General features: G+C 33.1%; 17 protein-coding genes, 2 long non-coding RNA genes and 1 pseudogene across 27 annotated transcripts in view; 12 read left to right on the top strand and 8 right to left on the bottom strand.

Annotated features, from left to right (window-relative positions):
- Positions 1–4,746, bottom strand: part of LOC140438116 (uncharacterized) — a 9,984-nt gene extending 5,238 nt beyond the window's left edge. The window contains exons 1-2 of the mRNA XM_072527829.1: positions 4,681–4,746; positions 1,970–2,034 (exon numbers count right to left, since the gene is read on the bottom strand). Of these exons, the coding sequence (XP_072383930.1) occupies positions 1,970–2,034; positions 4,681–4,695 (80 nt within the window). The 5' untranslated portion in view covers positions 4,696–4,746. The remainder of the gene's footprint in view (positions 1–1,969; positions 2,035–4,680) is intronic.
- A 15,064-nt stretch (positions 4,747–19,810) lies between these two features.
- LOC140438102 (uncharacterized) lies at positions 19,811–32,170 on the bottom strand. The gene is made up of 4 exons (XM_072527818.1): positions 32,047–32,170; positions 26,786–27,126; positions 22,160–22,315; positions 19,811–19,873 (listed from the first exon to the last, which is right to left on the bottom strand). Exons 1-4 carry the CDS (start codon positions 32,168–32,170, stop codon positions 19,811–19,813), a joined length of 684 nt encoding a protein of 227 aa, XP_072383919.1.
- A 25,762-nt stretch (positions 32,171–57,932) lies between these two features.
- LOC140438114 (uncharacterized) lies at positions 57,933–70,067 on the top strand. Its single transcript, XM_072527828.1, has 4 exons — positions 57,933–58,029; positions 58,081–58,145; positions 64,306–64,847; positions 69,137–70,067. The coding sequence occupies exons 1-4, from the start codon at positions 58,012–58,014 to the stop codon at positions 69,922–69,924; spliced, it is 1,413 nt and encodes a 470-aa protein (XP_072383929.1). The 5' UTR covers positions 57,933–58,011; the 3' UTR covers positions 69,925–70,067.
- Positions 70,068–90,227: 20,160 nt separating this feature from the next.
- On the top strand, positions 90,228–107,297 carry LOC140439128 (uncharacterized). Its single transcript, XM_072528833.1, has 4 exons — positions 90,228–90,322; positions 94,642–94,706; positions 100,689–100,951; positions 106,793–107,297. The coding sequence occupies exons 1-4, from the start codon at positions 90,305–90,307 to the stop codon at positions 107,059–107,061; spliced, it is 615 nt and encodes a 204-aa protein (XP_072384934.1). The 5' UTR covers positions 90,228–90,304; the 3' UTR covers positions 107,062–107,297.
- Positions 107,298–111,036: 3,739 nt separating this feature from the next.
- On the bottom strand, positions 111,037–115,409 carry LOC140438112 (uncharacterized). The gene is made up of 2 exons (XM_072527826.1): positions 115,283–115,409; positions 111,037–112,068 (listed from the first exon to the last, which is right to left on the bottom strand). The coding sequence occupies exons 1-2, from the start codon at positions 115,357–115,359 to the stop codon at positions 111,177–111,179; spliced, it is 969 nt and encodes a 322-aa protein (XP_072383927.1). The 5' UTR covers positions 115,360–115,409; the 3' UTR covers positions 111,037–111,176.
- Positions 115,410–120,366: 4,957 nt separating this feature from the next.
- On the top strand, positions 120,367–120,855 carry LOC140438113 (uncharacterized). Its single transcript, XM_072527827.1, has one exon. The coding sequence runs from the start codon at positions 120,431–120,433 to the stop codon at positions 120,698–120,700; it is 270 nt and encodes an 89-aa protein (XP_072383928.1). The 5' UTR covers positions 120,367–120,430; the 3' UTR covers positions 120,701–120,855.
- An 8,560-nt stretch (positions 120,856–129,415) lies between these two features.
- Positions 129,416–138,093, top strand: LOC140438111 (uncharacterized). Of its 2 annotated transcripts, none has more exons than XM_072527824.1 (3): positions 129,416–129,474; positions 134,823–134,899; positions 137,758–138,093. In XM_072527824.1, exons 1-3 carry the CDS (start codon positions 129,457–129,459, stop codon positions 138,002–138,004), a joined length of 342 nt encoding a protein of 113 aa, XP_072383925.1. In that variant the 5' UTR covers positions 129,416–129,456; the 3' UTR covers positions 138,005–138,093. The 2 variants fall into 2 exon arrangements, 1 of the variants encoding a protein (XP_072383925.1); XR_011950440.1 differs by lacking the exon at positions 129,416–129,474 and adding an exon at positions 133,388–133,557 and having other exon boundaries at positions 137,758–137,813.
- Positions 138,094–139,025: 932 nt separating this feature from the next.
- Positions 139,026–147,854, bottom strand: LOC140438110 (uncharacterized). The gene is made up of 3 exons (XR_011950439.1): positions 147,758–147,854; positions 147,644–147,696; positions 139,026–139,892 (listed from the first exon to the last, which is right to left on the bottom strand). It is a non-coding gene; the product is annotated as an uncharacterized lncRNA (long non-coding RNA).
- A 12,803-nt stretch (positions 147,855–160,657) lies between these two features.
- On the top strand, positions 160,658–187,410 carry Dlg5 (MAGUK family member discs large 5). 3 transcript variants are annotated; one of them, XM_072528830.1, is made up of 18 exons: positions 160,658–160,746; positions 161,313–161,406; positions 161,853–161,965; positions 164,279–164,769; positions 167,629–168,129; positions 168,186–168,502; positions 169,305–169,660; positions 171,351–171,581; positions 171,717–171,882; positions 171,942–172,379; positions 176,225–176,538; positions 176,773–177,220; positions 178,761–178,926; positions 179,091–179,359; positions 179,616–179,891; positions 180,031–180,180; positions 180,406–180,680; positions 181,030–187,409. In XM_072528830.1, the coding sequence occupies exons 2-18, from the start codon at positions 161,370–161,372 to the stop codon at positions 181,369–181,371; spliced, it is 4,890 nt and encodes a 1,629-aa protein (XP_072384931.1). In that variant the 5' UTR covers positions 160,658–160,746; positions 161,313–161,369; the 3' UTR covers positions 181,372–187,409. The 3 variants fall into 3 exon arrangements, with proteins under 3 accessions (XP_072384931.1, XP_072384932.1, XP_072384933.1); XM_072528831.1 differs by lacking the exon at positions 180,031–180,180 and having other exon boundaries at positions 181,030–187,410; XM_072528832.1 differs by lacking the exons at positions 160,658–160,746; positions 161,313–161,406; positions 161,853–161,965; positions 164,279–164,769 and adding an exon at positions 167,403–167,552.
- On the top strand, positions 168,567–169,222 carry LOC140438000 (cytochrome b-like; annotated as a pseudogene).
- A 1,288-nt stretch (positions 187,411–188,698) lies between the features above and the next one.
- On the bottom strand, positions 188,699–189,632 carry LOC140438109 (INO80 complex subunit C). Of its 2 annotated transcripts, none has more exons than XM_072527822.1 (2): positions 189,109–189,632; positions 188,699–188,830 (listed from the first exon to the last, which is right to left on the bottom strand). In XM_072527822.1, exon 1 carries the CDS (start codon positions 189,510–189,512, stop codon positions 189,150–189,152), a length of 363 nt encoding a protein of 120 aa, XP_072383923.1. In that variant the 5' UTR covers positions 189,513–189,632; the 3' UTR covers positions 188,699–188,830; positions 189,109–189,149. The 2 variants fall into 2 exon arrangements, with proteins under 2 accessions (XP_072383923.1, XP_072383924.1); XM_072527823.1 differs by having other exon boundaries at positions 189,113–189,632.
- Positions 189,633–199,285: 9,653 nt separating this feature from the next.
- LOC140439125 (carboxypeptidase E-like) lies at positions 199,286–227,909 on the top strand. 2 transcript variants are annotated; one of them, XM_072528829.1, is made up of 10 exons: positions 199,286–199,763; positions 204,410–204,606; positions 217,028–217,183; positions 217,885–218,051; positions 218,139–218,278; positions 218,421–218,560; positions 219,905–220,034; positions 220,709–220,863; positions 223,035–223,078; positions 226,997–227,909. In XM_072528829.1, the coding sequence occupies exons 1-10, from the start codon at positions 199,544–199,546 to the stop codon at positions 227,046–227,048; spliced, it is 1,401 nt and encodes a 466-aa protein (XP_072384930.1). In that variant the 5' UTR covers positions 199,286–199,543; the 3' UTR covers positions 227,049–227,909. The 2 variants fall into 2 exon arrangements, with proteins under 2 accessions (XP_072384930.1, XP_072384929.1); XM_072528828.1 differs by lacking the exon at positions 223,035–223,078 and having other exon boundaries at positions 199,290–199,763.
- A 6,659-nt stretch (positions 227,910–234,568) lies between these two features.
- LOC140439124 (arylalkylamine N-acetyltransferase 1-like) lies at positions 234,569–254,081 on the top strand. Its single transcript, XM_072528827.1, has 4 exons — positions 234,569–234,762; positions 236,995–237,240; positions 238,107–238,329; positions 253,297–254,081. The coding sequence occupies exons 2-4, from the start codon at positions 237,012–237,014 to the stop codon at positions 253,490–253,492; spliced, it is 648 nt and encodes a 215-aa protein (XP_072384928.1). The 5' UTR covers positions 234,569–234,762; positions 236,995–237,011; the 3' UTR covers positions 253,493–254,081.
- Positions 254,082–257,857: 3,776 nt separating this feature from the next.
- Positions 257,858–261,743, bottom strand: LOC140438107 (MORN repeat-containing protein 4 homolog). The gene is made up of 3 exons (XM_072527821.1): positions 261,472–261,743; positions 259,810–259,996; positions 257,858–258,233 (listed from the first exon to the last, which is right to left on the bottom strand). Exons 1-3 carry the CDS (start codon positions 261,485–261,487, stop codon positions 257,960–257,962), a joined length of 477 nt encoding a protein of 158 aa, XP_072383922.1. The 5' UTR covers positions 261,488–261,743; the 3' UTR covers positions 257,858–257,959.
- A 3,905-nt stretch (positions 261,744–265,648) lies between these two features.
- msl-3 (male-specific lethal 3) lies at positions 265,649–275,804 on the top strand. The gene is made up of 10 exons (XM_072528826.1): positions 265,649–265,979; positions 266,054–266,122; positions 266,367–266,476; positions 266,544–266,665; positions 267,183–267,304; positions 267,364–267,533; positions 268,356–268,502; positions 269,864–270,052; positions 270,114–270,338; positions 272,201–275,804. The coding sequence occupies exons 1-10, from the start codon at positions 265,878–265,880 to the stop codon at positions 272,256–272,258; spliced, it is 1,314 nt and encodes a 437-aa protein (XP_072384927.1). The 5' UTR covers positions 265,649–265,877; the 3' UTR covers positions 272,259–275,804.
- An 18,505-nt stretch (positions 275,805–294,309) lies between these two features.
- Positions 294,310–300,299, top strand: LOC140439122 (uncharacterized). 2 transcript variants are annotated; one of them, XM_072528823.1, is made up of 3 exons: positions 294,310–294,560; positions 295,588–296,005; positions 298,986–300,299. In XM_072528823.1, exons 1-3 carry the CDS (start codon positions 294,438–294,440, stop codon positions 299,339–299,341), a joined length of 897 nt encoding a protein of 298 aa, XP_072384924.1. In that variant the 5' UTR covers positions 294,310–294,437; the 3' UTR covers positions 299,342–300,299. The 2 variants fall into 2 exon arrangements, with proteins under 2 accessions (XP_072384924.1, XP_072384926.1); XM_072528825.1 differs by having other exon boundaries at positions 294,405–294,730.
- Positions 300,300–302,226: 1,927 nt separating this feature from the next.
- sNPF (short neuropeptide F precursor) lies at positions 302,227–487,960 on the bottom strand. Its single transcript, XM_072528822.1, has 6 exons — positions 487,817–487,960; positions 351,449–351,562; positions 312,043–312,191; positions 309,242–309,304; positions 305,705–305,773; positions 302,227–302,503 (listed from the first exon to the last, which is right to left on the bottom strand). Exons 2-6 carry the CDS (start codon positions 351,543–351,545, stop codon positions 302,468–302,470), a joined length of 414 nt encoding a protein of 137 aa, XP_072384923.1. The 5' UTR covers positions 351,546–351,562; positions 487,817–487,960; the 3' UTR covers positions 302,227–302,467.
- LOC140438106 (uncharacterized) lies at positions 424,217–446,448 on the top strand. The gene is made up of 3 exons (XR_011950438.1): positions 424,217–424,556; positions 425,091–425,214; positions 444,985–446,448. It is a non-coding gene; the product is annotated as an uncharacterized lncRNA (long non-coding RNA).
- On the top strand, positions 455,036–469,778 carry LOC140438059 (uncharacterized). Its single transcript, XM_072527770.1, has 2 exons — positions 455,036–455,492; positions 469,435–469,778. The coding sequence occupies exons 1-2, from the start codon at positions 455,036–455,038 to the stop codon at positions 469,776–469,778; spliced, it is 801 nt and encodes a 266-aa protein (XP_072383871.1).
- A 32,639-nt stretch (positions 487,961–520,599) lies between the features above and the next one.
- LOC140439119 (uncharacterized) lies at positions 520,600–563,972 on the bottom strand. 3 transcript variants are annotated; one of them, XM_072528819.1, is made up of 12 exons: positions 563,853–563,972; positions 537,677–537,763; positions 536,547–536,815; positions 534,541–534,751; positions 533,809–534,098; positions 533,099–533,222; positions 531,437–531,660; positions 531,159–531,348; positions 530,588–530,766; positions 528,787–529,048; positions 527,920–528,087; positions 520,600–521,036 (listed from the first exon to the last, which is right to left on the bottom strand). In XM_072528819.1, exons 2-12 carry the CDS (start codon positions 537,756–537,758, stop codon positions 520,921–520,923), a joined length of 2,115 nt encoding a protein of 704 aa, XP_072384920.1. In that variant the 5' UTR covers positions 537,759–537,763; positions 563,853–563,972; the 3' UTR covers positions 520,600–520,920. The 3 variants fall into 3 exon arrangements, with proteins under 3 accessions (XP_072384920.1, XP_072384918.1, XP_072384919.1); XM_072528817.1 differs by lacking the exon at positions 520,600–521,036 and having other exon boundaries at positions 525,624–528,087; XM_072528818.1 differs by lacking the exons at positions 520,600–521,036; positions 563,853–563,972 and adding an exon at positions 542,553–542,595 and having other exon boundaries at positions 525,624–528,087.
- Positions 563,973–576,716: the final 12,744 nt, after the last annotated feature.

The raw sequence follows: 576,716 nt of genomic DNA, 5'->3' as shown, positions 1-576,716 counted from the left end.
TGTTAATAAATAATTTAATATAATAATAGTCTCCCGTTTTATACCGCTCGCGGCTTTGGGAGTATAGCAGGGTAGTCTGCTATATCTAGGGCCTTCTTCTTCTTCAGTGCCTTATCCGGTCCGGATGTTGGCGATCATCAAGGCTATCATGGTTTTGTTGACTGCTCTGCGAAACAGCTCCGCTGAGGTCATCCCAAACCATTGTCGGAGATTTTTCAACCACGAGATACGACGGCGTCCCGGTCCTCTTCTGCCAAATACTTTACCCTGCATAACAAGTTGAAGAATTCGATATTTTTCTTCGTTCCGCATCACGTGGCCGAGGTACTCAAGCTTACGTTGTTTAATTAAATTAAGCACTTCTTTTTCTTTTGTCATGCGCTGTAGGACCTCAACGTTGGTGACATGGTCCACATAAGATATTTTTAGTATCCTTCTGTATATCCACATCTCGAAGGCTTCGATTCGTTTTTCAGTGGCTAGCGTCAGTGTCCAGGCTTCAACTCCATATAGTAACACTGGAAGAACGTAGCACCTCACTATCCGCATCTTGGTTCCCAAACTGAGATCACTGCAGCACAGCAAGGATCTCAACTTAATAAATAAATGGGCCTAAATCTAGGGCCTACGGTATACAATAAATAATTTAAATTGTTAAAATAAAGGCGAACGAAAAAAAAATTTTTTTTCATAAATAAACTTTATTTTGACTCAATCTTCAATAATTGTTGTTAAAGTCTTTTTCTTTTTTTGAAAGGATATGTTTAAAGCTCGTTAAGTTATTCAATTTGTTTATAAGCCTAAAAAATGTTTAAAACTTAAAAATAATTTCTAGGCTCTCCTAGTGAACCGATTTGAATTTTACAAAAAGCGTTTAAAATTTTGAGCCTTCCTTTATATGTAAAAAAATTTGCAACTATCTGAAAGCCTTATTTAGGGCCTACTATAAATTTGAAAATTTGCGATTTTTTTCCAGTAGGCTGGATTGCAAAATTATTATGCAAAACCTATCCGACCGATCTTAACAAAATTTAGCACACGTTTTAAAAATATTAAAAAGTTTTTCTAGGTGGAATATGGAGCTTGTAAGTCAAGTTTAGAAAGTCGAAAACATTTAAAGGATTAACTTCATTTTTTTGTACTTTTTTTCCAATTATTGCTATTTTTTCAACAATAAACATTAAATTTTCAATGTCTAGCTAACAAAATATTGTGTAAAATTGAATAACGAAACTTTTAATTTCTGATAATCTTTTCTCTAGGATCAATATTTTCCGAATTATAAAGGAAAATAGGAGCAAAAAAATGAGAAATTTTCAATTGTTTTCAGATTTTGTTAAATAAAAAATTTAGCACAGGGTTTGCAACTGGCGCATATCGTGTTTATCGATATTGGGCACATCCTGAAGAGATTCCAGAAAAAAATAGCTTCCTATGGAAAATGTCCATTATGGTCTGAATTTCTACAGATCCCGCCTAGTCTAGTAGTAGTTCTTTATTATTTGAAAAGGCACTAACAAAAGAATTAAAGCCCGCGATCAATACTGGATGTCTTTATTGCACAAAAAAAACTATAGTAGTGTTATTTACAAGTACAGGACTGATACATAAAAATTACAGGGAATTGTTTACGAATTAAAATCGAACACACTCCCCAGAACGTCGTTAACTTTTTCGTCGTTAAATAGCTATGAATCGGCAATATTTACAGGTATGACTATATTACGTAAATTCCTTTCAAGCCAAAACTACAATACTGACTGATAAAAAATTCGCATCATCTAATCGCAAACTTTACACATTGCAAGTACCGACTGCCAGCCAACCTTCCCTGTTTTCATCTAGGGCGTCTGATGCTGATGTCTCAGCATTATTTATTTAAAATTTTACAGTGGCGTTACTAACGAAAAATAGTATGATGAATATTTATATTAAGAATGACTTCCTACATATATGGGTATCTACTTACTGATGGTGAGTGTGTCCAGGTGCTGAATCCACTTGGACAAGCATAAATAACATCAAGAATACGACCTAAAAATTAAAAAAAAAATAAGTATTAGATATTAGAGAACAAAAATCATAATCCAAGTTTTAATAAACTATATATAATAGTATTAAGTAACATCAAATTATCGTGTCAGTGTAATTTGTTAACTTTAAAAAAGAATTTAAGATAATTTAAAAAACAGAATCGTCTGATCCATATTTAACAACGGGATTTATAAAATTGGTTTTTAAAATGCATTTGCGACATTTGAAAACCAGATTTTAAATTAAAAAATGGTTGAAGAAGAACTATTGAAGAGAGAGGACTTAGGTTAGCAGGTCGAAAACAGAGTATATGTGATTGGGGGAAACAGGTATGGTTGGGTACATAGAATTGATTGGGTAAATACCGGTAAATGAGACATTAGACCAACAAACTTCCCACAGAATATAGGCAGGTTGTTTTAACTGAAAGGGAATGAGCAGGGAGCTCTGTCGAAAAGTCGCGAAAGGGCATTAAGGTAAGATATACAATTATGCAGTGAGGTGTTGTTGAGGAAACAGAATACGCCTATAAAATGCTTGAAAAAGTGGGAAAATAGATGAATAAAAATAGACGGGGAAATGCTCAATCATCTGCGTTTTGCCGAAGATATAGTACTCATTACCGAAGATCTGCGTGAAGCACAACAAATGCTGCAAGAATTAAAAAACGTATCTTCGACAATAGGTCTAAAAATGAATATTAGTAAGACCAAATTTATGATAAATTTTGTTCCCAGCGAACACATAACCATCCAAAATCAAGTGGTAGAATTGACAGAAAAGTACATATATCTCGGTCATGAAATCAGAATAAGCAAGGATAATCAGACCTGTGAATTTCAACGACGAATCACTTGATTATGTAGCGTATGGTTCACTAAAAGACATCTTTAAGAGCAACGTCCCGATAACTATGAAACGGAAGACATTTGACCAATGCGTTCTTACTATTATGACATACGGAGCAGAAACTCTCACTCTCACAAAAACAACAGCACTAAAAATGCAAGTGGCATAAAGGCGCATGGAAAGATCGATTCTCAGCGTGACAAAAAAAGACAAAATAATAAACCAAGACCTAAGGAAAAGAACAGGTATCACTGATGTCGTCGAACGTATAGCCAAGCTGAAATGGAATTGGCCAGGTCACATAGCGAGACTAAAAGACTCAAGATGGACCAGAAAACTAATTGAGTGGCGCCCAAGAGAAGACAAACGCAGCAGAGGACGACCACCAATACGCTGAATGGACGACATTAAACAAATATCCAAAAAATGACAGCAAGACACACAGAATCGTGAAGAGTGGCGAAAAATAGGAGAGACCTATGTCCAGCAGTGGAGAGAAGCGATTCATTCTGTGCGATTGGTTTTATTTGTTGTTAGTGAATTTGTAAGGTAACAGTATCAATGTATTAAGATAATTACTGTCAAAGTTAATATTTTGAGGTTATATTGTGTTCGATTTAAACTTTAATTATTTTTTACTGTATTTCAAGGTATTTTGTTGTTGTTTTTATCAGAGTTATTTTTCAAAAAAATCAATAAATCATTGAATTTATTTATGAAGTTGAAAAAAGTTTAAATTATTGTTTTATTCTTTTTTCTTTGCCAGTGATTTTAACCTGTTAAATACAAAAGATATTTTTTTTTCATAGTTTAAGTTGTAATATAACATTGCGTGGAAACCTTACTATCAAATTGCCATAATGAGTGTTTAAAAAAGTTTTTTGAATGTTGTAATAGTTTTTGAGTTTATTTTTTAGATCTGGGCATATAATTGCTAGTAAACATGTGTTGAAGATATCCAGTATTACTGAATTTTTCAGTATTGACAACAAAAATACTATTAACTGTTTAAACTACGAGAAAACCAATATATTTAGTCTTTTAGAGGATAAAATCACCAGCACTTAAAAAAGATTAAAACAATAAGTTAACTATTTTTCAACTTATAAATTCAATTATTTATTGATTAATTTTGAAGTAACCCCGATAAAAACAACAATAAAATACCTTGAAATACAGTAAAAAATAATTAAAGTTTTAATCAAACCATAACATAACCTTAAAATATCAACATATATAGTAAATATCTAAATCCTTTGATATACTTACCTCACAAATTCACGAACAACAAATAATACCAATCGCACAGAATGAATGTTCATAACTCAAAGTAATTACCTATTTATTCTTCAGTTTTAATTCATAAAAAATAATAGTAAATGATTGTATGGTAAGAACAACAAACGAAAGATTTTAATTTAATATAAAATAAAGGTGAAAATAGATTCTGAGCAAGTTCTTGCTGGGAACTTGCTCAGAACTTATTAAATTAAGAATAAGAGACAGATATTAACAAAATGACATTATCACTTAAATTGAAAACAAATAAATTTTACTATGTTAAAAAATTCCTAGAATGTACGCCACAACAAATAATATGTTCTCCTTATTCAAGCCTATAATTCAAGTGCCAACTGTTCCCAATTTTTAACTAAAACATTAGTGAAAACTTTTCCGTTATATCATAAATCAAACTCCAATTATAACTGTGCGTTTATCGATAAATTGACTTTGTAGGAAGTATAATATCTACACGGATAATTTCTCGGTTCGCGTAAGAGTGAAACTTGTACTCACGCCGACCAGTTCCATTCCTGATTTTCACTGTTAAAGGCAGCTGAGAAGAAGTTGAACAATGACACTGAACTTACGTATCAGCCATCTGGTATATATATTAAATACCCGAAGTGGGGTAAAAATACCTATAAAATTACGGCTCCATGAAGGATGTTATAAACTGAGTTAATAGACAAGAAAAAATTTTGATTTTTACACGCAAATAATATAATAACATAGAGAAAGTACTATTCAAATTTTACCTTAATTTAATAATAATAATGTTCATAGCATCAATATCTATATTTCCGTACAATTGTTATACTTTTTAACTGTTATTTAGTCCAGTTCAGGGGCCAATTTGGACTATCAAAACAGACACTAGACTACAATACTGTTTTATGCTTAATCATAATGCATAACTTGAAATCTTTTACGATATAATTTATAATAATTACTATAAACCAGGTTTACAAAACTAGTTTTAGTTTTACATGTTTCATTAATTGTCAAATTAAAATATTCATTTTCTGACATGTTCACTACATCAAAAGTATAACTAATACATTCTTTGAACACAAAAATATCCACAAGTACACAAGAAAAGTTAAAAGTAGAGAAGAAAAATGGATAATTGATCACATAGAAAACAAGTTAAGATAATAACAACATTAACAAACTGCAAAAAAACAACAGGAATATAAAACAATTAGTTTGCTTCTTCTTCTTCCTCTTTATAAGCAATTCTGCTTTTTCATTAGCGGATTAATACCTCTATGGAAGGTTGTCACTCCATCTTTTGCGCGGTCGTCCGATACTTCTTCTGCCGATTGGTGACTTATCTCTTGTTATTTTGACGCCCCGGGTCTCCTCCATTCTGCTTATGTGGTTATTCCATTCTTTTTTCCTATTTTGTGTCCATTCATTTATACACTGTACGTTATATTGTCTTCTAATGTCTTCACTTCTCTTTCCATATCTCAGCGTATTTCCTGTAATTCTTCTCAGTTCTGCCGTTTTCAGTAGTGTGTACGTTGTGGCTGTGTCGGGTCTTGTTTTTGAGGCATATGTCATTATTGGTCTTACACTGGCTTCATAAATTCTTGATTTCATCTCAGTGTTATTGTGTCTGTTTCGCCATAGAATGTTATTAAGATATCTTGCTAGTCTATTTGCTTTTTGTATTTGATCTCTGACTTCTTTGTCCAGGTCTCCATAGCTAGACAATGTAATTCCCAGGTATTTTATTTCCATAACTTATTCAATACTGATACCATAAATTTCTATTTTACATCTGGTTGGTTCTTTGCTGACTACTATTGTTTTAGTTTTCTGAGATGAGATTGTCATATTAAATTCTTTTGCTCTTATGTTAAATCTGTGGACCAGTTTTTGCAGACTATATTTATCTTGAGCTATTAATATTGCGTCATCTGCGTAACAGAGTACTTTGATTTCTTTGTTTCCCATTCTGTATCCTCTTCCTTTGTTAATGCTTTTGACGATTTCGTCCACGATCAAATTGAAGAGCATGACGCTCAATGAATTCCCTTGTCTTATGCCGCTGCCTATTTCTATAGGTTCTGTAAGTTGTCCATCTATTCTGACTTCCATTTTGTTGTTTTGGTAGAAGTCTTCGATAGTTTTTATAATATTTTGGGAAACTTCTCTATTATACAGAAGATGGATTACATCTTTATGTCTTACTCTATCAAATGCTTTCTTTAGGTCAATCAGACATAGAAATGCTGGTCTATTCCCTATACTATACTATGCTATACTCTAGTGATTTCTCAGTAATTTACTTTATAACAAATATTGCATCTGTACACGATCTTCCACTACGAAAACCCTATTGGTCATCTGCTAAAGTTATCCTCTGATTTATTAGCACTTAGTAAAATTTTAGTTGTAAGTTTTAGCGTAGTATTTAACCAGTTTATACCTCTGTAGTTTTCTGGCTGTTTTTTATCTCTCCTTTTTTGAATAGTAGAATTAGTTCGCTCGTTCTCCATTCTTCCGGTATTTTATTGTGTTTTATAATTTTTTTAATTAATGTTATTAATTGTTCTGTCATTACTGCTAGACAATATTTCAGTAACTCGTTTGGTATCCCGTCTTTACCTGTTGCTTTTCTATACTTCAGGTTTTCAAATATATTCCGAACTTCCTGTATATTTATATTAAGTTCTTCATTTGTGGAAATTTCTGGTGTTTCCGGTTCTAGCGTCGTTTGTTCTTCCTCTGCATATAGCTTTTTTAGGTAGTCAATCCACGTATCCTTTTCTATGTGTTTTGGTTCTATTAGTTCCTTTACCTTCGTTGTTTGACTTCTTATGAACCGCCATATTTTCTTTTGCAGACCTTAAAAATCATGTTCCATTTCTTTTGAAAAACGTTTTAAGTAATCATTTTTTATTTGTCTTAGTGCATGTGATTCGTTTCTAATTGTCTTGTAATTATGGTATGCCTCTTGTGTTTTGGTTGACATGTATTTCAGGTAAGCTTTTTTCTTTTCTTTACATTTTTTCTTCACTTCTGTACAAAACCATGGAGTTCTTCGCCTTCGGAAAGATTTATTTTTATTTTTCTTTGACCAAGAACTTCTTTGGTCGAGGCTAAGATATTAGACTTAATTTTTGCCCAGCTTTCTTCGACTCCATCACTTTCTGTGATGGAAAAAAGAAGAAATGAAACAATTAAGTCATAAAAATTGAAAAATAAAGAAAGTTCTGCAAAGTACAAGACGGCGATAAATCAAAAGGTATGAAATATTAAAGAAAATATAGACGGTCAAAACGTAGAACAACTATAAAAAAAATTCAAAGAGGTTATAATAAATACAGAGACGGAAAGTATGAGAAAAAAGTATAAAGAGCAAAAGAAAGCAAACTGCATGGGGGAATAAAGAAATAAAACAACCAATTTGAAACAAAGAAAATTGCTTGGTAAATATTTTTACAAAATAAAACACCAGAAAACTATGAAGGCTATAAACAATACAGAAGATTAGTTGAAAAAATTGTTACAAAAGCAAAAAAGGACAGATGTGCAGAATTTGGAGAAACTATGGAAACAAACAGCAAAGAGAATCAGAAACTGTTCTATGGAGTTTTAAAATCAATGAGGAAAAAAATTCATTTATGTGAAATAAGAATAAATCTGTAATTTTTCTCTTTAAACCAGGAGTTTAAAATTATTTCTTTTAAAAAGATATTCACCCTTGAAATTTTTTAGAAGAGAAAAACCTTTCTTTGTAACCAACAAGAAGGTTAATAATTAACAAGAAGGTTATTTTAATCGGCTTCCTAGTTTGAATAGTTTAGGAATCTTCTTGTGTAGTGTTGCCCAGGACATCTCTGTAAATATTTTTTTATTTCTTTTTTGTAGTTAGTCCTCCAAATCCCACCCAAATAAAGGAATCCTTATCCATGTCTCAACTCACACAAAACACGAGTAGCCGTTTGCAAACGTTTCAATTTATTTGCTTACCCTATCCCCAAGCCCAGTAATTGTTCAGTCCCCTCTTTCAACCCCATAATAAGCAAATTTTAATTGTACAAAATTCTCACAAAAGAAAATGAAATAATAAACAGTTTAGAGACAATATTTCCAAGATATGCTACAATTGCTAGTAAGAAGAAACCAACCTGAATCAAAGAATAGAAAATGATAATATAGATCCTACAACCATACATGCGCTGCAAGAAGCTATAGCAGAAATGAAAAACGGAAAAGCACCAGAGTATGGCAGAATACCAAGTGAAATGATAAAAAAATGGGACAAAATGCAATAAAGTTATCACTAAAGATATTAAATGCTATACGGAGAGAAAAACAGACACCAATTATTGGTTGGCAGAATGCTCAGATAGTACCGATTTATAAAAAAAAACTAATTACTGGTATTACCAGGAAACTAAAGCACAAGAAAAAAGGAAAGAAGACATGGGGGGACTTAGAACGATGTAAAAGCAAAACAACTTGAGAAAAAAGGTGTTTTAAGAGAAAAGCAAAGATTATGACACACGATAGAAAGATCTGAAAAAGATTGGTGCACAAGTAAGATGATAGTGCATTTCAATCCTACTCCCTATAGCTATAATGGATTGCAAAAATTACAAAGAAATAACACTCTTAAGTACAACCATAAAAATGTACTAAAAAATATTAAACAAAAGAATAACTGGAGAAATTGACAGCACAATGGAGGAATCACAAAGCGGATTCAGAAAAGGCAGAAGCACACATGATTATATGTTTACCATCAAACAAATAGTAGAAAATTATTTGCAAACTGGAAAAAATATGTATCTGGCGTATATAGATCTTGAAAAGGCTTTTAACACGGTACCAAGCAAAAAATTATGAGAAATACTAAAGAAGAGAAGTACTAATAACAAAATTAATGGTAATTACAAACATTTACAACAGTTATATAAATTCCATCATCAGTCATAAAAGAACAACATAAACAAAGTTTTTAGTAAATGGTAAAAATGGAGACACCTCCCGGTGTCCGCAGTCCATCCATCTTCTCAGATTAAAAATCAGCGACTTCGTCCACGGCGCCACCCTTCTTATCTTGTTGTATTCCTCTTGCCACATCATTATGGACCTCTTCTTTTCTTTTTTTTTAACATTCTGTTGCATTGTTTTCATTTCTTCTCTCGTATATTTTTCCTCTTTCCTTCACTAGCACGGGCATTGAAATACACCCGGTAATAATTTCCAACGCCTCGGCAGAGACTGTTCTGTATGCACATGCCACCCTCAATAGACTCTTCCTATCTGCTCGGGTGAGCTGCTTTCTGTACGCCTTTGTTAAAACTGCAGTACTCCAGACAGGCGCAGCGTAAAAGACGATCACTTGCACAACAGAATGAAGGGCCCTCCTCCTCTAAGTTTTGGGCCCTACGATATTGGGCATGATTCCCTCAACGCGCGGATCTCACCACAGTTGTTTGAGTGGCCGCCTCTACGTGTTTATTCCACTTTCCGTTTTGACTCAGAGTCATCCCTAAATACCTTACGCATTGCTTTGGAACCACTCTCTTTCCTGCACATTCGAATGTTATCCCGTCTCTTTTCCTTGGTCCCTTGAGAATTATAGCCTCGGTTTTCCCCGCAGTCAGTTCTAGCTTATGCATTTTCATCCATTTCTCGACTTGGTCTCATGTACGCTGTGCACCAAAGATAAGGTCCTCCCCTGTCCCTCGCCACTACCAGCATATTGAGGTTGTTTACCTCTACCTAGGATTATCCACCTCTGGTTAACCACCACCTGACTATCTGTACATATTATATTGATCCACTAAGTTCAAAAGTCCTCATGGTAAATCTCTTACAACGTAAAACATAGTACAATGTAAGATTATATAGTTGTTACCAATAGTTACCAAGTACATTTATTAAAACAGCAAGGTACAAATACTTGAAAAGCATTAAATGGAGGATATTGCAAGACTCTGAGTCAGTGTCAGTCCTTAACACAATAACCACATTCGGACTGAAGTATATACTTACAAGTTTTAGGTCGAATTCGTGAAGGAGCGTAAAATTTTATGCTCTAGGCCTGCAAGGTTTGTTAAACTAGGTAAATAAGTAATTCACTTCCATTTTATTTTTGTACCTTATAAGAAATCCCACCTACATCTCGATTATTTAACCAAGACCATAAAAAAATTTAATTGACTGGACTATCGAAGAAATTTATTGGAATATCGCACAGTTGTTGTATATTGCGTTTGTCAGTTAAATCTGATAAATATACATCCGTTATATGAAGCAATTTAATAAAATAACCTAATTGGCGAAAACATGGTATTTACTATTATAAGTAATGTTTACTTAAAATTCAAATAAGAAAGTTGTAGAGTGCGTGAAGTGTATAAAAAATTATTTTGTTAAAAAAATTGTTTGTCATCATTAATATTACTATTTTCTCTAAGCGAGGTCGTCTGCATATCAGTTTTTTGCGCCTGTTCGGTGCCTGAATACACATAATATTATATTAACCCTCCGTTAGTCGCTAGGAAAAACTGAGCATCAAGAGTCGCTACGGTGTCTTAGATTGACAATTAAAAAAAATAGTTATTGCTATAAAATTCATACAAATATTTTATATTGTGGATAGAAATGACTGAAAAATATTTTTTTAAATCTTTTATTGAATTATTGAAAAACAACAGATACAAAATGAAAAACACTAGTATAACAATATATTGTTATTTGCAATATAAAATTAAATTAAAAAAAAGTTCTTTAAATCTTTGAAATAGAAAAACAGTTAGTAATATTTAGTTAAAAGGAATATAGATTAACTAAAAAAAAAATAACTCCGGTTTTTAACAAAAATATAAAGTACCTTCACTTGATTTAGTAAGTGAAAAATTTTATGTTGTAGCGTTATGTTAGCTCAGGCAAAACTCGTAACAACATCCTGCAAAAGCTCTGCGGCACTACATGGGGCTCCTCGGCACCCACACTTAGATCGACAGCATTAGGACTGGTATACCCCGTAGCGGAATACTGTGCACCAGTATGGATGCCATGCGAACTATATCGGACACAATCAAGGCCACGCCCACTTACTGGTTACCAGCTTTGAGTCATATAGCTCCACCACCCATCCGCCGGGAACATGCCCTTGTCAGAGAATTTACAAAAATCAATACTGATCCTGAGCTCCGCTCCCATGTCGGAACTTCCGCCAGAGACATAAATAGGCTCCGTTCAAGACACCCGCCTCTAAAAACAGCAAAAAGGCTAGTAGATCAAAACTTTAATGTAACTGAACGGTGGAGAGAACAATGGGAGAATAACGCTGCACCAGCTAACTGGAACATGCCATGTATTACAAGCAAACCTGAGGGCTTCAACCAACCGAGAAGAATTTGGACCACACTCAATAGAATAAGGACGAACTGTGGCAGATGTTCCGACTCACTTTTTAGATGGGGAAAAATACAATCACCAAATTGCGACTGCGGTGCCGAAAGGCAAACAGTAAAACACATGGTAGAGGAATGCCCGATTAGATCCTATAACGGCAACCTTTCGGATTTCCTGGCTGCTACAAAAGAGTCAATCGAATATATTTATAATCTAGATGTTTGTAGAATATTATTTTTGTAATTACTGTTGTTTGTAATTTATATAATTTATATATATATATATATATATATATATATATATATATATATATATATATATATATATATATATATATGTATATATATGAACCTGTGATGTAGCCATACGCTAAATAAATACTCAGGCAAAGCTGACATATTACATGAATATGTTCAAGGATCATAAATTTTTTGCATTTTATGCATGAAAAGGGAGTACACCTGTTCTTATTTGTAGTATAAAATACACAAAAACCCTTTGTTTGATTTCTTTCTGGAATTGCAGGAGTTACATTTGTGATGTCGCAAATTTCGCGAACTCGCATTTGAGGCTAATTGGCAGATTTCTAGTAGTAACTCAACTTTTTAAATAGGGATGTATAAGCTCATTTTCAAGGTTTTTTAGAAATTTACGTCGTTTCACATTTTTCTCATTCTTATCGTTTGCATTGATGAAAGCCATTGAATTAGTTGTAGTTAGCACTGGGATAGTCTACCATGTCGACTCCTATTTTTGTTGAATTGTATAGGGCGATAATTTCTGGTTTATTTTGGTACATCATCATGTTGTAGTGAGGATACAAGCAATACATTTTTTTAGGAATATGAGAAACTAGTGTAATATATTGATTAAAACCAAACATACTTGAATTTATAGAATACTTTGGTTTTGTGAATTCAAACGACAATTTTCTTTTATTCTTCCTAATGATTCCCACTACTGTAATTTTCTTCTTGTATAACTTGTTCAACAACTCGATACTTGTAAACCAGTTATCAATTGTTAGATTCTGGCCTGAATCATAAATAGGTTCACATAGCCGTTGAACATCACTAGGTCTGTTACTAACTTGAAAACGTCCTTCAAGTTGCTGGCGAACATCTACCTCTAAATTAGCCGTATAAAACATTTTAACAACAGAGAGTGCAAAACTTTTTATGCTGCACTTGTTCGGTTTTGACGGGATATACTGACGAAATCGTCACTTCTCCCTAATTCCTTGTAACATCTCATCGATGGTGACATATTCGGAAAGACTGTATCCATTTCTACAATGAGTTACAAAATTGTCGAAAAAACTAACTAACGGAGGGTTAATCCAAAATATTTTCGAAAATCAAACACAAAATATTTTCCAAAGTCATATAATACTGTATAATAATAACTGTATGTAATGATTGTAGTCGAAGCGACTAGAATATGCAGAAGAAAGAAAAGAGAGGCTATGAAAAAACAAGTACAAGAAATCGTAAAGCATAACAACAGACGCGAAAGCAGAAAATTCTATAAATGCATAAAAGAAAGCACACAGTCATTTAGACCAAAACTAATGATATGCAAAGACAAGGACGGAGAACTACTAACAGAGAAGCAAAAAATTATAATGAGATGGAAACAATATTTCCAAGAAAATCTAAATGCAGACAACGAAAATGATCAGAACGAGACAATATATTATACGGCGGAGCTGCACATCGAAAATCCAAGTTATGAAGAAGTAGTTCAGATACTAAATAAACTAAAAAATAATAAAGCACCAGGAACGGACGGAATTTCGGCAGAATTATTAAAGCATGGAGGATCCGAACTCTGGGAAAGAATCCATTACCTAATAACAATAATATGGACGAAGGAGCAAATGCCAGAGGAATGGACAGTGGGAAAGAATCCATTACCTAATAACATTAATATGGACGAAGGAGCAAATCAGTTGGCCTCATACAGCCAATATATAAAAAAGGAGATAAGAGGGAATGCCAGAATTATAAGCCAATTACATTGCTAAATGTAATATACCAAATTCTTTCTGGTATAATCTACAATAGATTATTAGAATAATTAGAAAATATAATTGGTGATTATCAAAATGGATTCAGACCAAATAGAGCCACTACAGATAACATATTCATACTAAGAACGATACAAGAAAAAGCTTATAAATACGACATAGACCTATATAATATGTATATAGACTTTAAACAAGCTTTTGATAGTGTGAAAAGAGACAAAATGCTGGAAGACCTTTGTAATCTAGGTATACCTAAGAAATACATCAGCCTCATAAAAATGACATTGCAGGGTTCAAAAGCCGCAGTCAGAGTAGATGGAGAACTGACTCCCTTGTTTAACATCAACATGGGAGTAAGACAGGGAGATGCCCTATCAACCAAGCTATTCAACCTAGTTCTTGAGGCAGTTATCAGAAAAACCAATATAACCGGCCATATAAACACCAAATTAGTACAAATTACTGCATATGCAGACGATGTAGCCATCATTAGTAGGAATAAGCCACGACTAATGGAAGTGTTCAAACAAATTGATCCTGAAGCAAGAAAAAGAGGTCTCAAAATAAACGAAGCAAAAACGAAGTATATGACAGTCAAAAGAATAACTGACAATGAAAATAATATCACAATAGACAACTATACTATCGAACGAGTGGATGCCTTTACATATCTCGGCACAGAAATCAATCAGAATAACTCCGTAAGTAGCGAAATTAATGCTCGTATTTCCAGCGGGAATCGTACATACTATGCTAATAAAAGATTGATGACATCGAAATTATTAGACAAAAGAACCAAAATGACTATCTACAGAACACTGATTAGACCCGTAGTAACCTATGGATGTGAAACTTGGGTAATGACGAAAAAAGATGAAGCCCAACTCAGGACATTCGAGAGAAAAATACTGAGGAAAGTATATGGCCCGGTACAAGAGGAAGATGGCACATGGAGAATCAGGAGAAACGACGAGGTTAATGAGTTAAATGAAGGTTATGACATTGTAAGATTTGTGAAAAGTCAAAGACTGTCATGGCTGGGACATGTGCAGAGACAAAACGATGCAAAAACAACAAAGAAAATGTTACAATGGAAGCCCATAGGAAGGCGAAAAAAAGGAAGGCCCAGAACGAGATGGTTGGATGACGTGGAAGACGACCTGAAAACAATGAACATAAGACAATGGAGAAGAAGGGCACAAGAGAGATCTGAATGGAAGGACATAGCCAGACAGGCAAAGACCCATCCAGGGTTATGATGCCAAAAGAAGAAGAAGAATGATTGTAGTGGCGAAGCTTAATCCTCTGTTGTATATGGATGATTTAAAATTAATGGCTTCTACTCGAAACCACATAGATCAAATGCTAAAAACTTTTTTTAATGATATTACTAGGTATGCACTTCGGACTACAATAGACAAGTTCCGTGTTTTAAATATAGTCAGAGGAAAGGTTTAGCCATGATAATTCGATATGCAAAATGAGCCAAACCTTAAGGCAATGTGTAAAACTGATGTGTATAATTATCTCGGAGTAAAGCAAGCGCGGAAAATTGATCATAAACAAATGAAAACCGAACTCACTTCCGAGTTCGTACGAAGAGTAAGACAGCTAAATCGGCCATATACTAATAGTAAAAATACGTTCGCAACGTAGGCAATTAATACATGCGCCTATTCCGCGCTAGGAATGCTAATAAACTAGGGGTATAAGGTTGTGTTATAGAGGTAGCACTTTTTATCGGATCGACCACATCAAGCGTCATAGACGGGAGATGGTTCTTGATAACTGGTTCTCATAAGACACCTAACTCTCACTTATGGCTCCAAGTGACACATCCCGGGCAACTGCATTGTTCTGTAGGCTAAACTAAGTGAGGGTAGCCAGATATGGCGAAAATTTCACCGACCGATTGCCAGTATAAGCAATCCCACACTTGCTAATCAACAGCTTTGAACGGAAGAATTGGTAGGTGGTAGGGCACCCTTTTTGTCCTGGGGTTAAGAAATCGGTCCAGAAGGTGGATGAACCAATATCTTGGTCAACGGCTTAAGAATGTAGAAGACAAGGGGAAACCACTACATTATAGATCTCCCTAGTTCAATCATCATGATTTTAGAAATTAATAATGGCGTTACTGATCATGGCCCTCGGAAGCCAAGATCCGACAGGGGAGAAGAAAACAAGGACCCTCAAGTCGTTAATCAGCTAATTCCTTGTCAAAAGAACGTAGATAAGAAAATAAGACTGTCCAATGCTAGAATAGGAACCTGGAATGTTCAGAGTCTGGTAAAATGCACAATGTTATTCAACAAATGAACAGATTGAATTTCGATGTATTGGGTATCAGTGAAGCCAGCTGACCCAACTCAGGTTATTTTTCAACAGACGAAGCCACAATATATTATTCCGGTAGCGAGAATAACGAACACAGACACGGCGTGGCAGTAATAGTTAATAAAAAATCTAATAGAGTGGTGGAATGCTATTTCCCTATCTCAGAAAGGGTAATGGTACTGAAGTTGGTGACATCTCATGCCAAACTGAATTTGATACACGTTTATGCTCCTACAGCGAATGCTGACGAAGAATAAATGGAATTAATTTAGCGAGATATCGAAGAGGCACTGAGAATAACGAAAACAAGAGAAATCACGATAGTCCTAGGTGATCTCAATGCAAAGATTGGAAAGGAGCAAACCGGAAAGTGTATAGGAAACTATGGTCTGGGAAATCGAAACGAAAGAGGAGACCGTCTGTTACAATTCGCAGAACTTGATTATTACAAACACATTTTTCAAGTTACCAAATAGACGACTTTATACAAGGCGATCGCCCGCAGAAGTATCGAAGAAAGTAGTCAGGAACTAGATAGACTACATTATGATTAATAAAAGATACCGTAATGCTGTTAAAGCTGTGAAAGCATATCCTGGATCAGATGTGGCCCCAATCCACTTATCGCCAAGATTACACTCACCCTTAAGAATATTAAAATACATCAAAGAATCCCTACAATAGACATAAGAAAACTTAAAGAACCTAAAGTAATGAAATGCCTCCAACATGAACTGCATGTGAACTGCAGCAAATTAAACACAAACACCAATGATATTAAGAAGTACTGGGATCGACTAAAACATTGTCTATTGGAACCCTGTAAAGAAATACTAAAGACTTCCTCAAGGAGAAAAAAAGAATGGATAAATGACGAGATACTCAATATGATGAAACAACGGAACCAATTTAAAAACAAAGACAACAATAAATACAGAGAGATAAACGACGAGATCAGGAAGATGATAAAGCAGGCAAAAGAAAATACTTTGAAGAGAAATGCAAAGAGATCGAAGACCTTCAAAATAAATATGATATGTTTAATCTACACAAGAAAGTTAATGCCTGCTCCGAAGAGATCCTAAAAAAAGCTCTTGAAGGTGAAACAGCTGCAATAAAGGTAAAAGTGTATAGAAGAATTCTGAAAATATCGTGGCCAGAACACGTCACAAACAAAGAGGTTCTGAGAAGGATGAATAAGGAAATAGAAATTTTAAATACAATTAAAACAAGAAAACTGGAATATATCGGACATATTACACGTGGAGAGAAATACACCTTGCTCCAACTGATTATGCAGGGAAAGACTAGACCATGCAGAAAGCACTACTGCTCTCAATATATAGATGCGTAAGAAAATTTTTGGGAGATCACCTAGGGCTTGATAATACTGAAAGAGTCCCACCAAAGCTGAATCCTTTTGATACCGTGCGTAGGTATCTAGGATAAGTAAATTTTCTACTCAGAGGGAATGTGAGCCGTATGGCTAAATCTGGATAATAATAAATGAAAATTAGTATCTAAAATTAGACCTCAATCCTTTTGATATCGTAGATATCTGCAATGAGTGAATTTTCCCCTCAGAGGGAGTGTGAACCATATGGCTTAAATCTGGATAATAATAATAGCAGGAACCACTACTGAATTCAATCAAATCATTTGCACTATTAAATTGAGACATATCTTAACGTCACATCAATAGTTGATGTGTAATTATTACAGTTCATGTGCTGTCAAAGTCAAAGGTGCCTTGATATCTTATTTTCGATAAAAGTGTGGACTAATTGCACTAATTTTAGCAAAAGCGTGAAATTCATTTAACGTTTTGGTACTTTTTGCAACCTATTTTTAATTTTTTTACTCTAACTATAAACAGCCATTTTAAGTGCAATAAATCGGTGTAATATAACAAACTTTAAAGATAGGGCGTAAAAAATATCTTAATAAACAAATAAAAAGCATATCAGACATAATTAACATAAAAATAATCTGGTTAACTTCCCTGTCAGTTTTTTTTATTTTAAAACAATTAAACTTGTAGTTAAAATAGCTTCAACTGAAAATATAACTATATGTTGTTGCAGTGCAAAATTTCTTTTCTCTCGCTTTCATTGAACCGGTAAATTGCACACTGTTCAGCTGTTACACATTTCCTTTAGCTAAATAAGGTATTATCATCTACAGCCGTGTTTAACAAATAAGAAAACATCGTCAGTTTATTTTATAAGTACTTTCAAGAAAAAAGGCGATATCTAAGTACACTTTGTCTAAACAAAACTGTGGAATCTCATAACACAATCATAATAAGTAAGAAATAGGTATTTTATAGTTTGGAATACATCAGAATTAATTATAATAAAAATTATATTTTTTTAAAAAAATTTTTTAAAAAATTGACAATAAGTATTGTGAAAAATTGATTTCACAGGCCTCCATTTTTTTTATGAAAAAGTGTTTTAAGTTTAATAGGTGTCCTATAGTAAATGGGACGTGCTGATCACGAATATTTACTTAGTTTTTTCCAGTACGTCATGTTTTCAAGAAAAGAGAAATTTTTCATGGAAACTGACAAAAATGATGAGAAAATATTGATTGAAACTTTATTTATTACAAAATTACACTGCAAAATTGAGTTGTCCTAAAAAAAGAATTCAGTATCACCTACGTTAGACAATATTTGATTTTTTTGAATACAACCGTTCACTTTTTCATGAAAACTGCGTTTTGTGGTCTTCTTTTTATGGATTTTTGTGATCGAGTCTCTCTTCAAGGTTCAGCAGTAATCAGCCATCATTTTTATATCTTATCTTCCTTGGTAACGTTTCTCCATCCCCTTTATATCTTAATGGAACCTTTCTCCCTGCTCGTCACTGACAGCTCCAAGATTTTCGGGAAAATATTCAACGTGGAAATCCAGAAAATGAAGTTTAACTCGCATATTGCATCCCAGTTTTTTATAATTTTTGACCATGTTGGCTACAATTTCTTTATAGTTTGGAGACTTGTTATTTCCAAGGAAATTGTCTATGACTACGATAGAACTTTATGATTCAGATTCATCCTGGATCATTGTATTCTGGAACAATTTTTCCGATTTTATGACTTGAATTTGAGATCCTACAAAAATTCCTTCTTTAAGTTTAGCTTCAAAAAGTGCAGAAAATTTGTCGCACAGATATTTAAAGCAGTCACGTTGTTTATTTAAAGCTTTGACAAACTGCTTCATCCTCAACTGTCCCACTCGTACAAAAAACATGGATACTTTGTGAATCCAGACTGCTGACAAAAAACCATGGATATTATTTTGAGATCTCCACAGAGTTGTTAATAATATTCGCTATACTTTATTTTATTTCTCGATATATTTGCAGCTAAAATACGAGGAACTGATAATGATTCTGACAAACAACAGATTGAAACAGAACGATACGCACTTAAAAGAAGCAGAATGCAGATATAAATTTAAATCTGTCGATGTGACCGAAGAAAAAGCAAATATCAAGCACAAAGTACTGACTGGTGATCTACAAAAATGCCTTCCAATGCCATTTTTGACCAATTGTGTAAATTTTTACAAGCGAAAATTATGGACTTTGAATTACACTTTATACGACGTATATAACAGTGCTGCGTATTGTGTAATGTGGTATGAAACCAACGCAAACAGAGAAAGAAATTCGATATTGGATATTTTGGTGTCATTTGTTTGTCTATTTCCAGCATAAGTCACTTTTGTTTTTAACTCTTAACTTAGTAATTCGCAAACCAAGAAATTTACAACCTAAACAAAAATATTATTAAAAAAGTAAACCAAGATAGAATCGTTTTGGGAGAGTAACAAAAATTAGTCAAAAAACCTGACTTAATAAATGGAATGAAGTGTTCTTACCTTTATTCTTTAGGTATCTCAAACTGTAAAGCAACTAAAACGTATGTCAATATATTAGCCGAAATCTAAAATAATAATATAATTATTAATCCAAAAGATTTGCACTTTTCATTACTTTATATTTTCATAATTTGTTTTAACAAAGTAACTATACAATGATGCCATAGAACCAAAAAACATTTGGTGAAGCATAGAATAAAAGAGGATGAAATTTTGTACATATTCAGAAGAGAAGAACGCTGTCAGACCAACCTGGTATAAAAATAAGTAAAAGAAAACATCATCATTGATTCGACCACTGTTTATAGGTCTTAATCTCTAAAATATCCCTTCATTTCTTCTTATGCGCTTTTTTTTTTATTTTGTTGTATTCAGAATTTTAGCTCTTTTCCATACCCGAGTCTGGATCTTCCCTTTTTTCTTATGTCTATTAATTGCTGTTAGTTTCTTGGATATTTCGTTCTTCTGCCTGTCATTCACATCCAGCATTCAACGTACTCATTTTTTATAATTATGTAACACTCTCTCTTTTTGTCACTTTTCTTATAGGAAGTTTCCTGGAAGTATTATGGATCTTTACGTTAGCCGTTAAGTTGATGTAAATATTATGTTTGGTTTTTTTATAGGCTATGTAGAGATGAAATTATATCGTCTGTGTTAGATATTGTTCTATTTAATGCCTATATATATGTGCCTCAGGATTGTTCGTTTAAAGTTAGCTAACAGTTTGCCATCATTTTTTGGCAATGTCTATATGTAAGACTGACCTTCCTCCTCCTCATTCCTTGAGCCCTTGTCAGAGCTTGGTGACACTCTAAATATGCTATGAGGCTTGCTGCCTCCATTGGCTGCCATCCTGTGCCATATGGACTGCTTCATGTAGGCATTTTGCCACGAGAATCTTCATTTGATCTGCCCATCGTATTGTAGATCTTTGTCTTGGTCTTCGGCATTTTGTCTTTTATATGAAGATCTTCCAGAATTGACAGGTTATTTCTGTGTTCTGTCCAGGATACTTCTTCTATATACCTTCTTCTATATACAGAATTCTTCTATATACCCACACTTCGAAGGGTTCGATCTTATTTCTATCGATTTTTGTGAGAGTCCATGTTTCAGCTGCGTATATCTGCGTATACCTGCGCATAATGGAAAAAATAAGAGCATTGACCAACCTGAGCTTAGTATTCCTTGTTACTTTTCTGTCCTTCCATATTTTAATTAATTTACCTGTTGCGGTTAGAGCTATTGTTAGTCTACGCTTGATTTCTGGGGATCAATCGCCATTGTTGGTTATTAGGAAGCCCAAGTATTTCAATCTGTCTACCCTTTCGAAATTCACCACTTGGTGTATGTGCGGTAGATTATTTGCTCTGTCTCCGATCTCTGCGATAGTGATTCCTCATTCTCATTCGTCTAGTACTTTTCTCATTATATAGTATAAATATATATATATATATATATATATATATATATATATATATATATATATATATATATATATTATATAGTATATTATAACTGACCTTACAGTGAGTTAAAGCGCCACACTTACCGAACGTATTGGCTAGGTTGATTTCAGATGGTTTTAATATCGAGGACAATTACTGGTATTAACCACGCACTTCGTTATCATTGCTGTCTTTGTTGGCGTTTACCACCCCATAACCCAGTTTCTGCTTCTGTCATTCACACCAACCTGAATGTATTCTATGCGATGCCAGCCATTGTGACCTGATGTGACTAGCAAACCCAGAGATGTGAAGTTCTTTACTCATTGAAAGTTGTATTTTTCTCTAATTATGTTTTGGAACTATGTTTGCAATGCTTATTTGTGTTTTGTGCGGTTATTTTGAACTGCTGTTTCTATCAGGTTAAGTACTTCTATTATATTTGTTCTTCTTTTATATATGACATAAACATAAAATTTATACACCTTTTATTATTATTGTTCTTATGTTATTGGGTGCTGATTCTCTAATAATTTCCCTTTCCATTCTAATGTGGATTAGAATACATGATATTGCATCTCCCTGTCGTAGTTCTATTCGAACATTTATATATTCTAAGAATAGATAGAAATAAAACGTCGCAAAGGTAATGAAAAAAGACAAGGATAAATGAAATTATATGAAAACAAAACGAAAAAAAATTACAGTTTAGATATAATCATTACATTCATTACAATGACCATACAAATGGTGAAATAAATTCATGACTAAAAAGCTATTGATTCCAACATAATGTAATGGCATTCGTGAACAGAAATAATTTTACCGAGATACTTTTTGAAATACTTTAAATAGATGGTAAATAATTAGAATAAAATATTTAATAATTGAACTACTTACTGGACCCGCAATTCCGAGATCAATAGTAAAAACTCCACTCGCCGTAAAAGGACGGTGGTTTTTAATTTTTTCTATGAAGAATCTAATTTGTTGGTGTTCATCAGGATTGGAAACTCTAGTTGAATACTCCAATAGGAAGTTAATTAGTCCATTTACCTACAATATGGAAATATTTTACAATATAATATTAAAAGTATGTGATACTTATAATGGATGCTCATTTAGGAAGAACGGCGTATAACTTAACTTAGATAGATTGGTAGTTCCATTTTATATAGAGCGTCAATTAAAGAATAAATTGTTTTCTCTAGTTTTAGATACACTTCTCTGAGAAGTGGACTAAATATTGTCGAAAGATATTCTGTGAATATCTCGGTTTGTCTGTTTGACACATTTAACAGTGCTACAGATCATGGAGGCCCTTTGCTTCTATTTTCTTCGTTAATGTTTTCCACTTTTTTCGGTCGTTTCCTCTCTCTCTATTTCGGCACTCGTATACCAATTAAATCACCTTTAACTGCTTATAATCTCTTTTTCCGTGGTCTTCCTCTCTTCATTTTTCCCGCCTCCTCCCAAAAGTCCCTTTTTACACAACGTTTCTCTGTCATTCGACCTAACCACCTGACTCTCTGTGCTTTGACTTTTTGTACAATTATGGGTTTTCCATACCTCTGCATTACCTCTTTCTTTCTTCTTCGCCAGTTTCCCTCCGCCGTCCTAATACCAACAAAAATCTTCTGCAACACCTTCCTTTCCCAGATCTCTATTTTTAGTTCAGCTTTCTTATTCATAGTCCAGGTCTCACAGGCATACACTGCCACTTGCCGAATGACTATTTCATATATTCAAATTTTTGCTACCCTACATACATTTTTTGCTTTTAGAATTGCTTAATGAGTCCATTGCTCTACTTCCGTTTAATAGTCTCTTTTCTATTTCTTTTTTTTATTTCTCTTTATTCGTTATTTTTACACCCAAATACTTGAACTGACCGACATTTTTAATTTTGTAATCCTTTCCTCTAGTTTTAAGTTTGACGAATTTATTGTGTTCTAATATCTCACCACGCATTTCCATACCCTTTATTTTCGCTTCATTTATATACAACCCAAATTTTCTTGCTTCATCTTCAAAGTTCTTAAACATCTGTTGAAGTTCTTTTTTTGTTTTTGTTAAGAGGCCTACATCATCTGCATACGCTATACATTGCTGTTTACAATGGAAAATGGTATCCGTGGTTTGGATCTTACTTTATCTCATTATTGCATCCAAGACAAAGTTGAACAGATCAGTAGAAAGTGGATCCCCTTGTCTTAATCCTCTTGTAACCTAAAACAGATTTGACATACTTCCTTCTATGACCACCCTATTGTTTGTACTTGTTAGCGACATGTTCAATAATTTTATCAACTTTTTTAATATTAATAAATTTTGTAGAGCTTTATACAACTTTTCCCGATCGATAGAGTCATACGCCTGTTTAAAATCAATGAAGAGCATGTGGAGTCCTAGGTTTTGTTCGTAACTGTTATTTTTTATCAATTTTAAGGTAAATATTTGATCCACTGTCGATCTTCCTGCTCTAAACTCTCCTTGGTATTCACCTACTATGCCATTCTCGTATTTTTTCAATTTATAACATATGATCTTTGCTAATATTTTGTACACAACACCCAGTAGCTCTATCCCTCTTTAATTTTCACAAAGGGTTCTCCCACCTTTTTTATGTATTGGGCAAATTACGGCATTACTCCATCTCTCTGTTATTTCCTCCCCTCTCCACACTCTCAGTATCAAGTTACACAGCTTTCTTTGCAGTGTGGCCCCTACTTCCTTTAAAATTTCTGCTGGGATTCCATTCTCCCCTGCGCTTTTACCGCTTTTAAGCCATTTTTTCCTTTATTTTCTGTTCTTTTGGTTCCTCTACGTACTCCTCATCGTTATCATCTGACTGACCCATTGCCTCATCTATTTGCATCTGTTCTTCATTATTTAGCAGTTCTTTAAAATATTGTGCCCATCTGTTTAATTTCTGCAGTATTTCCAAGGGTCAATCCTTCTTTATTCCTACAAAAAATTGTTTTTGTGTTATTTCTTTGTCTGTTTCTCTTCACTTGTTGATAGAAATTTTTTATTTCTTTGCTAATGTAATGCTCCTCTATTGTTTTTAATTTTCTTTCCAACTATGCTCTCTTTTTTTGCCTACAGATTCTTTTAGCTTCTTTCCTTTTCGTCTCATATTCTGTAATTGTTTCTTGGGTTCTATTATTGTCTTTTTCCAACTTTGCCTTATTTTTTAGCATTAGTGCTCTTTTACATTCCTCGTCGAACCAGTCTTCTTCTCTCTTCGCTCCTGTATTGCCTAAGCAAACATTAGCTGCATCTGTCATTGATGTTTCGATTTTACTCCATTTTTCTTCCAATGTATCAAACATTAAGTTGTCTTCCTCTAATCTTGCGTAAATCTCATTGTCTAACCTCTCTGCCACTTGATGGTCCTTCAGTAAGGATCTAAGGCGTCTTGTAGGACTTTTAATTTTCTCGTCGTCTTCTATAGACGATAGATACATTTTTAAATGCCTATTTGTCTTGCCCCTTTCATACTCATTCATAAAATATTATGTGTTATTGGTTAGGACTTACGGCTTAATTTTGTGTCTTACCTTAGAGTTTAGGTCGCCTAGAATCGATGCACATATAGTAAAAATAATACACATAGTTTCAAAAGTTACACATTACCCCTCGTATTCACCATTTTAACACTTTTATAAGTCCATATCCGTATCATATATTTAATAGGCCTTTTTCATATAAAATACACCTTTTTTGGATTTTTATTTTATTTAAATACCGATTTAATTGATCTGGTTTTGCCAAGGTGTAAAAATTTGAAATATTTATTGTGGTAAAATTTATGAAAACGTGATTTATAATGAATCGCAATATAACTTCTGAGTTAAACCGTGCCAGAATTATCGCTATAGGTGAAGAAGGCCATTTACGGCGATTCGAAGCGGAGAGAGTGGGTGTTTCTCAGAGTGATGTCTCATGGATATGGAAAAGGTTTCTGAAGATAAATTCAATACAGAATAGAGCTCGCTCTGGTAGACCCCGAGTTACCAATGAGCAACAGAATAGATATATCTTTTAATTTACATTCCGAGAAATTGTTCTATGTTTGGACCAGTCCTCCAAAGAGACTTCAGGCATGCTACATGAGTATCGTCGGCTACAATAAGAAGAATTTTAGTCACGTTTGAGGAGTCGTCGACCAATAAGAGTTTCTCAATTACAATCTAGACATGTTTTGCACCGCCTCCAGTGTGTTAAAGAACACATACAGCTCCCTGAACAGTTTTGTAATTTTGTGTTGTTTTCAGCCGAGACCAGAATCTATTTAAATAGTGATAGCCAGCGAATTCGTGTTTAGCGACAGCCAATAAGAGCTGCACAACTAGCACATGCGCGTCCCATACTTCCATTTGCAGGTGGTAGTGTTATGTTTTCTTCTTCTAGTGTTGTCTCCACTAATGAAGGTTGGCTATAACCATTGCAAAATTCGTCTTTATCTTCTGCTTTTCTTAAGAGCATCTGTGTGTTTAACCCGGTCCAGTCGCGAATGTTTTTCAGCCAGGATATTTGTCTTCTACCAGGATCCCTTTTTCCTTCGATTTTACCCTTCATAATCAGCTGCAACAACTCGTACTTATCATTTCTAAGTATGTACCCCAAATATGCTGTCTTTTGCCTTTTAATAGTGGTCAAAAGTTCTCTGCCTCTTCCCATTCTGTGCAACACCATTTCGTTCGTAATATGATCGGTTTTCTCATTAAGTCAATATTAACAGTCCAGTCTTCGACACCATAAAGAAGAATACAGTAGATATAACATTTTACCATCCGATATCGGATTTGCAAATTGAGCCTTTGGTTACTCAGAAATTTTCTCATCTTCAAAAAGGCTGCTCTTGATTGCTCTATTCTTAAGCGAATTTCCAATTTCTTATTCAGATCTTCCGTAATCCAGACTCCTAAGTATTTCATTTTGTCCACTTGCTCAATATTTTCATTTTTTAAATGGATCCTTGTAATGACTTTTCCCCTCTTACTGATAACCATGGTTTTTGTTTTCTTTATGATTATTGTTAAACCAAACTGTTCCCCAGTATCACAAATTGTGTTTAGTAACTTCTGCACGTCTGTCTCACTTTTAGCGATAACGACTGTGACACCTGCTGCTGAAGTTGTTAGAGCCTTGAACCGGCCATCAGTTGAGCAGAAGATAACCTTAACTGCAGCGAGAAGATCATGATGCTGAGGCGTATAAGAGACAGAGTGTTTGATCAGCACATCGAGACTGGAGTCCAGAAAAAAATTACAGATTTTTTACTGCCCCCTATTGAAATTTATATATAAATTATGTATTTATGTAATATATTATATAATATAATATTTTAATAATATACATAAAGCATAAAGCATTTTCAGTCATTTTCATTGTTTTTTTACAGTTTTTCTTCTCTCAATAAAAAATCATAGGTAATCCGAACGATGCGATCATCCGAACAACCCGTTTCCACGATTCCGCTCGGAATAACGCGACCATACTGTAATTGGTTTTACTTACCATGTTTTTCAACTGCTGGGCATTCTTTAAAAACAAAAACAAACTGTACGTGTGGAAAATAACGTAGGCCCAGTTAATAAGGTGAATAGTGTGAGCCTGAGGATCCTTAAAGCTATAAACCATGTAAGCAATGACTGCATACCAATGGATAATCAGCATTCCCAGTTCGATTACTGTGTGTATAAGAAAATACGGATCCATGGATTTGTTCCAGCTGTATATACACATACTTAATTCTTCGTGGTATATTCGTAAATATTCGATGATCTCGGCAGGCTTCATTTCTAGTAGATCGTCTGTAGCGGGATGGTTCTCTCTGCATATCTTGTAGTGGATAACTCCTTAAAAACACATGGAACATAGTACTGTATTATGCATAAAAACTTTTATTCTGTGACAAATAAACTTTACACACACACACACACACACACACACACACACACAAACACACACACACACACACACACACACACACACACATACACACACACATACACACACACAAATATGGTATTAAAAGCACATTGAAAACAATGGTATATTAATTTGATCCTCTGTTCAAATTTACAATCCCTAGGAAAAAAAAGTAACAGGTGAATTTGATCCAATACTTTATTTGCCAGTGCCATTTTATTACTAAATGTTAACGATCAGTTTCGGTAATTATTATATGTTTTGTTGTTGTTTGTTGTTCTTACTAATGAATGAGTGTCCATGCTTGTGAAGTGCCTTACATTCTTTAATTGTGAGTGTTTTCTTCCCCCTGGGCCCTTTTTTTCTTTAACCTTCTCTTCCCTTTCATTCTCTATACATATGCCTTAGTTAATTAGTTTTCCTCTTTTACAAGATACTCATTTTTTATCTATTCAATATTATTTTTATCTTTGATACTGCTGCTATAAAGTCTGCCAATGTCTCAAACTATTTTGTCAAGATAAGCCAAAATAAGTCTTCAAGCTTCTACAAACTTTTATCAAAAGAAACTAATTCGACAAGGTACGGCAAGCATGTTTAGCTAAAAATAATGATGATTTAAAAATGTCTCAAGAGGAAGTTTCTATTAAATCTAGCACAAGGTTGTGCTATATTTAATAGAAACCAAGTAACTTAGTTATATCTATCTGCAAGTAATTTACACAATGATCCAGATACCAAATAGACTGTTAAAACTATTGGTAATAACTAGACTTCGGCAAATATGCATATTGCATATTTTGCATATTGTGCATATTTTATGCAAATATTTCATATTTTGGCATATTTGTATAAAAGTTTGCATAAAGTGCATAAAAGTTCAGATTTTTATACTGTATTTGAAAATTTTTAAACATACCAATTTATTTCAATTCTTGTATAAAATTTTGTAGTCATTTTAATCAAGAAATGATCTAAGTACGTAATCTCTACAGGTACAAAACATTTACAATTTCAAAGAAGATCAATTTAAGTAGCCCTCAACATTCTTAGAAAGTCTCGGTCACTGAGGCATTCAGTTATTGGATAATCGCTAAGGGTTCGCTCATTTGCATTTTATGATCTAATCCCCAAATCTATCTACAATTTATTGTATCTTAACAGCAGGTAAACGGCTAATAGTTTTGTTCCTAATTTAGGGATTTTCCAAAATCTCCCAGTTTATTGAATTAGGTACCTAAACATTTCTAATTTGATGCTCAGATTTGTAAATCATTTTTGTTTTGATATTCAAAGCGTAAACACTCGTTGTGTGTAACAAAAAGGAAGATTGTGATTTTATAATGCCTAAAACAACCAGTGCTTCAACTTGGATTAAACCTTATAAAGAGCTGTCTATGGATACGGGAAAAATCTACTGTTCAGTCTGTGGCAAAATTGTAAGTATCTAATATTTTCTATTAAATATCTAATATTTCATACATACAGGGTGTTTCCAAATGACACTTACAACGTTTGACTGTAGATACTTCTCGAAAAATTGAACAAAACGATATAGTTAATGAGGGGTCAAACTTATTTACTTTTCGAGATACAGGGTGTTAAAATTTAAAAAAATTAAATTCTTTTAGTTAATAACAACAATAACTTTAAAACCAATAAACGTATTTACTTGAAATTTAGTACTCGTAGGTTGTTTTTAAATGAAAAATAGCTTCCTTTAGTGAGAAAAAATTGTCCATGGTACAATACAATGGTGTGTATTTAGAAAAATTTTTCACCTTTACTTTTTTTTATGAAGTCAGCTATTCTAAAACACAATTATTTTTATTGTAATTGAATTAACAAAAAAAAACTTTTGTTGAATTTTAAAATAAGTTATATGATGTACTAATGGTTAGTAACAAAAACTAATTTGTGGATTAATACTGCATTTAAAACACTTAGCGAGTGTTTTTTTTTCCAAACCAGTTATTTGATTAACCAAAAACACCTTGTATATTTTTATATTTTAAAGGTTGGGTTAAAATAAAGGTTTTTATTTTTATTTATAGATAGCATGTGAGAAGAAATTTTAGATAGACCAACATGTGAGAACTGCTTCACACATTGCAAAAAAAGGAAAAATAGGAGGAAAACATCAAACTTCAATGGCTAAATGTTTCCAATCTACTTCAAAAAAATTAGATGAGCAAGAAACTTTTAATGAAGACTTGTGTCGCGCATTAGTGTCTGCAAACATACCGCTTTCAAAATTAGCAAATGTAAATTTTAGTTCGTTTCTAAAAAAATATTGCAAACTTAATGTTCCAAGTGATCGGTCTCTAAGAAGAAATAATGTGAACGGGCTATACTCGTCGGTGTTAATTAATATTCAGGAAGAAATTGCAGATAATTATTTTTACATATCTGTAGACGAAACCACTGATTCCTCAGGAAAGTATATTGCTCATTTATTGATTGGTGTTCTTAAAGAAGATACCTTACCAAAATCTCATCTTATTTCACGCCAGCAACTTGAGAAAACAAATGCTTTAACAATTTCGCGTTTTATACAAGAAACATTAGCAACTTTTTTTCTTCCGACAACTATTCCTTCTAATAAATTACTGCTTATTTTATCGGAGCTGCTCCTTATATGGTGAAAGCAGGACAAAATTTAAAAATACTTTTCCCAGATTTAATACATGTTACTTGTGTAGCGCATGGATTAAACAGAGTTGCAGAGGAAATACGAAAAAAGTTTCCTCTTGTAAATACCATGATATCCAGTGTCAAAAAAGTGTTTCTTAAATCTCCTATAAGAATTCAACTTTATAAAGAACTGCTACCTAACATTCCTCTTCCACCACAACCTATTTTAACGCGATGGGGAACATGGTTAGAAGCAGCTAATTTTTATGCAGATCATTTTGTTAAAATAAAGAACATAATTGATACGTTAACAGATGAAAGTTCCCAATCTCTTTTGGATTCTAAACAAACTTTTCAGAGTAACTTGCTTCAACAAGAACTTTCATTTATAAAATCAAATTTTAGTTTTGTTCAAAAAACAATTACTCAGTTAGAATCATCAAAACTGTCATTGTTCGAAAGTACAGCATTAATAAAAGAATTTGCGTCATGTTGTCGGAACGTTAGAGGTAATATTGGAAAAGATATTTTAAAAAAATTTGAAGCTACTATGGAAAAAAATAAAGGTTACCATATTCTTTCTGAAGTAGTCAGTGTTCTAGCTGGAAATATTTCGGAAACAATTAATTTAGAACCAAATGTTTTGATTCGTTTGAAAAATGCTCCCGTTACATCAGTTGATGTTGAACGAAGTTTTTCCATATATAAATATATGTACTCAGACAGAAGCCACAAGTTTTTGTTAGAAAATTTTAAACACCACTTGGTCATTTATTGTTACCATAATTCTAAATAAGTTTATTCATACTTAAAAATGATGTAGTTACTTAAAATAAATGTAAATCTTAATGAATAGTAGGAAATATTTAGTTATGTACACTTTTTTTTTTTAAATAAAATTGTTACTATTTTACGATTTTTTTATTTATTTGTATGCATATTTTGTAAAATATTTGCATATTTTCGGGTAAACACGTGCATATTTATGCGCATATTTTCTACATTTTTATTTGCATATTTGCCGAAGTCTAGTAATAACCATAGAATGATAATCGACTGAACTGCTCGGCTCATATCTCACAACTAAAGAAAAAGATATCAAGTTTATTATTTGTTATTCGCCAACTAGCAAGGGCATAACACAACATTAAAAATAACATATTTTTCTTTATTCCACTCTCAACTAAACTATGCTTTAATCATATGTTGTAATTCAACAAATGCACTTCAAATTTCTAAAATGCAAAAGAAAGCAATCGGGATTTTAGCAGGGGATAGTTATCTAGAACACTGACGATCTTTCTTTATCAAATTCAAAATTATGCCGCTACCTACTCTGTTGATATGTCAAGTTCTGACTGAAATTCACAGAAAAAGGGCCCTTTAATAAAGCAGTCGGATGTCCACGTTCACAATACGCGAAACTGTCACTACCTACGTGTCTAGGGTTAAATATATATAATACGACAGAATTTTTGTATCCATGTCAATGGCTGTAACTGTTGGGATATGTTAATTTTAATAAAAAAAAATCGGTTGCCTGTAAAGTCGGTTTTACGGGCGAAGATTTTACGTGACAACGTCTTTTTCTCGGTAGAATATTTATTGATATGAATATTATTAAATTGCACAATAGGAACAAGGAATTGAATTGCACAAATTTTAACTATAGAAATATATTTTGTTTACTAAAACATTGTACATGTAAACTTAAACTTAACTAATTTCTATTTGAGTGATTTTGTTGATGATAGGAGAAATATGAAATGAAAGGAAGTGTTTCTGCTGTAATGTGTCTTGAACGCCAAGAACGCTCGAGAAAGACAGAGACACAAGCACGCACCGATTCAACGCGCCTAATTCTCTAGTGCTGCGCGCGCAGCGGACCGATCATGTTTGAGTGGGAGAGAGACGCAAGGCATTCGCCGGTCCGGCGGGCCTCTCTCTCGTTCGGTGACTCATCGTAACAGACGTGAGCGGGCGTTACACTTTTTCATGAATGACTCCGAGCCACAACCTAATTTAAGTCGTTTTCACGTCAAAAAATCTGCTCTTCAAATATCATTATATTCAAAAATGTTACAGAAATTTTAGTGATATGTTTATTTGCCTCATATTCCAATTCCTATTTCACCAGACGTCATTTTGCGATCAATTTTGATTTTTGACAGTATCAATTGTGATCTGTGTAAAGATAAACAAAATGAACTTACCCATAAAATCTGAAATATTGTTGCTATCGTCGATATCTTTCATTGGATGGACTGGTATATATTTTAAACAGCTAACAGTAAACTTTTCGAAGCATGCCAATGTTGCTATTAAAAACCCAAACATAGTAAAGAAGACGGCGTAGAGGCAAAACGTAAGATTGGACGATAATCTATACATGAGGTTTAAGAAACTGATTTCGTCATGAAATCTGTTCGTGTAGATAAGCCAGACATACAAAAATATTTGGAATAATAAAACAGCTACCACACAAAGGTATTTAATATATTGTAAAGCAAGGCATCTTTGCATAACCGATTGACAAAATAGTTCTGGCTTTACGGTGTCGATTATTTTATTCATAGTTTCAATGTAGCTGCCGAATTTAAAGTATACCAAAAATGTTACTACAATGACGTAATGACCGTTTATGGCATTCGTTAGGTTATTTAGAAGCACCAGCAAGGAATTAGTGTTTGTTAGTTCTTTGTAGTGGATATTGGTGCACACTACCAACAATGTGAGACCTGTTGTAAAAGCCGAGTAAACCAGCCCCCAAGCCGACTTTTTATAGCGACATTTGTTATTCTCGTGCGTCCAAGAAATCGGAAAACACCCAAGACATTTCAGAAACATAAATGTCGGAGCTAGAGTTTTGCAAATGCAGAGCAGAGATGCTTCTTGTTTCTCCTTGTTATAAAAAGCACTCTTTTTCTTCTCGGGGGTAATTGCCAAGACCATATTGATTCGCTTGTAGTTGTTTTCAAGTTTTTTGAGTTACTTTTGCTGATACCTAAAATAAAATTATAAGTAAAATGTAACAAAATATAACTTATTTTTATTTTATACCATAAAATATTTATACATACACTTTACTACAAAAAATTGAACAGAAAATGGACTTAAGTAGCACCAAATGGAACCACTAAAAACAAAATTAACTTTATTCTAACCAATAAGATTGCTACAATAAACGATGTCAGTATATTAAAAAAAAATCAAAAAGACAACGACCATAGACTAATCAGAGCAAAAATTGTTCTAAATCTGAAAATAGAGAGAATAAAATTAATCACAAAACCAACAGTAACCAGTATAAATATTAACAATCTCAAAGAAAACTCAGATCACTACCAAAGGACTAATGATGAAAGATTACATGACCAAATCGACAGCTCTCAATTAATGGAAATCATTCTTGATAGTGCGAAAGAAATTGTAGGCTCGCAACATCAAAATGAACATAATAAACTGCCTGATAAAAAAATAATGCTAAAACAAAGAAGGGAAATGAAAGTAAATAGCAACATACAGAGAATACAATGAGCAGAACTTTGTAAGACAATAAGGAAAATTATTAAGAAAGACCTAAGAAAATACAATGTAAGACTGGTAGAAAATGCAATCGAAAACAGACAAGAATTATAAGAAAACAAAAAAGTTTAACATCATTCGGAGATTTTTATAAAGAATAACTTTTTTTCATAAAAGTAAAAGTTTTTTATATAGTAAAGAGATTTCTTCAACCAATAGTTAACAAAAAGAAAATAATTAAGTATATAATGTTTCATAGAACCGGGAAAAATTTAATGAGTAATACTTTTTCTAAATCCAATCCTGCACAATACGAGAAAAATTTATTTTTTACAATCTACTTACTAAATGTATGCAACCAACATTACAGATATATGTAGTGGAACAGGTCTGTCTTTTAAAAATTATTTTAAAATGCGTTTAACATTATGAGAAAAAAAGCTACAAATAATAATTAAACAACTTTAAATTTTTACTTAATATTTAAAAAGTTCATAGAGAATTATTTAACAAGTTAACAATAAGATATCAAACAAGTTATATTGAAAAGAATAAAAATATTATTATGCATGAATAGATTATAATTAATTAATAATAATACAAGAAATACAATAAAAAAATTATAACCTGTTTCCCCCTACGGAAATTGTTTGCAAAAAGGAGTGAGTCATATATTATAACCGAAAGTTGTTTTAGCGGTTGTTTTTTCAAACTGACGGGGGACTTACTTGCGCCTCGATCTTGTAGGCAAATAGTTACGCTTGAAGATCCTCAGAATGATCAAATTCTGATTTTTTGTGTGTTTCTGTATTATTTGTTGTATATTATAAGTTTGTGTGTTATGTGTTTGTGTATTATATGTTAATGTGTTGTGTGTTGTATACGTAATATGTATAATTTTAGATGATGTGTCCTCGACTTTCTATTAATCCGGTAATGATGGTATATGTTTGTTGTTGACTTCTTTGAGTATTGAAATCACTGGAAAACAAAATATATAAACCACCGCACAAATTTAAAGAAATCTTGACAGACTACCAAAGAAGAACATTTATTAATACTATAGCACAGCGGAACACCCAATCTATACGGATTTCCAAAAGTTCACAGAGAAAATGCACCCCTCAGACCAATCTGACTGTGTTCTCCTTGCAGCAGATTGTCAAAGTTCCTTATAGACATAATACTCCCTTTAACACACAACATAACATCTTTTATCAAATACGCACAGCAATTCTTGCAAAAATTAAAGAAAATTCCAACAACATGTTAGTCAGTTTCGATGTAACCAGTTTTTTTACCAATGTGCCATTAGAGAAAATTTTAAAAACAAGCAATTGGACTTCGTAAGTCGTAGGTTTTCACCCAAGTCGATATTATTTTAACTCTTGTTGTAAGTTCGTCGATTGATATACGGTTTCATTAATTTTTACTCATTGATATCATTTTTATTATATTTTGGAAATGATATCAAAACTGAAACTAAATATTTGAGCTATACTAGTAAATTCGAGTCGGCGTCAATTGATATATTCTTCTTCCTTTGCCCTATCCGTTTCGGACGTTGGCTATTAACAAGGCTATTTTGACTTTGTTTACGGCACCTCTGAACAGTTCGGTCGATGTTAGTCCGAACCATTGTCGCAGGTTATGCATCCATGAGTGTCGTCTTCTTCCCGGTCCCCTCCTACTGTCGATTCTTCCTTGGACTATTAACTGTAGCAGCCGGTACTTAGTATGCCTCATGACATGTCCGAAGTACTCAAGCTTCCGTTTCTTTACGGTGAAGATTATTTCTTTGCTTTTGCCTATTCTCTGCATTACTTCCACGTTAGTGATGTGGTCTGTCCAGGATATCCGAAGAATACGGCGATATATCCACAGCTCAAAGGATTCTAGTTTCTTCAGGGTGGCTTCCGTTGTGGTCCATGCCTCTGCTCCATAGAACAAGACCGGGAGGACATAACACTTGACCAGTCTTAATTTTAGTTCCATTGAGATTTTGCTTGTGAACCACTTTTTCATATTGTTGAACGCGTTTTGCGCTTTTTCAATTCGTGATCTTATTTCTGTTGACTGGTCCCATTTTGTGTTGACTGTGGTTCCAAGGTATGTATATGTCTCCACTTGTTCTATTTTTCGGTTGTTTAAAGTCAATTGCATCGGAGGTTGTTGTGTTCTGCTGATGAGCATGCATTTAGTTTTGGTTGTATTGAGTTCTAAACCATATTCTTGACTTGCTGTGTGTATTGCTATGCTTTGCATGAGTCTTTGAAGCTCGTTGCAGTCATTTGCGATAATAACTGTGTCGTCAGCATATCTAATATTATTGATTACCTCTCCGTTTACTTTGATACCCTCCGAAACTTCTCCCAGTGCTTCTCTGAAGATTTATTCAGAGTATATATTGAACAGGAGCGGCGAGAGGACGCATCCCTGTCGTACACCCTTTTTAATATCTATCTTCCCACTGTGTAAGTTGTCCATCTTTATCTCAGCACTTTGGTTCCAATAGAGACTGGTTATTATGCGCAGATCCTTGCCATCAATATGCATCTTCCTGAGCATTTCCATGAGTTTATCATGTTTGACCTTGTCAAACGCCTTGGAGAAGTCGATGAAGCACAAGTGGACGTCCTTGTGCATGTCTCTGCATCTTTGAATTAAAAATTGATATATTACATGTACTATTTCTGTGACTATAATGTGGCACTCACTTACTGTTATGTATATGTATATGTGGAATCAGAAGTGATATAAAAACTGGAAGTATATATTTGTTCTTGACAAAATGACAGACATTTGTTCATTAAGGTGAGTCGAATAATATATCGCTTGTACTATTTCGGCAACTATAAAACAGTCAAATTTCTCAACTTTAATACCATCCTTAGATCATAAGCTATCTTTCGACACCTCGTTTATTATTTTATGTGTTCTAATATGGGAGGAGTTGTGTTCACGGACAGACGGAGAGAAAGACATGGATAGTTCAAGGTTTTCACATTTTAAGGATGTAAAATGGGTGAAAACAATAATAAGAGTCAAATTAGAGTCGGGATGATGTACTGACAACAAAAAACAAACAGAATGTGTCAGCTATCATTGAGCTAGTAACTCTTTGTACAGACAACCTATTTTAACTAGACTTGTCGTCCTAACCTTTTATATAGATAGATATGTATACAACACACAATACGTAAACATATAGTACACACAAAATAATTAGAATTAGATATCATCCCGGGGATGGCTTGCGTAAATATAACAGGTGCCATGAAAACAACACTAACTACTGCAATCTAGTTGGTCATTAGCATCACGCCTCTAGACATATATGTCAAAGAGGTGGCGCTGGTGACAATGATGCGACTGATGCTCAGATGGTGCAAACCTTGATGTAAGAATGGGACAATTCAGAACTCGTTTCTGCATGGAGAGTTGTATGCTCTACTCCTGCTACAGGCAGGCTGCGACTCAATTAAACCAAAGTTTGTCTTTGACAAACACTACAAAATCGAAACAAGACAGTGTAGGGAGACAAACGTGGCAAATGCGTATTGTATATACACCTTCTTCTTGTGCCTTCTCCATTACTGAAGGTTGGCTATAACTGCAGCAAATTGTTCTCTATCTTAAGCTGTTCTTAGTATCGAATGTGTGCCCATGCCTGTCCAGTCTCTTACAGTCTTCAACCAGGAGCATTTTCTTCTTCCGGGACCTCTTCTTCCTTTCACTTTCCCTTCCATTATAAGTCGTAGGAAGTTGTATTTTTCTCCTCTGTAAATACCTTCTTCTTCTTCTTCTTGTGCTACTCCTAACCGGAGATTGGAAATCATCAAGGTTATCCTGACCTTGTTTACAGCTGACTTAAAGAGTTCATTAGTGGTACAGCCAAAAAACTCTCTAAAATTACGCAACCATGACATTCTTCTACGGCCTGGATTCCGTTTTTCTTCTATTTTTCCTTGCATTATATATTGAAGTAATGCGTATTTATATCCTCTCATCAGTTGACCCAAATATTCGAGTTTTCTTCGTTTGATCGTTGACAAAATTTCTGGGTCTTTTCAAAAAGGTATAGCCCGGAAAAATATAGTAATCTGCAAAGATAGCAGACAAGCTATGTGTCATACGTCACCAGTAATGGAGTGGCATGAATCACTAATTCAAGCTTCGGATGGTAATACCATCATCCTGTGTTGGGTTAAAGGACACGATAGGAATAAAGGCAACCCCATTGTTGACCAATTGGCTACGAAAGCGGCAGGCCTAAGACTCTTAGGCCCTGAGGATGTTTTTGGTTAGTCAACTAGAACAATCGCGGAAATTGTCAAATGTCACTTCCATACGCAAACCTTAAAAAGATGGAAAGAAGGGCAAGGATGTAGACTTGCCAAGGTGACACTAAGTAACCTTGAAAAGTCAGCATCAATGAAGTACTTGGGAACGACCAGGAAAAACCTACGCTTGACAGTTGGTCTTTTACCTGTTCATTGTCAACTAAGCAAGCACCTCTATACACTGGGGCTAGTAGACACACTTCTACGCAGGCAGTGTGAACAAGAAGACAAAACTGTAGGGCATGTCCTATGTGAATGTCCAGAGTTATCATTAATACGAGAGTACGCGTTCGACGAGTCCTGTCCCACAGAAGGGAGATCTCCCCTGGTTTGTCCACCTTCCTAGAAATGACAGGATGGACCATAAACTAAGGACGACATCTCCATGGGAGGATGCACAATGGCTCAATTGTGGCCTAAGTGCTGTGGAATTCAACTTACCCTCCCTACTCTAAAGATACAGTTACAGATAGATATCGTCCAGAGGGTAAAAACACCCTCCTCAGAATTTTCAACTAAACGCATGGCTATTTGCCCACAAGATCGAGGCTGAAGTAAGTCATAACCCTAAACAACTTTCGGTGATTTTTTGAAATTATCTTGTTTAAAATCGATTTTCGGAATAGAAATCGAAACGTCAAATAATATTTATTAAATATAATTTTCATTATAATCCGTTGTAGCTTAGTCTCATGTAAAATAATATTGAATATAAATAAATATTTACCTTTCTAAAAATATACAAGTACCGTAAATTAATATATGAGCCGCTGTTTTTCTAATTTTTGATTTCAAGCTCTCTCCTTACCATTTCTAATATTTCCTGTAAATTCAAACCAAAATCTATATCAATTTGTGGAACTAATATTTAATGATTGATAAATATCAGGGCCTCAACATAAATATTGGTATTATTCGTAGATGGATAGTCAATTTTCTGATAGGATCAGAAATTAGATTTATTAAAGTCAATTAGTTATACGAAAGTATAAAAATTATAATATAATAATATACGTTTATTATATTAAGCATATACTGCTGAAAACTATTTTACAATCATAAATTGGTAGAAAACACAACGTGGGTTAAAGAAAAATTAATTTATCAAATAATGTACTTTAATTAATGTGTTTAAATACATGAATAAATAAAACAGAACCCACTCTCTTCGGTTTCTTAACCAGGAAATTCTTCGTCTTCCTGTGGATCTTTTATCCTTGATTTTACCTTGCATTATGAGCCTTAATATCTGATCTTTCGCACCTCTGATAATGTGGCCTAAGTATTCCAGCTTTCTTGTTTTAATGTGCTGTATAACCTCGCAATCCCTTTGTAGCCTTCTAGACACTTCTGCATTTGTAACTCGTTGTAACTTTCGTACTATTGCGTTAAAGTCTTCTAAAATTACTGTTAGCAGAATTATACAAGAGAATTCATAACAAATAATATATTCAGTAAAAAAAATTGTTCTAGGATTGTATAGAAAAATAAATAGCAAAAAAGTAACAGAAACTTACAAACTAATGGATAATAATAAAGGAGAAGTGAAAACGAAAGCAAGAACCTAAAGATTTCAAAAAGTTTATTTGTATTATTTAAATTTTACTTTTCTTTATGACTTGCTTGTGATAAAATCATTTATCAATATGATGCATACTTACCTTAAATTACTTGCCGTAAATTTTATTTTAATCGTTATACCATTATATCATCGATCAAATCATCGTTTTCATTCATCACGATTGTTTTCTAAACTTCCGTCGTGTAAAATCATTGATAGCATCCTCAATTAATTTACATCACGAAAGTTTTCCATTGCTTGTTCTGATGCAATTATTATTATTTCTGTGTGAAGTCTTTTAAATTGTGAAGTTCAGATCTAGATGATATTGGTTAAATATTAATAAGATGTTCTTTCTCTTGTTTAGAAAATTTTTATTTTAATTATAATATAATTAAAATATATTGATAGTTAATTTGTCTTGTTGTCTAAGATGATTTTTATAAATTGACATGAAATTGACTTTATTCAAAAGAAAATTTTTTGGTATTATAATTGAGGCTCTAAGTGCAATAACAGACTAACCCCAATATTAATAAGTGTTCGTGCACTTGCTCGAGTAAAAATACATTAAGAGTAAGTAACATTCTCAGTAGGATTGTAATATTTTTTAACCTATTGGTAATTTGAAAATAAAAGTTATATTATTTTAGATAATGAACTATTTGTTATACTAGACAATTACTATAGTGTATTTTTATGTATGAGAGAGTAATAAAACAATAAATTATGTATGCAAATTCCTAAACTGTTGATACGGGTGACTCAATGAAAAACAGATATTTGTCAACAAGTTTACAGAAGTATATAGGAAAACAATTTTAAATTAAGTATGACCACCAGGTATAAAGGTTGGAGCAGAATAGAATACAATAGTTGTAAGGTTACTAATCCCTAAATAAGGTTGCCAGTGTCGGAGTGATGGAGGTTAACAGGTACTAATGAATTTGCAAGAAATGTAAGATGTTTATTTTATTGGTTATATATAACCAATAAAAGTTTAATAAGTACCTACCTATTTGCAAAATAAAGTTTAATTCGTTTAATTCTTTAGATAAAATAAAACGTTTTATTTTATCTATTTGAAAAATAAAGTTTAATTCTTTGCCTATTTGCAAAATAAAGTTTAATTCTTTAGATAAAATAAAACGTTTTATTTTATCTGAAATGAGTGCATTCCACGAAGTAAGGGTTTCAACAATCAAACATTTAATTCTTTAATTCCAGGAATCTACGACAGTAATTGACTAGATAATTACCTTCTAAACTTATTCCACAAAAAATGTGATAGTGGGTTTTTCCATTTTGTATATAGGAAGGTCCAAGTGGCGTATTCAAAATTCTTAACAGTTCACTAAAAGTAGGTACTTCAGTTGCAAGGTGAAGTTTATTGTGTATACTAGTGTTATGGAAAATTTGGAAGTGCCGTGTAAACGCCGAAAAATTGGTCCTCTAACAGTTAATGAAAAAACATTAATATTTAATTGTTTTAAATCATTTACAGACAAACGTTTATGTGAAAGTGTTGATGAGACCGTTGAGTTAGTTAGCAGTACACTTGGTGTTGGGAAATCTACGATTTACAGAGTTATTAAAGAAGAGAAATGTGGTAGTTTTCAAATGCCACGTAATGCTCCAGGGAAACCAAAATTTCAAATAGAATATCATTTTAAAGAAGGACTTCGACGGAAAGTGCATGAATTCTTCTTTAGACAAGAATTTCCAACATTGGATAAAGTTCTTGTCTCAGTTCGAGATGATAAGGATTACCCAGAAATGAGTCGAAGTACGTTACGGAAACTTTTAAAAGAAATAGGCTTCCGCTGGAAAAAGAATCCCAGAAAGTCTATTTTATTAGAAAGAAGCGATATTGTCATATGAAGAAGACATTTTCTAAGAACCATAAAGGAAATGAGAAACCAAAAAAGAAAAATATTTTATCTTGATGAAACATGGATCAACGAGGGTCATACACCAAATAAATTTTGGCAGGATGAAACTGTTACAAGTCAAAGGCACGCTTTTGTAAATAACTTATCTACTGGTTTAAACCCACCATCAGGAAAGGGACGCAGGCTGATAATAGTACACATTGGCAGTTCAGACGGGTTTGTTGAAGGTGGTTTATTAACTTTTGAATCAACTCGTACCGGTGACTACCATGAAGACATGAACGCTGATGTCTTTCAAGAATGGTTCGAACAAATGATAGATCTTCTTCCTAAGAACTGTGTAATAGTAATGGATAATGCAAGTTATCACTCCAGACTTATATAATATATATATATTATATATATTATCATATAATCCTAACCAACTACATATCGTGTGGATACCATCTCATGAGGGGATACCAGGATATGAGATAGCTGATCAAATGGCCAACGAAGCTGGTAAACTGGAGAGATCCGATGATAGAACTAACCAAATTCCTCACTCAGATATGAAAAAATGCATCAATGAGTACACAAAAAACTTATGGTTACGAAGATGGCAACTCTTACCAAATAATAAATTGCGACAAGCAGACCCAGATCTATCAGCGAAATCACCAAATGTAGTAAAGCGAAGGGACCAGGTTGTACTACATCGTATCCGAATAGGACATACCAGACTGACGCACGAACACCTACTAAGAAAGGAACCTCCTAGAATATGCTACGCCTGGGACTCCAATATAACTGTAGGGCACATCGTTATAGACTATCCAATATATCAAATGGAAAGTCAAGCTACTGGACTACCAAGTGATATAAAGTGCGCTTTACACAGTGCAGATTGTGACAAAATATTAAAATTTTAAAGAAAACGAAATTGTATAATCAAATATAAGTGATACTTCAAGAAAAATTCTAAATTATAAATCAACTTTGTAAAAACTTTATAGTTTATATTTTATATTAATCATTATAATATATTATAGTTTATATTTTAACACCTTCTGTGATTGATGCGGGTTATTCCCAATAATAAAAAACAAACAGTTCCAAAAACACCACCCAAAGGTTATTTTACCACTCCAATCACAAGTTTTTGTGCTAATATTTGGGTAAGTGTGTAATAGTTTAGTAGGCTCCAATTTTTTTTTAATGGCCTTGGCATAGCCAATTGACCAGACTATTTGTATTCACAGAACAACAACCAGAGTTCGAGTTAGTACTAAATGTAAGTTTCAATTTTTATTTTTATTTTTTTTTATTTCCTTATATTACTTTTTGATATTGTATGTAATATGTATATATGTTACGAGCAATGTCCGAAATTGGACAATCCTAGCATTGTACAAAAAATCTTGTCCACTTCTAGCATTGTACCCCTTTACTGTACAATCTCCGAAATATATATAATCGTCGGACTTTGTATAAAAGAATTGCTGTACAATGTTCGAATTTCAATAAGTAGCCATGCGTCAAAGTTTGAGATAATATATCAGATATCGATTTATATCGATTTTTACGATTATTCCCAATTTGTTATTAACGACAAACAAACATCAATTGAGGTTATAAATCCATAATTAACCAGCGTTTTTGACTCTTGGATTCGTAGAATTAAATTATTTTAAATTATTATACATATCTCTTGAAAATCTAAGATGTTTTACAAACATCTTCCTTATATTATAGTGATGTTTCTATCTCTTGAAGCTTTGAAATGTGTCACTAACAATATCTCTATTGTAGAACAATTATTTCTTCTTCGATTCGATTTTTCAATTTTTGATATGGTGTGTCGCTTGTCAATAATCATCGATTCGAACCAATGAGCGTGTCGACAATTATTTTGATTATTTCGGACATTGTACAGTTTGGGGGTACAATGCTAGAAGTGGACAATAATTTGTGTACAATGTTAGGATTGTCCAATTTCGGGATTTGCTCGTAACATATATATATTTTATTTTGTTTTGGTCATCTTTTATAATAATTTTGTTTTACGTTTTTTTTTTATTTTTTTATTTTTCGTATTAAAAGGCTTCTTACATGATTGGTATGTTCTCAAATTGCTTACAAGTTTCATCTTAATTCTATGGTTAGTACAATGTATTGTTAAAAGTTTATATTTACAATTTCTTATTAACTGATAAATACAATTAAAGATTTCTATGTTTCCAGAGAAAATTAATTCATTTATGTGAAATGGGAAACAGACATTTAGTTTTCGTAAGTTTTCATATAAACATGTAATATTTCCTTGTTGGTTTACACATTCTAATAGGACATGTGTTAAGTCTCCATATTTACCACAAGTACAGTTTGGAGTGTCTGCTAGATTCATTTTGTACATTCTTGAAGGTGTTAAAGCATGATTTGACCTTAGCCTATTAATAGTTTTGTTAAAACTTCTGTTGGACTCTGAATGAAACCACCTTTTTTTAAGCAGTGTGGGTTGCCAATATTTAAAGGATGACTGACTTTCGGATTCCGTATAATTGGCTTGCCATTTTAATTTGAGTCGATGTTTACTACATACATCTATATCTGACACCGGTAAAATATTGTTGTCTATGGTTTCTCCGCTTGATAATGCTTCTTTTGCCAAAGCATCTGCTATTATATTACCCTTTATCCCAGAATGACCTTTGATCCATGCGATAATAACTTCTCCTCCGAGCTTTGAAACCTCATAGTACAATTTTAAAATCTCTATATCAAGATGAGTCAATTGCGTGGATTTATTGGTTACACATAATCTTTCTACTACACTTTTACTGTCTGTAAATATTAGGCTACAATTGTTTTTGTAGTTTAAACTCTGATGAAGTCTATAAACATAGACGAGTGCTTAGACTTTTAATAAAAAAGCACTTACTACGAAGCACCCGCGTTTATCGTTTTGTATTTTAATATATGTACTTATATATAATATATATATATATATATATATATATATATATATATATATATATATTCTAAAATACACAGAAATGTTGTGATTGTACATTTAAATATCACCGTAATTATATATTTTAAGAGCTGTACAATCTGATAATAAACGCACGTCGCCGTCTAAAGTCATTATATTTATTAAATTGGCTGTTTATAGTCACAACAAATTCCCAAATCTTTAATTGTACACAAATAGAATAAACTTAAGAAAGTTTTCCTTTCACTTAATTGACAAGCATGTAAAGAATCCCTTCGATACATCACAGAGACCGTATTTGCTTTCTCATTCTGCAGGTATTACACCGGAGGTTAATGTGATATACACGGCTTCGAAGTCGTAGTGTTATTATTTATTGTGGTACTCTTGACTTACTTCCGTATTTCCGGTTATCCAAGCGATTTCTTTTGCATCTTCAGTTCAATAGCACATTAAAATATTACAATATTAGAAAGGAAAGAATAATAGATAAAATTGTTGTACCATGGTAACGCATAAGTAGTTATAACTTAAAATGATTATTGTATTTAAATTTAAGAAACAATATGTATTCTTCACTTCTTTTCTGCGACTATATGTCTTTTCAGAATCTTAATTTAGGATTTAATTTCACTAGAATAAATTTTTGTATTATTTTTTTAGTATTTAAAATTTTCCATATAAACTAATACGTAGCTATGTAGCATTTTCGTTTCACCCCATATATCACAAAACACCAAAATAAATTCCTTATCTTTTTGCCTTTTTAGGATTAGTAACCTAAATATTTTGAAGTGTGTTTATATTTATATTACGCAGGAAATAAACAAGAATCTTTCCGCTTACATGGACAAGATAATGATTTTTAAGTGATCATTTCACCTCTCGGAGAGCAACAGGAGAACGATGAAGATGCTGAGCGAGTGAATACCGTTTTGTAAGAGTTTTTGAAAAACCGGCAAAATTTTTCTTAATTCCATGTATATGGTGAGAAGAAGATGATTTGAGGATAAAACGCAGAGTGGCAATCTTATTAATATTAATTAATTGCCATTTGGCGTAAGCTGTTATCTTGTTTGAAGGGATATAATAACGGCACCAGTTTGTTCCCCATAGGCGAGTATTAATCAAAACAACGACATGGTTTTAAGCGCAAAATAAGTAGCCGAGTGTGATGAAGCACCCATTGTTATCATCGAGGATAACCTGAAGTCCAGTTTTGGTATTTGGAATCATTTCTTCCAGGACTTATCCAGCCTCTATCTTGTGTCTCCAAAGGGTCAGATTTCGATTATTTGAAGTTTGTGGGACAATGTTTTTTTGTTCAAATTTAAGGTAACGTACTTTTTTTTTAAGAAATAAATAGCCATTGAAACGGTTAGTTTTATTAATTTTTTCTTAATCAACATTACGGCATCTGGTTCATTAAAGAGTTGGTATAATTTGAAATTAAATATTTTGCGCCACTGCCCTTGATCATTTATAGCCCCAAATATTTTGCGGAGTATCTTACGCTCGAATATTCCCAGAAGTCTTTCATCCTTCTGTGCTAGAGTTCATGTTTCCACTCTGCATGTGAGGACCGCCATCAACAAAGAAAAATATATTTTTTAAATATTTACCCTTACCTTATACCCCTTATAATTTTTGGTTATCCTATCTCTAAGCCCAGTAATTGTTTAGTCCCCCTTTTTAGCCCACCTAACAAGGAACTTAAAATCAATAAACGATTACATTGTATTAAAACAACAAAAAACTTAGACTGAGAGTATAAGATGTAAGAGCTTCCTTTTTTTCGCTGCTATATCAAAAAACAATTTAAAGAACTATCAGTGCTGGCTAATTGGTCTTTACCAAAGCCGTCTAATTAATTAAAAAAAAACTATCAGTGTTTCTTCGATTTAACGGTAAAATAAATAGAGCTGTTTGTAAAAACCAGAATAAATTTGCTACAATACGAGAAGTATGGGATACGTTTGTAAGCAATTGTTTACAAGCCTTGTGTTACCTCCTATTGGTAAACAGTTATTATGCTTTAGAAAGAAGTGGGAGAAAATATTTGGCAGTCATTGGTGTTAAGCATCATATTTGTGTAACCTATAACCTTTAAGTTTACACTGAAAAGGTTCCATGCATAGACATATAACACAAATAGACTGAGCGCTGCAATACAGTCGCGTTGCCCCAGAAACTGACGCAAAGCAATTCCTATATCTCTTTCTAATGGACCTGGTTTATCGACCACGTGACCAATGGAAAGGTCATCTAGTCGATAAAACTGGCTCATCTGAAAGATATGCAGGAACTGCTTTGCGTCAGTTTTCTCTGCCGTACTGTATTGCAGCAGTCAATCTGTTTATATTATATGTCTGTGGTTGCAAGTAGTGTAGCAAAACGGAATCAAGGTTATCGTATAGTAAAAGATTTGGTGAAACATTATCATGGAGATTGTCGAGAGATCACAATAGATAACTTTTTCACAAATATGCCTTTGGCACAATTTTCATTAAATAAAATTTTGATTATTTTCGGAACTTGTCGAAAGAATGAACCAGACAGTCCAATACAGTTAAATTTAATTTGCAGACTAGCAGAAACTTCCATGTTTGATTTCTCTTTTTGTTTTTAGATGGCGTAGTTACGTCCGTATATAGTTATTTTGATAATTATTATCTAGGACGGGAGAGATTTTTGTTTTGGTTCAGAGTAGTGGCTGTTCTGAGGAGACCTAAAGAGGCCGAAATACGTATAAGCGGCTGTCGCTGCCCTGTATCGAAACAAAAATTTAATACCGTCATTATGTTTTGTTACTTACTTCGTTTGGAGTACCAGAAACTGGTACTCCAAACGAAAACTTTGACCAGGATGAACGGCATGTGGAATGCAATTTTAGATTCCCTTGCCGAGTAATTTATCCAGCTGTTTGTTTCGCAAGTTTTAGGAAACACAGTGGTAAAAATTTGAATTCGGTTTCGCTAGGTAGAAATCGTTTGATTTCTCTTTTTGTTCCATGTTTGCATTTACCAGAGAAAAGGCGATGGATCCTTAAAAGCATAAAAAGGCTATATGGTCTTTTCAGTTAACTTAACTTAACTAACTTCTGACCAGCAGAAACTTCCATGATACTTAATAATGATCTAATTTATCCAGAGAAGAAGAACAACCTATAGATGATCCTCGACTACAGCAAAACCAAATTGATTATTATTATTAATCTTATAAAACAGTAGGAATATTGTTTTCGTTTAAAATTTATTGATATAATATTCTATATTTTATTGAAATCACATATGTATTTCTTTTTAATGCCTCTTATGTTATCAGAACTTACACATTAGAAAATATCAGAAAATTACACATAAAAATAAAAAATGTATTGAGTTCCTATTACCCCACTTGGGTGTTTACGTTGATTTAAATAGCATGGTATTTTAAAGGTTATATTAAAAAATAACTTTAACGAGCATTAATTTTCACCTTCATTTGTGTATAGATCATTTGCAGACATCCTTTATACTCATTAGCTGCTTTAAAATTTTCTCTCATGTAGAGATTTATGCATTTAAATAATGTATATACCTAGTACTTTTATATTTAGACAAATTGCATTACCTACGTAACTTGAAAAAGTTTTTAGTGTCAAGTATGTTGGTTAAGTGGTAGTGCTAATCAGGTGTTAAGAATTTTTTAATTGGACTTTCAGTCAATTTCACTTCCGATGTAATATACTGAATAATTCTTTTAAGGCCAAAATTATTTTATAAAATGAATATTCTTCTACATATTTTTTTTATTATCTTTTCTTATTTTAGGAAAATATCTTATTTTTTTACAGTTTTGGCCTGGGATTCCGATGTCCAACATTTATACCAGCGTTTGGGCGTCTTCCGGTGGTCTTCTGGCGTTGTTTCTTTTTTTTGCAATCCTGGCAAGTCTTTTATCACTCATTCTATCAACGTGGTCTCTCCATGCTCTCTTTCTAACTCTAGACCATTTTACATATTGGAAGAAATAAATGAATCATTACCAACTAATAAAAATATACAAATTCTAATAACAGAGGTGAAACATGCAATTAAAAACTCAAAAAGTAATAAAGCGCCAGGTCCTGGTGAAATTTCAGTAGCAATATTAAAAATCCTGAATCCTGAATGACGAAAATATTGAGTGTCTAACTAAATTGTTTAATAAAGTAAACCACGCCGCTCAAATTCCTGATTAATAATTAAAATCTATCTTTTTATCCTTACCCAAGAAAAAAAAACAGGTGTGGCAGTCCAGTGGTACTGCCGGTAGAAGTTCTTCTATACACGCGTTCGCCGTTACAAATTTATATGGGAGTAAATATGCATAATCATTACGTAAGTAATGCTATAGGTAAGAGAGAGCAGAAAGAAAAACAGAATTAGGTATATAGGTATACGGTGCACCGTTTGCTGTATATAAACAACATTTGACCTGTAATAGGAGCATAGTAAATGAAGGATTGAGTCAATATTTTGATGAAAATGTATATTTTTATTTTCATATATGTATGAAAGGAGTTGAATGCAAAAAATTTTTTTACACATACTCTGCAGTAAAATTCATTGTTTATTTTGTTATTAATATAAAAATACAATACAATACACTGCAACATAATTCAATATAATAATAAAATACAAATTAAAATGCAACATTTATAAGTATTTAAAAATGACAATATGCATATGACAAAATGACATTATGCAATGACAAAAAACATTTTTATTCTCGAAAGAGAAAGAGAGAGAAAATATACCTTCTGTCTCTCTCTTACCTATATCTTACATATGTAATGATTTTTCCAATTCACTCCCGTCCCAAATTTCCAACGTCGAATGCCCGTATAGAAGTATAACTTCAATAATCCCAAATCTTGCGATGAATACCGATTAACTAGCCTAGTGAGCCGCAGTTACTACATTTTCATGCAGTAGTATGAAAATACTACTCAAAGTTATTCAGCAGCGTATAATGAACAAAGTGAAGAACAATTAGACAACACACAGTTTGGATGTAGAGGTGGAATGGGAACAAGAAAGGCATTGTGCTCAATGACGGTACTATTAAAAAAATTAAGGGAATATAATAAAAACGAATTCGTATGGTATATAGGTTTCCAAAACGCGTTTGACAGAGTTTTACATGGTAAACTCATACATGCATTGAAAACACATACCTACATCCCCAGGATATTAATTTAATCAAAAATCTATACTAAAATCAAACTGCTGTCGTAGGAGTGAAAGACAGTGAGACAAACCAAGTAGAAATTCAAAGAGGAGTCAGACAGGGATATGTGCTGTCGCCACAATTATTTAATGTGTAAGATTAGAGAATGGACTAACTTGAGTGGTAAACAGATATTTCCCTTTACAAAATATAGGGAAGCGTTTAAAGAAGTGATCACTAACCTACGTTAGAAGGCGGCACAATAAGAAGACCATTTTACACCATCTTGGATGTTATACTGTGTCCTGATATCGCTGCTCCTCACTCTATCTTTAAGTATTTTGCCAACAGCTAAAAAAATTTTAAATTTATTATTGATTACTTTTAGAGAGCAATTGAAGTGTTTGAATTGACACAAATTGATTTTATTGTTTGTATATTATATGTATAAATACATTATAAAGCATTAATGACCTATTACAACCATTTTATGTATGTATATTAGAAAATTTATCGAAATTGGAGGTATACTGAATATTTATGATTGCTAATGACACAGATAAAATCGAAGTGATTTGTAAGCATTTATTCGAGATCTTATTATTAAAAAAAGATAAAACGTCAATACTTATTTTTATTTGTGAACAAAGTAAATATTAACGCCAAAGACATATTATGTACGAGTATTTAAAATAGAAAAGATGAATATGGGATAAATGACAGGGTGTTATATTCAGCAACGCTATGAATGAGTTGGGAATTCCAAAAAAACTCATATGTTTGATAAAAGTGACAATGGCGAAGATGCTATCAGCAGTTAAAATTCAAAACGACTCGTCAACCCCATTTCAAATACATAGGGGGTTAAGGCAGGGAGATGCGCTGGCGTGTCAGCTTTTTAATGTCGCCTTAGAAAAAGTTGTACGAGACGCTAATTTAGATAGCAGGGGAACAATATTTAATAGATCAGTCCAAATTCTAGCATATGCAGACGACGTGGACATTATAGCAAGAACTAGGGCGAGAACTGCGGAAATCCTAACCGAGCTAGTAGCAGCAGCAGAACGAATGGGGTTACAGATAAATCAAAATAAAACCAAATTCATGGCGACTAACACAAACACAAGAGCTGGAAATGTTGACACAAATTTAATCATCAATGACCAAAACTTCGAAGCAGTCAAAGAGTTCATATATCTAGGGACATCGGTTAACCCCAATAATAACACATCTGAGGAAATAAAAAGGCGAATAATAATTTCAAACAGGTGTTATCATGGTCTATCAAAATACTTAGCTAACAAACGTCTGTCTCAAAAAACTCGTATAAGGCTGTATAGAACACTGATAGTTCCCGTTCTCACATATGGATCAGAGGCATGGACGCTAACGAAAACAGATGAATCCGCTCTATCCATTTTTGAAAGAAAGGTGCTACGCAAGATAAACGGAGCGGTCTGTGAGAACGGAGTATGGAGGCGTAGATATAACTTTGAACTGCAGAATATCTACAAGCATACGTTTGGTGGTAAAGATATTACCACTATAATTAAGCGAAACCGCCTGCAGTGGGCAGGACATGTAGCCCGGGCCCCTGAGTCAAACATGATAAAAAAGATTCTAACAGCGCAACCCGTGGGAATGAGAAGACGGGGTAGACCAAAGCTGAGTTGGATGGACGGGGTAACACAAGATGCCGAGAAGATCGGAGTCGGCAACTGGAAAATGCAAGCGAGGGACAGAATAGAATGGCGTAGAAAGCTTGAGAAGGTTGAGGCCCTCTAAGGGCTGTAGCACCAAGATGATGATGATGATGATGTTATATTCAGCATTATTTTTAATTGCAATTTTATTGGTTGCAATTTTCATTTGAAGTGAGGAAAGTATGTAATTGATACCTCTACATCAGGAACAGCACCTTTTATAAGAGCAAACAATAAGCTGTCCAATACGATACCGGTCTCAACAGGAATTAGGCAAGAGGATAGTCTCTGCCCAGTCCTCTCTAAAGCCCTTATGGCTTATATCATTAAAGAATTTACAAAATTACAGAATTTAAAAAAATTGACTATGCTGATGGTGCGATGATAATGACAACTGAAGATAAGGACTCTTTTCCATCGTGATTTCCTCCAATACTAACACATTTTCTCTCCACACATACTCTCCATTGGTCTCTAAATTCAGCTGCGCTAAGGGTTTCGCAGACTTAGTGGCCCGCTGAATTCTGAATTTGGTCGGATCATCTGGTTGGTGACCGTCCTCCTGGTCTTCTCCCTGGAACGTTTCCAGAAACAATTAATCTCTTTAAACCTCACTGTTGCAAATCACGTGACCAATAAACTGAAGAATTCCATGGAGAGATGTTGTGGAAAGGCTTTTTTTTAATATCAGTTGGTTAAGAATGAAAACGTTTGTCCGATGATCTGTCCAAGGTATACGTAGCATTCTCCTTCAACACCAACTCCGTTTTACGTTCTTGTGCGCGAAGAGTACAAGTTTCTGCCTTATTCGCTCCGTGCGTGACCATGGTAGGGGACCTTGAAACGATACCAGCGTGTGTAGCGGCGAAATATGACAAAATTGGACTCTTGGATCTTTTTACGCATAAATTTTATCAAAAATGGATGCAAATACATATTGCGTATTTAATGGTGCTAATAATAGCAAAAATAGTGAGTGTAGCTTTTATAGGTTTCCAAAGATTACATATAAATTAGAGAAAAGAAAAAGATGGATTCGTGCTATTATTATGAAAAAGTAAATATCACATAATTTCATTTTTATGTTGTTATGTTGTTATGTTATGTTATATTGAAATAGAAAAAATTTAAATAATGTGCCTTAAATGATATTTCATAAGGCTTCAAGCTAACTGCAGCCTGCCAGATGACTTTAGCTTTTATATCATAATTTTTACTATTATTGTTTTTACATTATTACATGCTCTTTCACATGCAAAAACTTGATTTTCTAGTACTTAATTTTTCCCTTTCTTTTCCGTTTGGGGTTGAAAAGTTGATGATGAAAAGTTGAGTTTAACCTCAAATTGGGAGGTCCAAAACTGTCAGATGAAGGCGGTAGATGTCGCGTCAGTCACGCACGGAGCGAATATAGAAAATTTTTCCCACTACAAACAACTGGTGGGACAAAAAAGTCAGCATCTATGGTCGATTCACTAAGTCATTACTAAGTCACTAAGTCAAGTCGAAACACAACCTAAACATTTCTACCACTCAGTATTAATTGCTGAAATAAATCTACTGTTACATACTTTCTGAATCCTGTATTGCCCCTTGTAACTCTTAAGTTACATATTAAATAAAAATCATAAAATATTTTCTAAACCTAATATTTCCGTAAACGTCCATTTTCTATAAGTTTACAGACAGCTGTCTACCACAGAACATTCCAATCATACACAAGGTCATATTTTATGCATGGGTTGATCTTGGATGACTACGATCACAATTTCAAGTACTTTCTATACTAGCTGACGAAATAAAAAAAAATAAAACTAAAAGTAAGTATATTCTGACTCATATTGTAGCAAATATATGCTCTGATAGCTATCTGATATATGAAGTTACAATGGTCCATAATGTATAACATAACTTTTTTTGCAGATGGTAAAAGAAATGAAATCTATTTGTGTAAAATCATTTTATGGTAAGAAAGAACTAAATAATGTTTAAATTAGAGACATTTGTGGATATGACTGAAGATTCCATTCTAGAATCCGACAGTGGCGATGATGAAGTGGTACATATTTGTTATATGAATAATAAATAATAATATAATAAATAATAAATAAATTTGAATATATACAGAACATGTTTGTTCGGTTTGTTCGGAAGAAATGACCGTGGTAGGTATGGAAGACAATAATGAGAACCGGAAAGGTGATAATGAAAAAAAGGATGACGAAAAACGAATTACTAGTCGTTCTGCACATGCAATTCAACCTTGGGAAGGTAGTTTACCGCCAGAACCTGAAAACCATACTCCAATTAAGTATTTTGTAACGCTGATAGATGACAATATTTTGGACAATATCGCTTATCAAACAAATTTGTATTCTACCCAAAAGAACAGCGAAAAATTTTTAAATGTGGACAAGAACAACATAGAACAGTTTTTCGGTGTATGTTTGTTCATGTCATTGTATGGTTTACCTTCAACTAGAATGTACTGGAAAGCGTATACTCGAATTTTAATTGTTGCAGAAACTATGAGTCGGAATCGCTGGGAACAATTAAAAAACAATATCCACTTTAATGACAATAGTCAGATAATTCCCGGAGATAAGTTACACAAAATCAAACCGCTTTTAGAACCAGTTATAGCAAATTTTTCGGAAAATTTCAGTGACAGAAAAACTATGAGTATATAAACAAGTTATTTCTTTTAAAAGAAAACATAGTCTAAAAATGTATATAAAAACAAACCAAAAAAGTGGGACTATAAAGCGTTTCTCCCATGCGATACCAACGAAATTATATATATTCTTGAACTGTATACTGGTAAAGAAAAGCATGCAGAATAAACGTTAAAGTCAGCGGAAATGTGGTTCTTCGATTGGCCACAACAATTCCAAGAAATGCTTACCATAAGATATATTTTGATAACTGGTTTACAAGTATGTAACTGCAAATTGAACTGGACAAGTTGGGTATTCCCTCTGTAGGTACGGTGCGTCCTAACATATTGAAAGGATGTAATTTCTCTACCGACAAAGATACAAAAAAAAAAGGTAGGGGAAGTTTTCGAAGAACTTGTCTACAAGAAACACGGAATAACCCTTAGAACAGTCAAATGGTACAACAAGCCGGTGCATGTACTGAGTTCGTTTGTAGGCACGTAGTTCAAAGATGGGGCAAAGCAAAGAAAGAAACCATTCTTGTGGAATGTCACAACATTGTAACGTTTTACAATAAATGTATGGTTGGAGTGGACTTGTTAACGGCTTTATATAGAACTACGATTTGTTCTAAAAAGTGGTACATCCGCATTGTGTTCCATATATTTGATTTAGCAGTTGTGAATGCTTGGTTACTTTATAGAAGAGACACCCAATTATGTACTTGGGATAAGAAAAAACGATGAACTAAGTGTTTTAGATTTCAAAGCAACTATTGGTGCTTGTCTTTGTCAAGGGGGTAAAGAGAGGCTCAAGAAGAGGGGAAGGCCCAGTCTATCTATAATAGTACAAAAAATAGAGCAGAAAAGGAAACGAGGACTTATCACTTCTCTATCAGATAAAAACATACGGAAAGACAGAATGGGCCATTGGCCTAAATTTTCAGACAAACACGATCGTTGCAAGAAACCGAGTTGCCTAGGAGTGCCAAAAGTCATATGTGAAAAATGTAATGTAAATTTGTGCTTTACGCCCAATTCTAATTACTTTGTGCACTTTCATAAAAATTAAATTTTTTTCCCATTATAACTTGAGAGTCACAAAACCTTATTAAAACAAAGGAAATAAAGAATTCAAAAAAATCTTCAAAAATGTTTTAATTTGATCCTATCTTGGAAGTATATAACAGAAGAAATTTTTTTACAGTTAAAAAAAATTAGTCAATACCGGGCTAATTAAAAAAAATGAATATTTATGAATAAATGGAGAAAATACTAAAACGAAAAAATTTACGCATCAATATAATTTTAAATATTCTAGTAAACATTTGAATCATTTGTGGTATGTATTTAATATAATTTTATAGTTTCAAACACAGTTATTTATTTGTTTTCAAAACATGAACTTCATTCTTTTATAATATGACATAATATATAAAAAAACTTTTATTTTTATAACTTTTAAATTTGATACATAGCATGTTCCATCAAACTAGGCTAAAGACACTGCGTAACTATCTTACATAACCACTGCGATTTATAATTTAAGTAAATATTATAAATTTTTATTCCATAAATAAGCCAACTTAGATATTAGATAATTCTTTTTTATTGTGCTGCAAAGTCTGTTCATAAATTTAAGAATGAATATATTATATTGATATTGGTGTCTGATTTTAAGCAAAAGTGTCGTATAAACTACGTTACATCACATTATAATACTAAGATGTTCTAACTAAGTGGGATTGATCCCGGCTTAGTCCCTATTTATTATTAAAAATACATAAACACTTCCTTTATTTAGTGAACTGAGAAGTGAAATTCACAAATTATAGCAAAACTTACAATAGCATTAGAACTGGCGCTCGAGCATGTTCTTTCACAAAAATTCGACAGAGCTTTTTTTGTATTTTAGCCTTGGTTTAGAACCTTTAGCCACGTAATTATATACAAATATTAGTATTCATTTATTCAGGACTGTACAGGGAGGGCACTTTTTACGCTCAGGGGTTCATCAGAGCGATTTGTATTGAAGGGTATTGAGATGTAAGGGACAGTTAAAAAATATGTGATTTAGATCAGCTATACTAGTTCCACACCCACATCTGTCTGTTGGGAAAACTCCGATTTTATGTCGAAAAACATCCATGATCTACTTTAAATCCTAGGATGGTCGACAACAACTTTGTAAAATTGGTTCGCAGCCACTGTTGGTTGTGATTTAAACAAATTAGTGCCTGAATACTTAGGCCACTCGATGAGAGGACAAAAGTACACATTCCTACAAAATATAATGCAAGGAAAAATTCAAGGACGCAGAAATCCAGGCCATAGAAGAATGTCCTGGATGAGAAATTTAAGAGTGGTTTGGCTGTACCACTAACGAATTATTCAAAACAGCAGTAAATAAAATTTGAATCGCCCTAATGATATCCAATCTCCGATAGGAGAGGCACTCAAAGAAGAAGAAGTGCCTGTGATTTCACAGAACTGAATCTAACGTCTATCATCCTAACATCTTCTTTGTCGTTTTCGTGTCTTCTTGTCGCTGAACATGTCCCAGCCATGACAGTCTTTTCACAAATCTTACAATGTCATACCCTTCATTAAGTTCAATAATCTCGTCGTTTCTCCTGATTCTCCATGTGCCGCATTCCTCTTGCACTGGGCCATATACTTTTCTCAGTACCTTTCTCTCGAATGTCCTGAGTTGGGCTTTTTTGCTATCTTGTTCATTATCGGTTCTTGGTTGGCCATTCTCCTAATAGTCTCGTTGCTTAATCTATCCCATTTTGTCTTTCCAACTATCCTTCTTAGATGTTTCATCTCCATTACGTTTATCCTGCTCTTATTTTTTCCAGAATTGTCCAGTTTTCACTTGCATAGAGCACAGTCGGCATCACTATTGTGTTATATATTTTTATTCTTGTTTGTTCATAATATAACTTGTTTGATTTCTTTGCTCTATTTGTTATTTCCAAGTCTATTTTTCCGTCATTAGTTATTATACTTCCCAGGTATTCGTAAGTTGTTACTATTTTTAATTCTGAGTTTTTACATTTTATCTTTATTTGATTATCTTCCTTATCTCGTTTGCCGCTGATTATCATTATCTTACTTTTTTCCTCGTTTATCTCCTTTATCTTTCTTCTATTTGTTCTACCCATATATCCATTAGTTTCTGCATTTTATTCTCTGTTATGTCTCTATTATTGTCTGTAGTTGATTGATTGATAATAGCAAAGGGCTGAGACTATCTCCTTGTTTAATACCTCTCTTCCAATTAAATGCTTCCGATTTTTCCCCTGTTATTTATACCCTTCCTTTTACCTCTTTGTAAGTACTCTCTATAATTTTTATCAATGCATTAGGTACGTTTATTTTCCTCAAGCATTTCCCTATAATATGTCTTTTTATCGGGTCAAATGCTGCTCTTAGGTCTATGAATGCTAATACTAGTTTTTCCTCTGTATCTATGCTTTTTTCTTTTAGGTTTCTAATGATATATACGTCATTTGTATGTCTTCCCGGTCTAAATGCCGTTTGTTCTTCTCCCAATACCATTTCTACTTCTTGTCTCAGTCTCTTCTCTATTATTTTCGTATATATTTTAAAGCATACAATAAGGCATTCAAATTACAAAATTACAAAATTCCGAATGTACAAAAAAAATTATTAATTTAAAAGTTAGTACTAAAATTAAGTGAATAATGATGTCGAAATCAGTTAGGAACTTGTTACTATTACTTAACAACATACTAGAAGCAGAGAATACTAATTAAATGACTCTTCCTAACAAAGAAAAGGAAATTCATTTAATAATAGGTTTCTATTTGTAACGCATTTTATGCGAGAAACATGCCATTCAAGATGACTTCCTAACCACAACGAACAAGTACCCAAATTATTTCCTGGTTTTTGCACCTAATCTGACCTCCCATTAATAAATTAATGCATCTAGCAATAGCCCCCTCGATGAACTAGGAGAAAGCGTTACATAACCCCTGAAAATATTGTATCACGCTGAAGACCGTATGAGAAATATAATTAAAGAAAGTGAACTCAAGTGCACAATAATAGATGTTTCAATGACCTTTCAAAGACCGTACTCAACTCTTTCACTCTCGTCGGCAGCAGACGCACTGGGTCACGGCCGTTATGGTGAATTATATCATCTTAAACTTCTTCAAATCCCCACGAACTCCCTCTCCGAGTGACAGTTATCAACTGTGGGTGATTCTCTAATGGTCGGTATAAATTAAAGATACAGGGGATGATGGAGCGCAATCACTCGCAGTACAAGGTTATCGCACACTCGCGATCCGGAAAAGATGTACCCAAAATTATTTGTAAGTAAATTCATTAGTCGATTGTTCATTGGTAACGTTCTTTGATTTTAGGCGGTGCTGATTCTGGCCTTGCACGTTGCCTTGAGCACTGGAACATTCGGAGGAGGAAAAGAACAGTATGTATCACTTTTTTTAATTAAATATTCTTTAATTTTTTAACTTTATAACATTGAAAAGTTTAAAAATTTAGTGCAGTACAAAAAGGTCTTAAACATACATTAATTTAAACTATTCTTGAAATAAATTACAATATATATATCATGTCTTGAAAATCTTTAAATAATACAACCATTAACTATTTATACTATTTTATTTAAATTGTGTTTAATATCGTATAACAATTTTGTTTATATTTAAATTTTTGTTGCACCGAATGAAAATCTTCTTCGTTTGTTTTCAAGTAGATGTTTAAGTCTTTTTTTTTTCTTATTGTAAAAGTCTCATTTTTAAATAATCTTTGTATTTGTTCTGCCAACTCTTAGTATTTAATACTAAAAAAAAAGTTTCTTTGTTTCTACTTATTTTGGAAAAATACGTTTATTGTTCCTTCTTCTTCTTGTATGTAGGCTTCAAAGCCTGTTTCTTCTTCAATATTAGCCTCCTAAATTGTTTAAATTATCGCACCATCTTTTTCTTGGTCTACCAATACTTCTTCGTCTATTTGGTGACTTAACTCGTGCTATTCGTACTATGTGTTTGTTCCACTCCTATTTCCGTTTTATCGCCCATCCATTTATGTCTTCTATATTGCATGCTCCTCTTATGTTTTCGCTTCTCTCCTATCTTCGCCTATCCAACACTGATATTCATCGGAGTATTTTCATCTCTGTTGTTTCTAGTAGTCGTCTCGTTTTGGATGTGTCAGGTCTTGTCTCCGCCCTGTATGTTCATATAGGTCTAATTGCTGCCTTATAGATTCTTGTTTTTGTGTCTTGTCTTAGGTATTTGTTCTTCCAGATTGTGTCATTAAGAGATCCTGCCACTTTACTTGCTTTTAAGCTTTGTTGTCTTACTTCTTCTTTAACATCTTTGTAACTAGTTATATCTATTCCCAGATATCTAAACCTTGCTTTCTGCTTTATTATTTTCCCATGAATTTCGATTTTACATCGTACTGGGTATTTAGATGTTGTCATACATTTTCTTTGTTCTGCTGATATTATCATATTGTATTTCTTGGCTGTTGTTTTGAAGATGTGTTAAACTTTAAAGTCTTCTGTCTCGGCGATTAATGCGGCGTCGTCTGCATAACATAATATTTGGATTTCTTTGTCGTTCATTCTATAACCATGACCTTTACGTACTGGTTGTATTATTTCGTCCATTATTATATTGAAGATAAGTGGGCCTAACGAGTCACCCTGTCTGACTTCGCTTTGTACTGGTATACACTGTGTTAGTTTTCCATTTATCTTTGTCTGTATTCGATTATGGAAGTAGATGTTTTCGATGGTTTGTATAATATTGATTGGTATGTTTCTTTTATACTGTAGGTGTAAGACGTCTTCGACTTGGATGCGACCGAAAGCCTTTGTCAGGTCTATAAAACATAGATATGCTGGTTTATTGTACTCGATGGCTTTTCTGTGATTTGTCTTAGTAGCAAATACGGCGTCTACGCAGGATCTTCCGGATCTGAATCCTTGTTGTTTATCTGATAAAGTTGTTAGTTTATTGATTTTGTTGGTTAGGACTTTTGTGGTAAGCTTAAGTGCGGTGTTCAGTAGATTTATACCTCTATAATTGTTGGGTTTGCACATTCTTTAACTCTTTTCTTGAACATTGGTATCATTATGCTGTTTCTCCATGCGCCATCTTGCATTGCAATATTAGTTTTTGTATAAGTTTTGTCATCTCAAGGGTTATACTTCTTCCTCCGTGTTTTAGACCCTCGTTGGTTATTCCATCTGGTCCCGGTGACTTTCTATTTTTGAGTTAATTTATGACTATCTCTACTTCCTGAAAACTGATTTCTATTTCGTGTCTTAATTTAGGTACGTTATGTGTTGATTATTATTTTCCTTTCCTTTAAACAGTTCCATTAATTATCTTTCCCATTCATTTGCTGTTATGTTATTGTATTATCGTTTATTGTTATTAGTGTCAATTTGCATTCTTTCGCTTTTTCCTATTGACTGCATGTATTTTGTTTTGCTTTAGTTCTAATACTTTATCCAAACTAATTTCATCTTTTGGCAGATATTTTCAATAATTTTTTATGATATACAAGGGAACTCCTTTATTACACAAAAAAATTATTACATATTTAGTTCAAGTAGAAGTCTATCAAATATAGAACCGTTGATTTATTTTGTTCTGACGATTTGTTGTTCATCTGTCAAACTTTCCTCCTTCCTATGGGGCTCCATTCAGTTATTCTCTTTATCCATCTGCTGTCTCTAGTTCTTCTTACATGTCCATACCACTTTAGTCTTTTTTGTTCTATTAATGTTAGTATGTCTGTTTCTATTGACGTTCTTTGCTTTATTTTGTTATTACTTCTCCTATCCATTCTTGTTACTCTGCAGCATCTTCGCAGGCATTCCATCTCTGTTGCTACTATCTTACTGCTGTTTTTCTTGTTTATGATCCAATTTTCAGTCCCATATGTCATAATACTTTGCACTAATGTTTTATAAATCTGCGTTTTTGTCTTTATATTTAGGTGTCTATCCCACCATACTGAGTTAAGTTGTCGGATTGCTGTTCTTGTTTGTCCTAATCTTTGTGTAATTTCTTCCTCTGTTGTTGCCTTTTTCGTGATTATAAACCCCAGGTATTTGAATTCATCCTTTCCTTTGATTGTTACGTTGTCATCAATCTGTAGATCTTCTATGTCTTCTTCACTTGTAGATAGGTACTCTGTTTTCGCGAGGTTAATATCTAGGCCAGCCTTGGTATATTCTTCTTGTAGTTTCTTCATCATGTAGCTGAGGTCATGAGCTGTTAATTAATACTGATAATTTAATAGATTAATACAGCCAGAATAGAAGAACTAATAGTTTTTCTATTCTGGCTGTTCCACAAGATTTCAGCAGTTCATTTGGCATTACATTTTCACCTGCATCTTTTTTATTCTTCAGCTTTTCAGGTGTTTTTTTTAACTACCTGCGTGTTAATATTATCTTCTATGTTTGTAGCAAATTCTGGTATTTCTGGTTCTAACAGTGTATTCTTTTTTATGTATTTATGTTCTATTAATATATTCACCTACCGTTCTTTGGCCTCTTATAAAGTGCGAATTCCCTTTGGTAGGCCATTTCTTTTGAGAAATGTTCCCAACGATCATTGTTGAGTCTTGAACATGTGCTTCATTTCTTTTTATTTTTTAATTGTCGTATGCTTGTTATGTCTTAGTTGATATATATTTTAGGTAAGCTTTTTTCTCCTTTACATTTCTCGTTTACTTCTGTGCAGAAACATGAAGTGTTTTGCCCAAGGGTCAATTTATTTTTATTTATCTTTTTCATTAAAGTTTAAGGGCAGAATAAAACAAGGACATTTTTTCACCAAGAACTTTCTTAGATGAGAAAGATATTCCATCTAAATTTTGCCCTTGTTTCTTTAACTCCATTCACTGTATTCTATTCAGCTATTTGGTTTCTTCACTTGCCTATATTCTTAGAATATTATATTCCTAGAATACATATTTCCACTATAACAAAATTACTTAAAACACAATGTTAATCTTATGCAACATTGTAAAAAGTAATAAAACAGTTTTATTGTTAACATATTTCTTAATGCTTTCTTTGAGATAAAGAGAGGCATTTGGCAATATAAAAACGCAATAAAACCGCCTGAGAATAGAATAGAAGTACTTTCCCAGTGCATTTACGCTTTTGCAAATAACGTAATATCCTGTGAATTTATTAAACGCATTATTTTTCATTGAGCATCTGTTTATAGCACTTTCTCGATCTCTCACTAGATGCCTAACCTCGTCTGTGTATTAGCATTAGCTAACCATTATTAAAAATGTAATTGATACACATTTTAATTGGCGGCTTAATAAATATAGCTTTTATGCGTACCTGAGTTTTAAATTTTGATTGTGTGCCAATCGCTACTTTCTTTTTTATATTGGTTTAAACCCAGAAGAGTGTGGTGATTTATGGCGTCAATTGACCATTAGTCTCTCTGTTTGGTTGCTACTATGCATTACTAATGATTTATTTGGTTTCGTTTATTCACACTATTAGAAACTACATACTTCTTGATTGTTTGCGAATCATTTTTCTTTTAATAATATGGTTTACAACTTTTAACTGTTTAACACCCAACTCCAATGATCTTAAACAATATTTGTGTTATTTTCTTACTCTCACCTTTGGAAAGATTCTATTTTTCTAAGATTATCTAACTTCGACATCATATTCTAACTGGACGACATCATAGTTATAAATATATATAAAATATTCCTCTACCTTCTTCTTTTTTAAGTGCCGTCTCCCAATCGAAGGTTGGATAATATCATCACTATCTTGTCTATCTTGATATAATTGCCTTCCTGTATCTTCTTACAATTCTCTCTTCTTTATCTGCTGGTGACTTACACGTATAAAGTCTTGTCTTTGGCAGTTTAAACAATATATTCGCTATAACAAAATTATTGTTTTGTTTAATTTGACAAACCCTTTCATTTCTATTGCCTAGACGTATCTTCCTATACATTCTTCTACTTTTTCTTTCTTAACTTTTGCGGTAAAATCTCCCATTATAATTAATCTTAATTGACTGGAGTTTCCCAAATAAGTTGTTCAGCATCACCTGAAACAAAACTTGGTAATTAATTAAAATAAAACGAAATACACATAATAATGTAATTTGTAATAAAAAGTACAAAAAAAAAAGAAAAGTATAAACATCTTCATCTTCTTTGCTCATATTATTGGTAGTTAGGTTGGGTAGTTATTATTGGGCGAGTTGAACAATTCATTTTAAAACTACTGGATATTTGCTACATTCGGTATATAACTTTGTAGATATTGTATGTCAACAATTTTCTTATAATTATTCGGAAACTTTCCACTAGGATATGCCAAAGCTTCAGGCAATATTAGTGCACTTCTTTGATTATTGTTAAGCCTAAACGTGTGGCTAATCCCCCAATACAAGGGTATGCTACAACCAAATTTGAGTTCTCGTAGTGGTGAAAATGCATGAATTTTTAGTTAAACCTTCTGATTCCTTGTATAATTTTTGCCACTAGATTCGTCGGATAACATGGTTTTTTGTAGTACTCTGGCCACCAACATTTGTAATGAACTACGTCTTTAGCATTTACCAACCCCACATTAAAGTGGTTATTTTTACATGAAGTTTTTATTACCTGTTTATATTCTTCCATCGTCTATATACGGTCTACTTTTCTAATTTTTTTTAATCGCCACAAATTTCATATCACAGGGTAGGAAGGAATGACCCCTAAAAGGAAAATAATGGTCAATGGTCTAAAATTTTTCAAGCGAAATCAAAGCGCAAAAAAACCTTAACACAGTGTGGTTTTTATTTTGCGCTCCACAACCGTCAAAGAAAATATATAATATAAGATATTTCGCCAACGGCATGTTCTCTATAAAATACTTCATGAAAACTGAGTTACCGTCATGATACAAGAAAATCTTTTTCTGTTTTATTATTGTAAATACAAAAACAGGTCACTGTAACCTGGCGAAGATAGAAAACCTCTTGCACCGGAATTTGTGGCAGTTAAATCTTCTACATAAAATCTATAAAAATAACTCCAATTTCCTCGTTGCACTTCACAATTTCTTGCACAAATTTTTTTTGAGTTGAAAATTTCTTAGCTCGACGTAGATGAATCATTCTCTCGGCTGCTGCAACTTTCTTTGCATTATCGTTCAAATGCGCACTATTTAGTTTCATTGCAAGCTTCTCACACATAGCATGAGTCTACCTGATAATTCAAAGTCTTCTTTGAAAACTTTTCTGTAGTATGAATACTTAACAGTAGCATACTCCGGAAATTTCTCTGTAAACATTTTGTACATAAGGGTTATATCTAGATTCTCATTTAAATATTGTTTTTCCTTGCTAGTATAGTTAGCTAACTTTGTGGTATATCACTTAATATGTTCACGAATAATATCATCAGAAATTGCATTGCCTGGGGTACTTTTTTCCCATTTGTCAATTGGTGATTTTCTTCCACTTAGAGGAACTACAAGCCGCCTCACTTAATCAATTGTTACTGTGACGTGTAGTCCTTTATAAGATTAGATAATATTCATTAAACCATTTCTTTATTTTCAGTGTACACATCAGAGTTCACGTGCCTAGTCAAGAAGTCCATCACAAGGAAGTGATTAAAATTCACGATCATGGTGGCGGCGGACATGGGGGAGGTGGACATGGCGGAGGTGATGACGACCATCACGGCGGTGGTGGATTTGGCGGCGGATTCGGCGGCGGATTCGGCGGTGGTTTCGGAGGAGGTGGCGGCTACGGTGGCGGCCACGGAGGAGGCGGAGGATACGGAGGAGGAGGTGGCGGAGGACATGGAGGAGGCCATGGCGGTGGACATGGCGGTGGAGTTTCACATACGATCATAATCAATGGTGGAGGAGGAGCCGATCATGGAGGAGGCCACCATGGAGGCGGTGGAGGTGGATACGGAGGAGGTGGAGGTGGAGGATATGGCGGAGGAGGAGGTTATGGAGGAGGTGGCGGACACGGAGGTGGTGATGGCCACGGAGGAGGCGGCGGCTACGGTGGTGGACATGGCGGAGGACATGGCGGTGGAGGTGGACATCAAGTTATAACACTGCATGGAGGAGATCCGCTGCCAAGTGGAGGTATGTATTACTTGCTCTTAGAAAATGCGCAATAAATAATGTATTATAAGTCATCCTTGACACAGATGACTAAGAAGGGATGGACGACAGATAGACAGTATTCTATTTTATTAGACTAAAAATGGTGCTACCGGTAAAGATGACCTTTGTCACTTATTAAACTGTCCAATCCTACTTTCTTTTATAATTTTCCTTGATAATATCGTTTATATTAATTTTGTTAGAGTATCTAATTACCTAAATTAAAGTAAGCCCCTAGATATAAGAAATCTAATTCCATCAACGAAATAATAGATTGGAAGATAGTGTAAGACCAAAGCGAACAGAAAACAGACTTTTAGGGACGGAGAAAAAGATCAAGATGGAAATTGATGATGAAACTGTAAAAAAACAACACCATAAAAAAGTACAGAGAAGACGTAGCATCGCAGCATTCTTACTTTTGTACCAAGAGAGAGGTTGTGACTCTTGAAGAAGGCCCCCATCCGATTTAAGGTGGATCTAGCTTTTCCGATGCGTGCTCTAATCTTCTGGTTGTTCTTCATTTATTATGGTGCCGAGGTAGTTGTAGTGCGTCACTCTTTCTACAGGGGATTGGTTGACGTAAAGTTGACCTTCTGTTATCCTTTTCTTGCTAATTATCATAAGCTTTGTCTTCTTAACGTTTATATTAAGTCCATATTGTTGACGCTAATACCTGATTTTGTCCATAAGAACTTCTAGGTCTTCTAAGTTGTCCGCAAATACTATGGTGTCATCTGCATATCTGATGTTGTTTAGCCGATAACCATTTAGTAGAATACCTTTTTCAATTTCGTGCAAAGCTTCAATAAATATTATTTCAGAGTACAGATTGAAAATTGGAGGAGACAAAATACAGCCTTGCCTCAGTCCACGCATGATTTTTACAGTCAGTGTATTCACCTTCAACTTTTAGTATTTGCATCATCTTGGCGTGTTGTACTCGATCAAACGCTTTCTTGTAATCAACCAGACATGTATACGTCGCAGTTGACGTCTCTGCATCTCTGGAATAAGACTTGTACTAAGAACAAAGCCTCTCTAGTACCAACAGCATTTGTGAACCCGAACTGGTTGGGGGAAATTTGACTTTCATACAGCTTGTAGATTCTCTTATGAATTATCTTTAGGAACAATTTTAGGAGATGACTCATGAGGCTTATAGTATGGTAATCTTCGCATTTTTTGGCTCCTGGTTTATTTGGAGGTGCAATAAACTCAGATTTCAGCCATTCTGTTGGTATTTCTCCAGAGTTGTATATGTTGTTGAATACCTTTGCGATTATTGCTATTGATTCAATGTTTATTAGTTTGAGTAGTTCTGCTTGTATTATATATTATCCGGGCCTATCGCTTTGCCATCCTTTAACTGTGTTATTGCGGAATATACTTCCTGCTGTAATATTCTTGGTCCATCATTTACCTCTTCTTCTAGCTCAAATGTGTTATCTCTTTGGTCTTTAAATAGTTTTCCTAGATATTGTTTGCACGATCTTATTTTACTCTGTTTATCCAAGATGATGTTTCCGTCAGAATCAGTTATATTTTCTTTCTGCCTTCGTCTTAGTACTTACTTACTTACTAGCCAACGCCCACCCTTGGCATGTTAGCCATTTGGTGGTGCGCTGACCAGTATAGATGTGCCGTTTCTCGTAGACGATCTTCATCCTCCTTGGGTGGGTCTGTTTTCAGGGCTGGGCACTCTGGAAAGTGAGCAGCATCCATCTGGGGCTGATCACATAGTGGACAGTTGTCATTTTCGCGGACGCCGATGCGATGTAGATGGGAGGCCAGGTAGTTATGCCCCGTAGTTGTTCTGAACACGGTACACTGATGGGTCTCGGCAAGTTGCGAGGGATTGGTGACTCTATTAGCTGGGCCCAAGATTTTCCAGCATCGGCTTGTATTTGCTGCTCTTTTATCTTCGCTTTGATTCGTCTTCTAATGGTGGACTTTGCTGATGTGTACGATTGGAAGCTAGGGAGCTGTGGAAGAGTAGTGCCTTCTTTTGCAAGTTCATCCGCCGCTTCATTTCCTTCAACACCGACATGACTAGGGATCCATTGTAGAGTAATCAGCCACCCTTTTTCCATCAAGTTCGATAGTTGGACGCAGCAAGATATTGTTTTGGCACAGTCGGTGTATCGATTTGTCGACAGGGCGTGGATTGCGGCTTGGCAGTCGATGAAGAAGGCAACATTTTGGGGGTGTTGGAAATTCTCAAGATTTTTTGCAGCTTCGTGTATAGCAGCAATTTCGTCGTCGTAGTTGGTGGGAGGAGCACCCACAGCTATAGAGACTTTGAAGAACGTTGAGACATATCCTGCTCCTATTCTTCCCGAGTCCAGTAGATGTGGAGCCACTCATGTGCTGGGTACTTGGTGTGTATCGTCTCTAGGGCGGCTTTCCTTATGCGTCGTTATGGTTTTCAAGCAGTAATTCTGTGTTTGGTAGACAGCGAGCCAGTGTGGTTTGCGCTGGGAAGGGGGCGGCTTCCGACAGGACAATGTGGTATTTTTCCATGATTTGGTTTGCTACTGTAAGCGGAGTGGTTTGTGTTTTAAGACGTGGGGCTGCTTGTCTATATTCGTCCCATTTTTGTGGAAGTATTCGTCTTTGCCTTCGTCTTAGTCCCCCTGTGACTTCTTTAACTTTCCTATGTACAATATGACTATCGTACTTTGACTGCAGAGTTTCAATTTCTTCGCATCTTTCCCTTGCTTCTTTTCTTTCGCTTCTCTGATTTTCTTTCTTATTAATATATTTATGGCTTTATATTTGTCAGGGTCATTTTTGGCTTCTCTTCTCTCGTCCATTAGTTTTAGGATCTCTACTGTCATCCATGATTTTTTCTTCATTAATCTATCTGTTTTTAAGTGTTTATCCTTTATATTTTGCACTATTTCTGTAATATGTTTGATAGTTTGTTCTTCGTTCGATTCGTCTCTAATTGCAGTCACTTGCTCGTTTCACGTGGCTTGGACTCTCATCCTCATATCAAGGTTTTTTTAGCATACGTAGGTCGTATGATTGTGCGATAGGAGTGATATGGGTTAACAGTAAGTTTATATAATTAACACTGGCAAACCATCTTACTGGCTAACCCAGTGAGATGGCCAATCCAGTGTTACATATTAAAATCGTTGTCGCTATTTTCCACAACTTCGGAACATATTTGAGTCTATATAATGCTTAAAAAGGTGGATTAATTTTATCATAGTTTCCATAGCTAATTGCTTTAAAGTCTTACTAATAATAAGATCGAAGCCAGATGCTTTTATGTTATTTTTTTTTAATTTTTGTTTCCAATTCTTTAGGAGTAATATAATTGAATATAAATATATTTTCTACATGATCTGTTCTATCAATCATTACTGAGCGATTTTAGAAGGATTTTACATAATTACCCTTTTGTGACATTTAGTTGCTTTCAATTAGTCATTTTCTCAGCAGTTAATTCACCGATATGCTCATCTATAAATTCTTGTTATACGCTTGATTTCTCTGTTTAACCTGTATGTGTCATTGTTCAAAATAATTTCATCTTCAGAGATTCTAGTTTTATATCAGTCCAGTCGAAGTTTTCTTTTTCGACTCTCTCCCTTATTTGTTTTATATAATTATTAATATTTTTAGTTTCTTTTACTAAGTAATTTTTCCTACAGCTTTATCCAATTCAGAATTTTTTTAATGAGCCAAAGAGATCAGCATTCCTTTTTAGTTCTAATCGAAAACTAGCCAAATCTTTATTTTGTTATCTTTATTTGTAAGGAAGAGGTTATATAGAAGTCAATTAAGCCACGTATCTTACTACCAGGTGTCAGCTGTCTACTGTCACGTCAGTACAGTAGACACGTTTCGCATTAAAGTCATCTTCTATAATAAATCTTTGACCTTAATTCATCAACAAGTTTGTATGGGTCTTTTAGTACATATCAAGAAGGACAATAAAAGTTCTCAGCGCTAACTATATATGTAATATTTTATGGCTACATTGACAACTTGACCTGAAACTTTGCTGTGTGATATCCCATTTATTAACAGTGTAGTAACATGTGTTTTTGAGATAGGACGTACAGTTTAATATTCAATAAAATAATTGTAGTAAACTCCATTCCTTATTAAATTCTTCTAGATTTCTTCTAGAAACAAATTCAGTCTCTTTGTTCTGTTTGAAAAACCACGTATTTCAAAGAAAACTAACTTTTATTAAAAAGAATTATTTTTAGAATAAAATATCATAAAACATTTTTTTGTTTCTGTTCTAGGCGGTGGTGGATACGGAGGAGGCGGAGGTTTTGGAGGAGGAGGTGGATTTGGCGGCGGACACGATGATCACCACGGAGGTGGAGACTTTGGAGGAGGCGGTGGATATGGAGGTGGTGGAGGATTTGGAGGAGGCGGAGGATACGGAGGTGGTGGAGGATTCGGAGGAGGCGGCGGCGGTGGTTACGGTGGAGGAGGTGGCCACGATCATCACGGAGGAGGAGGCGACTTTGGCTCCTCAGGATACGGCGGCGGCGGCGGATTTGGAGGAGGTGGCGGCTATGGAGGAGGTGGTGACCACCATGGAGGCGGTATTGATTTCGGCAGTAGCGGATATGGCGGCGGCGGTGGATTTGGCGGAGGGGGAGGTTATGGAGGCGGTGGAGGTGGTGGTCACGATCATCACGGCGGAGGAAGCGACTTAGGAGGTGGATTCGGCGGAGGAGGTGGTTACGGCGGCGGCGGTGGATACGGAGGAGGCGGTGGTCATGATCATCATGGCGGAGGAGGTGGAGGAGGCGGCGGAGGTGGTTACGGCGGCGGCGGCGGATACGGAGGAGGCGGTGGTCATGATCATCACGGCGGAGGAGGTGGAGGAGGAGGAGGTGGATTTGTTGGAATAATTCATGACCACCTCGGCGGAGGTGGCGGAGGAGGCCACGGTGGTGGCGGAGGATATGGAGGTGGAGGCGGATATGGAGGCGGAGGAGGCGGTGGCCACGGCGGCGGAGGAGGACATGGAGGCGGAGGAGGACATGGAGGCGGAGGTGGACATGGAGGCTATGATTAAGCATCGAAAACATATGTAATACCTCTTTCAAAAGTCTGTTTATATTAAGTAGAATATTTAAATGATGTGTTGTTGTTGAGAATGTCTGTTAATATTTTTATTTTGTAAATATTTTTTTATTTTTGTAATATAATTTGTTAAACAAAATATCTTATGTCTTTATTCTTAACCACAAGATATGCAACCTAACAACATTTTATAGATATAAGTTTCCTATATTCTTGAAAATTCTAAAATTCTAGAAAATTCTAGATAATTTTTTCTCCTAATTTTTATACATTGTTGTCTTAATTTTTAATTCTTAACAGACCAAATGGGACGAGAGCCAAAATACAAAAAATCCTTAAATATTTTAAAAATATACATATTGTTCATTTCCTTAACTCTTCTCTATTTGTGTTTCTACTTTCCAGTCATGAACTGTAATTTTTCTGAGATATTTTTGTACGCTATCAAACCATATATATCTTTTTTAGCAATTCCTTTATTTTATCAAATCATTTCAATGTACATCAAAGCAACCCTAAGAAGGCATGTCTTGCAAAAAAATAAAAATTTAAAAACAGGCGAAAAACGACTAGGCAGGTTTAAACCTACTTTTCCCATAGAAATAGAAAGACAGTTGGTTGAACATTTAAAAATGCTAGTTAAGGTTCTTTAAACTAACGAGACGGGACGTATTAGAGTTAGCTTATAATTTAGCAGTCAAAAATGGGTTTGAACATCATTTTGATAACCAGAAAAAGGACGCTGGAAAAGATTGGTTAAGAAAATTTCGCAGAAAAAATCCAGATATATCACTGCGTTAACTCGAAGCCATATCTGCAGCAAGAGCGCAGGCTTTTAATAAACCTCAGGTAGCTAAGTTTTTTCAAATGTTAGAGGACATATTGATAAAGAAAAATATTGATCCCATGAAGGTTTATTCAATGGTCTAAATACGTTTTGATTGACCGGTATGGACCAAACTTCTTTTGAATAAACTCTATGAGGACTAATCCTCTTTTGATTGATCATGTAGATAGGTATAGGTCAAAAAATGAACTTACAAAACAATAAATTTGTTTGACTTATGAGTATAAAATCAAAAGTTAAATGTATAAAATTCAAAACTCAAACGTGCATCCCAACATCTTCTTCTAGACAGTCACATTTTTGTTTATCATGGTCAGCTTCTTCTGTTCCAGGGACGTTGTTATAAACGATACAAAGATACCAACATAGTGTTTGATCGTCCTTCCATTCTTCCCCAAAGATCTGCTTTAAAAGCTTGTCAACATCTTTCTTTTTGGCTGGAGGTATGCTGTGACCGAGTGACAGCTCATGTATCTCTAATAAGGTGCATTTTTTGCAGACCAACCTTTCTATTGCTTCCATGCATCCATCTCACATTCAAACACAAAGGTGCCTCTGACCAAGAGTTTAGTTTGTCGATTAACAACTTCTCTTTTTATGAAAATTCTCTTGCAGTCTGAGATACCCTCCACATGCCTAAAGCAGCCTTTTTCTGTTGATGAAAGACTTTTGGTGTCAAACAGTTTCCAATATTCTCCCAGTAGTTTTATTCTTCCAACTGATTTATATACATCGATGTTCTTTGTGGATGATAGTTGGCTGTTTACGCAACAATTTTTCCACACGTCCAAACACTCGGTCGGCAGGAAGAAAGCTGTGTCCTCTCACCGGAAATGTAATTGTGATGTGATCACAAAAAAGTCTGATTGATGTAACATTTTCAGGTAGATCAAGGCTTTGAAGGTGTTGCAAAAGAGCTGAAGAGTCTTCAGTAGAACCCTTTCTAGCTTCATCTTCTGTCCACATATAAAATGTTGGGTTCTTTCCGTCAATTCCATCAACACAGAAACGGTATAATTTAATTTGCCTAGAGTAATATTTTTCTTGAATCTGTGATTTTGGTAACGGTTGAATCTGCTGTAAGTCGAAGCATATATCGAGTGAACCAGACCCTTCTTTTTTTCATAGCCTTATAAAATGCTGCTGCGCAAATCGTTTGAACTTGCTTGTTGGTCATACACTTAATCTTCTTAGCTGGATCCTTTGTAGTTTAAATGAAATGTTTCATTTTGTAGCAGTAACTACAAACATCAGACGCTGGGGAGCGAAATCCAATAATAAAGGTTTGAAAAATTCTTCGAAATATCCTTTTTGATACTTTGTTCGAGATTTCATCCTGTAAAGTATTATACATTTTCCATACTTTTGTGATGTTCATGTCCTGATCCAAATAGATGCGCTTTGATTTATTTCTAGAATAATGTGTTTCTTTACCTCTTAAAATTTTTATGAAATTTCTTACACGCGCCTTTTTGCCAGCTGTCTTCGCTAATTTGGGTCGCCCCTATTCTCATTTAGATGTTCTTCCTTACGAATACATTTTATAATCTCGTAGGTTTGACTATCATCACTGACATAAAAAACTTCTTACATACCTGGATAATTTTTGTGTTTTGCTTAATCAAAGTGTACTCAACAGAACAAGAGTTAGGCCGTGCCATGTTGCTTGTATTTCGTGGCTTTCTTCTATTGATGTTTTGAAGGACACATGACTTGAAATGAAGTTGTCCTGAGCAGTTTTATTGGACACAGATAGCAAGTTTTTTTCTCACATGAAAACAGTCACTGGGAGTAAAGCTTTTACACGAAAACCTTTAAGGGGCATGTGAGCACGGGTTGAAGGTATAGTAACCTTTAGGTTATGTTAGTCTTTTCTTCTTTACCAATTCTCTCTTTTGTGGATTTATAGTCCTCTTCCTAGAGCCATCATTTCCATCTTCCACACTTACAAAAGAGTCATCAATAATTCACTCATCTTAATTAATAATAAATTAAACACTACTAGCTCTGCGACACAATAACAATAAAGCTGAACAAAACATTGTGAAAACTCCTAACCTCAAACAACAGAGCATCATGGATAGGGCGAATGCTGTCCTGTGATTTGCTGGTTGTGACTAAACCTTTTCTGATTAACTACTTATGGTGGACAAAACTTGTTTTGTTCCGCTACCTATATTTCATATGTGAAAAACCATACAACGCAATTCGTTTTGATCAAACTTTTATTTACTAACATGTGGGGTTCAAAATAAGTTTTCAAATCACACCAAAATCTCAACATGTGATTTATTGTGACAAATCCTTTTCGCCACCTCATTTATGAAGCGGTATATTTTTTAATTTGATTATAAAAAGATATTCTCAAATACGATTAGTGTAGCCACCTAACGAGTGAAAGTAAATTTATGATTTCTAAGACACATTTCGATTCTAAGTTGGGTATTTGTTTATATAGATGGCACTATTTGGTAGATATATTAAATTTAATTCGTTTTAAGGTTAAATAAATTTCAGCTAAATAAAATTACAAGAATTAGATAGTAAAAGCACAGTTTAATGCTTTTTAAAGCAATACACTGTGGTAAAAGTAAAACTGTCTTGAATTTTCAAACATGTCTCGATTTTTTATAACTCGTTTTTGCTCCAGAATTTATTGCACTTGATCTGAATTATCCTAAAAAAAATAAGTAAAGAAAGAGTAAGATAATGATATAAAGATTAGAATCGTGTATTTATTTGATTATATATTGAAAACTGGGATACAATAATTGTGTTTATCCTGAAGGTTTGTTATAAATCTCAATAGAAGTGCTTATCTTAATTGATTAAAAAATTACAGTAAGTTTAGGTACAAGCAACAAAGTATTTATATATATATATATATATATATATATATATATATATATATATATATATATATATATATTTATATATATATATATATATATATATATATATTTATTTATATATATATATATATATATATATATATATATATATATATATATATTTATTTATATATATATATATATATATATATATATATATATATATATATATATATATATAATGAAATCGTAGGCTTCCACGGCCAGAGTCAGAATTATAGTTTATTCGTCTTTATTCGTCTTATTAGCAAGATGGGCATTTGGTCACAGTAACTCAACTACTTAACGCAGCCAGAGGTGAAAACCAACCTCTCGACGCGTTAGTGTTCTGAGCTGTTGGACGTGAATCCCTGTCCTGGCATTTGGTTTTCACCTCTGGCTGCGTTAAGTAGTTGAGTTACTGTGACCAAATGCCCATCTTGGTAGTTAGTATTCGCCTCTGGTTGCGTTGAGTAACTGAGTTACCGTTGCTAACTACCCATCTTCCTGTCCTTTGTTTTCTTTTTCTTTTTTTGTTCTCCTGAAGAAGCTACATACAATTGTAGCGAAACGTCGAGATGAACCCACTTTTGGGTCACTCACAAATGACACGGTCCAAACCCGGAAGACGAATAAACTATATATATATAGATATATTTGGAGATCACATGCAGCAGCTTAAACTTAGTCGTAAACTAGTTCGTAAGGCTTTACCAATTGTTATTGTTAATTGTTATTATGTTATTATGGTGGTTAGAGGCTGGTAAGTGGTCTTGGAGGCGACATGAAGCTGCCGATGCTTTTGTTGTAACAAAACTCCAAGAAATGCCCACTGTTTTCCAACGAATGAGTTGGAGGTTTTAGGAATAAAACTCAGCTCTGCCAGTAAATCCTACTCTCACGTCCACGTAGACATACCATGTCGCGTAACCACTGGGTGCATGGCATACAATAGGGGTGCGTTATTCAGTAGACGAGAGAGGGTAAAAGGCGAGTTTCTGGCGCCTAAAAACTGGAACATATCGGCTAGGGGAATGAACCCCAACAGAAAATTCGGTCCTCCAAGGATGGGGGTTAAGTCGTAAGGCCAGCGACCTTACACTTGTGAAGATTCTACAGTGCTAAAAAACCCAATGAGCCTCGGTTACCGGACGGAAATTACAGTAGACGAAAACAGCAACGAAAATGGACCATGAATTACGGAATCTGGAATATACAGGGAATCCGGAACAAGCAACAAGAAATTATACAGGAATTCGTGAATCGAAAATTAGATATAGCCATTCTCTCCCAGACCAAGAAAAAAGGAAATGGAAGCGAAAAATTAAAAGACTATGTACATTTCTTCTCAGGAGTGGGAAAAGATCAAAGAGCAAGAGCAGGGATATCAATATTTGTACACAAGAAATTCGAAAAATATATTAAATCTTGGGAAGCATACAACGAACGTTTTATTAAAGTGACGATCCTCCTAAGAGGAATACAAATAACAATTCTGGGGTTATATGCCGTAAATGATGACTACTCAGTACAAGAAAAGGAAGCTTTTGAAGAAGACTTTAGAAAAATCCTGAACGAAATTCCTAACAGCCATGAGATTATATGCAGAGGAGAACTTAATGCTAGAGTCGGAAAACAAGTACAAAGTAAAGTGGTAGACATGCATGGAGAAGAAACTGTTAACAACAACGGAGAAAAACTCATAAATATATGCCAACAATATGAGTTAAATATTTTGAATGGTTTTTTCGCCCACAAGAACATACATAAATACTCCTGGTATCAGCGCACAAGAGGTCTAAAATCGATAATAGATTATTTCATAACAAGACAACAAACTAAGTTAAGAGTACAGGATGTAAAGGTGAATAGAGGAGCAGAGTGCAGCTCGGAGCACTGCCTGATAATAGGAAAAATATATACACCATTCGTAGACAGGAACCACACAGACATCAACAAAAGACACAGCGAAAAAATGGAAAGAACTACGTATACCTTAGACAATCTAGATAACGAGAGCACACAGTTACTTTACTCCTGAAGACTAACACAAAAACTACAGGAATCACACAGATCAACGACGGATGAATACGAACATATAAAAAACTGATAAACCATATTGGTGGGATAAAGAAGTGGAAGAAAAGATAAAAAGAAAGAAGGAAGTATATCAAAAGTTATTACAACAAGGAGACGAACAAACAAAACAACAATATAAAAACTTGAATAAAGAAGTCAAACGAGAAGTGGTTAAAAAGACAAATAGTGCATGGGAACAAAAATACCTAGACAACCATATAGGAGGGACAAAGAGCTCTGAAGCCTGAAGAACTATAAAAACAATGAGAACAACAACAAAAACCAAGTCATAATAAATAGAATACCAGAGAACACATGAGTAGAGCATTTTGAGAACTTATTAACAGAGAGAAGAGAAAGGTATAAACATACAAAGGAACAAGTGAAAGTAAAAGGAAGAATAGAAATATCAACAGAACAAGTGAAAGAAGCAGTTAAGGGAATGAAATTAAGAAAATCTCCAGGCCCAGGCGGAATACATCAGGTATGGATCATCAAAACTGTGTAAAATGATACGAAAATTATTTGAGAGATGCTTAAACGGAGAAGAAGTTCCAGAAGAATGGAGACAATCGTATATCTCTCCAATACACAAGAAAGGCACAAAGACGGATCCTAAAAACTATAGAGGGATTGCAGTGATTGCCACTATAGGCCGACTATACTCAAGTACTACGAAACTGATAGAAAATGATATTAAAGACAAACAACCCGAAGAACAAGTGGGATTTAGAGCCGGACGCTCCACTATGGATAATATTTTCACATTAAAAATTGCAATGGAAAAACGAATGCAGAGAAATAGAGAAACCCATATAGCTTTAATAGATTTGGAAAAAGCAAATGACAGTGTACCGATCTCCCAACTATGAACAGAAATGGGTAACTTGAAAATAAACAAAATTCTTATTAACGCCACTCAAAAATACTACGAACAAAACTTTGCAAGAATTAAAATGGGACAGGAAATTACCTCTCCTTTTCAAACAACAAAGGGACTAAGACAAGACTGCTGTCTGTCACCCACCTTATTTAAAATCTATTTGGATAGATCCTTAGTGAAATAGGTAAAAAAATATAGAAACATGGGACTAACGGTGGAAGAAAACACGCTATATACACTTTTCTTTGCGGATGACCAGGTAGTAATTGCCGAAGACAGTTACGATCTTAGCTATATGCTAAGATAACTTCAAGAAGAACCTTAGGTGGCAAATCTAAACATGAATATGACAAAATGTGAATATCTCTCAGTGGGAACAGATGAAATATGTGACCTAGTCTTGGAAGACGACAAAATCAAAGGCGTGCAATCCTGCAAATATTTGTGGGTCATTTTCAACAAGAAGGGAAATAGCGCAGATGAAATCAAGGAAAGAATAAACAAGGGCAGCGATCCGTGCCTTAAACTCTCTTCTCTGGCAAAAAACAATTCGACGAGAAACCAAAAAACACATATACGGTAGTATAGTCCAAAGTATTACACTTTACGGTTCGGAAGTATGGGACGTCACCAAAGCTAATAGAAACAAACTTATGACGACAGAAATGGATTATCTGAGACGAAGCTGTGGTAGACCGAAACTGGAGAGAGTTAGAAACGAACAAATAAGAATCGAAATGAAAATGGAGCGAAATATCAATGATGACATAGAAAGAAAAGAATTTATCGAGTTCGGACATGTTAAAAGAATGCCAGAGTACAGATGGCCTAGGAAAGTACTGGAATGGATCCCTCCTGAAAGAAGAAAGAGAGGACGACCACGGAGAAGTTGGCGCAACGATATTGATGAAGCAATGGCGGCAAGATACTTAGAAGAGCCAACTGCATATGACAGAAAAAGAGGGAAATTGGGGCAAAGAAGCGGCGACAGCCGTAATCAATCCGTCATTATATATTATATATTGTTATTATTTTTTTTTACTTTTCTAAGCTTTGTCCATAAAATTGTGCAATTTTCAGTGACAATAAAGCATATTTCTATTCTATTCTATAACACATTTATCCGTTTAGGTCTTCAATTATTTAAATTCTAATTTTGTTATCCTGGTGAGTTTCAAACACAGATGTCATTCACATCAAGAACAAATTCTGGCCTATCTAGTATCGATCAGACCCTATCGATCAAGTCCATATTCAGTATAAATATCTCTTAAGATACAATAAGTTCCCAATTCATAATAAAGCGCGGTATATTTAATTTTTAGATAATTAAAGTCAGATTGATATTCCCGTATAATTTCACATAATCGAGATTTGACTGTATTATCAAATATATACATATAAATAACGTGTGAAAGCTATAGTTTCTATAAATATATTATAGTCATCTAACATGTCTAGTAAATTACTTATTAATGTAAAATTAATGTTATAACGAGTAATTACGTATGAATGGTGTAGAGAAACTATAAATGGATAATAAAAACAATTCGTTTTTTTTTTGGTAATAATGTATAAAATACAGTTCCCGAGAGGTGTAGAGCTCAATTGAATAAAAATAATCCAAGTTCTTTTAATTACCGGAATACAGAAATGAAAATACCGTTCTTTTATACCCCTTTATGGTAGATATATATGTAATCTATCTATATAAAAGGCTAGGGACGACAACTCACACTGTTTGTCCGGTAGGAAAACTCCTAGCGCCACCTAGGAAAACAATCTGAACTACCAACATCTTATATTTCAATCATATTTTGTTCTTGAAATAATACGTTTAATTAACAATACTAATAACATCTCTATAAGGCCATGCAGAAAGCTGTACTCCTCGCAACGTCCAGATGTGTACGAAAATTTTTGGAAGATACTCCAGCATACCAAGTCACCTAGGGCTCGATAACACGGAAAGAGTCCCGCCAGAGCTCAATCCTTTTGATACCCTAGGTATCTGGGATGAGTGAATGTTCCCCTTAGAGGGAGTGTGAGCCGTATGGCCAAATCTGATAATACTTATTAATAATTACATATTAATATAATTAATAATACGATGAATTTTTTCGCAAAATTACCAAAAATATTGGTTGTTGTAACTTTAAGGTGAGATTAAAAAAAAACATTTATTTGCCAAATAAAGTACCGAATAAGAAGTTATCTGGAAGATTATTTGTGTTTATTGTAGTTTGTTATGTTATAAGTTATTGCGAAATCAAAAATATAACCTAAATATTGTTGTTTATTGTATGTGAGGGACATGGATCCGGTTTTGAAAGATTTAATGATATCAAAGAGTATGAGGTTTAATGTTTATAAACTTAGTGCGAGAATATATTATTTGAGGCAGAATCGACCATTTTAATTTTTGTAATGATAAAGACTTCTTTAAGAGGTTTAAATTAAGTAAACCAACAGTGATAAAGATTTATTAGTAGATATTCTATCTCTTCTATCTATCTTCTATCTCTTTTTCTTCACTTCATTTAGACATTCAATGTTTTTATAGCATTAATTTTAATAATTAAAAAATGGATTAAAAAAATTTAGTAACTAAAGCAAAAAACATTTCCTGGGAAAGTAAATGCGAAGAACTCAACAAATATATAGGGTCAACAAGATCAAGGGAAGCATGAAAAACGGTAAAAAATCTGAGAACAAACAGAAAAGAAACGAGTAGAATAGATTTAATAGAAGAAAGATCTTGGATCGAACACTACATCGTCAGTGAAGAAGATGAAATAATAGTACGGGAAGTCGAGAATGCAATACAAACTCTAAAAAATCGGAAATCATGCAGACCACAAGGTATAACAAATGAATTATTAAAACATAGCCCCCCACAAGTATTACGGGAATTACCGGCGTATGTCTTCACCTTATTCTATAATGGACACGACTTACCACCGGAGTGGACAAAAGCACATATTAACAACATCTATAAAAAAGGAGATAGAAAGAATTGTTCAAACTACAGGGGGCTAAGTGTCATAAATTCACTCTTAAGACTGTATGGAAAAATAATAAAAAACAAAATTGAAAAAGAGATGACAGATGTTGAAGAACAGAATGGCTTTCGTGCAGGCAGATCCTGTATGGACAGTATATTCTCTCTAAAACAAGTTATCGAGAAAAGATTAGCCCACAACCTTTCAACTCATATAGTCTTTATAGATCTGACAAAGGCATACGATAATGTACCACTTTCAATGCTTTGGGTAGCAATGGAAAAAGAAGGAATAAGCAAAAAAAATATATACAAGCAGTACAACAGCTCTACAAAAATATGACGGCAAACATTAAAACTGGAAATAGATTAACTAGAGAAATTCCTATTAGTAAGGGCCTAAAGCAAGGCTGCTGCATAGCACCTACACTCTTCAAAATATATCTAAATGAGGCACTCTCAGTGTGGAGAAATTTTTTCTGTGTATATATGGCTATCATCCAGGATAACTATCTGTGAAATATGACAATGTTTGTCTGGAGGTGAAAAGACTGGCCCTTTCATGTAAGAAGTTTATTATTTTAAAAATTTAATTTTTAATTCTTTTGAAAGTTTATTGATTGTAAAATATTGCCCGCACATTTGGTGATCGGTAAAAAATATAATACAAAACTCGAGCTTTCCCAAAAAATGAATTACCAATTGCCAAAATAGAATAACATATGTTGTTTTTTGCACGTAGATCGATTTCACGATTCGCAAAGTTCAGCGATTTTCCACAAATGACTTTTTTGTTATAAAAGTTGTATAACAGACTAAAATATCATTTTGTTGTGGTCCTAGCCATAAATAGGAGGAAGTCAGTAAGTCAGTAGTCATCTGTGAAATATTCTACAAATATAAAATCATTTTTTTAACCAACAGAAAAATGAAGCATATAAGAGACTTCAGCAGCGCAGAACTAGATCAAACCTAAAAGACTATGAAAGAAAAAGAAAGAGCTATACGAGAACGCTCTAAACGAGATTGTTAACCGCCAAAATAAAAAAGGCTCGCGAAAATTCTACCAGAAGATAAACAGCTGCAGAAAAGAATTCAAACCCAGAATAACAGCATGTAAAGACAGAGATGGTTCCATAATTAGTGACAAAGAACAAATACTAAACAGGTGGGCAAATCATTTTGAAGAACTGCTTAGCGATAGTCGTGAAGAAGACCAAATAGAAATTACTTTGCCTGACATGGATGAAAACGCTCAAGAGCCGCCCCCCACCGAAGAAGAAATTAGAGAAGCCATTTCAAAACTAAAAAATAACAAAGCTCCTGGTTTGGACAATCTTCCTGCCGAACTATTTAAGAATGGAGATGACACCCTTTTTAAACACATGCATAAATTAGTAACCAAAATCTGGCAACGAAAGGAAACGCCCGCGGACTGGAAATTAGGTGTAATGCACCCTCTTCACCAACAGGGAGATATGAGGGTATGTAATAATTATAGGGGCATCACCCTACTTAACGTGGCATACAAAGTATTGTCAAACGTATTGTACAGAAGATTGATCCCCTATGCTGAACAAATAGTTGGGAACTACCAGTGCGGTTTCCGACCCAACAAATCAACAAAGGCTCAAATCTTCACAGTCAGGCAGATTCTTGAGAAAACGCTTGAGTTCGGAGTCGACACCCACCACATATTCGTGGATTTCAAAGCCGGATACGACTCAGTCAACAGACAAAAACTTCTACAGGCTATGGTGTAATTTCAAATGCCGCTTTATCTTGTTCAACTAACAGAACTTACACTCACAGGCGTAGAGAGTGTAGTCAGAATCAAAAACGACTTTTCCAGACCCTTCCATTGTAAAAATCGACTGAGACAGGGAGACGGACTGTCGTGTCTCTTATTTAACCTTGAACTAGAAAAAGTAATTCAAGAGTGCCATATTAATACGAATAGCACCATCTTTAATAAATCTGTACAAGTGGTCGGATATGCAGATGACATAGACATTATTGCTAGGTCCACAGAATCTTTGATCGAAGCATTTCGATCACTAAGGGCGTCTGCACTTAGAATGGGTTTAAAAATAAACGCACAGAAAACCAAGTATATGTATTGTACTAGATCAGGCAACCAGATACCTAGACTATTAATTGATGATCTGGAACTGGAAGGTGTGGACACCTTCGTCTACCTGGGACAACAATGTCAGCGAAGAAATTAAAAGAAGAATAGTGCTTGCCAATAAGTGCTATTATGGCTTGAGAAAACATATGGCCCCAAAACTACCCAGAAAAATTAAAGTTACCATATATAAAACACTAATAAGGCCAGTGTTAACATACGGGTCAGAAACGTGGTCACTTACACAGAACGACCAAGAATTGCTTAAACGTTTTGAGAGAAAAATTCTAAGGAAAATATATGGAGGAATCCAAGAACAGGTTTTGTGGCGTAGGCGCTACAACTTTGAGTTATATAGAAGTTTTGGGGAACCTAACGTTGTAAAATGTATTAAATTAGCACGCCTTCGATGGATAGGACATGTAATTAGGCGAGATCAAGATGCAACGATCAGAAAAATTTTCAACCGATGAGGACCAGTGGAAAGACGAGCCAGAGGAAGACAAAAACTTAGGTATCAAGATAACATAGAGGATGATCTAAAATCCATTGAAGTAAAAGCATGGAGAAGAGTTGCCAGAGACAGAGGCGAATGGAAGATTGTTCTGAAGAAGGCTTTGGCTCATAACGAGCTGTAATGCCACTGATGATAATAAAATCATGAAATTAAAAATCTTCTATCGATGACAATAATTTAAGTAAACTGGTTTTGCTTGTAATTATTTTTTTTTTATTATTATAGATATTGTATCTATTCATCACGCAGGTTTATATAGTAGCATCATATATTTCTCGCTATTTTAAATACTTTGTTTTATAATTTTTTTAATATTTAAATATTTATATTTATTTAATTTGTTACTAACATCTGATGTATTATTGAAATAATAAACTTATCTAAAATCCACATCTCTAATTGAGAACTTTCACATCCTTCGTCGAAGTAAGAATATAAAATAAAAAAAATTTCCATAATTAATATTTAGATGAATTTTTTGTGTAATCCTCGTTACAAAATAAAATTAGAGAGATGAATTTTTGATAAGACGTTTTAAATTAGTATGAGTTTAGTTACGAGAAAAGCTTCTTATTTAAAAAAGATAAACAGTGAATACATTCCCCAATATTCCTTAAAATTTCTATTAGTTAATTTATCGGGAACTAACGTTGATGTTGATAAAAACACATTATTTGAAGCAGTAGCGCACCTAGAATTTGCCTCTGGGGGGGGTTTTGGTTGGTCACCAAAATTTTTTTTATGATGTTACCTCCATTTTGAGTCCTTAAAATGTGTAAGTAACAGTGTCGGAATAGGGTCCTGGGGGGGGTTCTAACCCCCAAAACCCCCCCCCCCCCTCGGTGCGCCACTGATTTGAAGACTTGGTGAAAAGTTCTAATAATTTAATTCTATTTGACTCATTTTTATTGACAATTCAGACATATATTATATATTTTAAAGTAGACGACTTTAAAATGATATTGCCAATATTGCTGAGTTGCGTTCCTGAGACGACTTTATTATAAGATAGTTTATTCTATTACAATATTCATCAGAAAAATTCATGGTATGTGATTCGTGTTTAAAAAAACAACCACCTGCCATGATTCGTGTTTAAAATTTTTCTGTTATCATGCGATATCGTAGAATTAGATCAAGATCTCGATTGTTGAAAAATTGTTTTATTTTTCGAACATTTTCTTCATTATTTTTTCCACTTATCTCTGTTTTTCGTCATTTTCTTCCAGACCAGTATTCTTGGTATTCTTGCATCGGTTTTAACCTCTTATAACCACTTCTTTTTTGGTCTTCCTCGTCTGCGTTTTCCACCAGCTCCTCCGGTTAATACTCTTTTTGCATGTTTGTTTGTGGACATCCTGTAAACATGTCCCATCCAACGTGCTCTTTGTGCTTTTACTTTTGTTATTATGCTTGGTTGATTGTAGAGCTCCATTACTTCCTAATTTGTTCTTCTTCTCCATATGCCTTTATTGTCCTTTGTCCCTCTATATTTCTTGCGTAATATATTTCGTTCCCATCGTTTCAATTTCTGTGTATTTTTCTAAATTAAAACCGAAGTTTCGCTGCCATACATCACAAAAGGTTGCTCACTTAAATTTAAACAGTTTGTTTAGTGCTCCTACAGCTTTACTTCCTTAAGTAATTCTTTTTATTTTAATATCTTCTTCGGCTCCATTTGAATGTATCACTCCAAGTTCAAGGTATTCGAATTGATCCATTTTTTCAAAACAAGATTCTCTACTTCCGCTACTTATGCTTAGATTATCTTCGGGCTCTATTTTCTTAGCCATAATTTAAAGTATTTTGGTTTATTCTTGTTTATACATAGTCCAAACTAAAATCTCCGATAATGTTTCCATTTTTTTGTGTATTCTTATGAGTTCTAATTTTAATCCCGCAATCAATGCAATATCGTCTGCAAAAGCGATAACTTGTTTCTTGTCTCTTGTAGTATATGATACCATATATATCTCTATACCACTTCGTCGTAGGATAGCCTTTACTATAAGCTTAAATAAAGTTATGGACAGTGGATCTCCTTGATTCAATTGCTTCCTTACCGTAAAAGTATCTGATAACCTTCCTTCCATGTTCATTTTATTTAAGGTCATTTCCACTAACTTTCTAAGTTTGGTAGGTATTGTTAATGGATCCATCGCTTCGTACAGTTTTTCTCTATCTATTGAGTTCAATGCCTTCTTAAAGTCTATAAACGCAATGTGCAAACCTAGATTTTGTTTGTAGCTGTTGTACAATATTTGTTTCATCGTAAAAATCTGATCAACTGTAGATCTGCCTACCTCTCCTAAACATTCCCTGATATTCACCTATATTATTTCACATTCAGAGTTCATGTATTGTATTTAAATAATTTTTAAATACTTGCATGAGCACAAAGAAACTAAATAAAACCTATCGAGTTCCCATGCCGTTCCTGAAACCAAATTGTTCTTTGCCCTTATCCTCTTCCTACTTTTTGTAAATATTATGTATTATTTTCAGAAATTCCCTTAACATATGGGAGATGATACTTCAGACGAAAGACATTACATTTTTTAGTCTTATTGGATTTATGAATCGGTAGAAAATTAGATGTCAGCCAGTTGTGGAATTTTGTATTATTTATATTAAGTATTATTGGAGATTTTTGCAAAGTTTTAATATTAAATTTATGTATATATATATATATATATATATATATATATATATATATATATATATATATATATATATATATATATATATATATATATATAATGTATGTATGTCCCTTGTTTGTTTTTCTAGTCTAAACCATCATCCCTTAAAAAAATTTGTTTAAGTAACGTAATAATTTTCTGTTGAATTGGTTTTAAATTTCTGAATGATATACGTTTTTCTTATGGATAAAACACACGTAGATATGTTCAATTAAACGACAGGATCTTGTCCTACTTCGCCTTTCATTTGTACATCAACTTATAGTAAATAGTTGACGACTAATTTTTTGCCGAATAGATGAGTCTACGAAGTAATATTCATTTAAAGACTTCGTACAAAAACTAGATATCCTGAATATCTCGTTTAACCACAAATTATTAGATATTGACTTTTACATTCATAGGAAATAGTCTGGTTATGTAATTTACATTCATTCTTAACATTGACACTGCAGTTTTTGGAATTTTATAGCTGTTTGTTTATTAATTATTTAATTATAAAATTGATTTCAAGATCAGTTCGTATTATGAGAATAAAAAGAATAATATAGCCATATTGTTGCTGTTCTTGATACATTCTTTGATGTAGGTATCTTATGTAATGATTTTTTATTCCCAATTTATTTTTTATTTATTTCCATTTTAGTCATTTATTCCTAGGTAAGTGTAGTTTCCAAGTCGATCTAATTTTATTGCATGTGCATCTTTTCTCATCACCAACACTTCTGCTTCATTTGCTATAGTGTTGTCGAATACAAGTATTTCGACTGTTAGTTGATGTTTACCTTTACTTTTTCTGCTGTGAATTTAGAAGTAGTACATATCCCTTTTACTATATACCTGAAACTCGCTAGAATTTCGTTAAGACCCTCCAGTTATCTATTTTGACTAAAAAAAAAGTGCTGAAAGATGCATCGTTAGTTAGGTACATTGCTGTAGCGTCACATCTTGTTGGCAAATATAGAAAATAATTCCTTAGGAGGTTACCGAAAGATATACCGTTAGGTGAAATAAGTTCCGTCTATTTTCGACCACCCAGGATAAGTAAAGACATCTCTCTATTGAAATATTTGTCTATAAAACGCATATCTTTCCAATTTTGTATCATTGGAACGATAACACAGCAAGGTCAAACGGCACAGCTATTCTAGTGAAAAAAAGGGATTATCCATACTAGAATACTAACACCACAACTTAACACTATGGAAGCAACAACAATTAAAGTGCAGATGAAGCAAGAAGATATCAGAACCACGACGATGACCTAAACGCGTTCCTGAATATAACAGAACTGTCTATAATTATAGGAGACTTGAACGCAAGCTCCCCAAATTGGAACGACAGAGCTACAAACAGAAATGAAAGACTCTTAAGCAACTACATGGAAAACAACGATAACACCATGGTAATAGGACCTATCGAACCGACACATTTTTAAGGAAATGCTCAACCAACCCATATAGATATTGTAGTTGCAAAAATCTAGAAATGCAAATTCTAGACAAGAATCCGACCACAATCCGATACTTCTGGAAACAAGAACATAGGAAGAAAACACCACATAAAAAAGAACCAGAAAGAAAACAAAATAGCCAAACTATACAAAACTTATGAGTATTGCAATAATCAACGTTACAGTGATCAAAACCCCAAAAAAATAAAGAAAAGAGTCCTAGAATTTAAAAACAATATACAAGAAGCACTTAGGAACAGCATTACAGAAGTAAAAACAAAAATAGTCATGGGAAGGTTTAGAGACATAAACCAGAAAATAAAAAATATTATAAGGGGAAGAACACAGCCAAAAAAAAAAGAGCTAGAAGAACAAGAAACCAGAAGGACAAAACAGGGCAAATTGGCTAAGCAGAGTAGTAAAAACGGCACTACAAGAACACTGTAGCCCCAAACGATGAAAACCACATCCAAGAGATGACAAAACAAGGCCCAAGTATGCAAAATATTTGGAAACTACAGAGAATTTTAAGAAACGGCAGAAAACCCATCTCCCTAATACACGGCGGGAATGGAACTGGGAGTCTACTTCATCGAGGAAAAAGCCAGAGTAATGAGGATGACTCTCAAGAGAGAGTGCACACTAATATATCACCACGACGAAGACATACACTTCATCGAAGAAGTCGAAGAACAAGAAGAAAGCCCCGAGGAACCAAACGAAATCATCCCTCCAACGTCTCCAGAGAAAATAAATAACATTATCAAAAACAGTTTACCAAAGAAAGCACCTGGTTTAGATAAGATAACAAACAGAGCTCTGAAATACTTACCGGCGAAAGCCATGGTATTTCTAACGAATCTAACAAACGCGATTCTGATATAAAGGCTCTTCCCAAATCGATGGAACGAAGGCACGTATATGTTCTCGCAAAATTACAGACCGACTAGTCTGCTCCCGGCAATCAGCAAAATAGCGGAAAGAATCATACTAAGCAGACTCTGAAACAGACCGATTAGGATTAATACCTGAAGCTCAGTTCGGCTTCAGAATACTCCAGCGAGCTACAAGTTCTCAGATTAACAGAGTACATAACAGCCGGATATAATGACAAACAATACACAGGAGCAGCCTTCCTAAATGTAAGTAAGGCATTTGATACAGTCTGTCATAAAGGCTTAACATATAAAATGAGAGAATACGGATACTTTGAGGGTATGACACGACTGGTCACGTCGTACTTGGGCAACCGGAGCTTCAGAATTCGAATAGGAAAAGTCCTGTCCGAACTCGTAACTGTCACCCTTACTGTATACAATATATACAGCTGACGTTCCAAGAACACCAGGAACACTACAAAGCCTTTATGCTGACGACACAACGATTACGTCAAAACATCGGAACCTGGACATAGCGATAAACAATCGACTAACAGTACTAGACAGCATATAATAATGGAACATCAGTGGAAAATTGCCATTAACTCCAAAAAAATTCAAGCTGACCTCTTCAAAAAACGCAGAGGTAACCCTGTACAAAAAACAGCAGTAGCCAGAGTTGCAATAAGAGGCGCAGGTAGAAAAAGTAAACTACGTACAAAAACAAAACTGAGACTGATAAACAGCATCGTATTACCCATATTAACTTATGCATCTCTCGCATGGGGACATATTAGCAAAACGTAAAGAAAAAAAAAGATACAAACGGACCACAATAACTGCCTACGTGAAGCAGTAAACGTAACTAGATACGTCGCAAAACGTTTCGTTTATAGAGATCTTTAACACATAGTAGTGATAGACACGATGGTCGAAAAAGCTAGAGTAAAGTTCGCAAAACTGGAAAACCATCCAACCCCAAAACCAACCAAAAAAAAACACCAAAGCCTGGGCACAAAGGGTCCACATCTTTAAGCACCGAGTAGTCGAACTGAGTGCAGCCCAGAGCGAAGACTTGAGGCCCGAGAAAAGCTTCTCACGCTAGCCTGCAATTGGTCGGGTAAGGAAACGGTGTTGGAGTTCTTGTAGCCAGGACTCTCACACGTAGAGCATTTGGCTGATAGTTGTGCAGCTATCGCTCATCAGAATACTATGGGGGAGAGGGGAGGGTCTGGAGCATTGTGACGCGGTGAAGTGATTCCTGTTTATACACGAGTTAGTACACCTCGCTCCAATGAATTGTTGCACCCGAAGGTTATTCCACAGTCTCACAGGCTGGGTTAAATCAAATTTCTTGTTTGCTTTCTTTGTTTCATTGTACGCCGCAGTTGAAGTTCGACTATTATGTTTTTGGGACCCCTGTCAAGATGTAAGATATTTTTTGTCCCTTTTTGTATTCTTTATATTTTTATTTTCTGTTCCTTCTATTTGATTTTGTATTTTCGCCATTTAATTAGGATTCAATGTTAGTTGAACGTTAATGTAACGTTATTCCAACGTTAGTCTAAGATTAAGTCCAAACGTAATATCAGTTAACTCCAAAGTTAGTACCAAGTTAATCCTCGGTAATACCAGATTGTCTCAAGGCGAAAGAAAAGTATTAAAGCGAATCTATGGAGCAGTCAATGATAATGAAGTGTGAAAAAGACGATATAACTACGAACTTTATAGAATATACCAGGAACCAGATATCGTAAAACATATTAAAATAGAACATCTGAGGTGGATAGGGCATGTAATGCGGATGGAACAAAATGACCTGGCTAGAAAAACGCTCCTTGATAGACTCGTTGGTCAGAGAAGAAGAGGAAGACCCAGAACAAGGTTCCTTGATAACATATTCAAAACATGAGAAATATGGGAATACGTGCTTATCGGAGAAAGACGTTGGATAGGGACGACTGGAGAGAAATTCTTGAGGGGGCTAGCACCCATGAAGGATTGTAAAGCCAGAATTATGATATTTTCTTTTCACTTTGTTTTGTAAATATCCCATTTCTGTTTTTTGGGGATTCAAACATTTAAAAACATTGAAGCCCTTGTTTGAGTGCGTTCTCTTCCTTGTTTTCTATTTTGTTGTCATTTTTACATGTTTATTACCTTTCTCGATATTTTCAAGTTTTCCTCTAGACCTCAGCAATTGATTTCTGCTTATCGTGTCATATTAAGTCCTATTATGTTCGCAGCATATCGTCTGTTTGTCTTAGGACGATATGGTCATTAGCTGATCTTCCCGCATTCTAAATTCGCGTTGGTATTCTCCTATTACTTGTGAGAATTATTCCAGTTTTATTTGTATACATTTGGCAATAATTTGTATCTTTTTCTTTTGGTGCCATGTACCTGTAGTGCATCAATTTTTATCGGCATGACAGACCTTTATACCACACTCAGAGCCTTTAAGTGCCTCTGCAAAAACATTCTTTACAGAGGTTAAACAGTACACAATATATAATATTACTTTATTAAAAGATAGCTTAAGCCCATAATTTACATGAAAAAGTTTTAGTAATTTAGTTAATAATTTTTATATTTATCTAAAAATAATACCAAAACAATTTATTCTTATTATTTTGTACATACTTGCTTCGCAAAAATATTTATTTATCATCAAATACATCGCTAAAATAATTGAAGATCCTGTTAATCTACAAACTCATTAACACACACCTATAGCGAAAATAACAAGATTCGAAAATGTGCAAATTCCAGACGAATAATTATAATACAATTTCGATACACTCGTTGACTCTCAGAATCTGCCCAGGGTAAATGCTTCGTTGCATTTTTCATCTACTTTCATGATTCCACCATTATGAATCTTTTCCCTTTCATCTAATCATAAAAAATGAGACATATAAATAGAGAGAGGCGAACTTGAAAGTTCACAACACTTTTGGATTTAGTTCAGTGCAAATCTAGCCAAAAGCTAGTTCCAGTCACATACTCACACCATGGCTTCTCGATTTTTGGTAAGTGTGCAAAATATACATATTTAATCAGAGGCAAAAACATCCGTTATTTTATCTAATTTAATAGTGCTTCATTAGAATTTGTATCGCAGAACTAACGATCTCATTTAAATTTTACTAGTTTATTAATTTTTTATTTATCAAACATTTTCTGCTGTTTTGTTATTAGTTCAATTTAACAGTAATTTTTTTTAATGATTATACAATTTTTTAATTATAAATATTTTCTATTATTTGTTTAATACAACTTAAGATCATACAGAGTATTATATTATTATTATTATTAGTCGTCAATTTTTTAGCTTCAATTATTTTCTGAGTTTGAATGGTTTTATGAATTATAACAATTAAAAATGCGTAAATAACTATATAAAAATATAATTTTTTTGCTTTTACCTAACATTAAAAACTATAATTGCTTAATATTTATAAATATTTTATTAGTCAAAAGTGCTTTTGTTTTATTTTTTAATATTGTTTTAAAAGTACAGTTTATTTATTGATTTTTAAACAACTACAATTGATTAATGTTTTTACCTTAGTATTAAGTTTTACAAAAAAAAAAAATTTTTATAATAAATCGTGTTCAGTTTTATTTACCTAATAATTTAAATGTTTTACTGCTATAATAATTTTCCTTGATATACTCGAAGAGATTGGAGCATCATTTACGTTTATCTGATTTTTTTTGGCATGTCGGTGCCAGTTTTTCATCTGATGCCTTTTCATTGGATAACAAGTCATCAAATTTTTGATCATTTTTTCATTATTGCTAATTTACAGCATGAAAAAGTTTGTTGTTTCCCCCAAATAATAAATTATATACTTTTAAATTGCTAATATATAAAAAATATGTACGTCAAGAAATTCAAAGAACTATCCAAGACATCATGTTCAGTACTTACTGGTTTTTATTTCATTTTTTATCTTTTTACATATACACAAAAGTCCTTTGATAATTTTTTGTTTTTGTTGTTTTTCAACAAAAACCCTTCTATCTACTTCTCGTTTAAATCATTTTCGTCAATTTTGCTTCTAGTCATATTTTCTGTCTATATTTTAACATTTTTTTAACTGCAGAATTCCATATGACCTAATGGTTGCCAATCTTTGCAGACTCAACCACAACCAAGTCAGCTGTTGTTTTTCTATGAAAAATAGAATTAGTTATACTTTTAGATCACCTCGTTCATTTGCTTTTGGCGTATTATCTTACTATTCTCAGTTACTTCCACTCTACCGCTTCTCCTGACGTCTTATTCAGGGCTTTCGAGGTCTCAGTCTCCTAAATCCCTAAACACTACTATACACTGGTCACTGCACAGTCACATCATCTTTTTCAATTTTTGCGAGGGTTGTTGAGTTTTTTTTTTGTAATAAGTAACTGACTGGTTTGTCCAATATATACCCCATCGCAATTTTGGCAGGAAATATCATATACATCGTGCGATTTTTTTTATTGAGGGGTTTTCATTTTTAGTATGGTACAATTCCTTTTCAAAAGATTATACCCTGTATGAGCAACTGTAATGTTATGTTCAAACAGGAGATGTGCAAGTTGTTCTGATAACCCTTTTATATAGAGAAGAGACATAGAATTAAAAAACTTACAATGAAGAGAAAACTTCCTTTGTTAAATGGTATAAAACATATTTTTTTTTTATTATTAATTAAAATGATTAATTTAAATTAATAAATTAATTTAAATTTGAGACATATAACTCTTCTTTACGTTGTTGTCTTTGCTGGTATTCTTATTATTGTAAAATATATGTATTCGTTACTTAAAAGTGTGTTCGATGAGGTGATGGGAGTATAAATTAAGTGCTTTTTTTGCATTTTTATGCACTGAGTCTTTTGTTAAGGTCGTATAATCTGATAAATCTGTCGATGCCGATAATTCCTGATTTCTTTTGAAACAAGGGATGATAAAAGTTGAAAATTTGATATCTTGGTGACCAGGTTTTTTTGGTGTACCATGAAGTGGTTATAGCACTATTTTTTCTATGTAAAATCAGGTAAAGAAAATTTACTTGACCATTTTTTTCAACTTCTAATATGAACTTTAGTTTTTGGTGGAAGTTATTGAATTCATTTAATATAATATCCATTTTATCCTCTGGTGTTGTACTCAAACAGTCATCTATAAACGAGAGAAAAAAGGTATATCCAAATCTATTTTAGAACAATTTCTTGGTGCTCTATAACTAATTGAGCAGTAGCCCTAGATATGCTAGCACCCATAGCACATCCATCTGTTTGTTGGAAGCTTTTCTTTTGATAGAGGAAATATGTTAAGCTTTTTTTCAAAAACGTATTCATACAAGTGAGCTTACCTGCCAATTTTATTCGTCCATAATTATTTCGTTTTTGTATAACTAGAAATGGAAATAGATTTTCTATTTTCATTTGAACTACTTCTTTTTCTATATTTTAAAGTATATTATTTTATATAATAAAATTAATTAAAATATAGAAGTTCTTTCTATATTTTAATTAATTTTAGTATAATTATCTTTTTCGTTCTGTTGATTTTGATAACTCGTAATATCAAGATTGAGTTAATGTTTTTTCAGTCTAGATATTTTTAGTCATCCAGCCTTTTCTTCTGTTTTACTCTATATTATAAATTGTAGTATATCTTTATATTGGCTGCAATTAAATTCTCCACGATAGTTTTTTCCAACTTTTCTAAGAACTTCCTTATTTCCCATGTATCGTATTCAACGAATTTTTTTAGCATCCTTCCAAAAATCATCCATATCTCAAATGCGCCAATCCTGTTTGTGGTATATAGAAAATTCTGCGTTTCTAAATATTGCTTACTCTAGGTTGGTCCCAATTTAGGTTCTAACATCTGCATCAAGGTTTTTGATTTGCAAACAAACTATCTGCATTTTTCCTTCTTCTTGTGCTCTGCTCGATTATCGTGCGTTGGATATCAGATTGGCTCTACTAATTTTGTTCATGACAGCTTGGAAAAGGGATTCAGAGGATCTGTTTAACCACTCTTTTAGGTTTCTTTTCACTCTTTCCAATACAGAGCATCATGTTAACATGGTTTTTTTTTAAAGTATTGTTGACTGATATTTCTGAATGTTTTTAAAAGCTTCATCAATCCCTACTTTGTTTCATAGCCTTGTTTTTATTAATATTATATATTATTAATAAATATTGCATAGAAATATTAAATATTATATTTTTCTTCTTCTTCTTTTTCCTCTTTATAAGCAATTCTGCTTGTTCATTGGCGGATTAATACCTCTATGGAAGGTTGTCACTCCATCTTTTACGTGGTCGTCCGATGCTTCTTCTGCCGATTGGTGACTTATCTCTTGCTATTTTGACGACACGGGTCTCCTCCATTCTGCTTAGGTGGTTATTTTGTGTCTATTCATTTATACACTGTACGTTATATTTTCTTCTAATGTCTTTACTTTTCTTTCGATCTATCAGCGTATTTCCTGTAATTCTTCTCAGTACTCTCATCTCTGCTATTTCCAGTAGCCTTTGCATTGTGGCCGTGTCGGATCTTGTTTCTGAGGCATATGTCATTATTGGTCTTACACTGGCTTTATAAATTCTTGACTTCATCTCAGTGTTAATGTGTCTGTTTCGCCATATAGTGTTATTAAGGCATCCTGCCCATCTATTTGCTTTTTGTACTTGATCTCTCACTTCTTTGTTCAGGTCCCCATAGCTAGACAGTGTAATTCTCAGGTATTTTATTTCCATTACTTGATTAATACTAATGCTATCAATTTCTATTTTACATCTGGTTGGTTCTTTACTGAATACTATTATTTTAGTTTTCTGAGATGAGATTGTCACATTAAATTCTTTTACTCTTATGTTAAATGTGTGGACCAGTCTTTGCAGACTATCTTCATCTTGGGCTATCAATATTGCGTCGTCTACGTAACAGAGTATTTTTATTTCTTTGTTTCCCATTCTGTATCCTTTTCTTTTGTTAGCAGTTTTGATGATTTCATCCATGATCAAATTAAAGAGCACGGTGCTAACGAATCCCCTTGTCTTATTTCGCTGCCTATTTCTATAGGTTCTCTTAGTTGTGTATCTATTCTGACTTCCATTTTGTTGTTTTGGTAGATATTTTTATAATATTTAGAGCAACTTCTCTATTAAACAGAATATGGATTACATCTCTGAGTCTTACTCTATCAAACGCTTTCTTTAGGTCAATCAGACACAGATATGCTGGTCTATTATACTCTAGTGAAATTCTATATTATTTTGACAAATTATAAGCTATAGAAAAATTGTAAAACCGTAATTAAATTGTTAAATTTTTATTTCAGATTGCTTCATTCCTGGTGTTAACCCTTCTAGGACTCTGTTTAGCAGGTGGTCACGGAGGAGGAGAGTAAGTAATAATAATCACTCCCGAATTATTTGTATTTTGATAATCAATTATTTATATTAACGGTATAGTACATACACTTGTTGTATCAATTAATTTAAGGAACTCAATACGTCAGTTTTTGTTACAAAATGTTCATAGCTAAAGTTATAGTTGTATTTTTGTGGTTGCAGTCAACAAATTAAAAAAAAATATGGAAGAATCTTTAAAAACACTAACGTCAAGAATAAATGTCATTTTTTTATTATCAATATTTTTATTATGAAATACCAGCTGTTCCTGTTCTTGGTAGAATATAATGAAAATCATAGTTTCATTACTTCCAGAACCAGATAACTTGCTTTGCTTAAAACAATAGACCTAAGGAACTGAATCAATTTGATATTTATGACATAAAATGTTTACTAAACTTCCCACTAAACTAAATACAATAGAAGTATAAGCCGTATTTCTGTATTTTAATAGTATTACTATATATTAATGTCCACAGTTTTCAAAATATTCCTTTTCTCCAGTTGTTTCTGTCCTGCTAATCTCCGTCTTGTAATTTTTTTCTTTTCATTGTCTTCCCTACTTGATCTCTAAGCGATTTTTGAGAAAATGCCAAGTCGAAGAAGAATGTGATGGCCTAAAACCCTAAGAGAATAGTTTAACAGATCATCTGCATCCCTCTTCGGAGCTGTCGTCTACAAAATTAGACTAGCCAATTGGCTAGCCAACGCACATTAATCCAGCATGGCAGAGAAAGAAGATGATTTTTGAGGTCTTGCATCTCAGCATCTTGAGACCACTCTTCGGACATATCAATACCAGGCTAGTCTTGTTTTTCAATAAAATCTATTATATCGGAATTTATTCACATATCTTCGCTTTCTTTGCAACTTCATCTTCGTTTTATTTTTTTATTAAAATATATTGACTTTGCTTGTATTATTTCTTGTTGAGTTTTTAAGACTCTTAGGTTAGTACACGTTTTTTCACTATATTTTATGGTTTATTTTTGTTTTTTAATAGTTTTATTTTGTCTTTCCTTTTGCAAAATTATTTACAAGCATACAAATCCATGGTTTAAAGATTGCATTACATTTTAGACTCCTTTTTATTTGGATTATCTATAGATGTAGCACGTGTTTTTCCAGCACTACTGTATTTATCATTTACAGGTGATAAAAGATTGTTCATTCGACATAATTAAAATTCCAAGGAATTAATACTTTATGTATGTTAATCATAAAATGAAATGTTTACTTGTTGTATAACGGCCTCACAGTCGAGTAAATGAACTTTTCCAACTATTTTGTATCGCTAATTAAATGAAATGTTTACATGTTAATTAACGGACTCTCCTCATTAAGTAAATGAACTCTTCCAACTATTTGGTGTTGCTAATTTCGTAATGTTTTGCTCTGCATTTAACTATAAAGAATAATTTATGCAACACAAGTTTAGATGAGAAATTTATTAGGTATTCACCTTAGAAAGATTGTCTTCTTATTATTTTAATATAATGGCAAACACAGTCATCGAAAATTCTCGAATAAATTTCATAAATTAGCTTCACATCACACATTCAGTTGAAATATATTGACTATATTTCTTGATGATATCTTTTTGATACCTATCACAAGTACACACAGTTTTAAACTGTAAGGTACATACAGTACCTTACAGTTTATCTAACTACATTTTCATAATCCTTCCTGCTCCTTCGAGAGATTTTCAATAACACAATTCCTTATATTAGCTGATAATGTCTACTTTGAATATGCCCTAACCATCTTGACTCGTGTTCTCTCTTTTCAGCATAAATTGGTGCCACTTCTAGACTTCCTCTAATATATTCGTTCTTAATTTTAGCCTATTTTGACACTTCACTTACCAATCGAAACTATTTCAGTTTTGTCACATTCCAGCATCATTCGTGAACTTTTAAGACTGTTCATTGGAATCTTTTCGCAACACAAAACACCTCTAGCCAGCTTCTTATCTCTCATAATTATTTTGATCAGCTGTATATTTAGGCAGATCGGCCTTTGGATATGATCCGTAAATCTTAACTCCCCTAACTGGGAACGATTTCCGAAGTGGAAATTGAAACGTCAATAAACGTACTTTAACCTTTAATTGTGACTTATTCCCATTTAAATAGTAATTAATTTCCCCTAACTGGTTTAAACTAGCTTATTACCATTAATAAATTATATATTAGATAAGTTTAGAAATAGTTGTTTTAAAAATGTCTTAATAGTATTTACATGTATCAACAACAGACTGAACATTTTGTGCCGTTAGAAACTTTCGATAATTGGCAGATGTCAACATTCAATTATAAAATAATAGTTTTTAATGTATACTTTCAATCTTTTTTCATCAAAAAAATTAACAAAATATATTAGGCAAATTTAAAAATAATTGTCTTGAACTTTTCTCAATGATATTTACATATATCAATAACAGACTGAACATTTTGTGTCATTAGAAACTTTTTGATAATTGACAGATGTCACTATATCATCGTAAAATAATGGTTTTTAATGTATACTTTCAATCTGAGTCTTCAAAAAATTATATATTACATACATTAAAATAATAAATAGATATAAGATCAATAGGAAAGTTGTTTATATGTATTTACAATGTAATAAGTTTAGTCAACCGAAATGGGAAGTGACCGTGACAGTCCAACAGATACAATAAAGTTATTAAAAATTCAGAGCGAAAACCTTTAATTAATTGCTATATTAGAAAGCGAATTTCTTTTTTGATGCTGTCTAGATCACTTTCACTAAAGCAGTTGAATTATGAATAATTATTTCCCAATACATTAAATCATCTACTAACTTGATAACTTCTGCTGTTTTATAGTTCGAACAAAGAGATATTTCATTCAAGATGCATCTGGTGGCTATCTGTTGTTTATTACTGTAAATTAAGTAAATTGCGAATATGGAAAAGGTAGTTTTTGCTACTTTGTCATAAAATGTTCAGAGAAAGCGTACGTTTTATGATTAGTCGTTTAAATTAATACAGTTACTAATTATGTACAAAGAACTTAAGACTTTTTTCTTTTTTTTTCTCTTTTACAATATACAAGTTGCAATTTACTTTCCGAATTTTATGGATGATTATCTTGCAGTGAACTCTTTCGAACTTATTAGAACCCGCTCAAAGAATATTATTACATGATCAGATTGACAATATTTCTCTTTTGATTTATCATGTTTATCTACCTAAATCTTTATCAACTCATACTTTCGCAAGGGTCCACGGTATGATTAGATTATTGACTCTTTTATTTTCATATTTGATGTTTTTTGTGTCCTGATATTTTGGCTTTACTATTTCTACTCTGATATTTCGTACTTTCATTTTTTCTCTAGTCCACTAATTTATTTTCTTCTTTTTATGATTTATATTTAGCATTTTCTAATAGAACTGTTAATGCTTAAAAATATATGTGGCCCCTAATCCCTATTTCTGTTTTTATATCGTCTTAATTGGGTGCTTCGTAATTTTGTAGACAACTTTGAATGTCTTCTTGGTATCCTCTGTAAACACTTCTGGACACAATACTTGGTCTTAAGGATTTCTTTAAGTATTACTGATTATCCTCTTGTATTTTTATTTTGCAGATTGTCTTCCTATCAGGTACAAGAACTTTTTTTTCTATCATTTTGGTGACCCGTTTTTTTATATGTCCCCATGAACATTTTTAACGCCCTTTGAAATCTTTTAATTTTCATCCATCCATCCTATGGTTCTACAGCCCAATTCGAGTCCTTGCCTCTCTCATCAAACCCCTCCATTCATTACGATCTGTAGCCATTGTCCTCCACGATCGACTGCCAAGGAGATTTCTGGCGTCCTCATCCACGTCATTCTCCCATCTCTTTCTCGGTCTTTCAAAAGGCTTTTTCCCTGCATTCTTGCATTTAGCAGTTGTTTTGGAAGCCTGTTTTTTCCACCTTAAAAACTCTGTAGGTGGATATACTGAGATAAAGTTGGTTTTTTTAAGTAAGTTATCAAGGATAACTTAAGAAACGAAATGAAAATGGAGCGAAATATCAATGATGACATAGAAAGAAAGCAATTAATCTGGTTCGGACATGTTAAAAGAATTCCAGAGTACAGATGGCTTAGAAAAGTACTGGAATGGATCCCTCCTGAAAGAAGAAAGAGAGGACGACCAGGGAGAAGTTGGTGCAATGATATTGATAAAGCAATGGGGAGAAGAGACTTAGAAGAGACAACTGCATATGACAGAAAAAGATGAAAATTGGTGGCAGAGAAGCGGCGACAGACGTAATGAATCCGTTAATATTATATATATTATCAAGGATAACTTGCTTAAAAGTGAGCAGTTGGTCGATGTTTGATCTTCCTTGTCTTAATTCTGCGATGATCTTTCCTGCGATGGGTTGTATTCTGTGGTTAAATATACTGGTAAATATTTTATATCCACAACGTAACAAGGAGATTTCTCTATAGTTTTGACAGAGGAGTTTGTCGCTCTTTCTATAAATTTTCTGTTAGTTATCTACGTTCTCCTTCTCTGTATCTTTTCTTTCTGTTAGTTTTTAACTGCCTAAACTAACTTCCTGCTGTCTTCACTCAGTTTATTCTTTTTTATTCTTTTAAAAAAATATATTTTTTGCATCTTTTATTCCGGTCACACAGCCCTCGTTAAGTTTTTATGCCCATAATATTGTTTTCCATGTACCAGTTTTTAACTTCTCTTTGATACAGAGCCAGAATTTAAAAGTAGATTCATTTCATATATGTATGTATGTATGTATGTATCGTTGCCACTAATTAAAAATGGATTTAAAACTTCAGTTATATAGAAAGAATATTATCTTCGGCATAATAAAATCTTGTTTTTGAGAATCTAGTTTGAATTTGCTCAGCTCTATTTTTATTTTAATTTTTCGTCTACGTCTTTTCTCATACTCATGTCTACTCATTGAAGTTTCAGACTAATTTTGTTGTGTTTTTTTGCAGAAAAATGCTAACTAGTATGGTATAATGGGTTGGATGTTCTTGGAGCGCTTCAGTTACATTTTTATAGAAAAGTTCGAACTCCTTGTCATCGTAGCATGACGTGGTAGCATGTACTTATATGATTTATGTTTCTTGACTTAAATTTTAACATAATGTATACTTTTGAAGCGAAGCTTCTATACATCTATTATCATCATCATTCAGCCTTTATTTATCACGTCCACACGAGAAAGTGGGAACAAGAGGTTTATTGTATTTTATAGATTTTTCAATGAGTGTCTTTATTGTATGGAGGTGATCATTAGTACCATAATTTAAACGGAATCCTGCCTGCTCTCTCGATTGGCAGAAATCTAATTTTTTCTCCAATCTGGATGTCACTAACCCAGTGAAGAGCTTTTATATGTGATTCCAACTACATACATCTATAGATCTATAGAAAAGAATATTTATCAATGAAAGATTCGATTCGTATCGATTGTCAAAATTTAAAACTCATAAATGGCATCCAGTTAATATTAACAATATTGAATCATCATGTTTGAATTTGTCAAGTCTGTCAGAAGTAAACAGCGCATGCTTTGTTAATACCTTAGCAGCTGGCGTTACAAGCAAACATAATAATTTATTTTTGTACACTTTTAATGTTTTTTGTGTTCTGAGAATGCCCTTTGTAGACTATAAAGCCTTTTACGGCATCTCCAATGCCTTTATCGTTTCTGGAGTGGAACTTGTTACGTTTTCTCCTGTTCTTCTTATATCTCTAAAATCTACAACGCGACGTTTCATTGTATGTATTTCAGTTCTTCTTTAAATTCTAGTAATTTATAATCTTATAAAAAAGTTGTAAGAAGCTTCTTGCAATTATGATCTAGATTGGCAGCCTGGTAAATTGATGTTAATATCCAAAACGAAACACTACAATATTGATTTACTATTTGTCAATTTTAAACAATACTTTTATTGATTTTTGGTTGTTTTTAGACACAAACGAGTTATCATCCACGTCCCATTCAAAGTGAAGCACATTCACCACACCCACACAGTCGTCAAGCACGTCGGCCATGAAGGCGGCGGCGGCGGTGAAGAATACAAAGTCATCGGTTACTCCGGAGGCATCGACGATGGTGAAATCGTAGCCCACGGAGGTGGAGGTGGCGGTGATTTTGGACACGGACACGGATGGGAAGGTGGAATCGGAGGAGGTAGCATTGGAGGCGGCCACGGAATCGAAATCGGGCACGCAGGTAGATAGAGCGTACATCTAACTCACTTCACTTTCTAACTGTGGGCTCTTCTTCTTCTTTTATACTAATTGTTTGTATCAGACTAATGTGTAAAAATGTTTGTATAAAATATTCTATACTAAATTCTAGGAAAATTTTATTGTAGATAACTGTAACTAACTACTTTAGTTCATTTGTTCATTCTAATTTCTTAATTCTTGTATTTTTATTTATAAAACATCATTATTCTTAATGTACAGTGCTCATTTACTGGTGAAGGTCTCAGTTTTGTTCTTTAAAAATTGTGTTTTGAAAATAATAACAATGTAATTGCACTGTTTTATTATAATTTTCACTAATGATTACCATATTTCTTATTTTCATACACAAAATTCGAAGTTATAAGTGGATTAGTGTATAATTTATTTGTCTACATTTTGACCTTAAGACAAAAACTTTCGAGAGAAGGTTATTGTCTGAAATAATTCCTGGGGACACATATACATCTGTCTCTTTCATAGCTTTGAGATTCAAGATTTAAATTCTTAGTGAATATGTCTTGATTCCTTATTCATTTGTCCCTTATATTCAAGTAACAAAATATACTATGTACCTATAAATATTATGAATGAGTAAGGTTAGATTAGTATCCAATATGTATCATATTTTTGTTTATTTTTGATTACACTGGTACAATACAGTACCTATTGGGTTTTCTAGAAAATAACTGTTATTCGTATTCTTATCCCATAAATTCCTATAAAAATTTATTTCCCTTCTGTGCTAAAAACAATTCAGGTATTGATTGTTAAGTGTTCTCTCATCCTTATTTTTTTTTAACAGAATTTAATAAAATTAGATATCATACACGAATAAAGTCAGTTTTAAAACAGAGACACATTTATGTAAATTAGCACTGTATTAAATCTCTTAAAATTTCTATGGTTTGGTGAACTATAACCATAATTACTATACTTAAAAATAAACTCTATACCCTAAAAATATATGAGAAATACTGCACCTAGCTTAAGTTTAGTCAAATTGAGTAGATAATTATATAACTTAATAATTTTCTCAGGCACCTCGACTTTTTGCAGCTGTTTATACATTTGTTGCCAACTCCATTCCTTTCAATTTTATTAGTTCTCCTCTTCATTGTACTATACTTTCGTTTACGTATATTAAAAAGCCTATGTGCATAGTTCATGCAACACAATAATAAAATTATTTTAACCAAAATTTTTTTCTACAATTGCATTAATTACCATAACAGTTGAGACGCAAAATTTAGAAAAATGAATACTAAATAATTCATTTATATAATTTTCAGTTATTTCTTCCCTTTTGTCATTAGCCTATACTCTAATTTATGGTTTAGGAAGAAACATATACTGTGTGGAAATTAATGATATACGTGCCACAAATATTACTGATTTTTTAAAATTTGTATCGAACACATATACAAAAATATTTCGGTCCAAACATCTACAATTTGCAACCAATCTAAAGCCAGGTGACTAGTTTCTCATTTTTTCTTATTTTTGTTTGTATATAGATAAACTTGTACCTGTTTTTGTTAAACTTTTATTGTTAAATAAATTTACTAAATAAGAGAATCGTTTTCTTAAACAGTTGATCATATATTACGAATAATATAGATCTAAATTTACAATTACAACAAAAGTAATGTGAAAGTGCTTATTTAAGACTCATTGGCAATATTTTTCGTCCAATAAAACATATTTGGTTCATTCCATACTCCAAATTTTTCCATGCTGTGATACATATTTTTTTCAGTTTTCATGACTTTCTAAGTCTTCAGCTAATTTTATGATCTATTTTTCTACAGTTCTCTGAAAAATTTGGTCTTACTTCCTTGGAAAAGTCTTTAGTCACTACTTTCTACTTCTAATTTTTACTACTTTCCCACTTTCCCTCACTGTCGATAGAACTGATACAACGACATGTCTCTAAATCAGCTCTTATAGTTATCGCCCAATACTTTTTTATCTTTAGGTCTTTTTCTTCCATAGCATGTGTACCGATTTACCATTTTTTCTCTTCGAAATGAATGTATTACTCCTGAATAGCTACAAAATCTTTTTTATCTCGGATGATTCACCAATTTTAATGTTTCAGTGACCTTTTCGCCACTCTATATTTTTAATTTTTGTCGTATTTATTAATTCTTCTTGTTTATTCTAAGATGTATTGACTATATCGACATCAAATTTCTTCATATTTCTAAGGAACATCTTGATACTGGATATGGATATGGATTTATAATTTAGAATTTTGCAATTGTTCTTAACTAAGTCATCAAGTCAGTCTACATTGATTTTTCTTTGCAGTTCATTTATTTTCTGTCCCTAAGTTTTATCTCTCATTCTAAATATTTGTCTCTATTTTAGCTTTTGTTCATTGAAAACAACGCCCAATTCAGTTCTATTCTTCTATGAGTTGTACTGTTTTTTCTTTTCATTTTCATGACCTTTGTTCTTATTTCTAAGTTGCTCTATATTACTTGCTGTCAATTTTTAACATATCGTTTCTACTCTCTCTTATTTTTATAAAACGTATTAGAATTATTGAACATTTCAAAGAAATGTTACTTAAAAAATATTCTTCTTCTTCTACTTCTTCCTCTTAATAAGCAATTTTGCTTGTTCATTTGAGGATTCTATGGAAGATATTGGTGACTTACCTCTTGCTATTTTGTCTACACAGGTCTCTCCCATTCTGCTTATGTGGTTATTCCATTCTTTTTTTCTATTTTGTGTCTATTCATTTATACACTGTACATTACATTTTCTTCCAATGTCTTCACTTCTCTTTCGATCTCTTAGCGTATTTCCTGTTATTCTTCTCAGTACTCTCATCTCGCCTTTTCCTGTAGCCTTTGCGTTGTAGCTGTGTCAGTTCTTATTTCTGAGGCATATGTCATTATTGGTCTTACACTAGTTTTATAAATTCTTGACTTCATCCAGTGTTAATGTGTCTGTTTTGCCATATAGTGTTATTAAGGCATCCTGTCAGTTTATTTGTTTTTTGTACTTGATCTCTCACTTCTTTCTCCAGGTTTTCAGAGCTGGACAGTGTAATTCCCAGGTATTTTATTTCCATTACTTGTTCAATAGTGACGTCATGAATTTCTATTTTATATCTAGTTGGTTCTTTGCTGACTACTATTGTTTTAGTTTTCTGAGATGAGATTGTCATATTAAATTCTTTTGCTCTTATGTTAAATCTGTGGACCAGAGTATTTTTATTTTTTTCCCATTCTGTTTTCTCTTCCTTTGTTAACACTTTTGATGATTTCATCCATGATCAAATTGAAGAGCATGGGGCTCAATGAATCCCCTTGTCTTATGCCACTGCCTATTTCTATGGATTCTGTTTTCGATAGTTTTTATAATATTTAGGGGAACTTCTCTATTATACAGAAGATGGATTACATCTTTGAGTCTTACTGTGTCAAACGCTTTCTTTAGGTCAATCAGACACAGAAATGCTGGTCTATTATACTCTAGTGAGAATGATTTAAAACGCTTTAAAATACGTTAGTGAGCTCACAATATACTCTTTGGCTCTGTTAGCTCAATCTTTGGCCTGTTTTGACTCTTGTCTGGCTGGACTATGGTATTTCTAAAATATTTTAAGAACTAAACATATTACTGGTACTTAAGTCGACTCATATAAACAGCTGGTACAGCATCCATCTGGCTTATTGTACATTATTATTAGCATTTCTTCTTTTTCTTTGCTATCTTCCTATTCTATTGTGATTGATTATCAATCTATTTTTAAATAGTCCTTGGTCCTTTTTTCTTGTCTCTACTTAGTATTCTTATCATTTATAATTTATCAGAATGTTCGTTTCATCCTTCCTTACATTTGTATCGTCCAAATATCTTCTTGATCATCATTATTCTAGTTTTACAACTCTATGTGAGTCATAGCCTATCAAGAAATCTTCATCGATGTTATCAGAATCTAATATCTTCTTATTCTGTATTTATATAAAAATATATTGTTATTGTATAAGTGACCAACTGTTTCAAAGCCTCTGTCTATATCTCTCGCTAACTTGGTATATATTTTTTAAAGAAACCTTCTTGTGCCTATTGCATTTTTAATATTTTTCTCTAGCTTTGGTCTTCCTTGCTTTTTTTCCTTGGTTTTCCAATTTCAAGTTACTCTCGGTAGTCCGTTTTCCTTCATTGGATATTTCATATTCATTCCTTTGGATATTTTACATAAAATTCGTTCACTTAATCCCTGCACCCCCATCTTCATGGTGTTTAATCTTTTTTTTGTAAAATTCTGTCTATCTCCCTAGGTTCCCTATTATAGATTGGGGTACTCTACAATTTTGATGTATATTGATCTTCTCTTTAGTAATTTTTTCTCCTTGATTTTCTGTTTATCCATTTCTTAGTTATTTATATTTGTTCTGATGTATATATAGTCCTCACATCCTTCTATTTTTTGTTTCCGTCATGTAAAACGCACTTTATGCTTGAGGTAATTCTTGACAAAAGTTTTATAAAAAATGTTATTTAAAAAATTCTTTATAAAAGGTTTATTTATATAAAAACCCTATCTCGCTACATCACAGAACGTTTTCGTAATGATTATTCCATTACCAGTGCTTTTCTAGGTATACATGTTTGAAGCCACTAAATACATGGGTAAAACCAGTTAAATAGAGTTAAATTAATTTTAGGTTACATTTTTTCTGATAAAATTAAAGGATGTGGAAGTTATACATGGAATTAACTTCATGGCAACGTAGGGCTTAAGCACTGGAGCTGCTGGCCCTTATACAAGGTATCTATTACAACTTGTTGATACCAACTGGAGTTTTATACAACGCTTTAAACCAAATATATCTTCTTCTTCTTTTTTTACGTTCTTATTAGAAAATTCTGCGTTTCTGTTTCCTTGATTGTGATCCAAGGAAACATTTCCTATGAGACCTTATTTCAGTTGTATAACTCATTATTGTTCTTATAACCATTTTGTAAATTCTTTTCTTAGTTTCGACATCCTAGATATTTGAATATTTTGCTGCTTTAATGGCTTTGTGTATTTCGTTGTTTTACTTCTGTAGTCATTATTTTCTACTGTAAGTATGACTGCATACCATAGATTTCCATCTTATACCTTTTACTTCTCTTCGCAGTTTCAATTATTTTATCCATTATGAGATGGAGTGGAGTCTTAAGGAGTCTCCCTGTCTTATACTTGTGCCTGTGTCTTTTCCCTCTGTCATTTGTCCATATATTCTGACCTGTATTTTGTTGCCATTGTTGTTCATACTCATATTCCATCGATAATTACTTTGGTTAAAACTTTTGACGTTATTTGTATCATGGTGTTTAATAGATTGATTCCTCTATAGTATTCCCGTTCTTTTTTGCCACCTTTTTAAACATCAGAATTAGTACGTCCTTTTTCCATGCTTTGGGTACTTTGTTGTATTGTAATATTTTGTTAATGTATTTTGTTTAGCTGCGCTAATTAATCTGTCATCATTATTTTGTAATATTTTGTTAGCTCTGTCGCTATGTTAATGCTATTCCGTCTATGCCTGTAGCTCTTGTTTTTTAATTTTCTTTGTGCTTCCTCCACTTACACTGTTCTTATTCTGGCTTGCTTATTAGTTGTAATTTCCAGTTGTTCTGGTTCTGCTGGTAACCAAATATGTATTTGACAAGTTTATATTTGCTGCTCTGCTCCGAAGATATTTCAATAACAAAAATATTAATAATTATATAACAGTTAAAAAAATTAATTAAAATGATAACTTAGTACACAATGTACATATTTGAGCTAATTTTTGTATGGATATAATTTCAGGAGGTCAAGAAGGAGGAATTGGTGGTGGTCACGGCTATGGCCATGGTCTCGAATCACAAGGGAGCGCCTTAGGCGGACACGGAGCAGGCTTAAGTGATGGCGGTATCGATTATTCAGCATCAAGTCACGGTCTTGGATCATACGGCGGTGGCGGTTTCGACCAGAACTCCATTTCGCAAGAGGGAGGACACGACTTCAGTGGAGGCCTAGGAGCAGAAGGAGGCGGTTACGAAAGTGCGGGAAGCGCAGGGCACGGTGGCTACGAATAAACCTTAAGTAGTTATTATTATTTCTTGTTAAAAGTACCAAGACTAGTCTTCTTTGTTTTTGTTGTTGTAATAGTTGTAAATGTTTTTGTGAATATTCATGTTTGAAGTTGCAAAATGTACTGAGGATATTTTCTAAAAATATTTGCAGGTATTATGGTTGTTGTATAATATTATTTATTAGTTGATAAGCTGTTACTTCTGTACCTAATAAAGCTATTTATGTTTCTCTTATAAAATGATTTTTATTACAGTCTACTTCTTCCCTGTATTCGCTTTATTTAAATGTTTCGTCTAGCCAGAGCTTTTTTTTAAACTTTTGTCTTTCGTCTATACAATTGCGCGAAAAAAAATGTGAACGCAAGCCATAATTTAAAGAGGAAGTTAGTTTAGATAAAAAATTCTTCAATGATGATCCATTATCATTTATAATTAGACTATGTGTTCCTGCCACCGATATTACGTACTCTGTATCTACTTTGGCGTTTATATCCCCTAATATTATTTTGATATCATGGGCATAAGTTTGTGTCTGGTTGATTTAGAGAGTAGTAGAATCTGTATCATTTTCTGATGCTTCTTTGGTTGGCGCATACACTGAGGATATAGTTAAATTGGACTATTTATCCCTTAATATTATAATAGATTCTTTTATTGGCATATTTAAAGTCTAATAGCTCTGATTGCAGTATTTCATTTATAACAAAGCCACTAAGTGATCCAATATCTTCAGAAAAAAAGTTGGCTTTATAAAATCGTCTTCAACGGATGTTTAACTATTTTACAAATATGAGTTATCATTCTTTTTCGTTGTCACTTAGGCTAACAAAACAATATCGCTTGTCTTATATCAAAAAATAACTCTCATCTTAGAATATCACTTATCTCGTTGTAATTGTATCGTTATCTGTCAGCAGTTATCATCTGGTTTTTTTTCGTCCTGATTGTTTTTCATCTATATTCTGAAAGTCCTATTTGTACAGCGAAGTTATCGACAATAATTTCAGCTTGTAATAAGATTTTTATGATGTGTGAAAATGATTTTATTAACTGTAATATTACTACAGTATTATTTTCTGTGTGTCCCTTTATTACACCTCCACTTTCACCCCTGGAGTGGAGAGTTAGTGGCTAAAATTTAGAAAATTCGTTAAAAAACTTTGTAAAGGTTTTCCTGGTTGGCGAAACCGATTTTGTGGACCATAACTTTATTATAAATCACCGTATAGAGTTTTCGTTTATCATACCTTCACTCCGGTTGTGAAAGTTGGACGTGAGTGGCTAAAAATAAGAAAACTCGTTGAAAATCGATGTAAAGAATTTTTAATGTTTGTGAAAAAGATTGTATCAACCATACTGTTATTACAATTACTATTTACTCTGTTTTCCTGTATTATCCCTCCACTTCCAGCTCCGGAAGGGGAAGTGAGAGCCTGAAATTCATAAAATTCACTGAAAAGCTTTCTAAAGGTCACCACCCGCTTTAGCATTATAAATTTATTAAAAATCACCGTGTAGAGGGTTTTTCTTCATTATTTCTTTACTCCGGTGGTAAAAGTTGTGGGTAAGTGGCTAAAGACAAGAAAACTTGCTAAAAAAACTTTGTAAACGATTTTCATGGTTGACGAAAATAATTTTGACGATGACTTGGATCATAATTTCTATTACAATAAGTTTTTATTATACTATATATTTAATTTATTACATACAATAATAAGTTTTCTTTTATCAATAATTTTCAATTATCACAAAACTGTTTTGGTTAGTTTTGGTGTAATATGCCTATTTACCAATTTACCTTTAGGTTTAATCATAAGTAGTGTTGAAAAACATTGGAATGAGATTTCACAACATCCTAATACTGACTTATTACATTTAAAAACACTTATCAACTTTGTTTTTGATTCTAATATTTTTATATTTAATAATCTTTTATAAAAAACATTTTTAGATCTAGTCTTTCACCCATTCTAAGTAGCTATGTCATGGATTATGTTATCAATGATTGTATCAACAATTGCACTTTTTTCATTCCTTTTATTAAAAGATATGTAGATGATTTAGTTTTGGCACTTCCTATTCATGAAATAGTTAACATTTTCAACAATCATAATCAACATATACAGTTCACAGTTGAGGTGGAGTGAGTTGAGGTGGAAGACTCCACCATTCCTTGACATGAGAATTGTAAGAACTACAGATAATGTGTTGAAAACTAGCTAATTATAAGCTATTACTTACATCATCCAAACAAGATGAAAATGAACCTTACAACAGGATTAAAAGAACGTGTTTTAAGGCTTTCTTGTGCAGATTACCTACATGAAGATCATCAGTTGTTAAAATCTATTTTAATTGAGAACTCTTCTCCTCCAGATATGCTACATAGGATGCTTTTTTCTAATACTGTTAATATAAATAACTTAACACCATTTTTTGCTAAAATCCAGAACATTGTATCCAACAATCAGAACATCTATTATTATTCACTACCTTATATACCATCATTAACACCTAAATTAATACAAATTCCAAAGGTTATTGACAACATAAAAATAGCAACAAAAAACATCAAAACTATTGCTTCTTTATATTCTAAAACTAAATATCCTATAAATAAATTAGATAAAATAGATGTAGTATATAGCATTAGTTGTAATCAGTGTGAAGTTGTGTATGTTGCTGAGACCGGGAGAAATCTATCAAATCGTATTATTTTCCACAAGAGTGATTGTAGAACAAAAAACCATCTTGTGCTTTGGCAGAGTATGTAATCGACAAGGACAATATTCCTGAAGTCATTCCGAAAAATCTCCTAGAAAACGTAAAAAAGCTAGGTCTAAATGAACATCTATATAAGACCATGCAGAAATTTGTGCTACTCTCGACGACCAGATGAATACTTCCGAATTTTTGGGAGATATACTTTTAATACGTAGGTATCTAGGATGAGTGAATTTTTCCCTTAGAGGAAGTGTGAGCCGTATAGCTACATGTGTATATAAATAAATAATATACAAATACCCTTAGTATGTGGACAAGCCAATTTGTGGCTTCAGTTAAACCTGAAAAAAAATCTAAAAAGCAATAGGGATCATACTTACGAGGGCAATACTGTTAAGTTTTAAAACCCTGAACATATGAATCTCCATAGAGTTGCTTGGGAAATAGACCAAAAAATTAAACTAAAAAACAAAATGTTTTAGACCGGGAATAGTTTAATTTATATTTAAATGGGAATAAGCCACAATTAAAGGTTAAAATACGTTTATTGACGTTTCAATTTCCACTTCGGAAATCGTTCTCAAAATCGGTATTTTAAGAACGATTTCCGAAGTGGAAATTGAAACGTCAATAAACGTATTTTAACCTTTAATTGTGGCTTATTCCCATTTAAATATAAATTAATTTAAAATGCCACAAGAAAATAGCTTCAGAACAATATCGGGAATAGTTTGTATATCGTAAATATTTAATCTCGTCAAGCACATCGAAGACCAGTATAAAAGACGTCAAGTATCTGGGGCAGTATTTGTAGATTTTATCGCCGCTTATGCGCTTTAGATAGAAGGAATATTTTTCAAAAACTGTATGATATCACATGCGACAACAAACTCACTAACATTATCTTATCCGCCTATTCCTTCAGAACAGAAGATTTCTCGTCTTCTTCAATGGAAGAAATAGCAGATGAAAAACACAGAAAAATGATCTGGTTAAAGACAACATAATTATATAAAGAGAAATGGGGATTATTATCCACTGACTCAGTTACAATGTGAATGTAGCAAACTGCAAGACCCAGTACATCTACTTAACTGTTTTCTGTTGGGGAAACTCTACACAGATATATATCTTCTGCATATAAATTCCAGGGCGATTCAGACCGCCCTCTTTTGGATAAACAAGATGTTAATTGGCGGTACATGTAAAGTAAATATAAATTTCATATAAATTTCTTATATTTTAATTATAAAAATTGTTATCAATATTAAGACATATAAGGGAAAAACAAAAATATAGAATATTTACCTGATAATATTTCAGTAATCCATAAAAAAGTGAAAACTAATTTACAAAAGGAAACTAATCTATGATATTTATAAATAAAAAATAACCTAATATTCTGATCTAGTTCTTTCATCGTACACATTACGCAAAACAAAATTTTCCAACTGTTGTTTACCGAAATTATACGTGATTTTTCCATTTTTGTCAGGACTGACAGTATGTTCTTCATTATTTTCTGTCCCATCACCATCATCTACTTCATTTTCATGATACCTTGACTGATCTTCATTGTCTTCATACTCTTCGACGTTATTACTTTCACCTTCATCTTCTTCTTGTTGTTTTTCCTGGTCTTCAGACTCGTCTTCTTTAGTAGATTTGTCGTCGTCGAAATTAGTTAAAGCTTTTGCCACCTTTTTGGTAAATGGAGAATCGTATGTGTGGTATGAGGTAGTTGTGATATCAAAAGGATCAGTTTCTTGAACTTTGTAACTGCCACGAATGTTGAATCTGTCGGCCGGATTCAGGGCATTAGGATTAAGCTTTTGTACTTCAAAATGTTCACTAGTCAGTACTTGCTTTGTAGTTTTTAGACCATCATCGTCAAACGATTGGTTGAAATCATCGTCGGTTAGACTGTTTTGCTCTTGTTTTACTTGCTGGGAAGGAAAATCGTTGTCACCATATGGGAATGTACCGGAACCTTCATAACTATACTTATGTAGTTTGTGATGCTTACGCTTGTGACCATGATGTGGTGGATGATGCGGAGGATGATGCGGAGGGGGATGCGGAGGATGATGTGGTCGGTGGTTATGATGTTTTTTATGAGGATTATGTTTATGTTTGTGCTTATGACCATGGTGACCGTGACTAGGTCTGTGGTCATGGTGGTGATGGTGTTTGTGGATTACCACATGCTTTTTAGGCTTCTTATATACTACATGTTTATGGTTGTGTTTGTGTACTAGCTGCGGTATATGGATTTTTATGTGGACACTGAAAAAAATAAAAATATCAATATTAAATGTGTATCACTACATTCAAAATGGTGAAAATGGTATATTATATACATAATTGACTTGATCTTTTCTACATCATGAATATTTCGAGATGTACAAGAGTAGTACCTAAACGTTGGGTTTTCGAGGATGGTTTGTTAAGAGTGTTAAACTTGGTATATACTGCTTCATGGTCAGATAGTCCTGCATTAATAATTGTAGAGTGTTCAATCACAAATTAACCCCTTAATTTGTAATCTCACATTATTCTTAACTTCTAAATCTATTATAGTTTCACCGTGTATAAGTGACATTGTGAAATTGATATCGAGTAATATTTTAATAATTAAAGTCCATTCACCTGTTAATGAATTGTCGAATAATATATTTTTTCTAATTGAACTTCCTTAGTGTTGCAATGATAGCCTAGATTAAATTGTAATGTAAGCTAATAGTTCAAAATTGGTATGGTATGATAGGAAGCAATAACCTCTGTGCTTAGGTATGAAATATTTGTGAGATTATAAATTAAGGATTTGAGCAGTCAACTACAGTCAATCATAAGTAGTTACCTAACGAACATCATATTGTGTAATTACCAGTAGCTGTCAATAAATAAACACTTTTACTCCACAACTTTAACCTTATATACCTATCATCGTCGATCGACAAGAAGCGGACAAAGGGGCATTTACAAACCGATTCGAACCTCAAATCTACGTTCGAATCTTTCCATTGGTCCTTCGAGCCGGATCTGAACCAGCGACCTATTTTTAGTATTTTTGAAGCCATCAAATGCAGATTTATACAAAATTTATACCCCATCCCCCGGATTATATTCAGAGCATCTAAGCGATGTATACATAGATCGAGGGATATTTAGAATAAAAACTTATCTAGAAAAGAAAAAAAAATAGATGCTGAACAAACGATAGATTCAATGGTAAAAACGCTGGAAGATATGTGTAAGACAAGCAATATAATAAATTGTGATTCACTATCGAGCCAGCTAAAAGAGGAACAAGAACGGGCAAAAATGATAAGTCGAGCTTTAGATCTGGAAGTCAAAAGAAGGCCGAAGAGGGGTCTTCTAGGAACAGTCCTCACATCAGTATTTGGGGTAAATGATGAAGTATACTGGGACATATATTCCTTGGACGAAAATCAGAAGGATTTAATAAAAAATTCAAAACATCAGACGAAGCTGATGTTACAAACAATAGCCTCGATTAACTCTACAGAAGAAAGAATAAACGGACATCTAAATAGGTTCCGAGAAGCACTGATAAACGGAACTAAGGAAATGTCTAAGGGGCTAAGTGATGTCTCATATAGAACTGACACATTAGAGAAAGAGTACAGGAAATTTATGAAGGAATATGAAGACAGAAGGCCACAAAATAGAATAAATTTTAGTGGGTGCCAGTATGATAACAGAAGGAATTCTGAAAACAGAAGGCCACAAAATAGAGTTAGAAGAAGTAGATCAAAGCAATACTCTTTCAGTAGAAGAAAAAGAGTGTGAAGGATATTATAAAAGAAAGAAGTAAAAAGGGATAATGAAGGAAGATTTGAAGTTAAAATACCCTTCAATTCTAATAGAAGCCTATTAGGGGGACTCAAAACAGCAAGCATATGCGAGACTGCTGCAATTAGAAAAGAAATTTCAAAGAGACACAAACCTAGAAAAAGAAGAGGTAGTATTGTGCGCTCGTTGTTGGTCCCAAGGAATCTACTTACAGTAGATTACAGTAACTTATATTAATTTTAAGTGACATATGAAAATAAAGGAAGGTGGTCAGATATATTCGAAACTCCAAGAGAGCCAGAAAACAAAGGCATCAAGGTTCTTGCATCCAACCTCATCCAGCGCCTCGAAGACATACTTTATCACAACCAAATTTAAGTAGTACTTTAAAGAAAGCCCTTCCTAGATCAGTTTCACTTAATGAGCTTAGATTTGAATTAGATAGTTTAGCTGAAACATAAATTCTAAATAATCAAATTATAGGTAGCACTGCTCGGGTGAGATAATAATTCAAAAACCGAGTGAATTAGTTTTTACTCCACAACTTACTTTTACTCCACAACTTCAACCTTTTATTATACCTATCATCGTCGATCGACAAAAAGCGGCCAAAGGGGCATTTACAAACCGATTCGACCTCAAATCTACGTTCGAATCTTTCCATAGAGCTTACATCAAAGGGTGAGATATTTGAGACAATAAATTCAATTATGGTAGACGTTGTTTTAGTAATTATTGTAGGATAATTAACGTGTATTATAAAACCATACGATTCGAATATATTGACCAAGGATAATTGGGTAGCACAAGCAATAGCGTAATTAATATTTAAATCACCGCATAGAATTTTTCTTCTTTTATTGGCAGGTCGTTTAACAAATTTAACAGATTTTGAAAAAATAATTCCCTAGAAGAATCAGGTGATCTATAAATGCAAAGAATTTATAGAATACGATTCTTGTTATAAACTAATGATAACTTAAAAAGGGCTTCATTTAACAGAAAGTCATATTTTGTTATAGAAGAGAAATCATTATTTGTAGAAAGAATTAGGATGCCACCATGAGCTAAACTTGAACGATCATAGATGACATAGACGAGACGATCATCCTATCAGGTGTTTATTGTTGATGAAACGGGGGTATCGACTGTTCAGACCCCTGGAAAAGTAATATCTCTTAAAGGGATTAAACAAATAGGACAAATAACGTCAGCAGAACGTGGAGAATTGGTGTCAGTTTATTGTTGCGTTAATGCTTGTAGAAATGTAATTCTGCCTTTGATAATTTTTCTCGGGGTTAATTTTAAGGCACATATGATCACGGTGTTCCTCCTGGGAACGTAGGAACTGCAGCAGTTTTAGGATGGATGAAAGAAACACTTGATTATTCACACAAAACTGTCCAAGAAAGCTGCACTATTATTATAAATGGCCTATAATTTATCTGAAAATTCTCACTGTATTTCCATTCCAGTTATGTACTTCTGAGCCATTATGGGTATCTATTTGTTTTGGTTTTCGTATTGTCATTCGAAGGCGTATTATAATGTCAACGTGTAAATAAGAAATTAAAATTTCCTTTTGACGTTTATTATTGACAAAAATTTAACTGAGCTCAGCTCAAGCCCAATAAAACCAGATAATTATGTTAAGAAAAGCTTGGATATTAGTACTAGAACTTACTGTTTGGCATGTGCATTTTCAAACGATTCTTGAAAGAAATATCCAACAAAGACAATATGAAACAAATTCACTTTCATCACTAAAAGACCACCTTCAAGAAAATCACCACATTTCTACACAAACCGATCAATCCCAAATGAAAAAACATCAGCAAAGAACTCATTTATATATTTTCACTCTTAGTAATAATATCTCTGTGGTATTTCGCCTTATTGACTTAACAAAAAAGCGCAAATATCGAATATTTTCCAGATTGATTCTTGATTTCGCGGTTTGGTACGCACTTAACTATTACAATACCAAACCGAGAGTTATATAAGGGAATAAAAATTTTCTCGTTTAATTCAATTACGCCGTTTGACTTCCTTGTAAAAATGCGAAGCAAAGTGTTTTGTTCGATATAATGGTAATTTCAAGCACTCTTAATTTTGTAATCGTAAGTGACATAATTAATTTAATAACATTAAATGTAAATATTATAACCGCAAAAGCTTAAAGATAATTTTTCAATGACTAAAACTGGAACATAAATAAACAGATTCAATTTTAAACTGAATCGGTGACTCGGATCTATTAAAAACAAACAAATAGGTATCAATGATAGTATACAAGGTGTTTCACGATGAGCTTACACTATCTATATATCGCAAATTATTTACACGATATTTATAAAAATTGGTTAATTGGAGATAACAGGGTAAGACGAACTTAAAAAAAAAATTTGACATTCCACTTCCGGCAATACCCAAAGCGAACAACTTTGCTACTTTAAGTAGAACACTCTGTATATTATTTAATTTTTAGATTTTACGCAAAATACTAGATAAAATTTGTAAATATTACCAGAGGTTAAAACTTTATATTTGTTAAGTTATTCATCTTTTTTTCAAAATTTTCACAATATTTTCAAAGGTAATATCTCGTCCATCTACAAACATGATACATATATTAAAGACTTTTGCGCACAGAGAGTAGTAACATTCTTCCAGGAATTTAGATCAATATCGAATTTCAAAATACAGGATGTTCATAAATGATACGCCATTTCTTACACATGGTACAACTACAGTAAGTCTTCTTCTTCTCCTTCTTCTTCTTCTTCCTCTTTATAAGAAATTCTGCTTGTTCATTGGCTGATTAATACCTCTATGAAAGATTGTCACTCCATCTTTTGCGCGGTCGTCCGATACTTCTTCTGCTGATTGATGACTTATCTCTTGCTATTTGCGTATTTCCTGTAATTCTTCTCAGTACTCTCATCTCTCTGCCGTTTCCAGTAGCCTTTGCGTTATGACTGTGTCGTGTCTTGTTTCTGAGGCTTATGTCAATATTGATCTTACACTGGCTATAAATTCTTGATTTCATCTCAGTGTTAATGTGTCTGTTTCGCCATTATGGCATCCTGCCGCTCTATTTGCTTTTTGTACTTGATCTCTCACTTCTTTGTCCAGTCTCCATAGCTATACAGTTTAATTCTATATTTTATTTCCTTTAATTGTTCAATACTGATGCCATCAATTTTTATTTTCCATCTGGTTGATTATATGCTAACTACTATTGTTTTTTGATCAGATAAAAGGCATATATCGAGCACAGTTTAATTAAATCTTGCTCAAGTACTTTCGATCCCTAGATCATCTTCAGGGGCATTTCGTCAATTGTGGCCTATCCGGCAAGAACAAGATGTCATAAACATATAAATGTACATTACACTACACTACAAATGGACAAACAAACACTTTAAAATAATTTAAGAAAGGCTACATTACTTGAAGAAGCCGGAGACAGACATTCTGTCTCCGGCTTCTTCAAGTCATTCAGTAATGTAGCTTCATTCAGTAATGTAGCGTTTCTTAAATTATTTTAAAGTATTTGTTTGTCCATTTGTAGTGTAGTGTAATGTACATTTATATGTTTATGACATCTTGTTCTTGCCGGATAGGCCACAATTGACGAAATGCCCCTGAAGATGATCTAGGGATCGAAAGTACTTGGGCAAGATTTAATTAAACTGTGCTCGATATATGCCTTTTATCTGATCAAAGTTCATTTATTCGAGCATTCAACCTTATATTTAACTATTGTTTTTGTTTTCTGAGATGAGATTGTCATATTAAATTCTTTTGCTCTTATGTTAAATCTTTGGACCAGTCTTTGCAGAATATTTTCATCTTGGACTATCAATATTGCGTCGTCTGCGTAACAGAGTATTTTGATTTATTTGTTTTCCATTCTGTATCCTCTTCCTTTGTTAACGCTTTTGATGATTTCATCCATGATCAAATTGAAGAGCATGAGGCTCAATAATTCCCCTTGTCTTATTCCGCTGCATATAGGTTCTGTAAATTGTCCATCTATTCTGACTTCCATTTTTTTGTTTTGGTAAATGTTTTCGACAGTTTTTTCGTTGATCTTTAGGGGATCGTCTCTATTATACAGAAGATGGATTACATCTTTGAGTCTTACTCTGTCACTACAGTAAGTCAATAATTTTAAATCAGTTACCCTATATTTTATAATTTTAAATCAAAATGAAATTAATTATATTTCAAATAGTATGCAAATGAAATAACGATTTTCACAAACGAGGGGTACGGAATCGGTGCTCCTGTGGGAAAGAGTTCAAAGGTTCAGTGTCATTTTTTGATATTATTGCTCTGACATCTACCTCAACGTGATTTTAATTTTGAAGTTAAAAAAAATTCATTTTTACATGCGCGGGTGCGGTATCAATCCGCTTCTAAGGTATGAATCGAAAACTCTATTAACACTTCTTGCTTTTTCTATCAGAATAACATCAGAATAGCAACAAATCGGCTATAACCTAGCACAGGAGTCGACCGTCACTCTCCCACTCAATTTAAATTATAATCCTTGTAATAAGTATTCTCTTTTTAGTACTGTTTAGATAATCGGTGGGTTAAGTACAGTTTTCTATAGCATAAAGCTCAATCGTCAAGGTGTAGTGTTGTAACAAATTTGAATTTCTCCAAAAAATGGAGAAAAATCCATCCCAAACTCGAATAGAAACTGATAACAAAAGTTAAGAATTGAACTTTTTAGATACAGTTGCGTTCTCCGCAAGATACAGTTGTGCTCTACTTCAAGCCATCCTGCAAGGAAAAATATTTGGAAAACGAGGTCCAGGAAGAAGAAGAACATCTTGGTTAAAGAAACTCAGAATCTGGTTCAATACAACATCCGTGTAGCTTTTCCGCGCTGCTGCAGATAAGATAAAGATTGCCATGATGATCGCCAACATTCGTAACGGATAGGCACATCAAGAAGAAGATGTTTTCCGCTAATAGAGAGTATTCTAACAACCCTTTATTACTTCTAAAATTTAATAAAACATTAGCTTCTTTTTTGATTGCAGTTCAAAATAAGATACCTTATATAAGACAAGCTACTGTAGATGGTAGTAACCAGAGACGATTAGTGGAGAATTTTCCTGCAGTAGCCGACAATTACACAAATATTATTCAAAGATTGCAGTCTAGGTTTGGCAGAGAGGATCTTCAGATTGAAGTAGAGAATAGAGCGCTGTTAAAGTTATTTTAAGTCGAGTTTGTAGTAGTCGTTGTAATATTCCTGCACTTTATATGACATGATTAAGAGTCAACTTCGTCCACTTGAGACCTAAGGCATAACCACTGACAAGTATGTGGCAATAATGTATACTCTTATTGAGTCATGTTTACCAGAAGATGATTCGACTATGGCATAAATCTTCACAGTGTTTAAGGCCTTCTGGTGTTCTGGTTTACCGACTAAAAATAAAAATATCTCCAATAGCCTTGCTGCCAAGAAAAATGTAAAGTTACCTAAGCAGGCTACTACTACTACTTGTCGGTTTATAACGTTCTCCGCCGTTTTCCGACTTCCAATCGCCACTTAGACCGGTTGTTCCATAGATCTTCTTCTATGGCCCTCTCTCTCAGTTCTTTATTTATTCCTTCGCTCCAACTTTTTCTCGGTCTACCTCGTTTTCTCTTTCCTTCTGGTTGCCACTTTAGTATTTCTTTTGACATTCGTTGTTCGTCCATTCTTTGTAAGTGTCCGAACCAGATAAGTTGTTTTGTTGTTAGGTCATATGTGATTGTTCGTTTGATTCCCATTATTTCTATAATGCGTTCGTTGGTAATCCTTTCTCTTCTAGATTTTTTTGCGGCTCTTCTCCAAAAATCCATTTCCGTCGCTTTCAGCGTTGACAGTGTTCTTTCTTTCAGTGGCCATACCTCACAGCTGTATAAAGTGATACTTTTTACTATAGTCTCATATATCCTCTTTTTATTTTCTTTGCTGATGGATTGGTCCCATAAAATGGTGTTTAACATTGTGATGGCTTTTCTCCCTGACGTATTTCTCTCTCTTATGGCTTTGTCTAATGTTCCATCTTGTGAAATAGTGATACCTAGGTATTTGTAGTCACAGCAGTGCTTTATCGTAGTGTTATCGTCTAATATGAGATCTTTTCGTTCTGCTCCAATGCACAGGTATTCGGTTTTCTTTTTATTTACTTCTAGACCCCATATATCATACTCTTCAATGTTAAAAAAAAAAAAAAAAAAAAAAAAAAAACCCTAAGCAGGCTACTGATCAGTTTTAGCGGCCACGGCTGGGTTAATAAATTATGAGGTTTGCAGGTGTATTTTTTGTGACAGGCAACTCGACAATAAAAATTGTTGTAAGGCACAAAAATTTACTATGGGACAGAAACGACGAACATTGTTAGAAAAGTAAGCCTGTTTTCGATATCTGAAGGATATTCTTCTAAAAAATGTGAATGACATTTGAACTGTATAACTCGGATGAAAATTGAACTGAGGATCATACTCTTGCTAATTTTAACAGTACACAGGTTTTGTTACAAAGTCTATGAATAAAAATAAAAAGTACACATAGTACTAAACAAGCAAGGGTACGTATTGACACTGGATCTGGTTTAAAAATAAAACAGAAGACCAAAGACTCAAATATTTCATATTTTGCATATACCAAAAATAAGTCTCCATTGCCTAGACTAATGGAAGTACGCACCCGAACTAAGAGAAAGTAGTTTTGCCGTCAGTAGTTCTGTCAATGGGTAGCGGTGCTGTCGTAGACCAGTTCCTGTAATTAAACAATTTGCATATAATATTCAACACCATGCGAATTCATCTAAAACTCGCTATTTTTTGCTCGCTCCTTCTGGTTGTACTGAGTTACGATCCCGCTGACGACAACTTGAAGAATGTACTTCTGCCGAAAGGCACATTCGAGGCGTTTTACTTGAAAGACGAAGAAACTGGGTCATCGCGAGCTGCCCATTCACACGGATCTTTCTACAAACATCGAAATCCAGCTCTGGTCGACGCAAAGAACGCTGCAGCATATGGTTTCCGGTTTGACGGCAAAAGAAGATTTAACTACGAATAATAATGTAATTTACAAAATTATTTAAATTGTTTTTGTACACAATTAAATAAAAAAAACTTAAAACTGTAAAAATCTATAGGTACAGAATTATTTAATGGTTTTTTTTAATAAATATTTGTCAATCGTTAAATTTATAATATAATAAAGTCAATGAAGGTTATAATACATTAGTTTTGTTTGTTTTAACATCCCATTTGTGGATACTTTTTTTACTATTGATAGTGACGTGTCCAATAATAACAATGTATCCAAGGGAATGTGAATGCTCATACATAAAAATCAAAATAAACTGAAAATAGTTGGGATGTGATCAACGAAAGACTAATGGCCACCAACGGTACCATCAAAGGACATAAAATAAATTTAATAGGAGGATAAGGATGACTTTAATACAAGAATAATCAGAAAAAAAAAGGAAATATCTTTTAATGCTGTAACCACACAGGAATTGCGCTTTTAAATGCAGCGTTTAAAATATTTTCCACAGTACTATTTCACCGTTTGGCACCATATGCAGAACGGATAGTAGGAAAATACCAGACTGGTTTTAGAGGTGGTAAACCGACAATTCATCAGATTGTAACCCTGAAACAAATTTTAGAAAAAACACTGGAATATGGCATAGATACTCATACATATTTATAGACTACAAAGCAGTCTACGACGCTGTGAATAGAAGGGAAATGTTCAAAGCAATGAAAGAGCTAGGAATACAAAATAATTGGTAAATTTAACAAAACTAACACTTGAAAAAGTTGAATGTAGAGTACTAATTCAGGGGAGCTGTCTGAACCTTTAAAAACAAATGCGCGAGGGAGACCCTCTCTCCTGTATACTGTGTAATCTAGATCTGGAAAAAGTAATACGTATGTCACAAATCACAACCATTGGTTCAATATATAATAAATCAGTGCAAATCCTTGCCTATGCTGATGATATTAATATTGGTGGGAGAACGAAAAACGCTGTAAGAGAGGCGTATGTAGCATTAAAAGAATCGGCTATAAAAATGGGTTTAAATCCACAACTATATCGAGAAATACAAAAATAAAACTGTACAAAACAATAATACGCCCAGTCCTAACGTATGGTTCAGGGACCTGGACTCTAACAAAAAGTAATGAAAACGTGTTAGGATGTTTTGAAAAAAAAGTACTAATGCGAATCTATGGAGTAGTGAATGACAATGGAATGTGGAGAAGACGATACAACTTCGAACTTTATTGAATACACCAGGAACCAGATGTCGTAAAACATATTAAGAAAGGACGTCTGAGGTGGATAGGGCATGTAATGCGGATGGAACAAAATGACCCAGCTAGAAAAAAGCTCTTTGATAGACCCATTGGTCAGAGAAGAAGAAGAAGACCCAAAACAAGGTTCCTTGATAACATCGATGAAGACATAAGAAATATGGGAATACGTGCTTGGCGGAAGAGAAATTCTTGAGGATGCTAGGACCCACACAGTGTTGTAAAGCCAAAATCATAAATATGATGATAATCAGGAATAAAAATAGTTTAATAATAGCAAGAGAATACGACATTATATATTATAGTGTTTAAAGATTAACAGATACAGTCGATTCTCACAAACCCGGTCTAATGTAGAACTGAGTTAGTGAACATGCCAAGTTATTGACGATAATAGGTTTAAATATAATAGAATGCTGCCGTACATTCGGTGTTAATGTTTAAGTAAACTGCATCCACAGAAGATAGTTAACAAAGCAGAAATCAAATTATGTAAACATCAATAAAACGTAGTAGGTGCATTACAGAATATTTAAACGTCCTTTGCACAACTTGCAAAATGAATTGCGATGTCTTTTAAAGTGTATTAACATGGTGGGACGAGATATAGGGCTAAAAATATATTGTTTTAAAACAAAATACATCGTATTTAGTCGCTTACCTTATCAAAATACACAATTACAAATAGATGGGCAACCAATACAAAAAGTATACAATTTTAAATATCGTTTTATTATTAAGCGCTTAGTGGCTTTTGAAATTTTGAAATGTAGTTGTATAGACAAACACTAAAACTACTGTGAACAGCTAAGCAGACAAATAAAGCAGTTCTCAAAAGAGCACAAGATACTCGTCAAATCCAGGAAAACTTTTTTTTTTTTTCTTTTAAACCCAGCCTGTGAGACATGTTCACCCCTAAGAATTACGTTCGGGTGTAACAATTCATTGAAGCGAGGTGTATTAACTCGAGTAAAAACAGGAATCACTCCACCGCTTCAATGCTCCAGACCATCCCTTCCCCCCTATAGCACTCTGATGCGCGATAGGGGCACAACTATCAGCCAAATGCTCTTTATGTGGGAGTCCTGGATAATAGAACTCCAACATGGTTTCCTAACCGAAATTAAACTGTTATCTTAATGTGGCTTATCCGCGAAATCCAGGAAAATAGGATATCTTGGACATATGATGCGGGGAAAACAGTATACTATTCTTCGACTAATTATGATGAGTATAATTGAAAAACGCTAAGAAATTGGTAAAAAACAAGCTTCTTGATTGAGGAATGTCAAAGAATGGACCAGGATACAGATAGTCGAACGACTGTTCAGAATAGAAACAGTCTTGCCGTGATTATCACCAACGTCAAGGGACTTGATAAACCACGTTAAAAAGAAGAAGCATTACAAACAAAAAACGTACTTTACTCGTTGAAAAAAAAGTTGGAGATCGATGTTTGCCTTTCATTTTGTTCCTTTTGTGGGAAGCATTACGTTGCTGGCGAAGAAACAGGATATCCATTGCTGAAACACCTTGCTGCTCAAAATATGTCAACACACTGTTAACAGCTTTAAGTCTCTCGCTGTAATTCTTTTTACAAATAGCAAATAATTTAAAAAAAAATCTTAGAAAGATACTTATCAAGGTATTATCCGTTTTCGTTAGAGTTAGGCAAAAAGCTTTAGAACCACACTTAAAAAGAAGAATAAGCGACCCAACAATCCAATCTCGTCTTGTACTATTTTTGCTGTAAAATTTCTCACCCGTAGGAACTCCGAAAATTGGGTCCAAATAGAGCTTCTGGACATCTGCGTGTTCAATGGGATTGTTATGTTTTTATTAATCTAATTTATTGTTTTTTATTTACTATTAAAGGTTATTTTTATAACACTCACAAATTTATTAAAGTCTTTATTACTAATTTATCTTACACTTAATAATTTATTATAATACGTGCGTTACATTTTAAGACGCGGCGCGATCTTCAAAAACTAACTGTCCCCCTAAATAAAATGTCCCATTTATATATATAAAATGCCGTTATCTAGAAGGATCTGGCGATGAATCGATGACCTTCCACCCATTAGACGACAAGGTGACTCATGGACTGGTCTTTCGGCGAAGGGACTAGAGATTTCTGCCGGCGGGTAAACAGGTCTTTCAACTGAGCGCCGAAATTACTAGAAATAGAAAAGAATTAGTCATAATATATTTACAGTTTTATACGCCATAATATTTATTATCGTAACAGGATATTTTCCGAAACCAATTTTTTGATTTTTTCACCGGCATCCAAATCTTGATTTTTCGTCTGGATTCATTATATCTGTCCAAAATTGATTACGCCTCAATGACGTTTGTCAAACTGACAACAATAGAATTACCAGACACCTTCATGACGGATCTGTCATAATTTTGTCGCTGAGAAATCACGGACAGGAAGGAGTTTTGTCAGTAGAAAACGTGGTTATGACGTTTTATCAGTTAAAAATAGTCTAGTGAAATAGTCAATAAAAAATTACTCTTAATATGATCAAAAGATGCTACTGTTAAAAAAACTACCTACATATTGGACTTCGGAGTTTATTTATAACAAAATAGGGCCGATGTGATATGATGTAAAGCTATTAGATACCTGTGATAAAAAATGTTCGCGTGGAATCGATCATTTTTTTCATTTCTAGACTGGCTTACTGATGGAATTACGGAATCTTTATTTGAATTAAATATACACATGGACTATTCGACTAAACCTGTCTCTTACTAATTTGTCATTGAAGTTACCTAAAACAATGTTAACGTTTTATATGCAATGATGAGAGTAATAAATATTTCTATTAAATTATCTAAAAATTTTTTACAGAATACAAAATGATGATGGTTGTGGCTTTTATTTACGATTAGTTTTCTACCTTTTATTTTCCGTTTTATCTGTGACTGAATATCAGTGTGTAATAAAATCGTTAGTTTTATAACCGTAGAGGTCGTCTAAATTATATTAAGAAACTTGTTTGAGTACCTGTAATTTAAAATATACCATATTCGAATAAAATGATAACAAAAAATCAACACACCTCTACAATCTACAATTTCTGTAATTTCTTTTTTAAAAAAAGCTGATACATCTCTTCTCTTCGAATAAATCGTAGGTTTTTGATGGGCATTAAATATGATTATGTCAAAATAATCCTAATAAGGGTACTACTTATGGCCCAAACCCGAAATTAATGTATGTTACAACTCAACACAGAGGTGGGTTCAGCTCGGATGGATTAGAACGTCAGCAAATCGTTTTGTTGAAAAATTATCTTCGTTTTTCCTTTATCAAATATTTTAGTTAATAGGATCTTCAGTATTTTTCTATTCTTCTGTCATTGATTTTTAACATTTAGATTGTAATTTTATTCTGTCCTGTAGTTTTATGAAAAGGAGATAGGTCTATTTTCTTTAGGGCTTTGCTATTTTTTCTAATTTTAGTAGCATATTAATTTGTATCTGTCAAAATCCAGAAGACTGACTGATTTAACAGTGTATGTTTCATATTATTGAACTCTACGTTCATTAGACGTTGGGTGAAAATCACCATGTTCACCAGTTTGGATTATGCTTTTTTAATGAAGCCTTGTCACGAACTTTTCCTAAGTTCCTGTAGCATTTGTTAAGGTATACTTTCCTACGGAATACTCACTATGCTCTCCAGTATCGTCGCTGCTTGATCGGTGACTGCTTATATCTAGGAAGTAGGGGTGACCGGGAGAATGGTGCCCCCTAAGCTTTCTCCAAAGTATTTTTGTAATTATTTGGATATTTTAATCCAAAATAAGGGAGTAAATGAAGGAGAACATTTTGTACTTTCATTTTTATTCGAAAATGGAGGGAAAATATTCTACGCGCTTCACAATAAAATCTTAAATACTCTACGTAGCTATTATTACCCCAACAATACAAACAGATTGGGTTATGCCACTATTACCCCAAAGAATACAGGTAAGTACTCGGGAAAAACCGCTTGAGAATTTAAAACTCGACGTTTTGGGAGAACCATCAAACGGCACAGGTCTCAATCTGCCTACTCCTCAGTGTCGAGTAACGACCGGTCTTACCCTGTGTGGGTGCTTTTATACTGTCAGTATGCGCGGAAACGGTCTGAGCGGGATGGGTTGGCGGCAGTGGCTTCGCGAGTGATTCTCGATTTTAAGAAGCGGATGGGAGCGACGGTTGTTGGGCTAGGGCTAAAATAGTAGCCGAATGTTTTACAGATATAAAGTGTTCATAAATACGGTCATGGATTCGTCGGTTTGTCTGTCCTATGTATGTACGTGAGCAACAGGAACAAGGTATCTCGTAGACATCGTGGTCTTCATTGGGAATTTGATCTTTTACGGATCTGACTTACTCTTTAACGGAGTAGTGAAGATGGTTTTGATGTTCAGAGGATTAAGAGTTCTACTGATCTATTCAGTGACACCTTTGATTAAAGGTAGAAAGATTTTAGGTTGATCAGGCTGCAAGGTTTCTTTTTTGGATGGAATGGCGTTTATATGTTTTTGAATGCTCCTATTGATTTGGGTTTTGTGGGTTTTGTAAAAGTTTTTGCCTTATTAAATTGATTTCGGATGATTTTCGATTGTTGTCGCTAAGTCTTATAGAACGGGAAACAAGAGAGTTGATAACTGAATTAAGTTCGGCGGGGTGATGATGTGACTGAGCATTGAGATAATGGTTTGTTTGGGTGGGTTTCCGGTACACGGAATAGGAAAAACTATGAAGTGGATGTTTCTGAATAAGAATACCAAGGAATGACAAAGACGCTTCAGACTCAACTTCCATCGTGAATGGAATACTGAGATGTATTCCATTCAGGTGGGAGAGGAAGAGATCTAATGTGTCTTTACCATGTGGCCAAATGACAAAAGTGTCATCAACGTACCGTAACCAGCAGGTGGGTTTGAGATTTGATGAGGACAGGACTGTTGTCTCGAAATGTTCCATGTAGATATCAGCTATTACGGGAGACAGGGGATATCCTATTGGGACACCTTTGATTTAACGATAGAAATTATTTTTGAATGCAAAGTATGTATTAGGCATGCAGTGCTTTATCAGAGATTATGTGTCTTGGGGGATTTGATGTTTAGAGTCCAAGATGGAAATGGTTTTATCGTTGTAGAAATGTTGGTAAATAAAGAAACAATGTCAATCTAACTAGTATATCTGAGGGTAAAATAGAAATGTTTTTTAGAAGATCAATGAAATGGAAAGAATTTTTGACCAAGGAAGAGGCGTTTTTGGCTAATGGTTGTAAGGATAAGGTGAGATATTTTGTCCATTTTTTGAGTGGGGCAGTTGTATGCACTGACGATGGGTCTTAGGGGGACATTGGGCTTTTAAATTTTTGGCGGTCCATATATTCTTGAAATTCGGGATGACTTTTCTCTGGGTATAAGAGATTTTTTGACGTCAGAGTAGACTGATTTTTGATGGATTTGAGAGACATAGAAGAGAATGATGGTGGCATTATCTTCATCGGCCGGAAGGATGACAATATCAGGGTTGTTGTAAAGTTCTTTGAAGGCACGTCTTTCTTAAAGACTGATTTTTATGGTGGGGGTTTGGAAGTACGGATAATTCTGGTGACATCTTGACTGGCAACTTCGGCTTGGTCGGAAGGAAGATGAGAAATAGCCTCTTCAATTTGAAAAATATTTTTCTCAGTTGGGATGGAAAGGGGAATAACAGAAAAATTGAAGCCTTTTGACAGAGCTTTGGTAGCTGAATCGGATATGTGAATATCTGAGAAATTACGTACAACAGTAGAAGGTGGTTGATTCGAAATGGGCTGTGGATTTTGCTGACAGACAAGTTAGTCCAGTTTGCGTTTCTGGGTTTTGTGTTTTGTTGTCAGGTGTGTGCTTTCAGCGCAACTGGATGGAATTGATGTACCCCCATGTTTGTTCTTGCTAGGAAAAGAATAAATGTTTAACTTAAAAAAAAGGCATTTCCAAAAATTCTTAAAAGCAAGCATGGAAGATCCTCTTCTACTTATAATAAATTCCACCATTATATACAATAGAACCATTCAACTCATGTTACGCTGCAAACTTATCAATTTTTTTAAGGCAATGGTATTATACTTTTTTCCATCCCTCCACATACATCATATAAGATCCAACCATTGAATATCAGTATTTTTGGCCTACTTAAACCAGCGTTCAGTTCAAAATGCTCTAAGTATTTAGTCACGAAGCCATTTTGAAGCTGCAGATCTGTTTAATAACACGTATGTTAGGATAGCTACTATAGAAAAAGCTATAAAAGATTTTCAAGCTGCAGGAATATGTCCTTATAATCCTGATATTTTCGCCGAAAAAGAATATGAGTCAGCTCGCTCTTATAGCGCGAATAGTACCAATGATTTTTTTATAACATCCGTATAATCCATAGAAACATATGCCATTTCGAAGCTGCAGAGCTGTTTAATAACGCCTTTGTTAGGGTAGCTACTATTGAAAAAGCTATAAAAAATTTTCAAGCTGCAGGAATATGTCCTTATGATCCTGATGTTTTAGCCGAAGAAGAATATGAGCCAGCTCATCTTCAAAACGCGAATGGCACCAATGATTTTTTTAATGATACACCTATAATCCATGAACGTCAGGAAAAACCAACAAACAATTTAACTTCAGTTCCTTAAACCCCAGCGTACGCAGAAATAGTCCAGCCATTGGAAGACCATCAACATTCATAACGTAATACGAAATTTTACCTTTGCCAGGACCATCAACATCCAAATCTAGTGGGTGTAAGAAGACAACCACAAAAGAATACTCGCAAATAATTACCAAATTACTTAATTGCCAATTACTTTATTCAATTTAAATATATTTAAATGTAAAAAAAAACAGAAAAATGAAGCTTTGTGTCAGTCTACTGTACGGCCCACTGTACCGTCTTTTTTTTTTTTCTTGATCTTGATTTTTTTAGCCTAACCAAATCTGACGCAACTTTAAATACAAATTTTATTTGCTAATATTGTCCTCTAAAATAAGAAAATGTTTTTTTATATTATATTTTTTAAGATTACTTGAAAGAATTACTCTTTTGTATAAATTTTCCATTAAAGTTAAAATTAAATACATTTTTAATGAATTCTCCGTTCTACCCTGTAGTGCAAGGATCGCTCTTGTGTTACATCGTAATAAGATTAACATATAACTCATCAGTTACATTCCTCAATGGCCGGCAAGATCATTTATTAAAAATTAAGATGAGACCTGCCTATCTACCTATAATAAATAGTATCCAGTAATCACGCTTAGATTAACTTAAAATTTAGATGTGTGTGTAGACTGAGGAGATGTCGATGGCCATAAGGGCCCAAGGGGCAGGGACAGGGACCTATCGGACCTTATATAACGTCTTGTGACGGCGCCAAGTAGTAGAGTCGTGACTTTTGTGATTAATCTAGCGTGTCAGGTGATTTTGGACAAAGAAACTACCAAAATGACAAGTCATTTACTGGTGAGTGGTTTTGTTTAAATAACTTTTTAAAAAACGGTTTGTTTTAAATTGCTTATGTTTAAAAAAATTAAAAATGGTCACGAGTATGTTCGTTTTTGTTATATTCTTTAAGAAAAAATATAAGCTTCTTCACGTGAATCCTCATGCCTTTCAGCGTCGGATTGTTTATTTTCGTATTTGTTGCTTTCATTTTATTTAACTGTTCTGGTCTGCCCTCAATGCTCTCATTTTTCGACCACTTTTCTTCTGTTTCGTATAATTTCTAATAGTTTATCTATCTATTTCTGCATTAGTCTGTTTTTTTCTTTTTTTTTGTCCTATTTGCTTCTATTAGCTGTTATTTTTTGTTTTATATTTTTTCTATTCTATTCATGCTTCAGTAACATATGTAATAGATAAGACAAATATTATAATCCACAAGGAAACTAAGTTCATATAGACTGGTAACTCTAACATCTTAAAATATAATACTATAATAAATAATGTAAACCAAATTGTAACAGATAAATTTTAAAGGGTCTTAACCCTGATATTTTTTTTACCCTGTTTTTACACCTAGAAACTGATGATGGAACATGGTTTCCGAAAACGTTTTGTCTTCATGACATAGCCCGTTTGGGTTTTTTAATTTATTTACCTACCTTTTATAAAGTATTTTTACTTAAATTTTTTACAAATAATGTACCCTGTTTGTTAGACTGAACCGGCCAAGCAAACGACAGTTGTTTGCGCTTGTTGTTGAGCGTAGGCGCAAAATTTCGGGCCAATGCTTTTTAAATGCATTCATTTTTTCGAATCCTGAGAAAACTAACAAATAATTTTGAAAAATTTAAACACAGAATGAAAGACTACATTATTACCGAGGGCTGAAAGTCCCTTAGAATAAACAAAAAGTTTTGTTTGAATGAGATATTTGAAATTAAAAATCACACTAAATTTTCTCTTCTTTTTCACCACTGTAACTTATTAAAATAAACATTATAGAAGTTTTCAGGGACTTTCGGCCCTCAGTAATAATGTACTCTTTCATTCTGCGTTTAAATTTTTCAAAAATACTTATTAGTTTTCTCAGGATTTGAAAAAAATGAATGCATTCGAAAAGCATTGTCCCGAAATTTTGCGCCTACGCTCTTAAGTAGTATGGACCTCTGTAGCAAAAACGTATATGTTTGCTGTAGTCGATTTTTTGGACTGAATTACTTTGGACTGAATTAGTTATTAACAAATTAAGGTCAAAAAACGGTAAATTTTTACTGTTTTCGTCTATCAACAAAAATCTGAAGCATTTAAAACAAATTTAAGAGTAATAAGCTGATAAGTTATATAAAATACTTCAAAATGGCGTTTTTTAATGTTTTTATCCTTATTCGTTGCTTAGAAACTTAGAAGCAAAATATTTTGGAAATTTCGGTTTTTTATAAATGTTAATAACTTTTTCAAACATAATCTTGGAACCTTCGTATTCCAGAGAATGTTGTTTCTTATGGTGCTTTACCTATGATCAATATTTCAAAGCGATCGGTTAAACAGACTAAAAGTTGTTTAATTTGGTTATTCCAAATTAAATTTTTTATGCAAGTCAAAAAATGATGAAGTTACATTGTTTTTACAAATAGCCTATAAAAGAAGAAGATTTATTCAATCAATTTATTAAAAAATGTTGAAAAAACACGGTTTTAAATATTCCAAAATTATTTTGCAAAACATGTCGATTTTTTACGTATAAAAAATTAGAATAACTTTTTAATTGTTACCTACACGAAAATTGTTTTATCATTGGAAAGCTTGCATTTTTTACAAAATTCTAAAAAGTAAAAAAGTTGTCTTAGGACAATTTGAGACAATTTGAGACTTTTTTTAATTGACGGCAGGTTTGTTTATATTAATTAAGATATATAATTATCGTTATTTAAAAGAACATACTTTAAAGTTTTATTGTGACAAACTTGAAAGAAATGGACTACTTACCTACTATTAAAAACTTTTCCAAAGTTGGAAACATTGGTTTTTTAATTGTTTGAAGAATAAAATAAGGACTTTTGGTTATGATCATTCATTCTGTGGTAAATAAGTGTGAATAAGTTATTTTTCCCTACTCATCCAGCGAACTCCACAACCATTGAACGAAATGGTCATCTGCGTTAAATTAAAAATGCCGAAAAAAGCCCGGATTTTAACGTTTTTCGAGGCCTTTTTCAATAGATTGGACATTGAATTTAAAAAAAAAACAAAAAATATGAGGTGAAAGCTTAGGGGCCGATTGTTCGAACGCTAATCAAAACTTGATTGTAATCAAATATTTAATTACAATCAAATATGTCACAGCAGCTGTCAAAATTATTAAAAATTGCTTATTATTATTATTGATTTGTAAATAAAAACATGAAATTAACATCAGAAAGAGTTTGATTATGGTTTATTTTAAATTAAAACCCTAAATAATAAAATAAATCAGTCAACATAACCTCAAAATGTGACGTATTTGATATTGATTAAATATTTGATTACAAGTTTTGATTAGCGTTCGAACAATCGACCCTTAGTCCATTAATTTCAAAATGTTCAAGTCTATTTTGATTTTATGTGGCATACGTCAGTTTAAAATATCCATGAACAAGTAGATATACCATTGCGTTTGAGAATATTAGTCTTAAGGAACGTCTAACATACTGTTTATTTCTAACATTAGTAAAAAGTTTACCATAAGTTTACCAGGGAAAGGTGTTTATTTATAACAAATTTTCAACAACAAAAAACTTCCTTTTTTAAATCAATTTATTCTTTCGTTTATAATAAGCAGGTTCCCGTGGTAAACTTTGGGTAAACTTTTTACTGTAATCTTGCAGCATCATCTTCTTATTATTATTATATATTATATATTATTATAATATTAAAACAAGACTGTGCGTAAGAAATAAACAATTTGTTTTGAACATTAAAGTTTAAAAGTCTATAAATTCCGATATTTAACGAAATATTTGTTTATGTCCAAACAATTATAAAGTAGCCTCGAAAAGGGATAAAATTGGCTTTTTTCGGCATTGTTAACTGTTTATTTGCATTTTACGTTTAAAGTAAGTATTTTACGAAAAAACACCAAAATAACTTTCATCTCAGAATAACTTAAATTATTAAAAAGTATGTTGGAAGCAAAAAAAGATTTTTTTATAATTTGTTAAATAAATAAATAATAACTAAATAAATAAATAGTAAAAATCATTCATATTTATGTTTTACAGTAGAAATTACCACAAACATTATTTAAAAAAAAATAAAAAACTGAAAAAAAAACGATTTAAACAATATTTGAATATTACATATTCGTAATGTACGCACAAACTACATACACATTAAAACAAAAACATAAAAATACATAAACAAGAACCGGAGATACAGTTAAAAGTTTCTTCCTCCTCCATCGCTCCCTTGAGATTCAAAGCCGGTCGATTTTGAGGAAATAATATCTTTTAAACGTGTTACTTTAAACTTTGAAGTGTTTTTTTAGATTTTGTAAAAAGATGCAAGCTTTCTAAATATGAATAAACAATTTTTCTGTAAGCAATAGTTATAAAGTTATTTTAATTGTTTATAAGCAAAAAATCGACATGTTTTGCAATATTTAAAATCGTTTTTCTTCAATTTTTCTTAAATATTTATAGAATAAATCTTCTTGTTTCATAAACTATTTGTAAAATTACTGTCACTTCATTATATAAACAAATGGGCATAAGTAATAATCACAATAATGACTACTGTTTTAATTTTAATAAACTAATTCATATAGAGTTGAACATGTGGGTCGTTAACCTGGTTTACTTTTTAAGAAATGTAGTATTAATATTATTCCGAATGTCATTGTCACTGTAAACAGTCAATTATCACTGTCGACATATCAGATTAGTTGACATTTAACATTCCTACAGTTCGGATGTAGAAAACTCTTTCGAGTAGGGACTTATGTTCCCTGTAGGAAATCTAACCCCATTGGCATACTCCCATATACTTTAATAATTGCAAGTGCGGTTTAATCCTTTCAAAACCAACCTCTGCTTGGTTTTGAGGTTTTTTTGCAAGTAATATAAAGTAAGTTATTAACCACATGTTTGTATATAATAATCAAAATTTTACCTTACAATTTTGTTAATTTAGTGGGATTACTTTCGTTTAGGTTCACTAAAAATGGACTGATTTGTCCCAAAACGTTTTGAACGTTCTATTTTTGGGTTCCATAAAGTGTCTGCTACCAGCAGGTCGCAAAATAATACAGTATGTGTATAGCAGTTTTGTTGTACATTCGTCCTTCTTTTCGAAATAATTGATTTCTAATATTTGGATATTATAAAGGTTCATTTCTTCTGTTAACTCCAGTTCTCTCCCGCTTTGTTTCGTAATATTCTAGGAAGCGATTCTTATTTGTTCTTCTTTTATTGTACAGTTATTTTTTTTCTTGTCCTGTTCAGTTATTTTGAATTATTTCTTGTGAGTTATAAGGATTCCAAAAATAGGAATAGAAATAGTCTAAGTTTTTTAAATATCTTCATTTGATTTATTGTCATATTATAGTTGATATATTTTTTGCTATTTCCGTATGCATTTTCATTTCCATGTCAATCTGCTGTTTATTTATTTGTATTTTTTGTTTGGTATAGTTTTTTAGAGCTGTTGGTTTTGTTTTTTTCAATGGGTATATTTTTATCCATATTTTACTTCCATAGATTTCCACCTATAATTATCTTTTGGTAGCCTTTCTTTGTACGTTCTCTTATTTTTTTCTTTGGCTCTTTTTTCTATTTTTCCTTTCAATTTTCATCTTTCCGTTAGTTAGGTCGTTGTTCAAGCATATTTTCCCATTTTTTTTTTAACTAAAGTTTACTTGTGTACTCAGTATTTTCCCTTTTTCTTCGTGGTTTTTATTTCCAAGTTTTCCAAGTTAGATATTGACGTCAGTTATTAATTTTCTTCATAAGTAATGTTACTGTTCCATTAAGTAATTTTGTATATTGATAAATCTCTTACTAATACATTATTTGCCTTATAAACTTTTTTATCTACTTTATCCTCTTTTTTTGTATATTTTAGTTCCTCCCTCAATGCTTCTTTTTCTTTTAGTAACAGCTAAACTTAAGCTTAACTTAAGCTTAACTTAGTTTAAAGGTACACCTTTTTACTTTAAAAGAAGTTTATATGACGTTTCAATTTCCACTTCGGAAATCGTTCTCATTATACAACACATAATAAAACAATTTCCGAAGTGGAAAAGTTTTAATTTAAAATATTTTAAATCAATATAATAAAATTATATTAATTTTCTTTTTTGTATCATGATAATAGAAACATAATGTTTACAGGCACTGTTCGTTACCATTATATTTGCCAGCTCCTGCACATCAGCCTTTTTCCTTGGATGGGGAGGAACCAAACAAGAGTAAGTTTGTTAAACATTTTTTAATTTTAGGAACATAGAAATCAAAACCAAGATAGAATTTCAATAGTTGGCTCGCCAATAAGATTAACAATAGAGGAAATTAAAAATGTATGTAAACAGCTGAAGAGGAACAAAGCACCCGGACCAGGAGATATACCCGGAGAATTGTTTAAGTACGGAACGAACAAATTGTACGAATGTCTTCGACAACTTTTTCAAGAATGCATAAACACAAGCGAAATCCCTACGGAATGGAAGATATCATACCTCAGCACTATACATAAAAAGGGTGATAAAAATAATTGTGAAAATTACCGAGGAATAGCTGTAATCGGATCTATGAGTCGAATATATGGAAAGGTGTTAAAGAACCGAATCGAGAGAGAATACTTAGATTATGAAGCAGAAGAACAAGCAGGATTTCGTACGGGTCGATCCACTATTGACCACATTTTCTCCTTAACCCAATTAATAGAAAAAAAGATGGCAAGGAATCAAGAGATTCATATGTTGTTCGTCGACCTACGGAAAGCCTACGACAGCGTTCCACTGAAGAAGCTATGGCAATCAATGGAAAGCACGAATATTAATATAGAATTAATAAAAGCCGTCAAAGTGCTATACAACCAACCAATAACAAAGATAAAAGCAGGGACACAAATAACAACAGGATTTATAACATCAAAAGGATTAAAGCAAGGATGTTGCTTGTCTCCCACTTTATTTAAAATATACCTCGAAAGTTCTTTAAAAGGATGGAAACAAAAATGCAGGACAATGGGGATACCGCTCACCAATACTATGGTATATACGCTTAACTTTGCAGACGATCAAGTAATAATGGCTCAAGATTATGACGATTTAAACTATATGGCACGAAAATTAATTGAAGAGTATGATATATGGGGTCTAGAAGTAAATAAAAAGAAAACCGAATACCTGTGCATTGGAGCAGAACAAAAAGATCTCATATTAGACGATAATACTACGATAAAGCACTGCTGTAACTACAAATACCTAGGTATCACTATTTCACAAGATGGAACATTAGACAAAGCTATAAGAGAGAGAAATACGTCAGGGAGAAAAGCCATCACAATGTTAAACACCATTTTATGGGACCAATCCATCAGCAAAGAAAATAAAAAGAGGATATGTGAGACTATAGTAAAAAGTATCACTTTATACAGCTGTGAGGTATGGCCACTGAAGCCGCAGGAAGATCTAGAAGAGAAAGGATTACCAACGAACACATTAGAGAAATAATGGGAACCAAACGAACAATCACAGATAACCTAACAACAAAACAACTTATCTGGTTCGGACACATACAAAGAATGGACGAACAACGAATGCCAAAAGAAATACTAAAGTGGCAACCAGAAGAAAGAGAAAACGAGGTAGACCGAGAAAAAGTTGGAGCGAAGGAATAAATAAAAAACTGAGAGAGAGGGCCATAGAAGAAGATCTATGGAACAACCGGTCTAATTGGCGATTGGAAGTCGGAAAACGGCGGAGAACGTTATAAACCGACAAGTAGTAGTAGTAGTAGTAGTAGTAGTTAAAATATCTTCTTTATATACTCTAAAATTTTATTCAGTTAGTCGATGAGTTCGAACGATTCTTAATGTCAATTATTCTGATAAAATACTTTAAACTATGGTAAAAATATTCAAAATGCTGGACGTCCCAATGTATCAGAAAGCGTGAAACTCAACGATCTTTACTACATATTCTGAAAGACGAAAAGTATCATCCGTACAAAAATCACTTCCATCAAGAATCCAAAGAAGGTGGTTTTGATGGCCGTATGCAGTTTTGTGTCATTTTACAGGATTTTTATAACCGCATTCCAGGCTTTGTTAAAAAAATTATTATTATCTACAAAATTGCAGACACTGGAGACACTAATCCTCACTAGATGACTATAGGTCATACTTAACACCATCAGAAAATCAATGATTAATGGCAAAATTATTGGTCCTTATATTATTGAAGAACATCCTACAGGAGGACGTTATTAACAATTTTTGCTAATAGAAGTTATACCGGTCATTACTGATATGTTTGCAAATGCCAACAATCCTTGCTTACCAGATGGTAGTATCCAATTACAAAAAAACAGAGTACCCTCGCCATATGCACGTTATGTTCGCGAGTTTTGAAACCAGTGTTTTCCTGGGAGGTGGATTGGTAGATGAGGACTAATAGAATGGTCCCCAAGATCTCCAGATCTAATACCTTCAGTTTTTTTCTATGGGGTTATTTAAAATTAAAGGTTTATGTAGATTTAGCGCAAAATCTACAGGAGTTCCAAGACAGAATTAGAGACGAAGTTAATAAAATTACTTCGGAAATTATTCATAATGTGTAAGAGTAATACATTTGTATATTATTTGGCATTTAATATATCTGAAAGCTATTATGTAATAATTAATTTAATATTGCAGCTTATTTATTGTTAAATTATTCTCTGTTTAAATTAAATTACTTTTTATTTCACTGTATAAGTACCAGTCAGGTAATGTCTGAATACATTACTAAAAGACCTTTTAAATGAGTTATTACAAGACCAACATTTCAATTTAAAAATTCAACGAAATTAACCGTCTCAAAACTGGTGACGTGATTATTTTCGAACATTATTAAAAAAATCTACATTTAAAATTAAAAATCGACCTATTTAAGGATTTTTGTCTAAAATAAATTGTAAAATAATGAATTTGTTTCATTTTAGCCGCCCCCCTCTGTAGAACAAAGATAAAAATGACTTTTAGTTGTTAAAGTATAAAGTGCAATTAACAATTAATCAATAACAGATTTATAAATACCTATTATCATGACTTTTGTTATTTCAGGCAACCAGAAAAAGCCTACTACTACCTTAGAAATAGCGTGCCACATTCAGTACAGCATCATTCACTAGATGCCTCTCGTCGGCCCATCCAAATACCATCCGATCACATTTTTCCCTTATATAACGTCCAAGACATTCAATTGATACCTTGTCTGTGTCCTGTGAACAAAAACTATCAGTATGAAGACATTCCGCAAGAAAATGTTTTTGTACATCCGGTTTCTAAAAGATCTCCGCAAAAAAACTAATTTTAGATTAATTTTTTAGGGATGTTTAAGTTTTTTATATGCTTTGTACCTGTGTATAAATGATTTAAGTAAATATACAACCAACAGTTGGCAGCGTTATTTATTTCGGTATATTTGTTTCATTTCCAACACTGTCTTTATTGGAATGGATATTTATCAGTGGCGGCTGGTGAGGGTGGATGAGTGAAAGCGTTTCACTCATAGAAAAATTACGTGAAAACAGTTAATTTTATTTCCTATTTGCATATTTCGAAAGAAATGGAACAAGATTTTTACGATCTGGAAAGGGAAATATGGCGCTCTATATATGAGGTTAAAGAAAGGAGGTAAAGGAACTAATAGAACCGGAAACCCCACAAATTACTACAAATGAAGAACTTAATATAAATGTACAGGAAGTTCGTACAATACTTGAAAAGCTGAAGAATAGAAAAGTAGAAGGTAAAGACGAGATACCAAACCAATTATTAAAATATTGTGGAGCAGCAATAACAGAACAATTAACAACATTAATTAGTAAAATTATAAAACACAATACAATACCGAAAGAATGGAAAACAAGCGCACTCTTTTTTGTATCAAAAAATCAATGGTTTGGTAATTTTTAAATATTTTAATTTTTTAAATAATGTTCCCGACCTATTTAAGAGGAAGGATAAGTTAATAATTATTACTTAAGTTATTACCTAACTATTTCTGCAAAAATCCGAATGCCACCTCTGACATACACCTCAAAACAGATCCGCCTTTGTCTAAGTAGGCTTTTGGTAAGTATACTAAGTAATATATATATATATATATATATATATATATATATATATATATATATATATATATATATAAGTATTATACCTATTTATTTTTTGTGTTCTCCAATCAGCCCTGAACAAATTATCAATAACCGCCACTGATATCAAAATTTTGCTTATTTTATGAAGAATGAAATATTATAGAATTAATTCTGTTGGTCTATCAGTCATGTGAGTCACGAAGAAATTCCAGATAATGAAACTACGAGAAGTATACAAAAATGTTTATTATAAACTCTAACAATAATATCTTACAAAAAAGCAACACTTAAAAAATATGATAAACACTTAGACTATCACAATTGAAATTTCATATTGGAACTCATTCCAGTAAATTTAAATAATTACCAAAATAACTTTACAATATTTAATATTCATTTAGTTTACTTTAAGGGATAAAAAGAATGGTTTATTTTCAGATGCAAAACTAATTTATAAAACAACGAAAAGTTTGTAGATAACGTAAAACTATAAAATAGAATATCTGAGAGAAACAGAAGAAAAATAAAGAGATTAATACAACCACGTGAAGGTTTTTCACCAAATTTATAAATGTCTTACATGAAATATGTTCAAGAATAAATGTTTTAAGACGATGCTGTGGTTTTCCTCTTTTCTATAATATTAACAACTGCTCCATGTTGAAATATAAAAATATTGTAAAAAGAAATGTCCAAGGTAATGTATATTTAAAGAAAGAATTATAGTAAAAGGCGATAGTGGAAACAGAATACAAAGAAGTTATCATTTATTAAAAGTTAACAACGAAAATTGTCCATTGTTTGACTTTTATTTTGGCAACCTCAGCGCTCTTTCGTATTACCTATAGAATAGCTAATGGGTTTGAAAAAAATCCTACTGGAATGTTACCTCATAATTAAAGCTTGCAAAAAAATGATCCTAGCTAACTTTCAACTGTGAAATTTCTTCAGTGCCAATGGAATGGTTTTCCTCCATGGCCATGAGAATCGTCGTGACCTTTTGTATGATGATGAATAGTTTTGTAGACAGTATGGGTGTGTTTGACGGTGTGGATGTGTTCTGGGATTTTGAATACTACGTGATGATGGCCACCATGTCTGAAATAAAGGAAATAAAATAAAGCTTACAAAACCATAAAAATTTATTCTAATATATATTTTTTAATCAAATAAATCAGATTCAAAGTTAGCCACTTCTACCACCTCTGAACTAACTAATAGTCTGAGTTTTTAGCTTTACTTAAAAGAGACAATCAATTTAAAAGTTTCATTAAAAACTAAACATGAACTTGATTTTTTTGTTAAACAAATTCAGCAAAAGAAAACTCAGAACGATCTGGCAGTGCTCTAGAGATTCTTCTAATAAAACTAAACGAAGAGGAAATTAAACTAGTTACTCCAAAGAAGTGTGCAACGAAATTGAAGCAAACATTAATCCTAAGAAAGCACCTGGGTTTGATTTAATTACTGGGAAAATCTTAAAACAGCCTCCTACAAAAGCGATAGTAAAGCTGATATATCTTATAAATGCCTCGTTCAGATTATTATATATTCCCAAGATATGCAAAATAGCAGAGATCTTAATGATCCTTAAAGCTGGAAAGCAACCAAATACAGTATCATCGTACAGGCCAATTTCCTTACTATCTGTATGCTCAAATCTCTCACAGACACTAAGGCTCTAATTTCATTACACTAATTTGGATTTTGAGAAAGTCATTTAATTATCGACTAAGTCCATAGAATAACGGATCTAATAGAAAGGTCACTAAAAGAAAAGAATGTTTGCTCTGCTGCCTTCCTCTACGAGGCTTAAACTTTTCAAGATGGCACGAAGGACTTAAATATAAATTAAACATGATTCTGATAAGAAAATGCACAGAATTATTGGAATCGTGCATTTCAGGTAAAGTTTTTAGGGTAAAGCAAGAAGAAGCCTGCTTGGAATTAAAAGAAATCAATACAGGTGTATCATACGGTAGTGTGATAGAACCAGTCCTGCACCTATTATCTTCATTATGCAGCCTCAAAAATCCACTGCTGAACATAGGCCTCTTCCTCGTGTTTCGAACCCCGTCTATCTTTCGCCATTTTCATCCAGTTTTTATTTTGTCTTCTTAATTCGTCAACTTATCGTGTAGGTGGTTGACTGACGCTTCTCTTGTCTTCCCTTGGTCTCCATTTCAATAACCTCTTTATCCATCGCCCATCCGTCATTCTAGCTATGTGTCCTGCCCATCTCCATTTTAGTCTGGCTATCCTTTCGTTGACGTCCGTCACCTTGGTTCTTCTCCTGACCTCTTCGTTTTTATTTTGTCTCGCAGAGTTATTCCTAACATGGATCGCTCCATTCTTCTCTGTGTGACTCTTGCACTATTTAACACTTTAATGTTGAGGCCATCCAGCTCTTGAGAACACGGATCTGGTTAGAAGAACTTAAGGGATCTGTTAATTAGTAAGTTTAAAATTCGTTTACCCTTAGTCTCAAGTTTTTAGTAATAATTTAGGCAAGAAAAAAGTTGCTCTTTGTTCATATTGTTTGATCATATTATAATGTTCTTAAACATCTTATTGGTGTTTATTAAATAAAAAAATCAGATAATAAAAAATATAATCCAATAAAAAACAGATCTCATACTAACAGCTGAATCGTAGTAATAATGTCTAGAAGACTATGAGTACCACAAGAACTGGTACTGCTCGCCAGGTCCAGATATTTGTCCAAACAAATTTTGGGATATACTTAAGCATACTAGGTCATCCAGGGTCAATAACATGGAAAGGTTCCACCTTAGCTTAATTCTTTTGATACCTTCGGTATCTGTGAATTGTCAATTTTCTCCTTAGAAGTGATGAGAGCCATATGGCTTAAATAAATATTGAGCTCTTGATTCTTGCAACAGAAGACCTCCTAGTAACTCCTAAATAACATTAAATAGCTAGGTATTCTTACTGAACATCTTTATAACATTATAAAAAACGGTACCGCTTGCGACATCCAGATGCGTTAGAATATTTGTGGGAGATTCTCCACCGGATCAGCTCACTTGGGGTGAGATAAAACGGAAAATACTCTTTAGAGTGAGTAAAAGTCACACTGCTTAAATATGGATAAAAAGTATTAAAGTAGGATAATTTAAGCTATATTAAATAGTAAGCCTACATACTGTATTCGCAGATCAACCATAGGCATATAATAAGCTAACAGAGTCATTAGTATTTTAAGCTATACTCTGAAAATCTTTCTCCGAATTATATAGACGAATTAAAAATAAACTATCGCAGTTTGGTTTCCGCGACGCTTTTGCGCACGAGAAGCTCTTTGTGCACTTCACATACTCCTTCAGAATTGCAGAGATCAATAAAATGGCACCCATGTATTTTTAATAGATTATAAGAAGGTTTCAGAAGGATAAATAATGCTTAGCTTATTAAAATAATGCAAAAAACAGAAGTTAATAATCAAGACATAACAGTAATAAAAAAACTATATTGGAAGCAGAAGCCAAATGTTAAAGTTAGCAATTTTTAGAAAACTTAGGATGTCAAATAGAATGCAGAGAGGGGTAAGAATACATTATGTCATCATTACTGTTTAATTTATACGATAACAAAATCGTTAACACTTTTATTACTATGGGAACATATATAGTTCATCCCAAACCCTTCTTTCAGTGCGTCACAGTTAATCGAATGCTCTCTAACGCATTAAGCTAGAAGTGACAGAAAAAAACGTGAGTCTGTGATTATTATACATAGAACTTAGAAAATTATGTATAGTTCACGGGTATTTGCATATTAAAGCGAATTACGAATATATAATTGGTTGGAGTTTACAATACGCTAAATAGATATCCAATCAATGATGCGCATAAATATAATTTGACGCAGATGGTCTCGATAGTGACAGTACTTTGACAGTGTCAACTGATAAAATAATAATTGTCATTCCAGGTTAGTATTATTTTCAGACATTTTACAGTAAAAATTTAATTTTGTATTTATTGTCATAAAAATATTTTAAATATGCCGAGATATACCGAGAATGAACAAAGACTAATATTAAAATTATTAAATTATTTTCAATTAGAAAAAGAGGCTGGGACAACTTTATTACCAGTTTCTGACGTTAGTGAAGTAAGTTTTAAATTATTCTAAACAATATTCATATTAGTAGTTTAAATACTATACATTTTAGCCATAGTATTTGTAATAAATAATAATAAATACATAAATAAATCTTAGCTAATTAAGCACTTTCCTTGGAATGTATAGAATAGGGATTATGACAAACTGCCGTTCCAATATAATGCGCAATCAAATTTTTTATACAGGACGGGACCTCTAATAAGTAAATTTAAAAAAAAATTGAATTCTTAAAGTTTTTACTCTACATTTTCAAAAAATAACCTTTTCACATTTAGCCGATTACGATTCTTCAACTGTCAGATTTAACTAAAATGTCATGCAATAATTCTCGACATTCTTAAAATATTATCTGACGTCAAAATTAGTGACGCACTGAAAGAAGGGTTTGGGACAGACTGTATGTCCCAGCAGATTTCAAAATCTGCTGGCAATTGTTTGTACCCAAAGCCCATGTTATTTGAACACATCCCTTACTCATTACCCAGTAGTATGCAACCTACATAACATGTTTGTAAACTATAAATTGATGTTAACTAAACACGTGCATCAACAACTCATAAATAGACGTTTTCTAATACAGAAAGAGCTTCAAGAAGAAATTGAAAACCTCTCAAATATTTCTGAAAATGAATTCGAGGAAGAACCTTATGCTCCCTCAGAGTCTGATTATGTACCTGGTGGCGATTCTGCCTCAGATTCTGATTAAGTACCTGAGAATACTCCTGACCGTGTGGATGTAAACATCACTGCTTCCGACGAAAAAAGTTCTGAATAACGCGGAAATATCTGAAGATGGGTCTAAAAGGAATGAATTGACTGCAATAGAATACACCATATACAAACTTTTGTCCGAAAAAAGAACTTCCTACCCAGAGAAATGGGTACTATATCAATACTAAATATTGATAAAGGTTCTCGTCTGTTAATATTTTTCTAAAATAATTTCCGAGTAGTTGATTTATGCATATTGCCTCCTATACAAACCAAAGAATAGCAGCACTTCCAAAAAACAGAAATATAATATTAAACACAAAAAAACAGATATGTACGAAATGTGATAGACAGTTATTGGTTGTACTATGGTTATGTGTTACAAACAGTACCATCTATCTCACACTACTAGTCACAAAACGAATCACTTTCGAATTCCCTCATAAAAAAAAGTATTTCAAGAGGTCGCTGTTTATTCCTGTTATCTAAGTCTTACTATAATAATTCTGAAATAAAGGGTAATACATCAAAAACATACTACATCGATGAAGTGGTTTCTTGTTTGAAACAAACTTTTGTAAAGGAGAGGATTGAGAGTTCCCATGAGTCCATCGACGAATCAATAACTAAGTCCAAAGGAAGATCTTCCCTGAAGCAGTATCTTCCTATGAAACCAGTAAAAAGAAGTATAAAAATGTTACAGCGAAGTGATTCTTTCACAGAATATGTATACGATTTCAATATTTACTCGGGAAAAGAATCCACACCAACTGGGAGCTCTAGGAAAACGAGTTGTTGAAACCCTGGTCAACACCATACGGTCACCAGATATGTGTCTATGCTTTGATAGATTTTTCACTTCGTTCAACCTTATCATGTTTAGGAACTTATATGGCCAATCGGGTTAACGTAGCCAAATTTAAAAATACCAAAATGTTAAGGAGTGATATGGAGTTTTTAGTTTCATCCGAAAGATACGAAAGGAGTGATGCTGATGTCCAATTTTCACAGTACAACTGTACAACAAAAGCTGAAAACTCGAGAAAAAGCTGAGTTCACTAAACTTGTCCAGAATCAAAACGTTAGCACATATGATATGGACCGAAAATCTGCGAAATGGTGAAGAAAAGTTTTTATAAATTAGTTATGTACGCTATTGTAAATTCTTGGATTATTTATAAGGATTTGCATAAAAGAAGTCTACAAGTGTACACGATAATACAAAATTTTCACTTTTGTCATTTTTGTCACAACAAATACCTACTATATAGGAGAAGGTGCTCCTAGTAGATGTTCACAAAATAAATCAGAAACTCGAACTACGACTATTAGTACAGCGCGCAATGTGCCTTTATGTAAAAATTATTTTGACGTGACAACGTCTTAAATTAGGTTGTGGCTCGGAGTCATTCATGAAAAAGTGTAACGCCCGCTCACGTCTGTTACAGTGAGTCACCGAACGAGAGAGAGGCCCGCCGGACCGGCGAATGCCTTGCGTCTCTCTCCCACTCAAACATGATCGGTCCGCTGCGCGCGCAGCACTAGAGAATTAGGCGCGTTGAATCGGTGCGTGCTTCCGTGCTTGTGTCTCTGTCAGTGTTGTTCCGTCTACCGATTTTTCGGTAGATCTACCGAATTTGATTCCTATCTACCGATCTACCGAACTGCCCCTTGAATCTACCTAATTTTAAAACAAATATCACAATGACTTGAAAATAAATTCGGATAATACAATTTATCTTTTTATTTCTGTTACCATCAAAAAACTTTTCAGTGTAACCTAATACTTGGTATTTTTAATACGTTTGTATTAAAATTCATTTGATACTTCCCTATAGTGTTTAAAAATATATTTGCAAAGATGCAAAGAAAGCGAAATACCCCGAGATTCAAGTTCGTAATTTTATACCTAATAATAACATATTGTATAAACATCATTCCGTAATCATAATCATTCACACACGTCTCTTCAATTCTCAAAGAATCTCAAGTATCAAGTGATAAATTATTAGCTAAATGACGGTGTGTGCTGTCGGTTTTCTTTGACTGCCGACTTAATCCATTAGCAGATAATGGTTGTTACATCTATTTCAACCAGAACGTTTTAACTTTCTGTAAATATTATGACCTATAACTATTTCTCAAAATATTATTAAACCTTATTTGTATCATAATAGCTGATGTGAGCATTTGGTCCCAATAATTTGATTCTTTATTTATTAAACAAAATTCAATGAATTATGGTTATTTCTAATAATTAGTTCAGCATAATTATTTAAGGTCTTTAACTTTTGAACCATTAAGTCGCCACCATAATGGGAAACTTTTCTATTTTTAGTTTTATGGAAAAAAGTTATTCTTTCTAAAAAGTTCTGAATGATCTAAAACTTAGAATACAATCATCAGATATTAAATTTTTTTAGTAATATAGGCAGTTTATCAAAAAATATGAATTTTATGTTCATATTTTTTGACAAACCTCGTGTATATGGCTCAAAAAATTTAATTGATGATTGATTTTAGGTTTTAGGTCATAAAACTAAAAAAAAAATCCATTATGGTGTTCACTTAATTGGGCGCACTGTATTATAATATATATATATATATATATATATATATATATATATATATATATATATATATATATATATATATATATATATATATATATATATATATATATATATATAATTTACGTCATTGCATATGATCTACCGAAATCTACCGAATTTTGCCGAAGGCATCTCCCGATATTGGATAAGCTCCACGGAACATCACTGGTCTCTGTCTTTCTCGAGCGTTCTTGGTGTTCAAGACACATTACAGCAGAAACACTTCCTTTGATTTCATATTTCTCCTATCATCGTCCTATCCTCAACAAAATCACTCAAATAGAATAGAAATTAGTTAAGTTTAAGTTTACATGTACAATGTTTTAGTAAACAAAATATATTTCTATAGTTAAAATTTGTGCAATTCTTATTTCCATTCAATTCCTTGTTCCTATTGTGCAATTTAATAATATTAATATCAATAAATATTCTACCGAGAAAAAGACGTTGTCACGTAAAATCTTCGCCCGTAAAACCGACTTTACAGGCAACCGATTTTTTTTACCACATCATTCATAAGAACTAGTTTTTTGTGTAATTTACTGATTTTTCATTTTGAATATAAGTTTGTTTCTTTACTAACGGGATTTATTTATCCCGCCATTCAACACTAATGGGGCAAATATTGCATATATATATATATATATATATATATATATATATATATATATATATATATATATATATATATATATATATATATATATATTAATACATGTCCTTTCTAAGTATACAAGAATACATAAAAATGTCAAAAAATCAATAGCTTTGTTAGGTCTTTAGGCATTAACGAATATCATTAAAGTCATTTTTTAAACATTTTAATTTAGCTACAATGAAATCAGTAATGAAAGGATTAAAATAAGCTTCCCTTATTTGACTAAATGATGCAAACAGAAAAAAGAAGTTATCAGTAAAAATATACCAATGGGGTGAGAGCTTTCAGACACATATGATCTATACAATTAGCACAGAGAGAACAGAATTTGTTATCAGTGGAAAATATAACTGATGCCTTTATGATCGAGACCAAGTATTTCTGAACTGTCAAGTTTTCATTCACTAATTGAAAATAAAATTAATAGGTCATATATAAAGTATTTACAATTTTATTTCAGAAAATCTAATAAAATTAATTAATATTTAATTAAAAAATAAATTAATAACAATAATTAAATAATAATTGATAAAAACAAAAAATTATTATTGTTTTGTATTTTAAGACCGATTTCCGTAAGTAGAAATATAAATCGATAACATTTTAAAGTAAAATTGTGACTTATTCCCATTAAAAATAGTAAATTACTTTAGGATGACACAAAAAAATAGCTTCAGAATAATGAAATATTAATATTTATCAAAAATAATAGTACTCACCCTCCGCCATTAACTCCAAAAATTGAAGCCAAAGCTAGGAGACACCAGAGGAACTAAAACAAAAAAAATAAACTTTTTTTACAAACAAACACCACGCACGTTTAATTCCATTACCCAAGCTCTTGCAGACATGCTTGAAGTAGTTCTAGAAAGAAAGCAAGACTCTTGTAATTGTATCAAATTTGATTACGGCTGCTTTTATAGCGAATAGGGGTATCCCATTCTTGCGTGGTGTAAACGCAACATTAAATCTATCACATATCGACAAAAAATTAACTTTCTCCAAACTAATCAACATTAATTATATAATAAAGAACAAATGAGCACCCGGTGTATTATTAAGAACTTATTTTTGTTTCCTCGGATGTATTATTACTTTGTAATTGATTCAAATTGATAAATCGCTCGATTATTCAGTAACAGCTAGGAAGATGTCATAACTTCAATTACTATATAATTATATTAAGAAGTAGTTGCCTAGTTAAGAAAAATTTGATACATAGATATATACACTAATATAGAAAATATTATAAATGTTTGGTTATATCAATTTTAGCTAGTCAGGCTTGCAAATCATTGCCTTCGACCTGACTTACCGAGGACAACTTTTAAATATTTCTTTTCAGATCCCAAAATTACATTTTAATAACATTTTTTAGAATCAGCTACCGATTTTTATTGTCAATAACTTCTCTTCTTAGAGTGCCATATCCCTACGGAACGTCGGCGACTACCATGATTATAATATTGTTATACTGATCTCGGTCTTGCGCTACGTGTAGCAATTGGTCCACTGTCAAACCTGTCCACTGCCGCAAATTCCTCAACCAAGAGAGTTTCTTCCGTCCTATCAATTTCTTTCCTTCGATTTTACCGTTGAGAATCAGCCGAAGGAACTCATATCTTGGTCCTCTGATTATATGTCCAAGATATTCTAGTTTACGCCTCTTAATAATATTTAATAGAGTTCGTTGATGTCCCATTCTTCGAAGAACTTCTTCGTTTCTGGTGCTGCTAGTCCATGAAATTTTTAGTATCCTTCGATACAACCACATCTCAAACGCCTCGATTTTATTCATGATATCGGCGTTTAAAGTCCAAGTTTCACATCCATACAAAAGTACAGACCACACATAACATCTTGTAAACTTTTCACGGATTTCCAAATTTAATGAGTTATTGGATAATAGAGGCTTGAATTTTTGAAATGAGTTTCTTGCCTGTTCAATTCTACATCGAATTTCGAAGGATGGATCCAGATTTTGGGTAATCCAACATCCAAGGTATTTGAATCTCTGAACTCTCTGCAGCGGTTATTGGTTTAATATCAGTTGGGTTGCGCCGATATCCACTTTACTGGTCACCATGTATTTAGTTTTATCGATATTTATCGACAGTCCCCAATTTGTGCATTCCATGTCAACTCTATTGATTAGCTCCTGCAGATCGTCGATGTTTTCAGCTAGAATCACAGTATCGTCGGCGGATTGTATATTGTTAATTAGTTCTCCTCCTATGATAATTCCTTTTTGATCTTTTAAAGCTTCCCTAAATAGATTCTCAGAATACACGAATACACGTCAATAACTAATATATAAAAAAATTTTACACATCTAGTTCTACCTATTCCTAGTTGATTTTAATCAAAAATAAAAACACAATAACTTGTATTACAGCAGTCCAGAATGTGGAAGAAAATAACAAACCAGTTCTCCACTTTACCTGAATTTTATTCAATCAATCAACGTTTTTACCTTGTTTAGGCTCTATTGGCTCTTCAAAGGTGAGTTTTTAATTTATTGGATAATCGTAAATCTGTATATTGCCGCTCTTCGGGACTGTGGAAGCTGTAAACCAGAAGTGTCAGAAGGATTTCCTACCTTTTGGACGCCGGTTGGACCAAGCGCGTTACTAAGTAAAAGTTCCATTGTGGAAAATGGTCCTTTTCAGATTGTTGGCCATTTTGTTTTTTCGGTTTAAACGCATGGAGGATAGCTGTGGCTGTATCCTCGCCTAGGATCAGGTATCGTTGTGCAATGAGATTGGGAAACCACAGAAAACCACAGAAAGGTGGAGACTACCTGTCCTTGTGATTTTGAATGCGACTCTTAAGGAGTGTTTGGGGTGCTCACTGTTTAGTTTTGGTGTGTGTTGTTGGCTTATTTCTTTTTTGGTGTTTGTATGTTTGTGATTTGTGAGCTTGGTGGAGGTAAAGTGTGTGTGTGGGTAAATGATAAGTGTATATATGAGTAATGAATGTGTAGTAGCGGTCTTGATCCAACCGGCGTCCAAAAGGTAGGAAATTCTTCTGGCACTTCTGCTTTACAGCTTCTACTTAGTCCCGGAGAGCGGAGAACGAAAATTAGGCAAATGCAAGGAATAGGGTATACGTAAACTCATCACCAATTAGCATCAATACCCTCGTACATAGTGAAAACTCATCACTGCCATAAAAGTAAGGATTTTAAAATAGACCCTGAGAGATTGGTAAACTCACAACTGGCCTACCTGCACCCTGTGGCAGGTATAGACTATAAACCCCTTGAAAACCGCTAAGATAAATATTTTCGTTATAAAGTTCACTATCGAAAACCTATGCAACTGAATTTTCCGATCTTAAAACCGTTTAGATTGACAGATACATCTAATAGGCCATACCGTAAGAAACCCGATATTAATATCTATTTTAAAGCAGTTTACTTAAAATAATTTCTAAATTTAATAAATTACCACATAAGCGAGAAGGTAACGGGCAATCTTCCGCATTAGAATCCGCGCCTTGAGGCGAAAATGCTGGTGATGAGTTTACCTATCTCCGGTGATGATTGACCTATCTCTAAAGGATGCCGGTGATCAGTTTGCTATATCTCGAAGGGTCTAATAATTTTATGGGGTGCTATAAAGTGATGAATTCGTACACGTCCAAAGAATATGCAGAGAAATTATGTCAAGATCAGAAACAATAAAATTCATCTATGAACAATTTAAGTAAGACACAAGACCCAAGATTACAAAAGCAGAGGTTGTTCGTGATATAAGATTGATGACAAGCAAAAAATTTCCTGGTCTAGACCAAGTACCAAGTGAACGATTAAGCTAATCAAAGACAAAAATCTGAATATTTTGGTGGAATTATTCAATAAACGGAAACATCTCACTACGCTCAAAATAGAGTTAAATGATCAATCTCAGTCAATCAAATATCATGATGTCACAATATTCTTGCGTAGGATAACGGACTAAGGAAGAGGATTCAATAAAATGTACAGAATAGGAATCATTCACAGAGAAATGTTGAAATTAACATTTTACCTACCTTAGAAGGCAGACCAGGTTGGCACCCTATCTGAGGAATGTAAATACAACAGTTCTCAGAATGTGGCTCGAATAAACAGGACGGATCTACTGAAGACGACCAATGCAGGTAATTGGGCAACGCATTAATGGAAATAGTCTAGTCAGAATGTTATTTAACCTTGCATGGCCAGCTACTCCAAATTTTATTGTTCTAACCCTTTAGGGGGATCAACAGTATGTAAATGTAAAATCGCGACTGAATTCCGCAGCCGAGTTAGCCGCCTATTGAAAACCGTTTTTACGAACTTCGGGGCAAAAATAGTAAGAACTGAAATTGTTGCAAATGAGATTGCTTTTTTGCGCATGTATCCATGCATTTGATAATTTCCGAGTTATGGGAAAAATAGTGACTAAGTATAATTATTAACTTATCTCGTTTATTATTAACATTACGACATAAATATACATAAATAAAATACTTCTTCTACGTGCCAATGCCACTAGCCTCTTTTTTGCATAGCTTTTCTGGCACGTTCAATGTATGAACATGTTGTCAATATTTTTGAGCATACAGTTGTGTTCTTCATCACCACGAATATTGCTTGATGCTAAACCGCACATAACACACTGTTCCATTTTGATTAAAACACGTCTACTCCAAAGAGCATCGTTCTTGTTTATAGCCTACTGCTGATGACGTTAGCGCCTAGGGTTTGTTAGTCGCTTGTCTCTCGTTAGTCTTGTCACAGGCGTAGGACCTTATATGATGATTGTAGCACAAAAACTCAAAGAAATCAAAATTGTATGAAATATAATTCTCTCCATTTTTTCATGTACAATTATGTCGTAAATGTAATAATAAACGGGATAATTCAATAGATAATTATAATTAGTCACTAATTTTCCTCTTAACTTGCAAAATATCGACCGCATGAAATAAATTATAAAGAAGAAATTGTAAGAAATTGCAATTGAAATAATATAAGTCCTTATAATTTTATTCTTGCCATATTGAGGAGGAAGAGGTAAATGAAACATTAAGGAAATTAAAAAGAAATGAAAATCAGCAGAAGAGGGCAGAATACCCAACGAACTCCTAAAGTACGGAGGACCAGATATGATCAAACAACTACTAACACTAATCTAAAAAATAATAGAACAAAACAGAATTCTTCAAGAATGGATATCAAGCATCCTAATATCTCTCTTCAAAAAGGAAGACAAATCGTACCCGGAAAATTATAGAAGAATTAATTTATTAAATGCAATACTAAAATTAACAACCAATGTGATAACAAATAAACTAAATGAAATTATAATACTAGCAGAAGAACAACAAGGTTTTAGGTCGGGAAGATCACGCACAGACGTTATATCTATAACGAGGCAAGTGCAAGAGAAATTATTAGAATACAACATACCGGCATATTCATGTTTCGTGGACCTTAAGAAGGCATTTCAACGGGTCAAATTAAAGGACATTATCCAGTTGTTGTACGCAAGACAGATATTGTTAGGAATAATCAAAACGATCGGAAATATCTATCAAAACAACAAAATAAAATTAAAAGTAGAAGAAGAACTAACCGACCGTATTGAAGGTGGCAATGGAATAAGACAGGGGGATTCCCTGAGTCCTCTATTGTTCAACCTGATTATGGGTAAAATAATATAAAAAGTAAGAACCAAAAAAAGGATACCAAATGGGAGAAAAACAACTTAAAATAATCTTCTATACAGGCGACGCAATACTACTCTCTCAAAGTGAAGATGATTTACAACGTATGTTTAATTTCCTAAAAAAAGACAAAATGCATAGTTATAACAGCAAATTTACTAAGATGTAAATTGGAGCTGGAAGGTCAGATAATAGAACAAGTGATGGGGTTTAAATATCTAGGCATCACATTATCTAGCTACGGAAAGCTCGAAACGGAAATGGAAGATCAAGTGAATAGAGCAAACAGAGCCGCGAGAAATAATAATATCGAAAAGAAATAAAAGGCAGAATTAACAAAACAGTCATCAGACCAATAATGATATACGCTGAAGAAACACGACCTAACAACGAAAGAACAAAAAAGATGTTAAAATCAGCAAAGGAAAAAACAATTAAAAAAATTGATAGCAAAACACTATGGGCAGAGCTAGAAGTACATATTTACGATGTAGATGCAAGGTGAAAAAAATTAGAAGAGTAGAATGGAACGATCATATAAGCCGAATGACAACAAATAGATTAGTAAAGACGACATGAGACTGTTCCCCAATAGGAAGACGATCAGTATGAAGACCACGAAAACGATGGAACGACAACTTACTGGAGGTACATTGAAAAACAAACATAAGTCATATCTACATAAAAAGAAGGAGAAGAAGAAGACCATTTTGTTAAAAGTTAAAAATGAACGATATATTAAACAAAAACAATTCCTATAAAACCAATCCTCGCAAGGTGTTACACTTGCGCCTTTACCGCATACGTATGACGTAAAAAAAATGAAAGATCAAAATTGTATAAAATACAATTCTCTCAAGTTTTGTTTATATACATGAATGGACATCCATGATGCTCCTGATGACTTTTTCATTGAAATCTTTCATCGTCTTACCCAAATTAGCTACCATCATTAGCCTTAGATGTACAGCGACATTTTAAATACGTACCCTTTTTATATGGAAGAGAATTAAGAGCATTATTATCTAATAGGTTCTTGTGGATCATCGTCCATTACCATTTTTGTTCTTATGAATTTATCTTTAAACGCCATAACTTTTGTCTTTTTTTGTCGATATTTTTTACTCACTTTTATAATTTTGAATTATTAGCTAATCATCCTCAGTAAAAAAGCAAAAAATAAACAGTAAACAGTATATTAGTGAAGGAATCTAGGAGCTCAGAAATCTGAAACTTCGGAAACAATGATGACGACTCCAAAGAAGGAGTCGAAAGCTCGGTGTGGCTTAACGTAATCCTATCAGTGTTTTTGTGTCATATGTTTCTTGGATTACAACAAAGCCTTCGATAAGGTCAGACATAACCGTCTTATCGAATTACTTGAAAAGTAAAACTTAGATCGCTGTGGTAAAAGAGAACAACGTGTTTTCAAATGAAATACTGATTGAGAGGTCAGGCAGAGCTGTGTCCTCTCTCCTACTTTGTTTAATTTGTATTCAGAGGAAATAATCCAGGAAGTACTAGAAGAACTAACTATGGAAATAAAAGTAAATGGCTGACCAATCAACAATATACGGTTTGCCGACGACACTATTTTATTAGCGGAATGTCTTGAGGATTTACAACAAATGGTTGACAGAGTGGTAAGAAAACGGACTGTCCCTAAACACAAAAAAGACACAATTTATGGTCCAAAGCCCAACAGCGCCAAGAAAACAACAATACATGGAGAATAAATTAAAAAAGTTGAAAAATATAAATATCTGGGTACAATAATTAACGAAAATAATGACTACACAGAAGAGATTAAGGCAAGAATGGTACAGGCCAGAAATTCTTTCAACAAACTGAAAAAAGTACTCTGCAGCAGGGACATTTCAATTTCTTTAAAGATAAGACTTCTGAGATGCTACGTGGAAAACAGTGATGACGACTCCAAAGAAGGAGTCGAAAGCTCGGTGTGCCTTAACATACTCCTATCAGTGATTCGTATAAATCTTTTGTTTTTTCCTTTATTACTTCCTTTTTTTTTTCAAAATTGTCATAACTTTCATTAAATTAATTTTCATTTTTATAATTTTGAAGCACACTATATGTTTGCATTTCATAATAATAGCAGAGATCTTTTATTAATCTAATATGCATGAGAATGCCAAACAAGGAACTGGAAGTAGATTAGTGTTTCGCTCGTTTAAATGATCTAACAGACGTGAATTATATAATTTAGTTTTTTAACCCGATACTTTCGCCTGCTATTATTAGAGAATCACAGAAGCGATAAGCTTTACACCGAGTTTTTAGTGAATTTAGAACATCAGTTTGAACGGAATATGTCGGCCGAGAGGCCCACTCGATATATGAAGTAGATTATTTTTTATAAGAAGTTAAAAAGCGTGAATTGTAAATTGTGGACACGAATCGGTGTTATACGACCAATTAAGTAAATTTTCGTATATATCATAAGAGAGAAAATTTTGCCGGCAATATATTCGACTGGTATGAAAGTTTGTTGCCTGGCAATTTTCGCAAATTAAATTTTGACAGTTAAATCACGGGACGTCAGTCGAGTGAATTTGTCAAAATTTCATAAGCGAAAATTGCCAAAAGGCAACCAACTTGAATATATATATAAAATAAATAAAATGAATATAAAAATAAATAAAAATAAAAAAATAAAAAAATAAAAAAATAAAAAAAAATAAAAAAAGAGAAAAAATGAGGAACTTGGACAGTCCACAGTAAAGTAGCTATTGAATTAAGTAGATAGCTGCAGAAGAGTTTGCTGTGGAACTCTGAGGACCTCATCACCTATTTTATATATAAATAACTAAAAAGCACCTGATAGAAAAAAAAAACTAGAAACAAATTACAAAAAAAAACGACTATGTATTAGAGATCAATACTACTTAGTAATAGATTTAGGATAAGATTGTATAAGAAACAATGACTAATGAAAAATGAGTAAAAATTGTAAGATTGGCGAATGGATTTAGTGTCCGCAGTCATATAAACCCAAACAAACAACAACAATTTTGCCGATAAATAATTTTCTTTCTCTCCAATGATATTCGACAAAACTATTTCACGAGATAATTAATGCACCATATCAACGAAAAATAATCTTTATTATTATTTGTTAATAATATTAAATGTACAATTATTATAAGCTATACCGTAAAACGGGGAGAAGTGATACAGTTTTCAAATTCAAAATGCATTGACAGCGACAAATTTTATTTTTAATCGACTTTATACTCATGATTTTATTGATCTACCTTCAGACTATCTAATCATATGATCAAATTTTATTTTCAAAAATCTTTACCTTTTTCATTTATAAAAAAATCCCTTGTATCACTTCACCCTAGATAAGTAGGTGACTTGATACACCATATAAAATAAATGGTGTATTACTTTCTAAAAACCTTGGGTGAACTGAGACACATAGACATAGCTGCGGCTATATCGCAGTTCCACGGAATTCTGAAGTTGGCTGATCAGCTCATGAGGATACACCACGCTAGTTTCTTTAATTTCAAGGCCATACAAAAATGTCTCTGTGACACCTATACTGCTTCAAAAAACTTACTTCTATGATCCTGTTGTCACCCCTGCTGTTGTCGCTTACAGTAGTCACCTGAGAACAATACAACTTATCTTTTTTTTGTGATCAGATCCTTACATTTTACAACAATGAAGTCTCCTTCATTGATGGGAATCAATTTCTGGAATAGGTTCTTCATTTTCTCCTAAGGCAACTGTATCAAAGTCTTCTGTATCAAAGTCTTCTTCGCCTGTGCTATCATTAGACATTTCCGACTCTTCTGTCGATTCCGGTTCATCCACTGACTCCTCTTCAAGATTTGCGACACTTTTTCCTGGTTTAACCTGGAGCTTTGTCTTCCGGCTAGTTCTTGGTCTGAGCTTTTCTTTTCCATAGCGTAGCTCACGAAGCAGACCTATCAGAGAATCATTTATATTTTCTTCAATGTAAACGGGATTCGCACCAACTCCTTTGTTTTGTAACAGATTCAATATTTCCTGGCGGTCCAATGGAACAATACCTGTTTTTCTAAAACCACTTTCTAATGTCACCACAACTTTCACTCAGCTCGTCAACAAGTTTTTTCAAAATTGGTGGAAAATGGATCTTACTTAGCGAGCCCTGGTTACCTTGATTTCTCCAATTTTGAAGCAGTGACCTCCACTTACATTTTAAAGGCCTAATAAAGGCCACATCTAGAGGTTGGGACAGATGAGTTGAGTGTTTGGGAAGCATAGTAAATATGATTTCGTTATCTCCACATGATCTTAAAACAGCTTCGGAAAAAGGGCTTGAGAGATTGTCTCCTATGAGAACTCTCGGTTGTGGCTGTTTCTGCAAGAATGGTAATGCTACTGTAAAATACCAGTACTCAAAATAGATTTGGTCAAACCAGCCATTTTTTGTACACCCATAACATGTGCCCTTAGGACCTCCCAAACGCCATGAATCATACAAATTTTCGGCTTTGTATACTACGTAAATTGGTAACAATTTGCCGTCACTACTGCAAGAAAACATCAAACTCGTTGCAGACTTTGCAGTCGTTTACTTTTTCCGGATGCTTTTGACCCTTTCTACAAATAATTTTTTTGTTGCCTGGATCATCGGTCAGATTTATCTCATCGTAGTTAACGATGCTATAAGGCTGGACACCCCTAAGAGTTTCTTTAAGATTGTTAAAATACTCATTTATTGTTTGCGCAGAAACGCCTGCTCGTGCCCTTTTGATATTTTGGCTCATTCTTGAGCTAAGCTGCTCTTTGTGCCTCATAAAGAAGAAAATAGCCCAATCCTCACCTGGTAAGTTATTTTTAAATTTCCTTAAAGTCCTCCCTTGTTTGTCCAAATATCCTTTGACAACCAGACGAAGATCCAAGTACGTTAATGGGAAACCCCATTCTCCAACAAAGATAATTTTATCTGAAAAAAGAAATGTTTTGATAACCGTTTTTAAAAGAATAACTTTTTATTATAACATATATATGTTTATATGGCTATGGAGCCCTACCTACCTTTCAAAACAGACTCCTACATGGAACTCAAAGTTGACTGCCCACCATGCTGCTTTTGGTGGATATTTTTGATTTTTCGGAAAATCTTCATTTTGTCAATATTATATTTTTCCGCAGCAGCACGCAAAGTTAATTTTCCTCATCTTACTGCATTCACAGCCTTTTCTAAATCGTCTGAATTATATTCTCTTAAAGGTTTTGTCCCAGGGGGTCACTTGTAAAACCTTGGCATGTTTATTTTATCTGAACTTGTATATTGTGTTCTTATCCGATTTTGAATTTTAGATGTTACAGTAAGAAATATTTTATAATATGGCAACACTGTCAGTAGTATTTTTACATTACATCAAATGTCAACTAGAAATTGGTTATGTTGGTTGCCCTAATCCACAAACCCTAATCTATGGAATTTTAGTTTGGGGTGAAGTGATACACGGATCACTTCACCCCGGTAGGGACTAAAAAGTTTTATTTTCTTAGAAAACGTGTTTTAATTTTGAAATTGCAATTACATATTATGAATCCCTGATATATTTCTTACCTTATGTGACAAATTCAGCCCTATTAAAATGCTTGGTCAGTGTTCCGCAAGCAAAGTTTCCGACACCTTCCAAACTGCACAATATAACCTCAAAAACAAACAAACAAAACGTGCATGACAATTGACAGGAAAAATCAGGTGACTGTCAAGGACATTAATACTGACCCATATGGACGGTCTTCACACCACTGTTGCGAAAAAAAGATACTTTCAATTTCTGGAGTTTTCATCCAGATGGCTCGATGAAAACTCATCCAGGAGTTACAATGACAATTTATGACATTCCATCAATTGTTGGAACTGGCATTTTCCCATTTAATAGGGACGTTTTTACTGATAAAGATCATTACAGATAGACCTGAGCCGCAAGAAAATATGGATCTTCAGTCACAAGCAGCTACACAAAATATACAAACACCACCAAGTACGCCACCACAAGTTATCAACAAGGAACCAGACCAAGATCCACAACCTTCAACTTCCCGCGCTTTAGTTACAGGACTTGTTAGTCCTAAAGATATTCGTCCTGTACCTAAAGCTCAACCCAGAAAAAATACAGCACAAAATAGGAAACGAAGACATACGGCTATTTTGACGGACACGCCTGAAAAGCAAGCATTATTACAGCAAGAGCAACTGAGAAACTTAAAAGCTAATAAAGAAAGCGATGAAGAAAATGAGGAATGTTTCTGCATTATATGTTGTGATTCGTATACTAACTCAAAATCAAAAGAGAAATGGGTGCAATGTGTAGACTGTAAGGGGTGGGCGCATTAACTTTGCTGTGACGGTTCTCCAATTTTTGTATGCATACATTGCCAGTCTGATTAGTCTAATAACTGATTGAAATAATTTTTAAAAAGTTGTACAATAGTTTGTATTTTAATAAAAAATAAATAAATAAAGTTTAATTAAAGTTTTTTCATTAAGAAAATTAAAATATTCTTTGAAAAGTATGAAAGTTACTAGTGTAATAATTTGCCCCTGCCATGTAACAATTTACTCAATTGGGGAGTAATTTGATACAATTTGAAAGACTAAACAAATATATATTTTTTTCCTAAAAGTTTCAAGTTTCTTGTAAATCTATTATTTAAAATAATTATATCGAAGTGAGTGTTTCTTACACCAATTTTGTGAGGTGTCTATTTTACATATTGAATGCACAAAAAAATAAAATGTAAAAATTGTAACAACTAACCCCGATCTCCCCTACCATAACGCCCCCCTTTTCTCTTTTCTAACAGACGATATCACAAAGTATTCAGGGCGGCGGTGGTACACAGAAACCATCCTGATACTCAAGTAGGCCTGATCATCAATAAATTGGAACAAGCAGTTGATGAGGCTGCTTTGGGAGGTCAGAATCATCTTCTGTAGTTTCATAAAACAACGTCTAGCACAAGGACTCCGTGGGTAAATTGTACTAATGAGTATTAAAAAAAAGATGATACAGCAGGCGGTACAGTAGACTAGCGCAAAGCTTTATAGTATGTTTTCCGTATCTTTTTTTAATTTATAAAAAAATTGCTTTTGCTTTAGTTTAATGTTCAAATGTCTGCCTATTGGTAGTAATTGAATCGACGACGACAGTCATCTTGAACATTGTGTATCATGTTATAATTAGGTACTAATTTTCAATCTAATTCTTTTTTTTTGAATATTGTAAATTTTGTGGAACAGCGATATAGGTAAAAATCAAACCCATAGAAAAAAGTGGTGGAGATCTAAGGGACCACTTTATTGTTCTTTTTCTATCATTCCATGTTCTAGAAAACATCTGTTGAAAAAATCACAAACAGGAAGTAAAAAGTGAAGAGGTGGAAAGGTCTTGGCAAATTACATACGATCATTTTATTTAGAATAATGTCTGTAAGGGCGGGTATAAGTTCATTTTGTAAGTTTTTTGAAGAAGTGTTAAGGTATATCAATATCCATCGTGAAGTCATAAAAATTATGAAAAAAGGAGCGAAGTGGTGGCAGATATTTGACCGAAGTTATATTTCATACATAATGGCATGGAAGGCTTTTTAAAAGAATAAAAAATGTCTATGATATCTACCATATACTTCGCTTTATTTAAATTCAAATATGCTTAATTAAATACCCTATATATGTTTCATTAGAAGATGTAGCTTCAGATCCCTATTTAAAACGAATGTAGTTTCATCACCTTCTTTTGGCCATATACGTCTGTGGTTCCGTTATAACTACTCTGATTTAGAATATATTTTAAGTCCGATCCTGAAATTTGTTTATTTTGTCTTATGAACAAACCGATCATTTTGCTTTCGTACGTTTTACCCAAAAAGTTTTTATCTTTCTCTTATAAATTTATTCCCTTATACATACGTCAATAAAAACTAAGATTCAATAGAACAGAGTTGTTCACTTTGTATCAGATCAAAGTTTTGCGCCAAACGAACGGACTTTATTTGACGTCCGTTGACAATTTGCTTTAAATGTCACTTGCAGATGTAGCAAAAGTTAACTTGTAAATAAGTATATTAAATAAATATATTATGATCGGTAAGCGATATTCTACATTTCATATTTAACTTCATGTATTTAGATACAGGATAACGTACTAAATTTATTGAGAATTATTAAATTTTAAAGGCAAAGTAGATTCAATTAAATGGTGACGATTGCCTAAATATTGCAAAAGATTGTTAATTATTCTTTATTGTTCTAATACACAAGTTATAGACGGTTTTCTCTTGGCTTATTTTATTTCATTAAAACTTACTTGAGGTGAAATCCTGTTGATTTCGTATGTACTCTAACAATACAAAGAGGATATTATAACAGTAAAATATTGTGTATTATGGATGAGATTACTGTCACTTACATGGATTCCATTTAGGACACTACCAAATTTAACTGGAAAACATTACAAATCAGGTTTAAGTGTAATATTTTATGTGCGAAATATAATTCTACTATCAATAATCATTACCATTGATATTCAGTTCCATATGTGACATTTTTTTGCTAAATATTTTAACAAAATAAACAAAAAACTTGAAGGTATGCTTTACGATAGCTTTATCTTCTTGAGTTCTTTAATATGTTAATTTTTGTTGTATTTTAAGATCCAGATATTTCATCTGAATGTGGTTAACGCACACTTGTGCCACTAGTGTAAAAGAATGGCCACTAACGGTGATAATGGAGGAGGCAGTAATGGTATGTTACTTGTTTTGGATACATTTATTTGTAAATAGCTGTGTTAGGACATAAACTGTTATATAGTATAAACAATATATTTAATTTAGACTATCTCTAATAATGCATGGTATAATTTCACACCAGTAGATTTGATCATTTTTTCTGTTTTGCAGAGTTAAATAAGTTTACCTTTCTGTAAATGTTTATTGTTATCATTAAAAATGGGAAAAGCTTTAGTTTAATTTAGTTATTTGTTTCTATTTTGTCATGTCTACATTTTTGCATTAAAGTATAAAATTTGTAAAAAATAACTTGTCAGTACATAGAAATGAAAATATATGAAAGAATAAGGTTTTGGAAAGTTGCTTATGAGAAGGAATAGTCATTTTGTATCATTCCACATTCATTTTTAACTTCTTTTCACTGTCATTAACCATAAAGGAATTACTACATGGCAATTTCAGGTACTTTGTCGAGAAATTTTCCTACAAGAGAATATGATGCCTTAAAGCACCAGATTGAGAAAACAAACAATGAATTGAGTACATCGAGAAGAAGGTGTGATCTTGCTCTTAGTGTAAGTATTTGATATTAAGTAAAAGTTAGTATCGTAATAAGGATGTTACCATTTATTGTCATACGGGTCACAAATGACATTACTGCTTTTATTTAAACTTATATACTGAATATTTTCCATGTTTTGTATAGGCAAAGAATAGTGTCAAGTTTTGGTCATGACCTCATGACATTTATTGCAAATCTAGGTTTTCTGAGCCATTTTTTAAAATTAAAAATAGTAAATAGTCACATGGGGCAAAATCTGGTGAATAATTTGTGTGGTCAACCAATTCATATTAGCCAATTCCTATTTGATCACATGGTGTAATTTTTGTGACACAAACCAGGACTTTTTCCTGAAATCAGTGTCAAAATGGTCAAATAGTTCATGTCAATTATTGTTGTACACTTTTTCAGGTAATAAATGTGAATAGTACCTTTCATATCCCAAAAAACAGTCACTATCACATATCCAGCTATATCAGATTGTTTAGGCTTTCTTCAATAGGCCTCTGCCACTTTTTCTCCACTGCTTTGACTGTTACTTTAACTCTGGCATATAGAAATGGATCCATGTTTCATCAATAGTCATGTATTAACTAAAAGATTATTGGGATGCTAATCACACATAGCCATTTTTGGTAGAAAGTGAGCATATCATGGACTTTGTTGATGATTTCTGGGGTAGTAGCTGTAAATGTTTTCACACACACTGCATGTGCCTCTTTATTCTACAATTTAATACTTATACCGAATATTCAAAAAGTGTTGTGAGAAAAAGACCCTTCATCAAATATATCCTTCAAAAATACAACATCCAAATCCTTATCCTCACCTACACCCATCTAAAATCCACAGTAAATGTCACATCAACTTTATATATTAATATAAATGTTTATTATAGTTTTCTCTTGGACGCCTTACACAATATCTATTTACAGCACACTTACTGATCAATAATTTCTTGCATTTGGTATACATCTAAAGAATAACAAGACACAAGCTGTTAATCTCTTATTATAGGTACCACTTATAACCTCTATCACACATCTGCCTAGAGGATGTCCCCTGCTTCAACAACTCAATCAATAAGACATAAGTCTCAGTGATCTTCAACACACCCCTTCATGTAATTCACAATTTTGAACCCACCTTAATGAATCACAAGGGCACATCAAACATTGTCACATAATATGTACTAATAATTAATAACCTAGATGATGGGAATCTGATTGATGACTTAATCACATGGGATCACCTAACTGCCCTTACCAAACATATAATTGTCCCTAACAAACTAATACCCAACAATATCTCCAAAATAATAGATTATGAAAACACAGACTGAAACCTTTTCAAACAATTTCCAAAAACCAACACTCCAAATCAGTGTCTACAATATTCCCAACTCCTTGGATAGTAGCACTCACCATCATGCTCCCAAACCAAGCAAAACTCTGGCCAATATAGACCTATAGGCTAATGAAGAAACTGCTGAATGTTGAACTGTCTATTTCCATTGTCAAATTAATACAGTCATATCGTAGCAGCAGGGTAAATGTTGGGATGAACCCTTAAACTTATTTACTCCTACATCAAGAGTACCCAAAGGTTCCATTCTTGCACTGAAAATATATGCTATTTACAACTTCACAAACCCAAGGCAGTTTAATACACAAAACCATTTACAGCAGATGACACTGCTCTCGCAACAACATCACAAAATACAGATACAATTCAATGGTATGCTCAAACTCACCTGAATCACATGGAAAAGTGGTACAGAGGATGGAAAAGCACACCAAGTCCCAACAAAACACAGTGTGGTCCAAATCTAAAAGTTACCCTTGACATACTTACATACTTCAATTGAATGAGTATATAGCGAACATTTGCTCAAATAATTCAGACAGGCGGCTTCCAGCCGCACGAGATTGAGCAATAACAGGTCTGTGATGTCCTTAGATGTTCTGGGCTGCACATGCGCTACACTGAAGGAATCAGTGTGTCCTCCCTGGCCGAGCGGCCCGGGTAACCCGCTGAACCTCCTTCTTGCTAGGGATTGGGGCTTGCAATTGTTCCCCATGAACGAGGAATTCGCAGTAAGCGCGAGTCATAGGCTCGCATTGATTACGTCCCTGCCCTTTGTACACACCGCGCGTCGTTTCTACCGATTGAATGATCTACCTCAGAAAGAAGAAAATGTTGTTTATAAAATTCTTTTCATAAAAAACAGTACAAGGGTGTAAACATTTGCGCTAATTTTTTATTATAATGACTTAACCTCTGATGTTTTTCTTGTTTTTAAATATAGTTTTATCATTTTTCATAGGATCTAGATTATTACCGAGAACAACATAGAGCTGTGATGAATCAACTGGAAGTATCTTCGCAAGACTCAGCTTCTCTTCGTACCAAATATGCAGAACTGTTAAACGAAAACAAGCAGCTACAAGCCGAGAATCAAAGGCTCTGCAAAGAGCTCGCCGAGAGAAATGGAAACGCCACCGAGAGTCTTTTCATGTCCCACTCCCAAGCGCTCTCAAAGTTGGAAATCGCCCAAGACGAGAACAGTCGCTTAGTTAAACAATGCGAAGTTCTCGGCCAGGAGAGGGCGCAGGCGCAAAGAGACGTTGCTGGCTTAAAACAACAGTTGGTTAAGATCTGTAAGGATTATGCGAAGTACCGGGAAGCCCACCAGAAGCTGCAACAGCAGTACGACGAAGCCGTTAATGTTACTATCAAGGCTAATAAGGACATCAAAAGACTTACCGAGGAAAGGAATGCTACTACTGCCGAATATACTCTAGTTATGAGTGAAAGGTAGGTTTTTAGATCCAATAATACAATTTTAATGCTATAATCATTTAAAATGTACTCTTATTAAATATAAAATCTGATTAAAATATTTTGCTTTCTGTGCTTTATGTTTGGCTATTTTATATATCTTTGCCTCACCCTCCCTGGTATCAAGTCAATTGTATAGATTTTGTAGCATTTAATTTTATCCTGTATTAAGGTTTTAATTCGACTTAATTTTCTTTTTTCGTTTGCACGCGAGTTTTTCATAATCATTCGAATAGCATCTCAAAATCTTCGGAAAACAATTCTTTAGTGGCTCTTTGAATATAATAAACATCCAATTGTTTATTTATGTAACCAATTTGTCTTGGGCAAACTGAGCCCTTTTTAAACCGTTTTCTTTGTAAATTTCATAAGTTGTTATAAAAAGTTGCGTTGTTTTAAAATTTCGAACGAGAATAAGCACAAGTAGTTTTTTTTACATTTGCCAGATGCCTCTACCACGATAGTTATTGCTTTTCTTTTCAACTTGTTTCTTCTCTGTTTCGCCTATAGTAATTTTAAACTAATATCGGAGATTTTAATCAAGACAGGTATGAGAATCGACTGGCGATTCAAGGTTAGGATAATTAACATCGCAGAGACAAATTTGTTCAATGCATTTCTGGCTTAGATCTTGAGAATGCATGGGTTTTAAAGGTGAAGATTGCAGCTTTCGTATGCAATTTTTGTATTTTGCCGCAAATGAAGTCAGTTTTTATAAAGGTGGTAAATTAAAAAATCATTTTTTATGATTCTCATGAGATCAATATAATGTATCCCTTTCATTGACCGGCCACTATGGAGTTTCCATAACTAGAACCTTCTTCAAAACCTATAGCATGAAATTTCGGTTTTGAGTTTTGACAACAAATGTGAGGCATTTGAAATATGCCTAAAAAACGCTGAATTTAAACTTTCACATTACAAACGATTAAAAACATTTAAAATTGCTCATTTTTGATTGCACAAGTACGTTTTTCGGAACTACACAATCGTTTGTACTTACTCTGCGTTATTTAGACATATTTCAAATGCCTCATAGCTGTTGGCGAAATTTCATGTTATAAGTTTTGAAGATGAAAGCTGGCAGAATGTGTGCGATTAGAATTAAAGGAAAAGAGAACATGATATCGCTGATAAATATACATGCTCCAACAGAAGAAAAGGAGAAGAAGTGAAAGATGAATTTTATGAAGAATTAGTGTCTGAAGAAATGCCCAGACAAGATATTAAAATTATTATAGGCGACGCCAATGCAAAGGTCGGAAGAGAAGATATATATATAAAAACATAACAGGCGGTGAAAGTAAACATATGAATACAAATGATAATAGCCAAAGATTGATTACATTCGCAATTGAAAACAGGATGAAAATAATGAGTACGCATTTCAGGAGAAAAAATTATATAAAGGAACGTGGAAAATTCCGGGATCTAATGAAACTAATCAAATAGACCACATCTTAATACAAGAGAAATTCGCCAATTGTCAAAAAAATGCGAAAATTTGCGAAGCAACGTCGAAGAACATACTAAGAACAAAAAGATATAAAACCACTGGTTCGATGACGAATGTAGAACAGAGTTAAAAAATAAAAATCATTTTTGAGATTAAAAAGTTTACGATCGAAAAACAAGACGACCTAGAAAGGTATGCCGAACAACGAAAAAGAGTAAAGAAAATCCTAAGGGAGCGGAAACTAAAGTATATCGATGATAAAATAAAACGTATTGAAGAAAATTACAAGAAAAATGAAATAAAAAATTTTTACCAAGAGGTGAAATACATTAAAACTGGGTGTCAGGGAAGAACGATGAATGTAAAAGATAAGCAAGGAAACCTGATAGTGGACGAGTGACTACTGAAGAAAATTATGATGTCGATTATAATTCCTATACACAAAAAGGGAGTTAGAGGTAATATATAAAGTGCTTGCCATACTAATTAAAAAACTATTAGAAATATATTTAGAGAAGAATTTAGGAGAATGCCAGGGAGGATTTCGGAAAGAAAGATCAACAACCGATCAAATTTTTATGCTAAAACAAATCCTGATCAATTGCTATGAATACAACATTTCAGCACAATTACTTTTGATTGATTACAAAGTCGCCTACGAGACAATAGACATAAACAAATTAATAGAAACGCTAAAAGAATTCCAAGTGCCAGAAAAAATAGTAAGATTGGTAAAAATGAATTAGACAAACCATTTGTGCTGTGAAATGCAACGTGGTAAACTTTTTGCATATTTTTTGATGTCCCAAAACTGACATTCTTCGCAAAATTCAGCTTGTTCGTATGATTTTTTGAGGTCAAATCTCTGGCGATTGGACTAAATTATAATTTCCAAAATAATCTTAAAAACTTGTGTATTTTAGAAGGGCCTTTTACCTTCTGTCACATTTTCCCATATTTTATGAAACTCCCTGTATATTCTAAATTAATATTATACATTTATTGTGTATATGTCGTACTATTGTTGTCAATATTAATTACCAATTTGCTTAAAATCACTTAAAAACTCATTGTTTGGGCAATTTGTAGTGATAATTAATCTTTTAAACTTTCGCTCATTTAGTAAAATGCATTAATAGTAGATCAGTAATAATTTTTGAATAACTAGTAGCAGAATAAAAATATTGTACATAAAAACCATTGAAAAGTTTCATCAACCATTGAAAAATATTAATTTCAAAATGGATATATACTCGCTAAAAGAAGTGCCGATAAATTCGTGGGGAAAGATTAGAATAAAAATGTATGTTGGAAAAAAAAGTTGTGCAATTCAACTAATTTTAAAAATATCCAACGATAATATGTTTGTTTTGTTTTAGGGACACGGTTCACAAGGAAATGGAGAAACTTAGCGATGACTTGACACAGTCCGTTAAAAAGATAAAACTCCTAGACGTAGCCAATAAGGAATTGCAAGAGGAAAAAAGGAATCTCACATATCAATTAGAATCTCTACGACGAGAAATAGCCAGTGCCTTGCACGAACGTGATAAAGCGATCAAAGATTGCAACGATCTTCGTGAGAAATTCGGTGAATTCAGCGTCACATCGGAAAATGGAATGTTGATGCTGGGAGACCAAACGAAAATATCTCGTGGACGTTTGATAGACAGCTTAGGTGCTATCGGTGACGGACAAGGCTGCAAGGAACACTTGAGGGAGAACGTACATTCGATCAATCAACGACGATTGGACAACTTAGATCAAGCCAACCAGGAGTTAGAAAATCTCAGAAAAAGTTTGGACAAGGCTCAAACCGAACTTGCCGAGGCTGTCCAGGAGGCGGAGGTGTCCAAAGGTCGCCGCGATTGGGCATTCAGGTATGTTATATTTTTAACATTTTTCAGTGTTTGTACATTTTAAACGATGTTTTCAGCGAGAGAGACAAAATCTTCCTCGAACGCGAAAGTATTCGAACGCTCTGTGATAATATGCGCAAGGAACGGGATAGAGCTGTCTCCGAACTTGCGGAATCTCTACGTGAATCTGACGTCGTTAAAAAACAGCGGAACGAACTGGTAAAGGAGGCGAAAGCTCTAAGGGAAACGGTGGAGATGCATCTCGAGAGGGAAAGATTGGCCGGTTACGATTATTTGCAAGATTATTCAAGACCGCACACCGAAGTCGTTGAACTGGAACTTACGGCAGCTGATGAGGAAGGTTTGGAGTTTGCTAGTGGAAGAGAATTTTCAGGTAATTTATTTAGTCTCTAGAATTTTCTTTTGTTGCTTTTCTCAATACTTAATATTTATTTTTCATGACACTCTTTGGTACAGGTATCTAATAACTGCTTTTGATAAATTTGGCACAATTTTACTGTGAAATCGTAAAAAATCCGTTAAAATGAGAGTTTGTTAATTTGTTTGCTTTTTTTGTTAATTTGTTCCTTAGTTATTGCAAAATTTCAAAAGTAGATTTGAAAATTATTGACATATTTCTAGGATATGTTTTACCATGGGAGCAAATATCATTATGAGAGGCAAGAGTTATTACTAAATTAATATCTGCTATCCCATATTTAGGAAATATACTAGTTCAATGAATTTGAAGGGGATTTGCTGTTGATAATGCCACATTAACTCGATTCTTTACTATCCATTTCATTCTTTTATTATTTTGGCATTCATAATTATTCATTTATTATTTTTACATCAAACAGGATCAATAAATCACTTACGAACAAAAAAAAATTTATACAATCCCATTTCATCCTTATTTTACATTTAAAGATATTTTAGGATTTTTAATTTTAACATTTATATTAATTATATACTCTTAAAGAACCCTATCTTCTCGGAGACCCAGATAATTTTACTACTGCTAACCCTTGTTCATATTCATCCAGAATGATATTTTCTATTTACATATGCAATTTTACGGTCTATTCCTAATAAATTAATTATATCATTATAAGCGGTTAGATACCTGTATCAATGAGTGTCATGGGAAAATCGTTAGTTCCTTTGTCTATATCGCAATTTTCATGTTTGTGAAGGTGATGGATACGTATATGTAGCCTCAGTGGCTTCAGGCTCATCCGCCGAAGGCAAACTCTTCCAGCACGATCGAATCCTCAAAGTAAACGACATCGATTGCAGTCAAGGTTCTTTGCGTATGGTCACAGAAGCTATTAGATCCAGTATGCCTCTGGCTAGAGTCTTGGTCAAACGAAACCGATGCCTTAGGAACGAAGTGAACAACGACCAGGTCACCAAATGGATCCATACTGCCAGATTGGTGCCAGGCTGCCACGGATTGTCGCTGAAAATGGGAGTTTACATCAATAGGATTAGCGAAGGAAGTTTGGCTGCGAGAGATAAGAGTTTGACGGTGGGGGACAGAGTTCTCAGGGTAAGTGCCTTATATATCCACATATTTTAAAGCGTGTATTAGTCTAATATATTAGCATATTATAATGTTAAATTCAACATTTTATTGACAACTTTTATAACGAAAAATCTGCTTATACATATAGTCCACACACATAACATCCAGATATTTCTATTGAAGAATCAAAGTTTGTCGGTCGATAGGGGTCTTCTAAGTGAAGTGAATGAATATGTGACCTTTGTTCCTGTCGGTCCTCGTTATTTCTAGATAATGTGTCGTCACGGGATCCCGTAGGCTGGCGGCTTGTCATTCTACAGCTACATTTTAATTGTGGATTGTAGGGATTACGATCATAATAAAAAGGCACCATCATCTTCGCAATATGTTTATTCTGAACATTACATCATAATACCTGTGTTGCTTTAAAAGCTGTGATCATAATAATAATAATAACAAGTAGCCTAGTAGGCCCAGTGCTTGATTGACCATTCTCCTCCATCCCTTCTTGTCCATTGCTTTTATACTTCAATTTGTGACGTTGAGTCTTTTTAGATCATCTTATACATCCCTTTTCCACCTATTTCTGGGTCGAACTCTTCTCTGACGTCCTCTTATTGTACTGGACAGTAACATTTTCGTTATTCTATCCTCTGTATATGTCCTAGTCATCTTAGACGTTGGGTTCATATTACTCCCCATATGGGAGAGTATATACCCTATCTTATATCTTCATTTTTCTTTATGATACAAACGCCATTCTCCATTTTTCCTCCAAATATTTTCCTTAGTACTTTTCGTTCCCATATTTGCACCATTTCTTGTTGTTTTTTATTTAATTTCCATGTATCTGATACCTAAGTTACTATAGTCCTAATAACCGTTCTGTATATTCTTAATTTGGCATTTTTTAATATTTATTTCTTAGTAACCTATCAATAATAATAATAACCTACTCTTGACGGTATATACTATTACATGTTATAGATAGATATCCGTCGCCATTGTCCATCCTTTTCGTTCCTGTGCAGCGTGATTCCAGTTTTTCCGACATTCTAGGTTTATAGAAAAGGTTGGTGGCTATGGTTTTAGAGTTTTCAAAATCAATTTTGTTGCCTGTATGAAGATGGTGTTGGCCTAGCGCTGAAATTAAATCGGAATTGGAAACAGGAATGGAATGTTTATAAATACTATTTTGGATTCTACGATTTGTTTGGCCTATGTAAGACATGAAAGTTTTTGTTGGGAGGAAAATATTGTCTTTATTGCTCTTGATTTAAGGATTTTGTCAGTGAGAACTTTGATTTTAAGGAAGAAAAGCTTTCGTGTGTTGAGGGTCTGAGTGTTTTGATTGAGATTGATGCCTGAGGATGCTCCCATTGATGTGATTTTTGCGGGAACCATTTGGGATGAGGGTTATTTTAAAGAAGAGAGCTCAACGGATCAACTTGCATCATCACAAAGGTGATGATTGATCTAGAAACAAGGGTATTAATGACTGAATTAATTTGTGAAGGTGAGTGATGAGAGTTGCATGCAAGTAACGTTTGGAAAGAGTGGGTTTTCATTAAACAGAGTGATGAAAACCTTGGGATTGGTGTTTCGTTATGAGAGCGGTATTTTCAATTTTGTAATTACTCCTGTTTGTAATAGAGGCATCCCGTAAATAAATTAAATAAATTAATCTCTTCTATCTATTATAAATGTGTTGTAGATAAATGACAAATCGATGGACGATATAGAAAGCGCCCACGAAGCAATGCAAATTTTAAACAGCGATTCTGGTGACGTCATCAACATAACAACGTTGAAGATGAGCTATCCGGAATGCCCTAATGTTTTCACACCTGTTAGGAGGCATAAAAAAGAAAACCGCAGCTCTCAGACGGAGGATTGGATGTTACAGGATTATAAAGAGAAAAACAATAGTGGTGCCTGGCTAAAGGTAAGACATTCTATAACAGTTTTCCAGATTGTCCAGTTCTTTATAGTCTCTTAATCACTTTACACAATGATCTCCTTGGTTTTCATAACATTATAGTTTCCTCTGTATTATTTCTACTTTTGTTTTAATTATTAGGAAAAATTGGATATGATGCGAGGTCCTTGGCGACATTCTAAAGAAGACAAGAAGAAATACAGGAACAGTTCACCAAATCCTATAGATTATGGACACGAACAAGCCATAGCAGAACTGGATCTAGTCCTGGATAGTTACCACCATGGTACAGTGAAGAGATCTGCAAGTAAGTACTAGAGATATCCGTTTTTATCTTAGTCTTACTTGTTATTTTGAATGTTTTAGTTACAAAAAAGCACTTTCCGCAAACGAAAGAAGAAAAAAACAACGGAGGAACCTGGCCGAAAGCGAGGGCAGCGCCGATCATCACCCAGAACGGAGGCACAGTAGTGACGAGAACTAAAGAGAGACCACCGCTGTCGCTACTAGCGCCAAAAAGTAATCATCAGTTGCAAGAAACATACAACTATCGAAACTCGACTCCGGTGCCACTATCTCTCGTTTCTCCTACTACAATTCATCCGAACTATGCGAGACATTCTGTATACAAAAGCGTCGATAACTCTCACCATTTTGGTATGGTGACTGACTCGTTCGAAAGATTGAGATCGGGGAACAATCGATTGAGCGTTAACGTCAATTCGGATAATAGTTTGGATTTTCCGGTACATCGATTTGTCGACAAAGAAGTTATGACGTACTGCAAGAAAAATAACAGATCTGGTATGTATTTTTCACTCCTCTAGTAATCAACAATTAATATGTAATATATTATTGGCCCATAATATTGACCATGGCAAAAATCACCACGATTAACGACAAGAATTTGTAATATTACCTAAAGTTTAAATATAATGTTCTTCATCTTTGGATTATAACATCAAGTAATTAATGAAATTATATTTCTCTTCAAAAATTCTCTATTTTTGTCATTTATCACATCTTAACATTCGAAAATTACCAATTTATGTAGTCTACAAATTATTGTTTACTTATCGCTATTGAATTAACTTGCTTTAGATTTGACTAATATGCTCTCTTATTGGCAAATGTTTGATAAAATGGACACAATAATTATAAATTTAATACCTAAGCTGAACGATTTTATAGAGTAGAATAGAATTTATTTAGACAATATACAAAAATAGTTTTGTTTTTGACAAGTCAAAGGAATAGTGACAATTTACATACATACATATAAAATTTAATATTAATATTAACAATTTAAGAAACTACAAACACACTAAATAAAAACATGAAATGTCATCATAATAGGCAAATACCCTGACCAAACTAGTACTATTGTGTAAAAGCTGTACTTAGGTACTCCGTTTTTGAATAGAAACAATGTTTTAAAAGGTGTGATTTGATTTTAAGCTTAAACGATAAGAAGTGAAGACTTTTTACTTCATCTGGCAAAAAGTTATACAAACCAATATCAATCGAATTTTGTATGCTCTTTGTCAACCTAAAATGTTGTGCTCTAATAGCATCTCTATCTTGTAGAGATGCTATTAGATCTAGATCTTGTATGGTGATCATGGAAGTTGGATTTTATGTTAAATTTATCTTTGTTGGCATGAATTTCAATCAGGGTCTCATATATATATATATATATATATATATATATATATATATATATATATAGAGTGAAGGTAATGGCATAATACCTAAATCCAGAAATAAAGATATATAGAGTGAAGGTAATGGCATAATACCTAAATCCAGAAATAAAGATTTACAGTGTCCCCTACACTGTGCTCTTGCAAGTATCCTCACTACTCTTTTTTGTAGTTTAAAAATTCGATCTGTGTGAGAAGGATTATCCCAAATAGTTATTCCGTACTGTAAATAGCTATGGAATAGTGCAAAGTAGCACATTCTAAGGGTACTTTTAGGAATCGTATAAACTAAGTTGCGTGTTAAAAATATACTTGTAGCAAGTCTAGAACTTAAGTAATCTGTATGAGCACTGTAATTCAAATTATCATCTAGAAAGATTCCTAATAGTTTAACACTATTTCTTCCACTTCCACTAACAATCAAATTCTGATTTTTCTCTTCATTTAGCTTCAGTCTATTATGTACAAACCAGTTTTTTGATTTCTGGGTATCACTATCTATTTTAATCTTTAAATTATGCTGATTAATATCAGTATTAATTAGAGTTGTATCATCTGCGAAGCAAACACATTTTATAGGGAAAGTATAGTGAAATAAATCGTTCAGATAAATAAGGAACAAAGTGGGTGGTTCAACAATAACTCATATAACTCATTTAAAGAATTGAAGGACGAAGAACCACCAGCCAAGGGCTGGAATGAAAAACAGAATAATCACTAACTTATATTTAATGCTAAGATTAAACAGGAATTTCTGATAGCTGTCCGAAAACACTGTGATATGGGATATTTCACTACACTGAGGCTAATTCACTATTACATATAATTACAAGTAGAATTGCGATGCGAACTACTTAGTTACAAATATAATACATTAATAAACGAAGCGAGTACATTGCGAGCTAACGATTTCAGCTTACAAGATTTTGCGAACGACTTTTATGTTTGCTTGTTCTCAACTGACTCTGATAATATCCAAATTATGTAGGCAGGTAGCGGCGGGTTTATTCCTTCTGAGAATTGCAATATCGGCATGGTTGAAAATTTATATCGAGTGGAATGGAATTTCATCAGTGGGTCCTAATATCAAACCTTGAGGAACCCCATATTAGACAATGTTAAACTCAGAATAGCTGTTATTAAGAAAAATTGTCTGTTTTCTATTTGTTAGGTATGATCTAAATAGGTTAAGAGTGTTTCCCTAATACCGTATTTATGCATTTTTTTGACAATAATTCATGCGAAATACAGTCAAAAGCTTTGGATAAGTCACATAATGTCAAAGACACAAAATGACCTTCCTCCAAACCATCAACTATATCTCTCACAATTTTCTGTATAGCTAGTGTAGTGCTACACTTTTTTCTAAAGCCATATTGATTACAGTGAAGTATTTTATGTTTTTCTAGATATTCTATCAAACGAACATTTAGAATAACCTCAAAAATTTTGCCGAAAATGGAAATGATTGAGATGGAACGATAATTTTCAATGTCATCTAAAGCTCCCTTTTTGAACACTGGTAGCACTTTTGTTACTTTTAATACATCTGTAAAAATTCCTTCAGTAAGACAATTATTATAAAGTATAATTAATTTGTCAATAAATATATTGATTGTTTCCACAATTATTGTTTTGTTTAAGAAATAAAAATCCGTGCAGTGTGAATTTTTCAATCTACGCAAAACATTCCTGATTTCAGTATCACTAAGAGGTAATAAAAATAAAGAGTCACAAGGAGAGTGTATAACTTTTCAACTGTCACGAAATATATTTTCTGAATTGGAAAAGAAATTATCATAAGCCAGATTTTTCTTTAATGCTATTATTGATTTATAGTGCTTCTTAAACTTTTTATACTCAGTATATTTCTTTTTACATCAGTGTGACTTGACTCTTGACTGTGAAAATATTTTCTCTCATTACTATTAGTTCATCATCAAACCAAGAAATTGGAGCTTTACTATAAGTTCGTGATTTTTTATTGGAAAATTAATTTCAGTTAACTTTACATACATTTCGGTAATAAATTGAGCTAATTCTGTTGCTCTTTTGAGAGGAACAACTGAAACCCGGTCAACGACATTTAACGACTGTTTTAACATCAGGATGTCATTACTTGTTATATGTCTTCTGTATGTATTAGCACTATGATTTTTTTCAGATTTAATTTTTAAGTAGAGAAATTGTCCAAGATGATCAGAAATACATGGGTCCACAATTCCACAACCAACTATCTGACTGCTTATGTTTGTTAAGATGTTATCTAAACAAGTTGCTGATCTAGTTGTAATTCTAGTAAATTCATTAATATTTATGGTTATGCCAAAAGTAGAAATTAGATCACGGAAACTGTTTAAATCATTAGAAGCTTTTTTGAAATCAATGTTGAAATCTCCAATTAATATTATTTCTAAAAAATTAGCAGAGCAAAATACCAATAACTTTTCAAATTTTTTTACTTCCTCAATATCAGATTAGAATATCTCAATCTCTTAGTCTGTGCTTTCTGATATTGGTGTGTATAGCTATATTATATTGTTATCAAATGGTTGTCCATTTAGCTTTAACACCATTATTCTGGCGCTGATTGGTAAGAAATCTTTTAGATATTATTTTAGAGTAGGTGTAACCCATATTCCCACTTCTGACCACGCTTCATCTCTACCTGAATAATACATATGAATTATTTTTGTTGTTTCAATATAACCTCCTCCTTTTCATCTTTCCTTGCTCATCCTAATTATGTTCCACTCCAGTCTCTTCATCTCAATTATAGTATTTGCGAGTTTGCTGCTGTCTAGAGTTTTAACGGTGCCGGTATTGATATTGATTGTTATTTTCCCCACTTGCATTAGCCACTAAAGGTATCTATTTAGTTTAGAAGACGAGGAATCTTAAACAGAAGTTTTTTAAAATTCAAAACTTTGTTTTCTTATATTCCAGTTCCCAAATACGGATCCGACTCAGAACGCGAGAGCCTTACCGGAGGCCATCCGGAGATGAATCACTCCCATTCGAGGGGTCACAGTCAACTGTTCGTATCGCCTAGGTTTCATTACCCGTACCAGCCGCATCACATCCACCAACTCAACCAATCGCGAGAAAGTTTTAGCTTCGAGCCATTTCATCACGTCCACAGTCCATCCGCAGATGTCGCCACTTCCCGCAGGCAGCCGGATTTACTGGAGTCGGGGGGAACATTTCCGAGGAAGAACCAAAGAATACGTGTCCCCTCAAATCCTAGTGTGACGAGTAAAGTAAGTCACATTCTTCATTAAATATATAAGTAGGATAAAAGATTAGGAATTGTTTGTGTGAGTCAATTTTCAAATGGTAAAAAATAGAAAAGAAAAGACTTACAATTGGCATCAGGTCCAGGTTTAATAAAACCAAGTGTGAGTCTTTTTCTCAAACATTTTTCGATTGAATATCAGCATTATTGAAGTTTCAACACTTAAATACTTAAAGCTGCGTTCATTTAACTTGTTTAGGTGAGTACTGGAAGCATCGAAAGAGGCAGCTCAGAAAGAGGTAGTCCCATGCCCATATTTCACGTAGAAGTTCTCAGCAGTCCCGGAGATCACTCCGGCGCTTCGACCGCGAACCCAAAGGATTATTGCCGTTGGGGCCACAAACCGGTTCCGGGGGAGCTTCGACGAGTTCACATCGACAAATCGAACGAGCCACTTGGGATCCAGATCAACTGTCCCGAAACCGGCGGAATCTTCGTGTCGACTGTGAGCGAAAACAGTTTGGCTAGCAGAGTAGGCCTTCAAATAGGAGATCAGCTGTTGGAAGTGTGCGGCATTAATATGAGGAACGCGACTTATAACTTGGCAGCAAATGTTCTACGACAATGCGGCAACTCGATTACAATGTTGGTGCAGTATAGTCCCGATAAATATCACGAACTTGGAGGTGATACTGGAACTTGTTCAGGTGAGATGTCTTTTATTTAATTACTTGATGCTTTTATATAAAGCTTGCCACAAAAGTCCTAACCAACAAAATCAATAAACTAACAACTATATCAGATGAACAAGGATTCAGATCCGAAAGATCCTGCGTAGACGCCGTATTTGCTACTAAGACAAATCACAGAAAAGCCATCGAGTACAATAAACCAGCATATCTATGTTTTATAGACCTAACAAAGGCTTTCGATCGCATCCAAGTCGAAGACGTCTTATACCTACTGTGTAAAAGAAACATGCCAATCAACATAATACAAACCATCGAAAACATCTACTTCCTTAATCGAATAAAGGGAAAGATAAATGGAAAACTAATACAGTGTATACCAGTACAAAGCGGAGTCAGACAGGGTGACTCGTTAAGCCCACTTCTCTTTAATATAATAATGGACGAAATAATAGAAGCAGTACGTAAAGGTCATGGTTACAAAATGGGGAACAAAGAAATCCAAATATTATGTTATGAAGACAACGCCGCATTAATCACCGAGGCAGAAGACGATCTACAAAGATTAACACACATCTTCAATACAACACTCAAGAAATACAATATGATAATATCAGCAGAAAAAATCAAATCTATGACAACATCTAAATACCCACTACGATGTAAAGTCGAAATTGATGGGAAAATAATAAATCAGGAAGAAAGGTGTAGATATTTGGGAATAGATATAACTAGTTACGGAGATGTTGAAGAAGAAGTACAACAACAAAGCTTAAAAGCAAGTAAAGCGGCGGGATCTCTTAATGACACAATCTGGAAGACCAAACACCTAAGACAAGACACAAAAAACAAGAATCTATAAAGCAGCAATTAGACCTATATTAACATACACGGCGGAGACAAGACCTGACACATCTAAAAGGAGACGGCTACTAGAAACAACAGAGATGAAAATACTCCGACGAATATCAGGGAAAAGTCTGTTGGATAGGGAGAGAAGCGAAAAAATAAGAGAAGCATGCAATATAGAAGACATAAATGGATGGGTGACAAAACGGAAACAGGAGTGAAACGGACGAGTTCGAGTGGACGAAGAAGTATTGGCAGACCAAGAAAAAGATGGTGCGATCATTTAAACAATTCAGGAAGCTAATATTGAAGAAGAAACAGGCTTTAAAGCCTACAGACAAGAAGGAAAAAGAAGAAAAAGAATGCTTTTATATAACTTATCACTGAAGATGGCCATGTTAAACTCCGATAGCACTGCTATACAAACCGATATCTTGCGTATAATCCTATTAAGCATGCAAGATGATATGCCAAGCTTGAACGATGTCTGTTTGGTGGAGCGGCGAGGGTTTTCAGTGAATTTTTGCAGGACTATCCTTGGTATTCTCATTTGTGCGCATCGACAACGACAACGCACGTTGCACACGGGAGAGAACGGTGGAATTCTCTCATGCGTAGTTTTGGAGAACTCCAGCTAACTTATTCCCACCCCTGTATATATTAATAAACTGCTTTGTGGTGTTAAAACGTTTAATAAAATATTTTGTAGGTTCGACTTCCGAATCGGAGGAAGAAGATGAAGAAGTTGACGGCGAAGCCACACCATGTAATTCACCGAAAGAAGTCCGCAAGAGCTCTTCTCTTCAATTAAAACCGTCCCAATTAATGGTTATACAGCGCCAAGCGCAAAACGTTTCCAACAATAGTAATTCTAGGTAAGTATTTAGCTGTAAACGAGATATTTGTTCGCTTTGATTAATGTTAACACCATTTGAAGTTATTTTCCTATTTTTTCTCGTGTATTTGTAAATATATTAAAAGAAATTTATCTTTGCTACGTGTGGAGTTTCAAACTGTTATTTTGTTTTCAAAATATTAGGGGCTCTTCTGAAGAACCAAGATACCTATGCATAGAAACTCTAAAAACGTCCAATCTGGGCATATCTTTGGTAGGCGGAAACGCCGCCGGCATATTTATTCACTCGGTTCAACCTGATTCGCTAGCGTATCATGCCGGTCTCAGAACCGGGGACCAGATACTGGAGTACAATGGTAGTGATCTCAGAGCAGCTACAGCGGAAGAAGCTGCGTACGAATTGGCCAAACCTGCCGACAAAGTCACCGTTCTTGCTCATTATCGAATCGACAGTAAGTATTTAGATCCATATATTTTTTTATAAAGGAGAAAACTACAAATTTATACAGACATAGTCAAATAAACTAATATAGGAACTGCTCAAAATTAAAAAATATCTGCTAGTAGTGGAGTCAAAGAATTTTCCGTTCTTAAGAACAAAAGAACCTTCAATCATAAATTCAAAATACCCTCGAATCTACTATTTATTTTCTTTACTTGTTTCAGTACTTTAATTTTCTAACCGTCGAATCTTTATATTCCTTTCAGAATACAACGAAATCAAAGACAAACCAGGAGACAGCCTTTACGTTAGGTGCGGTTTCGATCGAAGCGGTAACGAAATGACAGAACCACCTCAGCTCTCATTCTCCAAAGACGAAGTTCTCTACGTCGATAACACGATGTTCAACGGAGTGCCGGGCCAGTGGCGTGCCTGGAAATTGGACGGGGAAGGTCATCGACAACAATGTGGCGTGATCCCGAGCAAATACAAAGTCGAGGAGGAGTTACTGTTGAGGCGAGGCGCTGGCGATCCTTCAGAAGGTAAGAGAAACACAAATCTTTGTATATGCGAGAAATGCTTGGGAGGTGCAGGACCGAATTAACAAAATAACTACGTGAAAATATGCTTCTTCTTCATTCTTTCTTTTATATTTTACGTATGGTGTGTCTTCTTTTACAGCTAGATCAACAGCTACAGCCCGTCGTAGTTTTTTCAGAAGGAAAAAGCACCAAAGAGGTGGAAGTGGCAGTTCTGGTTTAAGTACTTCTAGAGATTCGAAGGAACTCGCCAGTTTTTGTAACCTTTCGCCTGGATGGTACTCTGATTCAGGTAAATTTCAATAGATAAAAGCTTTTAAAATCGAAAGACATATTTTTGTGTATTATTCTCTTCTTTTCATATGTGACCTCTCTGCTTTTTTCTCCCAACTTTGTTCAATGAATCAAGAATCTTATTCCCTGTTTCCTTTTCTGTTGGTGGCATGTCTGTTTGTTTGTTTGTCCGTTATGGGGGTCGTCTACAACTAAAAATGTCTTATGTAATGTGTATTTACAGGCTCGCTGCACGAGGACTTATCCCAGTCGTCGTACCAACGCGTCGAGCGGCTACAATATCCCGAATTCCGTCCAGTGATCGTGCTAGGTCCTCTAGCCGAGTGTGTAGCCGACAAGTTGGTGCAAGACTTTCCAGATAAATTCAACAGAGCTTCATCAGAATCCAGACGGTGCTCTCAAGCTCAGCTAGACAGAGAATTGGCAGAAGGGTTGATTCTAGAGTATCGCCGACGGGGGTCCTGTTATGAATGTATAACAATTTCCGCTGTGAGATCGGTAAGTTCCTTTATATTAGTATTAACTACATTACAAATCAGTATTCAACTGCGAGGCTATGAACATTTGACAATACAATAAATTTGACAAAAGAAAAAAAACAATACATAGGTCTCCTTCTATATTGTAGGCAACCAGTTATACTCAGAAGACTGGTTTCTGCATAATTTTATGATAAAAATATTTCTTAATTGGAATTCAACTGTTAATTATTATGCAACCAGTCAAACTGAAATAATTTGAAGATATTGGAATTGCTTGCATAACCAAAATTTTGAGATATATATGTATTTCATATACTAAAAAGATTCACACTATGTACCTATTAACATTTTTTTAAATGTTTTAGGTGGCTCAGGCTCGCTTGCACTGCATGCTAGACGGTTCAATAACCATGGTAGAACGCCTCCATCGACACCACATCTACCCGCTGGTGCTACTAATCAAATTCAAAAGCACCAAACAGATCCGCGAGGTGAAGGACGCCCGTTACAGCATCGACAAGTTGTCGGGTAAAGCCGCCAAGGAAATGTTCGAGCACGGGCATAAACTGGAATTGGAGTACCGCCACCTGGTAACCGCCGTCGTGTCGGCGGGCGCTAATGTTGCTCATATTTGCGCTCAAGTCAAGGCTGCTATAGATGCTGAACACAGGAAAAGTCAATGGGTACCTACTGCTGCGCTGCATTAAGCTTTTTCTTCCTCGTAGCATGGTAATATATCAGTGAAAGAGTTCTGTAAAAGGTATAATTATATATCAATTGGAGATTTAATGGTTATTTAAAAAAGGAAGGAAAATTATAAAAATGATTGCTGATGAATTCTTGAAAGGGGTTTAAAACAAGAAGACAAATGAGCTATTACAGTAGTAATTCTACTTTTTGTCCAATTCGTGCATATAAGAAGAGATATGTAATGAACTACTTGTCCATTGATGTTGTTTTGAACATCATATTTTACGTAATGTATGAAAAAAATACGTTTTAGGAATTTTTTATTCCAGACGTAATGTTCTAGCTTCTGTTTAAATCAAGTTTTCCGCGTGATTCTATTTAGTTGTGTGATAAAAATACGAAATATGAAAAATTTCTGATTTTAAATTAAATTTAATTTGAAAATTGGGGAAACTAGCGTATATTACAAATATTTTTTTTTGTAATAAAAATCAAAAATTTTATAACAAAGTTACGTTGATTTTTATATGTCTCACATTATATATTTACATTTTTTAATTCTTCAGACATAAAAATATTCATAAATATACATGGACGCAAGAAATACGAAAGCTGAAATCGATAAGAGGAGCAGAATGTGCAACTGACCATAAACTAATGACAGCAAAACTGGGCATTAATTGGAACCATAACAAGACCCCCTCTACAGAAGAAACCATTGAAGAGTATAAGAGAAAAACAATACAATATAGAACTACTCTAAGAACAATCAATAAGAGAACTATACAAACAACGTCTAGACCAAAAATTAATAGAATTCAGATACGGCAACATACTATAGATATAGAGATATAGAAGAAATATACGAGCATATAAAGGCGAATATAAAACAAGCAGCATTCGAGGCTCTTGGAGATAAAGAACATATAACAAATAAACAGCATTATTATGAAATAAATGAACCAACAAAAAGAATAATTAAAGAAAAAAAAGCAACTGTACAGAAAATGGCTGACTACAAACAACGATGTAGTTTAAAAAGAATATAGAGAAAAAGATAGAGAAGTGAAAAAACAAATAACACAACAGAAGAATAAAGAATTGGAAAGAACCTGCTCAAATATTGAAACATACATAGGAGGTACAAGAACTTCGGAGTCATGGAAAGTACTGAGAGGATTGAAGCAATACTCAAAAGAAAAAATTAAATTGGGAAATATACAGCACAAAGAGTGAACTTTTACAAGGAATTATTAACAGAACAAAGACCACAATTCATTGGAAAAGAAAACAGGCGAAGACGAAGCAGATCCCCACAACAAGAAATAGAAATAACAGATAGGGAAATAAGAAAGGCCATAAAAGCAATCAAAAATAAGAAAGCACCGGCACCTGGAGGCATCTCACCTGAGCTTTTAAAGTACGGCTCAAAAAAATTACACCGGATGATAAAATGGATATGTCAGAAAGCCATAAATGTAGAACAGCTCCCAAAGGAATGGACGGAGGCATATATGGCATCTATATTTTAGAAAGGAGATAGAAAACGATGCCAAAACTACAGAGGAATAAGCGTAATATGATCAATAGGAAGATTATATGGGAAGATACTGCGAGAAAAGATAGAGCATGCGATAAAAGGCAAAATTGGGCAGGATCAGGCAGGCTTCACAGCAGGAAGATCTTGCATAGACCATATATACACACTGTAAAAACTGTTGGAAAAGAAAAAAGCAAAAAATAGTGACATACATTTGGCATTTGTGGACCTGATAAAGGCGTATGACTGTACCAAGGTCAGAACTATGGGAAGCAATGTACAAATTAGAAATACAGACGGAACTCATAGAAGCTACAAAAGCTCTGTATATAGAAAATAGAGTGTCCATTAAAATGGGAACAAGAATCATAGGAGCAAGAATCATGGCTTCACCACAACAAAAGGGCTCTTGCAGGGTTGTTCCACATCTCCAACCCTATTCAAAATATACTTAGAAAAAGCCTTGACTATATGGAAAAGAAAATCCGAAGGCATCGGAGTATCTATATGCCACTGCAGTATACCGCTCTGATGAGACCTAAAGAGGTCGAAATACGTATAAGCGACTAGCCGCTGCCCTGTATCGAAACAAAAATCTAATACCATCATTATGTTTTATTACTTTACTTCGGTTGGAGTACCAGAAACTGAATTCACTACGAATTTTGACCATGATGAACGGCAGGTGGAATACATATTTTAGATTCCCTTTCCGAGTAATTCATCAAGCTGATTGCTTTGCAAGTTGTAGAAGGCACAGTGGTAAAAATTTGAATTCAGTGTCGCCAGGTAGGAAATCGTATGATTTCTCTTGTTGTTGTAAAGCATACTTTGTATCAAGGAGACTCAACGAGTTTTAACGGGCAGTTTTAAAATAAGTGCTACCTTTGTTTCACTGTTTTCAAGCTGAATTCTTTAAAGTGGCTGACAAAATGTGATAGTTATTTATTTAATGATGACTTTAATTTCTTCTTCTAAAGAAGCCATTGTTTTGTTTTAGAAATGTCACCAATCAACAAATTTAAGATGTGAGCAATACACCCATAAACACCCATTTTACTATATGTTTTGTCATTCTTGTTGCATTTTTCACATAATAACTATCACAAATTTTGCAAAAGTACATCTTTTTACTGCACGCTTTTAATTTTAAAGTAATTCCAAATATTACTTTTAGGTTTTGTAGTAAATTTTGCTTAACTTCGATTTATTCTAAATATTTGCACGTTAATATAGCACCAAAACAATAAATATTGACACCCTAGCTAGTGGTTCGTGGGATGAATAATAAAATGACACGAAAGTAATTTATAAACAAACTTCGAACGCTATCAAAACAAAACTTTCAATTGCCAGTCGGTGAATCAATCACCGACTATCGTACTATGGCTGTCTTTGTTCGATGTATGCTGTTATGTAGAAATAGGCAGCTTACGTTCACTGATTTAGTTTATGTGAGTAGAAAAGAAACATAATATAAAAAATAATGTCATATTTGTGCAAAGATCCAGCGGATGGACTGTACTCTCTTGTTAATGAGATGTTAAATACTCTAAAAGCTAATGTTTATTTTATATGTCAGTTTAAAAATAAATTTTTATTACTAACGTAACTGTGTTATCAAAATTGTCGTTTGAAAATATTTTTAATACATGAAAGTTCCCTCAATTTCAAATGTAGGCAACCAGTTAAACAGAACATTTAAGCAAAATATTTAACTCGTTGCCTAACCAATGTTTTGTGATATTTTTAATATACTCCCGTTGATATATAATCATTAATTAATTATATGTATTGTCAATCGTTGAAAACTTAGTCGACGTTGTGTTCCTATACAAACAAGCAATAAATGTCATTTTAGATCAATTTTTTCGTTTAGAACTTTTAGAATATCGTTATTTATAACTCTTTTTGAAAATTGTCATCTTTTAGACGTCTTTTACGACTAGACTGTATACATCGTCCATCTTTTATAGAACTTTTATATCGTAAAGTATTAAGTGTCTTATGTACTACAATAGTCGAGATTTATATTATTTATTAAAATATGTCGTTGGTAAAGAAATGTAACTCTGTGTTACTAAGAAAATGATGAAATTTTGTCACAGTTATAAAAGAACTATTTATTATATTTTTCATTTAATTACATATCGATCATGTCAATCAATAGGTCTTTTTATCGTGTGACGAGCGCATGCACAGCCGCCATGTTAAAACAATAGTGTCGTACTGTTTTGATCAACAATTGAGAGGTTAGGCACCATTACTTGTCAGAGATATTTTTCATTGCTATTTGTTTACTATGACTCGATTTTCATTATAAAGTAGATCATTTAATATTTTAAGGCTAAAAATGACAAATGCATGTGCTGAATAGTATTTAATAGAAATAAATTATTTAAAACATTTATAAAATAATATGTATTGTCTTAAAATGATTTATAGTGAGTATCATTCTTCCATACTCATTCTCCATAACAACACCGCTTCGTTGTTCCTTTTTTTTATCTTAATTATGTATTAACAAATACTTTACTGTTATTTATGTTACTAACCTGAGCTAACCTAACATGCTTGTTTACAACAAACAGTACTACAAAAATGGATGATGCTAATTTGTGATGAAAAGACCTATTGATATTTTTTTAACGATTCTGTAGCATGAAAATGCATGTGACTAAACTCAAAGAATATTTTAAATGGCCAATAGTGCAGATATTCTTCTTTTAAGTTTATACAATACTGTTAAAGAACAGTTCCAAATATCAGCGATGTATTTTGAAAGGAACTACCCAGTTCACTTCTCAGTAAGAATAATAATTGAGCAACCAATAACTTACGAGTTATATAAAGAACGTCCAACGAAAAGTATTGTTCATATTTTAGAATTGCATTTACGATTAATCATCTAAATGTGACAGAATTTTATGTATGTAAATGTTCATGTTATTTATTTTCGGAGAGGCATTTTGAGTTATAATAGTGGGTTTTCGGTATAAAACGACAATTTCACAGTGTGTTAATCTGAAAACTACATAATACCTTACAAGGTAATAATACGTGCTTGGTGTACTCACTCTATCCGTAATCGCTATAAGTTACGTCTTGGTATAAACATGAAACCATAATAATACATGTTTGACATAAAACCTGACTTAATATACGCCTCCGCCAAGAAATGGGGTCAAAGTGGACTAAAGTGGCTTCCTATTTACTGAACAATGTCTATTTACTTTGCAATTATAGAAGGATAGTCTGCTATCCCTGGGACTGCAGATACAAGGAAGGTAACAGAACCAGTGCTACTCTTTAATCAACTATTATTACCCCAGGTTTTTCTAAGATACCTATTTTATTCAGGCCGAATCGATGTGCCGACTGTAGATATTTTCGCCAACACTGAGAATCGATACCCGACCTTCTGCGTGAAAGTCACAGACCCTACCGCCTGAACTATCTGGTTCTTCTTAACGTTTGACAGATGACCACTCATAAACCGAATGTAACAGTATTCTTCAGGGTCACTTCGCCTGCCTTACTAGGGAGTACCAACAAAACAAATCTTACTCAATATACTTGTGGTATATGGTGTGGTGGTTTAAATAAACATTTGAAAAACATCTGATAGAAGAAATACGATCAAGTGTCGACACTGTCCGCAACCTTCAATACATATCCCCATGTTGGGCACCAATTGATATACTACAATCAAGGAAATGCTGATGTATAAGCTATAATCAACTTTTAGAGTCAATATGTAGCTTACAACCTACGATTTTTGTTAATTTATCAATTAACAATGAAATAAAAGTGAAATCAAATACAAATCTTGCATATAAAGTTGAGTCTAGAGTTCTCTGAAGTGGTACTAGAGGAATGGATTTGAAACAGTCATGAAAGGACACCACCACTTAACGGTAGCACAAGATTTCACAGAAGTCTTGGAGAAGTACCAAAACCAATAAAAAAATAATTCACTTAAGTAATACTTATATGGAAATCTCAAGCTTTTATTAAATGGGGAATCTAACACATTAAGAAAGAGTTATTTAATCACTTCTCTGGTCCACAAGTAGCTATTTAAGAGTACAGGTACACCTTTCAAGTGTAAGATAAATCGATAATTTCATGATTTTACCAAATCCTAACACAATATATATGGGACCGCTTAAAGACTCACTCTGCCTCTCTTTAAAAATCAAAAGGAGCATTTAAAAGACACATACTATTTAAAGTAGCATCCTTGTTTAAAGTAATTCTTATTATTATTTCACAAATGGTTTCTTGTTTACTTAAAAACTTTGAAATTTAGTAAGAGTTACTCTACTAGGATGTTCATCAATTCACAGTAAAGAAATTATAGGATAAGATAAAAATTTGATATATAGTAGTGTTATTTATTGAATATGACTTTTTACAAGTAGGGCATACTCTATTAATTTGTAACTGTGTGATATATGGATTGAAATATATTTCTAAATAAAGTTATTCAAAATTATTAGTAGTTTTATTGAACCTATATAAGAAAAATCGATGTTTTGAGTTGCTGTGGTACACAGTTGATGCTGGTTTTATGAAAAATGAAGGTAAATTGAAGGTTTAGAGAAGGTGCTAGATCAAATCAACCTAGGGAGGGGTGGCTTTATGTTTTACTTTGGCCACATAAAAGTGCCTTCATATTAATTAAGTATTTTTTAATGTTACTAAACAGTTACAGCTTATTTAATAAACTTGGGAATGTTTTGATAATTCGATGTTGGGAATATAACAATAAAACATGTGATTGCCCAATACCCTGGTTTATTTTCACACCTTTTCAAATGCCAATATGCTGATATATTCTGTGTGTACCTTGTCATATACTCAGTTGTAATGCTCAGTACTAGTTATCATCTTACACTCACAGTGTAGCGCACCTAGAATTTGCCCCTGGGGGGGTTTTGGTTAGTCACCAAAATTTTTTTTATGATGTTACCTCCATTTTGAGTCCTTAAAATGTGTAAGTAACAGTGACGAATAGGGTCCTGGGGGGGGGGGGGGGGTTTAACCCCCAAAACCCCCCCTCGGTGCGCCACTGTACACTCAGTTCACTGATACTAGTTCCAAGTATCTAATAAATTTAGTAATTATTGTTTTGCTGTTTAATTTTGATGTAGATTGGAAATTACTATACATCCAAGCACTGTAAACATCACACAGGAATATCCAACATTGTGCATGAGGTGTGTGCCGAAGAGGTGGACAGTGGCGTGATTATGCTTTTTATATAATTAACGGCACTGAATAGTGACTGCTGCGCTACTGGCAGCGTGGATAAATATGCAAGCAATGTGCTCATATTAGATCGGTAAAAAAATAAGGATTTGCACTGGTTCTTCGTAACTGGTATCTGCTGTATATGTGCTAATAGGCAATATTAATAGTAACTTAGAAATAAAAAGGTATTGACATGCAGCTTATTAACAAAATAAAACCACTTGAACAAAAAACGAAAGGTTTAAATGTTTTTTTTTTTGAAATTACATATATACTTGTTTATATATTCAACTTTTTGTACCATCACTATTTGTTTAGTATAAATACAGACATCACACTGCCAAGAAAATTAATAACCAAATTTTAAAACTATTTCATCTGATTTTACCCTGAAGTCTTGATTCACTGCTCTAGTTTTGGATTATTTTTTCTATTTTTATAAATACTTTTGAACCACTGCTATAATTTTCCAGATCTTACTTAAGTGACTTATACAATTCATTCATATTTTTAACTTATAATTTTATTATAAATCAAATGCCTATTAATTGTCCAAAAATTATAACTTTATTATCAGTTCTTTTATATTTACAATTATCTTCATACAAATCTTGCACATTAAACAAAAGGCATTTTAAAATTTTAACAATACTTTTGAATGTCATACCAAACATTGTTCCCTGAAAGAAAAAAAAATAATTAGGATTCAAAAAGTTCAGAATGCGCCAATAATGTCTAAGATGTATTTAAATTGACAATACTGTACATCATAAAGTTAATAAGAACAGACCTTGAAAAAAACCATGTAGAAAACAATAAAAGCACAAAAAACAATTCATTATTGATATGTGATAATAAATTCCAATTCTATGCTATAGCCGGTAAAAGGTATTAAACCTGGTAGAAAAACTTAAATTATTAAGGATACCTAATTAATTCAAAATTTGGTTACTTGTACCTACACATGCAGAATATACCCAAGACATTTATCAACTTTCATCAACCGACAATACTTGTAGCACCTCTTAAAGACAAGTACCCAGCCGTAATATCCATCGGTAGGTCTATAATTGTAGCATACTCATCCTTATTTGCAAACCTTAACCTTGTTTGTGGATCAGTGTATGGGGCAGGCAAACCAGACAGATCAGAAAACTTCTCGGGTGGCTTAAAAGAAGGTGGAGCGTTAATCGAGCCGTAATGGACACAATCTTCTGGCCATGGCAGAGCTTTCTCGGATGAAATGATTTGTTTCAACCCTTTCCAAACATATTTCTTTTTGTTAGCTTTTATTATGTGGAAAGATGATGCTTTAAATATGGGTTTTTGCTCTGGTTTCGGTTCTTCTGTGACTGTAGTCATTTTAGATATTTTTCGCACGTCTTTTAATCTTAAAAATAATAAAAATGCTTTTTATTTCAGCTTTTAAAACATAATCCTTTCCAAGTCAAAACAAAAACAACATCACAGTACATAACCCTCTAGTAAGGTAAGTTCTATAGAAAGATTTGGGAGAGAGTTTCTAGCGCCAAATGTGGACGGGCCGAAACTAATTTTATTTAGCGGCAAATTTAAAAACGTAGGTGAATTTTAGGCGGCAAACTGAATTTCGGGCGGCAAAATTCAAAAAGTATGCTTTTAATGGAAAATAAATATAGTCATAAAATAAGAAATAAAAACTTATTCTATGCCAAAAAATATATTCTCTCCTATTGATAAATAAATATACAGTCGGAAAAATGAAAGATTACCCATAAACGATCATATCAATCACTTATTTTGTATTTGTTAAATAACAAATGTTTGTTATAGAAAAGACAGCAAATACAAATTAAGTGATTGATATGATCGTTTATGGGTAATCTTTCATTTTTCCGACTGTATATGCCTCTATATTCAGTAATACTGGTTGGTTATAAGTTCCATACCTTCTAAAATACTCTTCCTTTAAGAACCATCTGTAGATAATAAAGTGTAAACTCTAGCATTTCTGCGATCTTGCTCTTCAGGATAATCACAAATTAGTATGTAACTATTGCTCAGAAGTAAGTCCATGAAAATCTATAATAATGAAATATTATTAAAATTAAGAATGTATGACTTTTTTTATAAAATAAGGCAACTTTAGGAATGCTATTATAAGAGTGAAGAGTTTTAATGATTTTAAATATATATAGTATATAAATAAGATTCATTTTGGTTAAAATTTAAAGGTAATTTTACTACAGAAGCAAAATGTACAAACTAGTATTGAGTTTTTATTTACTAAGAAAAATTTGGTAATAATTAGGTGCTGTTCTTACCTGGTGCTTGTAAAAGTAAACTCCTAATCCTCAGAATGTTTAATAGCCCTTCGTCCAACCAAAGAATATAGACGCATATCAGTGGCGGCTGGTGTGGTAAAATTTTGGGTAGGCCAAGCCAGCAAATTACATATAGCTATGTGTAATCAGTGGCGGATCCAGAGGGAGGGGTCATGGGGTCATGACCCCCCCCCCTTAAAAATATTTGAAAACTAACTTATCCTATTGGTGGTAAGACTAAAAGTGACCTTGCATCAGAGAAAAGTAATCACCCACAAGATCCATGACCTCCCCAAAACAATTTCTGTAGCCGCCAGTGTGTGTAATACATATTTTTTTTTTTTTGTGTGAGAGTGGGAATCTTCTAAAGACCGTACCAGATGAATCGTACCTGGCGTGTGTTGGATTCGGAGTACATCTGAACTATCAACGGTACACTCACTATCAACATTACTGCACTATTACTGCAACCTGGTAAAGTGTCAGAAAAACTCATTTTTATGTATCAGTTATAAAACGATCTCACTATTCCAAGAATAATTTAAAAAAATCAACCTCGATGGGCCAAACCACCAGTGCAACTAGTAATAACAGAAAACAGTGAAAATTGAACTAATGCTCGGCGATTGTGTTGCCATATATAAGTTGCATACAATCAGGCGATATAGAAATCATGCAAATGTGATTTTTTTTTTCGAATTTTACGAATTTTTTTAAATTTATTTGGGCAATCGTGCACTTGTTTGAAATTGTGTTGTTTGTTTAAAAATATGTTACAATTATAGATTATGTTACATATTTTTCCATCATAATTTAAAAGAAAATTTATATTACAATTCGATAATTACGTTACAAGTGACAACGATGATTGGCGTAGGCCCGATCGTCTGGTGCCTAAACAGCAAGCATAAACACGACAATATAAAACGTTGTCCGGCAAGCTGCTTAACTTCAAACGCTTTTTGTACGGGGATCTTATGTGACCTGGGTCGGCCAGTTCCGATCGAGCCTATTAATGATATTTAAAATGCCTGAATACGATTTGATGCTTTCTGTGGTAATATAATAACATAGTTGTTTTAACGGACGCTAATGTATTGAGTGATTTAGTACATTTAAAAGTTATTTACATGCATTAACATAATTTTTGAATATATATTTTTCAATTTTAAAGCTCTTAAAATTATTGGGTAGGCCCGGCCTATCCTGCCTACCCCCAAAAGCCGCCACTGACGCATATGCGTCTATTTTCTTTGGTCCAAACTTTAACTAACTTTCACCCATCCCTTCCCTTTTAGCAATGTTTATTAGATATATAAAAATTGATGTATACTGTATACTGTTTTTTATCTCCTATTTCCAAAATTTGGAATAGAATTTTTTTCATAAGGGGCGTGGATTACAATGTTACCACTAACACATTTTTTTTGGGTATACCTACTCAAAATTCTTTAGAAATAAGTTATTGTAAATTTAAGTTGGGATTTTATTAGAATTTGCTACAATCTTTGTTTTTTTTGGAAAACATTGTATAGTATAATCATTATTTGTACCATTTATACCTGACGGTTCGTAGACTTACTACGGTTGCCGTGGTCATACTCCACCTAACGTGACTAGTAGCGCCGTCGCTATTACGAACGGTTGGACCCACACAATTCACTCTCCCTGTCTTTCCGATTACACTTACACTATTATTTATGGTATATACTGTGAATATCATCGACAATATTGACATATAGTCAATTTGTATTGTTGAAAAAGTGTGCCTGTAGCATAGACAACCAGTATTTCATAATATTAAACAGCATTATAAGAAAAATTGCATTTTATAAAACTTTAGAACTTATTAAATGGACAGTTCTTTTCTAGTTACGGTTTGTAATTTCTGTGATCTTTCATGGAAAAAAAAATACCTAATAACATGAATTTCCAACAAAATTTGGCAATTCGTCACGACTTGGCGAATGGAGAAAATGTCCATTTTATATCACTTATAGTTGTAGACGGCAATCAATATTTATAAATAAACACCAGCATTGTTATTAAGCATTTTTAAGATATAACGATATTCACTCATCAAAATATTTTGTTAAGTTACGGAGATAATGTTTATGTTGCCTAAAAAAAATATTTCGCGGAAAAACTCATTAAAAAATCAATTAATTTTGTTCAGCGTGAATTCATCCAATCCACTCGAGATGTACAATCTTATTTGAACCACAATGACGCAAACGTCGCCTACATATTTTTTGTTTTTACGATAAATCTTTGACATGACCAACTATTTGATATACAAGGTCAATTTTTTATTATGTTTTAATCAGTATGATAACTCTTTGATATATGTACAGGTCGAGACGAGTTATATTAAATGAGTTTTGATTAGACGATCAATATTTTGGGTATCGTTGTGTGCTTTTTGTTAACAAGGTGTTAAATTTTTGTGTTATCTTTTAATGATTGCAGCATAGATACAATAGCCACAGTATATTGTATATAGTTTTGTAGTTATCTTATTAAAAAAAATCTTTTTTTGCATAAGTATGTCCAGAACGGTATAAAAATTTTTAAAACCATTCCCGCGACCAATTTATGGTTGCTGATTTTGCTGATCAATTGTATTTTAAGTCGATTGCTTGATCTTGAAATTGTTCTGGAATTATTATCGAAACTAAAAGTAGGTATTTATGTTTATCATTGATATATAAATCAGTCGAGTAGTTTAAAAATTCCTAAACAAGAGTAACGAAACTCTTGCAGAGTCCACCAGTTCCATACGGACACTACGAGGGTTGTCTTTTTAGTTTTACATATAGCCATATAGACAATAAATGTATAGATTTAAAGTACTTTTTTGCTTTTCAAAATATGTCCCACCAAGATCGATACCAAGTCCCACCAGATTTTTTAATCTTTGGGAACGTGAACGTTGAGACTTATGTCGGGACTATACGGTGGATGATTTGACAATTCGATGTTTTGAAGCTCCAAAACTCTATTGTCTTTTGTAAGTAATGGTTCTACGATCTTCTAAAGCAAGTTGCAAACGTGACCAGATTTTGACACAATATGTGCGACCATTTTCTTTGACACACATCGAGAACGAATAACTTTTGTTGGTTTTTCCTCATTGTGAAACACCCACACAGCAGATTGGTGTTTATATTCCGGTTTGTAGGAGTAAATCCAAGATTCATCGCCACTAATAATACTATAAACGTTTTTTGAGCTTCGTTTGTTGAACCGTTCCAATGTTTTTCAACACCAATTAACGCGATCCGCTTTTTGCTCTTCTGTGAGCAAATGAGGGATACAACTGCAGAACAATTTCGTAATACCCAGTTCTTTATGTAGGATCTTTTGTATCGAGGTCTTTAAAATGCCCAATGATACCTACAGGGTGTTTCAAAAAAAGGTAATCCCGTCTCTAGGGTAGGTAAAAAACTGAAAAATAATTGGGGTTTGCTTAGTAAAAAATTTTTGTAACGCCATCCGTTTTCAAGATACAGGGCGTCGAAGAAAAAATATTTTACGCATTTTTTACGATTTTGCCGAAACTACTGGCAACATTGTAATGAAATTTTATACGAATATGTTTTGGAAGCTAATACATCCCATGAATTTGTTTTTATATCTGATTCTCATAGAGGGCGCTAGTTACACGGATCGTACTAAGTATTAGTCAATATAACTTTTTTAAGAGTATAATTAATCAAAATTTCAAGTAAACTTAAACATCATTCAATTTTACACGAAAAAGGTACTCTTGGTAAAACTCGATACTGTGTACCGTTTTCGGAATATTTTAATTTGAAAATTATGAAGTAATAATTGATGCTGGTATAAAATAGTTAGTAATTAAACAAAACTCACAAGAAGAAAATTAAATTAATGGCTAAGAACATAAAATAAAATTCAATTATAGTAAGTGTTCAAAATGCCCTTCGTTTTCGCGAATACACAAGTCTATTCTTTTTTCTAAAGATTCCATTAACCTTCTAAACGGTAGGGGATCAGCTATGATGTCATTAAATTGACGTTGAATTCTTTCTTCCAATTTTTGGATTTACCTCTGTAGCATAGACTTTTTTCTTAATATACGACCAAACTGCGTAGTCCAAAGCGTTAAAATCGTATAACCGAGGAGGCCAATGAATCAGAGCTTCTGCACCTCTACCAATCCATCGATTCGGAAAACGATTACTCAACCAATTACGACACCTTCTATTAAAGTGTGGTGGAGCTCCATCGTGCATAAAAAATAAAGATCTTCGCTCGTTTCGCGTTAAATCTTCTAATATCTCGAATAAGGAATTGTTTAAAAAATCAAGATACATATCACCATTAAATTTCCAGGTAGAATATGATAACCTATTAATTTGTTACCTAAAGTTGCTGCCCAAACATTAACTTTAAATAAGTGTTGGCAATGTGATACCCTTTTGACTCGTGGATTCTCATCACACCAGTAGTGTGCATTATGGGAGTTAAACATACCTTGTCGCGTAAAGGTGGCCTCGTCCGTAAAAAGAATGCATTTTAAAAAATTTGGATTGTTTGCTGTCCTTTGTTGCAATGTTTCACAAAAATCCACTCTAACCGGTAGATCATCTGGCAAGAGCTCTTGGACTTGTCTATAATGATAAGGATGTAATTGCTGTTCTTTCAGTATCCGCCAAGTACTAGAAGAAGAAGTATTTGTTTGTCTTGCTATATTCCTTACGCTAACTGTTGGATCTTGATCAAGTAAATTTAAAATATTATTTTCTTTATTAATTGTTCTTGTTGTTCTTGGTCTACCAGAATTTATTTTATTTGGTCTCACATTCCCAGTTTCTCGACAACGTCGTTCAACGGCTCTAAATGTTTTTTTGCTTGGTAAGTTTCTTCTAGGAAATATTTCTGCATAACCTGTTACAGCAGCACTAGAACATCCTAAACATTCGCTTAAGGTTAATAACATGTCAGTGTATTCAATATTTGAGTACATTTTGATTTGATTTTACAAATAACAAGGTTTCAAAACTCTAATTATTGTTGATTTATCGTCATAACAATCAATAACTGTCAGCTTTCCATGGCACACTTGGAGAAAATAAAGGTATAGGGTAAATGCACCAGTTGTTGGCCATGTGCTAGTTATTGGCCTACTAATATGTTTTGATTAGAATTAGGAAAATGTTGGTATTTTGTTAATTCTAACTACTTTTTTTAAGTTTGGCAACATATCTCCTAGAGTATGACACATCTAGTTTCAAGGTAACCATTAAATTTTAGTCAGTATTCGATGTTGAATGAGACACTGTTGTGTGCCGCTAGTTTGCAACCGAAATTTTGTTATTTACCTATAGAAACTTGTGTTGGTCGGTAAGTACTATAAACTGCAATTTACTTTCTACTTTATATTTTATGTTTTTGTGAGAATCTAGTGTATGTCCTGTTCCAAACTGAATAACGAATATAACGTAAATTTTAAGGTGGCCAACTACTAATGCATGAAATTATCAATGTATCAGTTATTGGCCTAGATGGCCAATAACTGAAACATTAGATTTTGTAAGAATCTAGTGATTGACATATGTTAATAACCAGTGTTTTATATGTGGCCAATAACTAATTATTATAAATTGTTTTAGAAAATATGCCAAAACGATCTAAATCTGAAAACAATTATAAAAAAAAGTATTCCGAAGACGATGTTAAAAAAGCGTTAGAGTTAATTAACGATGGTATGAGTGAGCGAGAAGCCTCAAGAATTTTTAATATTCCCAGAGCCACTATAAGTTACCGGCAAAGTGAAAAATTTCATTACAAGATAACCCATGGACCAGATCCATTTCTTTCGAAGGATGAAGAGGAACAACTGAAACTCTGGATTTTTCATTGTCAAAATAGAGGATTTCCTGTTCGTGTTGACGACATTAAGGACTCCGTTAAATCATTTTTAGAGAGTAACCCTAGAGTTAATCCATTTGTTGAAAATAGACCAGGTAGAACATGGCTATCAGCATTTCTAAAGCGCAATCCCAACATTTCGCTAAGGACTTCAGAGGGAGTGACATCAGCAAGTTCAAACATTAACCAAAGGGATATTACCAAATGGTTTGGCAACATAAAATCTTATCTAAATAAAAAAGGACTTTCAGATGTTCTTCAAGACCCAACAAGAATCTTCAATGGTGACGAGACATGTTTTTATCTATGTCCCAAAAATAAAAAGGTTTTGGCTATGAAGGGTTCCAAAAACGTCTATGAAATTGAACATAACCCAAAGGTTAACTTAACAGTTATGTTCACATTTTCTGCAATAGGCAATATTTTACCTCCTATGATAATTTATCCCCATAAAAGATTGCCAAATGATATACTAAGTGCTGTGCCGAATTCGTGGGGAATTCTGAAGAGAAAAGTAGACAACCCATAGAAATGACCTCAACAAAATTAAAAAAAGGTGTAAAAGTTCACATTCCTATTGAAAAAGATCAAAAAAAGATAGAAAAAGCATTGAAAGTGTTTTCTCCTTTAAACCAGGAAAGTAGAAGTAACAATATTGAGGTTTTTGAGCCACCACTACCTGAATTTGTCAAAGTTCCTATACCAGAATCTCATTCTCACAAAATCATCAAGCTCTGTAAATAACCAAGATAATATTGACATTTTCAAGCATACACCAGAAGTGAATTCGAGATTATCTCCGCAAATATTTCTCGCCCACACTAAATCTCCAAGCCCTGATAAAAAAATTGTACCCAAACGAAAATTATTTGATGATATGATGATAATACAGATCAGTCCTCAACAAAAATTACAATTCTATCTGATAATTTATTATCAAATATTTCTTCACACTTTGAAAATCGAAACTTGGTATCAAACGTTCTTCCGCGTTTTAAAAATAAAAACTTGGTATCAAACATTCCATCACATTTTAAAAACCAAAAAGTTACTAAATGTGGGTGTTATCTATGTGTACTAAATATTACAGAGTGTAAAGAAGGCATTAGATGCCAAATGTGTCTTAGAACATATCATGTAACTTGCAAGATTCTATGGCGACACAGATCAAGTATATGTTTGCGAATCTTGCCAAAATAAAAAATAAAAGTTTACTTTGACATGTGCTTTTTTTGTGTCCACACTGATCACAAAATCCTTGCTTACCCAAACACCTACCTATCTGTCTATTTTAACTTACGAATTATTTGGTAAAATATCTCTTTAAAAAATGATGGCCAATCACTAACACATATGGTGTCAATAACTGGAACAGGGTGGCCAATAACTGGCTCATTTGCACGTTTACAAAAGAACACATATAAAATATTTTAATACATGAAATATTAACGTAATAAAATTTTGCAATATGTAGAAATAATAATAAAATTCCATGGTGTTAAAAATAGTTACAATAGGCCGCAGTGACAAAACATTTCATAGATATATCGACGTGCTCTCCTTAAGAGGCCAATAACTGGTGCTCTTACCCTACCTATTAGAACTTTATCATTACTACCAGCATCAATTATTATTACTTCATAATTTTCAAATCAAAATATTCCGAAAACGGTACACAGTATTGAGTTTACCAAGAGTACCTTTTTCGTGTAAAATTGAATGATGTTTAAGTTTGCTTGAAATTTTGATTAATAATTATACTCTTAAAAAATTTATATTGAATAATACTTAGTACGATCCGTGTAACTAGCGCCCTCTATGAGAATCAGATATAAAAACAAATTCATGGGATGTATTAGCTTCCAAAACATATTCGTATAAAATTTCATAACAATGTTGCCAGTAGTTTCGGCAAAATCGTAAAAAATGCGTAAAATATTTTTTTCTTCGACGCCCTGTATCTTGAAAACGGATGGCGTTACAAAAATTTTTTACTAAGCAAACCCCAATTATTTTTCAGCTTTTTACCTACCCTAGAGACGGGGTTACCTTTTTTTGAAACACCCTGTATATCTCCCGAAATACTACATCATCGTTAATTAGCTGACGATTCGTTGTTGGGAATGGAGCGGCCACGTTGAAATTGGCAGCACCAGTGGAAATAGTTGACTGGTATGATGCTTCATTCCCAAACACAGAAACCATTTCAGCGAGACATTGCTGTTGAGATAATCCTCTCCGAATTTTGTAAAAAATTATGGCTCGAAAATGTTGATCTCTAAAAATGGAAATTTTACTACAACTTTGTCAATAAAAGTAATTCATTTTATTGATCTCACGAGAATCGCAAAAAATGGCAAAAATCATTTGGCAGAAACATTTTTTTCTACGGTGTACAGATTCTTGGAAAATCGATTTTTTTGCGTTTTTACCCCCCTTTGAGGGCGGGTTTAGGGGAAAGCCAGAGGGTAAAAAGTGGAAAACTTTTTTGGGATCCCAAAATTAATATTCTCTGCAAAATTCAGCATGTTCGTATAATTTTTAGGGGTCAATTCTCTGACGGCTGGACTAAGAGCTAAATATATTTACTGAAAGTCACCCATTTGAAAACAAAATTGACCTGTCTTTTAGATTTATCACATCATTTAAGGTAATGAAAATCTTAATGGAGGAATTTTTTTAAATTGTCATCCTGTATTCATGAAGTACGGAAAAGATTTACGTCCCTTCTGTAATTGACATTGCATGTAAATAACAAAAGAACTTTATATGTTTAATGATAATAAAGTATGTTTGAATAATATTATTATTTATTTGTCCTTTGTGATGTAATCAAATTTTACACATCCCGTATGAACAGGAAGCGCGCTGATTATAACACTACATCTAATTAATGAAAACATTAACCTGTAAACTAAAACAAGTCTAGCAATAATAGTCTGTGAATTAAAAGTCAAATTGATCTGACAATTTAAAAATGTACGACCTTTGAATACCAAAAACTAATTATTTTCGAATAAAACCGAAACCTGTTTACCAGACACCGTCGAAAAAAAACTGCAACCATGCCTCTTCAGCGTAAGAACCCGGAAAATCCATATAATAGTCAAAGCTTCATCGCGCAACTGCGACGCTAGCTTTGGAAAAGCTGCGAAAGTATCGAAAACACTTTAGTTTGGAGATTCGTCGAGTATGTTGCGGTGTTTTGTGCTGGTTTTAGCTCTCCTGTCAGCACAGAGTTTCCAGTTTGAGTTTAAACATCACAACAACGATGATTTGGTGGCTGTTTTGCAGGATGTGAACGCGAGATGTCCGAATATCACTAGGATCTACACGTTGAGCGAGAATTCCGTGTTGGGGTTGCCACTTTACTTCATCGAGTTCTCTACTAACCCAGGGCGTCATGAAATTCGTAAGTAAATTAGTTATTTGTAGTTAAATATGAATAAAACTATATAATGTCATAGCCTTTGCTACATATTCATTAAATTATTAGTGATTGGTGGTAATTTATTTAAAGTTTTTTAGTACAAAACATATCATACGATTAACGGGTAACGGATCCTATTGAAGTGAACTACAGTCAATAGGAATAGTGTATAATAGTATAATAGTACATATTGATATCAAAATCGACATAGTTTTTATTTACATTATATTAATTATTTAATTTTTGTTTAATTATGTTTCGAAAACGATTTCCGAAGTGAAAACCGAAACGTCAAAATAAACGTATTTATAAATGAAATTGTGGTTAATTCCCATTAAAAATAGAAAACAACATTTGAAACAGTTATACTGCATGTGCTGTCACAATGTTTTTCTTTTCGAACTTGTTTTTCTTCCATTTTCTCTTCTATTTGTCACCTTTTATCAGCAGAATAATTCTTTAGAGTAATATATGTTTTTCAATATTTAGTTTATAAATGACAAAATAAGTATATTATTAATGGATTATTTCTTCTTCTGCCAGTGCCTATCCTCTATGGATGTTGGCTACCACAATGGTCCATCGTATTTTATTAGCAGCTGTTCGAAATAGGTCTGTGGTGGTCATACCTGTCCACTGTCTCAAATTCTTAAGCCAGGATATTCGGCGACGGTCCTGGTCCTCTATTTCCTTCTATTTTCCCTTCTAATATCAAAAGTAGTATTCTGTATTTATTTTCATTTCTCACTATATGTCCGAAGTATGCTGACTTTCTTCCTTTAATGGATTTCGAGACTTCAGGTTCTTTTTGTAAACGTTGCATTACTGCGTCGTTAGTTATATGATGTACATATGATATTCTGAGCATGCGACGATAGCACCACATCTCGAAAGACTGCAACCGTCTGCAAGACGCATCAGTGAGTGTCCATGCCTCTGCTCCATACATAAGAACAGAAAGCACATAACAATTAAGGATTTTGAGTCGGAGATGTAAGTTCAAGGTTAAATTGCAGAGAACTTTTTTCATCTGTTGGAAGGCACTCTTTGCTTTTTCGATCCTACATTTAATCTCGTATGAGTGATCCCAGCTGTCTGTGTTGTTGCATTCTAGGTATGTTCATACAATATATTTTATATTATATCCTAATAAGAATGTATTGGAGTGACTTCGAAACATATTTCTAAATAAAGATACATTTTGCTATATGCAAAACTATGTTTGAAAAATCTCAAAATGGTCCATTCCATTCTTGATTATTATTTTTTTTATTATTACTTAATAATTTATTAAAATTTAAATGGTAAAACTTAATTTAAAATATAATAAATCTATTCAAAATCTCCTTCCTCTTTTTATAGACACTTCGATCTAATTTTATTGTTCAAGAAACTTTTATTGCATACTTATATCATGTATAAATGATTCGAATACACCTTTTGAGAATTAATAATTGATTAAATAATTATTAAACATTTTTATTATGTCAATATTTTGCACCGATAATTATTATAAAACAAATTAAAAGAAGCAATGTCTTTATTCTACAATAAAGTAATTTTTGAATGTTGAAAAACATTTTGCTTTAACAGTATTTGCAAGCATCGAAAAATAATGAATATTATATGGGTGAGAAATAATGTTATTACTTATTTCTCCCCATATAAGGTATTATTAAATTGTTTAAGACCCCTCATAGAATATACACTATCTGGACAATTTTTTTGTCTAGAAAATAACGTTTTTTGGGTAAAAACCGGAAAATCGACATTAGGAATCGCCAAAAGTTTTTTCTGGTCCCTATTTTTTGTTATTCTTGTGAAGCTTTTTACTTGTGGTATCTTAACCATTTCGGCCCCCTAGGGATAAAAGTTTAAAAATACGTACTGGCTCAAATGCGTCCCGATTTAAACGTAGTTTTGCTTTAGTGATATTCTTAGTGCAAAAGCAAGAAAATGAAACTAAATTGACGATACTTCGTAACCTCTGGCGTCAGTTACAGTTTATTTTTTTTTTCTTTTCAGTATTTATATCAGTGATACACCATATCCTAATAGTATAGTATTTTTCTAGAAATGTCCCTGATTTTCTTGGAATAACTCTAGTGGGACAATAATGTCCCAGTGGTATTTTTAAACGGGATATATTTAACCCATTGGTTTTTTTGCAGTATTTCGAAACGATGGCTTTCTGAAAAGGAGCTTTAATCTTTAGCTGATAACTTTCCATTGAAAGTAAGCCGGACCCTTTTGAGATGACAACGACAAAAACTATGAGACAGAGACAACATCTTCTGATACGGATGATCAAGAAGACGGGAAAAACTTAGTCATCCACGATACCTATGGTATAAAAATGCTCTGGTGGGACCTCTTCTACGTTATGGAAGCCTAGATGTCCTGTCGGCTGCAATAACTCCTACAAAATTTTAACACATATTTGTAATGTCCAGATTGAAGCCACACGGCTCTCACTCCCTCTAAAGGGAAGATTCCACCCATCCAAAAGGATTGAGCTCTGGGATGGGGGGGGGGGATCTTTTCGTGTTATCGAGCCCTAAGTGACTTGATATGCTGACGTATCTCGGAAAACTTTTCGTACACACCTGGACCTCGAGAGTAGTAGAGCTTTTTGCTTGGTTTTGTTGGAAAGTTTCATCAGACTCAGCTTTTTTCTATTTTCTAGTAGTAGAGAGAATAGTATAGTTTGGGTAGTTTTCGTTCGTTATCGTCTCCGTATTTAAATTTTAAGATCAAAGGCATCAAAATTTGCTTGCAATGTAACTTCTAACATCAGTGTTTAGAACTCCAATTTCTTCAGGGATTCTTCTAGACTGTAAAAACGTCCTTAAAGTTTATAGAAACCTTTGCATAGTAATTTAACGGAATAACATTTAGAACCTAGTTGATAATTTTAACATATTTGTGCGAAAAGTAATAACAACATTCTTTGAATGTAAAATTACCACAAATAGTTTGACTATCATTGATTGTTAGTTTATTATTTTACATTTTGCACAGTCTTGAAATATTTTCATTACAAATACCTTTACGACAAATTTACGTGGTATACATTAGAAACTACATATATATATATATATATATATATATATATATATATATATATATATATATATTTATATATTTAAAACTCTCATGCATTGAGTCCACTCCAGTGGATAGGTTTTTTTAACTCCAAAAAATATATTTTATGAAACTTTTGCAAAATGCATGAAATCCCTTTCAGTGGACTCTAATGAAGTAACTACTACCGCCATATACAATATTTATTTTGAAAGTCAAAGTTTGTTTATGTTAGTATCTATAAATCACCTGACGCGATGGCCACCTGTGAATTGCCTCAAATAAGCGACCGTAGGTTCTATGGAAAATCAAAACAAAAGGTAAAAAAATAATTTTTCTTATAGAATTATATATTTTACACAATTAGCCTTTATTATAATTTCGAAATAATTGAAAAACTCACTGAAAATATCACCTTGAAGTCATGTCCACTAGAGATGGAAATCATGCAATATGTAACTTCCACTCTTCTGGTATGTTTTATGAGTATAATTTTCAGAGATTTAGTAGGTTTCTTGTTCACATATTTTTTGTTATTTTCTTGTCAAAGGTTTATTATTTATTTAGGGATTTTCGAGGGCATTTTTTTATTTACTTACCTATATTATTTTAGTAGAAATAAATTAACTTTATTTATTGACATAACATTACTTCTTCAATGGGAAACTTTATTCTATTTCAGAAAGTACTTTTTGCCGATAAAGACGACAATAGGGATGAAACACCTTTATGTTTACAAGTAAATGAAGAATTTATAGGTATTGACAATGATGACATTATTTATGATTTACCAGAAGTTTCAGATTTGGAATCTGATTACAATGACGAAGAGACGTATTTGCTCGAACATGTAACCGCTGAAGACCAAATTGTTTAGAGTGACTTAGAAGAAATACAGCTAGAAAACAGCGACGATGATATGAGTGAAGATGACATTCCATTAGCTCAGCGTATTTTGGCATTTTCATCAAAACATAAAAATCAAAAGAAAAAACCAAAAAAGGCTGGGAAAAAAGACTGGAAATGGTGGACAGCATGTATGGGCCAACAACTTTGCCACAGTTTAGAGGAACAGAAAATATTCATGTTCAAGGAAACAATCAAATTGATTATTTTTTATCACTGTTCACCGCAGACATAATGGATGATATGGTCTTTCAGACCAATTTATATGCTGGTCAAAACAATAAATTAAATTTTGGTTTTACAAAATATGAGGTATATGCTTTCTTGGGCATAAATTTAGTGATGGCGTACATCAGATATTCCAGAATAGGGCTTTACTGGTCAAGTGGTAATGGCCTGATGATGGATCTTATTGCAAATGCTATGTCTGTTAATAGATTTAAATCTATTTTTAGGTTTTTTACATTTCGTAAATAATAATAATGAAAATCAAATGATCTAAGTATTTTCAAATGAAAATATTAAAATACCATCTATGTTGTTTATACAAATATACGGTTTCAAGTACCTAAAACTATTAAACGCTGCAAAAATTATATTTAATATTTTACTAATTATTAATTTAATTTCATTTCCAGTTAAACCTGAGTTCAAATACATCGCTAATATGCACGGAAACGAAGTTTTGGGCAGAGAATTGCTGCTCAAGCTGGCAGATTTCCTCTGCGATGAGTATATGAAGGGAAATAAACAAATTAGGTCTCTAATCAGAACGACGAGGATCCATCTGATGCCGAGCATGAATCCTGATGGATGGCAACTGGCAACTGATACTGTAAGTCAATTATAAAATAAAACGGTTTTCATTAATAGGAGATGCTTAATCCAAGTAAATTATTTTTTAATATTTAATTATCCATAAAAAAATATATAGTTGAATTGAATTTATTTTATTTACTCTAATTATAATTACAATATATCTTAATATAGTATAATAAGTAATTTTAGCGTCGTTGTGTGTATTGATGCATAATTTTCTACCAGTAAAAAATCTATTTTCAGTAGTAATATCCCTAGGACATTGATAACAGACGAGATAATTTCATGACAATCGAAAGCTCGTTCCTTGGTAACAGCACGAAGCTGAAGGCCGAGTGCTTTTACCAAGCAACGAGCTTGAGAAATTTGTCATGAAATTATGAGGCATTCATCAATGTCCGAGGGATATTCGGCGGATAATTTTTCGAAAAAAAAAAACATAACTCAACATAACGAAACATTTATTTATTAAAAGTACATGGATTTACGTTTACATGGATCTGCTTGTAGTTTCTTCCTGATTGCATCGCGGGCATCTCGGGCTGGTTTAAACACTATATTGTTAAACAAGTCAATCATAATATTATAGTCATTATAGTACTTTTCTTGCAATAGTTTGCACGAAACGTTCCACATTGTCTTCACCGTTGCCTCTTTAAATTCGTCCCCGTTTTTCTTTCTCATATTGACGGCCCAATCTTTTAGTATCAACGTCTTCTAAGCTTCTATGTTCATTCAACTCATATTCTCGTCCGCAGCAAAATTCCATGAATATTCCCCAAATATATTTGTGACTGTAGGTTGTATTTCTGGGAATTTTTTCTTTGATTTTATTTTATACTTTGAACATTCTCATTGCCGAAACGTGACATTTTGAAATTTATTTGGATGAAGTTGTCAAACTCGATCGTGTTGTCATAGGGATTGAAAATTGCACTGAATGCAATTATCAGTCTAATGTTGACATGATTGGGTGAAATTGTTCCACATGACACAAAATGACGAAATTTGAATGGTTGTTAGAACAGTCGAAAAATTATCACAATAATTACTACCTTACTTATTTATAATAATTAGTTGGAATCGATTAATCAGTTAAATATATTAGTGCAGTATCCTGTTATGATTTCTTTTTAAATTCACGAGGATGTTAAGTTTAACGACAGAGCGTTTATTACAGACCTTACCACTTTATTCTTAAAGCGTTGAAGAACTGCAAGGTTGTACTTGTTAGCAGTGCCTCTTTTTCAAGTTACATCATCTATCGAAGGTTGGAAATTATGGCTACACTGATCTTCATGATTGCCGATACTCTTCCCACATTTCGCTTTCCTTGAATTTTGCCTTCAACAATGTGTTCCACGTTTGGTACTCTTTAAATCCACTTTAGATATGTTCAACAAAGTATATCCAACAGGAGTAATACCCGAATATTGGTTACTATCCACGTTTGTAACACTACCAAAGTCAGTACATGCGACCATCGAGCAAAAAAACAAAGGAGGGCATCTAATCGTTATGAAAAGGAGACCAAAATTAATAAAAGTTGCCTCTTAATATGGAGGACATATCCGGGAATGCAAAGGAGCCAAATTTAAAGTAGCTATAAAATATTTTTCAGAATAAGTCTTAGACGAGAAAGTTTTATTTAAATAATAACGATAATAGTCTAAAATGTAAAACAATTACTAAAAAACTTCAATATAAATAAGCTTTCATGTAGCAGTTGGGATAAACAATAACATAACCCAACTAAATTTTATTTCTTAAACAAGGAAAGTGACTCTCTTTCCCTGTTTAATGTGGCCTCACAAAATAGCACTTCCCGTCTAACAATATTTTTGCCTCCACTACCTTTACATTCCCTCTTCTGTCTTTTTGCTCGATGCATGCGACAGAATGCTCCCAGTGCAGAACAATTTCCTTAATAAGCCACACACTTAAGATATTTCTCAAAATAATACATGGAAGACTATACAAAAAAAAATAAAAGAAGATATAGATGACATCCAGTTTGGATTCAGAGGAGGACTAAGAACGAGAGAGGCTCTGTTCACTTTTAACTCGTCTCTACGTGATATTATTTCATTTTGCTTGTTTCTTAATTTATGAATTTCCTGTTTCCCATTTGTTAGCTTTCTACGTAAAACTTTTAGGCTGTTATTTTCATTTATAATGCTTTTAATATTATCGAAGATGATAGGAGAATGTCATTAGGAGAAATTTCCTTAAATTTCTTCTGATGACCTTCGAAACAGTTTTATTCATTTCTCGTAGAGTGTGGCTGTCTGCAGTCTTATTACGTCTTATTTGTCTTCTTCTTTGGTCCACAACGTTTCAGTATATGGACTTATTTTACTATCTGATTTTCTTTTAGGACAGTGCACTCAATGACTTTCTTGTACGGCATTTATGATGCAATTATTTAAGTCGTTAAGACCGTTCTCGGAAATTTCATGCAGTGCATCTGGGGGTGTCCAGATATCATGAGATTTACTTTTAATCATTAAGTTGCTTTCTCTTTTTATGATAGTTTGGACTTTCGCCCGTATCATTAAGTGGTCATTCCTTGTAATGACCTTGTTGAGTACTGTTACATCTTTAATTATTTGATTTTTGTCACTTATGATGTAGTCAATTTCGTTACTTGTTCTACCGTTTGGACTTTCCCAGGTCCATCTTCTGTGCATCTTTTTGTGAAAGCTGTACATGTTGAATAAATTATTCTGGAGTAGAAATTCTAGTAGCGTTTTTCCTTAGTCATTTCTTCCTGGAGAACTGAATTTTCCCAAGGATGTTTCTAGCTATTCTTCTTTTACACCTATGTTTGCGTTGAAATCGCTACATAAAATTGTGAATTGAGGATGAGAGTCATTAAGCGCACTAGATATATCGTCATAAAACATTTTGATTTCTTTGTCTGTATGGTCTGTTGTTGGAGCGTATACTTGGATAATTTTGAGTTGATATCTACTGTTCAGCTTCAGAATAAGATATGCCAGTCTAGATGATATATTTTGGATGTTTATTATCTTGTTCGCCTGGTTTTTATGGACAAAGAAACCGTAGTCTCCAACTGATGTAGTTTCAGTGCCAATCTGATAGAATATAGCCCCCATTGCAGTGTTTTCAAAGTTTCAAAAAAACTTTGAAACTTTGAAAAAATTTTGCTAAGCTTTAAATGAAATATGAATCTTAATTTTTTTTTTAAATAAATTGAATAGTGTGAAGCAATTATTAATTTTCGAATATTTTAAAAATAAAAATTTTGACTATAAAGCGTGTCCAAAGAAAGTGTGCCCCTATTCTTAACTTGATATCATTGTCTTCGTTTATGTTTCTGATAAATTGAAATTACAATTAATTAAAATTATATTTAATATGCCCACAACGTAAAATTCAGATCAATTGCTTTAATTTTCCTATGTTCTCTCTTAAACGACCACTCCTCTTTAGCGACCAGCTTTTGGCTGCCCGAGAGTAATCGCTATTGGAAAGTTTTACTGTAGTAAACTATCAGTATTTAGATTTAAAATAAACATTTCACACTTTATAATTAAAACTTAGTAGTGACCGCATATGGTATACTTACGAATTATGGTGTAAAATATTATACAATATTGTTACGCTAGTGATATTTGCTATCTGGACGGTGAAAAGATAAGACAATAATATCTATGAGATCATTCAGCTGGTTTTAATTTATGAAATTGGTGAATATATGGAACAAGATAAGATAATAAATGACGTGACCGCACAAGAACTATTACAGTTGGGACTGTAGATCTTTACTAGTTCAAATAAAAATGAAGCAAATGAAATAACAGTATGAAATTGATATTAAAAATGTCGCCGCTATTATTTCGACCAATATCTACATGGTTGCGTTTTGACATAATCAAAGAATACAAATTTGGAATGTTAATTCAACTCATTCTTTTTTACATTAAATAGTTGAATTCAAATTTGAGTGAAACGTAAATCATTGTAGAAAAAATGGTTAAAGTATAATTGACTGTTTTATATAGCTTTCTCTGTTTGATATCTCCATTTTCCTAGTGTTCATCAAAAACTGCTCAATTGCATAAGATAATTATGGGTCTTTATTATTTGACAGTCGTGATATGAGTATTATATCTAATATATATTGGATTTTAACCGCCAAGGTAAGATTGACTACCCCGGATAGCGGGAAATTGTTTTTTTGCGGTTTCCCAATCTCACCACTCAATGATACCTGTCCGTCCCCCGAGAAAATAGCTGCAACTATTTTCTCACCTGAACTGGCCAAGGTTGAGACTGTCTATCGAAGTCCGACGAGGCCTGGCCGTTAACGCAAGCGATCAATAACACGAATTTTAGTGCAATACACTAGTTGATCGTAGACGTATAAACGGCTTGCATGAACAATGGTCACTAGAGAACACGGTTTTCGTCTTTGCCAGTTCAGCTCACGCACACTTACACTCAAAAAACATTCACACACACACAACACTCATACTGGCATGATGGTGAAAGGGTACCGAAGCTACCTCGCCATTGGCGCCCCTGGCCGACAACTGAATCTTGGGCCCGCCACAAATTCTAGGGTCGGCTGAGAACGTCTAAACGACTGATGGAACTAAAGTAACATCAAAATGGTAGCGTCCATCACTGTCATGCCATCACACTTAGTCACACTGGGCTAGCTGTGGCAAGACCGTCTCTCGAAAACTCGGTCTTAGTCACATCTAGCTCAAAAAACACAAACACAACACTCTGGAAAGAACATCACATCCAAAAAAAACCTTCCACCTCTGATTTAACTGGCGACATCTCAACAGCCTCCAAGATGCTCCACTACACACGCCACGACAACTACCACAGTGCCTTTTTCGGTGATGTTATGCCTTTTATTGTGCCACACCAACAAGATTCAAAGCAAGCCTGAAGAGGATCACAAGATTCTAAACGGGGACACACGTAAAATTCCTTTTGAAATAAAGAATCCTTACCCTAACCCCCAAAATGAACATTGGAAGAAGATTCAATAGAGGGTATATCTATCAATGGAGAAATTTTGAATAACTTACGTTTTTGCAGACGATACAGTAATAATAAGGTATGAGGATAACAACAATGATTTACAGAACGTAAAGCAATGAATGTTGTCGTGGATACGAGCTGAAGATGAAATTGAAGAAAACTAAATGTATGATGATGACTAAATCAGCAGATGCAAACATCCAATTGATTATTGAAGATACTGTAATTGGCAGTGTACATCAAATGTAGACCAAAGCAAACAAATCAAGACACATATTGAAATAGCACGTACATTATTAGTTAAACTTAAAAAGTTTCTATGTTGTCAGGATATAAGGTTAGAGCTACACCTAAAAATTCGTCTGAGTTACGTATTCTCTATTCTAAAAAATGAATTCTCTATTTTTTCCTAATTACAATAACATAAAAGTTATCAGGGATAAAATAGGAAGTTTTAATACTTATGAGCAGTTGTGTTAATAAAACGTAAATATTTGATCATACTGTTTAATTGTATGGAATAATTACTGTTATTAACAATTTTTTTATATAGATATTAGTATTTTACAATAAGTTCTGTTCAGTCCAGTCGATTAGTGTTATCACTACCTAGGTATATCACAGAAGTTGACAACACAGATACTGTTTATTTAAACTATATAGAAAATGAAATACTTTTCGGTAAAATAAAATATTTACTGATACCACATAATTTGAGGATATGCAAAGGTCCCATTTACACTTAAAATCAAATGTTTGCAAAATAATAACTTTTACTTAATGTAAAATTAGATATCTACGCTACTCTTCAGTAAAATATCATAATGTTCACTCTAACATCGTTCCCAATTTGCTTGTTCCCGTAAATTTTCCATCGAAATTACGTGCTTACTATACCAATTAAATTTAAATTATGTTACCCATCACGTATTATGTACAGACTAAATCTAACTTTAAATATATTGAAATCTCCAATTATAAACTATAAACCCTAGCATGTAAACCTTAGAATCAAATTATAACAATATGAAAAAAACCCTAGCTTTCAAAATATAACTTACTCGCCTACTAGAAAGAAGTATTTCTACACTTTTGCATTCGATTAAAAAGATATCGCAAGTGAAATGAAAAACTAATCTGACGGATTAGTCTCCAGACATATATTTATATAAAAAAAGAATAACTCTCTGGTTATATGTGTACACAAATAGCTGACAAAGAGATATAAAGGGGTATTACAGCATCCCCTGGTAAATAGTTACCATTAATTAAAATTATATTAAATGATTATTATGATGAATATCCCAGATTTAGCCATACGGCTCACACTCCCTCTAAAGGGAAAATTCACTCATCCCAGATACCTACGGTATCAAAAGGATTGAGCTCTGGTGGGATTCTTTCCGTGTTATCGAGCCCTGGGAGACTTGATATGCTGGAGTATCTCCCAAAAATTTTCATACACATCTGGAAGTCGTGAGGAGTACAGCGTTCTGCATGGCCTTATAAAGATGTTCATTTAGACCCAGCTGTTTTATGTACGCTAAAAGGTTTTTGGGAATAACACCAGTAGTAAATAGAATAATAGGTACTGTCTGGGTACTTTCCATTCTCCATTGTCTCCTGATTTGTATTTCTAGATCTTTATACTTGGCGATCTTTTCGTTGTATTTAACACGCCAATTATTACTGTAAGGTATCGCCACATCAATAAGTGTTGTTTGCCTGGTAAGTTTATTAACTAGTATAAGATCCGGTCTATTATGTGCCAGTGGTTGGTCTGTGAGCACAGTGCGGTCTCAGTATAGCTTGTAGTTGTTATTTTCAAGTATTCTGTCAGGGACCTATTGATAGTAAGGAAGATGGTCGGTTTGGAGAAGTCCCTGTTTGTCAGCTAGTTCTTGGTGGATAATCTTTCCTACTGAGTCATGGCGTTCTTTATAATCAGTACCGACAAATGCCTGGCAGCCCCCGGTAAGATGTTGGATGGTTTCTGAGGCTTGGCATCCATATCGGTATTTGTCATTTTGGACATGAGGATCTTTAACAATATATTTCAGTTAATTTTTGTTGGAATAACCTGATCCTGCATGGCAAGTAGGAAACCCTCAGTCTCGGGAAACATCTTTTCTGATGTCAACCAATAGTTCGACGCTGTATTGTCGACATATTCTTGGCTGATCTCATTGAGATGTCGCCCATGCAGAGGTTTACTCATCCAGTTGCGCATTTTTTCTTGCTTAGTCAGGTGGTTTATGTGCATTTCTTGTTTCCTCAGTTTAAGCGGCGTTGTATCGTCTATTGCGCAAATTTCTCGATGTAAAGTAGATGTCTCAGCTTGTACCTAAAAAAAAAGTTCTTAAATTAGAAATCTGTTTATCCAGTTGCTCGCCTATGTCCATAAGTTCTCTTCCCCCTTAATATCTCGGTAATGTTGTTCTCTCTATTGCACTGCGTGGATGGTGTTTTTGCGTTTTTTGTGAGAAGTGTTCTTACTTTTCGCTGAAGACTTTCTATATCCGTTTTTGACCACTTGATAATACCAAATGAGTAGCTAAACGCGGAACAGGCGTACGTATTTAATGCCTTAAACACATTTTTGCTATTAAGATATGACCGATTTAGCTGTCTTCTTACTCTTCACACAAACTCATAAGTTAGTTCGGGTTTTATTATTTTATGGTCAATTTTTCGCTCTTGCTGTACTCCGAGATATGTGTATATATCATTTTCACCCATTGCCTCAATGTTTATACTTACATTATACTTACATTGAATATTATGACAATTATTATTATTCAATAAATAAGTAAATATGCCAAAAAATTATTATTTGGCAAAACTAAATCTGCTGAGGTCCTACAGTCGATTCCTAACCTCTGACAGGGACGGCACTGGAGGGAACTCTTATCTAAACCAATCCTTGATTGAAAGGAACAAAAAACCAAATTCAGCGATCTTTTTAATTGCTAATATACACAAAAACCTTAAAACGGTAACATGACATATAAAAATAGTAAAGAGGCTACGCCGGATCGTTTGAAAAACGATTTCGAAACGACAAAGTAACATTATTTTCAACTGAAATTGTAATTAAATACAGAAATTCCTAGAACGCCTTATTTCCTTTTACTCTTTTACTCATACTTTTGTAATAGTCAATAGCCTAAGTAGAAAAATGGAATTTTCATTATTCAACAAAATTAATTTTTCACTCAAACAAATCTATGACATACCAAAAACTAATGTGGTATATCTCTTGACCTATTTCTAGATTTTCCGTAGTTTTGTCAATTACCGTGTTTAAACTAATTCGTATTTAATACAGTCTGTATAAGGAAACTTCCACTGGGCAATTTTTTAGTTATTAATAGTGTTCTTAACATTAACTTAATTTTTATATCCAGCTATTAAAAACGATTTATTTATCTTCGAATTGCTCATTAATCTTTTTTAGTTATTTCTCCAATAGGGTCACAAGATACCCTGGTTACCCTGATACCCTTTTTATCAATTTTACATCTTGTTATACTTCTTTCTAATCACTTTTACTGGAAACAGCAAACAATATTACAATACTTGTTAACAACTCTAAAAAGGCGGCTACAAGCTTGTCCAGCATGCTTGTTTAATCTTTTTGTACAAGTATGCACAATTTGCCTTTGGCACCATACGTACAAGCATGCTTGGTAAAAATAGAGGTAGTTTAATAAAATATGTCGTGCTCGGACGACGATACGCTCGCTTTGGCCGCTTTTGTTCTCGTGAAAAAAAAAGGAAAACCTATTCTCACATTAGCTTACTAGACTTAGACTAGACTTAGACCTACACACTAGAAAGTGTGGGCTCATAACGTTCATCTGCACCCATTCCAGAGTGGTTCGCATCTTCAACTTTTTTTTTCTCTTCTATAATTAGTACGTAAGGAGTTTATTTTTTTAACAACTGTATCCTTGTCGGCATTAACGTGAATTAACCAAGATTTTTCTAATAATATTTTGTATACTGCATCCCTCTTTTCTTTGTTATGATAATCTTTGGATTTAAAGTGCCAAAGACACGGCTGATTTTGGTATTCTTGAATAAACTCTTCATATTATTGAGGGTTAACCTTTTTGAGATCACTAGTCATGACAAAAATAACTCAAATGCTACTTCACAAAGCAACACAATGGACGCCAACTTGTTCAGGCTTGAAAATATTGGGTACACACATACCGTTTTGCTTGCTCAAACACGCTTAATTCAAGCATGCGTAATTAAGATCCTTTTAATTCTCAAGCCGCTTGTACAATCACAAAGCTTGCACCACATTTCCCTACAGACACTCAAGCGTGCTTGTACAAAAAGACTGAACAAGCATGCTGGACAAGCTTGCTTGTGTGTCTGTAGCCGCATTCTGACTTAAGTATTCAAACACTCAATTACTACTACTTCTACTTGTACTGGCAATTTCCCGTTTATATATGCATTTTCTGACATTCTAGAATTTACCAGACATTTCGAGACGTTCCAATGAGTCTGGAATATTCTAGATTTTTGATTCTTTTTTTTTTCGTCAAGGGATTTTTTTCTATCTGGAACAAATAATACGAAACTCTCATAATAATATAATCTACAATGCATACGCACTTTAGCCATAATTATAATAATAATTCCAACCGTAGAAATTAAAGCCGAATATAACGAGCTCGAGCTACATTTGTAAAAATTATAAACGTATTACCGTGCCTTAAACTCTCTTCTCTGGCAAAAAACAATTCGACGAGAAACCAAAAACTACATTTACGGTAGTATAGTCCAAAGTATTACACTTTACGGTTCGGAAGTATGGGACGTCACCAAAGCTAATAGAAACAAACTTATGACGACAGAAATGGATTATCTGAGACGAAGCTGCGGTAGATCGAAACTGGAGAGAGTTAGAAACGAACAAATAAGAAACGAAATGAAAATGGAGCGAAATATCAATGATGACATAGAAAGAAAAGAATTAATCTAGTTCGGACATGTTAAAAGAATGCCAGAGTACAGATGGCCTAGAAGAGTACTGGAATGGATCCCTTCTGAAAGAAGAAAGAGAGGACGACCACGGAGAAGTTGGCGCAACGATATTGATGAAGCAATGGCGGCAAGAGACTTAAAAGAGGCAACTGCATATGACAGAAAAAGATGGAAATTGGGGGCGGAGAAGCGGCGACAGCCGTAATAAATGCGTTAGTATATTATTTATTATAAACGTATTACTCGTCAAATCTAGGAAGGACTTTTAAATTCTTATTCGTCGACGTAGAGATCAGACAGAGAAGGTAGGATAAATAGACAGAATGGGAACACGCAGATACTCGGCTTTCTTGGTAACGGTACCATCTTCTTGAAAAGTTTAATTTGTTTTAATTTATTATAACATTTCAATTCTATATGATTAGAAAGGTCGTTTAATGGGTTTTTAAATACAAAGCTAAGAAGAATTTGGTCTATTTTGCTATTTAACTGTAGTACACAAGTAGTATTGAGCCATTAACAAAAAAAATTGTTTGACATACCTAATCCAGTAATGTGTTTTTAATCCTAAGTGATCTAATCTTTAAGTGATACAGGCATTTTTTAAAATTACATCACACATTTATTTTGTATTCAAGAGCTTAATGAGAAGCGTGAGCATACAGAATTCTTAAAAAAGTTGCCATTTTCATTGCCATATACAGTAGACTCCCGTAAGTTCGGCCTCGGTTAGTTCGGTCTCCGCTTAGTCTGGCCGGCTTCCTGATCATTAGTCACACACTTGGCAAGAGCCAACCAGATGCGAGCAGTAAAGCGATCATCTTTACGGTAGGCCTACAACAGTCAGTGATTCTTGTTTCACTTGCGATTTTTACTGTTTTTATAGACAGTATAGTTGTTGTGTGTGTGTGGACAATAACTGTTTCGCGTCGTGCAGTCCAAAGCAAATCTACAACATTGACGGAATTGGATTAAATTTTAGACTTCTGCCTAGAAAAACCTTTGCCGCTCCACAAGAAACATCTGCGGCGGGATTTAAAGTCAGCAAAGATAGGATAACGGTTGCCTTGTATTCAAATGCCTCGGGGACCTACAAGATACCCCTATTTGTCATTGGTAAAGCAGCACAACCGAGAGCGTATAAGAACATAAACATGGAAACTCTACCAGAGTATTACCGGTCGCAGAAATCAGTATGGATGGACACATATTTGTTCAGGAAATGGTTTGTGTGCGAATTTGTTCCGAAAGTGAAAAACCATTTGACAAAATTAAATCTGCCCATCAAAGCACTACTGCTTGACAACGCGCATACTCACCATGAAGGTCTTTAGTGCGACGATTAAAAAGAAATTAAACTGCTATTCCTGCCACCCAATGTAACCAGTCTTCAACAGCCAATGGACCAAGGGGTCATTGATTGCTTCAAGAGAAAGTATTCAGTAAACTGCTTTCTGAATTTATTTCCAAACTGGAGGCTGATGACAACTTAGACCTCTTAAAAGTGCTCTTATTATGAAGTATGTTGTGTACATGTCGGCCAAGGCATACGACGAAATACCACCATCGACGTTTGTAAAGTCTTGGAAAAAGCTTTTGCCCCATAACGAAACATAAGATTGACCAAGCAAACACAACAGCAGATGAACCAAATAACATACTTGTTAACGAACCTGATGACAATGCAGCTCCATTGCACGACCTTCAGTAACTACCGAACTGTGGTCCCATTATTGACGAAGATGTTTTGGAGTGGATCAACTTTGAAAAGGAGCTACACAACGAGGTTTTAAATGACGACGAAATCGCCTAGTGTGTCATTCGCTAAGAAAATGAGAAGGATAACGATACAGATGCTGCTGAGAATGACGAGCACGATGAAAAAAATAAAATCAGTCACGCTGAAGGGAAAGCAGCTTTGTAACTGGCAGCTACCGACGTCGAACAGCAAAAAGAAGTAACTGCCATCGATGTAATGATTATTAAAAAGTGGCGTGACTTTGCACATCAAAAATCGTTAGAAAAGAAAATTCAGAAAAAAATTACTGACTTTTTTTAAGTGTTTAAGAAGCCAAACCACCAATGTGCAATATTTTTAAATTTTATTGTATTTTTGTAACGGTCTATCTTTTCATATATTTTGTTAAATATATGTCAAAATATTCCTCTGTGTTGTCTTCTTACATACTTAATATACAAGTGTTTTGTTTTTGCTAAATCCATACAAACAATAAATGGGCATTTTTTAGATAAGCGTCGGTTAGTTCGGCCACTTTTAAGTTCGACCTAGGGTCTGGTCCCGAGGTCGCCGAACTTATGGAAGTCTACTGTATTTTATGCAGTACTATTATTATTTTAATTTATTTTTGCTTATGATAATAAATTCTTTGTTATTCTAAATATTTCAGGGTGGGCAGGATTATTTGATTGGAAGAACAAACAACAACTCAGTGGATTTAAATAGAAACTTTCCCAATTTAGATAGGATCATTTTTACGAACGAGGAGCAACACGTTAACCACAACAACCATTTATTGGAGGATCTGACGCATCTGGATCAGCCAGTAAGAAACATTTGTTTGCATTTATTAGAAAGGTCTTTATAGCGTTCAATAAAGTCCTTAATCATGTTTTTTTACTGAAGCCTGAACTTCTCTTTATTAGCAAGATGAAATATACATTGTAATTCTACATTATGGATTAATCTATTCAAATGTTACATTTTTATGCCTTAGCGTGCAGAATTCTTAGAAGAAGCAATTGTATTTCTTTGGTGTGTTGGGAGGGTAAATATAATCTTACGTTCAAGTTTGTGGGGCTCGTTCCTCCAGTCGCCAGTTTGGAAAAGGGGGGAAAGGTGCCGAACCATCTTTGCCAACTGTCGTTGGCGAACGTTTTTTCGTCTCTTTATATGGTGGAAATGCAGATGATTGTACTGTCGCATTAAGATACAGTGTGAAAGTCTTTTGTCCCCTTTTTTTCTAGATAGCGGACGGGGAACAAGAGTGGCAACTCCACAAACTTGAACTACTGTGTACTAACAATACCCACACAACAAAAAAATAAAATTGCGGTCTCTCAAAAATGTGATGTCAATGTAACTTTTCAATGAAGAATTGAGAAAATCGAAAGGTTTTTTTAGACCACTGTGTCATTGATGTCAATGTAAATACGAAATATAAAAGACGTTTAAAGCAAATATCTTTTGTTTTGTACATAGTTCTTTTATTTATCACATGAAACTAAAGAAAATTTGATGTTGTAGCTTCAGCCAGAAACAAAAGCTGTAATTCGTCTTATAATGCAAATTCCTTTCGTACTTTCTGCTAATTTACATGGAGGGGATCTTGTAGCTAATTACCCCTATGACGATAGTAGATCTGGCAGACAAAATGGAGAATATACTGCCACACCTGATGACGATACTTTTAGGTAAATTTAATTGAAATATGAATTTAGGTTATTGGTATGGCTTATTTATGAAGTTGGAATTTGATGTAATTATTTCTGTGATTTTAGACACTTGGCATTATCATATTCCTTTTACCATGCCGATATGGCAGACCCAAAGAGAAAAGGCTGTGGTGACTACGAAAGCCAAGATTTCCCTAAACAAGGTGGTATAACCAACGGTGCCAAATGGTACGCGCTACAGGGAGGTTGGTATAATTTAACTACAACATTTTTATGAGAATTTCAGTTTAAAATACATTTATTTTGATATTTCGATTTCCACTTTGGAAATTTCCGGGAAAATTGAAATTTGTCTGTCTTAAACTCATATTTTTTTTTTATTTTTAGGTATGCAAGATTTTAATTATCTTTCAAGTAACGATATGGAAATAACTTTGGAGTTAGGTTGTGCCAAATATCCGCCAGCATCTGAATTACAACCTGAATGGGAGAGGAATAAAGATGCACTCATTAACTTTATATGGCAGGTAAAAATTTTGCTACTATATTGCTAATATTTTAACCCTACGTTGGTCTCGTATACTGTCTGTAGTACTAACGTTGTTGGCCGTGTGGACTACAATCGTAATCTATTTTATTTCAAACGTAAGAAGTTTATTTTTTGAAGTAAAAAGTTTTTCTTTGTTAATATATTTATATACAACATTGTAATTCACCGTGACAGCTTCGCTATGTGTTATTCGTTGTGCGCCATATTATAAAAAGTAAGGATCAATCAAAACAGTGACAAAGAAACAATTAAACAGCAAAAATGTGTACATTAAAACAGTATATCACATCACAAAAGTTAAAAAATGGCACATATTTAGATTAATAATTAGACTCTTAAGTTGCCTTTTGAAAACATTAATGCATGGACAGAATGGATCCAATAGGAGGTCATTGCAAGTGCTGAGCATTCTCGACAAGGGACAATGACGAGCTTAATCAGTCCTATGGAAAGTAATATAAAAGAATGCAGTGTGTCGAGTTCTATGTATTGTGTTTAAGTACACATTGGCTAATAACAGGGGACAATTAATAATGTTGTTTAGTATATAAGCACCATCTACAAAAAAGGAGACAGTAAAGTATGCCATAATTATAGAGGCCTTAGTGTCTTATAGCTCGATGAGAAGGTTGTATGGCTGAATCCTTAAAAACGAATAGAGGCGGAATACCAAGAAATACAAGAACAGAGCGGCTTCTGGGAGAACAGTCCTGTATAAAAAATATTTTTACTCTTAAAGTAATAGAGAAACGCGTTGGTCGAAATCTTGCTACCCATCTTATCTTCATAGATCTCGAAAAGGCCTACGATACAGTACCTTTTAAATCTCTTTTTAACGTTTTCACAAAAACGGACCTAAAGAAAACATATACAGAGTGGCCCAAAAGTCTGGAAACGGCCAAGTATCTCATAAATTGCTAGTCATAATTGTACAAAATTTAAGGTACACCTGTTTTGGGACACGGAGATTCCATATTTGATATTTGCAATGTTGTCAGATTTGCCGTTTATCTTATATTATTGGTAACTTTGGTTATTCAAATTCATCACCCTGTATATTCAGTCATTATTGGAATCCAATATTCAATACGGTATATTAGAACACTACACATCTATAAGAATCCACTGAGTGTTGTTAAGACGAAAAATTCCTTTTCATAACCATTTCGAGTAACAAGAGTGAACAGCAGTAGGCAATCGAATGGCATAACGTCAATACATTCTTACGAATGATAAAGGACTGACACTAGTCGTGTTAAAAACTCAATAATTACGCCAGTATTACAAATATAACATCCTTTAAAATATATCCCGTTTTTAGGCTCATATTGGTGTAAAGGGGGTAGTATACGATAACCAATCAAAGCGTGGCATTCCCGGAGCAGTAATACATGTTAGAAACATTACAGATTTGGAAAAATCTTATGATATAGAACATGACGTAACTTCAGGTAAGATAGCATTTTATTAATATGAAGTGTAAATGTGAACAGTATTTTTTCTATGATTTGAGATGTATCAGTAAACTGTTTTAAAGTTTTCTGTATAGATTACTCAAATATATCAAATGTTTATCTTAAAAACTATACGTAAGATAAAAACAAATAAAAAATACTGCATCTGTACTATTCAATAGCGGATCTATACTCAATAGTCATTGAATAAAAAATACCTATATATTCAAAGCCCTTTGTCCTTTTTATCGACGATCGAAAAAAAATGCAAAGTCATTGTAGTGGCGTGAAAAAGTAATTTATTGGTAGCTTAAAATAAGTACATTTAATGCAATTTCAGAGAAATGACTAACGTGTTAGCTACGGGACAAATATTAAAACTATTGCATATTGCAATATGTTCTGTGTTTAGAGCGTGTACACACATTTTGTCGTAATGATGTGAAATTTCCACAAATACAACCCTGCTTATCTGCTACAAGTGACACCTTATATATAGGCAACTCATAATACAGGTAGAGACGACGAGAAACCTCTGGAACGCTTATAAAAAATTTGGTTGAAGATGGTTGTTTGTTGTTTCACAGTGATACGGATTGAAAAGCAAAGAGTTAAATGTTATTAACATATTCTGGTAAAATATAAAACTATCACTCCTATATATTTTTTAGTTCATGATGGTGATTACTACAGACTGCTGACACCAGGCAAATACAAGCTCACAGCCTACCGAGATGGATTCTTGCCCCGATCGAAAATAGTGACTGTTCTGAACAAGCCATTCGAAGAAGCTCCCAGGGTGGATTTCCCTCTGAAACCCATCACGGTAAGTCCGGAAAATGTTGAATCTGATGTCTTTATTGTTGAAGTTTACAATGCTTACGACGAATTTCAAGTTCAGCCAGTGCCTGAAGTAGGGATTTCTTATGATGGTTTTACAAATGATAATAACTATAATGAAATTGGTGACTATAATGTTGATTATGATGGATATTTTCAGGATTATCCTTATTGGGTACAAAACTATGAGCCAACCTCTAATTATGGCTACTATTAAAATGACTTGTGGTAATTTGTTTATTTGTTCCTTATTTTAAATCATAGTTTTGTTGTAGATATTTTAATAAATTATAGAAGTTATTAATATTTAAGTGTTTTTAATCAGGTTCTGGTAATTCTAAAAAAATTAATGTCTGTATATTGTGTGTGTGTATCAGTAAGATTATACATACGAAAAAAAAAACAAAGAATTTGATATTTAGAAATATATTATAGTCAGAGTATTAGGGATAAATTTCAACAAGCTTGGTAGTGATACTAACCATCGAATTATATAAGGTGAGGAATGATTTGCAAAGTGAAAAACTGAAGCAGTTTCGCACTTTTGGTAGGTATATTTGCTAAACAGGTTATCTTCTTCCGTTTCTTCTTTTGTTTCAGATATTTTAATAATTTTTTAATGTGTAAACTTTTGTTAAGAAATTACGAACTAAAAAAATAAAACAAAGAACAGGTCAAAGTGAAAAAAAGTTGACCAAGAAAGTAAGTTTAAAGCTAAGTAATATTCTTCAGCTTCATCCTCAATGTTTTCCTTTGCAGTGGTCGCTGTTCCTTACTCTTAAATCCTCCCTCTTCAATGGCTCTTCTCCAAACCCCCAACTTTTCCTCCATTTCTTTGCTCTTCATCACTAATACGATATCATTTGCAAAGAGCATTGACCAAGGAACCCCCTCTCTTAGTTTCTCTGTCAGAGCATCCCTAACAAAATTAATCATGTAGGGAATCAGTGAAGAACCTTAATACAAACCATCCGTCACTGGAAAACTCTCGGTCAATCCGACATAAGTCCTTACTTTGGTGTACTTTCCCTCATATATATCCTTCACGAGCCTTACGTCCTTCCCAGGAACCCAGTTCTCTCTCATACATCTCCATAGCTCTTGTTTAGGAACTGTGTTATACGCTTTCTCAAGATCTATAAATACCAAATGTAGCTCTCTTTTTTCTCGATGTATTTCTCTATCAACTGTCCCAAAGCAAACAAGGCATCTCCACTGATTTGTCTGTTGCCCCAACTTCATCCAAATGGTTGGGTGCTTGTACCCGTAGGGGAAAGTGGGGTAAAGTGGAATAGCTAAACTATGAAGTTAAATAAATTTTAGAAATTTTTGAAATAAAATTTTGTAAAAAAACGTATGTTATCACAGTAGCGTTTAAAATTATTATCTCGAAATGTATATTTATGGTATGCTTGGGTTTGCCATGCATTGTCGTTTTTCCACTTTGCCCCGCATGGTTGTATAAAGTGAAATAACATTTTTTATATTTCGTTTAACATTTTTTACGGCTTTTGAATTTCGTTTTTCGAAACTCTGCTTTAGGACTAACAAATACGGGGAAGATACTATAATACCAGTTTTACCATGCCTATGTTTTATTATATTTATATATATATATATATATATATATATATATATATATATATATATATATATATATATATATATATATATATATATATATATATATAATATTTTCCTTTAGTACTGGGGGGCGTCTTCACTAGGTTTTCCATTTATTGGCACGTTTTTTCCTGAAACTAAGTAAGAGAGTCAAAATCTATTTCATTTCTCCCACGCACGGACGTTTATGCCCAACAAACGTCGTGAAAAAAGAGGAGTATTAGGGTTATAACAATGAAAAGGTAATAAGGAATGAAGCAATAAAATAATAGGTGTGGGCGGTATGCTGCCTCAGTCAGTCAACTTTACAGCAAACAAGAGTTTCTATGGGGATTTTCTTTGTAAGTGGCTCGTACCCCACACAGAATTTTTTAATTAAACGTCCCTATATATGACATCTTTTACGTTTTTTGTTTCGTAAATCACCCGTTTAATCAATTTTTTTATTGTGAAAACTGTTTAGTTAGTTAATAATATTTAATATTAATGTTTTAGTGTTTTGTAAATCTTTCATATTATTTACTTAATACATAGCGTTGTTCACACCATCACAGACGAAGAAAAGGACATAAACGCAGGTATCACTAATTTTATTTTATTTATGGGGCTTTTGTTTACGTTTTAACAACTGTCTCGTTGCTCCGTTTTGATTTACTAACTAATATACAACATTGAATAACGGGTGTAAACAGTTGCATAGTTTTGGCGCTTAGTACTTAATTTTTTGTTTAAAATACACGGTTGTTTTTGATATTCCTGCACGGTTTAGCTAAGATAGTGTTAAGGCAGAGATAAGATAGCTTTTGATAAGGTTCACCACAATCAAGTAACGTTAATCCGTATAAGTAAAAACTTACATACTATACATTGTATATGCCTTCTTGTACTCAACTTTGCCTTCTTGTATATTGGATGCATCTTCATTATTTTTAATTAGGTTATTATTGTCCAGAATTTCTCAAGATTCATTCATATATTTGTCATGATTCTCTAAATTCTCTTGGCAGGGTTCTACACTGTTGCTTTCTTCTCCATTTTTTAAATAATAGTCATCATGTTCGTTTTTCAAGCTATTTAATAATTCTTTCAAGGCTTTTTTATTTTGTAGTTTATCAAGGACACAGAAGGTCTGCATCTTTTAAACCATTTGTTTGTCTGCTGCCAAACATGGCCTCATAAGGGTTCCTACCAATTCCTCTATGAAAAGATCTATTTTTCTTGGACGGTATAAATCTCAACCCTTCGGACTATTTTGTATTCTTATTGTCGTTTATCCAGGTAATCAACATATTCTGGACATCTAAGCCTTGACTTTGTGAGTATCTTGATTGACCGTTAACTATTTTCAGACCAGGCCACATAGTCGTTAGGTCTACAATAACCGAGTTGGTAAACTCACGGCCGTTATCACTTTGCAAGATTTATGAGACTAGACAAAAAATGTCAGTGGTCAGCCACTTCAAGTGCTGTTTTGGTTTTCACTACTACTACTAAGGATTTCCACAGTTTTCACTGTCTTCCTTCACTCAACCTTTTTCTCCAATTTTCCCTGTCATTCCAGTCTCCATCTCGCAGGGTTCTTTTCTCCATAGCCTCGTCGATTTCATCTCTGAATGACCTTCGGGGTCTTCCTCTCTTTTTTCTTCCAATCGGGCTCCATTCTGTGATTTTGTTTATCCAGCGTCCTCTGTCCGCTCTTCTGACGTGGCCGTACCAGGATAGTCTCTTCTCCTCTATATAGTCGATTATGTCTGATTGCACTCCCATTATCCGCTTAATCTCTGCGTTTTCAATTCTGTCTCTTTTTGTAAGTCTACAGCTTCTCCTCAGGAACTCCATTTCTACTGCTCTTATTCTACCTCTATTTCTCTTGTTTATTGTCCAGTTTTCGGACCCATATGTCAGGATACTTCTTGTCAGGGTATTATATATTCTCTTTTTTGTCTTTATCGTAATGTTCTTATCCCACAACACTGAGTTTAGTTGTCTTATACAGTTTCTTGTTTGTCTCAGTCTGTTGTTTATATCTTCTTCTGTTGTTTCCTGGTTCGATATTATGGTTCCTAAATACTTGAATTTATCTGTTCCATTTATTTGTCTTCCCTCGTCTATCTCTAGGTTTCTCATATCCTTGTTTTCTGTTGTTAGGTATTCGGTTTTCTCTAAGTTTATTTCCATTCCGTTGTTTTTATATTCTTCTTCTAGTTTCTGAGCATAAAGCTGAGATCTTCTTCATCTTGTGCGATGACTACTTGATCGTTGATTTCTGTGCGGTTTGGTTTTCAATGGTCTCAAAAACCATCAAAGTTATATGGACTATCGGGCTCTGTTTGCATATCTATCAGGTCAACTTACAATATGATTAGTATTATTTTTTCATATCTGAATATTGTTAGCTCTTTATAATTACCTGACATCTACAGTTCATATATTCAGAAATTATAGGCTTGACAACCAAGCCTGTCTTTGGAATTTTTTTCTTCAACTGGCATAACTTGCATTTACTAAGGTACAAGTTGATAATTTCTCGGGTTATATTTGCGTATTTTTTCTTTAACTCATGCTCCATTCCTATAAACAATAAAAAAAATGTTTTAAAGACTTTTTGACAAGAACTTGCCAGAGAGAGATAGAGAGAGAGAGAGGGAGAGAGAGAGAGAGATAGAGCGAGAGAGGGAGAGAGAGAGAGAGATAGAATACCTTTTTAAGGTTTTTTATTGATTCACCCATTGTATTAAAAATTATCAGAAACTGCACTGAATAAAACTAGTGTTACAGGTAAGATTCGATATGCGATTTCTGTATTTCCCTTTGTAGGTATTTATATTGGCCATAAAGATAAAGCAAAATTCGTCGTGTGTTTCTCAAATTTTAGAGAAAAATAGATCTTAATCTCTCTAAAATTGTAGATCTTAAAAAGTTCTTTATTTTGCGATTTTCTCAATTAAAATACATAAACAATTGTCCGAGATAACTGCAAAAAACCCTTATTTTTGCAGTAATTTATAAATGTTGTTAACGTTGTCGTTAGCATAATGGCATATAATACAACTACTTAAAATTATTGCAATTAAGGCAAGGCAAGTTTTTCAAGTGTACTAAATGTCAGCTAGAACTAGGTATCATAAAAACTAAAAAAATAGTAGGTACAAAATATTATTGATTTCTTCACATATAATACTGAATGAAAACTAGCATTTTTAAAAATGTGAAATATAAGTATTTAATGTTCTCTGCAATGAATGCAATAAAAAATAAATCATCGTCATCATCTCTGCAATGAGAATGAGCCCAAACTTTGCAGAGTTGGTATTTTACCCATTTCTCATCATGCTTGTTATTGGAATATGGTTGAAGACAATATAAGCACTGAGCATCATTATCATCCGACGAGCTTAACAACGTCTTCTTCTTTTTCTTCGAAATCGTTCGTTTCACATTATTGGCAATCTGTTTCTTTACTTTACCTATCTCTTCTTTACGTACGATCTTCTCTGGTGTTTCTGTTAATATAGCTGTAACGTGATATTGTTCTTAGTAGTCGTAGGACCTTTCGGAAAGGGACGAATACTTTCACACGAACAAAGTAACGTATACGCTAGAGATCGATATTTTTGTTCTTTTTTTAGAATTTTTAAAATTTAAAAATAACATCCGATAATGGGAAAATTTCCTCTTTTGATTTCATTTTAACAACGCGACAATAAAGCATGACATGCAACCTTTAGAAGGTTCTAACCTCAAATGTGCGTAATATTGCGACGCGATAAGTAAGATTACTGATTGTTTCGTAACGTAAACCGCCGCAACTGCTGCAATGGGCGGGAGAGCATCCAATGGCGAATTTTAGTGAGTTACGCTCACACGTTCGTCACACGCACGTTTAATAATACCAATTTTTTGGAGATCGGTTAAAGAATAACTAAATGTATTATATAACAAAGTTTTCACTCTCCATCAGCATAGTAATTGAAAAAATTTATTTAGTAAATAGTAAAACTTGTGAAATCAAACACAAATTTTTATTGCTAGTTATTTAATTGCCCCATATACCGGTAGACCGAGAAAGCTGTCAGTAGATTTCGAGGTTTCCTCGAGGTCACTTTTTTTATAAAAATATATTTTTATTGTCATTCTTTCCAGAGCTGTTTCGAAAGTCAAAATAGACATGATAGCCAACATTTGTAGCAAAGATTTTTTCTAAAAAAGCGTATGTTGGGAACAACCAAATAGATTACAGCGCACGCTGTGGCCAAAACTTGAAACATATCAAGAATATCGCATCCCAAATTAGAACAAAGCGGATAGATACATTTTTTATGCCTGCAAACTGATCTATCATTTTTTTAACTCATTATAAATATCATTTATACAGGGTGTTAATGTATGTAACTAATATATTTATTATATAACCTATAATGGCATTATTATACTAACCTACGGTTTTAAACTCTTCGTTACTTACTTGATAATCACACAATTATTGCTTTTTTTAGATGCCACCATACATCAGAATCCAAACGAACAACTACATCAACTCAAAGCTAGATGACGAGTTCGACAACCAGCAGATCTCCAACTGGGCCGAAGAAAACGAGCCGATTCCTGAACCGATCGCGGTGCAATAAAAAATTCCAGTGATCAATATTTTTGTGTCAAACTGTATTTATTTCATTAGAGCACAACATAGAAATCGAAAAGGTTATTTTAAATTAAGAAAAATACTGATTGGGAAAAATAATGTGGTGATCTTGTCAGTAAAGTATATCGTAAACTCTGTTCTTGTTCGTTGTTGTAAAGTTTTTTGGTAAAATATAAAGAACATGAAGGTTTTATATTCCGTTTAGATGGCACGACGTCCTAATGGGTATAAGCAAACTATTTCCTCATATATACAGGGGTCTTTCGCAAAATATATTTATCGATAATTTAACCTCATATTTCATATATCATAAAAGCACAGCTGAGGTGGTGAAGAATACGTTACAATTACTCTCTAAGGAAACTATATTAAATGAACGAAAAATCACTAAAATTTCTACTGAAAAACAGTAGAGGGATAAAGACGATATTAACTTAAAGACATTAGTGTAAAAGTAAAGAAACGTGAAGTAAACTTTGAAATATAAAATTTAAAATTTTGTAACTACCTACGTACTGATTTGTGTAGACACATAATAGTTGATAGTGACTATTGATAAGGACAGTGTAAGTGCTGCTGTAATTTTCTTAATTTAGAATTACGTTTCATACAACATAATAAACATGTCTTCTTTCTCTAGATTTTTGCACGTACATATTTAGAAATAAAAATGTTTTTAGAAACCTACGACTTTTGATAAGTTGTTGATAGTTATCCTGTAACCAAAAATCTGTAAGTTAAGAAATAAATTTTTGTTTTAAAATATTGTTACGTTATTTTCTTTTCTTTTTTTGCTTTCCTATATATTCACCTTCCCTAGGTGACATCAGTACCTTTCGCACTCATCGGAAAATTGGGATTGTTTGTTTTATTAACCGTAAAGCTAGTGCGGCATATCTTACTAGAATGGTAACGAGGGAAATAAAGTTTCCAAAAGAACAGTGCGAAGGCAATTGGCCGAAGAAAACTTACTTGACCTATAAAAAACCTCGCCCGAAATCTTGAAGAAAAAGGGACTGCAATGGGTAAAACAATACCAGCATATGCCTGATGAAGACTGAAATGAAGCAAGTCAATGTTTGTTATTAATAAATAGGGTTTATTTTAATTTTTACAGGTGTACCTTTCCGACGAATCAGCTTTCCAGATTTTGGTACAAAAGTGATTAAAATTAAATACCTAACTAGTGTCATGATATGCTCTGTTATCTCGATCAAGGGTATGGGGCACCTATATACCTATATATACCGATATAAGCCCGTACTCGACTACTACCACAGCTCGAAGAATAGTTCTCTGGAGACAAAAATTTAATTTTTATCATGACTCCGTGCTACAAAGCCAGAAGTATTACCACAGAATAATAATCAATCAGAATGCCCACTCTGCTTGAAAAAATAAGTACGCGCATCTCGTTTGCGCAGACGGAATCAGCCATGTTTTAAACGGAACCAGTGCTGATCAGTGACGTTTTATCTGATGTGCATAGAAAAATTAACCCGGTTTAATTTATTTACGGCAACTACAGACATAGTATTATATACTATTTTATTCGTACTTTTAGTTGAAGAATAGATTAAATTATTTCAAATGTACTAAATTATTAATCTCTAAAAATTTAAATTACAGTTCTGTCGTAGCTTGTCACAAATTTCTCAATTCGAGTCATGTTTCCGTTTAAAATATGGCGATCGCGTGCTGACAAACTTCAAAGGCGACATCTGAGAGTGGGCATTCTGATTGTTATTTATTTTGTGGTATTACTGCATAGAAAGCAATCCCTGACGGCTAGAAACTATAATTAAAGCAAAAGATATCACTAAATATTAAAATAATTTTTACAATGTTTTTTATAAAGAAAATAAATAACTTTACCTACAAACCTTTTTTTATAACCTTAATAAATACGCTTACAAAAAAATGTAAGACCCAAAATCAACTAAGGTCTAACAGAAGCACAAATCACTGCTGTCGAATGTATGCTAAGGCATACAAAAATGGTTGATTCTGTAATGTAAAGTTTTTCGTATCTGGTATGTGTGAAATCTGTTTAAAAGGAAAACTGTGACGATTACAATTTCACAGCATTGATAAAAAAAAGAAAGCAGAAAGTATTTTAAAAGTTGTATCAACAGATGTATTTTATTATAGATCCAGTAACTGATGGCAATAAAAAGTATTTTGTGATTTTGAAACCTTCGTTGAAGCAGTCGAAGACCTGGAATGGATGCAAATAATCAGCAATGAACTTCAATCACTGGAAGAAAACACATGGACTTTGGTATAACAACCAAAAAATGTGAGTGTAATAGATTCAAAATTTGTGTTTCATAAAAAGAAGTGGTTGGTTAAGAAGTTGGTAGTTCGAGGATTCCAACAGTGTAACATTAGTAAAAATGTGTATATAGCAGTAGCAAGAATGGCTACAATTAGAGTATTACTTTCATATATATATATATATATATATATATATATATATATATATATATATATATATATATATATATATGTAAAATATGATCTTTTGTAATACAGCTATTATATAAGCACACTGTTTCATAAAAGTATAACTGATCTAGATTTTAAAAGTTCTAGGAAGGATCAGTGTTTGTATTATAAAGATTTTACAGTTTTACTTGTGTATGTTGATGTTGTTGGGAACAGAAAATTATGTTCGGAATTTGTTAACCCTCTATTGCCCGACTTTTTTGTAAACTTAACATAAAATGTTTTAATTTGTATATATGCTAAAAATATGCATTTACAACAACTAGTAATTTTTTTAGATTTTTTAAACTTTGTTTGGGGAGAGTTTTGGGTTTCTCTTCTGTTTTTTTACAATTTCGTACTCAATTTCACTAAGCCTGGGACGTCCTTTGTTTTTGATCTGGTCAGTTCTTACTAACAATACGCTACATAAGTGGAACTTAAGCTGTAATAAAGGCAACTGGTTTTTCTTTTCAATTTCAAAGTAATTGCAATCACGACGATACAACAACCAGCTGTTAACAACAGCTAAATCCAGAAGGCGAAAAAAATATTTTTAGATACCACTTTTAGATCTTATGTCTGTTCGGTAAAGAGCAATTAGTGAATCCATAAGATCGACACCACCCATAAATTTATTATAAAATTGCACTGCATTTGGACAGCATACATAAATTCTTGATTTTTGTTTCTTATCCCACCTCTTGACTAACGAAGTAGGCTCGGAACCAACAAATGTACTAAGCAAATGAACCGGTTACGAAGACTTTGTAACAATGATTGAAAATGAGTAAAAGGAATATGAAGAAGAAAGAATAGATATTCTTCATGAACCAAAAATAAGCGACTGGGTTGTCGTGAGGTTTTGTACAAAGAAAACAATTAAGTTTTTTTTTTGTCCGCCAAATCACTGAGATTAACGATGATCCTGTTATGAAGTTTGTAAGTTGTAGGTTATTTCGATATACTCTGTACGAGTACTAGAAACCAATTCGCTAAGAATTTTGCTTAGTTGAAAAGATATGTTGTGGAATGCAAGTTTTAGATTCCCCATGTCTCTCTTAACACCTTTATCAACGTCTGTTTTTGCCTTGCAATTCTTAGAAGGCACAGATTAAAGCGGAATTCTTGAATTTGGTTTCGAAAATTAGTCTACGATTTTATTATCAGATGTCGCTACATTGCGTCTATACGAAGCCATGTTATAGTTGCTTCCTAAGACAGAGAAGAATTGTTTCACGTTCAGAGCGCTTGCGAAAGCCGTTCTGATGATGCCTATTGGGCTGAAATACGTATAAACGGATGCGCAAGCTCCCTATACGTGAAATAAAATCTTAACTGTCTTTTCCTTGTTATTTCGATATACTCTGTACGAGTACTAGAAACCAATTCGCTAAGAATTTTGCTTAGTTGAAAAGATATGTTGTGGAATGCAAGTTTTAGATTCCCCATGTCTCTCTTAACACCTTTATCAACGTCTGTTTTTGCCTTGCAATTCTTAGAAGGCACAGATTAAAGCGGAATTCTTGAATTTGGTTTCGAAAATTAGTCTACGATTTTATTATCAGATGTCGCTACATTGCGTCTATACGAAGCCATGTTATAGTTGCTTCCTAAGACAGAGAAGAATTGTTTCACGTTCAGAGCGCTTGCGAAAGCCGTTCTGATGATGCCTATTGGGCTGAAATACGTATAAACGGATGCGCAAGCTCCCTATACGTGAAATAAAATCTTAACTGTCTTTTCCTTGTTATTTCGATATACTCTGTACGAGTACTAGAAACCAATTCGCTAAGAATTTTGCTTAGTTGAAAAGATATGTTGTGGAATGCAAGTTTTAGATTCCCCATGTCTCTCTTAACACCTTTATCAACGTCTGTTTTTGCCTTGCAATTCTTAGAAGGCACAGATTAAAGCGGAATTCTTGAATTTGGTTTCGAAAATTAGTCTACGATTTTATTATCAGATGTCGCTACATTGCGTCTATACGAAGTCATGTTATAGTTGCTTCCTAAGACAGAGAAGAATTGTTTCACGTTCAGAGCGCTTGCGAAAGCCGTTCTGATGATGCCTATTGGGCTGAAATACGTATAAACGGATGCGCAAGCTCCCTATACGTGAAATAAAATCTTAACTGTCTTTTCCTTGTTATTTCGATATACTCTGTACGAGTACTAGAAACCAATTCGCTAAGAATTTTGCTTAGTTGAAAAGATATGTTGTGGAATGCAAGTTTTAGATTCCCCATGTCTCTCTTAACACCTTTATCAACGTCTGTTTTTGCCTTGCAATTCTTAGAAGGCACAGATTAAAGCGGAATTCTTGAATTTGGTTTCGAAAATTAGTCTACGATTTTATTATCAGATGTCGCTACATTGCGTCTATACGAAGCCATGTTATAGTTGCTTCCTAAGACAGAGAAGAATTGTTTCACGTTCAGAACGCTTGCGAAAGCCGTTCTGATTATGCCTATTGGGCTGAAATACGTATAAACGGATGCGCAAGCTCCCTATACGTGAAATAAAATCTTAACTGTCTTTTCCTTGTTATTTGTAAGAAAAGTTTCTGAAACTAAATATTTTACATTGTTTCAATATCCGCAAGTTGAAGATAGAAATGAAATTTTGCGAGAGGATATTATTTCTATTTTACCACCGCCCATCATAGATCGAAGGGGAGAAATTCAATTCAAAGTAACAATTTTTAGTTACGTGGTTGAGTAATAAAGTATTTTTCACGTGTTCTTTAAGAAAAAAAAATGATTTCGTTTTGTATTAAAAAAAAGACAAACATTTAAAGCGCTGTAATTTTTTAAATAAAATCAATTTAAATTTTTTTTTCCTAGGTTAATGGCACTGGCAAAGCCAAAAGGCCAGTCATGTTTTCTCATAGTTCTATCATCCATTTCCATTGTTTACATTATAAACATATTAATATTATATGCATGTTAAATTGGGATACAATAATTTTAGTGTGTTAGTAAATGCCTAAATATTTTGGTTACTTATTTTCATTTTTATTGTTTTTTTTTATATATATATAAGTCTATATAACATTGTAACTTTTCTTTTATTTTTATTGTTAATTTCTTTTTATTATTTTTTTATTGTAATATAATCACTAGCGGACCCGACAGACTTCGTTCTGTCAAATAGATTTGGAATGTGGCACTTTATTTCTCCTGAACAGAACCGTCACCATGATGATAGGGCGGTGTGTGAGGGTCAGCTCGGGTGACCTAAGTATCTTTTCTAATTATAAAATTATAATAATTTGCTCTATCTTGACGTTTTATGCGCGTTTCGAGTCACTTCCGGTGTCGGATCGCAACCGGAAGTACATATTTAGATTCGTCTCGACGAGACCTTTCGATCCATATATACATTGTGGGGTCTAAAACTTAATGTAAATTTTAACTTCCGGTCATCTCAAAACCGGAAGTGAATTTTTGTACCAAAAGTATATCTTGACAATCTCATACGTAATACTAATAATATTCAGAAAAAATATTTTAATTATCTAATATGGTTTTTGAGTAAAGTGGTGGACAAGAAAATGGCTTAGCGTTTTAGTATATAAGATTTATTGATTTGATTTTTTTTTTGTTCTACTTACAAAGTAATATTAGTAGATTTTACATACTGATATATGATGTTGTAGATACTATTATCCTCTAATGTCAATAGATTTGAAACATTTATTGGAAATTTTATTTTGTAAGATATTAAATTTTGATAAAAAATATCAATTTCTATTTTTTTTTAACGGACATTCTAAAAGAATATGTTGTAAATCGGCAATTTCAGACATTTATTATTATCTAACAAACCTATTTTATGTTTATACACTGGAAATAATAGTGCATGATTGCATCGCATTCGACTTATTATCCGAATAATTGAACGATTAAGTGTATTCTCAAACCATGGTTTGTCCCGATTTTTGGTTGTATATTCTTAAAAAACTGTCCTTTGTCTCCACATTTGTCAGCCATTTTTCCGTAAGTTCCTTTTGAAAAATTAGAATAAAATCAGATTCTGGTATTTTTAATCTGAGTATTCTTCCATTTTTCGCACCTTCTTTTCCTAAAGAGTCCACTTCTTCATTTTCTTCTATACCTGAATGGTCTTTTATCCATGCTATATAAATTTGTTTTCCTCTACTTAATACATTTTGATACAATTCCAAAATATCAAGAAAATGTAATTTAAATTAGGATTCAAACACAGATTATTAAGTTTTTCTACCGAACTTCTAGAGTCAATAAGCTCAGCACTAAAAATTGACATCATATCTGACAGTTTGTATATTAGCCTAATATTTTTGGAAGGATAATAAACTGCACAGCCAACTCCATTAAAAAAATTTAAAAACCGTTTAGTTACTAAAGATATAAACATTTCGCTCTTGCCCCAAAGTAAACTAATATAATCGCGTACACGTACTTACATCAGTTTACGCACGTGCCCAATTTAATGTGGAAAGAGCGTACCACTGCTCATTTTTTCAAAATTTCCCGAAATTTTTCAATATATCAATTTTTTGAGATTTTCCTTTTAGAAATGTACTGCGAACAAGCTAATTATATCGTCGTAGGAAGCATAACTTATTTCTACATCAGATGAAAAAATACGACTTTGAGAAAGTTAACTTTTATAAATTTTACTCCGCATTTACCCTACCTGACCCTATATTCTTTTCCACCACTCATTCCTATATCCATGAAGCATATTTAGAAATTGTGTAATAAACAAATAATCGACATAATCAGTACAGTTTCTTTTATCAAATACGGTACTGTTTTCTTTAAATTCATACTCCCCCCAGTCCTATATTTGTTTATATTATTTATTACATAAATTGTTACCTAACACTAACCTTAACACCGAGTTTAACACCTTAAACAAACTGTGACTGATTGGTACACAGTACAGGTCTTCCCCATACATGCTTTCTGTAATAGTTAGATGTATATATTTATCAGACGTCTGATAAAAATACGTGTTGCGTATGGTTAAATCATTGATAGATAGCTAATAATAACGCGGCATTTTGTATTATCTGTTTAGTTTAAATCTGAACCCGTTGACCGTGAGTTTCGCGCTGTTATTTATTGTAAATTAAATCAACCAGGTACGTATGCTAAACAAATAAAACATATCAATTACATATTTTTCGATAAATAAATAGAGATTTTTAATTTTATTTGTCTAATTTTGGCCTTTTTCGTCTTCGTTTTCCGCCCGCTTCTTCTGTTAATACTTTTTGTTGTAAGTATGTGTGTTTGTCGGCATACTATAACCATGTCTTATCCAACGTGATCTTTGGGCTTTTACTTCTGATATTCCGGTTGTCGTATGTTTTGTTTCCTGGAAAGCAAGAAATATCAGTTCGTATTGATTCATGATTCATGATGCTTTAAGTTTCCCTAAATTTATATCCTTTTTTTATTTGCCCCTCTTTATCATTATCTTGTTTGGCATTTGCCTCGTTCAGTCTCATAGTCGTGTCCTTATTCTTTTTCTTTTCCGTCTATATTTGCCCACACTGTGGTGCTTCTTTTAGTTTTTTGTATCATTTCTATTTGTTGCACTGCCCATGTCTTCCAAAATTCCTCTATTTTTATTCCACTTTAATTTCTTTTCATCAACTTTTAGTTTCATATACGCTATTCTCCCATCATTAGTTTTTAAATCTAAGCTTTTAATAATTATATTCTCTTTCTTTTGTCGTTCTCCAGCTGCTTGATTCTCTTATTTGCCTCATCAAGTCCCTCACGTATGGTCCTAAAGTTTTGGGAAAAATTTCAAAAGCATATAACTCTGACCACAATAATCTTATATTTTTATTAAATTATTCAACAATTTAACTTAACTATGACAGACAGACATAATTAATTCAAATGACAGACAAGGGACCATTATTTTCGATTTGCCTAATAATTCCCCTGACACGTTGCATCATCCTTTGGACGACCTCGGCGTCAATTTCTCTAATTTTTGTATATATGCGGCGTCTTAACTGTTCCTAATTTTGTGCTTCCCATCCGTTATTATAGACTTTCTGACTTAATATTGCCCAGAACTCTTCAATTGGATGAGCCTGAGGTGGGTTGGGGGGATTGTCTGCTTTCGGTACAAAGGTAAAGTAAAGTTTCGACTTGTTGACGAAATGCACTCGCCTTAACGCGCGGCAACATCTCGGAATTCTCTCTAATTGATCCTCTGTGTATTTTGGAGCTTTCCTTCTTTTCCGGTAGATAATATTGTTACTCGATAGGGTCCTGTATACTGTAGTCTTTTAAACATGAAATCTTCTGGCCAGTTTTCGCTGTGAGACCCCAATTTTGTTCTTAGCTGCTTCAATTAGTCTTGCCTCTCTTATATGGTTCAAAATCCGCGGTCGGCCACTTTTACGCAAGTTAACACATGGTATCCCTTCTTCACATTCTCTGATTGTGCGATAAATTGTCGATTTGCTTATGTTTTGATCTCGATAAATATTAACAATATCTCGTTTCGACATTCGCCCAACCATATTATAAACACCTCGACGAATATCAATTTTATAAGACATTTTGCAGAGCACAAACCAAAATATTCTGCTTTGTTTATTAAATGTCAATAACTGATGATATTTCAATTCCATGGCCTTCTTTGTTAAATGCATTTTGGTTCTCAATCAGACCAGGTGAAATTTTTCCCAAAACTTTAGGACCATACGTTAAATCGTCATCTTTTGCCAAAAATTCATACATCATTTTAAGCATAATATCCTCATTTTGGGGGCTGTTTTTCCTCGGTGTACTCAACCTCTTTGTTAATTTCTTTTTTTAAAAATCTCTTCACTTTCACTTCCTCTTCTATTTGTCTTTTTTAGTTCTCTTCTACACACGTAGAACTAGTACAATTTCCAGAACCGGACTCCGTCTAAAGAATATTAAATAAATATAATTTGACTTTGTCCTTTTTGTCTTAATTCGTTCTTAATAAACAAAGTGTCTGTTCAATCTTCGGTATCTTCATAATCGTTCGGTCAAAATGCAAACATCCATCTTTAAAACTTCCTCTTCTGCCATCTTCCAACACTCTAGACATCTTATCAACACACCTGATTAGAAATAGATCCCAAAATAAAGGTTAATCTATCGTGAAAAGATTTCTAGTCTACGTCCATTATGCGTAACACTACTATTGGCAAAACATTTGGCTTACACATGATTTATAGCCTTGTTCACCATCTTTTTACTTCATTTTGTTGTTTTTATATTTTTCGTAAACCTCTCAGGAACTATAACATCAGGTAATTTCGGTAATTGTGTACATACTATATACATATACTGATAACATTTTCGTTTAATTGTAGCTTATACCTAAAAGATTATGACTTCCCCAACAGACAAATCTTATAAAATAAGAGAGGTAACCATAGCAGATAGGGACGCTATTGTGGATTATTTGAGGGCTAGTTTTTTCAAAGACGAACCTTTAAATTCATTTTTAGAATTAATCACTGAAGACAATCCAACTTGTGAAACCTTAGAAGAGTTCACAGTGGGACATATTCCGACTGGGATAAATTTGGTAGCAGTTCATAATGACCAAATCGTAGGTAAGTTTTGTAATACATATATCTATCCCACAGAATCTGTCATATTTTTGTAGATAGTGACTTTGTGGTAATTTTATTAGCATAAATACATCTCTTTTTTTAAATTATTTATTCAAATTTTGCAACAAAGGTTTTCCTATCAATTCCACGTGAAACCAGGTTGATCCAAAGATTTCCATTCAACAAAAAGTATTTTTTCTTGTTGTTTCCTTGTGTATATATTTTTTTGTTGATTTAAAAAGAAGATAAACGTGAATGAAAGGGCTGCAATCTAAGAGTTGTGATAAACATTATCGAAAACGTCTACAAACATCAAATGGTGGACGTTTATATATGAAAAGGACGTTTCTTCAGGGTAAAAATAGTAGAAGAGATAAGCTGTAATCTAAAAATAATTTAATTAGGAAAGAAGTTTGAGAATAAAGATAGTGCTGGTCAAACAAGGTTTAAGAAAAATTAAGGGACAAGAGGAAACTGTATAAAAGTGGCAAGAAAATAGACACAAATCTCTTTAAAACCTTAATATCGATAAAAGGAAGGATCAGTGGCAAAGCTAAAGCAGAATCTAAGGAAGTACTTGTAACGTATACTTGATAGGTTGGTAAACGAAAAGTTTGATAAAAATCAAGTTAAATTAACTGAGCTATAAAGAGCAATCGTGTGAAAAAGACTGATAAATTTCAAGTGAAATTGGATTGCATAAGGGCTCAGTGCCTCCTATCTTGCGTTGAAATATTCACATATTATTAAGAAGTAACCAGTGTGACATTTAAGGAACTTTTTATCTTAAAAATATTTAATTACTATTATTTCTCTTGCTAATACTCCCTCCCTTGTAACTAAGTCAATTATTAACTATTTCTTAGGTTTATGCTTGAGTGGACCAATGGAAAAAGGCGAACAGCTAACATTTGACTGTCAAAACGAAAAGTATAATAAATTAGTTCGATTGTTGGACTATGCTGAGAAACAATGTGATCCATTTGAAATATATCCAAATAGTACCAAAGGCATTTCAGTACAAGTAATATCAGTGCGCAAAGATTTTACGGGAAGAGGGATAGCTGCAGAATTATTACAAAAAGCATGGTAAGTATATTTACATTATTTTGTATATATTAACATATTTAACTTTTATGTATCAATTCAATGTATTCGTTAAATCATATCATATGTAACCTCGCACATCTTTGTATCCGAAATCCATCTTCTAGCCTCAAACCCTTCATCATTTACTTCTTGAACTACACTCTTTCCAACGACCCCTCACACTACACTCTGAACCAATAATGCGTTTTCTTATGAGATTTTACATCAAGAAATACGCCGTATTGGCATAATCCCTTTACTTTTGTGTCTTACCTTCATGATCTCTCTGATTCTTGTATTTATTACCCTCTCCATGCAATAAATAAGAAAATCTATCTATTATTTAAATCTATCTATATATCTAAGATTATCTATCTACTTAACTTTTATTATATGTTTCTTTTAAGAATAACGCTTGTATTTCTGAATTCCTTGGATTATACTGACACTGTTCTGTGGTTAGTTAGCCTATGTAGAGTAGTTTCTCTTTATCGGTTGGGTTCTATAACCCATCTTATAGTAAATATATCTTTGAATATTAGCTTAGCGAGCATAAACAGAAAAATAAATTGTTTGTCTACGTTAAGTCAGTTTTTTACACTTAGAGAGTACAGTCCATCTAATTTACAAACCGTTGTACGTCATTATCTACGTCAGAGATCGAAGTTGACATAGTTGCCAAAGTATAAACAAATCCTGAATCCATTTTAAATCAAATAGGTCACATAATTATTATTATACTCTTTACAACAACTATTTAAATTCTTACGTGACATTTTTGAAATAAAACACAATCATTTTGTTCTAAAAAGAACAGATTTTATTAAATGGGTAAAAATATAAACCAAGAGGTATTCACTTTAAAATTTAAAATAATAAAGTACAAAAAGTGTCAACACCGCAACTGTCAAATAAGTGTTACCAATTTGTGCCAAAATTTCACCTTCGTTCGATTACAGTTACAGTGTGTTCCGAACAAATGTTCTTCATAAAAACGCTTTATAATGCATTTATACAAATTAAATGAAACATATTGTTGTCTATTTCTTTAAGTTAACATTAATAGAAATCTTTAAATATTAGTTCTACGCGTGTATAATAAAATATGTCTGTAATGGCTGTAATGCCAGTGTACTCGGCAAAGTGATTCTAAAAAAGAACACACCTACCACCTAAATATTTCGTGTTGGTATCATGTGACGTCACGGGCTATGAAGCCGATGACGTGCAACGGTTTGTAAATTAGATGGACTGTATATACAATTAATTTGAATATATACGTTCACCAGTTAATTAGAAAAGAAGTAATGTAACAGGCAAACGGAAGTCAAAAATCATGAAATTTACCAGAAGGAGAAATTTAGAGAGAGATTGCATCCTCACCTGAATGACAAAAATCTGAAGCTGGAGAATGAAGTAAAGCCTCTTACTGAGTTACTGACTCTCACTAGAAATATATCAAATATATCTGCACATGACAAAATTGAACGTCTGTTTTCAACACTGTTGCTAATATCCAAATTGCTAATATCTTACTCTGGCTTCTCGATATCTTACTCTGGCTTCTCGTTCTTTCGTACTTTCTAGCGTAATTCACATGTTAACTTTCAAACAAAAAGTTTATTAAGAAGGAGTGTCATAATTAATAATAAATATTTGTAATTTATAAAAAAGCAGTTAGGTTTATTTAAAGACGTCGTCAAAAAGTTTATTAGAAGTGAGAGCCGTAATGACTATTTGTAATTAATAAAAATGAACTTAGGTATCTTTAAAGAAATCGTCATAGGGAGGCGTTTTTTCGTATATCGTATACAATAAGGAACCTATCTTAGTTTATTTAATAAAGAGTTTTTGTGCAAACAAATACGTATACGTAACGTATCTTTTTGACATATAAGCATGCGCATTAATGGTTGAACCATAGTATAAAAAAGAACTTTTGTGTAACCACTTTGTGGTTAAACTGTGGTTGAACTAACGTATCTAGCATCGAGTTAGAATCTAGATTATGTTTATTTACGTTGGTTGTTTTTCGAATATTTTTAGTTTTAAATTACTTTTATAGAAACTGTTATAATATATTGTGATAGTGCATAATAATGGTTTCTTATTCTCAACGTAGTTGCAGTGGCAGAAGCAATGTTAATAAAAAATCTTCAGGAATAACGTTCTACAGGTTAGAATACAAATATGTAAACAAAGTAATGGCCCGTACTTCAGAGAATAAATTAATAGTATTTGACTGTATTAATTTATCTTGTATGTATATGTATGTATAATATATCGTATTTTTAGTGTTTACCGCGGGATAAATAAATCATAGTTTATAAAAAATGTATTGCACTTTTTTAGATTATGATTAAATCTTCTGAATAACTAGTCATATTTTTATAGTAGTTTTAATATTATTGAGTCCGGCCATGATCCCACCGCCATATTGATATCACAGTTAGCCACGCCTACCTACGCCGTTTTTAGTACATACGTTAATATGCTCATAGCTTCTCCATAGATTCTAACTCGATGGTATCTAGATACGTATTACCTAACATAACGGGCTGGTACGTTACGTTCATACGCATCCCTATCGAGCCGAAGGTAACCGAATGCGCAAGAGAATCTTACCCGATTACCAAAATTTCAACATCCACGTTTCAAAAGCACACGTGGTACGTGTATTTTTACATTTGTGGTTACGTATATTTGTTTTGATTTTTATACATATTGGAAAGCAGTAGAAAACGACTTCACTTCAGCAATGAAGATGATTTGTTCTTATTGAAGGAAGTCGTAAGCAAGAACCCTTACGACCATCCAGAAAGGTGGAATTTAATTCAAAAGCGAAAATATTTTTAATGGTATCAAAATTAAAGCGGCCCTATAGTCGTGCAAGATGTGGAGAAGAAGGGCATCTTCTATGTCTTCGTCTTCTTCATCATCAATAAAGGCACCTACATTTAATATCGCGTCCATCTCAAAAATTAAAAATTGTTCCAAAAAAATATTTGTTATTTATTTTGAATATCAAAAATAGGGTTAAATGACAAAGACTGGCACTGACAATTTATTAGTTAATCACTCATTCGGTGAGGGCAACACCATCGTTACGTTACGTGCAGAACAAAAACTCTCAATTTAACGTTCATCTTCTTCGATACGTTAGTTCTTTACGTATAGGGAGATACGTTACGTTAGGTAGTTACAAAAACTCCCTAATATTCCACTTGGCAATTTTTGGGTTGGCAATTAAAATGTCACATGACAACATGGTTTTAGCTTTAACGTTATCAAAAAATCATACAAATAGGTATTAAAAGAGTTCTTAGAATAGCTTATAATTATTTTTTACTTCAGTTTAGTAAGTTCATCAATTTTTAAAAGATCAAGTGTGTTAAATTCAATTGGACAAGGTTGTAAATAGTTTTCTTTTTAGAAATCAACTCCTATCTATAATTTGCTTAAGTGATTAAGATCGTGTTGTTTCTTATCTTGAATAAACAGCTATTACCAAGAATATATTAATATTGTTTTATCAAAATTTCTTTACAATACCTATGTGACAAGATGAGAATATTTGAGCGCAAAATACTAAGGAAGATTTGGACCAACCCAATGCAGCGATAGTTCGTGGAGAATTAAAATGAACCACGAGCTGGATGAACTAATGCAGGGCGCAGATATTGTCAGATTTGTAAAGTCACAAAGACTAAACTGGCTTGGTCACCTAGAAAGAATGCCAGATAATCGAGCTGTAAAAGTAGTCCAGAGATGGAAGCCCCAAGGAAACAGAACAAGAGGAAGGCCCCGTAAAAGATGGATAGACGACGTAGAGAGGGATCTTAAAACCATGAACATCAGGCAGTGGCGAAGAAAAGTATCCGACAGGGCAGAATGGAAGAACATTGTTAAGCAGACCAAGACTAACAAAGGGTTGTAGCGCCATCAGAAGAAGACCTATGTGACAAGGGACAACAAAATATGCAACACTCCTATGCGGATCCTTTAGTCTAATCTCACACATATAAGAAGGGTTAAAATATTTTTTCTTCGATTGGGAAAACTGCTACCAAAGTACTAAGCACCAGAGCTAAAATGTAAAATAACAAATCCTTATTCGGACTTAATTAAATAAGCGATTCACTAATACACTATGTTACAATTTATATTACTTAAATGAACGAAACAATAGAGAAAATTTATCTTTTAAAACGAGAAATATCTATCTATAGTTCTTATCTATCGAATAAGTTTTTCTGACCCTGAAATTTCTAATTTTTCGTTCTTTGTTGATACGGATTCGTTTTTCCAAAAGTATATTGTACTTAATCTTACTGTAATCAGAAATACATATATTGCTTATTAAAAAAAAGATTTATTTTTTACGAAGCACGAAAGAATATTTCATTTTACCCTCGTACAATGCGTATTTGATCAATTAAATAACTGCGTACGTTAAGTACAGCTAATATACTGGATAAACTCTAAATTTATGAACAAAAATTTTATGTTTACGAATTAGTTTAACTAAAGCTACTATAAAAAATGAGAATTAACTTTAGAAAAGGAGTCATATGCACACATTTAATTAACATTGGCAAAAACGTACACAGATTCATCAATATTTAAAAGGTCAAATGAGTTAAATTCAATCAAACGATAATGTGAAGTATTTTGTTAAAAATGAATTATTATCTGATTTGTCTAAGTGATTGTAAATTAATTTTTATCTTGAATAACAAGCTATTGACTACATTATTTTATGTAAATAGTTTTACAGATCAGTGACGACTCGTCTCATGACGCGAGTAAAGCGACGCTTCACCACCTAAAATTCAACAGAACTCAATTTTTTCTTTATAGTAATTCAATCCTTATTCTAATTCCTACTTACCTACAATCTGAAATCCTCTATAAGTGTAGAGTGTAAAAAGGCTGTCCGCCAGGCCGTTTGGCGTGCAATGCCATAGAAAAACCGAACACATTTTTCGAATCCTGAAAAAACTAATAAGTATTTTTGAAAAATTTAAACACAAAATGAAAGACTACATTATTACTGAGGGCCGAAAGTCCCTGAAAACACCTATAATGTTTATTTTAATAAGTTACAGGGGTGAAAAAAAAGAGAAAATTTAGTGTGATTTTTAATTTCAAATATCTCATTCAAAAAAACTTTTTGTTTATTCTAAGGGACTTTCGGCCCTCGGTAATAATGTAATCTTTCATTCTGTGTTTCAATTTTTTAAAAATATTTGTTAGTTTCCTCAGGATTCGAAAAAAATGATTGTATTTAAAAAGCATTGGCCCGAAATTTTGTGCCTATGCTCTTAAGCGAAACAAAGAAATTACTAAAAATCTTAAAATTACAACAGAACAAGACTTCAAAATTGCAAAAACATGGTTGCAAATAAACAAACTTACATTAAATTATGAAAAACTAAATAGGTACTCATCTACTTTTTGCTATATACAAAAGTTGTCTGCCAATTTTTAATTCGTTAAATATAAATAACAAAGATCATTGAAGGTACTGCGTCATGCGCCAATGTTTTTCTTCTATTTCCTTTTACAATAACATTATCTTCAAAATGCAGTTCACAAATCCTATAATTATTATAAAGTGAATCCATTTTGAATAACAAATCTTCTCGTCTGCAAGCTTCTATCCACACTTTGGCACTACAAATTTTTAACAGAACAAATTTTAAACAAAGAACTTTTTCTGTATTTATAAAGAATACTTTATTACTTACAACTATAAGAGTATTAGTATATTCTAAGTATATTGTAAGTTATGAAATATTTAACTTTTGTCAATATCTAATCTTAATAAATTTACAGTTTTCTCCTGACTAAGTCACAAAAATGTCACTAAATATTGAGATATGCAACAAATAAAGTTTTAATATTTTTTATTTGTAATTCCCATTTAAAACTCCTAAATATTTTATGTACTTCGATCCATATATTTGATCTTTTTTATTTATATTTAACGAATTAAAAATTGGCAGACAACTTTTGTATATAGCAAAAAGTAGATGAGTATCTATTTAGTTTTTTCATAATTTAATGTAAGTTTGTTTATTTGCAACCATGTTTTTGCAATTTTGAAGTCTTGTTCTATTGTAATTTTAAGATTTTCCCAATTATCGGTCTAATTATGTTTCCAACAATTTTTAGTTTGAGCATTTTAGTAATGTCTTTGTTTCGTTTAAGAGCGTAGGCGCAAAATTTCGGGCCAATGCTTTTTAACATTTTTTTGGAATCCTGAGAAAACTAACAAATATTTTTGAAAAATTTAAACACAGAATGAAAGATTACATTATTACCGAGGGCTGAAAGTCCCTTAGAATAAACAAAAAGTTTTTTTGAATGAGATATTTGAAATTAAAAATCACACAAAATTTTCTCTTTTTTTTTTTCACCCCTGTAACTTATTAAAATAAACATTATAGAAGTTTTCGGGGACTTTTGACCCTCAGTAATAATGTGGTCTTTTATTCTGCGTTTAAATTTTTCAAAAATACATATTAGTTTTTTCAGGATTCGAAAAAAAATGAATACATTTAAAAAACATTTGCCCGAAATTTTGCGCCTACGCTCTTAAATAAAATATTCTCGTGTATAAAACCCTCTATATATTTTTATTTCCTAAAAATACTATATTCGTATTGTTGTCTTCGAGCGCACTGACGCCGGGCCACCATCTGTTGATTTTTTGACCTGAGCCTTCGGAGACTTGCGTCTTTCAATAAAAGAAATAGCACTGACACCAAATTTAATGTTTTCATTTTGAACTATCCCTTGGCAGACCAAAGTTTGTTTTTTATAGCTCGGACAGACACGTCGGCGTCGGCTTACTGTTCGAAAGTCAAACCAATACTATTATGTAATAACTAATAATAATTACAAAGCAATAGTAATTACCTGTTATTATTATTAGGAAATCTAAATAAACTTATTCCTTTTCCTGTCACAGATGAACATCCGCGAATCGCACAAATATATCCAGACATTTTAAATATAAATTAAACTTTTAACTATAAACTATAACTATAAACTTATATATTTAACTATAACTATAAACTATAACTATAACCTTTTAACTATAAATAAATTATATAAATGGTCAAATGCACTTGTTGTGTCGAGTATTTACCATAGACCCCTACGGACTATCGAAAACAACCAGAATTAAAGAATAAGCACGTGTTTTTGACAGTTACACAACCAGAATCGGGCATGCGTATACAAAAATGGTACACGCTTTTGGACCGTTGTGTCGCTTCTATGTGTTCGGTTTTTCTATGTCAAAAGCAAGAACAAACACATAACACATGTAGCGAATTCAGCGGGACCTCTCAGCGCATCACAAAAACATCACATCCCTAAGCTGGGTCGCTATGGCAACGGTAGTCTCTGTACCACAGCATAAATAGAATGCTGTGTCTGTATTTCTTAGATATATCTTTTCTTCATACTGTTATTACAAACAATTTCTGATCATACAACCGAACGCCAGCTATACAGAAATCGACTAAAACCTTGGATTAACCTCTAAGCTACCTATTTAATTCGACATAAGTGAAAGCTTTGGCGAACATATAAACTTATTGGTTCCCATGATGATTTTCTCGCCCACCGCAATTTTTTTAACCGAGTCAAACATTCGTTGCTAAAGTTAGGAACAGAATTTAAAAAATCTATCATTGCAAGTGGTAATAGTAAAAAATTTGATCGGTATATTCGCACATCTTTATCTTCAAGTCTTCATACCATTACTTCAAAAAGCTGACGGGTCTTTATATTCTTCGAATAACGAATCTTCGGAATGTTTATCGTTATTCTTTTCTCGGGTTTTTTTAGATGAACCTAACGATATTATTCCTCAAATAATGTGCCCACGTTTGTCTAAAACTTTTGATAATATATCTTTCACACCGGATGCAATTAAACATTATTTATGGAAACTACGCAATTATTCATCACCTGAATTAGACGGACTCACCTCCTTTTTCCTCAAACAATGTGCAGAATCTGTAGCTATCCCTACATCTCTCATAATGAATGCTTCTTTTAATCAAGGTTCTCTTCCCTCGTCCTGGAAATTGGCTTCGATTACTTCTATATTCAACAATGGAAATAAACTTGATTGCAATAACTATCATCTAATCAGTCTCGAATCGATTATTTCTGAAGCTATGTCTGAGTTTCTTCTTCAAGAAAATGTCATCCCTCACCAGCATGGCTTTATTAAAGGTCGTTCAACGATCACAAACTTACTTCATTATGTAAATGATTGGTCATTATCTTTAAACAATCGGCATCCTGTCGATGTAATCTACTTAGACTTCTCCAAAGCTTTCGACCGTGTTCCAAAATGTAGATTACTAGCTAAATTGGATCACTATTTCACTAGATTTTTACGTTTTTAATTTGTGTGTAGTATTTGTTTACATTTCGAATATGTCTTTTGTTTATAAATTTATTGTTAAATTAACCGTGCAAATTGTTTAAACAATAAAAAAAATTTTAACATATTTTAGGACGATTTTTATTGGCAAACATAGGAACACATCATTTACAGCTTAATTTACAACAACTTGCAAAGAATCAATAGGTGTCCATTTTGTTATGTGTTAGTTATTGGACATCCTAGAATACTCTAATACTGGATATTAAAGAAATATGTGTGTCATTTGACTGTATATCTGATGTATAGTGTGATTTGAAACATCTGATGTAGAGGTGTATAATTCAAAAATTGATTTCCAAAGAGGAGTGCTCAGTCAGTATTGTGATTCAATAATTTGAAAAATTGTTTCAATTAATATATTCATTAATACTTAACAATTAAAGTCGATTGGATTTAAGTAGATAATAAACATGAAGTGTTTTTTTTTTAGAAATTAGTTCATATCTAATTTGTCTAAATGGTTAAGGTTTTATTGTTTCTTATCTTGAATAATCAGCTATCAACAAGATAATAAAAATATAAGCTACTTAATATTTATTTTATCTGAGGACAATAAATTTAGTGCACTTGTTTGGTCAAAATTGTACTTCCTATCTTACACATAGAGATTTGTCGGTCAACACTTAAACCGTTATTTTTGTTGTTTAATTTGAGGACTTTTCGTCCAATTAAAGAAATCTTAGAGAAAAGAACATTTTATCGTAACATTTATAACATAGTCATTTTTCTTTTAGAGTCCTCTTCTAGAAAATATATTGAATTAAATGAGACTTCATTGAGAAAAACGTACCTTTTAAAACTAAATCTCATTTTTACTGATAGCAACGGAATGTTTTCTAACCTTCGTAGATGTGGTTTATCTACTTTAAGAGTTGAATAATAGACTAGGCGGGATCTGTAGAAATTTAGACCATAATGGACATTTTCCATAGGAAGCTATTTTTTTGCTGGAATCCCTTCAGGATGTACCTAATATCGATAATCACGATATGCGCCAGTCGCAAACCCTGTGCTAAATTTTTTATTTATGAAAATCTGAAAACATTTGAAAATTTCTCATTTTTTTGCTAATATTTTCGTTTATAATTCGGAAAATATTGATCCTAGAGAAAAAATTATAAGAAGTTAAAAGTTTCGTTATTCAATTTTACACAATATTTCGTTAGCTATAAATTGAAAATGTTATGTTTATTGTTAAAAAAATAGCAATAATTGGAAAAAAAAGTACAAAAAAATGAAGTTAATCCTTTAAATGTTTTCGACTTTCTAAACTTGACTTACAAGCTCCATATTCCGCCTAGAAAAACCTTTTAATATGTTTAAAACATGTGCTAAATTTTGTTAAGATCGGTCAGATAGGTTTTTGCATAATAATTTTGCAATCCAGCCTACTGGAAAAAAATCGCAAATTTTCAGATTTCTAGTAAGCAATACATAAGGCTCTCAAATAGTTGCAAATTTTTTTACATATAGAGGAAGGCTCAAACTTTCATACGCTTTTTGTAAAATTTAAATAGGTTCACTAGGAGAGCCTAGAAATTTTTTTAAAATTTTAAACATTTTTTAGGCTTATAAACACATTGAATAACTTTACGAGCTTTAAATGTTACAATTTCAAAATTTATACACTTAAAGAACATTAAAAGACGCTTCTTAATAAAAAAACGATACATTCGGCTTTCTTTTTTGCCGAGATATTGAGGGTCAAGGTCAGACCTGAAGATTCTTGTCCTTCCAAAAAAAAAGAAAAAGACTTTAAAAAAAATTATTGAAGATTGAGTCAAAATAAAGTATATTTATGAAAAAAAAAAATTTTTTTTCGGTCGCTTTTGTTTTAACAATTTAAATTATTTATTAACAATTTATAAATACATATTTGTTCACTAAAAGTAACAATTTACTTGAATGTATAAATTGAAAGCTCAAGAAAAATGCATGAAGAAAAAATGCAATTACTTGTTTAACATACAATTGTTTATTGCAAATTTCCGAATTTTGCAATTAAAAATGGTAATTGAAAATATATTTGAAATCCTTGTCGTCCGAGACATCGATTCAAAAAAAAAGCAAAATTGGTTAACAAGAAGCCGAGATAATGCAATTTTTAGCGCGCGCTATGATTTTGAACTCACCGATTCACATTTCGAGTGAATGTCCCCCACCACCACCTCTCATATATTCCGAGCGACATTTTACGCGAAAACGGTTTTTTATTTGTCTTTTTTATGGATGTTGCCATAAAGCGCATTACGTAAAACTTTTCATATAAAAAGTACTTAACAAGACGAGGGTATTTGTTTAGAAACGAGCCCTCTATCACTTATGGTTACACGGCAAATATATGCAAACTTTGACCTTCAGTATCTCGGCAACCAGTAAGCCGAATGTATTTTTTTTAAGAAGCGTCTTTTAATGTTCTTTAAGCGTATACATTTTGAAATTGATATGTTTAAAGCTCGTAAAGTTATTCAATTTGTTTATAAGCCTAATATATATAAAAAATGTTTAAAACTTTAAAAAAATTTCTAGGCTCTCCTAGTGAACCGATTTGAATTTTACAAAAAGCGTTTGAAAGTTTAAGCCTTCCTCTATATGTAAAAAAATTTGCAACTATTTGAGAGCCTTATTTTTGCTTACTAGAAATTTGAAAATTTGCGATTTTTTTCCAGTAGGCTGGATTGCAAAATTATTATGCAAAAATCTATCCGACCGATCTTAACAAAATTTAGCACACGTTTTAAACATATTAAAAGGTTTTTCTAGGCGGAATATGGAGCTTGTAAGTCAAGTTTAGAAAGTCGAAAACATTTAAAGGATTAACTTCATTTTTTGTACTTTATTTTCCAATTATTGCTATTTTTTCAACAATAAACATAAAATTTTCAATTTCTAGCTAACGAAATATTGTGTAAAATTGAATAACGAAACTTTTAACTTCTTAATTTTTTCTCTAGGATCAATATTTTCCGAATTATAAACGATAATAGGAGCAAAAAAATGAGAAATTTTCAATTGTTTTCAGATTTTGTTAAATAAAAAATTTAGCACAAGGTTTGCGACTGGTGCATATCGTGATTATCGATATTGGGCACATCCTGAAGGGATTCCAGCAAAAAAATAGCTTCCTATGGAAAATGTCCAATCCAAAACAGATCCCGCCTAGACTATAATTTGAATCAACTATATCAACGTATATTTTTGGTACCCTTATAAATGGTATGTCGGTAAGCGCTTCCTACCTTTAAATTTAATTAAAACAAAGTGTGTGGAGGATATCGAAATTTTATATTCGTTCGAAAGTCCTCTCGATGTCATTATGTATGGAATTATAAGATCCATCGAAATTTCCAATTTTTCATGATTCTTTCGCATCAATTACGCTAAATTTGACCGATGGTATGGGTTATGTTGGCTTCAATGAAATAAGTTGTACCAATCCTGTTCACATTTCGTGTAAAGCTGATATAGAAACACTTATTAAGATTTAAGGGTATTTTTTGCATATTTTTTAATTTTTTTATTCGATAGTATAACTCTTCAAGTGTACCAAGTTAAAATTTCAGAGTGATCGGAGCAAAGTAGATGGACTTATAGGTATTTAGGAGTGAAAGAGTTTAGTGAGTGACGTGAGTGAGAGAGGTGAGTGAGTGAGTGAGGTTAGTGGTTGAGGTGAAATGACTCACATAGAAATTTTAATGGTATAGGGTCAAGTTCTCATATTTTTTTACGCGCAGCAGATAACAATCGAATTACAAGAGCGGACAAAAGGCTGCAGATGCAAAAAAAGGCAGAGTTCGTCGAAGACAGTTGCAGAATGATGCTCTAGATATTTTAGCAGGAAGTACGTCGCTATATGGGCCTGGAATAGACGATTCAGTGTTAGTAGCAAAACAATATGCTTTTTTTTTAAACGCATTTTCTCTAAATAATTTTTTTCGAGTCGGTGTTTACTGTAACTCAAAAACTGCTTGACCGATCCTTCTCAAATTATTCACACTTCTTTTATAGACAAATTACTAGATCCCAAGATTTTGTAGTTATAATCAATTTTAAAACATCAAATTAGTTAAATTTTACCAAAAAAAATTTTGAAAAATTAAAAAAAGTTTTTTTTATTTCTAAAATTTGAAAAAAAAAACATAAAATGGAAAATATCTCGATGTTGCGACCTAAGGAAACTCATAAACTAACGAAATCTTTTTGGTTTTTTGTCAATGGATGATCCAGTTATAAGTTAATCGCAAAGAACACCGCAAAGTAAATTTTCTTTCTTTGCGTCTTGAAAAATTAGCTGTCATACTAAAATGTACAATTTTATAAATTTATTTATATTAAAGAATTTTTTAAAAAATAACTCTTAAACATATAAAGTGATATAAGGTTGAATGCTCGAATAAATGAACTTCGATCAAATTAATGGCAGATATCGAGCACAGTTTTTTTTTTAAATCTTGCCCAAGTACTTTTGCTCCTAGAGAATTTTCAGGGGCATCTGAAATAAGCCAAGAAACGCTTTTTCAACTGAAGAAAATTAACTATAGTGTATTTTTATGTATGAGAGAGTAATAAAACAATAAATTATATATGCAAATCCCTAAACTGTTGATACGGGTGACTCAATGAAAAACAGATATTTGTCAACAAGTTTACAGAAGTATATAGGAAAACAATTTTAAATTGAGTATGACCACCAGGTATAAAGGTTGGAGCAGAATAGAATACAGTAGTTGTGAGGGTTAGTAATCCCTAAATAAGGTTGCCAGTGTCGGAGTGATGGAGGTTAACAGGTACTAATGAATTTGCAAGAAATGTAAGATGTTTATTTTATTGGTTATATATAACCAATAAAAGTTTAATAAGTACCTACCTATTTGCAAAATAAAGTTTAATTCTTTAGATAAAATAAAACGTTTTATTTTATCTATTTGCAAAATAAAGTTTAATTCTTTGCCTATTTGCAAAATAAAGTTTTTGTAAATAACTTATCTACTGGTTTAAACCCACCATCAGGAAAGGGACGCAGGCTGATAATAGTACACATTGGCAGTTCAGACGGTTTTGTTGAAGGTGGTTTATTAACTTTTGAATCAACTCGTACCAGTGACTACCATGAAGACATGAACGCTGATGTCTTTCAAGAATGGTTCGAACAAATGATAGATCTTCTTCCTAAGAACTGTGTAATAGTAATGGATAATGCAAGTTATCACTCCAGACTTATAGAAGGACTGCCCACAACCAAGTGGTTAAAAAAAGACTTGCAGAATTGGCTGAGTTCAAAAAATATTACGTACCATCCCGGATCTATAAGAAAGGAACTTTATTCGTTGTGTGCCCTTCATAAAGAAAAATTTAAAAAATACGAAATTGATGAAATTGCCAAAAATCGTGGAATGACAGTACTTAGATCCCCACCATATCATTGTGAATTAAACCCGATTGAACTGGTATGGGCACAGATAAAGAGTGAAGTTTCAAGAAAAAATACCACTTTTAAAATTCATGATGTTAAACAGTTGTTTGTGGAGGCCGTAAATAATGTAAAACCTGAAAACTGGGAAAAGGCAGTAAATCACACTATTAAAGAAGAGGAAAAAATGTGGAAGCTGGACAATATTCCTGATAAAATGATCGAGCCAGTTATTATAAATCTTGGTTCTGAAAGTTCATCTTCTGAATCTGATTTGGATTTGTAACAAGTAGCTGTAAGTTTTATATTAATATTTTTATTCATCTATTTAACATACCTTAGACGGTTTTAAAAACTCTTTTTCTCTTTTGTAATTTTTAAAAATTAAAAAAAATGTGAATTTTTTAAAACGCTTTTTAATGTAGGCCAGTCAGTTCTAATATAGTGTGTGATAAAAGAGGTCACTTTTGTTTACATACACATAACACTTTATAACACTGAAATAATTCATTTATTTTTTACAATTATTCAAAGTAATTTTTCAATTAATCTTGAGCACGCCCATGGAGTGGTCGGAGCTACCAGTTAAAATTATGCTAATTACTCTCTCGTTCATAAAAATAAACTATAACTTCAAAAAAACTCGAAGTTGATGGTTGATAAAAAATTTTTATGTAACATAACGGTTTAGACTTACTTCCTGCCTTATTTTGACGAAGTAATTCTAAAACGTTATATTATAAATTTTTTATCAACCATCAACTTCGAGTTTTTTCGAAGTTAATTAATTTTTCTTTAGTTGAACAAACGTTTCTTGGCTTATTTCAGATGCTCTAGGAGCAAAAGTACATGGGCAAGATTTAATAACGACTGTGCTCGAAATCCGCCTTTTATTTGCTTAAAATTCTTAAACGTATGTTGAAATTTTGAAAACGGATCATAACCCCCTTAAATGAAAACCATTCGTATTACATGTATTCATAAGAACCTATAAATAACATAAATGAAAACTTTAAAACCTATAAATGCTTTCTGTACCTACTTTACTCTTGTTTCTTTCTATTCTAATATTTAATTTTTTTAGCGATTTGGCGAAACAAAGAGGATATGATTTCGTTGACATGGCATGCACAAGTTTATATTCAGCAAAACTATCAGAAAAATTAAATTTTGAGTTAAAATATTCCTTGAAATATACAGACTACAAAGAAAATGGAGAAGTAGTTTTCAAACCTGAGCTTCCGCACACTACCTTGAAAATATACTTGAAGAAACTATAAGTCAAATCCAGTAAAACAATTTTATTGAAAAATCATTAAGATGCTAAAATTAGCTAAAACTTTCAGCAGAACTGATGAAACATGGGGGTCCTTTCATATTTTTCTATACTTAGAATAATAATTTTATACAATAATTATATTAGTGAATATGTTTGTCAGGTAAATACAAAGAATTATTCAACAAGTACCTACGTGATCTAACAAAGAATTAAGTAACTGGAATTCGTGGAAATATGCTTTATCTTTCAGGAAAATCATCTTTTAGTAGTATTTAGTTTGATAGTTTATTAGTAAAGTTTTTTTAAAAACATAATCATCAGTTTTCAGATCAGTTTTCGTATAGTTTCTATGTATTAGGTATAAAATAATGTAATAATTATATCTAGGTATATATTATTTAAAAATGAGTAAAAGTACAAGCACTAGCTAAGTTTATATTATAAAGTTTAAATGCATTTTTAAATTGCTAATTCAAATTACAATATATTCATTTAAATCAAGGAAGTATGAAAATTTTCCAATGTTTGTATGATTCATACATCAAGCTGTGATATAATATTGACACTATTGTTAAATTTTTATAACAGTGTAGATTTTAATAAAAAATTATTTAAGTAGAATTTTGTTCTCGTCATTGACATACTATTTACGTAAAATCCATTATCCTTAGAATATTTATATATTATCATATTTTACTCTATTAGACGAAAATCCCACTTGGCTCAGAAATTAGAAATTTAAGACTCAGTATCACAGCATAGACACAAATGTTCCTTATGCTGTACTCAGTAAGTAGGCAACGAATATAAATAGACGCATATGCGTCTATGAGCATGTGCATATGAATCTATAATCGTTGATAAGTACCCTTAATTAAAATAGGAGATAAGCAGAATCCTTCGAATTAATTCTAATACTGACCACAAAACAAAATAGGTACATACTGTTACAGCATAGGCAGAAGAACAAAGGTTTATATTTAGAAGAACATAAATAAACAGAGCTCTTGAGGGAGAAACAGCAGGAATCAAGGTCAATGGAACACCAATTAACAACATTAGATATGCGGACGATACTATCATAATAACAGACAACCTCCGAGACCTCCAAAAGCTAATGAACAAGATAGTTGAGTATGGAGAGGAATATGGATTATCAATAAACACCAAGAAAACCAAATTTATGAGGATATCAAAAACCCAAAATAATGGTGAAAGCCTGGCAATTAACGGTAGTGCTTTAGAACAAGTTGAAAACTACCACTATCTTGGCACAATAATTAATCACACAAACGATTACTCCAAAGAAATCAAAGTTCGAATAGAGAAAGCACGTACAAACTTCAATAAAATGAGAAAGGTACTTTGTGCAAGAGAACTAAAATTGGACTTGAGAGTTAGGCTGGCAAGGTGCTATATTTTCTCGACTCTGCTTTATGGGATAGAAGCATGGACACTTAACGCGTCGACTGCTAAAAATTTGGAAGCATTTGAAATGTGGGTGTATAGAAGAATCCTGAAGATATCATGGACCGAGCATGTAACAAACAACGAAGTCATGAGAAGAATCAACAAAAGAATGGAAGTATTGGAAACCATCAAGACACGAAAGCTGCAATACCTGGGGCATGTTATGCGTAATGAGAGATACAACCTACTTCAATTGATTATACAAGGGAAAATTCAGGGCAAGAGAAGTGTAGGAAGAAGAAGAATCTCATGGTTGCGTAACTTGAGGGAATGGTACGAATGCACATCAATTGAACTATTCAGAGCAGCAGAATCTAAGATCAGAATAGCCATGATGATTGCCAACCTCCGTCGCGGAGATGGCACGTGAAAAAGAAGATACTATCAGGTACTAAAGATTACAGTCGTTGCACATAATCCTTCACGTGAGAAGGTTTTCTTATTTCTCGTTTGGGTATGACTGAAATAGTAATTTTAGCAATATTTTTTGACAATTTTGGTGTAGACACAAAATTGGGATTCATATGACACTGGCAGTGATCTAGCGCCAGCCAACTCTTTGGTCTTCTTCTTCTTGTTCCTCTTATATAGGTAATTCTGCTTGTTCATTGGCGTATTAATACCTCTATGGAAGGTTGTCACTCCATCTTTTGTGCGGTCGTCCGATACTTCTTCTGCCGATTGGTGACTTATCTCTTGCTATTTTGACGACACGGGTCTCCTACATTCTGCTTATGTGGTTTTTCCATTCTTTTTTCTATTTTATTGTCATTCATTTATACACTGTACATTACATTTTCTTGTAATGTCTTCACTTCTCTTTCGATCTCTCAGCGTATTTCCTGTAATTTTTCTCAGTAGTCTCGTCTCTGCCGTTTCCAGTAGCCTTTGCGCTGTGGCTGTGTCGGGTCTTGTTTCTGAGGCATATGTCATTATTGGTCTTACACTGGCTTTATAAATTATTGACTTCATCTCAGTATTAATGTGTCTGTTTCGCCATATAGTATTATTAAGGCACCCTATCAATCTAATTGCTTTTTGTACTTGATCTCCCACTTCTTTGTCCAGGTCTCCATAGCTAGATAGTGTAATTCCCAGGTCTTTTCAATTTCCATTTTACATATGGTTGGTTCTTTTCTAACTACTATTGTTTTAGTTTTTTGAGATGAGATTGTCATATTAAATTCTTTTGCTCTAATGCTAAATCTGTGGACCAGTTTTTGTAGACTGTCTTCATCTTGGGCTATCAATATTGCGTTGTCTGCGTAACAGAGTATTTTTATTTCCTTTTTTTACCATTCTGTATCCTCTTCCTTTGTTAACGCTTTTGATGATTTCATCCATGATTAAATTGAAGAGCATGGGGCTCAATGAATCCTCTCGTTTTATTCCGCTGCCTATTTCTATAGGTTCTGTAAGTTGTCCATCTATTTTTAGGTCTATTTTGTTGTTTTGGTAGATGTTTTTGTTAGTTTTAATAATATTTAGGGGAACTTCTCTATTATATAGAAGATGGATTGCATCTTTGAGTCTTACTCTGTCAAACGCTTTCTTTGGGTCAATCAGATACAGAAATGTTGATCTATTATACTCTAGTGATTCCTTAAATTTAAGTTCACTTTTTTTATCTTTCTCTATTACAGTCTGATTGGACTAATTACATTTTGTATCTGGCTTGAATTTTTGTATACAACTTTCCAACTTATTCAAAATAATTACAATTATTATGAGTACCTAAGGACTCTGTTGACAGTAATATTGGGGAAAACTGATTGGGATTTACCTAATAAAGTTTTGGTATTAAATGCCACCTATTACGACGGTAAACCTGACCTGAACTTGATTCTATTTATTAAATAAGATCTAGGTTCATCTAAAAGACTCACAACTTTAGCATAAATTCTAAGATCGGTTACTTGGACAAATTCCCCAACCGTTAGATCCTTCAATGTTCCTGGTCTTTTATTCAACTATTTTGCACTGCTATCCTTAGTTCTACCCTCACATTTTCAGTTACTTGGTAACAAAGGAAAAAATTACCTTATCTTTTTTCCGGCGGGTGAAAAACCACATTCTAGGGGGTAGTTCTATCAACTAAAAGACCTTTATGAATGTCATCATTTTTTTTATTAATTTTTTTCTCAATCTTTACAGCGGCCTCAACAAATCCGTTGGACTGAAAAAATGGGGCCGCTGATTATTATCAATTTAAAATCATATTCCTGTGGAAATTTTAAAAATTTATTTCGAAACTCTTGGCTATTACTTCACATATGCCATATCTAGAAAAAAATACTTTCACCCTCTCAACTATAACTTGTTCTATCTTTTTTAAGTTTAAGATAAACATAAACTCCTCAAATCTATACTTGGCCCTTTTTTTTCTCCTCCGCACAATACTCAGCTTTAATCTAAAACCATACACATACCTGCGAGATTGACACGATTATTAATGATTCACAAAAATATCGACATATCTAAAACCCATCCGTGTAAAAAAACTGTACCCTTTAATTAGCATTGCTCCCCCATATTATGAAGCAGAATCTAAAAAACAGACAACAGATCCATTGTTCGATCAACTAAGGAAGCATAAACACAGCTTCATGTGCCAATCATCAAGCTCATTAAAAACAGCTACTTGAAATAGATTGCTCACCAGTTGCCCGGCAAGATATAAATCGCCATATCCTAACTGGAGGAGTACTCTAAACAGATTAAGAACAGGCATGATAGGCATGTAAAAAGAAGATATGCATGCGGGAAGGTTCAGGACAACCAGCACCTCTGCACAGTCCTCGCCCTGGCCAATGAAAGAGCCATCCATGTAGCAGAGTAATAGAAAAACATAATGTAGAAGCCTATGTGAATACGAAAAGTAAGTACGTAAAGTAAATAAAAAAACTACTATAATTTATTGATAAAAAATTTAATGGTAAAACAATTACTATTTATTAAATGTTTTATTAATTATCTTCACCAAAAAAATGTTTACTTTTTACGCTTTCATCTTTTCTATATACTGATTTCGAGCCATGAAAGCCACCCTTTGGGCTTTTTTGATGACCTGAGGACATCTCGAAGACGTTTTCATCTGGCAGTCGTGGAAAAATCCTTCGTTTCTCGGGAACCCGTTGGTATTATCTGAGAAAGTAGTCAAACCAAGGCCCCATATTTTTCCTCCTCTGAATTCCCCCTCGTGCTTCATACCGTCTGATCGCCAAAATATGCCATAGCCGTGGAACCAACCATCGAAGAACTCTCCTTCGTATCTTAAAATGAAACAATATATAAATTTTTACAATTAAATAAATTGGTGTATAAAATAAAGGTCAATAGCATTTTGTAAATAGAATCTAAGAAAATTAAATTACGGTGCCACATTCTAATTCGTTTTACGAATACTTTCTAACACAATATCCTAAGGTTTTGAAAGATGAAGCAACAGTTCAGTTAATATGGTTAGTAAATGATAATTTGTCACCAAATAATACACCTAAGGTTTTTATTGACTTGCATTTTTATATCACAATATTGTCTAAAATATAATTCGATTCAATTACCTCCTATTTCTTATAGAACGAAAGTGTTTTACATTAAGAAATATTCAAATAAATTCGATTCTTAGTACGCAATTGACTAACGAATTGACTGGAATTTAAGACAGTTCTTGAAATAATTATTTTAATACACATAAAAATTCCTATTGAAAACCAAGTATATGTATTGTACTAGATCAGGCAACCAGATACCTAGACTCTTAATTGATAATCTGGAACTGGAAGGCGTGGACACCTTCGTCTACCTGGGCTCGCTGCTGACCAAAGACAACAATGTCAGCGAAGAAATTAAAAGAAGAATAGTGCTTGCCAATAAGTGCCATTATGGCTTGAGGAAACAGATGGCCCCAAAACTACCCAGAAAAATTAAAATTACCATATATAAAACACTAATAAGGCCAGTATTAACATAAGGGTCAGAAACGTGGTCACTTACACAGAACGACCAAGAATTGCTTAAACGTTGGAGAAAAATTCTAAGGAAAATATATGGAGGAGTCCAAGAACAGGGTTTGTGGCGTAGGCGCTACAACTTTGAGTTATACAGAAATTTTGGGGACACTGACGTTGTAAAATGTATTAAATTAGCACGCCTTCGATGGATAGGACATGTAATTAGGCGAGATGAAGATGCAACGATCAGAAAAATTTTCGACAGAAGAGGACCAGTGGGAAGACGAGCCAAAGGAAGACCAAAACTTAGGAATCAAGATAACATAGAGGATTATCTAAAATCCATCGGGGTTAAAGCATGGAGAAGAGTTGCCAGAGACAGGGGCGAATGAAAGATTGTTCTGAAGAAAGCTTTGGCTCATAAAGAGCTGTAATGCCACTGGTGATGATGATTAAAAACAATTTAAAGTACCCTAACAATAATTTATCGTTATAAATTTAACGGTATATGTAATTTTGCCTTATTTTAAATGTCCCATTTTGGCACACACCAAACAACCACTTGATACAGATGCTAGCAAGCTAAAGATAGTGCAAACACTCCTGACCATAGAGCTGCGCGAAGGCTGAGTCAAAATTCACGTAAAGGCAGAAAGGTTCTATTGTAAACCAAATTTCGTCTACTGCGCCGTGGTCAGGAGTGTTTGCACTATCTCTACATCCATGCTACCATAGCTGCTACTAAAGGGTGTTTTTTTTTAGAGGTGTAGAAATGTAAGTTGGTAACACTTTTTAACTGTTGGCCATTTTGACAGCTGTCAAGTGATTTATGTTAAGTTGGGTTTAGCATTTCAGTACGTATATTATGCCCCATAAAATAATAAAAAGTACGTACTTTGCCCCATCAGGAAACCGTAAAACTCCAATTCCATGGAATAACCCATTTTCAAACATTCCATCATATCTAGTACCATCAGGAAGCTGCAAATGTCCTTCCCCTTGTCGTTTTCCTTCCGTATTCCATGTTCCTACATAAGAAGTACCATCGTTGTATCTATGACCACCATCGGCAGCAATTGGAACTAAAAATAAACCGATTTTTACATATAGACAGTAGAATCATAGATATACAATTTTTACTTTATGTAGGGATGAAATAAATAAATGTATGAAGCTTATTTATTCAGGTGCATGCCGAGGAACTGAAAATTTATAGACTACAAAGCAGCCTACGACTCTGTGAATAGAAGAGAAATGTTCAAAGCAATGAAAGAGCTAGGAATGCCAAATCAGTTGGTTCAGAGGGAACTGTCTTAACCTTTTAAAACAAATAACGGGCTGTGCCAGGGAGACCGTCTCTCCTGTATACTGTTCAATCTGGCTCTGGAAAAAGTAATATGTATGTTACAAATCACAACCATTGGTTTAATATATAATAAATCAGTGCAAATCCTTGCCTATGCTGATGATATTAATTTTGTTGGAAGAACAGAAAACGTTGTACGAGAGGCCTATGTAGCATTAAAAGAATCAGCTACAAAAATGGGTTTAATAATAAACACCAACAAAACGAAATATATAAAAATAAGCACGCTACTACAAATCCTACGACCACTTGTTATAGAAAACGACGTCATTGAAGCAATGAACGAATTTGTATACCTGGGAGCGCTCCTTACCACTGAAAACAATATTACCGCAGAAATTACATGGCCAACGGATACTATTTTGGGCTCAATCTTCTCCTTAAATCCACAATTATATCGAGAAATACAAAAATAAAATTCTACAAAACAATAATACTCCCAGTTCTAAAATATGGTTCAGTGACCTGGACTCTAACAAAAAGTAATGAGAACATGTTGGATCTTTCGAAAGAAAAGTACTAAGGCGAATCTATGGAGTAGTTAATGACAATGGATGTGGAGAAGACGATACAACTTTGAACTTTAAAGAATATACCAGGAACCAGATATCGTCAAACTTATGGATGTCTGAGGTGGATAAGGCATGTAATGCAGATGGAACAAAAAGACCCAGCTAGAAAAACGCCCCTTGATAGACCCATTGGCCAGAGAAGAAGAAGACCACCCAGAACAAGGTTCCTTGATAACATCGATGAAGACATGAGAAATACGGGAATATGTGCTTGGCGGAAGAAGGCCATGGATAGGGACAACTGAAGAGAAATTCTTGAATAATGATGATAACCCAAGGAACTGTTCTGGTACCGCTTTTATATAAAGAGCTCCAAATGTATGTAAACCTATTAACAAATACTCAAATGTTTAAAAAAGGTAACAATTTGTACTGTATATTGAACACTAATTCAATGAAGGATTTAAAATAGTAAAAGATTATAAAAGGTGAAAAGGTAAAACAAGCCATACTTCTCAGCCTTCTATTGGCCATTTTTGGACATCGTAGAATGGCTCGTTCAATGGCGTAGAATTCAGAATTCAGATAGAGAAATTCTAATCTACCAGGTTGGAGGTGTAATCTACCAATGTAAAATATGATAAACAAAGATAGATAGAAATTAGTTATTAATACATACGCCTTTCGTCGACCATATTCACCAGGCATTGATCTTGTACTACAAAGCGTGCCCATTACAGTAATGTTATTATACTAATCTAATTTAGTAATCTAAATTAGGTCAGAAACATTGAAAATTATTATAGTTGCGAAGTTACGTATCTAGTTACATTAGGGTGCGGAATGCCAACAGGTTACAAAAAAATTTTGAATATTATGATTTTAAAATAAGGTTTTGTCATTTATTTTCTATGAATATTAATTAGAGATATTGTTATGGAATCGATTAAAATAATACGCAATTTTTAAAGCCGAGGGTACTTTTTAATTTAGTCGATGAAATCCCTGTCAGCAAACTGCGCTTGAAATCGGCAAAAAAGAATTATTTATCCAAAACTGGCAACATTGCAAAATCATTAATTAATTACCAAAAGCCGACGACGTTCAAGGGTTCAAGTATGTTTATTTAGTAATGTGAAGTTAGTTGCATAAACGAAGTTCCAAAAATATTAGTGATTTAATCATTTAATAATTATTGATTTTACCTGTTTGGGTCAACCTTCATAAAAAGTATTCATCGCTAATTATTTTACAAGATATTAATTTATATGAAAATAAATCACAATTGATTGTATTGAGAATAACATTTCGGCGTTTTACATTGACGTTTAGATTTCCAATACGGAAACTGCTTTAAAAAAATTTTACAGTGAAAATAATTATAAAAATATGATCTTAACCTGTAAATATTTATGTTACACAGCGTTGCACGATTTTCAATAAATAATGCATGTACGTACCTACACACTACACAGCACTTTCGAATCTTGATTTTAGATTATTATCTTAGGAATATGTTTTATAAACATAAAATGGATTATAATTATTATATAATGGAAAAGAAATAGTCAAACACGTGAGTGTGTTGACTAATATTTCAGTAGATAGTGGATGATGATTTCAGTTGATAGGGAACTTTGAAAGCAAAAATAGTAGAAAAAAAATAAATTCTAATAAATGTCAAGAGAGAAAGGACGAAACTGTAACAAAGAAGCCAATGAAGTAAACTTAAAAACCTAGAGATCGTAGACCTAGATGAATTAAATAACCAAGTTACCCGGCTCTGTGGATGCTATATAGAAAAATAAGCTATTGTAGTAAACAAAATAAAACATTTGACAAAAGAGTACCTACAAAAAGGAGCTTATTGAAAAAGAAGACCAATCAAAAAGAAAGGCACAGTGGAGGAATAAGGAAAAAATAACATAATAAGTAAGGAAATATGTACTAAAATACAATATAAAAAGTATTTTAAAAGTATAGAACAGAATAAAAACTAAAAAGCATTTGCAAGAAATTTAGCAGAAGGGATACATATATATATATATATATATATATATATATATATATATATATATATATATATATATATATATATATATATATATATATATATATATATATATATATATATATATATATATATATATATATATATATATTCACCAAAAGAATAAAAAGACATTTCAATACAAATTAAACGGGAAATATAAAAATTTATTTTTTTTTGTAATTAGCTGTGGCGCACCCAAGGGGGGGTTTGGGGGTTAAAACCCCCAAATCGTGAAGATAACGGGAATTACGGAGGGATGGAATAGTGTTCAAAATTACATCCGAGCAGTCATTAAAAAGAAAAAAGAAGAAGAGAAGCACCAAACGGGCCAACGACAGAGATAAGATCTAATTACTATTTTAATGGGAATAAGCCGCAATTGAAGGTTAAAATAAGTTTATTGACGTTTGAATTTTTTATCTTTGATCTTGCACTTTCAAGACTCTTCCAAGATTTAAATTGTGGCAAGCTATATACAACAACTCGATATTAGTCCATACCTTTTAGGAATAATCACAGAAGTATACAAGGATAACACTACACACCTAAAAATCGGAAATAGACTATCAGAGCCAATAAAAGTAACTAAAGGACTAAAACAAGGATGCAGTATGTCACCCTTACTGTTTAATTTATATATTGAGGCAGCTCTCCAAAATTGGAAAAACCACTGCCAGGGAATGGGAATCCCTATAGGAAATGACGTACTGTTCCCCCTGAACTTTGCGGATGACCAATACGTCCTAGCTCAAGATTCTTATGATCTAGAATTTATGATAAAGCGTCTATACAGAGAATATGTAAAATGGGGGTTACAAGTCAGCATGAAGAAAACAGAATATTTAGTTATCAATTCAGATGCAAGGTTTGAAGTGTTGATAGACGAGGACGTGGAAATCAAACAAGTGGAAAAATTTAAATATTTAGGTGCCATCATTGCTAAGAACGGCTTGGGAGAAACCGAAATTAAACACCGAATTAATCAGGGACGTAATATTGTAGGATGTCTGAACTCCTTATGGTGGGATCGCAACATTTCCAAAAGGAACAAAAAAAGAATAGGGCAAACCACGGTTGAATCAGTTCTTTGTTATGGCTCTGAAGTATGGACAATTAATGGTGACCTGAAGAGAAGATTGTTGGCACTTGAAATGGATTATTTGAGAAGAAGTGCCAGAACATCAAGGCAGGAAAGGAAGACCAACAAATTTATAAGAAATAACACGAATGCTACAGAAATGGTCATTGACAGAATATAAAGATGAGGTTCAAAATGGTTTGGACACATTGAGAATGCCTGACGAACGTTGGCATCAAAAACTTCACAAATGAAAGCCCACTGGAAGAAGAAAAAGACGTAGATCTCGACGCTCAAGAAATGAAGGAATTAGAAGAGCGATGATAGAACTAGATAAGAGAAGGGAGTGTTCCAAAAATGTCGTCAACCTTACAGCGGCCACCACACTTTCGGAGTACGGTACGTGCGACAGTCAACTGCGCACATGTAAGGGAGGGTGGTTTTAGTTGGTAGGCAGGATAATAGATAAGTACCTGAATCTTTGGCACTGCTATCTTTAGTACTTTAAATTAAACTAAAACCCAAATTTTAGGGACTCAAAATGGAGGTAGCATAAAAAAATTTCAAAACTCCCCATCTCAAACAAATTCTGGGTGCAGCACTGGTAATTAGTACATTTAAATTTTAAAAAATATCTAAAAGGATTAGCTATAAATAAAACATCATTTCGGTCTTATCAGACCTTCATCAGTGAATTTGATAACAAGTGCAAATCACCACTTTTAAAAAATTTTAAAATCGTTGTTTTAAACATATGAAAATTTATTTAAAATTGAAAAATGCTGACATATTGTCTATGATTAAAGATTTAACTAAGTGGGAACATTTTAAGGCCTTCATTCGAAAACAGCTGCCAAATATTATGCTAAAACGAGCAATTGGATGGCCGCATCCGCAGCATCGTCACTGGTTTCACAAACACTTGGTACTCAAATTAAACCACATTTGGCAGAAAAATATTTACCACATGAAGCATTGTTGCTAACGAATAATCTTGCTATAATTGTGAGATAAAAAGTAATGACGATGGCATAAAGATCGCTTTTTCTTCGAGCACATACAACTTCATTGGACCAAATGATTTAATTAAAGGCTTAGTTAAAGGATTTAGTTTATTGAGAGTTTAGCTTATCTAACGATCCATAACCTCTGAATCAATTTTAAAAATCATACACTAAAAAGGGTGCTATTTACTATGTGGCCGCTAGTATATGGGTTAGTAACAATGTCGAACATAAGGAGTGGATGGAATAACCTTTGGATTCAACGTCAGGATGAGATTTTGAGAAAATGGAAGCTATTATAGTTGACGGCTATTTTAAATATCTAGCGCGTAGTGCGAATTTGACGTCCAAAGAATTCATAGAGTGGTTAGAATGCAATAGGTTGAATGGAGAGTTCAAAATTTTAAGTCATGATGGAATTGTTACGGATGTAAGTGTTAAGGAAGAAGATGATGGAGCTGATGATGACAAGTCTTCAGGTTATAATGGAACACAAATAAATGATGAAACAACTTATCTAGGTATTTAAAGCTCGTGTCTAAAAGAAAGAAAAGAAAATAACAGACTAGTTTTAAGCTAAACTCAATGTTTTGTTAGCCTTGTAAGTAGCTTCTTTGGGAACATTAGTTTAAGGAAATATTGGAACTCGGGCAACACTGCAAGAATGAACTGTAAGTTGCCTACATTTGACGAAACGTGGCTAATTAATATGAAGGTCAGCCAATATGTTGTTGCTATAAAACCACCCTTATATTATTTTAAATTAACTATGCCTTATTAAATATCAAAAACCTTGACTATTTAGGAAAACTCAATGGAAAACTCCACTTATTGACAAGTGGACGGAGGACGTTTTGTTATGTGCAGCTAAGTTCATGCTGGACATAAAGCGTATATGGGAGACAGCCAGTGTGTTGTTTGTTTATAAATAAACATTTTTAAGTTAAGATATGGTCTCAACGCGAGGATTGAAACTAAAATTTTTTGAAGGCGAAAGGGTGTTGTGCTACGAACCAGATCCTACAAAGGCTAAAGTTTTGTATGATTCAAAGGTATGCATAACCTCAACTACGCTTTTCTGTTATTTGTCCGTTAATCAATACTTTTGTTTTAAATGTTTTATCAGGTACTGGATATTGTTATCAATAAGGACCATAGAGGAAGAAAGAACATAGAGTACTTGATTCACTTCCAAGTAAGTTTCGTTTATAGGTTTTTGTTTTCATTGATAGTTAATCTTTTTTGTAAGTGTCTACTTTTTATTTAATTTATGTAGAAACTGATATGCATACAATAGACTTCTTCTTTTATGTATACAAGTTGTTATAACTGTACAAAAACTGAGCTGTCCATATTTAACAATGTAAAATAGTTTTAAAATTAAGTTTTCAATGTTTGAAATTGTGGTGTTTTATGTTTTTATTATTTGTTTTAATTAGGGCTGGAATTCTTCTTGGGATAGGTGTGTTGGAGAGGAATATGTTTTAAAGGACACCCCAGAGAACAGACAGTTGCAAAAAGATTTGGCAGAAAAAGCACAGTTACAACTGTAAAGTATCATTTTATTAGTTTATCTTATCTGTTAATAAATTGATCAACATATAGGTCCTTTTTAGGGGAGCATATTTATATAGAAAGGAAAGGAAAAAGAACAGAAAGCCTGGTGACAGAGCTTCTGCTTCAGAAGATGGTGGTAGTTCTAGTAGTCCAGGAAGAATGGATACAGATGATGGTCAAGGTAAGGAAAATTTTAAGTGAGCTTTATTTTGAATGTTTGAATGTTTTTTATATACAACTTATTTGTAGGTTAAACAGATATAATGAATAGCTTAGATAAATGTAAATCTAATTAACTATTTTAATACAAACATTTTTATTTCCAAAATATGTTTATGTTTATATTGCAAATAAGCTTGTTATTTTTAGAAATGGTTCACTTTGATGTTTTAATTGTTGTAAATATCAACCATCAATGCCAATTAATTTAAATAATGTTTTTGCTAATTGAAGGCAAACTTTTGAGAATAATGCTTCAGTTGAATGGGTTTAATTGATTTTTCTGATTTATTTTATCTTTGAAGCTTATAAACTAGTATGTGCTTTCATTATTTCATTTAGGTATTTTAAAATTGATGCATATTTTAAAGTAATTATTTTCACACATTCTTATATCTTGTGGGTTATGTATTTGTCAATGGTTTTGATTAGTAATAACAATCTTAAGCCAGATTAACAAAGGTTTTTTGCAATTATAGGTATAACCAGCACTTCAGAAGATGATTCTTCCACTGAGGATGAAGCAATTTACATAGAATTAACAGCAGATCTTAGAAAAATAATAGAGAACGACTATTACCTGATTAAAGAAAAAAATAAGGTGAAATTCCTTTAGTTAGATCTTCGTAGGATCAAATATTTATTTGTATTCTCTTTTAGTTAATGAAGTTACCAGCAGAACCAAATATTGCAACTATTTTAGAATCTTATTATAGACATTATGCAACCAATCAGATCTGTGGGCTTACAGAGAAGTCAACTGGGAGGTATAGAACTCAAACAATAAATCAGAATAGTGTGAAACCAAAGCCTGAAGACATACAAAGAAAGTAAGGAATAGTTTACTTTTCCCGTAACCTTTAAGGCCAGGTTTCTCTAAAAACCATGTGTTTTAAATCAATTTTATTTATAGTGCAAAAGACATTTGAAAATCAAACTTTTTACAAGTGAAAGTACATACATTAAACTGCCTGAAAATTTTTTTTTTTTGGCGGCTCTCAAAATGGCTACCTTAACTTGTCCAGTTTGTTGATGGATGTCATCATTTCTTGGAAACAAATAATCCGAGATCAAAAAACAAAATGGTTTCATATTCTGTGTCGAATTGGCTGTAGTCAGTGCTACAATGAAACATTTTCATCTAAAAAAAAAACAAAATGGAGGACTTTTGAATTTCACAACACTTTTTTTACATTTTTTGTTGTTACTTTTATAAATAACAATGAATATTTTTGGTTGTAGCAACATCTAAAGAGTAAAATGCCATTTGGTTTATCTTGATCAGTGCAATAATTTTCGAAATACAAGTGACACCCAGTTGAAAAAATATGGTTTAGAGAAAAGCCCATTAAAGTAAAAGGCTGCTTGAAAAGGTCATGCAGGCTTTTGGGACTAATTCTATAAGTACTAGTCCTAAAAAAATTTTATAGCAATTTTTGAAATTTTTTTTTTTCGATTTTTTGAAAATTGTTAAGAGGAACCTGGTCTTAAGCCTGCTCTTGTATTTTGCATATTTAGCTTGTAGTTATGTCTTGTTATGGAAGCAGAAATCAAATTGACAATGACATGATTCTATAGTTATTCAAAAATGTTCTACGTTCATTTTTCAACATTTGTACAAATTTTTACTTAACAATTTCATCTTTTTATAGTTTGGCCATATGCAGAGAAGTATTAGATGGTTTAAGGATTTATTTTGATTTCACATTGAGTGACTTATTATTGTATAAACAAGAAGTTGGTCAAATAGCAATCAAACAGGCTGTGTCTCAACTAGATAATGGTGATGTAAAGATGGAGTAAGTATATCTTATTTTTATATTTTGTTTAACCATTTTTGCAATTCTAACTCAGCATAAATTACCTTTCTATCATTATTTTTCATATGTAATTATCACTCATGCAATTATATCGGCAATTGTAATCCTTATGCAATCCTTGTCCAATCAAGGGGGCAAAATATAAAAAAAATTAGTATATTTCATACATCAATGTTAAAGATAGTACCTGTGTAAGTACATTCCGTGTTAATATACAAAAATTGACAGTACTAAATGTGTAATAAAGATAAAAATTAGATTGAGTGATAGAGCAAGTTTTTGTCAATCAAAATGTTGATGGATACTGTGTGCAGTTTTTAGTAATATGCTTGCATTTAATTAAAGTGAGGACATATTTCATTACAGACAGGTAAATTTTCTAATGTATTAAAAGTCAGTGTTACAGTTTCCATTCCTAAGACAACAAATGCTCTCAAAGCTAGTGAACTCTTTCATGTTAATACTTTACCTCCAATGAAAAAAGTCATTGAGTTGATTAAATATCATCAAAGGTTCGAGCATATTAAAGATAATGCAAAAACTCCTGACCATGGAGCTGCTCGAAGGCGGAGTCAAAATTCATGTAAAGGCAGAACGGTTATATTGTGAGTGGAATTATACTAACCAAACTGAAACGTTCTACCTTCGACATTGCATAGTACAGTGCGTTTCGCATGGAAGTGGGGACTAAACCAAATTTCGTCTACTGCGCCGTGGTCAGGAGTGTTTGCACTATCTCTACCAGAAATCACATTTTATTTAGTAATCAGACTGGTTATCATGGAAACTATCCATTTAAAACAGCATTACAATTAACCATAAGTAATTTTAAGGCAAATGTCATCCAAGATAAAAATACAGTAGTAATATTCCTTAATTTAAAGAAAGTGTTTAACATCATTGATAGGAATATCATACCTACTAAATTAATGGGATATGGATTGTATGGTTTAGTGCATGCTTTGGATAAGAGACTATTTATATGAACATAAACAAAGGGTCAGAACAAAGGATGTTATGTCAGATGAACTACAGTGTAGTATTGGTGTCCCCCAGGGAAGTGTGCTGGGGCCACTTTTGGGTTGAACAGTAGATATAGATGTTGAAGCACATTGCTTCAAAAAGAGTGGCGGAATAGAATCTGGATGAGCATCTTTATTCACATTTAAATGAGAAACTTTGGTATAGATTTCTTGTTGCATGATAAAAGATAATGTTGGTTAAATATTCTACTAGTAGCAATACATCACTATTTTTAGTTTTACTGTCAATGTATCGCCAAAATTGTAGAGAATCTTAGAGAACTTTATAATTGTTACTAAAGATATTTTTCTTTTTAGACTGAAAGTGGATGATTTGAATAGTAATCTCAATAACGGTACTTACCTCACAGAAAATGGCAACGACACTGATAAAATAACAGCCAGACGACGAACACTTAGATCAAACAGAAGCGATTCTCAAGCAAATGGAAATGCATCCCCAAGAGAAAATAATTGTAACAATAACACCCCAAAACCAGCTTCAAGGTACATTTAGTGGTTGACGTTGTTGTTGAGATAACTGTATATGGTATTTTTTTGTTTTTAGTGTCACCAGCAGCAATTCTGACATTGCAGGTCCTTTGTCCAAAACATTGACGTGGAAAATTCTTCCCGACCATGTATACCACCAGCAACCTCCCGCGCCTTGTTTGGTGTACGGAGCGACGCATTTGTTAAGGCTTTTTGTAAAGTTACCGGATTTGCTTACTTCCACAAACATTCCAGATGAAAAATTAAAGGTTCTGCTTAGACATTTTGATATGATAATCGGGTATGTATTATTCGTTTTTGTGTGACATAGTACTATAGAGACTGACTTTTTTATATGCTATTTTTATACTCGAAATTCAATAGAATTGACCTACTCTAGTTTTAAAAGCATGGAATCTGGAGGGGTATCAGACGAGGGACGATTGCAGTTCATTGGTGGTTTGTAAATTTATTTTAGTTGGGGAATTTTTTGTAAACATACCAGTTAATTGAAGGAACTCATATCGCAGCACGCGAGCGTGTTTCTTATGAAAATATATGGAAAACAGAAGTAGTACATATCTATGAGAAGTTGTATTTTTAGACGAAACGTGGATTTTTTTTTAAGGGAAATAAAATGATGTCGTGGCAGGATGACAATAGCAGAAATTTACATAAACCAGGTGGTTATGATGGAAAAAGATTTATTGTGATTCATGCCTATTCAGCAAAAGGTTATATTTCAGACGCCAGTTTGTTATTTTGTTCCAAATCCTTGACTGCAGATTATCACACGGAGAAAACAAGAAGAGTATAGACGTCTTAGAAGAGAGGGAAAACATATACCTCGACGTAAGAAGAAGGAATATGAACAGAACGCTCTCCATGAGATACAAAGTTTATTCGATAAAAATGAAACGAGGATCACACGATACAAATCCTTAAATAATAGCCGCCGAGAATTTAAACCACGATTAAAAATTTGTAAAGACACTAACGGTGAAATTCTACATGATAAAAACTCAATTCTTAACAGATGGGCCCAACATTTCAGCGAACTAAATATAAACGATATTGAAGGAGGTTACAACATGGACAATCAACAAAATCTACATTTACTACACAGTGAAGACCCAATGAGAGAAGAAGTGTCAAATGCCATCCATAAAACTCAAAAACAATAAAGCCCCAGGAATCGATGAAATCAGTTCGGAAATGTATAAAAAACGTGGTGCTCAACTTTTTGCAGCAATCCATAAACTAATAGTACTTATATGGCAGAATAAATTGGTACCAGAAGAGTGGCTAAAGGGAATAATATGTCCGTTACATAAAAAGGGTGATCAACTGGGGTGTAAGAACTATAGAGGCATTACTCTGTTAGCACCTGCCTATAAAATCTTGGGCAATGTATGTTTGAAATACTTAAACATTTTACAAAGGATATTGTTGGTCGATATCAATGTGGATTTACTGCTGGAAAGTCAACAACACATCAAATTCAAGCACATAGGCAGATTCTAGAAAAGTCGCTAGAATATAACATAGATAAACTCCATCTCTTCGTCGACTTCAAAGCAGCCTATGGCAGTGTGAAAAGAACTGCATTATATAATGCAATGATAGACTTTGGGATCCCACCTAAGTTAGTTAAGTTGACCCAACTAACAATGCAAAACGTAAGCTCATGCATTAGAATTAAAGGAGAAAACTCTACGTTCTTTGACATTAATAATGGTCTAAGACAGGGGAGGTTAGGTATACGACTGTCAGATAAAAAGAGGAACAACTGGGTAAGATCCAAAACAAAAGTCGAGGACATAGCAACAAAAATTGCCAAACTTAAATGGAGCTTCGCGGGCCACACTGCTACACGCCGTATAATTAAGCTACACGCCGTATTAAATAGTAAATTTGGCAACACGGCGAGTCTAGTTTGTCTATAACAGATTTTAGCGGCAAAAACGTTAATTGAGAGGCATATTTGTATGTTGATGCATAAATCAGTATTTAGCCGCTCTCCACCAAGTGTCTCTAACAATCCTATTGAATTTCGAGTTTACAATGGTTCATTTGAAACTCTTTAAAATAAGATTGAATAATTGCTTTTTCAATATTTATTAATTAAATTTAATATAATTGAACAAATGTTTTTATATATAGGTATTTAAATGAACACACCGACTGGTACGGAGAGCAACACTACATTGACGCCTTCTAAACATTTTAGATCGTAGAACCGACAAGAAAATGTTAACGTGTGATATTATTTTCGAATTTTATTTATTAGATATACGTTATAGTATTAGTAGCCTAAATAGTTATATCGATTTGATAGGAATTAGTTGGTTTTGAGCTAAATTATCTATTAGAAGTTACATCAAGAGCGGTAGGTATGAATATATCAAAGTTTGTCTGTTCTTTGTTGTTATAAATGGTTAAAGACACTGAGGTTTCTATAATTTTCGTCTGCCTAACAAATGTTTAGATTTTGGTAATATATTGGTTTATTGAACGTGTATCATTTCGATAAAAAATTAATATTGACTATATAAAACAAACTTCTAGTCAAATTTATAAACAAACATCGACATTTATAATATATAGGAGGTCTGGCTAATAAATAACGAGACTGCCCGCGCAGAAGGCGTCATAGAGGGGAAGAGTGAACAAAAACACCTTTTTGTCGCTGTAGTAGTATTTTTTCTGTAGAGGTTAGAAAAGAACGTGTTTTTTCTCGTGACGAAAAACATGAGCAACGGATTAATGTGAAATTTCTCGTTAAATTAAAAAAAAAACTCCGACTGAGTTCTATAATTTGTTAAAAGAGGCCTATGGTGAGAATTTTCTATATCGTGCGCGTGTTTTCGAATGGTATAAACGGTTTTCTGAAGGCCGAGAGAGCGCCAAAGATGACCAACGTCCAGGTCGACCTGTCTCTGTTTCAACTCCGCAAACAGTGACTAAAATAAATGAAATTGGGCTCGGAGATCGTCGTATGAGCATTCGGATCATTGCTGAGACTGTAAACGCCGATAAAGAAACTGTCAGAAAAATTTTACATGACGAATTGAATATGAAGAAAGTCAGTGCGAAGTTGGTCCCAAAAAATTTGACCCCTGACAAAAAGCTCGTCTGTTAACAGATCTGTTCAGATTTTCTTGTGTGTTTACATGAAGAGTCTGAATTAATGGAAAACATTATCACTTGCGATGAAACCTGGATATTCAAATACGATGTTGAAACTAAGCGACAATGAAAAAAGCAAGGATGACGAAATCAAAATTTTTAAAGCCATACTAATCGTTTTTTTCGACGTTAACGGCATCGTGATGACTGAATAGGTTTCAGAGGTTCAAACTGTAAACCAAACTTACGATTTGAAAGTTGTGGCCGGAGTTTTGGAAAAACAAGCCGTGGATCTTACACCAGGACAACGCACTTGCCCATAACGCGCTGTCTGTGAAGCGTTATTTAGCCGCTAGAGGCATTCCAGTGCTCAAACACCCACCGTACTCGCCTGATTTAGCACCTTGTCACTTTTTCCTGTTTCCGAAGATCAAGTCTGCCTTAAAAGGAATCCGGTTCGAGTCGATGGAAGAGGCGATAAAACGGCGTAGCTCCTAAAAGCTCTAACAAAAGAAGACTTCCAGAATTGCTTTGACCAATAAAAAAAAACGAATGGAACAGTGTGTGGCGAGGGAAGGAAAATATATTGAAGGAGAGCATTCGATTGTAGAATAATTTTTAAAATTCGACCTCGTAGGTTATAGATTCTGCAGTCGCAAACAGTAAATATTGGAGACTATCTTTGTTTGATCACTGGTGATACTGCTGTTTCGTAGTTTGGACCCCACCACATCTTCATAATGGACATTGTAATTTATTTGTGTAATAGATGTGTACCTCGACCGTGTTGAGACCTGATTTAGATTGAGTTTACACTAGGCTTTGTGCAATAAGTTGAATCTAGGAGGGCTGTCTGTTATGCATAGCATAATGTGGTTGTGTGAGACTTCAGAGCATTCGTAGACCCATTTGTTGGTTATGTTTAATTTGGTCGTTGATGTTTTCTAGAGCATTGTCCATTTATTCTTCTGTCTTTAATATAATTAACTACTGGCGGTTTTCGATTGTTAAGTATCTTTCTCTATTGACTTTTCAGCGTATTAAGTCAGTGTAGATGTAGCAATGGAATGTCGCTTAGTAATGGAAACCATTGTTTTGGAGTGAATTTAATTTTTGTGAAATGCTCAGGGTTAAAAGTATATCAATTTTTGGCAACCGAAAAAAAAATGGTTGAAGATAATGCTGAAGACCTTTACGAGGATACTGATGCTCCCCAAACCGAGCTACAAAGTTTCTCGGTCATCTTTCTGGTCTTAGTTTCTCAGTAAGTTTGGTAAATGCACCTTAAAAGCTCAAAAGAAATGATGTAAGTGCAGATCCTTGCAACAAGACATGTTTGAATTTTCTTAGAGTACTAGATATTACTTGAAATACACTATCGTTAAACAAATTTTCTCTCCACATTGTGTGGATAATGGAAATCATTTTGATAATATCAAACTGACTGCTTTGTAGTTAATGTAGTTAGGGGAAGTACTGGGTACTATAAAATGACCCACATCCTGTCACAGTTGCTGTGATGTGCTCAGATTCTCATTGTCGTGTCCTCAGAATGCACTACTTATCTTGTTAGCGCTGAGACATTATATATTGGCTATAATGACGTATTTCTACCATGATCGAAGTTGGACTGATTATTAGTCGAAGTAACATGGACCTAGTTATGCTTCTCCTATTTGTCTTCACTTAACAGCTGTTACCACCCGTTATTTTATAATAAGCCAGGTGGATAAAAGAGGAAATGACTGGTATTTACTTAAATTTTCTTGTCAAGATCACGCGAGGCTTCTAAATTATGTTTTTCTATCGCCATATAGAAGGCTCTGTCATTGACCAGGGTGGGGTCGTACCTGTTCTTAATCTGTTCAAAGATCTCTACATAAGGTGCGACAATTCATAAACCGCTGCCAGCTCCTCTCTAGGGTCCTCGGCGTCAACTTTTCCACAACTGTCTGGAAAGTGATTTCAATCTGGAAAGTGATTTCAATTGGCTTGTCTTCACTAGTTCTCTACTAGGTTATTTACAATCATAGATCTTGACTTGACTGAACTTTTGGTGACAGTTAAATACCATCAGGTTTTACAATTCACAATTAAATAAACCAAAAGATCAGAGGTCTCAAAACAAATTACTTCCTATCAAATTTTAGCCAAGTAAGTCGACAGTGTGTTTATATTCTCATATTAAGAAAGTTCATATCAAGCGTATATTATTAATTTTCTTTGAAAATGTATAAGCTGGCTATACTTCATTCAAATGTGCAGTCATGTAAATAGATTTTTATTATTCTGCAAAAGCTGTTAGTAATTTTATGAGTTTAACTGTAAGGATAAGCCCTCATCGCCAAGGACTCAGCACGAACTGATTAATGCCGCACATTATAAAGCACAAATTGTTGGTATGTTTGGTATTAGTAGTTTGTTATATGTTATGAAACTTATTAATGGTAATAAATAATCTTATACATTATGAAAAATATGTGAATCTGTTTATTTGAGTGAAGTATATCATTTCCTTTTTACTTTCCTTATAAGAAAATATATACACACAGATAAATGTGATATGCATAGTTTATGATTGTGTCATAGACTTAAATGTGTAAGTATCGGAATAAAGAAAGTATTTTGATAATAGTAATGAGTCTTTATTTTTCATATTTGACCAGTTCCTTATTTTCCTGCTAAAACTATCCATATAACTCTGCTTGGGGTTATGAGCGCGAGGTGGGTGGATTGAGTAGCTCAGAACTTGCGTTCATGCCCACAGCTGATCCCATGCCCTAATAAAAGAGGAGGGTTGATAGGCCAGGTTAGCATCCTACCCATTGGAAAAGAAAACAAGGCTCAAAGAACCCATATAAAGCCTTGGAACCTAAGATGACGAACCACGCAAAGAAAAGGAAAACGAGAAAGAAAAATAAACCCACAACCAGATTAACGACATGGAACATTAGTTATTTCAACAACAAAGACCAAGAGATAATAGAAGAACTGATAAATAAAAACATAGACATTTGTGGAATCTAAGAAACCAAGAAGAAAGGTAAAGGCCAAAGAGATTATAAGCAATATTTTCTAGCATACAATGGAGTGAAGAAAGAAGAACGAGCACGAGCAGGCGTAGGTATATTTGTCCATAAAAAATTTAAAGACAACATAGTTATATCTCCGTAAGAATAATACATATGAACATCACAATGGACTACCAAAAATTAAATGCTATATCTGTCTATAGCCCCGAGAACTTCAAACCTAAGGAGGAACGAGAGGCATTCTACGAACAATTGCAAACTATCCTGGATGAAATACCTCATGAAGAACCCTTAGTTCTTATGGGTGACTTTAATGCACGAATTAAAAATGAAATTGTTTCAGGAGTAAAACAAAGATTTAATGAAAACTATGTCAACGCAAATGGAGAACTCATGGCTAATCTCTGTGCTTTTAATGAAATGAGAATTAATAATACATTTTTCAACCATAAGCTTCAGTATAAATATACATTTGAAAACTCCAGGGGGCACAAATCTATGATTGATTTTATAGTCACTAATAGAAAAATCCACCCAAAGTAGATTCTAGATATCCGAACTTTAAACTCAGCAGGGAGTGAACACAAACTAGTACTAGCAAAAATAAGAATGGAAATAACACCAAAACATTTTCTACAGGAAATCACCGAGGAAACTACCATGTAATTTCTTTTATATTCATATTTTTTAACCTATTGTTCAACAATTATTATTATCTTAGCAGCCGTATTTACATACACTAGTGGCCAAAATTCTGGAAACTTTTCAAAAATTTTAGTTTTGTTATCAGCATTCCTCTTTTTCACAAGACTTATGTTATTTATAAGTTTATCTATAATTTTATTACATCGTTTTATACTTCTACTTAATATTTAACATCCATTTTAATGGGGAAAATCTTCTAAAAATTTAAAAATAAATAAAACAACAGCCGTTAGCTATTAGTAGATATATTTAAAAAAAATGGTACAATGATTATTATCAACAAAATAAGTATTTGGTATATAACCTTTGTTTTTTAAAACAGACTCGATTCTGCGAGCCATGGAGTTGACGAGACGAGCCAAATCTTCTGGTGTAATAACTCTAAACCAGTTTTGAATAATGGCTTCTATCAGTTCTCTCTTGTTGCTTGGGTTTCGGCGTGATACTAAGACTTTCAGCCTTGACCATAAATTTTCTATTGGATTTAGATCGGGACTATTTCCAGGCCAAAGCAGAACAGTAACATCATGGTTTCTCAACCATTCCATGGAAGTCTTAGCCGTATGACAAGGCGCTCCATCCTGCAGGAAGATGCATTGTTGGGCATCCCCTTCGAACAAATCTCTGATAGTCGGCAGCACTTTGGCTTGCAGTATCTCTTCCTGATATTTTTTTGCATTATTATTGCCCTCTATTACTGCTAAACGTCCAACTCCATTAGTAGTCATGCAAGCCCATACCATGACACTCACAGGATGCTTCGTAGTGACCGTAGTACACTGGGGCAAAAGGTCTTCACCCGGTCGGCGGCGAACAAACGTGACTCTCAAAGATCGAGATTTTGATTTCATCACTCCAAATTACTTTACTGCATTGTTCTTCTGTCCACCCTCTGTTTGCCAAAGTCCAATCAATGCGTTTTTGCCTCTGTTTTTTGTTCAGGGGAACGGCTTCTTTCTAGGAATTCGTGCTCGCAATCCATTTTCACACAACTTTCTTCTGATAGTGCGGTCCGACATTTGTAATCCAGTTGATTTGACAATACCGTTAATATCTTTTGCGGATCTGCGACGATCTTCTAAAGAAAGTCGGCATATTCTACGCACATCGTAGTGACTAACTTTGGGTTTTCTACCAGATCTTTTTGCTGATTTTGTCGTTCCACGTTTGCAAACTTTCATTACACCTGATTTTGTGACGCCACCACCCAATTTGTTTGCTATTTCTTGATAAGTGTAACCTTCTTCTCGAAGGATAATTGCTTTGGCTCTCTTTCCTGGCGACCAGTCAACACGTTTTGGGTTTTTGGTTGCCATTTTCGTTGAATCAACTCTGATAAATTCCTCTCCGACAATTAAACAATATCACCTTAGTAACAATTATCTGATGTCACTAATAAACACTGGAAGCCGCACGAAACTGTACTAAAGGCCACCCAACCGCTTCCAGTTGGGTTGTTGACTGACTAGCAGAACTCTGACGCAATACAGTACTGCCAATGTTGCCATTCACAAATCTCGGATTTTCGGCGTTTCGCTTGAATCTGGTTCCATATTTTAGGTAAACTATATAAATCATGTTCATGAGACGAGTCGAGCTAAAAAACTATAATTTTTGTAAATTTTCCAGACTTTTGGCCACTGTAGTTCCGTCCAGAGATTATTTTTTATTCTGAGTTATTTGTTTCTGCGTAGGCTTGTATATGCCTCTTTGACTTCAAGGCTCTTCTTGAAGTTCTTCTCAAGTCTAGGTTCATTATCAAAGCTTTTTTCCTCCTCTATGTTAAGTGCTGACTAAAATGATTCACCAATTGCTTTTTGCATTGGTGCAAATTGAACTTAGCTTGAATTATTCTCTGTTGTTGTTATGTGAGTTATTTCTCTTTATTACGATTCTATAAATAATTGAGTCGTTTAAATGGTTTCGTAATTTTTTTGTCCTCTTTTCTTCTCTTTCCCTTGTCTCGAAATTCTCTACTGTGGTTTTCGTTTGTCAGGTAAAATATTATTGTGTAGGCATTTTCTCTAAATATTTTCTCCAGCTAAATTCTTGTATTTATCATCCTCTGCTGATACAATCTGGTAACTTGTATAACTATAATCTAACTTCTTTTATTCTGGTCCATTAGGGTCTATTTCTTTCTGTACCGCATCGTTTATAGTTTGATTTGTTAGTCTATTGCAAATGTTTTTTCAATACAAGAGCATACTACCCCGACAATAAAATTTGAGGCAAAAAAGTCATGGTAGTTATTCGTATACCGCTTTAACTACGTTTATGGACTACTTTTATTCTAGTTGTATGATATAGCTTAGGTTGGCAGCACGAGCAGTGAGGGAGGAATGTCTAAGTCAGTCAATAGGTTGACTCGGTCATAAAAAGATACACGTTGTGAAGGAGTACCAATAAAATATAAAAACTTATGTGTTTGTCTTTATGTACAATATGTACATTGTTCCCAGTAAACATAATACACTAGTTAACGAATATTTTGGATACAGGGATGAGTGCCTTAAGAACCGGCAAAATAACACAGAAGATAGAAAACATAATACGTTGTGAAATAAAAAGAGATGCAAGTAGTAGAGGTGAGAAATTATCGATATTAACCTATAATTTACTTTACATTACATTAGATCTATCGAAAGTTTCCCACCTTTAGACGTTAGCTTATGAGCTGGTTGACTTCGGTCATAGTAATACGTATCACGTAATGTAAGTAAAAACAGTTTAAGTACGAGTATGTTTTTATCCAAAATTAAAGTATTGATCAATAATAAACTGTGATTTGAGACGTCGCATACACTCTTCTCAATACAGAATTATCATAGCTTGTTATTCTGTATTCGTCAACACAGAATTAATTATCAAATTACTACTAATTAAACTGTTTACTTACATTTGCTTTATTGCCTTCAATCAGTTTTTACTTTATGCGAAATTTAAAAAATGTTAATGTTCGACGTCATACTTGTAATATTATGACTGAAGTCAACTAGCTCATTAGCTAACGTCTAAAGGTGGGAAACTATCGATAGTCCTAATGTAATGTAATGTAAATTAGAGGTTTCTATCGATAATTTCCCACCTCTACTACTTTCATCTCTTTTTATTTCACAACGTATTATGTTTTCTATCTTTTGCGTTATTTTGCCGGTTCTTAAGGCACTCATCACGTATATAAATTGTATGTAGCTTTCGGCAACTCTTTGCTATAACCTATTTTTTAATTACTTAGGAAAACCGTTTTTTCTTTGTTATTCGATTCATATTACCAATTTATTAACTTAATTTATTTTCTTTTGTAACCGTATTACTCATTTAGTATCACAGAAATTTTAGAATGACTTGCTTTTATGTATTACACCAACAGACATCCTTCAACTTCCTAAATCACAGCGTATGACTCATACTAGATATCCTCTACACAGAATCCGATGAAAAAATAAGTTCCGGAATTCCACTCGGTCTTTTAACGAGAAATCAGTAGAATTACCTTTAACAGAATATTGGTATCTTTTTTTAAATATTTATAACTAACGTTTTGAATAATAATATATTTATTAACTCAGCAGATACGGTTTAATGCATTTCAACGTATTATAAAGTGGTAATTGCGCTTAGTTAAAGAAAATTATCACATTAAAAATTACATAAAATCGTGACATTGAGAATAATAGTATTCAATATCTATCTACGTAATATTAAATAACTAAGAATAAATTTAAGTGAATGAAAAATAATAAATGTAAGTTCCCTTAATCATAGACACCAATGTTATAAACAAATTAGAGCAGATATTCCACAAGGTGTCACTTTACTTTGAAAATATGACTTTACTTTGAAATATCTGGCACTGCTTGGAGTTTAACATCAATTGGGCAGCTTTAAGTCAATTAAAAACGTTTTCTAAATTCTTCATATGGTCCTCAGAAGTCTCCCCCAAGACGATTATGTCATCTAAATACATCAGGCACGTTTTTGTTCTGCCCACGTAATCGTGGGGAGAAATGAAGAACGACCATGTAAGGGAGGCTGCACCATAATCGGTAGAATGCGCTGAGAATGATAATGATCATTCTCCAAGTGAAATATAAATGTTTAAATTTCCACCACTACCTAAAATTCCTGCACCCGACCTTTCTGTAGTTTTAGATTCGTCTGTATAAGTTGAGTATTTCCTTTGTTGAGCAAATGTTCACTTGGAAATCTACTTTAGGTCTATATCTGGGTACCATATGGTGAGAAATCATCATACATTTGGTATCCCTAATTTAATTTATAATGTTAGAGAATTCTTCATCTTCCTCTTTATAAGTAATTCTGCTTGTTCTGATTCCCCTTAATTCTTTGTTGACTACTATTGTTTTAGTTTTTTTAGATGAGATTGTCATATTAAATTCTTTTGCTCTTATGTTAAATCTATTCACCAGTCTTTACTCTTTGCAGACTATCTTCATCTTGGGCTATCAATATTGCGTCGTCTGCGTAACAGAGTATTTTTATTTCTTTGTTTCCCATTCTGTATCCTCTTCCTTTGTTAACGCTTTTGATGATTTCATCCATGATCAAATTGAAGAGCATGGGGCTCATTGAATCCACTTGTCTTATTCCGCTGCCTATTTTTATAGGTTTTGTAAGTTGTCCATCTATTCTAACTTCCATTTTGTTGTTTTGATAGATGTTTTCAATAGTTTTAAAAATATTTGTCGGAGCTTCTCTATTATACAGAAGATGGATTACATCTTTGAGTCTTACTCTGTCAAACGCTTTCTTTAAGTCAATCAGACACAGAAATGCTCTATTATACTCTAATGATTTCGCAGTAATTTGCTTTATAACGAATATTGCGTCTGTTCACGATCTTCCACTACGAAAACCCTGATATTGTTCATCTGCTCAACTTATCCTCTGATTTATTAGCACTTGTAAAATTTTAGTTGTAAGTTTTAGCGTAGTATTTAACAAGTTTATACCGTAATTTCGGGTGACTTTGGCCCGCCAGGGTGACTTTGGCTCATTTTGGGAAAAAAATATTTTAATAACTAGTGCATATGTACAATATATTATCATGTAAATTTCATTATACCGCACCATCAGTACCATATTAACTTTAGGAAAATTTTAATAAATCACGGTAATACTGGTTATAATAAGAAAAAAATGAATTTTTAAAATATAGCCATTTTACGTAAGATTTCTTGACTGTAAAAATTGGTTGGCAACCAATAATACTTCCAAGAGTATTTCAGTCTAAGTGTAGAGGCTAATAAGGTCGGTTGTTATTTGCAAAGTGGTACAGAATTTAACGGTTTTCGGGTGACTTTGGCCCAGTTTGTTGAATGTTGGATTTTGGTCATTCGTTGGTTCTATATTTAAATTAAAGTAAGTAAATGCTGATTTTTAATTTGAATTTAGCCTTGCAACAACTGCAGAGTTTGTTAACTGTATAGAACTAACGACTTTTTTTTAGATGCCCTCAAATTACAAACGTGTTGCTGGTAGTAGAAATTATGGAAATTACACGGCAGACACAGAAGAAAGAGCTCTAGAAGCTATCAGAAATGGAGTCCTATCTCAAAGAAAAGCTGCAATAGAATTCGAAGTGCCAGTAAGTACTTTAAAACTTGGTGAAAGAAATTTGTGGCAATGACCCGAAGTCCCCGTAAGAAAATCCTACCACCTGGATAATATTGATTTCACAGAGCCATTGGAACTTGGACATAACCGATATTTCTTTCCAGATTTAAAAACAAGCTTGTAAATTGTTTTATTATTACTTGTTTGTTTAAAAATGATGTTCTTTTTAAACCTAGGGTCCTATGTAGAGTTTCATTTTAGTTTTAGTTCTTTTTGTTTGAAATTTAAATAAATATTTTTTTAACTAATAAAATGTTTATTTATTATTCATCTTGTAGGGTGACTTAAGCCCAAACACTAATATTCACAGAGAATTAATGTAAAATGTAGCTTGAGACTTTCTTGTGTCCCAATTTTTTTAAAAAAGCACAAGAAAAGTACTGATTATTGTACGAGTTAATTGGGGATAGTTTTTTACAGTAAAAAACCATCCTTATTAATAACCACTAATTTTTCCAAAAATAAAAACACATACCGATAGGAAATTTGCATTACTATAAATAAAATTATATAAACTTAATCATGTACTTCATATCAGATGTTTCAAATTTCCCACGGAAATAAACCGAAAGCAATTCCGGATCATGAATGAAAAAGAAAAATTACACTGTAATGAGAGATTTATACTTCAAATTTCCCGAATACTATGATCTCTACTATTAAGTGTATTTATTTACGTATGTGTCGTCATTCAAACCAGTTCCTGACGTCACTTCGAGTAATTTCTTAATTCTCATTCATAAGTGGTAGACGTAAAGCAACGTTGCCGGATTTAGTAAGACTGTTATTTATTATAAAATATTGTGTGTATTATGTAATTTCAGCTGATTGTATTATCGGTTTAGCGCATTTAAATAAAGTTATATAAAATATAAAACATAGTTGAAATTATGTAAAAATTTTGATAGTTCTGGTTAAATGATTATTTATAAGAAAAGTTGAGATATACTATCTATTTAGTCCACCACACCGGGTGAATCTTTGCGTCTACATATCACATTATTCATGAATTATTTTTGATATTATTCCTATTTTCTACTGGAGGCTGGATGATGTGGATAGGTCTATTTCATTTTATTTACTGCATTTTTCACTTGTTGATTCCATTGTCTTCATTCTTTAGTCAGTCCATCATTAATATTTAAATCAATCATTTCAGAAACAACATGAATCAGCTATTATTGTTTTGAGTAAATCACAAAAAACTGTTTCTAAAGCGCTGTGGGAAAAAATGTTTTAAAATAATATTTGACATTCCTGTACATTACGCAAACCAATCTCGAGACTACTAAAAATATTAAAAAAGGTTCAAGGCATTAAATAACATTAGAAGAAGTCATACAGTCGATAAGCAGATTAAAGAAAGATTAAAGAAGGGAAAAGCAGCAGGCTCAGATATCATTAAGTCGGAAATAGATGCCAAAAGCAGTAATACTACTACATAAAATTAAAATTTAGCCTTTAAAAACAACCGCGCGGTTTGTATTTTATCCAAAAATTTCTATTATTAACTATTATAATTAAATATTAACTATTCACATCGCGTCATGTCAGTAAAGATGTCAGTAAAGTGAGCGTTTGCAATTAAGGGATTCCCTTGTTACATGATGTCCCTATTATATCATTGCAGGTTTCGCATTGAAATGTATAACCTGTCACCTGTCATAGTTTTAAAATAATTTTTTTCTTAGCGGTGCTTCGTTTTATAATTGTAAAGTTGTTTAAAATTTTGCTGATTCCACGTTGCAGTATAATAAGAAACGTTTTAAGTGACTGTCGTACAGTTTTATTTTTCATTAGATGGGGTTTTTGACATCTCAATATCGTACGTCTAATTTTTTTTTTTAATTTTTAAAGATTTTATTTGGTTCAATGGAGAAAAAAAAACAACACAGCGTTTCGTTGAAAACGAAAATTGCAATTTTAGATCGCTTAGGAAAAGGAGAAGGATCTACGATAATCTATACTCTAACCAATCTCTTGCATTGTGTTAACGACTGGACGTCATCCCTTAACAGTTCGCAGCCGGTCGACGTTGTTTATCTAGATTTCTCTAAAGCCTTTGACCGTGTACCTAAGCGCAGACTTCTACATAAGCTAGAACATTTCGGAGCTCGCAGTACTTTACTTCGTTGGATAGATGATTTTCTGACAGATCGATATTACAAAGTTAGAGTTGGCGAATCTTTCTCACAGGATAGGTTAGTGGAAAGTGGAGTGCCTCAGGGTTCCGTTCTTGGACCTCTGCTGTTTACGGTTTACACCAGCGATGTTCATTATTATGTCTCAAGTAAAATATCGTTCTACGCTGATGACACAAAAATATATGCCAATCCAATCACAAACCAGCTAACCCTCCAAATGGACTTGGACTCTATTTTAACTTGGTGTTCCCAGTGGTTACTACCCTTAAACGCCGAAAAATGTGTAGTGCTTCGAATTGGTAAAAATAACCCACTTGTGCTGTACTTTGTTAACGGGCAGCCATTAGTTTCAGTGTTTTCGTATAACGATCTTGGTGTTATCATAAACAGCAGCCTAACTTGGTCCGACCATATTACCTCTATTTGTAAACGTGCGAACTCCAGACTGTATCTTATTCGGAGGTGTTTTTCGAGAGTTTCAATGCAAGCATTCTGTAAACTTTACACTCTGTACGTAAAACCCATACTTGAATACGCTGGACCAACGTGGTATCCTGATCTGGTTCGAGACAAGACTATGTTGGAAAACGTTCAAAGAAAAGCCACCCGAATTTCTTTGGGACCGAGAAGACCTTCTTATGCAGAAAGACTTAGTATGGCTAACCTAACTTCCTTTGAACTTCGCCGACAACGTGGAGACTTAATTACAACTTTTAAAATATTAAAATTCAATTTTGGAAATCTCGATGAAATTTTTATCATTAATCAAGATGAACGCCTCAGAGGTCATCAGTTCAAACTGAAGAAAGAAAATTTTTCTACAAGATCAAGGCAGAACTTTTTACCAAATAAAGTTTTTGAGTGCTGGAATAACCTTAACGATAACATTGTCTCTGCTCCTTCTACCAATTCGTTCAAAAACAGACTTGACCGTTTTACATTATAGTTAAAATATTGTTTTTCTTTTAAACCAAAAATTGTAATTTTATTTCTTTTATTTGTAATTTTTGTTTTTTTTTTACTAGTAGGTTATTAATGAAATTTCTTTGTTTGTGGGCATAATAGGGACTTAGTTCCTCTGCCCTCACTTATGTATACTAATAATAATAATAATAATAATAATCGGAAACCATTTTAATTTAGGCGAACCAACTGTAAGAGCAATTAGGAAGAATGAAGTTGCTATAAGAAAATCTATAATTTCTGGTAGAAAATTAAGCGCCAAATTTTCATCTTACTCAAGGGATATATTATAAGAAAGAACAGAAAAAGCTATAATTTGTATTGAGGAACTAATTCGAAGAAGAATTCCTGTAATTGGTTATTTAATCCAGGAAAAAGCTCTTCAATTTTATGAGTTAATGAAATAGTCAGAGTCACAACTTCTCAAGCTGGTAAAGAATTTTCAGCTAGCAAATGATTGCTAACCGGGTTTATAAAAAGAAATGCACTTCATAATATCAAGATACAGGAGAAAGTGCTACAGCAGATGAAGCAAAGATTTAAAACACCTGCCAGTGTATTGGATGGCTAACAAGAAAGCCTGGACCACGACAGCTATTTTTACAGAATGGTTCAATGATTGCTTCGTGCCAGAAGTAGCCGATATGAAGAAAAAATCTCTCGATTTTAAAGTTTTATTAATTATTGACAATGTAGCAGGTTATCCACACTTAAAACATCCAAACGTTCAAATAGTATTTGTTCCGTCCAATACAACAAGCCTCATTCAGCCATTCGATCAAGGCCTAATTGCAACGTTTAAAAAATATTACATAAAGGCAACTCAGAAATCCATCGTGAGTAAACTAGAAAATGAGCCCTTAACAGTAAAAGACGTGTAGAGCAATTTTTGATTGTTTGATTCATGTTGTATCTGCTTCCGCTCAAATAAGACCAAGAACTTTAAATGCCTGTTGAAAAAAGGTTTGGCCAGAATGTGCAATAAGCAATGCAACCATTTAAACATCGACACTATCAGATGATATAACTAATTTGGCACATGAAATTGGCGGAAAGATGGTTTTAATACCTTCAGCCACGATGATATAGATGAATTGCTTGTGGATGATGCATTAAGTGACCATGATATAATTGATCAAACTTTAGATCTAACTTTAGATGGCGTCGTGAGTCTAGAAGATGATAATAATGGGGAAGAAAAACCAACTCCCCTCACTGTCAAATAAATTCGAGAAGGTCTTCAATTTTGCAATAAATTAGAAAATCATTTTCTTATTAATGACCCTAATTCTGAATAAGCCTTTAAATTACAACGTAAGCTGCAGAACTGCATGTCAGGATATCGTTACCTACATAAAAAAATACTAGCATCATCATCGCAAAGTTTTATTACTGATTACATTGTCAGAAAAGGAAAAGCTACACAGAACGAGAATGAAGTTTGTGAAAATCCATCGTCTTTACCGCAAATATCTATTGCAAAGACAGTTTCTTCTGACGATGAAGATGATTTTGAGCCACAAATAAGCAAAATGGGGTACCAATAAAAAAATTGTTTCTACCTTTTATAAAATTGTTTTCTTTGAATGTTTTTATTATTTGTTCAACACCTGTAGAAATTTATAATATGTAAACTTCACGTATTAACGGTATTTACCTGCTTTATTAGATGAGCGGTTGACTCACTTTCTTTTCGCAATATAGTAGTAATATGTAAAATATGTTTTTGGTATAAAATTCCTAGAATACAGATTTGCGTAAACATAGTTTCTCAACAAACTCTTTAACCTTAGTATATTTATAACTGCTTTGGAGATGAAAAGAGGTTTTCGACGTGACTATCGTCACAAATATCGGAATTCGGGTAATACCTTGATTTTAAAGAAGTATTGGTACGTGCAGTCTGTATCATATTTTGTGCGATTAATCAATTAAAAATTTAAGTTTATACAGTAAAAAATAATTCGTTATGGACGGTTTGCTTCGACAATGATTTCATTTAAATTTACTGTAATTTATTGAAATGAACAGCATTGTTTAAATATGGTCAAACTTTGGTTGAAGACTATTTACTTGAAATATAGCAAAAAACAACAACACCGATGAAAGTATAGAGAAGATGCGTAATATAATTCTAGATGATAGATACTTAAATAAACGGTCTATAATTAAGCGCTCATTAGCTGTGAATTTAACTAACAAATTATGTGTGAGATATCATCACCTAAATTTTTTATTCGTTTAAAAGGTCTCATGATACCATTATCTATGGCACCGTTTCTTAATCTTTTACAGTCCGTAAACCCTTACAAAATCAAGTACAATTTTAAGTACCCTCTTAATAAAGAGCACAGGAATAAATTTAGAACAATTTATTTTACTTACTAAAAAACATTTTTACGAAAATTAAAAATATTGTATTAATATATGAAATTTGGTGCTGCTGTTTGACTACTAAATATTTTTTATTAGGGTATAACAGATCAACGGAAGCATGGAAAAAAATAAAAAACATCAGAAGTAATAAACGAAGTAAAAATACCATACAGATAATTACATCAAAAGAGTGGACAAAGCATTACACAAAATTATTGCAGGAGAATAGGCAGTAGTATATCTCATACGACCCTGTGACAATAATAACTGAGAAAGTACAAATCAGAGGAAGATATAAATGAAGCACTAAAGAAATCCAAAAACAATAAAGCACCAGGACCAGGGAACATAAAAATGGAACTGCTGAAATATGGAGGCGCAAGGATAGTATCCTTTATACGAATGTTGTTTAATAAAATCGAAGCAGGAGAGAAGATTCCCGATGAGTGCAATTTATCATACATGTCCTCCATTTTCAAAAAAGGTGACAAAAGTCACCAAATAACTACAGAGGGATCAGTGTAATGCCTTCAATAGCAAGAATCTTTTCATCAGTTATAAAAGAAAAACTAGAACAACACATGGACCATTATAGCGAAGAACAAGCCGGATTCCGAAAAGCCAGATCATGTTTAGATAATATATTCATTATGGGACAGGTGATTGAAAAGAACAAAGAAAAAAAAACATTGAAACACATATGACCTTTATCGACTTAGAGAAAGCATACGATAGCGCTCCCAGGAAACAACTATGGGAAGCAATGAGAAGAATGCGCGTTAGAGAGAAATGGGTGAATATATATATATATATATATATATATATATATATATTTATATATATATATATATATATATATATATATAGATCAGGCTTTGAAAAGATGGTATAGAAAATGCGGAACAATGGGCATACCAGTACAAGAGAATATATTACATTCACTACTTTTCTCAGATGATCAAGTCATTTTTGCACAAGACAGGGAGGATATGGAATATATGATAAGAAAATTAAAGGAAGAATATGAGCTTTGGAGACTCAAGATAAATATGTGCAAGACCGAATACTTATGTATTGGACCCGAGGTTGCAGATTTGAACTTAAGTTTAGAAGAAGAGACTATTAAGAATTGTAAGGCTTTTAAGTATTTAGGGTCAATGATTAGCCGAGATGGTACTTGTATGAAAGATATAGAAATGAAAATAGCACAGGGAAAACAAGCCACAAGAGCACTTCATGGAGTGATATGGAACAACACTCTAACCAAAGAAAACAAAAAGAGGATTTTTCAAAGCATAATGATTAATATTACCCTATATGGAGCGGAAGTATGGCCAATGACAACAACAATACGAAATAAAATAAGAACAGTTGAACTGGACTTTATGAGAAGATGTCTACAAATCACAAGAGCGGATAGAATAAGAACGGAGGAAATATGGAACAGAATGGAAGTAAAATGCTCAATTACAAAAAAGTTGGAAAACAGAGCCCTGCAGTGGTACGGGCATGTACAAAGAATGCCAGAGCATAGGTGGCCGAAAAGAATATTAAACTGGGACCCGCCGGGAAGAAGACAGAGAGGAAGACCTGCTACAATATGGAAAACATACGTCGGAAATGCTATGATAGATAGAGACCTCAGAGAAGGTGACTGGGAGAATAGAGTGCTGTGGAGGACGAAAACGGGGAACTCATATTGGGAAAAGCCGAAGAAGAAGAAGAAGAAGATGTTTTTTTATTTAAAAAAAGTCAAAGTTGCATCGAATTCCAATTGTATTTGTTTTTGTATTTATTTTTGAGATATACAAGAGCTGAAAATCCCTTTTCACAGAGGTATACGGCTGAGAAAAGCAGTAAATATTTCAATGCTTCTTCGGATATTTCTTTATAAACTGTTTTTATATTTATCCAAAAATTTGATAAGGAAGATTCTTTGAAATTAATTTTTAAACCTAAATCACATATTTCTATTAAATAATTTTCCCGTATCGTGGTTAAGCCGATGATATCTGAAACATTTGCGTTGAAAGAGTCAGTTATCCAGTTTTTATTTCATAAAAATTTCATTAAATTATACATAATAAGTTATAAGGAAGACCGCAAATTTCTGAGGTGTTGAATAATTTCTTCTTCTATTTGCGTTGGTAACATGTCCCCACCAAAAGATTCCAAAAACGCTAAATTGTAGTTGTTTTTTTATCATAGTCTCTATTTTATCTTCAACTTGGAAGATGTTGTTATCTCTTCCTTGTAGACTTAAGTTTTGCTCATTAACGGTACTGAAGATATTAGCCAAATATGCCACCGTTGTAAGACATTCAAAGTTATTGAAATTATTAGCATATTAACTTACGCTGCCTGCTAAATTCTTCAAAAAAAAAATGATTCTAATCTCATCTCTCAGCTCGAAAACATACGATACGACTTTGCCACGAAACAAACAACACACCTCAACATGTATTAAAAACTGCTTGTGAATGCTTCCAATGTCTTCACAAAGCATAGCGAAAATGCTTTAATTTAGAAGTCTCGCTTTATTTTTTAGTAGCTAATGCTTCTCGATTAATGCAACAACGATGCCAAATAATATATGGATTCATCTTCTTTACGCGCGACTGAAATCCTGTTCTTCTACCGGTCATAGTCCATCCGTACAGTACTAACTGCCACAGATTTTTTCCACGGTATTTGATGGGTGGACATAAAGTCTTGCAATACTGCTTCACCTGTAGTATGAGAAGGCAGAGGCCTATAGAACAGAAAATCCTCAATTAGACCGTCGTTGTATTCGTAACGAACAAATGTAAGCAAATTGGCGGCATTGCTAATATCTGTGGTCTCATCGAATTGCAAAGCATAAAATCTGTTCGCTTTAACATTTTCTGACATATTAACGATTCTATACTTCACTGTACTGTTGGATAACGATATAACGTCCAGTTATTTTGAAGCTTTTTCTCCCAACATAGTGGAGGAGCTTCCAACTTCAACAATAGTGTTAGGCTTACGACTTTTTGCAACTAATAAGGATACTTGGTAAGACGCCAATACAGCATTTTTGTTATTGGAATCCCTTAATTATTATTATAAAGAGGGAGATATGTTCTAAATATTCTAATGGCTATTTTTAACAAAAAAGCTACAGTTATTGAAATAATAAAAATTGAAAACGTGTCCCAAAATTGGACATTGGTAGATAATGGGTTAAAATAGTCGGTTCAATTCGAATGCAGAGGTGATGGCTGTTAAGGAATAGCTTCGCAAAAAATCAAAAATATTTTATCAGCAGTTTATTAATAGATTGTGTAAATTAAAGCAAATAAATCAAAAGGAAAAATGGGAATGGAGACAAAAATTACAGATACTTAACTATATTGTTAAACAATAATAGGGATGGAAAAATATAGACTTAGGGAGAACTTTTGATTTGCAGAATCATTATAACTCACAAACAACAGAAATAATCAAGAGAAGAAAAAACACAAGACAAGATAATAAACGATGAAATTTAACATCTCTAAGCAGAAGAAGTATAGTTGACAGAAAAAGTGGATCTTTATGATATCCACATATTAGGAAGCAGTTAATACAAAAAGAAAGACAAAGGTGTGATACGGGCTTCGTTTTCTGCTTTTCCGACCAAAAGAAAGTGTAGCCACCACCATGATGTTTACGTTGACTTTCTTCTGCTCTTCTGGTTTAAACCAGAACAGCAATATCGATATTAAATTTTCTCAGTTCAATACTGAGCTATTAATGATATTCTTCGTTGCGGCCTACTATTCGTGACAGTATGCATTAAGGTACGTAGATTTCATGTCGCAAAGTTCGACCGCAAAGTAGTGTTGCCTCTGGAAGCGGTTATCCAGTGGAGCTATAATTAGGCTGCCTATATTTAGGACACCTTTTGTAGTCCCGTCCCCATTCAGGTTGAGTAGAGTGGACTCTTAATAGGACTGCTCTGTCACAAGTGCAGCACACGAATTTTCTACATCCTTTCCTCGAGCAGAAACGGCGATCACACACTTGTTGCATCATCATCATCACCACCCAGCCCTTTGAGTCCACTGCTGGACATAGGGCTCCCTCATTTTTGTACATTGTGCTCTATCTTGAGCACTTTTCATCCAATGACTGAACATTCTATTGATGTCGTCAGCCAAGCGAGTAGGGGGTCTTCCTCTACTTCTTTTGTCTAACCTCGGCCTCCACTCAAACAATCTCTTCGTATATCTTTCATCACTGATTCGGGCGACGTGTCCGGCCCAGTTCCATTTCAGTGTGGCAATTCGGGAAATTACATCGGTAACCTCTATTCTTCGTCTTAAGTCTTCATTTCTAACTCGGTCACGAAACGATATACTCAGTATTGAACTTTCCATTTTCCTCTGAGCTATTTGCATTTAGAAGTTGTAGCTGTCAATGTCAAAGTTTCGGCACCATAGGTCATCACAGGCAACACACATTGGTCAAATATTCTACGTTTTAAAGAAATTGGCATATTGCTTTTAAAGATGTCTTTGAGTTTTCCATAGACTGCCCATACTAGATTTATTCTTCTTCGTAGTTCGCATATTTGGTTGTCTTTATTTCGTGTCCAAGGTATATGTATTTTTCCATCAGCTCTACTTCGTTGTCTCCAATATTGATATTTCCGCTAGGTATTAGGTTTGTCATAAATTTTTTTTGGAGATATTTATTTTGAGACCCACACTGGCACACATTAACTGAAGTTCATATAGCGTTGTACATATCTCCTTAAGGTTGTCCAAGAACAAAACTATGTCGTCTGCAAATTTCAAATTTGTTAATCTTTTATCGTCAATGTTCGGGCCTTTCTCTTCCCAGTTAAGTTTTTACAAGCATATTCTAGAACTGCGGTAAACAGTTTAGGCGATAAGGTATCACCCTGTCGGACTTCTCTCCCGATTGGGATATGATTTGTGTTTTTATGTAGTTTCACTAGTTTCACCGACATAGTTGCGTTCTTGTATATATTTGTAAATTAACTTTGTATATAGGTAGTCAATGCGGCATGCTTGTATAGCTTCCAGGATTTCCTAGTCAAATTCGACTGTGCCAAAGGCTTTATGGAAATCTACAAAAACCAGAACGAGTGGTCGATTATATTCGATAGTCTTTTCTATTACTGTTTTAATGCTCTGTAGGTGATCATTTGTTTCAAATCCAGTACGAAATCCCGCTTGCTCTATTGGCTGGTAGAAATGAAGTTTTTTCTCAAGACGATTCGTTACTATTCTTGTAAGGAGTTAGTATAGGTGACTAAGAAGACTTATAGGTCTGTAGTTTTCTAATTCATGGGATCCCCTTTTTTTGTACAATATTGTCGCATACGTGTCGGTTTGTCACTAGGGGCTCCCAGACTGCCCAGTCCTGCACCCGTCGTAACTCATTGATCACTGCAGGACTTTTGAGCTTAGGACTGATGTTGTCCCCGGAAGATAACTATGTGTGAAATATTTTAACGTGGGAATGCCGCTGCACGTCAGCAATCACACGGTTCTCCCTAGAAAAGAAAGCTGACCGGGCAACCATAGAAACTACGACGACCATAAACTACGACGACCAAAGAAAAAAAAAGCAGATCAATGAAACAATGGATATACAGAATAAATGATATTGGACAAAAAAAGAGGAAAGGCGATAAAAAAATACGAACAATGAGTACAGACTGGGAAAATAGGAAGAAATCTATAAGTGACAAACTTTATAACAAAAAATATTACGCTGGAAGGCATAACGATTCATGCGAAGTGAAGAAGTAAACAGTGAAACTCATATATCAATGTTACTGTATATTTCTTCTGAATTTGTTGAATAAAATGTTTTCAAAATAACGTGTTTCTATTAAACAAACGTGGTAGAAGAGACCTTTACCGAACTTTATTAGATTATCTTGTATCTTATAAACTTATAAACCATATAAATATAGTTATATATAGTATCTATATACTAAACTATTTACATATTATTTTGTAAATATATTTTATTTAAAAATCTGGTTCACAGAAATTTCTTAGAACTGGCAACATTGCCTACCATGTGCTTACAGCTACAAGTGGTAGGGACACCGGGGATCCCGATCAACTTCACCTCTTACGTCTCACTATACGGTAAGAGTATTTCCCCAAACTATGACGTCATTCTCAAGTACGCGTACTCCGTGGATTATAAAATCCTGAACTGGAATCTCCTTTCGTCGTTCGACGTATTGATTTACGGATAGTCTGTTTCTGTTTAAATGTTGAGATTTAGGATTTTACGTGTGATTGAGTGCGAAATGTAAGACATGCGCCTGACTCAGCCCGGCAACGATTTAGAATTGGAAAGTTCATTTAATCATTTACGGTTCATTTTAACAAATTATCAGAATCGGGAAGAATTATCATGAGTTTTAGTGATGTATATCAATGTGGTGTTTGTCTGAAACATGAGTCAGTCGGTCTAGTAAGCCTAACAGGACAAGAAAGAGTTCTAGCACTTAAATTACTAGAAAGCGATAAAAGATATGTAAGTTTACATGCAACTAAAATTAGTGGTAGTCTAAGTGCGCGATTTTTTTTAAATTTTTTTTCAATTTTGGTGTTATACGAAAGTGTTTGTGTTTGGATTCAGTTCTTGTGGTTTTAACTCAAGGTTTCAAGTGCGGTCGAATATTTTGGATTTTAAACATCTACCAAGTTTGTATAATTTTAATATTTGTTTTATACACAAGTTCTATCAAAAAATAGTCAAATTAGATTCTAGTGTAAATAGTACTTCCGAAACCTAGGTCTTTTTACATATTCTCACCTAGGATGCCAAATCGGTGGTAAAACTTTCTTTGAAATAGTTAAGTTTCGATCATTGCGAATTTGTTTAATCTATTGCACAAGTTTTTCTGAATTGACAGTTTTCCCACTTATTCCTTCTTTGTGAGGGTTATTACAATCTTTGTCAAGTTAAGCAATTATTTAACATTCTAGCGATTGATGACCTTGATATATATATGGTAGGTGTCTTAAGTTGAGGATGGATACTGGCGATAGATTGATTCCAAAAGAGGAAGTGGGAGACTGAAAGAATTCCAGACATGCTAATCAGCAAGAAGAATTGAAAAACAGACTATTTGATTAGATGACATTTTTGAGCAAATTAGGAACTCTTCTAGAAATTATTTGTACCACGTTTCTGTCGATAACAAAAATCTATAAATGGAAAAATGATCTTTAACATAATTGAAACTTGTCTATTATTTCTACTATTCTTTAAAAATGGTAAACAACTGTTGCAGCCTGTTTCCTATTCTTCTATTTGGGGTCCATCTCTTTCATAATGTAGATCATTATTTAACACATCTTTGACGTACTTCAAAGAATTTTAGTTTCTTTCGGCAATTTATATCACCATTTTCAATCATATACCACCAAGGTTAGACTTTTAAGCAGACTTAAAACTTCCTGATGCAGATTCTGTATACGTTTATCATAAAATATTTTTAAATACTGCTGATAATCAATTTCTATAAATATTTTACAAATAAATCAATTATTTTTAGGTACTGATGCTCACAGCGCCACTAGAAGCTTGCCAACAGTGTTACACAAAAATAAAATACCCTCAGTACTTTTTATTGTACGGAATAACCACCACCGAGGAATATACTTCAACCATGCATTACCCAGGCTTTCCACCGTTGCCTAGAGAACAACAATACGAAGACGAACCATTCAACCCTTCAACTTTAGACTATGCGACGACTTTTCCACCTGTGACAGTTGAAGAGCAGTTCCAAAAGCAATATTACGAATACCCCTACCAGGCTCAACCCATGTATTCGATTGTTCCTCAGCCTTTACCAGAAATACCTCAACATTTGGATCCTTGTATAGATATAGAACCCTGTACGGATGACTACAATTGTAAATGTGACAGCTGTCAAAACAAGTATGGAAGTCTGCCGATACTGCTACAAGGTAAAATCATGTTTTTTTTGTAATATTGTACTTTTCCCATTAGTTGCTGTATTTAAACCGTTCTTGGCATAGTATTTTTCAGAATCCCAAGTAACGATATTTCGCCTGGTTATATCTATTATTTTTTATTAAAAGAATACTTTAACCATTTCGTTGTGTATGTCTTTGTATCTCAATTATAATTATTGCCTTTATTATTTCTTCTATTATCATATCATCGAGTTTTCAGATTTTTTCTTCATGTCGTATGACATTTTGCTAATTGCCAAAAGTTTAAAAGTGATCTTGTTTCTCGTGACATATCCATTTATTTAGGCTAAGATTGGTTCAATGGATTTAAGTTCGCAAATACTACCGACATACGTATTCTAACTTTATCAACCATATGTGTGTGGCCCCATTACATTTTTTCTACATAACCTATATATCTATGACCACTCTAATTTTATTACCTTTCTTGATATTCCTAAATTTTGTAGAGCTTTATACAACTTTTCCCGATCGATAGAGTCATACGCCTATTTAAAATCAATGAAGAGCATGTGGAGTCCTAGGTTTTGTTCGTAACTGTTATTTTGTATAAATTTTAAGGTAAATATTTGATCCACTGTCGATCTTCCTCCTCTAAACCCTCCTTGGTATTCACCTACTATGCCATTGTATTTTTTAAATCTATTACGTATGATCTTTGCTAATATTTTTTACACAACATCCAGTAGCGCTATCCCTCTGTAATTTTCCATATCTCTGGCATTTTCTCCTTTATCCACACTCTCAGTATCAAATTACATAGGTTTTTTTGCAGTGTGACCTCTCCTTCCTTTAAAATTTTAGCCGAGATTCCATTTTCCCCTGCACTTTTGCCGTTTTTAAGCCATTTTATTGTTTCCTTTATTTCCCCTTCTGTTGGTTCCTCTACGTACTCCTCATCATTATCCTCTGATTGGCCCATTGCCTCATCTGTTTGCATCTGTTCTTCATTATTTAGCAGTTCTTCAAATTATTGTACCCATCTGTTTAATTTCTCTGCAGTATTTCCAAGGAGCAATCCTTATTTATTCCTACAAAAAATTATTTGCGTGTTATTTGTTTGTCTGTTTCTCTTCACTTCTTGATAGAAATTTTTTATTTCTTTGCTAATGTAATGCTCCTCTATTGTTTTTAATTTTCTTTCTAAATATTCTCTCTTTTTTTTTGCCTGCAGATTCTTTTAGCTTCTTTCCTGTTCTTCTCATGTTCTGTAATTGTTTCTTGGGTTCTATTGTTGTCTTTTTCCAACTTTGGCTTATTTCTAGTATCTCTAAACTAATACAATCCTAAATTTATGAATACTTGAAGCTCTTTTGCCAACAATAATTTATACCTGAACAGATTTATACCTGTTCATCCAACTTTTTCAAGCTTCTTTTTTTTCTTGTTTATAGGTGTCAGTTCGAGCACTTGAATTTCCTTATTTGTATGTCTTCTTATTCTCAGAAACTCCATGATTTCTTCCTAATTCCGGTCAGACATCCTATAACTTTCATGACTTGTACTACTCTGGTGTTAATTTCTTCATTGTCTTTTTTTCTCGAATAAATATTGCTTCTAGATATCTGTATGTGTATTCAAAATGTGACCATATCTTTATAGAAGGTGAACCATTTAGATCACAGATCCGGAAATTCATGTTAACCTGAAAGACTCGGTTCTCGAAATGATTATGATTCGATCGAACATGATCTGAGGACTGCACCTTTCCTTAAAGTATCTATTTTTATGTAATAATAATTGGTATATCTAAAAAATTTAAAATTTTATTTTAATCACTCTTTTTGCTTTTACTACCTACCTTACCTCATCGGTAATCTTTTTCTCAGTATCTATTCATGCTTATGCCATTATATTATCACATTATCTATCCCATTATCTATCACATTATCTATTTATTTTTATTGTTCTGTTCTAACTACAATGCCTATTTTTTTAGACTACTCCTACTTTATCTATCCATCATTTTTTGGGGTGTAATCTAGCTCGCGTCCGTAAAATAAACTGACACGTATACCCTGGGTAACTCTAAATGAGCTAGAGCGACATTTGGCCACTACTTCTTAAAGATCTCCTAGACATCGATATACGTGGAAAAAATTACAAAAACTAGTTCTTCTCAGAACTATCTGACAAGAAGAATTGGACTCAGCCTCCGAATATATCAACTAAATATAGAGGCACTTAGTAGATCAAAGTGTGAGGTACTATCTAAAATACTAATAGAAAATAACATTGACGTGGCTTCTGTTCAAGAAACTCATGTAGGTGATGAAACTGATCTAAAACGTAGAGTTAGAGTACCAGGATTTGAAATTCTTGGTGTAATATATCATCATATATATGGCTGTATAACATATATTCGTAGCAACATAGAAAACGCCTATCTGGTGAACACCAGTACCAATGGCAACATTCAAATCATGAAAAATCAGAGAATTCATAGGTGCTAATATATATAAGTCCCCAAAAATCAAATGGCCTCCTGAAGTACTGTCCCATCTTTATCATCCGGCAGTTTATATGGAAGATTTTATTAGTCACCATACGTTGTGGAAATATCACACCAATGACCAGAACGGTGAAACACTTGTATGAGTATATAATAATAATATTTGATGTAAAAGACAGGGGAACGTTTAGATCCGCAAGATGGAAAAAAGAATACAACCCAGACCTCTGTTTCTCAACCCAAAACTATCAAAATCAACCTGTCTATATAACAAGAAAAGTCATGAAAAATTTCCCACGCAGTCAACATCCTCCAGATCCAGATTCCGATAATCCGATCCATTCCCAGACGAAGATGGAACTTTCAGAAGACAGAGTGGCTAAAATTTTCTATTGAACTTATACGCTAAATCAATATCCATCATTTGATCTTGCTTTTTGTGTGTCTTTTCTACCCAGTACTTTTTCATTTGGCTTATGGATACTTATTATTTTCTAGGTATAGAACAAAAAAGCTTTGGAGAAAAATCCGAACCGGAACCGTCCACATCTAGTCACTCTCACACTCCCAGACGAATCCTAACATGCGAATACTGCAAGAAGACGTTCACGCACAAGGGAGACTTCAAGAAGCATCTGAGAAAGCACACCAAAGAGAAGCCGTTTCCGTGTCGTTACTGTAACAAGTGTTTCGGCAACACCTCAAATCTGCTCAGACATCAAAAACTGCACACGGGAGAAAAGCCTTTCGCGTGCGAACATTGTGATAAGAAATTTAGCAGGAAAGATAAATTGGATTGCCATAGGAGAAGTAGGACTTGCCAAGAGGCTAGTACGTCTAGAAGTTATCAATAGCTGTATCTTTTTTTAGGAGAATTTTATATTTTTATCGTACTTTTATATTAAGAATGCAATGACTTCGAATAATGAGATGTCCAATGACATTTTTTATTAAATATCTGTAATCACCGTCCTTAATATATATAATAATTTAAATATTTTAAATATATTTCTTTCTGGAATTTGACAAGGTTTTTAATATGATACTCTATGGGTATTTGTGGCCATTACTGTGTAATTTCATAGTAAAACTATTTCTCAAGAAAAACACTTCGAAGGCTCTGACACACCATGAAGTCGTAATTTGTCTAGACTTAGTCTTTTAAATCCGCAAATTCGCAAATCTGTGTACACTGAATGATACACAAAGAGATATGCAAAAGAATTGCCTGCGCATACATTTTTTCCACTAGTAAGTTTACTAGGAAATTAGAGAGATATATGTGTCATAGTAGCTACAAATAAATGTGCTTTTTTGGCATATTATTCTGCTTTAATATAGTTAATTTTTGGTGTATTTATTAGTCGGCATGATTGTGTAAATGTCACATGTAATAAACTGTTCGGACCAAACAGAAAAGCCTGATATTTCTCTCACTCAGTCCCTTCTCAATGACGTCTTCCAAGATAATAAATCAAATACTAAAAGATCCAAATTAAACAGTTATCCCCGTAGTAATAATCACTTGCATTCGTTAATAAGTTCCTCTTATGATGATAAGTTAGTGATCTCATTTTATGGTAGTTTTGAGATTAAAAATAAATTCTTTATGTATTTTAGTAATATGTTGCTTACGTAAATTTAAAAGAATTAATTTTTATTATAAAATCGTTAAAATATTCTTAGGTATTACGTACTGTATGGCTGTTATTTTCCGTAGGTCTGTTATTAAATTTTAGTTGATTTTTAAATGGATATTTTTAAATAATATTTATTTATTTTGTACATGTATTTATAAATAAAGTTTTTACCATTAAACGTGTATCATTTTATTCGGTCTCTTTGACAATTTATTTGCCAAATCAATTTTTGTATTTTCATATATTGGGTTCAGAATTTTACCTCATTTTGCGCTCATATGCGCATAAATATGCACTAATTTACCCCAAAATATGCATTAAATATGTATTTTTTTAGAAAATATGCACTCTGTCAGTGGAAACATATATTTAATAAGTAGTAATAGGTAGTTGTAGATGTATGCATGTACATATGTATGCGAGGAGGATGGATGTAAATATAGATGAAAATGAGAGAGAAAGAACGATAGTGGAGTGGCAGAGAGAATGGGCGAATGCTAGCGGAAAGTCAAGGTGGACGAAGGAGACTATTCCCGATCTGAGACCGTGGTGGGAATGTAAGTTCAGGAAACTAGACTACTTCGTGACGTAGTTTCTGTCCGGACATAGTAATTTTGGCACCTTCACAAATAGAATAGGCAAATCTGCCTCGGCAGAGTGTACTATTTGTGGGGTACCGGACGCTCAAGCCCACATTTTTAAATGCCAGAGGTGGGCAAATCAGAGGGGAGATTTCAAGAGGCGAATGGGTTTCGGACTGGATGAAAGAAACGTTGTAAACATACTGTTGAGAGGAGAGAAAGAACGGAGAGAAGTACACTGTCTGAGTTCTGGGGTGATGAAGAAAAATGAGCAGGAGAACAGAGGAGGAAATTGAGCCAGGGATCTGAAATTTATGGTTAATATTATTTATTAGTTTATGGCCTATTTAGTTAACGTCTAAAACATTTTCTGATTTACATTGAGTATGATTTACATTCTGCCATTGAGTGGCAAGACCACCTCTCTGGAACGGTCTCTTGAATATGAGTATGAATCTCTTTACATATATTCCTAAATTGAGAAACTTTTTTCCACATCCACATTCCAAAAATTTAGCCCTAAAAGTCATTGTTTGTCAAAAAAGTCCTGTTATATTTTATAGAGTCGGTCAACCAAATCAAAATGAACGTTATACCCGCATGATAAAAGTGATAATGAGTTCTGAACACTACACTCGAAAATTTCTTCGTAACAAAAATAGACTTTTGGAAAACAAATCGATTAAAACTTATTCTATTATTGATAAAAAGACACCTATGCAGCAACTTCGTTTAAAGGAACTTCGTATACTGAGCTTGAAACTCATAAAAATAATGGAGAAAATGGCCTTACCATCAAATATGTGAATGGCGGTCCAAAGATAATGAAATTTCGTTCATAATTCTTTTGATACACGAATATAAACTTTCTTATGTCCAAATTTAATGAATTTGTAAGTACTGTTCAACTTTTAAAACCTCATATTATTCTTCTAACAGAAACGTGGCTTAATTCTTCCATCCCCGATGCTATTTTGTAAGCATTTATGATTTTACTATATTTTGTAGAGACAGAAGCAGTCGTCGAGGGGAAGGAGTATTCATCTATTTAGCAAATGAATTTTTGTATGATGTACTTAATTATAACTTTCTAATTGGTATTAGTTTTATAAGGATGTTTTTCTTTGTTTTTTGGGCATAAAAGCAGCTCGCTCATCTGTCCTCATTTATTATATAATAATAATAATAATAATATATACATTTTAATATGTCTACTCAATTTGGTAGTTTAGTCGGTTGTTGTCGTATTCTCCAATCCAACAGGTTTTAGGATAGCTCCATTTCATGTAAGTTTTTATGTATTCATAAATTTGTTTTATGATCTTATACTTGAGATCTCTAGCTTTTGGCTTAGTCTTAGTTTATACGTATGTCGTTTATCGAATTTAGTAGTTTATATGTCTAATATATTTTGGTTCCCGATGCATCTGCCAATTTTTGTGTTTATTATTGCCAAATACATATATTCTATGTTTAAATCTTGAAAATATCAATAATTCGTTTAAAATAAAATTCACATTGAAAATTGTCTTTTTTTATTCTAACATTTTCTCTATATAGTACACAAATTGACTACTTTTACATATGATTGAGATTAAAGACTTTTTTGATTATTATCAGTTTAATGACAGATTTTGTCTTGCACAATAAAAATATAATGTATTCAACAAGGATTTAGTAACGATTTATAGAAAAGAAATTGGTGAAAAGTAAATTTCACGTTATTTCCATAGTTCATGACGAATATTTGAGGATAAACTTAATTCTCGCCTTCGGTGGGTATGTATCCAGAGACCTAAAACATAAAATAAATAATATTAGTATTATTAATCTAAACATTATAAAAATGCTTTCTGTACACATTGCTTCAGAACAAAGAAATTTGGCAAAAGTGTATATAGGGTATAAAAGTGTCTGCCTGAAGCATAATTTCCTGCTCAGAACAAGTAACATATCAAATTTGTATACAGTAAATAAAATTATAAACTGTTAAAATTTCTTTAAGAACTTACACACCTACGCATGTTCCACGCTTAGCTATTTATTTGGTAATGTTTACTGGACAAAAACATACAAACAGAACCAAAACAGTTTGTATGAAAACATCATCCTCGTAGTGCAATAGAAAGAACGACATTATCCGGTATTTAGCAGAAAGAGGACATATGGATATAGATAAGCAATTAGAAAAACAGATTGCTAATTTAAGAATATTTTTCAGATGCAGGTTGAGGCAACTACTTTACTTCGCGCGATTTGCAGAAATGTGCATAAACCACCTTTCTAAGGACGAAATATGGCGCACCCGGATAGCTAAACTTCTGCATGGACAGCATCCCAATGAAGTTAGCTAAGACTATGTCGACAATACGTGGAAATGCGTCGAATTATTGGTTGGCATCAGGAAAAAAGGTTCCTGAAACAGAAGGTTTTCTACTCGTCATTCAGGATCAGGTTATACCAACCAAAAATGTTGCAACATTAAATGTTGCTCTAGCTTGTCGAATTCTCATTTTTATTTCTTCTGTATACTCGTCATTTTCATTAATAATTGTACCAAGATATCTGTATTTTTTTACTTTTTCTATTGGAATCCGACAGGTCCTTTTGCAGCTTCCTTTATAATCATTTTTCATTTGTTTCCATTCCTTTTCTACAGTTCATTCCTCTATTTCTTCTCTACATGTTGGTATTCTTGTTTTAAACATGGTAAGTCCATGGAATTTTTAGAATGTGTTCCAGGCGTCATAACAAGCTAATTGTCAACGTCTGGGTTTGCACGGCATGTGGTAGGTTACCGTGTACGTAGCATTTTATCATGCGACATCATAGAGTTAAACCATTTTTTAAAAAAGACGACCATAATAATGGAAAACTATCGAAGTATCAGTCTATTGAATGAAATCTGTAAAATATGCTCGAAAATTATTAACAATAGATTAAAAAATTTTACTAGAGCAATTATAGGAGAAAAACAACTAGGTTTTCGAAAAGACAAGTTTACTAACCAGAATCATTTTCATTATAAAACAAATTATAGCAAAATTAAGAGCTTTCAGTATATATGCGCGACAATTCAGAGAGCATTAAAGAACACGACAAGACACGATACTTTATAAGATAATGGAGGCTGTTATATGGATGTAAAAGCTAGGTAATGTCCCAAAGAGGTAACTCTAAATTCACAAAAGAGTAAAAGGCGTTACAAGACTTTATGGACAGAAATGAAAATGTAAGACGTGAATGGAATATCTACTGGAACAATTAGAAAATAAAAGAGTACAGAACAAAATGGACAAACCACATAAACGAAATAAATAAAAGTCGGCTAACTAAACAAATATATCGAAAGGAAGAAGTATAGAATGACCCTTGAAAAGATTTTTGATGAGTTATTTTTTAAGTTTTATACCGGAAAAAGCCAAAAGTGTCTAAACCTAGGAATAAATAGACATATTTTTGTGTACTAAAACATGTCTTAGTTTTCGAAAGAACTAAAACTATATTTTTCACTAATTTAGTCAAATATAATTCTTAAAAATTATATTCTTCCTGCTGAACACCCACTATTATACGTGAAAGTATGCCTATATTTGATAGACTGACAGCATTTCCCCATCTAATGTTCCGGCCTGGAGATAAAGTCGGCCATGAAAAAGAAATAAGTACCAACTTTTATTATTGTCCATAAGAATAAACTTTGATATTTTTCAAACCCATCTGGATGGTACATGTTCTATAGTATCCAGTTAATAATGGAGCTAGAGACTGAATCATCTTTCCTATTCCTAAGTTTTTACAATAAAGCTCTGTCAGTTTTTATTCTTTTCATTTTAAATCATCCTATACTGAATCAAAGTGTTTGATTCATTTTTTTGTACCTATATTCTTTACGTACTTGTTTTCGATACCCACTTATTGCACTTCTGAGTTTCATAAAGAAAAACTTTCCTTTTTTGTCAATCTCGCACGGAAACATCAATAACTTTTATCACTTACTTTAAGTATTCTGTCAATCTGCCTCCACTTAACCTTTATTATACACTCATAGTGCTGAAACTGTATCTACAATAGCGTAATGGATACATCGAAGAAAAGCTTGCAGTCATTTTCATGTAATTTTTCTCTGCTTGGGTTTCGACGTCAAAAAATAATATCAATTTCAATAATCTTCAGATATGTAATACTAGGCGAAGGAAGTATAGAATAATATTTCTAAAAACGTCTCATGTTGGATTTTTAGATGGATTTTTGGCCCTAGGGAACTGGAAAATCGGCTTATGACATAGGCGGATCTTCCTGAATATTATTGTTATTTAACAGACTAATTATATTGAATTTTAGAATGCAATTTTGTTGTGGGGTCAATAATTATTCGTGCAAAACGTGGCGAAAGATAAAAATCATCAGAAACCCCTAATAGTACCTTTTGATTGGGGCTCGTTTTGGTATTGAATTATGCACATATTGAAATGAATATTATAATCGTATAAATGACATAATAAAATCATTCTATAGAGTTTAATTACTGTATTAAATGCGAAACTATTGAAACATCCAATACTGGATGACATATACAATTTTGCAGATACTATATGAAAGAAGAATTACAGAAAAACAAGATCCGATTCCATCAGTTAAAAAGTATAACCAAAAGAAGATTGTAAGGAAATGAAGGGTTTGCAAACTTGTATAAAACAGTTAAAGAACAGTCAGGTCTCGAAGTTTTCGATGAATATATTGCGTACAGTGATCTAGGGGTTCAGAAGTTTTAGGTTTAATTGTGCTAACCGCGGAAACTTTTACAAACTTATAATACATATAGTCAGTATCCCCTATATATATATATATATATATATATATATATATATATATATATATATATATATATATATATATATATATATTCTATACAATTAAAGTTACAAAAATGTATCTCAAATACCCCCGTTTCGCGTTTCGTACTACTTCAATGGCTTAAATTAGACGAACTTACCGGCACTGGGACGTCATCAAATCTCTTGCCGAATCGGAGCCTCAAAGAAGGAGATCTTTCGTTTGTTCCCTAAAAGAAAAAAAAAGGGAATTAAGAACTAAGATCTAATTTAAAAGCTGTAAGAACTTAATTAAAAATCAAATCTAATATAGAATATTCCATTTTTTCCGAAAATAAAGTGCATTGATATTAAATGGAGAAAAGGTCGTATTATTCTAAAAGACGATGGATAAACATTTCAAATATCCCGCTTTGTTTGGGTAAGGGATTAAGTGTTATGAAAAATATTGAAGCTAAAATGGGAATAATCTGGACATAATATCGGGACGTTTCATTATTTGGAATTTCAATTAAGTACACAATATTATTACATTGAGGTTTTGGGCAAACATAAACAACATTTGATAAAATTAAGAAGCTATTTGTTAATTTCTAGACATTTGAGTATGTTTTGTCTTTAAAGTCAAATCTACTGTGTTTAGACTAAAAAATTAAGGAGAAAAGGATAACTAAAGCAATTGCTACATGATTACGACATTATAGGACATATTTATAACCAGTAAAAAAAGGAGAGTTACAAAAGGTGATGTGAAAAATATGACAAACCAAGAAGAAGATCTCAAAATCAGAATAAACAAACATAAAACGAGTACCTGAAGAAAATCAGACTGAGGAAATAAAACGAAGAAGACTAGCTTGGGCAGTATTTGGTAAACTTTCTTATATGACGAATTACACAGAAAATATCTACTTGTTTGATGCCAAAAACATTGATTTTGAAATTTGAGAGTACACTCTTGGGACCAATTTTTTTATTCTTTAGTACTCTGAAGAAAAAACTGAACAAAAAATGAGCAAATTATTAGTGATTTTGGATTGTAAAATTATCGCGATTTTTACACCGGCACCTACAAACATTTTTAAAAAACAAAAATGCTGAAAAAAACCTTTTTTATCCAATAAGCCAATAACATCAAAACTAACATTGGTTTCTGAGACAAAACTTGCCGATAATTGCGTAAGCATCTGACACTGAAGACTCAAACTTCAACACTCAAAACAGACACTTAAAAGCGTAGGCGCAAAATTTTGGGCCAATGCTTTTTAAATGCATTCATTTTTTTCGAATCCTAAAAAAACTAATAAGTATTTTTGAAAAATTTAAACGAAGAATGAAAGAATACATTATTACTGAGGGCCGAAAGTGCCTGAAAACTTCTAGATTGTTTATTTTAATAAGTTACAGGGGTGAAAAAAAAAGAGAAAATTTAGTGTGATTTTTAATTTCAAATACCTTATTCAAAAAAACTTTTTGTTTATTCTAAGGGACTTTCGGCCCTCGGTAATAATGTAATCTTTCACTCTGCGTTTAAATTTTTCAAAAATATTTGTTAGTTTTCTCAGGATTCGAAAAAAATGAATGCATTTAAAAAGCATTGGCCCGAAATTTTGCGCCTACTGACGGCGGCGCGGCGGCGACGATTTATAACGAACGATTCGATCTTACACTACCTATTTATTATAGTTATTTTTACATGCAACAAATTATGTTTTAAATTATACCATTTGTTTATATTTATTTAGATTATTTAAATTTTAGAGCATAAAACTGGTATCCTTGTCACTACAAAAGAACGAAGTAGGGCAGAGTAAAACCATTTATAATATTACAAAAACTAAGCAATTAAGTTGATTATTTCTGAAAGCGCTTAAGTTCTATTTAGGTCATTTTTCTTTTAATATGCGAAATTAATTATTGACCTAAAATCTACCGTTTGGTGCAGAAATGAACTAAATTCGATTATTCCTTACTTGCATTTCTGTGTGAGAAAATAATGGTTTAGCGCAGAAAGGACCTAAGTAAACTAACTTAGTCCCTTTAAGAAATAAATATTTAAATTTGTGTCATGCTGTATTTGACCTTGTGCTTTGTTTTGAAATATTTTCAGTGATTTACCAGCTTCGATACTGTGTGCAGTTAAGAGTAATACAATCACATTTTTCTGGCAATATGTCTAGTTCGGACGAAATAAGAATTACTGAAAGTGAAGGGGAGGCACCTAAATCAGATAATCTTAGAAAGAGACGGCGAGGTGTGAAAAATGATGATAATCTGATACATCAGAAAAATGTAGCAAAACGAAGTAGCCAGAAAAATGAAAACAATAAATTAGGGGAAGTATCTTTTGATTATTTTATTCGCGTTGGAGATCTGAAAGTAAAAGTGTGTTGTAGGTCACGATAGGAATGACGTGGCAGGGCTCGCATTTGACTATACCAATTGAAAATGTTTATCTACCATATATATCTGTACAAGAAGTCTTCTATAAGACTTAACTAACATACATAATCTTAAAACAGAAAATTCTTTTTTCTATATTTATCACGAAGGACAGGCCGATAAGGTCCCTAAGGAAGTATGCACCTTTTTGCTTGATTATATAAAAAATTACATACCACCCAACATAAAAGAGTTGAAACTTTTTTGTGACAACTGCCCTTGGCAAAATAAGAACCACACATGATAAGATTTGGCCCTTACAGATATAAGGCGCTTCGATAAAATTGAACATTATTTTCGCGTTAGAGGACACTCCTTCTTGCCCTGTGATAAGGATTTCGGTGTTATAAAAAGGTACTTAAAAATTTGACAGAATATTCGAAATTCATAAGTACACAGAAACTATTGTTAATTCAAGTGCCAAAAGCAAGTTTACTGTAAAATAATTTTAAACTAGTGAGATTTTAAGCAATGGTGGCCTATGTATTATCAAAAGACAAGCCTCTCCACTATATCCCAACAAATAAAATGTTCCTTGATCTCCAAAAACTCATTTTGCAATTTCGATCTTTAACCATTATGTATATAGCTCCGAAACTCCAGGTTATGTAAGGGCATCGGAATATATTAATAGCATTTTTGGTGTTAATCACTTCGATTTGGCTTTACCGAAACACAACAGTCAATTTAATATCGAATGGCCCAAAATACCAGCCTATCCTGAAGACATGGTGCCAATTTTGGAAACAAAAATAGGCCATTTTCAAAGCTTTAACCAGTGGGTACCAGAAGATAAGCAAGAGTTTTACGTCAACATAATAAATTCCTGGAAGACCAAGAAATCCAAAACCAAAACATCTTAATAGATATGTAAACCATTTTTTTTTCGATTTTGTTAAACTTTGTAAGAATACTGTTTTATTTCTGTTTTATATTATTTATTTCTTTAATTGTGGTTAAATATATTTTTGTGACTGTTTTTCACAATAAAATTACCATATTATAGGATTATAAAAACCTAAAAAATTAAATTTGCTTTATAAAATGTATATTTCTGAAAGGACCCAAGTTAATTTTTTTGAAAAATCAATTGATTTAATTAATACACACCTTTAACCGAACCCTACTAATAAAAAAAATAATAAAAAGTTTAAAATATCAAGAGGTTAAAAAAATCAACATTTTTCTGTTTTTCTCAAAACTTGAAAATATCATTTAGTACCTTTAAGAAATAATCCATTTTGTAGTTTACTTACTGTGGTATCATCACCTCGTTTTCCGAATCGTAGACGTAGAGAGGGAGGTCTTTCGTTGCCGTTCTGGAAAAGAAAAAAATTTACTATATATACATTATATATATATATATATATATATATATATATATATATATATATGCCTAAGGGAAGCTGCACGCCAATTTAATATACCTGTTACAACATTACAAAACAGAGTCTCTAGAGGCTTTTACAAAGGCAGGCTGGGTGCAAACACTCTCTTTTCAAATGAACAGGAAGAAGAAATGAGTCGTCATTTAATAACGTTATCTAAAATATTTTATGGATTAACCCCAATTCAGTTGCGAAAAGAGGCCTTCGCCTATGCAGAGAAATTAAACTTAAAATATAGTTTCAACAGAGAAAAACAAGAAGCAGGTAAAGACTGGTTATATGGATTCATGTCAAGGCATCCTGAGTTAAGTTTCCGTAAACCTGAAGCAACAAGTCTTAATCGCATTCAAGGTTTCAATAAGGATCAAGTCTTAAGGTTTTATGACAATTTGGGTAAGCTGTACGATGAATACAAGTTTTCACCTACTCGAATATTTAATGTCGATGAGACTGCCATTACAAACGTAAATAGGCCTAATCGGATCATTGGACCTAGAGGCCAAAAACAAGTTGGAGCCGTTACAAGTGGAGAAAGAGGCAAGAACGTGACGGTATGCTGTTGTATGAGTGCCAGCGGACCTTTTACACCTCCACTATTCATTTATCCAAGACTGAGAAGAAATCCTGCTTTAGAAAAGGATGGGCCTCCAGGTTCTTTGTACTCCTGTTCAAAAAGCGGTTGGATGAACGAAAAAGTGTTCCTGTTTTGGATTCAACATTTTGCGAAAACCAATAAACCTACAAGAGATTATCCCATTTTACTGGTGCTGGACAATCATTCCAGTCATTGCTCCATTGCAATTTATAATTTTTGCAAAGAAAATGGTATCATTATGCTGTCAATACCTCCACATACCTCGCATCGTCTGCAACCACTAGCCGTTAGCTTTTTCTCATCATTGAATCGAGCATATGACGTTAAATGTGATTCGTTTTTAAAATCTCAACCCTATGAGAAAATTGAAATGTGCCATATAAGCACTTTATTCTCAAAGGCGTATACTAGAGTTGCAAGCATAGACAAAGCTGCAAACGGTTTTGAGAAGACCGGAATTTTTCCATTCAACCAAAATACATTTAATGAAGAAGACTTTTACAGTTCAAACGATAATCAAACTCAACAAAATAATAGCCAAGAAGGTCTTTCACAAACTATTCAAGAAGATTTACTGGAACCCCAACCAGGCCCTTCCAAAGAAAACCAGATATGTGAAAATACCGAAAATGTTTCATTCAGCGATATCTTTCATTCAGCCTTTACCGAAAGAAAAACAAAAGATATCTGTTCCGAAGAAGGGTGAAAGAAAAAATCAAAGATCCGAAATATTAACCTCAACGCCTTTGAAATTAGAACTCGAACAAAAGGAGCTTAGAAGGAAACAAAAAATGGAAAAAGAAATTGAAAAACAAAAATTTTTAAAAAAGAAAAATAAAACTGCAAAGAGAAAAGTACTACAATCTTCAAGCGAAGAGGAAGATTCGACATCATATAAAGATGATGAATTTGATGAGAATGACGATATTAATACCGACGATTGTAATGAAGGAGAATCTTGTTTAATTTGTGGTGAGTTCGGGAAAAGCGAACTTTGGTTCCGTTGCATTATATGTGGTAGATGGGTGCATAAATTATGCAGCGGCTCGGACACACCGGACAACTATAAATGTGATTTTTGTTAAAAGGTAATACTGTTCGCCATTACCCTTCTCATGTTTATTATTACCCGACATTTCGGGTAACAGCGAACATTTCGTGAAAATTTTTAATTGAGTTTTTTTATTATTAAAATTTTTATTTTTGATTATCCAATAACAAAAATTAATAGCTGTATTACTGTTAGCCACTCTGTAGTGGTTTCCGAGTTTTCAACATTTTTATATTTCAAATAAACAATTATTTTCCTTACGTGTTCGTAATTACCCGTCGTTCCCCTAAATAACAAACTAAAAAGGATAAAGGAAAGACACTGTAACAAATAAGAAATATTTATCAAAATTATTTAATTTTGAAGATATATTAAACCAAACCAGATGGAAGCAATATGTACTAACAAAAAAACATATGTAACAAAAATTAATAACTGTATCCAATATTAAATCACCATTAAATCGAAAGTTTGATTGTAATGTATAACAGTTTTTGGTTTACTTATTCGAATGCCATCTTTGACTCGTCCAGTTTTCTTAAAGGATAGAATATATTATAGATAAAAACACATAAAACCATTGCTAGCTTAAGTTATTAATACAATTATAAAATAATAAAATATACAGAGCGTGGTATTTAAATACCAAAGTGACTAATGATATCAGAAAAATGGTAAATCTGGCAACATTGCGAGCATCAAATTTTAAATCTCTGTACAATTCGGACCATCCATTTAAGAGAAAATTAGGCGTTTTCAGACTTTGGTCCATCCTGTATATAGAAAAAGTGAAGCAGAAATAGTCAATTAAAAAGATAAAACAAAAATGATTTATTTTGGGGAAGGGGCGTTGACTATATAAATAAAAAGATGCTTAAGCAAGGAGAAATTTACTAAATTAAGTGGAAAGAACTTGATTGGACGAAGCTACTTTTCGAAATCCTACCTGGTTATTATAAATAGGTGCATGTCATAATGTAAGTTGTTTAAAGTGAATTTCTAAGGTATATGGAAAGTACTTACAGCATGAGACATGTAAGCATCAAAGTCATCGGCGCGTTTTCCAAATCTGAGGCGAAGTTGAGGCTGTCTACGTCTTTCTACCTGGTGCAGACCGAGTTGGTCGTCAATGTCCTTCTGCATAAGAATCTCGACGAGATCGTGGATATTGTCTGTAAAAAAGAATATTGGTTATAATCATTGTATAAAATTTAATTTTTTTGTATATTTGTAGTTAATTTTCAGAGAAACTATGAATTTTTCACACAAATTTGATAATGTTAGTTCTAGAATGCTTAGCAACTTTGGTGACCTTAAGTTTTTACGAAGTGTTAAATATTATAAAATAACTATAAAAATACACCATTGTATGAAGCAATTTAAGAACATGGTTTAAGAAAACCTCAACGGAGCTGTTTCGAGCCGCAGCGAGCAAGGTCATGATTGCCAATATGATTTCCAACATCCGAAACGGATAGGAACCAGAAGAAGAGAAGAATGAAGCAATTAATTATTTAAATGTTGACTGCACTTTTATACAAAATGTAAGAGGAAATTTTACAGAAAATAATCACAAATTAATGAACTCATCTGAGCATTAATTAACTATTGCTTGAAAGATTTTTATATCCCAGTCAGACATCACTGAAGTCAGTTTAGCATATCAAAAATATTTAGATAGGGTTCACCTTTAACTTCACACTGTTTGAAACGTCGATTTCTGATTTGATAGGGCTTGGAAAAACATTCAAATTCTGTGTGAATCCGAAGTCGACTTCTATTTTCGTTTAATTCGGACGCCGCTATTAAAATAATGGAGTCATATTTGCTTTATCTGTCTATTACCATATTACGGATGAGTTGTTGATTGATGACCATTAATTGGAGTAATGTTTTTTCATTATTTGGATCCATTCGTAATTTGTATCGACTGCCGGTGATTACGAATGCTATGTTGTGCACACGACAAATAACTGTATGTGGACAACGTATAAATATATAGAGGGTGAGAATTTAAAAACTTCCCATTATTTATATCATCATTTTCAAAAACGATATAAAAAATTTGAAAAACTTTGTTTCCATAAAAAGGGTAAACCCAGACAATTTTAAATGGAAAGGGTAGTCAAATGTACATCATTTTAAAAATCGTTAATACTTTTCTCTCCAAGGATAGCTTTATAAGTCTGCAAACCCTATAAAGAAGTGGTAACTCCGTATTTTTAAATAAACTCTACCTAAAATGAACACCACAAAACCAAACTTGGCAACGTGATAGCAATTTGGTCCATTAATCAACCACAATTCCTCCTATACTTTAAGTTATTGTTGAATATGATTACAGCTATATATATATATATATATATATATATATATATATATGAAAGTAAAAGGTTGCATTTCATTTCAATCGGAACTCCACCATTGCTCTACACGTGTTTCGAGTTATTCAACTCATCATCAGGAGCACTTGTGGAAGTTCAACTGAAATGAAATGCAGTCTAGTATTTGGTTATTATAACCAAAATAACAGCCTCTAGTAAGAGGCTTTGAATTTGCGGTTCACCTAATTTACTATCAGAGAGGTCTCTGGACTTCTTGTTACTTCGTATAGATGTCGCTGCTAGCGTACCTGGCTGTTATTTTGGTTATAATAACCAAATACTAGACTGCATTTCATTTCAGTTGAACTTCCACAAGTGCTCCTGATGATGAGTTGAATAACTCGAAACACGTGTAGAGCAATGGTGGAGTTCCGATTGAAATGAAATGCAATCTTTTACTTTCATTTAAACGTCTTTCTCTACGTAAAGAGCGAAAAAGATAGTAATTTTCAAAGGTGAATCGTAGATGCATGTTGAAGTAAAAAGATACTTCTAGCGTCGTTAAAAGTCTCTAGTAAGAGGCTTTGAATTTGCGGTTTACCTAATTTACTATCAGAGAGGTCTCTGGACTTCTTGTTACTTCGTATAGATGTCGCTGCTAGCGTACCTGGCTGTTATTTTGGTTATAATAACCAAATACTAGACTGCATTTCATTTCAGTTGAACTTCCACAAGTGCTCCTGATGATGAGTTGAATAACTCGAAACACGTGTAAAGCAATGGTGGAGTTCCGATTGAAATGAAATGCAATCTTTTACTTTCATTTAAACGTCTTTCTCTACGTAAAGAGCGAAAAAGATAGTAATTTTCAAAGGTGAATCGTAGATGCATGTTGAAGTAAAAAGATACTTCTAGCGTCGTTAGAAGTCTCTAGTAAGAGGCTTTGAATTTGCGGTTCACCTAATTTACTATCAGAGAGGTCTCTGGACTTCTTGTTACTTCGTATAGATGTCGCTGCTAGCGTACCTGGCTGTTATTTTGGTTATAATAACCAAATACTAGACTGCATTTCATTTCAGTTGAACTTCCACAAGTGCTCCTGATGATGAGTTGAATAACTCGAAACACGTGTAGAGCAATGGTGGAGTTCCGATTGAAATGAAATGCAATCTTTTACTTTCATTTAAACGTCTTTCTCTACGTAAAGAGCGAAAAAGATAGTAATTTTCAAAGGTGAATCGTAGATGCATTTTGAAGTAAAAAGATACTTCTAGCGTCGTTAAAAGTCTCTAGTAAGAGGCTTTGAATTTGCGGTTCACCTAATTTACTATCAGAGAGGTCTCTGGACTTCTTGTTACTTCATATATATATATATATATATATATATATATATATATATATATATATATAAGCGAGGTTTCTACGGGCTCTGCCGCTTCTCGCATTTCGACCGCCATCGTTTTCTGCCCATCCATTCGTCTTCTTTGATGCTTCTCTGATAACTCAACTCCAAATTATCTCATGAAAATTGATCAATTTTCCAAGACTTTCTTTCTTTCTCCAAGTACACCTGCAGAATACTGTCGATTATAAATAACACAACATCTAAACTTGCTGAAGGTTTAGATGAAATCAATATTAAAGTTATAAGATATGTTACCAGTCACATATATAAACCCTTGTCACATTTAATAAACGAATCTTTTACGACAGGCCAATTTCCCAATATAAAGGAATCCAAGGGATTTCCAATTTTTAAAAATAAAGGTTCTGCAAGTAATATTAAGAATTATCGTTTGATTTGTATACCTAGTCAGATTGCAAAGCTGTTTGAACTTGCATTCTGTGAAAGACTAACAAGCTTTCACCTAACCTAACGTACCCTATCCTAACCTAACCTAACAAGCTATCTAGAAGCATTTCATTTATTGCCAAATGATGTCCAAAATGGGTTCAGGAAAGGCAAATCTATTGTAAGTGCTGTTGATGACTGTCTTGTAGCACCAACTACATCATGTAAGCCACTATTTATAAAAGCTAGCATCTTAACTATTCCTAGCCTATTTTACAGCTAATAATGTATATAAAAAAACATGAGCAAACATTCATTAGATACGCTGATCTACATTCACATAACCCACGCCTAAAAGATAACATATATCAGCCTTTTTTCCGCCTGGGAGTCGCACAGCATGCTCCTATTAGCTACATTGGGATCAAATATTTTAAAAGTTAAGTGACATGTCGGTGACACATAGGATGCATCTTGGCACTTGGAAGAATATTTAAATTTTTAATGTATGTCTTGTAATGTATTTTGTTTAATGTAATTTTTAATGTACTAAACTTTTAATGTGTGTAGGTATACATTTGTATAATACATAATATTTTTTTGACTAGTCAGATAAATTTGTGTAATGTTGTATACATTGTATAAATTTCTAGATGAATAAATTCTATCTATATATCTACCTAATAACAAGTTTTTTCAAAAGAAATAAATAGTGTTTTGAAATACATGGTGATTCCATATAAGTTTGGTTGTGTGTACGCCAGTTTATAGAAGAGAAAATATCTTTATTCCAAAACATTGTTTTAGTATTGGGCGATACATTGGATCATTTTGGATCCCAACAATTACAGTCTTTGTCTTGTACAAACATCATATGATATTCATATTAATTTAAGCTCTAATTTTACAAAGGCTCAGATAGGTACATCTTCACGAACTCTTTCAGAACTGTACCAGTGATAATTTAAACTTTTTACTTGACACAAGATTACTGTAGTATATGTAAGTTCTATTGTATCTTTGTAATTTTATATCTATATTTAATATATATACAAAAATTAAAGGATAAAAATAATTAGTTTCTAAAGTTTTATCAGCAAACTTGTGAGACATTTCTAACAAAGATAAACACGAATTTTGCTCCATCGTAAACTCTTGTTTATTCCAGCTTCTTTATGGCATTTAATATACCAGACCAGAGTCTGCCGTACACATCCACGGGATTAAATAATTTCCTTCGTGCGCGCGCTTAAAAAAACTTTTTCTGACAATAAAGACACAGCAACTGTCCGAATTTCTTCCCCGCATGTCCTTAATCCTGACTGGAGATCCGTGAAATGTTTAGGTGATTAGACCAAGCTGTGTGCGAAGAAGTTGAAACTACGGAATATGATCAGAACGGTTGTGGGTCTGTGTACGTTAGTTCGGTCTATAAAGGTTTTATTTTCCACAAAACAAAATGATTATTATTAAAATAAAACAAATAAAGTATTTATGTAAGTAAAATAATATCGTAATAGAGCGTAATTAGGATCAATATCAACATGAAAATAATTAAACATCTTCAAACTTCCTTTATCATTAGGAAATCAGAATTGAACTGTTATGTCGAATCTACAAATACCTGCAAATAAAGGTGTTCTGACAATGGAAAAGGCCCAGCTGATAATAAAGGTCGTAATTAGTATGAATGGTACAATTGGTCCAAAAAAAAGGCCTAACCCCGACATCCAAAGTAAAAGTTTTCCTTTAACTACAAATTGTTCTAAATTTTTACATAGTAAACACTATATGTCATGTCACAATATAAATGGTCACTCACGTATACATAGAAAATAACTAAGAAATAATACAAGAACATATAACATATACAGTGAAAACAAACAAACAAATTTCTGTATACTATACAGGAATTTGTGAATACAAAGAATTATGCAATATGTCAGGATACTATGAATCTATGGTTTACAGGTACGAATTTGTTACAGTTAAACCAGGATTTAGATTTTTCTAATATTTCCTCACTGTAATCAGTTCTACCTCTACATAATAAGGTTAATAGGTCAAAGACAGAGTATCTTAAAATAGGAGATGATGGAGAAGATCCAGAGTTAGAAATTAGAAACACAAATGCAATGAATATAAATATCTTGGATTTATAATATCTTAAGAAGGCACTATCAAAAGAGACATCGAAAACAGAACGCAGCAGGGAAAAAAAGCGGTAAACATTCTTAACTCTCTACTATGGTCTAAAGATATTAGACAAGAACCGAAATTGACAATCTATCGAACCTTGGTAGAGCCTATTATGACTTATGGGGCAGAAGTTTGGCAGATCACGAAAAAATATAGAAAAAGAATAGAAGTAGTAGAAATGGATTTTCTAAGCAGAGCGTGTGGTGTATCCAAAAAGATCATATCAGGAATGGAGATATTAGAAGGAGTACAAATACTGTATATTCCAGTGTAGACAGAATTTAAACGAGACAACTAGTGTGGTATGGTCACGTGAAGCGAATGAATGAAGATAGATGGCCAAAGAAAGCTTTAAATTATATACCACAATAAAGAAGAAGAAAGAGAAGGTCTTCAGTTGCCTGGAAAGAAAATGTACGGCACATAATTTGAGATAGAGCCATCAAAGAAGACGAATGGATGGGCAGAAAACGATGGCGGTCGAAATGCGAGAAGCGGCAGAGCCCGTAGGAACCTCGCTTATATATATATATATATATATATATATATATATATATATATATATATATATATATATATATATATATATATATATATATAAGCGAGGTTCCTACGGGCTCTGCCGCTTCTCGCATTTCGACCGCCATCGTTTTCTGCCCATCCATTCGTCTTCTTTGATGGCTTGAGATATTTATTGTTAATGTATTGATAATTTATTGTTTTCTTGCTAAATTTTATATTGTTCGTCCATTTCTCGGATTATTCGATTAAGAAGTTGAGTTTCTCGTTCACTCTCCTTGGCAGTTAACGCTCCATTTTCGTTGTTAGAACTGGCACAGTTTTTATCATTTTCAATGTCACAGCACTTAAGGAACCCTTCGTTTACAAATTCTAGTTTATTTACTTTAGCACAACTGTAGTGAAATATTTCATCGCACTTTATGCACTGGATGTTGTTAGTTGTTTTTGTTTTTCAACATTTAAACATGGGCTTAAAATTATCGTCATCGTCGGTCGGCGCCATCTTGTGATTTAAGTTATTATTGTTGCGAAGAATAAAAGTTTTTATTGAAAATAAAGAAACCAACAAAAAAATCAGATAACACAGCCCGGGGCGGTATAGATTATTTGTTTTAGTTGTAGATTGAAAATATCGAAAATAAATAAACTAACTTTGGCTTTCAAAAACGAAAATATGCCTTATGTGGGGTTAACGGATGTTCAAAGATGAAAGAATATTGGTATTGTCTCAGAGGGACATAGCTGCAATGGTAGGCGTAACACAGAGCGTTGTGTCAAAAACCCATGCTATCAGGAATCAGCAACGCTTAAGAATATACCAAGATAAAGTCGCCAAAACATATATAAGGGGGTGAAAGAAAATGACATATGGCGCCGAAGATATAATTTTGAACTATACACAGCATACAATGAACCCAAGGTCATAACATCCATAAAGATCGGATGTCTGCGCTGGATGGGCCATGTTGAACGGATGTAGGATATTGAAACACCAAAAGATATAATGAGGCAAACACCAGTAGGGAGAAGGTCAAAGGGAAGACCCTAACTTAAAAACATGGAATAAGTGGAACAAGATCTGAAAACACTTAAGATTACCAACTGGAAAACAAAGCAAGGAACAGAACAGAATGGCGGAAAATCCTAGAACAAGCCAGGACCCAGAAAGGGTTGTCGAGCTACTGATGATGATGATGAAAGTCGCCAAAAAGTAACAACGGCTTACCAGGATCATTTTATTGTCCAATTAGCTAGAAAAGACCCAACAATTTCTCACACGCAACAATAAATAAACACAAGTTAAACATTATTCCTTGTACATTGAAATTGTGTATGCTATTGTATATATATATATTCAGGGATTCTACAGTATTCACTGCCTTCCCTCGCTCAACCGTTTCCATATCTCTCTGTTGTCCCATTCTCCATCATTTAGGCCTCTCTTACTTATGGCGTCGTCTACTTCGTTCCTCCAGGATTTTCGAGGTCGTCCTCTTTTCCTCCTTCCTATGGGGCTCCATTCGGTTATTCTCTTTATCCATCTGCTGTCACTAGTTCTTCTTACATGTCCATACCACTTTAGTTTTTTTGGTCTATGTATATTAGTATGTCTGTTTCGATTGACGTTCTTTGCTTTATTTCGTCATTACTTCTCCTATCCATTCTTGTTACTCTACAGCATCTTCGCAGACATTCCATCTCTGTTGCTACTATCTTACTGCTGTTTTTCTTGTATACCAGTCTTGGTATATTCTTCTTGTAGTTTCTTCATCATGTAGCTGAGGTCGTCTTGGTCTTATGCAATTACTACTTGATCGTCTGTAAAGCTTAACGTATATAGGTATTCGTTCCGTTCCGGTACTCCCATGCCTTCGCATTTTGTTTTCCATGTAGTCAAGGCTTTCTCTAAGTATATTTTGAATAGGGTTGGAGATGTGGAACAACCCTGAAGGAGACCTTTTGTTGTGGTGAAGTCTCCTATGATTCTTGTTCCCATTTTAATGGACACTTTATTTTCTATGCTATGCTATTGTCTTTAAAACAAATAATTTCAATTTTATTATTTGGGAATTTATGGGTTTTTTTAATTTTTATGCATTGGTGATTAAATTGCTTTAAAATAAATATTTTTTGACTCCGTAGGTTGGTTTTTTTTTTAAATTCGCTTAAAATAATAAGAAATATCAGATGATTCCATATAAGTTTGGTTTTGTGTAAACACATTTAATACAGGATAACTGTTTACGATATTATTGATATACGTTTTTATCGATGAGCATGAAAACTAATATTTATTTGTCAACCACCATTGTGTTACAACTGATATGATTTTATTGTCGTTTGTAACAAAAATGTGCCCTTCTTGACAATTCAGATGCATGTAACGATATGCATTTTTGTTTTTAAAGTTTTTATGAGTCCACGCAGACTAGTTTCTTTCACAGTAAATGTATTTTGTGCCGTCTCTTGCTCGGAAGCTATTTGCTAGGAATAAATAGGAAAAGGCCTTTTGTATGAAATTGGCATTTTATATTCATAACAATGTATCATGTAGTTTAATAATATAAAATACTTCTATTTTTATCACAACTATTGGAAATGTGTTATTATACGTAAATAAATGCATATATATGATTGAAGTTTAGTAGAAATACTTGCTAAATTAATTTATTTAAACAGGGTAGTTTATAAGCTGCTTAATTTAATATTCCTAAAAATAATCGCAAGAATATTATTTTTATAATATCTTGAATAATAAACAAGAGAGATGAAAAAACTTCTTTCCTTTAAAAGGGTTATAGCTTGTCGATTTTCTAAACGGATGTGACCTTGAAATATCTACGCGTCGGTTCATCCAAATTGTGGTGGAGGTACGGTGGAAGCGTAGAATTGTACTTTGCGCATGCATGAGTCATAGCCGTTTAGATAATCCACTACCTCTAGCTATCATTACGGCTATTTTCACCTTTGGTACTGCTGCTCCAAACAGCTCAACAGAGGTACAGTTTTTAGCATTGTTTCAAATTATTTAGTCAGGATAGACGTCGTCTTTCCAAACTTCTTCTACCCAGTACCTTTTCAGGTATGGTGATCTGCAGCAAAACATATCTCCTACCTCTCCTGACATGGTCGTGACCTCTCTTCCTTGGAAATAAGTAATCTTAACCACCCAACTTATTTTTAAGATTTTCCTAGACGTCCATATCTTAAACGCTTCTTTTCTTTTACTTATATCATTTTTTTAGCATTTACGTCTCCACTCCATAGAATAACACCGAAAACACTTAATACCTCAGTATTGGTTCTTTGAGTTGCAGACTCACATCATTGCTGCAAAGTATTCCTAAATTCTAATCGGGTTTTCTTATTTTAATTTTATTTCTTGCATATTATAATCGTTGTTTTCGGTAACGATTATTCCTAAACATATATATCTGTCCACCTTTTAAACGAGTTTGCCCTTAAACCATGACCTCTCTTGTTATTGTGTCTTTACAATGATCATGAATTTCGTCTTTTTGATATTTAAAGTTAGTCCGCCTTCTTCTCTACTATCTACAATCTTATCCATCAAAACCTGCATTTTTTCAACCCCTCTGCGGCTATTAACGTATCACAAGCAATTAAGGGCTATAAAATTTTTTCTTATGACTAAGTTTTCCTCCTCTGCCAGTAGGTTTTCATTTTATTGGAACGTTCTCATTTCCTCTCTTGTGACCGCTTGCTAGAGGAACAAGGAACTGGAATAGTGAAAGGGATAAGGTTCTTAGTAAATTTCAACTCCCTCTGCGGCTATTAACGTATCACAAGCTCATTTCGGCTTATTATGGGCTACAATTTTTTTTTATCTTTCTTATGACTAAGTTTTCTTCCTCTGCCAGTAGGTTTTCGTTTTATTGGAACGTTCTCATTTCCTCTCTTGTGACCGCTTGCTAGAGGAATAAGGAGCTGGGATAGTGAAAGGGATAAGGTTCTTAGTAGATTTCATCTTATCTCTGAGACCTTGACGATCTTGGAGGTCACCAGGTATTGCCTCTTTCAAATCTTTTTTAAACCTACCTTGCCTATTTTTAATACGACGATAATCTTGAGATTGAAAAGTGAATGCGATGGGTGAGGCTTAGAGGATTCATACGTTCTAGGTGACCATAAAACATTATTTTTTATTTTCTTATGTTGGTAACAATGTTTTGCAAGTGTTTATATAACTCATGATTGTGTTTTTGGAGAAATTATTCATTTTCTATGACGTTTTTAAAAAAATTTGTTATTTTTTTATTATTTCATCAGTCAACATAAATGGAGAGTTTCTGAACAACTTGAGGTTTGCATCGATTATGGGTAAACAACTCTTCTTTGGAATATATATACTACAGCTGTAGTGAGAATGTACTATGGCAACAGAAACACATTTCTCTTAGAAGGGTATTAGGCAAGAAGACACCATCTCTCCTAAACTATTTACCGCGTTATTACAGAATGCTATGAGAAACAATAATTGGAAAAATATTGGAGTTAACATAAATGGAGAGTTTCTGAACAACTTGAGGTTTGCAGACAACATAATCCTTATTGCAGACCGGGTAGATCATGTCTTGTACATGAGTTGGTCTTAAAATGAACTTTTCAAAACACAAAATGTGTCCAATCTTGTAATGGCCAAAAAAAACAAGTACATAGACCTACCTTCGATTATATACGAAAGTGCAACAGTATCTGTGAAACTTATAGAACAAACTGAGCCTATTAAAGTAAACCGGGGCACCGAACAACCCGGGGATTCTGATAGAGAGATAAGTAGATGCTGTAGGCCGGTTGTAACATCAAGATCGGGTGTTGTCGGGTATCTTCGGGTCGGGATCGTTTTTCAAGATGGCTTCTCGTGTCGGAACGTGAGCTTACGTATTATCAAAGCTGTAACCAGGCACTCAAATTAGTACCGTCTTCCTTTGAAATTGTGTGAAACGAGCTCTATACTGAAAAGACCTCGCAGGGTATACTGAGCGGAGAAGTTCTCATTCCCGCCACGGCGCATCCCAATGGCTTATAGTGAACGTCCTATCGCTGTATAGGACCATAGGGTAGGTGTAAATAAGATATAACTAAATAAACACGTGCAGATTAACTGGATAATGACACAGATTCACCAATTATGTAATTAAATGTAGATTTCTGGATTAAACATGACAAACACACTCAAACACAACACTATACCAATACACATGCACATCTACACCATGCTTAATCGGGAAATCACCAGACAGATGGACCACAAACGGCTTATCGTACAATGAGATTTGTTCTGTGAGTAATCCAAAGGTATAATACCATCGTGCTCATGGGAGGCACAGCATTGCGAGAAAAGTGTTGCCTAAACGATGCCCTAACCTAGAAAGCTGGCGAATTCTGGGAAACTATAGCTTAAGCATAGTATTGACACAGTGCCATACTTGATGGCATTTCGTCCCAACTCGTGAGAACAAACTAGACACGGAGATGACTCAAAAATGAGTGAATCTTCTGATTCTTTCAATAAAAATTTAAAGAGACAAACGGATTTAAAGAGTTGACGACGATCTGTGACTTTAAAAAAATACTTTTTGCTTTTATTAGGAATTTGCAGTTTATTCTGTAAATACTGTTTACAAAGTAGAAAGTAGACCCCCTGTATAGTCGTCAGTAGTCGCTACCAATTTGTGGTAATGATATAAAATCGATATCTTTTGCATTTAATATCATTTCCCGTTCCGTTATTACATGTACTGTCTAATATAATCCACGCAATGCTATTTAACGTTATCCTGCATTCACAAAAACACTCGGATGGAGTCTGTTCAGTCTTATTTTCGTCTCACAACGTCTGCCGCTGACAGAAACATCTACCTGTCCCTGTGCGTGTTCATACTCATCACAAAAAGGATTGGACTACACTGTAGGAAGTCTACACTGTTGGGGTTTTTTAATCGCATCAAGTGCAGGATTGGATTTAAATGAAACAACATGAGAATCCATTAAGGGTGATTATCAGTGTTGAATAAGAATATTGTTTGCTAGTGTGGGTGTCTATGTATTTGTTCTTGGATAAGGATAGAATTTCATCCTTATAGAACAAATTAAAATTATTCGAATAACTCATAATATTATAGATATGATATCCGCGGGAGCTATATGTACTTTCTCTGCTTTTCTGGGTCTGACGCCGAGTTGAATATTTTTGGTTTTAAGAAAAACCATTGTTTTGACGACGTTTCGGCAAGGGCGCACTTGATATTGTCAAGTCATGTAGTAACGCTACTTGCTGGTGCTTGAAGTAAACTTTACTTCGTTTATCTAAGGTAAAAATTTATGAAAATACTTGAGAATTTCTTACTACCAGAGACGTCCGACAAGGAGACGCAACCATCACCAAAGAAATCAATCGAAGAATGAAACTGCCTTTGGCATCTTTTGGTAGAAATGCAGTTATATTCAAATCGAAGATGCCACTCCATCTCATAATTGGGGTAACTGCCATAATCCTACAAGCTGGCTTGATGGTTAAAGGATGTTTTTAGGGAAGGAGTACGAAATTTTGTTTTTAGGTAAGGACACAGGAACTATTAACACGCCTTCCCTCCTCTCGGTGAAGGAATTATAAAGAAGGAAGAACGTAGCTCGCGAAGCCAGGGTCGCATCCCTGAAGTATCTTCTCTATCGGGATCATAAATGAGTGGACTAATATATATATACTTTCCAACCCAATATATTTGCTATATTTATTTCCACTGTTCTTCCCATAAATATCTAACGATAAATACTCTCTTCTGCACGGGAGAAGGATCATGCAAGGAAGAGTAAAGGGAAAAAAAGACTTGGGAAGAAAGAAGAAATCTTGGCTAAGGAATATCAGAGATTGAACTAACCTCAGTGTTGACCAGATATTTCACGTTGCAAAATATAGGGAAGCGTTTAAAGAAGTGATCGCCAAACACAAGACGGCACAATAAGAATAAAAAGAAGTTCTTCCCATACTGTTTTACCTATTTTGCTACAATGAACAGGATAGATTATCAATCTGGTAAAGAAAAATTCTAAAAAATATATTCGGTAAAAAAATTTACGTGCAATGGATGAATATAACAAATGAAAAACTATTGAAACTGTATTAGGACCCAACATTATGGTATTTAATAATAAAAATACAGTGATTGAAATGTGGGCTATTTCTGCATCAAAAATACAAACAATGATCATAACCAATAAATAGGAAGACAAAAATTCTGGAAACATCTAAATGAAGTTGGATAGAAAAAGAGATAGAAGAAGTAAACAAACTTAAAATTAGAAATTGGATTTATTGGATTAGAAACATTAGGGAAAGAAGAATGGAGAAAAGCATTAAACCAAAATATATACCCAATTAAGTTCAGATCTAATTTACTATTATTCTTATGTACATTTTTTCATATAATTTTTAAACTTCAAATTTTGATATTATGTGAATTTTGATATCCTCAGTTGAAATGAGGCACACACAAGTAAGAGTAAACTTTTTTCTTTGGTTAACAACAAGTATTCCAATTTCCAAAGCATTCAAGATTTATATTTGGCAACCCTTTCCCATCCTTTACATTAGAACGTGGTAAATGGGTTAAATTATGTTTGAAAAGCAGTGACATGATGGTTTTTGTAATAGAAATAAGAAGTTAATTAAATTTTTAAGGGTCGAATTTGGAAAGGGGCAACGATTTTTCAATATGTTCGGATTTTTTGATTAAAAAAGTATCAAATGTACGAAAAGTCAATAACGTTTCAAATTATACATTTTATAGTGGACGTAAATACCATAATTTTTTTTATTTTATAACTATTTATTATCCAGAGTGGAGAACAATGAAATAAAAATACTCTGTTACGCAGACAGGCAATACTGATAGCTCAAGATGAAGATAGTCTACAAAAACTGGTCCACAGATTTAATATAGGAGCAAAAGAATTTAACACGACGATTTCAACTCTCTCTCAACGATCTCAAAACTAGAAAAATAGTAATCAGTCAAGAACCAATAACATTCGATTGACTTAGCGTTGAATAAATAATGGAAATAAGGTACCATGGTATTACACTGTCCAACTATGAAGACAAATACTATGTCTATATGGAAATAAGTCACAATTGATTGTACGAAAAAGAAAACTGACACAAAGCAATCCCTCCATATCTTTCTTATTTGCCAATAATAACACGTGACCTAAATGTCCAATAAAAAGATCACGTGGTCGGTAAACCCGGTCCATTGTATTGCAAACGCGACTGTATTACAGTCAATTTATCTTGTATTATGACTTCCATGACTTCCTCTTCTATGGTTATGTCGTGTCCACAAAATTGGAGGTTAATTGACTTTTGCCTACGGTGTTAAAGGCAACAGCCACATTTGGCTGAAAACGGCAACTGGGCTAAAAGTAACGAACAGAAAGCAGAACGATTTGCAGATCATTTAAAAAGCACGTTTAAACCCAATGACAATGATGGTGAAGATCTAAGATGAGAAGAACCATTCCAAACCGAAGAAAGAATAACGTTGACATCATTTAGAGAAGTATCAACAGAGATAAAAGAGAATATAAATCCTAAAAAAGCTCCAGGATATGATCTCATAACAGTAGAATTATTAAAAAATCTACCAAGAAAAGCCATAGTTAAGCTGACACACCTAATAAATGCTGCTTTTAGATTGAGATATGTTCTCAGACTCTGGAATGTAGCCGAAATCATTATGATCGCTAAACCAGGTAAACCTCCTAATGAAGTGACATCCTATCGAGCAATATCATTCCTTCCGGTGATGTCAAAATTATTTGAAAACTTCTGTTAAAAAGATTAAAACCAATAATCTTCTTCTTCCTATGCCGTCCCCATTAACGGAGGTTGGCGACCACATTTCTAAAAGTTTCTCTGTCTTTTGCAACGTAAAATAATTCGTCTACAGTCATGTTTGTCCAATCTCGAATATTTCGCAGCCATGACTTCCTCTTTCTAGCTATTCCCTTTTTGCCATTGACTCTACCCTGCATGATGACCTGTAGAAGACTATATTTATCATTCCTCAGTATGTGTCCAAGGTATGCAGTCTTGCGTACTTTTATTGTTCTCAACAATTTTTTGTCTCGACCCATCCTTCTCAGCACTTCCTCATTGGTGACACTGGCAGTCCATGGAATTCCCAACATTCTCCAGTATATCCAAAGTTCAAAGAAAATGGATTTTCTTGGAATTTCTTTCTCAGGAAATGGATGAAAAAAACCAATAAAAAAATCGGTTGCCTGTAAAGTCGGTTTTACGGGCGAAGATTTTACGTGACAACGTCTTTTTCTCGGTAGAATATTTATTAATATGAATATTATTAAATTGCACAATAGGAACAAGGAATTGAATGAAAATAAGAATTGCACAAATTTTAACTATAGAAATATATTTTGTTTACTAAAACATTGTACATGTAAACTCAGTTTCTCAACTTTTGTGTCAATCTAACAATTAATCAATCAATCATAGTTTACAATAATGAAATATTAGTGTACAATTATTTACCTTTATTGTTGTAGTTGTTGTAAATGACGAATCTAAGCACTCCACATTTTCACTACAGACACAGCTGACGATACTTTAACCACACGTGTGAACTTGTATTATGACGCTTTCTCGGTTTTCCAACGCCAAGTACGCTCGAGAAAGACAGAGACACAAGCACGCACCGATTCAACGCGCCTAATTCTCTAGTGCTGCGCGCGCAGCGGACCGATCATGTTTGAGTGGGAGAGAGACGCAAGGCATTCGCCGGTCCGGCGGGCCTCTCTCTCGTTCGGTGACTCTTGGTCCGGTGACGTGAGCGGGCGTTACACTTTTTCATGAGTGACTCCGAGCCACAACCTAATTTAAGACGTTGTCACGTCAAAAAAGAAAAATCTTATACCCAATCATCAATTTGGTTTCAGAAATAAACATTTCAGTATATATCGAACGTTCATGCCTAAACAGTATTCAGAAATCTTAGAAACATAGATTTCGAATAGATATTTCAGAGTAAAACAAGAAAAAGTGTACACCGATCTAAGGGAGATCAAAGCTGGTGTGCAACAAGGGAGTGTATTAGGTCCAGTCCTGTACCTATTGTATACGTGTGACATTCCAGAGCTAGAACAAAACACTATTGCCACCTTCGCGAATGATACAGCCAAATTTTCCAGTTAGAATAAATTATACCCAAGTTCCTTATGCAACATTAGCAAAATACTTGGACATCACCCGAGACGTGAGGATGCGCTGGTCCAATGCCATGGACCATGTCAAGTCCATGCCAAAAAGAAAAGAGGGGAGCTTGATGTAAGAAATTGTATTGGCTGATTGGAAAAAATTCAACATTATCCATTCATAATAAATTATCCATTTACAAGCAAGTACTGAGGCCAGTATGGGTATATGAGTGCTACCTCCGGGGCTGTAAAAAAGTTAGTAATCTACATATTATCCAGAGATTTCAAAACAAAGTACTGAAGAACATTGTTGATGCTCCGTGGTATATCCGTAACAGCATCCTCCACCAGGACCTGGGTATGGAAACTGTGACCGAAGTCACGAGCAGATTCTGCATAGTCAGGTGAATGTCGAGGCAATCCAGCTTCTTGACAACACTGAACTTAAGAGAAGATTCATAAGGACAAAACCAGTTGAGTTAATGTAAATGTGTAACAGTTTAGTGTAAAAAGCAGAGTATAGTGCTGTTATTTACATGTTGTTACATGTTAGTTATAGTGTATTAGTTGATAAATAAAATAAGAGTAAGTCATAGGGTAAGCCTTTAGATTTAAGGATTTGCTTTTTATTAAGTTAGGTCAGAAAATAACTGATAATTGGTCATTTGTGACCAGATAGCAGTATACAAACACTGTACAGCTGTTATACAAAAAAAAAACATTTGGCTGAAAAGATCTGAGGGTGGATGTTTTGCTTCATGGAAAATTCAAACTCTGATTTATCCCATTCAAAAAAGCTGAAAAAATCTTTCACAGATATTTGAAAATTCTAAAAGGTATATGAGGGGTAGCTGATGAAAAATCCGTGAAGACGTACAGCTGATTGTGTTTGGTTTTTTTCTTCTTCTTAGAGTGCCGTCTCCCTAGGGAGGTTGGCAATCATAATGGCTATTTTTATTTTTGAGCTTGCTGCTCTAAACAAATCAATCGATCTGCATTGATACCAATCACGTAGATTCTTCAACCATGAGTTCTGCCTTCGGCCAACAGATCTTCTTGAATCTTTCTCTGTATTATGAATCTCAAAATTTCATATTTTGGTCCCCCCATCACGTGGCCTAGGTATTCCAGTTTTCTGGTTTGTATAGTGGTGATTAGTTCCGTTTCTTAACCAACCCTCTCCAGTACTTCTTTATTTATAATTCTATCAGTCCATGATATTTTTAATATCCACAAGGAAACTAAGTTCCTGTATTTGGCTGTATACCATATATTAAAAATTTTTTGAATAAAATCCTTTATAAAAAGGTATATAAAAAAAAACCCAGTTGGGCTATGTTAAATTGACAAAACGTTTTCGGAATAAGTATTCCATCATCAGTGTCTAGTTAATACATGGATGTAGCCACTAAATATGTGGGTAAAAACCCTTTAAAAATTATTAAATGAAATTTAGTTTACATTATGTCTAATTTACAATTAAGATGGTAAAGTTACCGTTGGATTGGTAACATGGCGACATATGACTCTACATTAAGTTGCAAGTCCTGAGACGGTATGTCTACGAGGACTTTATTAAAGCAACTAATATTTTTAATACTCTGCGGTATAACCAGAGATCGAAAGCCTCGATTCTTTTTAAATTGCATTTTTTTAATGTCCAAGTCTCAGCTTCCTATAATAATATTGAAAATATATAACAGCGAATGGTACGTAGTCTGATCTCCAAATTTAGATTTTTGCACGTTAGGAGTGGCTTCATTCGTATAAATGCTGATCTGGCAATCTCTATTCGCCTATTTATTTCTGCAGTATGATCATTGATTTCATTGATCAAAGTTCCCAAGTACTGATCTTTTTCTACTTGTTCTATCACGTTACCATTGATTGTCAATAGGTGATGTATATTTTGTGGTCTTTTGCAATTAGCATGTACTTCGTTTTTTAGCGTTTATAGTAATTCCCATCTCAGCACTATTCATACTCAAGCTTTCGATAAGATGTTGTAGATCTTCTATACTCGTTGCTATGATCACAGTGTCGTCTGCATATCTTAAGTTGTTAATTAATTTTCCATTAACGGTAACTCCTGCTTTGATATTATTGAGAGTGTTTTGGAAAAATTCTTTAGAATATAAGTTAAACAAAAGTGGCGATAAAACACATTCCTGTGTAACTCCTCTACAGATCTTTATTTCTTCTGAGTGTTGCCCATCAACTTGAACTATGGCACTTTGGTTCCATTTAATGTTTGCACTATATTTATGATTTTACTGTCAATGCGCTTGTTCATACGTATTGATATATTTTTTAAAACAATCTTAAAAAGTTAAAAACGTAGTTTTTTGTCTATTAAAATTTTACATTCTAGAGAAAAATGTTTGAAATAAAAGTTGTAGACTATAAAAAGGTTCTAGTAATAGTACTACTAGAGCTAAAGAGTTTTCAAAAAAAAAATTAGAAACAAAGATGTCACATATTTTTGGAAAATTTTACTTTAGTTGTTAGATTGACATGTGAGAAAGAACTTTTAAGTAACATAGCAATATTAAATGTACTAGATCTTCTATAGATTCTGCTAAGAGATTTTAGGTAGGTGTAAATTACAGCGCTCTTAAAACCCACAGCAGAAGTTTTTACTGAATGCGAAGTAAAATAAAATGATTATTTTCTGCTATATTTATATTTTTCTTTGACTGTTTTATGCATATAGTTTAAATAAAATAACCGTTTAAGTGTCTTTGTTCGTTTTAATTGATTGTCAATAAATGACCTAATTGCTACGTCGATACTAAAATTCAAATCGTAAAAAATAATCCAACTTTAATTGAATAATCACTTAAGAATTGCTTTGTTCTATCTTTATACATGTATAATTAAACTTAATGTTCGGAAAGCACTTCAATTATATTATCGTTTTTTAAACGGAAATAAAGCAGTAATGGAGTAATTCTTTCACAGAAATATCTGCATTCATTACGACAATAAATATTGTTATTTTCTGCAATGACTAAGCAACGGTTTTGTTCTATACAGATCAACACTGCCACTGTCTTTATAAGTGTGTTATATTTTTTAATTGTTTTTCAAATATATCAATATAAGCGAGGAAATAAAGCAGTAAGCTCAAAACTTACCAATTTTTTGCAGTTGGATGAATCTCAATGAAACTTGTTGGATGGCACAAAAATGTTGTTGAACAAAAGCCCCCCGAGTAATAAGTTTGCACTGATTTTGTACCGACTTTCCACAAATCTCCAGAAGAGGAGGCCTTTCCTGAGGACCAGGTCTCTGGAAGACCATAGCCGTCATGATCTTTGTGTTAAGCGATCTCAAAAACCTCCTCATAAAATTATTGAACTTATTTCCATCAATTATTTACAAATTACGAATTTATCATTTTTCATCACTTTGAAAAATGTATTTTCTTTGTTTAACAATGCAATTTTCATTTCGATACCATCAATTTAGTTCACAAAAGTTCCTAACGCCTGTGAGAATGAAATGTGACAGGTTTTTTTGAGATCCATCCAACTACAACGTGTTTTTGGTGAATTTTGAGAATGTCATAACATCCTTGCTTAGTAAAGCAGATAAACTGATCATACTTGGTGATTTTAATATAAATTTTAAAATTTAATCTGACCCTTCTCTTCATATTCAAAATCTATTAACATCTTTTGGTCTAAAAGTAACTATAAACGATTATACTAGAATAACATCCCAGTCTAGTAGTTGCATCGACATTATGACAAATTTTTCTGAAAACATCTACAGAGTGGGCGTGTTTGAACCCTGTTTTTCTGACCATTGAGCTCAATTTTTATTTATTGACTCTGAGCATAAAGTTATTGACACTAATCAAACATTTCAACGGTTTATTACTTCTTCTGGTTTACAGAAGCTTAAACGTGCGCTAGCTAGTACAAATATGGACTTTTTCTATGATATTATTAATGATCCTGATTTTTTGACAGTCTTTCCTACCGAAACTTATAACAATTTAATATTAAAGAATTTTTAACTAAAAAGAATTACGACAAACTGCTCTAAAAACACCCGTGCAATGGTTTAATAATGAATTAAGGTCTTACAGATCTAATCTTTCTCTTATTAAACACATTGCAGATGCCACTAAGGATCCCAATTTGTTCAAAATATATAAACAACAAACATGTAAATATAATCGGTACATATTAAAATACATTTCAAATTTTCTTGAAAACAGACAATTTCAAGTTCGAGCTGACGGAACATATTCTCAAACAAAAATTCAACAAAATGGTATACCACAAGGATCAAATTTAAGCACAACTTTATTCTTAGTAGCAATAAATTCGATATTAACACAAATTGAAAATTACGTCAAAGCTAGATTATACGCTGACGACCTAGTTATTTTCTGTAGAGGAAGAAACATAGCAACGATTCACAATCACATTCAAAAAGCGTTAACACACATTGAGAAATGGTCAGCTACAAGTGGACTTCAGTTTAACACTACAAAAACGAAAGCAATCTGTTTCTCAAAGAGAAATCAAATCCAAACAAAAGAATTATATCTACACGAACAAAAACTAGATTATGTAGAGGAAATCCAATTCTTGGGTATGACGTTTGATAAAAAATTAACTTGGAAGACACATATTCAACAGCTGAAAAAATCCTGTCTACCTGGTATAAATTTACTACGATCCCTTGCCTTTAAAAACTGGGGTGCCGATTATTCAAGTTTAATACTTATTTACAAATCCATAATTCGATCAAAACTTGACTATGGAGCCATCGTCTACAACTCCTCCAAAAAAACACATTTGAAGTCACTGGATATTATCCAAAATAGATGTCTACGTATTTCTTTAGGTGCTCACTACACAAGTCCCATTCAAAGTCTTTATTGGGAAAGTGGAGAACTTTCTCTTTCTTTCAGAAGACAATATCTAAGCCTAACATATGCAGCGGCAGTGTCATCAAACCGAAATAATCCAGTACTGCATAACGTTTTTGCTGATCGATTTACAAATAAATTCCAACAAACACATCAAATTGATCATCCTTTTTACTTTCGTATAAAATCATACTTATCCAAATTAAATTTTCAATTTCCAAAAACCTATGATACCTCTTCAATCCACAACCCAGCACCATGGACAATATCTATTCCTGATATCGACATCAGTCTAACAAACCTAAGAAAATCAGAGATATCATCAACCGTCATTAAACAAAAGTTTTATACACTATTAAACAGATATGGCAATACCTACAACGTATACACCGATGCGTCAAAAAATGAAGACAGGGTTTTAGCAGCAATTTATTCGGAAGACTCCTCAGTTAGTTTCAAATTGCCATCAATTACAACCATCTTTTCGGCTGAATTATTTGCAATTCTAAAAGCACTATTGTTAATACAAAACAAAAACAAAGAAAGATGTATAATAATCACAGATTCTTTAAGTTTATTATCCTCACTGACTCAATTGTACTGTGACAACCCCCTTCTACTTCTTATTAAAAAAGAACTTAAAAACATTGCAAATAAGAACATCCAAGTTCACTTTTTATGGGTGCCTTCTCATGTAGGAATTGAAGGTAACGAAGTTGTAGATAAACTGGCTAAGAACGCACCAACTAACCCGATGTCCGAAGAAAGTAATATATTGGTACAAAACGATTTAAAACCATACTTAAAACAAAAAATAATTCAAAAATGGCAAGAAACTTGGAACAACACTCCATCAAGGCTATACGAAGTCAACAAACATTCACATCTTTGGAAACCAAAAATAAAAGACAGGAGAGAGCAAGTGATACTTACCCGTCTCCGTATCGGCCATACACGACTTACTCATGACTATTTATTACAGCGCAAAAATAAACCAGTGTGTGAAGTGTGCAACAGTGTTCTAACGGTAAAACATTTTTTAATACAGTGTCCCAAATATAATAGTGAACGACTCAAATATAACATACCCAACTCCCTAAGAGATGCCCTAGAAGAAAATACAGACACCCGAAAAATATTTTTCTATCTTAAAGACTGCCAACTCCTTCAAAATATCTAAAATGAACATTGTAACACACAAAGATATTATTATTATTATTATTATTGTAAACTAATGTATATTTTACTTATTGTATCTATATTGTATTAATCTAAATACGCTAATGACCCTGCGTGGTTGATGCGTTAATAAAAAAAAAAAAAATATATATAATCGGTAATTACAAATTGCTAAAAAGTCAGCTTACTGTAATTTTATTATTAATTCCAATAATAAACCTAGATATTGCTGGAAAATAGTAAATTTCGAAAGAAACAACACAAGATCCAGTTCGGTACGACCTCCAGACGAATGATCTACCTCCAGACGAAATAAATCAATTTTTTACTACAGTTGCAGAGAATATAATAACATCTCTTCCCACTATTAATGTCGATGTCCTTTTCAATTATAGAAATTATCCTTCTCTGAGCAAGTCCCTTTTTTCGTCCCGTTGTGGAAGAAGAGGTCTCTCAAATAATAAAGTCCCTTAGTAATTCTAATTGTAGGGACGTTCACGAAATTATTAGCAAAATTTTATAAGAAACTTACCAAATAGTTTTAACACTTTCACTCATCTCATTTACTTAATTGTATCAACTGGAGTATTTCCAGAAGTACTAAAATGCTCAAGAGTACTACCTATCTACAAAAAAGGTGATTCCTCAAAAACTGACAATTACAGACCCATAAGCATTATTTCTAGTTTTGAAAAAGTGATTGAAAAGGTAATCAAACAACAATTTTATTCTTATTTTGAGACAAATAATTACTTTAGCAACTCACAATATGGATTCAGAAGTGCTGGTTCTACTACGAACGCGGTATTTAATATTGTGAGCGAGGTAATTGAGGGGCTTGAACGCGGCGATCGCATAGCAATTTCTCTTTGCGACTTCTCGAAGGCTTTTGATTGCGTTTCACACGACATTTAGCTCCACAAATTAAATTACTATGGAATCAGAGGTTTCAGTCTTAAGCTTATAACTTCTTATCTATGTGGCAGACACCAGGCGGTAGTGTCTAAAGGATATCTCTCCGATTTTCTATCCGTAAAACATGAGGTCCCACAGGTTCGGTCTTAAGACCTCTTTTGTTTATTATTGATGTCAACGATTTGCCCAAATTCATATCTCCGTACAAATCAATACAATTCGCCGATGATACGACATATGTTATAGCAGGACAAAATAATGATGATTGAAAAATGTCTCATGAGGAAGTTTCTACTAAATCTAGCACATGGTTAGCTGTTAACAAACTAAAATTTAACTTTGATAAAACGCAAAATTTGGTTATATCTGCAAGTAATTCACACAATGATCCAGATAACAAAGAGACTGTTAAACAATTAGGAATACCCATAGATAATCGACTGAACTGGTCGGCTCATATCTCACAACTTAAGAAAACCCAAATCAAGTTCATTATTTTTTATTCGCCAACTACCAAAGATTGTCAACTTTGTAACATTAAAAATGACATATTCTTCTTTATTTCACTCTCACCTAAACTATTGTGTAATCATATGGGGCAATTCAACAAATGCACTTCAAATTTTTAGAATGCAAAAGAAAGTTATCAGGATTTTAACAGTGGTTCCACTGCCACTATCTACTCTGTTGATATTTCAACGTTCACAATACGCGAAACTGTCACTACCTACGATCAAATCTCTGTAGATTAGATACGTCTTTCAGAAACAAATTGTCTTAATTTTAACTATTATAATATTTTACCAACAGCTAAGCTGTAATAGTTTCAATAAATTTATAAAAAAATATCTTCTGAAACATTGTTTTTAATGCTCAGAAGAATATATGACTAATTGCAGAACATCCACTGAACTGCTTACTGTAACTTTGCTATAATAATAATTAACTTTCTGTTTAATATGAGTTCTTGTTTTTTATATATTTAAGTTACGTTTTATATTCCTTTTTTTAATTACTATGTATTTGTTTTGACTTGTATATCGTGATATCTGTATCTGGCAATCATGAAAATACATGAAACAAAAACCAAGACAGGCAAGGTGAATAAATATTCTTAACTAATACCCTGGAACAAAATTACGAACAACACCAATATGTGGATCATTTAAAAAGATAACAAGAGGCAAAGATCAAGGTTGAATATTATTCATTGCAACATTTATACAATATAAATAAAGATTGGCTTGAAAAAATGCAAATACATAAAACACTATTATTCAGTTTTATGTATATTGCGTTAATTCATTTAAAGAGAATGTGCTATTGCATATATCGCTTGCCCAATCCAATTTTAATATAGTGCAACACCAGCGACAAAATGCATTCAATAATGGGATAATAAAGGGAAACGAGACCTAATTAACTTCCGGTCTCTCCCGGATCATTTGTTGACACCTAGTTACCTCGCAAGACTCGTCTGGCTCGCCTTTCCTGAGGGAATTGAATTAAACAGAGCAGTAGTCTCTCGGTGGTTTATCGCCACGATGGTTTACGATGGAGATCGCATTCGAGTCGTAATGGACACGTTGAAAAGCGTATGATTTTAGATACTATTTACAAAAGTCAGTAAATGGCTTTATAGACGACAGGAATTTATGTTTTAAAGCAGCATTTAGATTTAAGTATACCACTGATTTTTAAACTAATTATAGGGAAATGTTCATAAAAAAACACGAATGGAAAATTCTTTAGCATTAACAGCCATCGTAATAGAATAAATAATGCTGAAATATTATATAACCAATATTAGTAAAAACTTGTTATATAACATTGATTAGAATATTATATGAGGAGTATACATGCAAAAACCGATAAATCCATTTTTTTTGAATTTTTTAACCTGAATATGGATTCATATCAATTTCGTAGCCCTCCTCTGTTTCTAGAATATAAAACTAACAAAAACCGATATTTTCCCTTTAAAATGATGTACAAAGTTGACCAGTTCGACCAAATGCCGGTAAATCCAAATTTCAAGCAAAACCCGATATATCTTTCAATAATTAATTTGCCATCTATGATGTAGATCCATAATATCGTCCGTACTTATATCAGGTTTCTTTATGCTGTTTCGCGCTTCGTTTTATAGTAGTAGCATAAACAAAGAAGTATACTTCTTTACCTATGGTAGTAGTTTGTAAATTAAAAACGAGAGGACTGTGTTATAATCAATTTGTCTAAATTAAGGGGGAAAAGATTAAGAGGTTATGTTATGTTGTTTATGAATTACTTATTAAGCAGTTGTTTAACATAATTGTATTAAGTTTTAACAATGGAGGCAAGTGTGTTAAAAATAAGTATAGGAAATAGGAAAAAAAGGAAAAGTGAGACCTAGAGGCAGAAATTGCAAAAGCAAAGGTAATAAGTAAAAAATAAATTAAGATATTCGTTACCTAACCCATTTTTTGTTATAGATATCGTGATAGCGATCCTCATTTTTAAAACTTTACAAGAGTTTGCAAACATAATGGCCCTACTTATCACTGCAATAGAATTGTTGAAAGTGACATTCGGGCCATTCGAAAAAAATTTTTGAAAATAATGTGAAGTCGGAATAGGATATCAAATTGTGTCACTACATGTCAGTAGTTCCAATTGAAAGAAAAATATCGACAACAGAACGAGCAGTTAAGGGGCGTAACTTTTCCGTACACTACTTCTTGTCGAAAAGAGTTAGCAAGAAAAAAGTTCAGGTATGCCAGACATTTTTCTTGAAATGTGTGAATATTAAAAAAGATCGCATAAACTACGTTGCTAAAACATTGTCAGACGGAAAAATCCCAAAAGAAAATCGGTGTAAAGATCACGTGTTCACAAAATCTGTTGTCAAAAAGAAAAAAATAAGAGAGTTTATTGGTAAACTACAAGGAAGAGAAAGTCATTCTTATAGAAAAAAAAGCAAGACGGATTTATTTGGCCGCTGATCTAAGCATAAAGAAATTAATATGAACATAATGTAAACTTTTCGATGTTTAGGAGGATATTCGTTAATGATTTTAACATTGGATTTTCTACTCCAGCATCAGATATATGCGCACAATGTACTAGACTTAAATTCAAAATTGGAACGGAAATTGAAACGGGGGTAAAGAAAAGAGAGTTTCGTACTGAGTTCAGTATCCACCAAAAGATGCTTTTTATAGTCTGCTGAAAGAAACTCCTGGAAATTCCATTACATTCTGCTTTGATATGCAGCAGGTGTAGCCTTTGCCCAAAACACCTATTAATGATGGGTTTTATGCACAGCAGATTAGCATATTTGTTTTTTGCTGCGTGGATAGCCAGTCCAAACATCCAACTTTTTTTACGTGGACTAAAGATCAGGCAGGATCAATTGAAATAGGTTCTGCACTTGTAAATTATTTGGATTCTTTAGAGGACGATAATATTACGACACTTCGCCTCTTTTGCGACGGATGCGAAGGACAAAACAAAAACTCCCAGAAATATTACTTGTATTTCCAGTCAGGGGCTATCCGTATTTGCCAACAGACAGAGTATTTGGGAGAGTAGAAAAGCTTCTAAAAAAAAGCCACAATTCTCTCTAGAGAGAAATATAAAGAAATTTACAAACAAACTGGAGTTGTTAAAAAAATAGGCACTGATTACAGATGAAAATGAAAGAGCTTCAAGTTGGCTTAAAAAAAGTGAAAGCGCTAGCCGATACAACGAAGATTGTAATAAAAAAATTTAACATTGGCAAATTCATAAAAATACGAACACTCCAAAACTAATATTTTACCGGTGGGTTTGAAAATTTTGAAAAACTTTTGAAATCAAAATGTTTCGATATTGAGGTGACCATCTCAGAAAAAGAATTGACTCCAGGTAACTCCGAAAGAAACAAAAATCCCTTAAACACTTCATCTTATCATCAGGAACACTTGTGGAGTATATATATACTTTTGTTGTTGTATTTTCTTCCTTTTACAATGAGTTTCATCCTGGTACTATTTTTTTTGTCCCAAAAATTATTATCGGCATTGGTGTATTTATATAAAGTTATTTTAAAGGAATAGTCAAAAACTGTATTTTATCAATATTAATAAAGAACATGTACACATACACCTTTCGTGACAAGTTGAACTTTCCTTCACTACCTAATAACTCATAATATTAGCATGATACCGAAAATTTCATTACTTCATTACATTCCTAACTCCCCGGAGTATTGCTTATAAAAACAGTAAAAAAGGATAATAGAACGACAGCCAAGTAACATGATATCTAATTAGCCAAATCCATTTGTTTGGTCGCGTACTTACCCCTAGTTTATTAAGCGTAAAAATGTTTTATTTTATTGCAGGGAAGTTTAATGAAAGTCTTAAGTCTTTATAGAAGGTTGTGAAAAATGTTTATTAGGTTGTTTTTGGTTTCTAGAATGAATAAGGAAGATGTTGGTAGATAAAAATTAAATTATTTTGTTTTTGTCAAGATATATTTATCTACACAGGTTCTCTAGGGATCCGTGTTGGAAAAGAATCCACTTAGATGGAATATTCCAAAGGATATATGTTGACAAATATAAATATTTTTATTACAACAATGATGCCTGGTTACCATATGTACTTCTTGTTGACTCGTTGACAGTTGACACACTTGCCATGCACAGGTAGTGCCAACCCTTAACACTAAAACGATCCAATACAGAATTGTAATACCAACACCGTTCTGCAATGCTATATAAGCTTAACTACAAAACTATTACAACTCAATAGCATTCAAAAGTTCCCTAAAATAGGTGAATTTAATATTTGACAATGACTTTGTAAAAATGTCAGCTTGTTGCTGATCAACGGTACATACTTTATAGCAACGAATTCTTTTCCCAAACAGTCTCTTATAAAATAATATCTAACAGCAATATGTTTGGTTGTTTTTATTTCTTGTACTTCTCCTATTTTCATTAATTCCTTCCACTACTTCTTCGTGTAGATTTTTTTGTTCGGTGATTCTTTCTTGAACTTTTTTCATTCTATTTTCAGTTTGAATTTGTGCAACTTGTTCATTTTCAATAAGTCTAATTTTATCGTTTCCAATTTAATTTTCCATTAAAAATTAAATTCCATGCATAGATTAGTTTTCTTTCTTCCTTTTCTCACCAATCAACATGACCGAGTGTTTTAACAAGCCCCCATGTACATATTTATTATCAAATGTTTTCCATTTGGCTGTTCCACTCTGTTTACATAAAAAATCTTCAAACTTTTCCAAAACACCGATAGAACAGGAAGCAATTTTGGTTCATTTCATTCCTCTGAAACATCCTAACATTATAATAGGTCCCTTTGAACAATTACGATTTGCTCTAGACATATGTCAAAAAAAATTGTCTGGTAAATGCATTATATATAGCTTGTAATTACTAGCTAAAAAATTGTTTTCCGATCCCAATTTAAACCTGAGCCAGCGTTATCAATTAAAAGAGACGTTTATATTGCCAACAAAACGATTATTGTAAATAATTTACCAGAAGCACTTTTTCCCTATTTCCCTCTCACAATATCATACAACTTTTAATACCACAATCGATTGTTGAAGTGTTTTGTGCCTAATCTCATTAAAGTTTTAAATCTATCGATTCGTTCTATTCCAACGACTGGTTGAAAAACAAAAACATTTCTTAGTAAAACTATGCTGTAAAACAGATGTTTTTGAAATCTGCGAAAAGCCACGAATATGTTTTTTCAGAGTTCAAGGATTTATTAAATATAAATAAAATGTCTAAGTATAAATTTATTCTTCTTTTTGAAGTGAAGCTTCGAATCTGGCGTTATATTACTTTTTCTTTATAGTAAAATGCTGAGGCGAGCGTCACGAATATATATATACCTATATATATATATATATATATATATATATATATATATATATATATATATATATATATATATATATATATTATTGTGATATTTATAGTCTTGGTGCGCCAAGCAATAATTAGCTAATTAATTTTTTTTATTAATTAAAATTATTTAAATGATATGATTATGACTCTATCACAATTTTTAATTCTTTTATCTCAGGGTTAAATTCGTGCTTCAATATCTATGCTATTACATGTGAAAGGTAAGGTCCAGAGAATACCGGAATAATAAAAAACACATATGATCTAACACTATATATTGAAATAAAAATAATGAAATAATTCACACTCAAAAGTTTTCAATAAACAAATCTCATATAAGGATTCTCAAAATTTTGTTCTCCGTACGTGAACAATCAAAATTAATGGTACAAACAATATTAATTGAAAACTCAAAATCCAAACTATTCTAACTCTCCTAATCAAAATATTTATATCCTGTCTAAATTACGTGTAAAAATTGTGTTATCAATAAAAGAAAAAAACTGCAGAAACAAAATATCTCTCTCTGATGATGAGTGGTCCAAATCCTTGTTCCTTGTAGACTATATTATCTCCTCTCAACCGCTCCCTATGTAATCAGCAATCGTACAACAGATTGTTGCAAGTATATCGTCTTTAATGATCTCCTTCAAAAGCACAAATCATTCAAATTATGATAGCCTTTCTCCTCTCGATAAACTGAATCTCTCGTTGGCCCGAGTGAAAAATTGACTCTTGGAATATCTTCTCTTTACGATAAACTGAATCTCTCGTTGGCCTGAACAATGACTCTTGGAATATAAGTAGAGAAATATGACTTACAATATTTTGTTGTTTCAGCTTCTGTCAGATACACTAACTCCACAAAAACTCACTAACATTCAACACTACTGCTTGCTACATTTCGGGAACCGACAGAGAACAAACACTGTTCTTTCTTGAAGACTTGGAAACCAACTGCCTATATCTTTTTTCTCTCCTTAATCTCGCTAAACTTTCTCCCACACACTTATCCCACCTTTTTCAATCTCCGCCAATCACAACTCGTCACAATTCCCCCATTTCTTCATTTCGATAACAAACAAATTTTTACCTATAATTATAAATTTCCTAAAACTTATTTACAAATACTATTTTTCTATAAATCTTAAAAACTAACAAAAACCTCTTTCTATAATCCTCTATTGTCTTTAATCACTACACTAATGTATTTGTAAAAACCCGTTTCAATTTGTCTTTTGTTTCACTTAAACTTATGCGGGTTACTTAAGTATAACAAAGAAATGATTGATGTAAAGCTTACATTTTGTTTGGTACAGGTAATTCAAGGATTTAATAACTTTCCTTCTCCGAAATGTTTGTTGGATATTATCCTACTTATCTGAATTATTTTAATTTTTTGTTGAACTTTGAAATATTTTAACCAAACCAATATTTTCTTGATTTTACATATCATAACAATATATATATATATATATATATATATATATATATATATATATATATATATATATATATATATATATATATATATATATATATATGTTATTGGCCCGTATTTTTTTGACGGACATCTCAATGGGACAAATTTCCTAAATTTTTTAAAACAAGATTTTTGGACGCTGCTTGAGAACCTTCCACTTAGTCTACGAACAAAAATGTGGCTCCAGTTGGACGGAGCTCCTGCTCATTTCTCACGTAATGTTAGGAACTACCTTAACAGAAAATTTACGAACAGATGGATAGGTAGAGGTGGTTTATATAATTGGCCCCCTAGGTCACCAGGACTAACCAAGATGAATTTTTTTAAGTGGGGTTATATTAAAAATATTGTATATGCTATACCTCCTACTACTAGAGATGACATGAAATTAAGAATGAAAAACGCGTTTGCTTCAATAACTCCTGCTATGTTACTAAATAATGTAAGTAAATCATTCGAAGATAGAATCGCTTGTTGTACTAAGTTTTGGATTATTTTGTATTATTTATGTTCATTATTCATTTTGCATTATTTGTTTTATTAAAATTATTTCTGTTTCGTTATGTATTTAATTGTTTTCAAAAAAAGAGTGTGTGCTCATAAGCACGTAAGAAGTTATCTTATTATTATTATTAATATGAATTCAACAAAATACATATATTTTACAGTTTTATTTTTATTTAAATATTAAACTTATTTTAATACCTAAAATAATACAAAACATTAAACATAACGTTAATATCTACGTCATTTTTGAAAACTGTAGCCTTTGCGCAGTTGCCTTTCACTTGATGAATCGTAGAAAATCTAAAAAACATCATATTTTCAACAAATTTTTTTTATTTTCTTTTCATCATATTTTAATACTAATTATCCTATTCCCAACGAATTCAAATCCAAAGACAAAAAAATTTTAGTTTATTTACAAAAAATGTATTTACAACTACACTGGTTTCGTTTATAACAATATGTCAATATGATGGGTTTAAAAATCGAAAGTAACAATTATAAAAATTTAAAATCGATTTCCGTTTAACAAAATTTTAAATTACGGCAAAACTATTAGTCCTAGTTATGGGACATCCATATTATCATTCGAAAGAGAAAAATTTTTTTAATTTAATAATTCATTAATATACAGTGTGTTCCATTTAAAATAAGCCTTATATTACACATTGAATAATCCAATAATGAAACTACAAATTTTAAACACCCTGTAAATAAATGTTTAATAATTAATAATGAAACACATTCGACCAATATCCAACTATTTAGATGTATGAGTAATTTTATTAGGATTGCTTAAATAAATTAAGAATGAGTCCTCGTTTAAACTTTTACATTTTAAGAAAATTCGACATAACACTCTGTACATAGGTATAGGGAAGTCTTATGAAACTATACCTTATTTTTTGCAGACAATTAGAAAATCAAATAAAATACAGGGTATTCTATAAGAAAAAATATAACTTTGATAAGCCGCACTTTATTGTGACACCTTGTATATTTTAAAATAATTTTAAAATGTATTAACCTACATACTATACATTAAAAATTTTTTCAAAATCTTTTACCGTTTTGCTGTAATCTTCCGTCCCGTTAGTGGTGACCCGCCCTGTATATATAATACAATGTGTCAATTTTAAAACTTACAATGGGCTATATCTCACGAACAAACGCCGATATCGAAAATGCTTGAAACCGTTTCTTGGACAGTAAGGCGGGAACTAAAATGACATGAAAGAGAACTCACTCCCATCAACCCCCTAGGCCCCACCTACCACAACCAAAAAAGTTTAAATTGCAAACCCCTACTTGTGATACATCATTGAAAAGACTATAAAAAATGCTATCCAATGGTATAAATAATAATTATACAGGGTGAAGCAATAATTGTAAAGATCAAAGATCTTTCCAATATTTATCATAATTTAAAATACGACCCTGAACCACTCCTATTTTAAGATACCTGCCAGATGTCAACTGTCAATGTCAGATACCAATTTTTTAATCCATGTAGTAAACATGAAATTTAATTGTAAAATGTAATGTTTATAAAATTAAATAAAGTGCTTATTGAAAATGGCAAATTTCAGGAATTTTTCATTCTTACTAAATCTTTTTCTAATCTTCTAACACGCAAATACCATCTTCTTTGTGACCTTGTTTTCCTTAAATTGTGTCGTGACCATTAAGTCGTTCCAAAATCTTCATCAATTTTCAAAATTCTTAGAGCAACTGGTTTTTCGCTTCTTCGAAATTCAATTCATTTCACCCGACGCAACTTACCCGATACAACAAATTCCCAACTTTTCAAAACCTACAATGACATCCACTCTTTCAATATCCATCCATTATTTTGGGACACTTTCGATCGTCTTTCTCACCAAAAAGTCCAACACATTTCTGACAATAAAACCCAAACCCAGAAACGCAAACTGAACCAACTTATCTCTCAGAAAAATCCACAGCCCATTTCAAATCAACAACCTTCTACTGTTGTTCGCAATTTCTCAGATATTCACATATCCAATTCAGCTATCAAAGCTCTATAAAAAGGCTTTAATTTTTCTGTTACTCCTTTTACATCTCAACTGAAAAAATTCTTTGTCAAACTAAAGAAGCTATTTTTCTCATCTTCCTTTCGACCAAGCCGAAGTTGCCAGACAAGATGTCGCCAGAATACTCCGTATTTCCAAACCCCCACCGTCAAATATCAGCCTTTCAGAAAGACGTGCCCTCAAAGAACTTTGTACCATCCCTGACACTGTCATCCTTCCGGCCGATAAAGGTAATGCCACCGTCATTCTCAAGTCTTCTAATTATTTCGACAAAATGTTCGAACTTCTTAATTCCACAGAATACAAACGCCTACTCTACCTAGGCTACTCTACGCCTAAATCTACTCTACCAGACATCAAAAAATCTCTTAACCCAGAGAAAAATCATCCCGAATTCCAAAGATATATGGTTCTCCAAAAATCCATAAGCCCAATGTTCCCCTAAGACCCATCGTCAATGCATACAACTGCCCCGCTCAGAAATTGACAAAACATATCGCTTCATCTTTACAACCATTAGGCGATCACATACTGGAATCGAAGGAAACGAGGTTGTAGATAAAATAGCAAAAAATGCACCTACTAACCCAAACGCAGAAGAGAATACGAAAGTTTTTCACACCGATCTGAACGCATTCTTTAAAAAAAGGATTAATTCAATATGGCAGGATACATGGAAGAACTCCCCAACCAAGCTGTACGAAGTTGATAAGAATCATAAAAAATTCCCAAAATTTAACAATAGAAGACAACAAGTAACCTTCACTCGCCTCCGGATTGGCCATACTCGGTTAACACACGACTACCTACTAAAACGTACTGATAAACCTGTGCGTGACATGTGTAAAAGTGTCTTAACGGTAAAACATTATTTATTGCAGTGCCCCAAGTACGATGTGCAACGCAAAATGTATAACATACCATCAACATTAAACAGTGCTCTTGGAAAAGACAGTAACACTAAAAATATTTTCGCCTTTCTCAAAGACTGCAAGCTGATATCAAAAATCTAATATTTTACTGTGTATAGATCTAGGTTTATTTCTATTTATGTATTGCTATAGTTAATATTCTATTGTTAAGTTCTAACTCTGTATCACAATCCATACACGCTAATAACCCTGCGTGGTTGATGCGTCATATAAGGAAAAAAAACCATTAGGCGAAAACGCCTCCTCATCCTTTATCAAAAACTGTTTTCATTTCATTGATCTTCTGAAAAACATTTCTATTTCACCCTCAGATGTACTATTTAGTTAATAAAATTATTTAATACAAAATTTATTATATTTATACTTATTACAATATTTAATACAAATACAAAACATTCTACCTTTCTTATCTGATATTAAGTTGTCACAATTTCTCGTTGAACGCCCAACCAAAGTTTATAGGAATATAATTTCGGAATTATTTTTTTACATATAAATATAGGCTAAGCCTTTAACTTGTAAAAGAAAAACATTGTTATTTCAATACTATGTTTATGTAGAGAACAAACGTTGAAAAGTTTGTCTTTTGTTTGTATTAATTTATATACTCTTTTTTGAGTAGTATAATAAACGTTAACATAGTCATTGAATAATCGTCATAGTAGGTGTTCCATGGTTAATTTTGTAGTCGTATTAAAATACATTAGTTTAGTACTTAATAGTAAAAATAATAATAATAATAATAATAAATTGCCTTTATTTAGTCTGTAAAAAATTACAAACAAGAGATACATGAGGCGAAGTCTAGCTAGAGCTACTCCACTTAACCTCAAGTTTACAAAGTCAGTTTGAAATAAGTAGAACATGAAAAAAAAATGATTTATAAATTGACATAAATAATAATATAATATTGAAATGGTAGAAATAGTTATGTGGCTACTAGAAAAATAAGATAAAGAAAATAATTTGTGATGTTATGTGATAAATGATATTAATGATAAATAAAAACAAAAAAAAATTCTAAAAATTCTAAGGGTAACAATTACGACAACAATATACTATATAAAAATAATAACGTTACTGCGATTGTAGTAAAAATTTCTTATAATGCCGTTTCATGAAATTAAGAGATTTACCTCTTAAATTTTTTGTTAAACTATTAAACACTAAAACAGCATTGTAAGTAAACGATCGCTGGAAAATAGCTAGTCTATATCTTGGCAGCATAAGACTATGAGGATATCTCAGATCCAGATTATGAGCGTCTCCACGAAATACTAATTTGTTCCTTAAATAAATAGGATTTGACGAGGAAATAATTCAATATATCAATGAGACGAAGTGATATTTGTATAAATTATCTATTGTTAACCATTGAAGTTCTTTAATTTTGCATGATACACGATCATATTTTCTTATGCCAAAAACAAATCTGCAACAATTATTTTGAATTTTTTGCAACCTCAATTTCGTAACTTGATCTAAGCAAGGGTAAAATACCAAGAGCCCATAATTAAGAATTGACATAACCATAGTTTCACAAAGTAACTTACGCAATTTAAAGTTTAAAATGCCTTTACTTCTATACAGTTGACGCATAACTAAATAGCACTTTTTTACTAAAAGGGTGACATGCTCTTGAAAACGTAGCGTACAGTCATAATGACTCCTAAGTTTCTGCAACTATTAACATTTTTTAGAGGTTCATTTGTTATAATTAGTTTTAAGTTATCCTAAACAGTGGCTTTATAATTTTTTGAACAATATAACAAAGAATTACATTTCTTAGCATTAAGTTTAAGATTATGTCTAGTGGAATAAGTACAAATAGATTCCAAATCCTGATTTATTTTTTGTGACGCTTGATTTAAAGAGTTAGGTTCAAAAGAGAAATACAGTTGTGTGTCATCTGCAAAAGAGTGCAATTTCAGATTATTTAAAGATTTATACAGGTTGGAAATATATATTAAAAAAAGAAGAGGACCAAGAACCGAACCTTGAGGCACCCCTGAACTGACAGATGCAAATTCTGATGAACTATTATCGATTATGACCTTTTGATAACGATTTACCAAATAAAATTTGAAAAACTGTAAGGAGGTATCATCAAATCCAAAATATTTCAATTTAGCACACAGAAGAGCGTGATCAATAGTGTCGAAGGCTTTAGAAAAATCAAGCAAGATGACTGAGGTTGCTTTTCCTTCATCAAATGATCGAAGTATATTATAATTAGTAATTATAATAATTATCTTAGTTTTCATTAAATTATTGGAAGTGCATCTAACATCAACAACTAATCAATACCACTTTACAATAATAATTGATTAAATAGCCTCATTAAAGTCACTCATTAATAAATAAAAATGCCAGCTGCAGAGCGAAAACATCGAAAATAGAGGGCAGAAAACAAGGTGAAGTGTGAGATGTTCAATTATACAGAGGTATAAAAAGGGTGCTCTCCCTTTTGTTCTTGTTGTGATTTAATACCTTTGTCATGGTATATGCTTGTCTGGTGTACCGTCGCTTTACAAAGAGTATAAGACGTACTTCTAGATGATTTTGTCTGCAATTACAGTAATGTATAAAATATACTAGATTCGATACAAACAAAGTATTATAAATAAACAAAATGAGGCAAACGATTGCTTTGTTGATATAAAAGTCACTCTGGAATCACAAGCTCTATTATTAAAAAACTATTAAGAGTTTTTATACAACAAAATTATACGACAAATAGTATCTCCTGTGATAAAATATTTTTAAAATAAAAAACCCTTTGTTTTAATTTCTGGGTGATTATCTTAAAAGTAACACCATTACAGGTGTCAGCAAAGTCAAGTGTTCTAATGTTAAAATGGAATTATTGTGTGGTCTTTTTGGCAAAAAATTATTTAATTTACTTACAATCCTTTGAAGTACAAAAGATAAAGATCGATGAAGCATATCCGTGAATAAAACACTCTGGTGTATGCGAAAAAGAAACACTAAAAATCGATTAGGTCTAATTGACGAAAAATAAACCAAAGAACAAGTTATAAAAAAATAAAAAATTTGCACTGAGTTAAAATATACAGTAAACAAAGCTTCAGGAAACAACACTATATCTGCAGAATGTTTGAAACATGAAGGACATCAGCTGACTGACGTCACATCTGGAAACAGAAGCAAGTACTAACCACGTGGAAGTAGCCATGAGGTCCACTACCACAGCGGCTCTTAAGGCTCTACTGGATTTAAATCCTCTACATCTTATTGTAGAGTACGAAGCCATGATGGCAGTTTATGGTCTCAACTGCTATGTATACTAATTTAGAATGAATGAGCGGATGGGCTATGGTAACATCTGGAGACAGGCCCTCGATTGTTGTCCTGTACTTAGGACACCATGGACACAATTTGAGTTCTCATCGTCTTTCTTGATTCAATTTTCCGACCGGGATGAGTGGATGGAACAAGGCCCTCCACTGACCCTTCGAAGCGGGTGGATTCAGAATGGAAGAGAGGGCAGGTGCTGGAGTATATGGTAGCGGAATTGGATTTCAATCTGACCAGGCTCTCGGTTCCTATGCATCATTTTTTCAGGCCGAGATCTTTAAGATCCTGGTATGCGCTCAGGAGATAATAGATAGGGTCTGCTCAAACAAAACCATCTCCATCTGATTTGATAGTCAAGCAGCGCTAAGGGCTTTGCAAGCGGTCAAAGTTAGCCTTAAGCTAGTTCTTAATGCTGGTATTGCGCTGACCAGTAGGGTTAACTTGGTATGGGTACTGAGACATACAGGCGCGAAGGAAACGAATGCAAGACAGGGTTCATTCACTGTGCCTGTGGGACACGAACCTATAATTGGAGTGTTCTTCAGTAATGGTCGATTTAGTCATAATGAACTTCTTCTATGAAGGTTCCAGGACTTCTGGGAAGTGACGCAAAAAAGGGTTTGACTGATGCCAAATCTTTGGAACTTATAGAAAATGATGATTTTTTGTCTTCATTAGATACTGCAGAAGATACTGATGTTAAATCAGATGTCGATGATGAGCTGGATATTTCTACTGCTGAAATAAATTTACAAATAAATCAAGAAGAAGAGGTAAATAATGAAGACCCCAAATTAGTTCCTGATGACCAATCTAACGAACGACAAATCCAGGAACCTCAGCCTGTGATACGATCCGAGCTAATAGTAAGGATCTTCCTAAAAAGTGTTAGAAGATAAAAAAACTTGCTGGAGGTGACTTTGACCACCGTATTTCTAATACAGGGATTTCCTTTTTTAAGTGGAAGTGAGTGAATCAATTACATTGAAACGAAAACAACGTGATGGTAAAAATATCAACGTTCCAGCACCCCAAATAATAAAAGATTATAACGAATCTATGAGCGGTGTAGACCACCACGACCAACTAAAGCAATGTTACGGTTTGTACAGAAGATCTAATAATGGTGGCATCGACTTTTTTGGGCATGCCTAGAAATAAACTTTTGTAAACGGTGTCGTTATAGCTAAAAAAGTATTAGAGGCACCTCCAAAAAATTTGTTGGGTTTTCGTAGAGACCTTACTAGTAGCCTCTGTTTTGCTTCCCCCCACAGAACAAACAAGACTCCAAGACGAAAAAAACGACAGTATAGTTTTAGCATTTCTTCTGAAATAAGATCGCCCAATAGAGGAAATCACGGGCCAAAATTTGTTGATCGAAGGGAAAGATGTGAAGTTTGTAGTATGAACAAAATACAATTTAAACCGATGTCAATTTGCTCTTTATATAAAATTTTTCTATGTATTAATCAAAATAAGAATTGTTTCATAAAATATCATAAAGTGAATAATTGAAATATGTAGTTATTATATTATTCCTTAATATTTTTTTCACTCTGAATTTATCCCAGCGGTACTTTTCGGTACCAAACTGTTTAATATGTATTAAAAAATGTTTATAGGATCTTTTAGTCATTAAAAAAGTATTATCTCTATGATATCAATATCTGGGTTATAAGAATGATTCCGGTTACTGGCACTTCTAAGTACCTATGGGACTGAAAGAGTTAAGCAATGAAATCATAGCACTAGTATAATATTTGTCTTGTTATGAAAATTTGCTCTCTAGTCTCCACATTTTTGTTATATCAGCACATTCTTATAATGGAAGAGAAAATCAATCTCAAATATATTAATAATACTTAAATATAAGTAATACTGGATGATAGTAAGCCGTAAGCGTTTGTGTTGTGACAGAGGAATAAAATGCAAAATAAGGCCAAGACCAGGTGAATACCGCAAAAAACAGTGAATTTTTTCTCATAACAAAAATTTCTTATAAAAAATTATGCAGTGATCAAAATACCCTACGATTACATGACAATGAAAAAAATTTAAGAAAATGAATACTTGATGATCATTACGGTAAATATCATAGAAAATAAAGTCCGCTTTTTATGGTTAAAAAAATTTCTGTTTACAACTACGTTTAAAAAAGTTATGTCTACTTACTATCATAATCAGCGTAAGGGGCTGTAGACACCACTGCTAAAATGACGAGAAACGAAAAAACGGCGCAGAAGAATCTGACGGTGGTAGAAGTGTTCATTCTTTGCAGAAATCAACCTAGAAATAAAAAATAAAACAGTTATTTTATAGGTAACCAACAAAAATTATTCAACTGCTCGTGTCTTGTTTTTATTTACTAATTTATAGGAGATAAGTCAATACTCATGATCTTAAGTAGTTTTTTTATTGTTAATTTTTTTTTTGGCTACCAGTTTTGAGGCTTACAATGTAGTTTTCGTTAGATTAAAGACCTATATCTTATAGTTTTTGTTTGTTTTTTTTTGTTTTGTTAGAACAAAGACCTGATGAACCATGTAATGTGGCCTGATGATGGGCATATATTGTAAGCCTTGAAACTGGTAGCCAAACAAATTTAACAATAAAAAAACTACTTAAGATTGTGAGTATTGACTCATTACTTATATCTTTTATCATTTGTTTTTATTTAATTTATTTTTTATTCTCTTTCGTAACAATTTGTACTTTGTTCATAAAGAAGCTGTGATTATTAAAAAACTAAAAAATGTTTTTGTAACCTTTTTTGTTCAGCTTTAACATCCACAATCATTTATTTCATTAAAGTTAATCCAAGTTAATTAAAATATTAAGAGATTAAGAGATAAATACTTTGATAGCCGCGACGTCAGGCTCAACGAAAAATGTTATTGGCGTCAAAAATGTAAGATTCTAAAGGAAGTCAGGCAGGGTTATGTGCTGTACCTACTATTGTTTAATTTATATTTAGATAGAATCTTTAAACGTGTCTGGACAACTTGGAATATGGTGTAAAAACTATAGTGGGAAAACTGATACATGCCAACTGAACATGCATAAGCCCAGAAAACAGAGTCAAAAATGAGATAGATTAAATCATAACGAACAGAAAAAGATATTCAAACATATAGAAGTGTTCAACAAATTTTTGATGGAAAGCTATCGCAGATTATTCCAAGGAGAGATACGATTAAATGTCAAATTGGAGAGGAACCAAAATGATCTTAAAAACACGAAAAAAGAAGTGAATTCCCCCAAAAAAAAACAACGACCTGTATGAAGATGCACTAACCAGATACATGCAAGACTTAGAAAACAAAATAGAAGATATTGAACAAGCAATAATGGCATAACGAAGGCACTAAAAGAAACGGAAAGTTAGTGCTGCCCGACTGTCCTAACCCATAAAGACAAACAAGCCAAAATACCAAAGAGCTAATAGGTAAAAGAAGACAGTTGATGAAAAAATACGACTCCAACTACAAAACAATGAAGAAATTAAATAAAGATATCCACCAATCAATCCGGAAAGACATAAGAGAAAACAATACAAGAGAAATAACTAAAATAGTTCAAGAAAACAAACGTTTAACAGTTTTTAGGCGAAATACGAACAACATAGGCAACAAAAATATGTACAATATAAGAAGCAAAGATAGAAACATTACCAACGTAAGGTAAGGTCAGCCCTTGCCCATAATCACAAGCCAGGAATCAGAATTATTGCCATAAATGCGAAACGATACTTTTAGAAATGAAAAACAACAAATCCCCTGGTGATAACGGAGACCTGTTTCCTAAAGGATGATGATAATACATACCATCAGAACGCAGATGACACAGTTTTATTATACTTAAATGAATTGCAATGTCTTTTAACGTCAAAGGAAAGGAAGATAAGACTACAAATTAATTGTTCTAAAAGAAAATTTAGTCGCTTTCCTTATCAAAATTTACAATTACAAGTAGATGGACAACCAATACAAAGAGTATCCAATTTTAAATATCTAGATAAGAAGAAGAATATTTTTGAGTGTGTTTTAAAATCTAATAAAAAAAAGGATGTATAATGTCCTAATGTAAAGAATTTCCTAGTAATCCGACGGTAATCAGATAAATAAAATGTTTCTTGACTTTTAATTACAATTATTACGATATAATATAATAAATTAACAAAGGTTTAAAATATACACTCCTCGCTCTTTATTTTCTGGAGAGAATCAATAAATTTAAAAAGAAGAAGCCCTGACGTTTTTATGATTGTTTTAACAAACATTTAATTATCGTTCGTCTGGATCTTACTGAAAAAGCTCTGTAATTTTATGCAATTACACGCACGGCAAAAATTCAAATTTATTTCGAATCTCATTCTGCGGCAGCTATTATTTACCTCGTATTTATCACGTAACGATAAGGGATGAATATTTTAGGAGTGACTGCTTGTTGTTTCATAATGTATGTAGGCAATGAAATGATATTATCGAAACGATACTGTTGGAGGGAGTTTTACTTTTTAGACTTTAGGTCTATTTTCTAATTTCTAAATTCTATTTCTATCTAGGGAATTTAGACAATGGAAAATAGATTGATAGCAATAATAGTTCTCATATATTCTTCACTTAACACATTATGGATGAGGGGAGACTAGATTTTTTAAGTCAACGTAAAAAGTATATATAATTAAAACAATGTACATTTATTGTTTTTCAAAATAACTTAAAGTAAAATTTAAATATTTTTTCTACTCTGGAATTCGTCTCTCTTGTATTTCCATGATTTCCATTTCCTTGAAAGTTATATAGACATAGATATTGTTGTGAACTATGCTATAATTTCACTATTTGGGAGAGTGATTCATCGTTTAAACGCTGAATATCCTCAAATTTAAATGTACACAGCGGCCCTCGAAAACTACCCGTTTTCTCAATTGCAATTTGCGTTTTCTCATAAGAAATTACACAATATATAAGTAGTATATTTATTTGTGCTTCTCTATAGAAAAATTGACCAGGGGTTGTCGTACAGTGTAGCCAATTCTTGTTCACAAGTAGTAATTATGGTCATACAAAACCTGTATTCTTCCACGCAGCGATTATTACCGTCATAAAAATACCAAAAAACATGATTTTTTTAATGGTTAAAATTATGCACAAAATTGTAATTAAATAAATTTTATTTATATGTTCCGTTTCGTTACATATTTAAATTTATAAAATAAAAATCAATATTTTAAAATATTATTTTTCAATCGTTTGGCAACTTTGGAATTAGCGACGGAACTCCGTTTCAATTCCGACCCACAGCAAGCCGTAAAACTAGTTTCTGAGGGTAGTGCATGTGTTGCATTTTGTGAATATATTTTATGCGATAAGTTTGTGTTATTTATAAAACGTGTTATTGATAATACGAGTGTTATAGTTTGTCGTTTTATAGTAAATTTTTAGTTATATTCTGTGATTATTTGGTTTGAGTTTTATTGGAGCTGGATGAAAAACCGAGTTGTTCCAAGAGAAGACAGCAAAATTCTGATGTTGATTCCAAAAATGAAAAGCCGCAAAAGAGACGGAAATTGTTAACGTCCGAAGAGAAGGTAATGATACAAAACGTTTATGAAGGAATTGTCGGCAGAAAAATGGCATTAAATGTTAGCCAAGCGGTCGACATTTGTAGCAGTTTAACAAAAGTATCCGTTAGCTGTATTTATCGTGTACTTAAAAATACATCGGAAAATAAAAAGCAAGAAAAAGGTAAAACTAGAGGTAGAAAAAGCATTGTTTTGGATGACGAGACAAGGAATATTATACGTCGAAAAATTCATTCATTTTATTTTCGGAGTGAAATTCCAACACTGAAAAATATTTCTCACGAGCTCGAAAACGATGACTCCTTACCCAAGATATCTCGTAGAATCTTAATCAGGACCATGCTCGAAATGAACTTTCGATATGTAAAACTCAACAGAAAAAGTATGCTATTAGAAAAAAATAAAATTATTGTGTGGACAAGACAATATTTAGAAGAAATACGCAAAATTCGTAGCACTGGATGCAAAATATGTTATTTGGATAAAACCTGGATTAACGAAGGTCATACAGTTGGAAAAGTTTGGTAAGATTTAAATGTCAAAAGTAAACGCGAAGCATTTATATAAGGCTGGTCTACAGGATTAAAAGCTCCATCAGGAAAGGGACGGCGTTTAATCATCACCTATATAGGAAGTGATACAGGGTTCCCTGATGATGGTTTTTTTCAATTTGAGTCGAAAAAAATAGGTGATTATGAAAGAAATTGAAAGGGAGGATTCAAGAATGGCTTACAGAAAAGAGGATTGCATACGAAGAATCAATGCTCAAAATTCAGCTACTTGACATTGCACGGTTAAGGAAAAGTAAATATCTTAAATATGCTCTAGATGAAACTGCAGAAGATTATGGTGTCAAAGTTCTGCGTCTACCACCTTATCATTGCGAACTTAATCCAATTGAACTTATCTGGGCGCAAGTGAAAGAAGAAGTAGCACGCAATAACAAAACGTTCAAATTAAACGAAGTTAAGGAACTTTTGATTTAAGCAATCCTCCATGTAACTCCAGAGAAATGGGCTAAATGTATAGGCCACATAATTAAAGAAGAACATCGTATGTGGGAACTTGACACTCATATCGAAGTTTTACTAGAGCCAATTATAATTACATCAGGTGGTGAAGATAATGACAGTGATAGCAGCACTGCATCTTCAGATTTAGACAGCGAATAATATTTTCTAATAGTTTAGTAAGAACATCAGCATAAAAAAAACCAAAAACAAAAAAAAAAAACGAGAAGAATTTAGTAAGTGTGTATAGTGTTTGTGTTTAAATAGAATAGTACAATGTTTTGTTACATTAAAAATTATTTTTATTTTGTTTTTATAGAATTTTATTTTGTTTTGTTTTATACTGTTTAAGTGTTTTGTTCATTTTATTTAATAAGACAATATGGCTCTTGGCGAAAACCCATTTAAAAAAAGTAACGCGCCACAAGACATACCTCTGGGGTGGTGTGGAAACTGTCTTAAAATTTGTTTAAACAAAATTTCATTGTGTAACTCTTTAAGGACGGGTCACGTCAAAAGACGTTTTAGCGTAACTTCCGCGACAGCCGGGTGATATCAGTAAGCTTTCTGCAAAATTACTTGTTTTTTATAGCTTTTTGTTTGTGACTTTCTGTATTTTTAGGGAAATGTAGGGAATGAGCCACAAAATATTTATTCATATGTTTATTTACTGACGTTTCGATCTCTATATCCAGAGACCGTTTTCAATTATACAAATGATAGTAATATTTATTTTCTATGGCTTTTTGCTTGTCGTTCTGTATTTTTAGAAATAATGTTGGGAATAAGTCACAATATATTTATTCAAATGTTTAATTTACGGACGTTTCGATCTTTATAAAGAGACCGTTTTCAAACATACAAATGACAGATATATTTACTCTTCTATAGATTTTTGTTTGTGGCATCATGTATTTTTAGGGAGAAGGTTGGAAATAAGCCATAATATATCTATTTACATGTTTAATACACTGACGTTTCGATCTCTATTCCGTTTTTGAAGATAAAAAAAAAGAAACTAAATAATATAAGATTATAAAAATACATAATAATAAACAAATAAAATAAATATAACTATAATTTATATCTTTGAAAGCGGTCTTTGGATATAGAGATCGAAACGTCAGTAAAAACTTGTAAATAAATATATTGTGGCCTATTTCGAACATTAATATTTGAAAAATATAATATAGTTAACGTTAAAATAAAAGTGAGTGTACGACACTTAATTTTCATATGTCTTTCCGCATTTCTACGCCTTTAAACGATGAATCACTCGCCCAAATAGTAAAATTATAGCATAGTAACGAAAATTGGTCATTGGCAACACTATGTCTTCTGGCAACACCTTATTACCTTTAAAAAATCCTACTGTCAAAAATGTTCGCGCCAACCCCCGCGCCAATCACCACACTAACTCCCACGCCAACCTTCACCCAAACCACGTCACCATCTACATCTACGTCAGAATTCATAATCCACTCTCCATAACTGTCAGAATGTCATCAGACACTCACTTCATACTTGTCAATATACTTGTTGATAAGTATAGGTTGATTTAATAGTGTAGGTTGGCTACAGTGTACTTATGAATTACGTCAAAGTCAACAAATATAAAAATTGTAAGCAAGACAAGATGGTACTTATTTTGTCATTTATAAACTAAATATTGAAAACTTGTAACGTTGTTTTTAACCGTTAAACACTACTCAATACTTTAATAATTCTACATACAATATAAAACAGTTATTAAGTTACGTAGTAGTAATTTTTAAGTTTCAATTATTATTGAAACACCATTGTTGTTTTTATTTCACAAATATATTTTTACTTTATTATATAAATTCTGAAAGAAAAGCCTGCTTTGTATGCTTAATTTTTTTTTCACTAAATTGTTTTTGATCCCTTTGATTGTAAAAAAATGTCGCCAAACCGTTTCCGTACAAAACTCCCACAAATTGCTCGCGCTTGTGACCTTCCACATGTTTACTGAATTCAAGAGTGTTAGTCGAATAAAAGAATTCGGAATATATATGTCAGTCAATAGGGTATCGTCACCGGTAATAAAGAAATCATTATTTTTATGTAAGTCTTCCTTTAGACTTTTAATAAAAGCACAAATGTAGCGACGGAGGTGCTGAGTTCTATTGTGATGTTTCTTACAGATTTCTAAAAAGTTAGAGCTTCGACAAACAGGTGTGTGGGTATTGTGTCGATTAACAATGGGTAGTAAAAAAGTAAAAGGTGTATTTTAATTCTGTGACTGAGGTGAGTAAGCACATAAGTCAAATTTTCCGAATTTTTTTTTTTGATAAAAATGTGTAGGTGATTTGTAATACTATCATCGGCTCTAAGCACTTTAGTCTACTATGCATTTTTACAGCTGTTATTGCGAAGTGTGCATAATAACCATACTGAGAAAATACCGACTTGAGTTTGTGAATAAACACTTAAGTCGACTTATGTGAAGAGAGCCAGTTGGAACTTGCTGTCTCTTGTCATCCCGTCGGTGACTTATGTTACTAGGCGCTAATGAAACATTACATGCCGAAAATAATTTAACCTAAAACAGTTCAGTTTGGTTTGATATTGCGAATAACACATGTCCAGAAGTGTTTTGTTTAAAGTGTCTGTTGATGATGAGTTGATAGCAGATACATTCCTAAAAGCAATTCTGTTTTGATGACAAAATAATAATACTACAAGCAATTTTACTTAGAGCGTAAAAATCACGTCAAAAGCTGCAAAAACCACCGGACACAAGAAAGGCTAGATAATTACGAAAAAAAAAGTAATTCGGGAAGTCATATATTACAAAAAATGGTAAAATAATTCCAGAAAGACCATTTCAACCTCTGCCACTATGCCGAGCAAAGTGCAAAACAAAAATCACTGAAAATCGTCTGAAAGAAATTTTTCCCGAATATTGGAGTTTGGGCAGTTACGACAAGAGAGTAGCTTATATAGCCAGTCTTTTCACCATACATGACAAAAAATCGCAGAGGCCTCATACAGACGATCCAGACAAAGAAAAATTTCGCCTCAAAACCTACAAATATTTTTTATGAATAAATGGTAGCCATATTTCTGTTTGCCGTAAATGCTTTCTTTTGACTTTCAATGAAACAGACAATTTCATAAAAGTTATCGCTTTAATAAAAAGAGCATAACCTGCGGAAACAAAGACTGATTCTGCCCAATGAAAGAATATTCCACCAAACAAGCGGTCTGAAGAAAAATTAGAAGAACTCGATAAGCATATTTTGAATGTCCTGAGTTACGAAAGCGACTACTCACACGTCCAAACAAATAAAAGATTTCTACCATCACATTTGACCCTAGAAGCAATGTATTCCCTATAGAAGGAATCATACCAAAACTTTGTGTCGTATCCATATTATAGATCTAAATTTCATAAATTGAATCTGTCGTTTAAAAAGCTTCAAACGGATATTTGCCATAAATACAAGTTAAAGGGGCCATTGGTGTCTAGGAAAAAAGACGATCAAGGAGAACCTTTTCGCTGGCATGACGTGCAATAGCTAAATTATATCATAAAATGGGATAATGGGAAAATATTTTTCAAAACATCCTTTTATTTTTTAAGAAAATTTCTTTTATTAGACGAAATGGGTTTGGAAATTTAGTTCCCCCGTTGAAATATAAGGCGGATGTGCCAATAAATAAAGAAAAAAAGAAGGATCTTCTTGATTTGCTTCCCTTAATCCCTACAACTTTTCATGGGTTCTATGAAAATCTTTTATCGATCGAAACAGCGTTGCTGGACTATTCAGGTATCGACGAAGATATTGATTAAATAGTTATTATATTTAAGTGGTTCATTCTTTTTTTTAGATTTATTTTTTTTATCAAACTTCCTTTTTTATAACAAATGAAAAATACTTTGTTTAATAATATTATTTTCATAACCATTTTCTGTAAGTGCAATAACACATAAGTCATGGACACACTTGGGATCAAATGACATAAGTCACGAATTTCATTTTTGACATATTTTTTATTTCATGGGTGGTGGAAAATTTGGAGAATAGTCTATATTAGTATAAGACATTTATATAGATAATTATAAAAACAACAATTAAAACCAAATAAAGTAAGTAACACGTAATTTTGGGCTATAAAACGGATTTAGAGGTAACCGGTGAATATTAAATCGCTTCTACTGCAAAACTAGGCAAAATGACTTATGTGCTTTCTCACCACGGTCAAAGAATTTTAAAATTGAATAAAGCCCTTTCAGTGCATTGTTTACGGTCGCACTAGTTAAATAAATACAAGTTTTTCTCGTTTTAAAGTATAAACAATAAAAATAAACAGAATTTACATTTTTAAACACTATTTAGAGATTATATAAATTATACTAAGTTATATTCGTTCCTGTCATATATTATAAGGATTCCATAATGGTAATCAATAGGTTTAAACTTGATATTTGGATAATTTTTTCTACTTTTTTTTAGGGATATTATAATGTCAAGGGTAGAAGAAGTTGACGTAGGTAAACAGAATTTTCAACTGTTGAATCAGCTGTTCTATCAGTTCTGTAGTTTATACACGTTCTATGGTTCTATAAGTTTGATTGCCATTCTGTATTTTCCTAGAGTCTTCGTATTTTTCAGTTTCGTTACAGCTTTCAGTTTGTTTTGTGTTATTTGCATTGATTAGTTTGATGTTATGTCTGATATCGCAGAAATATGAGAAGAGCATTCATATATAGTTGATAAGTCCAATTTAACCAATTTTGAGAAACTAGTCCGTTTGTTATTGTCTATTTCAAGCAACTGAATTTTTTATGCGGATAAATACCTATAGAATCTTCATTGCTTTACTTAGCTCATATAATAATTACCGGTAAATTAAATGCTACAACAACCCTAAAAAACTACACATAAAAAAGTATTGGCAGCGTCTTAGTTTGTCCAGAACGTCTGTTATATTTGGAATTGGGTATCGGTCATCGATGGTTTTTTCGTTCGCCTTTCTGCAGTCGACAACTATTCGCCATTTAATTTTTCCTCAGGCATCTAGTTTCTTTGAAACGACCCAGATTGAGGATGACCAGGGCGATTGACTCGGTCTGATGATTCCTTGATCGAGCATCGAAGTGATCTACTTATACGTACTTCTTCCTTATGGATGTGTGGACACCGATGTGACTTGGTATAAACCGGAACTTCTTCTCTGGTTCGTATATGGTGCTTTATTTGGTTAGTAAATGTTAACGGATCGTCTAGATGATGAAATATCTCTGCAAACTTCCTGCACAGTCGTCTTAGGTGAAATTCTTCTTCTGTATTAAGATGATCAGTTTTAAGGAGAGGATCGACACCTCTTAGATTATTGTCTTCGCTAGGTATGATATCTGACGAGTATATATGATATTTTTCGAGATTTTTTGGTTGACTTTTCATGGGATCAGTTAATGCTACTTGGATATATATATATATATATATATATATATATATTTATTTACGGTAACAATTGACTTCCCACATGTAAAGTTGTAGGTTCAATTGGCTTCCGCTGGTCAATTGGCATCCGGTATTCGGATGCCAATTGACCTCTTCAAAATAATATCAGAAACGCATAGTGGATGATATTATAAGGCTCTTTACGCGATATGAACCCGGAATCCAATTGGACCGTTTTTTGATTCGTAAATAAATCGTAGTTCGAGGCAAAAAATAAGCAGCGCCACCATCGATTTGTGTATATTGAGTTGAAGCGATATTCATGTCGTTACAGCTTAGCGGTTCAATTGGCATCTACAGGATGTGATACGATTTTGGAAGCCAGTTAGTCACTTAGATTGTCTTAGATTCCAGGTTTATAAAGGTTCGAGTAACATCTGGTCGATTCGCGTTTGAGTTTAATTCTTAGAATGGATATGTTTTGTTTAGTTTTTGGATTTACAATATATTATTGGTTTTATCTTACTTTCTTGTTATCTGCAGTCTTTTATTCTTTTTGAAAGGTTTTATAACCTTATTTCTCAGCGCCATGTGTATAATTTTTTGAAGCACATTGCTAAAACGTTGTGTATTAAAAAGCATTTAATGTTAGGGGTTGTAAATGCATTAAAAATGTTGTGAATTTTGAAAATGTGGTTTGGCGCTGTGTTAATAAGATTCTTTCGTTAAGATGCTTAGTTTTTATTTATCTCTGGTTATGCTTTGTCTTTTTTTCTGTGAAAATATTAACTAATATTATAAATGTGAGTGTAAGGTGTTTGTCGGCTTGTTTTTTTTCGCATTCCCTGTTTAACTTTTTAACCGATCATATTGATTATTTTTGCAATTTTGACAGGGACACAAATAAGCACAGATGATACATTTTATTAAAAAAAGTTGTATTTTCAAGGGATACTTCTCGGCAGAAGACGCCATCACAATCGAATCGAGGATAAAAGCTAGTATTTTATATGTAAATGAGAATGCAATCCACTCTTAATTGATCAACATTTAATATGTCATCACAGGTGTTCCGTGTGCAATGCTGCCAGGTCACCCATGTACAGCTTGGAACAACAAGAGCCATTTGCTGATCGGTTTAGGTCACCGAAACCCAACCAATTATGATTGGATCAACAGAAACAACTACTCCGTGGGCTAATACCCCTACCGGCATTGAATTATACTATTGATCCAATGGTCGCAGAACAACACAACCCATCAAGTGTGAAACGCCAAACAGCTGTTTCGGTCCGCCAGACCTTATCAGTGACGCTTGGCTTCTCCATTGGAAAGTTGTCCGTTCTGCTTAAGGGGACAAGGTCCTCTGAATCTCAAATGTAAATGAGAATGCAATCCACTCTTAACTGATCAACATTTAATATGTCATCACAGGTGTTCCGTGTGCAATGCTGCCAGGTCACCCATGTACAGCTTGGAACAACAAGAGCCATTTGCTGATCGGTTTAGGCCGCCGAAACCCAATTAATTATGTTTAGATCAACAGAAACAACTACTCCGAGGGCTAATACCCCTACCGGCATTGAATTATACTATTGATCCAATGGTCGCAGCACAACACAACCCATCAAGTGTGAAACGCCAAACAGTTGTTGCGGTCCGCCAGACCTCATCAGTGACGCTTGGCTTCTCCATTGGAAAGTTGTCCGTTCTGCTTAAGGGGACAAGGTCCTCTGCATCTCAAATGTAAATGAGAATGCAATCCACTCTTAACTGATCAACATTTAATATGTCATCACAGGTGTTCCGTGTGCAATGCTGCCAGGTCACCCATGTACAGCTTGGAACAACAAGAGCCATTTGCTGATCGGTTTAGGTCACCCAAACCCAACCAATTATGATTGGATCAACAGAAACAACTACTCCGTGGGCTAATACCCCTACCGGCATTGAATTATACTATTGATCCAATGGTCGCAGAAAAACACAACCCATCAAGTGTGAAACGCCAAACAGCTGTTTCGGTCCGCCAGACCTTATCTGTGACGCTTGGCTTCTCCATTGGAAAGTTGTCCGTTCTGCTTAAGGGGACAAGGTCCTCTGAATCTCAAATGTAAATGAGAATGCAATCCACTCTTAACTGATCAACATTTAATATGTCATCACAGGTGTTCCGTGTGCAATGCTGCTAGGTCACCTATGAAAATGTGAATAACACACAAGCGTACAAATGTCTGCTCGAAGGTACATATTGCAGCTTACTACTTTTTAATAAGAGACGAGTAGGGGAGCTGCAGAGATTACCTTTAGATATTTATTTAAAACATCATGATTCTCATTCTTCTAAAGAGTTTGAGAAAGTCCTAACAGAAACCGAGAAAATTTTAGTTCACTCTTTAAAACGCATAGTAATAAGAGGTAAGAGAGGTAGAGGCGTACCTGTTCTGTTTGACAAATTGACCAAAAGTGGAGTTGACACTTTAATTAAATATAGGAATAATTTTTTTACCTCTTACAACGAATACCTATTTGGCATACCGAATACTATTAACTGCATCAGTGGATATCATGTTCTCAGAAAGCATGCTTCTAAGGTGTTGAATGATGCAAACAAAATCACTACCCTCACGTCAACTCGCCTCAGAAAACACTTAGCAACAATAATACAAATTTTAAAAATGGAAAAGGGTGAACTAGAACAACTAGCAAAATTTATGGGGCATACCTCAAAAACTCATGATGAGTGGTATCGTCTCCCGTCAGACATTTACCAAACCGCAAAAGTTTCCAAAATATTATTGCTCGCTCAAAACACTAATATTGACCAATATAAAAATCGAAATTTAAATGAGATTGAAGTCGATAACGAGATATTGGAAGACGCAGAAGAAGCTGATAGTGACGAAGAAAATACTAATCAACCTACTCTTCAACAAAATGAAGTAAACATCCCGTCACAAAATAGAATACAGGAGAAAGGTAAACGTATTTTAGTTCCATGGACAAAAGAGGAAAAAGAACTTACGCAAAAATTCTTTGCACGTCATATTAAGAAGAAAATTCCGCCAAAAAAAAATGGAAGTTTTAAATTTGGTAGAAAAGTATCCAAATGTTTTTAAAAACAGGAAATGGGACACAATAAAAGTATTTGTACAAAATAAATATAAATCACAATAATTCATTCAAGTGATTACGAGTTTCAATAAAATATTCTATTACAATCCTATAGTTTTAATGTATCCTTCATTACTTTCTTATTGAATTAAACCTAATTTTATTAACGTTTTAAAACGTCGTCATATTAATATTTTCTCTTGGATTTTGTAAATCCAATGAAATGTTGTAGATAGAATTTGAGGTTGGACAAACATTCATTTTTTCTTAGCTGTTCTAGTTTTAAAATAAAGTTTCTAACTAGTCTATGTTTCTAATGGTAATAGTGGGTTTTGTACAATTGCTAACGTATAGACTTTACCTATTTTACGTTTTTATCGAGGCTATTTTTTTTTAAATAAACCCGGTGTGGTCAATGTTGATTATTTCCATACGACATGTGAGTCCTAAAGTAACGGATAAATTCAATATTTTTGTAACTAAAAATATTTTGACGAAATCCTCGTACAGGTCGATTTTTGTTTTTTGTTGTGCATTTTTTCAATATAATCTTTTTATACAGGCCGTGTCGTGTAAGAGTGGCCAATACCAACTTTCTTATTTTAAATACAACACCCTGTATATTATTATATCTTTTGATTTCTAAGAATATTCTAGATAAAATTTATATTCAATCTTCTATTCCTATCTTTAACTGTTTTTGAGTAATCGAGGTTGGAAAAGTGACAATTGCTCACAAAATCTAAACAGTTCGATCTAGAGTAAAATGGTTTTTATATTAAGACAAAAGCTTTTTGTATTTACAAAAAGCTTTTGTCTTTATATTGATTCAGGGTATACAGCCAACTATTGGATTTGGTCCATTTTAATTAGTTTTTATATTACTATCTTAGTTTTTAATATGCTATCTAGTGGTATTAAATAAAAATAAAATACGAAAATTGTCGTGGTCGGCCCTAAATTTCAAAATTTGTCATTTTGAATATAATCCTATCATCTCTGGGTTTGATACCACTAGATAGCATATTAAAAAGTAAGATAATAATGTAAAAACCATTTTACTCTAGGTCGAACTGTTTAGATTTTGTGAGGAAAAATACACGAAATGTCACTTTTCCAACCTTGATTACTTAAAAACGGTTAAAGATAAGAATAGAAGATTAAATATAAATTTTACCTAATATTCTAAGAAATTCAAAAATATAATAATACACAGGGTGTTGTATCTAAAATCAGAAAGTTGGTATTGGCCACTGTTACACGACACGCCCTGTATAAAAAGATTCTATTGAAAAAAATGCACAACAAAAAATAAAAACCGACCTACATGAGGATTTCGTCAAAAGATTTTTAGTTACAAAAATATTGAATTTATCCGTTACCTTAGGACCTCACTGTATATAAATCACAATGGATCATTTTATGTACCATTATAGGTATGTGCCATGTATAGCCTTGATAAAGACTTAAAATAAAGTAAAAACATTGGCAAATTTTAAACATTAACTAGGTTTTAATTGTCCCTAACCCACTATTACCATTAGAAGCTATTAAGTGGACACTACTCCTAAAACTTTGTTTACGTTGAAAGCTATGTATCGCCATTTTAAAAAGAGAGACCAAGAAATTTTGTAAATTATATGTTTGCAACTGTGTTTCTTACAAAAACCTTTTGTATGTATATAACTTCTTTATTATTCACTTCTAATGAAGTTAAGAGATAAAATACTGATTCTGAATTTTGTTTAAAAGAAGTGTACCTTTAAACATTTGATTTTCAACTTCTTCAAAGTTACAGTAATTTCAACATTTTTTCAATTCTTGAGTACTTCAATTCCCAAGAGATTTCAGTAATTTTATTTTATTTTTTTCTACGTAGGGCAAACACAACCATGAGATATAATCGAGACTCCATATATTTCAAACTAGGTTGATTTTGATAAAATTGGTTTTTGTTAGGTACAGATAATAATTACCTATGTAGTGCCTTCATAACAGGTAATTCTTATTTTTATGTTACAGCCTTAAAATAAAACATACATTATGTCGAATAAATTTTGATATATTATTTATTAACAAACGGTTAAAGAAAAAGAAATATGTGTTAAAATACGACTCTTTTTTAATTATTGCTTTTCATAGTATATGGACATGATATTTTATCTCTTTTTAATGTAAAAGAATCTGGTTCGTTTTGATTGTGCATCTATTATTATATAATACCACATCAAACCAGATTCAGTGACGTACGAGAAGTATGGGCAGAGGAAAGAAAAATACACGCAGTTGTAAGAAGTCAGATACCAAAAAATAAAGGAGAAAGTTATGTGCACTTTGCGTTCGGCAATAATGTGCCTGTTGTCTTAAACATCTTCACTTGCAAAAATTTTCACAGTGAGTGTTATCAAATGGTCGTATACTCTTATAAGTACTTTTGTTTGCTTTCTAAGTATTTTTCATGGACTTTGAATTTGCTAAAATATTGGAAAGTGTCATCGAAAATGCAAATCGAAGAGAAATACGAACAAGAACGAGAAAATACAGCCCATATAGCCCATAATGCGACGTAACAGCCCAAGACATGAAGTTACAATCATTGTAACATTTAATTTTAACATTTAATCATACTATACCAGAATTTCTTTAGTAATACCAAATAATTCATTACAACAGAGCTCTTTTACTCAGGGAATAATCAGACTAGAAGTTGTTAAAAGACGATAAAACATTTTTAAATTACTGAGCTTAAAAAATGTAAAATAAAAGTATTTAGCAAATTAAATCAAATTTGAAGCTGTCATAATTTTAAAAGAAAAATATTCAATCTCGAAAAAAGCAATAACTACCTGCCTACAATTTATAGATAAAAAGTAATATACTCTAACAAGTTAAATTTTTAAACATCCGTTTCGACAACAAAATATTACAATGACTGAACAGATGAATTGACTCAGGTAGAATTCCACCGAAACCTTTAGGTATTATTGTCGACTTGAGTCATAAACCAATGGATGCTAAAGGTCCAAAGCCAATCGATGCCAAAGAAACCGCAACAGCGATTGATGCCAATTGGTACCGCAACAGAATTCGCTGTATATTGTGGCCCGTGAATATTCACGGATGCCAAATGGGAATACTTTTCGTCCAGAAGTCAATTGGTACTACAAAGAAATATATATATATATATATATATATATATATATATATATATATATATATATATATATATATATATGTATATATATATATATATATATATAAATATATATATATATATATATATATATATATATATATATATATATATATATATATATATATATATATATATTCATCGGTATTATTGACTAGCTCGGTCCAGGCAAGTTGATTACATGCGACAGTGAGAGTGTCTCTAAGGATGGCAACTTCGACTTTTTGTCTTAGGATGACGATTGTACCTAATGTTTCTTTTACTGGCAATCTGACTTGTTTGGGGCTCTTGCTGGACTGTATAAAATTAAGCTTTGTTTGTGACATAGTAATTAATGGATAGAATAGAATGCTCTGTGGTGAGAGCAGCTTGGGTAAAATCGCGATTTGGTTTCAGAAGTTTAAGAACATCGAGGCCGATAAGACCATCAAATGTCTTGTGAAATTTGAAAAGATAAAATTTTAAGTTAATATCCGAGTTAAATTCGTGAAAAATTGGAATTTCTATACAATAATCTTGGTAACTATAAATGGTTAATATTTAATATTATTTTTGTAGAATTTATTGGATATATCAGGATTAAGTAAAGATTTAGTGGCTCCTGTATCAATAAAAAGTTTAATAGGGGGATTTTCAATCGTAATGTGTGGAAGCTCTCTTTTGTCAGCATAGTAATGCAATTCTACTACGTTTCTTCTTTTTCTTCTTGAAATCTTTGAAAATTTACATCTTCCTCATATTCTTGGCTTTCTTGTTCATAGTAATCTGGGTATTGTATATACCTCATCGTAATTGCTTTCCTCTTGTGGTTCAATATTAAAAAGCTCTTCTACGGTGAATCGGAGGCTGGCTTACAGGATTTGTTTTTTTTAAGTATTCTTAAGTCCTTCACATAAGCTGCATATATCAGCTGACGGAGATTTAAACCCAATGTTGAACTCTTTTGCGAAAATTCTTAAAAATGTTGAAAATGAGACAATTTTAATTTTGCCAGCTGAGCGGTATAGACGAAACAATTTTTTAATTGTTAGGTTACAGTTAAGATAAATACGTTTTGTTTTATTTCGACCATAATGATTTTCGGTACCTTTTAATCCTTTTAAAAAATTCCGGACTTCTATGCTTGAAGCTAACTTATGTGATATTTTATCTCCTCCTTGACTTTCCTTAGTTACATCACCTCGTTCCAAGATTTTAGAAATTCTAATAACTCTAGCTCTTGAAAGCTTAAATTGGGATTGGGATTGAGAACATACTGTTTGGTGGCTGTTTTTATAAGGTATTTTCTATAAAACTTTCTTAGTAAAGGCTATTGTGGGCCAAAAAATACTCTAATTGGACTATAGATGACTGGATTCCTAGTTCTAGTAAGTCCTATTTACAGATCAAACCCACTTTATAGTTCAGGGACAGCGGTCGAAATTCGTCACGAAGTTTGACAATGAAAACCTTACACCATCTCATATTGCTCAAACTGTAAAACATCTAGTCAAAAAAATGTTTTGGGGATGTTTTTCATGCATAGTGGTTGAATCTTTGGTACCAATCGAAGGCATGATGAACAGTTAAAAATACAAATTCATGTTGGAATTGCGTTTGGACATAGAAATCCAAAAAGGACTCTGCTCCCTGTAACAGGTAAAGGCAAATGATGGAATTTTTTAAAAATAAGAAGATTAATGTTTTAGATTTGCCCGGTAATTCGCCTGTCCTCAATCCCATTGAAAATTTATGGGCCATTTACAAAGCTAGACTGCGCAAAATCGACTGTACTACAAAAATAAAAATGATAAAAGCGGTCATTCAGGTTTGGTTTCGAGAGACCAATGCCAAAACGGATAAAAGCAGTAATTGCAGCCAAAGGGGGACATATTTCCTACAAATGATGTAAGTTTACCTTTATAGTTTTGTCAAAATTAAAACAGCCATTAATTCGCACAGAACTGTATCTTAATCATATGTTTGTAAATAACTTTTTTTGGTATTATCACCATTAAAAACAGATATAACGGATTTTGTAACAAAAGTTAATCACGCTGTATAATAAATATATCTTTACTGATACATTTCTAGGATATTTTAAGTAGTAATATTATTTCTTGGTTATTTTTTTACTGTAGGTTCTATTTTATCTCTCGTGGCAACTTCGATTTATCCGCTACAAGTACTCTGTTATTAAAAATCTCGAATAACTGTTATTATTATCGTTTTATATTAAGTTCTTCTTGTTGAATTGCCAGTAATGCGTAAGTCTGCACTTAAATAAACTCAAATAACTAGTTAGTTATGCAATTTATAGATCTATATAAAAATGATCCATAGAATTTTCTATAACTAGCTCCTTTTAAGCTTTGACAATACGGTAGTCGCTCCACAGGCAACGATAAATACATATTTGTTACATAAAATGGAAATATGAGTTTAAAGAAGCTATGAAATAAAATTCTGCATGAAATTACTGCAAAAGTTATGCAATTGCTTAAAAATATCAACAAAAGCTTTTTCATAAGTATATTACATATTTTATGAAAGCAGAAATTTTCTAATTTATACATAATAATCATTATTTTATGAAGATATCAGAGCAGCTATACAAACTTCAAAAACACATTACACATTGATAATTGGAGATTTTAACGCCAAATTGGGATTCAAACAAGATGATGCAGAATCTGCTATGGCAAACTTTGGATTTGGTGAGAGAAATGAGAGAGGTAACAGGCTTCTTGACTTCTTACATCAGGAAAATCTCTTTGTGATGAACTCATTCTTCGGAAAGAAACCCCAACGTAAATGGACATGGAAGAGTCCGAACCAAAGAACAAAAAATGAGATTGATTTCATAATATCAAATCGGAAAGATATTGTTCAAGATGTAACAGCATTGAATAAATTTTCAACAGGGAGCGACCATAGACTAATAAGAGCTTTTAACACTGAAGTTGAAAGAACAAAAATGATCCTCAAAAAGAAAAGTGGAAGGTGGCTGTTCCCAGAAGATATAACACTTTACGAAGAAAATATTAAGACTAGTTTGGATACACACGACTTAGAGAATATCAGCATCAATGAAATGAACAATAATATTACTCAAATATTAAAAGAAGCTGAAAAGAAATACTGTCCTCGTCCTGAAAACAATAACAAAAAATTAAGCCACAACACAAAACATCTTCTAAAGGAAAAAAGAAAACTTAGAGAAAATCAGGATCATGAGCAAAATGAACTAAGAATTTTGAATAAGAAAATTAAAAAGGAAGTTAGGAAAGATCTGAGACGATACAATACGATGGAAATAACTAGAGTAATAGAAGAAAACAAAAGCTTGAAGGTACTCAGACAGAGCATGTCCATTGGAAGAAAAAACGTCCACGAATTAAGAAATGAACAGGGGCAAATCATTGAGGATATAGTTCAAATTATGAAGACGATAGAGAGTTTTTATAGACAACTATACAAAGAACAGCGATGAAATAGTGGCAGATGCCTTGAAAGTGACTGGAAAAAGATTATGGCATGTCCTTGCCAAACTATTCACTAGATGTTTGCAGGAAGCAATAACACCAACCCAGTGGTATAACGCAGAAATTATTATACTTCATAAAAAAGAGGATGCTACCGACCTCAGGAATTCCAGGCCCATAAGTCTACTTTCACATATTTATAAACTATTTACAAAAATAATTTTTAGCAGACTACCTTGCTATACTCTCAAAGCCGCGAGCGGTATAAAACGGGAGACTATTATTATTATATTACAAAAATAAATTGGAATTTTATAAGCCCATAGAACAGGCGGGTTTTAGAAAAGGCTATGGAACAAACGATCACCTACTGGTAATAAAAAATCTTATAGAAAAATGTACTGAATATAATAAACCACTAGCTTTAATATTTGTCGACTATGAAAAGGCATTCGACACCGTAAATCAACATAAAATGTTGGAAGCCTTGACAGAATGCCGAATTGACTATCGGTATATAAATATAATTAAACACATATACCAAAACGCAACAGCCAGTGTTAGAGTGGGTGATCGTCAAACCCAGAAATTCCCGGTACAACGTGGAGTACGCCAGGGGGACACCATATCGCTGAAACTGTTCACTACGCTTTTGGAATATATATGTAAAAGGGCAAAACTGACCGACAAGGGCATAAACATAAACGGAGAAAAGCTTAGCCATTTAAGGTTTGCAGATGATATTGTACTAATAGCTGATAGGATAGATGAGGCCAAAGAACTTTTAAATCAGCTCTACCTTTCCTCGCTAGAAGGGGGATTGAAAATAAATATATCTAAAATCCAGATGATGACAAATCTTGTAGTCAGCGAAGATATATGCGTAGGAACAAGATCCATAGACCAGGTAATGGCCTATAAATACCTAGGTCATGAGATTCGCATAGGAAAAGATAACCAAACCGTTGAGTATACTATTCAGGATCAGAAAAGGGTAAATATGAAAATAGAGTTGGAATTATCACACATAAAAGTATAACCAAACACGTCAACAACTTCATACCAGTGAACGATAGAATTCTCTTGTTACAAATAAATACGTCACCGATGAACACTAACATTATAAAAGTCTATGCGCCTACAGCAGACCACAGTGATGAGGAAATATCAGAATTTTACAAACAAATAAGCAACCTTGTAAGAGATATACCGAGACATGAACTCCTTATAGTCATGGGAGATTTCAATGCTAAAATAGGTAACGGAAAAGAAGGGCAGCATATTGGTCCTTATCGATTAGGAGAAAGAAATCAACTAGGAGAAACAATGAGTATCTTTGCAGCTGAACATGACTTAATCGTGCTAAACACATTTTACAAACTATCATAAAGACGCCTGTATACGTGGAAATCACCTAGAGACAACGGAGAAGACGTTATTATAAGAAACCAAATAGACTATATACTTGTTAACAAAAATTTTAACAGTATTAAAACCTATCCAGGCGATGATATTCAATCTGACCACAATGGGCGTGTGTGCCCATTTAAGTGGGCGTGTGTGCCCATTTAAGTGGGCGTGTATAGAATCAAGTTAAAGAAAACACGCGGAAAAACTGTGAAAAACATGATATCAGATATTAAACCCTAAAAGTAATATTAAACCCTTCCATAACTGTCACAAAACTCAAAAATAAATATCCTGATCACCTTCAGAACGTTTCAACAAGAAAAATTCTTCACCGGTTTCCGAAAGATCTAGCATTACCAAGTCGACTTGCTGCAAAAGCAATGAAGCAAAAAAATAGATGTTTGTCAAAGGCATCAGCATTGGACACCTGAACAATGGAAAAAATATCATGTATAGTGACGAAAGTACATTCAGGTTAGTAAGAGGAAGCTTCAAATTTGTTCGTCGTCCACACACCGTCGTCAAGGTACAATCCAAACTTCACAGTTAAAACCGTCAAACGTCCTGAAAATAATGCGTTTAGTGGAAATAAAGGAAGGGTAGGGTTATATTTCTTGCCAAAGAATGGTACAATGAGGGCAAGCAACTACGTGACTGTTCTAGAACAACATTTATTGAACTTGTGGGAAATTCACGAATGTGACTTCTCTATGCACGATGGTGCACCTGCTCACAGGGTCAAGAGAGTGTCAAAGTTCTGGAATGATGACAATATCAACGTATTGGAATAGCCAGGTAACTCGCCCGACCTTAATCCCACCGAGAACGCCTGGAATATGATGAAAAATATGGTACAAGAGTGTCGACTGAGCATAAATAACTGAAAGAGGAGTTGAAGAGGTTGTAGGTGACCATGAAAGAAGAATATTTCTTCACCGTTGCTCAATCCATGCCCAAGAAAATCCAGCTTGTCATTGACAATTATGTCCAATTATCCTGATTTATGTGTTTTATTCACTGTGTAGAGATATTTGTTGCCGGCACTGTATATATATATATATATATATATATATATATATATATATATGTATATATATATATATATCAAAAAAACAAACCGGTAAAGTCTCAAAAACAGAATACTCATAATAGAATAACAATTCACAGAAAAGTTTTCGACGTAGTGTAAAATGAAGCGTGGTCTGGAAACGGTAGCTTATATCCATTAAATTAATTCCTAACTGCTTCCTTACAATTTCCTACACGTGCAAAATGCCGCCGTTTGCGGATAATTTAGCGTAAAATAAAGTTTGAGTTACTTGTAGGGAAAGGTTCATAATTGTTAAGAAATAAGTTATTATAGCTATTATTTAAATGTGTTTGGGAAAACTATTTTAAATTGAATGAGATATTAGAATGTTTATTAATATTAAGTAAACAACAAAGAAAATGGGATGAAAATATATTACATTATACGGAAGATTAGCAGAAAATAACGTAAATGAAATAATGATATGTTTTTGTACACATTTATGACAAATCAAGGAATGGGAAAAAAGTATTTTGAAGTGTGTAAAACGTATTTCCTAGCTGAGAGCTTTTGGCTTACAAGGCCATCGTCAGAGCTATGGTTAAGTTTTAAAAAGTACCACTACTTGAGAGAGATTCCATTTTGTTGAAAAAATCCTCAATTTTTCTTTAAGCTCTTTACAAAGTGTGCTTTTTATGGAGTCGCACAATTTAAAAAAATGGTCCATCTACTTCTAGAAAAAGTTCCGAATATGGTCCGAACCATCCACTTAACTTGGAAGTCATTTTTCTAAACAAACGTCTTAAACTTTTTAAAATGTGTGTTCTGTGCTTTTTGGCATACTCAACTAAACTAAACACTGATACATTAACCGACTGTAAATCTGATAATTATTATTAAACAAGGGAGAAAGCTAGAGATTTCCCAATAGGCAAACCTCAATCAAGTCTCGATCAGGTGGATTTTTCTAGAAATCTATTATAAACAACCCATTAATATTTTTAAGACAATTCAAGACCGAGACCTGACTTATTTAACATTTATGGTGAACATGTCATGAGGATGGCTTTAGATGGATGGGCCGGTGGAGTAACAGTGGCAATAAAAGTATTGCAGCTAAAAGCGAATCACCAGCTGCTGGCTACAAACGCAGCAAAGAGTGAGTAACCATTTTGGCCTGTAGCAATGCCACATCAAACCATAAGTTGAAACTGATAATGATTGGAAAGGCAAAGAACCCCAAAGCATTTAAGGACATTTTAAAACTCTCTGCCAGTGAAATATTGCAATCAGAAAAGTGCGTGGATTGGCAGTGATATTTTTAAAGATTTTGAAGTTTTTAAGAGACATAATGTATCAATAAAAGCAGTTTCACTGCTAAATAATGCTCGACTCACCCTGATGAAAGTGAAATTAAAGAGAAGGATATAAAGGCCATGTTACTTCCATCAATTTGAAAGATATTTTTTACTGGATCTCAAGTGCATGGGATAAGGTTGGAGCATAAACAAGTGCCTTGGTATAAGCTATTGGGCGAGGATAAAGAAACCGTGAACAACACTCCAAATGAAGTTCAGGAAATTATTTTGCCCTTAGTGAAACTTTTACCTGGATGTGAGGATGGGTCTTTGGGTAATGTAGGAGATTATTTTTCAAGGGATCATCAGTATAAAATAACCGATGGAGAAATTGTATATATATATATTTAGGGATTCTACAGTATTCACTGCCTTCCCTCGCTCAACCGTTTCCATCTCTCTCTGTTGTTCCATTCTCCATCGTTTAGTCCTCTCTTACTCATGGCGTCGTCTACTTCGTTCCTCCAGGATTTTTGGGGTCATCCTCTTTTCCTCCTTCCTATGGGGCTCCATTCGGTTATTCTTTTTATCCATCTGCTGTCGCTAGCTCTTCTTACATGTCCATACCACTTTAGTCTTTTTTGTTCTATATATGTTAGTATGTCTGTTTCTATTGATGTTCTTTGCTTTATTTCGTCATTACTTCTCCTATCCATTCTTGTTACTCTGCAGCATCTTCGCAGGCATTCCATCTCTGTTGCTATTATCTTACTGCTGTTTTTCTTGTTTATGATCCAATTTTCGGCCCCATATGTCATAATACTTCGCACTAATGTTTTATAAATCTGCGTTTTTGTCTTCAGAAATTGTTACTCTTGTTAATAGTGAAGGTGGTGAAGACATCGAAGAACCAGAGACTGTTGAGCCCCACACAAAGAAGGAGTAAAACTTTTGAAGCTACTATAAAATACGCCGAGGAAGAGGAAAAAGCCAGAGCTGTCGATATTATGATGCTACAGAGATGGCGACACTTGGCAGCAACAAAACGATATACACCGGCAAGGTAGATGAAAATCACTAATTTTATTCGCTAATCCTAAACCATTATATCTACAATGAACGGTGTAAGTCAATGTTATACTTATTTTAGTTTTATTTTAATATTTTTTACATTAATATGTACATACAGTATACAGTACATAATTAAACACTTTGAAGAGTAAAGTCCATTGCAATATTATTACAGTAGATCTAAACTTGTGTTTCATTTAACCCTCCCTATTAACCGCCATTTTAGCTCATCAGCCTTTCCGTCGCGTCGGTCCGTTTACGGCAGATAACTGAGACTCTACTATAGTAGTATAAATAATATCGTGAGTAGTAGCATGCAATTTAAGAAAAAAAGCACATTTATGCGAAATTTACGAAAAAATGAAAAATATGTAAACACCTAGAATAGACAAACAAGGCATTTTGCCTATAATCCGAGCTGTAGTAATTATAATACGAGTACACTGGACGAAATAATAATTTTAATGAATAGTTAGCTCTCCATTTCAAGTTAAAATACTTTGTTTTTCAATCCAATCTGAGGTATAAATGGTGTGTTTAGATATCCTTTCTTGTTCGATCTAGTCTAGTGTACCCTTCCACGTTCTTCCCAAATATAATTTCTTTGAGCCCTTTGTGTGTAAAAAATAAAATATAGTAAAAAGGTATTTTTTGTGATTCCAGTCTGCGATTCAATTTTGTTGCTCTTTTAAGGCATTTTCCAATAATGCTAGAGATTTTCAATCTGTCTTTTATTTTGTTCTTTGGATAAGTGTGTAGTGTAAACAATATATTTGGCACGAAATGTGTTTTTGTTTTGAAAATGTTTTATTTTATAAGGAATGGGTAAAATATGTGTAATATCTCGCAAGAAATGGATTCTTTTAGTAGCTTGGTATCATCTGATTGTCATTTAGTATCCCTTTTTTAAGACAATCCTATAAATCCTTAAGAAAGTTGAGACTACGACTGTAGGTGTCTATTTAACTGAACTAATGAGGTTTTGGAATTGATCTAGCGAGCTGAGACTGTTTTGTATCGACTCAAAAGATTATTTTTTCTGTTGTTGTTGAAACAGCGACAGTCTACGAAAATATGTTTAACAGATAGAATGTTGAATGCTCGAATAAATGAACTTTGATCAAATGAAAGGCAGATATCCAGCATAGTTTTATTAATTAAATCTTGCCCAAGTACTTTCGCTTCCTAGAGCCTTTTCAGCGGCATTTCGTCAATTTTGGCCTATCCAACAATCACAGAATATCATAAACATAAAATTGTACATAACACTACACTACACAACGACAAACAGTTTAAAATTAATTAAAATAGGCGTAGCTACATTATGGTCGGCAACAGGAGAGAGAATAAAGATTCTCTCTCTAGAAAAGTATATTCACTCTTTATTTTAGTAGTTTCATATAATTTCAACCGCGGCTTCATAAAAATAGTTTAAATACAAGTCATTCAATTTACAAACAAAAAGTATCTTATTCCATTTTTTTTATTTTAGAGGAAAGATCTTTTTTACAAAAATAAACGTTTATTTAAAGCTTTCACATAAACGGCGCTTATATTGTACCGTATTCTCTTCCCGCTATTGCTGCATTCTCGTTACGAGCTAGCCTTTGGGCAAGGCACATCCTATTTGGCGTTTATATTTTAAAATCTGCAAAAAATCCAAATCTCAACTGCACACTGGACGACACAGAATTATTAAATCGTTTGAAATACGGAAATATATCAGGCAGAGATGTCATGGAGTTCTAGTAATAAATTTCGATTAGAATGAGAGGCAAAAAACAGCATTCACACTTTTCCACATGACAATTGTATTCTCACTTTAAATGTAATCATTAAATTGTTCTGTACATGATATGATACAGTGTTTCATAAGGGCGTTTTGATGGTGAGGATTAAACGGATCTGAGAAATATAATGCAAGGCATTAAATATATTTACTATCCTGGCAAGACGTTTTACCGAATCATAAAATAGTATTAATGCTGAAAACAACATTTTAAACTAGATATAATTCAAGTAACTAAAAAACTAAGTAATAATTTGCCTGGTTTCATTGAGAAATACTGTTTATTAATCAAAAATAAGAAAAAACTGGACTATCTTACAAAAAAAATTTACGAAATCCATAAAATAAATAGTCTGCTAAATCCTGACAATGTTTTAAAATCTATAATGCAGATGAAACAAAATATTTTCAATATATCGTCAGTTTTTTTCAGTAGTTCCGAGGACACTATTCAAGACTCAATTTCAACTGAGATTAAGATGGGGTTAGAAAGGCTCTCTTCAAACATCAGTGAAATATCTGATCAAATAAGTAATCTTACGCACAAATTATCTACAATGCCAACGAAAAAAGTAGTATTGAAGAAAAATATATTTTATGCTACCTCAGGTATCCAAACGGAAGTCCCTCAACACGTTGAACCAAGTGCAGAGAACCAAAAATGCAAAGAATGTATTGGAATTATGCCCTCCTTCAAGATTCCGACACAGCGAGTGGTTCCTCATTCAAAATAGGTATAAAATCAAAATCCTCCATTAACTTATTAGTTAATGAGAAAATTTGGCCACCTGGTATAAACATTAAATGGTCTATGGAATATTCATATTTTAAAGCAACGTCTTTATCTAAATCAAATATGAGTTCCAAGAACATCAGAAGCCCCGTTAGTTTGAAAAATCTAATTACCATTTTAACCAACAACAAAAATAAAGTGGAAAACACAAAAATACTCACAGACAAGAAAACCATCGAAATTTGCAAATCTAAGAATGCTTTGCATTCTCATATTAACTTCATGAAGAAGGATACTTTGGAATCATCGATAAATATGGATCCTTTGACCCCACTAAGAGTTAGATTAACCAATAATTCGAACAGTTGATATCTTCTAGCAAGATTAAAGAAACCGGATATTTTTTCTTCGGAAATATGGCTGTATCGACGCATACTGAGAATACCTTGGACAGACAGAATGACCAACACAGAGGTATTAAGACGAATGGGTAAAGAGGTGGAATTGTTAACAACTGTTAAAAGGAGGAAAGCGTCATACCTGGGCCGTGTGTTCCGTAATGATAAGTACAGTCTGCTACAGCTTATCGTGGAAGGCAAGATTGAAGGTAGAAAAGGTTTGGGCAGAAAGAAGAAATCCTGGCTGAGAAACTTGAGAGAATGGTTTCAAATACCAGAAGCTGCGAACATAATACATGCGGCACAAAACAGAGAACTCTATCGTTTGATGGTCGCCAACCTTCGGTAGAAGACGGCACATAAAGAAGGATATCTTTTCTATACGACCAACCTACTTCAGTAAGTTTGTATAATAAAATATGTACTTTATTACGTGGAGTAAAGGTAGCGAGATGCTACCATCTAGCGAAGACCCCTGTCTTCCTGGCAGGCCAGGAATAAAAGTATTGTTGATGTCCGAGCAGTCTCCACCTCTACGGGATAGAATGACTGTCTGTTACTTACTAATAGAACTCGTCTCTGTTGACTGAGTATCCTTCACTCCTACTGGCTGGAACAACTGTCTGTAACTGACTACTACTGACTGAGCAGTCTTCACTTCTACTGGCTGAAACGACTGTCTGTAACTAACTGGTGGTGACTTTGACGGTCGTTGGATCAGGAGTTATGTTTTCCACGTGTGGGCGATAATTACGAAGTAATCTGCACTTTGAACGAAAGCCATTAATTTTTCTATCGTTCTTTGTTAACATACAATGTATAAAAGACCCTATGAAAGACAATGTATAAAAGAACAGTCTTTTGTCTGCAACAAACGATTTTAGAACCGTTTATTGTTCTATATCATCTGTGTTTTTGAACGCGGAATCTTCGCGAAATATACGGGGAGAATCAGAACTAACAAAAAGTCTGTTAATATTCTACCAGTGTTTATATACAGTTGTGAAACTGCAATAAAAGCTAAGAATAAAATTTTAAGTGAAGAACTATAGATAAACGTCAGATACTCGAACATCAGACATCGTGAAAAAAGGCTAGACAAACAACAATAAAAAAAAGTGTAAATGCATCACCATCCAACAAAGGTAAAAGAATTATTATTTTACACTACAGTGTAGAAAACGGATGGATCAACGACGCACTATTGATATCTGCCAGAAAAATTAAATATGCTTTATTGGACTACCACGATGATATGGACAGTGGTCTTTGTTAGTCTTGGTTTGAAAAAACCCTTCTCCCAAAATTGCCCCAAAACAGCGTAATTGCCATCGACAACGCTTCATATCCTTCCAGATTGATTTAAAAAATACCGAATTCTACTTGGAACAAATCCCAAATCCAAAAATTTTGTATTTTGAAGAGACGACAAAGCAATTATTAGAGGTTACTTTAAAAAGTATGGAATTGTAAAGAAATATGTTGTTGATGATTGTGCTCTCAATAATGGACATACCGTGCTTAAACTACCTCCTTATTTTTGTATATTAAATCTTATTAAAATATTAAATAAGTAGGCTACTTGGTTTATATATTTACTAACATATTCATTACTCTCTTCTCTTCTGCTTACATAATACATCGTGATTAACCAAAATGTTTAAAAACATTATCTAAATGTTCTGTACCAACATTACGAAGTATACATAAATGTAAACGTCACATTACTCAAGGGTAAAAACCCCCGAATGAAATGACATGATATCAAGTAGACATCATGTCAAAACGTATTTGGGTGGATCCGGGCCAGATAAGGGTATTTTTTTAAAAAAGCAATTAGGCTGCAATCTCAAGGGATTGTCACGTGTAATGAAATATATTATAAAAAATTTGTTTTGGGGAAATAAGTACAGAGTGAGTGGGTAGTGAAAGTAACTTTTTAAGTAATTTGAGTTAACAAAGTGCTGATGCATGTGTTTTACGATTATAGCTTGATAAAATATCTCATTTTTTGCATGATAACCTGTCTCTCTAAAATGGTTTTGAATTATGCCTTGGGTTCCTTCTGCTGAATATTACTATCTTTTTATTGAATTCCTATACTCCATTTGTCCTGTATCGTATTATATATTCATTCATTATTTCTTGCTAATTGAGTTACTACAGTTTCGTCTGAGTGGAGATAAATTGCAATATTTTGTTAATGTTTTTAATCCAATAATATCATATAAATATACAAGTCTATATATACATATATTTAAATCTTTCATTACAATTAGCCTTTATGTAAATCAAGATGAATGTCTGTAATGGAACTCTACCTGTATTGGTATGGGGTGAATTAAGTAGCTCTATAACCGATGCAGCCGGTCCCAAGCTCGGATAAAAGAAGAGGGACAGAGGAGTAATGGAGTAAGAGGCAATGTTGCGCGAAGAGTTCGGAAGACTCAGTTTTATCAAAGCTCAACCAAAAATCAAAACAAAGGAAAGATAGAACATTCATATGTGCAACGTGGAATATACAAGGATGGAACAAAAAGGCTACTGAAGTAATCAAGTAGTTTAGAGAAAGCAAGATCGACATACTAGTAACAACAAAAACCAAAAAGAAAGGAAATGGAACGGAAACAATAGAAGACCATATCCACTGCTGGAGCGGAGTTAATAAGAAATGTAGAGCAAAGGCAGGAGTGGGAATACTAATTAAAAATAAGTGGAAGAACAGGGTTTGAAGAGGATAACTAAAATGCATATGGACATATACAGTAAAGAGATAGTGATACTCGGAGTATATGCACCAACAGACGATTCCCCGAGAGTAGAAAAAGAAAATTTTACGGAACAACTTCAACACCAAATAGAACTAACCAAGAAGAACCTAGAGCTAATTATAAGAGGAGACCTTAACGGCAGAATCAGAAGGAAAGAAAACGATAAGGTAGTGGGAAGATTTAAAAAGGATGAACAAAATGATAACGGAGAACGTCTGATTGAATTATGCGAACTAAACCTAAAAATCACCAACGGATTCTTCAGACGTAAAAATATTCATAAATATAATAATAGACTACGTAATAGATAAACAAGATACCACAATAAAGATAAAAGATGTGAGAGTCAGAAGAGGAGCAGAATGTGGAACTAACCATAAACTACTGACAGAAAAAATGGGCATTAATTGGAAACATAAAAAGACCCCCTCTACAGAAGAACCGTTGAACACTATAAAAGAAAAACAATCCAATATAGAACTATTCCAAGAACAATCAATAAGAGAACTATACAAACAACGTCTAGACCAAAAATTAATAGAATTCAGATAAGGCAATATCGAAGAAATATACGAGCATATAAAGGCGAGCATAAAACAAGCAGAATTCGAAGCCCTTGTCGAGAAAGAACATATAAAAAAGCAACTATACCGAAAATAGCTGACTACAAACAACGATGAAGTTTATAAAAAATATAGAGAAAAAGATAGAGAAGTGAAAATACAAATACAACAACAAAAGAATGAAGAATGGAAAAGAACCTGCTTAAATATTGAAACATACATAGGAGGTACAAGAACTTCGGAGTCATGGAAAGTACTGAAAGGATTGAAACAAAACTCAAAAGAAAAAATTAAATTGGGAAATATACAGGACAGAGAATGGAAGGACTATTACAAAGAACTGTTAACAGAACAAAGACCACAATTCATTGGAAAAAAAAAGAGGCAAAGACGAAGCAGATACCCACAACAAAAAATAGAAATAACAGATAGGGAAATGAGAACGGCCATAAGCAATCAAAAATAAGAAAGCACCGGCAGGCATTTCACCTAAGGTTATCAAGTACGACTCAAAAAAATTACACTGGATGATAAAATGGATATTTCAGAAAGCCATAAATGGAGAACAGCTTTCAAAGGAATGGAGGGAGGCATATATGACATCTATATTTAAGAAAGGAGATAGAAAACGATGCAAAAACTACAGAGGAATAAGCCTAATATCATCAATAGGAAGATTATACAGGAAGATACTGCGAGAAAAGATAGAGCAAGCGATAAAAGGCAAAATCGGAGAGGATCAGGCATGCTTCACGGCAGGAAAACATGCATAGACCACATATACACACTGAACCAACTGTTCGAAAAGAAAAAAGCAAAAAATAGAGATATACATTTGTCATTTGTGGACCTGGGAAAGGCGTATGACTCTGTACCAAGGTCAGAACTATGGGAGGCAATGTATCCATTAAAATGGGAACAAGAATCATAGGAGACTTTACCACAACAAAAAGGTACTGATACGAAACGAATATCTATATACGTTAAGCTTTGCAGACGACCAAGTAGTGATTGCACAAGACCAAGAAGACCTCAGTTACATGATGAAGAAACTACAAGAAGAATATACCAAGGCTAACCTAGATATTAACCTTGCGAAAACAGAGTACCTATCTACAAGTAAAGAATACATAGAAGATCTACATATTAATGACAACGTAACGATCAAAGGAAAGGATAAATTAAAACACTTGGTGTTTATAATCACGAAAAAGGCAACAACAGAGGAAGAAATTAAGCAAAAATGAGGACAAACAAGGACAGTCATCCGACAACTTAACTCAATATGGTGGGATAGACACCTAAATATGAAGATAAACACACAGAAATATAAAACATTAGTGCGAAGTATTATGAGATAAGGGGCTGCTCCATCTTGAACCTGCTAAACATGGCTTAGACCTATAAAACCGAGGACAAATAAGTCAAATTTCAAATTGGTGTTACCAACCATCGCCGATTTATAAACATTTTCAGTTTAAGAAAATTAATCATTTTTATTTCAGGATTTTTTGAAAACGTTTTTTGGGATTAACAATTGAATGGATTCGTAAATATTATTTAAAAAATCATGTGGTTTTGAATAATATTTTAAGTAATGCAGAAAATCTACAACTAACAATTTTACAAAGTTAGCTGTTAAAGATTTGTTTTTTTGTTTTAATTTTTATATTTTTCAAAACATTTATACCAAGATCAGGTGTACATACAACTAATTCAATGAATAGTAATATAACCAAAACAGCCTCTTTATTTTAGGAAATTAATTCTTCTTAACGGCAGATATATACAGGGTGGTCCTTAAGTAATTGTACAAAAAGAAACAGTAGATTCTACACTTTAAAATATTACGATTTAAGCCAAATTACTTTAATAAAATATTGATATTAAGAAAGATACAGGGTGTTAAAGTGCAAAATCAAAATTTTATTTTTCGCTATAACTTTCATGTTTGTAAGCATTTATGTATAAAAATTTATAACTGAGTACTTTTAAATATGAGAAATTATAATATGATGCACACTTTGATGTAACTGATAGGGGGCGCCACTTATGCCACATATGTGGTATAAATTTGCACTTAACTTTTTTGCTATTTAAGTTACCTGCATTTGGGATAAAAAATATTAAAGATATATTATTTTAACAAAAAAAAGGTATACTTGTTAATAACTTCAAAACTTAACAGTTTTCGAGATAATCGCATTTTAAAAATCAGTTGCATAATTCTGATCTAAGGCAATTACTCCAGGCAACGAAGAAAAAATAGACAAACACATTAATACTTCTGAATTTTGGTATAAAATACCTTAAATTAGAGTAAATAGTTAACGAAATATTAAATAAAATAAATATATCAGCAGGATAATTAATAATAGGATTTGACAAAATAACAGAATAATAGGATTTTACATCAAACATTTTACGTTTTATGTTAAATTAAAGTCATAATCAAAACATTTTGTTTACAAACCAAATTAAGAAATAGTTAAACTAAATAACACAACTTTTTGTCAAAGTAAGTGTTCGATATGTCCACCATTTTCTTTAATTCATGTGTCAATATATTCCACAAAAGATTGTCTCATTAAATAGCATCATTGGTTCTAAAGAAACTGCTGCAGTATTTATTTCTTCCCATAGTTGGTTGCGAATGTTTATGGGATTCTTATAGACACGTTGTTTTATTGCGCCCCATACACCAAAATCAAGCGGATTAAATTCGGGACTACGTAGTGGCTATAATGTATAATGGATGAATATATCGATGACATTACTTATTTATATGATTACGTTACAGCTTACGAGTAACTATAATTACATCTCGAACAAATGGACTATTATGATTTACTAACGAACTTATATTATGCTGAACTAAATTGCCTGTGTTTACTATATTTATAACAATATCGGTTAATAGGACGATGATGTTTTTGTAAAAATTCTGAGTTTTTCAGGTTAGATTTGTAGCAAAAGTATTATGAAACAGGACACATAATATGTGTTATTCAATACCTGTGCTCTAGTTTCTATTTGTCCCAATAAAAATGGGTAAACAATTTACCTAATGAACAATAAGTATTTTTTTCGGATTTTTTATGAATTAAATAATTATATCAATGTCTCACCACATTTCCAAGGAATATGACTACCACGACCAATCCAACGTTCAGAAAAGTTGTATTTAAGTATATTTTAACTGCCTTCTCTCTAGAATGTGGTTGTGTACCATCTTGCATAAACCACATATTTTAGGTTTTCAGCATTTTACAATAGAGAAAAAGTAATACAACGCCATTATAGAAACTTAAGAAGCGGTAGCAAAGGGAAATTGTAAACATGATGGCGCCTGAATACGGACACGGCACCTAAAGAAGAAGATGAAACATATTTTCTTCAGTAAGACATTTAGCACATATAACAAAGCATTTTGTGATGTTACATTATCATCTTTGAGTTGTTTTATTAAGAATAAACTATGAATTATGCTTATATACAGGTATTCAGTGCTTTACCGCACAAATATCAAACTAAGAATTATTGTGCAGCTTACTTATAAAATGCATTTATCTCGAAAACGGTTGCATTTTCGTGTTACTAACAAGTATACCTTTTCTTTGTAAAAATATTGTATCTTTAATATTTTTTAACACAAATAGAGCTAACTTAAAGAGCAAAAAAGTTAAGCGCAAATTTATGCCACACATGTGGCATATGTGGCGCCCTCTATTAGTTACATTAAAGTAAGTATAAAATTATAATTTATCCTACTCAAGAGCATCCAACAGTAAATTTTTGTCCAAAAATATTTAGAAACTTAAAAGTTATAGCGAAAAATAAAATTTTAAATTTCCACTTTAACACCCTGTATCTTTCTTAATATCAACATTTTATTAAAGCAAGTTGGCTTAAATCGTAATATTTTAAAGTGCAGAATCTACGGTTTCTGTTTGTACAATTACTTAAGGACCACCCTGTATAAAACCTCTCAAGAATTTAATAAATCCTCTTCAATGCATCCATTAACAACCAACTTGATGAATTCATAAAAATTGCGCCCTAAACATATTTATAAATTTTGATTAATAGAAGCTTTGCTATTTTATACGCTTACGCACCTTCATTAATTTTGCTTTAATGGTGAAACCTCTTCGTCGTGTTGAATAAAAAAGATTGCTACAATAAAGCTGTAGGGGATGTTTAATAGATTGGAAATATAACTTGGGAAGCAGTGTGGGAGAAATGGATCTTAAATATTTGGTACATTTGTGATGTTTTTAAGAAATACAGCAAAAAATGATGGTTATACTAAAGTTATATAGAAATATCTAACTGAATTTATGAAATAAAAAAACAGATTTTGATATTTGGGAGCTAAATTGTCCATGATTTTAAATCGGACATTAAAATAATAGCCTGTATAGATCAAATAACTTTTTATTACGAAATATTTGGTACTTACGTGACTTAATGATATAAAATTGGACTACATTTTAACCCATTAGGAATTAGGGTGTAATAATAAAAGAAAGAATAAAATCAGAATACGAAGACATAGAAGAACAAAATGGATTTCGTACAGGAAGATCGTGCACTGATGGTATATTCGTTCTGCAGCAGGTAATCGAAAAACTGAAGGCAAGTAATCTATCTACCCACCTATTGTTTGTAGATTTAGAGAGGGCATACGATACGGTACCTTTGAAAAAACTGTTTCAAACATTGACGAAAGTAGGTCTCAGTAGAGAGTATGTGGAGCTATTGCAAATATATACAAAAATGCAAGAAGTGTCGTTAAAGAAGAAAACTGTATATCTGAATCATTTCCAATAACAAAGGGGCATAAACAAGGATGTTGTCTATCTTTTTGTATTTAAAATATATATTCATTCATCGCTAGAACAGTGGAGGAAACAAGTATCCGGAATGGGAATAGGCATAGGCGTTAGTAAATGTCTAACAACTTTATGTCTCGCAGATGATCAGGTAGTCGTAGCGAATGATGAGAAAGACATGTTTAGAACACTAAAGAAAGAATATCCAGAGTTAGATATTAGGAACCCAAAAACATGCAATGAATATAAATATCTCAGATCTATAATATCTAAAGAAGGCACTACCAAAAAAGACATCGAAAACAGAACGCAACAAGGAAAAAGAAGCGGTAAACATTCTAAACTCTCTACTATGGTATAAAGATATTAGACAAGAAACGAAATTGACAATCTATCGAACCTATCGAGATATTAGAAGGAGAACAAATACTATATATTCCAGTGTAGACAGAATTGAAACGAGACAACTAGTGTGGTATGGTGACGTGAAGCCAATGAATGAAGATAGTTGGCCAAAGAAAGCTTGAAATTACATACCACAACAAAGAAGAAGAAGGAGGAGGCCTTCAGATGCTTGGGAAGAAAATGAATGGTACATAATGAGAGATAGAGCCATCAAAGAAGACGAATGGATACACAGAAAACGATGGCGATCGAAATGCTAGAAGCAGCAGAGGCTGTAGGAACCTCGCTTATATATTTTTATATATATTTGATAACCTATTCACATCCATCGACATTCATTTTTAATATAAAAACGAATGGTTATGAAGCAACAGGGACAGTGAGAGAAAATAGACTAACAAAGAATTGTCCACTCCGTACTTATGACTATGTTGTAACCACAGATCAACAAGTAATGGTTACACCCTGGATGGATAATTTTGTAGTTACTGTAGCATCAACTTTTTATGGAGTTTCTCCAGTATCGAATGCAAGCCACTACTCATCGACTGAACAAAAGAAAAGAGAGATTCCTAGACCTAATTGTATTGGAAAATACAATGCATTTCTGGGAGGTACCGATCAAATGGATCCGAATCTTCTTCTTAACGTGCCCTATCAAGTCTCCTTGACGTTGGCGATTAACATGGCGAAACTGTCTCTGTCTTGAGCTATTCTAAAGAGTTGCTCAGCTTTTCTCATTCCTGTCCACTCCCTGATATTCTTCAACCAAGAGGCCTGCTTTCTACCAATTCCTCTGCGTCCTTCGATTTTACCCATCATAATAAGTTGAAGAATATTATATCGGTCTCCCCTTACTACGTGTCCAAAATAGGCCATCTTTCTACATTTGATGTTAACAAGCAGCTCGCGAGCAGCATTTGCTCTCTCAAGGACTGCCACATTTGTCAGCATAGCCGTCCATGGAATTTTTAGTATACGTCTGTGCAGCCACATTTCAAAGGCCTCCAGACGATTAATGTTGGATATTTTTAATCTCCGCTAATTCGTTTTAATGGATCCGAATACAAATGTTTGTAGAGTTGGAATTAGAGGCAAGAAATGGTGGTGACCCATCTTTACTTGGCTACTAGATACATCTATCCAAAATTCGTGGATAATATATATAGAAAACATCACCCAGGTGCCCCCCAATTAAATTTTCGAAGAGACATAGCACAAGTGTATGTTTCAAAATCTACCTAGAGTTGCTGGACGACCATCCACATATTCACCCGAAAGCAGGATTGCTGTCGATAGTAGGTACGATCACAATGATCACTATGTTGAATATGTTCCGAATAATAAAAGAAGCCGTTGTGTTAGCAGTCACGCACAATCGAGCGCTGTGAGAACACAATGCGGTAAATGCAATGTAGGGTTGTGTATTCAGTGCTTTAGTAACTTTTATAAACAAAATTGAAGCTTTGTAAGTAATTTTCATATTTTCATGATTTTTGTAAAATTAACAATAAAAGTACATATTTTCAAATATTTGTTTACTTTAGTAATTTGTATTTTGTATTTGTGCAAATTTGGAGAGGTACCAGCAACGAGTTTTTAGGGGAATTCTGTAAAAGCTTACCAGCATGTCCATCAGATCTACTCCACCCATGTGAGAATTGTAATGTTTTATGAGAGAGGGACAAGGGATTTTAATTTTTTCTCGCTGATTTTTATCATACCTTTTAATTGTTTCGACAGGTGTAAAAGATATATATGTACAAGTTAAGACAACAGGTTTGTTGTCAAACCATTTCACAACATTTATTTTATTAATATTGTCACTTTTTGAACAAAACGACCCGCTTCCTATTTTCTTCAGAGAGTTATCATCTTCTAAAACACAATTTTTTAATCGATCCTTTCTCATTAATCCCTGGCTAAAATTCCATAATCATGGTGAAGCATATAAAACTAATCAAAACTTGAAAATAAAATTATCGACATAGATAACACAGAGCGCCGGTGATTTCATTGATTGTGTTAGAGCAAGAACAACTTTAGTCCCTATCAATCCTAAAGATTCTTCTTTTTGTGAAAAAGTATGCTGCCTAAAAGTATCATCCCCCCATAAACTATGAAATCGTACACAAACCCTGAACAAATATTTTAAAACCCAATTTTTTTTGGTTTTGATTTTATCTACTGTCGTCGTGAACCAGCCTTTTTTCCTTTACAAGGACCGACCATATTCTCGTCGCTACTCTGTGCGTTTTTCTTCTTCTATAATACAACAATGTTTTCTCACTATGTCCAAAACTGAGCGAATTCGGTAGTACTGATCGTTGTTTATATGATCGTTATTAGCGAAGTGAATATACCGACGAATTTTCTGATATTGTTTGAGAGGCATTATTTCTGGTATTTTGTCGCATCTGAAGTTTACAAAGCCGCGTTTCCTGGTTGAAGAACCTGAGAGAGTGGTTTGGTTGCAGCTCAAGGCAATTGTTCAGAGCAGCTGCCTCGAAGGTCAGAATAGCCATGATGATTGCCAACCTTCGTCGCGGAGATGGCACTTAAAGAAAAAGAAGAAGTTTACACTCTAGTAGTCCAAGTATGATGGCATAGCTATTATACCCATCAAAATCTGTATCGCTATGAAGTCACGTATCTCATCTTTAGTAACGCTTATTGACTTGCCTGTTTGCTGAACGGAATAAAGGTTTGTATTGTTGATAATTAACTCTAATAGATCGTCTAAAAAAACATTTTGAAATATTTTTATGGTGACTCTAATTCATCCACCACTGTCCAGTTCTTTATGTTCCGTAGCCACGACATTTGTTTGTGACCTACTCCTCTCTTGCCTTCAATTTTTCCCTGGATGAATATTTAAGGGATTGCGAATCTTTTTCCTCTAAGAATATGGTCGAGGTATCCAATGTTTATTCAAGGAATGTTTACAAGATATTGAAATTCTTCTTTCGTTTAGTGGTATTCAACCAAATTCTGTCATTTACTTTGTAATTTGCCTTAAGCTTGGTTAGTATTGTTAATCTCTTTGGATGGTCCAGGTATCTGATGTTGTCATCGTGTTTTTAGAGGACTCAAAGCAGATTTAGGTATACTGCAAATAGATTTAGTCGTACTGTAAGCAGATTTATTTGTTGATAGCTCTGGTTTTGAATGTTCAGTTTCAGATACTGAATCTGTATCTGATAATGTATCAAAAATCTCTTGAACTTCAGAAGGTAAACTTTCGACTTCAGAACTTTTATCTGTTTCAGAATTTTGAGTTCTAGATGGTTTAGTATAACTTTATAAGTAATTGACTTAAGAGATAGACAATTTGAATATTTGAAAATGACGTAGCCTATAAGATACAAATCCAAATTAAAGGTTAATGAGTTAAATGTATTATTTAAGAAACGCTTGATTTGTTTTACATTATATTTTTTTATTATATCCAAAAGTCTGCGATTGTAATTAGTTTATTGAAACGTGTAGTTGTTACTTGGAAGCTAAACAGTTAGACACTCGCGATATAAGAATAATATCTACTCTGTATTATAGTCAGAAGACAGTCGCACGCATCGAAAATAGCACAACAAATGAAATTCAAATTAAAAAAGGAGTTAGACAAGAATGTGTGCTGTCACCAATGCTATTTAATCTCTATTCTGAAGAAATTATGAAGAAAGCATTGGAGGAAGAAGAGATTGGGATAAAAGTTAACGGCCAACCAATTAATAATATTAGATACGCAGAAAATACGATTTTAATGGCGGAGGCAGTAGAAGATCTGCAAGCCATTTTAAACAAGGTAGTCACAGCTAGTGAAGAGAAAGGGTTAAAAATGAACGTCAAGAAGACGAAATTCATGATTATTTCAAAAAAACAAAGATTGTATGCAAACCTGTACATTCACAATAACGAAATCGAACGGGTGCACAAATATATATTTGGGAACAAGCGTTAATAACAACAATGAATTGGAAAGGCTCAAGCTGCTTTTGTTAATATGAAGGACATTATGGGAAGTCATGACATTAACTTAAACCTAAAAATGAGATTGGTTAGATGCTACATCTTCTCGATACTGCTGTACGGAGTAGGGACTTGGACTTTAAACAAGAGCAATACCGATAAACTAGAGGCCTTCGAAATGTGGATATACAGAAGAATTTTGAAAATACCTTGGACATACAAAGTAACAAATAGTGTAGTTTTTCGAAGAATGAACAAAGAACGGGAGCTGTTGATCACCATCAAGAGAAGAAAGTTGGAATATCTTGGTCATGTGATGAGAGGGAAAAAGTACCGATTGCTCCAGTTAATTATCCAAGGAAAGATTCAGGGCAAACGAAGCGTGGGAGACGACGTATATCTTGGCTGCGCAATTTAAGAGACTGGTTCCAGTGCACATCTAACCAATTATTTAGAGCAACAGCTTCAAAGATACGAATAGTAATGATGATTGCCAAACTCCGTAGCGGAGAGGGCACTTGAAGAAGAAGAAGAAGTTATTATCACTTTCACGATACAAAAAGCTAATATTTTAATTTAACCTAATTCTCATAAAACAATAATATAGCAAAAAAATCAGAAATCGTCTGCTCTTCGATTTCAAAAAGTAATTAGAAAATAAAAATTCTACTCTTTCACAGAAACGTCCAGTTTGTATGATGTTGATTTAAAAACAATCTAAAAAGTATCAATACAGCCTTTTATTAATTAAAAACCATCAAAAAAATTTTAAAACCCCCACAAGCTCCGCCACTCATTTATTAAACATATTCAAAACTTTTACGAAACGAAAAATCTGATTTATCGAACCTAAAAATATTTTATACTGTATTTGACAAGAGATAAAGACAGAAAGGAACAAAATAAAGAGCTTCCATTTGACGTAATACCCATAATTCCGGTATTACTGATTGATGATATACTAAAATCCATCGTAAAAAATGTAACAAAATGTTTTATATTATCCTATTAGCTGGTGAAAGATACATTGGTAGCTATAATAGAGATATTCCCTGATAAAAAATATAACGTTGGGTAAATCTGATAATGCAAGGAGTTTTATGAACGGTAATGCTTTTAGTATTTTTATTATTTGGATTATACTGCTTGATTGACCTTTGAATTTGATTTTTCCTTGAACTAGACTATCGAGCAATCTAAAAACAAATTAAAGGAGGCTATGAAATTGACTTTTAACTAATGAAATTGGACAATTTGGCAATCCATCAAATTTCACTTAATGACATGACAATTAATATTTGACATCGTGAATATCAAAATTGTTTGTAAATATACCAATATATTACAATTTTTTTTCTTTAAAATCTGCCTGTATGAGGCACTTAAGAAATAAATTCCTCTTCTGGAATGACGAAACAACCTCATACATTTCGTCGTGGATCAAGTAGTCATTTATAACACCAGGAAAATCTACTCTAATAAAAGGTAAAATGCAGTGCAAAAATCAGCTAAATATCAGCAGAATCAAATATCTTATAGTACAGTGAATGAAGGTAAAAATCAACTATTACCTCCTATTTCGGTAAACCTCCATCGATTTGCATGAAAATTTGGGATTGAGTATATTTTATCCTCAACTTCAAAAGTGACATACGCTCAACTTGCGCTTTTTGCATTTTAGGGGTGAAATCCACCACTTTTGTTAAAAATGGTAAAAAGTGCAGATTTAAGCATTCTGGCATAAGTAATCTCGATGAATTAAATAAAATAAATAATTTGCAATATTTATAAGCGTGATTTATAATTTTAATTAATTTTTCAACTATTTTAGCAACTATCCCTTAAATTAAAAATCATGAAAAACTCATTTTTTGTATTTCTGAAATAGCAAATCGCATATTAATATTACCCAAATAGTTTCTTTAATGTTTATGATATAATTTTTGATTGATTGTGAAATTTTAACTCTTAAAAACCATCCCCTTGAAGCAGAATCATTAAAAAAATTAATTTCAAGAAACTTTAATTATTTGATAATACATTACTGAATTGAAATCTTATTTACTAAGTATTAAAGTATTTATTTATTTATTGCGTAATTTTGCACCCTTAAAACTTTTTTTTGGTGCAAAAATTGCAGAAACTTTTTTATTGGTTATGATAAACTTTATTAATATATTCCAAACTTTATTAATATTATTCTTTCCACATTTCCTGAACAATTTTTTCAGTGCTTATGTGATTTACAAAAATTTAATTTGTTAGTTAAGAGGAAAACGTATTAAAATAAATATTAAAATATATGAAAAGTTCATTCATTTTTTATTTAAATAATTTTTCATAAATTAATCAAATATTAATAGTACTTTAATTGTTAATTTTTCACTCTTCATCAGAGCTCTCTTCACCAATTTCTCCTTTTTCATTAATTAGAGGGCTATTTTGTCAATTGTCTCCACTGCATGATCCGCAGACTGCATTGCAAAATAACCCTACTCTTCGATACCCGCAAGAAGCGCCGCACCCTTTTTTGTAGTTGCAAAAAATCATTTTTAACAATTCTTCTGGAGCAAGTGGATTGGGATTTTTAGTTGGAAACAAAGACTCTTCAATTTTGCACCATCCCCAGTCAACTCGACGAATGTCTTTGTTTCCAAGCCATATCTGGGTTTGTAAATAAACCCTTTTGATGTGTTCATCAAATTGCAGCAACCATTGGGACCAGAGATGAAAACTGTACTGCACTATTTTTAGTGGTAGCCTTAATAAAGGACTAGTTACGCATCTGTTCCAGATAAGCTGATCTTCGATGCGTTGTAGTTTACTCATATTCACATCTTTTGCACTTCCATACAATAATATTGTACAGTACCTGCCAGGTTCTAATATGGCATCGATATCAGCGGCTTTATTATAAAATATATCGATCTTTTCTCTCAAATCAGGTCTTTTGTCTAGAAGATCGATAATTTTTTTCTTTCCTTTATTATAAAAAGCAGAAGTCGAGTCACATCCAGAAAAACAATGAGAGAATAGAATATATACTTCTATGCATGGATAATTTAGTTTTAATCTTTTTGAAGAATATATCACGGAGTTAACATTTTGTTTTCCAACTTTCAAAAAATAAATCTCTTCATCAGCTTTAGCTCGGGCTGTTAAAATAACTAAAACATAAATGTCTTCTGCTACTATAACTTTTGGCAAACTTAAGCCCTTATCCTCAATTGTTATCTCTACTATTAATTCGTCAGCTTCTCCTTTTCCTTGTTTGCATTTAATGGATTTTTTTTTAGTTCCTCCATAAGATATGATATAAAAAGCCTTTAATTTTTATAATTATTCAAATTTGTCTTAACTAACCACTACTGGCATATCTTTTGTAAACTTAAATTCTTTACAAGTAACCTTTTGTGACCGACGATTCCTTTCTGCAGCCTGATTACTATCTTCATCGTAAGAATCAAAAATAACAGTTACATTATTACCGAAATTTCTTTTCAAATAGGAAATATATTCCTCAAAGATCTTATTATAATTACAATTAATTGCCCACTTTACTCTGTAGAGCAGCATGCCCCCATCAATTATGTATTGACAATTTGCTTTGTTTAAGGTAATATCTGGTTGTAAGATTTGGTTGACTTTCTTATCAAATTTTTCTAAAAAAATGTTATTGATTTTTTTACAATAACTTATTATTTTTATATAATATATTAACTCCGTTAATTTTTATGATATCAGGTTCATTCAAAAACCATTTGAAAGGTAATTTCAAAGGCTATAAAGTCGTATTAAATTGAATCTTTTAAATCCCTTATTTTTTAAAAGATAAAAGGTTAAAGGGCCCCTTTACATGGTTACACGGTTACATGGTTCTTGCAGTAATATTTAATTTTTAAACGTTTTTATCTCAGTTATTTTTTATCCTACAAAAATATAAAAAAAAAAGAAAAATCTTAGTTAAAAAAACCTCAAATTTTGTTTCTATCAATTTTTAAGTATATTGAGTATATATGGAGTTATTCTCAAAAGAAAATGAAATTTACGAAAATTTGAAAAATTCTGATTTTTTTAAATCAAATTTTTAGAAGTGGTGGCATTTACCCCCAGGGTAAAAGCGCAAGTTGACACCATGTCACTTTTGTTTCTTAAGGTATCCTCTAATTACTCACCAATTTTCATGAAAATCAATAGAGGTTCAACGAGATCGGAGTGAAAACCTTGAGTGACTGCACTATTATGTAAATTATAAGTCATTGCATTCGCTTTTCTATTTATTAATCCATAATAAAAATAAATTATCAATAAGAACTCATATCAAAACTTTTCTTGCATTAATAGTATTGGAAACACATTACAGGCTACTAAATTGCTAACAATAACTGGAAAGAAGAGACAGAAACGAGTTTAGAAGTTTTAAGACAAGTATTTAATTTAATATTTGAAATAAATAAATTAAATTTTAAGATCCAAACTAATTAAATAATTAAATAAAGGATAAAGTAGACGGATTAGGACATAAAGAAAGCCTTACTAATCGGGGACTGAAATATAATAGGATCGCGGCAACAGTGTACGGGACGCTTAAATTGTACATGGCATTTGCCTTAATTTTTTTTCCGTCGACCGTCCATTTATGATCAATTTTAACACCCTCAAAATCATTGATTAATGACCCCTATTAATGAATGATTTTCTATTAATGAACGATTTTATTATAGGCAACACAACATACATTGCTTGCATAAATTAATTAAACGCCCTGTGATTGGCAGTGACCTGTGGTGTAGGCAACCAAACATATACCTATTTAACTCGATGATTCCCACTAAAAAATTAATTTAAAATGAAGTAGCCGCTGTTAGTACTATCTATCATTGTATGTCATTATTTACTTTATTGTTTAAAATTCTGTGTATTTGAAAAATCAAAGGATGGATATTGACGAAGAGTTTAATTTAACTCCACCAGAATTTAACTTCTTCTATCACAGAATTTACAGAGGTCCAAGAAGACTTAAATATAAATTTGTCAAAATGCTGTACAGCAGATAATCATTTATCAATATCTTCCTTTAATTTCAGTAATTGCACCATTTCGAATATTAATGTTTACTATAATAAAACTACCACTAAGAAAACTTTGAATAAAGTCAATGAAAGCTAAAAAAATTGTTGTTTATCGTTAAATAAATAAATATTTAAACTAAGATATCTTTATTTCTAAAAAGTACGGTCGACGGAAAAGTTTTGTAACGAACTCGTGAATTAAAATGGCGATTAACAATCTCGAACATTAACGCGCTCGCTTCGCTCACGCGTTAAAATATCTCAATTGTTAATCGCCATTATTAATACACTTGTTGGTTAAATAACTAATAATAAATTAGAAATAATCTAAAGAGATAAATATGTAATAAAATGAGAATGAATAGAGGTACATCACAGGATAGCAAGAAGAAGGAAAAAAATGAGGAAAAAGGTGACAAAAATTACTTTAAAAAAAAGTCAATAACGAATTTTATGCAGAAAACTACATGTCGAAGTTAAAGTGAAAAAAAATAGATGTCAGAACGTTTTCAAGTATTTTCCGAACTTCCTGTACATTCATATTAAGTTCTTCTTTTGCGGTAATTTCTAGTGTTTCCTGGCGTCGGTAGTCAATCCACGTATCATTTTCTTTTTCTATGTGGTTTAGTTTAGAAAAATTTGAAAAGATATAATTATGAAAAATTCCTAAGCGTTCTCTCAAACTGTATTTTACATAAAATTCATACCTAATAATATAACCGGATCATAGCTATTTTCATCTCAAGCCCTATTAGGATATGAGCATGTGTTTTCATTAGCAAGGATGTAACTTACATAAAAACAGCGTATGAATTTTAATTATAGATAATGGAGAAGTAAAAGCTTGTTGTCGAAAATTAAGATGGTTTTTAGTTGGATATTTGTTGCAAAATATTAGATTTTACACAAAATGGTTTTAAATAATAAATTAAAAAGAAAATATATTTTCATACGACTTATATAAATATAAGGAAAAGAGAGTTTTCGTCGACTATTCTATTCTAAATCTTAATTGTAACATGTTTTTCAATTCTCTGTCTTAAAATTCATATATAATTAAAATTGTTTAAAAACTTTTTTTAATGATATTTCCTATTCCAAGCAGTTATTATTAAAAATATATTCTTCAGGTCGTTTGGTACTTTAAAATATATAGTAAAAAGTAAAATTGACAACAGTGCTTATTCCAGAGACACACAACTTTGACCTTACGGAATAAAATTAACAAGAGAACTTAAGAAATACTAGACCCCTCAGCAATGAGTCACAGTACAATAGGATAGGCCTAATGTAAAGTGTTTTCTGAACAATAGAACTCGCGGTATTCGGGAAAAAATATACTACGGTTGTCGGTGAGAGTTTTTCATTGCTCTCTTTGGGCCAGAAAGATTCAGACAAGGCTCGGCAAGGAAAATTATTTTGAATACGTAAGTAATAAGTTAACGGTATTTGAGTTTTCTTTAAAATTAACCAACGAATTTTTTTACAATGTTGATAAAAGGAAGTTTAGTGCAGGCGCTCAAACATTTGGCTCTCAATTTTTTTAGATGGGATGGATGGTGTGTAATTTCAACTATAGATAGGGAGTATAGGATAGAAGAGAATAGAAATATGCTTTATTGTCACTGAACATTGTACAATTTTATCGAGAAAGCTCACAAATAGTCAAAAAAATAACAATTTAAGTAGGCTTTTGTCAATTTACGGAACTTCAGGAAAGAAGTTGTAGATTTAAGTTGCAAAAGGAGATGGTTGTATAATTTTTTGCCGAATATAATATTGATTTCTTTACTCAGTGGACGGGATCGGTAAATACACATCAAAGGTTGAATTTCTGGTGGAGTAGCCATGATAAAGTCTGGCTGGAAAAACATGTAGGTGTGTACGAATTAAGCAAACAGTTTCTAAAATATATAAAGAGGGAAGAGTTAAAATCCCATGATTTTTGAAGTAATTTCTGCAATGTGTTATTCTACTGAAGCGAAAAAGATACCGTATTACTCTTTTTTGTAATTTAAAAATAACATCAGATTGGGCAGCTGTACTAGAACCCCCTTAAGGAAGGCCATATCGAAGATGAGACTCAAACAAAGAAAAATATGTTGTTTTGCAAGATGGTAAATTGATTTTCTTCGAAACAGATCTTATTGCATAACAGGCTAAGGCTAGTTTCTTACTTAACAAATCGATAAGATAAGGCCATTTAAGGTTGTTGTCTATAAAAATACCAAGAAATTTTACAGAATCAACGACACTGATCTGGTTGTTATTAAAAAGCAAGGGTTGAAGAGCTCCTTTATGGGATAATGTGACTGTCTTATCCACGTTAAAACAGAGTAAATTAGAGTCGGACCAGGTTTTTTTTTAAGTAGAGCGGAAGTTATAGTTGCATGAATAGTTGCAATATTAGAGTTTTTCCAGATGATACTGGTATCATCAAAAAGAACATCGATTTTTAAGTTAGTGTTGTCATTTATAAAGATAATATTGTGAGCCAACCTTCACACAAGGAATCTGGTGGATTGAAAAACCTTTGTCACATTCACCATTTTTTCTAGTTAGAAAATTTTTGTATTAAATAAAAAGTTTTCAAACAATTTTAAATAATATAAAATATGCTACGAAATATTAATGATAGAACAACAATTAATATTTGAATAGGTATAGTAGTCACACCCCTTATATTGCATATGAGGAACTTATACACATGAAGTTTAAAATATTTGGGTCATAAACAGAATATTCAAAGTATTAATTTGAAGGTAAAATTCTTTCTTCTTCTATTTTTTTTTGTCATTCGAAGATTTAATAATTTGTTGGATGTTTAGGCATGCAACTTCGCAATATATTATGTTCAAGGAGCGTCCTAACTTGTTCATAGGTACATCGGTATTATTTTGTTTATATGTTTCATATTGAATTGTGTTTTCTCATTATTGAAATAGATATTCAATTCTTTTCTTAACCATTAAACAATGGTTTGCTGAATTCAAATGCCTTCGTTCGTACCAATACCAACGATGCTGAGTGCTCCAGAAGGCCAGATGATACAGTCATTTCCGAAAACATCGAAAAAATACTGAAAATTATTATGGAAAACCATAAAGTGAAGTTACAAGAGATAGCTAATGCTCTAAAGTTATCAAACGTAGCGTTTTGACTATTATATATGAATATTTGGATATAAGAAAGCTGTTTTCCAAATGGGTTTCGCGTTTTCTCACACCAGAGCAAAAACAACAACGAATTAATGAATCTCGGCACTGTTTGGACATGCTTAATCGGAGTTTGTGCATAGGTATGTCACAATGGATAAAACATTGATCTATCATTTTACTCCTAAATCAAATCGGCAGTCATCTGAGTGGACAGCACCCGGAGAAATCCATTCAAAGTGACCAAAGACGCAACAAACCGCTGGAAAGGTTATGGATTCTATATTTTGGGACCAGCGATAAATTATTTTCATTGACTATTTAGAACATGGAGAAACAATCAACAGCGACTGCTATACTGGTTTACTAGAGCGTTTAAAAACCGAAATCGCAAAGAAAATACCTCGTTTGTTAAAAAAAAATGTTGTTTCGCCAAGATCGATTAAACTGCTGTATCTATCGCTAGTGCGAACAAAACTAGAATATTGTAGTTTAATTTAGTATCTCATTTATAAATGTTATATGTAACAGATTGAAAAGGTATAACGGAAACTTTTAAAATATTTAGCATTTAAGATTGACGGAGTATATCTCGTCCATGGTTATGATTACGATTTGTTTACGAGGTTTTATATTGTAAGTTTAGAGCTAAGAAGAATTATATTTTCGGTTTCATTTTTAGGAGAGTAAATAAATTATTTGTAAAGGTAATGGTATAATAAATATTGGTCGTATTGCTAAATTAATTAAAATTTTATTGATACAAGAAGCTAAATTTTAAAAATTGACAACTATTTACTAACTAAATTATCACTTTATTTAAAGGTTAACTCGAACTGTCAAAATACAATAAATCTTCTAAAATGGATTTGAACTCTGTTTCTGAGATAAGAAAAATTTTATTTCTAAGATAAGATAAGAAAAGGTTACAATACATATGAGACAAAAGCCCGGTAGCATTTTGCAAATGTCTTCTATTTGTTTTATTATTTTGCGTGTTTACTTTTAAGCTCGTTATTTTGAAGTAAGGAACTGACAAGACAATTTACAATTAGAGAAATAACAAGTATACGTTGTTGGCAGATTGTCAGACGTTATATAGGTTTATGGAATGAAAATTTATAAAAAACAATATTTTAAAATTATCCAACGAAAAGTTCAAACTTTTTACAGAATGATATTCCAATTTAGGTTCAGTTTAGCTCCAAATTAGTTTCATCGTACATAAAGAAAATTTAGTGGCGCCAAAAAAAAAAGACGAGCAGTTAGTTTCTGACTATCTATTTGGTTTTTCAACAAAATACGCTGCAGTTGATACAGTGTATTCGCTCCGTGCGTGACTGACGCGACACCTACCGCCTTCATCTGACAGTTTTGGAGTCTACCAATTTTCAGGTTAAACATATGACATTAATGACATATGTTTGACATTGTTAAATACAGGCGAAATTGACAATTATTAATAATTAACTTTTTAACTATATTTTTTCAGTTTATGTACAAAATAAATGTAGTATTAAAAACTGGGTTTCTCAAAATTCATCATAATATATATTTTTAAGCCCAAACGGAAAAGAAAAGTTAAAAATCTAGTACTGGCAAATCAAGTTTTTCACGTGAAAGAGCATATAATTAAAAACAGTAATAGTAAAAGTTATGATATAAAAGCTAAAGTCATCAGGCACTCTGCAGTTAGCTTGAAGCCTTATAAAATATCATTTAAGGTAAATTATTTAAATATTTCAATTGCATAAAAATGAGGTTACGTGATATTTCCTTTTTCATATTAATAGCACGGATCCATCTTTTCTTTTCTCTAATTTATATGTAATCTTTGGGAACCTATAAAAACTACACTTACTATTTTTGCTATTATTAGCACAACTAAATACGCAACATGTATTTGCACACATTTTTGATAAAATTTATGCGTAAAAAGGTAGGGCCAATTGTGTCAGATTTCGCCGCTACGCACGCTGGCATCGTTTCAAGGTACCCCTACCATGATCACGCACGGAGCGAATAGAGTTATTAATATCATAAACCAGGATCTGGAGAAAAGGCGCTATTGTTCTTTATCACAAAAGCTTCTGAAAAAGTGTGGCATACCTGTTTGCTGTATAAAATTAAATAACTTCCATTCAGATATTCAAATCCTATATAACAGATTGATATTTCCGGATAAAATACGGTACGATAATTACAGCATTGTGACCTATAAACTCCAGCGTACCTCAAGGTAGTATGCTTGGTCTACTCTGATACCTAAGTATTTTACACGGCTGACCCACCTTCTTCTGATCAGTGCTTCTTAGAAACATTTGCTGATCACACCGTCATCCTCTCGCTCCGCACAAATCCATTCGAAACAACTAGAAAGTTACAAGACCACTTAAACACCATTCAGATGCAGTTAAGAAAGTTTCAAATCAGAGTTAATGAAAGTAGATCAAACCATATAACTTTTGCAACACAATGTCAGACATTGAATACTTAAATAATCCACAAGAAAACTAAATTTCTGTAGTTTGCTGTATCATATACTTGACATTTAGTAGTTCCATGACATGACACTTGGACGTTGACAGATGTCATGGGACGTTACACACATCATTACAAACGGATAACACACATATTTTAATTAGTAAAATAAAGGAACATAAAATGCATTTAACACCATTTTCATTACATTACACGTACATATACAACTGGCTGTATACCATGTATCACAAAAATTTATTTAAAAATTCCTTTATAAAAGGTAAAATTCTAGTTCCATGCCCGTTATCGATCGTTGGATGTCGTGTTGACTTTCATATTCGCTATCGTGATTTTATTGACAACAGCTCTAAATAATGATGTAGTCGGTTTTTCGTACCATTTTCTTAGATTTTTCAGCCATGTGATTCTCATTCTACCAGGACCACGTTTACCTTGGATCTTTCCCTGAATGATCAGATGTAAAAGTTTATATTTTTCAGGGTGTCTTATAATGTGACAGAAGTATTCCAGCTTGCGTTTCTTTATTATATTGAGCAGTTGTTTAAGTTGTGTGAATAAATTTCGTCCTGTTTATTTATTTAGTTCGATTTTTTCCTATTAACATTATAATTGTCTTTAAATAAGTATTTGCTAGAAATAAACAATTAATATTTTAAAAACTATATTTATATAAAATACAGCACCTTTTTTATGGATCCTAAAATCCGAATTGTTCACAACCAATACAGCATTCAATTTATTTTAACTTCTGAATTTACTATTGAAAATATATTCACCGATTGATCCATAAATCCATAAAAAATACCTATCTTTTCGCCCCCAAATTTCGAATTTATTCAAAATTGACGAGCAGACTATTGTATTCCGTGATTACTCTATGACAGGCAATTTGGAATTCCAAGTAGCAGTCAATTGCGTATACAGCCAGAATACATATGAATTGCTTAGAACGTCCGTTTCCTAAATGCATAATAATTTATCATATGTAGCTGGTAAACGGATCTTAATAGCAGCTGCACAATTTAACCAATTATCTAGAAACTGGCCGCGCAATTGGAAGTTAATGCTGAAATCCGTTAGTTCCAGATATAAAGTTCTTTATTTGGAAGAATTTTTTATGTATATTTACTTTTTAAAAAGGTATGGTTGAAATTTAAAATGTGCTACAAAGATATAATGTCCTATTATAAAATTTGTCCTTAAATCGAAGAAAAAGGAGGTGTTCCTGTCAAAACGGAAAGAATTCCACCATTTATTTTATACGGAGTTACCAAAGAAGTCCAAAAACTTTTAATCATAATAAAATCAGCAACATTGGATTTTACGTACGAAATACTAGCGAGCAGTAATATGAAAATGCAACCAAGCACAGTTGAGAGTTATAAATTAATAAAAAAAAACCCTGGATTATTTGTGAGTTTTGCTAAGAAATCTTCACCATAGTACTCCTTAAGAGGATATAATAGATGTCTTAAAAAAACATGAACGTAAAGTTAAAGACCTAATGAATGTAAAATATTGAGCAACAAATGAAAAACGAGATTTCTTTTCCATAGATTTAGAAAAAAAGCAAAACAACAATGATCATCAAATTTGAAGCTCCAAATAAGAAACAAATGTAAAAGATGCCAAACTTATGGCTATACACAACATAAATGCACACTACAATTCAGATGTGTCAAGTGTGCTGGACAACACGAGTACCGTAATTATGCCTGTGTCTTAATTGAAGTGCCTATCAGCTCCCGATAAAAATTTTGGGCTTATTTTATTTTAAAGCATTGTTTTTTAATTGTTAATTAACTTGTTTTTTAACCTTAATGTTGAGAAACAAATTTGCCGTAATAATAATAAAGTTATTACGTAAGTACTTACAATATTATAACCTCGTAGGACGAAGGATCTCACAGGTACTTTCCGAATGGCCAAACAACAACAGCAACTTCCATATGTTAATTCACCATCACTACTGTCTTCTCCTGGAGTAATTATAATGGGCTTGATAAGAACATGAAAACGCGTGTTTACGTCCCACATTTTATCTTCTTCTTTCTGTGTATGTTTAACCCATTAAGGGCCGAGACAATAAACAAAGAGAAATTTGACAATTGATTTATTAGATTGGATTAAAAACACATAAATTAAGACTAATTTACTACCATAAAGAATTTTTTTTTCTCATGAAAGGAAAAACAGGTGGGTGCGTATACGCACCTTTGGCCAAATACGCATACAATTTTTAAAAAAGGAACATATTGTATCTTAACTGTAAATTAAATTTTAAGATGAAAATTTTCGAAACATTCGGGGTGTAGATGCACTGTACACTTTTTACATAAATAAATAGTATTACTTTTGCACATCCGACATTTTCTTCTTGCACTATTATCGTCTCTTTTTATAATGTGGCCAATATTGTCGAATCTAGATTCATCTGGTAAAGCAAATTTAGATGGACGTCCATATACTGAGTTTGACAATGATGTAGCGGATTCTTCACTATTCTCTGCATGTCCACTATATCTTAGTAAGTTAAGAACCAATCTCGAACGAAACTCCAGTTGGGAAATTTTAGAATCATTCGCAATTTTAAAAATTTTCCAACTATTGACCACCATACTGTCAATCATGTTAGTAAACAACGGCACCTCCACTTTTTTCCTCTTATTTTAATACGGTAATTCGCAATGCCATTATCATGCAGATCCACTCCACCCATGTATAGGTTATATTGGTGAATTAAATTAGGCTGAGGGATAAGAATTTCTTTGTGTTCTTTACGGTTATAACGTTTAGTTTGCATAAGGGGTAAAACGTCACATGTATTTGTCATTACAGTCACTACTGAATTATCGTTCCATCTTGTCATCAAAACTTCTTAATTGGAATCGAATGCACATGTATATGAACCTCTTTCCTTTTTTTTATAATTTTGTTTTCTTCTAGCAGTGCAATTTTCCCTTACTCTTCCTGTTGCAAAGAATCCTTTTTCTTTCAATAGTTCAAAAAGAGCATATGGCGTAAAGAAGTTGTCGAAAAAAACCTTATGTTGCTGTGGGTTTCTAACTATCGAAAGTAAATTCAAAACAACTGCCGTTCCTAAGCTAAAACTATTATGTTTTCTCAGTTTTTCCGCCATATGGAATAAATTTGAACAAATAACCAGTATCAGAACATAAACACCATAGTTTAAAACCAAATCTAACGCAATGAAGTGTATTGACTATTGACGAGATCGTAATTTTAGATTGTTTAGTCTACAAAAAAAATATAATATGGTTTCGGCCAAAGGTGCGTATACGAATCCATCGTATAAACATGTAATTATAGACCTTATTTTTAAAGTATGAATGAATAAGTTTTTAGAATATTAAAAATTTCAACATATTTTTATAATTATAGAATACAAAATATGAATTAAGTTTATAATTAGTATCGGAAAAATTTTTTGTATGAAGATGTGCATAAATCATTAAATTATGCAAAATTATAATAATCTTAAAATATTTAAAAAGTAATATTTTTGTCAAAAGAAAAATGATACTATATACCTCAATCTATTGAGATGTTACTTCAATAAAAAGAAAACATTAAAAAAATTATTTTCGGGCCAAATAAAAATTAACAATAAAGGTTGCGTTTACGCACCTTTGGCCGTAAATGGGTTTTAATGCATCACTGCCAGTTGGAAGCGGTTATATTTTGTATGGTTTATTCTAATAATAATTTGACATCTTTTAATTTCAAGGTTATGTTTTTTGCTCTACCTCATTTTTTATATGTGCCCATACCAGCTCGATAGGATTCAATTCATAATGATACGGTAGAGTTCTTAATACGGTGATGCCATGCTCACTGCTTTCAAGATGCAGAAATTGGTATTTTTTCCATACGACGGCTGTGATAAGGTGCATTGTCCATTATAATTGCCGATTCAGGTTCTACAAGAGAAGGAAAACCACTTTTCAAACACATCCTGAGGAATTATCAATAGTAATACCACTATTGATTCAATTTTCGCGATAAGTCTGTCGATTTACTTCTAAACGAAACTGAGTTGCTTGAAAACACCACGAGTCCGTAGGACGAGTGGTGTTTTCTTTAAAAAACTCAGTTGAGTTTAGAAATAAAAGACAGACTTATAAGCTAAATTAAATCACGAGTGGTATTTTATTAGACTATTTCATGAACAAAGTGATAGGTCAAAAATTCAGTAGAATGAGAGGAAGGAATTTAGTTAGTCTTTCGTTGTTATTTTCTGCATCTAATTTGTAGTTGCGATCCACACAGAACATCATAAATTGTCTCCATATATAAGATTTAGATTTTCTTGTGTTACTCGGTATATTTTCTTCAATGTTTTGGTTTATAACTTCGTTTGAAGTACCACCGAAACGACTCATTTTGACGTATTAATAATTTTTTTGGCAAACGTCAAACTTTACTTTGCGTTCGGTATCCATGGTTACGTCGTTGAAAACACGAAGCTGATAGACCAATCAGAATTGAAAGACAGTTGGTGTTTTCGCGATAACACAAGCTGTCTTTGGTTTGTGATTGGTCAGATTATGTGAAAATTTTAAGATGACTGCAATAGTCATGAGGAATTCATATCCTCATGACAATCGCTCGTTTTGATAGAGGTAAAGACATTTAAACCACCTTGTAAGAAACCTGAATCACTTACGCACCTATGTGCGTAAGATTGAGGCGTCTCCCTTTGCTCGAAGTGCTTTTAAGCCGGTTGAAATTCCCTTATTAAAAGGCTGTCGTGAACTTTTAATATTTAAGTCTTGCCATACTTTGCATTTGATACGACCCTCATTCAACCATGTCTCGTCCACATAATAATTTTTTTCCCAAGACGTCTAAAATCACGAATTTTTTGTAAATTTTCTCTCCGGCCGAAAATTAATTTCACGTAATGTTCTTTGTAATACCCGCATGGATATTTTATTTATACACGTTGGTTTTGATGCCATGTTACCCGACTGTGCGCTCATGTAAAACTTCTGATCACTTGATTTTAATATTTGTTTCTACTATTTGCCGGTGAGTTTTAACAATGTTGCCATATTGCAATAAGAATATTACTTTCGAAAAAGGTAACAATGTCCGCCTGTCCCTCTCTAGACATTCAGGTATACCTCAATGACACTGATAAGCTACACGCGGTACTAAATAATAAATTTCGCAACAAGGCGAGTATACTTTATCTAGTTCGGACTTATATCAGATGTAACCGGCAAAAATGATAATTGGGAAGTAAATTTATGTGCTAATAAATAAATAAATACATAGCCGCTTACTATCAAGTGTTTACGAACTACAAAATGTCTGCCTTGACAATCCTATTGAATTTGGATTATAAGTAGGGTAATGGGGGGCAACTGGACCCAGGGCGTGTCTGGGCCATAGCTTTTTCATTCTTAAACTGTAAATGTACTTAAGTTTTTTGCCATTGACTGTACTGCAAGAACGTGCCTTCCCTCCAAAACATTAATTCTAACCTTCATAGTACTTTTGGTTGCTGTGAGAAGTCCAATTTAAATTCGTAGTTATTTTTTATAAAATCAACGTGGCGTGCTTGTGATTTACATTATTGGTTTGATTATCAGTAGTAATATCCCTAGGACATTGATAACAGACGAGATAATTTCATGACAATCGAAAGCTCGTTCCTTGGTAACAGCACAAAGCCGAAGGCTGAGTGCTGTTACCAAGCAACGAGCTTGAGAAATTTGTCATGAAATTATGAGGCATTCATCAATGTCCGAGGGATATTCGGCGGATAATTTTTCGAAAAAAAAAATCATAACTCATAAATATATTTGTGACTGTAGGTTGTATTTCTGGGAATTTTTTCTTTGATTAGCTCATTTATACTTTGAACATTCTCATTGCCGAAACGTGACATTTTGAAATTTATTTGGATGAAGTTGTCAAACTTGATCGTGTTATCATAGGGATTGAAAATTGCACTGAATGCAATTATCAGTCTAATGTTGACATGATTGGGTGAAATTGTTCCACATGACACAAAATGACGAAATTTGAATGGTTGTTAGAACAGTCGAAAAATTATCAAGGTAACTGTTTTTACAATGTATTTTAGTGTAAAAGTGTTGATTACTATTCTATTAACAATGTTTAAATTAGTTTTGCATGCTTATTTTATTAGTTTTGAGGTTAGAATGGGTGGTCCAGTTATCCCGAGAGCTTTTGCTCTTTCGGGGTAACTGGGACCCATATCGGAAGTAATTGTGCCAGGGCCTAGTCCAGTTACCCCTCAGGACCTCAGGACCTAAATTTTTTTTTCCATCCTTTACTTTTTAAAGCCTAGGTTATATCAGATTGTTTTTGTTTCAGAAAATGGTACGAACGTACATAAGAAAAAATGGCTTTAAGACGATACGGGGTGCATCATTATTTTACAATATTCTACGATCTACACTGAAGCATGGAGTCAAAAGAACGTATGGGACTGGACTGACTTCAAAAGAAGGTAAAAGTGTTGGAGGAGTTCTGTAATATTTTTCGTCTCTTGTGAAAACAGAAATTGCAGATTGCATAAAAATTATGAAAAAAAATGGGTTTGGTCTATCCAGAAAGGACGTATTAGACTTAGTACAATTGTATATAAGACAGAATAATATCAAACCTATTTGTCCACAGATAAGATTAAGCAAAAAAAATACTATTATGAAGTTACCTCTACACACGACACATTTATTACAACCATTAGATGTGTCAGTCTTTAGTTATCTAAAAAATAGTTGGAACAAGGCACTCAGTAAGTGGCAGAGGGAAAATCCTCGCAAAAAATTGCTAAAGAAATATTTGTACAAATAATAACCAAGCTAGCAAATGAAATACCTAGTATTAATTAAATTATAGGATTTAAAGCCACAGGAATTTATAATTCCGATAAACAAGGTCCTAACAGAGATGCAATTCCTACATCAATATTCAAAAAAGATGATTTGCTTATTAGGTATAAAAATAATCTTCCCAATCCCACTACAGTACACTTGGAAGCCACTGCTTCTTTCCAATACTCAGTAACTATCCCTTTTTTAGCCACAATATACTCAGAAGATAGTAGGCCTACATCTTCAGCAGCATTACAACCAGATGCAAGTCTTGTTATAGCCACTGGAAATCAAGAAGACTACAATTATTCAAATGTAGGGCAACAAGCATCCCATACTTCTTCAGATACGGTACAATCAGATATCTCGAACGCTTTAATCCTAACAGAATATCCAGAAACCTCTGTCTCTACCTTTGCAATGGTTGAAAGAACAGAAGCTAGTTCTGCAAACGAAGTTCAAGTAGAAACAGAAAGCCCTGTCTCGCCAATTGGACCTTCTTTACAAACACGTAAATCATTTCAGGAATTGCTGTTAGAAATGATGAAAAAAGATAAAAGACCACAGAATTCAGGGAAGAAACGAAAAAGACAGGTCATTAACTGTGAAATTATCACCTGCAAAGGTCACCTAATAAAAAAAGAACAAGGTGAGAAAGAAAAATGAAAGAAATTGAAAAAAAAATATGAAAAAAAGGCCATACCGAAAGCTAAACGAAGTAGGCCTACACTAATCTTTTTAAAACACAAGAAAAAGAACAGTTTTGATTGTATATCAGAAAGTAGTGATGATGTTGATTTACAAGATATTGTAGAAAAAAATGAAAGATATTTAGATAGCGAGAAGAAATTTGAAATGTTCTGTAATAAATGTATGTAAATGTGAATATGTAATCTTTAAGTATGAAGAAAGAGTATTTTCCAGAAAAAATCTTAAGCTTTACAGATGAAGAGGTTGAAATTTCATCAATGCAGAAATATTTGAAATCTTGGAAGTAGCCGTATAAAGCAGATATTGGAAAATACGATTGGGATGACGTTATTGGTGCAATTGAAGAACCAAAAATTACTTCTAAAAGAGGGTTTTTCATGTGAAAGAATTGCAGCATTTGTGGGACATTATACAAGATTATAAACGCTTCTTTACTAATCTTATTTTTCAATTTGCTGTTTATGTTTCATGGAGAATTTTGTTTAGGAATATATTAAGATATTAGTTTTCATTTGTTCAGTTTTAATAAACTCTTTAAATGAAAATTTATAAACTCTTTAATGTAATGGCATTAATATATATATATATATATATATATATATATATATATATATATATATATATATATATATATATATATATTGTTAACTGACTTACATTGAGTCTGGTTTCAAATCCGCTCAATTTAAATTATTGTTTGAGGTTTCTTTGAAATATGTAAAGATATGCAATCAGGCCCAGATAGCCCACAATGATTTCTACCAGCTCTTATGAGGTTTTAGGCTGGATGCTTCAGTCACCCCTGTTAATTGAGGGAACTGGACCCACCGTACGTACAATTTTATTATTTATTTTATTATTACTGTAATACTTTCAATCAAATTAAGGTTCCATACATTTAAATAGTATTAAATTTAGGTCATGTTTTTATACAAATAGTTTAAAATTTACTTATACTTTGATCATTAGGTAACTAAAAATATGAGCCGAACGCAGATTTGTTGTAAAATCATGATACAAGTACCCCGCTTTACCCTACTTGACTTGGAAACTTAAGTTATTATGGTTCGCTAGTGATATATAGGTGATTTGGATTTCGATTTATCATCAATATCTTTGTTTTTCTGTGATAATTTTTTATACCAGCAGATCTCTCCAGCTGATATTGTGTTAGGTAAACTTTATAAGTCCATCGAACTGCCTGCAATTATTTACAATAAAAAAAAACAAAAAATAAATAATTTAAATTTTTAACAAAACTGTTTATACTCATTTCCCATCGTATAGTTAATAGAAAACTTTAATAATATTTATAGAACCATATTAAAGTCATTAATATAATTTAATTAAACTCTATTTCTGTTTTCTGTACACTCTTGTCGTAATTATCGGAGAAAGCAAACAGCGGATCGTATAACCGACTAACACCTCTAGGACACCACGCGATCTGCCTTACTGTCACAGTCCATAATAGTTAATTATCTAGAAAGACCCTGTTAACAGGTTTACCAAGACATGTAGCTAATTCAATCAGATCGCAGAAGATGCACACTATATGTCGTATCCTCCCCTCACCAACAGTCTCTCAAAATCATCTGAGCGTTAAGCTAATTGAACTGAATAAATTACTCTAAATATGGCCGTCTAAAAAGGTTTTCCGCACGTAATCGATATGGTTTTATATATGTGACATCACCCATTGTATATGTATCCAAATCGGTATTTTTCGTCCTCTTTTATTACCCTAAATAGGTGATGGACGAAATTAACTTTTTATTAAAGGTCAAGTTCCAAAATATTTACTTAAACTTAAATTGAAGATTTAAATATCATTTTTTAGAAGACTAAAATTGTAAATAATGTACTAAGTATTCAAAAATAGGAAAATAATTTTTAAGATAGGGAAATTGGGGCTATTTGAACAGCTATTTGAAGTACAAGAACTTGGGAATCATGGAAAGTACTGAGAGGATTGAAACAAAACTTAAAAGAAAAAATTAAATTGGGAAATATACAGGACAAAAAATGGAAGGACTATTACAAAGAACTGTTAACAGAACAACAACCACAATTCATTGGAAAAGAAATCAGGCGAAGACGAAGCAGATTCCCACAACAAGAAATAGAAATAACAGATAGGGAAATGAGAACGGGCATAAAAGCAATCAAAAATAAGAAAGCACCGGGATCTGGAGACATCTCACCTGAGCTTATAAAGTACGGCTTAAAAAATTACACCTAATGGCGGCAGGATGATGGAGGCATAAGCGGAGGAATAAGCGTAATATCGTCAATAGAAAGATTATATGAAAAGATACTGCGAGGGAAGATCGAGCAAGCGATAAAAGACAAAATCGGGAAGGATCAGGCAGGCTTCACGGCAGGAAGATCATGCATAGAGCACATATACACACTGAAACAACTGTTGGAAAAGAAAAAAGCAAAAAATTTACATATACATTTGGCATTTGTGGACCTAAGAAAGGCGTATCACTCTGTACCAAGGTCAGAACTATGGGAGGCAATGTACAAATTAGAAATACAGACAGAATTCATAGAAGCTAATCATAGGAAACTTCACCACAATAAAAGGACTGTTCCACATCTCCAACTCTATTTAAAATATACTTAGAGAAAGCATTGACTACATAGAAAAGAAAATGCGAAGGCATGGGAGTACCAGTACGAAACGAATACCTATACACGTTAAGCTTTGCAGACGGTCAAGTAGTGATTGCACAATACCAAGAAGACCTCAGTTACATGATGAAGAAACTACAAGAAGAATATACCCAGGCTAACCAAGATATTAACCTCGCGAAAACAGAGTACCTATCTACAAGTGAAGAAGACATAGAAGATTTACAGATTGACGACAACGTAACCATCAAAGGAAAGGATAAATTCAAATACTTGGGGTTTATAATCATTATTATTATGATATATGGGGCTGAAAATTGGATTATAAACAAGAAAAACAGCAGTAAGATAGTAGCAACAGAGATGGAATGTCTGCGAAGATGCTGCAGAGTAACAAGAATGTATAGGAGAAGTAATAACGAAATAAAGCAAAGAACATCAATCGAAACAGACATACTAACATATATAGAACAAAAAAGACTAAAGTGGTATAGACACGTAAGAATAACTAGTCACAGCAGATGGATAAATATATTAACCGATTGGAGCCCCATAGGAAGGAGAAAAAGAGGACGACCCCGAAGATCCTGGAGGAACGAAGTGGACGCCATGAGTAAGAAAGGCCACGTTCAAGAATGAGACAACAGAGAGGGATGGAAACGGTTAAGCGAGGGAAGGCAGTGAATACTGTAGAATCTCTGAAATATGTTTCTCATGTTATAAGTTTTGAAGATAAGCTCCAGGCTTCAGCAATAAAAATTTCGTAGCGATTGGTCTATGGAAGTGATAAATTTTATTGATCTCATGAGAATCGTAAAAATTGACAAAAATTGCTCAACTTTTATTTATCTAACAGATTTATGGAAACTGACTTGGCAACAAATCAACAAAATGATTTTTTTCAACGAGAACTTCAGTGATCTTCACACCTCACATCCGATGTAAAATCTGTTCCAAAAGGAACCTCATGGTTCCCCAACACAATTTCGTGTTCAATGGTCATCTGTACCTATATATTTTCAACCTCCCTTTTTAATCCAGATTTATAAAAATTTGACTTTTCTACGTATTTTGTCCTGATTTAACGAGTAACTTTTTTATCCAGTTGATTTTTCATACAAAGTCTGATTTCCATATATAGGAAGCCATAATAATTTTTGTTTTTCTTTTCGCAATATTCGAGCCCTATCTGTTAAAAGTTGCTTTTTTTATTTCTTTGGTGTCTCTAATAATAAAGTTAACTTTCCATGCCCTTTTTTTATAAATTTTTTATTAAATTGTGTACTTAAGCTCTAATTAAAACAAGTTACTTTTTCTCCTGGCTTCAAGTTTCATTATATTTTACATCAGCGATAGAATAGAAATATTATATCATATTATATTGTTTTCTTGTTAACATACTGTGACATTTTTGTGACTTTTTAATGTTTGTATAAATTTAGTGAAAATTCTGAATGTGTTTTTTACTGTATTTTTATTTTAATTTTTAAATGTATGTTCTAACACCTAAACCTATGCATTTGACAGTGTTTCACATCTTTATATGACTTTACAATCATTAGAACTGAAGAAGTGCAGAAATACTGCACGAAACGTTTTCTATTAAAAGATTGAAATAGTCCTTGACCGATATCCTCATTTACATAAATGTACTCGAGTAATTTACATTTACATATGTACTCGAGTAATCGATGTAATTAGTAAGTTTCATACTAATTATACCTACATGTTCATCGACTTTATACAGCATGTTCTATTTGATTGTTCTTCTGCCTTTAAAACCACCAAAATAATCGAAAGGTAAGCAATTGTCTTAAAATGCCCATTTAAAACGAAATATCACTAAATTAGAAACCCCATATCGCAAAATTCAGAAAGCATATCTTCAAATTTATTTAATTATACATTTAAAATATTAACAAAGGGTTGAACTAAATGAAACAGGAATTATTAAACCTAATCTCACTTAATTAAGGGAGAGATATGAATGAGACACAATTAGGGAAAAGGTATAAATGTCCCTAATCGCATATTTTGTAGGTAAAATAGATTTCGAGGAGGATTTTCATTGAATTTAAAGGTATAAGTATTGTAAGAAAACATATGGCTTGTAATAAATGATACAGGAATTGTTATATCAGTTGTAGGGTTTGGAAAGAGTGTTATAACTAAAGCTTGGATAATAGTTTTCCTCATTCTAGGTGTTTTTTGCACATTTTGCACGTAAATTTCGCCTATTTGTGACTTTGTATGCTTCTACCCATGATATTATTTATACTACTATTACTAAACCTCTCTATAATAAAATTTTGGGTCAATAATAAAATATCAATGGTTTTTTTATAAGAGATTTCTAGGAAAATATATTTGATCGAAATTTGAGGTTTAACTATTGGGACATTCCTAACCTTTTTTCCTTGTTTAATAAACAATTATCATTTGTACAGTCGGTTACTGCATCAGAGTTAAGTTTTGTTGAGTGTGCTAAAACGCAAAGAACACAAATTTTAAGCCTAAGGTTACATGAATGTGTAAACGTGCAATTGTTTACTTGTGTTAGATAATATGTTTACATTGGGAACGTCTTGTGCGGTAGTCTGATCCAAAATGGACGAAGAAGCGGATGATTTTTATTTAATGGAAAACAGTTGTTTAAAATATATGTTTCTAAAAAAGGAAAAGCAATATAAGGTTAATATGTTAATAATATACAGTGATCGACTAAATTATGGAATATTAACATTATTTCGAGAACCGTCGAGTTTTGATGGAGAAATCCCGAAACAGGTCGATTTTTGTTATAAAATACCCATGTTATAACGTACATGGAGTAGGGATGACGTCACCGGTGTGGGTGTAGTGACATAACCGTTAATATTTTTAAATAGAAATTGGTATAATGCGACACCTCATTTGAAGAAGAATTTAATAGTCTATTTAACGACATTAAATTTTTAACTAAAATATTTTTTTATTGGTACAAAAATATTTTTTTTAAATTTAAATTCAACTAAATTACAACTAATGATTTAATTTATAATGTACTTTAAAGTAACCAAATTATGCATAATACTTATTTTAAATTAAATGTTCGAAATGCCATCCATCTGTTCCTGCCATGACTTTCTGAAGTAAATACTTAAAAAAGCAAAAATAAGTAACAATAATAATGGACACAAAAAGTTATCTCATAAACACTGACACTTTTTGTCAAATGTTAATTCAAGCAAGTGATAATGGCATAGTTACTGTAATATTTATTGACGTAAATGTTTTGATTTTGTGAATTGTCATCAGTTGTCCATTATAATTTTTACTTTTGAATACTAAAGTATGGCTCACCTAAATAAAACACAACGCATAGAAATATTAATTCTTAGCATATGCGGAGATAAAAAAAAGAACACAGAACGAGGTATGCAATTTATTCAACGCAAAATAACCAGACAGACCCATCAGCCAATCAACAGTAAGTAAAATAGTCCGAAAATTTGGAGAAACTGGGCACGTTAAACATATTCCAAACGCTGGGCGTCCTAAAATTGAAGATAATGTGAAACTTGATATTTTATTAAATGTACATGACAATCCTCACAGTAGTTCAACACAAATGGGTGAATATGCTGGAGTTTTCCAACGATCGGTATTACGTATTTAAAAAAAAAATACCATCCCTGCAAAATTCAACTACATCAGGAATTAAACGACAACGATCCCGATCGCCGGCTTCAATTTTCTGAAATTATGCAGGATTTATGTATCCGCAATCCACATTTCATCAATCAAATCCTTTTTTTTTATGAAGCCACATTTTTTATACATGGTACCGTGAATCGTCAAAATTGCAGATATTGGAGTCAAGAAAACCCACATTGGATGACTGAGTCACACACGCAATATCCTCAGAAAGTAAATGTATGGGCAGGGATCATTAATGACAAAATCATTGCCCATTTTTTCTTTGAAGAAAATCTAACAGGAGAACGTTATTTAACTTTTTTGAGAAATCAACTTATACCTGTCCTTGCTAACATGTATCCAAATGCCAATAATCCAAATTTACCTAGTGAAAATATCTGGTTTTAACAAGATGGAGCCCCTTCGCATTACGCACGTGAAGTACGTCAATTTTTAAATCATTGCTTCCCAGGAGGTGGATCAAAAGACGAGGTTTTATAGAGTGGCCAGCAAGGTCGCCAGATCTAACTCTAGACTTTTTCCTGTAGGGTTACATAAAATCAAAAGTTTATGTCAATAGACCCCAAAACTTACAGGACTTGAAATATAGAATTAGGCATGAAATGAGTCTAATTACTCCAGAAGTAATCCGCAATATACTTAATGAATGTGTCCGTAGATTCGCATATTGTCAAGAAACCGATGGATGGTATTTCGAACATTTAATTTAAATTACTTTTTATGCATAATTTGATTACTTTAAAGTACATTATTAATTAAATCATTAGTTGTATTTTAGTTGAATTTAAATTAAAAAAGGTTTAAATGAGGTGTCGCATTATACCGATTTCTATTTAAAAAAATTAACGATTACGTCACTACACCTACACCGGTGACATCATCCCTACTCCATGTACGTTATAACATGGGTATTTTATAACAAAATTCGACCTGTTTCGGGATTTCCCCCAAAACTCGACGGTTCTCGAAATAATGATAATATTCCATAATTTAGCCGTTCACCACTGTATATATATATATATATATATATATATATATATATATATATATATATATAGACTAGGACCTCTACCAGTATTCAACACGAAAGATATAAATGAAATAACACAAAACGAACAATGAATAACACAACGAATGACATAACATCAACTGCAAAAAAATCTGTGGTAAAAATAAAAATCCGAGAAAAACGAAATTGAAACAAACAACACTGGTTTTAATGGAAGAACGAAGAAGAACATCGAAAGAATCACCAGAGTATAAGGCTATCAACAATAAAGTTAAAAACAGCATAAGGTCAGACTTACGAGCCTATCAAACAAAACAAATATTGCAAACCATCGAAAGAGCTTAAATACCGGAATATAGATAGATAATATTAAATCACTTTCGTGTGATTTGTTTAGAAAGAGGCAGAGATAATAATAATGAATGACTTACTTTAAACTGATTTTAATTTAAATAATTAAATATTATTCCTTTTTCATCCATTTTTTTGCAGAAACCATTAAATTTTGCACCAAAAATTATACATGTAGCCTCTAGTATATGCCTCTAACAAATTGAAAGCCCTTACTCACATTACTAAACATAAAAGAACTCTTATACCACCGTACCTAATTTATTTCTCATTATTTATATGGAAAATGTACGTCGAAAATGAATGTTTCACTAGAAACCGAAGCGGCGTGTCTACCAAACTGCGGTAAACTTATTATCTTCCGCTGCAAACTTTTCAGACAGGAATTATGAAAACAAAACGTGCATGTTGTCTTATAAGTTTCTTTAACCTGTCCAGTGTGATGTGTGGATAAAATGCATTTATGTCAAGAGATTTTGAAATATACTGAAGGTTTAGAGGAGATGGCAGAGATAGTTATCGCCACCATAATTTAGCTTGTAAATATTTTTCCACTGCTAGACGTGAGCCTGCCCTGAATCCATCTCTTTTATACTTATCTGGCTTATATATACACTAGGGTGCAAAGTTAACTGGACACTCAGATTTTTTTGTTTTTTGTTGGTGTTTAGATCAAAACTTGTTTAATTTGTTTGAATTGTATTTTATGCCTTATTAGCGATAACGTTTTTTCTTAGTAATAATTTAAGTTTATTGTGTAACTGTACTTGATTATAAGTTCGACTGTAGGTTTTTGTATTGTCTCTGTAGTTATTGTGTAGCGTTTTAAATTTGGTGGAATATTTTCGTTTTTCTGTTTGCAAATGAATTTTAAAACGATCAATATATTATGGCATTTTAAGTTGAGATTCTAAATATCAAGTTTTGGTATTCAGCTGTTTTTGTCTTTCGTCGTTAAAACGCAATAAACTGGAATATTTAAAAGTTGTTTCGAGTCCCCTAATATAATATTGCAAGTCAGGTATACGGTTTTTCTAAGACGTATTAACTGAGAATATTTTTTTTGTCTTTGTTTACATTAATATTCCCCTATTCTCTGTATGTATTGTGAGGTAAAAAATTTCCAGTTAACCAATTTAAAAGTAAATAATCAAGAAGTTTTTTTGTTGGTTCGTTGCTAAGAACGAGGTCAAAAAAGGGTAGATTGTTTGTTTTAAATTTGTAGGCAAAAACTAGCTGTGAGACGTAAAGGGAAATTTATTTTGCGTTGAAATTTGTAAAATGTAAGGCATTGAGGAGTCGACATTTAAGCCCCAAGCAGAGCAGACGTGTTACAATGGAGTGAAGCAAGAGATGCCAGAGTAGAAAGATTTTTTTTTGTGTTATGTCTTAAGACCGGTTAAGGTGATAATACTCTCTGCAATATGGCAGTTTAGAACATAGTAATCACCATAAGATTTGTGAACCGGCACTGAAGAAATTTGGAAAATTATTATATAGGATGTCCCCGTTGTCAGCTTGCTTCCTCCACAGAAAATAATTCTACATCTCTTGATTGTTCGTCCCTGAGTATGGAAATAGTTTGCTTTGTCCCTGTTGGAGAATATGTCCAGATAGAGTCCCATAGATGTTAACAAGTTTTTTTGAAAGTTAAGTGCTAAACAGTGAAATCAAGGTAACATTTAACATATTAATTTTAAAGTAAAGACAGACATTATTTTTGATAATTATTAATAATTGCTTTCGTTAAAATTTAAAAAGATTTTGTAATAAATAATAAATTGTAAATTTTATGGTTTAACTTAGTTGTCATTTTAATTGTTTTTTTTTTTAATTTAATGCTAACATACGACAGCTAGTTTCATTTGTTTCGATATTTATTTGTTTTGTTTGTTTTAAAAAAAGGTTAATCTCTGTGCGGTAATATTTGTAAGTTTTTGTAGTATCTCCAACCCCTTTGTAAACGGACACATGTAAAGTTTTTTTATTCTGTATTTGGCAACTATTTATATAGTATATTTTTTATGCCATTTATGTGTTGATAACTGTTTGTATGAGACAAAAGTAAACGTTTTGATTTGTTTCTCTGATCCATTTTTGTTTTTATTTTAGAAAATCTCCTAACCTTTTTGTATGTTTACTTTTTAGGAAGGAAGAAACTTTCTTTCCTCCAGCAGGAAGTTTTCTCGAAGCGGCGTTCCTTTTAAATAGCTAGAGGTATTTCTTCTTGTCTTTTTTTGCCCATTTGTCCAGGAGATTTATGTAAGTAACCTTTTTATTTCATTCATTGTGTAGATACCCCAATCCGACCCATTTATTTCAACTTATCCACGACCCCAGCTCTCCAACAACCAACTGAGTGTAGTTCGCACTAGTAGCGTTTATTTTGCTTGCCTTATCTTCGCCCCCATAGTTTCTGCCCCCAAATTTTCTACCCCCATGTTCGTACCCTATGGTAAGCAAAATAATTTCGTTACAATTGGAGTACGGGAAATTTACACTGGATATTTGAAATCCATTTGTTTGAAGCCAATTTTAGTGACATATTTACCAAGACGGATCTCCAGCCCATTTTGGTGTAAATGTTTGGCGTTATTTAGGCATTTTCGGACGATATATTGGTAGTTTAGGTAGTATTGAATGGGCTCCTCGTTTAGCTGATTTGAGTCCCAAAGATTATTTTTATTGGAGAAACTTAAAAAGTAGAATTTAAAAAAAAACTAAGCCAGTGTTGCATAGATAAGGCGATTATATCGACGAATCCATATTAATTTCTAGAGAAACAGAAAATATAATAGACGCATTCACCATTTGTTTGATCTTTTTAAGATGTTCCTGACTAAATAAAATCGAAAGTAATATTTACAGTTGAACTGGTATTGAAGTGGAGTTTTTAATAAAGGTACAATATACTGGTATTGTATTTAAAAGTAGAAATTGATAGGCCCTCCGGCCGTGTGATAGCCTGTGTAACGTAGGTTACATAGGTTATCACATGCGGCTAATCGAAGGAAACCCTACTTTTACTTAGAAGTATGCTTGTCGAAAACTCGTACCTACTTCCTTAATTAAAAAATATCTTTTCTCGAGAAATTATGGTTCCACAAGAGATGATTTACCCAATGGTGATCAATTGAGGACAATTTCAAATAACACTGTTGATAATACAGTTCTGAAGACTACAACGCATAGGACTCCTTTGACTTTGTCAATATCACATTATTCTTCCTTACCATACTTCCCTCAAGTTACAGACAAACTTATTAAACTATTTACAAATATACCAGGGGAATAGCAATAGAAAACTCTTAAACTGTCAGGAACTTATTTTCTAAAACCAAAACACCTTGAACAAATTAATGATGTTTACCACATTCACCGTTGTATTGTCACTTAGGGGTAGATTAACCTCCCACCGTAGTGATATTAACTTATCTAAGCACACTCATGCTCTGATACAACATGATATTATTTCTAAACATAAGAACAATAATTATCTTCTTCAAGTGCCATCTCCGCGGCGGATCATCATAGCTATTCGGACTTTTGAGACGGCTGCTCTGAAAAGTTCATTTGATGTACATCCGTACCACTCTCTCAGGTTGCGCAGCCATGACATTCTACGCCTCCCTATGCTTCTCTTTTCTTGGATCTTTCCCTGCATAATCAGTTGGGGCAAGGTGTATTTCTCTCCACGTGTAATATGTCCGAGATATTCTAATTTTCTTGTTTTTATTATATTTAAAATTTCCATTTCTTTGTTCATCCTTCTCAGAACCTCTTTGTTTGTGACGTCTTTTGTCCATGATAGTTTCAGAATTCTTCTGTATACCCACAGCTCGAATGATTTCAGTTTTTTCATTGATGTCGCATTCAAGGTCTAAGATTCCATTCCATAAAATAAAGTCGAAAAAACATAGCACCTCGCCAACCTAACTCTTAGTTCCAGTTATAAATCCCTGGTACATAGCACTCTTCTCATTTTGTTGAAATTTGCTCTAACCTTTTCTATTCTTATTTTGATCTCGTGATTGTAATCATTTGTGGAGTTAATCATTGTTCCCAGGTATGCATATTTATCCACTTGTTCGACGTTGGTTCCGTTTATTAGAAGATTCTCGTTATTTCTTTGAGTTTTCGATATTCTCATAAATTTCGTCTTCTTGGCATTTATTGTTAGACCATACTCTTTTCCATACTCTGCTATTCTGGTCACCAGTCTCTGAAGATCTTCAATGTTTTCGGCTAAGATCACAGTGTCGTCCGCATATTTAATGTTGTTAATGGAAACTCCATTTACCTTTATTTCAGCTGTTTCACCCTGCTGCAACAATAATTATAAAGAGGTTAAAATTCTTTACAATTAAATAAATGTCACCAAAAGACAGTTTTTGGAAATGTGTTACATCCGAATGCTCTTAACAAGAGAACTGACATTAATAACTTGAGTTAAATTTATTACTCCTTAATTTTGCAGAATTAAATATAGTTTTCATTCTTCTTACAGTTTTAATCAGGGAACTAATTATTTTTAAATAATTACGTATCTTATTGATTCTTTAAATAATTAAATAATAAATATAAATAAGCATATACTTTTTACGTAGTCGATAATGTGATGAGCGTAGTGAACCATAGATTAACCACTATTATTTATTCCTTTAAATCGGTAGTGTTCCATTTAAACACTACGTGCGTCCTCACAGGTTAATGCAAAGATAAAATAATAAAATGATAAAGGTGTTTAAGAAACCTAGCTTATTTCATTAATGTCAACTTACACTAACTTTGGCAACACCCTGGTATGTTAACGTTTTTGAAATTACCGCTCTCTTAGTTCGAGCTTTATCAAATCTCATTCTTGGTTTTTCGGGTGTACTTTAACACACTTTTAATCAACGTGCCTGTTAGAATGTCTCTTCTCTATTCTTTGAAGTATTACAATTTATTAATCTTACAATTTATTAATCGCCGATATTTTAGTAATTTTGTTAAAATATCTGTTCCCCATTTTAACATCTACGTTTTATATATTTGGCTTTATATAAAATTTCCTTAACAGTTTTTATAATGTCTATAAACCAAATGTTATTGCTTTAGTTTTCTTTATTTATGGTTTTTATATAATAAAACCCGCAACAAAATTATAAAACCTACAGCATATGTCGTTTACGGCAATCAATGGGGACCAACTCCGAGAGCACTCCCTTGGGGAGTATAAGGGGATTTTACAACATCAAAATTTAAACTTAAAATTGGATGTTTTCCGAAAAAATTCCCGTTGTGCTCCCTAATTCTTCTTGCTTGATTGAAAAACAGCCGCCCTCTTTTTAATTTAGTTATATATTAGCAGCAGGCAACATTTTTTTAATACTAATTGGGTGGGGATTGCGTTTTTTGTACTTAAGCTGTAAAATAAATAAGGCTTGGTGGATCAAGCGTATTTAAAACGTTTTACTAATTATGTTAAGTCTCCTCGATGTACTTGTATTGTTCAGAATCAAAAGAGAAACATAAAAATTAATGAACTGTACTGAATAAGGTAGTTATAACATCCAAGACAAAATGTTCCAATTAGGACATCAATTATAATGCAATAAAAGGGAATTTTTATTCGTTCAATAATGCTCGTACGTAGCAAGTTTGGCTTTAAATATCAAAAGCAATTATTTTATTTATAGAAAGAGCTAGAGCAAAAAGAAGAAATAAATATCGTTCATACTCTTATATATATATATATATATATATATATATATATATATATATATATATATATATATATATATATATATATATATATATTATATATATATATATATATATATATATATATATATATATATATATATATATATTTATATATATATATATATATATATATATATATATATATATATTTATATATATATATATATATATATATATATATATATATATATATATATATAATAATAATAAATATTTTTTGATCGGCTTTGGATTGATTTATTCATTTACAAACGATGAATTAATAATATACTTTACTATAAAGAAATGTTTTAAAAAAATTCTAAATGTAAATATTTATTATCAACATTATCATCAATGGCGTGCAGCTCTTCGTGAGTCTTTGTCGCGTTTACTGTTTTATTCCAAATTTGTTGGTCCTTACCACTTATTCCCATTGTCTCACTCGCATTTTCTCCAGATCCTGTCTGAATGTATATTTCCACCTGTTTCTAGGTCAACCTACAGATCTTCTTATTGGTATTAAAATTCTATAATGGATCTTTTTAGTGTTAAGGGTTGGCACTACCTGTACATGACACGTGGGCCAAAGAGTCAACAAGTAGTTCATATTGTAACCAGACATTATTTTTTTAGATAGATTGATCTTTATTTAAATGGGAAACCTAATATACATACAATATTGATATAAGTAAACTATACATTTTTGATATGTTGTTTGAGCAACGTTTTAAATTTATTGAGAGTGTTACATTTACAATACATAAAAAATTCTACCCGTAGTAAGAGATGTACTAACTTAGTTTGTAGCATTTGAAAATTCTGTGGACATGACTATTTGCTAAAGCAAACGAAGATTGTTTTCCATGTATATTTGTTCCTATCGTACAAGTTTACATACCCGAAATATATTTCAATTCCTTCTTAAGTCGGCTCGAGTTAATATAAACCATTTTAGAATTGTTTATTATTTTACAGATGTGTACTTTCTCGGCATTGTCTTTTGATGTTTTATTCAAAGTCGCCTTACAATTTTTGTGCGTCATAGAAATAGGATATTTTGCGTTTTAATTCATGTCAAGTGTTTTGTTATTCCAAATTATGTGAATGAATTTTAAAAATAATTTGGTCATTCTCGCTAGGATCGCTACCAGAGGTAGTCGATTTTAGCTTGGGTCCAAATTTTTCATCAAATTTGTAATGTCCTTTTGTTCTTCGTCCTACGTTATGGAAAATAAGTTTAGTAGCGGTTAATAGTAGCAATTTAATATGTAATTGCAGTCCAATTCTACCTGTCCCAGTTTTTCTTAAGGAGAAAAGTTCCAAGTTTTGTGTCCAGTGCTTCTTCAACCTCGCTGTTCCTGTTTTGTTCCTGAAGCAGTTTTTTTGATTGTGTCCAGAGAGTTCAACCCCAGAAATTTTAGCAATAATCCCAGAAGTTTCAGTGCAAAATTTTATGTGAAAACTCAGGTAACATTTTGTGTTTAATTTTCAAAGGAAAGTAGACATTTTTTTCAAATAACAGTAATTGCTTTCATAACAATTTAAATAATGTAATATGTATTATATATTGTAAATCAAGGGTGTGGTTATGCTTTCAATTTATTTGTTCTTTGTCGTCAGTATAAATGTTGACATATGACAGCTAGCCTTAAATTTTCTATGACGTTTGTTTATTTTGTTTTTTTTAAGAGGTTAACTTTATAAAGTTTCATTTTAATTAAAAGATAGATCTTTGATTTTAATAATCTATTTCTGCCATAGTTATAAATAACTTAATAATAGTTTTAACAATCGTAACAATTTAACAGCGTTTCCCAATTGTAAACAGATAGGTCATATGTCTTTTTTATATTTTATTTTGGTATAAACCCATGTAATTTGTTTATCTGTTTGTGTAACTGTTTGTTTGAGACAAAAATAAATGTTTATTTATTTCTCTGAACCATTTTGTCTTTTATTTTAGAAAAATCTCCTAACCTTTTTTTGTGTTTACTTTTTTAGGAAGGAAGAGCCTTTTTCCTTCATCCAGCAAGTTTAGGATCCTTCGAGCAGGCGTCCTTTTTTTCTTAAATAGCTAGAAGTCTTTTTTGTTGTTCTATTTGTTCATTTTTCCCAGCAGATGCATGTAAGTAACCCCTTTGTTTAATTTTTTTGTAGTTGCCCCAACCCCCTTGCCATTTTCATATCCACGACCCCAGCTCTCCTAACCAACCCTGAGTGCCGTTCGCATACGTTTCGATTTATTTTGCTTGCCCTATCTCGACCCCCATATTTTCTGTCCCCAATTTTCTACCCCTTATAACCTTACCCTATGGTAGGCAAAATATATTTCGTTACAAGTTCAGCATAACATGTCCAACAAATTTTTTTTTCTATTTTGCGATTTATTGTTTATTGTAACGAAAATTTGTTTTCTAAATTGCCTACAATTTTTCGCAAACCTGAATAGAAAGCTCTTCAAATGCTTTAAAATTTAAATATATATTATTAATTACATTACACCATGTTTCAGAATTCTCAATATTTTAAATAATACTTGCAATGCTTTCAACAAAATACTCATTAAGACTGCTAGCTATTTCTACGTTGTTTGTTAACCGTTTTGGGCCTGTAGCAGTTTCAAAGATTACACACTTTGGCATCTTTCGGCTATTATCATTGATTAATTATTTTAAAGTTTGTGTTTTGGATTGTTTCTATATCTATAGCTTTAACATATTTAGGGAAGACTAGGAAGACTTAGGTCAAAAACTTAATTTTATTTTTTATACATAAATTATACAATTTGCAATTTAAAGATAATATGTAGTGCAAGTGAATTGTGTGATATTTAGCTAATCTTGCCATACTTTTTCATGCTTCCAAAATATTATTTAAAATGTTTAGATGTATTTCAATAAAATGGTGTAAAGTGTCTCACCGCTCCCTAAGTAAGGAAGCGTTGAGACAGGTTAGAGGAAGCATTGAGACATTGTAAACTTTTGGGAAATGTTTATTAATTATTGAAAAAATAAAAATATAAAGAAAGTTTACAACGCAAAATGTTCATTAATTATTAATTAACAACGAGAACTGTCTATTAATTAATAAAAAAATGCAAAAATTAACGAACATTGTGATCACAACGGAAGTCCAAGCCAAATGTCAGTGTAGATTTAACTCTTTCTGTTCCACCTACATTGTTTGGATACGGTAATTTCAAAATAATATCTTGTTCTCGAACTGAAGAAATATCTTCCATTGTCGGATAAATAAATTTCCCGGTGGATTCGTGACGACGTAGAAATTTAATTTCATATTCACTATCTGCCTCTGTTCGTATCAGAACCTATTTAATGCACAGCTGAAGTCTTTGTGTCAAATTTAACTAAAACGAAGTCTCCCACTTGGAGGGTCTTGACATCCTCATGAGCTTTAATTTGAAGCATTTCTCTTTCGTAGCTTTCAACATCTGAAATATCTTCGCTGCTTCCGCCTTACTCATTTCGTTCCTCTTCATCACTTTAAGAAGATTCTGGTAGACTTGAAGTTTTTGTGAAGATTTCTGTTTGTTTGAAAAAATATATTCATGCTTCAATGGAACAACCTTTTTTATCTTTCGAGCATTTGCTTTAGCCTCTACAGCGTCGTTTTCTGACATGTCGGTAAGAATTCTTGAATAACCCTGTTTTCGCTTTGTAATACGATTTCGTGGACCTACCTTCGGAAGCAGTCACAAAATTTCTGGACTAACAAAATTTTATTTAGTGTTGAGATTGTTCTCTTGTGCGTGGGCTTTTGACGTACAGGTTTTACACTCTAGGATGTTCACAGGGTTTGAAATTTCCTCTTCCACGCCAGTTTTCGGTAAAGATGATGCATTTTCTAGAATTGTAGGTACTTAATGTTTCCAGTGGTCGATGGGTCACTGCGTTAGACATAAAATCAATTTCACACATCACGATTGAAAGGGTAAATGCGGGTCACCGAAAAACCGGATACAATATTCTTGGGTGTGAAAGCTAATTCGAACGCTTGACTAGTTAAAGCAGCAATGTTGTAAATGGTCAAGGTTTGATCTCAATTTGAACCATACATATTGCACACTGAGAATTATAATAATTTTTAAAGGGGAAGTAAACGGAAACGTCCAAGGGCTGCATTTTATGACTGCAGTGTGCTCGAAACGTGAGCATCACAATTCCATTTTCTTTTGCTTTTTTAGAGACTCAACGGAAATATGGCTCTCGTGGTTATCATTTGAGATGTATATATACAGACGAATGCTGAGAATTCCATGGGTACAAAGAGTTACTAATGTTGAGGTACTTCGTCGCATGTGTAAACAAAAAGAATTACTAAGAATAATCAAAGAGAGACAAATGCAATACTTGGGTCATGTGTTGAGAGGCGAAAGATATAAAATACTTCAAGTTACACTGGAAGGAAAAGTACAGGGCAAAAGATCAGTAGAAAGATGCCACAACTCATGGCTGAAAGACCTGAGGAGATGGTTCGACCGCTCATCCGCAGAAATCTTTCGCGCAGCAGTTTCCAAAACTACAATTGCCATTTGGATCGCTAACCTTCGAAAGGAGACGGCGCCATGAGGAGAAGGTTATCCATTAGCAGCAATACTTTATTTTCCATTGAACAATCAGAATATTTTATGAAGTGGTTCAGAAAATAACAAAGTTTTTAAAAGACGTCCATCCACTGGGATGAGCAACATCAGCACTTCCTAGAAAACCACCACTTAACAAATAGTCCTTAAAATTTACTCTTGTAAAGATGAAAAATGATGAAATGAATCTCCTTCCAGCACTAATACCACAACAGGCAGTTACTAATATGCTTCGTTCTGCAGATGTCACGTTTCCAACTTGTTTAACACCCCTCGCTGCCAGAACTTTGGGGGATTTATGTACCGTTGTAAGCCCTGTCTCGTCAATGTTCCAGATCTGATGAGATTTAAACTTTTCGAGGTTTAGTACCGATTCTAAATTATTGAAGAACATAGTAACATTTATATAGTTGAATCTCGTATATCGTGACAAACTGGTTGACTCTGGAATCCTCAGCGATAATTCATGGTGGCGACGTATAAAACCGTGATACCAATTATAGCCAGCAATGGGTTTAATATTCAATATTTTAGGATATTTTTTATGGTTGGCCTTTGCAAATTGAAATGCAAATTAAGGTGCACATGAGATTGTTAAACCATGGTGCATTTGCGAAGCACGGATTAGATAATCCGATAGAAGAGCCTCTTCTTTATGAGTAAAGACTAGAGCAGTTTTAAAATCAGGTGAATAAGTAATGTTGTCGTAAAGGGCATGTAACTTCCTTTTTTGCACATATCTGTTAAGTATTTGCTTATCGATATCATATTTCCTGACAGTTACGCGTAATTTTGCTCGCCCAAGAACTTGCTCCACTGCGGTTTTCATAACGTCAAGAGGAGGAACTACCCGTTCTGTCTTTTTAATCCAAAAACGGGGCATATCATATCTGAAATAATATTATCATTTTAATCGGTTTAGCAGTTGTATGCCCATTTGCAGCAGTTTTCGTTAAAAATTCACGACTACTTAACAAACATTTTAATCTTCAAATGACGTCTAAAACTATCAATTAAATTTTACCGGAAACTGGTGCAAATGGGCATTAATCGTTTAAAAATACTAGTTATCCAGTGAATCAAGTGTTTAATCAGAATGTCTTATGTCTCCCTATATAGCATTTCATCAAATAATCTAACCTAAAATTTTTGTTAAAATATTTTATCTAATTTATCAGATAATTAAACAAATAATTCAAAACATACCTGAGGTCACAATATCTGAAGAATCCACTCGAATTTTCACTTAACCTTGCTACAAACTACAACGATATCACAATATTAAGATTTACTTCCGGCGTAACTTCTGCACGTGTACTAACAACAACGTTTTGCTAATCGTTGTCGCCGTTACGCTGACAGAGCAGGGAGAGACTTGACTTAAGTTATGAACCAGTAACCAACAGATGGCACTGTTTACCCGATTTTAGGAAATAAATCTCGTTTCTCCCTTATCTCAAGTCTCCCTAGTCTCCCCTACTACCTCCTTTGTATGTCTGTTTGTCATTTATATTGGTAAACAAATAAACATATAATGAAGATGTTGTTAGCTATTTGAATTCACAATAGGGTATATATGCATTTTTGAACCATTTTAATCCTGTAATGTGGTATTTAAAAATATTGCTACATTCCATGAAGCGCTCGATAGTATAAGTTAATTTTTTTTATTTGTAACCAGAATTAGTATACAAAACACTTAGTAAATTTAAGACAATCACATTTAACCACAAAAAAATGCTCATTGGATTTTAATTTTTTTAACATGTGATAAAATAAAATTTTAACATACAGAGTAAAAACATAAGGTTAAAATTTCACTATAGAGTAAAATTATAATGTTAAAATTTTACTCTAGAATGATAAAAATTTAACGGAGTAATTACTATTTTGTCGATGGCCCCACAAAACGTCTTTCAAAGACTTAATAATTTCAACTTCCAACTCTCTCGATGACTTAACACGCCACAAACGGTTTCAAGCACCGATATAACTGAAACTTCCACATTCGACATCCCCCAATGAATCTGTTGATAATTAAATTAGCAAATATAAAGAACAACGCAGTGAAGAAGTAATTAAATCAGATGTACTCGTTAAGTTTCGAAGGAATTGTCTAAAGTTTGTCGAAAGGGGAAGAACGGAATGAAGAATGAATACATTTTAAAGGAAAACCACGAGTTTTGAGTTGCTTAACTAATTTGGCGTAGACGATGTTAATGTTTATTTTCATTCGGCTGGAGAGTAATCGAAAATGAAGGCAATGGGGATTTAAATGTTAAAAATATTTAATTTTATTTAAAATATATCTGTGAAACTTTAAAGACAAGGATTTAGCTATTTGTTTGACGTGTGCTACAATATTGGTTAGTGAAAATTATTTAGATTTTAGTTTTGTTCTTATGTCTTTTGGGATTCTGTGCAGTGGTTTGACTTTTTTTATACTTAATTTTTACATTTACTATCACACATAAATACTTTTATTTAAAAAATCCTTTGTATTATAACTTATAGTCGGTTCGCTATAATTACGCGGGTTTCGGATTAACAAAATTATGCTAATGACTCATTGATAACCAGTTGCAGTAAACGACTTCCTAGAAAATTAGGTAAAAACTGCATTAATGGTCATATTTTAAAATACATTAAAATAACATTAGGGTAGGTATAAATTTGTTACAATATTGCAGTTGAATTGATTCTTTGCCAGTGTTGACATTGTTATGTTTGGTGGAAATATTTAAAAATGCCTAGACGTGTGTTAGATGTAGATAGTCTAATTTGTAGTTTACATAAGTATTTTACGGATGAAAAAGAAAATGGCGGTCCCTTAAAATCGGTAATGTCTGTTCAACAACGCGTATGTGATGCTCTAGGAATTAGTGAAAAAAAACTAAGAGGAGTATTACAAAATCGCAATAATGAACGGCCGAAAGAAGATCACCGAAAAACTCGCCTATTATTGAAAACGAAAGATATTCCAGATGGAAAAAAATTTGAAATTCGTGATACCATTTATCGAATGTGAGCCAACAAGGAACATGTGACCTTAAATACAATTCTCTCGGAATTAAAAGATAGAAAATTTGACGAAATTGGCAGAACAAGTCTATGGCAAGTGATACATAATTTGGGTTTCAAATTTCAAAAGGAGGATAACAGAAAAGCCCTTTGTGAAAGAAGTTCTGTTGTGCATAAAAGAATTAACTTTCTAAGAAAATATTCTAAATTAAAAGAAGAAAGGGCAAATTTTATATATTTAGACGAAACATGGATATTTTCTAGGCGTGCAACCAAGAGAATATGGCAAGATGATAACGTAAAGTCTATCAAACATACTGATGGAGAAGGGAAGCGACACATAATTTTACATGCAGGAGGGAAATCGGGTTTTATAGAAGGTGCTGATTTAATATTTTCATCTAAATCAAAATCAAGTGACTATCACGATAATATGAATACAGAAATGTTTGTAAAATGGTTACATTAAAAACTTCTCCCAGGTTTAAGTGAGCCCAGCGTAATTATTTTAGACAATGCACCTTACCATTCTAAAACCTAAAAAGAGATGGGAAGATGAAGTCGATGAGGATGCCAGGAACTGCCTGGGAACGCGTTCATGGAAAAGAACAGCGGTAAATAGAGATGGTTGGAGAAGCCTGTTGAAGGAGGCCAAGGCCCGATTTGGGCTGTAGCGCCATTGGATGGATGGACCTTACCATTCTGAAGTATTAAACAAAAGTCCAACGAATTCTTGGACTGTTAATAAAATTAAAGAATGGTTGACAAAGGAACATATACCATTTACACAACATATTTTATTTTAAAATCAGAATTATTATGCTTGGCAAATATCCACGCAAAACCAAAAACCTTTGTTGTGGATCAGATTATTGAAAGTTACGGTCATCAAGTTTTACGTCTGCCACCGTATCATTGCCAGTTTAATCCCATCGAATATATATGGGGAATAGAAAAACAATATTATGACAACCATATTGGGCCTAACGGTTATAGCGACGACGCAGTTCGGGAAACTTAGCGAAAGGCACTTTCAATTGTAACTCCAGAAGTGTGGTGCAACTGTATATTCAAGTGCGAGAAACTTATAGAAGATTGGTGGACTCGTGAAAATAAAATAAACGAAATAAGTCCAATCATAATAACAATTAATGGTGATGACAGTGATGATGATGACGATTATGATATTTTTGATGATAATGACTGATTTTCATTTTTGTTGGCAAGTTAAATTTTTTTATTTTTCATTAGAAATTCTTTCCATGGAACAAATATACATAGACCATATTTTCTGTGTGAAGTGTAATATAAAATTATTATTAGGTTTATATTAGCCATTAGACTCCATTAATGAAGTAATTCTCCTTATTATACTGTCAATTATATAAAAGATTTTCCATTATTATTTAATTAAAAAAAGTTATGGATTATGTTTCATTTCATTTGACCAGTTGATATTTCCCCAAAGAGCAGGTAATTAAAACTGGGTACTTACAATAAAATTTTTAATCCGAAACCTGCGTAAATATAGCGAACCGACTTTATTTATTTTTCTCGGCTAGTCTTTCGTGATATTTTTTTATTTACACAAATAATATACCCACATCAGCCACTAAGTATTATTACTGGGGGAACATGCACAGAGAGTAGTAAGATACATTGCCAACAAAAAATTACATTGTCAAATAAATCACTAAATTCGAAGAAAAATTGCAGGCGTTCTGTCTGTTTTGTTTAGCATTTGACGGGAGAGGGGATAACGTACTTGCGACAGCGGCTGTCTGTAGTTTACTGATGGTTGACGGCTTATAGTTTCTTTAGTTTATTCTGCGTATTTGTCCTGTAGACAGTTGGCTTTGTGCGAGTGTTCAGTGTTAAACTTCTTTTTATTTACTCAGTCAGGTTTGGGATCGTTAAATTCTAAATTGAAGTGAAAAATATTGGTCGAAAGAAACTCACACAACAAGGGAAAGTTCGTGCTTTAACGTTACTTGAGAAAGGGGACTGAAAATACCGTAGCAATTGATACTGGTGTTTTAAGAGAGGCAATTTATCAATTGAAACCATCGACTGCGTTGTTGTCTTCAGGGACTGTTCCGGAAAGAAAACCTGGTTCTGGAGCTCCTTCTGAACAACAGAACGACGAAATCATGACAAACTTGCACCCATAAGAAAAGTTTTTGATGAGTTTTTGAAAAAGTGCATAGCTTGCACTTTTGCTGTTGGAATATATTGCTGCATTGACGAGATGCTTGAATTTTTTCAGGGAAAACATGCTTTGTTGCTGTGGTAGTGGGGAAAATATTCCTTTAGATTTGCCACCTGTCCTAGCAGGTGTTCCTTAAAAGCCGCTGAAATTTAATTCGACAATGAATTCAAGTAATACTCTTTTTGTATATCTGTTATCCTTAGTTATGCTTTGTTGATGTGGTTGGGGTGAAAATATCTTCAGATTTTCCTCCAGTCCTAGCAGGTGTTCATTGAAAGCCGCTGAAATCTCATGCGGCAATTAATTCACGTAATACTCTTTTTGTATTTCTGTTAGCTTTGTAAAATCTTTGTAGTTACCTGCTTCCGCGCCAGTGGCGCGCACCCAGAAGGGGGGGGGGGGTTTGGGGGGTTAACCCCCCCCTCCAGGACCCTATTCCGACACTGTTACTCACACATTTTAAGGACTCAAAATGGAGGTAACATCATAAAAAAAGTTCTGGGACCAACCAAACACCCCCCCCCCAGAGGCAAATTCTAGGTGCGCTACTGTTCCGCGCGACATATCCACAAGTTTTTTTTATTGCAGTTTTCACCTTCTCTGGTACTTTAAATACAGTTACATTGCTACCTTGTAATGTCATATTTAAATTGTTCAATAAGTCAAAAGTATCTCAAAGATAGGGTACCTTGATTAAACAATTGACATCATAAAAACTGTCTTTAAATTAAAATATTGTATTTCTAGCCGTTGGTTGATGTTGCTATAAGAATATTGAAATTTCTTCCTTCAATTCAATAAGTCTTTTTAAAGCAATTCCTTTTGATAGCTAACGCACTTTGCAGTGTAAAAGAAGATGTTCATGTTGACTTTCCATTTCTTTGCACAAAGCAGACAATATTCTTGAGTTCAGTGGGCGAGATTTTATGAAGTTTATAAATTTTACACACTCTTGCAAAGATTCGGTTTAAAGCAGCGGTATTTTTTTGACAGCTAAAGTCTTTCTTTTGATGCTACAATGTACTCAAACACATTCTGGTGCTACGGCTTTGATCCTCGGAAAAAGTCCGGTACGAGCGCCTGTCATTGCCCGTGTTCCATCACTACTTAGTCCCACACATTTATTCGATTGTCATTAATGTAGCTATCAATCAGATAAAACATTTCTTCAGCCATTGTTCTTGTTGACAGAGATTTACAAAATATAAATTCTTCGTGAATATTATTTTCAAAATCGTATCTTACAAAACACATTAGATTAGCATTACCTGATATGTTTGTACTTCCATCAAGCAAGGAAAAATAATTACACTCCTTTAAGTGACCTATAATAATTGTTTATTCAATATTATCTACCATCTCCACAATCCCACGCTTCACTGTGTTATTTGATAGAGCCAGCGAATTCAATTGCTTTTTCATTGCTGCAACTATTAATTTCTCGGCAATTGTGTGAGGATAGGTTAGGTTTGTCTTGTTTAACTGCTCCCCACTATTTCAGGCAGAACAGAGTGGGTGGAAAGTGTGTTCCAATGGCTAATTTCATGGGTATATATTGCATGAATAATATATAATCAAATAAATGCCCTCGAAATAACTGAACTGAATAATAAATCTTGATAGTGTGCTTTAATTATTCTAAAAATGATCTTTTTGACGATGGGCACTGGGCAGCAAGACGTAATTTCTCGGTATAAAGCGGTATAAAAATATTCTCATATGTCGAAAAAGTTGGGAGCCATTTCTCATCACATGTGAAAAAAAAATACAAAACCATTTAAAAATATTCTAAAGTTTAACGAAAAATCTTAATGCATTTTTATTTAATCTACTAATATAATTTCTATACGTATAATAAAGTTACACCTCTTAAAGGCACATTCCTTTTTTATTGGTTTACCGCTTTATCAAATAATAGTTCAGCTTTACTCACACACCTTCAAAAAAACAATACATTCAACAGCTATTCGTTAGTGGTATGACTAGTAATACACAGTCGTTCCCAAAATAATTGATTTGCCAATAAAAATGTAAGAACTAGTTTTACTAATAAGACGAGTAACAAACCTGTCCCAAATTTATTCGAGTTTTGGGTGTTGTCGATTTATAATTGGTTATTATTGGAACGAATCACATTGGCAGTTATTTATTTTGGAACAAATTTTTGACAAATTTTGATTATTAAAATACACCTCACTATATATATATATATATATATATATATATATATATATATATATATATATATATATATATATATATATATATATATATATATATATATATATATATATATATATATATATATATAATATGTTAATAGTTTTTGGAAGTTAGTTGATTCGTCGGTGTCCTTAAAACTCGCTTTGAATCGATTATCAAATCATAACAATCTAAACAGTGGAATCGAATATTCATTTCTCACGTAATATGTTACTAGCCATATAAACTGCTAGACAAAATATACCGTTAATAAATTGTTTTTTCCGTAACTATCAAAATTCTTTATTGTAACGCATGTCCCTAAAGTTTTCGGCAAAAAATAAATATGTATTTTCTAATTGTAAATTAAGTTTATTTTATTAACTAAATATAGGAAATTAAGTCTACGTATTTAACGTTTATAATGTATTTTTATACAACAGAAAGACTTCCGTGATTTTCGATGGCACGTAAATTTGGTATTGCATGTGCAATAAGCCTTTGGACTGTTTCTAAGTCGATCTCACGAAATCTTTGCAAAATTCTTTACTTATGATCTTCATTTTGGGCTTCCCAACCATTATTATACATTATTCGACTCAAAACAGCCCAAAATTCTTTTACAGGCCTCGCCTGAGGCACCTTTAGAGGGTTGTCGCGCTTGGGAACAAAATTTATATTTTGTCGTTTTTTATAATCTGTCGTTTTCTTGGCGTAATGGCATGACGCTAGGTCGGGCCAAAATATGATTTCAACATTGGGGTGATGAGTATTTATAAATTAAACAAGAATAATTTCAACTTCCAACTCTCTTGATGACTTAACACGCCACAAACGGTTTCAAGCACCGATATAACTAAAACTTTCACATTTGACATTCCTGAATGAATCTGTTGATAATTAAATTAGCAAATAGGTATAAATAACAACGCATTGAAGAAGTAATTAAATCGGATGTACTATATAGTTGGAATGTATTGCTGCATTGACGAGATGCTTGAAGGTTTTCGAGGAAAATGTTGCTTTATGGTTTTATACCCAGTAAGCTGGCAAAATATGGGATAAAAATGTTCGCACTTGTTGATTCGCAAATTTTTTATACAACAAAGTTGGAAATATATGCTGGAAAGCAGCCAGAAGGCCCATTTGAGATAGATAATAATCCTAGTAGTGTGGTCAAACGTATGATAGAACCAATTGCCTATACTGGACGCAACATTACTTGCGACAACTGGTTTACGTCCATTTAACTGGCTACAGACTTGCTACATAATTATAGGATAACTCTAGTAGGAACCCTGATAAAAAATAAACCACAAAGTCCTCCTCTTTTTGTAGGTACAAAAGGAACACCACTAAACAGCAGCATTTTTGGTTATGGTAAAGACTGATTTTTACTATCATACGTTCCCAAGAAAAACAAAAATGTTCTGGTGTTATCTACTTTTCATGATGATGACACAATTGATGAAGAAACGGGTGAAAACTCTAAGCCGCAGGTTATAACCTTCTACAATACGACAAAGGAAGCAGTGGATGTTGTGGACCAGATAAAATGTAATTACTCCGTTTCTTGAATAAGTTGCCGGTGGTTACTTACAGTCTTTTTTTTACTGATGAATATTGAAGGAATAAATATAATACTAATACTAATTTAGAAAGCCGTAAATATCCAAGAGAAATTAGTACAGATCTCATCAGACCCCACCTGATAAGTCGTGCATCAATAACAACATTGCCAATATTATTACGACTTCAAATAAGACGCCAAGCAGGTCTTCCTGATGAAGAAACTTCAGTAACAACTGCAGAAACTAAAGATACAGTCAAATTTTTTTACTGTCCTCTACTGTCCTAGTGATTTTCAAACTACATAAATAGCCAATGAAAACGACATATGCGACAATGTTGTCGCACTTTTATTAAATTTTTAGTGAACGATCAAATCTTACCAAAAATAGAACAACCATAATGAAGTATCAAATTATAAGGTATTAATTTAAACAAATGTTATAAATTTCAAACATTTTAATTGAAATGATAAACTGAGTCACTGCACAACAAGAAAAGTAACTACTAACAATAACGAAGAAAAGTTTAAAAAAAAACTAAAAATATGTACATAGTTATGATAAACCCATAAATTAGAACTGGAAAAGATACAATAATGGTAACAAAATAAAAATAATTCAAAATAGATTTTCGAAATGGAACCCTGCAGCCTGTACACATTTTTGTTGCCGAATTGTTAATTAACGTATTGAATTACGGATACTCTGGGGATCGTTTCTAATAGTATTACAACAATGTATAATTCTATCAATTAATTGTTGTCGGTTATTAATATTCACTGCGTAAACTAGTTGCTTCAATCGTCCCCAAATATGGTAAGCAACGGGATTGAAATCAGGGGATCTTGAAGGCCACGAAATAGGACCTGCACGTCCTATCCACCTGTTGCCATAAACATTATTGAGATGTTGTCTCACTGCCAGTAAAAAGTGTGGGGGTGCCCCATCATGCTGAAAATACATCCCTCGGATAGCAACGTTCGCGTTGGCAAGCAAATTCGGCAAAATATTTTGTAGAAAGTTCAAATAGACCTGCCCTGTTAAAGGACCATCAAAAAAGTGAGGACCTACTAATTGGTTATTTATGACACCAATCCACACGTTAACCGAAAACCTTAACTGAGAACGACGTTCTCGAATAGCATGGGGATTTTCTTCTGCCCACACATGTGAATTTCGTGAATTATTTATCCCGTCTCTGGTAAATTGGGCTTCATCTGTAAATAGTGTCCTGTATAGCGTTGGTCGATTATTGTTAATCCATCTACAAAATTCCAACCTATCGATCTCATCTCCAGCATGTAGTCGCTGAACCATTTGAATGTGATATGGGTATAGATTATTTTATTGTAAGACTCTACTTACTTTTGATTGAGTAACATTAAGTTCTCGACTTACTTGTCTAGTGCTTATTATAGGGTTCATAGTAACGGCGTCCATAATGTCATCTTCCTGCGCTTCATCTACATGTCGCTCTGTTGTTCCACTAGAAAAGTGCCATTTTCTCGCAAATAATTAAAAACTGACCCAAATGTTGGATGACTGGGAGTTCGACGATTAGGATATCTCCTGCGATATTCTCTACTAGCAGCCCTACCATTCCCATTACAGAATCCATAAACAAATATTATGTCTGCATATTCTGTGGTCGAAAACTGATGTGGCATTTTGAACTAAAGTAACAAAAGCTCTACCAAAACTAACACAATGTACTTAACGTAGATATGAGAGAAGAAATATGTATTCTTGTACACATAAATAACAATTGAAAATGACAATAATGACAATGGGTATAAAATATCAAGAAACGTCAAACGGTCAACGCCAACCTTCATTTTAAACTTTTTTAGATTTATTTTTATTTAGTACAGTTGATGCAATGTATTATTATTTGACATAAAATTTTAATCATTTACAATTAACAAAAACTAACACATACAAGAGGTTTGACTTTTTAATCAATTTAATTTATTATTTATCGAAAATAATGCCCCAATACGATCTATGAGTAAAAATTTAAAATTGAAAAACAATTGATTCTATCGTAGAGATAATACAAAGTGACAGTAAACATGTTAATTTTCTACGTATTAGATTATGTTGTAGGAACTCATTTTAATTAAAATGTAATTTTGAACTTGAAATTTATAACATTTGTTTAAATTAATACCTTATAATTTGATACTTCATTATGGTTGTTCTATTTTTGGTAAGATTTGATCGTTCACTAAAAATTTAATAAAAGTGCGACAACATTGTCGCATATGTCGTTTTCATTGGCTATTTATGTAGTTTGAAAATCACTTATTGCACTTTAAAAAAAATTTATACAGGGTGTAATATTTAATATGAATCCCTAAATTAATTTTTCCAAAGCCAGTCCTGGAATTTTTTAGTTTAGCTAATACCAGTCGAATGCTTGATAGTAGTGTACTGTATCATGCAAAAATTTAAAAAATTAAATGAGCCGTATAAACACTACAGTAAAATGAAATAAATGGTCAATTACACAAATCACCCTGTTAATTAATAAAGAAGAGGAGTTGACATTTTTTAGTGGCCACATGATATGCTCCCTGAGGGACTCTACATATGGTAGAAGTATGTAAAGTTCCTCATGACTCACCCTGTATATGCATTATTTCATTAATATATGTATTTAAAAAGTACATACATTCATGTTATTTATCACTAATAAAATTTTTAAAGAACCAGCAACCGACTAAGTTTCGTTAATTATTGAATATCCTAATAAAATATAACTAAATGAGAAGAAAATGGCCACTGAGCGCAGCGCTCGTAGGCGAACAATCGCGTCATTTCCTGATACGCGAACAATGACGGGTTAAAATTCCTTGGACTTCAAAAATCCCAAACGAAGAAGTTTTAAGATGAATTTGGATATGGCAGAAAGATCATAAACACAATTAAAATAAGAAAAAACATCGTATCTAAGCCACATACTTCGAAACGATAAATACTCTCTGCAATACGTCATCTTGCAAGGAAGCGAAGAGGACAGAAAAGGCTTGGGAAGAAAGAAGAAATCTTGGCTGAGGAATATCATAGATTGGACTAACCTCAGTGTGGAACAGACATTTTAAAAATACGTCAGATAATTTATTATTAACAATTTAATTGTTTAAATTATTGTATCTGCTAAACTATTAGAGATATTTAATTTTACCAAAAGGAAAATTGTCTCTTTAAAAAAAAATAAACAAAATGGCGTTTGGTAAACTTTGATGCGATTGTTAGAATTGTTAGTTAAAAATGTAATTTTCATTACAATCAATACTTGTGGCTTAGTCCCATACAAACATAACATTTAATTGACGCATGTCACAAGAATACAGTTTTAATAAAGTATTTACAAACTAAAATTTTTTAGTCAACAAATCCCTCAATCCATTCTCGATTATGAGCTTTGCTTTGATGTAATAATTACCAATAAAGTCAATACAACTATAATTTATTTGCACTATATTTAACATACTAAAAGCACATACTAAACAATGCAAATCTAATTAAAGCGTTCATCTAAAACATTTTAAGTCAATTATTTATTCCATAAAAGCATTATTTTTGATTTACTAATGCATCTTTTGTTATAATGTGAGCTTTAACAATAATGTATTGACATCGAAACAACAAAAGACCTACATAAATTTAATAGAAAAATAGATCAAACGACCAGTTTTTATATATAAATCAAACAACTATGCCGATACAAGAGATTTATATGGGCAATAATTATATAGTGATTATGTAAGATAAATTGCAAAAACACTAAATTGCGTGTAGAGAAGTATTAAAACACACTACTAGAATAAATATCCAAAATAACACCTAAACCTGCATAACAACAGAAAGCGATATGGCACAGAAGATTTCAAGGGTACGACCCTGTCCAAGAGAGCCATAATAATCTGAAGCGAGCTTCTGGGTATAGGGGTATAGGAGCAAAACCAGCAATCTCCATATTTTCCTCAAATTAAGTTATTGCCCAAGATGCGAAGATTATCGTACTATAAGCTTCGTGTGAAAGTCAAATTTCCCCCAACCAGTTCGGGTTTACGAATGCTGTTGCTCCTAGAGAGGCTTTGTTCTCAGCACAAGTCTTATTCCAGAGATGCAGAGACGTCAACTGCGACATATATGCATATCTGGTTGATTACGAGAAAGCGTTTAATCTAGTACAGCCGGCAAGATGATGCAAATACTAAAAAAAGCAGGAATGAACAACCAAGATCTGAAAATAATTAGAAATCTTTACTGGAATAAGACAGCAAATCTCAGAGTTAAAGGTGAACACACTGACTATGTGAAAATCATGCGTAGAGTGAGGCAAGGCTGTATTTTGTCTCCTCTAATCTTCAATCTGTACTCTAAAAGCATATTTATCGAAGCTTTCCACGAAACTGAAAAAGGTATTCTAATAAATGGTTACCGGCTAAACAACATCAGATATGTAGATGACACCATAGTATTTACAGATAACTTAGAAAACCTACAAGTTCTTATGAACAAAATCACGTATTATAGTCAACAATATGGACTCAATATAAACGTTAAGAAGACAAAGCTTATGATAATTAGCAAGAAAAGGATAACAGAAGGTCAACTCTACATCAACCAATCCCCTGTAGAAATAGTCACGCACTACAACTACCAAGGCACCATAATTAATGAAGAATGGAGCAACAACCAGGAGATTAGAGCACGCATTGGAAAAGCTAGATCCACCTTCAATCGGGGCCTTCTTCAAGAGTCACAACCTCTCTCTTAATACAAAAGTAAGAATGCTGCGATGCTACGTCTTCTCTGTCCTTTTTTATTATGTTCATTGGGAAGATAACATTAATATTAATTATCTGCCCATAGAGTTTATTGACTTACCTACCACTGTGAAAGTCCAGTGCGCACATAATGCTGATGATAATTATATTACTATTTAAAAAAATAGTGGTGAAAAAACGCACAATTACGTTAGTAGGTTTTTTATATTAATTAATTTACTATTTCAGAACAGCAGCATGTTTGTTTAGAAAACGCAGTGCAAAATTTTGAGGCTCTTAATGAGTTTTCAGTCGACAAAAATAAAATTACGAATAATAGTGAACTTGATGATGAAGAAGAGTCTCTCTATTCTCCTAATTCCGATTCAGTGGAAAATTCTTTAAGTGATTAAGTCTCCTACCAGAATAATGTTACCAACTCAGAAGAAAACAACTTTGAAGATAACAATAATTTAAACATAACTGTTTCACAATGGGTCCAATCTCAAAATAAACGAAAAAAGGGAACACGGTGAAAAATATCTCGGTAGAAGAAAGATGGACGGCAAAAAATATGTTGTATGAAACCGTCATATAATTGCAAACTGAGTGCAAAGAAAACTGCATTGTGAAAATGTAGGTTGTTTAGCTAACAGCAAAGAGCAAAAATATTCTCCAAATTTTGGAAAATTGCGTCAAGATAAACCAGTGCCCAGCTTTCATCGTCTATTTGTTGTCCCTGGTTGTCATTCCAGACTATTTTGCATCTTGTGAGAAGTATCTGTGTTATTTTTAAGTGTTTTGAGTACAGTTTCAACGCCAAAACTTTTAAAGGAGATATAGTATACAGTGAAAATCAGAAAAGAAAAGCCTTTCTTTCATCCAGCAGGAAGATTCTTGGCAACCGTTACGTCTTAGCAACTTGAGTGAACTTGTTTAAGATGTTAGGGATGCCTGATGCTTTTGTTCGTATTGTGTATGATAAGTTTTTCTTTTTAATTTTCATCTTTACAACGTCCAGAAGCACGTCCATTTTTCATCGTCATTAGGACTTTTTTTTATTGTACTTCATTTATGAAATCTTTAGCGAGCTTAAATACGTCATTTTTTTACACTGAATTATTATTTATCTTACGATTATGATCTACAATGAAAATCAGCGCAATATTCATATAGTACAGATATTTCTACTTACGAATAATATTCTAGCAATATTTGAGAAGCATTAATTTTATTATGTTTACGTGTCTCTTAATTAGTGCCATCAAATTTCAGGAAATTATAATCCCGCAGTCCAAATGAATTTTATGTAGGTAATAAACTATGCGCTTTGTTTTAATACGACAGTTGTGGATAACTTGAAGAATATGTTTTTGTGTAGAACCGGGGGAGTAGCCGTAGAAATGATTAATTATGGCCCTGACAAACTATTTCAGCTGTTGGCTTATAAATTTAATTTATTCTTGAGATGCGAAGAGCTAACCAGAATGGAAAACTACATATCATTATGTCAGAAATATTGACAAGAGAAAAGTCAGCAGAAAAGATTGTAAGAATTACCGAGGGCTTAGTGTAATCAACTAAATCTGTAGGATGTACGGGAAGATAACTAAAAGCCAAATTGAATATTGTTGGGAAGAGTTGAAGATCATAGTGGTTTCCAAAATAAACTCTAAAGAAAAGCGTTTTGAACACAGAAAGAGCTTTTAGTTATCTTGTCGTATATACTACAGATTTAGTTTATTACACTAAGCCGTATACATTCCAGGTTCGACTCCGCGTTGAATAATTTTGGTTTTGATGTTTGAAGTAAACTATCACTGAAATATGCTTTACAAGAACTATTATTAGTTTTATTAGAATCAGCGTTATGAGAGGGTCGTATTATTTAGTTGTTCATAATGGTATATCATGTTCATAATCGTGTATCATAATGGTGTACAAGAGATACCTCTAGAAATAATCAAAACGATCGAAAATATCTACCAAAACAACACAATAAAAGTAAAAGTAGAAGAAGAACTAACCGACACTATTAAAGCTGGCAATGGGATAAGAGAGGAGATTCCCTGAGTCCTCTATTGTTCAACCTGATTATTTATGAAATAATGAATGGGATAAAAGATAAAAGTACAGATATACGATGTAGATACAAGGTGGAGAACATCAAGAACTGGGTAAGAAATAGAAGAGTAGAATGGAACGATCATATAAGCCGAATGACAACAAATAGAGTAGTAAAGACGGTAAGAGACGGTTCCCCAATAGAAAGACGATCAGTAGGAAGACCACGAAAACAACTTACTGGAAGCACATTAAAAACAGACGGATAACAACAATGATATGGAGAACGTAATGCAAAGACTAAATAAATGCTGTCATGAATACAGACTAATTATGAATTTGAAAAAACTAAATGGATGATCATGACTAAATCAACAAATGCAAACATCCAATTTAAACTTAAAAAGTTTCCTTGTTGTCGGGATATAAAGTTAGGAGGACTACGCCTAAGGATGCTTCAGTGTTACCTATTCAGTATTCAATGTCAAACGCACAAGAATAGGAAATGAAGCTGAAATAATAATATGGACTATTAAAAGAAAAAACCTTGAGTACTTAGGCCATGTGATGAGAGGGCAAAGATTATTGTAGCTTATTATGCAAGGCAAAATTCGAGGAAAGCGAAATGTGGGAAGACGAAGAATATCGTGGCTTAAGAACTTGAGGGAATGGTTTGAATGCAGTAGTAAAATATATTGTGTTTTATGAATTACACACTTTTTTGTCTGTGAATAAAACCTTATATTGGTCATTTTGTTTTTTAAGGGATCAGATTCAGAAGCATTCCGATTGGGATGGATATTTAAGTGAACAAGAAGAAAGTTCTAGTAAATATTTAAATCAACTTTAAAAGGAAGTTTAATAAAACTGGCAAAACCAACATTGTAATGGTACTTCCCAGACTCAAAGTATATGCTGAAGATGATGCAATTCCCTACACCAAACTGGTTTCTGATGATAATAATGAAAATATTGTGGTAAATACCAATAAGCAAATAGAAAAGCCCGCCCGAATTACGACCGCGAAAAAAAAACAGTTGAGTATTTTTCCTAAAAATTTTAGATTATTCGATGTATTTACATATATTCTCTTCTGATGTACAAAATACTCCACGTGTATACTTATGTTATAATTTGATGCGCTTGTAGTTAAATGTTAAACTACTTTACCGACGATCTTTGTATACTAACATACTAAATCCATGTAGAAATCCTGCATATTCCGGGCAAACGGAATATGTTATCAAGAATGCAATTTACGTAATAGTTTTCAACATGTGTCAACAAAGATTTGTAACGTCATGTCAATCTAAAAAAAGCATAGCACAATGTTCCTCCCATATTGTCCAAATTTATGTAACAAATTAAGTTAATTAAATTAACACATATAATAAATAAATCAAAAATAAAATATATTACTCAGTGAACTTTTTCTGTTTCTTTATAGGGGGGATCTGGAATCTTCAAAAGCATCTCACTCCAGGACGCCGCCTGACTGACCTTAGTGCAGGATTCGTTCTTCGTACTCCCAGCGATAGTTCCCGAGGTACTTTAAAATGCCCTCTCGTCGCCGAGTCTACACCGAACGCCTATCTACTAAACCAGACCCTCCTCTGTCATCCAGCGATCCGGAAGCGGAATAACCACTGTAAGGTCGGCATCACTTCCGAAGCACTACCTTCATTCATTCATTCTCCATTCATCCACATCCACACTCCATTTATCAGCAAGGATGCTCCCGGTCTCGTTCCAGGTAGCGCGTACAAGACCTTCTTCGATCCTAGTAAAGCATCCCTACCAGATGGGCATTTCCTCCTTCCCCACAGTCTGGCCCACTTTTCTAGCTTCAACTTCCAGCATCTTTCCCTCTTACCTTTGCCATTGGTTTATCTGTCTTTCTTCCTCTTCCTTTTTCTTGATCACTGCACGGATATAGTTGTGTATGCTAGTCCAACCTGTTTTATTTATTTTTAATCATTCTCTCAATTATTTCTCCCACTATAACAAAATTCACACCTGTCTCTCTTTCCATTCTGTTCCTTCCTACTATCCATCTGTTGTAATTTACCATCGTCCACAGTTATAGGCATTCATCTATGTCAGCCTTTCCGCATTTAGAGAGGTAGGCCCTAAAACAGCCGTGTCCTGTGAGCACTTGCATTAAGAAATAATCCAGTCGCCTGTGGCCATAGTCCACCCAATCTCTTATGTTCAGGATCAGCATCTTTGTCTACTGTGCCACATCCTCCGTGTTGTTCCATTCTTCTTGCCATCTTTCAATTGACTACTCAGTGAATTAATAAAGAAATATTGAATAATATTCTACGTAAGAAATTAGTTAAGTTAAGATCAGGTGTTCAGTATCAGTTCAGATCAGTAAGAAAATAATATCTTTTTTTAGTGTCATCTCTGTTACGAAGATTAAAACCATCATGGTCACTTTACCTTTCGAAGTAGTTGTTTTGAAGAGTTGACCTACAACCATTCTCTTATATTCCTCAAACAAGAACGTCTTTTACTACATTCATTTTCCTATAATTTGCATGTGATTACACAGATCTGCGACCAAAAAATTGTATAATGGACTTTCATATTGTTGCTGATTTCGGGAAAAATAGTGAAAAAATTCCATCACGTACAGTTATTTCCCAAAATAATGTAATAAAGAGTAATTAGGAAAAAATCAGCAGTATTTTCATGTCAGGACTTGTTCTTGCCGTACCCTCTACCCATGTACTTGCTTACTTGCTGCGCCTTTTTTCAAGTCAGTGCCTATGTGTCGCGCTGTCCCTTTCCCCGCCATTAACAAGCAGTGAGCCTCTAAATACTGTCGTACAGTTCACAGCAGCTCTTCACTCGGTGCAGTTCACGTGTTGTTACTAGTGCTTTAAAGTAGTGATTGTTTTCTTGTGTTGTATAGACGTTAAAAATCAACGAAGAAACGTTTCCGATTGAAAAAGTATATTTCGCTTATTTTGATATAAAGTTAGGTGAACAAGCTAAGCCTTGGGCCCCACACAAATTTTGTTCAGTGTGTGTTGAAGAACTAAGACAATGGTTTTAAGGTAAAAAGCAGTCCTACCGTTTTGGAATACTAATGGTTTGGAGAGAGCCATCATAGTGATGATTGCTATTTTTTTTCTTGGAACGTACGAGGTTTTAATTTGAGAAACAAAAAGGATGATTCTTAGCCTAATATTCAATCAACCACTCGCCCTGTCCCTCATGGACCTGAAGTGTCAATACCCTCTCCTCCAGATGCTTGACATTATAATCACGAGCCATTGGATTATTAAGGTGATAGTGAAGAATGCAGTTATTGCTACGATCCTAGCACAACCAATCCCATTCCATTATCACAATTTGAACTGAACGATTTAGTAAGAGACCTAGGCCTTTCTAAAGAATCGGCCGAAGTTTGATTGATGTAGGGAAACGGAATTTGTATATTTCTTCTTCCAGGAAGATGACCTGGTATTTTGGAGTGATGTTCCTGGACTTATGGCATATCTCAAGCTAGAATGAGTAAAGACTTTTAATTGATTCTTTAAAAAGAAACCTTAAAGCAGTACTTCTACACAATGGCAATAAGTATGCTACTATACCAGTCAACCACTCGGTTTACTTGAATCTATTGACAACCGGACATTATTGGATGCCATCTGAAACTGTACTCAGATTAACAACGCGTACAATGCCGTCAGTTAAGAAGGATATTGTCAAATTAATTGAAATTTTCAACCTACTCAACTAATGAGACAGTCTCAAATAGAATACCGTTAGCCCGTTTTTCTATAAGAATTCCGTGGGATATGAAAGACAAGAAAAAGAACAGCGTCGAAATCTCGGCATGGCGTCACATTTCAGAAAAAAAGTCGTCGGGGGTAGCCGGTGATTAATATTTCGACGAGATCCACGGTGGTGAAATGCCAGTTTAGTGAAAATTGTAACAACTGTGTTAGTATAAAAAAACACGATTAGCACAATCAAGGGCGTTTTAATTAGAAGTTATATAATGCCGAGAGGAGCGTGGTATCAGTTCTTTTATGTATTTAATACGATTGGCAATTTATGGGTAGAAAAATTAGCTCGAGTGAGCGCAATCGCCCAATCCGACTAAACATGACGATTGGACGAGACACTTTGACAAAAGTGACTAGATCAGGCAGCAATACGGCTTTTAAGAGCTCCAATCTTGTCCAATCAGACCAAACATAACGATTGGACGAGATTCTTTGACAAAAGTGACTAGATTACCCAGCAATACGACTGTCAAGAGCTCCAGTCTTATCGAATCAGACCAGTAGATCAAACATGTTGATCAGACGAAAGAATCTTTCATCTAAGTGACTAGATCAGCCAGCAATACGGCTGCCAAGAGCTCTAATCTTGTTGAATCAGACCAAACATAAAGATTGGATAAGACTCTTTGAGAAAAGTGACTAGATTACTCAGCAGTGCGGCTACCAAGAACTCCGATCTTGCGATAGATGGTCTTGTGTAGAAATGACACTAGAAATTTAACACATGCAAGTATAGATGCCTGATGTATTTGTTTGAAGTACTACAATTGTTATAGCAAACGTTTGGCTAGCAAAATAACATGGCAAAATAGAACCAAGAGGATAGACAAAAAATACGACTGATGAAAAAGACGTCAGTCATAGAGTCCCATTTTGGGCCCAGCATCAAAATAATAGAAGATTCTTCTTTGTGAAACGAAAAAAATGTCAAAATGTCTGAGCCAAAGCCTTAAAATAAAGAAGAATACTTCTTGTGTTTGATGATTTATAACTTGTTTGGTGTTTTCGCACATTTTCCATATCACACTGCACAAAAGTAACCTGCCAGTTACATGCAACTAGCTCTGTGAAATCAGAAAAAATGAAGCTTTTTCACTTTTTCGAATTTTGCCATTCAATATTATAAACACTTGCCTTAGGCAAGTGTTTATAATATTTTACGTATAATTTTTTCTTAAATAATATTTGCATTTATACAAAACATGTCTTGAATAATTTAATTATCTCACAAACATTCTTACCAGTAATATCAAGGTATTTTACCGTGAAACCTATTTTTACAACCCTAATACTTTCCAGAGCATAATTCACTTGTTTGTAAATAATTTAAGCTGAAAGTAAAACTTCTTGGAATCCTTTGAAACAAAAAACAACACACAAACGCTTAAAAGTTTGAAGCTAATGAAATAATAATAGAGTTTATTTAAGACTTATGGTAATGGCGCGGTAATTTGGATTATCTCTTGAGGAATATTTGCCAATTGTGGGCTTTTATTCGATCATTAACGACTGAATGATTTTACTGTGTATTCACTTAAACATTGAAACTCTGCAGTCTGCATATCCTTTTGAAATAATCAGCAAAAATTCTACGCTTCGAGAGGAGTTTTTAAAATTTTTTGTATATTTAAGGGCAAACTCCAATTTATCTAAAAATATATTTAGCGAATATTAAAGCACCTAGTTACATTTAATATCTCGTTGTCCATATAGATAGTGGCAGTAGTAACAGCTGAAGCAGAAGCGTATAAAAATCTATACGATCAACTTGATACCAGGGAGGGTGAAAAAGAGATATAAAATAACCAAATATAAAGCAAAAAAGAAAAGGTTTTAATCCGATTTATTATAAGAGACGAAAATAATTAAATACTTCTTCTTCGACACATTTTGCTCTTTCTACAACAGTTCTGAAAAGTTCTATTGTTGCTTTTCCGCTCCAATGCCTTAAATTTTTTACCAAGGACGTGCGTTGCCTACTCAGATTTTTCATTTGTTAGTATGTGACCAAAGTAGCTTTAATTTTCTTTCCTTCATAGTGTTAAGTATTTTTTTTGTCTTTCTTAATGTATGAGTGTTTGTATTTTGTTAGTTAGTTTTCATGCAGTTTTTAGTTTAAACCTGATTAGAATAAATATACAATAACTAGAAAAGAATTGATCGAGACTAGTGAATCAATATTAAGAACTGGTATTTTGTGACGCTACCCGCCTTCTCGTGACGCTAGTTCCGTGACGCTTGCCCTAGTATTATTTACTATCTACTAGATAAAGGTAAAGGCCAAAGAGACTATAACCAATATTTTCTAGCATACAGTGGAGAAAAGAAAGAAGAACGAGTACGAGCAGGTGTAGATGTACATGTCCATAAAAAATTTAAGGACAACATAAATAAGTACCGTTATATCTCCGAAAGAATAATACTTATGAACATCGCAATGGACTACCAAAAATTAAATATTATATATATCTTGAGCCCTGAGGACTGCAAACCTAAGGATGAACTAGAGGCATTATACGAACAATTTCAAACCATCCTGGATGAAATACCTCATAAAGAACCCTTAATTCTTATGCTTTTGCTATTCTTTATCAAGAATCCATAAAGCAACAATTAGACATATATTAACATACACGGCGAAGACAAGACCTGCCACATCTAAAACGAGACGACTACTAGAAACAACAGAGATGAAAATACTCCGACGTATATCAGGGAAAAGTCTGTTGGATAAGGAGAGAACCGAAAACATAAGAAGAGCATGCAATATAGAAGACATAAATGGATGGGTGACAAAACGGAAACAGGATTGGAACGAACACATTAGTAGAATGGCAGAAGATAGGATAGTACGAATAGCACGAGATAAGTTACCAAATGGACGAAGAAGTATTGACAGAACAAGAAAAAGATGGTGCGATAATTAAAATAATTTAGGAGGCTAATATTGAAGAAGATAAATACAAGAAGGAAGAAGAAGAAGAATCGATATTAACAACCGCTATTTCGTGACGCCACCCGTGACGCTACGCTACCCGCCTTCTTGTGGCACTAGTTCCGTGACGATTGCCTTAGCATTTTACTATAGATAAAAGTAATACGATGCCAGTATAGAAGCTGCTCTTCAAAAAACATAACATTCACAGTATTATAACCAATAAAATATTGTGAATGTTATGTTTTTATCTAATTAGTTAGTTAATTTTACAGAATGTTCCTGATGAAGTTGAAAAAATAAATAATTAACGAAATATCGAACTGATGAAATAATTGTAGTTTCAATTTAAGCCGCAGACCGAAGTCCCGACATTTCAACATGATTCCGCAGTATTATACAACATACTTGCGCAGTCGATAATTACGAAGGAAAACGAATGATTTCGAATCCAATTTAATTACTAATTAATTAAACATTTATAGTTTAACACTCCCAAATTCAGTATGTGTAAGATAGTACAAAATCTCTCGCCTTTAGTTGATGGTGTCAACATTGGCAAATTGAATATGCTTTGACCATATTGGTGGAAGCAACATCGAGCAGAAAGCTAAACAAGGATAGGCTGGGATGGTAATGGAATCGCACTTGCGAAGATCCTTCAGCTCTAGCTGAATCACATTGAATCAGAATACTATATCTATAGACACTATCTATATATTGTTCTAAAGCTATTTTCTTGTGGCATTTTAAATTAATTACTATTTAAATGGGAATAAGCCACAATTAAAGGTTAAAATACGTTTATTGACGTTTCAATTTCTACTTCGGAAATCGTTCTCAAAATACAAACATTAGTAAATTTAAACTAAAAATACAAACTATTTACTAATGTTTGTATTTTGAGAACGATTTCCGAAGTGGAAATTGAAACGTCATTAAACGTATTTTAACCTTTAATTGTGGCTTATTCCCATTTAAATAGTAATTAACTATCTATATATTCATAGATCACAGAATACTATATCTAAAGTAGGGGAGTGGTAGGAACACTGAGACGAAAAAATTTCAATGCCAATAACTTTTTTATTAAATGCTACTTTAAACTTATATTGTGTACAATGATATTTGGTACATAAATAAGAACTGAAAAATCATGTCGTTTTCTCATAAAAATTAATGTTAAAACCTCAAAAATATAAAAATTAAAAATTAGTAAATGTCTCACTGTTCCTTTCAATGTGGGAACACTGAGACGTAACAATTAACATTATTTGACGTTAAGACTATCAAAGTTTAATTCAAATTTTAAAAGCGAACTTTGGCGCTTGGTTAACCCTTGCATTAAAGGGGGCGGCAAAATCATTTTAATGTCTCTTTTTAATACATGTGAGACATCTGGGACAACTGGAAAGAAGAACCTATTTTCACATTTAACGCTTTTTCGCAAAAACCATATTTTAAAATCATTTTCTTTTATTTGAGACAAGACTTTGCCTACACAATATGTCTTTTGCTTAGAGTTGAATTCAACGAGCACATAATTCCCATCATTTGGACAGCGATCAAGATCTTCGAAAATAATTGGTTCTGGATCTTCACCAATAAAATCCTCCCCTCCGCTGAAATCTTGTAGTTCCATCTCATTTTCGTCTTGCTCGTCAGAATCACTATCTAATACGCGCCGTGCTACTTTTTTCTGTTTTGGTGTTTTTTCTTTAGATTTAATCAGCTTCATTTTTTCCGGGGTATCCGTAGCTATCATCGTCCTTCCTTTGCGTCTTTTGTTGCCCTCTACAGATTTTCTTGTCGGAGCTTTAGGATAACCCTTAAAAACTGTTGGACTAACAAAGGTTTTAGTAGTAGTAGCAGTATGCCTTGGACCTGGATTTTCTACATCTGGAGATTCACTTATCTTTTCAGCAGCAGCTTCAACTGCAACAAGCGGCCTTCTTCTTCTTCTGGTTCCTATCCGTTTCGGATGTTGGAAATCATATTGGCAATCATGACCATGCTCGCTGCGGCTCGAAACAGCTCCGTTGAGGTTTTCTTAAACCATGTTCTTAAATTCCGCAGCCATGATATTCTCCTTCTACCGGGTCCTCGCTTACCTTTGACTTTACCTTGCAATATAGACTGCAGCAGGGAGTAACGGTGCTGATTTCTCATAACGTGTCCCAGATATTGCAATTTTATGCGTTTGATCGTAAACACAATCTCTGGTTCCTTCTTCATTTTTTCTAGAACTTCCTTGTTCGTGATCCTTGCTGTCCATGATATTCTCAGCATTCTTCTATAAAGCCACATCTCAAATGCTTTAAGTTTTTTAATAGTGGTGTCTGTAAGCGTCCATGCCTCCGCCCCGTACAACAACACAGAGAAAACATAGCATCTCAAATGTCTCATTTTTGTCTGGGGCCTATCTGTCACAAAACTTGACAAAAAATCTTCTTCAGCGAAGACATGCCGATCGAATGGAAATATTCCAGATTTTCGAAAAGCGCTTGCGATGTTAACTGGCGTCATTGCTCGTGGATATGCTGTGCCCACACAGGCTGCTACGTTGTAAATTGTAAATGTCTGACCGGGATGGTTCATCATCCATGCATCTACTGCAGCATTGTAGAAAGTCTGAAATGGCTTAAATAAACCTACGTCCAACGGCTGTAATCTGTTCGTGCAGTGTGTCGGTATAGTCAGGATTGTAACGCCATTATTTTTACATAAATCGATTGCCTCAATCGATAAATGACTTTGATGATTATCCATTAGCAATAAAGAAGTGTTTTCTCTAGTACTACCAGTGTGCTTAATAAAATGCCTAACAACTTGCACAAAGCAGTCTGTATTCATCCAACCTGTTTTTGAAGCTAGTCCTAAAGTTCCAGGAGGCGACCCATTTATCATAAAATCTTTAAAGTGTACTCTTGGGAATACCAGAACAGGAGGAATAGCTACTCCAGATGCTCCAACAATACAGCATGTTGTAACGAGTGTTCCACGTTCGCCACTTGTGGCTTTACTAACCTGTCGTATACCTCTTTCTGCAAACACTTTTTGGGACTTTTGAACGGTAACGGTTCCTGTCTCATCTAAATTAAAGATGCGACTACCATCTCCAAACACAGGAAAACGCTGTAAAACGGTTTCAAGTTTACTGAAAAACATTTCAACATTAAATTTATTGAAACCGGTTGCCCTTGCAAGACTACAACCTTCTGGGGTCCGGAGGGATAAATTATTGGAATGACGTTTCTGAAATCCTTTCATCCAGGCAAGTGAAGCGATTTTTGAAGTATGCCAGTTTGCTGGAACCACTATGTTATTGTAGACTGCGGCTTCATATGACAGTTTTCGGGTATCTTCTCTTGATAGGCCATAAAACATTTTAGAACATTTAATTATATATTCGCACAAGTCGTTCTCCTGTTCGATAGTAAAAATTTGTTTTACTTTGTAATTAGGACATAAACGGACGTTCTCATCTTGTTGATATTTTTTAACATATCTGTGGACTGTTTGGAAAGATACTCCTTTTATTCGTGCTGCTTGTCGTATAGAAGTGCCACCTTGTACTAATTCAACAGCCTGCCTCATCATATCTTCAGAGAATCTTCCTATTTTCCGATCTGTTTTATTTTTTCTTGGCATCTTCGTTCTGTAAGAGAAATTATTTTGCAAATGACCTGGCTTATACAACTATAACAGAACAGTGAGACAGTAAAGGAGCAGTGAGACGCGTCTCACTGTTCCATCTGCTGTGTTGTCTCACTGTTCCTTAAAAAATCGTTAATAAAAATATATGAAAAAAACTAATAAAATATGTACAAAAATCGTTTGTTTTAATTTAATTGTTTCGTAAAATGGTTTACTTTGTAGTTAGAATAACCTACCTTGTCTAAGAAACTTCAATTTTCGTGAAAACAGCGGCCACGTGGATACGGTATATTTACTACGATGCACTCACTTCAAATGACCAGCGATAACTAAAACATTTCTTGTTGAATCTTAATGGTTTCTTGTTTGCTTCACTTTAAGGTGGTAATAGGCATGTTCGTTTAGTTCTACCTTATAATACCGAACGTGGTAAGCTCTACCGCGTTTGTCTCAGTGTTCCAACCGTCTCACTGTACCTACCTCTCCCCTACATTGTGTGCAGAATAAAAAAGAAATTAGGCATACATACATAGTTGTTAAAATATTCACAATTGGGGTACGAAATTAGATCGAAAACAAAACCGAAGAATAGGTCACAATAAAGAAATAAATTTGGGAAAGATTTTTTACCCTAAGGCACATCTTTAAACATTTTTATATAGTTTATATAATAATTAAATTAACCATCAAATGATATTTATTTATATTTTCATAATTTCATATAAATATAATTTTATATAAATACAATGTTGGATTTTTGCAATTATCAGTTCGACTATTGTATTAAAGTGTGATAAAAAGAGTTATTAGTCAAACATTTTCATATTTTTTATATGGTCACAGGTGTGGCCGTTAGGTATACAAAATATACTGACCATAATTTGATATATTAATTTTTGAAATATTTCATAATTTTTTATACAGGAAACGTAAAAAATCTTACTAACGAAAAGGATAAAGTATGTAAAAAGCTTAAAAAAACCAACAAAAACTGCTGCTGAATTTTTTTTATATAATTTTTTTTATATTATCAATATTTATTTTACTTTTGTAAAAAGTATACAGTTTGCGTTTAATTTAAAATTTCGTATTAAATATTGAGTATGAAAGGTCGTGACAATATAAATTTAAATTTAACGAGAGATCAAGTGGTTAGAATAATTTCCCTCAGTGAAGACGGAAGGAGTCAGAGATATGTGGCAAATTTAGTGGGTGTAAATCAGTCGACAGTATCACGAGTGGTAGTAAGGTACCGAGAGACTGGTCTTTATGAAAGACGAGCTGTAACAGGTCGGCCAAGAACAACTATGCATGTGGACAATAGATTTTTAGTCCTTCAGGCTTTGCGTCGAAGACATGTGACTTCAAGTCAACTTCAACATGACTTAGCCAAATGTACTCGAAATGTAGTTGTGTCTTTAGAAACTGTTAGGCATATCTTAAGACAGTCTGGAATTAGGGCCAGAGTAGCTGCCACTGCCCCGAGACTTACAAGGGAACACCGTATAGCACGTCTAACATTTGCAAGAGAGCACGTAAACTGGAATATCGACGACTGGGGTAACATACTCTTTATGGATGAGTCAAGATTTTGTTTATAAACTTCGGATCGAAGAATACCAGTTTATAGACGAGATGGCGAGCGTTATTTTTAATGCAACCTAAGACCGGCAACAAACTTTGGAGGAGTATCTATTATACTCTGGGGCGGAATATCTCTTAGGGGTCAAACCGAATTGGTACAGCTATATGGAGGATCCTTAACTGCTGATAGGTTTAGATAAACGTTGGAGATGCATGTTGTTCCTTACGCCTCGTTTATTGGTAATGACTTTGTTTTAATGCATGACAATGTACGCCCACACGTCGCAAGAATCGTTACTGAGTACCTTCAAGAGGTAAATTTACAAGTTTTGAATTGGCCAGCGCACAGCCCGGACTTAAATCCAATAGAACATGTTTGGGACCATCTTTACAGAAGGGTGAGATCTGGTAATGTGACGCCAGCTAATCTTCAGGACCTGCAACGGTTGTTAACCGTAGAATGGGATAATATCGATTAATATTATCTAAGAAGATTAATTGAAAGTATGTCACAACGTTGTCTAGATGTTATAAGAGCTAGAGGAGGCAATACGTCTTATTGAATTATCATTACTTTTGATTTTTATTCAATGCTGTTTGTGCGCTTACTTCTAATTTATTAAATAAATTAAATAAAACCTTTGTTTCTTGTACATTCTGCATTTTTCTTTTAAAACTTGTTACGTACTTAAAAAACAAAAAAAAACAACAGTAAAAATCCATGTTTTAAATTATATTTAATACAAAATTTGCAGTTTCATAGGTGATGCAATACTATTATGTGTATTATGAAATTGTAAAGAGAATAGTTAAAAAAAAGGATTTTGTTGGTTAATATAAAGCTTCGCCCTAGTCTACAGTACCGCTTCTTCTTCTTTGAGTACCGTTCCCAAGTTTTAGGCGTGGGTAGCTTCCATGACGATTTGCCGATATCGTTCTCGATCTTGTACCGCTTACTGAATCCTTTTTTTATTTAAAAAATGAGCTTTTTTAAATAAGTATTTAGCATCATAAGCGCAAGATATTTTTATACTATTTTATTGTGTTTTCCTTTAAGATTAAATGAGGATAACGTATTGTACTTTACAGTAAGTCCAACATATATTTTTGTTATTATAAAAACATGACATCGATTTTTATTATTTTTATATTCGCTATTAGAAACACAAATTATCTATAAAATCAACTATATATTCCGTTTCCATGTACTCAAATAATAAATATGTAATGAGATACTTTTAATGGGAATATTCCATTAAACCGTATAAATAAGGAAATATAAGAATAAAAGCAATATTTTCACTTGTTGAAATTTCTTACAATAGATCCGAGAGGCAAAAAATCTGTATGTATGTATATTTCAACTGTTTGCGTGTTAGGGTGACCATATGTAAAAGCCATTGATGTAATGTTAATATACAATGTTAATCATGTATGCGTCACAAAAAAAGACTATTGTGTATGAAATGGCGTAAGTGTACCTGAACAGTCGAATTGTGGAGTTCTGTTAGATATAATATACAAGGTGTTTCACGCCTATCTTACACTATCTATATATCGGAAAATACCTAGTACCTACACGATATTTATGAAAATTAGTGTATGGGGATTACAAGTTATGAGGAACTTAAAGAAAATATTTTGACAAACATGTCACTTTCTGTACAACCGTACTATAATTATTTTGTGTATGTTGGCAACGTTTTGTGGCCTTTGGTAAGGCCTTTGATAAAGTGTAGCATGATCACCTAATCAGACTCCTGACAGAAAAGAATTTAGATAAACGAGACATCCGACTAATAGCAAATATGTACTACAATCAGAAAGCAGTAGCGAGAGTAGAGAATAATACCACTGAAGAAATTGAAATAAAGCGAGGTGTGAGACAAGGGTGTATACTGTCACCAACCCTGTTTAATCTCTATTCCGAAGACGTAATGAATAGAACACTCTCTGAGCAATCCGTAGGTATTAAAGTAAATGGTGTTAGATTTAACAATCTGAGATTTGCCGACGACACCGTTCTGATCGCAGAAACACTTGAAGAGCTACAGACATTGATGAATAAGATAGCAGACTGCAGCGAAGAATATGGACTATCTTTGAACTTAAAGAAAACTAAATTTATGGTAATATCGAGATCAACACAAAATGTCCAAAATTTATATTTACACAATGAAATTATCGATCGAGCAAATACAAATATTTAGGCACTTTTATAAATGAAGACAACGATAGCTCAAAAATCAAAATAAGAATAGAAAAAGCCAGATCCATATTCACTAAAATGAAGAGAGTGTTCTGTGGAAGAGATTTGAGCCTTGAAATGAAACTTCGCCTGATGAGATGTTACGTACTTTCTGTGCTGAAAAAGATTTATAATAAAAAATTAGAGGCATTTAAACTGAGGATGTATCGCAGAATCCTGAGAATATCATGGATCGAGAGAGTCACAAATGTTGAGGTCTTGAGAAGAATTAGTAAAGAAAAGGAAGTCATATTTACGATCAAAAAACCAAAACTGCAATACTTGGGACACATTACAAGAGGCGAAAGATATGAACTGCTTCGAATAATTATGCAAGGGAAAATAGCAGGAAAAAGTTCCATAGGAAGAAGACGAAACTCCTGGCTAAAGAATCTACGGGAATGGTATAGCTGTAGCAACAACGAATTGTTTCGGTCAGCAGTTTCGAAAATACGTATAGCCCTGATGATCGCCAACCTTCGGAACGAAGATGGCACTTGAAGAAGAAGAAGGCAACGTTTTCTTTTGGTTGATGACTTACTTGTCACTTGTCACCGGTTTCTGTACACTTGTACTTGTGAAACAATCAAACTTATTTCTTTTCTAATTAAGTATGTTAATAGTGGTATTATTATTAATTTGCGTAAATATTTAATTAACATTTATTTTACATAACCATCATCATCATTGGTTCCACAACCCATGGTGGGTCTTGGCCTGCTCAAGGATAAGTCTCTCCTTCTCACTCCATCTATTCTTTGGTTATAAATATGTTTTGGCGGCTCCGTCTCATTCATTTTTTTTGCATAACTACTTTTTGTCATTATTTTGTATCATCATCATCAGCAATCTGTCTTTTCACCCCGGCGTGGGTCCTAGCCTAATCAAGAATTTCTCTCCAGTCGTCAGTATCCATCGCCTTCCTCCGCCAAGCACGTATTTCCATATTTCTAATGTCTTCATCGATGTTATCAAGCAACCTTATTCTGGGTCTTCCTCTTCTTTTATGACCAATGGGTGTATCAAAAAGCGTTTTTCTAGTTGGGTCATTTTGTTCCATCCGCATTACATGCTTATACACCTCAGACGTCCTATCTTAATATGTTTTACGATATCTGGTTCCTGGTATATTCTATAAAGTTCGAAGTTGTATCGTCTTATCCACACTCCATTGTCATTCACTGCTCCATCGATTCTAATACTTTTCTTTCGAAACATCCTGACATGTTTTCATTACTTTTTGTTAGAGTTCAGATCGCTGAACCATATGTTAGGACTGGGCTTATTATTGTTTTGTAGAGTTTTATTTCTGTACTTTTGATATTGAGGAGTTAAGGAGAAGATTAAGCCAAAAGTAGCGTCTGTTGGCCGTGCAAATTCTACGGTTTATCTCTGCGGTAGTATTATTGTCAGTGTTAAGGAGCTCTACCAGGTATACAAATTCGTTCACTGCTTCGATGACGTCGTTTTCTATAACAAATGGTCGTAGGATTTGTGGTTGCGTGCTTATTTTCATATAATTCGTTTTATTGGTGTTTATTATTGAACCCATTTTTGTAGCTGATTCTTTTAATGCCTCTCGTACAGCGTTTTCCGTTCTCCCAACAATATTGATATCACCGTCATAGGCAAGGATGTACACTGATTTATTATATATTGAACCAGTGGTTGTGATTTGTGACATACGTATACTTTTTCCAGAGCCTGATTGAACAGTATACAGGAGAGAGGGTCTCCCTGGCTGAGCCCTTGTTTTTATTTAAGTTCAGACAGTTCCCCCTGAATTTGTACCCTACATTCAACTTTTTCAAGAGTTAGTTTTGTTAAATTTATCAACTGATTTGGTATTCCTAGCTCTTTCATTACTTTGAACATTTCCCTTCTATTCACATAATTAGGCTGCTTTGTAATCTATAAATATGTGATGAATATCAATGCCATATTCCAGTGTTTTTCCTAAAATTTATTTCAGGCTTGCAATCTGATGAATTGTCGATTTACCAACTCTGAAACCACTATCCGTTCTGCATATCTGTTGCATATCTAGATGCGTAGTTCCTCTGTAATTAGAGCATTCAAAGATATCTCCTCTTTTGTGTATTGTGCAAAGTATTCCAATATTCCAATTATTGGGGATAGATTTCTGTGTCCATATTTCTTTTATAAGCTGCTGTAATGCCATTATGATATCGTGGCCACCTTTTTTATATAGTTCAGCTGGGAGATTATCAAGATTCTGGCTAGTTTTTTACCTGCATCTTCAACTTCAAGAATCGTTGGTAGTTCCTCTTCCCTCTCGTCTGTTCCCCTTATCTCATTTATTTTGTCTTCTTGGTTTTCTTCTTCTTCCTCTATATTAAGTGCCTGGTTAAAGTATTCCACCCATTTATTTAATACATTTTTCCTTGTTTTTAATAGGTCAACATTCTGACTTCTGCATTGTTTTGTGGTTGACATTAAATTCTTTTCTGTTGATGTTAACTTTCTTATAGAATGCTCTGAATTCTTTTTCTCTGTTAAGGTTTTCTATATATTTAAGTTCCTCATTTAAGTGGTTTCGTTTTTTCTTTTGTATATCCTCTTTTCTTCTCTTCTCTTTGTCGGGTAATTCTCTACAGTTATTCTAGTTTGTCGGGTAAGCATCTTTGTGTAAGCTTAATTTTTTCTTTTGTTGCATGATTGTATTTATCGTCGAACCAATAATTTTTACGGGAACAAATTTCTGTTCCTATTCCATCTTTCGTTGCTGCTTCAATGTCTTCCTTTATTCTGATCCAGTAGGAGTCTATATCTGTCTGGCCTTCTTCATTTACATTTTGATTCCTTAGCCTGTTGGTAATATTTTTCGAGTATCGTTCTGCAATTGTCGCATCTCTCTTTTGCACATTTTATTTTTTTTGTCAACCATTTTATTTTCTTTATTGCTGTTTGAAATTTTAGCACTCAATGTTAAGATCACACATAGATTATTCCTATTTTTCGGAAATTTCTCTCAGCGACAATATTTTGAAATTTAGTCTATTATATAGATATTTTTTATATACATAGTATAGTGTATAGTATAGTATTTATTAGTTTAGTTTAGTCACAGTATTAATTTTATTTGTTTAGTGCACTTTATTAATACATTTCTCTGTGGTTTGTTTCGGATTTCGGATATAAAGTGTTCTCGTGGATTTCGTTTGGCCAAAAATAATTTTAGACAGACATGAATCCAATTAATGACTTCTTGTATTTATGCCGTCTCCATTAACGGAGGTTGGCGACCACCTTTCTAAAAGTTTCTCTGTCTTTTGCAACGTGGAATAATTCGTCTACAGTCATGTTTGTCCAGTCTTGAATATTTCGCAGCCATGATTTCCACTTTCTACCTATTCCCTTTTTGCCATCGACTCTACCCTGCATGATGACCTGCAGAAGACTATATTAAATGGTGGCTAAATTAATGACTTGGTGTGTAATATATTAGAGACTCCGTTTAGGCATTGGAAAAATGAAGATAAAAGGGATGTTCTTTTACATGGTCGACCAACCAGTATTTTAAATATCTGCGTCTGATCCAGAGTGGTCGGCTGCAATCAACATCTGACTCGGAGTGGGCGGCTGAATCGAAACTCACCAACCCGTTTAAGCAGGCGTGGTGTTTTAATCGCCAAAAAACCCTCAATGAAATGTCAAGGTTCAGAACTAAAATACCCAGGCAAGCAGAACGAATCGTATCTAGTATAAGTGCCCCAAAAAACTGTTTTCAAGTTATTAGGGCCCTTAACTCTATACATTTTTTTTAACAAGTTTTTAATGAGTTTTGGGCGCGACGTAGGTACCAAAACTCCTTTTGGTCCGGCAAGCTTTCCTCATCTTCACCACTTTTTTAGGCCACGAGCCACCGCTGATTTCTTCCGATTTTAATTGCTCTTTTGGCTTTCAATTGCACTATCAAAGCTTTCTGGAGTAGATCTGCCACTGCTTTTTCAAGGGATTCATTATTGTTACAAGACTATATTATTTTCTTTATAATATTTATCGATAATTTCTAGTCTGCTTTTCACACGTACTATCTTTTTTTGGATTTTCTCTTTTTCTTTTTAATTTGTTCATTCTTGTATTTCTCGTTTGTAATCCTGAAGTTCTGTGAAACACTAGAACAGTGTATATATACATATTAATAATATATTGTACTAGCCAAATCAATATTATCTACATGTCTTGACCATTACTTGGTCAACTTATAAACTAAACAGTTTCTCAACTACATTGTTTAAAGTGAAGGGTGAGTCTGAAAAGGTTGTAGTGGTTACACGTCCTGGTTTTGACAAAGTTTCACCGAAGAAGGCTTAACATTTAACATTATAATAATCAACATGTTTCAGTGTGAGTTATAGTTAGAAAAATCAGTACTTTACTTGGGAAAGTTGCCATAACAAAGCAACGTAAATGGCAAGTTAATTAATTAATAGTTTATAGAAAGTTTGCTACAAATATCACAGGAGTAACATATCAGGACACAAAAAGAAGTTAATATATTATAAACTAAGATGAACAAGACTTTGTCTAACCAACCCACACAAATATAAAATAACAATGCGTAAATATTTTTTGCTATTTTCGTATTTTGAATTCTATTTAAAAACCTATTAAAACTTTTGCAACATTCAAAACTTTGAAAAACAAAAAAATTTATGACATTTTAATTAAAAACTTTAGTAAGCATTACTTCATGTTTAAATACATTTCATCGGCGTTTATTTTCATTTGTCGTTTTCTTCGGAAAGGTTGTGAAAAATAGGTGTTATTAAAAGTTTTATGTAATGGATTTCGAATAAAATGGCGCTGAAAAATGTCAACGTGATAGCGAATAGAGTTATTGCAACTGTCACGAATTGTGATGAGTTTCATTTGCAAAAGGTCGTTTAGGAGAAAATTAAATACAAAAAGCAATACTAGAATATTTTGATTATACACACCTACACGATTGTTTAACATTTCAGTGTGATCAGCAAATATAACTTACTGCTGGTAAGAGTACCGCTGGTATATAATGTTGTGAGAGTGGTAGTTGAGGAGCTTGAACGTTTAAAGGCTTTGGACTGCATTTCTCACGACATTTTGCTCCACAAATTAAATTACCATGGAATCAGAGGTATCCTTCTTATGCTGATAATTTCTTACCTATGTGGCAGACACCAGGCGGTAGTGTCTAAAGGTTATCTCTCCGATTTTCGATCCGTAAAACATGGAGTCCTACAAGGTTCCGTCTTGGGACCTCTTTTGTTTATTATTTATATCAATGATTTATCTAAATTCATACCTGCGTACAAATTCGTACAATTCGCAGATGATACAACATACGTTATATCAGGAAAAAATAATGATCATTTAAACATGTCTTACGAGAAACTTTCTACTAAATCTGACACATGGTTTGCTGCAAACAAACTAAAACCTAACTTACATAATGATCGAGATAACAAAGAGACTGTTAAACTATTGAAAATAACCATAGATAATCGACTTAACTAGGCGGCTCATATCTCACAACTCAAGGAAAAGCTATTACGTTCATTATTTGTTATTCGCCAACTAGCAAGGGTTTTCAACTTTGAAACATTCAAAATGACATATTTTCTTTATTTGACTCACACCTAAACTATAACTAAATTACTACAAACTCCTTAAAGTTGGCGATTAACACAGCAAGATGATTATCCCTGTGCATTCTCTCTGACATTATTTGACAACGGGGCCTTTTTTTCTAACAATTCTTTCAGTTCTTTCCGTTCAAGTTTTTCTGTTTTAACCATCATAATTAATGGAAAAATATTCTGTTTTTCTCGCATTATATCTCCAATAAAAGCTATTTTCCTGGATTTGACACTATTAATCAGCTGACGAGTAGCTTCTGCTATGTTAAGAACTGCTTCATTTGTCAGCTTCGACGTTCACGGTTGGATAAATTTCTGTAAGAAATATATCCAAGTGTTGCTACGACACAGGCATTATTTTAAGTAGGCAGTATAAAATTGTATCCCAGCTTAGCTGGTCGCTATTTGGTTAGAAGTTTAACTCTCGCATATTAGTTAGTGTTAGTTTCGTATTCGATCAAATTCGACGCATTTCTGGTTTAAGAGTTTAGACTATCGCGTATTGAGTATACCTATTGTTAATTGTTATTGTTACATAGCTTATAGTTAAAAGCTGAACGCGTATTCTTAATCAAGTATATTAATATTGAAGAAAACATCCTTAGTTGAAGTGATAATTATTAGTTTCAATAAAAGAACTTGCGCTTTGGCTATATATTAACTTATTTGTAGTAACATTCAATTATTAAACTACGTACTGTATAAACTGCTTGTGTTCTTATTTCCCACGCCAGTGGGTGGTCCTTCAAGTTGGAAGTAAGTACGCTCTAAATGGTAGCAAGATCGCCATCCTAATTTGTTGAACAAATGTCTGTTTAATTCTACCAATGGTATTTTTAGTGTTACAACCACATTTTAAAAGCCTCTAAGCGGTTATAAGTAGATATTTTTAAGGTCCATGATTTAACAGCACATAAGAAAACTGACCATATTTAACATTTAATCATGCGTTTCCGAAGTTAAAATTTCAATTTATCGTTATAAAAGAATGACCACACTTTTAAAAAAGTTGCACTAGCCATCTCAATTCTACATTTTATCTCTTTATCTGAATTTAATTGTTCGGTAATATAACAACCTTAATACTTGAAATTGGATTCTCTTTGTATTGATTGTCTATCTATTTGTAATTGTATATTTTTGATAAGACAAGCGACTAAATACCATGTATTTTGTTTTAGGGTAATTCATTTTTAATCCCATCTCCCGTCCCACTGTGTTAATGGACTTTAAAAGACATCAAAAACAAATTTAAGTCATCGCTCAATATAACTGTGTCATCTGCTTATCTGATGTTATTTATCAGTTTTGCATTAATTTTTACACCATATTCCAAGTTGTTTAAAGCAGGTCTAAAGATTCTATGGCTATATAGCAGCTATATTTCTACCAAGAAACACTTGATATAGATATTGAACAAACTCAATTTGGATTCCGTAATGGCGTAGGTACCCGTGAAGCTCTATTTGCATTCAACGTACTAATCCAGAGATGCTTAGATGTGAACCAAGATAGAGTATCTGTTTCATAGACTACAACAAAGCTTTCGACAAAGTCCGCCACAAAGAGCTAATGGACATCCTCAAAGTAAAACAACTACAACACAATGACCTTCAAATTATAACAAATCTATATTATAAACAGCAGGCATATGTACGCATTAATGAACACACATCAGAAGAGTTCGAAGTTAAAAGAGGAGTGCGACAGGGGTGTGTATTGTCACCACTACTATTCAATGCATACTTTGAAGAAATTATGAAAAGAGCTCTTGAGGGAGAAACAGCCGGAATCAAGGTCAATGGAACACCAATTAACAACATTAGGTATGCGGACGATACTATCATAATAACAGACAACCTCCAAGACTTCCAAAAGCTAATGAACAAGATAGTTGAGTATGGAGAAGAATATGGATTATCAATAAACACCAAGAAAACCAAATTTATGAGGATATCAAAAACCCAAAATAATGGTGAAAGCCTGACAATTAACGGTAGTGCTTTAGAACAAGTTGAAAACTACCACTATCTTGGCACAATAATTAATCACACAAACGATTACTCCAAAGAAATCAAAGTTCGAATAGAGAAAGCACGTACAAACTTCAATAAAATGAGAAAGGTACTTTGTGCAAGAGAACTAAAATTGGACTTAAGAGTTAGGCTGGCAAGGTGTTATATTTTCTCGACTCTGCTTTATGGGATAGAAGCATGGACACTTAACGCGTCGACTGCTAAAAAGTTGGAAGCATTTGAAATGTGGGTGTATAGAAGAATCCTGAAGATATCATGGACCGAGCATGTAACAAACAACGAAGTCATGAAAAGAATCAACAAAAGAATGGAAGTATCGGAAACCATCAAGACACGAAAGCTGCAATACCTGGCGCATGTTATGCGTAATGAGAGATACAACCTACTTCAATTGATTATACAAGGGAAAATCCAGGGCAAGAGAAGTGTAGGAAGAAGAAGAATCTCATGGTTGCGTAACTTGAGGGAATGGTACGGATGCACATCAATTGAACTATTCAGAGCAGCAGCATCTAAGATCAGAATAGCCATGATGATTGCCAACCTCCGTCGCGGAGATGGCACGTGAAGAATAAGAAAGATTCTATCTGAATACAAATTAAACAACACTGAGGACAGCACACAACCCTGTCTGGCTTCCTATAGAATCCTACTTTCCTTTGTCAACTTCTCATTAATACGAATATGCAATGTTTGACGCAAATATAGTTTTTCAATGATCCTGACGTCATGGCTATCAACTGCGTTATATATCTTAATATTTTAATACCGGCAAACCGCATATTCACGTTAATCTCGACATTTCTGTAGTACCAATACAAAATAATATCTGGCTGGTTTTAAGTGGCTACTTTACTACACTACGAACAGTCAGTGTTTATGAGCAATGAAGAAAAGCAAAAGAGTTAGTTCATAAAAAAATTAAGCCATGAATGTTAGTTGAAACTCAATCACTTACTCAGAAGGCAGGACAAATACTCTACAGCTCAAACAAGGCAACAGAGTTAATAGCACACAGTGTAATTTATCCTATAAAAGTAGTAACAATCACAATAATACTTAATCCCTTTTCGATTTGTGTTTTACGTAGGTTTGTTTGTATTTAGAAATATTTAAAAAATAGTATTATATACATGCTGGATAATTTTAAATGTATTAATTCAAATAAACTAAAAAGATTTATACCACTTCGGTGGAGTCTGTTAACTATGCTCGCGAAGCAGAATATACTCCGCAGAGGATGTTCCTTTGAACGGGATGCACTCCAGTTGTGCGGATTATCCTCTAGAGATGGTAGGGGGTGCGATAAATTCATTAAGATCTGTTAGATCTGTAAATAGACTCGCTGCAGCTATTGTGGAGTATCGGTGTTGACACTGTGGTTGTTTTGTAGTCACTTTTATTGAGATGAATACACAGGTCTGACTAATTTAGAAAGAAATCGAATGGTAATAAAATTTGTTAAGTTTGTTTGATTACTTTTATATCGTTCGTTAAAAACAGCTATTCAAATATTAGTATTTTCTCGTAATATCTCTTCTTCTTCTTCATTATCATATCTTAGATATATGACCCATTTGCTGAGTAATATTTAGTCTTATTTGTAATTCCTAAAAATAACTGTCTTTTTATCTTTTTGGTAGCTTTTCTGAGCACCTCTGACGTGTCTCGACAAAAAAAACAAATTCTATTTTAATGCAATAAAAACAAGAACTTGTTTGTCTAAATATAATTACTGTTTGCTGATAAACAAACAATCTAGTTCTAGGTAATCCTAGTTGATTTTAACCAAAAATAAAAACACAATAGTCAGATTGATCACAATTTAATAGATTCAAGGCATGGAACAGACGTAATAAACTGGAGAAGTCATAGAGGCGCAAACATAGACTCAAATCATTGCCTAGTGATATCAATATTGAGGGCAAAAAAAGGATGAAAAACAAAATAACTTGTATTAAAGGTACAGAAGTTCAGAATGTCGGAGTAAATAACAAACAAGTTCTCCACTTTACACGAATTTTATTGCGAACCAACTCGTTCACACGTATGCAACAGGTGCCTAGACAAAAACAATAAAGTCTATTTTAATGCAATAAAAACAGGAACTTGTTTGTCTAAATATAATTACTGCTTGCTGATAAACAAAGCATCTAGTTCTACCTATTCTTAGTTGATTTTAATCAAAAATAAAAACACAATAACTTGTATTACAGTTACAGAAGTCCAGAATGTCGAAGTAAATAACAAACAAGTTCTTCACTTCACACGAATTTTATTGTAAACCAACTCGTTCACACGTATGCAACAGGTGCCTAGACAAAAACAATAAAGTCTATTTTGATGCAATATAAACAAGAACCTGGTCGTCTAAATATAATTACTATTTGCTCATAAACAAAAAATCTAGTTCTAACTATTCCTAGTTGATTTTAACCAAAAATAAAACACAATTTATTATAGTTAAAGAATTCCAAAAGGTTGAAGTAAATAACAAACAAGTTCTCCAATTTACAAGAACTGTGTGTGTGCGTGTAGGTGAGTATGTGTGTGTGTATCTATGTGTATGAAGAGAAGAGAAAGATGGCTGCAGAAAAAGAAGCTTTCTGTCCATATTTTAAACATTTTTTAAATTTGAATCTTGTATCTATTCGTTTTTAAATCTAATCAAAATATCGAGTATAGATTTGTCTCAGATTGCTGATGTGAACGGGTAGATTAATGATAACGTTAATTGTCTTGATATAAGACGCGGGTGTGATCAATAATATATGATTTAGAGATTCGAAAAACACAATATTTAAATATCCGATAGAGCCATTATCAAATAAACAAAAGAGATGGACCAACTAAAGAAAGTTGTCTAAAATATAAAGAAGAATTTTTATGAAATGAAAAAGACAGAAAAGATTTGATTTCACGTTCAAAGCGTCTATGTATCTATTGATACGTATTTCGACTTAATAAGTCTCATCAGAATAGTTATTCATAGCCGTTCTTAACGTGAAAAATAATCTTCTCTGTCTTATAAGGAAGCAACAATAACATGGCTTCGTTATGGACGCAATAGCGACATCTGATAGAAAAATCGGTAAGATAGTTTCGAAACAAATTCAGATTTCTGCTTTAATCTGGAGCCTTCTAAAAATTGCAAGGCATGGCCAGACGATGATAAAGATGTTAATAGAGACATGGGGAATCTAAAATTTGTATTCCACGACATGTCTATTCATCTAAGCAGAAATCCTTAACGAATTTGTTTCTCGTACTCATACAGAGTAAATCCGAATAAAATGAAAAACTATCGAAAACTATTCGAAACTATCTTACCGAAGAATTTTTATATATAAAGGGTGATTCATTTAGAGGTACTTTTTTGTTGGGGATTTGATTGGAGATCGTGCATAAATACTGTCAAACTGACATTTCGCTTTTTTTTCAGTATTGTTTGACATTTTATGATGGAAAGACTTAGACCGGCACATCGTCTAGAAGTTATTAAGTTGTATTTTGAAAATGGGAGTTGTGTGAGAAATGTGTTTCGTCCGCTTAGAGCAATTTATGGTCCACATAATCGGCCTACCGAACGTACAATTCGCTTTACGATTAGTAAGTTTGAAACCCAGTTTTCATTATTGGATAACACGCAACCAAATAGACCACATTCAGCACGTACTGAAGAAAATATAGCGGCGGTAACGGATAGTGTACTCGAAAATAATGAAGAATCAGTTCGTCTCTTTCTCAACGGCTTGGCTTGTCATATGCAACAACTTGGCGTATTTTACGTAAGGATCTTGGTTTAAAAGCATACAAAATTCAATTAGTGCAAGAGCTGAAGCCGATCGATCTTCCGAGTCGTCACCGTTTCAGTCGATAGGCTCTTGATAAGCTTTAAGAAGATCCACTGTTTTCGACAAACATTATGTTTTCAGATTAGGTCCATTTTTGGCTTAATGGGTACATTAATAAACAAAATGCTCGTATTTGAGGTGATGGACAACCCAAAAAGGTTCAAGAGTTGCCATTACACCCTGAAAAAACAACTGTTTGGTGTGGTTTATGGGCTGGTGGAATCGTTAGTCCCTATTTCTTTAAAACAGAGGCCGGCCAGAATGTTACTGTAAATGGAAACCGTTATCGTGCCATGATAACGGACTATTTGGTACCTGAAATTGTAGCTCGTGGTCTCGGCGACATTTGGTTCCAACAAGATGGCGCCACTTGCCTTACAGACCGTGAAAGGCTTTACTGCGAGAACGATTCGGTGAACAAATTATTTTACGCTTTGGACCAGTGGATTGGCCGCCTAGATCCTGTGACATCTCACCTCTAGACTCTTTCTTTTGGGGCTACCTAAAGTCCAAAGTCTACATGAATAAACCAGATACGATTGAGGCATTGGAGGCCAATATTACTCGAGGCATTGGTGAAACACCAATCGAAATGCTGGAACGAGTCATCGAGAATTGGAACTTCCGAATGAACCAACTTAATCGTAGTCATGGCCAACATTTAAAAGAAATTATTTTTAAAAAGTAATTGTAAAGAATGGTTCTTTTGTATGATAATAAATATTTTTAAATAAAATTTATTTTTTTCATTGTTTTTTCTTGTTGAAAAAAAGTACCTCTAAATGAATCACCCTTATATTCGTATTTTATAATTTGTATAAATATTTGTATATATGTTGATTCGTTTAACTAAGTAGAATCCTAATATTGTGATAAAGTAGATTTGATTGTGATTTTTCATTATAATAACAACTTTCCATTTATATCTAGAAGCTATTTATTCAGGTAAGTAAATATATTAGAAATAACTACTAAAACTTTAGATCCCTAATTTGAGAAAATTATGATAATTTATCTCATAAGTTGTACCCAAAATATCTGTTCACTCAAACAAGTAAAACATGATATCTAAACCTTGTTTCACAATCTATATAATAATATAACATATACAATTCCTTCCCTAATTATTGTACATCAAAAGTCATGAGAAACTGTTTTTAGAGGATTGGAGTAAAAAGTACTGTTGTTAAAGTTAGGCCACACGTAGTACTGAAAGTTTAAACATAGTGGGACCGTGATTTCTAATTGTAACTGTACATTTCTGTTATTTAAACAAGGAAAGACAAACAATTTATGATAATTTCTAAAAATAAAACTACACTGAACGACAAAAAAAGTGACCATCCTATAAATTTCCGAAAATAAAAATTCATTGAAAGTTTTATGCACTGTTTGATATTGCGTCTCAATTTAAATAGTTATTGCGATCATGTATGCTTGTTTTTGACAGTTTTGGCGGTTATGTTGTTGTTTTCTGTAGTCGCTATTTATCTTCCTAAATAAAAAACATTTAATTAAACAGTAATTCAGCTTTTCAAACGTGGATTTCGAGTAAGAGAATAATTAAGATATGATTTTATCTACAGTAGATGTTGCTCGAATTATTGCATTGCTACAAGATGGAAAAAGTCAAGTTTATGTGTCCCTAAACTTTAGGTATTCCGAAAATTGCAGTAGATACTGAGAGCTTTCCATCGCTGTATAGAGAATTTAAAATGTGAATGTAAGTGAGAGAACGGTTAGAAGGAGCATCAATGAAAGAGGACTTATAGCAACTATTGTTCCCGAATTGCAACCCAGACACTGTAGAAATCGATTCATTTTTGCTCGACAACATCAACACTGGGATATACAGGATTGGAGCCGAATTCTCTTTACTGATGAATAGTGGTTCTGTTTGAAGTCTGGCGATGGTCTAGAAAGGGTTTGGAGACGGAAAAATTAAAAATATAGCCAAGCTTGTATATCCCGGAGAAGAAAGTTGGGGGGTAGTGGTGTCATGGTTTGGGCTGCAATCTCATTTAAAGCTCGAACTGAACTTATTTTCATGAATGGCCCCCTGAATGCTCACCGGTATATAGGGCATGCCAGGATTATCCAGTACGCGTGGCATTATTTTTACACACTGTTCATTAATTCACATTTTTAATGCTTCAATATCTGCATTTTTGAGCAGAATAAATTTTGGATTTTAAATGCCCCCAGATAAAATAATCGTTTGCAGTTAGATCTTAAAGGCCACTTAATGTTATAGTTAGGTCAAATCCAATAATATTATTAAAACTGTTCTTAGGGATTCCTAAAAATCCCGATTATTATGCGTCCACCCATCGATTTTAAACAAATCTCTTCTTGTATCAATAACTTTTATGAATTTAAATTTCCCCGTAGAAAAATGGTCCAATATTATTTTGTCTATATATTCCTAACCAGACATTTATTTTTCGACGACATTGGGTATTGTTTTCAATAATATTTGCACGCTTTCTTGTCGACTAAATCCTATAATTTTGAACATTTGGATCATTATTTAAGGTAAATGTACATTCATCTCTAAACAAAATGTTTTTAAAAAATTTTCTATTTGCATCGGCCCTCTCTAAAATTTCCTAACAAAATTCCGATCGTCTCTAAGCGTCTCCCTCACTTAGTTCTGGATGACACTGAAATTTGTACGAAATAACAAAATTTTTGGGTCCAAAAAGATTACTTGCTTCCCCACTATTCTCCACTGGTTAGAAACTTTTATAATCCGAATTTTCCAAATCGATGGATTGGATGTAGAGTATTCATAGAGTGGCCTGCTTGTTCTCCGGACATTAAAACGTTAAATTTTTTCTTTGGGGTTTATCTAAAATCACGTGTTTATTTTAGGCAGTTAACATGTCCGGAGGATTTAAAACAAATAAATATTGAGAAATGTAAGCTATTACGCACCTAGTACATTGAAGAGAATCATTCACGAATTTATTAATATGCTAGAATTATGGTATCTTAAATATCTTTTTTATGCGCCCTCTAGGGACGTGAAAAAATCAGTTAATTTTTTTATTATTTTTTTATCAGTTTTATTAGCTATTTAGTCTACCAACTTTCCAGATCGTGACTTAAATTCTTTTATCTTTCTCTATAAGAAAGTGAAAAATGTTCTACGTAATATGTTCAAATTCAACCTTTGATCCCAAAAGACTTTTTGTTTAGAAATAAAATTGTTTCTCGAAAATATTTAACCACAATAAGTGGATTAGGGCTTGGACGTGTACGATACGCTTGGCATTTGCATAAAATTAAAATCGTCGATTCACACCTACGTGTGGAATAACAAAAAGAGGAAGAGTTTAATCATATTTTCTTGTAGTATGCAAAATTTCAACAATACATAAAATGTATTATTCAATTTGATAAAGTGTAAAATTTTGCTCTATTCAGCACGGTTTTGTAAAACAATGTATGATATCAAGTTTGTCAGTAAGAGTGGAGTGGGACTCTGATTATAGTTTATTTTTATGAACGAGAGAGTAATTAGCATAATTTTAACTGGTAGCTCCGACCACTCCATGGGCGTGCTCAAGATTAATTGAAAAATTACTTTGAATAATTGTAAAAAATAAATGAATTATTTCAGTGTAATAAAGTGTTATGTGTATGTAAACAAAAGTGACCTCTTTTATCACACACTATATTAGAACTGACTGGCCTACATTAAAAAGGGTTTTAAAAAATTCACATTTTTTTTTAATTTTTAAAAATTACAAAAGAGAAAAAGAGTTTTTAAAACCGTCTAAGGTATGTTAAATAGATGAATAAAAATATTAATATAAAACTTACAGCTACTTGTTACAAATCCAAATCAGATTCAGAAGATGAACTTTCAGAACCAAGATTTATAATAACTGGCTCGATCATTTTATCAGTAATATTGTCCAGCTTCCACATTTTTTCCTCTTCTTTAATAGTGTGATTTACTGCCTTTTCCCAGTTTTCAGGTTTTACATTATTTACGGCCTCCAAAAACAACTGTTTAACATCATGAATTTTAAAAGTGGTATTTTTTCTTGAAACTTCACTCTTTATCTGTGCCCATACCAGTTCAATCGGGTTTAATTCACAATGATATGGTGGGGATCTAAGTACTGTCATTCCACGATTTTTGGCAATTTCATCAATTTCGTATTTTTTAAATTTTTCTTTATGAAGGGCACACAACGAATAAAGTTCCTTTCTTATAGATCCGGGTTGGTACGTAATATTTTTTGAACTCAGCCAATTCTGCAATCTTTTTTTAACCACTTGGTTGTGGGCAGTCCTTCTATAAGTCTGGAGTGATAACTTGCATTATCCATTACTATTACACAGTTCTTAGGAAGAAGATCTATCATTTGTTCGAACCATTCTTGAAAGACATCAGCGTTCATGTCTTCATGGTAGTCACCGGTACGAGTTGATTCAAAAGTTAATAAACCACCTTCAACAAAACCGTCTGAACTGCCAATGTGTACTATTATCAGCCTGCGTCCCTTTCCTGATGGTGGGTTTAAACCAGTAGATAAGTTATTTACAAAAGCGTGCCTTTGACTTGTAACAGTTTCATCCTGCCAAAATTTATTTGGTGTATGACCCTCGTTGATCCATGTTTCATCAAGATAAAATATTTTTCTTTTTTGGTTTCTCATTTCCTTTATGGTTCTTAGAAAATGTCTTCTCCATATGACAATATCGCTTCTTTCTAATAAAATAGACTTTCTGGGATTCTTTTTCCAGCGGAAGCCTATTTCTTTTAAAAGTTTCCATAACGTACTTCGACTCATTTCTGGGTAATCCTTATCATCTCGAACTGAGACAAGAACTTTATCCAATGTTGGAAATTCTTGTCTAAAGAAGAACTCATGCACTTTTCGTCGAAGTCCTTCTTTAAAATGATATTCTATTTGAAATTTTGGTTTCCCTGGAGCATTACGTGGCATTTGAAAACTACCACATTTCTCTTCTTTAATAACTCTGTAAATCGTAGATTTCCCAACACCAAGTATACTGCTAACTAACTCAACGGTCTCATCAACACTTTCACATAAACGTTTGTCTGTAAATGATTTAAAACAATTAAATATTAATGTTTTTTCATTAACTGTTAGAGGACCAATTTTTCGGCGTTTACACGGCACTTCCAAATTTTCCATAACACTAGTATACACAATAAACTGCACCTTGCAACTGAAGTACCTACTTTTAGTGAACTGTTAAGAATTTGAATACGCCACTTGGACCTTCCTATATACAAAATGGAAAACCCACTATCACATTTTCTGTGGAATAAGTTTAGAAGGTAATTATCGAGTCAATTACTGTCGTAGATTCCTGGAATTAAAGAATTAAATGTTTGATTGTTGAAACCCTTACTTCGTGGAATGCACTCATTTCAGATAAAATAAAACGTTTTATTTTATCTAAAGAATTAAACTTTATTTTGCAAATAGGCAAAGAATTAAACTTTATTTTGCAAATAGATAAAATAAAATGTTTTATTTTATCTAAAGAATTAAACTTTATTTTGCAAATAGGTAGGTACTTATTAAACTTTTATTTGTTATATATAACCAATAAAATAAACATCTTACATTTCTTGCAAATTCATTAGTACCTGTTAACCTCCATCACTCCGACACTGGCAACCTTATTTAGGGATTAGTAACCCTCACAACTATTGTATTCTATTCTGCTCCAACCTTTATACCTGGTGGTCATACTCAATTTAAAATTGTTTTCCTATATACTTCTGTAAATTTGTTGACAAATATCTGTTTTTCATTGAGTCACCCGTATCAACAGTTTAGGGATTTGCATACATAATTTATTGTTTTATTACTCTCTCATACATAAAAATACACTATAGATTGTTTGCATTATCTTAAATTTAACGTAATTGTTTCATTACCTACGTAACCGTGGCCTAGTTTTATGTGTCACAAATAAATGTCTCTAGACAAAAAAGCGAATAACTTTTCCCTTTTTCTTGTTCCGCTGTAAACACAAACAGGGTCTTGCAATTGAGACTCATCCTATCTGTCAATTTTTCAGATCTTGTGATTAGGGTTTATCAAAACCGATTAAAAAAACTCTCCTGTCCTTTATAAACGACACAACATAAACAAAATTAGTAGAGTTGTGAGTAAAAACAAAGTACAGACTATATTTAACACCGACAGAAAAATCTTAACCATATTATCATCTGCAAAAACAAACACTGCATTGGGAATCAAGGAGTATACAAAACCCCTTGTGAGGACTACGACAAATCGTACATCGGACAGACCAATCGAAGAAAACAGTTTAGACAAGAAGATTATTGTAATGCCATCGAAAGAAAAGAGAAGACGACAACAAAAGATCCCAAATATCATAACAGGGGAAATTAAAAGAACTTTTTCGAAGATAAAACATAATAAATCACGTGGAAACGAAGAGATAGTCATTGAATAAATTATTAGAGGATTTTTTCAATGTTCAATGATTGCTTGACAGTAGGCGTAACACCCTTCCAATTTATAATGCAACAACAACCATAATGTACAAGTGAGGCGACATGGCAGATCTAAAGCATTACAGACCTGTAAGTTGGCTCTCTCATGTGGCACCAGGCAGGAAAGACCTTATCTTCTGTGGCTAAGGGTAAGACCGAGGCTATAGTTTTTAAGGGACAAAGGAAAAGAGATTCAAATGAGCAGGAACGAAAGTGTTTCCAAAGAAATACGTAAGATATTTGAATTTAATTAGTTAAAATGATTAATTATGATAGAAAACACAATTATAATTATAGGGGTAGATTTCAATATCGATCTTAAGAATAACACATTAGATAAAGTAAAATTTTGTGTTAATTAACTTATATAATATTTGTCATGTAATTGAAGACTACACTAGAGTAACTGTCACATCTAAAACTTGTATAGATAACATACTAACAAATATGCAATCATATGTGTCAGTAGAAGTCTTGCACGCTGGAATCTCTGATCATTCTGCCCAAAAATTAACTTTTCAGGTAGAGGAAGCAGAAACGAATACTCTTGAAATGAAAAGACATTTTAGTACAAATAATATTGAAACCTTTATAAGTAAATTACATAATCATGACTGGCTTAATTTAAGTTACAAATGTGTAAATGATCAATGATCTTAAATCAGTTTCTGTATATATTCAATCAGTGCTTTCCTTTTAAAAAGTTAGATTCTAGGCAACGTAAAAAAGGCCTTAATAAAAGAGATGATCCAGAGATAATAGAATGTAAGACTCGTTTAGACATCTTGTTTACAATGAGCAGAGTTAACCATAAATTCTATGATTCCTATAGACAGGTAAAAAAAGAATATAATAAGAAACTAATAACAAAACGATCAAAGCTATATGAAAACAGGATGTCTGAAGCTGCCAACAATAAAAAATGCATGTGGCAAATTGTTAGTGAAATTAATGGTCAATTAAAAAGTGTAAATTCAATAAAAGTAGAGGGTAGTCCTCAAGAGATTGCTGATAAATACATGATCCACTTAAATACTACTTTAAATAACACTTTATCTCAATTACAATACACTGAATATAAAGACAACATTGCAAGTAACATAAATTCAGTGTTTGTCGCACCTGTGACAGAAACTGAAATTATGGATATAACTAAAAATTTAAAAAACAAAATGAGTTGTGGAGTTGATGAAATACCCACTAAAATCCTTAAACTTTGTATAAAGAAGATAGTGAATCCTCTCACTACAATCATAAATAATTCACTAAAATCTGGTGTATTTCCTAAATGCCTGAAAACTGCCATAGTAACACCTGTTTACAAAAAGGGTGATCCTAAATTAATTAATAACTATAGACCAATTAGCCTTCTATGTTCCTTTTCAAAAATCTTAGAAATGACTATGTATAGGCGGATAACAGAATTTTTAACAAAATGTCATATTATTAGTGCAAATCAGCATGGTTATCAACAGGGAAAATCAACTCAGACTGCGATTTTTCAATTTGTCTGGAATATTTTGAAATGTACTGAGATTGGTCATATGGCTTTGGGTCTCTTTTTGGACCTATCAAAGGCATATGACTGTTTAGTGCATGACCTATTATTTGATAAATTGGAGAAATATGGTATACGTAGACCAGCATTGAACTGGTTTAAGTCCTACTTGGCAAATAGGAGACATTTAGTAAAAATACATAAAAACACTGAAATAGGCATCTCATCTGAAAGCACTATCAATATTGGAGTACCACAAGGAAGTGTGATTGGACCTTTACTGTTTGTGATCTATATCAATGAACTTCATGGTCTAGTGGCTAATACTACTTCCAGCATAACAAATTATGCAGATGATACAAACATTTTAGTCAGTGGTAAAGACATTCTGTTCTAAGCGTTAATGCTAGTTTAGAGTTCCAGAAAGCTAAAGACTGGTTTTCTATGAATAGGTTGGTTTTAAATCAAAATAAAACAGATCTTCTTTTGTTTAAGACAAATTATGCACATTCAGATATGCCAAACAGTATTATTGTAAATAATGACACTTTAAATATTAGCAGCAGTACCAAATTTTTAGGATTATATATTGACAGTTTTTTATGTTGGGATAAACATGTTGACCAGTTATGTATGTCTTTGAGTAAAGTGATTTACAGCTTTAGAGTTATAAAAAAATACATGAATAATAACTCATTAAAAACAGTGTATCATGCTAATTTTGAAGCAAAATTTAGATATGGTCTAATAAATTTTGGCCACAATAGGGACATAAATAATGTATTTCTGGTTCAGAAAAAAATAATCAGAGTTATGTTTGACTTAAAAAGTAGGGAATCATGTAGAGGGCATTTTAGGAGTAATAATATTTTAACAGTTTACGCTGTATTTATTCAAGAATGCTTACTGTTTCTATATAAGAATAAAATACTCTTTAGGAACTTTGAGCCCAATAGTATAGTAAATACCAGGTTATATAATTATAAAATTCCAATACACAGGTTAAGTATAACAGAAAAAAAACGCTCTTTATTGCTGCATCAAATTGTTTAATAAACTGCCTGAACCTATTAAAAGGGAGGAAAGATTAAGTTTGTATAAACATCAAATATTTAAATTACTGGTAGCTCTTGAGCCATATTCTGTGGAGGACTATTTGTATATGTAACGGTTAGGAATAAGTAAATAATATTTTCGTTTGTGACACTGTTTTTTTTTAAATAATTTTATGTTCACGGAATGTATATTATTTTCTAAAAATAAAGATATTGTTATGTTATGTTATGTTATGTTATGTTAAAACGGAAAGTGGGGGGAGCAGGTGAAGGCAGTGAATCGCCTACGTTTAGCAGTGGACAAAAATAGGCTAATTGATGATTATCATTATGTCGCTATATAAAGCGTTGGTATTTTATTTGGATAGCGGATTTATACTCCGCAGATTCGTAGCAACCTCTGTCCTCCTGGCTTGATACCGAAAGCTATCCATTTCAGGGCTATTTGAGCCTACGGAGAATGAGGGCCATGATTTGATTATGTCTTTCATGTTAGGCATTGTGAGGCGTACCTCATCACGCTGCTTCAGTGCGGGTTGGTAAGTTGTGGTGGTGTTCCAAGCTGTTGTGTTGTGTGTGTAAAAGCCCAAGCTAAAATTTAACATTTTGAAACAGTCTTACTGAGTTGTTTTATTTTGTATGTTTATAATATTTAAATTAAATCACGAATATCGTTCTCATAGTTTTAACTTTCATAATTAAAATATTACTTGGATTAATGGACAATACATTAACTGGGGTTAACTAAAATAAATAGCAATCATATCGAACATAAGTATTATACAAACATTTAACTAGTAAATTGATCGCGTTATTTCTTGTTTGATTTCAATTTTGATCATTTCAATTAAAAAATTATGATATAATTAATTATAATACAGACACAGTATGAGTTTTCAGAGTAAATTTTAGCTGTAATGTTAATTTTTATGAATTTGTCCGACGCCTGAAAAGGCAAAAGGATATGGAAAGGTAAACTGAGAAATATTTTATACTTCTATATTTTTGGCCTACATATATTGTGTAAATATACCACCTTTATATAAAAAAGCTGAGTAAAGCCGAAATATTTTTTCTTTTCGAGGTGATCCTCAAGAGATTTGGAATAAATTTTATAAGTAGTCCGTTGGGTATTGAAGTATTTGACTTTTGTTCCAAACACCAGAGACTGTGGTGAAATTTATACCCATGGTTTATTCAAATCCAGACTTTATTACAATTGTTAATTTTGAATTGCGTAATATTCGTTAGTTACACTTTACTTTTACATTTAAAAATTGTTTGCAGCATTTTATCGAGCTGTCAAAAATAAACTTTGTCAAGATTCTAAAATGTACAAGATTAGAAACAAAAAGTTATTGTAAAATATATAAAAAAATTAACAAAACGTAAAACGGGACACTGACATTATAGTCTAGGCGGGATCTGTTTTGGATTGGACATTTTCCATAGGAAGCTATTTTTTTGCTGGAATCCCTTCAGGATATGCCCAATATCGATAATCACGATATGCGCCAGTCGCAAACCCTGTGCTAAATTTTTTATTTAACAAAATCTAAAAACAATTGAAAATTTCTCATTTTTTTGCTCCTATTTTCGTTTATAATTCGGAAAATATTGATCCTAGAGAAAAAATTATAAGAAGTTAAAAGTTTCTTTATTCAATTTTACACAATATTTTGTTAGCTAGAAATTGAAAATTTAATGTTTATTGTTGAAAAAATAGCAATAATTGAAAAAAAAAAGTACAAAAAAAATTAAGTTAATCCTTTAAATGTTTTCAACTTTCTAAACTTGACGTACAAGCTCCATATTCCTCCTAAAAAAAACCTTTTATTATGTTTAAAACGTGTGCTAAATTTTGTTAAGATCGGTCGGATAGGTTTTGCATAATAATTTTGCAACCCAGCATACTGGAAAAAAATCGCAAATTTTCAAATTTATAGTAAGCCCTAAATAAGGCCCTTAGATAGTTGCAAATTTTTTTACACATAAAGGAAGGCTGAAACTTTCAAACGCTTTTTCTAAAATTCAAATCGGTTCACTAGGAGAGCCTAGAAATTTTTTTAAAGTTTTGAACATTTTTTATATATATATTAGGCTTATAAACAAATTGAATAACTTTACGAGCTTTAAACATATCAATTTCAAACTTTATACACTTAAAGAACATTAAAAGACGCTTCTTTAAAAAGATACATTCAGCCTACTGGTTGCCGAGATATTGAAGGTCAAAGTTGGCATACATTGGCCGTGTAACCATAAGTGATAGAGGGCTCGTTTTTAAACAAATACCCAAGTCTTGTCAAGTACTTTTTATATGAAAAGTTTTACGTAATGCGCTTCATGACAACATCCATAAAAAAGACAAATAAAAAACCGTTTTCGCGTAAAATGTCGCTCGGAATGCATGAGAGGTGGTGGTGGAGGACATTCACTCGAAATGTGAATCGGCGAGTTCAAAATCATAGCTCGCGCTAAAAATTGCATTATCTCGGCTTCTTGTTAACCAATTTTGCTCTTTTTTTTTAATCGATGTCTCGGACGACAAGGATTTCAAATATCATATTTTCAAATACCATTTTTAATTGCAAATTGGGAAATTTGCAATAAACAATTATATGTTAAACAAGTAATTGCATTTTTTCTTCATGCATTTTTTTGAGCTTGAAATTTATACATTGAAGTAAATTGTTACTTTTAGTAAACATATATGTATTTATAAATTGTTAATAAATAATTTAAATTGTTAAAACAAAGGCGAACGAAAAAAAATTTTTTTTTCATAAATAAACTTTATTTTGACTCAATCTTCAATAATTTTTTTTAAAGTCTTTTTCTTTTTTTGGAAGAACAAGAATCTTCAGGTCTTATTTCTTCCTCAAAACCTTCATTTTCCATTTCAATATCTTCATTCTCGATCTGTAAATTTAATGTTTCTTGTCCTTCATGTGTAGCTTTATATTGTGCCTCTAGAAAATCTAAGGAATCCATCGACTCCATATCCATATCTCGTTCAACTTCTTCCAATATTTTATTTTGTTCAATATTTTTACATGTCTGACCATTGCAGTGAAGACAATAGTCAGAACATTTGAGACCATGTTTGATACAACTGCATGTTTTGGTACAAAGTTTTTTACATTTGCAACTAATATTTCTGAATAATGAGTCAGGTAGTAATACCTGCTCAGTTTGTATTGGCTCAAGACCATTTTGAGTTAGTTCCCACCCCTACTCAGTATCATTCAGGTTATTTCCAAGCCACTGCTGTACTTGGAAATATACACGAAGCGAGCGTTGCTCAGCTGTAGATTATGTTGATGGCAGCATGGACAATTGAAAATTTTTATTTTTGCAACCTTTTTTAAAGCACAAGTAGCGAATTTAATTCAATGTAAAATCGCAGTTTGAGTGGCCCATATACAATGCCGATATAATTTTACATCCGCGGCGTTTAATTTCTTCCTTAGTGGCACTTTTTTCATTAAAAATGGTTGCTTCTTGCGATATATCATTATTTATTGAAAACAATTTAACAATTTGGCTTTTTACTTGATAAAAAAGTGCAGAGGTTGTATCACAACCTTATAAATTTTGAAATTGATATGTTTAAAGCTCGTAAAGTTATTCAATTTGTTTATAAGCCTAAAAAATGTTTAAAATTTTAAAAAAATTTCTAGGCTTTCCTAGTGAACCGATTTAAATTTTACAAAAAGCGTTTGAAAGTTTAAACCTTCCTTTATATGTAAAAAAATTTGCAACTATCTGAGAGCCTTATTTAGGGCCTACTATAAATTTGAAAGTTTGCGTTTTATTTCAAACATTTCAAAATTTTAAACATATTAAAAAGTTTTTCTAGGCGGAATATGGAGCTTGTAAGTCAAGTTTAGAAGTCGAAAACATTTAAAGGATTAACTTCATTTTTTTCTACTTTTTTTCCAATTATTGCTATTTTTTCAACAACAAACATTAAATTTTCAATTTCTAGCTAACGAAATATTGTGTAAAATTGAATAACGAAACTTTTAACTTCGTATAACTTTTTCTCTAGGATCAATATTTTCCGAATTATAAACAAAAATGGGAGCAAAAAAATGAGAAATTTTCAATTGTTTTCAGATTTTGTTAAATAAAAAATTTAGCAAAGGGTTTGCGACTGGCGCATATCGTGATTATCGATATTGGGCACATCCTGAAGGGATTCCAGCAAAAAAATAGCGTCCTATGGAAAATGTCCATTATGGTCTGAATTTCTACAGATCCCGCCTAGTCTATTAAGGAATTGACTAAAGTAAAAATTGATATCTGATATCTCATGGTTTACTGTCATTAGTGTATAATTATTTTTATATGGGCGTATCTTTGGTGTTTTCGAAAAAGGTAAAGTGGAGATATATTATGGCTTTAAGAGTTTTTTATAGTGTTATATTTATTATTATTTAAATCAGTTTGAAATGTATTTTATTTAAATTCTGTATATCTTTTTTGTCATTGATTGCGTTGGTATTTCTTTTTATTTCTATTGATTCGTATTTCTTTTGTTCGGTTTTTCAAATTTTGATGTTTTCGAAGTCAAATTTATGTTTCTTCTTATTTTCATGTTTTGTGGGCTCAGTGATGTTGTCGTCATATTTGTGAGAACGAATTCTAGATTGAAGCAGTTGACTGGTTTGCCCGATATAGACACCTTCACGGTTAATACCTGGTATCTCGTAAACAACATGTGATTTTGTTAGTTGGTCGGATAAACCTTTTATATATAGAAGAGTTGTATACGTAGTCATGATACTGTTAGGTTTATTGTTATTTGTATTGTTGTAAAATTTAGTAAGTCTTGATTTGAAAAGAGTTTCGATTAGATATTCCGGATATGTATTATTTAGAAGGGCATCTTCTGCTTTTTTATTGCAGTTGGTCTGTATTCTGGATCTGTTAGTTTTATAGATTTATCAGCAAGACTTATAATTACAGATTTCTTATGGGAGAATGGATGATGAGATTTGTAGTTGAGATATCGTGAAGACCATGTTTCTTTTGTAAACCACATGGTTTTAACTGTTATTAATGCGATGCGATGATAAATTTAGTAGATGCCCTAGACACCTCATTCAGCAATGACTGAATTATTGGGTTTTAGAAAGCTGTGTTAACAATGGGTGCCGCATTCGCTAACAATGGAACAAAACCACATTCGAATGCAACTTTCTCAGCAACATTAAGAGCGTTTTCAAAAGGTAAAGAGGATTTTGTGGGCCGATTCATCACTATAGATGAGACTTGGGTCTATGACCATGATCTTAAATCAAAACAAGAGACTCGACAGTGATGTGAACCTGATTCTTCGGCTCCGAATCGAGTTCGTGTCCAGAAATCGGTCAAGAAGGTGTTATTATTAGTTTTTTGGGATTCGAAAGGAATTTTGTTTGTAGATTACCTGCAAACTGATAACACAATAAATTATAATATTAACGTAACTTTTTAGACCAGCTAAAGGAAAAAAAATCGTGCAAAAAGACCCGGTTTGCACAAGAAAAACTCCTTTTTCATCAGGACAATGCATCGCGTCATATGAGCATTTTGACGATGGCTAAAATCCATGAATTAATCCAGGTGATATTCAAAAAATTTATTTTAATATTTTGTTCAAATTCTATAGTAAACTTTAGTTTTGGATGGTAACTGTTAAAATTATCTAAAATTTCGTTCATTTTATTTGTTGGGAAAGCATAGATACAGTCATCGATATAGCGGTAGAAGAATGGTACATTAAAATCTAAATAACTCATGACAGATTCTTCTAAGTCTTTCAGAACCAGTTGACCAATGACACTAGAAATACTTGCACCCATTGCACATCCATTCATTTGTTGGTATATTTCGTCCTTATATAAAAAGTATGTTGAGTTTAATGTTAACTGTACAGATGATTGGAATTCTTGCAATTTAATGTTAGTGTACTCTTTTATGTCATTCCACTTCTTTTTAATGATGTCAGTGGCAAGTTTTATTGGGATGTTAGTGTATAGTGAAATGACATCTAAATATAATAATTTATAGTTATTTGGTACGTGAATGTTTTTAATTTTGGAAATAAGGTCATTGAAATCTTTAATATAATAAGTATTTTTATTTGACATTAATACGACCCAGATAATACTACTGACCCAGAGTGGGCGGCTGAACAATAGGTCCTCCAAAAGGGGGTTGTGGCGTTAGGCGTTAGCAACCTAGCACACTTAAAAAAATCCAAGGGCTAACGAACAATTGGCAGAAATGAAAAATTTTAAAATTAATCCCCGGGTGGCAATCCACACCTCCGAAGGAGGGAGCCCCATCCGATAGGGGGAGGGGCACTTCTGCTTTGAGTTCAACAAACCTGGCTTCGAAACTCAACCGAAGACAAAGACAGAGAAAACTAAGAATCGGCACATGGAATGTGCAGAGCTGGAGAACAAAAGCCAGTGAAGTAACATCACAATTCGAAAAGATGAATCTCGATATCCTCGTCACAACGGAAACAAAAAAGAAAGGAAACGGCACGGAAAGAATAGGGGAACTAATCCATTGTTGGAGCGGAGTAGAAAAGAAAGACCGCGCAAAAGCTGGAGTTGGAATTCTACTAAAGAAGAAATGGGAAAAATCTATAGACGATTGGGAACCGATAAACGAGAGAATTGCCAAACTAAAAATCAAGATGTATGGCATGGAAATTATAATACTAGCAACATACGGTCCAACGGAAGACAGTCCAGCCAATGAGAAAGAACGATTTATCGAACAACTTCAAGAACAAATGAATAAGAGAAAACCTAAACAAGAAATAAAAATAGTGGGGGATCTAAATGGAAGAGTCGGAAGAAAAAACAATGACAGAACAGTTGGTCCATTTGGAGAAGACACAATTAACGACAACGGAGAAAGATTGGTAGAACTATGTGAAGTAAATGATTTGAAAATTATGAACGGATTCTACAAACACAAAAATATACATAAGTACACATGGACTCAAGAGACAAGAAAACTAAGATCCATTATTGACTACATTATCATGAACCACAAAAGCTCCATCAAAGTGAAAGACACCAGAGTGAAAAGAGGGGCAGAGTGTGGAACAGATCACAAACTTGTGGTGGCATGGATGGAATTCCCCTATATCTGGACAAAACAAAAACATACATCGATTGTTACAACGGGAACGACAATAAACGAAAAGAGGCTCAAATTACATCTATTGCAGGAAGAATCAATAAAAGATTTATACAAAAGAAGACTAGACCAAAAACTAGAAGAATTCAGATATGACACGTTAGATGAAATGCATGAACACATAAAAACCTGCCTGATTTCAGCGGCCTTAGAAGCTCTTGGAGAAGACGACCAAAGGAACACCCATCAGAATATCAAATTAAGGGAAGACACATTGAAATGCATAAAAGAAAAGAAAAAACTACACATAAAATACCTAAACACCAAAAAACAGGAAGACTTAGAACTATATAGAGCGAAAAACAGAGAGGTAAAGAAAAGAGTAACAAATGAAAAGAACGAACGATGGGAACAAGCATGCACAGAGATAGAACGACATATCGGAGGAACGAGAAATTCAGAATCATGGCGAATATTAAAAGCACTTCAACGAAATAAGAGAGAGAAAACCCAGATCGGCAAAATTAGTGAAAACGAGTGGCAAGAATACTACGTAGAACTACTTACAGAAAACCGCCCCCAATTTCAGGTATTCAGGTTCAACAAGAAACTGTATAAGACAACTAAACTCAGTGTTGTGGGATAAGAACATTACGATAAAGACAAAAAAGAGAATATATAATACCCTGACAAGAAGTATCCTGACATATGGGTTCGAAAACTGGACAATAAACAAGAGAAATAGAGGTAGAATAAGAGCAGTAGAAATGGAGTTCCTGAGGAGAAGCTGTAGACTTACAAAAAGAGACAGAATTGAAAACGCAGAGATTAAGCGGAGAATGGGAGTGCAATCAGACATAATCGACTATATAGAGGAGAAGAGACTATCCTGGTACGGCCACGTCAGAAGAGCGGACAGAGGACGCTGGATAAACAAAATCACAGAATGGAGCCCGATTGGAAGAAGAAAGAGAGGAAGACCCCGAAGGTCATTCAGAGATGAAATCGACGAGACTATGGAGAAAAGAACCCTGCGAGATGGAGACTGGAATGACAGGGAAAATTGGAGAAAACGGTTGAGTGAAGGAAGACAGTGAAAACTGTGGAAATCCTTAGTAGTAGTAATATTGGTCGCAGATAATGAAATGCAGATCCGTCGAATTAGAAATAGGTTAGCAATGAGTGAATGTTCTCCAAAAGATGCCTGGGGCAAGCATACAAATAGGCCTAAGAAGACACACCCTGCTGATATAGAAAATATAATAGCTCACATTTCTCCATTCAAAGGCCGCCAAAGTCATTATACACGTAGACTGGATAAAAAGAAAATTTATCTACCATCAGAGTTAAATGTAAAAAATATGTACAGACAATTTGATTACAAATAAAGTTTTCTACAGCAGACAACTTTGGTACCATGTATTTGGTATATATGATATCGGAGGCAATGATGTCCATATGTATACCTATCACGAACTAATGGCTAAAAGTGGTCAAAATGAAGTAACTTAAATGATATTTCATTATCTAAAAGATCATAGACTCGGTAAAATGGATGAAATATGGTTTTTCTCTGATGGTTAACCGGGTCAGAAAAAAAACTAAATCTTTTATAAAGATATAATATATAACAATCTTAATCTAGAATCAAAATCTGGGGAAACTGGTTCTAGACTACGATAAAAGGATCATACTCCATTCAATGACCATACTCCAGTCGTAGAACTATTTAGCGATGATAATAGCAGAATTTTTTGTTATTTCTACTAGGATATTATATATGTTTATTTTCCAATATAGTTTGCTAAGTTTCTACCGTTTTTTTTTGTTTAAAATATTAATAAAATAAAAATAGTTTTAAAATTTCTCTTTTAGCGAAGTTAATTTTAAAAAAAAATTTGTAAGCTTTAAAATATTTTATGGAAATTAAAATATAGTAAAAATCACGTCGAAAAATAACTAAACAAATTTTAAAAAATATTTCTTATATGTATATTATTAGTCGTTTTATTTCATATTTCCACCTGTCGAAAATAAACATTTTTTTAAAAATCTTTAATTTATTAAAATGTAGATAATAATATATTAGAAATTTATTATTATTAAAAAAAGACTCTTTAATTTGCAATCTATTGAATGGAAAAATGTATGTATTTATATTTTCAACTTTTTTTAAATCAAACTAACGTAAGAGTATCCCCAAACATAGTATTTGTTAAATATAACATAAAATATTTTAAAAACCACTAGAAGGTTCCCAAATTTCGAAAGTATTATAGAAAATATGAATGAAACACTCACCCTGTATATACAAGAAAAACAATACACCTGTTGATGGAACTCACCACGAACAATGAATATACACTATTTCCTCTAAACTCTTATATATATCTAAATATTCTTCAATCAATTTTAGCGCCCTCTGTGTTGCGCTTGCCCGCCAACTCTTCAAATACGCGCCAGCAGGACCCCGAAGGAGACGTTCGGGACAGCGAATCATCCGACGGGACGGTGTTCCAAGGGGAAAATGGATTCTAAAACGCGGTGGAGTACGTTTGGAGAGCGTGCTGGATGAGTGAGGACAGGGGTTGGTTTTTCGCGGATGGGTTGTTGGATTACGTGTTTCACAGAGAAGTTAGGCCTGTTTAAATTACTTTTGGAAGTTACATCAGAGATACCTGTTTATACTGGGAAAGTTCCGAGTTTGTTTAATTTAAAAAAAAAGGTCGAATTTGGATTTGGCTTATTTTTTCTCTGGCATATTTTGACGTGTGTAAATCTAAACAAACAAATCCTATACATTTTTATACATAAGTACAGCTGAAGGAAAAATATTATCATTTTAGGATAAATAATTCATTTTAAATGTAGGTTTTGATATTAAAATTTAATAATTTAAAAATATACAACAATTCAATCTAAGTATATATTAATAACTCGAGAAACATAGCTATGTTATATAAATACTGCAATAAAATAATGGTTTTGTATTTTTTTTTTATTTTTAAATGCATATTTACAATCTACTCATAAACAGTACATTGAGTAATTAGTAAATATGATGACAATATTGACTTGATTTTGGTAGCGTCCAGAGACAGTTTTCCATTTTCACCTATGTAACCAGGTCTTCTGGCCAAGTCTGGCGTTTGGCCTTGTTGGCATGAAGTGATATGACATCTTTTACGGTTTGTGCTCCTAGATCATTGAGGTGTGTTTTTGATTGAAAGGTCTGCAAAATTTTTGGGTTTGAAGGCTAGCCCCAGAGTTCTATACCGTTTTTATTATGACTTTGTAAAGCAGTATTTTGTTCTCCAATGACAGTTGTGACTTTCTGCCAAGTCATTTGTTTTAATTTTATTCTGAGCTGAGTTTTTTTTGGCGTTAATGTGTTGTTTCCAGGTCAGCTTTCGGTCCAAATGCAACCCAAAATGTTTCATAAGGTCTCTAGTAGGGAATGGGGGCATTGTTTAGACTAACTTGTGGACAAGTGCGCCTTCTTGTTGTAAATGTCTTTTGGGCTGATTTTTCGTTATTGAATTTAATTTTCGATTTTGTCAACCAATTCTCTAATGTATGTAAGTAATTTTGCAGCTTTTGAGATACTATGTCTGGGCCTTTGTTTGAAACTTAAACGGCTGTATCATCGGCATAAGTCGCCACTGTAACGTCATCTGTAATAGGTATGTCAGCAATAAAGATTAGGTATTGGAAGGGACCGAAGATACTTCCTGAAGAACTTCGGATTGGGTTGAGTGATAGGTTGAGGATTTTAATTTATATAGCAAACCGTTGTGCAAGACTTTATCAAAAGCCTGCTGAATAACCAGAAATACTGAGGCACACATAGTCTTTTCTTTCAAACACTTCTTGATTTTATATACTATTCTATGACACTGTTGGATTGTTGAATATTTTTGACGGAAATCAAACTAATGTTCAGATATTATGTTCTCGAGTGATACAGTTTCGCTTATTCTATTTAGCAGGAGTATTTTAAATATCTTGGACATCCAGGGGAACAAGCTTATCGGACGATAGGAAGAAGGTTCTGTAAGTAATTTACCTGGCTTTCCAATCATTATAATATGAGCATATTTCCACTGGATTGGAAAATGACTTAACTGCAGCATTCTATTATAGATAATAATGCTTTCCTTGGTAGATGTTTTAGGATTCTCCCATCGATTAAATCGTGTCCTGGGACTTTGTGAGAGTTGGTACTCATTACTATTCTACGAATTTCGAATGGGAAGAATACTTTTATTGGAGGAGATAGTTGGCAGGGTGCATCTAGATATTCGCTAACTACATTATTGTTTACGTTTTGACCTAAATTTGGAGTAAATATATTTTCTAAATATTCTGTAAATGCATTAGCTTTTCCATTGTCATTCTGGGCCCAACTTTTATTAGATTTTCTTATTGGAGAAATTGGTTTTGTCGGTTTCTTGATATTTTTTAGTTGCTCTCCATATAGAGTGGTTATCTGGAGAGAGATCCTTAATATAAAAATTGAAGGTTTCATTACGAGTTTAATTTAGCGCTGACGTAGCTGGTGTGTTAGTCTACTTGGCTGTGTCTTATCGAGTGGAATTCGGGATTTTTGCCATTTTGCACGCGCTCTCCTTTTTTCGATTAGAATTTTTTTGATATGTAATGGCACATTGTTGTCTTCAAGATTATCCTTTTTACTTATGGGATTAGATTCCCAAGCAGCATTTTGTAGCTCATCAGATTCTTTTATTCGGTGATCCAACGTTATATTCTGGTTAATGGTGTTTTCAAATTGTTCTCAGTTTGTTTTTTGTTAAATAGTCCTAATGGCTGTGGGTTGTATATTATAGTTGTACTTAATGTTATTATTATGGCGCCATAAGTAAATCTTTAAATATTGCAAAATCTAGAAGATCCGAAATTTTGTTGCTATCTGCTGACTATTATGTTGGTTGTCCTGTGGATAAGAAGAATGAATTGTTTTTCTGTAATGATCGATGTAGATTTCTACCTTTCGTTGTAGTTAGTCGTGATTCCCATTAAGTATCTTTGGCATTTCAATCGCCTGCTTGGTTTTGTATAAGTTTAAGTACAATACAGTAGGCGGTACTCTAGACTTTTTTTGTTGAGGGTGTAAAAATCTTCTAAAGACGTGTGTTTAATTCAGAGTAAAAAGATACGCCCGAGTGCATTTCCCCTCTTGGAGATCGTGTCCTCGGGAGCGTCCATAGTGCCCTGTCTATTAACTAAAACCACTCTCAGCCTTTTGTCTGCCCTTATAATAATTAAAAACTACCCTTTCCTGTCCAAAAAAATACAGAAACAAGTTTTTAGCAGCTTGAAATGAACTTTTGGTGATTTCACAATGTATGTATGTACTTATGTTTTATTATTCATTAGACAACTTGTCATTCATTAAAAAATTGCAACACTTAAAAACCACCACTTAGAATGGGATAACAATTTTTTTTTATTATCTCAAGAACCAACCCTTAAAATGTTTTACTGGTATACATTATGATCATGAATTGTAACTTTTTAATCTTCCTAAAAACCCTCATAGAAGACCTATCTGTCCTAAAGATCCTTTCATTTGTGGAAAAATGGCACAAAAATTATACTTATTGAAAAACAGTGTATCAGTAACTATATGGTGTGTATAAATAATGATATAATTATTTTTTTAGGACGCCTCTTACCACATTGCTAAACATACATATTAATATCAATAACCTTTGATACTGTAGCGTGATTAAATAAAACGAGCGGTTCGAATTTATATACATATATTTATTTATAAGTTTACAGTTCGGTACTCTCTTATCAACTAACTCACTCCTAACAACGTTACATATAATATAATAAAGTTACTTTTCGAGAACATTCTGGCGTTGTCCCACCTCTAATTGTCTCCCGTCCGAAAGACGGACGCTATTGACAAGCCGATTCTTACGTTTTCTAGATTCGTCCTTCTAAGAATTATGACGTATCGGAGATGGGCTATTTCGTTACACTGCTCCCCTCTTAAATCTGATTGTCCCGATCAGCAACTCTATATGTAGGCACAGGATGGCGGAATCTACAGGACTCTCCAGCTCTGCATGAACCCTTTAGAAAGAAATAACAGTCTACTGACTTTGAAGGATACGATCTCATCGGGTTAATGCAACACACAGTAATTCGTACGCCGGTTTCTCGGAAGATCACTTCAAGCATGCTTCTGACAATCTTCCAGTCCAGATTATCTAGTGCATGGCCTATTTTGGGTAAGGCCAAATTCTTGATGTCGTAGTTGCACACAATTTTCTTCAAATTAGTTAGAGCACGCCATATATCCTCGTAGCTTGCCCTGTCTGTATACGACTTCCTGGTCACCATATACAGCAAAGATCGAGAACCATCTTCTAATCTCAGTACTCTTCCAACTTTAGGCTGCTGGTTTTTTAACTCGTCCAAACGACCGAATTTCTTATAAAATACGGATGAGATTCCTTTAGTCATCTCAAGATCTTGGGCAACACAGTGGGCTAGAGAGACGTTATGCGGAACACTAAAAAGATCCTGCTGAACTTCTGTGGTCACGCCGAATCTAGCACTCTTTCTCTCTGCGTAATTTGACATAAATTCATTAAAGCTTGGTCGCCGGTCATCTTTGATCTTATGTTGAAGGGTACGTGCTTCTTCTGTTTCATTTGAACCAGCATATGGTGCAAGACGATTTATGTGAACTACTTTTGGTTTACCTTTCGGCAACTTCTTAATTCGGTATATTACGTCATATATTTTCTTTTTAATTTCATACGGACCTTCCCATTGTCTTTGCAGTTTGGGAGACAAGCCTCGACGACGTTGTGGATTATAAAGCCAAACAAGATCACCTACTTCATAGCTTTCACTCTTGCATCGAGAATCATATTTATTTCCATCATTCGTCTCTGGAAGTGGACCTGCAATGTCGATTGCTACTCTTTCCATAGGACTACCAACATTGTATTGTTTCATGGGTGCCCTCTTTTTACCAACTGAACCATTACTGGTTGCACACAGTTCACATTTCCGGCACCATCTTCTTACATCATCTTTACAGTTCACCCAATAGAACCGTTCTCGAACCTTTTGCAGAGTCTTCGTAATACCAAAGTGTCCACCTGATGAACCGTCATGCAACTGACGTAAAACTTCTGACACTTTACTTTTAGGTACAATCAACTGAAACTTAGTTTCTGTACCATCATCGTTCTCAAAGGTTCTATACAGAAGATCATCTTTCAGCACTAGGCAATTCCATTGGCTCCAGTAACACTTGACTTCTGGACTACATGCACTAATGTCTTGCCAAGAAGGTCTTCCACTTCGACGCATCCAATCCAATACTCTTTTTATACATGGATCATCTGCTTGAGCGTCTTGTAGCTGTTGAGGCTGCCATTGATCATTAATGACGGCAGTTCGTCTCACGGGGCAAAGTCGTTCTTCTAATTCAAGACAATGATTACGTTTTGCACTGTATGCCCGTCTTGACTGAGCATCATTATTTGAATGACTCTTTCTAGCCCTGTGTTCCATTTGTTCTAGCTTTCTGACTGTTGTATTATTTTCTTGCAATTTACGGCGAATGTGACCTACGTCGCCATCATTCGAACATCTGGTTTCGTGTCTCTTCGGCATCATGTTGCGAACTACTTTCCGTACGATTTCCTCCAGACGTTTCTCGTTTTGTTCGTGGCTCTCTTCAGAGGTTCGTACTCGATGGCTCCGTGAAACTTGACTAGCTGTTTCATGTTCCAAGGCAATAGCGAGCGCTTCATCTAAAACTTTCGGTCTTGCTAGTCGTAAAGCTTTCTGTAGTTCAATGTCTCTTAACCCATTGACGAAGGCATCTACAGCAATTTCTTCCAAAATGTTGCCTGGTGCCTCTGGATAGGCCAACAGCGCTATACGAGCAATATTTGCTTCAAATTCTTGCAAACTCTCACTTGCTCGTTGGATTCTACTTCTTATTTGTACTTTGTAGACTTGTTGTAGATGGGCATCTCCGTAACGTTTATCTAGTCGAGTGAACAAGGTCTGGTAACATTTTTCTTGACCCTTGGGAATTGATCTTAGGATATCCGCAGCATCACCTCGTAAAGCAGCAGTTAAGGATATTGCTTTTTCTTGTTCTGTCCAATGATTGGCTGTCGCAATAGCTTCAAATTGTCTAAGGTATATGGACCAAGAGGACTTTCCATCAAATGGTGGCAATTTGAATCTCATATGATGTGTCATTTCGTCTCTCGGTGATTCTTCTTTCACTACCGGATCTAAGGCTACTGTATTAACTGGTGGTAGCACTTTCGTGTTAGTTATCATGGCCTCTAATTGTTTGATCTTCTCTTCTACGTCTCCTATCTTGTCGTTTACATTTTTCTGTATCTTATCGAATTTTCTCGAGACTTCTTCAAATTTCTCATTGTTTTGAATACATATTTCTTTAATTATTTGTGAAGTCTCGTCGAATCTTCTAAATACATTTTCGAATGTTTCATCGAATCTTTTGGGAACATTCTCTAATTTATTATTATCTCTTTTAGAAGATTCTTCAATTTTTTTCGAGACATTCTCAAATTTTCCATCAATTATTTTCGTTAAAACTGCTTCTTCTGTTGATTGAAACTGGAATGTCTCTGGGCCTTCTCCATTCTTGTTAAGCACAGTCTTCAGTCGTTCTTGGAGTATCTTCTTGGACCCACTGCAGTCTTCATCGCGTTCTTCTAGCTGCTCACGCAACTGTTTTACTGACAGTTCTACTAGCAGCATCTTTGGTCAGGCACGCGTACTTTTTAAAATGTTCAAAAGTCTTTTTCAAAAGTCACTGCTGAATTTATATTTAAATAAATCAATTATCCTCACACCGTGACACCACTGTAGCGTGATTAAATAAAACGAGCGGTTCGAATTTATATACATATATTTATTTATAAGTTTACAGTTCGGTACTCTCTTATCAACTAACTCACTCCTAACAACGTTACATATAATATAATAAAGTTACTTTTCGAGAACATTCTGGCGTTGTCCCACCTCTAATTGTCTCCCGTCCGAAAGACGGACGCTATTGACAAGCCGATTCTTACGTTTTCTAGATTCGTCCTTCTAAGAATTATGACGTATCGGAGATGGGCTATTTCGTTACAATACTAATAGGCATGTTGTATTATAACAATGCGGTAGGAGGCGGTGTTTAAGAAAGCTTTGTATATATTATTGACGCCATATTATCAAATTTAAGACTTTGTTTTGTGATAAGTTTCTGTATATGACTGTCCACGATTCCCACTAAATACGTGAGTATTCCTACTCACTCACAACCTCACTGTATGCTTGTAGAAGATTAATAAGGAAATCCATCTTTGAGCTAGTATAAACACCGTTTTTGTTTGTAAATATTTTTGTTGGCTAGTATTTTTACCACCAACATTATTCTCTACATCGTTTTTACTGAACTACGTAATATATTTTTTATATAAAAAAGAGCAAGTAATTTTAAATACTTTTGTTACAAAGTATTACGTAAAAATTTTAAGTTAAACAAAAATTAGGTCAAAAACAACAGTCAGTATATCAGGAGCTCGTAGACAAAAGCTGGAGTAATTTAAAAAGGCGGTCGACAATTTGATGATAACTTTATCAAAGGAGAGTGTATTTGTAAAGCCAAAAGAAAGATAATACTTTACCACATCCAAAAAATAAACAAACATTTTTATGACTGTGCTGAATTATTCTGAAAAGTGAATGAATTGCTGTTGCAATTTATACTACAGCAAAAAGTTGTTAATGTTTATTTATTTATTAAATATATTTGGTGCTCTGATAAGTAACCTCGTTATTATCTCTGATTAGGGCGCTGCGATTAAAAAAAACATTAGTTCTCGAAAGTCTTACTTTTTTTGAGCAAACATGTCAAATTTTAACTTGATACACCCATTAGTATATTTTTTACAACTGCATAAAGTTAACGTGTAAAAAAACGATTTTATATCTCTCATTTAACATTATTATTTGGGAAATGCAACAGCAAAGGAAACAAACATTAAAATATGTGTAAATATTACGAGTAAAATGCTCCTTCAGACTACACTGTCGGATTTTGGTTGTGTGAATTTCGTGGTGGGCGCATTATTTCGTACATTGGATAAACCACCTACTGGATGGCCCTGCGATGCAATTACACCGAAAAAATGAGAAGGATGTTCATAAAGTGGTTTTAGCTGATGTAAATATAAAATAAATAGGAAATATTTATTTAAATCCTTTGTAAAAGGTATATATTTAAAAACCCAAACGGGCTATGTTAGACAAAACGTTTTCGGAATCCATATTCCATCATCAGTGTCTAGGAGTACATGAATGTAGCCACTAAATATATGGGTAAAAACCCGTTAAAAATAATTGGTTACATTTGGTTTAAAGTATTTCTTATAAAATATTAAGATGTTAAAGTTACCGTTGGATTAGGTAACATGGCGACATATGACTCCACGTGAAGTTGCTAGTCCTGAGAAGGTGTGTCTACAAGGACTTTATGGAAGCAACTGATACTTGAACTTTTAATAAATTTTTTAATATATGGTATACAGCCAACTACAGGAACGTAGATTCCTTGTGGAAATAGGAAATAGGTAAATGGAAAATAAACCAAAACATGTGAACCAAATTTACGTCTTCTTCTTCTTCTACTTCCTCTTTATAAGCAATTCTGCTTGTTCCTTTACGGAATAATACCTCTATGGAAGGTTGTCACTCTATCTTTTGAGCGGTCGTCCCATACTTCTTCTGCCGATTGGTGATTTATCTCTTGCTATTTTGTCGACACGGGTCTCCTCCATTCTGCTTATCTGGTTATTCGATTCTTGTTTTCTATTTTGTGTCCATTCATTTATACACTGTACTTTACATTTTTTTCTAACGTCTTCACTTATCTTTCGATCTCTCAGCGTATTTCCTGTAACTATTCCCAGTACTCTTGTCTCTGTCGTTTCCAGTAGCCTTGGGTTGTGGCTGTGTCGGGTCTTGTTTCTGAGGCATATGTCATTATTGGTCTTACACACTGACTTTATAAATTCTTGACTTCATCACAGTGTTAATGTATCTGTTTCGCTATATAGTGTTATTATGACATCCTAGTAATTTTAAATACTTTTGTTACAAAGTCTATTTGCTTTTTGTCTATTTACTTTTTGTACATGATCTCTCACTTCTTTGTCCATGTCTCCATAGCTAGAGAGTGTAATTCCCAGGTATTTTATTTCCATTACTTGTTCAATACTGATGCCATCAATTTCTTATGTTACATCTGGTTGGTTCTTTGCTGAATACTATTGTTTTAGTTTTCTGAGATGAGATTGTCATAATAAATTCTTTTGCTCTTATGTTAAATTTGTGGTCCAGTCTTTGCGCACTATCTTTATCTTAGGCTATCAATATTGCGTCGTCTGCGTAACAGAGTATTTTTATGTCTTTGTTTCCCATTCTGTATCCTCTTCCTTTGTTAACGCTTTTGATGATTTCATCCATGATCAAATTGAAGAGCATGGGGCTCAATGAATCCCCTTCTTATTCCGCTGCCTATTTCTATAGGTTCTGTAAGTTGTTCATCTATTCTGACTTCCATTTTGTTGTTTTTGGTAGATATTTTCGATAGTTTTTATAATATTTAGGGGAACTTCTTTATTATACAAAAGATGGATTACATCTTTGAGTCTTACTCTGTTAAACGCTTTCTTTAGATCAATCACACACAGAAATGCTGGTCTATTATACGCTAGTGATTGCTCAGTAATTTGCTTTATAACTAATATTACATCTGTATACGATCTTCCACTACAAAAACCCTGTTGTTCATCTGCTAAACTTACCCTCTGATTTCTTAGCACTTGTAAAATTTTAGTTGTAAGTTTTAGCGTAATATTTAACAAGTTTATACCTTTATAGTTTTCTGTCTGGTTTTTGTCTTCTTTTTTAAATAGTAGAATTAGTTCGCTTGTTCTCAATTCTTCCGGTATTTTATTGTGTTTTATAATTTTATTAATTAATGTTGTTAATTGTTCTGTCATTGCTGCTCCACAATATTTCAGTATTTCGTTTGATATCCCGTCTTTACCTGCTGCTTTTATGTTCTTTTACATTTAAGTCAAATTTATGTCAGTTATAAGAATTAGAAAATATTTTAATTGACGTTTTTATAATTCTGTTTTATTTCAATTATTGCACTTTGAAAACTGGGTATACATTTATGAACGTATATTTTAAATTTTTGGAAAGCTACAGATTGTCCAATAACATCAAAAGCATATAAATATTTAAACCATAGTAATCAGAAATAAAAGTGTTTTCATTGAATATAAGCAAATATATGGGTTATGATCTAAAAAACTAAATAGAAATCTACATCAGGGCTCCATCATCTTAATCATTTTGTTTATTTAGTGTTAAATATGGTTTTCAAAATTAATTAATGACTTTAAAATTTACTACTGTTGAGGAGATTGATTGATTCAAGATCGAAGAGCTTTGAGCCTCGTAACGGGTATTATTTATACAAAATTACTTAAACTGTAATAAACATAATAAGACTAGATACAGGATACATCTGAAGGAAACAGGGCAAAACAGGGTAAAATCTGGGTAGAGGCGCCATTAAATTCTTCGAATGACGACCTATATTATAGAGTACTAAAACTGAGAAAAAACTACCGCAGTATGGCGTAAAACAATGTCTAAAATATAACGTACCGAATAAAAGCCAGCTTAATCCAAACCACCAGGGGAAAAAACCAGCGATGTCATGTAAACAAACCGGCTGATGCAATATTTATTTGTAGGAAACCTGCCACTATTATTGTAACCGCAAAAGTGTAAGTTCTTATTTGTTTGTGGGATTATTAATAAACGATTATGACTAGTTGTGATTCGGAGGGGTCCGTTGATAACAAAATTATGCCCTCAAAGAAAGGAATACTATCGGCCGGATGTCAGAGGTCTCTAAAATGCTGAAGTAATCGACTTTTGAAGCTGGATAGCCTCGTAACTGCTTAAGGTTGAAATGCCTTGAGGTAATTAATGAGGCGCAAAGAAAAGAATATTGAGAAATTTTTATGCTCTGCGCTTTCACGATGAGCAAAAAATGTCTCATATGAAACGAACAGAACAGAATTTTAAATTATGCTTAAAAGTTTGACTGATACTGATGAACTTAGACAATTAACTGTTATGAACGATTTGCGTAAAAAAAGTCTGAAGCGTTTTATTCAACGAAAAGGCAAGCCAAAAACTAAAATGCAACAAAAAGGAAGCCATCTGTAATGATTTTTCAAAAAATGTTTCAATCCAAAAATTGTCACCAACGATGTCTACTATAAACGCCAATATGCCTTTAGTGTACATAACCTCTCTTCTGGTCAGTCTATTTTTTATACCTATCATACGCATATTAATACGCATTATTACAACTTATTATGCAAGGCAAAATCCGAGGAAAGCGAAATGTGGGAAGACGAAGAATATTCTGGCTTAAGAACTTAAGGGAATGGTTTGAATGCAGTAGTGCAGAACTTTTTAGAGCAGCAGTCAATAGCCATGATGATTTCCAACCTTCGATAGAAGATGGAACTTAAAGAAAAAGAATTTTATCAATAATCACTTACAAGACCATATTGAAGAATTACAAATCTTCTGTGACTCTGCTGGAGGACAAAATAAAAACTTTACTATTTTTTGATTTATTCATTTTGTACTAAACAACAAAATTTATAATCTGAAAGAAATAAATATCACATTCCCTGTAAGAGGACATTCCTATTTTTAGTGTGACAAAAATGTAAGATTGTGGGATTGAAACAACCCCTTTGAGGTCCCGGTGAGAGTTTGAAGAAGTCATTAAGCATTCCCATTCCAAACCATCGCCGTTTGTTATAGTGAGTGTATCACAAAACATGGTACTGGATTGGAAATTTTTTAGACACAATATATTAACAAAAATGCCTAGTTAAAACTCAGAGTTTAAAGGAAATTGTGGCATCATTTGATCATAGCCACCTTATCTACTATTGTTCAACATACAATGGACTAGTACTATCTGGATTAATACGAAAACGCTTTGACCAAAACTCAGCTTTAAGATATGTAGAATTTTTGCTGTCTGTTTCGATATGCGATGGTAAGTTATAAGAAACTTTTAAATAAAAGTTTTACAGTCCAAAAGCAGTGACATTTTTCCAGAACCTGGCTCATCTCTAACAGTAAATTTAAATTATTTATATGTTGATAAGTAAACATTAAAAAATACATTAATTTTCCTTTTTAGTTTAAACATCAAAACGACTGGTTTTTATCTGTTATATGTGACATTGCTGCTTTTGTTCCTACACAACCGTAATTGATGCAGATTTTTTGCAATAACGCCGACTTTAGCTTTTGTAAACCAAAAAACTGTAGTTATAATACTTTATAATAATGTTAACTTCTGTTCTATGTAAACTACTGTTTTTAAACACTTTTTGAAATAAAAAAAATTGGTTTTGAACATTAAAATTCAATTTACCCAGTTTTGAAAAGAAATGAAATATCTGGTTTTTTCCCTGTACCCTTCACATATTATCAAACAAAATTGAAAAAAAATTACATAGGGGAAGAAGGTTTAATATCGACCACAACAATGTTTTGAAAGTAAAGCGTAATTTCAGAATTCCAATACGTGCTGCCACCTTGCGACACAGTTGCCAAACTACCGAAAATCCATGTGATCAGTCAGACGTGCAGTTCTACTAATATTACATGAAGTTGTTTTCTCACTGATTTTTTACAAATTGCTCGCCTCGGGAAATAGGTTTGTATTTTTAATATGTTACTGTTTTGAAAATTTGTTTTAACCAATGTTATTAGTATATTATTGTTTATTTATTGTGGTATTCGCATTGTCATAATTTTGAGGTTAGGCACTACATTTGATAAAAATATACTTTAATGTCTGTGACGAGTAATATCGATCACGACAGTCGATATTACCCCATACAATGGTCCATATTGTACGCTTTGTTTTTTATTGAATTTTTTTTTATTTGCAGATGCCAAGAAATTATATAAGAAATACAACGAGTTCTTCCTGGACAAAGAGGAGGGGATGAACCAAGTATTAAATGCGGTTAACCAAAAATTCAGCTAGTCTCTACTGGATTCCATATGGTACCCTGCAAGATCGTCTGAGAAATGGGTATTCAGCAAAAAAAATTACGCTAGGAAGAAAACCAGTAATTTCTTAAGAACAGTAAAAGATGCTAGCTGATTGTGTAATTAAATTATCAAATATTTTCTATGGAATAACCTCAACTAAATACGAAAAGTTGCGAATGAATCTACTGTATCAAAGAATATAAGAAACAACTTCAGTACCAATAAAAAAACATGTGGAAAAGAATGGTTATATGGTTTTCTAAAGAGACATCGCCAACTTTCCTTAAAAAAGCCAGAAACGAATAGTAAGAATAGAGTACTAGCTTTTTATAAAGTAGATATAAATGTGCTTTATTACAACGTGACAACATTATTGGAAAAATACAATTTTCGCCCGGACCATATACAATGTGGACGAGACTGATATAACAACTGAACACAAACCATCTCGTGTTCTTGCACCAAAGGAAAGAAAGCAAGTTGGATCCATTAGTAGCAGAGAGCTAGGTTAAACCACTACTGTAGTTTGTTGATGAGTGCTGCTGGACAGTATGTTCCACCAATGTTTATTTTTAAAAGGTTAAGGATGAAGGAGGGATTGGGTAAAAATGGTCTGCTTGGCTCCATCTATCTTCGTTCAAAGTCCGGTTGAATAACCGAGAAATTATTTTTCAAATGGTTAAAGCATTTTTTTAAATTTGTCAAAGCCTCCCCTGATGATCCTGTCATGCTCATTTTAGACAACCACACCTGACATTCTGCTCTTTAATCCTATAATTACTGTCATGAAAATGGAATTATAATGGTTTTTCTTTCCCCTCACACATCTCATAGGGTTCAGCCATTGGATATGACTTTTTCCTCTGGCTTGAAATCTGCATATAATCCCGAATGTGACCAGTTTATGAAAACACATCACTATGAAACAATTGCTGTTACAGATATTGCAGAACTATTTGCTAAAGCATACAACCGCGTAACAACGATTTAAAAAGGTATAAATGGTTTGAAAATTACAGGACTGTATTCGATAGATAAGAATATATTTAAAAAGGAAGATTTTACTTCAATAACTGACTCACCTCCTGCTATCGAGGGTAATAAGTAGATACTAGCTGCGATGATCGATGTAAACACTTTACCTTTGGCAAACTCAAGTCCAGTTCGAAAATTCTAAATACTCTTCTTCGGACACTGATAAATGATTTTGCGAGTTGCAAAAAGTGTAGGATAAATGATGAAAAGGTTGCCAATGTGAGTCCATAATACTGGTATGAAAGAGACAGTCAATTCTTACAATATTAGTTAGTTTTTATTGCAATATAATTGTAGGCTACGAAACCTCGAAAACGGTAGCCTACAATTGTATTACAATCAAAACTAACTAAGATGTAGTATGAAAATGTGATAGATGATGAGGACAAAACAGGGGAGATTAAAAATAATAAAAACCCTTAAAAAATATTTCATATCACTCTGTTGGCGTGTTTTTAGCCATATTAAATAACTTATCAATATCAATTTAGAGGTTAGAATAAATATTATAATATTCTTCATTAGCTAATAAATAAAACTACAAAGTGTTTGTTAATCTTTCCTTGCGCAACTACAATGTCCATCCCTCTACTACGCGTCCTCCTAATTAACAATACAAACTGGCCTAGATCTAAAGCTTACGTGCGTGCGTGAATTGATGACAAATGTGGAGGCTGCTTGTACCTTGGTTTTATTAATAATACAATTATTTAATTACATATGCAATCGAGGGGTTGCATGTTTAGTATCGTTTATAACTTATTTACTAAATGTTTTCGACAACAACATATCGGACGTTAAGCTTTAATTTAATAATTTGTTTACACTTTTGATCAAATAGCAACGTGAATAATTTATTAGATGGATTATAATAAATTAAATCTGCTAAATTAAAGTAGGAAGCGAAAAAAAAATGGCGAACTGAAAAAAACATTATTGCTGTAATAAAGACATGTAAAGAGAATATGGAAACAGAAACGTAGCGGAGTCTTACAATAAATAAAAGAAACAAAATCTACCATATTCACAAAGATTAAAAAATAACTTTTCGGCTATTTGCCATGTTCAATAAGCACTTCATTTTATAAACATTGCACTACAGAATTATATTTTTTATGTTTGTACTCTAGAAAAGTTTTAGATGGAATGAAAAAAATAATATCTGGCAGGTACTTTAAAATACGAGTTTTTCAGGGTCTTATTTTAAATATCTTCCATGGTGCATTTATACACAACACAATTTATTAAATTGTGATAGAACATGTGTTTACATGTGTAAACTGCTGATTCATTGTCGGAATAAAGGTATTTCTGACATCGTGCTGTAGCTTTTAACAAGCTCGGATTTTCAGTTGCTTGAGATGTCTGATGAGAAGTCTTGTGACTTCATATTTCTTCGTACAGAGGTCGCTACAAGCCTACACTGATACACTGTGTGATAATAATTATCAAGGAGACAGTTCGTCTCCTTCTAGCTCGCAGAACTCTTCTGCAGAAACCGTAGTCATAGCCAGAGATTTTAACACACAACACACAATTTGGGGATGCAATAACATCACAAGAGACGGAACAATTCTACTAAAATACTGTGAGGACAAAAATAAGATGTTATTCGCTCCAGATGAACCTAAAAGAATCAACCCCATTGAAGGACAAAACAATTCAACGTTGGACCTATTCATCACATAAGACGTCATAATAGAAGATGTAAGGGACTTCGAATGCAGTTCAGATCAAAAACCAGTAACAGGGTAACAGGAAAAATTACATCAAGAGGGGACCTTCCTACAGTAGAGAGATGAAGACGGAAAAAAGAAAATTGGCCAAACTACAGAAGACAAAAGACAGAGAGAATTCCAATCAACAGAAGAAGTGCAAAGAAAAATAGAAGAAATAACAAGAAAAATTCAACAAGCTATGGAAGACAACATACCCAAGCGATTGACGAATATTAGAAGACTAATCATACCAAACGAACTGCAGAACATCATCAACGAGAGAAATAGGAACAGAAGAGCTTTTCACAGGACAAGACAGGAATTCAAGGACTATGTAGACGAACTTTCCGAAGAAATAAGAGTCAGTAGTCTTACAGAAAACAAATGGCACAACAACATCAGGAAACCCATGGAAACGTGTGGAAAATGCTGAAAGCCAAACGAAAAGGAAACCAAAAGATGCCCCAAATCATAGACGACGAGGGAACTCACTTCGAAATACAAAAAAAAGTGGATGCAATCGCTAGAAGAATGGCAGCAACACACATACAAAACCAAAACATGTCGGATGCAAAAACCATAGATGAGGTAAACACAGAATACGAACGGGTCAAAAGAAGAAGTGAGTTGTTAGTAGAGGAAGAAGACTACACCAACCCAACAGAAGTCGCCAAAATCATAAGAAGATTAAAAGATAGCTCCAGAGCTCCAGAATCAGAAGGAATACAGAACATCGCCCTCAATGAATTTCCAAACAAGATTATAGTACAAATGTACTATATCTTTAAGTACTTCTTGAAAAAAGGACATTTTCCAAGTAACTGGAAACACGCCAAGATCAATCCCTCTACTAAAATCAAGAAAAGATGGAAGAAGACCGGAAAGCCACAGGCCAATATCACTACTGGAAACACTTGGAAAAGTACTGAAAAAAATTATCTATAGAAGACTGATGAAACACGCGGAAAGAAGAAGAATCATTCAAGAGGACCAATTCGGACTCAGAAGAGGAAGAAACAGTAGGAGGAAACAGTATACAATCAGAAGAATCAGTCAAATACCTACAAGTCCACCTCGACAGAAAACTGAACTTCAAGTTACACACACAAAAAAACCAAGGTAAAAGCAAACGCTGCTAAAAAACAAATACTTAATTATATTTTTAGGTCCAGTCCACTATCGAAGGCCAAGAAGATTTAATTATACCAGGCCTACGTTAGATCGGTTATACAGCACGATGTCTCAGGTTGGAATTCCATTTCGTAGTACCACTGGAAGAAACTTGAAGCAACAGAAACATCGTGTTATGGGATCATCGATGGATCAACATGGGAAGAACGGATAACAAATGCAATCATCAAAGGAAGGCTCCATTACACACCACTGAGGGAGGTGGCTGAGAAAAGGACAAGATATTTCTTACACCAAGCCACAAGAAGACTCGTTAAGACCAGAGACATCCTTGCGAAAAATCGGTTCTAGAGGATGTTCAGAACAACTCAAAGGCTGATCGACCATATGATCAGGGTCTAGACGGGTGGTTGCCGAAGACAACCAATCAGGGAAGTAGGTACGATACCAAAAACAAGTATCTACAGAAAAAGAAGCCAAGGTGTCCATGATAGAAAAATTCAAGGTCCGAGAGGAAGAAAATCAACATTAAGCGGTGCAACAGCAAGACGTCAAAAAGAAAGAAGACTAAGATATCTTAAGTTATAAATATATTAAGTGTGAAATGTAAGTATTATTAGGACAATAAATGTTTTTATTTTTATTTTTTTTTATTCTTATTCTTGCTCGAGTTTTTTAACTATAACTAATTTAGAATACGTTCCTAACAGTCTTAAACAGCAAAAAAACTGAATATAAAAAAGGCAATTAACAAAAAAATTGAAAAAAAGACCCAAAGTAGGAAGCTAAGGTAGAAAAATTGGCTATGAAATACTTAAAATCGAGCCATTCGCATATTTAATATATAAAAATTACTTAACAATTTTTTATAATGTAATAAAGCAAATTTTTAATCCCATGACAACTTTTCTGCCGATGCGGATGTCTAGCTACATCTATTCTAAAAACCCGCAACCCAAGCACGGCCAACTCTTTATTGGCTGCCTTTTTATAAAAATTATCATCTTTTATAATTTCAAAAGCTATAATTTTTCACAAAAGTGCCGAGTGAAGTTGATTTTTGTTCTGAGGTCTTTTCATGTCATACACATAATTTATAATGCGTTGCTGAGGAGGAAATTTTGCCGAGAATTTTACTATATAAATATTTTCAGCTGGAATTTTTCGTCGACTTATATCTGAAGATTTAATTTTCTCAGAAAACGAGAAATAAAATTAATAAATACAGTTTACTGTAGTTTCGGATTTTTTATCCGTAGAAACGTTAATTTGAATGTTACTATAACTGCTGTTATTTAACTATTTATTAAAAAATTCCATTTGAGACCTTTTTATGGCAAATATAGCAGATGGTAGTAGCATTTAGTCTGGCAAAAATTAGCGGAATTACATAGCTTTATAGTAATTGCTATGCGGTATATTTTGAAACTCATTTAACGCCTATTTTCATTTTAGTTTTTTTTATACAGGCTTCACTATATTTACTTTACAATATAGCTTTAACGGTTTTTTCGGCAATAAATTGCTGCGGTATTTATTATACAGGGGCCAACATGCTTTTGTTAATCTTGGGTCTTAAGCTCGGTTTTATCTTAAGGATTTAGTCGTATTTGTGACATTAACTCTAAAATATCTCGTAATATTTAATCGTATAACGAGTTTCCCGTCGAGCCTGAAATACTCCATCTGTTTCGCTACGTTGATCACTGTTTTGTCTTCATATCAGGTAACTCCAACTCAGCTGATCAATTACTTTCCAAAAGTAACTTAATCCACCTCAATATCAAGTTTACCATGAAACTAGAATCATCCCAATCAATTATCTTTCTTGATCTCACCATTACCACATTAACACTGTATTGCCCCTTGTAACTCTTAAGTTACATATTAAATAATAGTCATAAACTACTTGTTTCTATAAGATTACAGACAGCTGTCTACCACACCACATTCCAATCATACGCAAAGTCATATTTTATGCATAGGTTCTAGCAGTTGTCCTGTGTTGTCATTAGTAGTGTTGCAGCGTTGTAGTAGGTGACTTTGATCACAATTTCAAGTACTTTCTATACTAGCTGACGAAATAAAAAAATAAAGCTAAAAGTAAGTACATTCTAACTCTTATTGCAGCAAATATATGTAAAAATGTTGTGTAAAGTTACAATGGTCCATAATGTATAATATAATTTTTTGCAGGAGGTAACATAAATGGAACCTATTTGTGTAAAATCATTGTATGGCAAGAAAGAGCTAAATAATGTTTAAATTAGAGACATTTGTAGATATGACTCTGAAGATTCCATTCTAGAATCCGACAGTGACGATGATGAAGTGATACATATTTCAGAAAATGCTTGCTCGGAAGAAGTGAGCGTGTGAGATATGGAAGACAATAATGAAAAGCAGGAAGATAATAATGAAAAAGAGGATGACAATGACGATGAAGATGACGTGCCCAATCATCGGAACATGTAAACGAATTACTAGTAATTTTGCACAGCCAATTCAACCTTGGAAAGTTAGTTTATCTCCAGGACCTGAAAACCCGAATACTCCAATCAAGTATTTTAGAACGCTGAGAGATGACAATATTTTGGACAATGTCGTTGATCAAACAAATCTGTATTCTACCCAAAAAAAAAACACCGAAAAATCTTTAAATGTGGACAAGATCGAAATAGAACAGTTTTTTGGTGTATGTTTGTTCATGTCAGTGTATAGTTTACCGGCGACTAGAATGTACTGGAAAGCGTCTACTCTAATTTCAGTTGTTGCAGAAACTATGAGTCAGAATTGCCGTGAACAAATAAAAAACAATATTCACTTTAACCTTTGTGTCTACACCCAGGTACCTGGGTATCCTTGGTAATTGTTTTATCTGAACCATTGACGATAGTATAAATATTTTTATTCGAGCTTCTAGTTATTCCTAAAATTATTTAGAACGAAGAGATTTATAATAAAACCAAAGAAAAAAATGCATATAATATATTAAAATTACCTGTCAAAGTTTTGACACCATTACGTCCACACCCGTGGCACCCGGGTAACACTAATGTTTAGTAAATTATGAAGCTCTGTCTAGTTTTTTTTATAATAAAAGTGATATGGAAACGTAAATAAAAGTTACATTTTAAACACATTGTCCACACTTACTTATATTTACTGAGTGTTCGTTACATAGTGGACGATTACAAACATTACATGATTTTCGTGTTTTTCTTAGCCGCTTTTTCGCTAAAGACATACAAATGTAGCAGTTTCCAACAATTTTGAGGCATCCAGTGGAATCTCGAAGTGGTAATGACTCTGCAGTATTACTCGAATCTGTAGTTAGAGGTTTTCCTAACATATACTCAATTCCTGACCTTGATGAAAAATTTCGGTATACATTTGGTACTTTAGATCTAGCAGAAATTGCAGGCATCACTAGTTGTTTCCCTAAGTCTTGTAAAAAAATTCTACGCTTACTGGTTTCAGTAGAACTCTGTGGATTATTCTCTGTATAAATTATATAGGTTTCTAGGCAAGCTACGTCTAGGATATTGTTAATGAAGGCTACTGGCCAACGCAAAGTTCTGCGTTTAGTGGAATAATGAGAAACCATTTTGCCCATGTTGTCTACGCCTCCTTTAGTTGTATTATAGAACTGGATTATTTCAGGTTTATTTTTTTGGCCACTTACATTATCGTTGTCATGCATTGTTGACAGCAAGATAACGCTTTTTTTCTTTTTTGGTACATATGAACAAATAGTAACACGATCTGCACTGAATCCGTGTAATGACGATTCAGGCTCACGCTCTGGCGAAGGCAGCATTTCTTGTGGAATATATGGTTTGTTTCTTTTTAAAGTACCACCTAATGATAAATTCCAAGACAACAGGAGACGGGCTAGTGGAAGAGTTGTAAAAAAATTATCCATTGTTATGTTTCGTCCAGAATTTTTGTATCGGTAACACAAATCTTTTACTACGCGTTCACCTTGATTAGTTTCACGTCCAGTCGAATTTTTTCCAGTATAAATTTGTCCAGTAAGTGGATACGAATTATTGGCGTCACAAATCCACCAAACCTTGATGCCATACTTGGCAGGTTTTGCTGGCATATATTGCGTGAAACGTGTCCTACCTCTAAAAGGAAATAACTGTTCATCCACAGTAAGAGAATCCGACGGTACATAGTTACGACGTAAATTATCATTGAGAAGATGGAATATATCTGTAATAGCTGCAGCTTTATCATTTTGCAAACGTTCTGCACGTGTTTTGTCATTGTCAAACCGTAAGAATCTGCTGATGCTCCAAAAGCGATTTATGCCCATACTTGCTCGGTACAAAGGATGAGAGTATGTTTTCCATAAATCTTTCGAGTGCTCTGAATTTGAATGCCGTACTCCTGCTGTAATTAGAATACCTAAGTATGCATCAAATTCTTCTGTTGTGAGTGACTTCCAAACATTTCTAGGTTTGTCGGGGTTTTCAACATTATACTTTTCACAAACGCTATTAGCTTTTCGATTGGTTTCGCGTATAATTATGTCACACATTACGTCACTGAAAACACATTTGAATGTATCTCTAATCGAAAGAGTTTTAGTAGAACGTACTGGGCCCGTTTTTTCACGCAAAAGGTTACGTTTCAGTGTTCGACTTGCAGTAAACGGGTTTCGTTGCCAAATCGTTTTATCTTTTGCAACCAGAACATCACTTTGGGAAGAACTTTCTTGAAAATCGTCAAAATCTTCATCACTACTATCGTCGCCGTCGGTATCGATTTCAATCTTATTATTGATATCAGTAAAAACATCCTCTACGTCAGAAGCTTCATCTCCATCCGGTTTGCTTTGCGAAACATAGTCCTCATCTGATTCCTGGTTTTCGATATTTTTGTCTACTTCCTCATCTATATCGTCTATAAATTGTTGCAAGTACTTCTGTTGCTTTTCATACGTCATTCTAAAATTGAATGATCTATGTATAAAACATTGTAAAAAGAAACAGTAATAACTTACCTTCTAAATTCGCTTACTCACTTCTCTTCTTGCCATTATTACAAGTAATTACAACATAAAACACGCATATAGTCACAAAAATATTAACAACTTGTAAGCACAGTTAAATAAACACTGATAGCAAACAAAGAAAAATTTCAATTGTCTGTTATTTTCGGAATGTACAAGCGAAGTTTACCGAAACAATGCCGGGTACCTGGGTAGCACGGGTATAGACTCCCGTATCAGGTATAATACTTGGGTATTGACATAACGGTTAATGACACTAGTCAGATAATTCCCGGAAATAAGTTATACAAAATCAAACCGCTTTTAGAACCAGTTACAGCAAATTTTCGAAAAATTCCAATAACAGAAAAATTATCAGTGGATAAACAAATTATTCCTTTCAAAGGAAACAGTCTCAACATTTTTATAAAAAAAACCAAAAAAGTGGGGCTATCAAGCGTTTCTTTTATGCGATATCAACGGAATTGTATATAATTTTGAACTGTAGGTATACTGGTAAAGAAGAGCATCCAGAATATTTACCAAATTATTGTTGGAGTCAGCGGAAATGTGGTTCTTCGATTGGCCACAATAATTCCAAGAAATGCTTACTATAAGATATATTTTGATAACTGGTTTACAAGTATGCAATTGCAAATTGAACACGACAAGTTGGGTATTCCCTCTGTAGGTACGGTGGGTCCTAACAGATTGAAAGGATGTAATTTCTCTATCGACAAAGATATAAAAAAGAAAGGTAGGGGAAGTTTCGAAGAACTTGTCTATAAGAAAGAAGGAATAATCCTTATAACAGTCAGATGGTACGAAAATAAGCCGGTGCATTTACTGAGTTCGTTTATAGGCGCGTATCCTACAAGTCAAGTTCAAAGATGGGACAAACCAAAGAAAGAAACCATTCTTGTGAAATGTCCTAACATTGTACCGTTTTACAATAAATGTATGGGCGGAGAGGACTTAATGGTCTCGTTGATGGCTTTATATAGAACTAGAATTCGTTCTAAAAAGTAATACCTCCGCATTATGTTCCATATATTTGATTAAGCAGTTGTGAATGCTTGTTTACATTATAGAAGAGACTTTTTTTTCCATTGTAACTTGAGAGTCACAAACCCTATTAAAACAAAGGAAATAAAGAATTTAAAAAAAATCTTCAAAAATGTTTTAATTTGATCCTATCTTGGAAGTATATAACAGTAGAAATTGTTTTTGCTTTAAAAAAAAAATTGGTCAGTACAGGGTTAAACGACAACTTCGACTTCGGTATCTATAGGAAACCTACTAGGCGAGCGGTTTACCCCTCAAAAGACGCTTAGAAACAGAATATACCGACTAAAATTCTTTTTGCATTTCTAATGCACCAAACGTTTTTTATTCGATTCTATATATATTTTTCCAAGATGAAATGTATTTTTTTTTTAATTTTTACAAGTGGGCCGGCAATTGTTATTAACAAATAACTAATACAAAAAAGCAATTTCACCGAATTGCTTCGGAATCAATTTTTTTAGGTGTATCTCATCAAAATAAACACTTTTTCTCCCTTGATAATTTTTCGAAAAATGCTTCCTTTTCGAGTTATTTGCATTTCTTAATTAGTGATTTTTGGGATTTTTTTTCTAAAAAACTACTAAATGAATTGCAATTCTACAAATAGCTTTATAATCTTTAAACCGTCGAGTACAAGTTAGAATATTTTGACAAGGAAAATTTTGTTTCTCTCTTGCTAAAAACGTGGACCCAAATATTTCGAATATGCCTTTCGAGCAGTTTACCGCTAAGTGTGTACAGCGGTTGCGGCGATACAGGCGTGCGGCACGTAGAAATATTTGTTTAAATTTAAAAAATTAATTCAATACAAATATTACGTACAATTTATTAAAAAAAAAAGATATTTCTAATTATTTTTATATAGACATATTATAATTAAAACAATTAAAATTAATTTTTTATAATAATGTAATTTTTCTTTTAATATACGTGGTGACTATATTATTGAATGTTTTATTACAGAAATACATTAAGCAATATATAATTAATTTTCATTGAAAAATATAATAAAATTAAAATTTAATATTAATTATGCATCGTTTTCATTGTCAATAATTTGAAAATTTTCGTCAACAGCAACAGGATTTCCATCTAATAAGCTGATTTCATTGTCTTCAATAAAGTCGTCTTTAACATTTATACAATTCTCTGGTGTACATGCACATACTGCGCAGCATTCTAAATTATAGGAAATACAATTACAATTTTTCGTAGAACATTTTCCGGTACATGAGCAGAAATACTTTTGTAACATATCTAAACTAGTTTCGCCTTCAAAATAATTAAAATCGAAACAATTATTTTCCATTGTCCAACCATGGGTTAATGGATCAAGAGATGAAATAATATTGTTTTTTGTTTAAATCCATTCATTTATTTGCCACTTTGCTCTTAAGTAATGTTGTAATAATGCTGGTTTCGAAGGTGGTAATTTTTCATTAGATGCATTTTTTTTAGCGCCTACAGCACCTCAACCGCTGTACAGGCTTAGCGGGATACTCTCGAAAGGCATATTCGAAATATTTGGGTCCACGTTTTTAGCGAGATAGAAACCATTTATCCTTGTTAAAATATTCTAACTTGTACTCGACGGTTTAAAGATTATAAAGCTATCTGTAAAATTGCAATTCATTTAGTAGTTTTTTAGAAAACAAATCCCAAAAATCACTAATTACGGCATTTTTTCAACAAAAAAGTGCAAATAACTCGAAAAGGAAGCATTTTTTGAAAAATTATCAAGAAAGAAAAAGTGTTTATTTTGATGAGATACACCTAAAAAAATTTATTCCGAAACAATTCGGTGAAATTGCTTTTTTGTATAAGTTATTTGTTAATAACAATTGCCGGCCCACTTGTAAAAATTTAAAAAAAATACATTTCATCTTGGAAAAATTTATAGAATCGAATAAAAAAGGTTTGGTGCATTAGAAATGCAAAAAGAATTTTAGTCGGTTGATACTCTGCTTATAGGGGTAAACCGCTCGCCTATACACAGACTGATCATGTCATAACCTTTTCTTCAAGTTATCCCATGTCACATAAAAATGCAAAATAAGTCAATTGTCGAATTGACTGCTACAAAGCGCCAATTGGTAATCATCTACAGGTTAACATAATTTGGTAATTAACAATATATTTTGAAAACGATTTCCAGATTGGAAGTCGAAATGTCAAGAAACATTTAATTTTCATTACTTTCAGTTGTGGTTTAATACCATATAAATCCAATATTAAAATATTAAATTGAATATTAGTTTTACATTTTATTATCGATATCTTAACAATTCCCACACGTTTGCCGTCTTTTTATTTGACTTCTGTTTCAGACAAGTCGATATGTACAATACACATAGCATGTCAAACAGAACTTTTTTAAATTTCAACAGTCGCAGATAAAATTCATTCATGATCGATTTTGTATTCCGTTGCTTTATTAGATTTAGTTTATGTAGTTTAAGGCATGTAACAAACGATGAATATAATTTAATGTTACTTAAACTGTGTAGGATTTAATAGTTCCATAATTAATTTGAGCAAAAGTTTTGGACCGGAATGTCTCATGAATCTAGTCACGATTTCTAATGTATTTTGGGTTGTATAACACATAAATGCTGTCCAAATTGGCCCTATTCATCAGGAGTTTTTTTTAATCATCAGAAATTTATTTCCAGAAAAATAAAGCTATTTTACATAAGCTTTCATTGTTTACTAGTTTTATGATAGGTATTTAAAGCATTATTTAATTAAATATTGTGTTTGTATGAGATTATAATAATATCTTACAACCATTGTTGCTAATTATATCTTCTCCAATTATGCCTATTGTTCTGTCATTGAATTCTCTTCTAATTCTTCCATTCAAGTACCTGCAATATTAATTTCTTGATTATTCTTGCTGTTGTTTATATCTTCCTTAAGTTGTTTTAGAAAATTATTACTTTTCTTATGAACTTATTCCTTATTTCTGTAATTTTTTACTTGACCTGCATCCGGGAAATATTCAGTTTTTGTAAAGTATCTCTCACAAATTACATATTCTATTTTATCATAAATGCGTAAAGGGCGCGTACAGGTTTCAACCCTCGATCTCCTTTTCCAAACTCCCATTTCATAAGTAAATATTCCCTCAACTGTTAGTCACAAACAGAGTCCCTAAATATGATAAACATCAATAGCACTTTAAATTGTTTATGTTTGATGCTAGTATTAATGTTGATTTGGTAAGTTTGAAGTTATCTTATAGTTAATGTTGCCCCTGTTTGCGGACGAAATTTTTAGTGAGTTAAAACGAGAAACACGTACAATGATGTTGGGAGAATCTAGCCGGCTGGGTAATCCATAATCCTGGGCAAATCTTTTAAAGAAATTGGATTGTGATTACAGGGATTTATAAAATAAAATAAAAGTAAAAAGTTTTAATACTAACAGATGGTTTGGAATTACGACAGAGCAATCCAAAATTTGTTTATATTTAAATATAATCCTAAATTTAAGACTTTTTTATTTGATTTGTATATGGTATGAGAGAACAAAGTTACTTTATTATAGTCGTATAAGTCGAACATCAAGGGAAATCTCAAAAAATTCGAGTTATAGAATTTTTGAGTTATGGAGGATTTCTACTTGGATGGATTTTGTAACAAACATTTTTATTTATTATAAATCAACATTATTTCAAAACATCCGTAAAATAAAAAATATGGCATTAAAAAAGTCAGCAATTGTTTTTTGCTTTAGATAATTCGGTTGTTCTGCATCTGTAACACTGTCTAAGGTATGAAGAGCAGAAAATTATTGTTTTTCAGAGTTGCTGGTTTGCTCTATAAAATTTCGCCTTCAATTCTGTTATTACCTCTTTGATGGAAATCCATAGAGCACATATAGTAATATTTAAGTCTTCTATGCCATCTAATTATTAATCTAAATTATTAATATTGATTTTCTGAGCTACTGAATCGATAATTTCGTCATCGGATAATATCTTAGCACTCATAACTCCATCATTGCATGTAACAGAGTCCTCAAAGGATATTCCAGATTCAGTCATTACTGTATTCCACTCTCCAGAAGGTCAAATAGAAATATCTTCGGTTTTAGCTTCTTCTGTTGAGGACGATGAAAAACAACAGTGTACATAAAAGGTTTTTTTATATTAGTTGTAGTTACAGTTCGTTATGAGGGAAATATTATATCACTGGACCAATTACATTCAAAAGCTATATAATGATAAAAGAGAACTATCATTAGAACCTATAGAGGATACCGGGCCACCAATATTACGGGAAGAAGTCATCTATGCCATTAAAACCACAAAAAGGGCAAAGCTACCGGACCAGATGATGTGCCCTTTGAATTATTAAAATTCATTGATAAAGATGTTGTTGTTATAATGGTTGAACTCTTAAATCTAATATATTAGACTGCCATAATCCCCAGACAATAGCTGCAATTGACCTTTGTGGCAATACCCAAAAAGAAAAGTGCAATTTACTGCTTATATCACAGAATAATAGTTTTATTGACTCACACGCTTGAAACATTTTTGAAAATAATACACAGAAAATTGTTAAAACTCTTGGATATGAAATTAGTGACACAAAATTTGGCTTTAGAAATGGTATGGGCACAATAAATGCTTTATTTGGCTGGAATGTGCTAGCCCAGAGATGCATAGATATGAAACAGGACATGTACTTATGTTTTGTAGATTTTGAAAGGGTATTTGATAAGGTTCAACATAAAAAGCTTGTAAATAAATTAAAAAGCAAAGATATTGACAGTCGTGATATAAAATCTGTATCTAATATTTATTAAAATTAAATTGCCAAGGTAAGAGTTGACAACCAGAACACCCGAGATACGAATAACAAGGTTTTTTTCTTTGGCTATTTTCTTAATAATATTTATGAGCCGGTCTTGAAATAAGACTTCAACTTACACTTCTTCTTGTTAAGGTGCCTTCTCCATTACTGAAGGTTGGCTATAACTACAGCAAATTGCTCTCTATCCTGAGCTGTTCTTAGTATCGAATGTGTGTCCATTCGTGTCCAGTCTCTTACATTCTTCAACCAAGAGCCTTTTTTTTCTTCCTGGACCTCTTCTTCCTTCCACTTTCCCTTCCATTATAAGTCGTAGGAAGTTCTTTTTAGCACCTCGTTTTTGGTCACGTGCTCTGTCCAAAAGATCTTCAACATCTTTCGAAAAACCCACATCTCAAAGGCTTCTATACGCCTCATACTTGTAATTCAGAGAGTCCATGTTTCCAATCCGTATAGCAATATGGAGTAAATAAACGTTTTTACAAATTGGTATCGGATATCCAGCGATAACGTAGAGTTTATTAGTAATTTTTTCATTCGTTGAAATGCGGACCTAGCATATTCTATACGAGCATGTATTTCGACCTCGTGGTCAAGATCGTTTGTTATCCAGCAACCAAGATACTGGAATCTTTGTACTGGTTCTATATGTTTGTTATAGATACAAATATTAATGTCGACATTTGGTGCACGTGTAACAGCCATTACTTTTATTTATTTTTTGTGTTTATATTTACAACTCACACTAAAAAACAAAAAGATCGTATTTGATTACCAGTTTGGTTTCCGTTGCGAACCTAGTACTATCCAACAAGTACTTAGAATTGTAAAACAAATTGACTACGATCTAGAAAATAGACGATATTGTTCCCCAGACTTTTTGGATACAAGTTTGGCTTTTAATAAGGTCTGGCACACTAACTGACTCTTTAAAATCAAAAAGCATCTACCATCTAAATTCTATGGCGTGCTGGAATCTAATTAATTAACATATAGTTCCTAGTTAGACACCTGACTTGTACCCAGTCGAATCAGGTGTACCCCAGGGCAGTGTTCTTGGACCTGTGCTTTACCTGATATACACCATAGATTTTCCAGCAACACATTCAACGACAGTCGGTACATTTGAGGATGATATTGTATTATTAGCATCACATAATTCAGATTTTCAGCTACGAAAACCCTACAAAATTGTCTCAACGAGATGCAACAAGCAACACACTCAACGACAGTCGGTACATTCGCGGATGATACTGTAATATTAGCATCACATTAAAATTCAGATTCTGCTACGAAAAACCTGCAAACTTGTCTCAACAAGATCCAACTTTGGCTGACCAAATGGAACAAGAAAGCAAATGTTCGAAGCCAAATCCAAACAAGTTACTTTCACAATAAAAAGGGTGCTCAACAGTCACAATGAATGGTATAAAGCTTCAATAAACGTACCTTGGTATTTGGGATCATAACTGCACCAACTATACTAGCTGCTTGGCAAAAAGTCAAAACTAAAAATAGAAAATAAACTACTAATCTACAAATCAATTCTAAAGCCGGGATTGACATATGGAATATAAGTCTGGAGCACAGTATATTGCTTTAAAAAGAATTCTTTAGGTGTAGTAGTAGCAGTGGAGGTGTAGTAGTAGAATTCTGGGATGCTGCTAGTAACTCAAACCTTAAACTCCTCCAAAGATTTCAAAATAATATCCTGCACATAATAACAGATAGAGAGACTTGAAAATATCATCCGTAAAAGCAGAAACATTGGTTACATATGTTACAAGGATAAACATAAAACCAGTGATTGTGGTATGTGCTAGTGCGTAAGTTACAGCAAACCACAGTAGAAGTGCGTCGCCTAAAACGATTCAAACCAACGGACTTGAGTAAGATAATATGAGTGAGATTTAGTTAGATAATAATATGTTCAATAATAGTATAGTAAACAAATGAAAATCGGACTAACTTCCGAGTTCGTACGAAGAGTAAGAAAACTAAATTGGTCATATATCAATAGTAAAAATTTGTTTGAGGCATTAAAACGTAAGCTTGTTCCGCTCTGAGCTACTCATTTGATATTACAAAGGGGTCAAAAACGGATATGGAGAGTCTTCATTATTATCATTTGGCACTACAACTCTATGTGAGTCTTGGCCGCGTTTACTATTTCTCTTCATTGTTGTCTTGAGTAGCTATTTCCCATTGCTGTATTCCCATTTTGCGTAGATCACTGGCTACTGCGTCCTTCCATCTCTTTCTTGGACGTCCAACTGACCTTCTGCCATCGGGCCTTTCCCAGAATGTCGCGTTCAGGAGTCTTTTGTCACTCGATCGTAGTACGTGGCCCGCCCATCTTATTCGGTTTGCTTTAATGTAGCGTACTATGTTTTCATCTCCATATACTGTCTGGAGTTCATCATTGTGTCTTCTTCTCCATTCTCCTGTTGTCTCTTCTCTGCAAGGCCCATAGATAGTCCGCAGTATCTTTGTTTCCAGTACCAGTAATTTTGTCTCATGTCTCGCTTCCATAGGTTATTGTGGGGCGAATTATTGTCTTGTACACTCTTATTTTTGCTGGTATTGAGAGTATGTTTGATTTAAGTACGGTCATTAATGAGTAATATGCCCTGTTTCCTGGAATGATCCTGGCTGCCACGTCCTTTTCATATTTATTTTCAGATGTTATGATCGCTCCCAGGTACTTGAATTCTTTGAAGACTTCAAAGTTATATTCATTGATTGTTACGTTTTGTCTAACCCTTGGTCTTGGGTTCGTCTTAACCAGCATGTACTTGGTCTTGTCCTCGTTGACCTTCAGACCAACTTCCTTGGTTCCGTTTTCGAATAGGGTGAAAACTTCTTTTGCATCTCTGGTGGATTGTGCAATTGTGTCCACGTCATCCGCAAACGCCAATGGTATTTTTGTATAGATCTCCTTGTCTAAGCCCGGTGTCAATGAGGAATTCCTCCGACGTGGTGCTGCCAATTCTGATCCGTGCGGAAGCGTTTTCTCTGCTCACCTGTGCTAATCGTACCAGCTTTCCAGGTACTCCCATTTCTACCATAGTCTTCCACAATGCTTCTCTGCTAACAGAATCCTAAGCTTGTTTAAAGTCCACGAAGATTTTGTGTACATCGCGGTTGAATTCCCAGTTTTTTTTCAACACCTGGCGTAGGACGAATATCTGGTCTATGGTCGACCTTCCCGGTCTGAATCCGCTTTGGTAATCGTCTATTATTTCCTCTGCATATGGAGTTAGCCTTCTAGACAGTATTACGGATATAATTTTGTACGTTGCGCAAAAACACCATCTACGCAGTGCAGTAAAGAGAACAACATTACCGATATATCAAGGTGAAAGAGGACTTATAGACATAGATGAGCAACTGGATAAACAAGTTGCTAATTTAAGAACTTATTTTCAGGTGCAGGATGAGCTTGCAACGCCGCTTAAACTGAGGGAACAAGAAATGCGCACAAACCACCTAAATAAGAAAGAAAAAATGCGAACCTAGATGAGTAAACCTCTGCATGGGCGACATCTCAATGAGATCAGCCAAGAATATGTCGACAATACAGCGTCGAATTATTGGTTGACATCAGGAAAGAAGTTTCCCGAAACTGAGAGTTTTCCTACTTGCCATTCAGGATCAGGTTATTCCAACTAAAAATTACCTAAAATTAATTATTAAAGATCCTCAAGTACAAAATGACAAATGCCGATATAGATTTCAAGCCCAAGAAATCACCCAACATCTTACCGGGGGCTGCTAAGCGTTTGTCGGTGCTGATTATAAAGAACGCCATGACTTAGTAGTAAATATTATCCACCAAGAACTAGATGACAAACTGGGACTTCTTAAAAACCGATCCTCATCCTTACTATCAATACGTCCCTGACAGAATGCTTGAAAATGACAACTCTAAGTTATACTGGGACCGCACTGTGCTCACAGACCAACCAGTGGCGCATAATAGACCGGATCTTATACTAGTTATAAATAAACTATATATCAATATAGATAAATACAATAAAAAGATCGCCAAGTACAGCGATTTAGAAATACAAATCAGGAGACAATGGAGAATGGAAAGTACCCAGACAGTAACTATTATTCTTCTCTAAAATTTTTGGGAGATACTCCAGCATACCAAGTCACCTAGGCCTCGATAATACGGAAAGAGTCCCACCAGAGCTCAATCCTTTTGATACCCCAGGTATCTGGGATGAGTGAATGTTACCCTTAGGAACATAGGAAGTTTGAGCCGTATGGCTAAATATGGGTATAGTAAACTAATATTAAATGTATTTTGTTTCTAAAATTCCTACATATCCTTAACAATATTCGTCAAAAAACTGTACTTAATTGGAGACAAAAAAAAATAAATGTACGTACTCAAATGAAATCATTAACATTTATAAATAATTTACAAATATTAGTTTTTGTTTAAGAGGACACTGATGGATTTTCCAATGGAACTGATTGCAAGCAAACAAATATTTTCATTGACGCAATAACTCCACTTTGACGGTGTAGGTTTACAAATATATTCGCCCGTATTTGCGAATATGTCAAGTTTTACTTCATTTCAATTAGTGAAATGCGATGCTAGTTAAATTTAGAATCTATTGAAAGGATTGTCGGGATATGCCCTTGTCTTCATAAGTGTGAATCGATTTTTTGGATTTTTTTTGTAAATTTATTATATTTTGGTTAGAATATAATAAAAGTTTTAGAAAAAGCATGAATTTAGGCAATATCATTTTAGATCAATCAGAATGCGATTGTAATATGATGGATATAGGAAATTCTGAGCATGCGGCGGTAGCACCACATTTCGAAGGCTTCTAATCATTTGGATGTTGCCTCCGTCAAGGTCCAAGCTTCGACTCCATATAAAAGGGTAGAAAATCAAGACGCATTATGTACATATTATGTACGCCATACTTTAAATAGGAGTAGGATCATGGGAAAAAGGTGGTCAATGGAACTATCATCAGTATAACTTAATGGTGTTTGCTATGTGAAAAATTAAAGAAATTACTTTATATTTGGTTGGGAAAACATAAAGTACGAAATATATTAAAAATAGATCAATTTCAAACAAGAGCATTTATTTACATATTTTTTAGACAAAATATAAATAGTTAATATCACATTTTATATCACTTTCAAGCTTTATGCTCAATCTTACTCCTAAAATAAAAAACACTTAACAAATATGGTAACTAATATAAGCTATTTGGACAAATCCTAATGTGAAAAGTTAAAATTTTTGTTCTTCATTTTGTTATTTTCATTGACGATGTTGATCAACACACAAATGACTAAACAACCTGACGATCCTATTTTCCTGGTGCTTAATGATAAATATTTTTTTTTTGCTTCAAAATTAGTCCAAGAAAGTTAAAATCCTAATTACAGCTGCCACCCTTTTCTCTTTCCTGCCATCTCTTTTAATCTGTACAAGGATTTTTCTATATTGGCTAGTTCTAACAACTGGTCCTCCACGTCGTTACTATTCTTTAGGTCTTCTAAAAGTTAATACAACAATATTTTAAATTTTAGTACTAGAACAGTGATAAAATAAAACATAGAGCACAAAGTAATAAGCAATAAGCTAAGATATACAAAAGCAAAGATATGTGTGTTAAAAAGCAGCAACAATGTGAGGTTAATGTTAATAAATAATTTTTTTATTAGTGTTTAGAAAAATAACATAAAAAAATTGCATACAAAAAGTTTAAAAATTTTTTGATATTTTTCGCATGAAAGGTTTAAACTCTGTGAACTGTTTTTTCCTTCATTCCAGAGATTAGGCATATTCTGGCATCAAAGTATGCTGCATCTTTTCATGGGGTGTCCCAACACTTCTTAATTTCTCCTATTCTCCGTGATTTTTCTCCCCTATTCTATTTATATGTTGTTTCCATTGTGTTTTGTGTTTCTTTTTTATTTTCATATTCAACGAATACTTCTACAGTACTTTTCTTACGTCTTCATCTGTTTATTTCTCGTCTGTCTAGCAAGTCTGGTAAGGCCTTTCACTCTTCTGAGAAATCTCATTTCGCTAGCTGTATTCTTGAATTCTCTTTTTGCATCATTCCCCAACTTTCACATCCATATAACAGAGTAAATATGGCCATTAGTTTTATCATTGTGGAGTTATTAGCTTGTCCTTCAATGGTCTTTGAACTGTTGCGGATATATACAGAAATCTGTGAAGTTTGTGATTAATCTTTCTCGAAACTTTCTCTCGGAAACTCTAGACAATGGAAATGATTTACTTGTTCTAGTGAATGATCGTCAATTTGGATCTGATAAATGCTTCTCCTTCCTTTTTTTGAGTTTTTAAAAAAAAATTATTTAAAAAAATTAGTCAAAAAAATGAATTTTATTAAATTATACATAAATTAGAATAGCAACAAATAGACAACAAGTACAGTATGTCACAAAATTATACATTAAATAAAAAAGCTATTCATTAATGAAGAAAATTAAACTTACTTGCTTATAAAAACTTTTTAATCAGAATCGTTGTTTTTCTGACTAAAGATATTTTCTTCTGACGATACTATCCTGTATGTTGTATTGAAAATATTTGTTTAAATTATTCAAAAAACATTCTTGTGAGTCAGTCCTTTAAGAGGAGACGAAGAAATACTTTTAAGAAATTAAAAAGTGTGCTGTAGTTAACAACTATAGTAATATACTTAGTGCCAAAGTACAAGTAGATTTTCACACAGAAAAGTTCTCTTCCAAACAGTTCTATATTTTCTCATAGCTAGCACCGCCCCATACTCAGTTAAATAAGCACTACTTTACCTATACTCAAATAATAAATCCTTTCCTGTTTAAGATTAAACTTGCAAAATGCCAACTGCACCAAAATTCTTAGAAAAATGTCCATGGTGGATTTCGCCAGAGAGGTTTTTCGGCGCTCTGGTAAACACAGCCAAAAAGCATATCCTCAAGTGATCATGAAAAGAATATATCCCCGAATAGAGTGATACTTACGACATCTCCATCGGAAGTTCCTTAAGAATGGGAATTAGAAGATTACCGATCAACTAATTACCTCTATTGACAATGTTTGTGAAGAGAATGGAGATAATTCTACTATTCAAAAAAGGAGATTAAAAACAACCAGAAAACTACAGAGGTATAAACTTGTTTAGCAGATGAACAATAGGATTCTTGTAGTAGAAGATAATGTACAGATACAATATTCGTTATAAAGCAAATTACTGAGAAATCACTAGAGGATAATAGACCAGCATTTCTGTGTCTGATTGACCTAAAGAAGGCGTTTGACAAAGTAAGACTTAAATATGTAATCCATCTTCTGTTTAATAGAGAAACTCCCCTCAATATTATAAAAACTGTCTAAGACATCTACCAAAACAACAAAATGGAAGTTAGATTAGATGGACAACTTACAGAACCTATAGAAATAAGAAGCGACATAAGACAAGGGGAGTCATTGAGGCCCATGCTCTTCAATTTAATCATGGATGAAATCATAAAAAGCGTTAACAAAGAAAGAGGATACAGATTAGGAAACTAAGAAATAAAAATACTCTGTTACGCAGACGACGCAATATTGATCTCCCAAAATGAAAATAGTCTGCGAAGACTGGTCCACAGATTTAACATAAGAGCAGAGCAAAAGAATTTAATATGACAATCTTATCTCAGAAAACTAAAATAATAGTAGTTAGCAAAGAGTCAACCAGATGTAAAACAGAAATTGATGGCATCAGTAATGTCAGAATCAGTAAAATCAGAACAAGTAATGGAAATAAAATATCTGGGAATCACACTGTCCAACTATGGAGACCTGGACAAAGAAGTAAGAGATCAAGTACAAAAAGCAAATAGACTGGCAGGATGCCTTAATAACACTATATGGCGAAGCAGACACATTAACACTGTAATAATTATAATTGGAATTTATAAAGCCAGTGTAAGACCAATAATGACATATGCCTTAGAAACAAGACCCGACATAACCACAACGCAAAGGCTATTGGAAACAGCAGAGATAAGAGTAGTGAGAAGAATAACAGAAAATACTCTAAGAGATCGAAAGAGAAGTGAAGACATTAGAAAACAATGTAAGGTACAGTGTAGAAATGAATGGACACAAAATAGAAAATAAGAATGGAATAATCACATAGGCAGAATAAAGGAGACCCGTGTGGTCAAAATAGCAAGAGATAAGTCATTAATCGGCGAAAGAAGTATCGGACGACCGCGCAAAAGATGGAGTGACAACCTTCCATAGAGGTATTAATCCGCCAATGAACAAGCAGAATTGCTTATAAAGAGAAAGAAGAAAAAGAAAAAGACAATGTTTGTACAAAAGAGGTGTGAAATTGTCAAATCTCTGAACCTCAAAATATCTAGAGATTCTCTCCACACTTGAAGTCACCAATAAAACTGAAAGTCTTAGAACGACTATTCCACCAGTTACATTAGCCTCACACATTGTCTCATCGTCTGGGCAACAAAAACACCACGAGCACACGACCAAGAGCAAGAAAGAACTGAAGTCTCTTACAAGACCTAAAATGGAATAATCCTCACAATTAACAAATTAAAAGTAAAATATATCCATCACGATCGGAGACCTAAAAAAACCACATGCTTTTGACGTCATTATTCCATAGTTAATGATAGACTGTGAAAAATATACAAAACTATGGCTGGCTCCTCCGATATCTTTAAAAAACTTGGATCGTTCATAAAATGAAAAATTTGTCGACCTTTTATCCTAATACCTATTTTATATAAGCTTCTTGGAAGAGTCCTATATACATATTCAAAAGAATCACCATAAAATAAAAAAGATTTCGTCCGTATTGCAGAACTTCTAACAATATACATTGCAGTTTAGTTTCACATAAATTTACAAAAAACTTTCATGGTATTCATAGATTAATTGACGGAATATGACACACTCTGGAGATCCTAGAACCTATCTAGAAGCTTCTGTACAAAGTTCCGTGTGTAAGAACCGTTTTTCTTATAGATAACCTCTCGAACACAACGCTCCAAGTGATTACAAAAAATTCCAAAAGTTTAGTGAAGAACTTATGTAATAAGCTTCCCCAGTACTCTTGCAGTGTTGCCTCTGACTTATTTTAGCCGGAATATTGAGGATACTCCCAGCATAAAATCTAAGACGTTAAGATATGCAGATGACAGGGCAACAGCGACCCAACAGCAAAAGTCTCACAGCTGATCTAAAAAGACTTAGAAGCTACCTTCTAAAACGTAGACTGCTGTTACATGTTAACAAGACAGAAGCATGAGATTTCCTTGTGGATAACAATGTCGCAGGAAAAGAACTGTATGTATTCGAAGACCGATGCGTTTCCCACATAGATTTCCAAAGTTTCTGGGTATCACATTATGCAGAACTTTGACATTCCAAGAACATCTAATGTCTAACAAAGCTTGATGCTAAAATTGGAATTCAAAACAATTTTTTTCTATGTGGCACTAATATGACAGCTGAGACATGTTCTTAAGACTAAAGTACTTTAACTGCCAGTGCATGAAGACCTGAGTGCCGTTGAGAGGCAAAAACTAAAATCCAGATATCCACCCCTAGTAACAACCTTGCCACTATCCAGATAAAGTTCCATGTCACTTTCTGGCAGGCGGAATAGTTGCAAAAATCATCTCCATAGTTCACAATCTACCATTTATTGCACAAAGACCATTTGTCTTTTGTGTCCATCAATAGACATGTCTTAACAGAGTTGGCACAAACAATGGCAAATATACAGACTTGCAGTAAATTCATGGTACCAAATGACTTATTATTATCGCGATTAATTTTTGGTGTCTGAAGCAGAGGCTGTTATTCGTTCATTTGCAACTCATTTTTCTTACCTACCTCAATCATCATGAAACAAAAGACTTGAACATTTATTGAAGCCCAAGTGAAGATACACGTCTTCTTTGTAAGTATTTTGAAGAATAATAAATCTCTTTTCGGTGATAAAAAATTGTTTTTACTTGAGTATTACTTGGGTACGAATTAAAGTACCATGGTTTCATTTTGTTCCATATTATTCTTTTATTCTTTTAAATAAAATAATAATTACATATAATCTTAAGAAATTAGTTTATTTCTAACATTTTTATATCAACACTTATAATCATAATTATCACACTCATATCACTTGGTGATTACTAAGAGCACGTCACCTAAATTAAGTATTTTCTATTATAGGAACATAAAAAATCACTCCTAAGTTTGTACTAAGTTTAAAATACATTTTAAATGAGAAAGTCTTTGATAAATAAAAATCAAGAATATAGTAAATTTTGGTACAAAAATTTTCGTAGCCAATTTCGTAAGTATGTCAAACTTTTATTAAGACAATTAATTGTCAAAATATTTATCTGGCCATTTTGGTGTTATTTTTCAATATTTTTGTTTGTGATTACTATAATGTTTTATTTTTGTATCAAAATTTGCACATACAACCTTCTAAATACTCGTCTTAGTTTGGTTTTTTAAAAGATCATCAAAGGAAAAAGTTTTCTAAAAGATCGCTCTATAAAACACTGCAAAATCAGAAATATTTAATAATGACACGAAGTCGTATTCGAACCTCCATATCTAAAACATATTTCTATACTTGCTTAAAACAATAACTGTCATTATCGAATTCCCGTTAAAACCTAATCATCTCTTAATGAATATTTTCAGTGATACGAACTTAATTGTAATATGATACGAAACGAGTCTTTACTGTTCACAAAAACAATAAAGTAAAGCATTGTGAGGAGCCAAATCTATACAACTGCAGCCTGACCCAAATCAATCACAACAAATAAGCTTAACAGAATAAGCACTTCTAGTTAATCAACATAAGAGAAGATGTTGATTAACCATTCATTGATCAAGCATCCTAATACCTCTCTTTAAAAAGGGAAACCAATCGGACCCTTTTGAATCGGACCCTGACCCCAATCGGACCAAAATTTGAAAATTTGTGAAAATTTGTAAAAACAACCATAATACTAACGAAATCTTGACAGTAGAAGGCCAGCAGATCGAAAGAAAAAAAAAGTACACTTACCTAGGAACACTTATAAGAGAAAATAATGACTACACTGCAGAAATCAAAGTCAGAATCGAAAAAGCACGTTCTAATTTTATAAAAATGAAAAAGGTCCTATGTGGCAAAGATTTAACATTAGCTCTTAAAGTACGCCTAACAAAATGTAACGTATACAGTGTACTATACTATGGAGTGGAATCATGGACATTAAATCTAGACACAATGAGACGACTTAACGCCTTTGAAATGTGGACCTATAGAAGAATTATGAGGGTTTCCTGGGTAGATAGAGTTACGAACAATGAAGTACTGAGAAGAATAGGTAAAGAGAAGGAAGTTGAACTAACAAAGAAAGAAAGCTACAGTATCTCGGACATGTGATGCGGGGCGAGAAGTATGGCATCCTGCGACTCCTAATGCAAGGAAAGATAGATGGCAGAAGAAGTATCGGAAGAAGACGAATTTCATGGCTTAAGAACCTGAGAGAATGGTGGATGCAGCTCAAAACAAATTTTTAGAGCTACTGCCTCAAAAATTAAAATAGCTATGATGATTGCCAACCTCCGTAGCGGAAATGGTACCTGAAGAAGAAGAAAAATCGGACCCGGAAAATTACAGAGTAATTAGTTTATTAAATACAACACTAAAATTAACAAACAAAGTGATAACAAATAAATTTAATGAAATTATAACACTAGCAGAAGAACAACAAGGTTTCAGGTCGGGAAGACCATGCACCGACTCTATGTTTATAATGAGGCAAGTGCAAGAGAAATCATTAGAATACAACAAACCGGCATATCTATGTTTCCCGAACCTTCTATCTGATCTATATATATATATATATATATATATATATATATATATATATATATATATATATATATATATATATATATACTAATATTAGTAATATTTGTATTTTGAGAACGATTTCCGAAGTGGAAATTGAAACGTCAATAAACTTACTTTAACCTTTAATTGTGGCTTATTCCCATTTAAATATTAATTACTTTAAAATTAATTTAAAATTTAAAATTAATTACCACAAGAAAATAGCTTCAGAACAATATTATCAATTAATGTTTTAGCAGCTTTGAAATGCTCCTTTAATAAACCAAACCAATTAAGTTTTGAATAAAAGATGCCATGTTAAAGAACTTAAATTAATACATTTCGAAACTCTACTAAAAGTTCATGAATGCACTAAATGAGCTATAGATATTAGGAAACCCATTCACCATCGCCTGTATCCTAGGCACCACCACCGCAAAGAAGTATCCTATGATCGCATTCGAAAAAAAGCCAGTAGGCAATAAAGCACTAAACGCACCTGCACTTTTGTAAGTAATTTCTTTGACTAGAGGTTCTGGTAGGTAATTTCCGCATTTGGGGAAATTTTCTGGAACCGGTAACATGTCGTCCTTTTCTCCCACTTGGACGATCATCGCCATCCCGATTTCGGAGTGGAATTCCAGGTGACAGTGGAGTATCCAGTAACCTATAAGCAATTCATTTACAATTTCAAAAAAACTATACCAAATGTATGTATTATAAATATATAACTTTTATGATTGTATCGCTAACTTTCTATTAAATGTACATGTGGACCATTATATCCGTACGGGTCAAATTTTAGCCAGATGCACGAGTTATAGACGCAGGCCATCTGATATGGGTTGACCTGCGGAGTGCTGATTTTGGATCTAGTCTCGGCGCCAGGGGGTTGAGTATGCACTTTTATTTGAATACCTTGTTGACAAGATACCGAGTGGACATAAAAGTGTATACTCAACCCCCCTCCTCTGGCGCCTAGAGTATTCTCAGGTTAATTGGACTTTATAAAATATTTAATTCGCATGTTTGTAATTGTAGTTTTTATTTCAACATTCCGTTTTATTAATATATTTAGATAGTCAGTCTGTTCATAAATTTCGTAGAAGAATCTTTAGTACTGTATTTTTTAATTTCACCTATCTTTACGGAGGTTCTTTAGAATTGTATAAATAAAATATTAATTTTAGCGCATCTTTGGATCTATTAATTCTGAACAAACTCAACAGCACAAATATAATGGTCAATGTGTGCTTTAAGTTTTTAAGATTTTTTAAACGGCTTTCAATTTGTAAAACAAAGAGTTAAATAAAGAATTATTAAGTAATGTTTGGCTTTCTCCTAACAAGATATTTTATACACCTACCTGGATTATCAGCCTTGAACCTCACGATTGTATACCCTCCGTCTGGGACAGTAACTGTATCCTTCGTTGGAGCGTTTACTAAATTCCTCTTAATCAGTCCATCAGCGTCTCTCTGCTGTACTTGTTCAACCGTCACATTTGTACCCATCCTTTCCATCGCAACTACTCTGAAAGCGTAACCATGTAGATGGATTGGATGATTAGCGTCATAAGCGAAACCTTCGTCAATAAATATCAATTCTGCCACGGCACCTAACGGGATCTGTAACAATATTTCGTTAAGCATTGTGTTAAAAACTAATTTAAATTTCTAAAGACCTATTGATAAATTTTGAACTAACCCTTCTAGTCTCCTCACCTAACCCCTCTATTTATAGGTATCTGCTTTTCTTTGTAGATTTTAATTATTGTGACTTTGTTATGTCTATATTATTTAATCAACTTTTAGCTGCTCACTGCTCTATGCTATCAAAAGCTTTTACAAAGTACATCAGTCAAAGATAAGTGCTACGAAAAGGTATATGCAATATTCGTTAACTTTTTTAACTAGAATTTTGAACTTTTAGTAAGAATAGTTCAAAATTTCGACTTATTTTCCACACCAGTCCGGCATCATCTTCACAGCAGTCACAAAAATTGTGTAAAAAAAAGAACTCTGGCCCTTTTCGTTTCTATAAACCAAAAAGTATCCGAGAATTCCCTGGGATCGAGGTCACAAAAATTGTGGAAAAAACTTTCCGTTTCTATAAACCAAGAATTATCCGAGAGGTCACAGAGATCGAAAAACGTTCTAATAGTTTTTATAAAAGAGATGACGGTACCCGATTGTTATCAACATGGTGACCCCTCCTTAATCGGAATAAAATACCGTCCTCTTCGTCCATCAATCCAGCTCCCGCCCTCAAGAAACTTCACTCCACCTCCTACTGAAAAGCCAAGTCAGTGAACCACGTCATTATCGATCCATCATTGCCGCTCCCCCATATTTCAACAATTCTTTTGGTATCACATCTTTATCTGCAGCTTTTTCTATTCTTTAGTTTTTTTTGTACTTCATTCTTGCTTATGTGAACTTCTGTTTACGATAATTTTTGGTGTTAGTGATCCCAACGTCATTTGTTATTCGTTTGTATATAATTTCTTTACATATCAATGTATGCATTATTTTCTATGTGTTTCGGGACTATTAATTCTTTCACCTCAACTTTTTGATCTCTTATAAATCGCCAAATTTCTTTTGTAAATCATAAAAATCGTACTTCAGTCGTAAATGTGGATAAAAAAATTAAAATACCAGGAAATAAACAGATCAATAGAAGGGCGTAAAACAAAATAGTAAAATTATTTCTAGACAAATCACTAATAGGACAAAAAAAATTGGTCGACCTAAAAACAATGATGTTAATATTTAAAAAATTCCGACAATGAACATTTGCTTTTCCATTGAAAAATAATGAAGAAGACGAAGATATAACTATAAGAATAGGACAATAGAGAGAACAGTAGAACAGGTAAGTCAGTACATGACTATAGGAAGAAACAGAGAAGAATGAAAGAAATCAAAGGAAAATGATGTCCAATAGTAGTGCGCAAATGGAACTGCTAGAGCAAGATATGATTGGCCTTGTTTAATTAATATTTTGTTTTTAAAAAATGACAAGCACTGCTGAAAGACTTTCTGATTTAATCAAGGCTTATTGTTGGAGAAAGAGTTTCCAAAATAATGAGAGACTAATAATGTACTGAGATTTTTAGAGAACTGTTTAACACAGAGACATATTTGACCATTTCATTAGCTCACCTTAATTCCATGGGGGCACTGGCAATGCGTCTCGGAGCAGTTCTGTTCCTTCATCGTTTCCTTATTACAGAAAAGGTCGTCTGTAATTTCATCCCTCTGGGATAATAGTGGGAACGTCGGCATGGTCATAGAAATGTGATTGAGTTGCGGGGTTAAAACTCTTTGCTTTAGGTTATTAACTGAAAATAAAAGAGTGGTTTTAAAAATAAATAGAGACCAACAAGGGGGCTATCAAAAATACAAAATTTTGATGAAAACAATGATAAAAAGTAATACAACGAAACAGAAATGATAACTCTTTCACCAAAACACTTATTTCACTAAAATAACAGTGATTTATTTCTGTTTTCCAGCAAAATTATATATATTTTAAACAATTACAATATATTTGTTTTGTGTAGTTTTCTAGCTACTATTCTACTAGTAGATTCTAGATAAATTATCATTTTTTAGTGTCGTTTTATAATTTTTCATTATTTTCTGTTTTTTGATCCATTTTATCAATTTTGTTTCCACTTTATTAATGTAGTCTCACTTACAATAATTTTAGCGACTATGGTGTTGCACTTACCTGCATAAAATCCGTAATGAGGTGGTCTATGAAACTCCTGGTTACTTATTTTGTAGAAGTCATAAGCTATATAGTACTGGAAATCAGGCTTTTCTTTTAATGATTCATCCCACGGCTTAAGGGACTCCATCTGCGGTATTACTATAACTGAGTCGTTCTCTTCTACACCTTTGTTAAGTGGATTTATTTGCTAAAAATTAATAAAATTTACATATCCAAATAAAATATCAAAAGAGACTATGTAGGTACGTAAAGTTGTTTAATAAAAAAATATTTACCAATCCATCAATATGAGAGTTATCGTAGCTGACATTCTGTGGAGGATAACTGTACGGAGGTAGATCGTTATTTTCGTATTCTAAGACAGCTACTTGGAAGGCTTTCGTGAACCTTTCATCGCAATCCATGAGTCCTTTGAATCGAATCCAGTATACATCCTTTGGTTGGTCTGCTTTCAAGATAAAATCGAACCTCTCGCCGGCATACGTTACAAGAGATGTTGCTGAAATATAAACAAGAAAATATTATAACAAAATAAAATAATTATGTATATATATACATAGGCTTCTTTTTCCCATCTTTTCTTTATACAAGTTTCTAAACTTATTTATTTTCTGATGTTCATTCCCCAACTTATTCTTGATTACTAATTTTCCTTCATTTTGAGTATCTGACTCCATCTAGAATGATTTCCTAGGAGATTACACTAAGTTGGTTTTCCCATTTTTGGACATCCTGCACTAAGCGGGCGTTTTGTAAAGCTCAACATGACTCTGGTCCGTTAAAAGGAGTATTAATTCCTTCTTTAGTAAACTAGCAGCAATTTTATAACCAACAATTCCTTTATACCTAGACACCTACAGCAAAATTAGTTTGTCGTGCTTTGCCAGTAGCTTCAGAGTTGGTTTGCAGTTCTATACTGCTACCAACTTTTTTAGTTGTAGACTACAGAGCCTTTAGTAAAGCTTGGATACCTGAGGTAATAAATATTTTGGATAAATTAAGCAGTTTCTGGACTGGAAATAGTTCAAAATTGGGTACGAGATTGCTAGTAATTCTGTTTGAAATATTGTGTGTGTATTTCCTAGGGTTACTGACAGTCAGCTGTTAGAACCAGTAACTTCTATTCCTAATCCCTCTTGTATTTTGATTTCCTTAGAGTAAAAGATGTGAGCACTTTTTTTGAATAGTGCAATTTCATTTTGTGTTAACTCATACTCGTTTATGATAATAGTTTTAAACCTTGTTCTGGAGACATCATATGTGTGGCCATCTATGTAGTTTAAATTCTGAGCCTAAAGGCACTTTAGAGCAATCTTCGTTACATGTGTATGTATATACTAAGGAGAAAAATCTAGCATTACCTCTAGAAAGGCTATAGTCTTTCTTTTGAGACGCATACGATTTTGTTGCGTTATTTTGTTTGACCAAATCATGGCAGTATATGTAAATGTGTCTGATAACCTTTATGTATGACGAATAGATTATTATAGGTTTTCTTAACCCCCTTGGTATGACACAAAGTCTACATTGAATATTGAAATATTTTTAAATGGAATAATGGATTATACCAAAATCTAGGTAAATACTTGGGGACCAAGTATCTTTCAAATGAGGTATTACTGGACATATTACATAAAATATTAGATCCTATTTACATAAAATAGCCTACAGATGTCTTAGTTCATTGACAATTAAACGCAAAATGTAAGGCAAGGCTAAGTTGAGTTATTTATGGAATATGGGAAAAACTAACAACAATTATCACCAAAGAAGTAACAAGGAACAATAAAAAATTGCTTAAAACCACCTCAGATTTTAAAAGATAAAAAGATATTAAGAATGCCTTTTTTTATTGTAGACACTATTAGCTCAGTGATGAGAATAATACTGAAATTTCTTTGTGAACTTAAACATATATGTAGTTATTTATTACTTACTTTCAATTGGCTTTATATCTCCTCCGTCTGTGCTTATGACAGTTATTGTGTGATTATCCACAGTCATTTCTATCGGACAATTGAGGAATCCTGCATTTATCAGTCGAAATCTGTATCGATATCCCTGCAAACCAAAGTACTGGATAAGTATTTTGTTAACGTTTGAAATTGAAATTCTCGAAATGCAATCCGGTAAGTCTAAATTGGTGCAAAACTGCAATGGATTTTCAATGGAATCGTAAAATAAATAACTAGGTATCTGAATCGACAAATTTAACAAAAGTTCATAAATGAAATAAGTTGATAAATATTATGGTAAGCGCAAAATGAAACAGAAATCAATTATACATAAATAAATTGGTGGGAAAAAAGTTAAATGTTAAGTAGAATGGTATATACTATGTTTATTCCCAAGATAAAGTAGAGATCACAGTTTGATACACACGATCGGTGGGAGTGTCGTATGGTCACAGTTTGTCATTGATTAGAAAGTAATTTCTAACCAATGACAAGTTCGACAACGTTACACATACACTGATCAGTGTGACTTCGAGCTTATCTTGGGAATGAACGTAATATAGTAGTGGTGAGTATAATAATAGCGACAATAAACAATTAGTCGTTTCTGTTTAGATCAGTTTAGGTTAGATCATTGTTAAAAATGTTCTTTACGTTTGAATAATTGACTATATATTTTATAATTTACCAACCTGTTCCACAGTAAACCGTGCAGTTGCCATAAAAAATGGTTCTCCAGTCTCACTTTGATTTTCAAACTGCCTGTATCTTCCAAGTCCATTAATTAACAAGGTGGGTGGTTTATTCACGCCATCGTTGTGAAGATGAGCTAAAAGTACTTCTGTACCAAGTTGTGTTACCCAATCGATGATGGTCATTACATGGGATGATAAGTCATAATCATAGAGATTAATGTGTGGATCTGCTTCTTCTGGAACATGCACGATCAGGGGACCGTAACATCCGTCTGCTCTTTGCATACCTAAAGTTAAACAAAGAATAAAGGTCTTGGAGAATTGTCGCATTCATAAGGTGACAAAATATAAAATTGAAGTGAATACTTAAAAATCAAACAATATAAACAAAATTTAGATCCCAACAAAATTTTAATCCAATGACTAAATAAAGCGTTTAACGAATTTATTCCAACCTTTACATGCTCAATGTATATCAGTAAATGAAAAATATTAATCTATGTGCTTTAATATCTCTATGGCGTAATACATGATATATGATACTGTTGACTAGTCCCATAGTAAAATTTGACAGAAAATGGCATTCTGTTCAAAGAAATGACGATCTAAAATATATATGTAAATAAATTGATAAAATATAAGAATATCTAACTAAAAAAGTCCTGAAATGTTTTGACCGGAAATAGTAAATCGAGTCAAGTAAAAAATTTGGTGTTGTTTTATCATTACCTATATGTGAATGCCAGAAATTAGTTCCAGCTTGAGCTGCCTTGAAAGTATATCTAAAAGTGTCCATAGGTAATATAGGGCATTGAGTTACGAACGGAACACCGTCCATATATGGTGTTGCTTTCATATGTTGTCCATGCCAGTGGATCGTAGTTGCCTCACTGGTCATCTTATTGCTAACATCTACTACAACTGTATCATTCTGGCAAACCTGAAAAACAATTAGGTAGATGTAATTTAACTCATTTTGAATTATATCGTAATAAACTTATACAATAAATGATAAATTCTTAAAATAATAACAAGAAACAAAAAAAAGTATATTAGCAGATGTGTGGCAATTCTAATAGAATCTTGAAAAGATAAGAGATTGAGGAGAAAAATATGATCTAGGGCATTCTTCTATTAATTTTATTCTATATTTTAAAGCATAATAATTAAAAACTGGCATTAAACTGCAAATTTGGGAAAGAAGAACGTCTTAAAGCAAATTGCAAACAACATAACTTGTCCTCAGCATAACTACGTAAGTTCACTTCAAGTTTTTTTATATTGGCACGGATTTTCTGATTTCATTGCACAAGTATACCTATGTATAGAGAAGTAACAACTGTAGCTGCCCCTAATGCGTTTCACATAAAAAACGACCTAAAAATCAATAAATAAAATCTGAAAAGAACTATTTTACCAATAATGTGTCCTCTCTTCTCTGCTGTTCCTACTTCCTCCGTAGGATGACAGATTATCCAATAGTAGAAACCATTACAGACAAATGCCTTCACCACAAAAACCAAAACACATCTAAAGTGGGAGAAGATGCTTAAACGAGGTACCTACTCCAAAGAAGCATCCACAGCAAGAATTACCCACGAAAAAAAGCAGACAAGGCACACGACTAGAATACACTTTTGTTAATTTGAGCAATGTACTGGCCACCGAGGCACCTCATTACTAGTAAATAATTCGAGGAGTATTTTAACAAACGCGGTTATAGATGTATTGCTGGGAATCACTAGAATTCAACCAGAATATTACTAAACGTTGGTGTTTGTCAACACTACTAGAATTTCTATTGCAACAAAATCTATACCAGATGAATAGTTTCTTCTCTAAAAAAGACCACAGAATATGGACGAGGAAAAGCTCAGATGGCAAGATCAAAAACGAGATACACTACATAATCAGTGACAAAAAACATATATTCAACGATGTCACAGTCCTTAATAGCTTTACCACAGACAGCGATCATAGAATGGTAAGAGCCATACTAAAATTAGACTTAATAACAGAAAGATCTAAATTGATTAGGAAGAAAGCCAACCCGATATGGAACGACCCAATGAATTTAAATGAATACCAAGACAATATCAATAAAATCCTACAACAAAATGAATGCATAAATAATGTAAATACCCTAAACGAAAATATCGTAGAAGCTATTCGAGAGGCTCAAGTAAAATGCTGCTCTAAAAGACGCCAAGACGAAAAAATAACCATTGAAACAAAGCAATTAATGGAAACTAGAAGAGAAATCAAAGGAAACGAAAGTATGGACGAAGAAAAACTACAAAAAATAAATAAAGAAGTCCAGCAGTGAACAGAAGAGTTTGCATGATGAATAAATCACGACAACACCAGATAACTTTTTTTAACCTTGTAGTATAATTGGCGACCAACGTGTGCCCAACTTGGTTAATACAAAATAAACTCCCATTATTCAATTAATGATCACTGGTGCTATGGGTTTCAGCTTCCAATTTTGCCATCTAAATATTAAAAATCTGCCAACCAAATGTGTTGCGAACAATTACTAATACTCTTTTAGTTTGCCCCATATCCAATCAACACCTATAGCTTATAAAATTGCTTGAAATAAAAGAAAACCTATCCGTGTATAGCTTCCTATATATCTGTTTTTTTTTAGTTGTCAACAGATTTACTTAAATTATGATAGATCTTTACGGATTGTAAATTTATCAGGATAAAATAGAAAATTATAGTGTTACCTCTATGGCTGGTCCCGGTATTTGCCTATTGACAGCTATAATCCCCCTTTTGGTACCATCACCAGGAATGCAGTCTTTTCTATAACAGTCCGTCATATTATACGGGCAATTGTGACAAGCCTTGCTTAATGTATGGTAATGTTCTACCTCAAAATGGAATCTACAGAGCATAGGTGGAGCTCCTGCTATGCAGTTTCTTTTGCAAGGATTGCTGTCATCCAGAAGAACATATTCTATGTGGACATCTTCTGTGGAGTTTTTGTCTAGTTCTAAAAACGACAATTGTGAAAGAAAACACAAAGAAAAAAACTTATGAAAACGAGAACGTTGTTTATTTGTGTTAAAGATTAAATATTTAAAATTCAATTAAAAGTTTGACACAACAAAGAGAAACAAAAAAAATTAAAATTTTAATGAAAATTCGTACTTTTACTATATTAATATTTATACATTTGTATTTACATTTTCATATTAGCGCTTAAAACGAGTTAATATAATCCTTAGTTGAAAGGAATTTGCATAATCTTATCATAAATGAAAATAATTCGTTCATTATCTTTATTTTCATTTACAGCTTGCATTAAAAATATTTTTCTGTTTTGTTAAAAAACTAAGTTTATTACTCAATAATCTTTATCTCAAAGACTATATATTTTATAATATCTTTGTATTTTTGAAAAAATATGTTTATTTTTGCTCTACCGACCATTATTTATGTAAAAGAAGCCATGAATGTCTGTAACTTCTGTCTTGTTTCACACTGTGTCATCTTAATTGAGACTTAGGTGTCAGGTAGTGCAAGCATTTCATTTCAATTCGAGCTACCGCAAGACTTTCTGATTAGACGTGAAACATCAGAAGACGTGTAGAAGAATGGTGGAGCTCGAATTTAAAAGAAATGCAATCGTCTGCTTTCATTTTAACTTCATTTCTCTACGGAAAAAATGCAAGTAATGGTGTTTTGCAGGGTAAACTGTGTAGATGTATTGTCGGAATAAAAGACTATTCCTAACATCGTCCACTAGATTCCAACAAGCTTGGATTCGAAGTTCTCCCAATTCGCCATCGAAAAGAAGTCTCCTGGCGTCTTGTTGATTCATTTAGAATTGCTAGTATTGAATTTTGCTTACCATTTGCTGGATTTTCTCTGTAGATAATATTTCCTTTCACTAGAGCTGCAAGGCAAATTACTACAGTAGTTGATAACAACATTGTATCTGAAACAATAAAAAAAAACATAATAATATACTGATTCAAATGTTTAACTTTAAGTAAAATAAACATCCCACTATGCCATGGGCAGCCAAAATCAAAAATTTTAAATGGTAGTCAACTAATATACGAAACAGTCAAAGGTCCATTTACGGAAGCCCGATCATACAGCAAGTTTTACTAACTCATAACAAGCTCCAGAGTCCTCCATTCTACCTACTAATGTATACCGTAACAACTAGAATGAAAAGATAAATTTCTTTTATATCTACACTACATCTATACACTATACTTTATAACCAGAAGGTCCAGTGAATACCTGATTTTATTGATTTTTTTAATCTGTCATCTAGTTGCTTAAATAAGTAAGAAAGTAGAATTTGATCTCTGTTATTTATTGACCAATCAGTTTTAGTGTTTTTCTTATATAGATATTAGATATCAACGCTAGCAGAAAAGCAGTGTGTTATAAAATGTATAGTAGCTTGTAGCGCAATTGTCGCCCAACGTGGGGCGTATCTATTTTTTCTAGTACTCCCTGTTTTGATATTGTAATGGTAGGTAAAATAAAGATGTTAAGAGCTATAGTAGAAGCCACAGTTAGAATGCAGTGTTGGTCTTACGACGCGCAGCGATCTCGCTCATGTCGGCACAGTGGTAGGTGTGTGGTAGTTTGGCGATAGACTGAGAAATCAGGACCGTATGTTTCTTTTATTTTAAGTTATGTTTCATCCCAGAATCACTGTATCAGATACTTAAGTTACACAAAAACTAAATTTGTTTTCCTCTGAAGGCAGTTAAAAGGCTTTTGTCAGTCTAAATATCAGCAGACTAAAAAAAGCAGTGAAAAAGAACAGTTCATAGAGAAGATATTGGCCAAGATTAATGGAACAGGTGCATGAACTAATTGAGGATAGTAAATATGAAATTAAACGTTTGAAACAAAATAAAATTGTGATTTAATAGAAGAAAAAAGGAATGCTCCACATCTTCTTGGGTGTGGCTCAGGAATTTACTAGTGTTTGGAATAAAGGATTAATATAAAAACTAAGATTCTGCCTCCCAGATTACCATTCCTAGCTATTAGAACACTAAAGAGTTTAGAGCCGAAGTTCCACTAAGAGATGTCCTGGAATCATTTTGATATATATTATAGACAAAAGGTATTCCTGAATTAAATTAAATTATCATTGCTTCTTTCGCTGATGAATGAAGAAAAAGCACAGAAGTTACAAAATGCAATGAACTAAATTCAAAATTAATAAACAAGTGAAGAATCTAATTGGACGAATGCAAATCCGTTAATTAAGAAATGACACTTCAGCTTTTATCTTTTAATATAACTTTTAAAATGTTAAAATATGTGCGAATTGTCAAATTTGTTGCTAAATACTACATATATTTAGAAAAGTAGAACAAAAATTAATTTTTTGTCTCGATTCAGTACTTGAAAATCTCGATTCAGTCCTTGAACTCTAGCACTACAAAGTTTGAGTTTTTAAGTTGAAATATTTGTGTAGAATATTCTTTGTATCTCTCTCGTATTCAGTATTCTTAAGACCTTGTTTACAACCGATACACATACTCTATTTACCTCGCTATGCAATCAATTAGAAATTATGCAAATGTTATGTAATCGCCGCTAATTAGCCTGTGTTGTGAAATAATCGGCTTCTTTTGTTATTGTACCATCACCTGTGCGTTGAGTTGCATTGATATCGCATTAACAACATTAGCAAGGACTTTGAGATATTAATATTTTAATAGACATTATATTTTTACCCTTGAATTATTTTAATATAAGGTATTATATAAATGAGCAATGTTAAAAATAGTAAGAATCACAGAGTGGTGTCTTCAAGGTTAGCATTGTTTCTTTTTTTGCTTTTTGCATATTTTTTTAATATAATTTTACAAAGTTACTACATTTTTGACGTCAAAAATGTACAAGGATGGTTTGTTCTTTTATTATATTAGATTTTAATCATAGGAAACATGAAAAAATTACACAAAACCTAAGTCAAGTATTTAATTCTCTTTTTTTCGTGATTCTTAGTGAACAGTTTGAATTTATCATTCACCAATTCAGCAGTATCTTCATTTACAAGACAGAACCTATCTATAAACCAAAATGTGATTCTCAATAATCTATGTTTTATGCTTATTGATTATGTCAAATGTCTATCATGTCTTTATCCTGGACAAAAAACGAACATGGAAACAATACTAAGAATATATGATAGAGAAATTCAACAAGGATAGCAATTGTCTCAAAATTACGACTAGGGTATGGTGGGATTGCGACTTTGTCGCAAATAATTAATGAAATTAATAATAACAATACACAAAAAAATTAATAACAACAATATACATGTGGTTAAAACACCAACATCGGCAAAAATAAAGATTTTTTTGATCGAAATCCAAAGAAAGAAATGGATGTGCTTATTGTTTATCCTCAAAAGGTGTAAAATTCAAGTACAAACTCAAATTTAAATTTTCTCAAGTTATTTGTGTGCTAAGTCCCCTCCCCCTTGTATCTTTTGAACGGTTATACTTAACCCTATCGGGCTACATCACAAAACGTTTTCGGAATAACTATTCCATCATCAGTGCTATCTGGATTTACATATTTGAAGCCACTAAATACATAAGTAAAAACCATTTAAATATAGTTGAATTAATTTTAAACTACATTTTTTATGTTAAAAGACTAGTATGTTTATGTTATAAACAGAATTAGCTACATGATAACAAACGACTCCACTGGCGTTGCTAGCCCTTAGATGAAGTGTCTCTGAGGACTTGTCTTGCAACTCAGAAACTCTAGCGACTCATTTTGGAAATAAAGTTTCAACAAGATGGTGCTCCTTCAAACTATTATGGTGCAGTAAGAAGTTATCTAGATGAGGAATATCGTGGTAAATGGATTGGATGATGAGGTTCCATATAATGGCCAGCTCGGTCACCGGACCTCACACCATTAGATTTTTTTTTCTGTTGGGGTACTTGAAATCTAAAGTTTACCCTACAGCACCTGACAGTATTGATATTTTGAAATAACGAATTGTTGAAGAATGTAGGAAAATTTTAACCGACACGTTTGAACGAGTATATCAAGAGTTTAGCAATAGAATGCCATTACCTCACCTGTTATGACTAGTTAAGTCCGTTTATTTCTTGCCTCCAAATTTCCCTATTATAAGTATATCCGTTCAAAAGATAAGTGGAGGGAGGGAACTTTTGGCTAGCACTGTATAATTTAATTTAAATCTAACAATATTTTGAGGCGTTGTTAATCTTTTCGCTACAATAACTCGCGTGAATATAATTATTTAATTTAATTTAATTCAAAATTAATGATTTGCGTTTTTTTATCGTTTAATTAAGGTAATTTTCGTTATATAAATCGTCTAGATTAATTATTATTGTTATTATTGCCAAAAAAATTAGCACTTTGTACATCCTTCTCGCCGATGGATCTATAATTAAGCAAAAATTTTACGTGTTGTGATATAATTGGGTTAATTATCAAAATAATACGTACATGTTCGTAGAAATTGCTAAGCAGATTCGGACATTGCTAGTAGAATTATGGCTAATAAAACTGAAGGACTACAAGAAATTTGTAAGTTACTAGTTGAGATGACCTTATGTTTGGACTTTTTGGTGTTAGCAATTCGTGGTGGAAATTCCAAAATATCTTAATTGTTTATTTGGAAATAAAAACCATTTGTATTATATTTGATATTTGTAATATGCAGTTCTAAAATCCTAAACCACAAGAAATTTACAAAAAAAATGTATAGTTAAATTAAATTAATATTATCACGATAATAGTATCAGAATTACGACTACGAAACTAATACAAAATCAGTGTACAGTATGTAAAATCGAATTCGGGAGATAGAAAGAAATTGGATTTTTATTTTTTCATATGTCCAAGATTTTTGGCAAGTGCATTTGCCTTTTTTAATCCTAAAAGATATTGTATCGTCATAGAATATTCTAAATGAAGATTCATGTTACTATATAGTTTAACAAGGTTTATAGATACCGTTGGGGTTTTGTTGCTTTGCTGATTATCTATTTTTTATTGTTGTCTAAAATTAGGTTATTGTCTAAGATGGGGCCTCTATTTTTCCACCCAATTGTGATCGCATCCATTGTGATATTTTTTTAGTAAATGCTATTAAGGTTAATATTAAGGTGCGTCAACGCCACGTCGGATAAATGGGCCATCACCCGTCAAGGAGTGGATGAGACAGGTCGAGATTGGTTTCTTGCTGTTTTCCAATATCATTGCACAGCGATTGAGAGAATAGTCGCAACCATTTCTTCAGCAGCCCCTACCAGCAAAAATTCACCTTACTAAGTTTTTGTAGTACGTCATTTCTTTACTTTCTCGTCCGATTCAGAAAAAATCATCTCCCAATTTTAACTCTAATCTCTAAACAAATCCTAACCTAAATTTCTTATAAAACAACGAGTACTACTACCCAAGCAGTAATAGTGCAAACAGTGTACAAGTTAAATTATCGAGGAGCTTAAGAGACTGAGACCTCAAAAGCACTGATGAAGAGGAAGAGATGAAGTCGAAAGCTCGGTATACTCAAAGTCGACGCGGTTCAACCCAGATAGCAGGTGAGTTTGATATTCATTTTTTTTATTTAATATTTTAAAAAAGATTTATGGTTTTTTTTATTTTACATGTTTTGTATATTTTTTCATATTTCCAACATAAACATTCACATGAAACAGAAAATAAAAATTACAGTGTATACAGAGACTTACCATTCGAATATAAAAACTCACTTTAAATTTCTGATAACAAAAATACTAATACGCAATCATTGTACTCATATATATGTATATATTTCTCCTAAAAATATCCATAATGACTTTTTTTCATAATTATTAATTGTTCAACCAAATGTTCAGCTGAAAAATTGTAACGAGCGGTTTACATCATTTTAGAATATCCATTTTTATTTCTTTAATTGACAGGAAACACTTTAAAAGATAAATATAGAACAAATACATGAACATAGATTGATATTTCTGTGATAAAAGTCAAAGAATTAGACAAGAACAGGAAAGAGGGGAAAATAAGGACGTCTCTAACTATGCTATTAGCAACAATTTTAGATGAATCGACTTACCATAATAACAATTAAAATATTTTGTTAAAAAATGTGATAAAATGAGTGAAAATAAAAAAATAATTTAATAGAAGAGTTTTAGACATAATAACTGATTTTTCCATATACGGTAAAAAATTGGACATCAGTGTTCCATGAGATTCCCCATGAGATAATTTGTGTCAGACGATTTCATTTCCCCTCAATTCGAGTTCCTTCATTCTCCTACACGTATATCGCGGTTTCAACTCTCGTCCGGAAGCTTGTGGGATGAGCGGTGAAACCTGGAAACACGTGTAGGACAATGGTGGAGTTCGTATTGCGTATGGAATAGTGCCTAGATAGTACTAAGAGTGCTAGTGCAGTACTTGATTGATTATTAGCTTACAATAAAGTAAACAATTTCTAATGTGTACTGGTATATACATTTATTATAAAATTTCAATTATCTAAAAGAAATTAAATGTTCAGAATGATTTCGGCCTTACCAGACCATCATCTTCATAGCAGTTGAAACTAGCCACATAATAATCCTAAGATTACATATTAAAAATCTTAAATTTTAAAAATGATTACAATTCACTTTACGTGAGCATACTGATCTCTGCTTGAAACGAAGATGTTAGTGTCCTGATGAAGATATCAGCCAAATATTTTTATTATTTGACCAGATATTTTTCCTAGCAAAATTGAATTAATATTTTACATCCTTTGTTTCTATCGCTCATGTCGTACAAACCACTTACAACGTCTACAGTACCGTTGTCAACTTTTGCTTTAAAATCGCCCATTACTATGACGACTTCATGAGATTTTAATGATTGCAGGACTTTTCGTATTTGATCGTAAAACTGTAGCTTCGGTGTCTGTTTTATCTGCTGTATACGCATATACCTACACTATATCTAGCTCTAATGCGTCAAAAAAAGTTTTATCTAATCTGTTTCGCTATAGTCGCTATGTACTTTCGTGAATAGGGTATAATAAATTAAACAAATTGTACATATAATCACAATTATATTCTTAATTTAACTATCATGGCTATAAATGAGTTAAAACATTAATGATCATGAATTTTCGAACCCAAGATCGGCAGTATAGGACAATCTCAAGACTACAGGACCTCTCAGATCGTTCTTCTTCTTTCTCTTTATAAGCAATTCTGCTCGTTCATTAGCAGATTAATACCTCTATGGAAGGTTTTCATTCCATCTTTTGCGCGTGTTATTTAGGCATACTACCAGTATATTTGCTTTCTGCACTTGATCTTTCACTTCTTTTTAATGGTCTCCATAGCTGAACAGTGTAATTTCCAGGTATTTTAATTCCATTACTTCTTTAATATTGATGTCATTAATTTCTATTTTACATCTGGTTGGTTATTTGCTGACTACTATCGTTTTAGGTTTCTGAGATGAGATTGTCATATTAAATTATTTTGCTCTTGTTTGCTCTTATGTAAATCTGTGGACTAGTCTTTGCAGACTATCTTCATCTTGAGCTATCAATATTGCGTCGTCTGCTTAACAGTGTATTTTTATTTCTTTGTTTCCCATTCTGTGTCCTCTTCCTTTGTTAATGCTTTTGATGATTTTATTCATTATTAAATTTAAGAGCATGAGGCACAATGAATCCCCTTGTCTTATTCCGCTGGCTATTTCTATAGGTTATGTAGCATGTCCATTTTTTCTGACTTCCATTTTGTTGTTTTGGTAGATGTTTTTGATAGTTTTTATAATATTTAGGGGAACTTCTCTGTTATACAGAAGATGGATTACATATTTAAGTCTTACTCTGTCAAACGCTTTCTTTAGGTCAATGGGACACAGAAATACTGGTCTATTATACTCTAGTGATTTCTTAGTAGTTTGCTTTATAACGAATATTACATCTTTACACGATCTTCCACTACAAAAACCCAGTTGTTTATCTACTAAACTTATCCTTTGATTTATTAATACTTGTAAAATTTTAGTTGTAAGTTTTAGTATTTTTTATCTCCTTTTTTGAATAGTAGAATTAGTTCGCTCGTTCTTCATTTTATGAATTAATGTTGTTAATTGTTTTGTCATTGCTGCTTCACAATATTTTAGTAATTCGTTTGGTATCCCTTCTTTACCTGCTGTTTTTATGTTCTTCAGCTTTTCAAGTATTTTCCGAACTGTACATTTATATTAAGTTCTTCATTTGTAGTAATTTTTGATGTTTCCGGTTCTAGCGTCGTTTGTTCTTCTTCTGCATAGAGCTTTTTTAGATAGTCAATCCACGTATCCTTTTCTATGTGTTTTGGTTCTATTAGTTCCTTTACCTTCGTTCTTTGATCTCTTATGAAGCACCATATTTCCTTTTGCAGACCGTAAAAATCATGTTCCATTGCTTTCGAAAAACATTTTCTTTTCAAAAAACAACTTTTCTTACAAGTGCATGTGTTTCGTTTTTAATTGCCTTGTTATTATGGTCGTCGTATCTCAGGTCGTTAATATGTTACATCCTTGCAAAAGAGCCACATGGAACATCAGAAGTATATTAGATGTAGGCAAAATATATAATACTATAAAAGGAATGAGAAGAATTCAAATCAGCATTCTCGGAATAAGTGAAATGCGGTGGCCGGGATCGGAAGTATGTGATGTTGATGGATGTCAAGTGTAACATGCTGGAAATAATGGTGTTAATCACTATAATTATTATTAAATCATTTAAAGTCGGATCTATTTCAAATAAAATTAAGAAAGTCGCCAGAAGTCTTGAAGAGAGGCTCCATAAGCATCCCAACTATGAAGTACTTCAGCTTCTTGTCAACCAACCCCATATACGAAGGCTCAAGAGGACTAAATCGTTCAAGCTTGTTAGTTGAAGGCTTAGTTAATGTTGTGCATTGTAGCCACAACAAGGACTTGAGAAGTTAGTGAAAGAAGAGTAAATGCTTGGGTGGAAAATATTCGAAACTCCACAATACTGGAACGTCTCAACAAGACTACTGAGATTATAAAAAGCATCAAGAAGAGAAAGCTGGAGTACTTTGTATTTGTAATGAGTAGTTCCAAATAAAATCCTTTCATAATATACAAAATATTATGCAAGGGAAAATAGCAGGCAAACGCAGTCCAGGAGAAAGAATGACTTCGTGGTTGAAGAACGTGCGAGATTGGTATGGTATTGATATAAGCATGTTATTTAGAGTAGCAGTGAATAAAATTGATAGCTAAAACGGTAACCAATGTTGTGAAATGACATGGTATATAAAGAAGAAGAAATTCTCCTGTAGTTGCTAAGTTTTTATACCTATTTAAAAATAAGAGTAACTTGTTTTATTATGCAATTAAGGATGTTTCAAAACTACAAGAACCTTCAAAATGCGCAGCCCGAAAAGACATTGTAAACATTGACTCTTTTAATTTCATACTAAATTTAATATAAAGTATTAAAAATCACTGTTGGCAGAAAAATAATAAATACTCCAACTATTTTACTAACGCAAAAACTTGTTTGGCTCTGTTTTACTACGAAAACGTTCTGCAGACAAATAAATGTTTTCAGTAATGTCGGATTTCATAGTTTCGTTCGTATATTGACGGCACAAAAAAATCAGCTTCATGAAATTTTAAACTGTTTGTAAACGTCTCAAACAGTCTTCTTAGAATTTCTTAGTTATAAAATATAATATATTTTATTATTATCTATATAAAAAATAATGAAATATTAATATGTAACAAAAATAATAAAACTACCTAATATAATGTAAAAATAAGATTTTTCGTTTTTCGGTTCATGTCTCTAATGTTTGCCGCCATTAAATGTCGATGAAAATAAGCTTGTCGTAAAATTTCCCAATATGATTCTAGAATTGCGTTATCTTGTCTAAAGGTTGCGTACTGAAATAATTAATAGCTGTAATATGGTACTAATGTGTCTTCGAGTATGATTTAACATTGCACATGACCTACAATGATGTCAACAACATATACGAATGTACACAAAGAAACAGTGTTTGGAAAATTCAGGTAGAACTAATATTTAAATTTGTGAAATAATTCTTTTTTCAACTGGTTATTTAGACCAATAAGCAATTTTATTCTTACATTAAACTTCTTCTTCTTTAAGTTCATTCAAAATCATTCTGGCAATTATTGTTCAATTGAACTGTATTCAAACCATTGACGGAGATTATGTAGCCACGAAATTATACGTCTTGCTACGCTTCTTCTGTCTTTCATTTTACACTGCATTATATTCCTTAATAGTTCGTATTTTCACCTCTCATGATGTGCCCCAAGTATTCCAACTGTGCTATATATTGTGTCCACCTCTGCATTTTCTGGTTTATGTTTATACACTGCGCTCCAAAATTAACGCATAATTTTAAAAACCCTGATAAATCAAATCATTTTAATGTTTCGATTTTTGTGCTAATATATTATTGTTACCCCCGGTATATTGTAAAATTTATCAAAAGAACGGTAAAAAACGCTGATATTTTTACCATTTTTTGCAAAAAAATTAAAAACATGCTAATTGTGCTTCATTTTATTTCGAATTTAGTTGGGTTGGATTACGTTGTGCTGAACGTTTATTAAGTGTTTTTTCTTTGAAATGAATCACCAGCATCAAGAAACTCGAAATTTGTCAGAAAGTGACTGTTTTAAAATCGTTACTCTTCGCGAAGAAGGATACACTCAAGTAGAACTCGCTGAACGTTTTAACGTCACCCAGTCAACCATTTCAAGAGTGCTAACACGTTTTTCTGTTACTGGAAGTAACTCGAGAAGACCCGGTCAAGGCAGTAGAAGGGTTACAATTGCTAATCAAGACCGGTTTTTGACACTTCGTACACTGAGACAAAGGTTTGTTACCAGTACTTCTCTACTGAATTTTTGGATCGTTATAACTTTAGAATCAGCCAAAATACGATTAGAAGAAGACTTGCCGAAAACGACCTACACCCTGGAAGGGCAGCAATTGGCCCATTATTGACCAGAGACCATAGAAAGCAAAGATTGCATTTTGCTCGTGAACATGTTGATTGGAATAATGACGATTGGGGAAGAATATTGTTCACCGATGAATCGAGGTACTGTCTTTTTTCTAATGACAGGAGAAACCGAGTGTATAGAAGGCCTGGGGAACGCTACGCACAGTGTAACACCGTAGGGACTGTACAGTATGGCGGCGGCTCGGTAATGGTGTGGGGTAGAATTAATTTAGAGGCTCGTATGGAATTAGTTAGAATAGATCGCGGTCGGCTTACATATTAAAGGTATATAACAGACATTTTAGAAGAGCATAATTAATTTCATGCTTATGCAAGATAATGCCAGGCCACACACGGCAAGAATTGTGCAGCAATATCGTCAGGAGGTTGGAATTCCTGCCATGGATTGGCCTGCGAGAAGTCCTGACCTCAGCCCCAATAGAACATGTTTGGGACATCATAGGCAGACGACTACGACAACTACCTAATGCACCAAACACATTAGATGAACTGTTTTTGCGGTTGGTTGAAATTTGGGATCAAATTGATCAAGAAGAAATCACAACGATTATTCACAGTACGAGAGATCGTTGTCAAGCAGTAATAAATGCCAGAGGAGGCAATGCTCGATACTAGTACACGGTACTAGTATTTTCTTCCACTTTAAAAATTTCAATTTCGTCATTAATTTATAATGTTAGTTTGTTTAGATCAGTTGCTTGTTTAGATGTTTAGATTTATGATGTTATATTGTTAATTTCAATACATTTTTTGTTAAAAAAGAAAAGTTTTTTATTTAAGATATTCTAAAACAACCATAAAGCAGAAAAGACAGACAACAATTACATATTACATGTGTATAAGAAATCGGTAATGCGCACAATTGCATTGACAGCGTACTTTCGAAAGCCGAATATTATTCTCCAATTTCATTGATTGTTCTTAAGGTAAACATAAAAAAACCATCACATTATAGAAATGCAAGATAATGATTTTAAAAATTTCCACGAAAGTGCAAACATTTTATGTCTATTCTCGTGTACCTTTCTCTAAAGTAACATATTTAATGTTTTCAAAATGCCCTTATATATAAAATCTCATATGTAGCACAGCCACAGGCAACTACTTTCACTGCTAACTTAAAAAATAATAAAATCACAAGATCTAAGGAGACCGAAAATAAGTTAGCACATCACAGCATCTCCAAAAAGAAAAACCGGTAACAAAAAAAGAAGATAGAAGCGATTCAATCTATGAATCGATGGATGCCGAGGTAGACCAAAACTACTTTATGACAATTTTGTAGAAACTAAGATCTCTTTTCGATTATGTTAAAATATCTTGTAGGCATACTAGTAATAAGAAAATTTTTTTTTTTTCAAACCAATTTCAACGTGGGAAGTTACCGCAGAAACACGGCAGGAAAAATATTTATTATTCATAATTTTAAGAAAAATGTTCAATATTATTATACTCAAAACCTATTAGACATTTGGAGCTCGCATTTACGCTGGTGTATAGTTATTTTACATCCTTTAAATCGCACCGCAAAATCTATAAAGCTAGAAAGACGGTATATTAAAAAAACAATTAAGATTTCACCGCCTCATGTTGCCTCGTAAATTTTCAACACATAAATATAATATTGACGCAATATGTTTAAATAATTTCCTTTTTATTTATCACGGTGCATCTGTAATTAGGAGTTTTGTCGTCACCGTAAGATACTGTATGCACACTGATAAAGGATTTTCCGTTTGAAGCAATTTTTATTATTCTTTTCGTAGAAGAAGAATGTCGTAATAAAGAAAAATTGTGACACGAACGTAAAATAGGTAATGGAAATTTTTTGTAATTCACATGGAAGATATACTGAAAACTATAAATATTCTAATTTGTCAGGGTGCATCTGGAATTAAGATTTTTGTATAACCTTGCAAAAAGGAAAACAACTTGTACCTTTGGTCATAGGTGTTTACGTACATATATATTGGCAATATGAAATTATAATTATAATTGCAAATGACCTAATTTTACGAAAAGGCAAATAACCTCATAAAATTAAAGATTGAAGACATTTCAGATATCTTTTATACCTCATTTTTTTGAGAAGTTGTATGAGGTGGTTATGTTTGACTTTATCGAAGCCTTTGTTATAATCCAAGAAACTAGCGTGTATTTACCGATTTGCATCCTTGTAACAGGAGGATTTTCTTTTACATAAATGAAAGAAGGATTTTCTTGCATACATATTGAATTGTTTGATATACTATTTGATGTAATTTAAGGAATATTTTGCTTGTATGAAACCTCAATCTGTGCTTTCCCGATTTCTTTAAAATTCCATCCGTTATTTAGTTGTCTCTAAAGTTGTCGTTTTATTTTCATTATTTTTTCTTTTCTAGTATATGTATAAAACTCGGTTCGCTAATCCCAGTCCGAACTGTCTAGTGAATTTAGTAATTATTTTTTTGCGAAGTTAGTTACTTTTTGACAGACTAAAAGTGGCTGGAAATTACTATACAACCAAGCACCCGTACTCATAGCCAATATTAAAAGTAAACAAACTAAATAGTAAATAAAATAGAACTTTGCAAATTACCGACAATCAATATTTATTTATCTGCACCATATAATAAATAGTTATGTTAAATTATAACAACTAAATATATATTTTTTAAATATATACTACCCAAAATTTGATGGGTTTAGTATACACTTTGACTATTTAGAATAATTCTTCTTTTTTTAAAGAAAGAAGTCTGTAATAGCAGGATACTTGAGCTATTAATACTGAGAAGTAGGAATTGTTGTGTTGTAGGTTTCCGACAATGAATCTGTCAAAATTTGTCCGAGCTAAGCGAATGAAGTTTACTAGTATTTAATTGTTTTCGGATCTGATAGATGATATTATCTCATTGAAATGTTTTGCTTTGTGTTCTCTACATTGATTTTTTGTGTATGTCATAAATTCAATAAAAAACTTGATATCCTCCATGTGTCTTCCTTCTTTAAATAATGATATCATAATAACAAATATTACAATTTTGCAATAGTGTTTCCAATAAATGTTCCAATTAAATTCATTCAGGATCTCTTTTTATATCATTTACCAAGGCCACCTCCAATAGCTCTCGCACGAGAAAATATTTTAATAGATTATTCAATGAACGTCAAGAGAAATTCCTGTTGCAGGTATTAATTGTTTAATCTAAAGAATTATGGCAAATCCTGAAATGAATAACTGTTATGTGTTTAGTTTCGTGGAACTGAGTTTAATTTAGATTTTAATTTCCGGTAGGTCTAGCATCCTATTATTTGTTTTAACATAAATTGAACCTTGAAGGTGATTTCTCCAAAATAAATAAAAAATTTTACATACTACAAAGTAAAATTGTTCTGAATCAACTACACTCGACTTCAAAATAAACTAAACAGGTTAATATTTGCCAAAATACAAGGTGAATTTTTTATTTTATTTTCAGTACAATTTTAATAATTTTTTGTGCAAACTGTAGACAAGATAACTAATTTCTACTTTCATGTACAGTATGTAGATAAGTGCTTGCATTATACTCATCATATATATATATATATATACGCCGGTATATAAGGCGCCATGCCCTGTCGGTAGGGATCTATGGAGGAATATCACCGAGCCGCAGGCACCTATCCCTTGCCGTACTGCTCCACCATAGGCCGATCAGACACCAGCATATTCTGGTATAAGCCGCAGATTGGTTTTAGAATTTTAAACTGCTGCGTTAGCCTTTTTTATTTTTCTGTACACCGAGCCAGGGTTTGAACGCACATCCACTTAAACATTCGACAGTAAAGCGAATGAAAGTCGGCCGGCTGACCCGTTTAGCTATCTGACCGATCATTATAGTCATCATACAAGGCTAAAATAAAAAATTTTATAGCACTATAGAGGGAAGTATGCTAAATGATATGGCCTCAATCTTGAACAGATGGGTTAAATTCGACGCAAGAATTAATGGCCATTATATCGAAGAAGCAGATAATACCTTAGCAGATCGAAAGGATAGGAATCTATTCAACCCAAACGAAAGACCACCTACTATTGAGGAGGTTGTTCAAGCCATTAAAAAGCTTAAGAATAAGAAATCTCCAGGAACTGATCAAATTTGAAGTGAGCTCTACAAGAATAGTGGAGACGTCCTTCTGCAGATGCTGCATAAACTTTTACTTTTTGTCTAGCAAAATGAGGCGATGAGAAAGGCTACAAAATTAGACAGTGGACAGTCAAATCAACAATTGACCAGATTCATTTAATAAGACAGATCCTCGAGAAAACATTAGAATTTAACATTGAACCCCATCACTTATTCGTCTACTTCAAGGCCACGTACGACAGTATCAAGAGAACAGTGCTATACATCCAATTACAGGGAGAGAATTCTAGAACATATTAGATAAAGAATGAAGTCAGACAAGTGGATACCTTGGCTTGCCTGCTATTTAATATTGCCTTGGAAAAGGCAGTCCGAGACACACGAATTAGAGATGGCGGCACTATTTACAATAGATCGAAATCTTAGCATACGCTGATGATATTGGTATAATAGATTTCCAATATTTGGAAGTCATATCTTTGAACGTGTTGACAGTTTTACATACCTTGACTCCCTGGTGACTACTACTAACAATACCAAGTCTCCAAGACTTCAAATATAAGTCCACTTAAGAAACATCCAAAAAACAACTAAAATTATTGTATACAAAACACTGCTGAGGCCGGTTTTCATGAACTGACGCAGAAGGATGAAAGACTTTTGGGAATATTCTCAAAAATTCTTGGAAATATGCTGGGCGTAACATACTCAGTAAAATATTTCGAGCTATTAACGACCAAGGGCAGTGGCGCAAAATATATAACTTCGAATTATACCAACTCACAAGATGTGTACAAGATGTTGTACCTTTCATTAAAACACAAGGTCATAGCTGAGCTGGACCCATAATACGAATACCAGACAACACAATTGTTAAAAATCTAACCAAAGAATCACCTGTAGGCAGAGGACTCTTCTTTTCCTATAGGTGATCCTTTCTTCTGGTATTATGGAGTTGAGACTGACTTAGGGATACTAAAACAAGATGGCAACAGGTCTCTAGAAACCAAACAGAATGGCGACGAAAAATGATGATGGTATAATCGTAGAGAAAACTGTAAACAAAATTGCCAAATTTAACTTGCAAAGCCCAAATTGTGTATAATGTACACTGTGTCCAGTAATTGTTTTTTCATATCACTAATTTTTTTCTTTACGACGTCGAGAAGCGCACCTCTCAGATTATCCAGTAGTTCCTCTTGTCACCCAGAAAAGTACATAATATTAGTAAGTAGCAGCATTTATTGTCTTTACTGCTAATAATCTTGAAGATGTGCTAATTATTCGTAATTTAATATTCCTATCATAAACAATGACTAAAATCCAAGCTATTTGCTCAAACAATTATCAAATTTGTACCAAAAACGATATATTTAAGTGGAAATATAAAATTTTACAAGTTAACATATTTAATAAATTATAAAGATGAAAATATACTCACAATAAGTGAAGAAAAACGATTAAATAATCGGAAGATAAAGAAAAATATTCATTAAGAAGAATGGCAATAAATAAATATAAACGATATTAAAACAATTTCCTTATCTTCAAAAAAACCCGACGAACATTCGACGAAGACGAAATTATATTTTATAATTTTATACGCATTTATGAAAATTGCCTACTTGGCATTCACAAAATTATGTGGAGAGTAAAAGCGTTATCATATTATGAAGTAAAACAAATTTAAAATTATAATAACTTAATAGACAATGTCATATGTAAGTATTTTTACAATGATGTTGTTTTCGTGGTCACTATCCATTGCAAAATGCAACCTTCACCTCGATCTTACCGAATTGATGTTAAAAATAGTAAAAAAATTGTCTTGCTGGTAAAATAAATGTTTTTAAGTGTTGTCTGTTAAATATCTAAACTCATTAGCATAAATGCGGTTTGGAAAAAATATATATTTATTGTACTATTGAGGATCTACAAGAATTTGTCGAAGACTAATGGAGTAACTAAAAAAAATAACAGAGAGAATTTTTTCAAATGCTCAAACCACTTACCAGAGAGTTTAAAGCTCAAAAATGGTCTGTGATGGATAAGGAGGGTAATCTAAAGACCGATACTGTTTATATTGGAAACAATAGAGACTCCTGCAGAATAATATGGCCCTCCGACTACCTTAAAGAACCTCTCTGCTCTCTGAAGTAAAAGATGCAATTAAATCGCTAAAGAGAAATAAATCCCCAGGCATTGACACAATATTAGAAGAAATGCTGCAGTCACCAGGTGACAAACTATCATCCATTCTATCTGTGTCTCTGTTTGGAATTCGGGAAAATGGCGATCTGATTGATTTACCTCAATTTATATTCCACTACCCAAAAAAATAGCAACTGCCAGATGTGAAAACTAAATTACATTGTCACTTATATCACTTGCAACAAAATACTGTTGCATATCCTCAAAACAGATTAAAAAATTACTAATATTATTAAATGCTGCAAGAACAAGCGAGATTTGTTAAGGGGAAAGGTACATGTGAACATATCCTGAACCTGAGATATCTCACTGAAATGTCGAAATAATTTCAAGTACCTACTATAATATGCTTTTTTGACTACCAGAAAGCATTCGATTCTGTAATCAGGATAAATCTTTAGTCCATTTTAATCATCGAGCAAAAAGACAAAAGAGGGAATCTAATCGTTATGAAAAGGCGACCAAAAAAGTGGCCTCTGATGGCGGACATATCCGGAAATGCGAATGCGCCAAATTTAAATTTTCCGATACTTATTAACAGTAGCTATAAAATAGTTTTCAGAATGTGTCTTAGACGAGAAAATTTTAATTAAATATTAACGATCTAAAATGTGAAACAATTGTTAAAAAACTTCAATATAAATAAGATTTCATGTGACAGTTGGGACAAATAATAACATAACCCAACTAAATTTGATTTCTTAAACAAGGAAAGACTGTCTTTCCTTGTTTAATTTGGCCTCTCAAGATGGCATTTCCTGTCTAACAATATTTTTGCCCCCACTACCTTTACATTCCCTCTTTTGTCTTTTTGCTCGATGATTTTAATACAGATGGGTGCACGGATATACGTGGTGACACTTATAAAAATCTGTACAAGTAAAGTTCGTGTAACCTTTTGTATAAACGTTAGCCCAAATAAAAAAAAAACAAATAATATTTTACACTATTAGCATTGCAATTTTAACTATGAGTGATCAAAAAGAGTTCAATCCAATATTGACTAATAAAAAAACATACTGGGAGAGCCTCAAAATAAACCTTGAACACAAAATTAATCTTGCTGTGCCATTGAGAAACACATTGGCACAGCAAGTGTGTGCTGGACACATTAGCATTTCCTGCGTGTGGGACAGATAGAAAAATGAAGATATTCGAAGAATAACTGAACAGGAAATTGTATTTACCACAATAAAAAAAATAACTTTATTAAGTTACTGAAAAAATTGTAGAAGCTGATATAAGAGACAACAGAAAAAGATGCACACCAAGAACGAGGCGTAAAACTAGAATGACAGAACGGACGAAGACCTTATGTATTGTACTAAAGTGTTATTGGCATGTTATATCATATTTACGTAGAATTAAAAAAAATATACAGCTACATCTTGTTTTTCACATATACCAATTATATAATTCCTTGTCCCCTAACAACATTTCCGTATATTTCATGAATTATTACAATTATTTTACTAATAAATTTATTCATTCAACAATAACTCACTCAAAGGTTTCCACGATCAATAATAAACATTCATCGCATAATAAATATACCGTCTAATAAAATTAAGATTCTATTACAACATTAGATGATTTTAATTCGTTATCTATTTCCTGGATTTCACTTATTGAAACTTACATCTTTACTGGGTTTGTATAGGTGTAGATTTGTGTAGGTGTATATATAGATATGTAGACGTGAGAAGAATTTTTGCATTTCTTCTTTACGGTCTAGGGATTTGTGTAATAATATATTTGATAGTGTACAAATGTTTTATCTTATGAATGCTTGGCAGAATTAAATAGCAGATGTATATATTCCGTGAAGAAATATATATATACATATATATACATATATATACATATATGTATATATATATATATATATATATATATATATATATATATATATATATATATATATGTATGTATATATATATATATATATATATATATATTCTAAAAAAATGGATCATTTGCTGGATGGTCATGTCAAAAAATGGGAAAAAAATCAGCTTTTATTGTACTCATTATCGATGTAGGAAATATGGCGCTTTATAAGAGGTCAAAGAACGGAGGTAAAGGAACTAATAGAACCAAAACACATAGAAAAGGATACGTGGGTGGACTACCTAAAAAAGCTCTATGCAGAGGAAGAACAAACGACGCTAGAAACGGAAACACCAGAAATTACCACAAATGAAGAACTTAATATAAATGTACAGGAAGTTCGGAAAATACTTGAAAATCTGAAGAATAGAAAAGTAGCAGATAAAGACGGGATACCAAACGAGTTACTGAAATATTGTGGAGCAGCAATGACAGAACAATTAACAACATTAATTAATAAAATTATAAAACACAATAAATTAGCAGAAGAATGGAGAACGAACTCACTAATTCTACTATTCCAAAAAGAAGATAAAAACAGCCAGAAAACTACAAAGGTATAAACTTGTTAAATACTATGCTAAAACTTACAATCAAAATTTTACAGTGCTAATAAATCAGAGGATAAGTTTAGCAGATGAACAACAGGGTACTCGTAATGTAAGATCGTGTACAGATGCAATATTCGTTATAAAGCAAATTACTGAGAAATCATTAGAGTATAATAGACCAGCATTTCTGTGTCTGATTGACCTAAGGAAAGTGTTTGACAGAGTAAGACTCAAAGATGTAATCCATCTTCTGTATAATAAAAAAGTTCCCCTAAAAATTATATAAACTATTGAAAACATCTACGAAAACAACAAAATGGGAGTCAGAATAGATGGACAACTTACAGAACCTATAGAAACAGGCAGCGGAAAAAGACAAGGGGATTCATCAAGCCCCATGCTCTTCAATTTGATCATGGATGAAATCATCCAAAGCCTTAACAAAGGAAGAGGATACAGAATGGGAAACAAAGAAATAAAAATACTCTGTTAGGCAGACGACGCAATATTGATAGCCCAAGATGAAGATACTCTGCAAAGACTGGTCCACAGATTTAACATAATAGCTAAAGAATTTAATTTGACAATCTTATCTCAGAAAACTAAAACAATAGTAGTCTAACTATGGAAACCTGGACAAAGAAGTGAGAGATCAAGTACAAAAAGCAAATAGACTGGCGGGATTCCTTAATAACACTATATGGCGAAACAGACACATTAACACTGAGATGTAGTCAAGAATTTATAAAGCCAGTGTAAGACCAATAATGACATATGCCTTAGAAACAAGACCCGACACAGCCACAACGCAAAGGCTACTGGAAACGGCAGAGATGAGAGTACTGAGAAGAATTACAGGAAATAAGCTGAGAGATCGACAGAGAAGTGAAGACATTAGAAGAAAATATAATGTACAGTGTATACATGAATAAACACAAAATAGAAAAAAAGAATGGAATAACCACATAAGTAGAATGGAGGAGACCCGTGTCGTCAAAATAGCAAGAGATAAGTCACCAATCGGCAGAAGAAGACGACCGCGCAAAAGATTGAGTGACAACCTTCCATATAGGTATTAATCCGCCAATGAACAAGCAGAATTGCTTATAAAGAGGAAGAAGAAGACTATAGATGTACCTATTTGTATTTTAGTTGGACAAAATCATTGTCAAATAGACTAGTTTATGACAAAAAAGAAGATAAACGTGAATATTATTATAATTACTAATTAATACGTGATATGTAATGGTCAGAAAAATAATTTTCTTCCTCTGGACATTAATTTTTATTAATGTACTCCTTCTTTTAAAGTAAAATTAAAAATTGCTGTCTTTGATGATTTTTCGGGGATTCCTACCAGGAAATTCAGTATATCTTAAAGCTTTTTGTTAGGTAAATCGTATTTTTATCTCACATATGTATTTCTGGATAACTAGCGGCATGTTGAAGGTAGACATATGGATATTGCATCCTCTAACTCGCAGAATTTACACCACAAGTTGTTTTTTCTTCAAAGCATCCTCTATTTAACTCAATATGGGCACCAATGTTGTGTTTGTCGATTTTTCCGCTTAGTACGCGTGCTAACAGGAGTGCAGAGATCTCTGTACCAGGATTTCTGTTCTGATATACTTATTGACATCTTGAATTTAAAGTAAATTATGGTAGGCTGATGTGTCTTGAGATTTTAGATATTTTATATCTTTTCTCTATCTTATAAGAATGAATAGATATTTCACTATGACATTTTTAATATACAGGGTGTTTCAAAAAAAGGTAACACGGTCTCTAGGATAGGTAAAAGTTGCACTAGAGTTTCCAACACTCGCCTAAGGTTACACTAGGTAAAAATGTCTAATTTTACAAATAACAAGGTTTCAAAAATCTATTTATTGTTGACTTATCAATAAAAATACCACTAGTGATTCAATTTTCGCGATAAGTCTGTCGATTTACTTCTAAACGAAACTGAGTTGCTTGAATTGTCTCGTCTTGTCTAAACGAAACTGAGTTGCTTGAACTGTCTTGACTCGTCCTACGGACTCGTGGTGTTTTCTTTAAGAAACTCAGTTGAGTTTAGAAATAAAAGACAGACTTATAAGCTAAATTAAATCACGAGTGGTATTTTATTAGACAATTTCATGAACAAAGTGATAGGTCAAAAATTCAGTAGAATGAGAGGAAGGAATTTAATAATAATACATTTGATCTAGGTAACCCAAATCTACCCATTTTTTGAATAATTCACAATTAGTCATAATCATGAAATATTTATTATAACTATAAATAATTTGTTATAATTATTTTTTACCTTTAACATTGTATCCACCTAATAACGGTCATACTATTGAAAAATTTTACAATTGCACCGTTTATAATAATTATAGTCGAGAATAATGTATTCGCTCTCGCTTCCTTGAAGGTTATATCTTTGAAGGGATCAATATGTCTCTGATACTCACAGAAATATTTTTCTTGTACCAATTTTGCAGTAGTGTTCCGTATGGTTTTAACAACACTCTCCTTGTAATCACTACCATCAATTTTTCGCATGTTGAAGGCCCAGTCTTTTAGAATGAATGCTAGTCTTTCGTTGTTATTTTCTGCATCTAATTTGTAGTTGCGATCCACACAGAACATCATAAATTGTCTCCATATATAAGATTTAGATTTTCTTGTGTTACTCGGTATATTTTCTTCAATGTTTTGGTTTATAACTTCGTTTGAAGTACCACCGAAACGACTCATTTTGATGTATACAGCTACAATAATTTTTTTGGCAAACGTCAAACTTTGCTTTGCGATCGGTATCCATGGTTACGTTGTTGAAAACACGAAGCTGATAGACCAATCAGAATTGAAAGACAGTTGGTGTTTTCGTGATAACACAAGCTGTCTTTGGTTTGTGATTGGTCAGATTATGTGAAAATTTTAAGATGAGTGAAATAGTCGCCATAACAATTTGCAATCAATAAATAAATGTCAGTTTTCTATGGCAAACTTAGAGAAAATCGAGATATATCTATTAGAACTTTATCATTACTTTATACTAGCATCGGTTACTTCATAATTTTCAAATCAAAATATTAAAAAAACGGTACACAGTATCGAGTTTTACGAAGAGCACATTTTTGGGGTAAAACTGTATGATGTTTAAGTTTACTTAGAATGTTGATTAATAATGTTACCCTTAAACAAATTATGTTGAATAATACTTGGTACGAACTCTGTAAGTAGCGCCCTCTGTGTCAGTAAGATGTAAAAACAAATTTATGGGATAGATCAGCTTCCAAAACATATTCGTATAAAATTTCATTACAATGTTGCCAGTAGTTACGGCAAAATCGTAAAATATATTATGTAACATTTTTTTTCTTCAACGCCTTTGATCTTGAAAACGAATGGCGTTACAAAAACTTTTTAATAAGTAAAACTCCAATTATTTTTCCTTTTTTTACCTATCGAATCCTTTTTTGAAACACCCTCTATATGTAAGTAAGGTTCTTTGTGCTATTTTTGTAGAATCTTCTTGTGATATATCTTTAATAGGGCTGAGAAGATACCGTTTCAACTATTTCCTAGAATTATTTCTAGTTCGCAATATCTTCGTCATTACGAAAGTATTATTTCTTCATTAGATAAATGGTTTAGTACCATTGTGCTACCTGATTCTAAACAAATAATTATTCGACAAATATTGTGATTCCCCAAACTAGTTAATATTTTTTTTATGAAATATTAATTTATCAAAAAATATCAGTTATTGAGGACTGGATTTATAAGTGGTTACTAATTTTATCTAAATTGTTTATGATTATATTATAAAAATGTTTTTACTAGCAACAAAAAATAGTAGATGATTTGAGAGCATCTGAATTGATCACGGTACTCCTAAAAAAAACAAATCAAAAGACTGATATGTGTTTGTACACACTTATGATAGATCAAAAAATGGAAAAGAAAATTATTTTAGAAGTATGTAAACAATTATATACTAACTGAGTTCTTTCAGCTTACAAGGCCATTTTCAAAGCTATGATCAAGTTTTTAAACAGTACCACTACTTAGTAGAGACCCAATTCTGGTGGAAGAATCCACAATTTTACTTTACACACAATTCCACCAAAATGGAATCTCTCCTAAGTAGGTAGTTAAGTTTTTAAAAACTTTATCATAGCTCTGATGATGGCTTTGGTAGCCGAAAGCGCTCAGCTAGGAAATAATTGTTTACACGCTTCAAAAATATTTTTCTTTTCCTTTCTTTTTTCTAGAGAGTTTTCTAGAGGACGTTTTAGTTAAAGTCTCAAAAAAGGTGTCCCGTAGCGGACACTAATTCTCAGGATTGGCACATCTAAAACAAAAAATTTCAACGGAATTACATAGAAAGAAAGGGCCCTTACAAGACAACAATTTTAGAATGCAAAAATTGGTAAAAAAAAAAGAGATTTTTTTCAACTTTTTTTTAAATGTTCCCCATTTTTTTTATTTTAATTTTCGATTAAAACTGGTTGATTGTCTTGCAAGGGCGTTTTCTTTAAGTAATCCTGTTGTAATTTTTTGTTTAAGATATACCAATCCTGAGAATTAATGTCCGTAATCAGCATTAAACGCTTAAAATTTAGGTTTTATTATTTATTTTAACAATTCGTTGAATTTTGATAATGCAGAATGATCAAACAGATGAGAGAAATTATTAGCGACCACATGACAATGTGTTTTGAAGCAAAACGCTTACTTTTTAGCGATCAAAAAAAATAATTAAAGGTCCGTGCCAAGAAATACAATAAGTAGACATTATTGTATATATATATATATATAGAACTACCTTAGCCTATCTATCTGTCTTTCAGGTATATATAGGCTTTTGTAAATTTACGGAACGTTAGGACAGAAGTTGTAGATTTAAGTTACAAAGGGAGATGGTTGTATAATTCTTTTGCCGAATATAATATAGATTTCTTTACTAACTCAGTGGACAAGATCGGTAAATACACATCAAAGGTTGAATTTCTAGTTGAGCAGTCATGATTAGGTCTTTCTGGAAAAACATGTAGGTGTTTACGAATTAAGCAAACAGTTTCTAGAATATATAAAGAGGGAAGAGTTAAAATCCCGTGATTTTGAAGTAGCTTCTGCAATTTGTTCTTCTACTGAGGCCAAAAAGATACCGTATTGCTCTTTTTTATAATTTAAAAATAACATCAGATTGGGCAGCTGTACTAGACAGAAGTTATAGTTGTATGAACAAAAAGAAAACCTTCGTCTTAATTTTTATGCTATTTGGGATTGTCAGTTACAAACGATAAAAATGCGATTTTCGAAAAACTGATTATTTTTAAACAGCTGTATCTTCAAATCTACTAAATAGATTTTAATTTACTAATACTCGTTTAAAAGGTATTAAAAAAGTCTTTAGTTAACTTTATTCTACAATTTTTTCCTTGTTTGGTTAAATCTTGACAATTAATTTAAAATCATAATACTTTGAAAGTTCTCTTTTCGTTCTTCTTGGCCTATAAAATAAAGCATATTTCTTCTGCGGTCTTGTAAAAATTTGACATTATAACAAAAAAAATGAGACCTTGTGAGTTAAAATCGGTCTACTGAGCTCAGAGATATAGCTCTTTAAATATAAGATAAAAAAGTTCAAGCTCAATTTTTGGGCGGTCAAAAAAAAATAGTTAAAGGCCCGGGCCAAAAAACTCGATATATAGACATTGTTGTATACATATAGAACTACCTTATCGTAAATTTGTATGCAATTTAAGATTGTCAGAAAAAAGTACTATCAGTTTACCAATTATAAAAAATGCTATTTTTGAAAAACTGGCTGTTTCTAAAAGGCTGTATCTTCGAATCGGCTAAATGAATTGTAATTTACCAATGCTCCTTTGAAAGATATTTAAAAATCTTTTAATATACCTCTTTCTACAATTTTTTTCCTTGTTTGGTTAAATTTTGACAACGAATTGACAATCATAAAACTTTTTTCTTCTCGTACTTCTTGACTTATAAAATAAATCTTAGCTTTTGCAGTTTTATAAATTGTTTCATCAAAAAGTTGACATTATAACAAAAAAATGAGATATCGTGAGTTAAAATCAGTCCCCTGGGCTCAGAGATATCGCTCTTGAAATATAGGGTAAAAACGGCTATTTTTGTCCTTTTCGAGCATATCTCAGTCCCAGGTACACCTAGTGGGCTAAAAAAAATAGCTATATGTTTTTTAAGGTACAATGATAACACTAAAATTACGGACTCCCGCTCTTCCTTCAAAAGTAATCGAAAAGTAAAAATTATTGTTTGTAATTATAAAATTTTATCATTTATAGTATATCAAAAATAGCACATAAATATAAGGCAGTTTTTTTGGGAAATTGACACACGTATTGAAGAATAACAGTAAACTTGCCAAAGAGTAGATATAGATGTATGTTGCCTCTCTTTTAGAGACCGCACCACTTATTAAATGTTATGCGAGAAGTCAGAACATTAAAGAGAGGGCCATGAAGCGAACAATGCTGAAGATTTCACTACGGGACACACAGTAACATACAGTGGAGACCAAGGCAGTCGAAAAAATATAGTGGTAACGCCCAAAAGAGATAGATAGATGATTTCCGAACTAATGCAGAAAAAAATGGATATGTAAAGAACATGTCAGAAATCAGTGAAGAAATATGAATGAAACTATGTCCAGACGCGGATGAATATGCGTTGAAATATTTAACAAAATATAAAATTAAAACGATATGACGACTCAATAGGGCATATATTTGTAAATAATTATAGTGAGTTGTCAGAGGAAAAACTTGACGCTCGTAAAGAAAAATTAAGGGCACAAATAGTATAATATAAATAAAGTTTAGTCTTAGGGGGCAACATTAAGAAGAAAAATGTAATCGAAAAAAATAGTATACAACGATTACGATTGTTTGATCAAATAGACAGATTAATGGAACATGGAATCTCAGGGAGTAAAGGAACGAAGATGAATACAAAACGATGCAGAGACAAACAAAAAAAATTTTTAAAATTTAAGCCGACGATCTCACCTGCTAAGTAAATAAAAAAAATAATGTTTGAGTGTGAATTTCCTTTTAAAAGGCAATATTTTAAAATTAAAAAATATTTAAATAATAACAATAATATTTTTTACAAACAAAATTACTATAATTATAATATTTACTCACCAATTAAACGCTTTTCGAACAAATTAAATCCCAATTATCACGTTCACAAGTCGCGCTCACCTCCCATTCAACTATTCCCGCACTATCACACCATTTGGCATAAAATTCGTTAAGATATACCATCAAATATAACAGACAATAAACGAAGACGAAGAGGGGATAATCTAGTTAGACGTGTGTAAAAAGTAACACCGGGATTTACCAGAAGTAAACAACGCACGTAGCGCCGGGTGAGTAGGTGGTACCTCCCCATGCCGTCCCATCCGCAGAAAAACCAAAACCCGTGCTTCTGGTCTTGTAAGCGGTTGGTTCTTCTGCGGTTTCGTAATGTTGAGAGATCATTTGTAATGCGTTAATATGAGATTTCGATTCTACATTCTACAATTTTACGTAATGTGGTAAATTTTTGAGATAAGCACTATATAACGTTAAGTAAAATTTGATGACACGATCTATCTACAAAAATGATGAAAGTAATAGTTAAAAATACACAGAAATTAATAAGGAGTCCAAAGAAAGTTAATTATTATGGATATTTTCATACTTAGGCATACATAATGCCTTCATTTTTATACAAATAGCTGAAAATATGGTCCAAATGGAAACGGATAATAATGTTTACATATTTATAACATTAATAGAGTGGCAATCGAAAAACTATCAGGAATTTGGTGAAAATAAAATAATTTTCATTGAATATAGCGTGAACTCTTTGAGGATTTTTTCGTTTTAACCTTGCTGTACCGTTCGAGTCAACTATACAAATGTACTGTTTGGGCCAATATGACCCAACCATGGTTTACGGTCCTTAATTGAAATAAAATAAGCTAATGGTGCTAAACAAAACTTTATTAACAAAAAATTATAGTTAATTAAACAAAAATTATGTTGCTAATGTAAATTAAACCTTATTAACAAAAATAAAAGGCATTTTTTTCTTTCCCAGAAAAGCCTAAGAACAAATACCTACAAAATTTACTTTAGTTTACAACTGGGACAGTAATAAAAATAATGGGTTTTACAAAATTATGTTTGTGACATACATCTTGTGACATACGTCTTGTTATCGTTTTTAGAGCAAAATTTACAGCGTGCTCGTTTAGCAGGCGGAGGTAAATTGTCCATAGACGGTTCACTAGAATTTCCATCTTCTCTACTCGCTTCTGTTCGTGTTCTTTTTACCAGTTCTTGTGAGTCTTTAGTTCTTGGTAAATTTTTCCTGGAAAGGATAAGTGGTTTCACCATTGATTTTCCCAATTCCTCAAGAAAAATTCGCCGTTTTGTAAGTTTGTTGGTGTAGCATTGGGGATTGATTGATGTCCATAAAACGAAAGCGTTGTAGGCAGAAACGTCCAGCGTATTATAAAAAACAATCAAAGGCCAGCGATTTGTTTTCCTCTTACATGTATATACCAACAAGCTGATCTAGAGTATCCACTGCTCCCTTACTGGAATTGTAATTTAAAATAATTTGAGGCTTTTTGTCATTTCTATCACTAATAGCCTTATCATGATGCAAAGTACTGATAAGAATAACATTTTTATTATTTTTAGGAATATAGTTAACAACAGTGGTGTCTTGCGTGAAGTAAAAAGACGAACTATGAACTTCTTTATTCGCAATTTGTGCTGGAAGCTCTAGCTTATATTTTCTTATAGTCCCCAGCATTGTATTTTTCTTTTTAGAAGTTGTCTCAAATTGTATGATGTAAAAAAGTTATCACAAGTAATGTTGTGGCCTTTCAAAATCACTACACAAGTCGCACACCACACGCATTCCCTGATTCCGTTCCGAGGCGGCACCTGCTTCCTTTCCTGTATAGATTTGCAATTTTAGAGCATACGAACTTTTACTGTCACATAAAGCCGAAATTTTTATGCCATATTTCGCTGGTTTGCTTGGAATGTAATGTTTGAAGGGACAGCGGCCTCTAAAGGCAACTAATTGCTCGTCGACAGTAACATTTTCATCAGGGTTAAAAAATTTTGGTAGATTTTCTACTCATTTTTCCCAAATTTCAAGTATTACAGCAAGTTTATCAGTACGTCTCCTATCCTGTCTAGTAGTCTTATAAATTTTTGTAAATACTTCCAGGGACATTGTTGCTCGAAATACACTACGACCCGTTTCTTCATTCCACTCCAGCTAACAATAAAAGACCAATCTATGCTTGAAAACCAATTTTATCCAAGTCTTTCCAGTTTGTTCCAAAAACACAGTGTCCTGCCATGTTGGTCATATTTATAATTTGGTTTGCAACTATGTCAGAAAAGAGGGCGTCAAATGAATTTTTGATATCTAAAATTCGTGCACATGCGTACCTTGTAACTTCTGGAACATTATTTATAACATTGGCCGTGGAAAAACAACCGCGTTGGTAAGGAGGATCGAGAGAGCGCTGGATATTACCGTCTTTTGAAGGATCTGTTACAGAAGGTTCTACAGGATGTTGTACGTAGAAGGAAGAGCAGAATCATCACTACTTTCTTCCTCACTCTCACTACTTGTATTGTTTTCTGTTTCTGATATGCACTCATCACTCTCTGACATCCTAAACATTCGCCTATGGTTAATAACATGTCAGTGTATTCAACATTTGAGTACATTTTGATTTGATTTTACAAATAACAAGGTTTCAAAACTCTAATTATTGTTGATTTATCGTCATAACAATCAATAAATGTCAGATTTCCATGGCACACTTGGAGAAAATATAGGTATACCTATTAGAACTTTATCATTACTACCAGCATCAATTATTACTTCATAATTTTCAAATCAAAATATTCCGAAAACGGTACACAGTATCGAGTTTTACCAAGAGTACCTTTTTCGTGTAAAATTGAATGATGTTTAAGTTTACTTGAAATTTTGATTAATAATTATACTCTTAAAAAAGTTATATTGACTAATACTTAGTACGATCCGTGTAACTAGCGCCCTCTATGAGAATCAGATATAAAAACAAATTCATGGGATGTATCAGCTTCCAAAACATATTCGTATAAAATTTAGACATAACATTACAATGTTGCCAGTAGTTTCGGCAAAATCGTAAAAAATGCGTAAAATTTTTTTTTCTTCAACGCCCTGTATCTTGAAAACTGATGGCGTTACAAAAATTTTTTACTAAGCAAACCCCAATTATTTTTCAGTTTTTTATCTACCCTAGAGACGGGGTTACCTTTTTTTTAAAACACCCTGTAGACGTTGAAGGTGGACATTTTGAACATTTACTTTAGACTTATTTCCTTAATATCACATTAATTGTTACATTTACTACATATTATTATGGTTTATATTTTTTCAGTTACTTATTGAATAAAAATAATTTTGTTATATTATCACTTAATACTCAATACTTATTTCTGCTTACAAAAATTGAATGTGTTCCCGAAACTTGAAGAAAACCAAAAATTTCTCAAAAAATAATGAGTTTAGGTATAGGAAATGCTATACAGAAATGAAAGAGTGTCATAAATACAATATTTCTAAAAAATAAAATACAGGGTGATCCATATAAAAAAAATTGAGAAAATCGTAGTTCACCCTGTATACAAATTTTAGTCAATGATTTCAATTAAACTTAATTTAAAAACTACAATATATTGTTTACCTTACTATATAAAATAAATAATTGTTCATGCATTACTTCTTTATATAGACGGTGTTGATTTCATAGAAATTTCGAAATAAAAATGGTCATAACTTGTTAAATACCCTGTAAACTTACCCCACATTAAATACTCTGTATAGTAATGCAAAGCCGAATATTATAATGACAATAATTATGAGAGGAATATAAATATGAAAAAATATATAGGGTGTCCCATTTATTCCGTACTCCCCTCACTCGTGACGTATACTCGGTTCGCTATTTTCAGTCCGAACTGTCTAGTGAATTTAGTAATTATTTTTTTGCGAAGTTAGTTACTTTTTGACAGACTAATGGCTGGAAATTACTATACAACCAAGCACACGTACTCATAGCCAATATTAATAGTAAACAAACTAAATAGTAAATAAAATAGAACTTTGTGAATTACCGACAATCAATATTTATTTATCTGCACCATATAATAAATAGTTATGTTAAATTATAACAACTAAAATATATTTTTTAAATATATACTACCCAAAATTTGATGGGTTTAGTATATACTTCCAATATTTAAAATAATTCTTCTTTTTTTAAAGAAAGAAATCTGCAATAATAGGATACTTGAGCTATTAATACTGAGAAGTAGGAATTGTTGTGTTGTAGGTTTCCGACAATGAATCTGTCAAAATTTTCTCTTCTCTTTTATACTTTCTTGAACTTCGTTTGACCACCACGAAGTCTCTTTATTCTCAAACTTATTCTAGCACAAGAACAATGATAATATTAAGAAAACGTTAACTAGTATCGCAACAAAAATTTTTATTAAGCTTAAAAATGCTCAAAGTGATGATAGTAATGAGCTGTATCATTAATTTATCCTCATTATTATTAAAATATTCAAAAATTATAATTTGACATTATAAAACCATTTACTGATATCTTAACAATATTTTCTCAGAAATTATAACCGAAACCCAATTCTAGCAAATTTTATATAGTTTTTTGGGTTATTTTGGGTTATTTTATTACGTTAATGGGTTATTTCAAAATGTATAATTAATTACACAATAAGAATTAATCAGGTAAAATACTTAGAACCGATAATTTATAATACACATATAATACACATTCAAAAGTTTAGCTTCTCCCAGCTTCTTGCATAAAATTTGGTATGTTTCTCTTTCTGCCGTTTCTTTTTCATTGTGACAGAAACGACAGTTCTCACTATCTGATTTGACCATCTTCTTGAGATGATATCTCAGAGGGCAGTGACCGGTGACAAGGCCAGTGATCATTTTGATATCTTTTTTACTCATTTCGAGAAGGCGGTTTGTTGCAGTAGGCGACACTTTTATGAGCTTTTTTGCTTGCCTTTGTCCTGGTGTGTTAGACCAATATGATCTTAGTTGATTGAGTTCCCAGGTACGGAGTTCCTCTCTGATGTGGCTTTTCGATAGTCCACAGAAGGGTTCCGGACCCTGGAATGACGTATTAGCTCCTTCTTTTGCGAGGCTGTCAGCTTCCTTATTTCCGGCAATTCCCTTGTGACCTAGCACCCACATCACAGTTACATTGTTGCGTTCCGCCAGCTTCTTGAGAGATTGTTTTACAGTCCCAAACCAACTTTGACTCACATGTAAATGACTTTAGACCCTTTAAGGCGGCTTGGCTGTCTGATAAAATAAAGACTTTTGCCCTAATAGTGTCTCGGTTGAGACATTCTTGGGCACTTACGTCTATAGCATGTATTTCTGCCTGGAAGATAGTTGGGGTTCCAAATGATTTAGATAGCCTGAAATTGGGCCCAGTAACTCCCACTCCTGACCTTTCATCTATCTTAAATCCATCCGTATACCATACGAGTCAACCTTCTTCCACTTTTGGTTCAATTTCTTCACCCATTTGATGGTTTTTTATGACCACTTCAAATGGTGTTTCAAAGTCGAATTTGACTGGCATAGCATCTGTCGGCATGTCCTTAGAATCCAATGGAATTTCTTCTAAGATTTTCAAGTTGCCAACTAGATCTCCAGGTTTCAATGTTTGTGTCTGTCGCAGTTTTAAGGCGGTAGTTACTGCCTCCCTCCTTATGCAGAACTGCAAGGGAGGAAGGTTCAGCATCGCCTCTAGAGCTGCAGTGAGACATGTTGACATTGCCCCTGTGATTCCCAGACAAGCTGACCGCTGCACTTTTTGCAGCTTGGCGTTAGCTGTTGTTTGTTGTGTTTTTAGCCACCATACGAATGATGTGTATGTGACCATGGGCCTAATTATTGTTTTATATGATCAGATAGTTATTTTCGGTTGTAGGCTCCAAGTCTTTGCAAACGTCTTGCGGCAGGTCCAACTTGCCACCAAAGCTCTGGATAAAATTTTTTCACTATGACTATTCCAGGTGATTTTTTGATCTGGGGTTACCCCCAGATATTTTACTTCTTTGGAATAGTCTAATGTGATGCCATTCATAGTTGGAGCCTCTAAATTGTATTTACGTCTCCTTGTGAAAGGTATCAAAGTCGTTTTACTGGGGTTGACACTTAAGCCCTCTTTCGAGCACCAACTTTTAATTTCGTTTAGAGCAGTTTGCATGAGAATAGATATAATCTGGTCATGCTTGCCCCTAATTGTAACAACTAGATCATCTGCGTAACCTTGGGTAATAAAACCAGAATCATGCAACTTAGTGAGAAGGTCATCCACAACCAAAGAACACAGCAGAGGCGATAATACTCCCCCTTGAGGGCACCTCTTTACCGCTATCACAGTCACAGATTCTCCTCCAGCAGTGATGATTCTCGTTTTTAGCATTGACTGAATCCATTGTATTAGTGAGACTTCAATCCTCCTCTTTACTAGTGCTCTTTTTATGGATTCAGATGAGGTTATTAATTAACTCTATTACCATATTCGTATTTCTTTTACGGAATACTTCACATATTATGTGGAACATTTGTATGTCTCTCACTGAAAATCATCTATTTACTTTTTTTTATCAGTAGATGTACTGCTTGTTAGTTTTGCTTTCATTTTATCCGACTGTGCACTCGACTACTCGTCCAATATTGACGACTCGATTTCATTGTTTCTTTGCATTAGAGGTTACACAGTTGTCATTAGTATTTTACCACTATTGACTGTCCATCCCGTGATACTCAGGTAGGTTTTGATTCTGCTGATACGGAAAACCCTACGATACTTAACCCTTTCTAGTCTTACGGGACGTATGTATCCCAGTCACGAAATCATCAAGTCTGTTGGACTAAATCTGAACCTTTTTATATAATTTTTTATCGTAACCGACTTTTTAAGAACTTAAAAACAATTTTAAAAGAATCATTTGTGTAAGCGGCAACATTGCGATCCTTTTGAGACTAGTGGCTCCGATGATGAAGACTACAATCCATCAGGATGCGAAGGAGGAGAAGAACGAGAGCGTCACGAAATAGATTCAGGTTCCGAGGGCAATAAGTTTATAAGTTTTTACCACGTTTTTCGGTTCCATCAGAAAAAGTCGATTTTACTCTTCATACCATGACAGAAATAGAAATCTTTCTAAACGTCTTTCCCAGAAGCCTCATTCGACATATTGCACATTGTACGAACTTACGTTTAGAGAAATTTGGAAACAACGACAAGAAAAAAAGAATTCCTACCGATGAACATGAAATTATGATTGTATTGGGTGTCACACTAATCATGGCAAACAATCCAGTTTCATATTTCAATGAATATTGGTCACTAAATGATTCTTTAGGAAATTTGGCAATAAAAAGGGCAATTTCTCGATTTATTTCTGTAAACTGATCCTTCCCAAAATGTATTTCGCTGATATTGTAAAGCCTGACAATGCGAGAAAATCATATTACATCATGGATGTCTAAAACTACCATTTACGTCAGACAAACGTCTTCCCTAAGTTCCTCCCCATGAAACCCATCAAACGGGGAATAAAGATGTGGGTATGAAGCGACTCTGCAACGGGGTATGTACACGATTTTAATATATATTAGCGAAAGGAAACAGGAAATAATACTAGTTTACTATTGGGAGAAAGAGTAGTGACCAAATTAGTTAGTTCTTTAAGGGGAACTGATGTATTATTGTGTTTTGACAGATTTTTCTCATATATTAAATTTTATTTAAATTTGTTGGGAAGTTGAATCCTGGTGACCCCTAGTGTAACTGAAGGACGTATTTTAGTGGAAAGAAGCCATGCTGCTGTTAAAAGAAAAGCCTCGACTTCACTTAGACATTTCATAACACGGCGAGTCTATTTTGTCTACATCAAATGATAGCGGTAAAAATGTTATTGAGAGGCGATTTTTGTAGTGATAAATAAATCAGTGTTACACTACTCTCCACCAAGTCTTCAGGACTTCGAAAATGTATCACTGACAATTATTTTGTTAATAATTCTGCATTTCAGGTCTAATTCCATATAATATTTATATTTTCCTCAGAAATAGAATTTCTAGGAGTTGTGAATAGATTACTAGTATTTATTTTTATATAATTGCTCTTTATATCTTATCAGTTTCCTGTAGTTTTCGACGTACATTGGTGTTTTCTTCTTACACAAAAATTTGTGGCTTAAATATAATATATTCAAATTTTTTTTACATTTTATTTTTACATAATTGGTCGTCATATCTCATCAGTTTCCTGTAACTGTCGACGTACATTGGTGGTTTCTTCATATACCAAAATCTGTGGGCTAAATATAGTTTATTCAATTATGACGTTGTTCTTGTCTTGAATTATTTATTTGTAAAAACTGTAAAAATTTAGGGGAGCGCCAGGAGGGTTTGGACAATTTTTTAATAAACAATTATGGCGTGGACATGGATAACAAATATCTAAAATTTTAAAATCATATCTACTAATTAATGTATGTCTCCTCACTATATATTTGCATAGTTTGTGTACAAATATAACAATGTGAATGAAATATTCGCATATACATACTTGAGGTAATGTCTGACTGTCAGTCCCAGTCGACTGACCGGGAGGGTGTCTGGACAAGAAACTTCTTCTTCTTCTTCTTCTTCTTCAAGTGCCATCTTCGTTCCGAAGGTTGGCGATCATCAGGGCTATACGTATTTTCGAAAATGCTGACCGAAACAATTGCAGTTTTCGTTTTTTGATCGTAAATATGACTTCCTTTTCTTTATTCATCACTACATTTTAACCTTGTATTAGAGAAAGCCATGAGGTCGGCCGAAATAAAAACAGAATTGCTATCGGTTCAAGGTCCCAAGCTATTACTCGCATATGCAGATGACATAGATCTCGTTGGAAACTCCATCCTATCCACGAAAGACATCTTCAACAAGGTGGAAGGAGCAACAAGTGAAGTAGGGCTGAAGATTAATGAAGAGAAGACGAAATATATGTGTATAAATAGAACGACACGAAGAGACAGAATAGGACAAAATGTGACGATAAACACCTTCAATTTTGAAAGAGTACAACGTTTTAAGTATCTGGGGGCCGTAATCACAGCTGACAACGATGTTACTGAAGAAATAAAAGACAGAATCCAATCTGCAAACCGCTGTCTATTCGCACTGGATAAGCTAATAAAATCAAAAAATCTTACAAAGAGTTCAAAGATCAAAATCTACAAATGCATCGTCAGACCTGTAATAACATACGGATGCGAAACGTGGACCATGACCAAACAAACGAAGAAAAGCTCAGACGCTTTGAACGAAAAATTTTCGGACCTCGCCATGACATCACCACAAACCAGTATAAGATTAGAACCAATATCGAATTAAAAGCACTCTACAATGACGCCGATATTGTCCAAGAAATTAAATCACAGCGACTAAGATGGGCAGGCCACGTGGACAGACTGCATAACGATGGACTTGTAAAACTGGTATGGGAAGAGATTCCCACAGGCAAAAGACCACTCGGACGTCCCAGAATGCGATGGAGAGATAACATCCAAGCAGATCTCCGGAAAATGAACATTCCATTTGACCCTAGGTTGATGGAAGACCGAACAAATTGGAAAAAAGTTGTACAGTCAGCCAAGACCCACCCAGGGTTGTAGCGCTACGTGATGATGATGATGATCAGATAGTCCTGCATTAATACAACTGTAGAGCGTACATTAGAGGTGAGAAATCTGAGACAATATAATCGATTATGGTAGATGTTGTTTTAGTCATTCTTGTAGGAGAATTAACGTGCATTGTGAAACCATACGATTCGAATATATTGACCAAGGATAATTGGGTAGCACAAGTAACAGCGTAATTAATATTCAAGTCACCGCATCGCATAGAATCTTTCTGCTTTTATTGGGTAAGTCGTCTAAAAAAAATTTAACAGTTTCTGAAAAAGTAGTTTCGTGTTGTTTCAGTCAGAAGTTGTGAGTAATATTCGATCCAAGATCTTTCTTTTATTAAATCTATTGTACCCTTTTCTTTTCTGTTTTTTCTTAAGTTTTTACCGTTTTTCATGCTTCTCTTAATCTTGTTGACTATATATTTATGAAGCTCTTCACATTTATTTCCCCGTGTGGTATTTTTTTGCTTTAGTTACTAGATTTTCTACTTCTTTCTTTGATCTTGCATATGTTCGTGAATCATCTGGGTCATTTGTTTGCAGGCACCTTTGATATATGGTTGTTTTTTGTTGTGTAGGGGAGCACGGAAGGAACCTTCACGCAAGTGATATTATAAGAACAAAATATCACTGGCGCTCCCTGGAAACGCCCCTTGGGCGGCTAATCCTTCCAACACTGAATCCGAACAAAGTAACGAGAATCAACGGCTCTTCTCAGAGCCTACACTGACAATGATGACCATAAACATTGAGGGTATTACTTGTAATAAACAGGAAATTTTGTCTGAACTGTGTAAAATCCACAAGTGTGATATATTATGTATACAAGAGACTCACCGTGACATATCAGCACATAGACCTAGCGTTGAGGGAATGCAGCTTATCATTAAACATCCAAGTGGAAAACATGGAAGCACCATCTTCGTGAGAAGAGATATTGATGTAACATCAGCTGAAAAAACATGCTACAACGACATTGAAATTCTGACCGTCGAAATAGGAGCCTGCACAGTGACATCTGTGTATAAACCACCCTGGAGAGACTTTGTTTTCTCCCCTCCAAAAAATTTCGCTTCTCAAAAAACCAGATTCATTCTCGGTGATTTTAATAGTCATAATGTTCATTGAGGCTACGCTTCAACTGATAAAAATGGAGATCTTGTGGAATCGTGTGCTGAACAAAACAACCTGGCACTTCTACATGACCCAAAACTGCCCTATTCGTTCCAGAGCAAAATATGGAAGAAAGGTTACAACCCTGATCTCACCTTCATCAGCATGTCTTTAGAGGACCGTTGCGTTAGGAAGGTATATAAGCCTATACCGAAGACGCAACATAGGCCCGTGAGAATAACCGTATACAGCGCTATAAAAGCTCCCAAAATCCCTTTCAAACGAAGGTTTAATTTCAAAAAAGCGAACTGGGAAAAATTTGCTGATGAATTGGAAACACAAGTGAAAAATATAGTCCCGATCCCCAAAAATTATGACGCATTCATTAAAGTACACCGAAGAATATAGTAAAGACCCATTTAGCGAAGTTACGGCAGAAATAGGGGAGAGACTGCAGCAAACACTATGTGCTTCCAGACAACAACAGTAGTAAGCAGGCTTGGAATATGATCAAAAAACTTAATGGTGATCCCACAGAGATGAAAGAGCTATGTGCAATAACGCCAAACCAGATAGCCCACCAACTGCTTCTGAATGGCAAAACTCCAAAGATTATAAGAACTCAAGACCAGGAAACAACTCTCTTGCGAAACCCATTTACCATCGAAGAGCTCAAAAATGGTATTGACTGTATGAAAAATGGAAAATCACCTGGGGTGGACGAAATCCTAACAGAGCAGATAAAACACCTCGGGCAAAAAGCGAGACAATGGGTGCTCGATCTATTTAACAGCTGTCGTAGACAACACGTAGAGAATACGTAAACAAGTTAAGATACGCAGACGACACCGTCATTATTGCGCACAGTGCTGAGGGTTTACAACGACTTTTGAATGTCCAGAGAGGGAGATAGCTTGGGATTAAATATAAACACAAATAAAACAAAAGTAATGGCTGTTACACGTGCACCAAATGTCGACATTAATATTTGTATCTATAATAAACATATAGAACCAGTACAAAGATTCCAGTATCTTGGTTGCTGGATAACAAACGATCTTGACCACGAGGTCTAAATACGTGCCCGTATAGAATATGCTAGGTCCGCATTTCAACGAATGAAAAAATTCCTAATAAACTCTACGTTATCGTTGGATATCCGATACCAATTTGTAAAAACGTTTATTTATTTCATATTGCTATACGGAGTGGAAACATGGACTCTCGGAATTACAAGTATGAGGCGTATAGAAGCCTTTGAGATGTGGGTTTTTCGAAGGATGCTGAAGATCTTCTGGACAGAGCACGTGACCAACAACGAGGTGCTAAGAAGAATAGGTACTGAGAGAGAACTCCTAAATATTGTAAAAAACAGAAAAATGAGTTATCTAGGACGTATTTACAGAGGAGAAAAATACAACTTCCTACGACTTATAATGGAAGGAAAAGTGGAAGGAAGAAGAGATCCAGGAAGAAGAAAATGCTCCTGGTTGAAAAATGTAAGAGACTGGACAGGCATGAACACACATTCGATACTAAGAACAGCTCAAGATAGAGAGCAATTTGCTGTAGTTATAGCCAACTTTCAGTAATGGAGAATGCACCGACCGGTGAAGAATACTAGACCGGTCACTAACGTATAAATTTCACTGTCAGAGCACAAGACAAAAGGTTTCTACGAAAAAGAACCTTCTCCGGAAACTTGTAGGGATCAAGTGGGTGCAAACCCCCAGGTCTTGAAGACAACAGCTGAACCTGAAAGTATGCAGACTTTGCCCATCTCAGTGCACCCTCGATGATTTATGGCTCACAAATACAAAGGGTGTAGACGTAGCTCGATATTGGACAGAAAAACTGTAGTCGGATCCAGACACGAAAAAGTAAAGTAAAGTTTTCTTGTGTACCTACTGCAGTCGGGATGTCATTTGTCCGCCACAATGAAGTAAGCTTTTTGTTCCCTGGGAGCGCTTCATACTCCGCTTCATTGATTTTAATAATAATGTCGTGGTAGCTATCTATTATAGGCTAAGCAGTAGATCAGGTTTGTTAATTTTAAGCTAAGCCGTAACTT

This window comes from Diabrotica undecimpunctata, chromosome 4, assembly GCF_040954645.1.
Source record: "Diabrotica undecimpunctata isolate CICGRU chromosome 4, icDiaUnde3, whole genome shotgun sequence".
NCBI lineage: Eukaryota > Metazoa > Arthropoda > Insecta > Coleoptera > Chrysomelidae > Diabrotica > Diabrotica undecimpunctata.
The sequence above is the reverse complement of the archived record's forward strand: the minus strand, read 5'-3'. Positions and strand labels throughout refer to the sequence as shown.

Excerpts from the sequence above, each read along its gene's own strand:
- LOC140438102 (XM_072527818.1), bottom strand. The coding sequence starts at position 32,170 with ATGTTTGGGTTTTTAATAGCAACATTGGCATGCTTCGAAAAGTTTACT. Across the intron at positions 27,127-32,046 it reads CAATATTTCAGATTTTATGG|GAGTTATCCACTACAAGATA; the intron begins GTAAGTTCATTT and ends TGTGTTTTTAAG. Across the intron at positions 22,316-26,785 it reads CCCAGCAGTTGAAAAACATG|GTAAATGGACTAATTAACTT; the intron begins GTAAGTAAAACC and ends TCCATATTGTAG.
- LOC140438114 (XM_072527828.1), top strand. Across the intron at positions 58,146-64,305 it reads TTCGGAGGAGGAAAAGAACA|TGTACACATCAGAGTTCACG; the intron begins GTATGTATCACT and ends CTTTATTTTCAG. Across the intron at positions 64,848-69,136 it reads AGATCCGCTGCCAAGTGGAG|GCGGTGGTGGATACGGAGGA; the intron begins GTATGTATTACT and ends TTTCTGTTCTAG.
- LOC140439128 (XM_072528833.1), top strand. Across the intron at positions 94,707-100,688 it reads GGTGGTCACGGAGGAGGAGA|ACACAAACGAGTTATCATCC; the intron begins GTAAGTAATAAT and ends GGTTGTTTTTAG. Across the intron at positions 100,952-106,792 it reads AATCGAAATCGGGCACGCAG|GAGGTCAAGAAGGAGGAATT; the intron begins GTAGATAGAGCG and ends ATATAATTTCAG.
- LOC140438112 (XM_072527826.1), bottom strand. The coding sequence starts at position 115,359 with ATGAAAGTGAATTTGTTTCATATTGTCTTTGTTGGATATTTCTTTCAA. Across the intron at positions 112,069-115,282 it reads GAAAATGCACATGCCAAACA|TGTCCACATAAAAATCCATA; the intron begins GTAAGTTCTAGT and ends TATTTTTTTCAG.
- LOC140438113 (XM_072527827.1), top strand. The coding sequence starts at position 120,431 with ATGCGAATTCATCTAAAACTCGCTATTTTTTGCTCGCTCCTTCTGGTT.
- LOC140438111 (XM_072527824.1), top strand. Across the intron at positions 134,900-137,757 it reads TGGGGAGGAACCAAACAAGA|GCAACCAGAAAAAGCCTACT; the intron begins GTAAGTTTGTTA and ends TTGTTATTTCAG.
- Dlg5 (XM_072528830.1), top strand. The coding sequence starts at position 161,370 with ATGGCCACTAACGGTGATAATGGAGGAGGCAGTAATG. Across the intron at positions 168,130-168,185 it reads CGCCGCGATTGGGCATTCAG|CGAGAGAGACAAAATCTTCC; the intron begins GTATGTTATATT and ends CGATGTTTTCAG. Across the intron at positions 179,360-179,615 it reads TGCTCATTATCGAATCGACA|AATACAACGAAATCAAAGAC; the intron begins GTAAGTATTTAG and ends TATTCCTTTCAG.
- LOC140438109 (XM_072527822.1), bottom strand. The coding sequence starts at position 189,512 with ATGACTACAGTCACAGAAGAACCGAAACCAGAGCAAAAACCCATATTT.
- LOC140439125 (XM_072528828.1), top strand. The coding sequence starts at position 199,544 with ATGTTGCGGTGTTTTGTGCTGGTTTTAGCTCTCCTGTCAGCACAGAGT. Across the intron at positions 220,035-220,708 it reads AGAACATGACGTAACTTCAG|TTCATGATGGTGATTACTAC; the intron begins GTAAGATAGCAT and ends TATATTTTTTAG. Across the intron at positions 220,864-226,996 it reads TCCCTCTGAAACCCATCACG|ATGCCACCATACATCAGAAT; the intron begins GTAAGTCCGGAA and ends TGCTTTTTTTAG.
- LOC140439124 (XM_072528827.1), top strand. The coding sequence starts at position 237,012 with ATGACTTCCCCAACAGACAAATCTTATAAAATAAGAGAGGTAACCATA. Across the intron at positions 237,241-238,106 it reads TCATAATGACCAAATCGTAG|GTTTATGCTTGAGTGGACCA; the intron begins GTAAGTTTTGTA and ends ACTATTTCTTAG. Across the intron at positions 238,330-253,296 it reads GAATTATTACAAAAAGCATG|CGATTTGGCGAAACAAAGAG; the intron begins GTAAGTATATTT and ends TAATTTTTTTAG.
- LOC140438107 (XM_072527821.1), bottom strand. Across the intron at positions 258,234-259,809 it reads CGGTTTCCTGATGGGGCAAA|ATACGAAGGAGAGTTCTTCG; the intron begins GTACGTACTTTT and ends TTTCATTTTAAG.
- msl-3 (XM_072528826.1), top strand. The coding sequence starts at position 265,878 with ATGGTCTCAACGCGAGGATTGAAACTAAAATTTTTTGAAGGCGAAAGG. Across the intron at positions 267,305-267,363 it reads TGATTAAAGAAAAAAATAAG|TTAATGAAGTTACCAGCAGA; the intron begins GTGAAATTCCTT and ends ATTCTCTTTTAG. Across the intron at positions 267,534-268,355 it reads CCTGAAGACATACAAAGAAA|TTTGGCCATATGCAGAGAAG; the intron begins GTAAGGAATAGT and ends ATCTTTTTATAG.
- LOC140439122 (XM_072528823.1), top strand. The coding sequence starts at position 294,438 with ATGAGTTTTAGTGATGTATATCAATGTGGTGTTTGTCTGAAACATGAG. Across the intron at positions 294,561-295,587 it reads TAGAAAGCGATAAAAGATAT|GTACTGATGCTCACAGCGCC; the intron begins GTAAGTTTACAT and ends AATTATTTTTAG. Across the intron at positions 296,006-298,985 it reads TCTGCCGATACTGCTACAAG|GTATAGAACAAAAAAGCTTT; the intron begins GTAAAATCATGT and ends ATTATTTTCTAG.
- sNPF (XM_072528822.1), bottom strand. The coding sequence starts at position 351,545 with ATGAACACTTCTACCACCGTCAGATTCTTCTGCGCCGTTTTTTCGTTT. Across the intron at positions 312,192-351,448 it reads CCCTTACGCTGATTATGATA|ACAATATCCACGATCTCGTC; the intron begins GTAAGTAGACAT and ends TCTTTTTTACAG. Across the intron at positions 302,504-305,704 it reads TTGATGACGTCCCAGTGCCG|GTCTCTGGATACATACCCAC; the intron begins GTAAGTTCGTCT and ends TTTATGTTTTAG.
- LOC140438059 (XM_072527770.1), top strand. The coding sequence starts at position 455,036 with ATGAAAGGTCGTGACAATATAAATTTAAATTTAACGAGAGATCAAGTG. Across the intron at positions 455,493-469,434 it reads CTGGAATATCGACGACTGGG|GTGATGGACAACCCAAAAAG; the intron begins GTAACATACTCT and ends CTCGTATTTGAG.
- LOC140439119 (XM_072528817.1), bottom strand. The coding sequence starts at position 537,758 with ATGTTGTTATCAACTACTGTAGTAATTTGCCTTGCAGCTCTAGTGAAA. Across the intron at positions 534,099-534,540 it reads TTTCTGGCATTCACATATAG|GTATGCAAAGAGCAGACGGA; the intron begins GTAATGATAAAA and ends GTTTAACTTTAG. Across the intron at positions 528,088-528,786 it reads GTTCAAGGCTGATAATCCAG|GTTACTGGATACTCCACTGT; the intron begins GTAGGTGTATAA and ends AATTGCTTATAG.